Source organism: Schistocerca gregaria, chromosome 3, assembly GCF_023897955.1.
Source record: "Schistocerca gregaria isolate iqSchGreg1 chromosome 3, iqSchGreg1.2, whole genome shotgun sequence".
NCBI classification, from domain to species: domain Eukaryota; kingdom Metazoa; phylum Arthropoda; class Insecta; order Orthoptera; family Acrididae; genus Schistocerca; species Schistocerca gregaria.
In genome coordinates, this window is record NC_064922.1 from 828,616,911 (window position 1) to 829,193,626 (window position 576,716).

Here is a 576,716-nt window from a genome sequence, read left to right on the forward strand (position 1 = left end):
CACGTCATAGAAGGCAGTCTCGCCGGCCGTTGTTGCCGAGCGGTTCTAGGCACATCAGTCCGGTACCACGCTGCTGCTACGGTCGCAGGTTCGAATCCTGCCTCGGACATGGATGTGTGTGATGTCCTTAGGTTAGTTAGGTTTACGTAGTTCTAAGTCTAGGAGACTGATGACCTCAGAAGTTAAGTCCCATAGTGCTCAGAGCCAGCCAAACAAAATGAAGCAACCAGAAATGGATGCAAAACCGAAATAAAACTTGACTGGGTGAAAATGTGTGTGATTTACTGGAGTGACTACAAAATTAAGTCAAATTTACAACGCAATTGGTAGTATGAGCCCACTTATCATTGCGACATTCCACTCAATCTGGGCTAGACGCACGGACTGATTTTATTTTTTTTTTGGGACGAATGTCATTAAGCCACTGCATCATCTGATCCTTGATATCCAGGATACTGGCACTGGGCCGAGGTTGACGTCCATGCTGGTTCTAGACATATTCAATTGGGAATAGATTTGGATATCTTGCTAACCACGGGAGTAAGTCAACGTCACACAGACAGTTCATTGAGATACGTGCCATGAGTGAACGAAAATTGTAGTCTTGAAAAGTGGCACCAGAGCACTGTCGCATGAGAGGTAACACATGAGGACACAGGATGTCCGTGACATAACGTTGTCCCTTCAGTGTTCCATCGATTGAGGGAACACAGAAGGGACAACAGTATATCACAGACATCCTGCGTCCTCAAGTTTCACCTCTCATGCCAACCGTCGTGACCTGTATGGTGCCGATAATGCTGTTAACATGTGTACGCAGCATCTCCGTGTCCTTCGCAGCCACCACTGAACATCTGACGCTGTTCAAGACCCTTATATACCCTACCGGGCCTTGTAAATGACACTAAATACGAACAACACGATAACCCTTTGGTGGCTGTTCTACCTGCCAAAGAGAATTGCAAACTCTGATTATTTACATACCAGCCGACGGTGTCTCCACGTACGAAATTACATCGACATCCGATCATATCTTCAGGGTGTTTCGCTCTTTAGTCAGGCAGTGTATTTTTTGCTGTTATTATTATTACTAAGATTGTAGAAATTTGTGGTACGTTTACATTGATGGTGACAACAAGTTGTATTAGGGAGGGGAGGGGGAATTGGGAGTTTGTAACAAACTGGCAACTTCTTTCCTCTTCCTCCACCCCTACCCCCACCCCCCACCCCCACCCCCCTCAACACACACACGCAAAACCGATCTCTGTACCCGCTCCTGTTTACACGAATGAAATTCATGACACAACAAAATATCGGTGAAGAAGCGTCCAGGAATACTAGACTCCATTGTTGTTAGTAGATCGTGGTTAACGAAACTTGTGCCGGACTGCGATTGGAATCCAAAATTTCTGATTTTTCCCGAGCACTCACCTTAAACCTTAGACACTACCTAAGTGCGCATTATAGCACGACTCGAAGTTCCTTTGTCACTAAAGTTTCCTCAGGTAGCCTAATGATTAATGTTACTGCTCGCGGAAAGCACACAGTGCGTGATTCGAGTCCTGGTCTGATACAAAATCTTCATTACGAACGTTAATTTACGTGGCATGTTTCAGCTAATACGGTCCCCTAGTCATCCTGCGATCTAAGAGCCTGCGTACACCGTTATAGCGGAGACTACTGTCGATAGCCAAATTGGAGCCGCGACGAAATTTCATTTGTTTTTTTATTCTGGTTGAAAGCGCTGCCTTACTAGAAAATCACGTGGACTGCCAGAAAAAAAGAGTAGATCTGAACCTGGATCAAACGCTCGTCCTTCATATTTTATGGCCCACACATTGTTGTCCAGTGTCAACTCGAATTAACTTCACCTCGTCTTTCTGATACTATTGTATATCATTACACGAAAGGCTTCTGGATCTCGCTGCCATTACGATTTACTTTGACCTACACAGCTATTTTCATCGATGATTTTAGTACTACTTTCAATTTATTTATTTATTTTGTATTGTTTTTCTGTAATTCTTTGGGTCTGATCTCATACCCTATTACTGTGTTCTGTACTAGTCTTTTTGTGTAACAGAAAAAGCCCAAAATTTCAATTTTCGTCATCCCCTACTTTGAAAAGCCCACAGTCTGAATCATTAGGCGTGTGGCACTGATAACCTGCCAGTGTTCAGGTGGACTTTGTACTGCATGTCTGGCGCACCTTGCCCACGAGTGTACGACTATTGTTCCTGGGTCTAGCTCAATACATCGTGGGCACACAGAACTAGGAATCAATGAGCCGTGTGTGTTCTATGTTCATAATTTTTCCTGGTACGTACACTGGTGCGGAGAAATATGAGCAATGGCCGTCATGAGACTGAATGCTGCCTGGTAGCACTGTGGCCACGTGAGTAAAGAAGTGGAGCAGAGACGACTGGAGAATCTGTCCAGCAATGATACGGACCGCAAATGGGTCATTCCACAGCCATAAGCCACTCTGACAGAGGGCAGATTACTACGGTCCAGTGCTCGAAAACGGCGACGCTGGTCAACTCTTCGGGTGCTACTGTAGTCATCACCACCCGTTAGTTGGGATGTAATTATTTTAGTTGCAATGAATATGAAAGGCAATTTTATACTAAAATCAAAAGCAATGGCGGCAACGTTAAAAGAAACTGGGGCCTCTTTTCATTAAATGACTGACTTAACTCAGAACTTTTACGAAAGTTTATGCAATTTCTATTGAAAGTAGCAAGGGGACAACAGCTTTGGCTTGGACAGCAAATCTTTTGATAAAATTTGTTACTGACCGTGAATTTAAATGTTTCCTTGCGGAAATTAGTATTACGAGGGTCGGTCAAAAAGTAATGCCTCCCATTTTTTTTCTACTTAAAAAAATTAAGTTAAGTGAAAAATTTGAATTTGGCGCCATTCCTCAAACCTTCTTCTGCAATCCACTGCAGTAGTAACTTTCTGTGTCAACAGGTGGCAGCACAGCAGAAGTTTGTAAGATGGCCGACATCGATGTTCGTTTGAGACAGCGTTGTGTGATTGAATTCTTGAATGCAGAAGGTGAAACGCCCATACGCATTCATGAAAGACTGAAGAAGGTGTATGGTGTTGTGACAGTGGATGTCAGCACTGTTAGACGATGGGTTCGTCGTTGTAAGGAAGCTGAAGGGCAAACACCGTTGACTGACGAAAAGCGGAGCGGCAGGCCGGTGAGTGCAGTGACTCCACACAACATTCAGCAAGTTGATGACATCATTCGTGGTGACCGTCGGGAGACTGCAGATGAAGTGTGTCGCATTATTTCTCTTAGTAAAGGCAGTGTGATCACGATTATTAAACAATTGGGGTACTCAAAAGTTTGTGCACGGTGGGTTCCAAGAATGTTAACCGATCAGAATAAAGAGGCAAGGAAAACAATAGCCTCCCAACACTTGCAGCGCTTCCGCTTGGAGGGAGATGAGTTTCTCAAAAAAATTGCGACCGGGGACGAAACATGGGTGCATTTTTTTGAACCCGAATCAAAGAGGCAGTCAATGGAGTGGCATCACACAAGCTCGCCGAGGAAGAAAAAATTCAAAACTGTGCGATCGGCAGGGAAAGTTACGGCAACAGTTTTCTGGGATACAGAGGGTGTGATTCTGGTTGATTTTTTGGAGCAGGAATGCACAATAAATTCTGTTCAATACGTCACAACCCTCAAAAAACTTAAAGCACGTCTTCAGCGAGTTCGCCCAACAAAATCAATGGCAGATGTTCTTCTTTTGCATGACAATGCAAGACCACACACCAGTCGTCACACCTCTGACGAGATTGTCAAAATTGGATGGGAAGTTTTTCCTCATCCCCCATACAGCCCTGACCTGGCACCATCAGACTTCCATCTGTTCGGGCCACTAAAAGAAGCTCATCGTGGGATTCATTTGAAGATGAGGAGGCCGTCAAAACATCCGTGCGTCAATGGCTTAGGAAGCAGAGCTGTGATTTTTACCGTGCTGGGATACATGCCCTTGTTCAAAGATGGACCAAAACTGTAGAGATGGGCGGAGATTACATTGAAAAATGACAAAATGATCCTCAATGTTGTGGTTTTCAACCTATGTAATTGCATTTAAATTTCCTGACAATTAAACGTAGAAAAAAAATAGGAGGCATTACTTTTTGACTGACCCTCGTAAATTGATTATCGGAGTTCCTAATATTAAAATGGTTGCTGGTTCTATCGTATTTCACAAACAAAAGACTACGGCGCCTGAAATGGCTCACTCAAACTGTAATAACTAAAAGAAATGCTTCCCGAAACACATAAAATTATGAATCTGTAAAGGAAGGTTAGGTTTATAAATGAAATATAGTTAAAATTCAACAGTATATTTTAAAGAAAAAAATTCAACTTACGCTATTCCACACGGCCTAATATTTAAAACAAAAGAACCTCTACATGAAATGCGCAATATTCAAATGCACGCACTTCACATTCTGATTTATAATAACAGTTCCAGTTGTAAATCATTAAGTAACAGTCCAAGAGAGATCTCCTATGACCATATTATTGAATCCACAGAATTAATTTCGTAACTGCGCAACGAACTAACCGAGAGAGATAATCACAATGGCAAAAAGAAAAGAGCAAGAGAGCAGAGCAAAAAAGAAAAGACAGTGGTGCCCTTGCTTCACGACTATTTATACTAATTACACATTATGGTCTTTGTATAATGATCGCTATATTAGCCAGAGGTTCTGGCATAGTTACATTACTTTGGATAGATTTCGTGTAAAAGTTGGGGACGTTAAAGTATCCGCAGAAAGTGGCTGACGGACGGTAAAATAAAGGGAACTTCACAGCAAACATAAACATAGCCAAGGCCTTGCACACAAACAAAAATTACACGAAGCGAAATGTAGTGTGAGGAGGGCTATGCGAGAGGCGTTCAATGAATTCGAAAGTAAAGTTCTATCTACTGACTTGGCAGATAATCATAACAAATTTTGGTCTTATGTCAAAGCGGTAGGGGGGTCAAAACAAAATGTCCAGACACTCTGTGACCAAAATGGTACTGAAACAGAGGATGACAGGCTAAATGCCGAAATACTAAATGTCTTTTTCCAAAGCTGTTTCACAGAGGAAGACGGCATTGTAGTTCCTTCTCTAGATTGTCGCACAGATGACAAAATGGTAGATATCGAAATAGACGAAAGAGGTAGAGAGAAACAATTAAAATCGCTCAAAAGAGGAAAGGCCGGTGGACCTGATGGGATACCAGTTCGATTTTACACAGAGTACGCGAAGCAACTTGCCCCCCTTCTTGCAGCAGTGTACCGTAGGGCTCTAAAAGAGCGTAGCGTTCCAAAGGATTGGGAAAGGGCACAGGTCATACCTGTTTTCAAGAAGGGACGTCGAACAGATGTACAGAACTATAGACCTATAACTCTAACGTCTATCAGTTGTAGAATTTTGGAACACGTATTATGTTCGAGTATAATGACTTTTCTGGAGACTAGAAATCTACTCCGTATGAATAAGCATGGGTTTCGAAAAAGACGATCGTGTGAAACCCAGCACGCGCTATTTGTCCACGAGACTCATAGACACGTGTACCCAGGTAGATGCCGTCTTTCTTGACTTCCGCAAGGCGTTCGATACAGTTCCCCACAGTCGTTTAATGAACAAAGTAGGAACCTATGGACTATCAGTCAAATTGTGTGATTGGATTGAAGAGTTCCTAGATAACAGAACGCAACATGTCATTCCCAATGGAGAGAAGTCCTCCGAAGTAAGAGTGATTTCAGGTGTGCCGCAGGGGAGTGTCGTAGGACCGTTGCTATTAACAATATACATAAATGACCTTGTGGATGACACCGAAAGTTGACTGAGGCTTTTTGCGGATGATGCTGTGGTATATCGAGAGGTTGTAACAATGGAAAATTGTAATGAAATGCAGGAGGCTCTGCAGCGAATTGACGCATGGTGCAGGGAATGGCAATTGAATCTCAATGTAGACAAGTGTAATGAGCTGCGAATACATAGAAAGATAGATCCCTTATATTTTAGCTACAAAATAGCAGGTCAGCAACTGGAAGCAGTTAATTCCATAAATTATCTGGGAATAGGCATTAGGAGTGATTTAAAATGGAATGATCATTTAAAGTTGATCGTCGGTAACGCAGATCCCAGACTGAGATTCATTGGAAGAATCCTAAGGAAATGCAATCCGAAAACAAAGGAAATAGGTCACAGTACGCTTGTTCGCCCACTGCTTGAATACTGCTCATCAGTGTGGGATCCGTACCAGATAGGGTTGATAGAGGAGATAGAGAAGATCCAACGGAGAGCAGCGCGCTTCTTTTCAGGATCATTTAGTAATCACCAAAGCGTTACGGAGATGACAGATAAACTCCAGCGGAAGACTCTGCAGGAGAGATGCTCAGTAGCTCGGTACGGGCTTCTGTTGAAGTTTCGAGAACATACCTTCACCGAGGAGTCAAGCAGTATATTGCTTCCTCCGACGTATATCTCGCGAAGAGACCATGAGGATAAAATCAGAGATATTAGAGCCCACACAGAGGCATACCGACTATCCTTCTTTCCACGAACAATAAGAGACTGGAATAGAAGGAAGAACCGACAGAGGTACTCAAGGTACCCTCAGACACACAGCGTCAGGTAGCTTTGCGGAGTATGGATGTAGATGTAGTTGGCGACAAGGTGTTGACGTCCACGATATGTCACAGGACTTCGAGGTCGGAGGCTTGTGCCTCACTACAAAGCAGGATAGGTTGAAATTTGTGGAAGGTCTGATCTCATACCCTATTACTGTGTTCTGTACTAGTCTTTTTGTGTAACAGAGAAAGCCCAAAATTTCAATTTTCGTCATCCCCTACTTTGAAAAGCCCACAGTCTGAATCATTAGGCGTGTGGCACTGATGACCTGCCAGTGTTCAGGTGGACTTTGTACTGCATGTCTGGCGCACCTTGCCCACGAGTGTACGACTATTGTTCCTGGGTCTAGCTCAATACATCGTGGGCACACAGAACTAGGAATCAATGAGCCGTGTGTGTTCTATGTTCATAATTTTTCCTGGTACGTACACTGGTGCGGAGAAATATGAGCAATGGCCGTCATGAGACTGAATGCTGCCTGGTAGCACTGTGGCCACGTGAGTAAAGAAGTGGAGCAGAGACGACTGGAGAATCTGTCCAGCAATGATACGGACCGCAAATGGGTCATTCCACAGCCATAAGCCACTCTGACAGAGGGCAGATTACTACGGTCCAGTGCTCGAAAACGGCGACGCTGGTCAACTCTTCGGGTTCTACTGACGACAGAGTACGGTGTTTCAGAGCACAACGTTTAGCGTTCATTGTTGAACACGGAGCATCGCAGCAGACGACACTTAAGTGTTCTCACGTTGACCCAACGATCTCGTCAGTGACGATCGCAGTGGGAAGGGGACCACCGAGACTCGACCTTGGGGCAAGGTCGCCTGGTGGTTCGAATCAAATTTCTACTGACACCAGGTCAATGTTCGTGTCCGGATAGGCAGTCGTGCAGGAGAACGACAGCTGGAAACATGCACGGACGGACGCACGCCAGTGGGATTGGCAGTGTGCTACGAGGCACGATTACCTGATTCTCCATGGGACCTGGGTAGTAATCGAAGGCACGTTCGGCTGTGGACTTCGTGAACATTATTTGCGAGCCACCTGCATCCGTTCATACTTGATGGCTTCCCCGAAGACGACGCAATTACCGAATAGGATTCCTGTAACTGTCCCCAGGTCATAAATGTGCTATAATTATCTGAGGAATTACAGCAAACTCCTTTTATGTCTTGGCTACCGCATCCACCTCGTCTAAACCCGATGTAACACATTTGGAACGTTGCCAAGCGGCAACTTCTAACCCGCAAACTGTCGGCACATAATTTACGGGAACGCGTGACCTGAGCGTAGACATCAAATCTATACCACGCGGTATCACCACTGTATTGCGTTCCAAAGGTGGATCAACATGTTTCGGCGTAAAGTCAAGCACCGGAACGCCAGTCGGGAACGAGAGAGTAGATAGGGCTGTGAAGAAAACGTCAGCCAATCGCACGCTGACCGACCACTCTCGGGGACGACAATGCGACAGCAGCGGCCTCTATGCGAAGAAAACATAAGCGCCGAGCCCGACTGGCTGCGCCCAGTTCAAGAGAAGCTTCAAGACTCACTAGAGTCCTGAACAGAACGACTGGTCCCGGCGAAGGTTCGAGTCCTCCCTCGGGCATGGCTGTGTGTGTTTGTCCTTAGGATAATTTAGGTTAAGCAGTGTGTAAGCTTAGGGACTGATGACCTTGGCAGTTAAGTCCCATAAGATTTCACACACATTTGAACATTTTTGAGTCCTGAATAGAAGCATCAAGAAACATTATTTTGCATGTCTCCCTTTGCTTGGGACAAATCTGCGTATTTCTCAGAGTTAAGAACTCTCATTTACTTTTCGTTATAAAACTCATTAATACGATTTGCTTGAATTGTATAGCGATCCGAGGAAGCAAGTTACCTAGACACCCCATATTCGACGACTAGGGAGGATTCAACACAATATTCTATTAATCAGGTGGTCATAATGTCTTATGACATCAGTGCATATTATATTAGAACCTTATAAAACTAGGTCGTCATAATTTACAGGAAAATACATAAATTTATAAATGCTTCTGCAGTTTGCTATGGATATTCAAAAAGCATATTTTGAGAACAAGAGTAGTGTCACCAAATACCTTTGCGACAATATGTAGCAGTCTAGGAAAAAAATAATTGTGATTTACTTAATAAAGATGTCAGTGATAAATGATTTCCTTTCCTTTTCCTAGTCGAAATTAAACCGTATCCTTCAGTCTCCATAATCAGAGCATTTGTTTCAATGATTCAACGAATCGCAATTTTCGTAATTTCATTATAGAATTATTTTTAAGCGAAAAGACATGCATTAAGCTCCTCTTGTGGCGTATTTAAATTCTGTACTTTAGGAAAAATTACTAGAAGTTACTCCTGACAGTAGCTTGCACTCATTGATAGTAAATGTCAGCTTGTTGATTCCTGGTGAAGCAACTGTATTTTCCGATAGATCCGGGAACTGTACACGGAAAACGTTAACGGTGTCTTGAGACTGCCGTAGTAAAAAGTACTTAAAGTACTTTGAGGGTGGAATACAACAGCCAGTTTGTGACTTGGTGATTTCGCTTTGGATAGGCATAATTTTATGGAAGTGCTAATCTAAAAGCCTTATTACGCAATTATACAAGTACATCGCACAAACTGATGTTCCCACGACCATCAGTCCTGTAACTGTACCGCTTTATCCTGTTACCTCGAGACAGAGAGAGAGAGAGAGAGAGAGAGGAGTGGGAGAGAGAAACAGGCAGTTATTAACATCTGATTTGCAACACTCATCACGTAACTGAAAGTTCCCCCCACTTGCTATTCATTTACCAGCAATTGTAACTTCAGGACGGCTTTTTTCTGCGCATCTAGAGTTCCTTGTTTTGAGATTAGCATACCAGTATAGCACCTGTTGCACTGTCGTAATATGGTGTTGTGTGCCTGCTACTGTGCCCATATGTAGAAAAAAAATCGAGCTAAGAACATCCTGTTTGACATGCGCAATTTTTTAGGTCTCTACTCGTAACAGCAGCGCCGGCTGCTGCAGAACATCGTCCTTCAGAGCCAAGCATCCCAGCAGGCTGGGAACGAGGCGGATGGAATTCCAGTTGGGAGTCTTTGGAAGGATAGATCAAGCTTCGTAATTTGTCGAATAATCGAGACAAACACCCCGATTCCCATGGTAGGACCCAGAGATTGGAACACTTTGCTTTGGTCCAATGTCAGAGAGGATCGAAAACAGAATACCTATAAAATACACACTGGATTTTTGTCCGAATTTTCATAGCCAAACGAAGAGTCGGAAATGGACAAATGGTGTATCAAATATTCACCATCGCGAAGTCTAGTTTTCCAAAACAGGGTTTAATTGCTTGAAAGCCATCAGGGTAATTAATAAAAGCTTACTTAAACATCCGAGGCAAAATTTTTCTCCGAATTTTCATAGCCAAATCAAGAGTGGGTAATGGACAAATAGGGTATCAGTTGACCTGCATAAGGTCTAGTTTTTCAAAAATAGATTTGACACTCCCTGTCAGATTAAAACTGTGTACCAGACTGCGACTCGAAAATGGGACTTTCACGTGTCTTGGGCAGGTCCTCACCCGACTGAGCTTCCCAAGCATAACTCGCGGCTCACCCTCATAGCTTACTTCCCCCAGTACCTCATCTTCTTACCTCCTGAAGGTCACAGGTGTTGTCCTGCCAAAGTTTCTGCACTGGCTTTCCTGGACGAAAGTATATAAATTTGGAAAGTAAGAGATGAGGTACTGGTGGATGAAAAGCTGTGTGGGCGGATCGTGAGACATGCTTGCATTGCTCAGTCAGGAGAGCGTTTGCCCGCCAAAGGCGAAGGTCGTAGGCTCGAGTCCCTGTCCGGCATAAACTTTTAATTTACCAGGAAGTTTCAGATCAGTGCACACTCCACTACTGAGTGAAAATTCGTTTTGGACAAAGTTTAACTGCTTGAAAGTAATCAGGTAAAGAAGAAAATTTCATCGGACAAATATCTTCTAGTACTCTTTACAATTCTAAGTCAAACATTGGACTTTAAGTTCCCAATCGACAGCTCTTTGCTTTCTCTTGATCTATATAATCTTGATAATAGCAGAAAATCAAATGATATTCAAGTGTATTATATGCCATTCTTCCTGAGCAAAAACACCACAAGAAAATTAACAAAAATTGATAAAATGCTGTCAATGTTTCGGGAGATGATTTGTCTAAAAGTAAAATACAAAGTAGGTTAGAGAAATATCTGAAGCGCCTTTGAATCCTGCTTGAAATCATGTACAGTGAATGAGGTGCCGATTAAGAATTTAAAGTTCAATATTTGCCTCGTGGATTAAGCAGATCGTACAGTCGGCTGTTGTGTGGCCTTCACGTACTGCTGTCATAAATGATAATTAATTGAAACTCTCAGCTGGCGACAGGTGTTGCTGATATATCTCGATGAGGGCAGCGGAAAATGTGTGCCTCGACCAGGACTCGAACCCGGGATCTCCTGCTTACATGGCAGACGCCCTATCCATCTCAGCCACCGATGACACAGATGAATAGCGCGACTGCAGGGACTTATCCCTTGCACGCTTCCCGTGAGACGCACATTCCACAATCTACATACGTAATGTACCTAATAGATATTTGCCCAACCACTCATTACTCGCGCACATTAAAGTCCCCTAGACTTAAACCTAACTAACCTAAGGACATCACACACATCAATACCCGAGGCAGCGTTCAAACCTGCTACCGTAGTAGCAGCGGGGTTCCAGAGTGAAGCGCCAGGAACCGCTCGGCCACAGCGGCCGGCCGGCAGCCATTTGAACTGGGTCGCACTGTGGGTCTGCGGAAAACGGGATGGACGTATCGACCGACTGCTGCACATGTTGGGCACAATGTATCACTGCTTTCAGGAGTGGTTGTGAACATTCCCACATCAGACCGGGTTGTGGACGCCCGTGTACTACAGGCGCACGTCAAGACCATCGCATTGCAACGATGGGTGACCGAACATCATTTGGGAAAGAAATCCGGACACATGTTGGATCTGCTAAGTTACCGAGGACCACTGGGAACCGTCTACGTGCAGCAGGACTCAGACCACTTGTGCCTCTGTCCAGGCTACCGGTAACACCACGACACCACCATCACGGCTACTCTGCTGTAGTTAAAGTGTCGGCTGGAGAATGAAATGGGCTCTGTTGTCTTCAGCGATGAGTGTAGGCTCAGCTTGCATGTACGACGAGGACCTGTTAAATGTCATATTTCAGAGTGTATTCGCCCACTAAACATAGATCCCACCCCTGGCTTCATGGTGGGGGAGAGGGGATGATCACCATGTTATAACTCGCCGTGACATTTGGTGTTTCTGCGTGGTAAAGTAACCAGTTCAAATGGTTCAAATGGCTCTGAACACTTGGGACTTAACTTCTGAGGTCATCAGTCTCCTAGGACTTATAACTACTTAAACCTAACTAACCTAAGGACATCACACACATCCATGCCCGAGGCAGGATTCGAACCTGCGACCGTAGCGGTCGCGCGGGTCAGACTGTACCGCCTAGAACCGAGCGGCCACTCCGGCCGGCGAGTAACCAGTGCCCGTCATATTGCACAGGTTGTTGCTGCCATTTCTTCAACAGGAAGACAGTGTGGCTTTTCAGCAGGAAAATGCACCTCCATACGCGGCCGCTCCGACGCGACGTGTACAATAAATTACCAGACCCGCGAGATCGCCAGGTCTTTCGCCAATCCAACACTTATTGGTCATGATGAAGCGGGAACTTCCTCGTTCTCCAGACCCTGCAAGAATCATTACCGAATTGCAACAAAAGGAGACAGGTGCTATCGCAGGATGCCATTCGACCCCTTTATGATCGCTCTCATGTAAAAATACGCTCCTGCGTGGCCGCCATAGGGAGATACACTGTGTATTGATGCGAATATTTGTGCACTCTTTACAGTGACTTGGTTGTTTCATTGATCTGAGTTTGTTATAATATACCCCTACAGTGGTGGACTTCCTGTCACATCTCTTGTGTATAAAATGATCTCATCGTTATGGGTTTAGCTGCTTTGTGTATGCGGAAGTGTACTTGTTTCTCATCAGTTTGGTTCGTCATTGAGACATATTTTACCGGCGCCATTTTCTGTATCACCACTTCAATTGTATAGGTTTTTATTTATTACCCGCTTATAACCAAATATCATGTCCTGTATTTTCAACAAAAATCTGACCACACATATTTGAAAATTTAGTAACTGTGAAAATCGAACTAAGTGTAGGGAAATAGGGGTTTTCCATTAAATTCCTATTTATTAAACGTAACTACTTACTAACAAATTTTCTATCTAAAAAGTACTTGTTTGCCTGCAGTGATAGTGGCTTTTCAATTACTACTGTTAATGATCATCATCATTGTCGTCATCAACGTTATCAGAAACAGCAGCAGTCCCCATTCGATATTCATTCTTACATTACGGCCTTCAGCTAAAGGCATAATGTGGCTCCTACATGTTTTAATTATTTATTTTTCATTAGGTCACTGTATCGCTCCAGTCTTACCTCTGAGAATCCAGCAAAGAACTTCCCTGATGCATCTGTCAACCATTTGACTGACTCGGTGTCCAGCTCACACCCATTTCCTTTTCGTGTGGTTGTAATTATCTCTCTCGCTACAGTCTTTTTCTCTGATCCACTTGCTTATATTCCTGTCTCTCCTAAGAATTAGCAGCATTCATTAGTTCACCGCTCGTTGAGAAATCAGCAATTTTTGAATTACCAGTTCATTTTCCACTACCAAAACTGATATTGTATAGTGACCGTAAACTTCCTATTTCAGACACAAATACCCAGTTTTGAAAACTCTTGGCAGTTAACCAGGAACACTCAAGATCATTTTTACACTTTTTCTATCAATCTGGTCGTTGTTCTCAAGTGGCGTAAATACAAAAACCCATCAAGTTATTGTACGGCTTCGTTGTTAATTTGTATAATTTTCAATTCTATGGGTTCAATACGCCCTAGGCCGGCTGCTGTGGCCGAGTGGTTCTACGCGCTACAGTCTGGAAACGCGCGACCGCTACGGTTCTGTATCAGTCTGACTGATGACCTCGGATGTTAAGTCCCATAGTGCTCAGAGCCAACCAATATGCCCTATTTTAGTCCTCCATTACAGACGATAATCAGAAAGACTGCTGCTCAAATTCTAACGTGTACACTGCTTTAATAATTGCAAACTATAACTGTGATCAAAAGAAAAGGAGCAATTATAGTAATTTACGTACTACTACTGTTATGCTAGTTAGAGGTGCTGTCTGAATTTATTATAACACTTAATTTGAGTAAAAATTAATCGGAAATTAAAGAACTGTTGCACACCAGCTTCCAGGGTGCTGATTCTGAAGTCGCACTGCTCTTACCATTGTTTAGTCATGAGATGACTAGGATCTCCACTATTAGGACAGTGTTCCTTGAATATGGAACTCATTAGCTGGGTCAGGAAGCATAAATAAGATAATTCCTTAAATTTTATAGTCATTTTATAAATCACCAGCTGTTTTGCGTTTTTATATTTGCATTTTGTGCTGCCTATCTTTGTCACTCTACAAGGGACGTATGCTACACGTTACCGAGCGTCCCACCTCTTTAAAGTGTCTCCTGGTCGCTCACATAATAGACCATTGTGCTTTGATACGTCGCGGAGGAGAGCCTCTGGGACCACAAAGGTTGTACGCCCTGGCTGTCCAAAACGCTTACCCCATGCCACATGCAGTTCTACAAGAGTGTTAGATCGCCAATGTCTGACACTTCCCAAAGAGCCTTAAGTGGAATTTCTTGCTGACATTCTGTTTGCTGTAACGTCTTATTTATTTCATTAATTCTCTATTATGTGAGTCTTTCTCCTTTGTTTTCCGTCGAGGTAAATTTCCAGATGTGTCTTGAAAATCTTCCTCAGTCTTCTATCTGGCGCAATACTGTACTTTTTCTGTTGCCCTTCCTGATCTGGTTACGTGTCTGATAATAATATATTGCTGATCAGTGACGTCTGAGATTCCATGTTCTCTACAATTACATTTCCTGTGCAATGTTGTTAGCGTTCATGTATCGTATGTCTCCTACGCCTAATAGGAGAAAAAAAGTGCTTAAACTGTTGTGTTTTCTTCACGCTGCAAAGCTACTTACGGACACTTCTTCCTCCAGTACCAACATGCCTCTCTTCCTGATAGTATTTCCTGTTGCCAAGGATCTACAACAGTATCCTTGCGATGACGTAGCGTTCCAGGAAATTGGCTGTGCTCTTCCATAACCGAAAAACACAGGCTCAGTGTAACGATGCTCTCAACCTCTTGTGTCAGTATGTCAATATTAACGGAAGGTCAACTCTAAAATTTAGCGTCATCAACTTTAGTAGCCAATCCTAAAACGTGAACAGCTATCTCACGGACGTGGCTTCATAATACACAGACCAATAAACCTTTTCCATCACTCCGATTCCCAGAACTACCTGAAGATATACGTTGACTGTGGATATTGTATCACAGACACAGTCCCTCTGACTGTTCAGAGATGTCACTAAATCCTCCCAAAGATGCCGCTGGCCGTCATGGAAGGCGCCGTAATAAGCTGTACGATACGTGAATACCATCCTCCGACCGATAGTGCAACCATATGGGCAGCGTACTAGCGAGGCATTCGTCTTCATGGACGACAATTAGCGCCTTTTAGATGGAGGGTGTCGGACAGCTGAACAATTCCAGTCATTCCACTAGGAAGGAGGAAGACGGCTCGTGTTGTCTGTAGTTCAAACGTGCCTAGACAGTCATTACCGCGGTTCGATCACATCCGCATTGTTACTTTGTGCCAGGAACGACTCTCAACCACCAAAGGATCCAAGCGTCTCGGCGTGACCCAAAGCGTATGTGTTCGGAAATGGAGGAGATACAGAGAGACAGGAACTGTCAATGACATGCCTCGCGCAGGCCGCACAAGAGCTACTACTGCAGTGGATGACCGCTACCTACGGATTACGTCTCGGAGGAACCCTGACACCAACGCCTTCATGTAGCATAATGCTTTTCGTGCAGCCACAGAATGTCGGGTTACGACTCAAACTGTGCGCAGTTGGCTGCATAATGCGGAACTTCAGTCCCAACGACCACGGCGACGTCCATCTTTGCAACCACGACACCATGCAGCGTGGTACAAATGGGCTCAACAACATACCGAATGGATCGCTCAGGACTGGCATAACGTTCTCTTCACCGATGAGTGTCGCATAGGCCTTCAACTAGACAATCGACGAAATTGTGTTTGCAAGTAACCCGGTCATGCAGGACGCCTTAGACGCGCTGTCCAGAGGGTATAGCATGGTGGAGGTCCTCTGCTCTTTTGGGGTGGCATTATGTGGGCCAGAAGGACGCCGCTGGCCGTCATGGAAGGCGCCGTAATAGCTGTACGATACGCGAATACCATCCTCCGACCGATAGTGCAACCATATCGGCAGCATACTGTCGAGGCATTCGTCTTCATGGACGACAATTGAGCGCCCCCATCGTGCACATCTTGTGAATGACTTCCTTCAGGATAATGACATCGCTTCACTAGAGTGGCCAGCATGTTCTTCAGACATGAACCGTATCGGACATTCCAAGGATAGACTGAAAAGGGCTGTTTATGGACGACGTGACTTACCAACCACTCTAAGGGATCTACGCCGAATCGCCGTGGAGGAGTGGAACAGTCTGGACCAACAGTGCCTTGATGAACTTGTGGACAGTATGCCACGACGAATATACGTATTACAGGTACTGAAGTGTTCAGCAATATGGACCACCACCTCTGAAGGTCTCGCTGTATGGTGGTACAACATGCAATGAGTGGTTTTCATGAGCAATAAAAAGGGTGGAAATGATGTTTATGTTGATCTATATTCCAATTTTCTGTTCAGATTACGGAACTCTCAGAACCGAGAAGGTCCAAACCTTTTTTTATGTGTTTACATTCGCGATAGACTCCAACTACTCTGGACGAATATCACAGGGGCTAAAATTCTTTGCATGCAAAATTATAATCACGGTTAAATTAGAACACTTAGCATTCATTGTCATGGCTCCATATACTCACAGTGTACATACTGGTGCCATACGGCACGGTGTTCACAATAAAGACAGAATGTAAAATTTGGTCTGCATATTCAATCTGTATCAATTACACAAAGAAAAATAATTATATTTGTATATATTTAGAGTTTTAGTTTCGTGTCAGATTAATTTACTGCCGTTCCTGTTTCCTTCTAACCCTGCAGTTTAACTGTTACCGTACGTAATGTATCGCAATGTCAACAAATAACAACATTTTATCCACAGAGGACGAGTAAAACATAGTTAAGGAAGAATTAAAATGCAGAAAATAAAAGACAAGTTGTTGTTTTACCATTCATCTATGTGGCCAGTAGCACATTATTGGTAATGAGCTCTCTCTGCTTGCTCTCAGTACCGACATGTCCACATACGTACCTGATTCAGGTCAAAAATATTGTACAGGCTAGTCATTGTAAAGAACGTAGCATCGAGCAAAATTGCCGACTCACCACAGGAGGGATGCAATATGGTTGAGCTATGACCATAAACTTGTCCCAGCTAATACCTGCGAAGCTACAAAGCTCAGTCACCAGTTACTTCTGCTCAGACGTATCGATAGTAGGAACTAGGTACCGTAAATTTTTGTCCGTGGCTGGTTTCGTTTTCTTAGGCTAAGGCTTAACTATTAAATCGGCACAAATCAATTAATTTATTAACATAAGATGCACTATTCGATCAGCACTGTTGAAATGTAGTTAATATATGTTACAGCAAATTACAATACGTTAAAATAGCTTACGGGAATGCAGCTGTGTAACGTCATCTACAAAACACCAATACTTCGACAGGCGAATATATCGCCACATGTATGACCCAACTTGAAAATGACTCGGTGTTCACCACTCCAAATATCGGTGGTTTTTCGAGTGAGTCGCTCAATTGCATTCCTTTACGATATTTGAACATTCGATACGCCGGGAGTATATCAAGTTTCAAAAGCTGCCATGTTCATAAAAATGAAATCTAAAGACCTCGTGGTTTACTGTTTGTTATTGTATGGAAAATACAAATAAAAGGAAACTGGTTACAAAACTCTGGTCCGATCTTAGGTACAAAATTGTTCTAATGTGTGGGACCAGTGTCAAATAGGAATTAGATGAATACTGAATCCATAAAAAGATAACAGCAAGAAAGGTCACTGGTTTCTTTGATCGATGAAAAAACTGTACTGGCAATGACTTGAAGACAGACGAAAACTGCTTCGTGAAGCACTGTTTGCAAAGTTTAAAGAACCAGCTTTAAGTATGGAATTTAGGAATATGTTACAGACTATTTACAGCCTGCACAGAAGCGTTTATGCAATCATTCTACCTTCACTCCATACTGAATGGACCAGGAAGAAGCGCTAATAGCTTGTACAATGAGAAGTACCCTGCGCCATGCACCCCGCAGTCGTTTTCAGGGTAAATACGTAGAAGCAGATTCGCAGTGTTGTGAACTGAGAGTCATGCTCTGCGAATGAGGATTAGTGTACATCCGATGCAGTAGGGCGACCTTGAGTCCCAAAAATTCTTGGTGAAGTCTACATCCAACGCACACTTACCTGCAATCAAAACGACGCTAAGTTTCTACAGATGCCATTTGAAGCCGTAGACAACTGTTCACAGACGCACAACTTCTGAGATCAGTACAAAGTCGATAGAGAGTAATTATACAGGAAAAATACCTTGGCCCAAATGCTCAACGAAACACAACAGTGTCTGCAACATAATTCTCTATGGAGTTTGTACCTGCCTGAGGAGGACTTTACAGATGTGTCGCCACTTCAGGCTGTATACATAAAAATACGTTGTTGTTGTTGTGGTCTTCAGTCCTGAAACTGGTTTGATGCAGCTCTCCATGCTACTCTATCCTGTGCAAGCTTCTTCATCTCCCAGTACCTAGTGCAACTTACATCCTTCTGAATCTGCTTAGTGTAGTCACCTCTTGGTCTCCCTCTACGATTTTTACCCTCCACGCTGCCCTCCAATACTAAATTGGTGATCCCTTGATGCCTCAGAACATGTCCTACCAACCGATCCTTTCTTCTGGTCAAGTTGTGCCACAAACTTCTCTTCTCCCCAATCCTATTCAGTACTTACTCATTAGTTATGTGATATACCCATCTAATCTTCAGCATTCTTCTGTAGCACCACATTTCGAAAGCTTCTATTCTCTTCTTGTCCAGAGTATTTATCGTCCATGATTCACTTCCGTACATGGCTACACTCCATACAAATACTTTCAGAAATGACTTCCTGACACTTAAATCTGTACTCGATGTTAACAAATTTTTCCTCTTGAGAAACGCTTTCCTTGCCATTGCCAGTCTACATTTTATATCCTCTCTACTTCGACCATCATCAGTTATTTTGCTCCCCAAATAGCAAAACTCCTTTACTACTTTAAGTGTCTCACTTCCTAATCTAATTCCCTCAGCATCACCCGACTTAATTCGACTACATTCCATTATCCTCGTTTTGCTTTTGTTGATGGTCATCTTATATCCTCCTTTCAAGACACTAACGTATGAGACCAGTAAAGTCTCTGAAACTGTGTCATTTCACCTGCAACATGATTCTCTATAGAGCTAACAGTGCCTGAGGTGCTTCGGAGCACCAGAGCCTCAGGGAAATTGGTCTTAACACACCAATATCTGCAACATAATTCTCTATGTAGCCTACAGCTGCCTGAGGAATATCTGTGTACTAGAAACTCTGACAAGTTGGCACTAACACAAAATGCATGAAATGTATTTGCAGTTCAGAATATGGACCATTATCAGCTGTATAATGGATGACGACAGTGAAATTCTGTATCCGAAGGATACACAGGCACTGCAATACCGCAACACAATAATAATTTCAACATAATGCTCTTTGAGGCTTTGAGCTCCCTGATTGGTTTCTGAGTTCTGGCGGCTCGTAGTGGTATATATTAACACAACCATAACTGCAACTTAATTTTCAATTCACGTAGAACTGCCTGAGGGGTTTCTGTGCACCGAATGTCCAGCACAATTAGTCTTAATACAAAAACACCTGCAGCATAATTCTCTGTGTTGCTTACAGCTGGTGATCGTAACGACAGTCTGCCGGGACCCTCATGAAAATGCAAAGACAAGCCAGAATTAATGTGGAGTCAGCAGCATCGGAATCAGACCGTAAGAGACTAAAATAACGTAATCTTAGCAAGTTAACTCTGATTGTCGCACATTCACCTGGAAGAGATGTGGTAGCTGCTAAAATCTCAAGAATTACATGGTATGTGGTCTGGTGGTGGTATGGTCTTTGAGTGGAAAAGCTACATGACTACATGCTGGATGTGAGTACAGAGCTTTTTTTATACTTTTCTTGTAGGAGGAAACTGTTGACGCAAAAGCTATAAAGATAACGTTCTGAACAAGCACGTGCTGTATTTTCAGAGATGTTCTTGGTGTAGTTATCTTCTCCTTGGTCGCTAATGCCTGCCTGCACAGTGTGTCTGGAGCATAAATACCTTGTAGGTCTGAATGGAGAGACCAGCGATATCCCCAGATCTGAATATTACAAAACATGTCTCGGAAACACTGGGAAGATTTACTGAAGTCCATCAGTCGCTACCTAGCACACTCTACAGAACTCTTTTAGAGCAATCGAACATCGGCCAAAAGAGAGAATGCCACACCGTGGCCAAACTACAGTATCCATACTCTTCTTTACGGTTGTAGAAGAGGTTTTTAACGTTTTGTTACTTTTTCAATTCTGCTTGAGTACTTTCCTATATATGTCTGATGATATCTTGCGATTATTCTTCAGCTTCTTCTATAAAAATCTGACATTTTTCTCAGGAAATACGTTCTTATTTCTTCATTATACTTAACTTCTGGAGTGTAGTATCTCTACGGCATACTGTTGCAAACAAACGCACCAACTCTCTAACCCTCTCTTCCGCCGTACGACCTTCGTAGGCACATCCGTATGTACATCTATACTCTGTAAGTCGCATTATGGTGTGTGGTGGAGGGTACTTCCAATACCATCATCATTTTCTCCATTGGCGAATGGTAAGTGGGAGGAACAAGTGTAGATAATTCTTCGTGCAAGCCCACTCTTGTCTTACTTCACCATGGTGATTGTTTCGCAAGAAGTAAGTAGGAGCTTGTGACACGTCACCTCACTCTTCTTGGCACCCACTCTCAGAATTGTAACAGGAAACTCTCCCTCATTCACAGCACCACTTTTGTCGCGTCTGTCACTGAAAACTGATAAGCGTTAATTGAACAGCACTCTCACCTTCTATCTGGATCCTTCCCATCTCCTCTATCAACCTAACCTGATAAGAATCCCAGAATGATGAACAGAATTCAAGACAGGTGAAACGAGTTTTTTGTAAAGTCCTCATTTCGTATATACCGCTGCAGTTTCACGGCATTGCAACGAAATCACTAGCGAACAGCCTCACTGAACTATCGTCAGTAAGTACTATCACGAAAAGCAACCGCTTTCTACCACTAATTTGGGTTACAGCCGAATTTACTTTACATTTGACGACATCTCTAAGCAGGATCATTTACCTGAATCACCACTACACCTCTCCTTGACGTTACGAGTTAGTGGTAGTTATCTTCGGCAAACTGAGCAGTGAAACATGCAAAAGTAAGGACATCACTGTAACGATGAGTTATATTCACTTAAGCTGGAATAAAACGCCCTACTCTATCTACATAACACTTCAACGAAATATTAAGTCTTTGGCTGGCTCTCTATCGTTTTACTGTTATTTCTCGAGCATCTTGAGTAAATTAGGGACTCAATCTTTCATGCAGGGCTGAATATTTGCGAAGAGTTCCAATACATGACAGAATTAAAAATGAATTCTGCGTGTGCTTCGCTTACATGTTTTTAATAATGATGAATATACACTGGGGACAACATAATTACATCCTTTCACCAGTCGTTTGTGCAGTGAACCTACGCTTTCGACAGTGCCTTGCGTTTAGCGAGTGCTGACAAGAAAACTACAGTAAAGAGTACGTTTTGTACTGCCTTCAAGCCATATATTAATTCAAGCCAATCGTCATTATTACAGCAGTAACCAAAGCTACTTTCTCTCTGTCTCTCTCTCCTCCCCCTCTCCCCCCACGACCCCCCCCCCCCTCCCCCAAATGCTCATATATCAACATAGTAGGCGCCTGCTTTCAACACTGCGATGACCTATCAGTTACAAAATGGAAAAAATGGGGAGAGAGGGGAATCAAGGAGGTCTCTTAGAAAATTACTTCTCTACGCTCATCACCGAAAGCTGACTTGCCAGTTATTCCTGTTACCTGAATGCTGAATATTCTAAGTTAATATTTTAGCCTTACAGCTTTTGTGCATGGCCGTCTCGCATAACCAGGCAGTAACTACGTTTTTATGGTTTTATTTATTTTATTTAATCGTATGGCTAGGGCCCCCCGTCGTGCAGGCCGTTCGCCGGGTGCCGGTCTGTCAATTTGACGCCACTTCGGCGACCTGCGGTCGATGAGGATGATAAGATGATGATGGAGACAGCACAACACCCAGTCCCAGGGGGGAGAAAACGTTTTTATGGCGAATGATATTGATAGTTGATGTAAAGAACAACAGCAACCCCCTAGCCATGGTCATGATCGTGCCGTTGTCTAGTGACCCATGACTCGTATGGAGTCTGCTACAATCCTCGATTTGAGGAGAACAAAGCTGGCAATGGGAACAGAGGTGGTAGTGATCAGATTGTTCGTCGACTTTATCGCTTAAGTCACGAAACGTTCTGCAGTGTCTCATGAAGTGATATTAGGCGACACCCATGTTTGGGATCACAGATGGATGGGGTCATTAAATCGATGGCCTCCGTGACATTATTCATGAAGACTATGCCAAGTGTTAGAACCAGGTTTCATTCCCTGCTTTTCTTGCATCTATGCAAACATAATCTTCATGTTATGTTCTCTGCCATATTATACATCACAGTTTGTCCACCCACGCTACATAACAGTCGCATTTTGCTGCCTCATATCCACCTCGATGTTTTGATGTGGATCCCAACATTCTAACTGAAACTAAGCAGTGTTTTCACATATGCCTAACATATGACAGAATCTATAATGCCTCACGGGTTGTGGTAATATATTTTTTTTTTCGGACGGGAACGTCAACAACCAGTTCTGGTATACGACCAGTTCATTACAGTTGCTGTTATGTTAATCGCAAACACTTAACTAAATATCACCAGTTCAGACCGATGGAAGCAGATTAGATCTTAAAGTCTAGGCTGCATCTGTAAAGCGTAGCAGGTACAAGGAGAAATCGTGCAATTACATTATTTAATTTGTTGGCAATAGTATAGGCAAGAAATTCGGTTTACTGAAAACCATTATGAGGCTATTAGGCAAAGAAAATAGCAGAGCCATACGGGGGAACACCTCAAAACGGGCACGCGGACGTTTCCAAACGCCAGGGAAAATCAGAGACAAAATACCACCACTGGTGATGTTTTACCCTGTAAAACGAATTGCCTTTGGCGACGAAAATACGCACTTTTTTGGCGCTTCACCTTTAAAATATCACCGATAAAAGTAATCGTGCAATTTTAATATACACAGGGTTTGTTTTTTCATATACCATTGCTGTTTTTTTTTATTTTTGACGCTCTTTGTCTGTATTTTATACTAGATCTGACAATGGTTCCATTGAGCTGAAAAGGGCTGCCACCAATTAAATATTTGTGACTTGATTAGCAAAAAATTATCGAAAGAAAAAGTGATGACAAGTGTACTCTACAGAAATAACGTCAGGTTTTATATAACGTCATTTACTTGGGGTAACCTGTCAAAAGAGACCACTTGTGTCAAAGAGCGAAAAGAAAAGACACCGTACTATTTATGTATACAATTACAGCGCATAATGTCATTGCTCAATACTTTCATTGCAATTATGATGTAAAGTTTTTTTACGTAAAAAGCTATTGAATAGCAACAGAAACAGAAAAGGTTGTTTCAAAAGACGCATAACAAGCACAAAAAAATGATGGTTTTAAAATTCGTCTCTGGAAACTCTCTCTTCGAGACATCTACCGTGTGTGGATTCGCAAAAGACCCACGCAGTAACCTTAGTTGAACACTTTCTACGATGCTAACTAATGTTGATTGGAAATGGCTAATTCTAATGGAAAAGAGTAAAAAATTAAAAGTAAAAGATATCATTTGCCGGCTAACGAAAAACTGTAGTGTAATAGTATTACAGAAACTTTCAAGATTTATTTTTTCGACAAAACAATGATCGTATATTCAGCGCCTCGTCTCCGGATGGGTATAATTAAAGAGCAGATACTCACGGAGTTCCAGGATGAGCTATAATTATCGTGTTGCGGAGAAACTTGGTAAATATTGTAACGTGTTAATGCGGAACCGATTTGTGGTGGAAAAAATATTTGTTGCTATTTTGGCCGCAGATCTTTGATTGCTAGGAACTATGTAACGGATTAGGGCGACGTACGCAGAAAAGGTCCCACAAGTGAAAGGCAGAATGTTGCTTTTATTATTAAACGCCACTAACACAGTTTGTTCAATACCAGCACGGAAGATGTCGATGAGACGCTTTACAGCGCCAGATATATACCAGGTGGCCAAAATTAGAACCAATTTTTTCCACTGTAAATCGGTTCCGCATTAACATATTTACTAATTTTCGCTGCCATACGAAAATTACGGTCAATATTGGACCTCCGTGAGTAGATGTACTACGTAATCAGATCCACTTTCGTTATAACCACCCTTCTCCAAATGACGACGGCAAAAATAGAATATTTAATCCCGAGAAGAAACAGATAGCAACAGTTATCATATGCGAGGAACAATTAAATGCAACGCCATAGCAAGGAGCCTTCGATACGTGTCCTAACGGTCACAGAAATCGAATCGGCTATAACAAGCAGGAAGGGGTGCTCTGCAAGATCCAATGAAGAGGTTGATTCATTTACTGAGATTAAAGTCGATGCCATAAATCTAATTTATTGTCACCAGTCGTTCTGAGACGTGTTCTCGGTTACACACGCGGGCCACTTCGTTCTCGTCGAGCATCAGTTGCTCTGCGCCCAGCCCCCCGGCCAGACAGTATGCAGTACACGGAACACAGACACACTGGCGTCGTACGTCACAGGCATGGCCGCGCGCCGACTCCGCCCCCGGATTTCCATTGGCCCGGGTACGAGCACGCGCTGCCCATTGGGCGCTGAACCCGCCAATGGGCGCTCGGCGCCCGCCGGCCAGACTGTCGCTTTCATGCATAATTAGACGCGCAGAGGCGCCGAGCCGAAGCACTGCACGCTCCTCGGCTCCCGCCTCAGATTGGTATCGCGGTGATTTCTCGGCGTCGGGCGCCCTTTGGCAGCCGCCGAACCTCCGTTCCGCGTCAGCACCTTGTTATTTTTTGCAGCCGGCTTAACACAGTCGTCTCGCACTGCGATACCTGTCGTCGGGCGAGCCAGTATTTCACAGCAAGTGGCTGGTAATGAGACCGTTCTGTACTCGCCCCACGCAGTTGCACTTACAGGATGCTCGACCGGTCTCCCGTGCGCGATAATCCCGCCACACGATGAATTTTCCGTCTCGTTAGCAGTGTCACCCCAAGTCCTCGACAGCAACGTGGTTAGCGTCTCGATACTACTGCATGGTGGAAACAGTGCCACAAATCAGCAGAATCGTTGCACTGGATTTATATCGAATACGTCCTACTTCCAATCACAGCAAGCTTTTGCAGAAAGTAGCTGAATGCCATCTCATTGCCTTTTACCTTTTTTACCTATGTTTGGTAATACGTGAGTTGAAATTATTCATGTCCCTTTTGCAACTGTTGTGTGCTATTCTTGGAATTAAATACCTTTCAGAAAGGTACGGTTTTGTATAAATTTTAACTTTGTTTTAAATAAAATATTTTGTGTCCATAAAAACTTTATTATTTCTTGCGAAAATAGATATGCCCTTACAATTTTTGTAGCTCTGAAATGAAAACAATTTTCTTGCAGTCAGTGCGAGAGTGCAACAATGCAATGAACTCAAATCAGATTTTAGAAACAATGTGCCATGATTTTTCGTGCAAACTTAGAATTGTATTTCAACTATCATATTTTTAAGAAAAAAAACATGTGTTGAGGAAACAAAGCAATCCATCAATTTGATGATATTCCCATAGCCTCATAAACTGTAGGCCTAACGCTTTCAGATTACGATAATATATTCTTTCCCTTTTCAGTGACACGGCTATTTGCTGTGTAAAAGGATCTGAATTGCGTAAGTCCGAAAACAATGGATTAATGCATTACTAGTTCTCTTTCTTTTTAAAAAATCGTATTCTGTATTCGTCATACTAATTTTATTACATTACAATTAGGAAAAAGTACCCTATTACTTCCTACTATTTAAATGAAAATGACAATGTTTCCTTCTCTGTGCCACAGAAATGTTGACAGTGTGAAATTACCACTCCACTCAGAACCCAGTAAATCTGCGAGAAAAATGGTATATTGGGTTTCTGAGATTCCATTTTCATTAAAACTTCTTTTTTGACTTGCCTTACAGATGCTGACAACTAATTTTCTTTGACTAATAAGATATTGACAGTAATTTGAAGTAACTAATGTCAGCTATAATGACTGATGTTGCAACATCTCGTCAGTGAAAGCTTTGAAATTCGTATGTGAATAAGGGACAGTTATTCAATATAGGCATTAAGAAAGCAGAAGCAACTTATAAGATTATTAAGAGGTGTTAATCCTAAAGATAAGTACTGAAGAAAGCAATATACTGATCGACATCACGCCGCCTAAAATCCAACATCGTGGACAACATTACTTCTCAGCTGCGTCGGGTAGAGTTGTGGTACCGCTCTTTAAAATATCATGAGCTACGTTTAATTTCCACATATCAACGTACAACAGCATGCTGCCAGCACCGTAGTTCAGGCTGGTTCTAAACGCTCAGCATTTTAGTAATAAATTCATACTTACTGTTAACAGGCTCTTGACGAACTACTTAGCGTTACCGTCACAATTATTCCACTACACAAATCTCGAAGAATTTTTGTAGAATAAACGACATTGCGAACCATGCTTTCGATCACGCTTCCCACTCTTATCTTCCAATACGTGCGGCATCATACTTCCCATAAAAACGTTGCATGTTGATCACTGTTGCCAGCTGTGGTGCATGATGGGTGACGTTCCGGTTAGCGCCAGCCGTGCATGCGTGTCGCCATTTCAAACCCGAACACTAGCAATTACTCGTACACGTTATTCAATGTTTATCGTTTCTGGCTGATTCTCGAAAATTTTACGTTTGTTATCTTTGTATATCCTGAATATTCAACGTTTGTGTAGATAGGAGCGGTCTCCTTCCAGGAGATAACTTCTTATCTGTCTGTATGTTGGCGTTCGTAATAAACGAGCTTTCCAGTGCTAAATGCTGTAGTTAATTGAAGTCCCACCTTTAGGATTTGCATTTATGTGTGTTTACGACGTGACAGTGTTCTAGTGTCGTCAGATGAGTCACTCCAAATCTAAGTGTGTATACGAGGTCTGTTCAAAAAATTCCGGAGAATTCGTAATTTCGCGCCAATTGTGTGTTGGAGCGAAATGCGGTCGGTATCCTTGCCTACAACTGTGTTCAGTTTGTAAAAAAATTGGAAATTTTTGGTAAGCTCTTATGAGACCAAGCTGCTGAGGTCATGGGTCCCTAAGCTTACACACTACTTGACCTAACTTACGCTAAGGACAGCACGACACACACACCCATACCCAAGGGACAACTCGAACGTCCGGGGGGGGGGGGGGGGGGGGGGCGAGCCGCGCGGGCCGTGACAAGACTCTTCATTGATTTGATGTGTGAGTTATATATTGTTCAGTGCTGTATTAAGTAGAACGTTGTGTTGCACAGTTAGTTAATTTCGAGATGTCGGAGTTGGAGGAGCAACGGGATTGCACTAAATTATGGGTGAAACTCAAGAAAACCTTCACAGAGACACACCAAATGATGCAGGAAGCCTACAATGACGAGTGCTTAAGCCGTATTCGGCGTTACGAATGGTTCACACGGTTTAAAAAATGGTCGGATGGGAATTAAAGATGGCCCTCGTTCAGGACGCCCTTCGACGTCTACCGACGACGCTCATATCAGGAGCGTCAACGAAAGTTAACGTGCCAATCGAACACTGACTGACTAAGGGACTGCAGCAGAATGTAACATTTCTGCTGGATCATGTCATGAAGTTCTGTGAGACGGAAGCGGTCTGAAATGTGGCGAGATAATTCATGGCTCTTGCATCACGATAGCGCACCCGCACATTCATCTCTGTTGGTGATTGACTATTGCACAAAAAACGAAATCAGTGTGCTGCCTCAACCTCCGTACTCTTCATACATGGCCCCTTGGGACTTTTTTTTTATTCGAAAGGACGAAAATTTGCAACGATACCCAAGATAATACTAAATTCGCGGACGGCTCTTCGCGCTGTTTTGCAAGAGACGTATGAAGGCAGCTTCCGCATGTGGAAACGGCATCGAGAACGGTGTATCAGTTGTCGAGGAGAGTATTTCGAAGGAGACCATACACAGCAAGTAAAAGGTAAGCTTAGAAAAAATTTTGTGGGTGAAGTTCCGGAATTTTTTGAGCAGACCTTTTGTTTTCAAAACTCTGAGTATTATTTCGACAGCTGCCTCAAGAAACCAAGCGGATAACCACGGTTGTTGATTAAGGGGCGCTTCAGGATGAAGCGGAGAATCATTGAGGGAGGAAAAATTATAGATATGCGTCACTCTAGACCGTTTCCGACTTACAGGTACTTGGAACTGTCAGGAGAATAAACCATACAGATGGTCACTCGTTGAATTTCGTTCTCATTGACAGCTCTCGTTCATCCCACTGTCAGCATCAATTCATTCTAAGGCTCGTACACACTACTACTGTGTTCCTAATGGAAGTTGGATTCCACAAATATTCTCGAACCTTCGGACTACTCGGGACCACACATTTTTCTCCTTGTTTGCACATTTTTGTTTACAAGCAGGTTTTGAACCTTTTCCACATACAATAATCTGTTAGGAAAAGTAGGCTGAATACAGCAACAACTTCAGCTCGTGTGAGTAGCGTCTGTTCAGAGTTAACGACCCTTGGTCGGAATGCATGCGTTACATTATAACTCACTGACAGAAAGCAGCTCTTGATTCAAAATTATTTGGCCTCACTGTTCGCTCACGGTGTTTATTACGGAAGCGTAATTGATGCTTTGCCAGTACTCTACCGTAATCTTCGATTTGTGCGGTTTACGAGCAAGTTGACGGCTGCTTACTGACAAACATTCTCAGACACATCGAACGCCATCTCCTCCAGTTATACTGCGCGAACAATTCATTTCCGAGAACCTCGTCCAGGTCTTTGTGGCTTGAACGAACCACGTTTTATCTAGTTTCTATGCGCGGGAATAAATTTCTTCCAGTCAGAATGATACCTGGTGCGAAACTTTTCACTTTACATTCGTTCTGTTTCCCCAGAACTGCTGTAACTTTGGTGATATGTCTGTCTTCTAGTTCTCTTAATCGTCCAACGTCAACTGGTCATCAGCAGTGTGCACAGATCAGCTCCACTGAGGACTCATCATAGATGATTGTGTAATTTTTTAAGGTAGCGCTACCAATGTCGATTGGGCAGGTTGTTGTTGTTATGAAACATAAGCAGTTTACTAGTACGTAACTCACATCCTTGCTCATTCAGATATTGTACTGCCTGAAATATTCAAGAACTGAGTATTGGTTTCCGATCTCAATCTAATCCGTCTATGATCTTCTGCCATCTTAGGACATGGGTCCTCAAGTTTTGGGATACCTCTTAGGCTATATCCATCTCCTCAGAGAAGTACATCTGTAGTGTGAGAAGAGACGAGATTCTACTTACATTTTTCCTAAATTGAGTATCTCTGACAACCAGTGTTAGTCACGACGGTGGCCTTGCTCTTCCTTTTATTTTTCTTCCTTTTTTTCTTCTTCTTGTTCTTCTTCTCCTCCTCTTCCTCCTTCCCCTTTCCTCCATTCTCTGCTGGGTCAACATTGTTGTATGTTCTAAGGTAATGTTAGTGACAGCTGGTGACCGGATGCCCTTGCTGACGCCACGGAATCTGTATACCCCATCTATCTGCGTCTTGGGTAAATATCATGTTCAAGTATGAGAACATTTCCTAAATGTTTGCGTATAGAATATTTCAGTTGGGACGCGCGAACCAGCCCAGCTATTACCTAGTTGAATGTGGAAAACCGCCTAAAAACCACATCCATGCTGGCCATCTCACCAGTCCTCGTTAATCCGCGAGACGGACTCCATCCGAGGCAGGCTGCCCTCCTCCTACCTCATAAACGACGCTTTAACGCACTCGGCTGTCGGGGTAGATTTTTCTCTCGACGAAGGTGATCCTCAAAATTTAAGTAACAAAGGGTAATTAGGTTTAATCTTCTATCAACGTCAAGACCGTTACACTTGGGCTACTCGGCAGGGTTTGCCATGGAAATGTCGGGTGTTGTCTATTTAAGGTAAGTATTCTGACATTCCCGTAGAAATAAAGGAAAACCGAAACAAGTGGTCCTTCTGAATGCAACTGCAATAATTCGTCCACTACGACAGCCCACTGACGAAGTTTGAGACTCCACCCAGGTTCCCTACTGCCTTTACAGAAAGCTGTAGCGCCTAGAACCGCTCGGCCACCCCGGCCGGCAATACTGCTCAAAAAAATTGATACAAATCACATTAGAATCACTATCATTATGGGAATAGCTACCCGACATATGTTAACTAGATACTTCATAGTACAAAATGTATTCTTATGCCCCGTCAGGAACATGCCTTACAACTATTGATTAAAAGACGTTTAACTTGCACAAAACCAACACTAACTTCTCAAGGTTTCAATTGTCTACTAGCATTTTGTGGCCAGTGTTATTATCATTCTCTGTTTGTTTCTTTGAACAGCATGGATAAAAATATGAGCAAAGAAGTTAGGTTTAACAGTTTAACGTTCAATTCAGGTAAGGACGCAAAATTCGCATTGGACAAAGTCGTAGAACCATCTGAGGATGTAACCACGAATCTATGGACTCGTATTATTTTTAAACTGTCGTAGTCACCAAGCCATATAGGGAAAACGTGGGACAGCATGTCTTCCAGGAGAAGAACATGTTAACTTTCTGTGCCTATTCTAGAACTAAGGATCGGTAATTCAATGTATTAACACTGCAGCAAGAAGTTATTATTGCCATTGTGAAGTTGTAGTTAGAGCTCGCATCACTGCAAAATCACGGTAGAAATTGCGTGATATATGTTGATTACTGTGAAGAAAATCTAAAAAACAGTTTTCTTTATTGACTGATTGACCATAAATGTAAGTAAAAAATGTGTACCTGCTAGAAAGTTAATTTCATTTCTTATCATATGCGGTTCTGACTGGATCGTTATTACTGTTAAACTGTGCAATAGCAAAAGATGACTAACAAATAGGAGAAAACACTTTGCATGTAAAACTATATATGATGCTGTTCAGCCAATATTGACACATGCAATTAAAATTGTAATATTTAAACTATGGAAAATCCAGGATGGAATGTAAGAATATTATGATAAGGATAGCTGCCACTCATCATATAAGGGAGATGCTGAGTCGCAGATAGGAACAACAAAAAGACTGTCGGAAAGTGATATTTCGACCAACAAGGCCTTTGTCGAAAATAGAATATATATATATACACACACACATACTCACGGAAACGCAACTTATACGCACATGACCACAGTGTGTGTCTGCTGCCCATTTTCGACAAGGCCTTGTTGGCCGAAAGCTCGCCTTCCGACAGTCTTTCTGTTATATGCGACTCAGCATCTCCGCTATATGGTGAGTAGCAACTATCCTTTTCATAAATTGTAATATTTATATTTTAAGTATATGTATTAGCAAGATATAGCTTATTTATGGTTTCTGCAACACGATGCAGTAAGGATTCTCAAGCCAGTCCAGGAGACGATTGGTGAATTATCCATCTCATTCTGAACAGCTTTGGGTAACGCTCTGGAAGAAGAGACAAAACATAACTTTAGTGTGAGTGAAACCTTCAACTGTAGCACACTTCAGTGTATGCAATTTCTCGTTCGGTATATACAATGACACGGTAGTTTCTTCTAAACTGCATTTTCGAAGTGATTCTTTGCCCACCCAGACATTCACTTATTCATTTCAAACAACACAGAGAACTAACTCAAATTCGAGTAAGCTGTATTTTAGAGATGACGTTACTGTTGCAAAATAATGGCAAAGAGATAACTCCGCCCTTTCACGTTACGTGGCTCAGTTACCAGTAGATAAAAACACACACAAGAATAACAGTTGAGATGGAAGTCATCCACAGCATTTTCTTGTAGTCCATCTCTCCACTGCGTCGTGCTGTTACATCATTCATCACTGACGCGTTTAGCCGATCTCTCCGCAATTAACTTACAACAGAACCTACCTTGCAGTTTATATAGTATTCTAAACAACTTGTATCGCGGGTTGAACTTTTGATTAATTGCCAAATGCGGCGGGGCTTCTAATATTGAAGCAACAGCCAACGATCTCTCAGCCTATACATTGTCTTACAAGATGTCTCCAGTTATTATTGTCCACGGAAGCCAATCTCAACAACTACCTTTGAAATCAGAAATAAATACCAGCAACCGCTAAGGGGTTGGGAAATGGCTTTCAGTACTATTAGAAGGGAAACAATCACCCCGTAATGTAAGCAAGCGCCGTTCTTGTCTCTAACGAAGTTATTCGTGTCTCGTAATTACGCTCTCGGTCCGGTATCTTACAGCAGTTGGTACACTGAGGGAACGACTTTTATGAAACACTAGGGGGTCGGTCTCTATATGGGGATCAAAGGGAGCTAAAACTGCACGGTAGCTCTTTGGAATCTACTGAGTAATACACGAAAGAAGGAAGGCTGCTTTTTAGGTCCCGTTAACATCCAAGTCATTAGAGACAAATCAATAGCTCAACTTAGCAACGTTGAACGAGTAAATCTCGTCGCAGACAAGTTTCAAAGACGTATGCTGGCACTCATCACAGAAACATACTTCTGGCCTGATCAATTATCACTTACATCTAATTTAGTGCTAACTCTAGACATTACAATCAAACTGTAATTCTAGGAATGAGTATTTGAAAGGCTTGAAAATTAAGTGAAAAATGACAGTTTATTCGCGAGGGTAAATAAATGTATTACGAATGACCTCGAAGTGTTCGGTTTCTTATTTCTTGTCCTCTAATATAAGCAGCAGAAGGTCGATCATTACCGTCGGAAGCGACTATAAATATAAATATACGGCACCGGTATATTTCCTCTGAGCTGTAAACATTTAAAGAGGTGCTGTCTTTCATCTGAGTTGGAAACCCTCTTAACTGAAAGCCTTCGACGTAAGGCAAATAACAGACCATCCATCTACCACCTAATCTAAAGCATGACGAGAACCCACGTTAAATATGGAAATGTGCCGTTGATTCGTGTAATTTTTCAACTTTTCATTAGATTTACACAGTATTTATGTTCCATAAAACATGGTGGACGTGAGTGGCTTCCTCAATACCAGGATTTATATGATCCGTTGTAAAAACTACACATTCACATCTGCAGGGCGTTACGCTTTTATGATCTGCGTCACAGAGTATTTATTAGTTTATAATAAAAACTACAGTATATTACCCACACATACACATACACTCGCGCGTACATGCATGCAGGGGTTGGACAAAAGCATGGAACACCGCGAGATACGTATGGTTGAGCATAAATGCAGATGCGAACCAAGCTTACAGGTTGCTTTTTTATACAGGGTGACACAGAAAAACGGGAACATTTCCACAGTCCAACCAAACTAGAAGCGATGAAGGAAAGAAATTGCAATTACTGTAACTGAAAGATTACAACGTTGCCATTTACGAAACACTGATGGCGTTTATCATTTTATAAAGATTACGTCCTTTACATGGCGTCCACCTGTACGAATACATTAGCGAAATCTCCTATTGAGATTCGTAATTGACCGCAGCAACATCTCAGCTGGGATACTGTGAATTGCATCCCGAATTCTCTGTCTTAAGTCATCCAGTGTTCTTGGTCAAGTCGTGTAGACTTTGGTCTTGAGGTAGCCCCACAAGACAAAATCACAAACGGATAAACCTGGCGATCTAGGAGCCCAGGGAATGCTACCGCATCGTGAGATCACACGGTTGCCTAACGATTCTCACACATAGGCCATAGATTGCCGTACAGTGTGTGATATCTCTCGGTCCTGTTGAAATCAGGCTTCTTGAAGGGTTGGAAAGTTGTTCAAAGCAGGTGTTACGAAAGTTCCTAACGTCTCCAAGTAAAGATCAGCATTGACAGTTATTGTTTTTCCCTTCATTTGCGAAAAATTACGGTCCGATAATCTCATGTCATGAAACACCACAACACGCTCTGAAAGGTCGCTCATGAACGTCATTAGGCTTTGTGTTCGCCCGGCCGGCCGTTGTGGCCGTGCGGTGCTAGGCTCTTCAGAGTCTGGAACCGCGTGACCGTTACGGTCGCAGGTTCGAATCCTGCCTCGGGCATGGATGTGTGTGATGTCCTTAGGTTAGTTAGGTTTAAGTAGTTCTACGTTCTAGGGGACTGATGACCTCAGATGTTAAGTCCCATATTGCTCAGAGCCATTTGAACCATTTTTTTGTTCGCCCAGTAACTGTTGTTCTGTTTATTCACGTAAACTGTGAGATGAAAATGCGCCTCATCTGACATCCACAACTTGTATAGAAATTCATCGTCATTGCTTATTTTTGTTATCATTTGTTGACAGTATCCTAATTATAAGCGGTAATCGTTGTCCTTCAGTTGTTGCACCATATGTAGTTTGTAGGGATGAAATTTCAAATCAAGATGCAGAATTCTACGAACACTTTCTCTGGACATTCAAGCCGCTGCTGCTTGCATACGAATTGAGCGCCGTGGGCTCCGTTGGACAGACTCGCGTACAACATCAATGTTTGCTGGAGAATGCACACTTCTTGGTCGTCCTGTTTGTTTCTTCTTGAGGGCAGATTCAGTCACTTCAGAGTTACTATTATTGTTTTTATAAAACATTTTTAACGCCAGGGCACGCTGTTGTCCATTCCACTGGTCTATGAGTACAGAAATGGAGGACTGTTTACTCGCTCACGAGCCCACAGTGCTGCCACCTGCCCATGGCTGCCATTACTCATTTCAAACATTCCCGTTATTCTGTGTCATCCTGTATTTGGCCACGAACGGCACCTGTGCAATATCCTCAAAACGTTGCAAGAGTCTGTCGTCAGAAAATTGTTCTGTGCGGTTCTGAGTGCATTATGCCGGAGCTAAGTGAATTCGAACGTGGGCAAGTTGTTGCTGCTTCCAAGTGGGTTCTTCCGAGCGGTCATTGAAGAGGATTGTGACGAAAAATAAAAGGATGAGAACTGCAAAAGTCACTGCACAACTGAATGACGCACTCGTGAACCCTCTAAGCGCCAGAACAACACGAAGGGTGCTCTGTAAGCAGGAACTGCAGAGTGAGCTAGAAGTACAAAACCATTCCTCAGTGAAATGCCCGTAATAGGAAAACGTGGTGCCTAAGGTATAAAACCTGCCCTATCGAGAAGTGGAAGAAAGTGATTAGGTCGCATGAGTCTTGTTTCACACTGTTCTCAGCTTCTGGCTAAGTTTACGTCCCAAGAATAAAAGATGGCGGCGGTCTGGTAATAATCTGAGCACCAGCCATATCGTGCTATTCGATGGTCCTCATGGCTCCTCTGCAAGATCGCGTTACTGCCAATGATTTGACGGCCATTTTGGCCGATTAGTTCCATCCCAAGGTAGAATACAGGGTGTATCAATAGGAATCATCCAAGTTGGCAGGTATATATTTCTAAAACTAATAAACGTATACAACGAATTTTGATTTTTGATGTACGAGAAACTAAATTTTTTTTTTTGTTCCTTTTCATAGGTGTTCAATGTGCTCCCCTTGAGATGCACGGCGTATGTCAATACGTTATTCAAATTGTTACCACACTGCAGCGAGCATCTCCTCAGCTACAGCTCCCACAACTGCTGTTATGCGATGTCTCAGTTTATTAATTGTTGTAGGTAACGGAGGCACATAAACAGAATATTTTATATAACAAAGTCTTGCATACAGTCAGGTCCGGTGACCCTGGAGACCAGTAATGTAAGGCTGAATCACCTGGTCCAGTGCAACAGACCCATCGTTCAGTAATCCATTGATATAAAAATTCTCGCATTTTCAGACGCCGGTGTGGCGGTGCCCCACCCCGTTGGTAAATGAAGTCGTTCGAATCAGTCTACAACTGTGGGAAAAGAAAGTTCTCAATAATATCGTGATATGTGCTTCCTGTAACAGTGTTCTCGGCAAAGAAAAATGGACCGTACACGTTTTCTCGTGAAACTGCACAAAACACATTAAATTTTGGCAAGTCGCTCTCATGTTGTACAACTATACGTGGTTGTTTCGTACCCCATATTATCACATTATGACGGTTCACCTTTCCATTTAAATGGAATGTTGCCTCGACAGCGTGGAAGAAAACTGTCATCCTCCATCTTTCCAAGAACGAAGTTTGCAGAACTCCAAACGTTGCTGTTTGTCACCTTCACGGAGAGCTTGCAGTAGCTGAATTGTGTAGTTTCATGAGTAACCGCTGACACAACACGCGTCAGACGAACATCGGGGTCATGTTGAGCTGTCGAGCTACGCGGCGAACGGATTTCTGCAGACTCCTTGTGAAACCTTGGCGGACTCGTTCGATATCTGTGTCAGGCATTCGGGGACGGCCCGGCGATTTGCCTGTACGCAGACAACCCGTTTCTCGGAATTGTTCATGCCATAGTCTAATGCTCTGTACTGTAGGAGTATCCAAACCATACCTAGTACGCTGAACAGTCATTACTAACCCGCACTGCGCAAAACATAGAACACTAAATGCTTTCTGTTGTCCCGACACCATATTTACTAGAACTGAAGTGGTCGCTCACTGTTGCTGCCTAGCTGGAACCATGTAGAAGTAGAGAGTTTGCTCTTTCCAACAGTACGTTGTTCAAGCACAAATCTCAAATAATGTCATAGTTATGACTTTTTTTAAATCGGATGATTCTGTTTGATACACCCTATATATGTTCCTCAATGGTGATGCAGTGTTCCAAGAGGACGGGGCCCCTGTTCGCAAATATCCCATCGTCCAGGACTGGTTTTTTGAGCAGTAGGATGAATTGTCGCATCTCTCTCGGCCACTACAGTGACCACATTTCAATATTATTAAGCCTTTGTGATCTACTTTGGAAAGACGTGTGTGTAATATCCATCCACCTCCATCACCGTTACCTAAGTGCAACTATTTTGCAGGAGGAATGGTATAAGATTCGCTTGAAAACCATACAGGACATGTACTTATTCATTCCGAGAATACTGGAAGATGTTCTGAATGCCAACAGTTTTCGACATCGTATTAGGCATGTTTTTGGGGTTTCCATATTTTTATCCACCCCATGAACATCCTTTTTCTGAGTGGGTTGAAGCCAGTCAAACTCCGAAGAGCTGTTTTTCCATGTATTTTGGTCCTTGATTCTGCCAGTTCAAGTGAAATTCATATTTGCATTAATTCACAGGAATCGGACGAAACAAGGACCAACGAGGCATAAAACAAAAAAATTCTCTTCCCCCAATCCTTCTGAATCATTTCGACACAGCGCACATCGGCGCCGTTTGATTTAACATTATTGCCTGTAACCCGATAATCAGTAAGCTGTCGACAGTGAAGTCTAATTGATGAAAGCCTCGTACTTGCAGTAATCAACAAACATAAGTAATTGTCTTGTAGTAGAGATTTCCTTTTTTCTCAAGGTTACAAATGCAAATGACCGAACAATAAGTTTACGACGCATAAAATGGAGCGCACATGAGATGCAGCACACACCACTTGTTTTATATATGCCGGTCAAGCTGTAAACCTGACAAAGCGTGGACTTCGAGCAATAAAGATGTATAAGAAAACTAAAGGTAGAGAAGGAGGGAGTTCACACCAAAATCAAACTCTGGAGTAGACTTTCGAGTAACTATTTTATAATGATAGATTAATGTGGGATGGATCTTCAGACTTCACGTAATTAATAAACATGATTTACATTGCTTACCTCTGTAAATAATCTCATTTATTGTCGTTGGAAAACTTTTATGAAGTACGCTGCACAGATCTACCCAGTATCTGGAAGAAAAGTACACGAGTGATCTGAAATCCGACTAGCGCTTTTCGACAGCGATATCCTGAAACCCACGTGTCGAGGAAATCAGGTAACTGAAGAATTTCTTGAATTTAGAAAAGCATTTGATTTAGCTCCAACCACTAGTTCTCAATAAAAGACTGATTGTATGGGCTATCGAACGAAGTTTGTGACTGGACTGAGTATATCCAGGCAGGGAGGATCCAGCATGTTGTCTCGGATAGTCGGATGGACATTCATGTAATGTAGAAATAACATCAAGCGCGTTGCAGGAAAGTGTGTTGGGAATTTTGTTGTTCATGTTGGACTTTTTGCGTATGACGAAGATATTCATAATGGACTATCAGCTGAAAAAAGCTGCACAAATATTCACTCAAATCATGATAAGACATCAAACTGGAGCAAAGATTGGGAACCTACTTTAAAATGTTGAAAAATGTAAAATTTATCCCTCCACAAATCGCAATAACGTCGCATTGTAGAACTACGCGATCCATGAGTCACAGCTAGAATCAGTCAATTCACAGGAACAATTTGTAGGATCCATCATATAGGCACGATTGTAAAGCAGTTGACATATTTCGCATCAGTGGTAGGATATAGGGAAAATGCAAAAGGTATCGTTTACAAAAAAAGCTCGTGTTGTCGATACCATAATATTATTGGAGTGTCTGGAACCCGTGCGAAGTAGGGCTGTTCAAAATATATGGATATATCGATGCATTGGCCAAGAAATATCGATATATATCGGCGATATCTTTCTCATGGACATACCAATATATCCATATATAATACAATATCAAGTGCCGATATTTTCGTTTTATGTTATATTTTTTTCCCAATTTTCGGCAAATACTTGAAATTGTTCTTTGAAATTGCAGTATAACATAATTTTACTTTCGCTGTGTGAAAGTAAAACACCTAATTTTCTACATTTTGAGCTTTCATCACGACTAGTCTATCTCTCTGAATGTGTGAAGCAAGTTCAGCTGGCATAAAGACGAAGTCTGATTGTACTGGGGGTGGCGGTGTGAATGGAATAACAAGCTGTCCTACGTAAAGAAATAGCACACCATTTGGATTAAATAATAATTTGCTGAAACTGCTGAACAAAAATCTAAATGACAGTTTGGTCTTTGCGGTGGCCGGAGACGTGTGAGAGGAAATGGTGACGTAATCGGCATTACCGACAGGAACGGCAACGTTTAACTTCACCACACAATTTCGACACTACGACTATAGTTCGCTAGCATTTACAGATATGAAAAAAAGGGAAGTCGACACTCCAGAGAAATCCGATACGTGACGTAACCGAACGACAGACCCATCGAGTACCTTTTACTGTGCCACTTACATGCAATTACCATTGTGGTTATCGCCAGGCATGAATGTGCGTCGTTTTCCTTTTAGCTCTTGCTCTAAGGGGGTAAGCGGGCTGCTAGTTTGTTGATGTACAGAATATCTATTACTAAATCAATACGCACATATGAAGATCTGAAGCTGGCAGTATATTTACAATGTGCAGCCTTTTTTTCAGTACGTCTATTTTTTTCCGGCGATATATTGATATTTTTTTCGACATATCGAGGGCCCATAATGATACTTTTTTAAACACAATGTATCGAATTCCCAATATTTTTAAAAAATCAACAGTCCTAGTACCAAGTAGGACTAACAATAAAAAGTGAAAGCGTGTCAAGAATGGCAGCAGGAATTGTCACAAGATTGCCTGACCCATGGAAAAGTATCACTGTGGCGCTGAAAAAATGAACCGATGATGCCTGAAGATAGGCGTCAACTATCTTGTGAAAACCTACTTACTAAGTTTCAATAAACAGTAGACTACTAAGTGAGGAATCTAGCAATCAACTGCAATCTTCCCTCCTGTATGTCGCTTCCCTAGGGCCCGCGAAGACGAATTTAGACTAATTTCCGTCTGTACAGCGACATTTATGCACTTGTTTCTGTGTTCCATACACGACTGGAAGGAGAAGAAACCTTATTACCTGGTGTAATGGGGAGCATTCAGTGCCACGCATTTCTCAGTTTTTTTTTTTTTTTTAATTTAATCGCATGGCTAGGACACCCCCCCCCCCTCCCCATCGGGCAGACCGTTCGTGGGTGCCGTTCATTCAATTTGACGCCACTTCGGCGACCTGCAGTCGATGAGGATGATAGGATGATGATGAGGACAGCACAACATCCAGTCCCTGGGCGGAGAAAATTCCCTGACCCCGCCGGGAATCGAGCCCGGGCCCAGAGGATTGACAATCCATTACGCTGACCATTCAGCTATCGGGGGCGGACATTTCACAGTGGTTTGAAGAGTATATGTGCAGATGTAGATTGGCAGCTTAGATATGAACTCCTTACATTTGTCGTCGCTTAGGCGTGTTGGCTGGCTTCGGGCTGAGTGCACTTGTGTTTCTCTCACGCACAACACGTGTGGGAGGTGCGACTTGACAAGTGCAGCTTCCGCACCGGAAGAACGAACCTGGCGCCACCTGTACACGCAAATGCGGCTTCCGCGAACCGCCGTACGTGTATGTGTGTGTGCGTGTGTGTGTGTGTGTGTGTGTGTGTGTGTGTGTGTGTGTGTCGCCGACCAGCTGTTCTCACCGACACAAAACACTGCCAGCAGCGCTGCGGAAATAAGTCGTTACTACTGTGCATCAACTGCCTGAGTGCAACGATGTTTCCTAATGTGGCTCACGAGAGCATTTGATATGAGCAGTCTCCTCTATTTTTATATGCCTTTTCTTACGTGCTGTAACTTTCTCTTGGTGTAGTTTCAGTAATACCATTCGAAGACTTAGTGAATTACGTAATCCAAAATCGGCTTTGCTCGACTAGCTAACGGATCTCTCATCCTCCCAAGCAAGCATTAACAACAGCTTCCAAGCTCTTGGCAGCTGTGCTAATACCAGTTTGTTCTTTATGAACAGCAGACCCAGACCAGTAACTGTCAATTTTTTGCACGTACACTTCTCGTATGGCAGTATATACTTGAGAAATATTTGAAATCCGTTGTGCCAGCCTTACAATCCAGATCAACGCTCTTTACAATAATCCGGGATAGATGACTTCCTTTCGGATGTGGAAGTAAATACGATTCACATGTTAACAGTTAGTTGTCATTTCACCCTAATATGTTGAAGTAAATTAGAAATTTGTTGCTGTAGTAGTTTTAACAACGCCATTGTCATTAAGTGCTACCTTCCTTGTATTCAGTCACCAATAAGCAGATTAAAAGTAGCACCCTTATGCAAACGCAGACATACACAACCATCTTTCAACCGTCTTTCCGTTATTTTTACGTTGGTTGTTTATGAGAAAATTCAAGTACTAATAGAGGTACAGAATCTATTATTATTATTATTATTATACTCCAGTTAATTTGTGTTTCTCTGTCTTTCTCTCCTGTTTATATAATAACAAACGTTATTGTGTAGCTGTATTAACACTAGAGACAATACGAAAATATGTCTTCGTAGGAATAGAACCAAAATTGAAATCTCTGAGGTTTTTTAGATAAAGGGTAAATATAAAAGGCATTGATAAAGAAGAAAATTACATTAGATAAATGCTGACGTAAAGTGATATCATTTGTAATGTGACTATGGTTAGTGGACTCAAGCGGTCACGATAGCTGCACTATTTCACCTTGTTCAGAAATTTCACAATTTCGCTAATGTCAAACGAGAACACAAAATTCATTATTAAGCGTTAGACCACAGTTTTCAGAAATATCCTGTTCAGCCCTCATCTCACAGCAGGACTGTTTTTGAAATTTGAAAGTCGAGGGGGGATAAATTTTTCAGAACTCCTGTGCACCAAAGGCTACTTGTAAGCCAAAGAACTGACGCACTGAACATTCTTATTCTCAGAATAAACTGATTTAAAAAAAAAGGTTATGTCCTCCAAATGGAACAAGACGCCTTGGAGAGCCCACATTGACCTATGATACGCTAATGTAGACAGACAGGTACCATCACTTCATCTTCAGTTTTATGTGGACTATTCCCGATACTACGAATCTTACAGAAATTAATGGACCATTTCGCTAAATTAAAGGTGGTCAAATAAAACAAAGGAAAAAAACAGAAATAAAATAGACCGGATATGAGATTTTTCCTGTTTCCATTTTCAGACCTCATTACTGAATTTATTCATCTTCACATCACACTTTGTACTTTCATATTTTTCCTAGTATTATACCCAGCCACTGCGGAAAGAGACACTTCACATGATTACAATGTATAGATGGTTTCTGTTTTTCATCAAAGGTAAAATAATTAAGAAATGAAATTATATTGTTAGTAAATACATTATTTTGGAAAACATGTCCCTCAGCAGTATTTACGCTTACATTGGAAGTAGCAAAGTTGTAGCTTTGATCATTCCGTAGGTAAGTGATATTTCAGAGAAGATTGCAGTGCATTTATTTATCAAGTCCTGGAAAATCCTACAGTCCATAAAAATTATAATGTATATGTTCAAGAAATGAACTAGAACTCAGATTCGGCATCACATAAGTCACTTTTGAGCGGAAATTTGCGTTTCCCATTAATCCTGTTTTGCTTATCTGATGATAACGCAAAGGATGCCATTACACAACCCTTTAGGATCAGAAGTGACAAAAATCTTATTTCGTGAGAAACTCGTTCTACGCTCATTCTTCACCGCCTAACTTCAATTGAGAGGTACTGTATTTACTAGGCGATCTGCCCACATCACTTCATATCCTGTATTGTCTAAACATGAACCTACTGGTCGGACCACAAATATTTATGTACCGTGGAAACTGGTGCGCTGATCAGAGAACAGGGAGAACTAGCTGGAGCGTAATGCGTGACGCGATCCCCGAAGGAAGTTTCGTCATCAATGACCCCCGCTCAAATATTAACACTGGCCCATGAAATACCAAAAGCCTTCCGGCACGACAAGCTAATAATGACGGTACTTCGCTGCGCATTAGTATGCACTGTTGTTACACAAGCGACTTGAATGAACTCTTTTTCCTCTAATTGCTTACAAATTAAAAGAGGAGACAGGGAAATGAAATTTTAGGCAAGCCAACTGAATGGCAGCAAGGTACCAATTTTAATTCATTGCGTCTGAGGAAATACTAGCCTTGAGGCAATCTACACTTGGTGTCGTAGGCCGAGGGGGAATCGAGTCCCGTCCCGACAAATGGATTACCTGCTCGGTCAGCTCCGCCACTTGGCCATAAATTAGTACAAGAGCCAAAGAGACAGTCCTTTCACTTGATGACGAATTTGATTTTGTGTGGTTCTTGTACTAAGTTATGCTCAAGTTTACTTAGATTGGTGGAACGTTCGGAGTATACAGTTACATTTACTATTTTCCGTCGGTTGTTCCGTTTTTCACGGTATTTTTCGGACTTTGATGAAGATAAAATCAACAAAGGCATAACTGTTAATAATTTAAAAGCACTCATTTACAGATTTACAGTAGATATTATTCATTGTTCAAGTGTGGTAATAAAGAAACTACCGCATGAATAAAACACATGAAACGGCAAAAAAAACTTAAAACTAGTGTAAATTATAAATTTTTTCGGTTGTTTTTCTCTGGATGGGAAGAGAAAAAAATGGTTCAAATGGCTCTGAGCACTATGGGATTTAACATCTGTGGTCATCAGTCCCCTAGAACGTAGAACTACTTAAACCTAACTAACCTAAGGACATCACAGACATCCATGACCGCGGCAGGATTCGAACCTGCGACCGTAGCGGTCACGCGGTTCCAGACTGAAGCGACTAGAACCGCAAGGCCACACGCGCCAGAGGAAAGAAAAAAAGCTGTCAGAGTCAGCTACAAATTCCGTTAATAGGGGACTATATTACCAACATTCACAGAAAAGAAGCCATAAAGGAATAACCGAATAGACAGTGACATATGAAAATAGTAGAAAATCATTCAGTCGACTGTAAGGAGTCATAAAGAGAAAGGAAACAGAGAAACTAGGATAAGAAACTGTTTTCGATAGGATGTAGTGGCTTTCAGAGATTATGATAAACCGAACCCACTTTTAAAATCACGATACAGAAATTTAGCAAACACTTAGTGTCGATCGAATTAGCTTACCTGCAATGAGAAAGAACCGCTAACGGATAAAGCGAAAACGAATGAAACGAAAATCGAGCTGTGATGCATAATAATTTATTTAGGGAAAAGTCATTTGTAATTCAGAAAACATGCACCTAATTGTTAATGAGATGTTGTTCGACAGAGTATCCACAAAGTAAAAAAAATCTTATTTCTCATGATTAATAATATGCCAACAACGACTAGCAGAGAAGAAATTAATGTAATGAATGCTTAAAATGTTGCGAACATACATAGCAATAAGCAAATGGAACACCTGCTACTTCCAAATGCGTCTAGTAAGAATAACAGTCGTTCACAACATTTAACTTCACCACTGCCGATGGAGCTCTTACGAGCTGATTGTAAATTTTATTCACATACATCTCTAATGGAGTTCCGAAAACAGGCATATTTTATAGAGCGGTAGTAGTGCCCTACATGGCAGCGGAATATTTCTTTGACATGAACTCTGGTGGTGATTAACACCTGCTGGTATTTAACAGGCCACTACGTCGAAAATAATTTTCAATCCCTACGCCATAGTTAGCCAACATGAAAGAAACACGCACCGCAAAGCTAACAGTACGTGGGGGCCTGCCAGCCTCAACCGTTAATATTCAGAAAAATTAACGTTAGAATGCCTCACTCCAACGATTAAGATGCAACTGAAAATTTTCTCGAAAATCGTCAGATCAGAAAAGAAAATGAAAATATGAGGAGAGTGTAACTGCTATACTATGACTCAAAGATCATAACGGCAATTATTTACCTGAAAAATGTAGAATTCTTCACACCTTCGTTGGCCTGAAAACAAATACTCACTCATCAATAATTATTTCGCGGTTTTCTAACTTCCGTAGAGTGAAACAGGAAATTTTATATTTCCTAGGCATCGAACACAATATAATTATTCGAAAATAACTGTCTGAAATAACTCTCGCTGTACTCTCGTCATTACGTGAAAATGATCACATCCACAAGGCACAGGCGAGAAAAAAGGGAAATAATTTTTTCTCCATCTCTCTCTCTCTCTCTCTCTCTCTCTCTCTCCTCCCTCCATAGTATCAATGTCTCGGCACTAACATTACAGAGAGAGCGAACATACACAGTATCCAATTTTGGCAGTAAAGCGCTACGACACTTACGGAATGTGTGGAAACGAAATACAATAAGTAGCAAAACTAATAACACGAAAGTATAGGGAAACTGAAGAGTACCACTGAAACATTCGTGCAGATGTTAACAGCAGCCCCCAAAAATATTTTATAGACAGATAAGCACTTTCACATAAATAAGGCAAGTCCATTGGCTTATGTCTATCTTATAAATTATACCAGAAATGTAAATAATACGAAATGAATCATTCTACAAAGTTTGTTCATAGCTGAAGATATCGCTTACACGGAAGTAAACGGCTACTGCTTGGTCCAAACCGACTACTCGATTCAATCACGTGTCATGTCATAAAGATACATTTCGTCAATTTTACCAAAATAAATCTCCATAGCAATTCGCTGCGAAGATAAGACAGTCACTGGATGGAAAACAGTGTTTCAAGTCCCTATTTTCATGTAATTTTGCACCCTGTAAGCAACAATATACCATAATTCGATTGTGTTGCTCCTGCTCTCGATTTTTAACTCTCTCGTGACCAATAAACAAATCAGCAAACGATTTGCGGATCTCTTCAGTAATAGACTCTCCTCTCTATAAAATAAGATGAATGAGGATTACTGAAGAGTGAACAAAATTTAAAACATATTTCTTGTCAGTAATACACCTGTAAAAATATGTTTTGTCGTACATATAATATATTAATAGTTTTGAAAATCAAGAAATTTACAGAATAATATCATCTCTAAATCTAGTAGGTTAGGGATTATGTACCAATAACAAAAAAAAAGTGAATACTGGAGAACTTCACTGAATTGCAAGTAGAACGCTGGTCTTGCTCGTTAAACATTTGGTTAACTGAACAACGGCGATATTTAGTTACCAGCTAGGCTTTTTGTCACTTTCTTTGACTTTTTCAAACTACAGTTTCTCTTATAAAATTTTTCGTCAAGGTGACCAGTCCTCAGACGCTGTAAGTTTTATAGAGACTAAATGAGTAATTTCCGAAAAGTGTGAAAAATTCATTTTTGGCACATAACTTTTCTACGGGAGGATTTAGTCAAACAGCAAGGTTTTGGTACTTAGTTGATGCAGTATTTAATGCTATGCATTTCTGGTAACCCTGGCTTTTTTCGATTAAACGTTTAGTTTCGGAGGAATTTGAAGAAAACCAGAAAACCTTCGACATTTTGGGGATTCAAAGTTAACTCGTTTCTAACTTCCTTCACTAATGAAGGTAATCTATTAAATTTTACTCGACACGGAATACAGAGTAATATCGACAGAAAATTATGGTGAAGAACCAAAAACACTAACGTGAAGTTATTGGACGATCACGACCGAACCTGATTAACACTCCCGATTAAGAGCAAGCAATGGACGGTCATCTACAACATAGTTGCCTACTCGTTATCTACGATATTTTTCCGTTCCGATGTTGAAACAGCACAAGATCTGGGAATTGTGCATGGTAGCCTAAGGGGTCATAAAAAGTGCCCCGAAGTAGATACCAGTGATAACCTCATGTTCAACGTCTTTCCCCAGCTGAGGCAAATTTTATAAGTTTTATCCGGTACGAAACACAGAGAAATATCGATAGTAATTTTTTTATGTCAACAGTGGTAGAGAATGTAAGACTATGGCATATTTGGCCGGATGACTGCTTCTGAGAAGGATAGCAGCCTGGGGCAATTTTTTTCTTTTAATTTGACACCACTTCGACGATGATGATAAAATGATGATAACAAACACATCCCAGTCCCGAGCGGAGAAAATCCCGACCCGGCCGGGAATCGAACCCGGCGCCTGGTGATCGAGAGCCAGCAACTCTAGTCACAAGACCACGCACTGCCAATGTCAGTAGTAATGCATGAGAAACATTGCCCTGAAGTGGCCATCCGCCTATGACCACCTCTGCCTACCTCTCCCCACTGAGCTGGCGCTTTCAAGGAAATCCACAGTACGCTTACTGACTCATTATCTCGCTCGCACGTCCTAAGACCACACACGATGCGCGATTTTGCTAGCAAGGGCTCGTGCACGGTGCCTTGAGGTAAGATCTGGTCCTAAGCTCGCTTCTGCCGTCCTTTACCATCGAGAACAGGCTACCGAGATTCATGTTGAGAAAGAGCAATGCAAGTAAATCCACAATACACCTGCTGACTCTTCATCTATCCCCCACGTTCACAAGCGCTGGTGGATGTCATTATTATGGGGCCATAGAGTGCCGTGAGGTGAAATCCGGTCCGAAGCTCGTTTCTGCCGTCCTTTCCAGTCGAGGACACTCGGCCGAGGTTTGTCCCGTGCGAAAGACGGAACGCAGCCGTGCGGTAGCGCGGCAGCGGCGGCCCGGCAGTGGCCCGCCCCTCGCAGTCATCGGCGCGGAAATCATCGCGGCGGTAATTGATTTCCCGCAGCGGGCGGTGGCAGGGCGCGCTCCCCCCACCGCGGCGCGCTGCCCCGCCCCTCCGCTCCCCCTCCGCCCCTCCAGGGCGGCGCTAGCTGCGCGCCACTGGTCTTTGGCGCCCCTCGCCGCCCGCGCGCCAGCGGCAAGCGAAGCGCGCCGTGCTCACTCACGACCGCGCAGTCGCCGCTTCCTCGAGGCCCGTGACTCAGCGCCACCTCCCAGCCGCCGTGCTCGCGCCGCGCACCCACGGACACGACACAGACACTCTCTGCAGTACCGCGCGGTGGATGGAGGCGGCCCGGGGCGGAGTGAGCACACTGCGTACGCGGGCGCCTAGCCAGTGAACATGCTGATCACGACGAACGCGCTCGCGCCGCCGGCCAACTGCAGCGACCTGAGTAGCCTGTGCTGCCTGCCGAGCCGCGCCGCACCCTCCTGGGGCAAGATGGACCTGCCAGGGGTGCCACCGCCGCTCACCAGCTCCGCCGCTGTCGCCATGTTGCCCAGCCTGCCTTGCTCGCCCGCAGGTCAGTCGCCCGTCGCACTGTGTTTAGCTGTAGTAACACCGACCCTCAGCGGAAAGTACCCTTCGGCCCCAAACAAGTGCTTCTACGTGCCACCTTACTGCTGACAACACTGCTCGCTCGTCGACGATATAAAACTGTCACTGAAGGCTGATTCACTACAGCGCTCCTTTTTCGAAAAAAAATTACACTCTATCTCGTACATAAGTTATTGACATTTCTTCGTTCACTTTGTATATTTTTTGGCAAATCACGTCAGCTCTGCACAACGCCGTAACAGTTTGCGACCGGCCAGTAATCACGTCAGACTATAAAGTCACATTGCGTTCGAGTATTGTTGACAAGGCAACAGATCCCGCTTGCGCCATATGCTGTGAACTGACGACAATACTGGCAGCAAGAAACCTATTACGACACTGAAAAAAAATGCTCATATAATAGTGTCGTAAGAAATATAAAAACTTTAAATGATCCCGTCAACCGCGAAGTTCATCCTCAGACCTTGTCAGTATCACTACAACGAGAAAAAAAAGAAAAAAGCAGGAGTTATGTGCCAGTTGTGGGGCAGCGTACACGTAGCCATCAATTGGTGAGGTAGAGTTGGCCTTAGGGTGACAGATCGAGAGCTGCAAAGACTAGGCCTAACATGGTTCAGACAACCATGGTTCATAAATAGAGAAGAATCAAAAACGTGTCCACCACCGCTTTGCTTGAAGCCAAGTTCTGGATTAGCTCGCAATTGCGAAAACTAAGACATGTCACTCAATGCGGATAGCCATGGGTAAATCCAACTCCATTTCTCAAAGCTGAGAATCCATAATTTTTGAGCTACATAAAAGACCGCCAGTGGGAGCTAGAAATCGGTGCGAAACTTCTTGTCTGACTATACTTCCGTTATTAACACTAACGGAAATTTTTTTTTCATCTGGCAAGTTTATAGTCATCATCTTGTCTTTTACCTGTAATCAGAGAGTTCATATATTTCACATTGCATTCATTACGGAAAAGGTTGTAAGTTACATCATTATAGAATTCAAAATTGGAAATTTCAATGAAAGAAGCAGTGCCGAAACAAAAGACAAGTTAGGCCTATATTCGATCTTGAGAACTACAACAATGACAAACTAAAGACTAAGATTACATAGAAGCGCTAGCAGCAGTGGGCTTGAGGGCATGCAAGAATGGGTAGAACATGGGGAGAAAGAAGAATGTAGTAAAAAAACTGAAAAATTAAGAACATTGTATAGCTGGGGGAAGAGAATGTGGTGTGACTAATGGGGAAATTAAATGAGGATGAAGGAGAAGATAGCAGCATTTGCTTTACTTTTTTACTGAAGGGAAACTTAACATTCACGCTAAGTTTTTCGCAAATGTTGCGAGGACGATAAAGGATGTGGGTGTTCTTCAACTTCTTTTTAAAAGTGGCAGAGCACTGAACTGTCCTCAGAGTGCAGGACAGCGGACATCAGAAATAGAGCGAGACTTTGCGAATCTTTCTGTTTAGTGGATGGCACGGCTACGATATTAGGTAAGTGAGGTCTTATGATGCGAATGTGATGTGATCAAGGAAGCTCGGGGCATGCTCCATGAAGAGCCGAAGAAGTAGAATTGGCGTACACTAGTCACGTAACGTGTCTGGCCGGTATAGTGACTGTTATTTTCCACCTGGTGATAGTCAATACTACATCTCATTGTCATTAAATATTACGCTTGACTTGTACTATCACTCTGTCAAATTTATCTATATTCATAACACGGTAAGGGGTGTAGATGAAGAAAATAATGAACATTTCACCCGTAAAATTGACAATGATGAAATAAATAGTGTGGTCGACTACTGTTCTTGTTATTGTCACAGATCAGTTTCAGTACCAGTAAGTGTTCTATGCGCGTGATTACTTTGTAGTATCTAATACACTGACTACATCGCTTCTTCTTGTTGTAAGCTGTTGATAAAAAGTAATCAGAATCTTTCAATAACAATATGTGTCCTGTCGGTGTGTCTTTGTACACGTTTACGGTGTCTACAGCAAGTACTAGATCTATTATTTCTCGTTGGAAGTTGCTGATAACTTCGTAATCATATTTGTGGTTGATTATCTTGGCTATCACGATTATTATTATATTTCGTTTAGGCCTGCACTACGCATTTCTTAATTCTGACCCAGCACTGTCTCACCCTGGCGCTATGTGTGTTTTTTCGCCCCTGACTTAATTTCACTCCAATTCCCAGACGAATGTTTACTGCCTTCAGTGTCTGGAGAGGAGCTGTTGCTCCGATAAGAATCTTGTACTGATCTCTGTCGTGAATGTCGTTACGATAAATCTAACTAGTCTTGTCCATTTTGCGCTATACACTATCCCTCCAGAGACAACAATACAGATCCTGGAAGTGATTTTCCAGTTGTCAGTCCTGACAACATGACCCCAAGGACCAGTTGCCTCTTTGTCATTGATTATGTATAAGCCACCTCCTTTAGGAGGTTTGTATTCTATTCTTTCTATACATATATTCACTTTTATTATTCCCAATTTAAATCCACACCTTTCTCATTAATATGTACTGCGACACCAACGTCTAGGATTGCCACGTAATTTAGTCTGTATGAAAATTACAGCTGATGACATGTGGAGCATACCTTAAGAAGTGTCACATGTCTCGCGAAATCCTTTAAGAGTCCACCATGCCCGCAAAAATGTCATCGCACGCTCTCCGCTAGTTTTGATTAATCTCGTCGGTACATCCCCTTTCCTGCTCAGAAATACATATATTAGTGTGTGAAATAATTGTGGTAGTATACATGCTCGTTCGTAGACTGTTAATCGCTGGGCGGAAAGCTATCAACTGTGAAGTTCGTCCTACGCTAGGTCCTTACTATTACTGCTAGATAAGAGCCTGTTGTGTGCAGCATACACGTAGTCATAAGTTCAGCATTTTTTTTCACAAAACTCCGTTACCTATCACATTTCACACATGGTAAGCATCTTTTACGAAACAGCGAGAAATAACAATAACAGTTTCTGTACGCCTAGAAGTTTACCTTCGACTTATTCGTCTACGAGAAATATTATCTCATTTTATTTTTTTCTACACAGAGGTCGTCACCAGGTTAGACCCCTCTATAAGATTTACATCGCCCCAGCAAAGTAATGAACTGCCAATTTGGGAATTTCTGTTTTGTAATTTTGTAATTTGGGAATTTCTGTTTTGTAATTTTCTCATAAATTCTTCTTCATTCTCATAAATTACTTCTGTGAACCGAGAAGATACAGAAATAAAGGAGTTGCAAACATCACAAATGGGAACACAGTATTTTTTCACAGATTTATAATAACATACATTCAGACGTAAATGTCCTACGCTATTTCTAACACACTTTTCCGCAAATTTGTGAAAAATTGAATCAGTCTTCGATCTCCTATGCACTTTACTCAACAACAATATCAGAGACATGGGAATTACCTAGTTGTCTGAGGTGTAGCTCTATTTCACTGACGTAGACCTAACACTGATTGATACTTAGGTTTCTCACATCCAGATAACATTAAGTTGCCTGTCACATGTAGACGATGTTCTCAGATATACGGAGTTTTCAACGGCTTCACCTTTGCAAGTAATGGCACAAACAAACTACATTTCTTTTAAACTGTGATTGTACTGAATCATAAAATAACATTGATTACATTGCCTTTGTGATAGCCTGTATTCCAAAATCTCATACCTTTTTTCATCCTTGATAAATGGCTTAAGGTAAGTGCCGTCCGTAAAACTGCGAATAAAGGTTACAATCCCGTCATGAATTTCTGCAGTCATACAATGAATAAAAACTAAACTAATCTCTCCCTCTGTCGAACACACACACAGTATTTCATTAATGTGTTTTTGGGTTTCCATAATGACTGAGAAAAGTACAACAGCATTAGTAAATTATACGCACGCATAATTTTTACCAGGACTGTACGGTAATTTACAGAATTGATTTCTAATCACTTTTGATGTGAAACTGCAAGAACTCCGATTATTTGCAGATCTCAGGTAGCAAGGGATCAACTAGTTAGAAATCTTCTCTCTTCAACCAGCTGCCACTTATAAACTCTGTGTAATCGATAATACATGTATATGAATTATCTCGTAGTTCTTAATCAAGTGAGCGACATATTATGTGTGTTTCAAACCATCACATATTCTGGCTGTACTAATTTTAAAATTGCACAAAAATCTAATAAAAATGTACCGCAAGTTTTTTCTCAAGCCCGAAATTAGAATTTAGGAGTAATTACAACAAATACGCGTTCTTGACGTTGAACAACACGAAGAACTGTTGCTGTTTGTGATTAATATTATGTTCTTATAAACTCCACCGATAAATTGGACTAGGGAGTAACTGTGCACATGACTTTCAGTTTCGTCCATTCATTAATTCTGTAGTTCTAAAGAGTTCATACAATAACAGCCGTTAGATAAAGCAATAAACTCAAAAATGGAAAGGCAGACATTTATGAGAAAATAATGTGCATCATCAAAATTTAGGAAATGTTGTTCAAAGTACCATATCCTATGTATTTTCAATAAAGCACTCTTGGTTACAGTCTAGAAAAACATACAACCAAAGAAACAGAAAAGAATTGCACGTTGAATTCCCTTTGCGGAACTGGGAAAAAGCTCTACAAAAATTCTCTATTCAGTACTTCCCAGACCCATTTCAAGAACGTTATCTCCATTGATACTGATCGTATTGAACAACTGAAGAATTTTAGCAAGTTCTCGTGGCTCCAGATTTACTATCAGATCCTTTATATAAAATATAGTGTCTAAATGAACTAATGTAATCAATGATGAAACCGCAGTAACTTTCAGTTTTCGAGCAGTGTAAATGTTTTATGAGATTTTTAGAGATATTTTCATGGGATTATTGCTAAATGGAAATATCATGGACGGTTGACAATACCCGTGAGTGGAAGACAGTCATTTTAAACGCTACTGACACTTTTATGCTACAAACCTGCCTTATGGTTATTTATAGAAGGCTGTATATTAATCTGATACATACATGTTGCAACAGTTTGAATATTTAGTTCGCAATTTTCTTGGTACTCTAAAGCATTTACTCAATTGAAAAGATGTAGAAAAGAAATAAATAATAGAAATACTACAGAAATAAGAAGTATCAAATTAATAAGTTACCTAAAGCTTCAAATCGTATTTAAAAAATCCTCTAAAACTAAACGTTACTTTCCCGTGTCAATCTACATGTAACATGAGAACTAATGAAACATTTATGACTCTCCGACTACTTAGGGCATCTTCTGATTGTTCAGACTCCAAAACATGGTAACTCGCCATAGGATATTCATAAAGTCACATGTACAAACTGATGGTGTTTCATTAAGATGTAGACCTATCATGTTTGTTTCAAAACGTCATCTGACATCTAGAACTCTGCGTAAATAAATAATAAAAAACAAAGAATTTCTAGGAAACAGTTGCAACTGACACCAAAATATCACGCACAAGTAACACTACGTAAGTAAGTTACGAGTGCACCTTTTCCAAAAGAAAAAAAGCAAATAGAACAGAATTTATGCCATTTTAAGGCGCTACGGAAACAGTTTGGTACGATAATGTCAGTATCATTATAGTACAACCTCTCTGTCATGTGCTGGTTTCCAGAGATTATACTTTAACATTGCTGATCATTTGATCTCGAAAAGACAGCCTCTTTTTCTAACACTCCATTTTTTGCAGCTCAAGTATTCTCTTATTACCTAACAGTTCCATGTGCAGGGTACATGCTCAAAATCTACAACGCTTCTACCTGTTGTGCTGTTAAAAATTTTCTTGGTGCTGGAACATGTCACGACATTCGCCCTCTGGATATCAATTTTAAGAAGAAACTGAAATACTGCCAGCAAAACCTGAGGTCAAAAATTTTCACCACCAATTTAGAAGTTCATACCGAGAGACGCTATGTTGCTGAAAGGCTGTCAAAGCCATTATTCACAAACACTGTAAATCTTATTCTCACCATTCCGACGCGATATACGATAGTGGCAACGCAACTGTCGCCCTCTTTCTTCGTAAATTTGATTTTGCGAGAACACTGTACTTGTTCTTCCAAAGATAACAATTTAGGTTCGGCGAGAATCTCTGTCGCCCGTTTTGTAAGGGGTGTAATGACCCCTTGCAGTGTGAGCAGTGGTTTCTGAATTCCTTCGATGTATGCTGTTGTATCAACCTGAGAGGAACTCAAAACTCTGCAGAGGTACTCTAAAATTCGCCAAGCTAGCATCGTGTATGCGATTTCCATTACAGGCTCACCACACTCTCTCAAAGCTGTTCCAACAAACCTGAGTCTTCACTCATCTCTCCTACTACCGATTCACGTGTACTCCATAGTTCACCATTACTGTATGGAATTATCCTTAATTATTTAAATGATATGATGGGCCTCAGACGTTCACTATTAACCTTGTATTTATATTCAAAATCCAAAAATTCCTCTAGCTGTATTTAAGGTGTCGAAGCCGCACGCAGTTGACGCCAACAAGTGTATGGGGCTGAAGATGACGTTGTTACAACGTTGAAACTAGTTACCAAAATAAAATCGACACCTTAAATACACCTGGAGGAATTTCTGAATTTTTAATATAGTTTTATACCAGCTGACGTCCCACTGTCCTAAATTTCACCTACGGATTTACGAAGATTAACCTTGTAGTCTGAGAGTATCGCGTTCATTTTCTTGTGATGAGCATTATCTTATATTTATCCGTATTTAAAGAGCGCTGCCATTCGCTATACTAGAAGGTATTTTCTGCAAGTCTTCCTGCATTTCCATTAGGTATTTTGCTGTTGATAACTTAGTCTTAGCACAGTTTGATGGTTCTGTTTGTCCTATGTGATCATTTTATGTATTCATCGATCCACTCGGATTTTTGTGAATAGATGCTGTATGATCCTATTGCGCTTATTACGAAACTACGTGGTAGAGTGTCGAAGGGTTTTCCGGAACCAAAAAAGAACTCGTTCATCTGCACTTGCTATTTGCAAGATAAAGCCTTTGAATTAAGTAACATCATCTTTCAAACAGAAGAACAGCATGAAAAATGCGAAAATAACAAGAAAATCATAGAGAAAAAGGGAGCTCGAATACTTCAGCCTTGTGACGAGGCCTTTTGAAGGGAATAGGATGGCCAGCATACACGAAGTTGGAATAAGAAGAAACGCATTGTTCAGAAATTAATGAACTTGATTTGTAAATTTTGCAGCATATTCTACAATTATGTGATCTTCTTGTTTACTTTTTTCTAAGTTTCATTTGTATAGCATCTGCACTATAATCTTAAATAAAGCAAAACTGTAGACGATGAGAACGATGTAATAAGCACTTCAGTACGTCACTAGGTACTTTGTTATGCAAGGTTGCGTTCTCTTGACATTTCCCAGTTTGGAACAAGTGCAGCCAACCTCATCCCAGGACAAACACATAAATGTCTGTCAAGTGTCATAATATGACAAAAGAATAATTGGATCAGTCTGGAACATACATGCGAATCCAAATATAAATCTAAGTACAAATCAAATATTCCGAGCATTAGCCAGTTGAGTTGCAAAGCCAATACCGTCCTTGGGTCTTTCAACGAATTTCTCCGTAATTTTTCTCAGCCATTCCGCTTTCACGAACTCCCTCAAGAGGTGCTCAAAGCACGGAGCCTGCTTCGATCGTAAAACTTGCCCGCTGGGAGTGCCCCCACCTGTGAGATGGACTTGCGACGAACATCTGCCGTGTTGACCACACAAAGACGGCCACACCACTGTTCCTTAATGACCGGAAATGCACTGTTACGCTCTGATTTAAACCGCCTATCCCAATGTTTCGCCCATATACCTGCCTTCCGTGTGCGGCCATAACCTCTTTAACCTCTGGAGCAGCGAGAAGTGCGAGCACAAACACCAGTGCCACGGCCGCTGCGCAAAAGCGAGGCGCATCTCTAGCGCTGAGTAAGTATGGCGCGGAACGAATCTGGCTCCCAAGGTTCTCAGCATCGAGGCACGTAATGCACGCAGAGGTGCCCACGCACCCATGCACGCGCATTCGGCTGTCTGTTGCCTGCTGCGTGACGAATTACGCCTTGTTTTCCAGCGGCCGGAAAATAAATTACCGGTGACATCTGTCACAGTCAACAATTCTCGTTACACAGCCAATTCTTTTCATTGCTCCGAGCAGTAATAACATCGGAATGCACCACAATTTTTGTCGCAAAATGGCAGGAGTTAGTAACGTCACTGGTTTGACATTGTGGAATGTTACGCAAGTATGCGTATGTAAAATCTTTCTGGTTCCTGAGAATATATCCACGCTTCTCCCTTTTACTGATGGTGCGGCATCTGTCGTTGATATTCCTATACAACCATATCGTAACTTTCTCAGAAAAACATTAATAGTATAAAACTACCTATATGCAATTCTTGCTTCCATTTTGCTATTCTCAGAGGTTCCAGTAGACCATATTGGTTTTCAAACCATGAGTATCGCAACGTTTAGCTTAGGCGGTGATTGTTTCACCATGCTAATTTAAGCAAAAGTTTATTTTCTTTACCTGTGAAGTACAATATTTGTTCATAAAAACGAAAGAAGTGGTAGGAATCTACAGTGGAAAACATATTGTGGGGAAGAGTCGATATGGCGAGGAAATAATGTCCACGACAACGATTATTGCACATATATACGCTTCCAATTCCTTCTCTCAAAATTTAGAGATTTGTCAAGAAAATAAGTTATTTACGTCGTTATTGGCAGTTTCTGGCTTGGCACTTGTCTTCACTTCCGTAATACCAGCGTATTTCACAAACCCATACTTCTTCCAAGACACGAGCTGCCGCAATACTACAAATGCCATTCGAAATTCAAAGGGTGTGTCTACAGAAGGCACAGTTTGGAGCAAAATTGGATTTTTCTCCTTTATTTCACTTGATAAGTATTTTAGCAGTGATTTTACTTTAATTAACATGTCAAAAATATTTTTGTTTCTCCATTTTAGAAAGGTGACCCACAGCAGCAAAACTTAACCCATCATCGTGATGTGTGTCCTGAGTTTCTTCCTCCTCAATATGCATTATTTTTTTATCATGCCTGTACAATCCAACTTTCATTTTGAGTCATCCTTTTTGGAAACCATATGTCGCCGTATTTGTTCTACAAGAATTAACGCTTCCACGACATTTCATGTTGATTCAGTTGCACAGACGGTGATCGATGCAAATGAAAGGCAGTGCGACTACGTTGATGACGAATCATTGATACTATAACTGTAGAATGGGAACAAAGGTGATGGAGAAAACATATGTATTACATGACGTTAACATTAGAAGTGCTGTGATGAATGGGAAAAACAGTGAGTGTAAGAGCAGAGAAGACTTCCATACGAGTACACGGGGTGTGTTTAGCACCGGGTCGGGAGCTGCGTGATATTGTTGTCGGTTATTAAGTACAGCACCTGTCTTTTGTTGTCTCTGGTCTGATATAAAATGACATCTGCGCGCCCTTCGGAACAGAAATTCGATTTGTTTCCGTCCGGAATTTATTACAGTGAATAATTTATGTTGTTTTGTGGTCTTCAGTCCAGAGACTGGTTTGATGCAGCTCTCCATGCTACTCTACCCTGTGCAAGGTTCTTCATCTCCCTGTACCTACTGCAACCTACATCCTTTTGAATTTGTTTAGTGTAGTCATCTCTTGGTCTCCCTCTACGATTTTTACCCTCCACGCTGCTCTCCAATACTAAATTGGTGATCCCCTGATGCCTCAGAATATTCCCTACCAACCGATAACTTCTTCTAGTCAAGTTGTGCCACAAACTCCTCTTCTCTCCAGTTCTGTTCAATACCTCCTCATTAGTTATGTGATCTACCCATCTAATCGTCAGCATTCTTCTGTAGCACCACATTTCGAAAGCTTCTATTCTCTTCTTGTCTACACTACTTTTCGTCCACGTTTCACTTCCATACATGGCTACACTCGATACAAATACTTTCAGAAACGACTTCCTGACACTTAAATCTAAACTCGATGTTAACAAATTTCTCTTCTTCAGAAACGCTTTCCTTGCCATTGCCAGTCTACAAATTGTATCCTCTCTATTTCGACCACCATTAGTTAATAATTCATAGAGGCCACTATAATGACTCTCTCATGATCACGATGAAGTAAGAGACACTGACATCCAGAGAGTTACTTTATCTGACTGTAACAGAAATTGGTCACATCACAAAAAGGAGGGGGAACAGCTTGGTAGTGGAATTCGTCATATATTACTATCATCTGAATTCAAGCGGTAAGTTACACTCAGGGAAATGCAATTAGATGATTTTAACTTGCTTTGACAGAATTCTCTCTCAATTGTAGATACTGCGCTGGCTCATCCGTGCACTTCAAGGCGTTATTCTCATTGCGCAATAAATATACATGCTACACTCGATTGTATAAGCAGTTTACAAGAATGAGAAAGAACTATTTGCTATTGCAATTCTAGATCCAAATACACTCGAGGACGTTTCCGAAATTCTTCTCTCTTCAGAGTCTTAAGCATTACAGCTTTTCAACCTGTATTAATTTTGTTATGGACGCCGTTCTAGAGCAGTTTATATTCTGCGCGGTCCACCATCTCTAGCAGCCAGCTTGGAGTAACGGTCTCACTATGGTCAAACACTGATCGAAAACCGTCACATCTTTAAAAATAAAATTATTGTGTGCAGTATAAGCTACATTTTTATTATAAAAAAATTTCAATAGCGTTTACATGCGCTGTTATTTCCCAGAGCAATGTTTCAAAAAAGTCTTAACGTATTTGTAATCATAAACTTTCCTTTGCCTTTCCTTTTCATGCCTTTTATGAAAATATTAATAAATGTAATATAATGAGCTTTATTTCGGTTTATTTTCAGAGTAAGTAACGTGAAAATGTAAAATAAATAAGAGAAAATGTTTCCGCGTACGGATCCTACACCACGACCTTCGGTTTGCAGTCATGCACTCCTCCCAGTGCGCCGCCCGGTGCCTGGTATAACACAAATTGATCGTGCCTTGCCCGACCGTGCCAAAAATGCCATTTTTTCTGAAGGGTTGGCCATCTGAAGCTCTCACTTCTGTCACTTTCATTTTCGGCAAAGCCAACCGTATACGTCAAATTTGGACGTAATCCCCTTGCAAGATGACCGCGAAGCCTAACATTTCCACACTACTCAGCTATCATCAGCTACAGCATCACCCCGCTTTTCATCTTATATAGGAAAATGTGTCACACAGCAAGCATTATCTTATACTTGGCCTTCATATCATATCGAAGTACGTAAAACAGATTATGCCTCTCATGCCCCCCAATTCTGCAATATTTCCATGATGATATTACAAACTTTCAGGGTTATGGAGAAGAGTAAATGTATCAATTTGAGTTAAGGGCCAAGGTCCGGGAAAGACCTCGTCAAAAGTTACAAGTGAAAATCGTTCTGATACCTCTGACGGTGGAATACATGTACTAATAAAGTTGTTGCTAGGACTGTAAGGTACGCAGCTTCCATAACTGATAGTATGGACCAAAACAAGAAAAACTGTCTAGTAAATAGAGGCTCTAAAGTGCATAGCTGAAGAGCCATGAGCACTTGTTGATCTTCTCTATTGTGGAACACATCTACATCGGCATCTACATGGATACTCTGCAAATCACATTTAAGTGCCTGACAGAGGGTTCATCGAACAACCTTCACAATAATTCTCTGTTATTCCGATCTCGTACAGAGAGAGGAAAAAAGAGCACCTACATCTTTCGGCGCGAGCACTGATTTCCCTTCTTTTACTGTGGTGATCGTTTCTCCCTACGTAGATCGGCGTCAACAAAATATTTTCTCATTCGGACGATAAAGTTGGTGATTAGAATCTCGTAAGAAGATTCCACCGCAACGAAAAACACCTTTGTTTTAATGATATCCGCCCCAAATCCTGTACCATTTCAGTGACACTCTCTCCCCTATTTCGGGATAATACAAAACCTGCTGCCCTTCTTTGAACTGTCTGGACGTACTCCGTCAATTCTGTCTGTTAAGGATCCCACACCGTGCAGCAGTACTTCAAGAGCGGACCGACAAGCGTAGTGTAGGCAGTCTCTTTAGCAGATCTGTTAGATTTTCTAAGTGTCCTGCTATTAAAACGCAGTTTTTGGTTAGCCTTCCGCACAACACACGTTCCTTCCACTTTAATTTGGTCGTTATTGTAATTCCTTCATGTTTAGTTGAATTTACGGTCCTTAGATTTGACTGATTTATCGTGTAAACTAAGTTTAATGGATTTCTTTTAGCCCTAATGTGGATGACCTCACACTTTCCGTTATTCAGGATCAATTGTTAATTTTCGTACCATACAGATATCTTATCTAAATCGTTTTGCAATTTGTTTTGATCTTCTGATGGCTTTACTAGTCGATAAACGACAGTGACATCTGCAAATAACTTAAGACGGCTGCTCACATCGTCTCCTGAATCGTTCATATAGATGAGGAACAGCAAATCACCTAGGGCCTATAGCACTACCTCGGGGAACGCCTGAAATCACTTCTGCTTTACTCAATGATTTTCCGTCAGTTACTAAAAACTGTGACCTCTCTGACAGCAAACCACGAACCCAGTCACATAACTGAGACGATATTCCATAAGCACGCTATTTGCTACAAGTCGCTTGTGTGATAACAGTGTCAAAAGCCTTCTGGAAATACGGAATCAATTTGAAATCCCTTGTCAGTAGCACTCAACACTTCCACTGAACAAGTCCCCACAGCTCTTAAGGTATGCATTTTAGAGGACATGTTTACTAGACATCGTTATCTAGTTTTGGTCCACGGTACTAGCTCTGTAAGATGCCCACTATACTATCTTAGCGGGCGCTGATGACCATGCTGTTTAGCGCCCGTAAACCTCAAACACACACACACACTACCTTAGCAAGAGCAGTACCGGTACATGTATCCTACTGTCAGAAGTATCAGTACAATTTTCGCTTTTAATTTTCGACTAGGTTTTCTCCAGGCTAGGATGCCTTAGACTGATACATTTACCACTCTCCGCCATTCCGAAAGCTTCTCATTTCGTCACGGAGACACCTTGTAGAAAGAAGCCGTAACCTATAACGATAGATTACCACTTCGATTTGAGTTTCTGTTAGAGATCAGAATTAGTATGAGCGAATGTTACGCACACATAACACGCTGACAGTGTGTACGCTACCCACAAGCAGCTATTGTATTATCACCTTTCCCATTCTATAAATGTTTGTCGACTAAATTGATTTCGGAGGGAAAGGTCACTTGCTCGGGCTATCGTCACCTACACTTACGTAACCATATTGTTTTAACTGCTGTTACCATGCGAGCCAGTCCTCGGTATAGTCATTCTATTGTAAACAGAAACTTTATCAGAATTATTATTATGAAATTTCCTTTCTAAGAGTCTAGTGTTTGTTACTCATGCACATGTCATATAATTTCAGAACTACACCGTCTCATCTCTTCTGTATACCTTCCTGACTCGATATAATTTTTCTTTTAGCAGACATGTAACATGACCTTGCTAATGTATTTGAAAAATATTGACTGATATAGTACATAACACCGCAGATATTCCACGAAGCAACAAAAATCATTGCTATACAGCGTGAGATGCATGCAGTTGATTTCACAAAGGCGATATACGTCAGCATGGACAGTCAGCCAAGTAGCTGGTCGAAACTCGAAAACGTTTTCCCATGTGAAAATACAGCTCGACAATTACCAGTTTTCCACCTTCTTTTAGGAAAGTACCCACGTAAAGCCAGTTTCAATCCTCAAGCTAAACATTTTTAATTTTTCGATATCATGCGGCCGATGTGATATTTGTTTATTTATTCAGTTTTAAGATCTAACTTTACATTACCTCAGAACTGATTAAAAATGCAACTTGTGTGGTGAAGAGAAACAATACCCACACAAGGACGGCATTGTATTTGATTTGACAACAGAGTTTCAACGACCAGAAAAGCGTAGATTACACTGTCCACGAACGAAATACGCTAGCTAGCTGCCCTAATCATCCAGGAACATGACTTAATATTTGAAATATTACGACTTTTTACGTGACTACTTACGGAAGACGTACATCACATTCGACTTACGTCAAACAGAAAGCCGATGAGAGTATATTTATAAGATTCGTCTTTTAATTAAACAATTATCAAAGCTATTTTTCGTATCACTCACACTAAATTCCTATCCGTTCCGACGTATATCCTACAATCTTCCAAATAGTAAAATGAGACACTCTCAGTAAACCGAATACAGTTATGTGGGAAGTTCAGTAAATAACTGTCTAATAGGGACTGTATTAAAGAAATGATAAAAGAAGCAATACGCCTTCATAGACACAGATATCGCAGCTGATCGTGGTTTCTAGGAAATGACCCTTTTGATGTGGCGCAACGGTTACGACACTCGACTCGTATTTAGAAGACTTTGGTTTCCAATCCCACTTATGGTATCCTGATTCACATTTACCGTAGTGTTTCCTACATAATTTCAGACAGATCCTCAAGTAGTATGTTCATTAAGTCCAATGTCGATTTTCCTCTTACTTAAGAGAAAAAAGAAAGTCTTCTATAAATTCCTTAGCATGTGTTAACGCTGGTCCCTGTCCCCCAATTTTACTTCAAATTAGAGAAACTGCGTTTCTAGCTTGTTACTTTGCGAGTGATGGACTGCGAACTTCGGTAAATGACTGCAGAAAAAAGTTGAGAGTTTAACGATTCCACCATCGATGAATTTGTTGAAGATGGATTACTATCACAGTTGGACAAGGAAGGAACTCGACTGCCGACTTGGCGAATGACGGTTTCCTGTGTCTCTCTGCAACTATTTGAGAAAAACCAGGAAAATGTGTATCAGGACAGTCTAAGTGAGATTTCAAAATAAACCTTCCCGAAGGCGATTCCAGCGCCCTAACAATTGCTCCACTCAAAAGGTTGATTGGCTGAAAGCGGCATCTAGCTCAGTGTCGTATATTGTGAGACTACCTGTTCCTTTTGCTATTTCTTTAAATGCGTTCGTTATTCTATAGCTGCTCTTGTCTCATAGTTCATAATGCTTAGAGTCAAATTGCAAATAAGCAACATATTTCTCTAATTCTTGCTTGCTACTAGGTAGATGTATGAGATGTCGGATCGAGATCTTGTCAAGGAAGACAGAACATAGCAATGATACGAATTATTACATCCATGCAACTGATACCGAGATTTTTTTTCTACGTCTCGATTTCTAGACACGAAATTTACTTATTATTACACTAATCGACAGAAAGAATAAAACTTTTGATTGTTTACTGATGCAACGAAAGGATGAAGATCAGGCTGGAAGTTGAAAATGTTTCGCCATAAGAAGATATTTATTAACACTGCAAAAACAAAAATAACGAACTAGTTTATATAAAGTTCCTTAACATCCACACAGTCACCACAAACTGGCGTCTTTCGTATCTCAGTACCAGTTTAAACTGCCCCTCTTCATACCACGCTGTCTTTTAGTGATTCAACCATGTCGTAACTAAGTGCTGCAAATTTTCGTCATTAAAATAGCTTTTTCTGATAATATAGACCATTATCTGCTGTGCTCTTTATTCTCAGTCTTAAACAACATCTCTATTTCTGGACGCTGAAAGCGTTAACAACACTTTTTCGGTAGGCTACAACAAACTGTGATGATCGTCACAATATCTCTAACCTTCCACCTGTTGTCGTCGCTGTTGTTGTTGTTTTTGTGCTCTTCAGTTCAAAGACTGAATGATGTAGCTCTCTATACTACTCTGTCCTGTGCAAGCCTCTTCATTTCCGACTAACTACTGCAACCTGCATCCTTTTGAATCTGCTATCAACCGATTCGTTCTTGTAGTCAAGTTGTGCCACAAATTCCTCTTCTCCTCAATTCTATTCACTATCTTCTCGTTAGTTACGTGATCTATACATTTAATTATCAGCATTCTTCTGTAACACCACATTTCAAAAGTTTCTACTCTGTTCCTGTCTAAACTGTTTATCGTCTGTGTTACATGATTAAAGCAGAAGAAATTAATTAAAATTTGTGCTACGATCGGGACTCGAACCCGTGTCTTCTTCATTGCTAGGCAGAAATATTAACCATATGGTTACTTGTAAGGACGGGGCGTGAGTCGTGCTTGGGCGGCTCAGTTAGTAAAGCACTTGCCTGCGAAAGACATAGGTCCCGAGTTCGAATCTCGGTCCGGCATACAGTTTTAATCTGCAAGGAAGTTTCATATGGTTAGCATTTCTGCCTAGCAATCAAGAAGACCCGGGTTCGAGTCCCGGCCGCAGCACAAATTTTTATTCATTTCTTCCGCTTTAATCATCATCGTAGATAAAGAAGAGACTTAAATGTCTCAGGGAAAAATATAAGGTTCATGTTCCACTTTGAAACATGGCTACACTCCATACAAATACTTTCAGAGAAGTTTTCCAGTCACTTAAATCTATATTCAACGTTAACAAATTTCTCTTCTTCAGAAACGCTTTCCTTGCCATCGCCAGTCCACATTTTATACCCTATCTACTTTGACTATCATAAAATATTTTTCTGCCCAAATAGCAAAACTCGTCTACTATTTTAAATGTGTCATTTCCTAATCTAATTCCGTCAGCATCGCCTGATCTAATTTGACTACATTTCATTATCCTAGTTTTTCCTTTCTTTATGTTCATCTTATATCCTCCTTTCAGGATACTGTCCATTTCGTTCACTTTCTCTTCCAAGTTCTTTGTTGTCTCTGAGAGAATTACAATGTCATCGGCGAATCTCAAAGTTTTTATTTCTTCTCCCTGGATTTTAATTCCTTCTCTAAATTTTTCATTTGTTTCTTTTACTGCTTGCTCAATATGCAGACTGAGTAACATCAGGGATAGGCTACAACCCTGTCTCACTCCCTTCTCAACCACTGCTTCCCTTTTGTGCCCCTCGACTCGTAGAACTGCCAATTTGAGAGTATTCAGAGCCGACATTGTCAAAAGCTTTCTCTAAGTCTAGAAGTGCCCTAAACATAGGTTTACCTTTCCTCAACCGACCTTCTGAGCTAAGTCAGTAGTGCCTCGCATGTTCCTACATTTCTACAGAATCAAAAATCATCTTCCCAGAGGTCGGTTTCTATCATTTTTTCCACTTATAAATATCGAATCGCCGTTTTAACTGGTAACCGCCAGCTAATGATACGATTTAGAAACTGTACTGCCAAGACTCCACATTTCGCCAATACAACTGCACGGTCATAGGTGAAATGTTTGGTTAATTTTTCAGCTGTAACTAACAAACCCTGCATTTATTGGTAGTTTTAATTTTAGCTTCTTATTGACCATTAGTACTTAAGTACAGACATAACACCAAAACATGTTAGCCCGATAAACATCGTACTCATTTAGGCAATCAGTGAGGTTTCTGTCAGGTCCTTTTTTCCTAATGTTTTTTCAGAAAGTCAATTACAGGGCTGTGTAATAATGTTATATTAGGCATCGGAATAACATTCCGAACGTTTATATGTTTGTATGTTACTTATTGTTATTACCGCAACTGTGTTATTTCACAGCATGTGTGTATCTGTGCCCTGAAGACATAATCACGTATGAGGGATCCTCTACAGTTGTGTTTATATAACGTCTCTGTAAACAAGTACTTGTTTTGCCTAAACATCGGGTGTGATTTTCAATTTTCCTGGCATTGCTGTGAATAAAGGTTCGTTTCGAAAATTTAAATTTCCTGTAATATTTCATGCATTAACTATAATTAAAGACACCGATCACGACTGTATTGCTAGCAACAACGCTCAAGTTTGTTAATATAGCTGGTGATTTTTTTAGCGAATAGTTTTTAGTTTTCGAATCACAATGTGCGAATAACAGTTGACAACAAATCAATAAGCGTAATTTCCTTCATCCTACATACACGGCGCTGTCAATATTGAACCTGATATGTTCGAAAACACACAACATATAGAAAAACATATGTTCTCCGTTTAGCAAATGATTCTGTATTACATAAATCAATTTGTAGCACACTGTTCTCCTGACATATGTCAGTTATGGTATGCCAAGTGACTTTTAAATCAATAAACAGAACTGTGCCGTGATTGTCGCTGGAAGATTGAAAGGCAATTAAACGTGCCACTGGGAAATTGAGAATGCTGTCATGACAGAAAACATTGCGGGGCTGATCAATCAACTATTTCGTCTGTTCGTGATAAATATGGATATCGTGTTTCCATGTGTGGTGCATTCGAAAAGAGTAATGGGAAAACTAGTACTGAAACAACGGTGGCGCGCTCTTCGCCTCTATAGTGCATATTAAACTGCAGTTAGCAGAAAAGGTATGTGTGTCATTCAGGAAACATTATGGATGTATATCTATAAAAGTTGAGCATGCCTTACATGGAGAGCACTCTGATGAGTGAACGCAGTACTATGGCTGATATCGGACCATAGTGCCAGAAAATTATAGGCATCCTGTTGCATAATTTCAGATCAACTGAAGAGTAAAGTGCTAAAAGTGCTTTACGGTTGAGGATAATCCACAATTCTTAACGCAGAAGTGAGAGATAATAGAGAAATATGTCGGAGCATGCTGCTTGGATCTATCGAAACTATACCGCTGGACTTACACTAACGGTAGGACTCCTAGAAAAAATGCAATCTGTAGCGCGAACGATGAGAAACATTTCTTCAACAGCGTTTAGTCGGATTTTTGTATGGAAAGACCTTGTCTAATATGAAATTAGCGTCCACCATACACCACAGAAGTGTGATATGACCACAAGTGTTGGAGAGATATAGTCTCTGATCAAAAATATACAGACACTTATTAGTTGACAGTAATTGTGAGGTGTGTCCATCCTTCGCGTTTATGCCGGCTTGAACTCTGCTGGGGACACTTTCCATGTATCTGAATGTCTACGGAGGAATGGCAGCCCAATCTTCCTCAAGAGCAAAAACCAAAAAATGTTATGATGGACACAGGAGTCTGGAACGAAGTCGATGTGTAACTCATCCCAAATGTGTTGTGCTGGGTTTATGTCGGGACTCTGGGCAGGCCAGTACATTTCAGGAATGGTACTGATCACAAATCCAAGCTTCTTCAAGATCCGAAACCAGAAAACATTGAAATGATGAACGCTGGAGTCTGGAACGAAGTCGACGTTTAACTCATCCCAAAAGTGTACTACTGGGCTCATGTCGGGACACTGGGCAGGCCAGTCCATTTCAGGAATGGTACAGACCATAAACCGTTACTTCACAAGTGCTGCTTTATGACAGAGTGCACTGTCATGCTGATTCAAACAGCCATCGTCTCCGAACAGCTCTTCTACTGTATAGAGTACGCAGGCGTAAAATGTATTCATATCCTCCCTAACGATGAAAAACAGCCGCATCCCGTAAGAGCACTTCCTCCGTACTTCGCTGTTGACACCACACATTACAGCACTAAGTTACCCAGGTATTCGCCAAACCCAGATCCTGCCACTGGAATGCCACAGTGTATAGCATGACTCATCACTCCATATAATCCGGTTCCAGTCATACACTGTCCAGTGGCCTTGCTCTTCGAGCCATCTCGGAGCTCGCTTAGCATGTCTGACTTATGATGAACTGCTCGAACGTTGTACCCATTTCCCTTTAACTCCCTATGCACAGTAATTGTACTTGCTAGACTGCTAGTTGCACTTTGTAATCAACTGTACTGGTTTATAACCACTCTCCGCAACTCTTGCCGATCCCTGACGGTCAGCACACGAGGTCTACCTACTCTTGCTCTAGCTGTGGTTGTCCCTTCACCTTTCCACTTCCCAAAAACATCACCAGCGGCAGACTTGGGCAGCTTTAGAAGGGCTAAAATGTTTCTGATGGACTTGCTACTCAGTTGACATCCAGTAATTACCGCTCCCCCCCCCCCCCCCCCAATCGAAGTCACTGAGATCTCCTGAGCAATCCACTCTGCTGTTGTTGCTTGTTTACTAACAGTACAATAATCTCCTCCTTCATTTATACTGACGGGTCATATCTTGAAATTTCATGGTCAGTTCCACTTTACATAAAGGTGTCCTGCTACTTCTGATAAGAAAGCGTATGTATAACCTTGCAGGCAACGTTGATATTCTCTGAGGGTGTTCGCAAAATCAAAGTTGTGTACGGCGAGATCACTCCGTCATAAAAAAGTGTTGTGAAACGCAGGGCAACCTGCAAGTGAACAGTGATTTCTACAGTTATTGTAACTGACGTTTATAGGTAAAAACAGAAAATATAGCTAGATTGCACGATCGGCCATCAGTCACTGAAATCAGACATAATTGACAAATATCTTGGAATATCTGTCCCGAGCGGAACGACCGCATACATCTTACCTTGGGAAAGACAGATGTCTGACTATAATTTGTCGATGGATTCTTTGGCTTCCTACCTTTAACGCGGGAATTCGAGTCCTTATAAAACATTTTTTCGAATGATTCTCGCGTACTGTTCGTTAGTTTGAGACCCTTAACAACTGCATCATTGGAGAAGATTGACAAGCTCCAAAGAAGAGCTGCAAGATTTGTCATCGGTCTGCATAAGGAATGCTCAAGAAATAAAAGACGCATCACGTTGAGACTTACAAAGTTACGAGGGTTTACGTTTCAAAACGTGGCGAGAAACACACTGCTTCCTCCATTATGCACATCCCCTTCTGATCACAATACTGAAACTGATCCATGCAGAGAAGTACTGAAAGTAGTCATAGACGAGTACCGTCAGAGATTGGAATGGGAACGACAGAAAATAATACTGAGATACAGGGTGACCACACGAAACCTCCCTGACTAGCAGATGCAGTTAAAAAACCATGAGATAGTATGAGAAATATATTTAATGTTTGTTCAGTGACGGATGTTTTTAGATCTCGTTATTCTCAGCGAACTGACTTTGATGGACTCATTTGGAAGCTAACCAATGAGGGAGGTCTGTTCGAAAAGTAAGCTCCGATTGGATGCGAAATGAAAACCAAAGAGAAAATAAAAAAAATTTTATTCACAACAGTTAGCCACACCTTACAGCTACCTCTCTAAATAGTCGCCGCTACGACTTAGACATTTGTCATTGGGTTGTACAAACTTTCCAGTACCCTTGTCAGAGAAAGCAGCCGCCTGTGCTTTCTTCCAATTCTCTACACTGATCTGTCTTTCGTTGTTTGTGCTAAAATGTTGTTTTCATAGCCACTGCAGTTTCATCAGATACCCGTTTTCTGACAGGACCTGATTGTTCGTTTACACTCTCAGTGGTTAGGAACTTGTTATACCAAGCCTTAATCGGCTTAATGTTTGTATACTATATCTTAAATTCACGTTGGAAGTTTCTTTAGATATACTGGGTTGTTTCCGCATACCACATCATGCGTTGGTGGCTCTCTTGAAGTGTCGTCAGTTCTGGTAATTAGTTACTTCCTGAAACAGTACAAAAGGAATTCTTTTCAATAAAATCTGCATAAAGCTCTTTGAGTTGCTTTAAATGATACTGCAAACGCAAGTCTCTATCACTGATAGTTTTTCTTTAATTGCATTTGTAGATCAGAGAAATTTTGTATGGACACCTGGTACCATGAACCCTTCACCATACACCGCACCCAAGCTTGGTGAGAAAAAATACAAATATCAGAAGTAAATATAGATGCTTCTCGCCGTAAGCAGTCGTCATTTCGAGGAAACCGCAGTGAGTGCGAAAGTTAAAGATGATTAAAAACCATCCCGTTATCCACCATCCTCACTTTTTACTGAGATGTCTATTGTGTGTTGCCAACCTCCACATCAATTACCACTCGTTTCCTTTATTCAGACTTATTCCCAAAACCGCCCAGCTTCTTAGATTCAAAACGGTGATTCACCATGCGTACTTGACGCAAGGCTAGCTTATGTGCGGTGGAACATCTATTCTGAGCGCTGCTTATTCAAATTCTGCCCTACGGCAGGTCGTTTGTGCAGACTCTTATCCTTACAGAAGAGCGAGGCAGCACACGTAGCGGCATTCGAAGCACAGCTCCGTCGCGAAAGTCTTTTGCTGTCAGGTGCTGCAGGTTCTCATTACGGCGAAACGCGAGTTATAAAGACGAGAGAGAACGGAAGGCGCAACGGCCGCACATAAAGTTGACAGGTACTTGCAGAGGTTATGTCCATCTGCCGCCCTGCGAGACTGGCACCGAGCTAATCTCTCCGCCTGTGCTTAACACCGGTAGCTGCAGCCGCACGTTTACTGCAATTCACGAGACGCCACCGCCCGACAGCCGCCAGAAGTCGGCGCCAGCACATCTTTATGTGCCAGATCCGCAGCCGCTGTTGAGACCTGCGGCCGCTGATAAGACCTCGCACGCCTTCGTCGGCGCAGTGGGATGTGCAGCAAGGTGTATACGTAACTAGGCACGCGGCGCTACGTGTCAGCGCTGTATTTTCGCACCAGTCTTCTTGTTGATACCGTCGGCTGTAGTTAAACACCCGCATACCTCCACTCTGCCAATAATTCGAGATGTAGTCATCAAGTTTTAATTAACACACTGAGGAAATGAAGATGCGACCAGGAAAAATGGTGACAATGTCAGTTCTTCTCTACATAATAACCTTTCAATGGCACACATTTCCCAAATGAGGGAGGACTTGGCGGAAACTTCGGTTGTAGAAGGCCGCATTTCGAGTGTTTCGGAAACAGAAGACTGGACCAAGGTGAAAACGGAGAGATGGTGGCAAGACAGAAGACGATGGAGAGGCCTATGTTCCAAACAGACCGGGCCAGTCTGGAAACTGTCCAAGATGATGACGATGATGAGAAGGAGGAAACGCTCCTTCACGAAAATCTCCTTATCGTCTTTCTGATCATGCCTGCCACGCAATGGTTCTCCCTCCGAGAAAGCAGAAAAGAGGTTACCATGTCAGCAGAATACGGGGCATGCGGAAAAATTTGGTAGCACAAGGAAGCAGCATGTGTGACTCCATCGAGTTCAAAATGTCGTGCAATAAACTGAAAACAGATCTGTGACTCATTTTCATTGTTTCTCCTACGGCTTTGATTGTAATACACCGGTCCATTTCTCTTGTGAATCTCGTTTCTTCGCTGAGATACTGTCTGGCATTTCGCTCTTCCTACAGTTATAAAGATACTGTAGGCTACCGTAAATATGTGCAGACTGCAGTAGTTTTCCTAGTAGCTTTACTCAGCTAAGATCGTAACCGCATTACCTGTACGTTACTTGTGTTGCATACGTACTGGGGATTTCCTCATTTCGGTCGCTGTCTTACTAGATTTCCCTAGAAACTAAGTGTGGATATATAAAAGGAAGTGTAACTTACGGAACATGTATGTTCTACATAGATATCCTCCTATCTATTACTTAAAAATAAATCACATTTCTGTTATTGCTAAACAACTTTCGCGCGTATCAGTATTATTACAGGAAACTCTTGCTTTCATCATATCATGATGAAGAACACACTGTTGAGTACTAAATAACAACAAAGATTATATATATATATATATATATATATATATATATATATATATATATATATATATATATATATATATATATGCAGGGCAATGAAGATGCCTCTGCAGCGTTTTCGATGGTAAGTGTTTGGTCACTCACAATAAAATGGCCTTCTCCGATGTTCGTCTCTACTCACACGAACCGTTATCTACGAAACAACATTTTGGCACAAAAAACGAAAGACAGACCAACGTAGAGAATTTGCGCTAAGCCTAGGCGGCTGTTCTCTGTGATGAGGGTACTGGGAAAATTTATACAAATTCACGACAAATTTCTCAGTCGTAACAGCGACTATTTAGAGAGGTAGCTGTAAAGTGTGGCTAACTATTGCCAATAATTTTTTTTGTATTTTCCCTTTGGTTTTCATTGCACGTCCGATGGGTGCTTACTTTCCGAATAGACCTCCCTCATTGGTTGCATAAAAGCGCAGACGTTTTGGAAGCAGCTGTTTTTTTTTTGTTATAAAATGCAATTTGTATTTTGTAAGGATATAAAATAGACAGTGGATTAACACTGCACGATGTGTGGTTCGAATTATGTGCAAAGCAAACAAAACACAGTTCCTCTCCCACATGTTCATTAATGTCTCTCTCCCTGCCAATACTACTAGTAATCTTACCATTTACTGTGTCACTTACGTACAGCACCAAAGAAATCGAACAGTATTGATAGAATTCAACTTTAGTTATTCTTTATTCAGTCTTCTTTCACCATAGCAGAAGAGTTTGCGCCACCCAGCCATTGTTTTATGTCACGGTCTATTTTTAACGTAATCTTCCACCAACTCTTCATGTGTTATTGCAGCGGTTTCGCAAAAAACGCAGAAAATAAATTGCAGCACGGTCCTCCACTTTATAAATTTTGTTTTTACTTCTCTAGAGGATGGTACGGTACTGTGACGTGGAGATTTAAATATGTACCTAGACTGCAGACATTACCTTCTAACATAGCAAACATGCTATTACGTAGCTTTATTTTTTCAGGTGATTATTACAAATTTATGACCACCCCTCGAATGTTGTCTGACAAAAGAGATACCATAGTGGTGGTATTACTAATATCAGTCTGAGACTATTTTTGAATGTTGAACTCTGTCCACACTGTGGCACACTGCATGAGAATCGATCATTTGAGCGGCGTAGTACGGCCAAGTTGCCCTCCGCTGTAATTCTAGAGTTCCAATGCAACATAACGCAAAACGACATGAATGAACTGAGCAGTGGAAGAAACGAATGCCAACTTTTGTGAAACCAGGTGGTGGCTATTTTGAAAGCTACTACCAGTCAATGAACATATTTCGGTACTGTCATTGTTGTTGTCGTAATCTGTCCACGTCAGTCTACTCTGTGTAAGTTTCTTCATCTCATCATAACTATAGCCATGCACATCCATCAACCTTCTTTCTGTGGACCAGTATACGGTTTTTACCCCCAAGACTCCTCTCCCTCCCCGTTGACAAAATAACCATTCCTCGATGCACAAGAATGTGTCCTACTAGCCGATTCCTTCCTTTAGTGAAATTATGCCATAAATTTCGTATCTAACCGATTTTATACAGTTTCTCTTCATTATTTATCCGATCAGCACAAGCGCAGTATTCTTCTGTGGCATCACATTTCAGTAACTTCTATTCTCTTCTTGCCTGTGCTGATTATAGCACACGTTTCACTTCCGTATGAGGCTACACTACAGACAAATACTTCCAATAAAGACTTCCTTCAACTTTAATTTGAATTAGACATTAAATTACTTCTCCTTTTGAGAAACTTCAGTATATTGTTGTTACAGTCTGCCTTTAATACCTTCTCTACTCCTCCCATCGTCAGTTTTTTGCTCCCCAGATATCGAAATTAATCTACAAATTTCAGTGTCTCATTTTGTAACCAATTTCCCTCATCATCCCCTGATATAGTTTTATTATCCTTGTTTTACTTTTTACGGCGTTAATCTCATAACCTTTTTTTCGACGGTACTAGTCTTTCTTGTCAACTGAACTTCACAGCCCATTCTTTATCCGACAGAATTAAAATGTCAGTAGCAAACCTGAAAGTTTTTATTTCTTCTCTCAGAACTTCAATACCCGTTCCCAATTTCTCCTTGGTTTCCTTTACTGCTAGCTCACTGTATAGATAGTATAACATAGAGGGAAGGCTACAATCTTGTCTCACTTACTTTTCAATTACTGCCTCCTTCGATTCTCGCAACTACAGATGGTTTCTGTAGAAGTTGTAAGTAACTTATCGCTCCCTATACAGCGTGTCCGAGAAGGAATTCTCAATATTCAGGGAAATAACAGGAACAACCACAGTAAGCAAAAATTCTAGTAAACATGGGCTCTAAAATGCAGACCTGAAGAACTACGAGCACATATTAATCTTCGATTCTATGAAACAAATTTCTCTTACTACAAACTCTTTGCTTTCCATATCTTGGGAGGAGATGGTATGGACCAAAACAAGAAAAAATTGTCATATAAACACGGGCTATAAAGAGCAGATCTTAACAGCTATTATCACTTATTCAGCAGCGGAGATGCTTTCCACAATAGCAAAGATGGGAAAGTGTGCTTATAGCTCCGCACTTTAGAGCCGATATATACTTGGGCATTTTTTCCCTACTTTAGCCCATGCTGCCACCTCTCAAAACATGGAAAGGAAAGTGCTTGTGGTAGATGGGACTGTTTCACAGTATCGGGCGTGAAAAAATGCTCATTGTTCTATACCCTGTTTCTTAGACTTTTTGCTTAGAATCACTGAATATCGCCCTTCCCTCCTAGAACAACCAGTATTTTATACTTTCTTCCTTCAGAATTTCAAAGAGAGTAATCCAGCCTACAGTTTCAAAAGTTTTCTCTAAATCTACAACTGCTATTGATGTCTTTAGTCTGTCTTCTGTGATAAACCATAGGGTCAGTATTGCCTCGAGTAATCCTACATTATTCGGGAATCTAAGTAGATCTCCCCTTAGTTCGACTTCTGCTTTTCTTTCCACTCTTCTGCAAATAACTCTTGATAGCTTTCTGCAACCATAACTTATTAAAACGATGGTAGGTAATATCCACACCTGCCAACCCCTGCCTTCTTCGCAATTGTCACATATATGTCCTGCCCCACACACAACGTATTAAGTTTGAGCCCAGAAATTGTCTGTAGTAACCTTCTCGTCAACTGACATACAACAGAGTGATTTTTATTAGTATTGGCATAGGACAGGAGCACAGTTCAAAGTTTATGTGCTGTCGCACATTAATGCATAGCGATAAATGCGAGAAGTCGCCTTTTTATTTTGCTTCTTTTATCTCTTGAGCGTACTGTATTACTGCAATACGGAAGAGCGACCCTTCGATTTCCTGTTGGGGATACCCTAGTCCTTAAAGTAACTTCGTTGCCTGCTGGCGCAATGCGCAGTTTCAAAGAGGACTGATTCGCTGTTATTTTGTTTCTGCCTAGAAGAGCAACTCCTCCCATAACCGAGTAGATGAATGTCTCAGAGATCAAAGGAGGGTAAGGGATGTCGCCCCCATGAGAATTTCCCCTGTAGGGCACTAAAGCCGGTGTCGCAGCCCTAACGCATCTTTCATAGTGATCACTCCGAAGTGTTTGAAGCGGGATCACCCAAGATATCTGAAGCGAGGCAAACAGGAGAAGGAAATTGGTGTAAGTGAAGAGAAACAACAGTAACAGCGTCCAGAAGCAAATAATTTCTGCTCTCTCCAGCCCTGATAAACATAGGCCCCTCTTTCCTATGGCCGATAAGGCAACTTATTCCGTAATTTGATCTACAGTTCAATAGTGTCCTATCATTCGGTCTCGGTCGATTCTTGCCTATGTTCCTTTCATTTCTCCCTCTTTTTTGTTGTTTTCGTCTTTGGCTGGTATCTTCAATCGTCAACTGAACGCTGGAGTACTAACTGGTCAATCTTTGTTGTTGAATTTGTCATTTGGTTAACGTTCAGGATTCCAAATATAATGGTATCTTACATTGGCACGATTTTAGAAATACTTAAGCATTACATCCTGTCCGCATAGTCCAAACCTTCCAACGACATTTTGTAAATTTGCTTTACTACATTATTTTCGTTTGATTTGTTTTTTAACTCGTGCTCGGTTGGTGGGTAAGTCTCCTGTTGTTCAGCTTTGGGTGACTTTGCGTACTTGCAACTGCGAGGGAAACCAGACACAGCTCCCTGCGAGAATACAACATGAATTTGGATCTGTCTTATAGTCTTTCTAAAAATATGTGCAAATTGATTACATCCTGAACCTTACTATTCATCTCTTTAATTAAAAAATTGGTTTTCTGTGCGTGAATGATCTGCCTAATAATGCTGTTCATAAAATTGTCCCTGTTCTTTGATAATATTCGTAGCAAGCTAACCCTGAAATGAAAATATCTAACCTAGTAATGTAATTGCTTGGAAACGCTGTGATTGCTGCTCACTGTGAGCCAGCTGAAAATTGCCAGTTACAGTTGCTGAGAGCTTAGTGCAATACTCCAGACAACAAGTAAACTATTTTATACACCTCATTCAGTGATAACACCTTTAAATAAAAAATAGCTTGGATCGAGGATGTGGACAATGCTCTTAGATGAAGTATGCTTTTCACAAACTGTTTTTTAAACTATCTGATATATTATTACTTATAGGCAATTCATGTTACAACATTCGTTAACATTGACAAAGGGCAACATTGATACCAAATTCTTGCTGTCACAAATGTTTGCCAAATGATTAATAAATATGAAAAATACCTTACATTGAAAACCACTCAGTCTTTCATGAAAAATCTAAACGTCCCTAATATGAATGTGTCATGCGCCAAATATTCTAACTACTAGCGACTGTAGTGCCAATAAATAAAAATAATATCTTCATTTCTCTTCATACTCTTCTCATTCTAAATCACCAATCAAATCGTTCTCCTCTGTTTCACAATATTCAAATACAAATCATTTTACTTAAACACAGATGCACTTAACTTAATGTCTACATTGCCAAGAGTCCTCCGCTCGGCGTTTTCTCACTGCTATACAAACAATAGAACTCCCGCGGTCCTGGCTGCCACGCGGCGATGATAAAACAAACCCATCTTCCAGCGAAAGAGCTACTCTGATCAAAGACTGCGCGCGAATATTAAGCGATTCAAAATTGTCGCTTAGCGTTTGAGATATCCAAAGTATGTACAAATACAACAAATGTAAATAACAAACTCCTACATGACCTGTTTCAACTTGTATGGAGGTACGTACGTTATAGTAGATTTTATCGCCTATCGCGCTCATTGAAACTGTACACATTTTCGAAGCCCAGAAGCCAGGTAATCAGTGATATTGTTATTGACTGTCTAAGGTCATTCTAGAACTTAAGCACTACCGTTTGCTAGCAATCATCCAGTACTGAAACTATATTGAATTTAGTTCTGTGTTAAGATCGCAAATGACACATTACTCGTTGATTTTATTAAATGGCTGTATGTGTGGCAATATACCAGGCAACCTATTCTCTTCAATCACAGAATTTTGTAACACTGCTAATGTAATTTTCTTTATTCACTGCACTACACTAATTTTCTACTTGAACAAATTAACTCGAAACATAAGGAAGTAATAAATGAGATTTTAAAATTATACACTTTGTTCGAAGTTTAAATTAGCTGTGTTTTGTATCATGTACAGATATATATGGAATCTTCACGCAGTTTTCTGTAGGTTACAGAGAGTCCATAACTTTAATTTTAGCAAGCTGCTTTGTACCTTCGTCCCTCTTTCAGTCACTTTTATATCAGTTTCTCTTTATTTTTAAACCCATTTCTTTACTGAAGTATATTAGCGGGCTCGTTAAAGAATTCTTCTGCTAAGTAATGCTATCTTTTAGTAATAAGTATTTGATCATTAACTGTCTTTCCGAAATTTGCTTTCAGTTCTTTCAGTGATTAAGTGATAAACAACAGGAGAGGTACGCTGCAATCCTGTCTCAGTTTTCTCGTAATGTGAACCTATCTTTCCTGATCGACCACTTTTATTGCTCTCTCCTGATTACTGTTAATATTTTATTTTTGTCGTATCCCGCTGTGGGAGTAGTCGCAGGATTTCGAGCATGTTACACCACTTCATACTGACGAAGATTTACTCAATGATCCCGGAATCGCAACCAGGCAAGAACTGATTCTGTGTGTACCTCGCTCCATGCAAATGCACCGCGCCAGTGGATTTCTCCCACGTGATTGCGAGGCGTCTACCTGAAGATGGCGCTTCTGCATTAGTTGAAACAGTCGCTCACCTGACGTACACGGGAATGGAAACACGCCTCTTCCTGAAAGAAAGCTCCATTGTGGCTCATATTATTCATGAGGCGGAATCATTATCGTCCTTTTGTTTGCAAATGCTAACTGACTTCCCAGTCGGCCGGTGTGATGGAAGATCCCGCTGGGAGATGCCCGATAAGCGAGTATCAGCCGGATTTCATCACGATGCGCCCTGGCCCCGTATCTCGCGACTCGCTATTCATACGCCTACGCCACCTCGGCTCGTATTGGCGCTCTGAAGATGCCTTTTGTTGGACCGCTTAATGGCGCGCACCGCTCGCCGTTCTTCCTGCGTATTCTGCACAATGGCTGCCGGCCATCATCGTTGCAAAACCGAGTTATAGCCTTTATTCTGCTACAGGGTAATTCCGTGGCAAGAACTCCACAACAGGCCACGTTAATTCGACGTAAAAGTGGGCGCGTATTCTTCGCAGTACGTACCTCCGTCACGGAGCGTCATAAAGCTGTCGTCATTACTAATAAAGCTGAAGTATCGCGAACGCATAATAATTTCGATTTATTAAAAAAATCTTTCATTTACAACTGAGTATGCAGCACTTAAACGACGTACTTTGTACTCGAACACCGCAACAGCCACAGTTATCAATCTGCGCATTTTTCTTGACATTTACAACTCTCTGCTCCCTGTCAAAATCTATGCCTTATACGAAGAGAAATCCATATACTATGGACCTTAATTTATTGTTAGATCCTTCTCGTACAGCGCAGGTAAGTTACAACGCAGTAAGATAAGCTAGGAGAGGATCGAATTCGCACATCGGATAACGACCGTGGTTCATACCGACAGACATAGCCTAGCATTCATTTACTTCTACATCTACAAAGATACTCCGCAAGCCACAGTATGGAGCATGGCGGAGGGTAACTGTATCACTACCTGTCATTTCCTTTCGTGTTCCACTCGCAAACAGAGCGAGGGATAACGACTGCCTCCGTATGTGTCCTAATCTCTCGTACCTTATCTTCGTGGTCGTAGTAAGATAAGATAGGAGAGGATCGAATTCGCACATCGGATAACGACCGTGGTTCATACCGACAGACATAGCCTAGTATTCATTTACTTCTACATCTACAAAGATACTCCGCAAGCCACAGTATGGAGCATGGCGGAGGGTAACTGTATCACTACCTGTCATTTCCTTTCCTGTTCCACTCGCAAACAGAGCGAGGGATAACGACTGCCTCCGTATGTGTCCTAATCTCTCGTACCTTATCTTCGTGGTCGTAGTAAGATAAGCTAGGAGAGGATCGAATTCGCACATCGGATAACGACCGTGGTTCATACCGACAGACATAGCCTAGTATTCATTTACTTCTACATCTACAAAGATACTCCGCAAGCCACAGTATGGAGCATGGCGGAGGGTAACTGTATCACTACCTGTCATTTCCTTTCCTGTTCCACTCGCAAACAGAGCGAGGGATAACGACTGCCTCCGTATGTGTCCTAATCTCTCGTACCTTATCTCCGTGGTCGTAGTAAGATAAGCTAGGAGAGGATCGAATTCGCACATCGGATAACGACCGTGGTTCATACCGACAGACATAGCCTAGTATTCATTTACTTCTACATCTACAAAGATACTCCGCAAGCCACAGTATGGAGCATGGCGGAGGGTAACTGTATCACTACCTGTCATTTCCTTTCCTGTTCCACTCGCAAACAGAGCGAGGGATAACGACTGCCTCCGTATGTGTCCTAATCTCTCGTACCTTATCTTCGTGGTCGTAGTAAGATAAGCTAGGAGAGGATCGAATTCGCACATCGGATAACGACCGTGGTTCATACCGACAGACATAGCCTAGTATTCATTTACTTCTACATCTACAAAGATACTCCGCAAGCCACAGTATGGAGCATGGCGGAGGGTAACTGTATCACTACCTGTCATTTCCTTTCCTCTTCCATTCGCAAACAGAGCGAGGGATAACGACTGCCTCCGTATGTGTCCTAATCTCTCGTACCTTATCTTCGTGGTCGTTACAGAGCGGCAGTAGAATTGTTCGGCAGTCATCTTCAAATGGCTGTGCTCTAAATTTTGTGCATGGTGCTTCTCGGAAAGAACGTACCTACCTTCCAGGGATTCCGGAAGTATCTCAGAAACACAGAAACACAGAAACAACCGGTAACAAATGTAGCAGCCCGCTTCTGGATTGCTTCTATGTCTTCCTTCAATCCGACCTGGTGCGGATCCCAAACACTCGAGCAGTACTCAAGAACAGATCGCACCAGCGTCCTATATGCAGTCCCCCTTACAGATGAACAACTCTTTCCTAAAATTCTCCCTGTAAACATAAATCGACCATTCGCCTCCTCTACCACAGTTCTCACATGATCGTTTCACCTCACATCGCTTTGGACCGTTACGCCAAGATATTTTAACTACTCTACTGTGTCAGACAGGACTCTAGTAATACTGTACCCGAACATTACCGATTTGGTATTCCTATTTATCCGCATTAATTTACACTTTACCACATTTAGGGGTAGCTGCCATTCATCACACCAAATGGAATTTTTGTCTTAGCCGACAAATAGTTTCAGACACCAGTTCAAACAGATGCTAGGCTGGTTCGCATTTCCTTATTGCTTAACATACACGCAAGTGGTATGTGGCATTCATAGCGGAGATTACGTGACCCACTTAGAAATGATATTAATTACTCTTCCGGTCTTTGCTTCTGTTTCAGCTGGCATTGCCATTATGGCGACGTAAACAAACATGAAGGTGACAATGTTTGTATCTTTCGGACCCTATGACAACAGTAAATGACTATGTGCTCTTATATGCTAATCTGAAATATCTCATTCATTTTTCGTCCTCGTCGGGATAATACTTTAAGTAACATTGCCAACACAAGGTCATAGTCAGCAATCGGATGTCTGATATCAGTTACGAAATCAAATATTTCGAAGTCCTAACAAGATAAATGACACTCTTTAGAATTTACGAGCGTAAATGCTATTAACCGTATTTATGCAACAGATGGAACCGAATGTCTATAATGCATTTTTACGAGATCCTGTTCTATGATTTATGAATAACTGAAACAAATTTTAAGCTGTCATATTATATGAGGGAAATATTCTAAAATCCAAACTTTCCAGTTTTTTAGTTCTTCTATCTGAATTATTTTAAGTGCGTTCTTCTCAATCTGCTTGTTCATCATCTTAACACTCACGTCTTAACCTCCACAGCGTTAATTGGGCTTCTGTAAGTACCACGTTTCCGTATTCGAAGATACTGAGAGCAAAATATCTTTTTGAAATATATACCTTTACGCAACATGAGGTCTTCGTCCTTCTCTGGTCCCTATATTCGCCAATGAAATCCCATCTTTCCTTTTGTCCTGTAAATACCATCTGTTTGTTGATAACGTTTACCTATAGCTAGATGACATCTCTATCATTAATCCCGGTCACACATTTGATACTTGACCTACTATGTTGAAATAGGTCCTAAATCATGGATCTTTAAAATAATTCTGAAGCACTGCTAGAGAATTGCAGTGAGTCACTTAAAGCTGTTCCATGAAGGAAAAGTTCCCATCGATTTATGGTACTCTGTTTTCGTAAAATGTATAGGCGTAACTGGTTATGAAAATCTTATCTGATAAAAACACTACTGGGGTGTGAATAGAAACTCTCTCATCTCTTTTGAGTTATCAGCCTATTGATTGGTTCTAATGCTATGCTACATTTGTTCCTATCTTGCGTGAAGCATTTCATCTCCATATAACCAGTGCACCAAACATCTTCTATTAGGGGCGATGAAAAAGTTTCCGTTCGAAGGCCCTACAATCCAAAATCTGTGTGCCAATCAGTCAAAATCGCCGTGAACATTGAGGCAAACATTCCACCTACGCACCAGGTTAAAGATAGCCGTTTGCTATTAACACCGATTTTCGCTGCTTGAATAAGTCTTTACTGCCTGCTGGACATCCTAGTACCACAGGAATCATCCACCCTTCAAAAAGGTTTTAAAGGACTGAAGGCGTAAAAAATGAATGGGGAGTGTGCTCGAATGCCTCCTACTTGAACGGGAGTAGCTTCTGTCTTACGACTTGTGCCGTATGGGGACATACGTTATCATGGAGCAGCAGCACTCCTTATAGCAGTTATGTTCAACGCTGGTTTTGGACAGACATGCTGCCCTAAACGCATTTTTCACTCTCCGATGGATATCTATCGATATTTATCCTTCGGCAGCCAACAAAAGAAGAACAGCACATTGGTCTTGTTTGGACGTATTTGGTAATAATGTCACCATAGTTACATTTCCACATTTAACACACCGGCATCGGAAAGGCACGTATGCCACACCAAGTCCCTGACTATATGTCGATGCTTACGCACCCGCTTGGGTGTTGCGCTACGTTGCAGATACGCTGCAACAACGCCCTCAAACGGAAACTTTGTATGAACATTTTTGCATATTTTAGACTTTGTCTGGCCCGTTAGTTTTCCTATCTATCCTTCTTAAAGTGCCTGGATAACTATTATTTTAGTTCACAATGACAGAAATGACACGCGTATTATGTAATTCTGTGAATTGTTCTACCTGTAGCCATAGCTCTTAGCCTTGCGCTATGGGAACCTTGCAGAGTGGCTAGATCATTGATTTTTGTTTAGTAGTCAGCCAGGCACTGCATCTGCAGTAATATTTTTATAAATTCTTCCTCGTGCCCTGTCCGTACTTTTAAGCGATTTTTTAAAAACTGACATCTGTAAAGTTCTTTCTCTCTGTGTGTGTGTGTGTGTGTGTGTGTGTGTGTGTGTGTGTGTGTGTGTGTTCATTTAAGACCATATTGTTCTTATTTTTGTAGAAATTTTAACTCTTTTAGTCACTTTAAGCCACGCTCGTTTGATAGATTCTAGTGCGGCCAGATTTCCTCGTCGCTCCAAAACAGTTCTGTCATCGTCGTCATCATCAAGTTAACTGCTCTTGGGTGCCTTAGCAGATGTCCTACTAACCAGTACCTGAGTCTGATCACGGTTGTCGATAGACATCTTTTCTCACCCCGCCTGTTCAGCACATTTCATTTAGTTCATTACATGTCCGCAAGATTTTGAAATTTTTCAGCGTCATCACAATCCAGATACTTCCACTCTCTAATTCTCCAAATATCCTCGTGCTCACACTATTAGAAACTTTTCCCTTAGTTTTATCTCATTTTTTAGTACCAGTAAAGCTTTATTATCGAAAAGAGTACTCTTCAAATGTATCTGTCAACTTCAGCGATCTTCTTCAGACAACGTTGCCAATCGTTTCCTTTCCCTGTTACAGTGTCGTTCATATTTTTGAAATTACGGATCTCGCTATCTTTTTTCTACTATTATTCATCAATTTCGTCTTATCCTCCTTTATCCTTAACGAATACTTCGTTCATAGAATGCGGACCACTCTATTCTGCACCTTACTGTCAGAAGGGCTAAGTTGCTTGTGAACCTTAGTATTCGAATTTCTTTCTCTTGGACATTTATTCCCTGTCCAACACCTTATTTCTCTCTGTTTATTACTTCATCATTTATGGTAGGCTGCAACCCAGCCATGTATCCCTTTAACAGCACCTCGTGTTTTTTCCCCTTATATAATAGTTGGCCCATTTTGGTTTTCGCGTTTACCCACTCTCACCCAATGTTGTGGAAATCTAATGTTAAGCCCGCCACTTCATAGATTTCTCTCATAAGTTCACACATATTTCTAGTGCTTTTAATTCCCACAGATTCAAACTACATAAAACGAGACCTCATTCACTTTACTAGATCGTTTATTCCTTTCACATCCATTAACTCCTCCTTTTCTATCACTCCATGACCATATTACTGGCTGTCGATATGTACGAGCCATCTGTCTGAACTACCGTCTACACTTTGCAAAGCTTTGCCACTTCCATCACGTAAGATTAACAGAATCTCCTGTTAACACTCCCAAAGTAAGTAAGGTTCACTTTCCCTAAACGCGACCTCATTTTTTTCCTGCAACAACCTTTTTCTCAGTCTCTTTACACTTCTCTTTCATCCATTCTGATGCAGCCTGATTGCTTTTCCTCTAAATTTAATTTCTAAGCAACCTATACTGATGCCTTTCTATCTCATTATTTCACTTCCTTTGTGTTCTTTAATCTTCCGTGGGACTCACTGAAAAACGGTCTTGTTCTGTATATAAAACAGAAGGGTGGAAGGAAGGACAGTCTTGGACGATCCGTTGACAAAGAGAGGTAGATCATTTACTCACGTTTACAAGACAGAGAACGTGTTGTCCCCGACCATGTGGGAAGAATCAAAGCGATATGTAGCCAATGCGTTCAACCAGTAACAACGCTACCATCAAAAGTAACACAATCCACACCAACGTTATTTTTAACCTGTTTTTTACGACTTAACATCAAGTCTCATGCTTTAGAATGGCACAAATGGCGAAATTACATTACTAGAATCAAAACAGTAGCAGCTAAAAGCGAATATGACGTCAATGAGGAGCAATGACTCATGTTTCAAAACTTCTTCGTTAGTTACATATAATAAAGCAACAAATTATTTGTGTGAACATAAGCGCTCATAATCCAGGAATAGTTATGTTTGTATGATACTTGTTAACGTATGTGATCGTTACAACAATCAGCTTGACATTAAAGAAGTGAGCTGGGCGAGAGTTATCTGAAATGTACGTGTTAAAACGCAGTGGAAGCTATTGCAAATGAGACTCAACAATTAATACGTTGGTCAAGGAACATTTTAAATGACTAACGGTTGAAAAACTGTATTTCACAAAAGGAAAAAGATGTGCTGTATAGTGATTAATAATGATATTTTGGTGCATAATATACACGAGTAACAGAATGAAAATTATTCTCTCAACGAGAATTTTAGCATTGCCCTTCTTATTTTCCTTGGCTTTATCGCGAATCCGCACAGTGACGGCAAGTTAGTTTTAGAATTTCGCAGAGTTAGTCGTATGGGGTGCATGGATGCTGATCTTGTCGCCACCTCTTCCTAGCTGGTGCGGAATTTACGTATCCCATATGTCCTCATTTAGTGTTACTCCATGTGAAAGCGTGAGAAAGTCTGCTACATGCTTGCGTATATAGTAACTGATGAGGGTCGTGGGAAACACCCCAATATTCGCCTAGTCGAATGTGGGAAACCACCTAAAAGCCATGCCCAGACTGACGGACACGCCGGCCCTTTTCGTTAAACCACTGGGTAGATTCGATCCGGAAACCCGGAAGCGATGTGCTAATGCACGTGAGTATCTAGGAGGGTCAACGAGAATCTAGTACGAAAAGCCGAGCGGTAAATAAAATTGTTGACATCTGAACTTGTTATAAACCCACTGTGCATGTGAATATGAAGAGTCTACAGACGATTTCGTCTGCTGAATTTCTTTTTAAGTCATTCCGTCTTTCTTTTACTTTCAACTTTTGTAGACAGAGAGAGAGAACAAGAGAGGCATAGATAGATAGGTATACAGGCAGACAGACAGAGGGAGAGAGGGGAAGTTGATACGGTGGGAGGGGGGGGGGGGAGTGATAGCGTACTTCCTTTTTAATTGCACGAGACATCAACAATTATAGTAACAGAATCAGTAAGAGAAAGAAGTACCCGTCACGGATTAGATTTCTGAGACAGAGCACAAGCTCTGACTGAATGATGCAGTGAATAGACCGTTTCCCTATAACAGGAAACATGCCAGTCACGTCTTGGATGTGCGTATGGAAATTTTGTGGGCGCCCGACGATTTTTGACAATAAAGTTGATTTCAATCAGACTTTCGCATAAATTCTGTAGTTGGTAAATCGCTAACGATTAGTTACTCATTTTCAGCAGCCTCTAAATACTTCTCGGCCAAGGACTGCGTAAAAGAGATTGGGTGGAGGGGGGGGGGGGGGGGGGTCAACATTTCAAAGAGACTACTGCAAGAGGACATCACTGTCTGCATTATATCGTGCATGAATCAAGCAAGCTGTATTTCATACGAGTGGTTTTTCTGGAACTTGGGCCTAGTCTCTGAGACGTCTTTTCGTCCAGGAACCTCTTAATATTGGAATTTAAAATGGTCTCCAGGACCCTGCATCAGACAGATGTTTGTGATATCACTTGGTGATTATGTGAACGTCTGTTCTTTTACCGTTTATATAAAAGGGAGTGACATACGACGTTTTCCATCGAAGTGGAAATGCTTTCTGTGTAAGAGATGCTATATTGAAGAATAATATTTAAAAAAGCAGCTGTATGGTCATATGAGTGGGTGGTACGACGTAAAAACCGAAAACGGGATTTTATAAAAACAAAAAAGTACTTGTTGGACACACAGCCCTCGGACTGATGTGACGATTAGGAAAAATATAGTAAAATAAGTAGGTCATAATTGAGTAGCTATATCCAGAATCATGGAATGACGGTTGCATTGTCATGATGATAAAGTCATCGTCTCCGAACTGCTCTTCTGCTGTAGAGCAATAAGAGGACGACATCCTAACCACGAAAACCACACCCATACCGTAACTCCACTTCCTCCGTACTTCACTGTCGAACTACATGTGATGGCAGGTAACGCGTTCCGGACATTCAGCAAGCCCACACTTCCCTCGGATTGCCGCAGCATATAGCGCGATTCGCCTCTCCAGATCACTAATTTCCAGTCATCCCGTCTCTAGTGTCCTGCGCGTCGATTAGCACTGGCTACAGAAATGTGTGGCTTACGAGGATCTACTGGAACATTGTACCCCACACGTAGAGTCATCGCGCTAGGTGGTCCGCTGGTAGTAGTTTGGAGCTCACGAGTGATTCCATCTGCTGTTTTCTCGCGATTTTTTTACAACCATCAGCCACAATGCTCGACGGTCCTTCTACGACAGCTCATGACTCGGTTTCACTGACGTTGTTCCTTCGCGTTTCCATCTCACAATAATATCAACAGTCGGCTTGGACAGCACCAGAAGGGTTAAAATGTCGCTTATGGATTTGACAATGTAGGCTTCCCCGACGTATTAGTACGAGGGCTGTCCGGAAAGTAAGTTCCGATTGATTTGTAACAGTCAGCTTCACCTTCCAGCTAATTCTCTACGTAGTCGCCGTTCTGACTTAGACATTTCTTGTAGCGTTGTACCAACTTTCCAATACCTCATCATAGAAGGCAGCCGCCAGTGCTTTCCGCCAATTCTCTACGTTGGCCTACAGCTCGTTGTCTGTGCTAAAGTGTTGTATTCATAGCCAGCGATTCATGTGAGCAGAGATGAAACTCAGAGGGAAACAATTATGGGCTGTATTGTGGGTAATCAAACATTTTCAATTGAAAACGTTGCAGGAGCATCTCCATTGCCCCTGTAGAATGCGGCTGAGAATTGTCTCGAATAAGAAACCGCATGACAGTTATGCAATGTTGGCTGCATAGCTTCAGGCGAAATTTCTCACCAGTCCCTCGTATTTGGCGGGAGACACTATTTTCAAGACATCTTTACGATCTCACTGTGAGCTCAGAAATGAGATGAGCGATGTGATGCTGTCTAGGGTCATACAAGAGACACTGCTCAAACGTCTATGCAAAGTTTTATCGGATTTCCATAGTCGTTTCCATTTCATAACCGATCGGAACTTACTTTCTGGACACCCCTCGTATATCAAATTCTTGTCGGGTTTCCCGCCGGATCAAACTGTCATCTGAACACAATATTTCAGCGGTCCACATGGCCGCCAACATCAGGTGAGAAAAGCTACGCTGCTCTTGCCGATAACTGATTCCATTCGCAAATGACTGTACCTTTATAAGCATTGGAAGTACAACAGCGCATGCGCTAAATACAGTGCGCAAGCGCTCAATCATTCCTGCTGCCCCCTAGGGCAAAAAGAGTTGCAATGCCTCCGGCGGTGAATACTGTTGAAAATGATATATCGTTACAAATGATTTTTCACAGCCGGCCGATTCAGATGCTGTTGTTTCTTCATATCTGATAAAACAGGATTCCTCGTTTTACTTAACGGATATCCATTATCACGATTAATGATATTATCTGCTAGTCTGATTTCAGCAGATTCTTTTCAATTTCCATCGTGAATTTTATCTTCAGATGAATGTCCTTCAAACAAACCGCGAACAATTTTGACTGGGCGACATGTTTGGGACCACGAAGTCAATGAATAGGTGCAAATGGTCTTCACGTAGCAAAACATAACCCTTTCCAGTCAATGATAGGTTCAGTTGAACCAGAGGACCCAGTCCATTCCATGTAGCGCCCGCGTCATTATGGAGCCGTCACTAACTTGCACAGTGCATTGATGACAAGTTGGGTCCATGGCTTCGTGGGGTCTGCGCCACATTCGAACCCTACCATCAGCTCTTAGCAACTGAAATCGGGACTCATATCACCAGCCTACGATCTTCCAGCCATCTAGGTTCAAATTGGTTCAAATGGCTCGAAGCGCTATTGGACTTCACATCTGAGGTCATCAGTCCCCTAGACTTAGAACTACTTAAAGCTAACTAGCCTAAGGACATCACACACATCCATGCCCGAGGCAGGATTCGAATCTGCGACCGTAGCAGTCGCGTGGTTCCGGACTGAAGCGCCTAGAACCGCTAGGCCACAGCGGCCGGCAGTCGTCTAGGATTCAGCCGATATGGTCACGGGCCCAGGAGAGACGCTGCAGGCGATATCGTGCTGTTGGCAAAGGTACTCGTGTTGGTAGTCTGCTGTCACAGCCAATTAACGCCAGATTTCGCCGCACTGTCCTAATGGATACATTCATCTTACGTCGCACATTGGTTTCTGCGATTATTTCACGCAGTGCTGCTTGTCTGTTAGCACTGACAACCCTACGGAAACATCGCTGCTCTCGGTCGTTAAGTGAAGCCCGTCGGCCACTGCGTTGCACACGGTGAGAGGTAATGCTCGAAATTTGTTATTCTCGGCACACTGTTGACACAGTGGATCACAGACTACTGAATTCCCTAACAATTTCCGAGATGTTGTGTCCCATGCGTCTACTTCGAAAAGCCATTCCGCATTCAGAATCGGTCAATTCTCGCCGTGTGACCATAATCACGTGCGAAACCTTTTCACATGATCACCTGAGTACAAATGACAGCTCCGCCAATGAACATGAAACGTCCCCTTAGAAAAATTATAAATGACTGTGCTGATAAACCTCTTACGTTATTTGATTTTCAAACAGATGAGCGAAACTGAACGTACTCAGACATTTCTCTCTTTATTTATTCTGATCATCACTAAACTGACACACAATATTTTTAACGCAACACAATCTGGCTTTCAATAATCCCTACAAAAGAATGGCCCTAACTAATAATAACCTATAGTCCTGTACCTTTCATGAATCACTTACCTCAGAAAAATATTCATTACTAGAACTACTGCAATACAGCAAGCGCCAATACTGGCAGCTAAATAAAAGATTCTAACTACTGAAGGCGCTAACTACTGATAGGCATACTTAGCAAATGAAAGATTTTGATAGAGAACAAACACTGTATTTACCTTAATAATATATGTATTTATCAGTTCATGACATCCAGTATTACAAATTTACGGTTTCTGATGGACACACGTCCAGATCATCCGCTCTCAAAACCCCGCCACCTCTCTCCCCACGTCTACCACTGCTTGCGGCTCATCTCCAACTGCGCAACCCTACGCGCTGTTCACATCCAACTGCCCAACACACAGATATTCCAACAATGCAAACCAGCCAGAGACTGCACACAGCACAGTCTGTGATTTTCACACAGAGCGATACGTGGCGTTACCAACATAAAAACCTAAACAGCCTACTTACAAACAGTCCTTTCGTATCTTGTATGCGCGGTACTATCACCATCTGTAGACGAGTATGTGCATATCGCTATCCCATGAGTTCTGTCACCATGAATGAGATGTAGTATGCTCAGCAACTGACAGTCCGTGTACGGAACGTCTTTGCAACGCTTTAGCGACTGATAACTCACGTAAAATGAATAATTTGAAAAGCGACCATTTAATGAAGGCCTTTCACAGGCTCCAGCGTGTTGCTACATTAACGGGGCGACTAGTATATTGCCCGGCGGATTAATCTCTTACCTGTAGAACCTATCCCACCCTCGCGGCCGGTTCCCACGTGGCGCTGCATCCCCGGCAAAGGGGAGCGGTCGCCTCCCACCTCCCAGCTCCCGCCGCCGCGACGTTATCGCGCGCTCTCCAGGCGGCCTTATCGGCAGGCGCCCCTAATTGCCTCGGAGTGACTGTCAGAAGGCGGCCGGCAGCTGCGAATTATCCACAGCGGCCCGACTAATTTGCCTGACGCGGCAAAACACGGCCTGTCGAAAGCGCGAGCACGCGCGCCCCGGGCGGATACACGCCTTGGTAGTGTGCGCACCGCCGGCCAAGTGCCAGAATGTGCCCGTCTCTCTCTCTCTCTCTCTCTCTCTCTCTCTCTTTCACACACACACACACACACACACACACACACACACACACACGTAACACAGGGGCGGTCACGGCCCGTCAGGCAGCCGATGGAGCGGAGAGGGGACCTTCCGTGAGCCGCAAGCGCCAGTCTCTCTCTCTCTCTCTCTCTCTCTCTTGGCAGTTAATGAGCTCGCATCGCCCACGAAATGAGTGGACCTGTTACAGACTGCTCTTCATTTTCCGCTCCAATGTCCGCCACGGCCGAAGAATGGTGAGGCTGGATTACTCTCCTTTTGGCTCCAACCTTACGCATAGCTGGCGCCGAGGACACGTTGTCATCAGATAACTACCGGACACCGTCGTTTTTAATCGGTATAGGGATCCACGAAAAATGAACGAGTCACTCCAGTTCTCGGTAGAATTCCTCTCAACAGGCATTCTCAGCGATGTTGTCGGCGTCTGCAGTGCGTTTTACTCCGAGCAGATCAGCAAAGGTAGGATGGATACTGGTCTGATGCTACATACACAAACAAACAAGCAAAGAAGGGAGATTGGGGTTCAACGGACCGTCTACGGTCAGGTCATTCGAAATGGAGCACAGGGTCGAACTGGAGAAGGGTGAGGAAGAAAATTAGTCGTTTTCGTCTCAAACGAACACTCCTGGAATTTGCGATAAGCTATCTGGGTAAAGTACAGTAACCTGAAATCTCGATGATCGAAGGGGGATCTCAAACGCTGTCATCCCGAATGCGACACCCGAATTTTACCACTGCACCACCACGCTCTTTACGTCCATAGGGAGAGGTTCAGGACAGAGGGGTATAAGTAGGAAAAAACAGGGTGACAGTTACTGAACTATCTGAAATAACATCGTCGTAACTTCTGAATGGTTTGCGTTAGGCCGTTCGAACTACACGGTTGGCCGCGGGGCATGATGGGAATTGATATGCGCATGCGTGACGAAGCCCACATTCATTTGGATAGGTTCGTCAATAAGCAAAATTGGCGCATTAGGGTTCCGCATTTCGCGATCAAGAAGTCTCTTCACCCTCAACAAGTGACTGTGTGGCGTGCAATGTCCAGTCACGGAATAATCAGTGCTATATACCTTGATGGTACGGCGACTACCAAGCGGCACATGACGGCTTTGGAAGCTGATTTCAACCCCATTATCCAAAGAGCTCGGCCCCATTGAAGTATGAGAGTGTTTGACATCCTGGAAGAGCACTTTGAGGAACGCATTCTATCCCAGAGGCCACTGACATGGGCCTCGATAGGCCGCCATATTCTCCGAATCTGAACACAAGCGATTCCTTTTTGTGGAGCTGTATTAAAGACAAAAGACAAGGTGTGCAGCAAAAATCCCAAAACCACTGCTAAGCTGAAAATAGCCATTCAGGAGGTCATCGACCGCAGCGATGTTCCGACACTTCAGCGGGTCATGCAGAATTTCGCTATTAGTCTGGGCCACATCATTCTCAATGATGGCAGGCATATCGAACCTGTCATAACCTGAATCCGAATACCTATGGTGACGTGTACATGTTGAATAAACTGTGTGCACGCCATAGTTTGTTATTAATTCACGTTTTTTCCATATAGTTCAATAATTGTCACATTGTACATGGAGTTGGAAAGATGGAATGTAAGGAAGAGGGATGTTGGAATGGAGTGGGGGGCGCTGAGTGAAGGAGAAGCCGGGAAGAAGTAGTTCTGGAGTAGTGGCACTCCGTTTCAGGCCACAAGTGGCCCATCGGGACCATCCCACCACAGTGTCATCCTCAGATGAGGATGCGGATACGAGGGGCGTGGGGTCAGCACACTGCTCTCCCGCTCGTTATGATGGTTTTCTTTGACCGGAGCCGCTAATATTCGGTCGAGTAGCTCCTCAATTGGCATCACGAGGCTGAGGGCACCCCGAAATATGGCAACAGCGCATGGCGGCTGGATGGTCACCCATCCAAGTGCCGCCCATGCCTAACAGCGCTTAACTTCGGTGATCTCATGGGAACCGGTGTATCCACTGCGGCAAGGCCTTTGCCCAGAGTAGTGGACAGAGACATAAATAAATGGTTCCAGGAAAAATGAATAGAAACAATGAACAACAAACAGTTGGGAAGAGAAATGCAGACTTAGCTAGTGACAGACAAATGAAAAAATATCACCCTGTAGCAGTAAATCGTAGCCATTTGGCACCAATCACGTCTACCTTTAAGACTTTTTTTTATTAGACACATACATTTTTAATTGAGAGTTTTTCCATAAACCTTTTCTGAAATAAGATACCTGTAATTCCTCGGTTGTAAAATCACTGCTAGTTAAAAGTTTTTTTTTTTTAACTAAATCTGTTGCGGCCAAGTCTCAGCTGGTAACTCATGAGGTAATGAAAAAAGTTCGGTAGACGGCTTTAAAATAGGGAGGATAAGACAAATCTTAAATTAGGTGGACGAGTTTTATAAAATTACGAAAATAATTTTGGCGTATTGAGAAGTAAAATACATTAGACCCGAAACAGTTAGATGCAACATGGGGACGTCATATGTAGCTAGTTATAATTAATAGAAACGATGAGTTCAAATGAGCAATAAAGATTCCTTGAGATTATTTAGCTTTCGCATACTTTTACTGTGACAGTTCTCCTTTGAATCGATAATACATTTCTCCTCGTTCCTACGCGTGTCGCAGGTGACAGACTTACAACGCTCTTTTACAAAGTAGCTCAGAGGAGACGTATTATCAGTAAACTATTATTTCCAGTGATCCGACTGAGTTATTCCAGCTCCAGGTTGCGGTGTTACGCTGCTTGGGGGAAGCATAGAGGTGATGATACTGGCCTGGCCTTACGTGGACTGAGGTGGGGGCAACAGAAGTTGCCAGAATGAGCCACCTTATCGTAGTTACAGGGTCTACTGCAGACCACTCCATACAGGTACGAAGACTGTTCCCACACATATCTTATTAATGGCTCGCCAGGATGCTAGATTCTCCAAGCAGTTTCCAAAAAGTGTACATATTAATTTGTCTCTTAATAACTGCGTCGGTCTTCTTGGCAGAATTAACTTGGAAAACAGACTGATGGGAACATTTAGTATTTAGTGAGGTACTGTTTTTGCCTATAGAGAATTCAGATTACGAGGAAAATATTGACGGAAGAATTTTTACACTAAAATATATTTTAATCTCCAACAAATATTGATTAATTAGCTTCTCTTGGAGGTAATGAAAAATGTCAAAGATTTAGAGAAACAGGAAGAGCAACATGTGTTAACGATCCTATCACGCTAATTATTCATTTTTTGCGAAGGCTGATGGAAATTTTTAAAGGGCCTAACCAAACACCGCGTTCTTTCCATGGCTCGAAAGCCGGAAACGACTACGACCCCGTTACAACGAGCAAAAACTCCACCGACAGCGCCAAGTGGACGTAAACATCCGAACAGCAGAATAATTAACCATCCACCCGAAATTGCCGGTATCCGCTCTCTTGCAACCTGTAAGTAAAGCAGAATACTTGTTCGCATGTTGAGCCTCACGGCAACGTCATTAATGCTAACAATGGTTCAGATGTCATACATATTGTAATGAGCGGCTGATACACGAACAATCCATCAAGATCTACCATCTCATCTGACACTTTACTTGTTTATATTCTTTTTCCTTTATCGGTCAGTGTCCAGTGATTTTACTGTGACGGCTATGTTAATCGTAACCATACGATTTCCAGTGTCACATTCCTTTGGAACTTGGGCACGCTGTACTCCATGAACCAAGGCAAATAGAAATGAACGTCATTACCTCCATCCCCTTATTATTGGATTTAAAGTTTCAAGAAAGTACCAACGCCATAAATAGATCTAGTAATACCTGCATTTAAGATTGAAAAGTTGAGTGAGGGATTCGTGCAGCGTTATGTAAAAAAAAAATCCAAAGGCACTGGAGGATGCGCTGTGTTCAGTATATGATCATGCTACACCTTTCCAGTTGACGGGGTGTATACCCTTTAGTACCTGAAGTCATTGGATATCTAACCAAGAGAAGCCCCAAAAACACTGGTATAATCATGCGTATTCAAACACAGAGACAAGTAAACAAGCAGAATACGTCACTGCGCTCGACAACCCCTATATAAGAAAACAAGTGTCTGGCGCAGTTGTTAGATCTGTTACTGCTGCAACAATGGCAGGTTATCAAGATTTAAGTGAGTTTGAACGTGCTCTTATAGTCGGCGCACGAACGATGGGACACAGCTTCTCCGAGGCAGCGATGAAGTGGGGATTTTCCCGTACGACCATTTCACGAGTGTACCGTGAACATCAGGAATCCAGCAAAACATCAAATCTCAGACATCGATGCGGCCGGAAAAAGATCCTGCAACAATGGGACCAAAGACGACTGAAGAGATTCGTTCAACGTGACACAAGTGCAACCCTTCCGCAAATTGCTGCAGATTTCGATCTTGGGCCATCAACATGTGTCAGCGTGCGAACCATTCAACGAAACATATGGGCTTTCGGAGCCGAAGGCTTGACGACTGCACGACACAAAGCTTTACGCCTTGCCTGGGCCCGTCAACACAGACGTTGGACTGTTGACGAATGGAAACATGTTGCCTGACTAGGCGAGTGTCGTTTCAAATTATATCGAGCGGGTGGACGTTTACAGGTATAGAGGCAACCTCACAAATGCATGGACCTTGCATGTAAGCAGGGAACAGTTCAAGCTGGTGGAAGCTGTGTAATGGTGTGGGGCGTGTGCAGATGGAGTGATATGGGATTCTTGATATGTCTAGATATGACTCTGATACGTGACACGTATGTAAGCATCCTGTCTGATCACCTGCGTCCATTCATGTCCATTGCACTTTCCGACGGACTTGGACAATTCCGTCAGGACAATGCGACACCCCACATGTCTTGCAATATGCTGCTCAGAAGAGATCTCCACTCCGCTCGTATTCTTACGGATTGATGGACAGCCCTGCAGGATTCATTGTGACATTTCCGCCCATCAGTACTTCAGACATTAGGCGAGTTCATGTCGCGTCGTGTTGCGTCTCACGGGGGCCCTACACTACGTTATGTATGTGTTATGGATATGCAGTTCTTCGTACATGCGTTCAGAGATTCCATCTGAATTACCACTCATAAATACACGTTACACATGAACAAGCAACTCAGTTACGTCAGAAGCCGATTCTATGGGGTTTTTGTGTTTTGAATCGCATGTACGTGATTAAGATGTGCGTTGAAATTTTTCAAATTTCAGAATGCTCTTTAAAAGACGGTGAACGACTTTTCCTCAGACACACATCAGATTTTCACTCCGAAAATAACTAAGAAATCTTTAATCGAAAAGGAGAGGAGGTTTGGGTTTAACGTCCACGAGGTCATTAGGGACCGAGCAAATACTTGAATTAGAAGAGGATAGAACGTGAAACCGTCGTGGACCATTTCAGAAAAAAGCATTCCGGGTTTCACTTGGAGTCATTCGGAGAAACCAAAATAGAAATCATAACTATGGTACCGTTTTGAGACCGCAGTGCTATAAGAAAGTTGAGATACCACAGACAGTAGGAAAGTAACTTATAATTAGTGTAGATATTCATTATGTGTGAGAAATTAAAGAAGACGTTATTTATCCCAGTATTTGAATCTCAAGAGTTACGCAAGTGTTTCACTGTTCACAAATACATTTATTAACCAGTCGGGAACGGTACGCTAGAAAAATGAGTATTAACAAGCTTTAGTTTGTACCCGAAACTCTTTGAGATTATCCTCATGGACTTTTCGTGATTACACAGGTATCTAGAAGAAGCAAAAAAATGGTTGAACCTGCTAGGAAAATAAAGTCTAGGAATTTCAACTTCGATGCAAAGCGCCTTTTCTGAAGCGTCAGACCTGTTACGCCTTCGCAGTTTCTAAACGAACACGTGATGAACGACGTTGCTCTTCCTCGCATCTTCCCTGCTTCCTGTATCAGTCCTACCTGATGAGGAGTGCAGATTGGTTTGGATTGTTCCTCCTACGAGATAATACTACACCTGGTAGGATTTACACTTTCCAAACGGAAGCGCTTAGACCTATCGTCATGACTAGCTGCTGATTATAACTCACGTGCAGTATGACGACTCTGCAGTTTGAAACCTGACACACGGAACACGGTAATTATACAATGTGCAACATTTCCTCTGACGCTGTCTGAGTCTTTACAGATACTTGCTGACCACACCTTGTACTGCCTAATGGCAGTATTTCACGAAAAGCAATCAAAATCTAATAGTAGCAGCTTACAATCCATACCAGGCGTCGCTGACAATACCCTTCATCCAGACTTAACGTTATCAGGAGTTGTTCAGCCGCACGTGCTAGCAAGGTAGATTGGCACATCGATGCTTTGATCTCCACGCACAATATTATCGATGTTTGCTAAACACCGGATGCTCGTCACCCCGCAGACAGAAATGGTCTCGTGACGGAAATTGCATGCCGTGCCGAGACGCGCCCGGTTAATATTCCCACAATTCAGCTTTCCCAGCTGCCGGCGATGGCATGCACGGCCACATTTTTTTCTCGTCACCACTGAAGGCTAACCACAAAACATTTGCGGTTAAACGTTTGTCTGTCTCGTCCACGACGAACAAATATACTGACCTTAAAAACAAGTTCAACGGCCACCGCGTCACTTGGAAAATAAGAGAAAAAGCTTGATTCCTACTTGCGCATCAGTTCTTTGTAAGAGCCTGCGCACAAAAGCGTCCCCCTCATGGGAACGGATTTCGCTTGACACATGTCTGAGGGAAAACGTCATGCGATAGCACCTGAGATTATCGCTTCTTCTTTGACTAGACTCATTTGTGATTCACTTCGGAAAAACTGGCCTAATTATCGCTGCATCATACCACGTTAAAGTGACGTGAATCCAAACTACTTCTGGCAGATCTCGATACATAAGCAAATCTCGTGGAATTCACTGTCTACCGGTGTTATTTTATTCTTTAGACGTTAACCTCAATGCCAGCAACGAATTCGGGAACGTTCCTGATAGAAATCACACGCCTACGCTTATTGTGTTACACTTTTCATCATAAATGTTAACAGATAGATCTAGGCGGAACACCGTAGTGATTTAAGCTCGATCCAAACTGACCTGCGCTGTTCTTCTGCAAAATCAAATTTTAATAAATACAAAGCAGATATCATCATAACCTTCCCACAACACATATGAAGCAAGTTCAGACACGATCATCGCATACATTATTAGGTCACAAAAATCTGTATTTTAATGACAGAAATCCCCAAAAGTAATTTTCCACTGCGCGGTATGTGCCTATCTGTTACACATGAAATGTCGACTGGCTCTAATGCAATGGTTCCCAGACTGGGGGCAATTACCCCCTGAGGGGTAAAACGAGATTTTATAAGGGGTAAAAAAACCAATAGTTTGTGATTGGGTTTCACTCATGAAACTAAATTACATTTAAAACAGCATTACCATTAACACAATTTTGCAACACTTTAATACTGGTTACGTTAGTTATCAATAATTACTGTTTCCTCAGTTACCAGCATTAAGGCTTGAAGCGCAATGTATCTCACATAGACAATCTATTACACATATACTTTCGTCTTTGAACTATATATCTTTGAAATCAAGCGTAAGACATGCGTAAGAAACGCTTGATATCTCATGAAAATATCTTCTGCAAGTTGTAGATAGTTCCTGCAATAGACTAGGGATTGCTTCATTACTTACTGTGAAACAGTGTAATGAACTAATTGGCACATACTGGACTCGCATTCTGGAGAACGACGGTTCAATCCCGCGTCCGGCCATCCTGATTTAGGTTTTCCGTGATTTCCCTAAATCGCTCCAGGCAGAACCCGGGATGGTTCCTTTGAAAGGGCACGGCCGACTTCCTTCCCCGTCCTTCCCTAATCCGATGAGACCGATGACCTCACAGTTTGCTCTCTTCCCCCAAACAACATACACACACACTAATTGGCAGCATAACACTGTAGTGCTGTACACAGAATTATTATCATTATTATTTTTGTTATTAGAGTGGTCAGACACAAAGCGTTAACAGTCTGAAGTCTTGCAATGCCACCCACTTGAGAAGTGAGAAGTCCAGCAGTCAAGTGATTCACAAACAGTAATTACACTCTACATATTTTATCTCGGTGAATTTTAAATGGGGATGCATGCTGTGGATGAAGGAAATGCCGCTAGGGAAACGACGAACAGTGCAGAGATGGCACGTTTCCTAAAAGTTGTCTACCCTCATTGTGGACAGTTAGCTTTCGTGACTGAATTGTAGGTAGCACTCGCTATTCACCGGCAATTGATTCATCACTCATTATAACACACACACACACACACACACACACACACACACACACACACTCACAAACTAAATACCATTTATCTTTCATCATTTTCTAAACTAAGGTTTTCTCAGAATATTCTTTTTCATTCTAAAGTTTAGTTAGGTGTTAAAGTCGATAAAAGTAAGTGTCGTGTGACTAAGCCTCCCACCTGGTAGACCGTTCGCGGGTGCAAGTCTTTCGATTTGACGCCACTTCGGTGGGAATGAAATGTGATGATTAGAACAACACAACACCCAGTCCGTGAATGAAGAAAATCTCCGACCCAGCCGGGAATCGAACCCCGGCCCTTAGGATTGACATTATATCTCGCTGACCACTTTTTTTTTCTTTTTCTTCGTTGTTGATCGATGTGTTTGGTCGCTGCGGACGTCACATGACATCCTTTCATGTTCGTTTTGTCGATCCTTCCTCTCAGTTTTTTATTACAGAGGCCAAGCAGCGCTCTGACCGAACACGCTGAGCTACTGTGCTGGCATACCACTCAGCTACCGGGGGCGGACGTTAGAGTTGATGATGTCTGGGGGAAGCGCTTGAGGTGTGGAAGTGGTGTAGAGGAAGGGTACTAGATAATATCTAATTGCACTCAACGGTAGAGGTCTAAGAAAGGTTGGAAATCACTGCTCTAATGTTCACACAACCATATGTGAAAATCTGAAAACCAAAATCATTACGTCACGTGAATGAATGTTATTTTGTATGAATTGTCATATTCAACAAATTCCGCGTAAACTTCGGAAAACTGGCCTAATTGTCGATGCACCATATCACGTTAAAGTGACGTGAATCCTGACTGCTACAGTACAAAACTGAAACGGTTTCCTTACACACATCGGTCAGTCCTTTTCGGTTTCCATAGTTGCAAATTTCATAGAAATATTCCTGTGACATAATGTAGCACAGTCACTGAACTACATACTGTTATCGAATTCTGAACAGTAGCCTATTATGACGCAGTTATTTGAACTAGATCCATATGCGCTAAAAGGATGTGAAATAAATTAACAGCTAGCGGAAGCTGATGTGCCTCCAGATAGATGCATGAAAAATGCGAGGGATATTTTCTTTTTCAAAGTCCGATCGGTCGCGAAATTAAAACCGCAGTGAATACCTGATGAAGTTTTGCTACGAGGGGCTGCGCAGTGTCTCTGGTGTGTCCGTCGTTCGCTTCACGTCCAAGTTTTCGTTTCTGAGCGCGCAGCGAGCACGTAAAGATGTTTAGAACAACAGAGTGTCCCGCGAAGTATGAATTACTTGCTGTCATTCTGTTTCTTCATGTTGAGGAGTCGCGCCTGATTTCATGCAACCCACAGTAATATAGCTGTCATCCATGATAGCAAAGTCTGGAAATGTCGCAGGAACTCTGAAGTTGGAGGTACAGACGTTCAAGGTGCAGGAGGTCAGGGAAGGAAGCAGGTGTCAACTGATGATCCTGTTCAGTGAGTGGATCAAGTTATTCGAGAAAATAGTCTAAGAAGGGCAATGCGGAATAAGCGAAAAGGATTGTTGCCATCAGGAACTGTCCTTCTTCATGACAATTCTCAGCCAGACAATGCAGCCGCAATGAAAAACAATGCAGCTGCAGCATTTTAGATGGGAAGTGTGTGATCACCCTCCACACAGCTATTAAGCGCTGACTATGAGGACATCTACGTGAGCCGCAGCGATATGCACCAAGGGATGTTTTAACTACGGACAATGTGATAGTCACTAGACGATTCTGAAGCAAATGAACATAGGAATGAGGAGGTTCTCCGCAGAATAGGCTAAGGCAGGAACATACGGAAATCACTGACCTTAAGAAGGGACAAGATGATAGGAAGTGTGTTACGATGTCAAGAAATAACTTTCGTTGTACTAAAGGGAGCTTACAGAGTAAAAACTGTAGAGGCGGACACAAATTAGAACACATCAAACAAATAATTCAGAGTATCTGAGAGGAAGAGGCTGGACAAGAGAGGAATTTGTGAGGGACCGCATTAAACCAGTCAGAAGACTGGTGACTCCAAAACAATTCAACAGAAGAAAGGGCAGGCCAGTGTAGCCGAGCAGTCCTATGTGCTTCAGTCTGGAACCGCGCGACCGCTAGGGTCGCAGGTTCGAATCCTGCCTCGGGCTTGGATGTGTGTGATGTCCTTAGGTTAGTTAGGTTTAAGTAATTCTAAGGTCTTGGAGACTGATGACCTCAGATGTTAAGTCCCTTAGTGCTCAGAGACAATAGAAGAAATGTGATACACCATAGGTTGGAGAAAACTAACTTGGTAACTAGATGAGAGCACGATAGGCAGCGTCGGCTCTACCAATTTTTTCTAGATGACTACAGGACGGAAAAGTGTCGTTGTGAAGCTATAGTCGTAAGATGACAACTAATCTTCGATGAGCGTGCAGAAGCTACTCCGATAAGTAGAAGTGTTGGGATGTGTCTAGCACAGCGGTTTTGTCCGACTAAGCCGCAGCTGTATTTGTTAGAATAAAAGTCCATTTGTGTTCTCTGTACATGAGCAAAAATTAAAGCGTGTAGTTTTTAAAATTTCAATATTAATAACATTGGATCTTACGTAATCACACCCCGACAGTCTTATGCAGTGCTGTTTCTGCAACGCAGCTTGTTATATCTCAAATAATTAACTTCATTACGGTACTTTCAGCATATATTAAAACGGTAGTCAAGCCATACACAATAAAAATCACAGGAAATTCGCGTGTAACGTAATCAGCCTTGGATAGAATTTAAAGTTTGATCAACTCTGACTGTTTAGCTGAAACCATTATTGTCAGCTAATTTAAAAAGCGACTGCGCTCACTGACATAAGAAGTATTAGCTGGGGCAAGTGTGAATGCACACACTACTGCTCCTCGTCACTGACTGACTGCCGTTTTATGAACGTAGCTTCACAGTGTTCCATTACCGACCTGTGACTATTTGAAAAATTGTCCTCGATTCGACGTCACCTACCTTGCTCTCAGTCTATTTTCAATTTGCTGTCGTACGTTTTTCTATAAAAAATCGCTACTCCTGTAGCGAGCCGAAAAAAGAACTGCAGAACTTTCGGACAAGAGAGACTTCTCTTTTTTAAGTATATCCTTTTCATGCTATAAAAAAGGCAGCTGTATGAATACCATGAGCTAAGATGGAAAGTCAGTAGTAAGCAAACAAGGCAAAGCCGAAAGGTGGAAGAAATATGTAGAGGGGCTATACAAGGGAAAGTAAAAGTTGCAGGAAAATCATAGAAAGAGAAGAGGACAAAGATGATGATGAGATTGGAGATAAGATATTGTGAAAAGAGTCTGGCAGAGCGCTGAAAGCACCGGAGAAGACGACACTACCCAGAACGACTGATATTCTTGGGAGGATCAGCCATGGTGTGCAAGATATATGAGACAGGGTAAAGTGCAAGATATATGAGACAGGGTAAATGCCCTCAGACTCTAAGGACAATGTAGTAATTCCAATTCGAAAGAAAGCAGTTGCTGTCAGGTGTGAATATTATTGAAGTACCAGTTAAAGAAGACATGTTTGCAAAAATACTGACACGAGTTATAAACAGAGTGGAAAAAGTGGTAGAAACCGATCTCGGGGAAAATCAGTTTTGGTTCCGAGGAAATTTTGGAACATTCGAGGTCGTACTGAAGAAGAGAGGATATAAATTGTAACTATCAATCGCAAGAAAACCATTTCTTTTGTTCATACTAAATACACATTTAAGTGTTAGGAAGTCTTTCCTGTAGGTATTTTCTGCAGTGCAGCCTTGTAAAGAAGTGGAATGTGGACGCTAAGCAGTTCAGACAGATGGGAACACAGATGCGTTTGAAATGTGGCGCTACAGAATAATTCTGATGTGTAGATCGCGTAACTAACGGGGACGTACTGAACATAACTGGGGAAAAAAGAAATTTTTGGCATAACTTGACTAGAAAAAGGGGTTGCTTGGTACAATACATCTTGAGGCAGGGAGGAATCGTCAGTTTGGTATTAGAGGGAAGTGTGTATAAGGGGAGGGGGGGGGGGGGGATTGTAGGGGGAGGCAAAGAGACAAGTACAGCAAGCAAATATAAATGGATGTGGGATGTGGTGGTTATTCGGAGACAGAGATATTTGGACACAGGATAGACAGCATGGATATCCGCAGTCTTTGGACTGAATACCACAACAACAACAACAACAACAACAGGTGGAAGGTTAGAGATGTTGTGGCAATCATCATAGTTTGTTATAGTCTACGGAGAATGTGTTGCAAATACTATCAGCGTCGGGAAACAGAGATTTTGCTTAAGACTGAGAGTGCAGAGCACAGGAGATAATGGGCAATATTACCAGAAAAAGCTTTTTGGATGACGAAGGTCTACAGGACGTCGTCATGACAAGACTGAGTCATTAAAAGACAGCATGGTACGAAGGGGGACAGCTTAAACTGGTACCGAGCTACGACAGACGCCAGTTCACGGCGACTGTGTGGATGATAAGTAACTTCATATGAAATAGTTCGTTACATTTGACCTAGCCTGGCGATCTTTTTTGGTCTTAGAGAACCTTTCTCGGCACATTCTGCAGATTGAACCTTGGTCTCAATATCCTGACCGTTGACCCAAGTATTATCACCAGTTACCATCATTCTCTCAAGGAACATCTCATTCTCATTTGCGCGATCCAAAAGCTCTTCACAGATTGCGAGGCGAAGATCTTTCTGGTCTTGCCTCATGAATCGTGGGACGAACTTGGCGGCAACACGATGCAATCCAAGATGCTGTGCCAGGATTTTATGGCAATGTTCAAATGAAATGTTACTTTCTTCTGCAATCTCTCAGATAGTCAGACTTTGATTGTCATGCCTAATATCGTAGACGTTCCTGATGTGAGCGTCGCCGGTGGACGTCGAAGGGCGTCCTGAACGAGGGTCATCTTTAACTGCCGTCCGGCCATTTTTAAACACTGTGGTTCATTAGTAATAACGAGTACGGTTTAAGCACTCACCACCGCAGGCTTCGTGCATCGTTTCGTGTGTCTCTCTAAAGGTTTTCTTGAGTTTCATACAAAATTTAATGCAGACGCGTTGCTACTCTGACTGTGCCATCTCGAAATTCCCAAACTGTGCGACACAACGTTCTACTCAGTACTTCTTCTGTCTTCTTTTAGCGTTCAACACTGAGCTTGGTTTGCAGCACAGCGCCATTCCTCTCTTCTGTCTGCCTTCCTCTTCATTTCCACTTATGTGTTACATCCAACGTCATTCATGATCTGTTGCATGTGTGATATCCTTGGTCGCCCCCGCCGATTTCTTCCCTCAGTAGCTCCTCCTGCTATTGTTCCAATGATGTTGTCGTGTCGAAGGATGTGTCCTACAACTTTGTGTCTTCTTGTCTGGATGTGCCTCCACAGAGATCTGGTTTCCTGTACTCTTCTAAGCATCTCTTCATTTGTTACTTTGACCCTCCAGCTGATCTTCGTCATCCTTCTATAGCACCAAATCTCCAAGGCCCAAGCCGTCTTCTCTCTTCTCTTCCAATTGTCCAGGTTTCTCCTCCGTATAGGGCCACACTCCAAACGAAACCTTTCATGATACGTTTCCTTATTTTCAGACTGATGCTGTTGCTGGCGAGTAAGTTCCTTCTCCGATGAAATGCAATTTTGGCCTTTGGATGCTGGTCGCAATTTCTTTCCAGCTTCTACCATCTCTTGTGATTTTGCTTACCAGGTAACTAAATTCCCGTATCACTTCCAGCTCCTCTCTTCCAATTCTCATTCTCAGAGGCTCATATTCTGCTCCTGTACTGCATACCATCACTTTAGTGTTTTTATTGTTTATTCTCATTCCATACTGATTGCATAGAATTTTTTTCCATTGTTCTGAGGACTTCCTCTAGATCTTCATCTGTCTCCGTGACTATAGCAACATCATCTGCATAGCGTAGCATGTCTGTTTCTGCCCATTAATTTTGATCCCCACCTCAGTAGTTTCTCTAACTTGGTCTATAGCTTCCTGGATGTAAGTACTGAATATAAGAGAAGAGAGAGCACATCCTTGTGTTACCCCTTTTCTAATATTTGCTTCTTGTTCCTGGTGACAGTTCCTAATCACTGCCAACTCATTCTTCTAGAAATTGAGTATCACATGGATGTCCTTGTACTTTATTCCACTTATCCTCAGAACTCTGAACATCTCTTGCTAGATAATGTTATCAAAAGCCTTTTCCATGTCTACAAAGGCAAAATAAGTTGGTTTATTTTTCTGTAATTGCTTTTCGATAACGAGTCTCAGTGCCAGAAACACCTATCTTGTTCACAATCCCCTTCTGAAACCAAACTGATCTTCACTCAGTATATCAGCATATCTTCTCTTCAATTCTCTTCAGAACTACTTTTATGAGAATTTTTGATGCATGTGATAGTAGGCTTAGAGTTCGGTACTGTTCGCATTTTGAAGCTGCTGCCTTCTTTGGTATAGGAACAATGATACATTTCTGGAAGTCTGTCGGTACCTCTCCTGTGTTATAGATGAACCTAATACGTTTAAGCAGCATCATTTTCATGCTGTCACCAGCATTCTTTATTAGTTCTGCAGGGATGTCATCAATACCCGTTGCGTTGTTGTTCCGTAGTTCTTTTAGCGCTCTGTCAAATTCTTCTTTCAGAATGTCATCTCCCTTCTCATCTTCGTCTACTTGCTCTTTTCTTTCTATTACTTCCTCCGAAAGAGGTGTTCCGGCATACAACTCCTCCATGTATTCTTTTCATCTCTTCGCCACTATATTCACCAAACAGCACTTTCCCCTCTTTATTTTCTATTGTGCCTGAGAGTGTTGTTTTATGGTTGTTAAAAAATTGATTTGCTATTCTGTAGGCTAAATAATTGCTTCCATTTTGCATATTTTCTTCCACTTCTCTGGACATTTCTTCAAGAAAATTTTCTTTTGCTTTCCTAGCTTCTCTGTTAACTAAATTCCTTAGTCTTCTGTATTCATCTTTTCCTTGTTCATCAGTTGCACTTTTGTACAATTTCCTGTTTTCTATAAGCACAATATCTGCTGTAATCGATTTCCTCTTATTTTTGAGTTCAGATCTTCCAACTACTCAGTAGAGCACTGAACAATAGCTAACAGTCGTACAAAAATGAAACATCTGGCAGGTATACGTTAAACACAGGCGTGTGCAGGGGTGCATTTCGCTCCAACGGACCGCACCGTTAGCGCGAAATTACGATTGTTTCGGAAGTTTTTGAATATACCTGGTATATACGTTACTCGGCACACCACGTTGTTACAGTGTACTCGTATAAGGGCACTGAACGAACTTCGTGATATTCTGAGTCGTAAGAGAGGTCGCGGTTTCAGAGAACGACGCGATATCGACCAGAAGCGGTGGACGCCACGCACATCTCCCTCCAGTGTACCGTTTCCCGCAGGCTGTGAAGACCGTTTACTTCCTGCCCGAAGAAGAAAACAAAGAGAGCGCGATAATTGCCGCGCCCGTTACCCGATAATTTGCGGTGCCTGTCGAGCTTTCTTAATATCTCTAGTTGAACCGCCCCCGCATTGTGTGCAGGGGGCATTCCCAGCTAATGTTCTGATTCACGTCGCGGCCGGCGCGCCCGCCTTTCGTTTCTGGGCGATCCGCGTGGCCGCGGGAACAAGCCATTGTCAATATGCTAATGGCGGGAGAGAGGGCCCGCAGGCCTACGTAGCTCCCAGCGGCGCAGCGGCTATCGATTCGCACGGCGCCCATTGTCCGGGCCGTCCTAATCCAATTGGGGCACTCGTGTCCGACTGTTCTGCCACGGGAATGTCGTTGCTCTAGGTAGCTGCGGCCGACTGAGGCTGTGTCAAGTAAGATAGATACCTCTGCAGTTTCGTTGGCATCTTAGGTACACAGATTTCCACGATGTTTTCAGATTGTGCAGTTACGTAACAGCTATATTTGTCAGTGTATTCAAAGTAAAAAAATAATGTTTCTTTTTTTCTGAAAGCAAAGAGATGCCACTGAAGTGCAAATACAAATACTTTATGGAGGAACATAGACGTATCAAACAGTGAAATACAGAATATTGATGTTTCATGATAATATTTATTTTATATTTTGTTATAAACCGGCTTACGCCTTTATAGGCATCGTAAGGCAACTGAAGACTGAAAAAGTAATAATCAGTAGTTCTGCTTTCAGGCTGACTGGGTCGCGATGGTAAAGGTCAAACACCAGTCAAGGGATGGCTCTAATGCTCACATGACGAGTTTCGGAATTATCCATCATCAAATAGGTATAAAAATCTGATGCAAAATATTTTCTAAAACATATTAACGTATTCCACTTTAATTGAAAAAGCCTGGCACTAATTGTAATACAGGGTGTTTCAAAATGAACATACATCTTTTAAGGCGTTGTAGCAAAATGTACTGTAAGTTTATTGTACCTTGTGTCTGATGGCTGTGAACCATCTTTTTGTCTTTATACAAATAGTAATGACATTACAGTGACAAAAGGTTACAAAAATTACTTGTTACAATCGAGACTATTACGTCGTCAAAGACAACAACTGTGCGACACAAGTGAAATGAAATTAAATCATACAATAACAGTCCAGAATATGCCACAAACTAAAATACAGGCAGTGGGAAAGGGGAAGGAGAATACAATATTTTCGTTAAAACTAGTACAGCCTGCTTGTCAGACTCAAATCCGTACAAAAACGTACCAAATACCTTTTTACCTTCATCAAAAAATATTAAATTTTCAAGCATAAGAAGCAAGTACAGACGTCGTTAAATTTACTCTTTATTCACACTAGAATTACAATTTTATTAAATAGTATTAACAAGCGTCGTCTTTTTATTCAAAAAATATACTTGTCATTAGTAGTTTACATGTCAAAGAACTGAAAATTAATAATTCTGTATATTTTGAAACCTCTTAGTGAACTCCGAAGCCAAGAGTTCACTACCAGTAGTCTGCCAGAAACGGAAAAAGGAAAATTAAATACCCTGCGTAAGCTAGATGCAACAGTTAGTAAAATGGAAAGATCATGAGATTTGACCACAAAACATCAGTAACAAGAAATACAGCTCTATAAATACAAAACTGCAACACCAAAGCACAATGGCGAATACAGACTGCTTAACAATAATCTATAAGAGGGAAGGAATAGAGATATATGGAAAACTGATTATTATAAAAATAATGGGTGCAACACAAACTACAGATGGTTGTAAAATGTGAACTGATAAAAATCCAAACATGTTACCACAATTAATGGCCCACTGCAGGTAAAACTTCTTTGCAAACCTCTACTGGATGGATGATAAATAATGACACAAATAGTCCTGTATTCGTGGAATAAATCAACAATAGCATGGATTACAGAAGTATGTGAAGAACTAAAAAGGTACAATATCAAAGAATCGGAATTATTATAAAGAAACCTATTAAGGAATCAAGTATTAAATTCAGAAGACTTTGAAGGTAGAAACAGGTGAGGAACCAGCAATAATATGCAAAGGAAAAGGAAAAAAGGAATGGGGATAAAATGAAGGAGTACTCCTAAAATTGGAAAACAGCACAGAAAGAAGAGGAATTGATGTATTTACGTGATTCTTGTTGGTCAATGCAAAGAGAAAAATAAATTTTTAATGGGCTATATTTATAGGTATAATAGACGCCGACGCGTATCTTAAAATTAGCACTACTTCCAAAAATTAATGCTCAATTATCGTTCGAAATATGACAATCGTTATAGTATTCTATTTCCTGTTGCCATACATGTGTCAAAACATGCTGGTCGGTTAGAGTAGCTTCAGAAATGTTACGAACCAGTTAGCCTATTGTCGCATCGCAGTCGAGTGTGGATACTTCTGTGTGGATGAATGGTGTGTCTGTAGGCGAATGAGGCTGAAATAGTGCCACTGAACGCTGCTAGACCCAGGCGAAAGGTTTACGTTATTTTCTTGTTTAATGTTTACATTCCTCATTATCATTCAAAACCTTTAATGCCAATGAGTAACAGTACACATTGTACAGGCTGGAGCAGAGGAAACGCATGTTTTTCACTATTGAATGACTGGAACACGGTTTGATAAAAACAATAAAAACAAGTATTAAGTGATATCTTTTTTAATGCAGTTTTGAAATATACACACTTTAATTAGGATCGAAAAATAATGTCCTTCTTGCTGGATACAAATTTGGATCCTCTCCCGAAAGTTACGCATGGCTCTCTCCAACATTTCATTCGGCACGGCTTCAGTTTCCTGACTAATGAAATTCTTCAGATCATCGAGTGTGCGAGGCTTGTTCATGTAGACTTTTGATTTTAAATATCCCCACAACAAGAAGTCGCATATCGACAAATCGGGTGAGCGAGGGGACAAGCAAACATCACCATGTCTGGAAATAACATGTCCTGGGAACATCTGTCGAACCATGGATGCTCTCGCTGTGTGAGCTGTGGCACCGTCCTGCTGAAACCACACTTCTCTCATTTTCACTTGACGCCTTTCAAGTTCTGGACGAAGAAAGTGGTTTAACATTTTAACTTACCGCGCTGATATCACAGTAACTGCAGTTCCTTCCTCTTTAAAAAAAAAAATAGGGTGCAATCCCCATTTTTGAAACGCAGCACCACACTGTTACTTTTAAACCGTGGAGATGTCTTTGGTGTCATTCATGTGGGTTCTCCGGCGCCCAATACTGACAATTTTTAACATTGACGTAACCGTCTACATGAAAAAGTGCTTCATCACTCATGAAGACTGTAGCATCTGCATCTTCCGTATAAATTTCGTCCAGTACGTAACAAAACTCTTTGAGCTGCACAAAATCCCCTTCACTAAGCTGCTGGACGATCATTACCGTGTGTGGGTGAAACTTAAGATGATCATCTACGCGGTGAAGCGAACGACGTGACATTCGTAGCGCTACAGCCTGAGGGCTAGCCGATCGTTTGGTACTAGCAAAAACTGCCGTTCTCACTCGGTCTACGTTTTCCGGCGTACGAAGAGAACGGGGAAGACCAGGTGGTTTCCTTTTCATCACTGATCCAGTACTTCTAAACGCTGCAACCCATCGGAGTACAGTATTTCGATCAGACACTGCAGCTCGACGTCCAACTCTAAAATGTTGACGGTAAAGGCGCTGCACTGTGACTACGGAATCATTGTTTCTAAAGTACTGCTCGATACGAACACACGATACTCTACGCTCCAACGCTCCATAGCAGCTGAAACTGCAATGTATGGGCAGTCTGCCAACATTCATTCAAGGTTAATACCCCCTCTAGTCGCCGCGTACTAGAGGTTCCAAAAACATGCGTTTCCTCTGCTCCACCCTGTATGTGATAGTTCAGACTTGATGCACTTTTGAATGCCTCGCATCCGATATTTCAATGAATGCCTCATTTTAGACTATTCAAAACTATTTACAAATCATCGTGTGGTGAAAACTGAGATCATATTTCAGCTTTTCGGCGTTGTATAATGACATAGCTAACCTCAGTGAAAGTGGAGACGAATTGCAAGTTCTGTTGAATGGATGAACAGTCTAGGAGTACAGAATATGGATTTAGAGTATATCAAAGAAAGAAGAAAGAAATGAGAGGCAGCAGAAATGAGAAAATAGAGAAACTTAACAGCATAATTGGTGATCACGAAGCAGACGAAGTTCAGGAATTCTGCTACGTGGGCAGCAATATAATCCATGGCAGACGAAGCAAGGACACCAGAACCAGACTAGCACTGTCGAAAAGGCCATTGCTGGCCAAGAGAAGTCTACTAGTCTCAAACGTATGCCTCAATTTGAGGAAGAAATTTCTGCTAAGGTACGTCTGGAGCACAGCGTTGATAGGTAATGAAACACGGATGGTGGGAAAACCGGAACAGAAGAGAACCGAAGCATCTGAGATGTGTTGCTACAGAGGAATGTTGAAAATTAGGTGGATTGATAAGCTAAGGAATGAGGAAACTCTCCGCAGGATCAGCGAGGAAAAGAATATATGGAAAACACTGACAGGAACAAGGACAGGATGGTAGGACATCTGTTACGAGATAAGGAAATAGCTTCCATGGTACTAGAAGTGGCTGTGAAGTGTAAAAACTGAAGAGGAAGACATAGATTGGAATGCATACAGCAAATAATTGAGGTGACAAGGAAAAAAACAACCAACGACCGAACGTGGAATCTACCTGAACATTTCAAACAGACTTTACGGACTTTTTGGGTCGTATAGGAATGCAGGTCCAATGTCCGAAAACTTCAACCATGCTTCATTTGTGGATGAAGGGCGCCAATCGTACTCCAGTGCATGTTTGATTTAGGAAACGTTAAATGGATAAGCAGGCTATTAATTTCAGTCGTACCTGTGACGTCTCTGGTACGATGTGCTGCAAGACGATCACACAACTGATGTTTTGTAAAGCGGATTTGATCTGGATTCAGAAGAACGTTGTATTACCTGTTCGAGGCCATCTTATATATCTTTTTACAAAATTCGCAATACTTGCTTTTTGCATATGCAATCAAACAAAAAATCTAATGAAATAACACCCAAAAGTCTTTGTGAGTATTCATCATCACTCCAGCGACCCAGTCATGACCCAGCCGTCATCTAAGTTCCACAAGAGCTCCAGCGTTCTACACTCTTGCTGTCAACAAAATTCCTTCCAGTCTAAGTATAACCTTATTTTTCGGAAAGTCTGTGAATAGGAACCTTGTAATCAACTGGATAGAACAATGAATTCAGTTCATCATTTGGGTCTATGCTGTAACAGACATATTTTCGGAGAAACAATACTGAAAATTCTTTTCAAGAAAGGACTGTGACTTCCCGTTCGACCACCGAAATGAGCTCCTGAAAGCATCAGACAATATTTTCTTCGCAGTTACAAATCAGCCAAATATTTATTAGTTCTCGGCTCTGTAATTGCTACGACACATTATGTTCCTTCTGAAAGAAACAGCCACTACTTGAAAATGTGTGTCAGATAAATTTCAGGAAGCATATCGACACAAGCTGTCCAGATCTTATTTAAAACAGGCCAAAACATATGTTCTTCACGTTCATTTTCGCTTAAACAGGATCCGAATTCTGGTGACGGTGCGGCAGCTGTGGTGACAGGAAGGGCCCCGCTGGAAGTAGCAGAGCCTTCGATTTTCCGAGTCCTCCAAAACTTGTGGCGAAAGCGTTGCGTGTCCGCTCGACTGCTTCGAAGCAGAATGTCACTGGCGTGCACGCCACCAGGGCCGCCGCGACATCTGCTTCGACCGTAGGCTTGCTTTCCGCGTCTGCTTTCAAGCATGTCGTTGGCACTGTGCTTCACCCGCTCCTACACAAGATATGTTCACGCTTGTCCCTGCTGGTAGGAAAACTGAGAGATAGGTGACAGTTCTTTAAACAGTGGGGGAAGCCTGCGACTATTAACCTTCAGCTGAGAAATACTTATAACGAAATTAAACTTATTGGACTGAAGCGTCGTATTAAATGGTACTGCGTCGTGTGACTACTATTTATTTACCAGGGGAAAATTGCTCCTATCGGAGCACAAAAAAGGCATATATTCTGTCACTTGAACCTTGTCCCGCAGTTACGCAGGGTCCGCCATCGTCAATCATATTTGGCATGCTAATAGTGAAGGGGTTGCCGGATGCCCTTCCTGCCGCCACCCCGTACCCCCGGGACAGAATTAGTGTACCCCAACTGTCTGCATCGAGTGTAATCCATGGAATAGTGTTCAGATGTCTGCGAGCCGTGTAAATGTGGCGGAACATGGGGACCAGCCCGGTATTCACCTAGCAGGATGTGGAAAACCGCCTAAAAACCACATCCAGGTTGGCCTGATTATCGGCCCTCGTCGTTAATCCGCCGGGCGGATTCGATCCGGGGCTGGCGCTCCTACCCGAGTCCAGGAAGCAGCGTGCTGGCGCTCTCGGCTACCCTGGCGGGTACAAAAAAGGCAGATATGCTACTCTTCATTAAAAGACTGATCGAAAAGTTGGGTAGTAACTGACTCATTCGACCATCCTCAGCGCTTTTAAAATTTTTCGCAAAACTATCGGCATGCGACACATTGGCGCTGTTTTTAACATGCAACTCACTTCGCACTCCCACAAGCTGCCCTGTCTGTAACGCTCCCACACCCACTAGCCCACCTTTGTAAGTCGCTCATACCCATTCACTCCTAATTGCCCATTATCACCCACTCATTCAGCTCTCTTCATTGTCATTATGTCTTTGTCGCTCTTCGCCTGTCTCACAGTCACAGTCGCCTTCCTTCTCTCCTCCTATTCATATCTCATCTCACTGGCATTGCCTTCCTCTCGTTCTCTCTTGCTGTCACTATTTCATTCATTCCTTCCCACTGCTGCTCTCTCTTCTCACACTCTTCCTCGTTGGCACTGTCATATATTCTGTCTCTCTTCGTCACTGCCTTTCACCCACTTCCACTTTCTCTTTCTCTGTATTCCTCACCCACTGACACAGTGTCCTTCCGTCTTCTCCTAGCACTGTTCTCTCACTGCCTGCTACGTTCCACTGCCATGGTGTCCTTGTTGCTTCCCTCACACGGCCTTTTTCTCTTTCGCTCTTTCTCACTCACAACCACTGTCTACTATCTTCCAACATTTATTACAACTCCTCCTCTTTCCCGCTGGCACTGTCTCCTTTCTCTGCACAAAAAGCGCTAATACATTCGCATGCCAGTATTCTTGAAATTTTTTAAAGCTGCTGAGGAAGGCAGAACGAGGCCGCTGGTACCACACTTCTCAGTCAGAGTCTTTTAGGAAAGAGCAGCATGTTCATCTATTTTGTGCTCCAGTAGGAATCTTTTTACCCTGTTCCCTTCTTTTCTGTCACAGAAAATTATCAAGTTTGTTCGAGACCGGAGTCTTACGAGTATATCGCAAAAACTACAGCCATTTACTGTAATAGCACTCGTGGAATCCGCAGCTGGAGTTTGTTCCGCTGCTGACGGCGAAAAAATGGTTCGAAGGCTTTTTTGGATTCCCTCAGGAACTTCCCATGAATTTACGCAAATGCGTCATTCATTCATTCACTCATTCGGGGATATAACTGTCAGTTTAATCAAAATCTTGGGTTTGTCAGGGGTATACTCGTCGTCAATCAATTTATTTAATTTTGAGGTGCATATTTTACGTGTAAGAGTAAGGTAACTTTGAACCTCTGTATCGTGGAAAGGGACAAAGATATTAAAAAAATTCCAAGGTAGTTCGAGATCGGGCTGATAGTAATATATCGTAAAAACTGCAGCCCAGCCATCGGTTGGTTTCTGGACCGTTGATGACGGCAAAAATATAGTAAAAAAATCCTTTTTGGGGGTTTTCCGAGGAACCGCCCAGTGGACAACATCAAATGCAAAACCATCCAACCGATTTTCTCCACTTGCCTAAGCAGTCTGTTGGGTATACAAACAGTCCACAGCCCAAGTGTTATCAGAGTAAGCATGCTTTCGTATGTACAATGATTCATTATACATGTTTGAAAGTTAACTTATAATGTTATACGTATAATTTTAGATCAACAAATATAATATCGTCCACGTGGTTGCAGAAGGTACCTTACTGTACAAATACAAAATTAGAATGCGTTAAAACGTAATAATTAACCTAAATATTAAATTTATATCTGCATGTACAGGTCTGAATCTTTAATCTACTTACAGTTTAAATAAGGAATGACATACGAATTCGTGCACTTTGTTTTCTTAAGCAATCTAATAACTGTGTCAATGATCAAGTTATGAGCACAAATTTGTTAGCCTTCTAGCACACATGCAGGTTTTGCAGGGTGTGCATGCAGCTATAGTAGATTTCCGTTAACTGACATACTACTGTGAGTAGTACCGAACTAATGGGCCATAGGTCTTCCTTTTTAGTTATCTGCTTCCTGAGTGTGTCTATTTCTTCGTCGTATGCTCAAAAATTGCGAATGTTAGTGAAGCGCTCCCTGATAGAGACCTCGAGTACCCTGCTTTGTCGATAGCTTAATCGGATCCATTCATGCGACCAAACTGAAACCTATAGCCAAGGAAATGTTTCCAGCGTTCTGTTTTAGTACAAAGAAAGCAATGATAATTATAGATTTTAACGTTCCATCGGCGCTGGGATCAGATGTGCAACCGATTATCTTATTGACAAGGGTGGTTCAGAAAATGGGCAGAGAACCGTTTGCACACTGATCAGAACGGAATTAACGGTATTACTGGAATCATACATCAGTATGCTTGCATAGGTATCTGAAAGACGCTCAGCCAGAATGCGGAGACAGTGTCTTGAGCACTGCGCCATCTCTATCACCTTACTGGGGTAATTAGTTGTGATGACAGATACAGTCTGATTACTGTAGACCGCTTGAAACATTACACAGGCGGTATTTAAATCATGAACGGTAATCGACGCCAAGTATTAGAGTAATTTCCTGATACTGATTACTTTAGCTTCTTGTAACCTTGATTGCACTGAGGGTGAGAGCTAAAGCTTCAAAAACGTTTTTATCGTCTACGTACCAATAGGCACAAAAATTTTTAAACAATGTTTCTTCGAAATGAATAACCTAACTTTTTCTTTTCCACTAACACTTTTTGGTCATACATCATGAAGCAGATTACACACGTACAATCCCGTATCTACGGTGAAGCTTTTGTTTAAATGATGATTTAAGAAAAATTGACTGCCTTCTATAGTCCTACTGGACTCGACTATAAGGATCCCAAGACCAATATTAGATTCATCATCGCCGGTTTTCTGGTATGTCAGAAGGTTCTTTGTGCCTCCATTTCTGACGGTCGAGTGCTTCGTTCGCAATGTTATTGCATGTGCTGCCGCCCAGCACATCATACATGATCTGAAATCTCTGATTCCCTCGCCATCTGTTTCTTTCCACATACCCTTCTATGACTGTATCTACAAACCACTTATTTTTTCTTGATATATGTCCTATCTGGTTTATTTTCCTTGTCATTACGCTCTCATTTTTGCCCTAACCATCGAACTGTTTTTTTCCATTTTCCTTGTCTACCTTTCTTCCTCATTGTCTACATTTAAGACCATACAGGAGGAATCTCCACGAAAAACACTTTATCTAAATCTTTCTCCACACTGACAGAGAAAACTCTGCTTTTCTCCAGAAGCTTCTATCACCACTGTCACCTTCATTTTATTTTATGTAATGCACTTCGTACTAGAAGTTCTTCACGTGCTCCGTTTCTCCATTCAGTACTATCTTTATTATTTTATTTCCTATTAATGCCATAATTTTGGTTTTCCTCGTACTGATTTTTAGTCAACAACTCTTTCCTTTGGCTTCAATGATCTTCACTATTTCCAGCAAGTCTTTTTTATTCATTACTAAAGAAGAGTCATGTCACCCACTTCAACACTCTACTTTGCTTCTTCCAATTTTTACCACCTGTCATGGAAGGGGCAATGTTCGATCATATTCTCTAAACACAAATTGAAAGTAATAGGAGATTTATCTTGTTCCTTTTTTCCAATTCGATCTGGTTGGTACAGTCTGTATTAATTGATGGGAATACCAGGATGATTATTTCAGCGTTCTGTTACATTCACAGCTTGTGGTCTACTTCATGTGGCCTCATCATAGATGAAATCTTTCGTTTTACATCACTTACTTGTCTATGAAACTTCCAGCTAATTTCAGTACTCCTCCAATGTGGATACTTAACTAGCTGCCATTAACATCAGAATAGTCACTTACTACTTAGGTACTGACTTGTTAACTTACCTTTCTGTTTTACAGCCCACGAAGAGAATCGAGTTTCCAGTGCATGTTCCTCAATTTTTCTCTGTTCTGAGCTACTATCTCCATCTTCGGATCCTCATTGGTTTTCATTCTTCTGCATCTTTTGCCCATCGTTTCCTATATAATACAAACAATATTAACAAGTATTTAGCAAACCTGCGCATACAAGGTAGGTAAAGATATATGATATCTACTTGCACGATTAGGAAACAGTAAAGAAACGAAGAACACAACAGAAGTCCTCCGATGAAAAAGGTCGTAAGCCAGGCGTACAGTCTTGCTCATATACTGTTTAACAAGTATATCGAGGAAACAACAAAAGAAATAAAACTGATGGCTCAGAAGCAGTATTAAATTTCAGGGAGTGAGGATACCAGTGACAGAATTTGTTGATGACATGGCTCTGAAATGAGGATGTATTCCAAGGTCAGGTGAATGGACTGAAAATTGTGGTGAGCATAACTACAGAAGGACATTTTTTAAAGAAAAACGAAAGTGTTGAGGCAGTATTGAGGTCAGCTACAATCTAAATATCAAAACTAGAGATAGAAAGAACGAATTATTTTACCTACGCAGCATAGATGATGCAAGAATATAAAAAGCTGAATACCGTAGCAAAGAGAACGTTTCTCTTCCAAAATAAGTGTACCAGCAGTAAACGTAGGCCTTCAAGTGAGGAAGAAATTTCTTAGAACGTCCGTAAGCAGCACAGTATGTACGGAACTGAATCACGGGTTGTTGTGAAAACTGGTCGGTTGGTTGATTTGGGCGAGGCGACCAAACAGCGAGGTCATCGGTCCTATCGGATTACGGAAAGAGGGGGAAGGAAGTCAGCCGTGCCCTTTCGAAGGAACCATCCCGGCATTTGCCTGAAGCGATTCACGGAAATCACGGAAACCTAAATGAGGATGGCCGGACGCGGGTCGTCCTCCCGAATATGAGTTAAAACTGGAATGAAGCCAAACGAAGGGTCTGAACTGAGGAATTAAATATGGATGATGATAATTACATGGAGTAATAATGTAATAAATGAAGAGATTATCTACAGAATATGCGATGAAATGAAACTAAACTAAACTAAACTCCTCCCGAACAGGCCATGAAGGCCCAACGCGACTGACCGGCCGCCGTGTCATCCTCAGCCCACAGGCGTCACTGGATGCGGATATGGAGGGGCACGTGGTCAGCACACCGCTCTCCCGTCTTATGCCAGTTTCCGAGACCGGAACCGCTACTTCTCAGTCAAGTAGCTCCTCAGTTAGCCTCACAAGGGCTGAGTGCTCCCCGCTTGCCAACGGCGCTAGGCAGACCGGATGGTCACCCATCCAAGTGCTAGCCCACCCCGACAGCGCTTAACTTCGGTGATCTGACGGGAACCGGTGTTACCACTGCGGCAAGGCCGTTGGCTCAGCGATGAAATGAGTATGTGGAAAACAGAGACTAGAATATACATTATGTGATGAAAAGAATACGGACTCCTACGGACTGCCACAGTACACAGCTTGATTCATCACTCGAAATCACTTGCTTCCAGTCATTCAGTGGCTAGTGACGGCCTTTTTACATCACGCCAACATCCCTTAACAATAACTATAGTGATATGTGGCTTATGAAGAGCAGCGCAACGATTGTACCCCATTCATTGTGCTAACTGCATTGATGACAGCACTTTGGAACTCACAAGTGAACCCTTCCTCTGATTTTATGCGGTTTTCCAACCACTCTCTGCAATACTCTACAGTCCCTATCCGTCAGTACGAAAGGCCTGCCTGCTCTTGGTGTAGCTGTGATTGTTCTTTTGCGTCTCTACTTCACAATCAGATCACCATCAGTCGGTCTGGACAGCTTTAGAAGGGTTGAAGTGTTCCGGATAGATTTATTACTCAGGTGACATACAATGTCTAGCGGTCGTTCGAAGTCAATAAGCCCTCCTGAGCGACCCATTATGCTGTTACTGTCCTCTGCTGACACCACAATATTTCCCGCATCCTCTTATACTGGCGGGTCTAACTCTCATGACGTCTAGTAGTCAATTCTGCATTACATAGTGGTGTCTGGATACTTCTGAGCAGACAGTGTATACTACAAGTAACTGATGATATCGGCTGTAAGTGCTATTGTCAGACGCACGTGATTAGCGCAGGAGAGAAAAAGGAGAAAGCACCACAGTAACAGCGAGGAGAAAATAAAAGCTAAATGTTGACAGAGAGTAACGCCGCATACCCTATCGGGAAAAAAAAATCGCAACACCAAGAACGAGTTGTACGACATAAACGGATGTTGGCAGGGTGTTTCTATATCAAAAAGATGATGTCTATTCAGACTTCGCACCAGTCGCCTGAGAGCGGTGCTAGTGGAGCCACTGTGAGGCTGCAAATCAGGTTTGCTTTCAATGCACGGTGTTGGTTACCTTTCAGATTGGACGAGGTGGGTTGATCTCAGTCACGAATACCTTTAAGATGATAAAGACGCCATTACCAACAGCTCACAGAGTTTGAAAGAGGTCGTGAAACAGGGACACAAGAGGCTGGATGTTCCTTCTGTGATACTGCAGAAAGAGCTGGCTGGAATGTAGCCACGGCACACGACTGCTGGAAGCGGTCGTCGCGAGAATGTACGCTCGCAAGTTGACTGGGCTACTGACGGACACATTGCATTACTGAAAGGGAAGAACACTGTGTTCGGCGTATGGCTCTGCCGCATCGTGCAGCAGTAGTCTGACAAGGGAACCTCCCCATCGTATACCCCTCAGATTTAGTTATAAGTTGGCACAGTGGATAGGCCTTGAAAAACTGAACACAGATCAATCGAGAAAACAGGAAGAAGTTGTGTGGGACTATGAAAAAAATAAGCAAAATATACAAACTGAGTATTCCATGCGCAAGATAGGCAACATCAAAGAGAATGTGAGCTCATGAGTGCCGTAGTCCCGTGGTTAGTGTGAGCATCTGCCGAACGAGAGGTCCTTGGTTCAAGTCTTCCCTCGAGTGAAAAGTTTACTTTCTTTAATTTTCGCAAAGTTATGATCTGTCCGTTCGTTCATTGACGTCTCTGTTCACTGTAATAGCCATGCGATTAGTAGACGAAACGACGTGTCTCTCCAATGGGAACCGAAAACAGTTGGTCGCAAGGTCATAGTTCAACCGATTCCTCCACAGGAAAAAAACGTCTGATATATTCTATACGACACTGGTGACGGCATGTGCGTCACATGACAGGAATATGTTGTCGACCCACCTAACTTGTACACTTGGGGAATGGGTAAAAAGATTCTTCTACCTTGCCCGATTTAGGTTTTCTTGTGGATGTGATAATCACTTCCAAAAAAGTGATGAAAACATAAGAGTTTGTCACATAAACTGCAACAAATGAATGCAACCGGTTCACAGTCGCACTGTTTTGCCTGTGCTCTGTCAAAACATATGTTTTTAACGTTTTCAAATTTTTTCCTGTGTAGACCTTCAAATCCTTAATATGTCCAAGAAAATCTGAACATGTACTGGAATTTTGGAGAGCGAAGTTGATTATGTGTGAATGCCTGAACTTTGATAATTGTCTGAAAATAAAAAATTAAACTTTTCATTCGAGAGAATACTTGAAACAAGGACCTCTCGTTCCGGAGCAGCTCACGCTAACCACGGAACTACGGCGCTACTGACCTCACACTCTCATGGATGTTGCCTATGTTGCACATGGACTACTCATTTTGTATATTTTGCTAATTTTTTCATAGTTCCACACAACTTCTTCATGTTTTCTCGATTGATCTGTGTTCGGCTTTTCAAGGCCTATCCACTGTGCCAACTTATAACTAAATCTGAGGAGGGTGCGATGGGGAGGTTCCCTTGTGAGCAGCAGCCGGCACCACGGTGATACAACGGACTGTTACAAATCGGTTTCTTCAAGGGCAGCTCCGAGCCAAACGCCCAGAAGCGTGCATGCCACTGACCCAAAACCACGAGTTCAGTGGTGTGAAGCGAGAGCTCATTGGAGAACAGCGTGGAAGTCTGTTGTGTTTCCCGATGAAAGCTGGGTCTGCCTCGGTGCCAGTGATGGCCGTGTATTGGCTAGAAGGAAGTCAGTTGTGGACGTGCTACGAACCAGTCTGTGTGCTAGCCACATGGACCTACACATGGAATTATGGTCTGAGGTTCGAATTGGTATGAGAACAGGGGCACCCTAGTGCACATCCCACGCACTCTAACTACAGATAATGCTCTAAGGATTCTCGACATATTGCCTTGGCCTGCTCGATTACTACATGTCTCCAATCGGACACATACGGGACATCATTGGCCGACAACTCCAGTGTCATCCACAAACGACATTCACCACCTCCTCCACTGCCGCCCCCCCCCCTCCCCCACTATATTGGCGTATCAAGCGCAACAGGCTCTTACACCGGATATTGATGCACCAGAACTTCACATTTGCAATGACTTACCTTGCGCTTATATTAACCTGTGATCTTGCAATGTAAATCACTTAAATAAGTTACCTAGACAAATGTATCGCCGAAATTTCATAACTCGACAATTTTTTTTTTTTTTGATAGTGCGATTTTTGTGCCATCAGTGTATTTTTGCAGTATAGTGTTAAATACTGGTATTTCCGTATGAAATATAGAACTTGAAGGAAAGCTCAGCAGTCGATCCAATGACGGCGTAGATACATCCAGATTCTTTTGTTTCTTAAAGAGACCACAGCCGTCGGAAGACCGGGACTACTGGCGGCGAGCCTGTCTTGAAATTATCACCACTGCAGCAATAGTGCAACATGAGAAGCAGCATGAGCGAGTACCGGATGCAGCCAGATACATGGAGAAACGAATCTTCATTGTGGCAGGTAGCATCACCGATTTCACATGCCACATGGAAGGGAATAAATTAACAAATAGCAAAAATAATTACAGTCTCTGCTACACTGCTTTAGTTTCTTACGTCATCTTCCATCACGAATGGGTCGCTTAGGATCCTGCGAAAGCAACCGTCGTTGGTCTTCAGTGCAGGCTAGCATTCATTCATGAACGACGAGTAAGTTTGTTAACATCGCTTCGTCTGTCTCTGCCATTCCCCATTCTTTCTAAAAAAAAAAAACAACCTATTTATGTGACTTTTCCGATCTCATCTTGGTCCTGTACATTTGCCATCCTAATTCAAGATCTTTTGCTATCTATTTTTGTCAATTGCGTCTTATAATCTTATTTTTGATTGAAGTTTGAATCCGTTGAGTTAGTCAGGTTGGGTCCTTTATTTCTATACGCCCTAGGATTTGCATTCCTCATATATGCGATTTTTGGATTTAAGTATATATTTCTGCATAGGTTTTAGGTGCATATTGCATCTGCTACTCTTGACCCTAAGATTTTTCTCTTAATATTACTTTTTATTGGTTTTAATTGGTCTTTTAATGTTTTATACAGAGAGTTTGTGCCTATGATATGTACAGCAGTGTTTCGACCAGTGTTGTATAATGTACGGTTGTAGGAAAGCCATTTATGGTTATAAACATTTTGCGTTTGCTGACGTGCGGTTTATTCGGAAGCTTGTATTCTACGTTCATCTCTTCATTGCAAGTGATACATTCACGTAAGTATTTCAGTTCTTTATTACGGAAAACGTCTCAGGCTGTAGCTCACTCAGTGCTGTTTTGCTTTAGGCTGTGCTTCTGCTCTTGTTGCGAGCTACTCTTCGGCGGAGGGGACGTCGCGTGAGTGCGCCTGGGTTTCCTTTGAAGCGCTCCCAGGCAGCAACAAAAACCTCCGCGTCTGGGGCTTACGATAGTCTCCATAAAACCCTTTACGAGTGGCACCACTGAACATGGAGGTATGCGCGCAGCCGAGTCAAAACAAAAACAGCAGCATCTTATGCGAATCCTCTGGCACCCCAGGTGGCTGCATATTTATGCAGATCTCTCAGTGAAATCCCCGGTCTTCCTAGTGTTTCGTTTACTGACAGACTACACAAAATCAGGAAGAGGAGCAACATTCGTTAATGGATTTTTCAACAGGTTTCCCATAAATGTCATCCTTCTGTTGTTCTCTTGTTGTGTGTAGGTTACTTGTTTCTTTCTTTTATTTTGTCCTTCCTTAGAAAATTATTAAAACGTAAACCAGAGTCTGCCACTTCCTTCGCCAAAACCAGAATTTACACGTTCCTTCCATTTCATATTATCGTCCTTTGTAGCTTTTCACATATTCGGCTCATGCGGTTACTTAATCCTTCAATCAAGAGTTAGTATCTTATTGTTGTAGATAACTGCACAATACATACGTGACTGGAAAGCAAATGAACAGATTAAACATATACAGGAACCACAATACGAGGATAGAGATTAATGGAGAGCGACGCAAATTAAAATTAGAAAAGGAGTAAGACAAGATTCTTTGTAATCACCAAATTTATTTAACATTTTCATAGAAAAAATTGTGAATATCCACTAAGTAAAGACATCAAGCGGTAACGTGAACGAATGATCACTCAACATAAAAGGTTTTTGGGTCATATTGTTCTAAACGATGCACTCAAAACCATATGCGAAATATACATTCTAGATTTACGACAATGCAGAAAAAGTATTAACTTAAAATTAACAGTAAAAAAAGAAAATAATGACATTATTCCAATCAAAGATAAAGACACTTGCCATCCACATTGGAAGAAATGTAGATAAAAATAAAAATTTTGTTATTTAGACATATTAATTACAAAAGACAGAAATTTAGCATGGAAATCAGAAAAAGAACTGGAGTAGGAAAATGTGCTCTCACTGGAAGTCGTCTAGTATAGAAAAGGAAATAAATGTCAACCCTTTGATCTTGAGTATGCTTCTATATAGCTGTGAAACCTGGACACTGTTAATGACAGGCACAAAGCGCTTAAAAGCAAAAGAAATGTGGCTTTGCAGAAGACAAAGGAGCACGAACTGCACAGAGATCAAATCCAGCAAATATGCTTTCGAAGAAGTCATTTAACGAAAGAATGCCGTAGCACCTATTAAAAGAAAGTAAACGAAACCTTATGAAACCTTATTTAGGCACAGCAAGTTTTTTTCTCGGACGTAAATGAGGCGGACCATGACGTTCTTGGAATGACCACATCAACTCTGCAACACTGCAATGATGTAGCATCGCAGGATGGTCTGAACAGAGATACTTGGCAGAAGATAACAGAAATACAACAAAATGTGGTTATTAATTGATTCTTGTATTACTTACTACTGTAATAATAATAATAATATTTCTTACAATGCAGGATTTCCTGGCAGGAAATTACATTATAGCTATTATTACCAGTAATAAGTTCTTAACAAATACACTTACAAGTATTTTGGGAAAGAATACCAAGGGTCAAGACAAAAAAATAAATTAGTAAAATGTTTATTGGCAGTAATAAAAAGTCAAATTTACGAAGAAACGAATGCAAAATAGAGAAGTGTGTTTCCACCGACAAGGTACTGATGTCCTTTAAAATTTCAACTAAAGATGAAGTACATTTTGCATATTTTTAGAACTTATGCTACTTCCTATTGAAGAGCGGTTTCTTCTTAAAGCCAGAATGAAATATTTTTAGTTTATTCTATATTTGTGGTCATAGAGCCTATATTACAACAAACAGTAACCCGTTCGTTTTTACCTGAGGTAGAGAGAGAGAGAGACAGACAGACAGATACACGAGCAGCTCCATGTATTGAGATTCTCGTTTAGCCCAACGTGTTGGTTTCTGCAGGTTAAGTAACCTTAAAAGCTTTAATAAACGTCGGAATGCATGGAGATATATGTAGAAGGCCTTTATCCAAAAGTGAATGTCCAAAATATTGATGATGAGAACAGAGATACGTCGATTTAGGATATTGTATACTGGTATTTCGTTCGCTGTTGCCTTACCACTAGACTTTTGAAGTGAATACATAGAAATAAAATCGAAATGAAACATTTGTGTATTACAGTGTTAAGCATTTCACTTCAGTGACGGTCAAGAAACTGATTTCAGTGAGCAAGCCCTATGAGCTGAGAAAACTGATAGAATTCTTCATCGTACATTGCTTTCCCAAGAAACAATACGCAGTATTTCTCTATCGACGTATTACACTGGCAAGTCTTGTTAATCTTTGGTACAGATCAGGCAGCAGAAGTCCAGATGCCAAATCCAGAACTCGTGCATAGTATAACTATTCAGATGCGTCGAGCGTTTCCGTACAAAATAGCCTGCTCAGTGTAAGGTAATCTGCCACAAAGTCATGCTCCTACCACCGCATGGACACAGCGTTAGTGAAAAGACACGTAAAAACAGTTTTATATAATTGCAGTTGTCTTCAGAAACGTTAAGTGTTTGAGGAGGCGAAAAATATTGGTAGATTCCATTATATGTGTAAGTGATCTGAGTTATTTGTTCGTCCCTTGCAGACTTACGATAGGGTCTTCATTCGTCCCGTTTTTGCTGGGACATCTCGTTTTCTCCAAAATGTCCTGCTGCCACGAAAGTTATATGGGGCCGCTCAAATGTCGCGCTTTCTTGTGATACCACTTGGCTAAAGTGTTGTGCGCTATATTATAAACGTTAGGAAGCGCCATTTGTACAACTCGCTCTACGATTTTTGTTTAATTACCGTTAATGTTAAGCATTGTTGGTAGTATCGATTCATGTTAAGTTGTATTTTCGATTTGTTTACATAGTAAACTTATCCGTTTCCACTGTAGTAACCAAATCTCAAGGCGTTAAAGTGGATACACGACATCCTTAAATCTATAGAATTACTGTTTCATCAAACAGAAACGAAGGTACATTACATTTAACAGCAACATAAAAATTGAGTTTCCTGTTGTCACTGGTGGTGGAGAAACTGCAGAATGTATGTGTGTTTTCCTTAATGATCTCTTATCGGTCAGTGGAAAAAAGAGAATGAAGACTGAAACAGTGAAGACCTTGCTCATTGTCGAAACCCACTTTCATGAGGTATCATGTGTTCACTTTTGTGACAAAATGTCAAAGGAATGAGTATTTGGTGATAAAATACGTAAAAGTGAAAATTACTGTGACAGTACAGCATAATATTTGTAAAAAGTTATTTTGGATCATGTGAGTGCGTGATGCAAAAGTAAACTTCTACGTACCTTTAATTTTCTCAATACCGTTTGCATCCCTTTTTCGCTGATTGTCCCAGGTGTGTTCCTTAACTTTTCAGTAGTTCCATTTTTAATAAAAATAGAATGAACACCCTGACTTACAATCAATTACTAACTAATTATACAGAATACATTTGCTGTTTCACGATATTCAAGAAGTGCACGGCATTATCCCAACAGCTAAAGAAGGTCTCTCGTTTACCGTTCCATACCCCTATTTTGTTTATTGTTGCTCAGAACGTATCACAGTTTCCAAACTTTCTCACTGTCGTGAGTGATTTTCAGCATGGACAACTACTGTCATATGTGCCACATCGAACAATTTGGGGGTAATAATGATTTTCGGCTGAACTTAAATTAGAATAAATAAAATTAGTGAACAAAAGTAATACCAACATCTACTAACATTTGAGTACTGAACTTAATTCTCATTTAGGAAATAATCAGGCGTAGTGAAATGAATTGGGGAGAACTTACAAAAGCAATCGTTGCGAGAACAACCAAAATACGAACTAGTGGATGAATTGTGGGGACCTCCAAAAGAGAACAGAGAGAGTTACACGAGGTATTCTCCTGCAGTCATTTCAGTGGCACGGTTTCAAGGAGATAAGCATTACAATTGTATACTCGCTATACATAAAATATTGTTCCGAATGAAATTCGTCATAAATACTACATCTCAGTTTAAGCAAAAAATGTAATGCAAGCAGCTACAGTACTAAAATATCAAATGACAAATTTTAGATATTACAACAGACTTCAGTGGCTGTGAAAGGAGTTGCATAAGCTGCTAGAAAATTCTTTGATCACTTACCCAGTAACATAAAGTGAATTTTAAATACAATCTGAAATTATTTCTTCTCGATAACAGTTTCGATTCAATACGCGAATATTTAACTAAACTCAGATGTACCATGTTGTACAGTGGAAAAAATGTTTACTTGGTTCATAAATCTGTGTTGCATTTCCATCAAGAGCAGCGACAATAACCAAAATGTTCGTTTTTATGAAATTAAAGTCACTGAGCTATTTAAAAATTTGTAAGTAAAAGCTTGTAGCCAAACACACAATTAAATAAATATTTATAAATAGCCCGCAAACTGACTTGTCCCACTTACTGTCAATCCAAATCGTGCAACTGATCAAAACAACGTATAACTAAATAATTATAGGAGAATAGTTGGAAGAATCAGAACGTATGTTTTGTAAAACACTGCAAAATACTTCGAACAACTAATGTTTGAGACAAGTGAAGAACGGTATTATTGCCATCGTCGTATATTCTGCTTAAGAAATTTGGAAATTAGATGAGAGAGATGTGAGGCCGTAAAGATGTAAATACTGAGTCGTTTATCTCACGTTGAACTGAACAGAAAAGTGAAAGCTAAATAACCGTAAACACTCGCTGTCGTACACGTATACCTTACACATTTCGCTTTCTGGCTGAGGCACGTACTCGTTAGTACAAGGGCTATCCACAAAGTACATAACGCTTTGAAAATAAAGTATTGGAATTATTTTTATTTTATACAGATGAACGCCACACTTCAATACTACTTTGCTACATAGTTGTCATTTAAATTAAGGCACTTATCGTAGCGATGGACGAGCTTGGAAATTCCTTCGTCGTAAAATTCGGCCGCCTGCGCCTTCAACTACGTGGCGACTGTCTTTTGGGACAGAAAAGGTGTGATTTTTGTGGATTTACTGGAAAGAGGCACTACAATCAACTCTAAAAGGTATTGCCAAACTCTGCACAACCTCAGAAGAGCAATACAAAACAAGCGCAGAGGAATGTTGGGCTCAAAGATCTTGCTGATTCACGACAACGCCCGGGCCCACACGGCAAATGCCACTCGTGATGTTCTCGTATCTTTTAAGTGGGAGTTGTTTCCTCATACAGCGTACAGTCCCGACCTGGCACCGAGCGACTTCCACTTATTCCCAGCAATGAAGAAGTGGTTGGCTATGCAGCGTTTTGATGACGACGCACAGCTTCAAGAAGAGGTAACCACGTGGTTGAAGGCGCAGGTGGCCGAATTTTACGACGAAGGAATTTCCAAGCTTGTCCATCGCTACGATAAGTGCCTTAATTTAAATGGCAACTATGTAGAAAAAAAGTATTTAAGTGTGGCTTTCATCTGCATATAATAAAAGAAATTTCCAATACTTTATTTATTTTTAATTCCAAAACGTAATGTACTTTGTGGATAGCCCTCGTATATCTGATATTTACAGAAGACGCCTGCGTATGACCATGTAACGAAAACTAAAGCTAAATACTGTTCCCACTGTTCAGAAACAAAGAAGCATGCTGTTCAAGCAAATAAGGCCGTTTGTGAAGCAAACTAGAGCACCTTCCTTTCTCGGTACTCCACAAGAGATGTGGCCATGCGCAACCGCAGACCGTAGAACGAGTCCACGGCGCCTGCGCACAGAGGAGGGGTCGCGACGTTTGCACGCTCCTATTGTCTACTGGCTTCTAGCCGTCACACAGGCGCCAATACCAGACGTTGTCACGCAACCAATACAGCACGCCCATGCTCTTCCACACAGAATGTCGATGAACCAGCAGGCATACGCACTAATCCCTAATTGCCCACACTGTACGATATTGCTTAAGGTTCAGTATAGTGACAGCGAATCACTACACCGTAAACTAGGTGCTGTTTCTGAATCAGTTTTGCAAAACCAAATGTACAGTTGACGCTGTGTCATTATAGGCAGCAAATCCTGTTTACTCAAGCACTGAAGTGCTACCGATAACGCGCCGTAATTATCCTTGGGCAGATACACATATCCCTTTCATTTACAGCCAAATCAAGGAACAGATCTCGGGCGAAAACGTATTTGAATGGAACCTCGGTAGATAGATATACAGTGTCATTTTTTCCGCTGCCTACAAACACTATTGATTGATCGATGAGACGATACGGAAGAACACAAGTCTAATGAACTTATGTCTGCAAATGCTTGGTTTCCGTGCTAGAGACCATTTGTTCAATCATACACTACTGGCCATTAAAATTGGTACACCAAGAAGAAATGCAGATGATAAACGGGTATTCATTGGACAAATATATTATACTAGAACTGTCATGTGATTACATTTTCACGCTATTTGGCTGCATAGTTCCTGAGAAATCAGTACCCAGAACAACCACCTCTGGCCGTAATAACGGTCATGATACGCCTGGGCATTGAGTCAAACAGAGCTTGGATGGCGTGTACAGGTACAGCTGCCCATGCAGCTTCAATAAAATACCACAGTTCATCAACATTAGTTACTGGCGTATTGTGACGAGCCAGTTGCTCGAACACCACTGACCAGACGTTTTCATTTGGTGAGAGATCTGGAGAATGTGCTGGCCAGGGTAGCAGTCGAACATTTTCTGTATCCAGAAAGGCCCGTACAGGAGTTGCAACATGCGGTCGTGCATTCTCCTGCTGATATGTACGGTTTCGCAGGGATCGAATCAAGGGTAGAGCCACGGGTCGTAACACATCTGAAATGTAACGTCTACTGTTCAAAGTGCCGTCAATGCGAACAAGAGGTGACCGAGACGTGTAACCAATGGCACCCCATACCATCACCTCGGATGATACGCCAGTATGGCGATGACGAATACACGCTTCCAATATGCGTCCACCGCAAGTCGCCAAACAGATGCGAACATCATGATGCTGTAAACAGAACCTGGATTCATCCGAAAAAATGGCATTTTGCCACTCGTGCACCCAGGTTCGTCGTTGAGTACACCGTCGCAAGCGCTCCTGTCTGTGATGCAGCGCCAAGGGTAACCGCAGCCATGGTCACCGAGCTGATATTTCATGCTTCTGCAAACGGCGTCCAACTGTTCGTGCAGATGGTTGTTGTCTTTCAAACGTCCCCATCTGTTGACTCAGGGATCGAGACGTGGCTGCACGATCCGTAACAGCCATGCGGATAAGATGACTGTCATCTCGACAGCTAGTGATAGGAGGCCGTTGGGATCCAGCACAGCGTTCCGTATTATCCTCCTGAATCCACCGATTTGATATTCTACTAATAGTCACTGGATCTCTACGAACGCGAGCATTAATGTCGCGATACGATAAACAGCAATCGCGACAGGCTACAATCCCACCTTTATCAAAGTCGGAAACGTGATGGTACGCAGTTCTCCTCCTTATACGAGACATCACAAAAGCGTTTCACCAGGCTGGTCAACTGCTGTTTGTGTATCAGAAATCGGTTGGTAACTTTACTCATGTCAGCACATTGTAGGTGTCGCCACCGGCGCCAGCCTTGTGTGAATGCTCTGAAAAGTTAATCATTTGCATATCACAGTATCTTTTTCCTGTCGGTTAAATTTCGCGTCTGTAGCACGTCATTTTCGTAATGTAGCAATTTTAATGGCCAGTAGTGTACTTTGTTATAGAGACTGCGTTCTAATAGGCGCTGTACCATACAGGCACGGTTTCGGTATGCATGGTTCCCTTCTAGACGATGGTAGTGTTCCTCGTAAGTCATGCCGTACCGCCCTCCCCTGCCGTATTAATTGGTAATGTTGTGTCCAATTAACTTCTCTTGCTGGTGGATGTGATACAGCGTTGTACACAATGGTTCCTTATTCGAATCGAGAACTTGCCGCCATGGTGTTTACGTACGGAAAGACAAATGGCAACGGGCGGCTTCAGCAGTATTGCATCAGGAGACATATCCCCGTAGAGAACAAACACAGCATTCAGTGTATACAACTGTGTTTCGCTGTTTTTTCTCAGACAGAGTCATTTCAGGAAGCAGGAAATCGTGAAGGACGTACCCTAAATGTTCGGACACCAGACTTGGAGGAAAATGTGATTAACTCCTTGGAAGGCGAGACCCGTGTGAGTAGCAGGCAGTTGACCCGGCAGTACAGGGTAAGCCTACGACCGTGTGGAACATTCTCCGTAACAGTTGTTACTACCCTTATCACTTACAGAGTATTCAGGGCTTACTAGCGACAGACTTAGCACATTGGGAGCAGTTTTGTCACTGGTTTCCTCACCAGGCAACTACGATTCCGGGATTTGTGTCATCAATCCTATTCACAGACGAGGCCACCTTTACGAGGAGTGGTATCTTCAACTTTCACAACAGCCATCTGTAGAACAGTGTGCAGATCCCCCATGGTATGGTGACAGCGAAAAATCAGCATCGGTACAGCCGGGATTTGTGGGCCGGGACACTTGGCAATCGTATTTTGGGACGAGTCTTCCTTCCACATCGCCTAACAAGCCGGAACTATCGGACTTTCTTGTGCGTTGCTTTGCCCCGCTGCGGGAAGAAATCCCATTGATGATTTGAAGGGTTGTGTGGTTGCTAAGTGATGGTGCTCCAGCCCTCTTCGCCATTAACGTCCGGGCGCATCTCAATCTGTCTTCCCTGGTCGATGGATTGGACGTGGGCCCAGTTGAATGGCCTGATCGTTCACCGAATCTCAACTCTGGCACTGTTCGGATGTGGCATGGCCGATGCGAACGCATTGCACAGAATATGCCAAGACGCGTACACCCATGCGTTGAGACACATGGAAACCATTTTCAACACATACTGTAACCGTGGCTAGATGGCACAGCGCGTATTAGACAGCAGTCTCTGTAACAATGTATGAGTGAGTAAATGGTCACTAGCGTGGAAACCATCATCTATCAGTCGCTAGAGTGTGTACACGGTGGAAAAAGTCAACCTGAATACTGACTGTTCGGAGAACTCGGGTAGTGTAGTTGGTCCATACTTTAAAAGCGTGACGCGACGGGGAGGCAGAAAAGAACAATAACAGACTTCTAGGTATCAATTTTTCAAAACGACTGTAAGAGAGTAGGATTAGAATACGATCGGACACCCAATCGACAATGATGATTTTAAATCACTATAGTTACAATACAAGCGGTTTCCTTTTGTACGCAGCTTAGAAGAAACAAGGGATCTTTCAAGAAAGAATAAAATCATCATGTTCGCATCGGACTCACAGCGGAATTAAGGCACTGATGAAATGGACGCGTGGGTTAAGGCAACAGTGTTCTGCGGACCAACGGGATAAACCTACTTTAGCTGTATGTTTTCTTCTGCAACACCAGGACCCAAAATATGAATTAGTGGACTGACAAGCTGCAACTGTCACCCGGCAGTAAAGGAGGACATTATGGAGCACTGCTTCCTAATCTGACAAGTCAAACTTGTCACAAGTAAACGTAATCGCACAAGACACGCCCTACTGACAAAATCGCGCCTTAGTTTTTATCACGGGAGATTCTGCCAGAAACACATATTTATTCAATAAGGGTCGATATCTCTACTGTGACCGAGGTTCAGAAGAATATGTATACCGTAGTTTCTTCAGCTGCCACCAAAGACAGCATAACACCACGAAATGCATACAGGAGGTGGGAAACGAACGTCAAAACATTATTATCGATTATAGACCTAGCCGTACACAGAAATCTATACAATTTTTAGAATAGAGTCTGCCGAAGGTATAGACAATGTTTCAAGTACATAAATCAGCAGTTGGTTATGATTTATCAAAATAATCATACAAAATTATTATGCTTTATGTAATGATGTTTGTATGTGTAGATATGGCGTGTTGCGTTGTTCTGGCTATTACATTCCTCCAGAGGCATATTTCATTTATATCTGGATAAAACACGTGATGAGTGCTTGTATGGGTTATATTTGGCGCCCAATAAATTAATAAAACACAACTTCGCGGCATCTCAGAAAACTTTTGCACTATGCATTTGAATTTTGTTAGTCTCTGGTTATCAAACACAAATATGTAGTTCTTGGACCACAAGCTCCTAATGGGCACTGCCTCGAGGATCTACAGGGTGATTATAATTGAAGTTAAACTTTCAGACAGCTGTAGACACAACACCACTAGTCAGAATGACGTGGAATTGCAACAGAATATTATCGGAAAAGCGGGAAAACGTATGGCACATGAAAAATAAATAGTTACAAAATTTAAGCAATACATGGTACTGTAAGCACCATAATTTAATAGCGGTCGACTACAAATGACAATTGAATCATGCAACAATGCCTAAGGCTTACGTTTGACGTTAAACAAACTGTATTACTCAGTGTGCATGGTGTGAAGGTGTGATACTGTCAGTTACGTAAACCCGTCCGCCACGGCAAGGTCAGATCACGTCGGATGGGAAAAATCGGTTTTTAATTGTCCTGAGGCCAAAAACCGCATAAAAAGCATCAGTCAAAATCAAATCGGAGTATAAATTTCCGTCTGACTGGCGCTAAACATGTCAATATGCTGTCCACCGTTTTCTGTAGCAAGTTGAAATCGAGAAACAGCTTGTTCTACAAGTGATCGAAGTGTTTCCGTGGTCACGTTCAGAATGTGTTGCTCAATGAGTGCCTTCAATACAGCTAAGGTTGCAATCGGAACATTGAACACATCATCTTTCACATAGCCCCACAGACAGAAGTCACACCGAACAAGATCAGGTGAGCGGGCAGCCAGTCTGTAGAGAAATGGCGGCTGATAATTCTAGCACTTACGAAATGGCACTTCAGCAGCTGCTCACCTAGGTTTGCAATGTGTGGAGGTGCGCCATCTTGCATAAAAATGATCCCATCCACACAGCCACGCTGTTGGAGAGCTGGAATGACGAGGTTGCGCAAAGACACTCATAGCGCTTATCAGTGACGGTGCAGCTAACAGGACCGGAAGCACCTGTCTCTTCGAAATAATATGGCCCTGTGATAAATGATGCCGTAAATCCGCACCAACCAGTCACCTTTTCAGGATGAAGTGGTACTGGTTGATTTGTGTGAGGTTTTTCCGTTGCCACATTCGACAATTCTGTGTATTGAGTTATCCTGTCAGATGGAAGTGGGCTTCGCCTGTCCACAAAATCTTCCACTAGATGGTCAATCATTATCCACTTCCATGTGAGCAAGAAATTCTGAAGCATAGGTCTCTCTTGCTGGCAGGTCAACAGAAAGCAATTCGTTCACATGGGTAATTTTGAACTGACAGAAAAGAAGGAGAATTCGTAGGATTTTACGGACCGTGCTCAAGGGTATGTCCAATGTTCGGACAATTCTCCCAGCACTACACGTTCGCGCACCAGCACTCGTTTACTTCTGCATTGCTGTGGCCACTGCTTCCATTAACGCCGTATCAATTTGTTTCCTCCCTCTACCAGGTTACACACCAAAGGAATCCGTCTTTTCGAATTTCCGAATAATTTTCTTCAGGCCCACGGCACTCATAGGATCAACACCTTTTTCCAACCCCTCACTGTCCGAAACTTCTGCAGAGCGACGTGCGCAGTCATCATTCTTTTACCACAACTTTACAAGCAGAGCGCGATCCGGCATTGAGACAGTCGTGGCGAACGTTGCAGACGAGAAAGGAGGAAAAGCCGTGTACCAGACGTGTCATACTAACAGCAATGTGTCATGCGCATAACAGGTGTTTTCATTTACGTATTCTGACACATACAACGCCATCTATTGATCAATTTTCACACTATTTTTTTCCTTCTTCCGTACGTTTTTCCTCTTCCCGGATAATATTCCGTTGCAATTTGAAGTCATTATGACCAGTGGTGTCATTTCTACACCGATTTGAAAGTTTAACTATAACTATATTCACCCTGTATATTAGCTCTGTTACACTTCACGCTTAATGGTATTCTTAGCGAAATTGTTAACATAATACAGCTATGCTGTACGTACATAAAGCAAATGAATTAACTAATAACTGCATCCGAAAGATAAAAACACACAGGTTCCAGACAAAAGTAAACGAGTGCAACCACACCGAATTATTTGGTAATGATGTGAAGGGTGGCGACTACAAATGCTTCCGATTTAATGCTTAAGTTAGATCATTAAAACAGAGAATATAACGTGATATCCGTTTCATCAGTTTCAAGGGCGTGAAAGCGTTTATACCGACTACAACACAATCAAAAGACGACAGGAAAGGTGCATCGCGGCAGCTGGCAACATTAAAGGTAGAAATCGTTTGTTTTAAAAAAAAAGTATTATCAGTATGCGTGGTGGACATTTTGAAATGTGCACGCGTGCACTCAGACGTTCATAAAAGGATGGTACAGGGCTGCACAAGGAAGGAGAAAAAAAGAATCATTCCACCGTGATATAGATGTGAAATAGGCACCAAACAGAACGGTGAGTGGAACCATTAAGTCTTACAGCTTCGAGTAACATGTGCGCCAACAGTTGCTTTTAACTTAACAGTAAATGAAAAAACACCAACGATTGCGACAGATATGTGCTTAAGAGTGACAGTGTACTGCCATACTTGGACTTTTTTGATAAATACTATGTATGCCGACAATGCACAGAACATTTTCATTATCTCAAAGGAAGGAGAGAAATGATGAGTATGATACGTGGCTCACGCGAAAAAGAAAGGTACGTAGCTTAGCGTTTAACATCGCATCAACTACAAGGTTGTTACTGAGGTAGCACGAGCTCGCTTGCACAGGAAAGAAATAGACTGTAGTATTCTATGGGACGCAACCCAGCATTTGGCTCAATAGATATAGAGATTTCACAGACAGGTATCTGAAACGCGCACTTCCCAAATGCGAGCCTAGAGACTCAACTAATGCATCGCATGGTCCGGTGACTCACGAGAACTGCAAAAGTTCTACGTCAGTGGTTGTTACTGCTAACTGAGTGTTTTATTCATTGCCGCGCAACGGCGTTAATAAAGACACAGTTGTTACTGGCGGGAATGCAAATACAGGCTGGTCAGAGCGCCGCAATGATTAGCAGCATGTGCCGACTGCAAGTGGCATACAGCTGGTCAGGCGTGCTAACTAGACACGCACTTATCTCCGCAATCGCCTCTCTTTTTTCGGCCCTGTTGTCGGGTTGTAGCTACCACGCTAAACTCCGATTAACGGAGGCATAATTTCCTAATCGTTTCGCATCTCTTCGCGGGTTTAAAGCCTAAATGACCCGCTGACACAGAAAGCGGGGCAAATAACCCCCTCCCCTGCCCCTGCCGTTTGTAATGAATTCTGCCCTAATCAACTGTTACGGCGAAGCAGCATATCTGCGCCGAGGCGCGCCAATTAGCATAGTTAATTAAAACGCAAATGGCGCCACAAGTGGGGCGGCCTGCTCAAACAGCCGCCTGGCTCCGACCGCGGCGCGCTGGCCGGAATTATTCATCGCAACACGTCACAGCCGCCAACTCCGGCCGCGTTAGATATACGCCTTTCGGCCATTAAGGCACTCGTGTAACCGAGTTAAACACACATAGCGAACGCAAGGATAAGCAGACGGTGCCATGTCAGACCTGATCGAGTCTAGGAATACCAGCGGTTGAAGTAGTAAGTACGTCCGAGGGACACTCGTAAAGCTTTATCACCTCGAAGAAAATCAAGCTGCGATCGTGAGATTGGTGACGGTCCTAGGTATTCTCTGCATATTCGCTGTTCCATGTGACTTTTTTTTCCCCAATGGTGGAGAGCTTGGTTGTAAAAGCCTACTTTGTTGCTGTTCAGGAAACATTCCACCTCGAAAATCAGCTCGTGGCGTTATGGGAATGCCTGCCACGCAACGGTTTCTTCATCTGAGGAGAGAGAAAGAAATAACTGGGGAATATAGGAGTGAAACAAAATCTGATTCCCCAGAGCAGCAGCATTTGTGACTTATTTGTTTGCTATTTTCGTTTAGTCTGTTATCTATAAAATGGAAAAAACTGAATGTTGCACATGGACTATCGTGAATATAACACACAATCTGTAGTATTCTCTTTAGCCGCTTTTATGTCATCTCGTTATGTCTGCAGAGTTGTACCATGGGGAGGAAGGAGAGGATATTGGTTGGTGGCTAGAATCCTCGTTCTAGAACGCAAACTGCACGCAATTAATAACTGGGTTCTTTATTCATTAACAAAGACCTACTTAACCTAAGTTCCTATATGCTGTGGTGCAAGCTCTCTTCTGTATAGTCCACGTAGCCCCAATGCTGTTGAAGTAGAAGTCCACTATGTTCACTATAAGGTTGCTACAGGCTAAGTCTGCGGCTACGTCTCGGTGACGGAGCTGGATCTCACACGGTGTACAGGCTCGAACTAACTGGACAACCTAACTGACTAACTGGCTATCTGGCTAACTGACCCTCAGGTCCGCAGGGGCAATCCTAAATACTGGCGGCTAAGAGGGCGGTTGCGGTGCATTTCCAGCGAGTCTTGTTGGCCTCTATCGATACTCTCGTAACCCCTATGCCGCATGGTGTGCTGGCGCCAGCATTTACCATTTGGCCATCTGGCTTACCGATATCTGTTTATTCCGAATCAAGAAGGCACACGGTTTTTTGGTCTCTGACACTATGCAGCATTGGCAGCTCAAAATGTTTGTAAGTTATGATTTTGTACTGTACCACACAGCATTACACTACACAATACTACACTGCATTGTTGTACTTGGTGTCGGAACCAAGTTGGATTCCTCACTTGTCTGGATGTTTAGGCTGCGGCGAGCTGAGGTGCGACCCAGAATGCACAAGGGCTGCGCTACTGTGCCACCCAAGGTCTGCCTAGATACTGGGATATGGCTGTCAGGCTGTGAGGAAATCCTTCACTGGTACTCTCCGAGGTTCACCTCCTCACTGCTTCCAGACGGTTGCTGTAAGTCGATGTTCTGCCGTGGCGCGTTTCGTTACCATGACGTATGGGCTCTCCATCGAAGTCTTTCAGTCACGTAGGCTTGCAGTTCATAAGCTGATATTTTAGATGGCAACGAGTACAGCTTATACCGCAATTATTCACTACTTATCATATCACAGACTGCATTACAAAATGTGTTCCTGTCCTGGTATGTAAAATCTTGTCTAATGGCACATTCTCAGACAAGCATTTGTGACTGTGTCACGTCCAGAATGAGGCGGAGTCGATGTCGTGGAGGAAAAACTCCCCCTTGGAGTATTTTCCGCAACGCTCCGTGTTGACAGCCTATCGTAGCCTTGTCAGATTTCGGTAGTATGCTCCCGCGACGGTTTTCCCAATCAGGAGACGCAGTAGAATGCTCATGTAACAAGTTCCCACTTAGAGGAATAAGACGTTAGTACCACACCAGGTAATTCCCAGAAATACACACAGCAACATCTTGTCGGATGCTTGTCTCGCCTTTTTCGGCAGTGGTGAATATACACGCTTCACTCTCGAGATAACGGTGACTGGACACCTAAAGAAGTGATGTGGATTGGCCTGACACAGCTGCAACATTCCCGCTGTTTACTTGCTTTGCTGAGCTTTGAATGCTTGTAGAAGTGGCGGAAGCAAGCGGGCAGGATATTAAACTGATTTCACTTCTTCCACTATGGCGTCGATTGCTGCATGTCTATCTTCGAGCACCGGCGTCTCCACTTCTTTTAAGATAGCTGGTTCCTCATACAGAGAAGGTCAGCCACTCCGCTGTTCGTCGTTCAGACTTGTTGGGCCTTACTGGAAGCGACAGCGCCATTTAGATGGCGCATTGCACTATTGCCGTACTTCCATCAGCCAAGTTCCCCCTTAAATGATAAAAATGAATTCCCACACAATACTCGGCTACATAAATGGGCTGCGCCATTTCCCTCTGAGTCCTCTAGCAGTCTGTGCATGGATATCATTGTATACCAGCATTGCACACATATACTTACAAACAGACAAAAATGAATAACGTCACTACACTGCCGGAAAAAACTAATACACTTGGGAAGACGGTTTCGATTTTGATCCGGAGACAGCATATGCCACCCAGGGGATAGTAGTTGTACTGATTACGGTTTCAATGTCGTCCTACAACTCATAGCATAGTGGCATAGCTACCAGAGTGCCACTTGTGTCTGTCCATCTGTAAGAAACGCCGACAGTCACAAGGTTCGGTTTGGTTCATACGTTTGAAGCAAGCAGGCAACCATTCCACAGAGATGCAATCGTGTTCCCTGCAGCCAACTGAGCGAGTTTGAAAGGGGTCAGCCGGCCGCGGTGTCCAAGCGGTTCTAGTCGCTGCAGTCCGGAACCGCGCCACTGCTACGGTCGCAGGTTCGAATCCTGCCTCGGGCATGGATGTGTGTGATGTCCTTAGGTTAGTTAGGTTTAAGTAGTTCTAAGTTCTAGGGAACTGATGATCTCAGATGTTAAGTCCCATAGTGCTCAGAGCCATTTGAACCATTTTTGAAGGGGGTCAAATTGTGCCCTTTTGGGTGGTAGGATGATCTATTCGGAGAACTGCGACATAATTTGGAAGTGCTGCGTCAGTTCCGCGACGACGCTTTTATCAGTGTTCACGTGAACATTCTGACAGCCGTAGACGAGGTTCTGGACATCCGCGCAGCATAAACGCCCACCAGGATCGTCGTAATGTAGGTGCAGCAGTGGCAGATTGTACAAGTGCCAAAGAACAGATAACAAGGGTTTTGAGCCCAGACGTGACAACACGAACTGTTGTTGGCAGTGGGAGTAGGCATGGACATCTCTAGCCCGTCTCCATTCACTCCACAGCATTGACGCGTACGGCTGGTCTGGTGCTGTATCACTTAGAAGATGAAATGGCGCGTCGTGGTCTTCACCCATTAAATGCCAAATTGTGTTTTTTTTTTAAATTTCCTGAGAAAGTCTGTTTATTTGTGCAAAAGATTTGAACCTGACATGCCACTTTTATCTGCAGAATACGTTTTTCAAAGTATAGAAGGTTTTTTTTCAGAAGTTCCAAATGGGGATCGTGGCAGATGACACGAAAAAAAAGGAATAACTATAAACGTATTTTATTTGCGATAATATTTTACAGTTCTGTTTATTTTTAATTATTTGGACATAAATTACATTACATTTCGTATGAACTTATATTTTACATTTGTGTAAGTAAACATTTTATTGATGCCACTGTACCATACATTCCATATGTAAGCCTACATTACATTTTACACATTGTTTTCTCACGTTCCTCTTGTATATCACACATTTTCTTTGTTTTCCTTCACAAGTCCGTTCTAGATAATGTCCCAAAGGATTTTTTCTCACTGTTTCTGGAAGACATTTCTTGGTCTTTTTCTGTAGTGATGGTCTACTATGACTTTTAGGATTAGAAATAGACTCTGTTGTTTTGCCTCATAAACTCTGAAACGGGTATATTGCTGTTAGCATGGTAGTATAATACATAAGCATTCACTACTGCAGTATCAATTATGTTTGCGAATATGGGAAAATACCATTTCTTTCCACGTATTTTTATTCTATATTTATTTATATATCAGTCAAGTTTGTTCACTCCTGCCATGAATTTGCTGTAGAGATGTATACAAGGAGGCTGGGGTATTTTCATATCTTTCTTGTCCAATCTGTATCATATACTTACTTTCTTCTCTGGATATATGCCTTGATGGTTTGGCAAGACTCGTACACATTTATTATCTTTCAATGCAGCACAGAATATTTTGTTTTTGAAATCAAGTCTGTAATAGATAGCTCCACGAGGTTCCTCTCTGAATTCATTATCTAACTTGAGAGGGCATTTATTTATCCGGTTTGATCAAACTGTTTCTGTTGCTGCTACATTTCGGTGTGTTAAGGTTCTCATTAGATCAAAACTCGTGAAAAAAATATAAAAAAAGAAAATGTGGCTAGAGGGATTGTTCACTTCAGATATTTTACTCAGAATAACATTTTTCGAAAACACCAAACGTCATATAATTTTAATTCATTTTGTTAATGAGGGGGCATATCTTGAAATCTGCGGATGCCAAATTATTATCTGTCAGTTTAGATTTGTCGTTTAAGTGCAAATTTTTCTTTATTTCTAAGTACCTGTTTCTGGATAAACATTTCTGACACTTCTAATGTCGCAGTCTTTATCTTCGCGCTAATACATTTGCTCCTGAGGCAAAGAAGGGTAACCTGTAAGGCAGTACAAATTTTCCAAGGCAGTCTACCGAAAACGTACATTCATGCCTGTTATTCTGTGTAGCATATCTGACACTTTGACAGTGAAATTCATTATTTCTCGGTCAAACAGAATTTCGAAAATTTCGATCGTTGATTTTCCATTGAGAAAAGTTACTTGATCCCAAGCTCTGTTTATATCGCCATCATGCCCAAATGTCTTTACCTAATCAGTCTGCACTTTTTGCCAGTCAGAAACTATTTTAATCATTTTCAAGTCACACTTCTTTGACCGTTTAGGCCGTGAAGCACTAGAGTCTTTCTTTACCAGAGGTTCTGTATCGGTGTCCGCCACTGCAATTGCACTTGAATGAACATCCAGCTTACCAGGAACATCGATCGTTAGGATAAGTGTCTCCCAAATGTAGTCATCGAATTCTTCAACATCGGAAACACGATCTACAGTGTCAGGGGGAAGCTCTACAATATCTATCACACCATCATCATTATCTTCGGTGAGAAAGTTAGGATCATAAATCATATCTGCTACTTCGGCTAGTGTGAATAACTTTCTGGTTCCCATATCTAAAAAAAATTAAAAACTAGAAAATAAAAGATGCAATGACTGTGATTTTATTAAAGTACTTCGCATCAGATACGATCCCCAAATTGGTATCGCTTTAAAACATGCAATAAAACAATATTTATTAGTAATAAATGGACGAAGAAACATTTGTGAGCTACTGTAACCTACAAATTTACAATATGATCGCATCATTTGGCGGAATAATAAAAATAATGCAAAAATAACACAATTGAAAAACGATAATATTCGTATTACATGACTTACGGTTTATTCAACTTTACACAAGAAACCAAACGCAATATTTTGATTTTGCTCTGTCACTCACTTCAGTGGGACTTTTGTCAAATATTATAAGCTATTCAGCATTAAAACAAAGACACTGCTCTCAGCTGATGGGACAAAAACTATCCACTCCACAAATGGGAATCGTGAGAGTTAGTGGGTTAAGCGAAGAAAGCAGATTCTGCCTGCACGCAAGTGATGGTCGACTTAGAGTACATTCGTCCAAGACACAATGGCCCAACCCGAGGCAGTATAGTCTGGGATGCGACAAGCTACAACTCTCGTTCACCTTCTGTGTGTCTGGAGACACACTGATTACCGTTTGATGAATGCAGAATGTCGTTAGACCCGTTCTTTTGCCGTTCTTGAAACAAGAACATGATACGTGATGTGTTGTTCTAACAGGATAATGCTCGCATGCACACTGCCCTTGAAACTCGACGTGCTGTGCAAGACGTGCGGCAACATGTCTGCCCAGCACGAAATCCGGACTTTTCTCCAGTCGAGCATGTCTGGCATATGATGGGACTCGGGAGATTCGTCAACCAAAACTTCTTACAGCAACAAGCCGAGCAGTCGTGGAATAACGTATCCCAGGACAGTATTCGCCATCTGTACGATAGACTGGTTGTCAGAATCACCGCCTGCAGTGCCGCCTGTGAAGGCTACATTGTGGTGTCACCGCCAGACACCACATTTGCTAGGTGGTAGCCTTTAAACCAGCCGCGGTCCGGTAGTATACGTCGGACCCGCGTGTTGCCACTATCAGTGATTGCAGACCGAGCGCCGCCACACGGCAGGTCTAGAGAGACTTCCTAGCACTCGCCCCAGTTGTACAGCCGACTTTGCTAGCCATGGTTCACTGACTAAATACGCTTTCATTTGCCGAGACGATAGTTAGCATAGCCTTCAGCTACGTTATTTGCTACTACCTAGCAAGGCGCCATGTTCAGTTACTATTGATATTGTGAATCATGTACCGTCCAGAGCGACGTTCGTCATTAATGGATTAAAGTTAAGTATTCCACCAGCTACGTCCGTTTTTCTAAATTTTAATTTCCTTGTCCTGTTCCAGACCTCACGCCAGCCTGCGTGAGCTAAATCGCGTGCCTTTCGGCCTCCTCTAGTAACACGGTGTTGGCTCTCCTGCCAACCACAACATACTTAATCATCATCATCATCAGTTTAATGCTATATTAGCAGGTCCTTTGCCTCTCCATTTTCTGCTATCCATTGCTTCCTTGTTAAGGCTGCTGTATGTTGTACCGTACACCACGTCATCCAGTATCTGAAATCTCTTCCTTCCTCGCTTCCTTTTCCCTTCTACATAACCTTCTAAAATTGTTTTTATCAGTCGGCAATTATTTCTTAATATGTGCCAAATCCAACATCTTTTTCTTCTTTTTATTACATCTCTCCCACTCTTTTCAGTTCCTCTTCATTTTTTACTCTGTCCCTCCAACTTATTCTTTCTATCCTCCGTCATGTCCACGTCGCAAAAGCCTCCAGCCTTTCTCTGTCTTTCTTTCTAAAAGTCCATGTTTCAGCGCCATACAGAATAACACGCCATATAAGACATTTTATGAATCTTCCCCTGAGTTCTCTGTCCAGACTGATGCACAAAGTTCTCATTTTCTTATAGAATGCCTCTTTTGCCATTGCTATCCTTGTTCTAACTTCTGTGCTGCAATCCAGTCGGTATCTACCCTGCTTCTAAGATACTTAAGACTTTGCACCTATTCTAATATTTCTCCATTCAGCACAATTTTTATTTCTTTATTTCCTCGTAGTTCCAGTACTTTTGTTTTTTGTGTTAATTCTCATTCCATAATTTTTTCCGTTAGCTTCAATGGTGTCCACTAAATCCTGTAATTCTTTTTCCACTGTGGCGAGAAGGACCATGTCATCAGCAAACCTCAAACACCATACTCTTCTTCCTTCAATTTCTACTCCTTTGTCATCTAATGAGCATTGGTCAATCATATTTTGCAAATAGAGGTTGAAAAGAGTAGGTGATAGACAGCATCCCTGTCTTACTCCTTCTCCTAGTCCGATCCAAATTGTACTTTCTCCTCTCACTTTAACTGAGGCTTTTTGATTAATATACAATGCGTTTACAAGTCTTCTGGTTTTCCAGTCTACTCTCATTTCCCTCAGTATAGAAGGCTATACCACGTACTAATATTGGTGTTTCAGCATGGGTCAATACCTAGCACCTCAGGACCGCTTGTGCTAATGGTGTGCAAATGTAACCATTTCATGTACTCCATATGCACTGTAGCTACAATAAATTGTGAGTGAATTGGAAATCTCTAAAAGGGCTTAGTAACTTTTTTCGGCAGTGTATTTTCTCGAAAATCTTCATGGGAACCCTTCGTACTTATTACATACTTAAAGAAAAAGAGGGGGATGCTAATGTTCCTTCCATCGACCCTAAATGAAATTGCCCTTAGGGATGTGGAATAAATATAACACAAATCTCTAAAATGGTACCAAGAAATTCGTAACTTTTTTGTAAATATACATACACTAAGGCGTATAAGGTCACACTTACGCTATTGGCATCTCAAATCATCATACAGAAATCAGTTTACCAGTTAATATTGAACATCCCTGCCTAGGTCTCCCTCTAGAATTTTCACCTCCAGACTGCCCTCAGTTACCAAACTTACTAGTATTTTATGCCTCAAGATGCGTCCTATGAGTCGATTCCTTCTTTTAGTTAAATGATGCCACAAATTTCATTTAATCTTCATCATTCTTCAGCAGTACCACATACCAAAAGCTTCTAATCTCTTCTTGTCTGAACTGCTTACAGCCCGAGTTTCACTACGATACAAGGCTACAACCCAGACAAATGCCTTCAGAAACGACTTACTAACGCATTTATATTAGACGTTACAAAATTCTTATTCTTCGGAAATGCTACTCTTACTATTACTAGTCTGCATTCTGTACCCAGTCTACTACTACCACCATCAGTTCTTTGGTGGCCAAATTGCAAAACTCATCTACTGCTTTTAGGGTTTCGTTACCCAATATACTTTCTTCACCATCGCCCGACCAAATTCGAATACCTTCCTTTACCCCTGCGTTACCTTTGTTGTAAAAGGCTATTTCGCCTGTCTCACGTGTCGAATATCAAGTGGGATAATTTTGTCTTGGCTGGCTCAACCAAGAATCCCAATAATATATGGGAATTTAGCGTATTCCACAGGGCTTGTTTCCGCTTCGGCCCTTGATTCTTCATCAAATTTATCTACCATTTTTCATTCGTCTGTAAAGAACTCGTGTTAGTATTTTACAACCGTGACTCATTAAACTCATAGTTCGGTGATGTTTACGCCTGTCAACACCTACTTTCTTTGGTTTTGGAATTATTATATTGTTCTTGAAGTCTGAGGGTATTCGCATGTCTCATATATCTTGCTCACCAGATGGAAGAGTTTTGTCACGACTGGCTCTCCCAAGGCTACGAGTTGTTCTAACGTAATGGTGTCTACTCCCGGGGCCTTGTTTCGACTTAGGTCTTTCAGTGCTCTGTCAAATTCTTCACGCTGTATCATATCTTTCTTTTCATCTTTAGCTACGTCATCTTCCATTTCCGTAATACTGCCCTCAAGTACATCGTACCTATATAGACAATCTATATACTCCTCCCATCCTTCTGCTTTCCCTTCTTTGCTTATGACTGGTTTTTCATCTGAGCTCTTTATATTCATACAGGTGGTTCTCTTTTCTCTTTAACTTTCCTGTAGGCAGTGTCGACCTTACCTCTAGTGATATATGTCTCTACATCCTTACATTTGTCCTCTACCCATGCCTGCTAAGCCATTTTGCACTTCATACCGATCTCTTTTCTGAGGCGTTTGTATTTCTCTTCGTCTGCTTCATTTGCTGCATTTTTATGTTTTCTCCTTTCATCAATTAAATTCAGTATCTCTTCTGTTAGCCAAGGATTTCTACTAGCCCTCGTCTTCTCACCTACTTGATAATGTGCTGCTTTCTCTATTTCGTCTCTGAAAGCTACCAATTCTTCTTCTTCTTCTGTATTTCATTCCCCTGTTCTTGTCAACCGTTTCCTAAAGCTCTCTCTGAAACTGTATGCAACCTCTGTGTCTTTCAGTCTATCCAAGTGCCATCTCCTTAAATTCCTGCCTTTTTGTAGATTTTTCAGTTTTAATCTACAGTTCATAACCAATAAATTGTGATCAGAGTCCACATCTGGAAATGCTTACAATTTAAAACCTGGTTCGTAAATCTCTGTCTTACCATTACATAATGTGTCTGAAACCTTGCAGTGTCTCCAGGCCTCTTCCACGTATACAGTGGACATACATAAGATTTGATAAATTTTGGCACATAGCGAGAGGCACATATAAAGTCAAGTATCCGTCGCTCTATACCGAACAGAGTAGATCAGAAAACAGCTAATAAAATACCAAATACTGTCCGTCTTGCACTTCCCGGCGACCAGTAACACACGGAAGTACATAGAGAGATCTGTTACGAGACAGTGGAGGCCTTCAAGTAACAGCGCTGTCAGTTGAGAACTCTGGTTGTGTGACTGAAACTGCAACGCGACATAGCAGTAAGCGTGATCAGTGCCCTAGGCTGCCTAGTTAGGCAAGGTGCGACCGCGCGTCCTCTAACGCTCTCCAGCCCGCCGGTCAACGGACTCTGCTGCTCGCGCAGCGATCGCCGCTGCGGCAGGTAGCGAGCTGTCGCCACGCGCTTAGTTCACGAGGCCTTACCTGAGCTACGCTGCCTTCTGACCAGATTTGTGGGACGCGCCGACAGCCGCCTATTGCCACGCGTAATTGCCGCCGCTGTTACTTTCTCCTTACTCTTTTTCGCTCAGCTTCTATTTAGTTGTTCGTCGACTTTATGGCCCATCCAGCGGACGGAGAATTTCATCTTCGATTTTTCTGAGTATACGATGCAGACACCGTCAGATGATCTGAGGCTATGTTACTATTTAAGATGTCAATCTGTTTGGACAGAAATCGCCTGAAAGGGTTTATTTATGTTATTCCAGTGCTACTCAACGTTGTAACGTACGCTGAGGTGACAAAAGTCTAGGTTAGCCATGTAGATGGCGGTAACATCACTTACACGAGATAAAATAAAATGTAAATGTCGAGTGACTGGAGCTTCCCGTCGGGTAGACCGTTTGCCGAGTGCAAGTCTTTCGATTTGACGCCACTTCGGCGACTAGCGCGTCGATGGGGATGACATGATGATGTTTAGGACAACACAATACCAAGTCCAGTGGCGGTAAAAATGTCCGACCCTGCCTGAAATCGAACCCGTGCCCTTAGGATTAATATTCTGTAGCGCTGACCACTTTTTTCTTTTTCTTTTTTTTTTAAATCTCATTTTGCTCTATATTGGTCGATGAATTTGTTCGTAGCGGACGTCCGATGACAGCCGTTTAGGTCCTTTGTTAATCCGTTCACTCATGTTGTTATATTGCAGAGGGTAGCTAACCCTCTGACCGAGCACGCTGAGCTACCGTGCCGGCCACTCAGGTACTGGGGACAGACACATATACGAGGTAAGATTAGTGCATTGGCCGGGCTGTCGTTTGTACTCAGTTGATTCATGTGAAAAGGTTTCAGACATGATTATGGTCGCTCGACAGGAATTAACAGACGCGGAATGGTAGTTGGAGCTATAGGCACAGGACATTCCATTTCGAAAATCGTTAGGGAATTCAATATTCTGAGATTCACAGTGGCAAGAGTGTGGCAAGACTACCAAATTTCAGAGATTACCTCTCACCACAGTCAACGTAGTGGCCGACGGCCTTTACTTAAAGACGGAGAGCAGCGGCATTTGCGTAGAGTTGTCAGTGCTAACTCGGCGTAAGATAAACTCGTAAATCAATATGGGACGTGCGACGAACATATCCGTTAGGACAGTGCAGCGAAATCTGTTTTTGATAGGCTACGGCAGCAGACGACCGGTACCTCTAATACCGAGAACCACATCCTCTTGCACTGATGCATGCCTGTATTCGTCGTGGCATACTGTCCACAAGCTCATCAAGGCACTGTTGGTCCAGATTGTCCCACTCCTCAACGGCGATTCGGCGTAGATCCCTCAGAGTGGTTGGTGGGTCATGTCGCCCATAGGCAGCCCTTTTCAGTCTATCCCAGACATGTTTGATAGGGTTCATGTCTGGAGAACACGCTCGCCAAACTAGTCGAGCGGTGTTGTTATCCTGAAGGAAGCCATTCACAAGAGGTGCACGATGGGGGCGCGAATTGTCGTCCATGAAGGCGAATGCGTCGCCAGTACGCTGCCGATATGGTTTCACTATCGGTCGGAGGATGGCATTGACGTATCGTACAGCTGTTGCGGCGCCTTCCATGACCACCAGCGGCGTACGTCGGCCCCACATAATGCCACCCCAAAACAGCAGGGAACATTTGCCTGGACAGCGTGTCTAAGACGTCCTACATGACCGGGTTATCTGAAAACATGTCTCCGACGATTGTCTAGTTGAAGGCACATGCGGCACTCATCGGTAAAGATAACGTGATGCCAATCCTGAGGGGTCCATTCGGCATGTTGTTGGGCCCATCTGTACCGCGCTGCATGGTGTCGTGGTTGCAACGATGGACCTCGCCATGGACGTCGGGAGTGAATTTGCGTTTCATGCAGCCTATTGCGCACAGTTTGAGTCGTAACTAGACGCCCTGTGGCTGCACGAAAACCATTATTCATAATGGTGGCACTGCTATCAGTGTTCCCTCGAGCCATAATCCGTAGGTAGCGGTCATCCACTGCAGGAGGAGCCCATGGGCGGTCTGAGCAAGGAATGTCATCGACAGTTAATGTCACTCTGTATCTCCTCCATGTTCGAACATCGTTCTTTTCACTCAGAGGCGCCTGGATACTTCCTTTGTTGAGAACCCTTCCTGGCACAAAGTAACAATGCGATCGAACCGCGGTATTGATCGTCTAGGCATGGTTGAACTACAAACAATACCAGCCAGATACCTCCTTCCTGGTGGAATGACTGGGACTGATCGGCCGTCGGACCTCCTCCGTCTAATAGGCGCTGCCCATGCATGGTTTTTTACATCATTGGGCGAATTTAGTGAAATCTCTGAACAGGCAAACGGACTGTGTTTGTGATACAATATCCACAGTCAACGTCTATCTTCAGGAGTTCTGGGAACCGGGATGATACAAAACTTTTTTTGATGTAGGTAAAACATTTTTATTTTCGCTCTGGTTTCCATTTCGTGACCGATCAGCGGTTAGAAAAAATAGCCCTCGTAGCTTTTTTGCGGTTGGGTAGAATGTGTGCCTGTGAGGTTGCTGCTCCCATTATGAAACGCAGTCGTTCTCGTAACTCTGTTCTATGGAAAAAAGGTCAAGACACATAACCTCTCCAAATCGCCAGTTACTTCTGATTTCACGAAAACTGTCACGCTGACGCTCCACACAGACATTTACGTGGGTTAATACACAAATAGATACCCACTTAAACTAAGTGTACTTCTGTAACTTTAGGTATACCTTGACAACAGGCAGTGGAGACGACGTGTGGCCATTGTTTGTTGCAGCAGTGTCTTCGCCGACGCCGACCGTGGGCGTGGTGTCGTCGCCGCCCATGTCGTCACCCGGGGGCGGCGGAGGCGGCGCCGGGGGCGGCGCGGCTTCGGCGGGCCCGCAGCAGCTGCGCGAGCTGTACGCCGCGGCCGCTGCCGCCGCAGCCGCCGCCTCGGCCGCTGCCTCCGCCTCCGCCTCGTCGGCGCCGGGCGCGGGGGCGGCGCCGCCCCCCGGCTCCGCGGCGCACCACCCGCTGGCGTCGCTCGTGTCGCAGCAGCGCCTGCTCGAGCTGTCGCGCCTCGGTCTGCGCCACTACGACCTCGCCTCGCACGTCCTCACCCAACAGGGCGCCGTCTCCAAGCTGCTCGGTGCGTACCCTTCACACTTCACACACACACACGGGAGGCGCTGGCACTGCAGGAGTTCAGAAAAATGCCCGCGTGCGGTGAGGCGTGGAACGGGGAAAAAATCGCTTCTTTCTGCCCCAGTGCTACCTGTGGTCTGCTTTACGGCCGTCCGAAACATAACCTTACTAGTATAATTCATATTATATCACACTTATTTGCGCACAGCACCAGCGAGCTCACTAAATTTGACGTCAGAAATTATCGGTGAATGTTCACACATGCTGTTTATTGGCTAAATCGGTTTTGACAGTTAATTAGTTTTTAGTCGCCCATATTACTCGTACTTCTTAGTCGATGGCTGCGTCACAACGCAGTACGAGTGACTATCCTCAGTGTTCCTAATAGACGATTTCTTGAGGACATGCCCACTCCTACTCAGTCTGGCGCGTCCACTGTCTAAGAAGAAGGTGCGAGCATTAACTAATACCTTCTGTAGTCTTACTAGTAGACTTCATGATCAGCCTCCTTGGTTTCCTTGTCCGCCGTTTATAGTCACCCGTTTTCTTGTCAAAGAGGAAAAATGAACATGCACACATCCATCCTCATTGTAAGCAAGAAATGGTCGTTACCAACGGCTGTGTTTTAATTGAATAATCGTGGTGAAAAAAGCAATACATCAGTTGCATATAAAAGTATTAACTAACGGTTGATGCAGTAGCTCCTGCAGCAACATGCAGAGAAGTAGAGAATTTGACCTATATTATTCCAGAAGCACCAGTGCACTGAGTGTAAACCAAGTAAATGATTTCACTTCGTGCTGAAGCGCAGAAAGCATCGTACTTCATCCTATTTCCAGGCTTTAATCAAGCAGTGAAGCCTTACATTGATTAACACGGGTTAATCATGCGGATGTCGGTGGACAGGAAAAACCACACCACCACCATGACATTTTGAGAACCCCACATTTGAATCGATAACCGAAATATACTGAGCATCAAATATTTATAGTTACTCAAGCTAACAAATATTGTGTACTGAAATTACAAACAGTGAGCTAGAATTGCTCGTCATGTTTCACTAGTTAATAGACATATCGATCTACGAAAGATTACGAAGTGAATATGTTACGATATGTAGGAATCCACCACAAGGTTGAGATGAGAAGCAAGAGAGGGAAAGAGGGGGAGGGAGGAGGGGGGAGGGAGCGACAGAGAGAGAGAGAGAGAGAGAGAGAGAGAGAGACAAAGAGAGAGAGAGAGAGAGAGAGAGAGAAGAGAGAGAGAGAGAGAAATGTAAGTGGTGTGGAACGACAGTGAAAGATGACAACGTGACATCTGGCAAAAGTGTGATGGTATCTAAACGTTAAGGTTATAACTATTGATCTATATTAGAGGCAGATAATACACATCTAATTCTCTGAACTCTCAGAACAAGATTTTCGCCAACATGGCGCCCAGCACGGGGTCTCTTGTGGTGGACACTGAACAGCCGATGCAGTCAGTATTGGCTGCTGCAATAAAATGATGCTGCTGGGTCCTATTTAAAGGCAGATCCAGCAATGAGATAGAATAATATTGGTGTTGGCACGGTTTTCACATCATAGTTATGTTTTCACATGTTCATGATGTATGGAAAAGAGGGGTAAGACAGAACAGTGGGTTGATAGCGGGTACTGTATTTCTGACGGCACTATTTACGCACTTCGGTCGAGAGCTACAGAATAACACTCCACCATTAAAGAATAAAGAGCAACCACATTGGCGTCTTGCTGCTGTTCAGTTCGCAGCATCAGTGAAGGAGGATTTGTTGTACTATCAATTGACTAATGTTATTTTGGTTTTAAACTCTTTATACTTTCACAGTCATTACATTTGTAAAACTCTATTTCGTCAGGGATATTAGATAAATAGTAAGTATATATACACTAGCTTTCAACAGGGATTTTGTTCAGCAACAGCGTGCTCTTGTTCCGTTTTTATAACCTGTACATTCAGGGTTAGGCTGGGTACGTGGAGTGTGAGAAAGACCGGACGGTACCATACCCGAGTAATATTGCGCTGGAAACCTTGTCTTTCTTTCTTTTTGGCAGTGTTAACTACGGCGAGGATTCACTACAGGAAGACAAACAGACGATCATGGCGCCAATAGACCATGGAAGAAGCAATAGACGAAGTGTTATCGGGTGGGTGGGTTATTTCAAAGCTACAAGCATCTCCAAAGTTCCACAAAGCACCGTAGGAGATGTATTAAAACAAACTACGGCAAATCAACTAACATCTAACGAAGTGACTGTTGAAGGACCATTGGGGCCGTACCATCTTGTATTCTCAGGACAACAAGAAAAAGAATTATTCGATGATGTATTAACACTTGAGAGTAGCCTTTTTGATTTAGTTTAGAAATATCTCAGAAGATTAGCAAACCATCTCGCAATCGAAAATAATTGGAACGATGAAACGAACGTAGCCGGAACGAACTGGTTATGTGGTTTTCCAAACGAACATAAGGACAAAGTTGCTTTACGATTTCCAGAAAACAATTCGACATCAAGAGCCATGGATTTCAGTAAACAGACTGTTGACAACTTTTTGATTGTTAGAATGTGTGTATGACAAGCATACACTTTCTCCTTGTATCATGTACAATAACAGCGAAACAGAAATAACAACTGTTTCTAATAAGCCATCAAAAGTTCTTGCTTTACGATGGAAATAATAGATTGAATCATAGGCACTAGCAGAGGGTGGTGCTTTAGTTACCGCTGAAATTTTCATCAACGCAGCCGGCAACTTTATGTCAACAATATTTATTTTTCCTCGAAAGAAAGAAAACTTGCTCACTGATGGAGGGCCACCAGGTACCTTTGCTCAGTACCATCCTTCTGGATGGAGGCAAATTGAAATTTTAGTGTACTGGTTTGGGAAGTTTATTAAACTTTTTGAACCATCTGCAGATAAACCAGTTCTATTGATTTTCGGCGGACACACCAGATGCACAAAAAGCCTCGATCTGATCAACTTGGTCCTAGAAAACAATGTTACTTTCCTGTGCTTGCCTCCACATAGCTCGCACACCATGCAGCCCCTGGACGTGTCCTTCATGGTTCGTAAGCGGCTTGAAATACATCCTGGAAGGGCTATGACGGAGCATCAGCCAGTTCGCATGGTGCTGCGTTCCTTCAAGTAACAGGAACGCAAACCGCAGTAAAAGGGTTCAAAAAAAGAGGAATTTATCCACTCAAAAGAAATATTTCAATAGACCACTTGTTTGCCCTTAAATGATCACCGGTAGGTCCGGTTCTCCATGGTAACTACTATTCCAGAAAAGAGCCTTTTTCTAGAACAAAACCCTGCTGTAGAACAGGAACTACTTCCACTGCAAAATCTCATTCCAGAAGTGGACCCAGTTGCAACAGAAAATCCTGCACCACAAACATAGAATAATCCCTAAATCTCTATTTAATCTTCTATATCTTTTAGAAAACAAGAACGTTGAATCGTTTACGAATGAGCCCTGCTGCGCTAAAAGTCTGCCAACCTCGCCGGTGTTTGCTGTGTTATCTGAAGATATAATCCCTCCACATCCAGCTGCAAAGAAGAAAACAACAAATGGCAAAAGAAGAGGAAAACTGTCATTTTAACATGCACCATGTAAAACTGAATTGTAATATCGATTTAAAAAAAAAAAAAACATGAGAAAATGGTACCAAGAAAGATTAAGTTGTTTCTCGGTGTCTCAGAAATGCAAAAAAGGCCATCATCAACGAAAATAAACCAAAAGGAGACGCATGTGAAGAACGGACATAGAAAAGCGAGGTCAACAAAATATTGTCACTCCTTTGAGAATTCTGAGATTCTGTGGATTAAGACGATAAAAACTAATCACATGCCAACTGCTCGTATGGTAACGATGTATTTTCAGACTCAGAAGAAGGTGAAGGTCTGAGACAATGCGGCCAATATCTTTTCTGGGCTCATGAAAACTGCAATGACGCAGATGATGAGGACTCTTACTTTCCTTGTGAATTTTATGAATAATATTGTTAGTTAGATTACAGTTCAATAAGCATTTCTGCACTTTTCCACTGAAAATTTTGTTTTTCTATATTACCATGAAGTTAGTAGATATACCCGCTCATTCTCCAGTAGGGGGGTAAAACTGATGAGTTGACTTTCCCTATAAAAGAACCTCTCTTTAAAAGTTACCGAAGCTATGATTTCCAGGAATAATATATTGTACCCAATTAAACAATGATTATTGTTACTAAATGTGATAATATATAAGTTGAACAGTTTAGCTCCGCAGGACCATGGAGTGTTCGTTACCCGATCTTAACCCAGTTTCGGTTCTAGGCGCTACAGTCTGGAGCCGCGCGACCGCTACGGGCGCAGGTTCGAATCCTGCCTCGGAAATGGATGTGTGTGTTGTCCTTAGGTTAGTTAGGTTTAAGTAGTTCTAAGTTCTAGGGGACTGATGACCTCAGCAGTTAAGTTCCACAGTGCTCAGAGCCATTTGAACCATTTTTTTAACCGAGTATCCTTACAAGGAACTTGACAAATCGTGAGTCGATTAGTTTGAACCCGCGAACCCCGACAGATGCTGCTATACTACATCAGAAAATAGAGCATTTCACGATGAAACCCTCCACCACGAAAAGATTACAACAGTCATCTACAGTACTGTCGTTAAGCAGCATCATCTGACTTTGTCAGTTGATGCATTACCTTTACTGTACAAGGTGTTTGTGTACCGCCATGTCAGCAGATGTTTTAACACTATACAGCTACAAGACGGAACGTTTGGACATTCTTCTAAGGCAGATACCCCCCCCCCCCCCCCCCCCCAAACAGTTAGTTCTGCCTCGAGCCAGTTGTTCTCATGGATAGTAACAACATGGATAATAACAACACTGCGATACCGACGATCGAGCCTCGTCCTCTATAGTGGACGAAAGATGCAATAAAAAAACGAACAATGATTTTAATGTCCTAACACTTGTTTCTGTGTTCATGCTGCAGTTACGCCCATTTATCAGGGCACTTCCCAGTATCTAACTGACGGTGAAATCAAATGATATTATTGCGCACGGGACCCACCTGGAGTATGATAATACAGTACTGGCCATTGAAATTGCTACACCTAGAAGAAATGCAGATGATATACGGGTATTCATTACACAAATATATTATACTAGAACTGAGATGTGATTACATTTTCACGCAATTTGCGTGCATAGATCCTGAGAAATCAGTACCCAGAACAATCACCTCTGGCCGTAATAACGGCCTTGATACGCCTGGGCATTGAATCAGAGCTTGGATGGCGTGTACAGGTACAGCTGCCCATGCAGCTTCAATAAAATACCACAGTTCATCAACAGTAGTTACTGGCGTATTGTGACGAGCCAGTTGCTCGACCACCATTGACCAGACGTTTTCAATTGGTGACAGATCTGGAGAATGTGCTGGCCAGGGCAGCAGGTCAACATTTTCTGTATCTAGAAAGGCCCATACAGGACCTGCAACATGCGGTCTTGCATTATCCTGCTGAAATGTAGGTTTCGAAAGGATCGAATGAAGGGTAGATCCGCGGGTCGTAACACATCTGAAATGTAACGTCTACTGTTCAAATTGCCGTCAATGTGAACAAGAAGTGACCGAGACGTGTAAGCAACGGCAACCCATACGATCACGCCGGGTGATACGCCAGTATGGCGATGACTAATACACGCTTCCAATGTGCCTTCATCGCGATGTCGCCTAACACGAATGCGACCATCATGATGCTGTAAGCAGAACCTGGATTCATCCGAAAAAATGACGTTTTGCCATTCGTGCACCCAGGTTCGTCATTGAGTACACCATCGCAAGCGCTCCTGTCTGTGATGCAGCGTCAAGGGTAACCGCAGCCATGGTCTCCGAGCTGATAGTCCATGCTGCTGCAAACGGCATCCAACTGTTCGTGCAGATGGTTGATGTCTTGCAAACGTCCCCATCTGTTGACTCAGGGATCGAGATGTGGCTGCCCGATCTGTTACAGCCATGCGGATAAGATGCCCGTCATCTCGACTGCTAGTGATACGAGGCCGTTGCGATCCAGCAAGGCGGTCCGTATTACCCTCTTGAACCAACCCATTCCATATTCTGCTAGCAGTCATTGGATCTCGACCAACACGAACAGCAATGTAGCGATACGATAAACCGCAATCGCGATAGGCTATAATCCGAGCTTTATCAAAGTCGGAAACGTGATGGTACACATTTCTCCTCCTTACACGAGGCATCACAACAACTTTTCACCAGGCAACGCCGGTCAACTGCTGTTTGTGTATGAGAAATCGGTTGGAAACTTTCCTCATGTCAGCACGTTGTAGGTGTCGCCACTGGAGCCAACCTTGTGTGAATTATCTGAAAAGCTAGTCATTTGCACATCACAGCATCTTCTCGCTGTCGGTTAAATTTCGCGTCAGTAGCACGTCATCTTCGTGGTGTAGCAATTTTAATGGCCAGTGTTGTAAATATGTCCTAACACATGTTTCTGTGTTCATTCTGCAGTCACGCCCATTTATCAGCGCCCTTCCCAGTATCTAAGTGACGGTGAAATAAAATGATATTATTGGGCACGGACCCCACCTGGCGTATGATAATAGTCGAAAGCTAAGGAAGCTACGCATCGTTCGTGCGGGCTCGCAAGCAGAAACAGCGGTGCCACACAGACAAATCAGGGGGGCGCTTCTGCCCTCGGAATGACAGGTGTCTTCCGCGTAGCACGTCTAAACAGCGGCTCGGACAAAACGGCGATAAGCCGGCGGCCGCGCCGCACACTGTGCGAGAGATGCGAGATAAGCGGGCGCGTTAATTGAATGAGCCGCGCGGCCACACCAGGTGGGCGCAGCTCCGCCGGCTGGCTACGCAGGCCCGCTCCACTGCGGCTACGGTTTCCCGTTACGTAACTGCCCACCCCAGCTGCCACCTGCTCACCCGCTACGACGTTCACAATGGCCTAACGCAGCTGCACTGCTTTCAGTCAAACTCTTACTCCTGTCCCAGCCTTAAATGCCTTCATTATTCCTGCTCTGAACGATTTTTCGTAAATCTCACTCCTTCTCCTTACGCCCACTTTCTCGTCGTCCTCCAATTGCTTCCTCCCACATTCCGTCAGCCCTCAAACATCTTCCTTCTCTGTACGCTATGACTGAAAAACATTTTCTTGCGCTTTCAAACGCGTCAGCTTCGTATACATCCAACACGTTTCGGACGAGCGCTGTTTGTCCACTGCGAGCATTAACTGCTTACTGTGAGGTGTATTCATTTAGCACTTGACAACGGCCAAGGAGCACTCGGAGAAACGCTCACAAATTTATAACCACCTGCATCAGCGGGAAGGCAGAGAAAATCTTATTAACCTTCCTTCTTTGTTTCAAATACCCACAGCAAATAGATCGTATGGTTCTGCGTCGAGCTACCAAGCGAGATGGCCATGTCATTAGCACAATGGACTGGTATTTAGAAGCAGTGGGGCTCGAATCTCCGTCCAGTCACTGTATTTTAGGTTTTTTGTCGTTTCGTTACACCAGAGAAGGTGAATACCATGCCGTTATTTTAAAACGAACATTCCACTATAGGCTAAAGTCTTGATTGTTTGTTTGATGTTGATGAGCTCCCATACTCCGAGGCGCGTAGGGGACGATGCAGGAAACCCGCAAAACCGTACTAAGCAAGGTCCTAGCGGAGGTGGTTTGCCATTGCCTTCCCCCGACCGTAATGGGGATAAATGATGATGAAGACGACACAACAACACCCACTCGTTACAAGCTAGGGAAAACACCTGACCCGCCGGGAATCGAACCCGGGACTCCGTCCGCGAGAAGAGAGGACGCTACCGCAAGACCACAAGACTCTTGGTAGTAATAAGGAAAACAGACGCCTCACCTGTGCATAACCAACAAGGGACAGAACCACCGACGCAACGACTTTCCCACATCTGTACTTCATTATGAATTATACACTGCAGAATAATGCAACCGTGTTTGTGTTTTGTAGTGCAGTGCTGTAGCGATAAACTGGCTCCAGTGTTTTTAACGACACAATTAAATCGTGTTAGAGACAATAATTGAGAGATGATAAGGATAACACGTCTCGGCTTGATAGTGAAAGAATACGGCTCTCCACTTCTTAATGTGAGTGTTTTTCGTGTGGTCTACACAAGTTGTCCAGTGACTTTCTAGTTAGAGTCAATTCCTCAATAAAAGAAAGAAAGGAAGTAACCGAACATTTATTGGAATTACTGACGTATACTCTGATCTCAGTAATTGGGTTACAGTTTCTGTATTCGTTGCGCAAGAAAATTTCACATTCATTGCAATGCTTCCAACGCTCACTGGCGTGTCGGACAAGGGATCGCAGATTATAAAAGGATACTTGTAAGACTCAATTCCTTAACGTGTTTATAAAGAAGTGACTGCTGTGATTATACCGTGTGGATAATAGTAACGTACAGGAGAAATCATGATACTAACAGCTGCGGTGCAACTAGCAACCTGTGCATATGTCTCACATGGCTGGCCACACAAATGGGACGCCAGGAGAATCACGTCGATTTCAATCGCAACTGATCGTCAGCGCACTTGAAGTAGTATCGAAGTAAACTAGGAATGAATAGTACACAATATAACCGCTATCTATAAGCCATGCGACATTCTACCTCGTACCATGTGGGTCGTATAACAATAAAAGGGAAAGGATTCAGATATAAATCACGGGAAAAGCGGGAAACGATTTAGACTGATGTTCAAACCAATTTAACTAACACAATGGAGGATCTAAGTGGCTCCATGAGCGACCTGAACCACTCTTTAATGTCACGTGTAATCAATCACAAAGTAAGGTCTATATATTATAAAAAATTAAGTGCGTAAGTCATTGAAAAACGTGAGGAAGCGCTATTGAAATAATGAACCTGCGTTGCTTTAATATCGTCATTTGCAAGAAACAATGACTAGGAACACGTGGTATCGGCGAACAAAAGAAAAGAAGTACTATACGAGCCTGGAGGAGTCATCGCCGAATTCAAAGAATTAAAGAATCGCGAAATGACGAAAATTACCGCGAAAGACTGTCTGAACAAATTTAACGCGGAAAAGGCAAAAAACTCATTACCTATGCTTATCTAGCCTCACATCCTGACACCCTGAATACTAGCGGACACATAGTACTGCAGGAGATTACCCGAGCCTGCGTGAACTTGACCGAACCTCAAAAGAGGGTGTTTTTGTTTTCTCCTAACGGCAGTGTTCCCCGAGCGCATGCACTCAACCGTCACCGTAAATCAGGTGATCCCTGCTCTCGGTTATTCAGTTAAACAGCGTTTGACGACTCTAGCCAGCAGTCTCCCTGTCTACACACAGAACCAAAGATCTCCATGTTTATGCCCAATTCCAAATGGCGGGATTGTGAAGGCTCGTTACTGATTGTGATAATACCACCTCTTAGCTCTTAGGGATAGAAAAGCGGGGGAGGGGGGGGCGTAAGTAGAAGTCAGTCATTTATTTTATATATTCGGTCATATTTTTGCATTTCCTTATACAGCTGGACGTTTAACCTTTCGTTTTATGAAACGAGTCGGCCAAAATCTAGCAGACGCGTTTGACATTATTTCAGCAATACTAATACTTGGATCCCATGCTGGTAAGGCATCTTTCTTACTTACCATTAATTCTTTACAGGATAATCAACTCGTACGGGCTAGCTTAGACTTGATGAGTTTAGTAAAATCCTTGATGTGGGATATATGCTAATTACTACAAGCTAATTAAAACATGCAACAGTGTTTATACGGCCGTGAAAGAAAAGATGTTCAGAAGGTGAAACTTCCTTATTTACATGTGTGAGTCTATACTTAAAGTGCTGAATGACTGAGACCCACAGTATCCTACCGCAGCGCAATCTGACTGCTCAAAAAAAGATAACCTGACTTCAAATAATTAATTCAAAAGAATGGCCCTGACTAAAGTGAAATCCTAACAATAACTTATACATTTCATTAAGCACTTACCTCACAAAAGTCTTGATTACGCGAACTACTGCAATACAGCGAGCGTCAAAACTGCCAGCTAAGTAAAAGGTTTTAACTACTAAAGCCACTAACTGCTAATAGGTATGTGGTTAGCAAAGTAAAGATTTTGTTGCAAACCAAATAATGTAATTTTTTTTGCCAAGTTGGCAAAGCGCGCTGCGTGCAGGGAGCACGCAGCGGTGCCGGGCGGGGCGGGGCGGAGCCGGGTGCCGATTGCGCTCTTTAGGCCTTCTTCTCGGTCTTCTTTGGCAGCAGGACGGCCTGGATGTTGGGCAGGACACCACCCTGTGCGATGGTGACGCCCGACAAGAGCTTGTTGAGCTCGTCGATCTTGCGGATGGCGAGCTGCAGGTGGCGTGGGATGATGCGCGTTTCCGGCCAGCTCGAGCACCTCAGCCGCGAGGTACTCCACGACGGCGGCGAGGTAGACGGGCGGCCCGGTGGATTCTGCCGACCGGGAACTGGAGCCCAGCCCTGCTTGAGCGGGACTTTGACTTGCCCTTGACTTTGCCTCCCTTTCCGCGTCCGGACATGGCGATGGCCTAGTGGCGTTGGCGTACTCGAGCGACGGTGACGGTGTGAGCCGCAGCGAGTCGAGCAGCGGAGTCAGTAGTTCCAATGGAATGTTGTCTACTTCGGGGGCCTTGTTTCGACTCAGGTCTTTCAGTGCTCTGTCAAACTCTTCACGCTGTATCGTATCTCCCATTCATCTTCATCCTCTTCCATTTCCGTAATATTGTCCTCATGTACATCGCCCTTGTATAGACCCTCTATATACTCCTTCCACCTTTCTGCTTTCCCTTCTTATCTTAGAACTGGGTCAGCAATGGCAAAGTTAGTCGAGATCGTGGTTTTGTTGCACATCACAACATTGGAAACCGTATATTTCGACAGCAAAATGTGTATAAATCAAAGCTCCAAGGGAAGGTGTGTTATCGCCGACGCACTTTATGCCACTTCGTGAGACCTTTCCATGTTGGTTCCGAGCAGCATCGTGCATGTAAAGTTTTCCTCCGCCAGCCACAAGAAAACCGCTTGATTTCAACGCTGGGTTTCGCAGTTCTCATCTCCACGTCACAGGCGCCGAGAGAAGAAATGAGATGTGGCTTAAGGGGGGGTGACGACCTTTCCATCGTGTGAAACGTCCATGGTGGCCTTGGGAAAACTGTGGTGAAATTCAGTGGCGTCCTGACATCATGTAGCCATTTTACACCTCACAGGAACTTCTGGGCTCTGGTCCTTTTATCCATGTGTACGCGCCTTGTCCGAAGGAGACGTCACGCTTTTGCACAATTACAAAGGGCGGTTGTGACAACCTTGAGCCAAATTTCACACTTGTATCGCAATGGTGGCAAAATGAAGGGGTTTCTAAAACGTGACACTTTAATTCCTTTGCACAATGTATTATCACCCACGTAACAGAGCTCTTCCCTCCTTCGTTTGCCAGTTCATACAGACATTTCTGTCATCGAAGCATAGCATTGTTGTGAGTGTTTTTTGATGATGAGAGAAGGTAGAGGCTGAATGGTTATGCTCGTCAGTAGGTTACTCCTATGTAATGGTACCAAGAAGACAGCTGGGATTGATGTGCCAATCCAGAGGACGAATCTCCAACAACAGCGTGCATGTAGTTAGCGAGACTTACGGTGAGGTCTGGAATTAAATACAGGACGTAGGCGCAAAGTGGGTTGATCGGGGACTTCATGCCACCAGCTCTCCTCCCCTGAAAATTTTTTCCATCTCCAGTATTTCAACTAAATGTCAAATCAAACACCTTTTAGCCGTCTAACTTCCAAACTGTTAGTTTATTTCGTTGCCAGATTTGGGCGATTTACTGTACTGAGCAGCCAAGTCTCGCAACTATCTCTGCAAAGATGGACACACAGAGGATCCCAGCTGGCTGCAACCACCAGGATTCAGATCAACTCAGTGTCGAGAGCCATCGCACTGGCGTGCGGTATTGACCTCGGCTACGGAGAAGAGTAGAATGAATGTAGATGAGGTTGTGATTTGGGTGTAGCCTCTTACAGGCACTCCACTGTGCATTTCGGGCCAGCCGTTGAGGCAGGAGCGGGCTCTGTTTAATGGTGGAGAGCAGCTCCGGCGACTGAGGCGCCGACTCCTGCCCCGGCAGCTGAGGGTTCGTGCCGGAGCGCGGGCAGCGGGCAGCGGGCAGGTGCACATTACGGTGGCCCACAGTGGCCGCCCAGAGCTTGCCGCACGCTGATCGTTCCGCAGTCGGCACACCTGTAATCTCCACTGCTCCGAGGCCGCAGCCTGTAATTCTATACGGGCCAACAGGTGCGCGCAGCAATTAACCGCCACGGATCACCTTAGAAACGATTAGGCGGTGATAATGACTGTGTTTCCAAGGCGCCGCGTAAGCGCTGCGCCGCCGAGAAGCGTATCTGCCGAGCGCCGCGCGTAACTCACGCCGGGATTGCGCCTCTCCCAGTGTTGACAGACAATATTTTTAAACATAATTTCTCCTAAACAACATCCCGCTGACGTAAAGTAATTGCTCCAATATTAACGCGTGCTAAAAACCGTTCTTAATTAGCTCTCATATAGGAAATAGAGGGAGACAGCAGCTAATTTCAGAAGGTTATGATGAAGTGTAAGTAGATATTTCTGTCCTAGCTGCGCAACCTCCACAAGGAGATGGTTAAACGTTAGCCATGAAGATTAACTGCAGTGCTATACACCCAACATGTCTGCCACTTAACAGAGAAATTACATCCATTACAATCTTAACCTCTTACCATCATATTGTCCGTAAGATTTGAAATGTTGTATCACCAACCGTACTCAATGGACCATCTACTCGTTAACGCACGGAGAAGACGGATAACTAATATTTCTGTGAAATGAAGAAAAAAAACTAAAATTTAAAAAAAAAATCTGAATTAACCTTTCACTGTGAAGCGGAGAGTGCGCTGACTTGAAACTTCGTGGCAAATCAAAATTTCGTGCAGACCCGACGATCGACGAATGCCGATCCTTGTCTCCATATCAGCGCACATTCTGTTGCAGAGTTAAAGACTCATTCTGGAAAAGATCCCCTAGTCTGTAGCTAAGCCATTTCTTCATAGCCGCGCTGTCTGCGGCGCCTTGTCGCGGTCCGTGCGGCTATCCCAGTCGCAGATTCGAGTCCTCCCTCGGACATGGGTGTATGTGTTATCCATAGCGTAAGTTAGTTTAAGTTAGATTAAGTAGTGCGTAGGCTTAGGGACCGAAGACCTCAGCAGTTTGGTCCCATAAGACCGTACCACAATTTCCAATCTTTTCTCCCTATCTTCCGTCCAGGAGTGCTAGTTCCGGAAGGTGTGCAGAAGAACTTTTGTGAAGTTTTAGAAGTAGGAGAGAGGGAACTGGTGGAATTAAAGCTGTGACCGCAGGTAGTGCTTCGAGTCTGGATAGCTAAGCTGGTAACACCGTTGACGTGAAAGGGAAGTTTTCAGGTTCGTGTTTCAAAAAGCATGTACATTGCACAAAAAACAAGGTATCAGTGTCTTGGATTCTAAATTCAATGAAATGCCTAAAAGTTTTATACTTAGTAGATCTTGTTGGAAAAAAGCAGCGCCGACAGAGATGCCAACCATTACCTAAACATACATCTTCGCACGCTGGCGTACAGTCCGTAACCGAACTTGCTGCCGGTATGGTTAAATAAACCATGCCCAAATGTTAAAAGATAAATAAATAAATACATTATATAACTATCTTTGAATGATTTTCCAAGGTAACAGAGAGTCCACAGCCTCACAAACACTTACTGCTTCCTCAAAGCTAAACATTTTGTTCCTGTGGATTATTGTCTACCTGTCTTCAGCGTAGTAAACGAAAATGTGCACTTCTGAAATCATTTCTGTGTTTCAGTGATTTGTGTACGACAAAAATAAATAAATAAATAAAAGCTTTAGAATTCGGTGAGGAAGCAAGAGGTACGTGACAACAGAAATGCCACTGTCAAATATCCACAAATATGTCTACTGTGCCTAATGTCTTCTTAGCACATGTACAGTTCCTGTCGTAGACAACAGTAAAATCTTTCCTAGTCCATCCCAAATAAAGCATATGCAGCGTTTGAAAGAGAACTGTCTTCCGTATCGTAACAACTCAACCAAAAGTTGAACTATTTGCAATTGTTTAACAGACGTTTATCCAGCAAGCCCATGTAAAGACGCATGTGACCGTTATTTATTTCGCGAGAAAATTGAACTTTCGCAAGGGAAACGACAAAAAAACTCCTGGAAAACGATCTCTTAAATTTTACAAAGAAACACCTGAACGTGCTGATAAGGTTACATAGTTCTATGAAGAAAAGTGAACTAGGAAGAGCACAGAGTAATGTAATGGAGATCCTCTTACAGGAAATAGTTCGTGCCAGCACATATTTGTACAATCTGTAACAATCTACTAGGAAGAGTGGCTACACTAGGCTTGTCCGTCCTCTTTTAGAATATTACTGCTCTGTGTGGGATCCTTATAAGATAGGATTGACAGAGTACATCGAAAATGCAGCAAATTTTGTATTATCACCAAACACGGGAGAGAGTGTCTCTGAAATGGGGTGGACATCATTTAAACAAAGGCGTTTTCCGTTGCGGTGGAGTCGTCTCACGAAATTCCAATCACCAATTTTCTCCTCCAAATGCGAAAATATTTTGTTGACACAGACCTACATAGGGAGAAACGATCACCACCATAAAATAAGGGAAATCAGAGCTCGTACGGTAAGAAATAGGTGTTCGTTCTTTCCGCGCCCTATACGAGACTGGAATAATAGAGAATTGTGAAGAAGGTTCTATGAACCCTCTGCCAGTTACTTAAATGTGATTTGCAGATAATCCATGTAGATAAAGATGAACAAGTCTGAACATTACTTATGTGCAACTATTATGCCCCAATCTCTGCGTACAAAACCAACTGAGCATGTGGTGACAGCTGATCTGTAGCGCATGCTGGCTGCGCTGCTGTATGTGTCATCAGTCTCTTGTATGACAGCTTACCTAATAATGCCGAAAATCACGTAATATATACCAATGCTCTTAAAGCTTGGCAATGTGCTAAATATTTGTGATTAGCGGTACAGTTAAACAGCCCATAGGATCACAGCGCTGACGTGTTACTGGGTTGGGTTTAGTATCTAATATGAACATGTATGTCAATAGACGGCATGGATATCCCAGTTCACGTGGACACGTGACTCAAATCCAACCACAAAGAAACAAGTTCCATTTTCAATCAGAATACCTACGAAGAGTGGAATATTTAATGTTTCTAACAGCGACATCGGAAAAGAAGTTCGCCCTACATGAATGCAGCGAGTAATATTTGCAACGCGGTGCTTAACCAAAAGCACGTAGCGATGTCATCGTCAGATCTTCAGAAACATGAAATGAGATAGGCAACAGACGACCACGCTGCCGACCGGAATCAAGACAGACACTGGGGCTATACGACGCCCACATTCAGCCTCCAGTAAAAGCAAATTCTCGCAGCAAGAATCTGACTGGATTCCGCCACCAAAGAGACTCCCGTGGGACAAGTCACATTTCCGGTTACCTGCGAGTCCGCAGAGCTATGCAGTACACTGCAGCATCGATACCAGTGAATATGTGTGCTTGCCTCTTTGGATTAGATAGGAGAGCGTCACATTGAGGTATCAGTGAAATGAGTCGAAGCGAGAAGCAGAAGCGTCTCACGTCAAGTTACTGTAATTCAAAATTGGTCAGAGCACTATGGGACTTAACATCTGAGGTCATCAGTCCCCTAGAACTTAGAACTACTTAAACCTAATTAACCTAAGAACATCACACACATCCGTGCCCGAGGCAGGATTCGAACCTGCGACCGTAGCACTCGCTCGGTTCCGGACTGAAGCGCCTAGAACCGCTCGGCCACCGGTGCCGGCTTATTGTTATTACTGCTCTTAAATTGATACACAATGCAGAGACAGTACAATCGTCTTACAGCCAGTCAAGAGAACTCACTGGACTCGCATTCGGGAGGACGACGGTTCAGACCGCGTCCGGCCATCCTGATTTAGGTTTTCCGTGAATTGCCTAAATCGCTTCAGGCAAACGCCGGGATGGTTCCTTTGAAAGGGCACGGCACGGTCGACTTCCTTCCGCATCCTTCCCAAATCCGATGGTCCCGATGGCCTCGCTGTTTGGTTCCCTTCTCCCAAATTAACCAGCCAACAATCTTGAGCACTACTTCTTTAAATGTATTCATCACTTTCTATAGACGAATTTGTTTTATATTTTGCAGTGTTTCTTCTATTAAGTTTGAAGAACTGAACTGATTCTCAGCCCCACTGTTATCGTTGCTTAATTCCCTACATTTAAATTTTATGCACTCGGTTACAAATTAACGCTGTTACGTCTTTTACAGTGCTATTAAAATTGCAGTGCTATAATAAGAGGTCTACAGTATTTATGACTAATCTGGCGTGTGGTTCTTCTAAGGATTTCTCAGCTTTATGCGAACATAACCAATTTGTGACTTCGTGGTAACCAATAACAGTTGTGAAGAGATACAAACGATGTGATACAAGCTAAAGAATGGAACGTCGTCTAGGTTATTGGAGAACAAACTCGTATTGCGGGAAGATTAACAAGGGAATTGAATGTGAACTTATCAAAGAAATCGTCCCTTTATTTACCTTGTGCGGCTTAGAGCAACCTTGGAAAACCTCACCATGCATGGCCAGACCAGGGCTGGAACAGCAAATTACGTCTTAACCACTGCGCTGCATCGTTCGGTGTGGTTCATAACCTGAAATATGGTGCATGACCGGTGTTACAATTTGGTATCCGGTGTACTGCAGTCGTTGTAGATCGGACTTTACTCTCGTTTCGATAATATTCTTCGCTACCAAAATACCACAACTTAGGATAATAATACGAAAGAAAACAAACGTTAAATGCCTTAACTATGTTTATCGTGTCTTGGTATTATAACGTTAAAAGCTAAATGGTTCCTCTTGCGGATACTTATTCATTGGCAAAAATCATGACGCTGAACTACAAATCAGCACACCGTTTATGAGTTTGGAGAGGTAAAGTGAAAATAATATACGAAAATATTGTATGAAACTAACTACATAAATTTACATGTATGTAAGCGCGTCGCATGCTACAGACCAGGCCAGAGTAACTGGGAAAGTGGAAAAGCATCACATGAGGACAGCAGTCTACACCAAAATAAACTGTGTGGTTAAGTCATGGAAAAGCACTTTCGTGGAAGTCGATCGGGGGCTGTTTAAACTTGCGTCGTCCCTTTCTCTCCGTGTAGTCCTGGTATAACCAGAGTCCTGACGCCCCGCATCCGAATCGACGGTGGTCTGACTCACATCACAGCGTCGGCTGCACCACCCTACTCTGCGCAGGAGACGTGACCACGTCTGCCAAACACTTGCATTTGTCCTGGGCGTCTGTTAAGCGTGTAGAAGCACTGCCTCCGCGATGCTGAAGAGCCACGTTAGACACCGTTGTTCTCAGAAAACTCAAATTCTCACATAACCTCTGATACGATACGATCCTTTTGTCTTGCACCGATTATTAGCCCTCGTTCAAAGTCGGTAACTCAGCGAACGTGCTTCTTTCTTCACTACATACCTGTCTGTAACACTGTTCTCAGATATCGTTTCTAAACTAACGCCATACCAAAGACCTGGCCGCAAGAAACGGGCATCCTACACGGCACAATTACTAAATTAGTTACTTGGTCCATAGATAAAATTCACGTTAAACTGTATCATGTGAAGCATGTCAACAGAACAAACAAAAAACACCTACATACATCTACATAGAAAATAAAAAATAGTATTTATGTATCTACATGTTGACCATTTACAGTTTTTTTAATAATTAACTATCTATACTCAGTAATTACTGTAAGGTACAGAATGAGTTATTAAGAAGACAACTCGTAACGTTTGAAAACACTTCTGCACATGTTCAAATTGGATTACCTTCACCGTGAGTTGTAGGCCATTCATATTATTATCTTTTACAACACAAACACGAACTAACAATCTATCTCCGCCTCTCTATCATAATTCAAATTTATTGTGATTTCCCTAAATCTTTTCCATTTCGAGGAACGTGACTGAGGGCATTAATTTTGTATGATAACAAATAACTATTTGACTTTTAAATGTACGTATCTGTACTCCAACGCCTCCTTGCCATGTGTGGTGAAGGGTTCTTATCGTACCATCATCATTTCTCACTTTCCTGTGACATTCCGAACAGTGCGTGGGAAGATCAACTTCCAGTAGGCCTATTCGTCAGCACACATCAACAAAACTTTTGCATCACTACTTTATTTCGAAATTCGTGGCACAGAAAACAAAAATCGACTCTCAAGCATGCGTAAATGTTCATTTGCAATATGTCCAGATCACCAAATTAAAAAAAAAGATTGTAGAGACAGATTCATCTGTTTCCCGTTGAGGGCTTTTCACAGCAGTCCTGAGTAGCATCAATAGGCGGTGGAACGTCCCCTTGGTCGAACGCAGGCTTCAATCTGTCGTGTCATACCATCGATGAGACCACACTTGTCGAAATTGTCCCATTCTTCAATGGCGATGCAGCGTAAGCCGCCCGGAGTGCGTGATCATCGACAACATCTAGAAACAGCTCGTTCCAATCGGTTCCACACATTTTCGACTGGGTTCATGTCCGAGAAACAGGCAGGCCACTTCATTCTGGTGTTCCTAGCATGCTGAAGGAACGTCTACACGAAAGCAGCACTATGAGCGCCTCAGGTGTCACCTATAAAGATGAACTTGTCACCAAAATGTTTGGTATGCGGTTACAATATTGATTGCAGAATCACGTCCCTATACCGCGGAGCAGCGACACTGTCATCAACAACAGCGAGAGGCTTTCAGTGCCCCCATGTAACGCTCCCCCAAAAAATCACTCCACGACTACCCTGTCGTGGAGACGTTAGATACTATCTGGTTGTCTCCAGACACGTTGCCTGCGATTATCATCAAATAAGCAAATGCCAGTTTCGTCCGTACACGACACCCGACGCAAATCCTGGGGCGTCAATTCTGCACGATTTCTTTCCAGTACGTAATGGAGTGCATGGTGTTTTGGTGCTCGCCACGGTAGTTGCGAATGGAGATTCGCATCATGCAGACGTCAGTATGATGCACCACATGATGTCCAGCAATCTCTTCGAACTTCAAAATCAGTTCTGCAGCACTCAGTCCATTGTTCTTTTGACTCAACAGTCGTAGATACCGTTCATCCTGTACTCCTGTCGAACGTGTACGGCCTGTGCAGTGCAAATCCTCAGCACTACCTGTCAGTTGCAACCGACTCCGGATCCACAGTACATCACTTTGACTTCAATGGAGACATCGAGCACACAGCGCACAGGTTGCCCGAACTCTTACGGGAATCGTAACCAATGTGTGCGCGAGTAATGAGTGGATGGACAAATACCTATTAGGTACATTACGTATGTATATTGTGGGCAGTTGGGAATATGTGTCTCACGGGAAGCGTGCACGAGATAAGTCCCTGTAATCGCGCTATTCATCTGCGCCATCGGTGGCTCAGACCCATGATGTGCCACCTGACACACCTTGTCCCCTTGACGGCTATGAGGATTCAGGCGGCTTTTGGGTACTATGTGTGCCTGGGACAACTCTTTAAGGTGCAGTACAACACGCTTACCCTCCCAGCGCGAGAGGGGGGCGTTGGTTTAGTGAACGTGCACGAGAAGGCGCGCGCCATGTATATTAATACTGTGCTCAAACGGTGGCGCAACAGGAATCACTCGCTTACGAGGACGATCATCGAAGAACTCGTACCAACATCGCATCTTCCTCCAGTCAGTGTCGGCCATATAGCGACCCCTTTAACGTATGTGCGCACGTTCATCGTGGAACACAGTTACACTCGAGAGCGTTTACCGACGACCCGACAGTCGACATCGAAGGACGTGTACCATCTGCTTCTTCGACAGATCTCCCGGAATAGGGTGGAACGCAAACATCCAGCTGTTAATTGGCACGTGGTGTGGCTCACGTTCTACCACCCCCACCTACCTACATCAGTCAGGTCAACATGGTACATTGTCGTGAACCGGAAATACCCTACAAATGATAGAAAGTACGCAATACATTTGGCGGATTCGCCCTTGTGTCAGCAATGCTACGTGCTGGATGCAGACGACCATCGGCTGGCCTGCGGCGAGGCATTGGCTGTCTGGACTCTCGCAAGAAAGATAATAGCGTCCATGCGGCGCACTATCTATACAGCAGTCTCTCCTGACGTAGTATTTTTTCCAGAGGAAACGTATTTTCCGCGTCATAGGACGCACGCAGTGGCGTGGATCACAGGTATGACGGTCCATTACATCTGTAGAGACACACGTACGAACTTACTGAACGTCCTGGATTACTGGCAATACTTGCAAGATGGACACACAAAACTATTACGGCTACAAAAGTACAAGGATTGGTATGCCAATTTCCTAGTAACGGTTTTTGCGGACCCGCCATATACTTGCGGTGTGCCGGGTGCGCAAAGATGAGCGGCGGTGCTTTCGCTGTGAAACCGACCAAGTAATGTGATCGACTAAGAACACTATGCGAGTATGCGACCTACGAAAAATTCACGCTTGAACAGTTAGCAAACGGATGTACTTCAAATTTTGTTTTTATATCCATAAATACTTTTCTTTAGGGTGCCGGAGGTGGCCCCACTTTGATTTTGTTGTTACTTCATGCTGCATGGCAGGACGGCAGCGAGGTTTCTTCCAGGACAGTTATCATGTGTCAGGACGTAAAATGTTTATTTTGTGAATAATAAAGGTTTCTGTTTCTCCTACCTTCCTTCATATATAAAAAAATAAAAAATAAACAGAAAAGTGGTAGAGCACTTAAAAAAAGTAGTTCTAGGGGGATGACAAAAAAAAGAGAGATAGAGCGTCTGCCATGTAAGCAGGAGATCCCAGGTTCGAGTCTCGGTCGGGGCACACATTTTCAGCTGTCCCCATCGAGGTATATCGACAACACCTGTCGGCAGCTGAGGGTTTAAATTAATTATCATTTATAGCAATATATATGCTGGAAGTGATAGGTGGTTAGTGTGCGTTAGAAGATGAGAGGGATGCCACAGGGGTAGTGGACTGTTTTGAAGGGTTCATTTGGGACGGGCTGTGATGATTAGCGTACATCATTGTTCCAAGGAAGGGTACATTTCAAAGATGAGTTCATGATATGCTAGGGGAAGGTGACTGATATTACGTCGGGAAAGGACGTGGAGAATTTGCAGATGAAGGGAAGGAGGGACCTGTTGGTAGAAATAGGTCAGGTTTATTAAGGATGAGAGGATTCAGGGCATTGGGGACACGTGAAACTGGCGTAGGTGCTATAGGTGTTTGAGGAGAAGAGGGTGGTATATGAGCTGGTGCAGAGTACGAGTGGGTGAAGCTAATCAGATACGAAATGCGAGGCGGAATGCATCATTTTCCAGGGTTTGGAGGGAGCCCTGAAACTTGGGAGGCGCGGGACTAACTACAGAGCGAATACAGGCTTTTAAGCAGTCGGTCTTTCCCGCACTCCATACTCGAATGGGTCTGGGAGGAACTCAACGTGTGCTACATTGGTAAGCGACCTGTACCATGCAGTTCACGTTGTTGGCAGATAGTACACTACTGGCCATTAAAATTGCTACACAACGAAGATGACGTGCTACAGACGTGAAATTGAGCCGACAGGAAGAAGATGCTGTCATATGCCAATGATTAGCTTTTCGGAGCACTCCCCAAGATTGGCGGGGGTGGCGACACCTACAACGTGCTGACATGAGGAAAGTTTCCAACCGACGTCTCATGTAGAAACAACAGTTGACCGGTGTTCCCTGGTGAACGTTGTTGTGATGCCTCGTATACGGAAGAGGAATGCGTACCATCACGTTTCCGACTTTGAAAAAGGTCAGATTGTAGCCTAACGCGATTGCGGTTTATCGTATCACGACATTGCTGCTCGCGTTGGTCGACATCCAATGACTGTGAGCAGAATATGGAATCGGTGGGTTGAGGAGGGTAATACGGAACGCCGTGCTGGATCCCAACGGTCTCGAATCACTAGCAGTCGAGATGACAGGCATCTTATCCGCTTGGCTGTAACGCATCGTGCAGCCACATCTCGATCCTTGAGTCAACAGATGGGGACGTTTGCAAGACAACAACCATCTGCACAAACACTTCGACAACGTCTGCAGCAGCATGGACCATCAGCTCGGTGACTATGGCTGCGATTACCGTTGACGCTGCATCACAGACAGGAGCGCCTGCGATGGTGTACTCAACGACGAACCTGGCTGCACGAATGGCAAAACGTCATTTTTTTCGAATGAATCCAGTTTCTGTTTACAGCATTATCATGGTCGCATCCGTGTTTAGTGACATAGCGATGAACGCACATTGGAAGCGCGTATTCATCATCGTCGTACTGGCGTATCACCCGGCGTGATGGTGAGGGGTGCCATTGGTTAGACGTCTCTGACACCTCTTGTTCGCACTGATGGCACTTTGAACAGTGGACGTTACATTTCAGATGTGTTACGACCCGTGGCTCTACCCTTCATTCGAATCCTGCGAAACCCTACATTTCAGCAGGATAATGCACGACCGCATGTTGCAGGTCCTGTACGGGCCTTTCTGGATACAGAAAATTGTCGACTGCTGCCCTGGCCAGCACATTCTCCAGATCTCTCACCAATTGAAAACGCCAGTCGCTACTCTTGAGGAACTGTGGTATCGTGTTGAATCTGCATGGGCAGCTGTACCTGTACATGCCATCCAAGCTCTGTTTGACTCAATGCGCAGGGGTATCAAGGCCGTTATTCCGGCCAGAGGTGGTTGTTCAAGGTACTGATTTCTCAGGTTCTATGAATCCAAACTGCGTGAAAATGTAGTCATATGTCAATTCTAGTATAATATATTTGTCCAATGAATACCCGTTTATCATCTGCATTTCTTCTTGGTGTAGCGATTTTAATGGCCTGTAGTGTGTATGTAGATGGAGGTGTGCAGCTCCGTGCAGTAGCAGCTTGATGGTATCCTCACAACTCGCCACGTAGCGGCCTCTGGTGACCGCGCTGCAGGTGACACGGCGCGTTGACCCGGCCGGCGGCGGCCGCGGCCATCAGATAAGCGGCGCCGCGGTCCGGCCGGCCGCTCCCCATATCTCACGGCGTAATTACACGGCAGCCGGGCTGGCGGCGGCCGCGCTCCCGTTCTGACAGCTCGTGCGCCAGAAAAAACACCGCAGTCCGGGGAAAGGCGCCCACCGCCCAACCTGGCCCTCTGTCCCTCGTCTCCTCTGGTCTTGTCTTGCCGCGGCGATCCGAGCGCGCCGGGCTGGCTGGGTCGACCCATCTTCACGGTCCCTCCGGGAGTCTCGACCGAACACCGGCTTATCTGCTCACTTTACGAGAGTAATGAGAATAATGTTCCCAGGTAGTTAACGCCTCAATGATAACCGAGCCACAGAGACGAAAAAGTTGATCGTATTTATGATCAGTGTTTCTGAATAACAAAATTAGAGGTAATCTGGTTCAAATGGCTCTGAGCACTATGAGACTTAACTACGAGGCCATCAGTGCCCTTGAACTTAGAACTACTTAAACCTAACTAACCTAAGGGCAATACACACATCCATGCCAGAGGCAGGATTCGAACCTGCGACCGTAGCGGTAGTGTGGTTCCTGACTGTAGCGCCTAGAACCGCTCGGCCACCCAGGCCGGCCGGAGGTAATCTGGTATCGTACCTAAAACTGATTCCTATGCTAAACATAACACTGTAGTGTTTCACACTATTCTATGTAAAAATACGATAATTGCGTAAACATTAAGGCACCGAAGAAGTTTTACAAACATTTCGCGACGCCTTACAGATTATTTAATTTACTGAAAATATTAGAATTTCCCACGCCAAGACGACTAATTTCCTGATGAAGAAGCGCTCCATCAAAACTCCATGGTGAAAATCTTCAACACATCACATGGTGTAAGTATTAAATGGTTCTACTAAGAAGCTACACCAAATTAGACGAAAAATCAGCACTAGGAAAGATATACATTTTCGGAAGAGTTCCGGGAAACAGTAAGAAGTGCTTATGTGAAGGAAATCTCATCTGAGACGCTATGCGGCCAATTCTGGTGAATCGTGACTGCGTTTAGAGTCCTTATCAAGTACGCATGACAACATACATATACTGAGTTCATAGATACGCTGCTAGACTGGAAATGTGTCAGTGGAACAGAAATTTTCAGTGATGTTGAATGGAAATTCCTGGAATCAAGACAATGTAGGTTACGCGAAACACTGTGAGTAAATTCAGAGACTGTGTGTCAATTATGCTGCCTCTGTCATACACGGGATCCCGGGTTCGATTCCCGGCGGGATCAAAGATTTTCACCTGCCTTGAGATGAGTGGTTGTTTGTGTTGGCCTTGTCATTTCATCATCATTCATGAAAGTGGCGAGAATGAACTGAGTACAGGTTGGGAATTTGTACGGGCACTGATAACCGCGCAGTTCAGCGCCCCACAAACCAAACATCATCATCATCTGCCATACACCTCGTGTAGTGATGAAGATGTCAAGATGCGTGCAGCGTCATATAAATATTCACCTTTCCCTCCATCAATATGCACGCTGACTTGGACTAAAGGTAGTCAGTGTTGGTACGAAGGGGCCTCCACCTTATCCTGTACAGCCGCTAGTGGAGTATATACACTGAAGCGCCAAATAAACATGTACAGGCACGCGTATTCAAACACAGAGATATGTAAATAGGCAGAATACGGCGCTGTGGTCGGTAACGCCTGTGGTATAAGACAGTGCTGTCTGGCACGGTTGATAGATCGGTTACTGCTGCTACAATGACAGGTTATGAAGATTTAAGTGAGTTTGAACGTAGTCTTATAGCCGGCGCACGAGCGATGGGACACACAGCATCTTCGAGGTAGCGATGAAGTGGGAATTTTTCCGAACGACCATTTCACGAGTGTACCGTGAATATCAGAAATCCGGAAAAGCATCAAATCTCCGATATCGCTTCGCTAAGGCTCGAAAAAGATCCTGCATGAACGGGACCAACGACGACTGAAGTGTATCTTTCAGCGTGACAGAAGTGCAGCCGTTCCGCAAATTGCTGCATATTTCAATGCTGGGCCGTCAACAAGTGTCAGAGTGCGAACCATTCAACGAAATATCATCGATATAGGCTTTTGAAGGTGAAGGCCCACTCAGGTACCCTTGATGACTGCACGATACAAAACTTTATCCCTCTTTGGGCCCGTCAACACCGACTTTGGACTGTTGATGACTGTAAATACGTTGACAGGTCAGACGAGTCACGTTTCAAATTGTATCGAGCGGATGGATGGACGTGTACGGGTATGAAGACAACCTCACGAATCCATGGACCCCGCATATCAACAGGGGACTGTTACAGCTGGTGGAGGCCCCGTAATTGTGTGGCGCATGTGCAGCTAGAGTGATATGGGACACTTGATACGTCTAGATATGAATCTGCCAGGTGACACGTACGTACGCATCCTGTCTGATCATCTGCATCCATTCATGTGCATTGTGCATTGCGAAGAACTTTGTCAATTCCAGCAGGACAATGCAACACCCCACACGTCCAGAATTGCCACAGAGTGGCTCCATGAATGCTCCTCTGAGATTAAATACTTCCTCTGGCTACCAAACTCCCCAGACGCGATCTCATTGAGCATATCTGGAATGCCTTGCAACGTGCTGTTAAGAAGAGTTCCCCAACCCCTCGTACTTTCGCGGGTTTGTGAACAGACCTTCAGGATTCATTGTGTCAGTTCCCTCCAACACTAATTTCGACATTAGTCGAGTCCATGCCACGTCGTGTTGTGGCACTTCTGCTCGCTTGAGGGGGCCCTACACGCTATTAGGTAGGTGTACCAGTTTCTTTGGCTCTTCAGTGTATGATATATACGTGTAGAACTGAGTAGGCTAATGCTACTATGCCCCTCGATATTGGCACCATGTGAGATTATAACCCCTATCTTTATATGTGGCGACGCCAAAGGCTTTTCTTTATCTTTACTTTTCAATAGACTCATCGATCCTTGTGTTTTGCAAACTACTGTACGTTGTGTGACACAGATAGGCACACTAGCTGATGACAAGTATCCAGGATCATATTAGTAGACATTAATGTAGGCTGTGTCCACTTTTTGCCTTTACGACGGCTTGAACTATGTTAGGAACACTTTCAATGAAGCCTCTGAATGAAACTTCTTGGTTGATTAAAACTGTATGCCGGATCGGGACTCAAATATGGGACGTCTGCCTTTCGCCGGCAAGTGTTCTATCGACTAAGCTATTCAGGTATGAGACACGACCCCTCCTCACAACCCTAAGACGTCCTCACAATGGACACCTCTCTTGTCAAAAATGGCTGTGAGCACTATGCGACTTAACATCTGTGGTCATCAGTCGCCTAGAACTTAGAACTAATTAAACCTAACTAACCTAAGGACATCACACACATCCGTACCCGAGGCAGGATTCGAACCTGCCACCGTAGCAGTCGCGCGGTTCCGGACTGAGCGCCTAGAACCGCTAGGCCACCGTGGGCGGCCCCTCTCTTGTCGCGAAGCACGCTTAAGGTGGTGCCCGTCGTGGTTGCTGTACATTCTGAGGCGACCTGTTATGTCTCAAGGAACATCAGGTGCTCCTCATGGCGATTTACGAGTACATTGTTCTCCAGCGGCAGTTCTGGCACCCCTATGATACAGTTCCTTTACAAAAACTGACGCTCGCAAATTAGCTGCGTTACCACCGTTAACGATTGTCGAAGACGAGCGGAGAAATTCTCGAAGAACATTCTGGACTCGTCGATGGCTTGAACAACGAACTGATGGTAGAGGAACAATGCATAATGCAGTACACCTAGATGAGATACATACTAGAAGAATTTACTCGTTATTTCAGTTGAATAACCACTAATTTTCGTTTTTAAATGGAATATGGTTAAAGCAAAGTATCTAACGTGCGTGCGAATCCCTATTTTCGATGTTATATTGATTGCCATGACTCTGAGGTAACCGTACTTTCTATACTCATAGATTTCAAGATCAGGACTGGTTTCGTAATTTCATTCTAATCGAGAAGGAGATTTATTCGAGTCCGCTACTGTCACAAAAAAAGATATTTACCAGCTATAAAAGAACATGAGGCAGTCCATGAAACCAGGATATATACGCAAAGTTTCGTAATAGCAAAAATTTCCAGTGTGTAACAGACCGGCAGTCACGTTAATATTTCTGCCCGACGGGAAAACACTCTTGTCGCCGGATCGTACAAGAATTGCAGAAAATATATTACTTACAATAAACAACATCGACCATTGCAGATAATAATTCTATTCAGTTACAAAGAAACACGCAGACTCTTAGAAAGCAAAACCTGGAATGAAATCGGAAGTAGCTAGTCGCGAATCTGATACCTCTCATCTTTAACTTCGTGAAATTGTCATCCACACTATGACTCAAACATGAGTGTAACGCGTCAGTTACATGGTACACATTGTATAGCCGCAGTGTCTACAAATGTCACCAAGGAAGGTGGCGCAGTGGTTACCACACTGTACTCACACTCCTTCTCTAATGACCTCGTTGTCGACGGAATGTTGAACATTATCTTCTTCTCCTCCTCCTCTGCAAATATCATTATTTGATATTAAACTTAGACAAGTTACACTCAAAACAGCGCACTTTAGGCAGATCGTCACTACCATTGTACCTTAGCATTGAAGCGGTATACTCTCAGAGTACACAAGTTTTAACACTAAATGCGTCAAATACAGGTGGCCTTTAACTACAGTTATGTATTTCGCAGTCATGTTGTTATAACAAATGGTCCCACTTTTCTAGGGATCATCCATGTGCTGATGCTTTGAAACTGGTTGTATTCACACTACATCCTTTACAGAATAGAATACACCAAATACGGAGTACTCCATACGATATAGCGGCTGCTATGTTCTGCTTGTGACGTAAAACCGATGCCGCATTTCACTGGCCACATTCCTCTCCACGAGGCAAAAATCTGACATGGCAGATTCTTCATTTCACGCTTTGTACGTGGAATTCCACTCTGTGACGTCACCAGCTTCTCGTCCACCTGCGTTTGCACGTCCCATGAGAGGACGGCTCTCCTAACATTCAAATTTGACAGAAGTACTTCCGCATACCTAGAGGAACTAGCAATACTGACAGAAAGGGTAGGCCCACTGCAGAGAGGCTGATTAGACAACGCCTTGAGCAGAATCCAGCACGTTGTTGCCCACGGCAGTTTTTTCTGGTGAAGGCGTTAAGTGCGATTCGAGTTACCAAAGGTGCACCCTTGAGACGATGGCACGCAGCAACTACAGCGACTGCATGAAATAGTAGAAGGCATAACTTACGATCCAGGTGCTCGTGATCGTCCTACGCATCTGAGGCCGGCGACCAGTACAAGTTCTGCCGACCTTGCAGTCACGTAACATGCGAGCTATTACAAGCGCCGTGGCGACAGTAGCACTGCTATATCTGTAATTCATTAGTTCATCCCTGTAATTCTGCTTTGTTTACAGAACTTCGGCGCCAGTTAATTGGCCCTAAAGGGGATCGTACCCACCAATGTTTCCAATGATGGAGTTTTCTTTTGTAGGAGCCACTTCTTCGCGCCTGTTAACTCTGTACAGATTTCCGTTATTCTGTTCTCTCGCGTTATTAAATTGGCTACTTACTTAGCTGCTGCTTGCTACAGTGACAAGCCAAGTCAGTAAAGCCATTTCCGACCAGGGCCTAAATACCGCTTGACGCCGCTGCCAGGACATGGTGCTGTAAGGAAAGTATACAGGGTGAAGAAAAATTCGCTCACTCGGACATTGCAGAGCGATTCCTCACATACGGACAATACAAAAATGTCTCTCACATAATTTCGTCCTGCACATATTTCGAACAGTAAATGGACGTTAAAAACTGGAAACCCGGTAACACTGTAATGACATGTACGGTAACTACCTCTGTACGCAGAGAGAGCAGAGCTGTGCAATTGATGTAGTTCATAGCGTTTTGGGTTAGCCTTCAGAAGATGAAGGGTTCAATTCTAGATCAAGGCATATTTGTTTTTATTTGCTGAAAGTGGTCTGCATGGTACAGTGTCTGGCATGTTTGCACGTCTTGGGCGCGAATTGTTTCGGGTCACTGCAGCTACTAGATTCCAAACCTGTTTCCTGTGCACTCTCCTCCAATGGTCCCATAGAAACTATCTGCAAAGTACCACAATGGTGACGTAAGGCCCTAACAAAATATAATGGACCTGAAGCGGTATAAAGTATGGCACCATTGGGGGAGGGTACACGCAAAACAAATTTGGAATCTAGTAGATGAAGTGGTATGAAACAACTGCCGTCCGCGGATGCAAAAGGTTTCTTTAAAAGCGCCAGCGAATTTCTGGTTAAGGAACATTACAAATGCTGTTCGACCATCTGACATACATACTAGTAGAAGTTATTCGTCATTTGAATCTACATCTCATTTTCTGTTTTAAGTTGAATATAGTTGAATATGTTGTACTGACTACCATCACACTGGCGTAACGTGCTTCATATTATTGTAGATGTCAAGAACGGGATTCTTTTAGTAATTTCATTCTAATGAAAGAATAACTTTTTCCTAATCTGTTCATAGTAATTGAACAAATCGTCCCTAAAAATGACGCGTTTTCGAGAGATCCTCAATGTCCTAATGCTGTGAATCAGCTTGTATTCATATCACGTACTACATAGTAAAAGAACCCGCCAAATACGAAGTTTATCTCCAAACAATATGGTGGCCCTACGTTTTGGTTGTGACTTAAAATTGATGCCACATCTCACTGGTCACGTTATTCTCCTCGAGGCAAAAATCTGATATGCCAGATTCTTCGTTTCATGTTTCGATATGTGGTGGAACGTGGAATTCCACGCTGTGAAGTAAGTAGCTCCTCGTCCACGTTTTCGCTACTGTGAAACATTTCTCTTCTACTGAACAAGTACCTATAGCTCTGAAGGTATGAATTTTAGAGCCCACGTTTACTGGACATTTCTTTCCTGTTTCAGTAAAATACCATCAACTCTGAAGTTTGCCTATCCTATAATCCTGGAAATAACAATACTGGTACATGTATTGTACTGTCAGAGGTTATAACTCTCTAACAGGTCGTTTCAGGACCAGGATTCCTTATCTCAAATTAATACATTTACCCTTCTCCATCATCTCTGAAACTTTTTAACATCGTACTGTAGGACACAGCCACGAAATGCATTTCCATAAAAATAATTCATAATTTTCTACTTCATCACTCTGAGTGCTGATCTGTTTACTATTTACAATATTTGAGCATACGTCGGACACTGTGTGATGCCATTGTGGCCATTTGAGATAAAATCATCACTCACTGGACGAGAGTAAAGATGCTCATAAACACGAGGAAAATAGACTAGCAAGTGCACAGTTTCGTTCTATTCGAACATCTGTGAGAACACCTGAAGATGTATCAACCCACAAGTCCTACCACATACGTTTGCTATGTCATGTTAGGAACTATGTCAAGATATTCATAAAGAAAAAGGCACTTCCATTTCATCTATAGCAAGCAAATGTACTGCCCAGCACACTGCATCCGTTTCCTTGTGTGACTGTTCGTGCTGGTACAAATGAGTCAAATGGCTCTGAGCACTACTGGGCTCAACTTCTGAGGTCATCGGTCCTCTAGAACTTAAAACTACTTAAACCTAACTAACCTAAGGACATCACACACATCCATTCCCGCGGCAGGATTCGAACCTGCGACCGTAGCGGTCGCGGGGTTCCGGACTGTAGCGCCTAGAACCGCTCGGCCACTCCAGCTGGCATTACGTACTGGTATAATCGTGGCTACGTACATAGGAAGTTTGCTGTACACAAAACTCGGTGATATTTCCCGATGGCTGCAGTAAGCGTAGAGTGCAGCTCAAATGTAGCTGCGGTCCTAATGTTTCGAGAGTACATCATCCAGAAGAAGTCATTTCCTTTGCCACCCTTGTCCGAATCCTCTGGATATGGAACTTGTTGCCGTAAAATACTGCTCAGTATACTACGAACAACAGGATGAAGATTTAACAACCTGGTTCTCTTATTCTGAGTTGGACCTTTCGTTGAATCTGACGGTGACATTATAGTTTACCCAGTAAACAATGTATCGAACAAGGAGGCAACCTAATTTCTCGTCATCCAAATGACTGTCTTCGTAACATCAAGAACTGATTTGCCTTCTCTGTATCAACGCCACAGCCGTATAAACGCTCCTAACAACACATTAAAAACTCGTGTCAGTCGCTTTATGTTTGTTCAAGCTATTGTTTTTCCCTCGTGTAAGGAATACAAAGTTTTTCTTTCGACAATTTAAAGAAGTCGCTGATGATCCACATGTGTACTTTCCATACATGATGGGATGGAAAGGAAACATGATCTGCGGTACAACAAAGTGTTTTTAAGAGACCACGGCGTTGATATAGACCTGAGTCAGAACCACTCACAGTCAAAGAGAGTGGTAGCCTTCAGTTCAAACTTATGAATATTTTAAACGTAACTCAGGCGGCGAAGAAATTGTTTGCGAAATCGTTACCTTTCTACAGTGGGATACTGCACGGCGAGCTGAGTCATAACAACTTACAGTACAAGATGCCTAATGCGGCCATATAAAGACTTTTATCCAACTGCCAAAAATCTGGATAGGTAAACGCTACTAGTAGAATTTCACTGTGTAGCAAAAGCTGTCTTGCCGGAATTTTAAGAATCGGCAACTACTGAAGGTTCTAGAATATGTAACTGACCCCTATTGCAACTCTTCCGCAGTCATCATGAAGAACAGACTGCTTTAATGACCCCACTTAAATAAGGTTAATTACAAGTCCTACAAAGACGTTTAAATAGTCATTCCCTCATGCTCTGTCGTTAAATGACATAGGAAAAGCGTCCAGCAGCACCCTCTGAAGTGCACTTAACAGCAATTAACAGCGTGTAGATGCGGCTGTAGATGACAGTATCTCAGTGGAAGCAATATTTCGCTGCAGGCCGCTTTAGGTGGGTAATCTTTACTCCTGAGAACTAAAGAACCACCTGCTTCTCAAGCCATTAGTGGAAAATTGCTATAGTAAAATTACAATAGATTATGTCTCAAGCAACTGTTGTTGCAGCTTGCCAGTTCTGCGACGAACATCTATCACGTTTACGGCCAAGTGCCCGTGTTTAGTGAAACTTAAAGACCGTGATTCTAAAAGCTTGCGCCTATCAGCGTCGCGTATTAGCATAATATTCCTGTTGTAAAATATTTACATATATCTATAACAGAGCTTGCAACGGAGTTGTCTGCATTTTACACTTTCTCGTTGTTCCAGGCTGTCGTACTGAAGAAGCTAAAGAAGTCCGGCTAATTCAGTTTTCTTGTAGGACTCGCTCTTCAACACCTTTAATGTCCACTTTTGCTTCTTGGCCGCAAAAATTGGTTTCTACTCAGAGTGAAATTCTGTACGTACGTCGATTGGCAATAACGCTCTTGCATAGGACGCAGGATTCTGTGGCGATAAAAAGCCTGCATAATAATCACAATAGAGGTTAGAGTCATTTTCGATTACCAGATAGTCACATATACTCACATTCCTCAGGGCTGTCTCGTTGTCCTCAGACAACAGTCGAATGCTTTCAGCGGCTCGCAGCTCCCCTGCAGTCTCAGGATGGGGGCCGGCTCCAGGATGCTTGCAGTGCACGCACCCAGAAAAGGAGTGAATCCGAAGTGTAATTAACAACTATTAATGAGGCTGTCATAAATACGGCTGCGCAGCAGACGAGCGTGCGGAGGCGAAGCGTGTCGGGAGATAAGCCGAGGGGACCTGTTTCGCCTGTGGCGTCGTCCTCAGGATCACGGCAACGCGGCCGCGTCCGGTCGCGCGATAAATAATCCCCCAGCCCAACCGCGCGATATTGGGCGGCGATAAGCCGTGTAAGAAATGTTTTACAAGATGTCCATAAATAAACTCCTCGAATCCCGGGCTCGTGTGTGATGGCGCAGCTGGGAAATGGGCTGTAATTTCGCGTTCCGCTGCCATCTGTTCAGAGGCGAGACAGGCCGTCCAGCCATTACGTCCTCTCAACGCCGCCCGAGTCATTCATAATATTCGGGCGTAGTAATCGCCGTAATGAAAATGTACGGGGACGACATAGCATGTGACCAACACCTTTATTTTCAGTTTACGGGATATAAATGCAAAGATTATACGTTTTGCATCTTCCTTAAACAAAACGATTTTTTTCCCCTAAAATAAACTGTAGCAGCAAGGCCGTAGCCACTGCTCGTAACCTCAATAAATTGAATTTCAAATATTATTGTTACAACCAAACGAAATTACTGTCGTCCGGTCATAACTGTGGGTCCTTTAAGTATTCTGGAAAATGGCCCATCGGAACTACAACGCGTGACATATTAGTTCACTTTATTACACGAATGAAAAAAAAATTACTTAACTTTATAAATTTTTTTGCCACGGGCGTGCGTAGAATATTTACAGCTCTCAGCTGACTATTAAAGAATTCACTTGATGCACGGATTAAGAATCTCTTCTCTTGAAGTACAATGTTCCACGTTTACAAAAATACGTTTCTATGTGAGACTAGACTATCTTTTTAGTCCGATATTGACCGATTCAGCTGAGGTCACGTACTGGGGCAGAGCGCTTCCATTCTCGATTTTATATTGACTTCTTTTTGAGGTGCTGTTGTGCTGAGAGAGAGGGCGTGCCTTCTTCAGTATCATCCGTTCGTCGATGTGGATTGCAGCGAGACATCGATAATGCCTGTGGTATCGATGTGCATTGCCGATTTTGGTGTGGCGCTGAGATCGTTCGACGAAACCACAATTTTTGGTTCATACTGATACAAAACAAAATAACGAAAAGTAAAACTTCATAAATTATCAAGTTTCAAAACTGTTACGTCACGTCACCATCGATGTTCATAGCGATGGAGCACTTACTCAGCCGGACAAGGGTGAAGGAAAGTGTCAGTAAAGCACTGGCTGCAGATGAGAACGGTGCTACTCCTGAATAAGAATTTAGTCTTTGTTATTACATCATATCCTCCAGTGCCTCTAGAAATATAACGGAAGCACATCCCCTCTCCGTTACCTGTATGGTTTCATCACTTGGTTGAAGATGCCTGCGGTGACAAGACGACGCATCAACAAAAAAGTGCAGACATATTTCATATTAAATACCCCTTCGAATATTCCGATAATTGTGCTGTTGATGTCCGTTTGAGGACCAATCGTATTTAGTGAACTGACTGTGACTCCCAACACAAACTCACGCTAAACCTCGTGTAGATAAACGATATCCCACCTACTCACTGAAGCCTTCACCAAATAATGGTTGGCTGTTCCGAATAATGCAGCTGTTCCGACACGTCGTCCGTGATGGAAAATTTTCCATCGTATAAACCTGAAGGATTTCGCAGCATGCTCAACGTCGCCCAGGCCAAATGTGTATCACGACTATGATGAAACTGATATGCAACAAGCATGTATAAAGTCCAAAATCCACCTGTGACGTATATTCAGATTCAGGCCATACCAGTCAGGCAACATGAGATTGCTGAGCCTATAGCAAGTGATACAAATAGAAATTTATAGTAACTTCCATGTTAGTGTTTCACTTGTTGTGCTGTTCTCAATAAATACCAACGGCGCATTGTATCTGAGATGAGGCTTTTTATCATGCCTTATATTATTTTCATACTAAAGCTTAGCGAGACGATGAATAAAAATTGCCAAATACGCAAATACTTCGCGTGAATGCCTGAATAATTTGGGTTTCATCCCCTCAAAAGTACTAGTCCTTAGTACTTTTAAGTTTTGATTTATTAGCTGTGAAGAAGGAATCGTGATAAGCAAATTGAGCTCCCGCAATATAATTTATTTGGATGTGAACTGAAAAGTGAGGGAAACTGTAGAATACTACATGTGAAACAATGAAATCTGACAGTGCTGAAGGGTTGGGGTTGGGTTGATTTGGTCAAAGAGTCCAAACAGCGAGGTCATCGGTCTCATATGGTTAGGGAAGGATGGGGAAGGAAGTCGGCCGTGCCCTTTCAAAGGAACCATCCTGGCATTTGCCTGAAGCGATTTAGGAAAATCACATAAAACCTGAAACTGGATGGCCGGACGCGGGGTTGAACCGTCGTCCTTCCGAACACGAGTCCAGTGTGCTAACCACTGCGCCACCTCGCTCGATAGTGCTGCAGAGGAAAGATAAATACAAAGGAAGAAGATTTATTAGAAAGAACAGTGGAGGAAGGAAATCCTTTAGTGAATCCGCAGCAGAAAGGGTGACAGGTCAATTTGAAATCATAAGGCATATAGGAAAATTCAATCCAGTGCTACAAGAAACTCTAGGAGAGCTAATTGTGGGCCTAGACGCTGATTAGAATCTCCGAGAAAACTATCGTGAAATGTGGTTGCAGCCAGCACGCGGAAAAGGGAAGATCAGCGCTAGGCAGGAAATTAAATGTCTGGACTTAGCGTCTTACCTAATCTCTCCATTCAAGAGCTGATCGCCACCCATGTACTAGCAGCGTACTGGACATGTTTGACCTGTAAAGACAGTTGTCATTCGTTGTTGTGTGTACTCTGGCGGTGTCTATGAATCACAGACATGTTTCAGAATCTCACAAGACATAATTCTACCTTTGCATGCATGAAACGTATTCCATGTCTCCCGCGGTGTGAAAAGAAGACAAGAATTTACGTTTTATTTAACATAAATGTAATGAAAAGGCTTGTCATTACGGGTGGCTATAGCATAAAAATGCTAATATTGATTATGTTACAAATACTGATTTTAAACATTTCTGTGAAACTGTTCTTCAATGAAGAAGACAGGTGTACCCAACAGAAAATTCTTTCACTCAGACTTAAGCTCCACTACATTATGAGCTATAAGCTAAATTTAATATTCTGGACCGGGATATTGAATGGATTCTTACGGCTTTATCTTTTGTCCATCTGTGTTATTGCTAAACCGTAGAAGGCTTCGTAGAGGTTTTTTCTAGTTCCAGCGTTGTATTCCTTTTTTTCTTTAAAAAAACTAGATAGCATGGAAGGATATAAATGAATATGTATTGCGAATCAGTTAACAAAATATTAAGTTCTTGGACAGTTTCGAAAATAATATTTTGTTAGGATGAGTTTCTCCAAAAAAATGATTCTCAAATCAGTAATGAGTGAAAATACCAAAAACTCAACATTCATCATCTATAAATCATCTTCATCTATAGTCATACAATATTGAGGTTTATCTGAATAAGAATTCCTATTTTACCACGCACGCTTGATTTCATTCCCACCCAGTGTTAGCCAAGCAACATTAAAACTGCCTTAAGGGAGTTACAATTTTTCTTCTAGAGTTCGAAAAAAAAAATGAAACAATAAGTCTGAAGCAACGTGAATTAATTTACTTAGAGATAAAAATGTATAATGAGGGTCGACTCAAAATACTGAGAACAATTAGAAAAAGTTTTTCTGCCAACAAGCATTCCTCCTAGAATTGCAATAGCTCTTGGAGTATCTGACTGGATTTGGAATGTGCAACAGCAAGTTGTAATCTAAATTCTAAACATTTCCCAATGACGCATTTTCATATTCAGCAAGCGAAATGATATAAGGATTTAAAATTAGTTTCTTAAATTCTTCTAGCTTCGTTTCGGCAAGTGTCTATAGGCTGGGAACAAACTCAGAGAACGATGTAAATATTATTAGTGAAATGTTCTAGAAATCTTCTAAGCGTATGTAAGCGTATCCGTTAAGAATAATCTGTGTGTTGCTAGAACTGCATTCATTTGCACGAATACATTTTCTCAAAGATTTTCTCACAGCAGTTCTCACGCCTCGTCATTAAAATGCTCTGCGAAACAGTAAATATTTGCTCCGCGTAAAAAGTATACAACGAGAAGAACGGGCGCAGTCACGCCTCTGGAACATGAATTTATACATGCTGCAATCACAGCTATCGTCTTTTTTGTGACGTCGCCTTTTACAAGTCGAAAGCTGAGCAGCTGTAGGCAAGTCTTGTTTATTCTAATGAGTTGGAATGATACAATTTTTTTTTCACCTAGGTCCTGCTGACCGGTGGCTGCGTTTTATTTCTCCGCGATATTTTATTGAGGCAAAGTGGCGGGCAAGAAAATTAAGGACTGGGAAGGATATCAATTATAGTAATTATTGCGAGCCGAGTCGGGGATCACGCACGCTTTACCCGCCGCGGGCGAGGATTCCTGGAAAGATACGCGCCCGCCGACGCCGCGATAAATATCTCCGATTGCTACTCGTGAAAGGGGGCTGGGGGAGAAGCTAGATTTCAGCTCTATGATTATAATTCCCAACGCGATTAATTCCGAATGGTAGGCTCTTTTTATGCTTCCAGTGCTCCGACGACGACCTAGGTGGATACTGCAGTGGCCCCATCTCTTTCCCTCCTCCTCTCCGGGGCTAGAAGCAGATAGTACAACAGCTGAAATCTGAGCAGTGCGCTTAATGGATATGTGTTTACGGCCTCTTTTCTCGTTTTCTTCCAGAATACGAGAAACCTTTTAGCGAATTCATTTTTTTTTCCCCTTTCTTTTCGCAGCAGCTACGATGGAGTCGCCACCTTCCCACTGCGCGAGGAATGTGTGTAGTAGCTACCATAAACGCCAGATGGCGAAGCCTGATCTCACTTCTTCGAAAGCGAGTGCAACTGTCTGGTATAATTGATCCATAAATGCTTTTATTAAGACTAACACCTAAAGGGAGAATTTTGTACCACTCTTGTTAATTGTTATACGATTAATTGCGACCTCTGTCCACTTGTACGGCTATGTGAGTACGAAAATATTCTTAATTTATTTATCAAATCAAGTTTTTAAATAGACACGTGGTTTCGATATATTTATCCCATGTGAGTGCCAAGTAACTCCTGGTCGTCTTGAGAAAGTGACGACTGTAATTCACCGTGATTGTTTACAAGTGCGTGGAAATCAAAAGAAGATATGAAAAGTAGTTCGTGAGAAGTCATCCTGAGGAAATAAGACTTCAAACATTCAAGATCGACACTAAAGATTTCATCAACTTTTTTACTGGTTTGACTGATATCCATATTTTCAGTTATGTACAAGTATGGAGAATTACGATTACATGGCATATGTATTTATTAGTAAACGAAGTTGAGTTTTGTGACACTATCAGCTGGAATCAGCGGAAGAATAGTATAAGCCATCTTCTTGTAAAAGTCACGGGTAATACGGAACTGACTCTTTATTGTGTGAATGCATACATCAGCAATAATCAATAAGGGAGATCTAAGATATATCTCGTACTTAGTAATGTGTAATACGTTTCGCTCTGATTACGGCGGTGATACGTTGTTTAGCGAGTTCTCGCCAATAACCGTTCAAACACAGTCCACAGCTGGAGCACACACTCGCCAGACCACACAATCTCCCTTCATTCGTCGTGCTTTCAATAGCGGTTTTCTGTGGTCACTTTGACACCTGTGCCCTGTGACACGCGTTGACCAGTAATACACTTGCGGGTTCGTGTCTTATCTGCCCCACAACAGGAAGGTGATTCACAACGTTACGACGGCTCATCAGTGGTGGTTGTTACGCAGCACTCAACGCAAATCATCTGTTGCCCTTTGCCCCATACACGTACTACTATAATCTTTGACCTATGTCATCAACAAGACGTTGCTCACTGACTCCGGCTTCGACAATTTTGCGCAGAATCGAATTATTCGCTGTATAACATTAAATACTACGGCAAGGGAGAGCTTTCGCGTTCTCAGAGACACTGGTGAGCCAAAAAACTATGACTGCTATCCACCGAGAGATGAATGCAGCCTGGTGGCGCAGCGGTTATATAAGCTGAGCAGACACGAATGGAGAATCTTTCTAGAGACTATATGCGCTGCAAAAGAGGAAATCACTACTGTAACCGACTTTGACCAAGGGCTGATTGTTGTGGCCCGGTGCCTGTGGACGAGCATCTCGGAAACGGCGAGACTGGTCGGCTGCTCGCGTGCTACTGTCGTCAGCGTCTATGGAAAGTGGTAGAACGAAGGAGAAACCATGAATAGGTGACAACCTGTAGGACGCCCACGCCTCTTCACAGGACGTGGAGGTAGCAGGCTTGCCCACTTGTAAAACAGGACAGGCGGCAATCTGTGGCAGATCTGAGGACAGAGTGCAACGCCGGTATAGGAACAAGTATTTCAGAACACACCACAGACCGCACATTGTCGAACAGTAGACAGACCCTGTGTGTTCCGATGTTGACCCAACAAAATCTTCCATTACTGCTGCAATGGGCCCGACATCGTCGCGATTGAACCTTGGATCAAAGGAAAAATGTCGCCTGGCCAGATGAATCACGTTTCCTCTTATCCTCTTACAAGGAGAGGACCCCAGAAGTAGGATCGATATTTTGCAACCATCTATACGGTCATGTAGGTTGTCCCAAGTACTACACCCTCCATCAGTCCACCCTGGTACACCCTCACTTGCGAGTAAACGACGAAAAAATAATTTGGAATTTCGCGTGATACTAGCAGTATAAAAAAAATATAGAGCTTGGATGCATAGCATAATGGGTATAGTACAGGCTTCATATACAAGAGGTTGCAGGTTCTAATCCCTTCGAGTGTTTTGTAATTTTTTATTTTTATTCTTTATCGAAATGACTTTGGTCATTATTTTAAATGGTTTCAATGTATTTTTTATTTCTAGTCCTTTGATACATAATTTTAATCGTCATACTATTTTTTTTTTCATTTTCTCTCATTCATTCTTCCTATAACTCCTCCACTTGGAATCTCCGTACATGTGATTTTAATTACTTCTATGTATTAACATCGATTTAATTTTTTCTGTTTCATAATTCTTTACTTTCATCTATGTTACTGCGTTCATTGTTTCTGTTCTTCATTTTCCTTGAATTTTGGTTTACTTACTATCCCTTATTGCTTTTAAAACTTCATCAGCTTCATTTTGTTGTTCGTGCAATAAGAATTTATGTTTTAAAATTCATCTTTCAATGAAATTTACATTTTTAACGCCACTGCATAGTCAATATTAGGAGATTGTTTTGTCTTTTATTTATTAACAGACAGATCGTCAGTTTCAAAACGTTTAGATATTTGGATAGATGAACAAAAATGATTACACTTGCACAATGGTAGTAAAAAACAAGAGCAGTTGCAAAAGTCAGTGATTAAAATGATGTGACAAAGGATTATACATACAAATACTTTTAAATAAATTAATTGAATAAAAATAAAGATAAAAATAGTCTCGATGAAGATTTAAAAATGTAAGATTTCGAAGTACTTGATGAAATTCGAACCCACAACCTCTTGCATATGAAGCTTGCACCACCGCCATTACATTACTCAGCCACTTAGTATAACATTTGTTTTTAAAGCTATAGCGTATCAAGAGAAATCCTGAATTTTTCTAATCGATTACTTGCAAATGAGGTCCCATTAGGGCGAATGGCTGCAGGGTGTAACACGTCAGAACTGAACTTATAATACCAAAGATGCAATCAAAATGTCGATCCCACCTCTAGGAACTTGTCCTAGTTAGACCACATCGACATTCGTGCCAAGATACGCCTTCATCCTTATGAACGGCTTCTCGAAATATAAACTACACGATGGGTGGACATCTGACGCCAAATACCCACGTAAACTTACCAAGGACTTGTTCAAGCCACGCAGAATTGTATTGCGTTTCAAAGGTGCAAAACACACTACTGAAGGGTGGGAGTAATGTTTGGCTTCTTTTATGTGGCGTACCAAATCGTCATGAAATGCGCGTGTTGCTTTCGACTGTCACACCGACGTTCTGTATACTCATCTCATTGGCACGATACGCGGTACTGTTCCTTTCACGTTATAATAGCAAAGCTTTCTCTCCAACACAGCAGTTACCTCGAATGTAGTTTCTCATCCGAGTAAATATGTATTCCTCTCTCGCGTCTCGAAAAACTGTTTACTTTCTTGGGAGAAGCTAAATCTACCTTCTATTATGTCTGTTATTTGCGCAGCATATTTGTTAATTCCCACGATTCTCATTCAGTCGTGCACAAGGGGAGGAGAAGATTAGTGTTCAACGTCCCGTCGACAACAAGGTCATTAGAGACAAAGTAAAAGCTCGGGTTAGGGAAGGATATCGACCGTGCTCTGTCAAAGGAATCATCCCGGCATTTGCCTGAAACGATTTAGGCCAAATCACGGAAAACCTAAATTACACTGGCCGGAGACGGTTTTGAACCGTCGTCCCCCCGAATGCGTATCCAGTGTGCTAACTAACCACTGGGCCATCTCGCTCGGTCGTGCACAAGCGTGTCGGATGAAGCGTAGCATTCATTTTTTACGTGCTGTCTGTAAGGGTTAACGATATTAGTGTCTATAAATGAATCACTGGGAATTACGATTTTTTTCTCAGTATTTCTCTGTAGTGTCCATGCTCGTCACTCATCTCCCGACGTACTGACGCGCCTATAGCATTTAGATGCTCTACGAACCGGCTGTGAAGAAGGAAGCTGTTATGATTTTTTGTGAAGCTTTTCTTTAAAAAAATGAACCTCAAGGCAAACAGCACAGCACAGATTCACGTGCTTCGATATGTAACCACCTATTTTCGAGCGACATCTAGAAAAATGGCTCTGAGCACTATGCGACTTAACTTCTGAGGTCATCAGTCGCCTAGAACTTAGAACTAATTAAACCTAACTAACCTAAGGACATCACACACATACATGCCCGAGGCAGGATTCGAACCTGCTACCGTAGCGGTCGCTCGGTTCCAGACTGTAGCGCCTAGAATCGCACGGCCACTCCGGCCGGCCGCGACATCTGGATCAGAATTCGGTAGGACTGTGGCTAAAATCACGGTCCGGCCCTTCAAATTTAGTTTTTCTCCAACTGAATCGTTCCATTAGAAAGCACACGGCCGACTTTCTTCCTCATCCCAGTCTAATCTGCGCTTTTGGTGCGTCACCACTGACACAGTCATTGCCATTGAACACTAATCTTCCTTTCTTTCTTCTTTAGATCAGCGCTAATGGCGACTGTCTTTTCGTATTTAGAACTTTCTTTCACAGTTTTTCTGTTTCTTTGAGGGTGATAATTTCAAATCATGCGTTAGGCACTAACTGACATTATGTCAATATTCTCCTCTTTTCGGCAGGCCGCTGTGGCCGAGTGGTTCTAGGCGATTCAGTCTGGAACCCCGCTGCTGCTACGGTCGCAGGTTCGAATCCTGCCTCGGGCATGGATGTGTGTGATGTCCTTAGGTTAGTTAGGTTTAGGTAGTTCTAAGTTCTAGGGGATTGATGACCTCAGGAGTTGAGTCCCATAGTGCTCAGAGCCATTTGAACCACTTGAACCGTTACCTCCCCCTCATCCACGTACAGCTTCCGCGCAGTGCGCAAGCGGTGCCGTACAGATGGTCCTTCACTGCCCTTTATCGTCGTCTGTTGGGTGACGAGGTACCCAGCGGGCACACACATTTCTAGTATCCCAATTGGTGGACGAGTGTGTCAGCAATACCAACAGAGACGTCCAGTTGAACAGCGAGGTGTTTGACAGTGACCCGACGATCACCTAAAATAAGAGTGTCCGCACGTTCCAACACTGCGAGGAATCACAGCTGTGTGGAGGTGGCCGACGCGCGGGAGATCGTACAGGTTTGTGCGACTGCGTTGTGACGATAACAGATGCCTCGCCCATCGACTCACCGTGCTTTTGTTCACTGCCAGGTTTCCGTAGACATTCTGCACAGGCCTACTAATACCTGCGATGCTATGTATTTCGCCCAAAAGATACTCAATGACAGCTCTCTGCTTAGAATGCAGCTCCGTTTCAGACGCCATTTTCAAGGCTACGTATAGCGCCGCCACCTTTCGAAACTTCACGGATTTCGTGAATATTCTACAGCGTCTCACTACAAATTCCGTATATTTTCAACCAAAATTTCCAGATAAAAAAATGTGTCACATTACGTATTCATCGCCCCTCGTACTTGTGCGTCTTATTTCAGAATACTGCTCATGTGTGGCGGCACACATGCCCAACAGGGCTAACTGGGAATATCGGACAGATGCAAAGAAAGGCGGTATGAGTAATGGTAGCAGGTTTGTTTGACACGCGAGCCACCGTCACAGAAAGGGTGACTGTCTTAATTGGCAGCCTGTTGAAGGCAGACGCAAATTATCCCGCGAATGTCTACTTACAGAGTATGTACGAGGAACCAATGTTAAGTGAAGAATCTAAAGATATAATCAGCGCTCGACGTACCACTTCCGAGGGGGCCACGAAGATGAGATTAAACTAATTGCAGCAAGCACAGATTTTGCGTAGTCATTATTCCAGTTTTCGCCACAGTTAGGTTGTAAATATATTTATCGTTGCAACGTTTACTATAACGGTAACACTGTAATTGTTTAGATTCTAATGTCAGAAGTCAGGTTTTTGCACCGATAATAGATTGCATGTTGTCCTCCCAGTAGCGGTGTACAGCTTCCTCGGAGGATACTTACGTGCCGATACCGTTAACTTCCTTTAATGACCTAAAACAGTGACCGTCAATTTTTTTCGCTCAAGGGCCAATACTGACATTGTGGGTCCCATCTCGGGCCGCATATGTAGCGACCCTATTATTAATTTGTAACCTACATAAATTAGTATGATATGAAGCCCGGGTAGACTAGCTATAGTAAAGGCGCGATAAACTGGCCACCGGCCCGAAATACAGATCGTTAAAAATCAGCACCATTCGGAACACTCCATGTCGACTGTTCTCTGTTAGCTGAAAACCTCAGCGACCCCACTGCTGTGACACTGCAACTGCCTGACAAAGTGCTGTTATGTTGTCTGTGTTTATTGGTTCAAATGGCTTTGAGCACTATCGGACTTCATCAGTCCCCTAGAACTCAGAACTGCTTCAACCCACCTAACTTAAGGACATCACACACATCCATGCCCGAGGCAGGATTCGAACCTGCGACCGTACCAGTCGCGCGGTTCCGGACTTTCCGGACTGAAGCGCCTAGAACCGCTCGGCGACCGAAGCCGACTTTATGTTTATTAACACTTTGATTATCGGCCAAGTAAACCTTGCAGTTTCTTAGAAAGTCAGCCATTTTTACGGTGTTCCAGTATTTTCATGAAGAACATTAGCCAACATTTAACTGAGACACTAACGTTTTAAGAAACCCTGGAACTACTTCCTCTGGATTACACGTATAAATTGATGTATGATATTCTGTGTGATGCATTTCAAAAAGGCTTCTTGCCCCTGGTTACTCGTATTTTGCATACTCTGCCCTGGTACGTAGTGTCTTTTCTCACAGCCTTTCCTGATCGTCTATAATAAATTTAAAAAAAATAGTGGTTCACGGTTAAGAAAATGATGGAACATCAGAAGAGAACGCAGCTCTTCAACGACGTTTTATGAGGTCAAAAAGAGAAATATTCAATTAAAGTTCTACTCAGTTCTTGCACAAAGTGAGGATAATCGTCTGAATCCTCGATATCACCATCCTCGCTATAGCTGTCAACAAAATCATGCTCCAATTCACGCATAATATCGTCGTCTGTGAGACAACATGAGGCAATGTCTTTCTTTTCTGTACGTACTGACCGAACTCCTGTCGCCCTCCAGCAGCTTGACTTTATACAACAAATGGCTGTATTAGAAGGTACATCTCCCTCGCAAACGATGAAGACCGATCGCTCCCTTCAGTGAACGTGGTTTTGTATAGAATAGCGGGAGAAATTTTATCTTATTATACATCAGAAATTTATGGTAAGGACTATGGGACCAAACTGTTGAGGTCATCGGTTCCTAGGCTACTACCTAATCTAACTTAAACTCACTCACGCTAAGGACAACATACACACCCATGCCCGAAGGAAGACTGGAACCCCCGACGGCAGAAGCCGCGCGAACCGTGACAAGACACCTAACATCGCAAGGCTACCCCGCGCAGCCTATTATACATGTCTGGAACCGCAGTGTACACAAAATTTGCGTCCTGTCAATTGCCGGAATCGGCAGTAACACTTATTGTACTTACACCGAAGTGCATTATACAATATGAGGCACGATCACCAATGTTTACTAGCCTTCTGAATGCGTTTTTCGTTTTACTGATGGCATTATATTAAAACAGGCTTAGTTTGATTTCATATTTCTTGCTGCAAATATGTACCGCATTTGTTGATGTTGCGGTCTTCAGTCCAGAGAAGGTTTGATGCAGCTCCATCCTGTGCAAGCTCCATCACATCCAAGTAACCACTGCAACCTACACCCTTCTGAATCTGTTTAGTGTATTCATGCCTTGGTCTCCCTCTACGATTTTTACCCTCTGCGCTTCCCTCAGATACTAAACTGATGATTCCTTGATATCTCAGAACGTGTCCTACCAACCGATCCCTTCTTCTAGTCAAGTTGTGCCACAAATTTCTCTTCTCCCCATTTCTATTCAGTACCTCCTCATTAGTTACGTGATCTACCCATCTAATCTTCAGCATTCTTCTGAAGCACCCCATTTCAAAAGCTGCTACTCTCTTCTTGTCCAGACTTGCCATTTCTCTAATGCGCATTCAGGAATTCGTGTCACTTCTGTTTGAAATTTTGAAACTTATACCGTAACAACTGGTCGGTAGGCCGCACACACACCCTTGGGTTGTCAATGCTGGAAGACAAACGATAAACTGGTATAACTTTAATTTAAAAAGCCTATATACTGCTAAATGGCCTCAACTTCTTAGCATACATTTCCACGCGCTTGTCTATCATTAGGTCTTTGTCCTCTTCCAAAGTACTTTTGGAGTGAGGAAACTGCTGGTCAAATTTACAGACATCTCGTAACACAACATACTAGAGAGTCTCGAATGAGTGTTTAGAAACGTTTTACAAAATTTGCGTTGGGAGACACTATCGATTTATTTGAAGTTTCCCCGTAAACACATTACAACCTTTTCCCTGCTGACTTGGATCCAGTTTCGTGACTAGTATGTAATTCAGAATTCTTAATTCCTCCTCAATATCTTTTAAGTTGGTTCGTTCATTTTCCCGCTCCCACCTTTATGATAAACCAGCGAAGCCGGCAAAGCTTCGCAATTGCTAAATATGTATGGGAACTGGAAATACGCTCTAATCTTCATCTTCCCCTTCTCTCTCTCTCTCTCTTTCTCTTTCTCTTTCTCTCTCTCCTCTTACCACCTCCCTTCGTGCATCTCCTCCTACCCCCATCTCTGTCCATCATCCATCTCCCCCCCCCCCCCCCCGCGCCCACCCCTCTCCCCGTACATCTGCTAATCCACATTCAAACCATCTCCTCCTGCCTCATGTCTCTCTCCATATACTCCTTCCCCTCCTTTATATCCATTCCCCCCTCTTATCGATCCACCTCTTCCTCCCCTTCTGGATAGTCTAGTCCAGGGGTCTCGAAACTACGGCCCGCGGGCCGAAACCGGCAAACCGGCCCGCGTTAGCTGGCCGGGCATTCGCAGTATCCGGCCCGCTAAATATTTGAGGTGGTACCTATACTGCCAACAATTGAGATTCAAGGCCTATCGCGACCAATACACCTTGACATTGGCTCTGCTACTCGCTACAAGACTACATAACTAAACTTATCGTTGCGCCGCTTGAAATAACAATGCTTTGACATACTCTACCTCTGTTACGTTTTTGCAGTAATAGTGTTGCTAACAATGATTCTGAGATTTCGTTAACTTTGCAGGACGCTTTCGTGAAGTGACATACTTTTTTGTCGGTGAAATTCTCCAGAATAAAATACGCCCGAATTTCGGTCAGTTACGTCCACCAATCAAAATTTTGTAATTAAATAAAAATCGTAGTTCGGTTTCAGTGCTAGCTATTGCCACAACCTTAGATTTCTGCTATTTCATCTTTCCTTTAGCCTTACATTACGGTGATCGTGGAGTGCTAGGGTGCTTTAATCCCACTAGGTAGGTCTTGGCCCTTATGACTTCGTGGAGGAGTCAATGTGGCCGCGGACTGAAAAGTTTCGAGACCCCTGGTCTAGTCACGTCAGATTGGTAGCGCAACCTGTTGTCAGGTGCAGCAGGCTGAACGGGACCTGTGAAGCTTGCGAGGTGTGCAGAAACGCAAGTTGGCTGGTTTCGACCACTGTGCTTCGGTGCAGATGCACTCCTGTGTCTCCGTTGCGGCGGAGACAGGGGCAGCCAGGCTAGGAGGAGAATTTGCACGAATGCCGGACATTTGCCACGCCGGACATTTGCCACACTTGCCCCTTCGCCAGGTACCGATCCCTCAGGTAAGGGACGCCCTTCCTCGTACTTCATCTGTCCGCTTTCAAACCGCCGTCTCCACATCTTACTGGATACAACCAGTACGTAAGGGACCTTCTTCTTCGACATCTTAGCGAAATACTGAGCTTCTTTTCCGAAATCGAAATATTTATATTGGGAAACGAAAGCAATTCCGACATACTCCATATTAATTTACTCTCTAAAATCCGATATCCCTTCCGGCGAAACATTAGTTAATAAAGTGTAGCGGGACAATGTTCAAAACATGATTGAAAGTATAAACAGAGGTAAGAACATCTATGACTGACATGTCATCTAAAGTCGCCGTACAATTTTAAAATGTTATAAATAAGGAAATGAAGTAATACAGAATGCTATGCTTGTAACGTACGTTGTTGTTGTACATTGTCTAGCTCTGGTATTTACAGGGCCACAGAGAAAGCATCCTAGATTTTAGAGGGAAAAGCCGTAATTGTAATGATCTCCACTACAACACAGACAAGAAGCACAACTGAAGGAAAAATAATGTAATGTGTGTTCCAGCTCACAAGCAACATTGAAGCAGGTAGTTCCTGTGACTTAGTGTGGACAGAGGTTATATTCGACAACCGGAATAAATTAATAACTGGCTCCTTTTTCAGACCCCCGGTCTCAGATGAAACATTTGCTGAATATTTAAAAAAAAAAAAAAACCTCGAGTCTCATCGCAAATAGGTACCCTACCCATACACTTACAGTTGGCAGACTTCAATCTACCTTCCGTATTTTGACAAAATATATTTTCAGACCCTACTGTAAATAGAAAACAACTGCCATAATTGTTCTAAATGATTTTTATAAAATTATTTTAAACAATTAGTTCATGAGGCCATTCATATTGTAAATGGATACGAAAACACACTTGACCTCTCAGGCACAAATAATCTGGAGCATCACGACGGGTACAGAAATTAGTCAACACATAGTCGTAGCGAGGCTCAATTCCGTAACAAAGAAATTCACCAAAGCTAAACGCGAAATATATACATTTATAAAAGCAACAAAAAATTCGGTTGACGTCTTTCTAAGAGACAGTCTCCAATCCTTCCAAACTATTTAAGTGAAGACCATATGTGGCTTAAGTTCAGAGAAATAGTATCAACAGCACTCGAGAGATTCGTACTAAATAAACTAATATCAGACGGAACTCATCCCCCATGGCACACAAAACACGACAGAAAGCTTCTGCAGGAGCACGGAAAAAGGCACGTATAATTTAGACGAGAGCAAAATCTCCAAGAGTGGCAAAGTTTTACTGTGGCTCGTAATTTGGTGCGCATTTCAATGCGAGATGCATTTAATAGCTTCCACAACGAAACTCTCTCTAGAACTGTGGCGAAAAATCCATAGAGATTCTGTTCCTGTGTTAAGAAAACCAGCGGAAAGGCTCAGTAAGTACCTTTACTGCGGGTCGGGCGGCGAGTGAGCAGGAGGAGGAGGAGGGTGAGGGGAGACAAGGGCCCCAACCCTTCTGAGCAGGTAAAATCGTGGCAAATGTCCGGCGTGGCAAATGTCCACACACCATTTGTACACCTCCGGACCAGCGTGGCGGGGGCTGCGGTCGAGGCTGCTGCCGCGAAGGCAGCGCGCGGTGGGCGGAGCGCGCAACGCAGCCAGCGGCGGCGGCGACTTTTTGTTCGGCGACCGCGCGCCGCTACTGTGCTGCCTGCCGACCCTCCGCTAGTATAATTACTTTCGCATGTCGGGCTGAGCCTGGTCAACCTTTTCCGAGTAGCGAACAGCCCGGGGAGCTCACGCACGCCCGCGACGGCAAAAACATTCTCACGTTCGGCCGCTGCCGTGACCGCTCGCCGACAGCCCACGGCCGCTCTCGCCCGCGAGTGGGCGGGCCCGCCCGGCCGCGGTGGCGCGGGTTCCACTGCGAGGCTTCCCGCGGTTTCTCTGAATCGCCTCTAGCGCATTCCGTCCAATACGCTTAACTCTAGCTGCAAACGTCAAGTGCTTTTCCATATTTCGATTAACCATGCTCCAAGGGCCATTCAGTAATTAAAGAGACAGATTAAAACTGTGTGCAGGGCCGAGACTCGAACTCCTGACCTTTGCCTTTCACCTTTACTCTATCTTGCACTTGCCCGCGGAAGGCAAAGATCCCGATTTCGAGTCTCGGTCCGGCGCACAGTTTTAATCTGCCAGGAAGTTTCATATCAGAGCACACTCCGCTGCAGAGTGAAAATCTAAAAAGTGTTTCACAAGCTGCGGCATCGTCTCGAAAAAACACAGTGACCTGTACATGTAAAAAGTTTCCTTTAATTTGTGTCTATGGTACAATCTTTTCTGTTTAACAGATTACCGGTTTCGATCTTTAATGACAATCATCAGATTTGCAGCAAAAATGGGAAAAATATAAATACACTCGCAAACTGTATAGAGCTTAAGAACAATACATAGAGTATATTGAAAAATAGTACTGACAAAATTTGCATATGTGCGCTTTAAAGACGAAGAGGCATACCTGTCTCATGAAAACAAAGTCCTAATGCCACTATGGCTGCAGTACATTAGGACTTTGTTTTTATGAGACAGTTATGCCTCTTCATATTTAAAGCGCACATATGCAAATTTTGTCAGTACTATTTTTAAATATACTCTATGTATTGTTCTTAAGCTGTATACAGTTTGCGAGTGTATTTATATTTTTCCCATTTTTGCTGCAAATCTGATTATGGTTATGAAAGACCGAAACTGGTAATCTGTTAAACAGAAAAGATTGTGACCATAGACGTAAATTAAAGGAAACTTATTAAAAAGTGTTTGTTTTTACGAAACAATATTTTTGATACTAACCAACATAGTCCCCTTGAACTTTTATGCACTTGTACCAACGGGCTACAAGCTTTTTTAGTCCAGCTGCAAACAACTCTATATCTTGATGTTTGAACCAATTTACCACAAACTTTTTCACGTCCTCGTTGTGCTGGAACCTCTTCCCACCAAATGCCTCGTTCAGTGCACCAAGAAAATTGAAACTATTAGGTGCTAAATCAAGGCTGTAAGTGGTATGAGGCAGTACTTCGCAGTCCATTTTGTCGATGATTTCACGGGTTGGTTGAGCAATATGAGGACGTGCGCCGTCTTGCTGGAGAATCCCACCTCACCTCTGAGATCCATGACGTCTCTCTCTCACGGCTGCCTTCACCTCGTTTAAAAGCAAATACGAGTACTACTGGCTGTTCATTGTACGCTGCTCTTCGAGATAATCACAAAAAAACTGGACTTTCATAATCCCAAAACAACGTCAGCATGACTTTTCCTGCTCATGCTTGGGTTTTCAATTTTTTCTTGACAAGTGAGTTGGTGTACTTTCACTCCGTGCTTTGACTTTTTGATTCTGGCTCGTAATAGTGAATCCAAGTTTCATCACAAGTTAGAATTTTGTTCAGGAAGTGCTCATCTTCCCTTTCATAATGTTCCTTTACCTCTTTGCACATTCTCAACCTGATTTCGTTGTGTAGTCGCGTCAATTCCTTTGGGACCCATCTTGCACATATTTTACGGTACTTCAGCTTTTTACATGTAATGTTATGATCTGTACCAGTACTAACTTAAACATTATCAACTATCATTTCCACAGTCACAAGGCGGTCGGCAAGAATAATGCCATCAGTTCAACTTTCAAGTGAGGGAGTTGAAACTGCAACTGGTCGGCCAGAACGGTGTTCGTCAGTTACTGAGTCGCGACCATATTTGAACTGCTCTACCCACTTGTAAAAATTTGCACTATTTATATAACCTTCACCATAAACTTTAGACATTCTTCTGTATATATTCACTGGTTTCTCGCTTTCATCAGGTAAAAAACGAACGTTGCTCAACTAATGTGGACGTTTCAAGCGGACTCGCCATCGTGAAATGTATTTTTGAGGTTAGAAACAGAACATTGTTGATACATTTGCTGATAAGGGCTCATCCCAGTGATGCCAACCTAAACCCATAAAAGTACCGAACTTGCCCTACTGAGTTTTTTCCCCAGACCAATTTGTCTCTTTAATTATCGAATGACCCTCGTAGTTTATTTCAATCTGACATTGGTACCGAGCGTGGTAACACACACACATTGGCATAGGATCGAACGATGATGAAGGCTGGGACAGAGAGAGAAGGCAATTGGCGGGCAACAAAAAGAGTGTTTATCTCCTTTGTTACTTGAAGATAAAATGAGCGACAGACTAATTTTAAATATCTTCGAGAAGTCATAAAGCAGAATCGACTAGAAAAATTACGAACAGATTTGATAGGTAATGTTGTTGTTGTTGTCTTCAGTCCTGAGACTGGTTTGATGCAGCTCTCCATGCTACTCTATCCTGTGCAAGCTGCTTCATCTCCCAGTACCTACTGCAACCTACATCCTTCTGAATCTGCTTAGTGTACTCATCTCTCGGTCTCCCTCTACGATTTTTACCCTCCACGCTGCCCTCCAATGCTAAATTTGTGATCCCTTGATGCCTCAAAACATGTCCTACCAACCGATCCCTTCTTCTAGTCAAGTTGTGCCACAAACTTCTCTTCTCCCCAATCCTATTCAATACCTCCTCATTAGTTACGTGATCTATCCACCTTATCTTCAGTATTCTTCTGTAGCACCACATTTCAAAAGCTTCTATTCTCTTCTTGTCCAAACTAGTTATCGTCCATGTTTCACTTCCATACATGGCTACACTCCAAACAAATACTTTCAGAAACGACTTCCTGATACATAGATCTATATTCGATGTTAACAAATTTCTCTTCTTCAGAAACGCTTTCCTTGCCATTGCCAGTCTACATTTTATATCCTCTCTACTTCGACCATCATCAGTTATTTTACTTCCTAAATAGCAAAACTCCTTTACTACTTTAAGTGTCTCATTTCCTAATCTAATTCCCTCAGCATCACCCGATTTAATTTGACTACATTCCATTATCCTCGTTTTGCTTTTGTTAATGTTCATCTTATATCCTCCTTTCAAGACACTGTCCATTCCGTTCAACTGCTCTTCCAAGTCCTTTGCCGTCTCTGACAGAATTACAATGTCATCGGCGAACCTCAAAGTTTTTACTTCGTCTCCATGAATTTTAATACCTACTCCAAATTTTTCTTTTGTTTCCTTTACTGCTTGCTCAATATACAGATTGAATAACATCGAGGAGAGGCTACAACCCTGTCTCACTCCTTTCCCAACCACTGCTTCCCTTTCATGCCCCTCGACTCTTATTACTGCCATCTGGTTTCTGTACAAATTATTAATAGCCTTTCGCTCCCTGTATTTTACCCCTGCCACCTTTAGAGTTTGAAAAAGAGTATTCCAGTCAACATTGTCAAAAGCTTTCTCTAAGTCTACAAATGCTAGAAACGTAGGTTTGCCTTTTCTTAATCTTTCTTCTAAAATAAGTCGTAAGGTCAGTATTGCCTCACGTGTTCCAACATTTCGACGGAATCCAAACTGATCCTCCCCGAGGTCTGCATCTACCAGTTTTTCCATTCGTCTGTAAAGAATTCGCGTTAGTATTTTGCAGCAGTGGCTTATTAAACTGATAGTTCGGTAATTTCCACATCTGTCAGCACCTGCTTTCTTTGGGATTGGAATTATTATATTCTTCTTGAAGTCTGAGGGTATTTCGCCTGTCTCATACATCTTGCTCACCAGATGGTAGAGTTTTGTCATGACTGGCTCTCCCAAGGCCGTCAGTAGTTCTAATGGAATGTTGTCTACTCCGGGGGCCTTGTTTCGACTCAGGTCTTTCAGTGCTCTGTCAAACTCTTCACGCAGTATCGTATCTCCCATTTCGTCTTCATCTACATCCTCTTCTATTTCCATAATATTGTCCTCAAGTACATCGCCCTTGTATAAACCTTCTATATACTCCTTCCACCTTTCTACCTTCCCTTCTTTGCTTAGAACTGGGCTGCCATCTGAGCTCTTGATATTCATACACGTGGTTCTCTTCTCTCCAAAGGTCTCTTTAATTTTCCTGTAGGCAGTATCTATCTTACCCCTAGTGAGATAAGCTTCTACATCCTTACATTTGTCCTCTAGCCATCCCTGTTTAGCCATTTTGCACTTCCTGTCGATCTCATTTTTGAGACGTTTGTATTCCTTTTTGCCTGCTTCATTTACTGCATTTTTATATTTTCTCCTTTCATCAATTAAATTCAATATTTCTTCTGTTACCCAAGGATTTCTAGCAGCCCTCGTCTTTGTACCTACTTTATCCTCTGCTGCCTTCACTACTACATCCCTCAGAGCTACCCATTCTTCTTCTACTGTATTTCTTTCCCCTATTCCTGTCAATTGTTCCCTTATGCTCTCTCTGAAACTCTGTACAACCTCTGGTTCTTTCAGTTTATCCAGGTCCCATCTCCTTAATTTCCCACATTTTTGCAGTTTCTTCAGTTTTAATCTACAGGTCATAACCAATAGATTGTGGTCAGAGTCCACATCTGCCCCTGGAAATGTCTTACAGCTTAAAACCTGGTTCCTAAATCTCTGTCTTACCATTATATAATCTATCTGATACCTTTTAGTATCTCCAGGGTTCTTCCACGTATACAACCTTCTTTCATGATTCTTAAACCAAGTGTTAGCTATAATTAAGTTGTGCTCTGTGCAAAATTCTACTAGGCGGCTTCCTCTTTCATTTCTTAGCCCCAATCCATATTCACCTACTATGTTTCCTTCTCTCCCTTTTCCTACACTCGAATTCCAGTCACCCATTACTATTAAATTTTCGTCTCCATTCACTATCTGAATAATTTCTTTTATTTCATCGTACATTTCTTCAATTTCTTCATCATCTGCAGAGCTAGTTGGCATATAAACTTGTACTACTGTAGTAGGTGTGGGCTTCGTATCTATCTTGGCCACAATAATGCGTTCACTATGCTGTTTGTAGTAGCTTACCCGCATTCCTATTTTCCTATTCATTATTAAACCTACTCCTGCATTACCCCTATTTGATTTTGTGTTTATAACCCTGTATCACCTGACCAGAAGTCTTGTTCCTCCTGCCACCGAACTTCACTAATTCCCACCATATCTAACTTTAACCTATCCATTTCCCTTTTTAAATTTTCTAACCTACCTGCCCGATTAAGGGATCTGACATTCCACGCTCCGATCCGTAGAACGCCAGTTTTCTTTCTCCTGATAACGACATCCTCCTGAGTAGTCCCCGCCCGGAGATCCGAATGGGGGACTATTTTACCTCCGGAATATTTTACCCAAGAGGATGCCATCATCATTTAATCATACAGTAAAGCTGCATGTCCTCGGGAAAAATTACGGCTGTAGTTTCCCCTTGCTTTCAGCCGTTCGCAGTACCAGCACAGCAAGGCCGTTTTGGTTAATGTTGCAAGGCCAGATCAGTCAATCATCCAGACTGTTGCCCCTGCAACTACTGAAAAGGCTGCTGCCCTTCTTCAGGAACCACACGTTTGTCTGGCCTCTCAACAGATACCCCTCCGTTATGGTTGCACCTATGGTACGGCCATATGTATCGCTGAGGCACGCAAGCCTCCCCACCAACGGCAAGGTCCATGGTTCATGGGGGGAGGTGATAGGTAATAAAATGATAAAAACACATAATTTAATTGAAAATACATACAACAAAACAGGAATGAGGAGACCTACCAAAACACATAGAAGATATCCAAAATACTGACATAGCAAAGATTAATCTCCCATGTACAGAACTACTGAATGAATGACAGCAGATTAATGAAACAAATATTTCTGTAGTTCTGGAAACGGTATCGATAACAGCACGGATTACAAAAGTAAGTGAAAGAATAGAAAAACAACTTCAAAGATAGAAAATAAAAGAAAATATTTATGAATAAAATGCTATATTTAGAAGGATTTCAAAGCAGAAGAAACAAGAAACCGTATACAATATGGTTGAAAAAAGAAAAGGATGACATGATGAGAATATGAATAAGTAATGGAAAAATGCGGAACAAAAGGAAAGAAAGAACAGGTATTGAAAATGTTAGGTGATTCTAGTTGCTCAATACGAAGATGAAAAACTTATCTCTGACGCGAAAGATATAGAATCAACATAGCTGCAAAGAACAGGCGGCGTTGGCCAGCGACGTTTCGGATAACTTAGAGTTTGCCAAACCTATTTCCACTCAGAACTGCCTGAGATGTCTGTCGTGCTCGCTCAATAGACGGTTGTCAAAATTAAACTGACCCACAAATTGCGTAACGGACATTTATCTTCAGATAATGACTCGCCTGATCAACATACTGATGAGTAATACATTGAAATGCATCTTTTGTACATTTGTTGCCCCGTGTTACTGATAACCACTTCGATTATAATAAGGCTCATGGCAGGAATAAGAAATTCTCAGTATTGTCGGGGTGATTCCAGACTATTACCGCTGCCTCTAAAAGCGAGAAATACAGGTGCAGTTCTCGCCTCAGGGATTGTTGTTTAAAAGTCCTTTTATTCTATCTTAGTTTGTGTTCCTACAGAAACAGAGTCGTACAAAATGTGCGTTACTGCCCGTCCAATTTATTTTTATGGATTGTTTCGAAATAAGTGTAAAAATATTCTGAAAGTTATTTGTTTAATTAGATCGGTGATCAGGTGCAGGGACGAAAAATGCAGTTTCCGTTTATGTGGATGCACTTTGATCGACTTTTCCAGAGGCTGGACTCTTATCTTAAGTTGTGATGACGAAAGTCACACAAAATACGAAATACCCATCTAAATGAACCATAACTTATTCACTGAACTCAAACTTTTCCAGTTACGCGTTTCTTTACGTGTGGGAATAGGTTGAAATATGGTGCTGAGAGTATGGTTATTTCAAATCCCTCGATTTCTCTACCGCTAAATCTCAACTATGTGCAAAAGTATTGTTAAAGTGAAATATTCGTCGTCTGCAATCAGGGATCATGGGCTCTTCTCACGTTTTTTTTTTTCGTGCAGCACATAAAAATGAAAACATAATTTGCCAGTTATTGCTCTACCATTCATAAGTTAATCGATCAGAAGCATCGCCCAAGCAGCCCAAAGAACAATGTCCATTCTATCTCCGGCAAAAGAAAGTGGCCGGCTCTTGTGCGTTTCAGCGATTGCTCTTTTGTTTCTACCGTCAAGTACTGGATCTGTGTCACATTCACACTGAAACTCCGACAAAAATTTGTTGCATCCTATTTAAAATATCAACAAGAAACTCATATTAGAGTTGCCTACGGTCAGAATTCAACATATGCGTTTGTCTAGTAGATCGCTTGTAGGAGCAACAAAATTTAAGAAAATGTAAGTTCGTTAGCTACCGTTCTGGGCATTGTAGCTATGTAAAGACGACAAGATTGTCACTATTAAGAAAAAACGATGAACAGCATCAGACCACGCGAGACTTAAAACAGAAAGAAGTTTTTTCGTTCCAGCTGTAGCTTTCGGCATTGTATTACTTGTCAGCTTAACCAACGACCAAATATTAAGCATTTCAGAAAGAGAGAGCAAGAACTGATATAACTATTCGTTGCGTAACACATCGAGTAACAATACATAAGAAATAGTATTGCTTTCACAAAAAAATATAGGTAGTTAACAGACTTTCTTATCATGATTTAATGTTCACAAGACGAGATGATCACGCTTTCTTGTGCCTTTAGAAATACAAACACTGCACTGGCTAGACGTTAAGGATGCGTGACATTAATGGTAATGTAATGAAATTTTTGAATTTGTCGCCCTTTTTAAATGAGACACAGGAACTCTATGCATCCGATCAATATTTAGTGAGGGAAGTTGCGTTTTATACCGGTGTGTTGAATTATTGCCCGTAGTATAAGAAGTCGGCAGAGTAAAACGTTACGCTCGGTGAGAGGAATTGCCTTTAATATCACTGTGCTGTATTATTTCGTGTACTGCAGTATTCAAGAAATTATCGGAGTAAAACGCCAATAATTACTTCCCTCTGAATGTGTTTCTGAATAATACGTGGGGCTGCCTTAGGTTGGAATATGGTGGGGAAAGACAACATACATAAATTAAGAGGCTATATTCATAAATTTACAAGCAAGAAATGCATTCAGGTTTGAAATGCGCAGTATAACTACATAATGAACGTTGTCTTAAACGGATGGTGGTTGTGAAATCTTAAATATGCTCTGCTCACCGCGGACGCGGTGCAATAATTAATTGCCGTAAAAAGGAATTTCTTGCCTAATCACATTTTTTAAAATAAAAATTTCTCTGAATGTTGAAACTGTAATAGTCTATTTGAGTATTGTTGATGAAGTATATTCGTTTGTGGATAAATCAATAATCTAAATGTTATTTCACAAAGCTTTCATTTATAGAAGCTTGAAATTGCCAGAGCTACTTTGTTAAATGTGTCATAATTGTTTCTGTCCAGTAAACATCGCCATTCAATATTCCACGAGCAATTTTGTTAACAAGTCCGTCTGGACACAGCAGGCATGAGATGCTAAATATTAACAGTAGATAATTTCTGCCGCTTCCTATTCGACTCCTGTTGCGAATTGGCAACATTGAATGAATCAAAAGGGTTTTTTTTGCGCTTGAAACTATTTATTTCACTGGACCAAACATTTTAATTGCAGTCTGATGTGGGGCTTTTGATTTACGCGTGGTTAGTCTGGTAATAATGAGCAATTCAGGGCATACTTATTGAGTCATAATGCGGAAAGTACGTTTCATAATAACTGAAAGTATACGCTGCACACACTGATGAGCTGCAAAAAAGAGCTTCAAATATTTTCTGCCTTTAAAAAAAAAAAAAAAAAAAAAAAAAAAAAAAAAAAAAAAAAAAAAAAGAGGATAAAGAATGAGCGAGAGAGAGAAAATGTTTATGTTGTGAACTTTATGAATTATGTACAAATAGACCTGGTTAGAGTATGCGGTATATGAAGAGCTGTAAAATAACCGACCGTCATCGAAATGATGAGGATAATAAATGAAGGCTGGAAATGGCAAGAAAGGTGTTTCTGAAGGAGAAAAATTTGTTAATATTGAGAATTAATTAAAGAGTTAGTAAGTATTTTCTGGAGGCATTTTGTCTGGAGTGTAGTCTTGTATGCAAGCGAAACGTGGATGAGAACGAGTTCAGATGAGAAGAGAAAAGAAACTTTCGAAATGTGGTGTTAGTGAAGAGTGCTGGGGATTAGATGAACACATCGCATATCTACTGAGACAGTGCTGAACAGAATTGAGGAAAACTGAAATTTTTGGCATAACTGACTCAAAGAAGGGACTGGTTAACAGGATACATTCTGAGACCTCAAGGAAACGTGAATTTAGTACTGGAGGGAAATGTGGGACCAAAAACTATAGAGGGAGACGAAGAGACGCATATAGTAAGCAGGTACCACTGGATGTATGTTGCGGTAGTTATTCAGAGACGAAGAGGCTTGCACAGGATATAATAGCGCGGGGAGCTGCTTCAAACCGGTCTCTCGATTGAAGGCTACAGCAGCAGAGAAGAGTGTTCTCGAAAATTGTAAAAAGGGCCTTCCGATATGGGATATTCTACCTACTACTTGCTTGGATTTATTGATATTTCACTGTTCACTCTGGAAACACGCTGCATTAACAGTCTACGACATGGATGCTCAGTAGGGCATTTATTTACCTACGTTACGTGAGGAATAAGTGCATGCACTGTACAGCTGTGCAGAGCTTGATTTCCTTTCAGTCACCATTCACAGCGAAAAATGTAATGTTTTACTTTTAATATTTATTTTATAGACAACATTTTAACAGACAACATTCTGAAGCCGTTAAGTTGTTGGACACACTGCTTCTGTAGAGATAATAAGCTATGCTGACCCTGGTCTCTCTTTCTCTCGCGCACATATATTATAAACATTTAGTTATATCCAAAGGAAGATTAAGAGGTTCGAATTTTCCTTGTGGTCAGATATAATACGTTTCGACAGAGACTCATTTCTAAGCTCCGAAAACATTCTCAAAGAAATTACTTTCTAGTTGCCTTTAGGAGACAAAAACAATAGCTTTGTTTTCAGGACATGCACCACACAGAGCAGGAGTGCTGTAGTATTTTGTATAGAGTGCTACAAAGACCGAGAAGGTGTGACGCTCAAAGCTAATCTTTAACTCCCTTCGTTTGCAGGAACTCTTAGGCCGCCAGGCCTTATTGGAGGCAGCAAACCTAAGGTGGCCACCCCGGCAGTCGTCTCCAAGATAGAGCAGTACAAGAGGGAGAACCCCACCATCTTCGCCTGGGAGATTCGTGAAAGGCTCATCTCTGAAGGTAGGTAACACATCAACTGTTTCACGAAATTTATGCACTTACATGATAGTATATTTAATTATTCTTAAAAAGTAGCCTTACGCTGTTTTGTAAATGAGCAATGGCAGCAAATAAACGAATTGGATCCACCGCAAAGCGTAATAGCCGTAATGCTGATACATGAAATACGTAAATGATTCCACCCCATTCTACTCTGTTGGCTGTGGGTTCCGATATGACTAGTATTTCTGTGTCTGTTAGCTTTTCATATAGTGTAGCAAAATTATTCGCACCTGTCAGGCACACTACTTCCTTCTTCCCACTTTATCAGTGGTATTTGGCAGTCCTTTAATTTCCAGTTCCTCTTTTTCTGTCTCCTACACAATTGTAGGTGACAGGTGCTAAGCCGCCACATTGTTTACATCTACATTTAAAGATTCCACCCATTAATTATGCTTTTGAGACTGCGTCGGTAAACATTTCATAGATTACTTTTGGTAATTAAGATTTGACCAATTCGTTTCCTCGGTCCACACAAGTAAACCTTCATTCATTTTTTTTTAAGTGTGTATATTTTCCCACCATAGATCGATGGTCCGCGAGTGCGGACCTTCCAGTTCTTAGTTTTAAAACCAGGGTGCATCACCTTGCAAGGAACAATGTGTGTGTTAGTTTACAGCTTGTCGTGCGCAAAAAATGGATGTTTCTACAAATTGAAAAAGGATGTGAATAATTCTTATGCCTGAACATTAGATTGAGCATCTGTATTTCTTTCCTAACGTTGGCAAACTTTTCTAGATGTTAAGAATTAGTTCAGATTTGAATAAATTCTGTTCGTTATTGTAACTCATTTCCGGAAAGTCCTCATATGTGGATCTCAGGTCACAATGTATATTTACTAACTTCAATTTGGTTTTCGATAATGGGATACTGAAACAAATGTTACTTCTAAACTCTACAGCACTGCTTGAAATAATTAACTGATGAGCAATTAGATGCTATTCTTGATGGCCGCAATACGAAACTATCTCACTGGAAAGATGACGAATTCTCGTTTTTGACTGAAGACTGTCCTGTTGCGCTTGGTAAAACTGACTTGTAAACAATAATCATATGAAGATGTCGTGCTAGTAGCTAGGACAAGAGGACGTCCTTGTACAGTAAATTCCTCTGACAGAGAAGATGTATAAAATGTGAATAAAAAGCCAAAAAGAGCTAAGTTGCAACGAATTTCAAAAATTAAGTGTTACAAGGCTGCCCAACTATCAAAATTCGTTGAGGCAAGGGAACGCCACAAAGTACAGGGAACTTGGCTGCTGTTCCAAGGTAAGAGACTTTGGGTCAAATGTGGAATGTATTTGTGTATTGTGGTAGATAATTGTTTTGAAACTTATAATAAAAGGTCAAGATTTATTTACTGTCAGTAGCAAATTATTATTTGCCAGAGATAATTTTATCGTAATTATTTTCTTACATTTGCGGAGTTGTTTTAGAACATCGACAAAAACCTGTATTGAAATCCATATATTTCAAAGCTATTAAGAACCATATTTTCTGTGTACGTTAGCATATATAGTCTACTGCTTCAAACGAAATATATGCACTACGTGATCAAAAGTATCCGGACACACCCAAAAACATACGTTTATCATATTAGGTGCATTGTACTGTCACCTACTGCCAGGTACTCCACATCAGCGACCTCAGTAGTCACTAGACATCGTGAGAGAGCAGAATGGGGCGCTCCGCGGAACTCACGGACTTCGAACGTGGTCAGGTGATTGGTGTCATTTGCGTCACACGTCTGTAGGCCAGATTTCCACACTCCTAAACATCCCTACGTCCACTGTTCCCGATGTGATAGTGATGTGGAAACGCGAAGGGACACGTACAGCACAAAATCGTACAGGCCGATCTCGTCTGTTGAATGACAGAGGCCGCCGACAGTTGAAGAGGGTCGTAATGTGTAATAGTCAGACATCTATCCAGAACATCATATAGGAATTCCACACTGCGTCAGGTTCCACTGCAAGTACTATGACGGTCAGGCGGGAGGTGAGAAAACTTGCATTTCATGGTTGAGCAGCTGCTCGTAAGCCACACATCACGCCGGTAAATGCCAAACGACGCCTCACTTGGTGTAAGGAGTCTAAACATTGGACGATTGAACAATGGAAAAATGTTGTGTGGGGTCACGAATCACGGTACACAACGGCAGGGTTTGGGTATGGCGAATACCCGGTGAACTTTATCTGTCAGCGTGTGAAGTATCAACAGTAAAATTTGGGGGCGGTGGTGTTGTGGTGTGGTCGTGTTTTTCATGGAGGGGGCTTGTACCCCTTGATGTTTTGCGTGGCACTATCAAAGCACAGGCTAAATCGGTGTTTTAAGCACTTTCTTGCTTCCCACTGTTGAAGAGCATTTCGGGGGATAGCGATTGCGATTGCATCTTTCAACACGATCGAGCACCTGTTCATAACGCACGGCCTGTGGCGGAGTGGTTAGACGACAGTAACACCCCAGTAACGGACTGGCCTGCACAGAGTCCTGACCTGAATCCTATAGAACACCTCTGGGATGTTTTGGAACGCCGACTTCGTGCCAGGCGTCACCGACCGACATCAATACCTCTCCTCAGTGCAGTACTCAGTGAAAAATGAGCTGCCATTCCCCAGGAAACATTCCAGTATCTGATTGAACGTGTACCTGCGAGAGTGGAAGTTGTCGTCAAGGCTAAGGATGGGCCAACAAAATGGTTCAAATGGCTCTGAGCACTATGGGACTTAACACCTGAGGTCATCAGTCCCCTAGAACTTAGAACTACTTAAATCTAAGTAACCTAAGGACTTCACACACATCCATGCCGAGGCAGGATTCGAACCTGGGACCGTAGCAGTCGCGCGCTTGATGGGCCAACACCATATTGAATTCCAGCATTACCGATGGAGGGCGCCAAGAGCTTGTAAGTCATTTTCAGTCAGGTGGCCGGATTCTTTTGATCACATAGTGTATACTGCTGAATAGAATGATTTCATTGAAAAGAGGGGTAGGAAAATACAAAGTCAAAAACTAGTAAGTTTTCACGGTAAGTCAGACTTGAGATCCATATATGTGGACCTCCATTTATGCGTTACCGAATGATCAAAACGGTATTTCATTTGGATTTGTGTCTTGCTTGTTCTTTAATTTGCTGGAAAATATGAAAACAAAAATTAACTGTGATTTTTTTCTCGAGCGTGAAGAGGTTAAGAAGAAACACCTCTTGATTATTGTTATTATTAAACAGGCAGTGTTTACTAAGATATCGGCTACGTAATAAAATGAAATGTCCTTCATTTAATATTCACAAATGCCGACGGTGTAAATTTATAAGAGTACGCATCTGAAAATGACAAATAGCCGAAATCAATTGATCGTGATATAAATGACAGTGATTGTATAAAGTCAGGTAGAAAATAGAATTATGTTCCTATATTACACGAGCTACGTATATATAACAGAAATATACATCGAAGCTAGGTGATCGAGTCACTGAACTCTAGAGTTCACAGTCACGGTGGCACATGTGGTAGGAACTGTTAGATGCCTTGTCTGATCTACAGTACTTGGTCAGACACAGACTGCCAGTACTTGTAAGTACGGCACAACGCCTTGCGACTGGACGACAACCACACGTGGCGAAGAGACGGCCAGCGCAGTCATGGGGGCGCACCGAGTACGCCGTATAGGCCATCTTTTGTTCATCACGCCTGATGAGCATCAATTATTCCGAGCAGCTCATATTTAAGTTTCTTTGTGTCCCTCTAAGTACACGTTGCGCACATAAGCAATTGCGTCGCACACACAATGGCCCGCCACATTGTGCGTGTAAAATTGCTGCACACGCAGGTAACAACTGGCGTAGGCAGCGAGACAAAGAATTAGCTTCTTTAAGTAGCCGCTCATTTATTTTGGATTAGCACCAAATAACACGTCTCAGGCTGTCGTTTCGACGTTATCCTCGTCTCTCCCTCCCTCCCTCCCCCCCCCCCCCCCCACTTACCAACTGCATCGCCCCTTCCCTCCGGTAACGTTCTTAAAGGTAGAGCGTTGGCTTCACTTTTACTTAATTAGATGAGTTGTGCATATCAAGCTACGGCAGCATTCAGAGTGACAGACGTGAAGAATAATACTATCCTTCCGACGGCACAGTAGTGGTTAAAAACTTCGTTGGAGAGACCCACTCCACTTTACAACACGATGGAAAAATTTTATAAGGGTCGTTTGTCTTCGAATTATCTCTATTGCGCGGGACGGTTCAGAGGGTTTCCGTTTAGTGCCACTTAATAGCTATAGGCTTACGCATTGACGCGGTAGTGGGTTGCTTACGTAACTCATCCCATGTTACGATCTTGCTGTTCTGTGTGTTCATTGCTTTGATTCATTTTTTGAACTAAGATGCCCTTAATGAACTTGGTCGAGGAATGGCGGCAAAGACGAACCGGTCAGGTTTGATTATATCGCAACATTAAAAAAGTAGGCTGCAGCTTCTAGTAATCCTTTATGAATTGCCAGATTAAATGAAGTTACTGACAGTTGTAGAAGAAATGTGGGGAAAACTATGTGTCAAGCACTTGGCTCTTTACGGAGACATTTCAGAAATAGCAAAATTTGAAGGCTGTATACATATGCAATCGATAACGGTACTGCTGCGGGGAATGTTCACAAGATTACATAGTACATGCAGTTCACCTATGTGCTTGAACATCATTTTTCATATAACTTTATGTGACTTAAGAGCGAAAAAAGAGATGCCATTACAAAACTCAGGACTAAATCTCGGTAGCGATTTATTTGCGCATAAATATGCAACAAGTTCCTTTTTTGGATTTCAGATATGATTTATTGTACCATTAACTAGTTTTCGAGCCACTGCAGGCTCGCCATCAGATGGAAATGTTACAGGAACATTATATCGCGGACCAAGGACAGCTAGACACTGTAGTGAAGAGGCTTGCGAAAATAATGGAAATTTAAGAATCAGTAATGGAGCTTTAATGAAACAGAAATTTTGTTACGTTTTGGGCACTTACAGTGCGTTTCCATAGCAGTTCCTTTCTCATACGGAACATTTTCAGGTGTACACAAAAATACACACAGTGTTTCGCCTCACTTCCACAGTTATTCACAGAACGTAAGCACTGTATGTAAATACAACGAATATGTATGAAACAGATATAACACTTTGCTACATCATGTTCTTCGGACTGAAATGCATTGTATTTCAAAATAAATAATAATAAATACAGATAACATATTTAAGTGAATCTTGTTAGCTCTAAGTGTGCTCTTATAATGACGATATACAAAGAACATGGCTTAAAAGGTACACAAAAGATAAACCTTTTTAAGCCATATTCCTAGTATATTATCAACATAAGAACACACCTGCGGCTAGTAAGATTCACTTAAACATATTATCTTTTATTGTAAATATTTATTATGTGATACAATGCACCTCAGGCCGAAGTTTATGATGTAGCAGATCGTTATACATATTGTATTACCTTCATCTGATGATGAGCCTGCAGTGGCTAGAAAACTAGTTAACTGTACAATAAATCGTACCTAAATTCCAAAAAGCGACTGGTTGCATACTTATACCCAGATAAATTGCCAGTTTAAATCAAAGTAGCAGTTGGTTGTCCATAATGGATACACTGAAAGTACATCAAGGAATTGTGCCAACGAAGTTATTAATTAAATACATAACAGTAAGCAGTACTTATCAAAGTAACTGGAGTTTCTTGTGTTCATAAGATTGTGGTGTACCTCACACGTAAGTCCTGCGGATATTGTCCTGGACTCCGAAAGCAGTGTTCATCAGCAGTGGAGCGAAACATTTGAAGCACAGCTAACGCTCCAATTACTTTCTTTTCCGTAGGTTCATTCCGTCTAGTATATGGTCTATTTTTCAGCATTTGGGATATTTTATTTTTATTCTTTAATTTTGTACCCTTCCTGATCTCCTAGTCGTCAAAGTAAACTAAAGTAGAGGCGTCGTGTGCCCCATTTGTCTGCCAAACTTCGTTCTGTGTGTTGATCGCAATTTTCCTATTTGTGTATTTTCTCTGATGCGGGTTTTGGGGGACAGCACAGCATTTGCCTAAACGAGCGAGGGAAACCACGTAGAAACCACTCACAAGCAGGCCGGTATACCAACCGACAGTTGTTAACCCGCTCCGCAGATTCGATCCACATTTTGTTCATCTCCCCAACTCGTACGGTAACAAGCTATGTTGCAGTTACACTGAGCATATTTCTAACGGAAGGCGGAACCAAATCAAGAGTGTCTGTCAGTACAACCATCAGATTTCCTGGCTTATTTGTCATGTGGAGTACGTTTGTCTGTTTTAGTGCAAGTCATAATATTAGAAATATAGTTGAACCCGAGTGAGGTCGAGCATTTTTCAAGTCATTGACGTAGAATTTGGTAGAAACTGGATTCCAGTCCTTCATTAAGAGTCTTTATTGTTTCTCTAAATCACCTGAGGGGAGGTCTGTCATAGGTCCTTCAACAAACCATCTCCAACGGAGCTAGTTCACACTTTCAGACGAGGCCGCTGAAGAGACTTTGCTCGTGTTCAGGGAGGTAGGTCTCTTCCTCCGCGATACTTGGATCACTATTACCAGTTCCTTCAAACACATAACTCTGAAATATATATATATATATAGTGATCCATGTATAGCGGAGGATGAGATGCACCTCCCTGAACATGAGCAAAGTGGCTTCAGCGGCCTCGTCTGAGAGTGTGAACTAGCTCCGTTGAAATGGAACACATTGACACCGGTGTGTCAGACCCACCATACTTGCTCCGGACACTGCGAGAGGGCTGTACAAGCAATGATCACACGCACGGCACAGCGGACACACCAGGAACCGCGGTGTTGGCCGTCGAATGGCGCTACCTGCGCAGCATTTGTGCACCACCGCCGTCAGTGTCAGCCAGTTTGCCGTGGCATACGGAGCTCCATCGCAGTCTTTAACACTGGTAGCATGCCGCGACAGCGTGGACGTGAACCGTACGTGCAGTTGACGGACTTTGAGCGAGGGCGTATAGTGGGCATGCGGGAGGCCGGGTGGACGTACCGCCGAATTGCTCAACACGTGGGGTGTGAGGTCTCCACAGTACATCGATGTTGTCGCCAGTGGTCGGCGGAAGGTGCACGTGCCCGTCGACCTGGGACCGGACCGCAGCGACGAACGGATGGACGCCAAGACCGTAGGATCCTACGCAGTGCCGTAGGGGACCGCACCGCCACTTCCCAGCAAATTAGGGACACTGTTGCTCCTGGGGTATCGGCGAGGACCATTCGCAACCGTCTCCATGAAGCTGGGCTACGGTCCCGCACACCGTTAGGCCGTCTTCCGCTCACGCCCCAACATCGTGCAGCCCGCCTCCAGTGGCGTCGCGACAGGCGTGAATGGAGGGACGAATGGAGACGTGTCGTCTTCAGCGATGAGAGTTGCTTCTGCCTTGGTGCCAATGATGGTCGTATGCGTGTTTGGCGCCGTGCAGGTGAGCGCCACAATCAGGACTGCATACGACCGAGGCACACAGGGCCAACACCCGGCATCATGGTGTGGGGAGCGATCTCCTACACTGGCCGTACACCTCTGGTGATCGTCGAGGGGACACTGAATAGTGCACGGTACATCCAAACCGTCATCGAACCCATCGTTCTACCATTCCTAGACCGGCAAGGGAACTTGCTGTTGCAACAGGACAATGCATGTCCGCATGTATCCCGTGCCACCCAACGTGCTCTAGAAGGTGTAAGTCAACTACCCTGGCCAGCAAGATCTCCGGATCTGTCCCCCATTGAGCATGTTTGGGACTGGATGAAGCGTCGTCTCACGCGGTCTGCACGTCCAGCACGAACGCTGGTCCAACTGAGGCGCCAGGTGGAAATGGCATGGCAAGCCGTTCCACAGGACTACATCCAGCATCTCTACGATCGTCTCCATGGGAGAATAGCAGCCTGCATTGCTGCGAAAGGTGGATATACACTGTACTAGTGCCGACATTGTGCATGCTCTGTTGCCTGTGTCTTTGTGCCTGTGGTTCTGTCAGTGTGATCATGTGATGTATCTGACCCCAGGAATGTGTCAATAAAGTTTCCCCTTCCTGGGACAATGAATTCACGGTGTTCTTATTTCAATTTCCAGGAGTGTATATATATATATATATATATATATATATATATATATATATATATATATATATATATTGCCTGAAAAACGCGTTGATAGAATATTCCAGCTAATGGACTTTCTTTTCCAGTCAACTGCAATCTCGAATTGTAGATAACAGCAGCGATGCTAAAAAGGGAGTTTCATTACATCGTCTCCTGAGAGTATACGTGAATGTCAAAGGTCTTCACGTCACTCATATAAGACGTTTTCTGCGCCTAGCCAGGTGTCCAGTGGAAGATTTCCTTATGGTAAAATAAGATGCTGAATGAAAATTAAGTTAAATCTATAGTTTACTGACACTGTTAATTTTTGTGGAATTCACTAAGCAATAATAAATAGTTTCTGTTTGTTCAAATATCGTATAATTCTAATACTTTCTTTCGAGTCGTAGCTTCAGAAAAAGTGGACAAGTCACTACTGCAAACCACGTTGCGCGTGGAAAGCAAGGTCGACGTTAAGTCGATCGCTGAAAATATCGCAGATGGCGAAAGTTGCTACTGCAAAAATCAGTGCCAATGACCAAAGCCAGAATCTCCTCAAACAGCTAAAAACATATCTGAGGCTTAAAAGCAATGTCTAGGTCCAGAAATCGCGATAAGATTTACATTCAAGACGTGAAGTACGGAGAAGTCAGTAGCGTGACGTGAACTGCCGGTCCGGATATTTGTACTGCGTAACAACAAAAGTGGTGCACCTAGAAGACACGGTCGGATGACGATGTAGCTCCGTAGATGTATACATCATCCACGGTAATGCAGATGCTTAGAGCTGCATTTCTCTGTGACATATAGAACGCCCACCGGAGTCCATTACGGTTATTCGTGTTTTGGTTCGTTATCAGGCCCGGTAGAGTACATACTGGGCGTGAACAACGTCAGATATTGAGCGATCATAGTGAAGGACACGGTACGCCTCGTACTCGCATGAGAGAGCGTTATCATCACCTGACAGAGTCCTCGTTATGGGTCTCCATTTCGCCGGCTGGTCGAATGGCATAATATCCACATTTGTAGAGCATGCGGGTGTGATAGTGGCCCGATGTTGAACTGCATGGTCCGTGAGGGCAAGCATGCTCATTGTCGAGGGAGGATCGCTGTATTTTGCGCCAGGCACATCGTAACACCTTCACATCTATCCCGCCATCCGAGGCAAATAACGAACTTCCTACAACGTTCTATGTTACCCCACTCCATTGGCCAGTAACTAGCAGCAGTCGGAGATTGGAATTAGCATCCCGTAAGTAGGCTGCTGTAGACACAGGGCTGCGTTAGGAATGGTGCCATGATCGGGAAGCATGGACTGATAATGAATGGCGTCGCGTCACTTTATTTCATATTATGTGTCATGTTCCGCACGATGAAACTGAGGAGCAAGTCCACATGGTCATGGAACGAGACAATACGTGATATTATAACAAGAGTAATCATAGATAAAGTGAAACATACATGAGTCTTATGCAGGCGTCAAGCCATAAATTTAAACAAACATAATCAACAACCTAACGCAGGAATTGGCTTAATTATTTAATTTTTTTCAAGAGTTCCTCGACAGAGTAGAAGGAACGACCCACAAGGATATTCTTCAGTTTGGACTTTAAAGTGCATGGATTACAGCTGAAATTTTTGAATCATTGTCGTAGCTTATGCAGCAGAATACTGCACGCCTTTGTGCTCAAGAGTTAAGGGAGTGCGTTCCAAATGCATATTTCGGCCTAATATCAACTGTGTAAAAGCTGCTAACTCTTGGGAATAAGCTGATACTGATAAAATCAAACTACATTAAAGAAAATATGTATTGTGAGGCCAATGTCAGAATTCTCAGACTGCTGATCAGGATCGACAAGAGATTCCCGAACTCACACCACTTACTGCCCGAACCGCCCATTTCTGAGACAAAACTACCCTTTTTGAATCAAAAGAGATACCCCAAACAATAAGACCATACGTTATAAGCGAATGAAAATAAGTACACTAGATAACTCTTCGTATTGAACTGTCACTTATTTCAGATACTGTTATAATTTTAAATAAAGCCGCATTTAGTTTTTGAAAAAGATCCTGAATATGGGTTTTCCACGACAGCTTACTATCTATCCGAACGCCTAGGAATTTGAACTGTTAGTCTCACTAATTATAAGCCCATTCTGCGTAATCAAAATATCAGTGTTGTTGATCTGTGTGTTAGAAACTGTAAAAACTGAGTATTACTATGATTTGGCATGAATTTATTTCTACAAACCTTTCCTGAAATGCATTATTTGATACTGTGGCAAAATTTCACATAACATCCTTTACTACCAACCTCCTGTCGTCAGCCAAACCGAAGTATTTTAAATTACCTGTAATACTAGAAGGCGTGTCATTTCTATAAATAGAAAACAGTAGCAGCCCCAGCATCGACCCCTGCGGCACCCCCACTTAACTTTGCCCCACTGGGACTGCACGTAGCAGCCATTCTGAGTATAGCTGTCTGTTCTTGAAGTAAGAGATGAACCAATTGTAAGCTCTTATTCCATAATGGCCTAATTTCGGCAGTAATATTTTGTGATCAAAACAATTAAATGCCTTAGTTAAATCAAAGAAGACACCTAGCGTTCGCAACCTGTTTTTTAATCCGTAAAGAGCCTCGCAGAGAAAAGAGAATATAGCATTTTCATTTTCAGTTCTTAAACCACTTCTAAAACCAAACTATATATTTGACAGCTAATTATGTGGACTGAAATGATCAATTATTGAGACGAATTGCAGCCCTGCACTACCCAGAATGACCATCGTCCTCGGACGTGGCGGCGACCTGGCCACAGGTCCCATTCTTCCAATGTTTTAGAGAGACACAGCGGCGCTGTTTCTGGCGGCATGGTATGGGGAATCCCCTAGAGTAGGACTTCGGGTCACGAGTGGCAGTGCTCCTGACATCACAATGGTACGTCACGGACATCATACGTCCTCGGTGTTACCCCTCGTACGACACTAGCATGGTGCAACTTTCCAACAGGACAACGCTCGTCCACACATGGCACGTTTCTCTATGAGCTCTCTGCGCGACGATGAGGTACTCCCATGGTCAGCAAGAGCCACACATCTGTCCCCGAGAGAACGTGTCTGGTGTCAACTCGGACGTCACTCTCACAAGAGGCAGTATCCAAGGCATCAAGGACCAGTTAAAGCTGTCGGACCCTTCAGATCTCGGGATGATTGATCCAGAATATGTGCAAGCCCATAATAACAGAAGTCATAGCTGGAGTTAATCACACCATATTTGGAAGTAACACTGTGTCAGGACATGAAGTGGAACGATCACTTAGATTTTTATTGGTAAGTAGGGTAGGACGTCAAACGGGCCGACTTGGAGCAGGAGAGGCACCACAGGACATTTTAATTTCCGCTGTCTATACTTTTACAAATAAATTCATAAAACCTTGTCAGCACGACCAGGAAGGATTCAGAATTCACACTCATAGGAGTGGAAGTTTGGAAACATAACGAAATGATTTTTTTTACATGTGAAATTTCATCATTTTTTCACCTACTAATGGCAGTATTTGTTGCTATAGGTACATTTTTCTTCATAAGTAAGAGAAATTCTTAGATGAATTTTGCACAGCATACAAACCATACTTAAAGGTGTACGAAACTCTAGAATTTTCCAATTCTATTAAAAACTGTGGTGAAAATTGAGGTAATTAACTATAAAATTTGTGTTTATTCTAAACATGAATTTTAAAATATAACAGTTGATTCGTTTTTTCATAAATTAAATAAATTATGGAGTTTCATACACCTGTGAGTATGGTACGTATGCTGTGCAAACTTCATCGAAGAATCTCCCCAACTTTTGAAGAAAAGTGTACCTATAGCAATAAATGCAGCCATTAGTAAGTGAAAAAATAATGAAATTTCGCACGTAAAAAAATTATTTTGTTACGTTTTCGAACTTCCACTGCAATGAGTGTGAATCCTGAATTCTTCCTGGTGCTGCTGACAAAGTTTTATGAATTTATTTGTAAAATTATATACACTGGAAATTAAAATGTCCTGTGATGTTTCTCCTGCTCCAAATCGGCCCGTTTCACGTCCTTCTCCCCCCCCCCCTCCTCAAGTAAAAAATGTGGCAACTAGTAACGCGAAAGCTGTAATGTATTACTTGAGTGTGGGGGGTGGCGATGGAGGGTACGTGTGGGTAACAGGTTTGTCTGATTCATGCTGATGTGTACCAGGAAACGTAAAAATCTTATCTGGAACCACAAAAAAGTAATACATCTCGAAGCAGGAGTTAGAAAATTTGTAATCATCCTTCTCACACACTATTCATACTACAGTCACTCAAAAGCAACGATAATATGCAGTACAGAAAAAATGACCCTATGCTGAATGCTCACCACTAATTCGTAGATTGCAAATGTACGTGCCACTAATTTCTTATAAAATAAGTATAAAAATGTATTACTAACAGAATAATGGCTTATCTTGGAAAAACGTTCAGTCACTGATTTTCCCGTGCGATTTACAGCATCCGAAATTATCGAGGGTGTCACGCAAAGAGACACCCGTTCTGTTTCTGATCGATCTAGCGTTACGGGACTATTTTGCGACAACGGCTATTTTGCGATAACGATTTGATTACTCAGATGTCTGGCCAAAAGTAATGTACCGATGCCTGGTCCAGCTGATATTGATATATCCCATGTTAGCACAGAAAAGCTACTGTTTCTCGCGCAAGACAAATGGCTTCTGCCTACAGTACAGTCTCAAGTAATTTATACTGAGCGTCAGTGTGCATAAATTAGATCAATACAATGCTGAGGTAATGCGTAACATTTATCACATGATGAAAGATTTGTAGATCATTGTTACGAAGGGAGAGCAACCGTAATAGCCGCTTCCTCTGCGAGATTACTCGCAGCAGAAAGCATCACTCGTGACACTAATTGCACACGGGTCATAAGTAAATATTACTTAAAATATGCTAATGAACTGTGTAATAAGAGTGATGTAAATACTATCTGAATCATCTAAAGCTATCGCTCCATCTGTTTCCTACCCGAAGCCCAGCGGCCGCCGGCCTTTTCGTATCAATTTATAGAATCACGTATTGTTAATGTATCACAGGATCACGCTTTAAGGCATTTCAGTTCTCAAATCGCAACGCCCGATCAGATAAATATTTTAGTGCGTTGACAGAAGCAGCTTGGATTTGGACGCCAGATACGTATCTGTGTTTAAGATGTATGTTTTTGTGGAAGCCTCGACGACGCTATAATTAACACTACCAGCAGGACTAATGATAAGACATGGGAGCGGTCAGAATAATTTACTCTGGATGCGGAGTGTAACTGTGGGAGGATGGCGGGCAGAGGAGAGATTCGAGGGGAACGCGAGGGTGGGGAAGGGGAAGGGGGAAGGGATGCCGGATCTGCCCCTCTCGCCCTCTACCTGCAGTGGCAGACTAATTCAACGAAACCAACATCTCGAAACACTAACTTTATATCCATAATAGGAGAGCCAGGGATATTCTCATATGAGCACAAATACACACACAGCGCGACAGTCGATCAGAGGGTGTTATAATTTTATGCTTCTTGTGACAGCATACATGAAATACGGCCGGACTCATTTACAAGCATTCATACCGTTAATTACTTGCACTATCTCCCTTTTAGTTATTCTTCATTCTATACCGCCAGACGTTTCCTTCCATTAACGCAGCTTTCATGCGTAGGTGACTCTCGCTTTTTAATTTTAGGAAATTACTGCTGTGCACACTATCTCTGCCATTAATTTCGCGAAGAGGCACACAACTTTTCTTTTGCGCCTACTTCCTTTATCCTGTCTTCATCCGTCCCTATTTTAAGACTTTTTTATTTTCTTTCTTTTCCTCGGTAATGTTCTCTGCATTTTTACTCCATAGTTCATACTTACACGACAGTATTTTTTTCCGCTTTTATTTTCGTTGCAAGCATTACGTGCGAGATAAAAGTTTGATCGCAAAAATAATTTCGCATTCAACTCTGTAACCAAATCAACAGGTTCCTTTTACGTTATATCCACCTTTATACTTCCTGCCCCTCCCCCCCCCCCCCCCCTCCCGCCCAAATTCCGCTACCCACCGAACATCAAACAGAACTACAAGTTACAACGCTAGCCACACACTTTGCCTATTTGACGCATGCAGTATATTTTAGTATGTTGACGACTCGGAATTATTGAGTGTCTTTTAATTCTTTGTTTCTCCCATGGATTTTGACGATACTGCGTGAGGGGGTTCGTTTAACAGTGCTTATTAGATGTATCAATCATTATAGGTGCATTTACTGCAGTTCTGGAAGACAAAATGGAATCGCAAATGTGATGAAGAGATTGCAGTGACTACTGCAAGATCTAATGATTTTCCCATATTGGGTTATGTAAACAAAATTTCCTCTCAGACAGGTAGAATGGAAACACTGTTCACCACATAAATAGTTCATATCATAGATCAGCCACTATTTGATGGAAAGATACTACGGTTCTGGTACACTGTAGCTGCAATGCAACTTGAAGTGACAGATGGGCGAATGACCTCCCAGGTTGCCATGACTAAGTGCCTTGTCACTCGCAGAACGAATGTACGTGGAAGTCGTCGCTGACTGATTATGAATGATGAGCTCTGTTTGAGACTTCTGGTCCGTGATTCAACGATATCCCCCCTTCCGACACTAGAGAGTCGGCGACAACATATTGGATTTCTGAGTGACGCTGTCTTCTTTGTCTAGTACATTTCTCCACTATGTAGCGGAACTAGCTGGTTTCAGTCTAGATTAGTCACGCGCTCTACCTCCGTTCATCTGAATGCAGCCGTTGGTTTCCTGACTAAGGAACAATTTTAATGCGACAGTATTAGGCCAGAAAAGAAGGCAGAACTACTGGCATGAACATCTCCCGATCAAAAACCTCTCTTTCAATATACTAAATGAAATTCCAAGAACCTTGGGAAGACCGCATGTAACTTTGTGACGGCTATCCGTCCGCCGGAAACAGACGTTGTGTTCGACGGCCACTCTGCACTATAACGGAGGACCTAGGGTGCAAGGGCTACTCTGAAATGATGAGTCTGGCACATGACTGGAATTCGTGGTTAGCCGCATTAAAACCAGTCAGAATACTGATGACTCATAAAGGGAGAGAGAGAAGAAACTAGGCATCAGGTTGCTTCTCGTTTCTCCCTTTATTTCACACCCATCCACAGTTACATGAACACAGTACTTCATTGAATAAAGCACTCATCATCCACAAGTTACTGTGACACCTTTGAAATTTTATCACAATACGAAATCACCCTTACCAGGACCCGTTACGTAACAGCAATTCGGGACTTCCTTAGCATTCTCAGTGTTACAGAAGAGTATGCAACTGATTCGCGTAGTTAATTTTTGAGAAATATTCGCTGCAGTTCTCTTCTTAAACACACCGAAAAATATCTGTGAATTAACTTATGGCGAACTTTCTCTCTGAGTATACATCAACAAGAAATTCAACCCCTCACGCAAACAGAGGACATGTGCCTTACCGTAATGAAAAAATTATACATTTGTTTCACGCCTATTGAGAAATTCTGAAATTATTTGATGGCCGAAGAGAATCTTAATTTCTCAGAATTTTCTTGATAGGGATTATCAGTTTTTATAAATATCTGCGTGTTAATGTTGCTTCATGACCGTTTTACTCGTAGAGTTACAATGAGGAGGGAAATACACATTTTCTCTGCCCATATCTTAGTTGAACGAGTGCTGAAATTCTTTGAGGTTGTCTCTGTTGTCTGTGTTGTTATGGCATAGTCTTCCATTCATAGTCATTGACTGATTCTGCACCCATCTAAATGTAAAGAAGTCCTCAACCCAGTGGTTGGCCAGCAAACTGGAGCGGCCACCAGGTATGTTGGTATGTATATTGCTCACACAACCACTGCAGACCACTGAACGACACACTTGGTCCGTTAACTTTACTTGCTGTGCGTGTACTCACGTTTGCAGCGCCCAAGATCGCTCATTTACACTTTTATTACACAAACTGTAATTATTCTCTAGTCTGGAAGCTAATTTATGTAGTTAAGCTACAGTACCAGACTGCACTTGATTACCGGCTTCGAGAAGTACTAAAATATAAGTACGTCGATCTACTAATACGGATTGAACCAGTCCATCATCCTTTCGTTTCTTACAGTGTCCCTTTTATGCAGATGATTATATAACTTCAACAGTAGAATAAATGTTATAATCTTATTCTGAGTAATATACCAAGAATCTGTACTGTTTTCTACCCTCAATAGAAGGCCGGCAGGGGTGGCCGAGCGGTTCTAGGCGATACAGTCTGGAACAGCGTGACCGCTACGGTTGCAGGTTCGAATCCTGCCTCGGGCATGGATGTGTGTGATGCCCTTAGGTTAGTTAGGTTTAAGTAGTTCTAAGTTCTAGGGGACAGATGACCTCAGAAGTTAAGTCCCATAGTGCTCAGAGCCATTTGAACCATTTGAACCCCCATACAAGGTTAACAAAACGACTGCCAAGTGCTGCTGTGTGATAAGGTTAACAAAACGACTGCCAAGTGCTGCTGTGTGATAGTTCTGCAAACATTGTACAGTTAAATTCATGGTTGATGTCAGTTGTCAAATCTAGGTATCTACGAATAATTTGCCAATCTATTCGTTATTTTGATGGGCAAATTCTTATAGAAAGTATTGCCATTACAATATGACACTAAAATATCAAAATAATGTGTCGAACTACAGGTCCACAATCACTTAATTCAATAAGTGATTAAGATCACAATTCAAGACATCATTTACCACGATTACGCAGAAATTTAATTTCCTGGCTACTTTTTACTGACTCTCTTTACCAAGGGAAGCTGCACAGTAGACACGCATTCGGTAGGAGCGTGGTACAGAATACGTTCCGACCACCCACGTTTAGCTCTGATCAGGTAGAAAATGTTGCTTACTAGCTGTAAGGTAATGTCATCTTGGACACATAGTTACGTAGTTTAGGCGCCCGAGGCTGACATTTACATTAACACATTTTCACTAGCGGTTAGTGCTACATGCTTGTTTTTACATACTTGAATCTTCTTCGAGAATGAAAAAGACACTAAAAGATGAGACAGAAAACATAATGTAAGAAAAAGAAAAACCATTTTCTGAGACGTCCAATTACTTAAATACGACTTTCGAACTTTCGTAAATTCTTTTCTACGGATCAGAGCTTGTTTCTCATTTTCGCCTCGAAGAACTTAAAATAAAAATATAAAAAGAAAATATGAAGCTGGTGTCTTAACAAAAAGAAAAGACTTCGACTTTTATGTTACCAATGATATTTTGCTACAGCAGTATGCAATGCGAAGGTGGTTATACCTCAAAATCTTTTCTAGCGCTCGCATGAATGCGCGCCTTAACATAGCACTATTCCGTTTTTAATAGTAACTGCTAGATAGGAGATAGCTCACACAGCACTGTGTGTAATCAAACGTCACTCCAGCACCCTTCTGCCCCCCCGGTAATAAAACAATGAAATAACCTGTTCACCGCCAAATCAATGAAGCCTTCCCGAATTCGAACATTATTTTTTACGTGGTGTCCGTCGTTGTTCCTGTTCAGTTTGGACCGAGTTTGACAAACAAATTCCTGTGGTCGCTAGTCCCTTCACTGTAACAGCAAGCAGTTGTGGCGCTGAAACATACATTGCCGAAGGCGACATGCTGCCAAGTTTTCCGCGCCTGGTGATGGCTATTCTCCCTTGGCAGATGGAATGGGAAGAGAGAGCCAATTACATTACGATGAGAAATGACTTATCGAATAACTACTGAAGGAGAGAGCTCGCGTTAATGAAAGCATTGTGTTGCCTTCACCGTCTTGTTCGACCACAACGTATTTCGGGTGCAATTAGCACAGCGTCTTGCATACTCATATATCATGGAGATAATGACTGATCCACAGTTCAGTGGACCGGAATATCTGTAGCTCACAACCACCACAGAGCGCTTCCTTGGATTATGTTTCATTAGCGACAAGGAAGTCGGCAATTAATTACTCTTGCGTAAGAGTTAATTAGTTAATTCAGTTGCAATGATCCTACCGTCCTACCCGGGTAGGCAGTCGACTAGTCGATTACGAAGGTAAAACAAGGAAGCAAATAAAATACGTTTACAAACACAACGAGAAGTAATGTAACAGAGAGTGCCCTAAGGGGATCCAAAAACGTCTCTCCGTGTAAAGAACTTGCAACGCAGGGCCGTCGTTAACAAGGAGGAAACCTGTTGCATACGCTCTGCTCAAAACACAAGCAACTTAAGTTTCATATTACAACTAATATCCTTAAACACTCACTTCTTATGTAGAGAGGGACGCAATACTGGAAATATTTCAATTCAAATCCGGTTTAATTTACTATCGACGATCTCTCAGCTGGTTCTAAGCTTCTTTCAACCGCTGTGATTTTCTTTTCTTTCTATGCTTTCTGCATATGCTAAGTACCTAGTAGGACCGTGGTACGGATCACACATTAAATTGCGATTGAGCCAATTATCAGATCAAAGAAGGGGAAATTTGTAACTGAACAGTGCAAAGTCAAGAAAAGCTCTGGGATGAGAAAAACCAGCCTTTGAACTGGTGACAGCTTCGCATGTGAAACTCTCCAAACAAAGGTAAAAATAATATTTGCTGTACTGGATAATCTTTTGTCTCCCGAAAACTTATCGGTAGTTCCTTTAGAAAAATCACAATACTTTCCAGGTCTGTAACCTTGTTTGTTCCCCTCAAAGTTCCCCCTAGGATCCTCTTACACTGTGTTGAAGTTCTTTATTCTCATTTATTGCAATAAGACCTAATCTAGCAAACGATGCCGTTTATAGCGGGTTACATGAATCGTTTCACGGGAGTGGATAGACTAAACTTTACATCATTTACAAAACTAAAGTTGGCTAGCTACTGTATGTGACTACGTAAAAGATGATGGAAGACGATTTTTTTTTTCAGTGGCAACTACAGTTTGTATACGAAAATGCACAACTGTGCACTGCAGTGAATAATTATAATTCTTATTTGTCAAATCCATATATTGCGTGAACCGTAAAGTAACGTCACTTTTTTACGTTAAAACCGAACAGATAAATTGTGAGAAAGATTTTATTTTTAATCAGAGATGTAATAACCGTCGTTATCCACAACCTTTTGCCACCTAGTATGCAAATTTTCAATGTCGGATCGATAAAAATCAACTGGTTCTTGGGCAACAAATCAGGAGATGGCATGTTGGACATCAACCACATATTCAAATTTTTTGCTACTTATAAAATGTTGCAGCGGTGGAATCAATGGCAATATGATGGCGCAACATCGGGCGAGTATGGTAGGGGAGAAAATACATCCCAGCCCAATTTATTAATTTTTTCCAGGGTTCGATTTGCGAAGTGCGGTCTTGTATTACTGTGTTGCAGAAAAATGCCTTTGGCGCTGACAATCGTTGGGCACTTTTCGGTTAAAAATTGATTTATTTGATCCAGTAATTCACAAGAAGGCTCTGCATTTACAGTTTGTCGAGGTTTCAACACTTCAGAATGAACATCCCCTCGAATACTCCACTAAACGCAAAAAACTCCTTTTCGAGGCGTAAACCTGGCGTGGCTGTACTTTGTGGCGATCCATTCGGAGAGCGCCTTACTGTCTATTGCGTTTCAGATTATCACAGAGGACCCATTTTTCATCTCCGATAATCAAGCGACCCAAAAACGCTTCTGTATTGTGTCACTGAAGCAATAAATTGCACGTGGTTGACCAGTTAGCTTTGTTTGTCTTTATCAGAATGCTGTAAATGTACTTGGATTGTCGATCAAGGTTGCTTATGAGCGTTTGAAAGTCCCTCGATTGTCTGACACAGATTTGCTTCTGCCCTTAACGTGTCACTGTCTAAAGCTGTTGGTCTGCCTGATCGACACGATTCGAGAAGATGAAACTTACCGGTTTTGAACTTTAAAAACCATCTTTGGTATTTACGAATGTCTATTGGCTTGCATAAACATCGCAAATGTTTTTGGTAGCAACATTTGCGTTACTAACCTTGTGACACAAAAAGTATATGATGCTGGATATGTTCCTATTCTGGTATTTTGTTGTCCGTTTCACCATAAATTGGAAAAGATTTATGATTTAATGATTATGAGTAAACAAATCACTCCAACCAGAAAATGTCTCTGACATGACTTTGAACTAGGAAATGAGCTGATAAATGAAAACAAATGATAATACTTTCCGGTCTTCCTAATACAGGATGTTTATTAATAAATGGTACAGTTTTAAAAGTTAACAATAAGTCGATTTATTACTTACAAACAACATAAGCAGCGGCAAACGTCCAAGATACTGATGCGTTAATCACAATCATTCAATATGTACGTCATCGGTTACACGACACACATTTACACGCTAGCCAAATTCATCCCACACTCGGTATAGCATGATTTGCAGTGAACGCTTTACCAATCACACTCTTCCTCAAGGAACTTAGGCATTGGCGGTACACAAACTCAGTGTTTCACAAAACCCCATAGAAGGAAACCACAGGGTGTTAAATACGGCGAACGGGTTGGACAGGGGGGAAGGTTGTTGTCTGTTGTTGCACCACGTCCAGTCCAGTTAAGTGAAATCACGACTAAAGATCTCACGTACATTCCTATCAAAATACGGTGTAGTACCGTTCAATTGGAAAAGGCAACCGTCATAATAACTGGTGTTCAGCTAGGGTACCAATCAAGTTTCCAACATTTCTAGAAATGAGTAAACCGTCACCGACTGTCGCTCGAAAAAAATTGGGACGTGCACTTTCTCTCGTGACACCGCACTGGAAACGTTTGCTTTTGGAGAGTCACGCTGATGCTCTCTATCAGCGTGTTTGGGTTCTCGCTTCCCTAGATACAGACATTGTGTGCGCTCACCTCGCCACTTACATGGAAAGAGGCTTCATTGCTGAAGATGTGTCCTTCTACAAAAACCGCGTCCTCCATTTTTTAACTGCAGCTCTTCACCAAAGTCACGCCTTTTCATTCTGTCTGCTAGTGTAAGGGCCTGCATTAATCCCAATTTTTACGGTTTAAAACATAGTCACTTGCGCAACACTTTCCCCACCGTAATCTTTGGCATGAACAATTCCCTGCTTGTTCTACGAAGTGATTTGTGAGAACTTCGGTGAAACTCCTAGGGCACTCTTTCGGCGAGGAGTCTTCTTCATAAAAAGGCAACTGGAAACCTCAAAGTGAGTACACGGTAAACCTTTTCCTTTTGCAACGTTATTATGGAAACAGACACTACGTATACGCAGTAAGCATGATAAGCGAACAGCGAGTTGCGCATTAAAAGCTTGGACAATTGCTGCTGCTTATGCTGTAAGGTTTGCCATATAAAGTAATACATTAATTTATTATTAAATTTTAAAAACCGCACCATTCATTTATACAAATAAACACCCCATACTATGATAAGTGCTTTACGTATTTTTCTTCTGCTAGAGTGGCGAAAAACTTGGATTATGTGACACGATTTTGTGGTCACACACCTAGAAAAAGTTTGTGGAACTTGATTAAGGACAGGGGAAGCTACAAACTTGCATTTTAGCTACTGTGGCTTCCGAGTGTCGATTTTAGGTTAATAACTGTACCAAAATTTCCACTATTTATCTTTATTGTGACATTCCTTAGGTGGATATGGCCCAAACCCTGAAATTAATCAAAGACAAAAATAATAATAAATTATGACATAGCTCATCCAAGGTGCAGTTACTTTGATTGCTTTGACGAAAATTTTCACTTTGCCCTCCTCATTCATATCTGGTAGTCAATATGCGGGTATAATGTTGATGGTCTAGAGATTTTAATCATCTGAATGAAAATGAACACTTTGATGTTGTTATGGTCTTCAGACCGACGGCTGGTTGCATGCTATTCTCACGCTATCCTGTTCATCTCGGCACAATTACAGTTCTGTCTAGTAAGGATTCCATACAGCAATGGATTTGAGGCTGCTTGCTATAGTCGTTGGTGTCCCGCTACAGTTTTTGCTCCTACACCTCTCACCACTACCAAATTGACAATTCTTTCATGCGTCAGCATGTGTCCTACCGATCGATCCCTTCTTTTAATCATGTTGTGTCACTAGCTTATCTAGTTCACTTTTCAACTGAGTATCTCCTCAGAAGTTATCGGATCTATTTATCCAATCTTCAGCATTCTTCTATATCACCACAATTCAAAAGCTTCTGTTCTCTACTTGCGTGAAATGTTCATCTTCCACGTTTCACTTCCTTAAAAGACATCACTACAGTCAAATATTTATAAAAAAATTTGCCTAGCATTTAACTTTGAATATGATATTAACGTAACTTTCTTTTTCAGGTGCGCTCTTCTTGCTACTGTCATTCTGCGTTTTATATCATCTCAACTACTTATCACTACTCCGCAATTCCCACTTAACTGTCTGGCAGAGTGTCCTTCGAACCGCCTTCAGACCATTTCTCTACTGTGTGGGAAAAATGAACACTTCAATCTTTCTGTAGGAGCTCTAATTTCTCTTGTTTTCCTATGATAATCGTATCTCCCTATGTAGGGCAGCGACAGTAAAATATTTCACGTTCATAGGAGAAAGTTGGCGATTAAAATTTCGTTAAAAGATTTTGGCACAACGAAAAACTTCTGTGTTTTTATGACTGCCATTCCAACTTGCTTATCATATATGTGGCACTCTCTCGCCTGTTTCGCGATGATATAAAACGAGTTGCCCTTCTTAGAACTTTTTCGACGCTCTCCGTTAGTTCTGTCTATTAAGGATCCCACACGGCATAGCAGAGGACGAACAAAGGTAGTGTAGGCAGTCTCTTTAGTACACCTGCTGCATCTTCTAAGTGTTCTGACAAAAAATTTCTGTCATTGGTTTGCTCTCCCAACAACATTATCTATGTGATGTTTCCAATTTAAGTTGCTCATAGTTGTAATTCGTAGGTATTTAGTTTAATTTACAGTCTTTAAATTGATCTGGTTTATCGAGTAACAGAAATTTGACAGATTTCTTTTTGTATGCATGTGGATGAGCTCACACTTTTCCTTACTGGGAGGCAGTTGCCACTTTTCGCACTATGCGGATATTGTGTCTAAGTCATTTTGCAGTTGGGATCTTCGGATGACTTCACTACACGGTAAATGATAGCATCGTGTGCAGAACGGTCTACGAAGGCTGTCACGATCATCTACTAAATCGTGTATGCAGATTAGGGACAGCAGAGGGCTATAATACTTCCTTGCGGAACGCCGGACATCTCTTCTGTTTTACTCGATGATTTTCGTTAATTGCTACGAACTGTGCTCTTTCTGGCACGAAATTACGAACCCAATCGCACAACAGAAACGGTACTCCATAGGCACGCAATTTGATTAGAAAGACTGGGCCACCGTTTGTTAGTTTACCGCCCAGAAAACAAATCTCGTCTACTACTTTTACTCTCTCATTTTCTAATCTGATCTTGTCAGCATCACCTGATTTGATTCGGCTGCATTCCGTTACCTTTGTTTTAATTTCGTGGATAACGACCTTATAAATTCTTTCATAAACACTATCCATTGAGTCAAACTGCTCTGATGCCAATATTACATTGTCATCGGCAAACCTCAAGTTTTTGAAACTTCCTGGCAGATTAAAACTGTATGCCCGACCGAGACTCGAACTCGGGACCTTTGCCTTTCGCGGGCAAGTGCTCTACCAACCTTTTTTTTTTTTTTTTTTTTTTTCCATAACAAACATAAACTGCTTCTAGCAATTTTTTTTTTAATATAGAAGACGATGACTTCATAACATAATTTTTTTTCTGGGAAACGTAAATAAGTGGACTGTCCACCTTTTTTTTTACACAAGTGTGAAAAAAATAAAAAAAATTAAAAAAAAATTAAAAAAAATAAAAAAAATAAAAAAAATCCTGCTTCCGTCAGGACAAAACAACAACGGTCTACGTTCCTCTTTCAGGCGCGTACCTCGCTAATCCCGTCATACCTCGCGTTGGTGTCGGGTACGTCTTCACGTGTGTTTGTGGACTCTCCACTGTCCTGGTCCTTTCTTGTTCTAATACTTATAGGTAATAATTACATTCTCCTACCCGGGACACCCCAACTGGGTGGGGGATCAAGCAAGGCACTCCCTAAAAAATTTGCGTAATATGTTCTATATCTCGGATGTCTCATAAGCTGTGAGTGATGTTCCTGTAATAAGGCCCAGAAGTCAAGCACATTCTTACTGCCGTCTCGGAAAAGATAACGTACAGTCAAACCTCGAATCCAAGTCACGGCGTTTGTCTTTGTTCGGGGATAATATGTCCTATCTGGGAGAAGTAATGTGCGTGGTTCTACTGTTTGCGGCCCCACCCGAAGGAGGAAGGCGATCATTTTTTTGACCAAACACCATACGTCCGCCGAAGGACCGCATATCAGGCGATGCTCCTCTGTGTCTATAACATTGCACTGCGGACACAGTGGCTCGTCCGCCATATGAATTGTATGCAACCTGGAACGAGTCACGTATTTCCCATTTACCACCTGATACCACAGTGCGCGCGTTCCTGTATCAAGGTGTGGATGGTGCACTGTACGCCATACCACTGACCACGTAACTGTTGGTTGGCGGCGCTCTACGGCATTGTTCGGCCGTCGTCGAGTTAAGATGTGATATATATCACGTGCCGTTGCCGTCCTGGTAGTCGGTAGTTCCATATGTACGTAACTGTGTTCCACAAAAAAGGTTCGCATATGGGTAAGCGATGGTGAGATGTGAGCCACCGCTACCGGAGCCGAACGAGAAGGTGGAGCGAGTACGTCTATCAAGGTGCCCGTCAGACTTGTCTGGTGTCGTGTCCACATCTTTATCATTGTGGTTACATAAATAGCCACTGCTCGGTCGCGTACGTGGTCTAGTCCAAGACCTCCACGACTACGAGGAAGGGTGAGGGTTTCGTATCCTACCTTAAAAAGCAGACCCGTGCTCACAAAATATCCTAGTGCCGCCAGGATCCGGCGGGCCAGCACCACCGGCATAGGAAGAACTTGTGCCAGGTGGGGGATGCGAGAGGCTAGGTAAGTGTTGGCAAAGGTGATTCGTTGTATCATATCCAGTGCCCTTAACCTGTGACTTCGGACACTCGCACGAATTGTTTGCAGAAGATGTCTGTAACTTAGTGCCGCCGTGCGTCGAACGTCTGTAGTGAAGATAATTCCTAGGCATTTCATCTTGTTGATCGGCTGTAATGGTGCTACACTTCCTGTCGGGAGTCCTCTCCCGATGTTCATCGCTCCCGACTTTGCCATGTTCAGGCGACTTCCCGTAGCCATACAATACAAATTAATCCAATGCAAGGAGGCTCTTGCCTCGTCTCCTGACCGTGCTAAAAACACTAGATCATCTGCGTATGTTCGGCATATAAACTTGTTGTGCCTTATCGTCATTCCTTGGAGTCGATTCCGGAGCCCGCAGAGCAGGGGCTCGACAGCGATGGCATACAATATCGTTGACAGCGGGCACCCTTGTCTGATCGATCGTGAGATGGTGATGGGCCCCACCAAGCGTCCGTTGATGAGCACTTTGGATGCGGCTCCGTGGAGTAGTCTCATAACGACGGTGACAAAACTTTCCGGAAACTTCATTTTTGTCATAACGTCCGTGAGATAAGCATGACTCAGCCTGTCAAATGCGCGATCGAAGTCTATCGATACCAATACACCCCGGAGACGACATGTTGATGCCAGTGCGATAACATCGCGGTAGTCACTGAGTGCCGTTTGTATATTACTGTCTCCTCCTAGCTGGGTTTGGTCGAGTGAAATCACTTGACGTATTACGCGTTTAAAACGTGCTGCAAGTATCCTGGCGTAGATCTTGTAGTCGCAATTAAGAAGGGTCAGTGGCCGGTAGGCCTGTATCCCTGTGCCGCCAGATGGTTTGTGGATGGGGATGATCATTCCTTCCACGAAGGCGGGTGGAAGAGGCACGTTGGGAGACATCAATTCGCAGTACATGGCAGTCCATCGTGGAATCATGAGATCTTTAAATGTACGATAGAACTCTAACGGAAACCCGTCGGGCCCCGGCGACTTGTGCGACGCTCCCTTATCAATCGCTCCCATTACGTCGTCAACTGTGATTTCACCTGTTAACTCCAGGTTGGCCGGCTCGTCGAGACACGCGGAGAGCGTTCGACGGACCTCCTGAAAGGCTGGCTGATCGTGTTCCGCTTCTTCATAGAGATGACCGTAGTGTTCCACGAAAGCGTTGGCAATATCTTTTTGCGTTGTCATGCGGCGACCATCTGGCAGTACGACCGTCTGTATTAAGGTTCTGCGGCTACGTTGTTTTTCTCTGATAACGTGATACATCGACGGTGATTCTCCATGGACTCGTTCAAAGGCCCTTGCACGGATTGCGACTCCCTCCAGACGGCGGCGCGTTATGGAAATTATTTGGGCCTGTGCTCGTTTTATACCGGCTCGACGCTCTTGTGAAGGTGCTTGTACAGAAAGCTCGCGGAGCATCGTGAAATAAAATTCCGTCGTGTGTCGCCTCCACATCATCTGCTCTCTTCCGTATGCAATTAACGCTCGGCGCAATGCAGGCTTAACGCATTCCAGCCACCACTGCAACGTCGTCGGATATGTCGGGAGGCGTCGTTCACACACGTGCCAAGCATCTTCGACTATGCGTCTGCACTCAGGTTCCCTGAGGTGTGCTGTATTCAGTTTCCAAACACTGCGACTCCTCCAAACTTGTTGGCGACTCAGGGAGACCGTGCAAATATATGCTATGTGATCTGAAAAGGCGACAGGCCACAATTCCGCATCGAGGATCGCAGGTTCGAGACGACGTGTTACGTAAATGCGATCGAGCCGACTTGCAGAGTGACTCGTGACGTAGGTGTATCCACGTCTGTCGCCATGTATCTTCTCCCATGTATCAACGAGATTCATGTCCTGTATGAGTTGTCGCAGCTCCGGGCATGAAGTATAACGTGGGTGTTGATCCTTTGGTGCGAGCACGCAGTTGAAGTCGCCTCCAAATAAGACATTTTCATACCGACCTAAGAATAGTGTTGCAATCTCCTCTGCGTAAAATCGGGATCGGTCGCGCCGTCTGTCGGACCCCGACGGTGCGTAAATGTTACCGACCCGTACTCCCAGCACTGTGAGAGCCAGTCCCCGCGCTGACGGCAGGTACACCACGTCCTCGGCTACTATGCCACTACGTAGAAGTATCGCTGTTCCGCTGCCGCCGTCGGTAGTAGGTGTAATGTACGTATCGTACTCATAGAGGTCGGGGAAGCTCTCAACACATACTTCCTGCAGCAGAACGATGTCGACGTCTGACGCATGCAACATGTCTCGTAATAACTGCAATTTTACAGGCGTTCTGATCGTATTAATATTAATAGAGGCTGTTCGATATGCCTGCCGCTGTTCCTCAGTGCGTAAAGCGCACATGAACGCTTATGTTAATTTGTGTGCTGCTGCCCGGTGACCTGCTGTCTGTGCGTCAATCTGCATCTTCTGCGCGGTTAACATCCGGTGGACGCAGCACTCGCCATTGCGGGTGCGTCGTCAGTGTGTGGGTCAGCATCGGATTCGTCGGCCCAGTTACTGTGCTGGAGGTCCAGCTCCCGTCGCGTCTCTCCGGTCGGGCTGACCGAAGGCGGTGGCGTTGCTGCGGTGGGTGGAGGGTCTCCTTCCGTCGGCTTTCCGTCCGGTGTGTCTGTATTCAACTCCTGTCTAGCGTGATTGGCGTCGTACTGCTGTGTGGGGGGTAGAACCTCCCGTTGCGCCTCCGGATGCACTGTATCGACGTTACACCCAAGATCGTCTGACATGGACTGCAGTAAGCAGGTATCCGACGGCGCTAGCCGTCGTTTCTTGTGGCGCTTCGGCGACCGTTGTTTGCGCGTGTGCGCCTCCGTATCCGAGTGCGGAAGTGACTCCCGGTGCTCAGGGACGAAAGCAGCTGTCGGCACAACCGCAGGATCAATTTCCATATCTCCTACCGATCCTTTCCGCTCGGTTAAGGGCGTCGTCGGCGGCGGAGCGGCAGAAGTGTGCGTCGTTTCGTCACTGGAGGCGGTCTCTGCTGCAGTCGGTTGCCGTAAACTGTCAGGATTCTGTACCTGGTCATTCTTCGGGATGGGATCTGTTCGGAATGCGTCCGCATACGTTAGTGGCAGCGGCGTCAACGTGGACGTAGGTACAGGTTCGCCATTTGGAACTTGCACTATCCTCCGCTGCATACATTCGGAACGCACGTGGCCCTCTTTCCCGCATCCTGAGCATGTTTTGGGTTGTCCATCGTAGATGACTATAGCTCTGCATCCGCCGATGAACAAGTACGAGGGTACATGTTGTGTCAGTTCTATTCTGATTTGACGCACCCCATTGAGAACGGGGTAAGTCGTGAAGTTGGACCATTTTTCCTGAACGTGGCTGAGCACTCTTCCATACGGGCGTAAGGCGTCAATGACCAAGTCAGACGGAACCTCGAAGGGAAGTTCGAAAATGCGTATGTTTCGTAAGCCCAGTCCTGCATGATCAATAGTTACTTCTCCAACATGTCCATCAGAGTGACGAAATTTGAGTCCATGTTTAGTATCTCGGATGATTCTGTCACACACTGCATCGTTAATCAGCTTGACGTAAACGACACTGCTCACTATGGAGAGGTGGATTCCGATAAGTTCGTTGTAGTCAAGTTTAACTTCGTCTCGTAGGAACCTTTCTATTTCGTAGGCTTTCGGTCTCGCATATACGTTCGAAAAACTAATCTTGAGAGTCGACTTTCGGTATGCATGTGCCATTCTGTATCGAGTCGTCTAAACGCGCGAGTACTCCGAAGAGGTAAACAACTGCGCGAGCGCGAATTACTCCGGCAGGGACGTAAACAGACGTCCGTGCCGTAGCACTGCCGAAGGCAGACTGAACTGAGCTACCGAAGCACGACTCACGCCCGGTACTCACTGCTTTACTTGTGCCAGTACCTCGTCTCCTACCTTCCAAACTTTACAGAAGCTCTCCTGCGAAAGTTGCAGAACTAGCACTACTGAAAGAAAGGATATTGCGGAGACATGGCTTAGCCACACCCTTGGGGATGTTTCCAGAATGAGATTTTCCCTCTGCAGCGGAGTTTTTATTCTTTCCTCTTGAACTCAAATTCCCTCTCTAAATTTCTCCTTGCTTTCCTTCACTCCTGCTCAGTGTACAGGTTGAATGACATCGCTGACAGCCTACAACAGTGCCTGCCTCTCTCCTATACTAGTATTCGTCTTGTAGTACCCACGGTAACGGGCCAAACCTAGTTGGCTCCAAACATAACAAAGGGAAAGTTATGGCAGAAGAGATTCTGGTAACCTACGCGTGACAACAGCCAGACACCGGAGAGAGGTTATATAAAATGTCAGAAGCTCCTGAACACGTTGGAGAAATATTCTGATCAGAGGCGACAGGGTAGCGACAGTCGCGTGTAGCGATAACACTATAAGTGAAAAAAAACAAAAACAAGAATAATGTAACTGCAGACAAGGACTAAGGGTAATAGTGAGATGAAAGGAGCAAGTCTTTGGAAAGGGCACCTGTACGTAAGGAAGAGCGTGTAGCAGGCATTAGACATTATTTAACAACAGACGCCTCCCTCTCCCCGCCTCCGAAGAACAGTGCACAATTAGAGCCAATGAGATGGTTAGAGCCCTTCGACAACACGCCATGTCAGGAGGGCGAAGGGGAAAACTGAATAAAAATCGGAAGCAGGACGCTCCAAGTGTTCTACTGCATTGAGATTAGGAAGTTGCAATTTGTATCGGCATAGGCAGCCAATGAGAGGAGCCAGGCAGAGCTAAGCAGAGTTATTGGCAATAGCTACAGCGCAGCTGGTGGAATCCTGTTCGATTAGCTAGGGAATTCTACGTATCGTGTCTTGGGTGTGAGCTCTGTCAGTACTGACAGTTCCATTTTAAGTAGACGGAACGGTGCTAGTTCGTCACCGTCTCTGTGTAAGGAACTGGTTTCCTTCTGGCTGCATTTCCTTTTTGACAAGTACATAAGGAGTTGATACTGTCTTCTGAATTAAGTCAGAAGTTGTAAAACACTCATAGCGTGTAGCATTACAGTACTTATTCAAGTAATAAGGAAATTTTAACAACATAGTCAGATCAAGACTCTCTCTCACTTAGACCAACCGACTACTTCCCTTGTTGCCGAACTTTGTCGTCCAATCCCAAGCAACACTTACGATCGGTATCCGACATCCTTTTCTGTCTTTCGACTCTTCTAACCGTACTAGATTTTAGTACAAGTTGTGGATGACCTTTGGATACATGTATATTTTCATTGTTGCCATTAGAATTTCAAAGGGCATATTCCAGTTAGAGTTTTCTACAAAATACACAATACAATGAGGTGACAAGAGTCATGGGCTACTTCCTAATATCGTGTTGGACCTCCTATTGCCAGGCATAGTGAAACAATTCGACGTGGCAAGGTTTCAACAAGCCGTTGAGAGTCTCATGAATAATTATTGGGCCACGCTGCATCTATAGCCGTCGTAACCGCAAAAAAGTGTTGTCGGTGCAGGATTTTGTGCACGAATTGTGTCTCACAAATGTTCGATCGGATTCAGGCTGGGCGATCTGCGACGACAAATCATTAGCTCTAATTGTCCAGAATGTTCTTCGAACCACTCGCGAAACATGGCGCACTGTCATCCATAAAAATTCCATCGTCGTTTGGGATCATGAAGTCCGTGAATGGCTGTCAACGGCCTATGATCGGTTAATTTGGATTAGAGGACCTAGTCTATAATATTTAAACAAAGCACACATTAATATGGAGCCAGAAGCAGCTTCCACCGTGCCGTGTTGACAAACCAAGGTCCATAGCTTCGTGGGGTTTGCACCACACTCGAACCCTACCGTTAGCTCTTACCAACTGAACTCGAGATTTATCTGACCAGGCCACGGCTTTCGGATCGTCTAGACGCCAACTGATATGATCTCGAGTTCAGGAGTGGCTCTGCAGACATTGCCGCACTCTTGGCAAAGGCATTCGCGTTGGTGGTCTGCTGCCATAGCGCATTAACACCAAATTTCGCTCTACTGTCATTACAGATACGTTCGTCATACATCTCACATTGATTTCTACGGTAATTTCACGCAGTGTTGGTTGTCTGTAAGCACTGACAACTAAGTGAATGTCATTGTACTCGGTCATTAAGGGAAGGCTGTCGGCACTGCGTTGTCTGTGATGAGAGAGAATGCCTGAAATCTGGTATTCTCGGCACACTCTTGTCATTGTGGATGTCGCAACGTTGAATTCGCCAACGATTTCCGAAATGGCCTGCCAATGCACTGCCCTTTTCTACCTTGTGTACCCGATACCACCGCCATCTGTACACGTGGATATCGCTTTCACATGACATTTGTCACCTCAGTGAATAACTGAGGCGGTAAGTTTGTACGGAGATAGCGTGTTGGAACTCCCGTGATTAAATGCAGTCGGAAAGACCTAAATCGTCTACAGAGCTCCTGGATCGATTAGTCGGGCGTTGACGGCTGCGCAGAAAAGGGCAGACAGTCGTGCGCGACCGCTGCAGCCCAGTGCGATGGCCCCAGCGGCTGCATTGAGCGCGGGGGCGGCGGCTTCTGACGCCCGCCACAAAGCGAGTGCGGCGAGCATTTACCGGGAAGCGGCCGGCGCCTTAGCCCGCGCCGCTTAATCGGCGGAAGCGCCGCCGCTAAACAAACACCGATCCGGCAAGAAGTGGCGCCAAGGCCTTGTATCCGGTGCCTACACAAAATACCGGCTGGGAATTCTGGCAGCGTTCCGCACGCGTGGCCTCTTTCTCTTGGCGCTATTCGCGAGTGGCTTCGCTTTCCGAGAAAGCTGTAAGCAATGAGCGACGATCTTTGTTCCGGCTCACAACCATAAAACCCTTTTACCGCATTACTACTGACAATATCTGGAAGCAAGAGATGCTCTGCAGAGTAACATTGTTATGGCCACATCCTAGAAGGTTCAGATAGTCACCCAGCCATTCCAAATTAGATTTCTCCAAGCAACTTGAGGCAAAAGAGGAAATGGCTTGATATTGTTTTTCTTCTCCGAGTGTTCCGTCTTTGAAAATCTTAATATTAATGGGGTATTTAGTTATTATTCCTCTCCTTTTCTTTCACTTCATCTGAAGTCACCGCCTGGCTAACATTGTGTGTCTCGTCATGTGTCGAGATATACAGAATGATTCCGAGATGTATCACAAATTGAGGTTAGGACCCAGATCCGGAAACGAGAGACTCCTAAATTGTAAATGTATGTCATCCTGATACCTCCGACAGTGGAAATACGTGTACCGGCACTATTGTTGCTAAGGTAGCAGGGCAGGCAACTTTCAAAGGCGTTTGTATTGACCAATACATGAAAAAATTTCTAATAAGTATGAGCTCTAAAATGCACACGTTAACAGCTGTGAGCATTTTCCATCTTCGGTACTATGAAACGTTATCTCTTCTAATCCAAGCTCTTTGATTTCCTGCTTTCTGGAGCAGGTAGTATGGACCAAAACACGAAAAAATGTCTAGTAAATATCTGCTCTAAAATGTCTATCTTACGAGCTACGAGCAGTTGTTCACTTTTACTACTGTGAAACACACCTCTTCTATTGAACAAGAGCCAACAGCTCCTAAGGTATACATTTTAGAGCCCCTATTTAATGGACATTTTTTCTTTTTTTGGTCCATAAAACCTCCTCCAAAAATATTGAAACCAAAGAGATTGTATTACAAGAGACGTGTTTCACACTATCGAAGATGAACAAGTGCTCACAGCTCTTTATGGTACGCATTTTAGAGCCTGTATTTACTGGACTTTTTTTCTTGTTTTGGTCCACACTGCCACATCAGAAGTTGCCGCGGCTTCAGTCTTAGCAACAACAGTATTGGTATATCTAGTCCACTGTCAGAAGTATAGAACCATTTTCGCTTACAACGTACAATTCTGTCGTTACTGGAACAGGTTCCCTTGCTTCAAATCGATACATTTACCCTTTTTCATTATCTCTGAAAGTTTGTAATATTATCACGGAATCATACTGTATATGTGGACTAAGAGCGTGTCTGTACGCGTCTACAATTAGTGTCTGTCGTTGATCGACTTCACACTTGCTACCCTTAGGTATTAATCTAAACAACAACGTTATCCTCCGCCAAAACTACCGCCTCATTTGCCTCAATATGTTCCTGGAGAAAAGATAGCGCTTTAGTCATTCCTGAGTCGTTCGGCTTCTCTACAGAACAATGTACAGCCGAGCTTCTTGCAGAAGACTTTCCGGGGGTGGGACACGAAACACAGCACTGTAGTAGACTTCCGCATGGGAAAAAGTTTTACCGGAATTCGCAGTAATGCCTTGATTAATAACTAACTCTCGCGCAGCGCAGGACACTTCGCTCACATGACGAACAGGTTTCTGACGGGGAGGTAATTTTTTGACAGTTTTCGATTCAGTTTTAAATTTAGATATTTCGAAAAAATGATATGATCCATAAAGTGAGACAATTGAAGGCGCAAGGGGGAGATAAAATATTCATCAATATTTGATTACTATCTGGGTAGAATAAATAGAAAATTATTACATTTACGTAGCGAGCGAATTATGTAAGATAAAACATTTTAACAGCCAAAACAAAATATGACATGGTGTACCTAAGCACTAATTTCATTTTGATACTGATTTGCTATTGTAGCGTTCCACATAAAAGGCTGCAAATAACAACACGCATTTAAAGACTTTTATGTAAACAATGCTAACTAACTAGCACTTAATCAACGAAGTAATAACTTACCCAAGTAATTGAATGAATTTTCAAGATACTGAACCACCTTCAGCAACCATACATGCACCGAAGAAGATAATTATTATGTTTTGCTACAGTTACTTTGTTTACAATGTCTTTTGTTTACGCTTACCATATTTTTTTGGATCAAATTCAGTGCATAATTTTTAAATTACTTAAAAGTGTTACCCGTTTACTCAGATATTAAAATTTATTTACTCAGTTCTATTTTTTCACATATTGGGAAACATACTGCGTCAAAATGGGAGTAGTTTCGCCTGACACTTTATCGAAATTTAAAAGTTTAACTCGAAATTCTTCATCCAAACTGAAATATCTTACTACAAATGACTTTAGCGCTTGATCCAAGGTCGGCTGAGAGGCGCAAAACTGGAAGAGTATGTTTAAAACCGCGATGTTGAAGAAGTAGATGAAAATTAAAAGAAAAATCTTCGCCAATCATAAAATTCTCAAACCTCAGGCAGTTTCTCAACCCCGGACATGACCATGGACAGCACTAAACCCCCTGGACTGTCCGGGCGTACCCCGGACGTATGGTAAGTTGAATTTCTGCCTAAGATTTCCGTATAGCTCCGTGGAACATTAAAATTTTGTGTAGCATACTCACCCACTAAAATGCCTCGTCGTGCGGACCTGAATGATGACAATGATTATAGATATGTCATCGTATAATTCAACGCGTAGAACTTTATCAACGGGAATCGTATAGCACAGAACTTGAACAGAGCATTAGGTAACAATACACTGCTACAAAAAGTCCCATCTATAACATACATATTCCGACATATTAATTTAATTTGGACAAGTATTTTGTTTCTAAGAGAGTGTTAGCATAAATTTCTCTTCCTGAACACGTATTACTTCCTTTTCACCCCTATTTAGAAATCTGAATACCTTTCCTGTGGATGCTGAGGATAGTTTTAGTTATTTGGAATTTCTTTTTCAACTTTTGAGAAGGTGTAACTACTATCCACTATTTTATTTCCAAACCGCTCTTAGCACGTTATACTATTAACTTCTAATGCAGGTAATCCTGAACAGTGAATGGAAGACCATCCACACATTAGAAGGAGTTTGACACTAAAATAAAATTAATCGAATAATAGACTAACGTATCATTAACACAACGGATTTTTTTACAGATAAATGATTTACTCACAGAAACAGAGTTACTGTAATTTGGACAGTTAAAAACCATGACGACACAGACAAAAAATAAATTAACCAAAAGAGTAAAAGTAGTCTGGATTTCTTTTGATATACTAAAAGTTGTTTGCAAAACTAAGTACCTGATGATTCCAGAATGAGATTTTCACTCTGCAGCGGAGTGTGCGCTAATATGAAATTTCCTGACAGATTAAACAGTGTACAGGGCCGAGACTCCAACCCGGGACCTTTCCCTTTTGCGGGCAAGTGCTCTACCATCTGAGTATCTCTACCATCTAAGTATTGATGCAACTGAAACGGGACGTTTATAATCAACTAACGTATATTACCTTTTTAAATTACGGCATTGAAATATGAACTTGCAAACAAGAAAACATTACAAAACCGGGAACTAATTCTCAGAGAACAATGGGGAGATACATCCTCAAATTTCTAGGACCTATAGGAAAACTAACAAAAGAATCGGGAAAATGAAGAGTAATTTTAGGAATAGACTATATGTAGCCAGATAAATGAAAGGCAATTCATTCTTTGCTGGATTCCAACATACACTACTGGGAGGTCGATGTATGTGAACCTGAATAAAAAAAGTAGCTAACAGTCGAGTATGCAATGTGGCGATGCTGGTGTTCCACGCGTGCAGTCTTGCTGCGTTTGTAGTTTCGCAATGTTTGAAAAGAAACGTTATCACCTTTCCTGCTAGCGTGGAGCAATGAACTCGTTTCTCAGGATTTTACTAGTCTTACCACTTTTCTGGGTACTGTCACTGCTAGCTTCAGATATTTTCTTGCTGAACATAAATACGTCGAACAGAGAAACAACGCACATAACGAAATGAAATCTCAACAATCAATTTCACGATCTGAACTGTTGTCCGCAACTGACTATAGTAAATGGCACAAGTGATAGGGTGGGGGTGAACAGAACGGAAGGCATCACCTAGCTCATTCTCTGTCTGGTTGTTACCGTAGCTGTCATGTAAGTTACCGTACTAGCTGTCACTTACTTTTTTTCTGACCCAGCTGCAAATGACACTGCAGGAACAACATGGATGCGCTTTGGTAAAAATTGGAATGCCTGGAGAACTCTGGAAGGGGCCTCTGTCAACAGATGTCATGTGCTTGAGGTACTCGTACAGGAATTCTAAGTGTTGATCAAGACAATAAGACCATGGAATCAGCAAAGTAAACATCTAAATGTGTTTGTGAGAACGCCGCAAAATTCGGGGTGTTAAATCAGTTTGTTACGTCAAAATCACAACAATATGTCATTTGGTGTACATTGGTAAGTATAAGCGAGTTTTCGCCTCAAAATGCATCAGACGTTCTTATGTTCAAGTACACTCACTCTTTTTGTCCAGACGAGAGGAAACGCAGCTTTTGGCAGGAATGACTACCAGGACAAAAAATGCCTGAAGACGGATTTTAGTGTAAAAGACTTCTGCATCTGGAAAGTAAAATACTGCAGCACGCCAAATGAGCATGAATCTATACAGCTAATATTTATATACTTGCTCCGGAATATTGCCACATCAATAAACTTGTGTAAGACAGGGGGTAGCATAACTCTAACCGAAAATAATGTTTCAATATGTTTTCGAATTGTTTTCTTCCGTATTCCTTTGGATTTAAACTGTAATAGCCGTAAAATCTGATGCTTGACAAGTTAATTTGAATTATCACTCGAAATAATCTGAAAACGTAATTACATGCTTATCACAGCATACGACAAATAAATTTTATATTGTAACTATCAAAATACATCCTATTTCATTGTATAAAGGCTGTAAAGAAAAATTTAAGAGCTTACCCAGCGAAATTACTAGCCCGACACACATTATTTGTATAATGTTTACGAAATTAAAAAGTTAACAACAATGATGCGCTAGAAATTTAATAACTTAGAGATCGGTCCACCAATGTGAAGACATATACGCTGATATTCCTCATTACGAAATGAACTTCATCACTTTTAGTGATGAAAATTTGAAAACCGACTTCGGCCTAAATGTAGAATGCACGGCAGTAAATTATATCCAGCAGTCAATAAAATATCCTAACGTCTAGCGAGGGATTTAGTTGTTACGTAAACATTCTAATACACAGTTGTTATATATGCTGGACAAAGCAAATTAAAATGCCGAAATATTTGTAGGTTTTGATTATTTTCAAACGCATATAGATGCCAAGCATTTAAAGAATGGCTCCTCAAGGCTCAGAAAATGAAAACTAAAACTTGAATTGCAGAAGGAGCAGATATTTTTTCTGTTTCGTTACTTAAGCTTGACAGTGTACAATGCTACCGAAAAAAACGCTCTTCTCTCAGCGTGGCGCAATTCAATTCCTATGTACACTTTTTCCATGGCAGTACGAACATGGTAAAACGTTGCTGTGCCCACTTCATTTTACTGCCATTACAGGTATTAAAGGCGTAAAGTAAATAGCAGCATATTTCTATATTGACGTCATTAAACTATAAGCACGCCAAGTGTTGTAGATATCACTGCTCCTGTGATTTTAACACAACAAAGCTAAATAAATAAAAGGCTCGTCCACCGGAACACAGATATTTAATAGAAGACCAGCACGTAATGACCTAAGACTTTACTGCTCCTGATGTTTTCGCGAGGATAATTACTAAACGAAATGTTTACCGGAAACCAAAGTTTTTTTAATAGTGCCGTTACCTGAGAGATAACTTGGGAAAGTTGAACATGCAAACGTGCCTACCATTAAATTCTTCCAGTACAACCATGGCAGCAAAATGCGAACAGCAATTCACGTTATTGCTAACCTTTTAAATTGAAAATAAAAAAAATCGCTGGTAATTAAAAGGTAAGCGCACAACAATAAGTACGATTAAAATTTCAGTAAACCAGCTGATGTTACAAACAGAGTTATGACTTACGTGAACATTATGTTTTAGTGATGCATTCTCTCTTGCTGGAGTAACTACAATCTGATGTTCGTTTCTTAGTGCGTTTACTGCCTTAAATTCAAATTTCGAAATTCATTGTTAGTACGTCGAAGACCTAAGCACATCCTAAAAAGTAGAAATTATACCCAATTCTTTTAAGGAACTGCTGGATTCATTGCAGTGCATATTGCATTGTTACTATAAATATCAGAGTTAACATCTCTGCTTTTAGATTCATGTTTACAGTATTATCTCTGAAACTATTCTTCGCAGTTTCTAGTTCGAGTCGTATACTTTGTTCTTTCGCATATTTTACGAATCGGAATATCGCGTTCATAACGGCTAAATTATAAACAGATTTTTCCGTTTTTCGAAACATAATTTCACTTCGTAAAAAGTCGACAAACATAGCAATATTTTCCCGTTCATTATTGCAGTTTACAATATGGATGAATCTTAAGCTAACGCCAGTCACAGACGATGAGAAAAAACGATGTTTAGAGAGCAAAAAAAATTCTGTGTAGTTTAATTAGCAGTGTAGAAAATCTTCCTGAAAAATTCCTCCCCATTCAGAATGATGCTAAGTATGTTACTGCAATGCCGAGCTCTGTATGTGCGTTACCGCACACAATGTCTACATCTACACGATTACTCTGCAATTCACATTTAAGTGCTTGGCAGAGGGTTCATCGAACCAAAATCACATCATCTCTCTACTATTCCACTCCCGACCAGCGCGCGGGAAAAACGAACACATAAACCTTTCTGTTCAAGCTCTGATTTCTCTTATTTTATTTTGATGATCATTCCCATTTTCGCATTCGGAAGAAAAAGTTGGTGACTGAAATTTCGTAAATAGATCACGCCGCGACGGAAAACGTCTTTGCTTTAATGACTTCCATCCCAACTCGCGTATCATATCTGCCACACTCTCTCCCCTATTACGTGATAATACAAAACGAGCTGACCTTTTTTGTACCCTTTCAATGTCCTCCGTCAATCCCATTTGGTAAAGATCCCACATCGCACAGCAATATTGTAACAGTGTAGTATAAGCTGTCTCTGTAGTGGACTTGTTGCATCTTCTAAGTGTCCTGCCAATGAAACGCCACTGGTAGTTCTGACCCTAATCTTTCAGCACATAGGCCTCTCAAAATGGAAACCTTTGATATATGAGGGAACGATATTACAGTGCCTATGTTGTTAAGAAGAACAATTCATGTTGCTTCGGAAATTCATACATGCCCGAAGGAACTCCGTATCGTTCATCCTTAATAACTCAGGCACACTGCAATATAGTATTTATACGTCGATAGGAGACAGCGATTTTCAATTTAAATGTCCTCCCCTGTACGGGAATTACATAATGTGTGGACGAGTGTAGGCAGGAATGACAACATATTGAAGTCTGGGTCTGTTCCTGCGTACTGCACGGATAGCCAAAGAGCTGGCGGCACGGCAGCTCAGCGTGTTCGGTGAGTGGGTTAGCTGTCCTCTGTAATAATGGGAAAAAAAACTGAGTGTACAAACGAGCAATAACGAAGAAAATGATATCAGCTAAAACAAAAAACAGGTTAAGGTGACCGCTCTTGCAAAGCGAGAAACCCGTGTTCGAGTCTCGGCCCGGACTAAATTTTCATTGTGGTCATTCCTCAATACAGCTGATGGTTGTTCGTATTCACAACTACTAATAAATTTCTTGTGTTTGATATATGATGTCCTTGCTTCTAGCAATGAATGATAGTATACGGATGTTGCATGATATTTTTATCAGTTGGCAATCTCTAGTTTGTGAAAGGGTCTTTACGAAAGAAAGACTATCTACAGAATGCGTTTCAGTATTTTCAATACATTTTATATAAACTAGGGTAGAGACGAAATCAGTGGAATGGTGGTAACTTATATGGTATTTTAAGAAGATGTTAGAATGAAACTGCGTCACTGGAAAGTGTTAGAAAACTAAAAGAAGAAATGAATTTAAAAATAAAATGGAAATGCGTGAAAAATTAATTATTCCTACATAATTTAAATTTCTTCACCCCGTTATTATACTGTTTCTCCGCTACGTATTCGTAAGGGTAATGTGAGCAACAAGTTATAATTAAACTTTATGTTTCACATTCCCCTCGCAAAATCTGCTCGTGTGGGTTCAGACTATTATTTGATGCATGATGAAAATGAAGACCTCATGCTGCTACTATAGCGCATCGCATAAAAGAAAGATGCGAAACTAAGACCTTTGTTCATTCATTTACAGTCAATTGTGCTAGGTTCATTATAATTTGAAGAGAATATCGCTGTGCTACGAACATAAATTAGAAATTGTGGTACTAATTTACTGTTCCGCTGACGACTGCAACCATATGACAAATCCTGTAACATCAGTGAAGAAAAAGTGAGAATCGAAGCTTCTGTTGACGTTTTTCTACGCGTATGCTTACAGTAAACGATCAAAATCCGTTTTAAGGAAAAGGAAAAAAAACCGTAACCCGGACTCATACAGCGGCATAGACCTCTAAAACACATCTTTCAAAATGTTCATGCAAATGTTAATAAGCAGGCTTACTGCTGAAGTAGATGCCCAAGTACCAGAAAACAGTTTAGTTTCAGAAATGGAAAAAGCACCCTACTTGCAATGAACTGCTTAACAGAGCAAGTGTAAGACGTATTAAGACATCCAGGGGAAAATATTTTGCAGTCTTTATAGAGTACAGCAAAGCCTTCGACACGGTTAATAGAAAGAAACTTATCCAAAACACACTCTACTAATTCGCGCTTTCAGACACCCTAAGATACAACCACATCCAAAAATCTGATGATATCAGGCACCCAAGAGTTTAACTCAAACGAGGAAACCCGATCAGTCGGATACTGTTCAGCATCATGGATAGCTCAGCAACACTCATACTTTATGAATATTATATGGTAATAGGTTCAGAAGGCAAAGAAGAGCTCCAAAATGTATTAAACAGACTCACATCACGGGCTGTGGAAAATCACATAGAAATAAACCACAACAAAAGCACATGATTTTCAGAAGAGGTGGTTAACTCCCACCAAACGACACGCTAGCACTTCAAGACAAAGTACTGGAAGTAGTACCTAAGTACAAAGATTTCACACACATTTGAACATTTTAATTAGTCTCGTTTTATGTTACCTCAGAGTAATAAATATTCCTGATTCTCTCGGGCCGGCCGCTGTGGCCGAACGGTTCTAGGCGCTTCAGTCTGGAACCGCGGAACCGCTACGGTCGCAGGTTTGAATCCTGCCTCGGGCATGGATGTGTGTGATGTCCTTAGGTTAGTTAGGTTTAAGTAGTTCTAGGTTGTTGAGTCCCATAGTGCTCAGAGCCATTTGAATCATTTTTTTAGGCTCTCGGAAGATGGTTGATTGAGCACCTGATCATCTTCAAATAATGCTGTTAACTTCTGGAAGATAGTCACAGCAGTCGTGTTGCACGCTTCTCTTTCTAGCCATTATTTTGAACTTTGATCATCGACGTCTCGAAACGGTGAACAAGAGCCCATACAACCAATAAAGACGAGTTCGCATGAGTCTGTAGCAAAGCGGCTATCAGGCAAGGTGACTTTCCATTCTTTTCCAGCGTCGTGGATTTCATACACATTAGCAGCGCTCATTTCTTTGGATCTGTTGCGGCTTACATTCGGAGACCACCGATTTTCATATCTCTGTTAATGACGTAATGCCATCTCTGGCATCTATGGGGTAGCCGGCTAGAGGCTCGCAGATTCTGTACAGTTTTGCGAAGAGTACGAGATGCTGATCTCAATGTTTACATATCAGTGAAGATTCTGTTCCAATGCCAGTAATCCTCTGTTGGTCAAAGTGGCTGGACTGTACACAGTACGGTTGCGATACGAGACGTCCGCTGTCAGAGGGTTATTGGGCGGGAGAAGTAACTTCTACCCAAGTCTTACTGTGGAAGTGAAACCAAAATGACGTAGCACAATATGTTGTTAACAGCTGTCGACTGTTCGTTCCATTCACAGCTATTGAAGCTGTGCTCTTTTGTTCCTGTCGAACCACACTTTCTGAAATTGTGACATATTCAGAAAAAAGCAATCTAGTATTTGTGACAAGTAAGGATACAAACGTCATTGCTCTAATTTCAACGTTACAATGAACACACACATTTACCGAAAACAGTGTCTTTTATTTTAGGATCTCTTGAGGGTGACGAGTTTGCGATAAATTTTCACTGTGCCTCTGTCTTGAAACAGTATATTGTCATACCACGAAAGATATAATAGTGAAACAACGAAAAAATCGAAATACGATAGGGCGTCTCCAAAATTCCTCAGCTGCCGGGTACCATCGAGTTGCGTGCCCCCATAAAATGTCAAGACGGACACGCCATTTAGACGTTACTTCCGAGTGTTAATCGCGTGAAAGCAGCCTCTGCCACTGAGGCGCATATCGAAGGTGCTCTGTGCGCATGCGTAACGCGAGTAGCCAGGTCTGGCGGCAAACACCACCCATCTCATTGTAGTGTAGTTTTAAGTGGGCCATTGTCGGCAGTTTAGATTGTAGCGTCAGCGCAAGCTGGCATGCCTAAGCTCCGCTGTGTCTAATGCTAGCGAGCGTTCAGTAGACACATGGAAGAATGGTACCACACGAAATAGAGGGTGCAATTCCCGCACACTGTAAATACGGTGCATGCATTGCACGGACTTCATAACGCCAACATGCTGCTCACTTAGTCGTCTTCCTTTGACTGTGTTATTAATATATCGTGTGACGAGGGCCTCCCGTCGGGTAGACCGTTCGCCTGGTGCAAGTCTTTCGATTTGACGCCACTTCGGCGACTTGCACGTCGATGGGGATGAAATGATTATGATTAGCACAACACATCAGCTAGTCCCTGAGCGGAGAAAAATCTCCGACCCAGCCGGGAATCGAACCCGGGCCGTTTGGATTGACAGTCTGTCGCGCTGACCACTTTTTAAAAATCTCATTTTGTTCACTTTTGTTCGTTGAATCTGCTCGGGGCGGACTTCGTAAGACATCCGTGTACGTTCGTTGTTGATCGATTAGCTCAGTTTTTTTTTATTACAGAGGGCTGCTAACCCTCGGACCGAACACGCTGACACAAGTGATAATTTAGTCAATAGAGACACAGGATACGACACCAGCAAGGCGTGAAATCCGCAACTGATCATACTAAAATCACATCGATTTCAGGAGCTGTTTAGCAGTGGCAGCAGCAGCCTTCACAAACCCAAGAAGTACTCCTCCTCGAACGGGTAACGAGACCGAAATGATTTAAAAATACTGAGATATGTTGGTTCTTCCAGCGACTAAGGTCATTTACCTTTCAAACTTTGAGTCTGTCTTCAACCGATATGTGAAGGTTAATGAACCTACAGACTCCAGAAACACAATTCGATGAAGAGACAATCTCGTGTAATAGGTAACTGTAACCAACAGATTCATATCCGTCGTAAATGAGGTATTATTTAAAAACTGAAAATGGTTCAAATGGCTCTGAGCACTATGGGACTTAACATCTATGGTCATCAGTCCCCTAGAACTTAGAACTACTTAAACCTAACTAACCTAAGGACATCACACAACACCCAGTCATAACGAGGCAGAGAAAATCCCTGACCCCGCCGGGAATCGAACCCGGGCGCGGGAAGCGAGAACGCTACCGCACGACCACGAGCTGCGGACTTAAAAACTGAAATGTACGGTACCGGTGTTCCACAATAATATTTATTTTATAGTTTGTTGTTAACCGTCTTTCGGTTTTATAGGCCACCCACTGACAGCGAATAACTGAACAGCTAGTCCACACAACATTACTGAGAGCTTATAGCTGTACAGACAGTGTTTTTCCAAAGGTATGTGGCGTTTTACGACTATACGAAAAATCCAAGCATACTAAAATACACAGAGAAGTTAAGAACGAATAAACTTTGTATCACACTATACTCGAAGATTAAAGGTATAAAAATACAAAGGACAAAACAGTTAAAAATAGAGTACTGGCATAGACTACTGTGTTATCTGGATAAAATAACTGGTGAATGTTAAGGACAGGCAAAAAAAAAAAAAAAGAGAGAGAGAGAGAGGGGCAGAGCGGAGGAAATTCAGTGGAATGTGTGTGGATAACTGCTATACTATTGACAACATTAACGGGGTGCTGTTCCTTTAGAAATCGTGAAAAATGGAACTGTATTTGATCATGAAAGATTAACTCAGGATGCTGCGATTGGTGTTTTATGTAGCCATAATTTCAAGTGATGTCAGTTTATTTATTCTACGGATAACACATTTCATATCTTAATAATGAGATTCATTAAAAGCATGCCGGCCGGGGTGGCCGAGCGGTTCTAGGCGGTACAGTCTGGAACCGCGTGACCGCTACGGTCGCAGGTTCGAATGCTGCCTAAGGCATGGATGTATGTGATGTCCTTAGGTTAGTTAGGTTTAAGTAGTTGTAAGTTCTAGGGGAGTGATGACCTCAGACGTAAACCAACTTCAAGAACTTTTAAATAATGGTGCCTGCACTATACGACAGGCCAGAATCCATCCTTTTCGAACTAAGTAGAGTCACATTGTCCTACAGACACTGACACTGGTAACCTCTCAGATCAACATTTGTGGTTTCACGCACAGTCATACAAAGAATATGGTCCTATCGATACTACAAAGGTTGAGTACCTTCATTAAACTCCGAGATTCATTCACATTTATGGTGGAAACTTCCTGAAAATCCTCATGGCAAATGTGACAGCCTCCTTGCAGTGTCCATGGCTTCGTGGGGTCTGTGCCCCACTTGAACCCTTTCATCAGCTCTTACCAACTGAAATCTGGACACATCTGACTAGGCTACAGTTTTCCAGTCCTCTAGCGTCCAACCGTCATGGTAACGAGTGCAGGAGAGCCGTTGCAGGCGATGTCGTGTTGTTAGCAAAGACAATCACATCGGTCGTTTAGTGCCATAGCTCATTAAAGCCAAATTTCGTCACAGTGTCCCGGCGGAAACTCCCAATCTGATTTCTGCGGCTACTTCACGCACTGCTTCTTGTCTGTCATCATCGACCACTCTACAAAACACCGGCGCTTTCGGCCATCAAGTGAAGGCCGTCGGCCGCTGCATTGTCCGTGGTGAGAGGCAATGTCTGAAATTTCGTATTCTCGGCACACTCTTGAAACTGTGGATCCCGGATTGCTGAATTCCATAACGATTGCCGAAATGGACTGCTAATGCACTCCCATTTTATATCTTGCGTACGCGATACTACCGTCACGAGTATATATGCATGTAGCTGTCCCACGATTTTAGTCACCTCACTGTATATTGTAGGCCATGCATGTGCATTTGCCGTTGTTTTAAAAGAAAATTCCGCAGTGCAGGATTCGTCTCTAACACAGAAGTCCCGTTACAGCCATCCCGGCAAAAACTGATGACGGAAATCGGACCCAGTGTGACCAAGTTGACGGTGGGCGTAAGTTATTGGGCGACCTCTGGTGACTGTATCCAGCGACGTTTGCCCGGACATTGTGGCCGTTTTATCATAGTGCGTCAGTGACTGTCATCCAGAATACGTGAAAGACAAACGTAACTATTAGGAGAAGAGACTGTGAACACAAAAGTGGAAAAACATACAGCACACTGACAAACTACTTCATTTAGCAGAAACACGACTCAACTGGTTAAAAACACGAGTAAGCAGCAGCAATAATAATGCGTAGACAGCTAATACTGATCTACTACACTCCAAAGATTCACTACAGTAACAATAAGCATAAGATTCACCACTCTTTTCCGGTTAAGATTTTGGCTGATGCCGGTTTCCAATAAAGCTGCGATTACGGTCAGGAGATTCTGAGCTCTATCCCGATTAGCAAATTTCTATCCACAGCATGCCGCAAACTGATTTCTGGAAATAAGATTTTCAATGGCTCACAGTCCATTTTTCGTGTGTCAGAGAGCCGGTCGATTCCACTGAAGGAAACAAACCGATTTTAATTCCGGCTGTCGCCCGAAGTCTCTAAGTTCGGACGATGAGGTCGGCTGCATTGTGACCGCTCGCGTGCTAGTGTACTGAGTTGCAAATTTCGGCCAATTTCAGTCGTCGGAAGAATCTGCTGATGTCGGTGACACACTGTGATCGCATACTAGGCGTAAACATCCGATGCAGCGCCCGATAGCCGCAACCAGCGACGACGATTTATTTGCGACATTGGTGAGCTCAGAGGCTATCCATCGGGGGCGAAATAAAATTGCAGCCTTTTTGCAAACGTTCCGTCATCTTTACCGTCGTTATCGGGAGGCAGCAAATCTATAATCAACGGGAGCACAGGAAGCCCACTCGCGCCCGCCCTGGCCCCGTTGCTTTGATTGTCGTCGACGGAGGGCCCGGCCGACTGCCGGCTGCGCTCACGTCTGCGCGCGGCCACAAAAACGACGCGGCCTAACTAAGCTTCACGGAGCGAGCGGCCGTAAACACAGGGCGAGCCGCGGCACGTAGCGGCCGGCGATTGTTACGAGCGGGCACACAGTAGTTGTGTTGATTCAATCGCGCCGCGCTCAGCCGACAATCTCAATTAGGGCGTCGCGGCCGTGGTTATTAGCGCGCCGCTGAACCCGTGGTTAGGCCCGCCGGGGCGCGCACTTGTCGCCCTCGTTAAGCCCGCCCCCGAGTAAGACGTCCGCCACGTCCGCTGAACCTCGGCGCTGCGCCGTTGCGCCGCGCGGAAAGCTCGCTAGGCGACGGCCATCGCCCGGGTCGGCCGAGACGCGTATTCCAACAGGCGAGCTCTGCGTCTTTCTTTGCGTCGGCGAGCCTCGAAAGCTGCAATACCACATAGGAAGACTTCTCCTGCCCGGAAGAAAGAACCCGTCGGTGGATGACAGAAAGTAAAAACATGTATCACGTAAGCATTCGGATGTGCAGAATGGGAATTCTGTTCGCAGCATTTCCTGCAGCCCAAACCACGTGATTTTGAGCCTCCGCATTTTAACCCCTACAGCGCTGAGAGTAGTTGTTCCCAACGTTTCTTGGACTATGGTCTCTGAGTGCAAGAGTGAAATTAGACGTTAGCTAGTAACCCTCGTGGTTCAAATGGCTGAGCACTATGGGACTTAACATCTGAGGTCATCAGTCCCCTAGAACTTAGAACTACTTAAGCCTAACTAAGGTAAGGATATCTCACACATCTATGGCCGAGGCAGGATTCGAACATGCGACCGTAGCAGCAGCGCGGTTTCGGATTGAAACGCCTAGAACCTCTCAGCAACTCCATTACGTTATATCTTATTGATTTATTATTTGTAGCTTCAAGGTAGGTTGGTTTTTTACAGTTCGTTTCTTGAAACTGATCAGCGGAAATCTTATTTTTGGCCAAATGAAACTATATTTGCGATGGTCTTACGTAAAGAAGTAATTCACCGGTAGTCTAAATTGTAGCTACCAAAATCGGAAAAAAGTGGCTACTGTATGCTCAGACGGCTATTAGCGCCGTTATTTGTACCAGTAAGCGCTAGGAAATTTTATTTCTGTGATTCTGATTGTTGACTTTTCTCTCTGTAGAGACAAAAATAGCTTGATCTAACAACATCAACAACAAACTGGGAAACAAAGACGACCAAATATCTGACCCTAAATCTACTATAGCTTGTGACACAAAAAAAACAGTAGTTGTTCTGGGTCCTGTTCTCAAACGTGAAACACTGAGATCCAAAATATTTTGGAATATATTACAGAATCTGTAGCAAAACTCTGTCCTTGCAGCCTGTGGAAAGGAAATAAAAAAAAAATGGTTCAAATGGCTCTGAGCACTATGGGACTCAACTGCTGTGGTCATTAGTCCCCTAGAACTTAGAACTACTTAAACCTAACTAACCTAAGGACATCACACACATCCATGCCCGAGGCAGGATTCGAACCTGCGACCGTAGCAGTCGCACGGAAAGGAAATAACTTATAAACTTTGTTCACACAGTATCGCTCTACAACCGTACGAGATATGTATTGTATTGCATTATATGCAACTGGGAACCTAGAAACGACGGAAAGGCTTCGACCCCGCCTAGCCCTCAGTGGTTCACAACCCCTCAACAGGCTACAGAAGTCCACTCACCCCAACGCCGCCCCACACCTAACCCACGTTGGTTCAAATGGCTCTGAGCACTATGGAACTTGACATCCGAGGTCATCAGTCCACTAGAACTTAGAACTACTTAAGCCTAACTAACCTAAGGACATCACACACATCCATGCCCGAGGCAGGATTCGAACCTGCGACCGTAGCGGTAGCGCGCCTCCAGACTGTAGCTCGTAGAACCGCTCGGTCACCCTGGCTGACCCGAACCCAGGGACAACATATTTAACTAAATATTAAATTAGTTTATCATCGTAAATACATCTGCCATACATTTTAACTCAAATTTCAGGGGAAGAGAAATTACAGTAGCACAGTTCAAATAGTAGTACAGCTATCCAGCTTTATACTACTCGTACTTTCACCAAGCCGTTGAATGCAAATCGCGGAATGGTTCAACTCAAATCGACACTACCCATTTGCTTATTTTCTTGCCTCACCTCCACCTCTAGTGACGTTGTCGTCGACATGATAAGCGTCAATTATCCTCTATTTTTTCAGAGTAAAATTCCGGTTATACAGCGTGTTCAAAAGAAAGTGTCGAATACTTTGAGAGGCGGTAGTACTCGTCGAAAAAAGAACAGTAAGTCCAATAAACATGGGTTCGGAAACACAAACTTTCCGTGATAAACACATGTTTAGAGGAAGGGCTCGCGACGCGTGGTTGCGGATATTAGCACAGTCGTTGCATTAATAAGAGACTGGTGACCATAGATGTTTAATCATATTGTGGTGTTTCAGCACAGTATCACCACCCAACAAATATTTGAAACTGACTTAAAGATTCTTAAAACTAGTAACAGCCTATACCAAAAATTAACACTAGAAGAAAAATATCACGTCCAAAAATCAGTAGACCGAGGAAATAAAGTATTAACCGAATAAACATCACTGTGTATTAAAACTCAATTTGGGCAATTGAAGAAGTATATAAGTAATTTGGTTAATAAATTTGGTTTCTTATAATTGAAACTATATGAAGTCATCACTTGGTTCGTCTTCCTGTAAACAAAAAACCAAAAATTGACAAAATATAGGAAGAGATAATTTGCTAGTTATGGTTTTTTTTGTGCTTAGATGACAATGAAATTCATACTGCACCACTAGATTAGTTGTATCCGCATCAAATTTGTTTCCTCCATTTTATTTGTTTCCTCTACGCTGCGGCCAGTGTGACCATACCAGGACAGTATATTTGGTCATGCCTCCGTGACTAACATGCTTAAAGAAAAAAACAGTGGGTCATACTAAGTGCAGCCTGTGATCACACGACAGCATAATTGTAGGCGGGTGAAAACAGGAACACAGGTCTACAACTGGAGAAATCAGGCACGTACTCTTGGCGAAGCGCGTGGCCAATCAACCTGGTGATCTGGAGATCGTAATAGGCGTGACCCACTGTTCGTCCTGCCTGTGAGACTAATGTGATTAATAACTTGCTTACATCTGTGGACGCTTCCATGTGCACTTTAGCCTGGTTAGGACTGGACGTTTCCGTGAGTGCTGTTCATAGTCTTCATGTAATTTATGTGAGAGGAATTCTTTTGTCACTGGGACAGTCGCCCTAGAATCTTCAAAACATCGAACTCGTGTGTTGATGCTGTGAAATGCCCTGCTGTCTGAGTTAATTACAGGGAACAGAAAGAACGAAGTAAGGCTGAACGGGATGTATTACACAGACAACGTATAGCACGCAGTATAACGCGTTTTACTTTCAGGCTTACACCAAAATCAAGCAAATATTTTAACAGAAAACAGAGCGCAGAATCGGACAAGTCACATGTCCTGCCATCGCCAGTGCTATTGTTTATGCCTTATGTTGCTGAGAATAACGCAATAATTTTCTGAGAATGGTAATAAGATCAACGGAAAAGAGATACTGTTACCAGAGAATGGGGCTGATGGCAGAAAGCTTAAATGGACGCCAGTATAATAATCCTAACAAAATTGAAGCTATCGCAGGTTGCAAAGAAAGACACTAGCTTAAATATAATGACGTAAAATTTCCATTAACGATTATGGGTTTAAAGAGACTAAATATCTAAGGATAGCATAAGGGATTCAGCCTCATGCAAGGCGTCTGGAGTTTTGTTTTACTCAGACATGTTTCAGCACTTTTTGTGCTACCTTAAGCGGATTACTTACTTTCCTTTCTGTAAAATTGTAGATACATATTAACGCATAGAGAAAACATCTGGTACAAAATATTTATATTTCTGAATGAACTATTTTTATCAAATTTTGTGCATGGTTTGTTTACAGTTCACAGTTGAGATATGTATTACTGGGTTGATGCATTGAATGTTGCTTATTACAAATGTCTAAACTTCTTGTTTTATAGCTTACTTGTAAGAAAGGTGGAGGTATGCAATAGTTTACATACCTTACATGAAGCTATTCAATGTTTATGATGGTAGCTGTGCGTCTGCTGCATAGTCTACAACGTGTCACCTGAAAACAACAAAACGTAAATTTTTTAAATTTTTTTTTAGTATGCACTTCCGAAAGACAATGAGTATGTACCGCTTTATTTTGATTGTTACGGCTTTGATGTTGTGGTGTCTCTCTCCTTTGTCTGTTGTGTGGTGACACGCTGATTACTGCAATTTATGTCGTTTCACAGAGGTTTCCTTCGGCTTTACGAACATGCACAGTATTGTGGCTGTGTAGTATTCATTTGTTTCGTGGCATATTTGCGTGAGGACCGCAAATTTGATTTGTTGTTGGCGTCAGTGGTGTATGGTTTGTGTGTATGTGTATGTGTGTGTGTGTGTGTGTGTGTGCGTGTGTGTGTGTGTGTGTGTGTGTGTGTGTTTTCATGGCTGGCAGGGAGAGGGAGGAAGGGAGGGGTATTTTGTATTGGTATTGAACCAGGGACCTTCATACGACGGAGAGGCTCCGACCGCCGTAGCCCTCAGTGGTTCACAACCCCACTACAGGCCACAACAGTCCACCCACCTCACCGCTGCCCCACACCGAACCCTGGGTTATTGTGCGGTTCGGCCCCCAGTGGAGCCCCCCCCCCCCCCCTTTCCCTTGGAACGTCTCATACCAGAGAAGTGTAGCCCCAATGTTTGTGTGTTAGAGTAATTATGCAGTACGCGTACGTGGAGACAGTGTTTGCGGAGCAGTTGCCGACATAGTGTAACTGAGGCGACATGAGGGGAACCAGCCTGCATTCGCCGAGGCAGATGGAAAACCGCCTTAAAAACCATCCACAGGCTGGCGGGCACACCTGACCACGACAGTAATCCACAAGGCGGATTCGTGCTGGGGAACCGCCACACCTTCCCGCTCGGGAAGCAGTGCGTTGGAGCGCGTGACTAGCTGGGCAGATATTGGTTTGGATGTTATTTATATAGTTCTTCAATTGCGCGAAGTGGGTTTTATTGCACAGTGTTGTGTATTCGGTTAGTACTTTCTTTCCTCGAGCTACTGATTTTTGGACTTGATAATTTTCTTCTAGTGTTAATTTTTGGTATAGGCTGTTACTAGTTTTAAGAATCTTTAAGTCAGTTTCAAATATTTGTTGGGTGGTGATTCTGTGCTGCAACACCACAATATGATTAAACATCTATGGTCACCAGTCTCTTATTAATGCAACGACTGTGCTAATATCCGCAACCACGCGTCACGAGCCCTTCCTCTAAACATGTGTTTATCACGGAAAGTTTGTGTTTCCGAACCCATGTTTAATGGACTTACTTTTCTTTTTTCGGCAAGTACTACCGCCTCTCAAAGTATTCGACACTTTCTTTTGAACACGCTGTATAACCGGAATTTTACTCTGAAAAAATAGAGTATAATTGACGCTTATCATGTCGACGACAACGTCACTAGAGGTGGAGGTGAGGCAAGAAAATAAGCAAATGGGTAGTGTCGATTTGAGTTGAACCATTGCGCGATTTGCATTCAACGGCTTGGCGAAAGTACAAATAGTATAAAGCTGGATGGCTGTACTACTATCTGAACTGTACTCCTGTAATTTCTCTTCCCCTGAAATTTGAGTTAAAATATTATGACTGAATAATTTGTAGTTACTGGAATGGAAACTTCTGGGTGAGAGAAGTCACTTCCACAATATTTTTACACAATTATCTCACACTCTTCCAGGTATAAAAGTAATTGCTCCACCTGGAAAAAAATCTCTATGGCTCTGCCGACTTCCAGTTATCGTCGAGTCTGAAAATTCTTAAAATAATCTGAAGCACAATCGTACGCCTTAAGAAAGCCGTCTTGGTTACTATGGCGTACTCGCTCTGCAGCATGGGAATCAGTGTCCAAATTCGTTATCAATTTCGATAAATTCCAGATTATAATCTCTTAAAATAGAGCATAAACGACCGTGGTGCAGGCTCTACTGTTTTTCCAAGATTTAAAATTCCTATGTGTTACGACAAACCAAATAATGTGCCGAGCCCCAAACAGGGGAGAAGTTAAAATAACCATAGAACAGAATGTACCTATTTCACTCATGAAATTATAATTTCCCATAAACGACTTTCCAGGCTACATTTTTGTATACATCATTGTCCTGTATGAGATGATATGGTGTTATAATTTACCAAATTACATTCGGTATTCAAACTGGCAGCTTACAACAATGCCGATAGCTACAATTCCACTGCGACCCTGCTCTACACAATTCTCAATCAGAAGTAGTCAGTCCACTGTACACCTAATGTTCCACAGCATATCTCTGTGTCTCTATATGACGAGTCAGAGAGACTCCGTCTCTCGCAATCGCAAGGACTCTTTGAGCCATGTGAATCGCCTGCTCGATTATACAGAGAAGCAAATGTGCTACGTGACGCGGCGTCGGAACTACTGTGACACCTAGCACGATGACATCATACAAGAATCCTGCCTCGGCCAGTAAAAAAGCACCCGACTAATACCCTCATCTCGAAATTAATGACCTTGCATAGGAAAGTCGTCAGTTTCTGTGCCGTTGTGAAATTTAACCGAACTACTTGATTAGAACATCAGTTCTCGAAATGTCCAAAGGCGAAACCCGAGGAGCGATTACTCGCAGTCACAGATACGAGCCACCCAGAACACAGAGTTTACAGATAGAATCAAACTATTACAAAGGCCGTCCAGTATTAATTGGGCCGTCCGCTCGCATGTGGCGACCCCATGCGTTTCAGTCCCCGATTATAGCTGGACCCGGCTTCGGCCAGTCGGACTCGGTAACGACATGACGTAGTTTTCGGCCGGGAACGGGATTCGTACATAAGCATCGATGTCAATTATACAAGGGGGCCGGCCTCTGGGACACGGCGCAATAATTGCTCGAAATGCTAGCCCGGCCAGTCGATCGTTAGCGGCGCAATTAACCTGGACCCGCACAGGCGGACTCGGTAATTGCCCAATAATTCGTGCAGCTCTTTTGGCGAGTTCCATTTCCTGTCAGCGCGAGACTAATGCAGCGGGCAGCTCCGAATGCCGCCGCACGCCACCTCCAGGCCACCGCCAGCCGCGCTGACTCGACGGTACGCAGAAAAACGCAGGAGCTGCGGCACGGCCGAGTCGCGACCGATCTTCCTCCCGCTTCACGGAAAAACAGATTTCCCGAAGTTTCTCACCACTTACTCGCGTCGTAGCAAAACGGACAGCAAATACATACAATTACAGAAACAGTTCGCATCGCGTGTCGTGAGCAACTGTGATACATTTTGTTGGACTCCTTCCCGAGGGAAGCGGGTTCAGTTGAAGCTGTACGTGAACAAGAAGAAGAGCTTCGGGCTAGGCAAAGAAATGACCATGGCATTTAAGAAGTTACTTCGAAGATTTGCAGTTCCTCTCTGGGAGCAAGCTGCAGAGTGACGCGGATCCTTGAGTTGTGCTGCTATGCGGCTAAATATTTATTTTATTTTATGTATTTAGGCTGACCTGATTAGGGCCTTGACTATCCATTAAACTTATAAAAGAAATGATAAGCTAAAAATCGTTCCACTTGTACATTCAGCTACATCAAAACAATAACATATCCTCACTCTCTATCTCTCTCTCTCTCAATCACACACACATAAATACGATTTTTACCATAGCATTTCTTCTCACATGTTTGCTCTCAGCCATACATATATGAGAAATGCTTTTCTGCAGTGTGTGTGTGTGTGTATGTGTGTGTGTGTGAGAGAGAGAGAGAGGGGGGGGGGGGGAGAGGATATATTCTGATGTGGCTGCATTTACAATTTATATATAGCATCGTCTAATTATACCAAAACGCAACACTTCATACACACACACCCACACACACACACACACACGCACACACACACACACACACACACACACACACACACACACACGCACACACACGCACACACACACACACACACATACACACACACATACACCCATGCAAACACAAACGAATCACAGATATCACAAATACACATTAAATCACTTGGCAATAAAACTCGATTGCTGGAAATAACGTTCGACACCTGGCAGTACCAACCGAAACGTAACATCAAAACGTGTATTCAGTTCCTTGTGCACTGAAGTTTGTAAACAAATTTTCAAACGACTCTTATAAAAAGAAGAACAGTGCTAACAAAGGAATGAAAACAAAAAGTGCAGATCAAAATCTCCGAAACTTATAAGAAGAAATTTACAGCATAACAGATAAGCAAACTGGCAGAAATGTTTACAACCTTTATATACCACTTCCTAAATTTAAACTAAACAATATAAACAAAAGTATGTACATATTTCAGGGCGCTGAAGAATTATCAGCATACCATAATGACACACCCTAGATATTACAAAACATTCCCAATAATAAAATTGATTGCAATAATAATAACAATAATGACAATAATAAAAATAACTCTAATAATAATAATATTTAAAGAGATTTTAGAATGATACAGATTAGCTTAACACATTAAAAACCATGTTTAATATTATCTGATACGAAAGGGATAAAGAAATAGGAGAAGATTGAAATGATAGTGACAATGGCTGTTAGGAAAGAACAGAAGGCAATTAATAGAGAACTCTGGCGACAGTGGGTACAGAAAAGTTGTTGGGGAGGGGGAGTGACGAGAGTGAGCGCAGAATGTGGTAAAGATGGCTATTGTGGCAGAAAGTGGACCAAAGCCGTCGTTTGAAGTTTGGAAGCAATTTAAATTTCACTGATATTCTGAGGGAAATTATTCCAAAGGTCGGGTTTTGACACAGAAAATGATTTGGGGAATTTGCGAGTGTTATACAGGGTGTTACAAAAAGGTACGGCCAAACTATCAGGAAACATTCCACACACACAAATAAAGAAAAGATGTTCTGTGGATATGTGTCCGGAAACGCTTAATTTCCATAGAGCTCATTTTAGTTTCGTCAGTATGTACTGTACTTCCTCGATTCACCGCCAGTTGGCCCAATTGAAGGAAGGTAAGGTTGACTTTGGTGCTTGTGTTGACATGCGACTCATTGCTTTACAGTACTAGCATCAAGCACATCAGTACGTAGCATCAACAGGTCAGTGTTCATCACGAACGTGTTTCTGCAGTCAGTGTAATGTTTACAAATGCGGAGTTGACAGATGCCCATTTGATGTATGGATTAGCACGGGGCAATAACCGTGGCGCGGTACTTTTGTATCGACACAGATTTCCAGAACGAAGGTGTCCCGACAGGAAGACGTTCGAAGCAATTGATCGGCGTCTTGGGGAGCACGGAACATTCCAGCCTATGACTCGCGACTGGGGAAGACCTAGAACGACGAGGACACCTGCAATGCACGAGGCAATTCTTCATGCAGTTGACGATAACCGTAATGTCAGCGTCAGAGAAGTCGCTGCTGTACAATGTAACGTTGACCACGCCACTGTATAGAGAGTGCTACGGGAGAACCAGTTGTTTGCGTACCATGTACAGCGTGTGCAGGCACTATCAGCAGCTGATTGGCCTCCACGGGTACACTTCTGCGAATGGTTCATCCAACAATGTGTCAATCCTCATTTCAGTGCAAATGTTCCCTTTACGGATGAGGCTTCATTCCAACGTGATCAAATTGTAAATTTTCACAATCAACATGTGTGTGCTGACGAGAATCCGCACGCAATTGTGCAATCACGTCATCAACACAGATTTTCTGTGAACGTTTGGGCAGGCATTGTTGGTGATATAATGATTGGGCCCCATGTTCTTCCACCTACGCTCAATGGAGCACGTTATCATGATTTCATATGGGATATTATACCTGTGCTGCTAGAACATGTGCCATTACAAGTACGACACAACATGTGGTTCATGCACGATGGAGCTCCTGCACAATTCAGTCGAAGTGTTCGTACGCTTCTCAACAACAAATTCGGTGACCGATGGATTGGCGGACCAATGCCATGGCCTCCACGCTCTCCTGAACTCAACCCTCTTGACCTTCATCTATGCGGGCATTTGAAAGCTCTTGTCTACACAACCCCGGTACCAACTGTAGAGAGTCTTCGTGCTCGTATTGTGGACGGCTGTGATACAATACGCCATTCTCCAGGGGTGCATCAGCGCATCAGGGATTCCATGCGACGGAGGGTGGATGCATCTATCCTCGCTAACGGAGGTCGTTTTGAACACTTCCTGCAACAAAGTGTTTGAAGTCACGTTGGTACGTTCTGTTGCTGTGTGTTTCCATTCCATGATTAATGTGATTTGAAGAGAAGTAATAAAATGAGCTCTAACATGGAAAGTAAGCATTCCCGGAGACATGTCCGCATAACATTTTTTTTTTCTTTGTGTGTGAGGAATGTTTCCTGAAAGTTTGGCCGTACCTTTTTGTAACACCCTGTATAATGGTACAAAGAGAATTTTACTTTGTTGAGAACGAATATTTATACTGTGCTGTTCAGCTAGTGTAGTAAGAATTGAAGACCAGTAGAGAGGGTGCGCAGACAGAGCAGACATACAATATGATAGCCTCCTGGCTCATCGCAAAGATAGTTGTGCGTAGGCTGGAGCGAAGTAGACGGAATAGCGTACGTCACAAACATATCCTATACAAGCATTCATCGTCAGTTCCAGCCTGTGTGAGCATTCGTATAAAATTCCTTGGAGAATATCATCGCAATCGTTAAGTATGGGGAATATTAGTTTCACTACGAGCTTCTTTTTAAATTAGGAAGGAAATACACCTTCCTCCAGATTGCAGCAAAAAACCATCCGTGATTGGCGGGCTAGTAAAGAAGAACTGAGAAAAACCGTGGAAGACGAGCATAGAAATAGAGAACTCAATGCAAAATGGCCAAAAGTAGAAGATTTTCAGGGATTTTAAACATCAGTTCGGTTTTATAAACTTAGAAATTTTTTAGTCTGGTTTTGCTGTCCTAGCGATGGTCCAGAACTATCCCCAAGTTCTTTGCAGAAGAAGAAATTGCTACTTCTGTGCTGTTTAGAATTAATTGTGGAAGATATTCTCTGAACTGAAGTGTAATAAGTCTCCAGTAAGCGACTAGGATGGCTTGCGTTTCAGATAGGTTATGTTTCAAACCTCTGTGTTGTGGGCTCACTCTGACAGAGGCAGTAAATCGGCATTTACGTGCTGAATGGCTGAGCATAGGTTAGTAGGACTTACATTTACATATAACTGAAGGTCGTCGGCTTATAGGTGATATTTTCAGTGGGGAAGAATCGTTGACAATTCGTTAACAAATAATGAGAAGGGTAATGGGCCCAGTACAGATCCCTGTAGGTCCCTGACAACATATAATTGCATTATAATATTTTTGTTCAAGTCATTACACCCTGTTGGCGGGATATAAAATATGAATGGAACCAATGTACAATACTTGAAGAGAGATATTCTTGCCTCGTGCGAACTCGAACAGTTCATGTGGAGGAGTCTGACTAAGGTTGCACCAAAAACATGCTTGATTCAGTCTAGCTGCTGCAAGGCAAACAATTTGTAAAAATTTGCTTCGCAACGGGAACTGCTCTACTAAACACCACAAGATATGTAGTACTTGCTAATTGCCTGAGAGACGGTAAGCATCCCTTGCTTTGATACATTCATGCATGTCACTACTTCAGTCAAGGGGAAGCTTTGTGAAGAATACCTAAGACATCGCACAAAGTTCGTATGAACTAATGGCAAATAACTACGAGTTAAAAGTTTTTTATTGATTTTGTACCATATTTTACGGACTATAAGCAACACTTTTTTTCTTCGAAAAATTACCTCCAAAATTCAGATGTGTCTTATATTCGAAAGTAATATAAAAATGTCTAGTGTTAGATTTAAAATTCCCGCCAGCCTTAAAAATCCCATATATTCGATGCAGCGAGAAACCCATATCGGTCTGGCAACACTGGTTTCTTTTGGCAGCAGCAATGCATCGATGCTGCAAGCATGAGTTGCGGGGATTCACAAGCTTGTTAACACTGCCTTCCTCCGCACCGCCATCACAAACCCAGAACACTATCTAGTCTATGATGTGACATTGGAGTCTACGGTGCCGGTGAACTTGAACCGAAAGTGATTTGTGTTACCGATAACAGTGCAATATTTTTGTATGTAATGGAAAAAATGTGCATCCAATGTGCTCACAACATTCAAAAGAAGCATAGTCACGCTTGAATCCTATAGTTCATTTATTTACTGTATGAAATGAAGAAGCAGACGCGTTATATTTCTTAACCAAATATGGATTAATTTCCGTTGGAGATAAAAAGTCGAAAAAAATGTGAACGCACAGTATTCCATTCGCACAAATAACACAAAACTGATCTGAAAAGCCATATAGGTGAAAACTTATCTGTATATCCAACTGACTCTAGACGTATCTTTTTGTACAAACTGCTCCGACATCATAACTAGAGACTGCTTCAATTTTATTTATTTTGTTTCAGAAACAATGCACGTGACACAAGCCAAGAAACAGCACTACTTAATTTCACAAAACATCACCTTTGCTGAGTTAAAGCCTTGTACGTCGATAACAGTAGGCTCATTACGTTCTACTCCATTGAATTTTGGAAAGAAGTTGAAATGAGACGTCTTCTGGGGCATTCGATTTAATTAAATTGTTTCCGGGTCAGCCCACTTCAGTCCTAAATCTTTTAAGACTTATCCACACACATCAAAGGAGTAGCAGATACTTATACAAGGAAGAATAATATTCTAAAATTGCAAAATGTTTGATGTAAATGATTCGTTGAGTGTGGAAACATGTCGTGCGGTAAAGAACTAAATTTGACTGGAGGGATATAAAATCTATTGTATTTCAAACAGTTATCCACTCAGTACATTTAAGTGGGATTACCTTGACACATGAACGGAAGGCATATTTCAGTTCTATATGTGAAGTAAATATGTTTATATAATTAATATGATTTTGGATAATACCTTTGAAATTCAACGATCTGAAATTATTACCGCTTGATAACAAATCCAAGTTATGTAAAATAATTAGAAAATATTCGCAAAAATTGTTCATATCCTGTAATATTAGGTCTGAACAATTAAAAATCAGATAAGTAAAAATGAAGAACGATTTAGAAAGTTCTTTTGAATTTAAACAAAAACAACCAGCCAAAAAATTACATTACAGTTACTCAGAAGTGGAGACACAGGTAATAACTTTTAAAAGCTCTTACTCAATTTTGATGTACGTAGTTTAATTTCAAACTTTCTCATCTGATCACGATACCATTGTATTATTTCCACGCTATCCATTTTATAATGTTGACTGGCATAACTAAAGTTGGAGAAGATATATTTGGGGATTATATTTTTGTAGCTGGGTAGATGAGATGTGACCCAGGGCCGACATATAACTAGAGTAACGGGGTAAATCTTCCAAAACCACCATCAAATTCGCTCATGGAATCGATTTTTAGAAGCCTTGGACTCAACCAAGGCAGTGGTCGTCTCTTCAGTTTGTAACGGTATTGTGCAATCGTATCAACTGAGCTGCAGAAAGCTTAGTTACATTAGAGCATGTAGCGTAGCGTTCAGACGGTCCCAGTTCCTGTAAAAGACATACTTTCGGCTTAAAAAGAACCACTTTTTTTCTCTGTTCTAGAGCAGAATATACTATGGCAGATACAGTGAGTGCTTACTCGATTTTAGAATGAGCACACCGTAGTTATTCACATCAGTGTCTACATCTTCATCGTCAAGAAATGCAGCGCTGTTAAGGGGCAACATGCAAGAAGGAATAGTGGAGGGAGGGAGGTGTGGGGAAGAACGTTCCGAACTGTGCAGACACAGATAAACACTTTGGGAAATTGCGCAAAATGGTATCGATCGGCTGTTCATTAAATGTGTGCAAATTAGTTGATGCTACAGGCAAAGATCCACACGAAGAACGTTCCGAACTGCAGAGACAGATAGAAACTTCGTGAAAGTGTGCCAAATGGTATCGATCGGCTGTTCATTAAATGTTTGGAGATTAGTTGATGCTACAGGCAAAGATGACGATATCTAATACAACAGATATTTCAATAAATACATTGATTTAACAGTCGAAAATTCACAAAGAGTAAACATTATATTATATGCATTTAATGTTCAATGAATGTTAAATATATATAACGTAACGTTCACTCCTTCTAAATTTTCTACTGTTAAACCAATCTATATATTTTGTAATATCTCTGACAGAGAATTTCTTTGGCACTGCTGTATTACTTGTCGCCATCTTTGTGCACATTCCCATGTGGCAAAAACTTCTCGGTGTTGGTACTTCACTCATTGAGTTTATAAAGAAATCAAATAAGAGCTACATATGCTGTACCGTATTTCGTGAAAACAAGCCGACAACATTGCAAGAGGTCTTAAAAATAGGCCGTTTATGACATGGTTTTTTACCGTAAGACGTCACCATCCCAAGAATATTTCGTCACAAGGGGAAATAAAGAGCCAAAAATCTTATGAAAACCTTAACAAATGTGCATCGTGATGTGAATAGTCGTTCTGATGATGAACCTGTCGATTCGAACTCGGGTACGGCACTATTTACATAAACGAATAGCAATATCAATGCAGGTTGGTTGTCTTCTTCTTTGAAAGATTAAACATATATTTACTACAAAATTTGTAAGTAAATAGCTGTCAGGGCCCATAAAAATCTGAAAAGAGAGAATAGAAGAATGAGGTGCAAAATTACTGGACAAATTCGCTACGTCTAGATGAAAAAATCTAGATGAATAGTGAAGGAATTCAATGTGTTTCAGCAGTTGTCTTAGTGTAAATTAAATACCTTAAGAGAAAAAATATTTTTTATAGTTTTTGTTCTATTATAATGAATATATGTACTTCACAGAATTACGATTTAAAAGAATTCTACTGTTTCTTTTGGGATTCCACAAGGGTAAGAGCTGTACAAGTTATTACCAGTTAACGTGTGCGAAATACAAACACTGAAGTGGTCAAAATGAAGTTAGTCAGAAGACATAAAATGTGAAACACAGGAAGCCGTGATACTTTGTTAAGTCGGTACTGTACTGCATCCTAAAACTATACTGCGTCTTCAGTCAACAACTGTAAAAATAAATAAATAATTCGAATACGTAACCTCATACGAAGAATTCTTGCTCTATTAATAGAATCTGGACAACTATAACGTTTCCAAAGGAATGGAAGAGAGTGTTATCCATCCATTGCAACAAAAAAAAAAAAAAAATGCGACAGAGGAGACCCCAACAACTACAAAGACCTAGCTCTTCTGCTAATCATACATACTATTCTGCCAGCTGTTGTGGCCGAGCGGTTCTAGGCGCTTCAGTCCGGAACCGCGCTGCTGCTACGGTCGCAGGTTCGAGTCCTGCCTCGGGCATGGATGTGTGTGTTGTCTTTAGGTTAGTTAGGTTTAAGTAGTTCTAAGTCTAGGGGACTGATGACCTCAGATGTTAAGTCACATAGTGCTCAGAGCCATTTTGAACATACTGTTCTATACAAAGCTCTCTAAAACAGAGTTGACAACAAATAGATTTTCTGATTGGTGAATATCAATCAAGCTTTAGGAAAGGCGGAGTGTGCTAAGCAGATATGGTGTTGGAGACGATAACGTCGAAGTACCATCACACATGTCTCCTTTGTGGACTTTAAGAAAGGATGTGGATCTGTTGACAGACAAACCGTTTTGCGCAATTTAGAAGAGCTCATGACAGGAAGATTAGAGAACTAATCTGCCAGAGTCTCACCGTCACAACATCATAAGTGATGTTTCTTGGTAAAACATCTGGTCCTTCTAAATTACATAGAGGATTTTGACAAGGAGATGCTCTTTCCCCATTTTCGTTTAACATTGTATTAGACATAAGGTAGTATCAGACAAAGCCGTCATGAAATGGGTAAAAGAAAGCGAAGTTATAAGCATCGGGACCTTAGAACAGAGAATGAGTCTGTAATGTCTAGCTTTTGCCGACGATCAATCAGTCTTCACTAAGACCAGACAGGGAATCAAATACCGAATAGAGAAGTTACACCAAATAGCATCAAAGACTGGCCTCCAAACACCATTTTATGGAAAAGTTACGTAAAAATACTCGTACCAAAAGACGCCCTTTTTAAATATCTTGCTGGCCGCGGTGGTCTCGCGGTTAAGGCGCTCAGTCCGGAACTGCGTGACTGCTACGGTCGCAGGTTCGAATCCTGCCTCGGGCATGGATGTGTGTGATGTCCTTAGGTTAGTTAGGTTTAAGTAGTTCTACGTTCTAGGGGACTGATGACCATAGATGTTAAGTCGCATAGCGCTCAGGGCCATTTTTTAAATATCTTGGATGAATCATAGAACCATCTAGACTAGACAGTAAAGCCAATATATAAAGAGCCACAAAACTCCAGAAAGCGTACGCAGTAACATGGAATCACTAGAAGAAACGAGTATTATACCGTAATGCGGAACTTCGGCATTACAAGACAGTTGTCTTGCCTGAAGCGTCATATGGCTGAGAAACTACACCTCTAGGAGGCCATTCAAAAACTGATGAAATTCCAAAGGTAGACCGAAAAATTCCAATAACAACTTATAGTTCCCCTAACATAAGTGGCACATGGGATTAAGGAAAAACTACAGAGCTTTACACAGTAATAGATAAGTTCACTGATGCAATACGTAGAAGACGCTAGAAGCTCTATGGTCACATCAACGAAATGGACAACACTAAGTTAGCAAAAAAATGTTTAATATAATAAAGCGAAAAAAGTAAAAACCACTGGGTTAGAAGAAGTTAAGCAGGGCTTACGAGAAATGAATGCTACAGAAGACACCATCGGGGAGCGCAAAGCCTTTGGGGTTCTGGTTGCAAATAATACATTCGCAGAAAAAGCTGAAGGAACCACTGGAAAACAGTTGAAAACAGTTGACAGAGGAACGCAAGAAACAACACAGCGAATGGATGAAGATATTATGGGAAGCGAAGAAGAACGAGAAGCTGACGGACCAAGATAATAAAGTTCAAAAGTGCTCTTTACTCGGGCATAACGAAGAAAGAAGAAGTTGCGATCTAGACTGCCTATTTTTGCTGTGGTTAATGTAAACGAAGTGCTACTTGTTTATTCTCAGTTTGACTTAAAGGTGTCTAATCAGACGTCTCGTCAACAGAAACAAGAAAAATTAAGCTTCCTGACTGCCCGAAAGTTAACCCATGACAATCTAAGGAGTGAGAATTTTCATCAACAATCGGATTAAGATTGATAATCGATAGATATGCGGCAGCAGGCTAAGTCTTCACTGTGAGAACACAGCACTGCAGATGATGATTATGTCATCGCCTGAAGACAGTAAGCTCAAAATGCTGCTTCAGCGGTAATATAAATAGTTAAGATACGTGCAGGTAAAGCACTACACTCTCCAATTTCAGTGTCATTTACATCCTTGTAAGTAAAAGCAAAAAAAGAACAGCTTACAATAAACGTCACTCTGCACCATTCAGTAATGTTTACACACACTTCAGGAATTTGTGAGTACATTACTACCCAAATCAGCTGACTTTAGAATTTTCTGAACAGTGCACGAACGATCTTGCGTTACAGGCTTTAATCTGTGAGTTCTGTTTAGGCATGCAATTCGTCGTGACTGAAGTGTCCTTCTAACTTGACGGTACGCTTCAGTCAAGCTCCAATCACTTCCTAAGGTGCGTTAAAAACATTCACATTTAATTATACGTTCGTCAGACTGGTTTATGTGGGGCAATAGTACGGCTGTTATGTGGTCAGAATTGCTTTCTTGAAACACAACATTTTAAGAAACTCTCTGTTACTGACACTTTTATTCTCACCATTGGTTAGTTACTTGCAAGAGTCGGACATAAAAAATTATAAACTGATTACAGTATATGAGAAACACAAACTGCAAGACAGATAATTCACATGAAAAGTAACATTAAAATGAGTTCCTGTCCTTCAGTAGGTTCAGAATTCCAAATATAGTGGAAGTGAATGTCGAGAGTTATAGATCAACTGGTTTTCTAAAATTTTCTTGCACTTTTTCACCGAAAGGGGTCGACCGTTGGTAAGACAATCGACTCGTATTCAGGAGGACCGCGATTCATATAGCTGTCCGGCCAACCAGGTTTGTGTTTTCGGAGTCGCTTAAGGCAAATACCCGACTCGTTCCTCGTGCTGTATGTCTTGTTGCTGAAGGCCAGCTAAGCCCTAATCTACCTTCTAAAGGTAATTATTTTCCATTTTGTTGAAGCAAGTATCAAGCTTGGTTTTATGGTGTATTTACATGTGAAAAAGGACAACAAATCACTTTTTTTGGATGATAATTGAAAACTACAGGGTTTTTTTTAATAAAATATAGAGCAGAATTTTTTCAGGCACCAGCGGATATCGATCTATTGTGATGTCGAAGTACATGTATTTCAACTCGTATCGCGTTAGCATCAAGGAGGCCAGGCTGAATCCTTTTGGTTCCTTCTCGCTCTTTCTCTCTAGGATTCGAAATTATTTTGTTGGTACGTTGAGCGCCCATAATTTAAAAATTATCCGGAGATAGAGATCCAACTGCACCAGATAATACGTGTCAATATTGGGTAAATGCTTAGTTGCCACACATGTGCTCTTCTTGGATTTAATGCCTTCTTTCAGCATCTAATTTGAAAAAGAGTGCAGTGGCTCGACGATCTTTCCCATGTTGCATAACCACTGTAGCAGACGCAGTCGGCATACAGGGTGTTTCTTTTAACTTGATGCAAATAAATATCTCGAAAACGGTCCATCGTATGAAAAAAGTGTTCTGGGTAAAAAATTAATGTTAGCAAAGGGAACATATGTCTCTTCCGCAGCTGGTCACCTCCCAACCAACCTTCCTGCGTGGTCGGCGTCAAAATTGTGTTTTAATATGAGAACCTCAGCTGTTATTGTATGTCCTGATTCCAAGACAAAAAGTACCTCCGGTTTGCCTAAATCATTGTTTCCATTCTTGGTAGATGGCTATGTAATCGACAAATATCAACTGTACCTGGTTTTGCAATTAAGAACCGACGCATTTTATTTTTCATTTCATTTACAATGGAAATGTGAACCTTTGTGTTATAGCGGTTAATATTTATATTCGAAATTTACTTTAGTGCTGCAAATTTGAATGTGCAGAATAATGTTGTTAGCCGTTTCAATGTCTCGTAAGAAACTCCTCTTCCAAAACCACACTGCGCAACACAACTGAAGGATCATTTTTTCGAAATACCACAATTGTCGCCAGATGCGACGTATAAGTTTGAAATAAGGCTCAAAGTTGGCTACAAATTACATCTGTAAAGGTGCAAAAGCTTGGCGCCCTGCGACATCGTCCTTGGGCTCGAGAACGAATCAGACAGCAAGGTGTCGACAACTGCGGGCAAAGGACCGGAGCTCATAAGTTCATGTGAGGTGTAAAGTAAGTTACTGCAGTCACATTGGCACCAAATTTCACTAGAATTGTTCCGAAAGCCACCTTGAACGTGTCACACGATGGGAAGGTCGTCACAGCCCCTCTCATCCATACATCACCTCTTCTTTTGACGCCTCTGCAATGGAAGTCAGAACAGCCCAGCAATAAAATTACTCAGCTTGGTTATGAGTGGCCAAGGAAAATATTTGAGACACAATGGCGCTCAGAGTAGAAACGAAGAGATCTCATGGAGTGAATAAAGGGCGTGAGGGAAACCACCCCTTTCCTCGAGACGTTGATTCCCACACATTTTGCAGTCGAAAACGAAAGTTCACAGTGCAAATAGCAACGCGAAGACCTTCTTGACGATCTTTGGAACTGATGACACCTACTGGGCCGTTAAATCGTTCTCGATCGACATTGCGGGGCTGAAACCAAACTGAATGTGTTCTCAGCCCTTTGGAGTGCAGTGCGCCTGGAGTTTTTGCCCTGGCGTACAGGGCAGAGCCACTAGGCACAGTTCGAAACCATTAGACGAAATTTGAAAGTGATCCGTAGCAGCAAAGGATCGTTTTGCTTTTTCAGTGCTCCTGTTCCACGTCCTCCTGTGCCACAAAGGGGTGCGACATTGACAGATGCGTGAATACAATGGCAAGGAGTCCCTCTAAGATCCCCCAGTTCGACAAAACCCTCGGTGGTATCCGCCCACATTTATGGAGCATTTTATAAATGTGTCTTTACAGAGAAAACCTGTGATACAGACCAAAGCGCCTCCAAGTAGGCAACCACTTGACAAACCTCTGGGTCGAGAGACCATAATCAATTCCTAAGGAACAGAAAACGATGTTACCATAAATGTAGCTTATTTGCCAGAATTGTCAACGTCTAGCCATGTTATTTGTTCTGTACAATCACATTTGCAACCTTCAAGTAAAGTTTGAACATAATATCCACTGCTAGAACACAAAGGTTTACATTTAGTTTGTAAATGAATTGTACTACGAAATGCATCTGTTCTTAATTACAAAAACAGGCATGCTTGATATTTGTCGATTACAGCACGATCTGCCAGTAATGGGAAACAATGATTTAAGTAAACTTTTAGGGTTTTTTTGCTTGTAATCCGATTAAAAAATATACAAAGTTGACACTACCCACGTTGGAGGTGTGGTTATAAGGTGACCAGTTGTTGCAATGAGAGATTTCCCCTTTACTGATTTTAACATTTCACCTACAACATTTTTCTTCACAAGATACGTCGTTTTAGAGATATTTAGTTGTCTCAAGTTAAAACACACGTGTAAAACTGAAAAACTAAAATAACTTTCACATGATGCATCCTGCCAAGTAGCATAGCTCGATGAAACTTGGACCATACATAAAAAGAACTGCTACAGTGTACCACTGAATGAATCTGAAAGTAAGACGGAAAGAGACGAACAGAAGCGGAACTTTTATTCAAAGACAATTGATTACACTGAAGTCACCGTTATTCATGACAAAAGGCGGGACGTGGTTCTTAATAGAGCGCGTGATCACCACGGACGGCAGTTCATGCTCTGCGATGTGTTCCTAAGCTGTCCACTAAATTTGTAAGGAGTTCCTGTAGTAGGGTCTTCCATTCCCAAAGCAGTGCGTCTGGTCGTTGGTGCATGTGGAGCTGCTGCATTACACCTTTCCAAACATTGTACACGTACTCGATGGGATTTAAGTCGGAGAAACAGATAGGCCAGTCCAAACGCCGAATATCGTTCCGTTGCAACAGTTCGTCCACCTGCACTGTTCAATACGGTGGTGCACCGTCATCCACAAAAACGAAAGCAGGTCTCAGTGCACTCCTGACCACACGCACATGGAGAGGAGAGCACCGTCACTACAGAAACTTTATGTTCTTACACACGTTAACACCTGGACCCATCTAACAATACCACCACTTGCAAAGTAGGTTAGAAATCAGATTAATAATGTTGCTCACGTGCTGTTACTAAACATTTTAATCTGTGGGGCTAGACTGACGCACAAATCAACATAGAATTGGATGAAGTTAACGTGGTCTCTATGCCGACATTGAAGACCATTGACTTTCGGATTAATGAATTTAAACGTGGTCGGACGAGCACCGAGGACGAAGCGTGCTCGAGCCATCCAATTGAGGTCACCACAAAGGAAACCACTGACAAAATCCGTGATATGGTGATGGAAGGTATGTTACTCTGAGTGTCCTCGCGCAATTTCACCCTTCCGCTCAGTTAAAACAGTGACGCCCTCCCGAGGCCTCCAGGGCGCCGGACTGACAGCGCCATCCTACCCACCGCCGCTGAGGCGTCCAGAGCCTCCATTGTGGCGCGCGGCGCCGGCCTTCCAGGAAGGTTCCAGCTCCAGTCGGTCGCTGGCGCCGCGACACGCTCCAGCGAGGCCGCCTGCTCTCCAGCGTCACGCGTCGCGCTCCATTTCTCTGCAGCGTCAGTCACCGCTAATCTGCATGGTCGGACGCCAGTCTTATTACGTTACACCGCCAGAGAGCGACTGGGAAAACTGCGTGACTTTCATTGAGCAGCCAGAGGCGACGGCTCACAGAGACTACTCCTGAAATCACCCACGTCGGTGAATGAGGTCACTAAACCACTGTGACGGGGTATTTCCATATGGCACTGTGGATTGCTGACACTGATAGCATTATATCTCCGGAATTTGACCAACATCGAGAAAGAAGTTACCCTGTGTAACTTTCGTTCACAATGTTTTGTAGGATTCCATCCCAATCAGTATATGATAAAGTTAAACACCAGACAAAGTACATTTTAAGTGTACGTATTCACCACTCTAACATTATTTATCATTAGGAAGAAATAATTACAAACAAAATAAGATTTAGACCTACTTATGTTCATGACGACAAATCAGAACTACAGCCGGCTACAGGCATTGAAATAAATCAGTGGTGACGGTCGCAAATTTGTACCTGACTGGGACTCGAACCCAGATGTTCTGCTTCTCTAGAACTATTGCCCTAAACGCCTCGGCCATCCGGACAAGCTTACCTTCCAACTCAAATTCTCAACCTGTGACACGCAACTATCACATCCTTAAAAAAAAAAAAGTATTTTTCTTTGTCAAGGGTTGAAGATAACAACTAAATAAAAAAGAAAACCACAAAAAAATGACAAACGAAAACTGTAAGATGTACGACCTGATTCAAAACATAACAAGTCTTCACATTTACAATAAATAAATAGCGCCCCCTCCCGTTAGCCCCATTGCTAGTAGAATTCGCGAAGTCCCACAAGGGTTCGGAACATCACTTGAAGTATCTACAGCCGTGTATATATATCAAAAATAAACACATATTCTTAGAACTGGCGTGAAGCGCTCATGTTTATAATCTCTCGTTTACAGAATTTTTTCAAGACAGAAACATTTTAATTACACAGATTTTATAATTAGCACATTTAATATTCATAAATGTATACATTTTTAAAAATCTTTGAGTCAGTGTTGCATGAATATAATCTCGATTAGTCCAATCTTATTCAGTTTTTACAAAAGAATCTCTTAGAATGCGAAAAATTTTCAACATATAATGTCTGTTCTGTTGCGCATTCTTTCCTACTCGTTGTCTGAGGTTGGGTTTGTTAAGTGATGAGGGAACATTCCTTCGCCTTTTTCGTCTTTTATTAACATCAGAACGGCTGTTCGCAACATAACTTTTAAAGACAAGTGCAACAAATTACAAATTTCTTCATACGAGTCCCGTAGTATCCTTCAAGTAGTAAGTTTAGCACACACCGAATGGCACAGTATCTTTACAGGTCAAAATTAAACACATATTTCTAGAATTGGCTCGCAACGCCCATTTGTATACTCTCTCGTTTAGAGCGAGGATTTTTGTGAGACGGAAACATTTTATTTACAGTAATGAGATGAAAATGTTGGCGGGCCGCATCAAACTAGTCAGAAGACAGAGGACTCAAGGAAAAAAAAAGTGATCAAACAACATTACTGCATATTTTCGCCTATTTATGCGCAGTGCGTTGTATGTATTAAGATTCAGGGACTACAAGCAGACCTATGTCAACTGTAGATTCTCTGTAAGTTCTCCATTTCGCTACAGCCTATGTGCTTCTCGAAGTGTCCAGCGTTATCACCTAGATAATTAATAAAAACTGTAAATATTAGCGGCCCCGTGATGCTCCATCGGGGTACCCTCCAAAATTGCCTTTGAACTTGCCGATTTCGATCCATCCACAAATGTTCATCTACATCTAGGTATACATATAATGTCCGAGAAATGTTGCGACGAACTTCGAGGGGCTGTAGAGGGTGCCTTCAAGGACAGATCGAGTATAGGAACTCGTGTCATCCAACAACGCTGCACCTGCCACTCAACCAACCCTTCGTCAGCAAAAGCGTCTTTGTACCCTCACGGACTGTAAATGGAACGTCTCGCAATGTTGTTCGTTAGTCAGCGATCACGACTGATTGCCATGGTTGCCAGTGGAGTTCTAATTACGAAATTTTAATCACCAACTTTCTCTTCCGAATGCGAAAATATTTTGTATACACCCACCTACGTAGGGAGAAATTATCATCATAATAAAATAAGAGAAATTAAAATTTCGAACGGGAAGATTTGGGTGTTCCTTTTTCCCCGCGCCATTCTAGAGTGGAATGGTAGAGAATTAGTATGAAAATGGTTCGATGAACCGTGTGCCAGGGACTTAAGTATGAACTGCAGAGTAACCATGTAGATGTAGATGCTGCGTAGACTGGCCTTGTCCCCCATGAACACGATGCTTCGATGCCTTGGTGGATGACGGTACGGGACACGCATTTCCATCTGCAGTTCATTTTTGTCCTGTATCCTGAAAAACAATGGAGATTATAGAGGGTTTCAGAAGAAAAATGAACTGCGAATGGAAACGCTTGTCACAAACTGTCGTGCTCTGAGGGAACAGAGCATCGCATTCATGGGAGACAAGGCCTTTCTAGGCAGTAGGCGATAGCGGCAATCAGTCGCGATCACTGAAAAACAAAAAACATTGCGAGACGTTCCGCCTACGATCCAACAGTGTACAAAGCAGTGTTTGCTGCCGTAGGGATGGCTTTGCCCCAGACGCCGGCGCCTACAGCTTCGATGCTCTGTAGCAGTGGTTTCCAACATAGGGGTCATTACCGACGCGCAAGTCGCCGAAGTGGCGTCAAATCGGAAGACTTGCACCAGGCGAACGGTCTACCCGACGGGAGGCCCTCGTCACATGACATTTCATTTCATTTACCGACTGAAGGGGTAAAATGACACCGACTTCACGTGTTTCTTTCATTTTACATGTCTTTACAACGTTACGCCTAGTTACTGAATTGACGTAATTACTAATACTGTTTTTGAACACTGTAGAATTGTTTCACCATTTCATCTGCATTTATTTACATTCACATACATTTAGAGCAAGCCGCCATTCATTACACAAAACTGAAATTCAGTCTAAGTTTTTCTGTATCGTCCTACACTAACTCAACAATGACGTACACTACAGAGTTATTAGAAAAAAGTCGCAGATCGCTGCTCACACTATCAGTCACATCGTCTTTGTGTTATTAGAAATTTCCTTATTTTTTCGAATATCGTGTTTCCTCATGCGCACCTACTTTTGTCCCCTTTTTCCTTAAGACATATATTTTTTTTTTTAATTGAAGACGAGGAGCCCGTGGCGCAATGGCCGAGGAGTTGCATCATATCACTACGTTTTGTTTACTACTGTTACGCTTAGTCTCTTCAACACGTCGAAATTCTTGACTAATATGAACTTATTAATGCGTTACAATGTGAAAATTTCATTCTGGAAACATCTCTCAATCTGTAGCTATACCATGTCTCCGGAATATCCTTTCTTCCAGGAGAGCTAGTCCTGCAAGTTTCACAGGAGAACTTCGGTGAAGTTTGGAATGTAAGAGACGAGGTACTGGAGGAAGTGAAGTTGAGACGAGGGCTCCTGAGTCACGCTCTGGTATCGGAGTCGGTAGAACACTTGCCAGCGAAAGGTATGGATCACGAGTTCGAGTCTTGGACCGGCACACAGTTTTAACCTGCCAGGAAGTTTCACATCAGCGCACCCTCTGCTGCACAGCGTATGATTCTCTTTGGAATATGATAGCAGGCAAGCACACCCACAAGCAACCATAAGCGACACGTAGTGACATGACGCTACTTGTTGGACACTGCGGCATGGGTTTCTCGTCTTCAAATTCCACAAAATAAGTCTTCAAATTCTTCTTAAAACAGAAGAAAAAACGAGGGAATGTGCGTGAAGAGGCAGGAAATTCGAAAGAATAAGAACCAGTGTAGTTTGTACAAAGAACAGTAGCGGCTCTATCACACCTCCTTGGGGCACTTCTGATGATAACCTTGTCTCTGATGAGCCCTCGCCGTCCAAGAGAGTGTACTGGGTTCTGTTACTTAAAAAGTCTTCGAGCCACTGTCATGTCTGGAATATAATCCGCATGCTCGGACCTTTGTTAACAGTCTGCATTGGGGCACTGCGGCAAACGCCTTTTGGAAAGGTAGCAACATGGAATGTGCCTGTTGCCCTTCATCGATATGTTGTTGTTGTGGTCTTCAGTCCTGAGACTGGTTTGATGCAGCTCTGCATGCTACAATATCATGTGCAAGCCTCTTCACCTCCCAGTACCTACTGCAGCCTATATCCTTCTGAATCTGCTTAGTGTATTCATCTCTTGGTCTCCCTCTACGATTTTTACCATCCACGCTGCCCTCCAGTACCAAATTGGTGATCCCTTGATGCCTCAGAACATGTCCTACCAACCGATCCCTTCTTCTAGTCAAGTTGTGCCACAAACTCCTCTTCTCCCCAATTCTATTCAATACCTCCTCATTAGTTATGTGATCTACCCATCTAATCTTCAGCATTCTTCTGTAGCACCCCATTTCGAAAGCTTCTATTCTCTTCTTGTCCAAACTATTTACTGTCCATGTTTCACTTCCGTACATGGCTACACTCCATACAAATAATTTCAGAAACGACTTCCTGACACTTAAATCATTAACAAATTTCTCTTCTTCAGAAACGCTTTCCTTGCCATTGCCAGTCTACATTTTATATCCTCTCTGCTTCAACCATCATCAGTTATTTTGCTCCCCAAATAGCAAAACTCCTTTACTACTTTAAGTCTCTCATTACCTAATCTAATTCCCGCAGCATCACCCGACTTAATTCGACTACATTCATCAATAGTTCGCAGAATATCGTGCGAGAGAAGGGCAAGCCGAATTACCCGCGAGCGAGGCTTTCAAAATTCGCACTCATTCATGAACTGACAGCCTGTTCGGTACGATATTTTACGCGTGCATCCTTCCACGCTACAACGAATTCAGAAGTGTATACGCGCCTGAGGGAGTCACACTTTGTACTGGTGTTGACGATGAACATCAGTTCCGGAAGGAATGAGAGGTTAATCATCTGGTACCCGTTATGCGATGAACATCTCCACACAGCTCGATATATACCGGACCGGTGCTTCACGGTGTAACACTTTCCATTTCAGCCAGTAGAAATGGCCCAGGTGCGGGCGCTCGGTGTCGAAGCCAGCGTGCGGCTGAGGCTCTCGCCCGGCCGGCGTGTGAGATGAGTCCCGCTGTTCGGGCGCGCCTCGCTCTCCGCGGGGGCCGACCCCCTGCCGCGAATCACCGGACCTTATTACGCCGGCGCACAGTGGCGAGCCGAATGTCTAATGCCGCCTGTGTTTCACACGTTGTTCTGCGGCGCCACCGCACTGCGCCGCTTTTTACCGCCGCCGCCGCCGTTCCCAGCATCCTCAGCGCGCCCGCACGGCCGGACGAAACAAATTCCACGAAGTGATCCCCCCGGGGATTTAAATATGTGGCTTATAACGTTTTTGAGCGGGGCGCCCGGACGCGACGGCGGGACAAACCGGCGGTGGCGGTGTCTGCGCAGCGGGAGTCCCGACAAATGAGAAGCGTGACTCGTATTGTTGCCGTCCCGGTTTCCATTAGCAACTCGACAAAGGGGCGCCAATCAGACCGGGCCAGAGTTTTCAACAACCAATTACCGAACAAAACACTGGAGCATCAACACTATTTAGAGATGGCCACGAGGGCGAGAGGGGACATTCCTCTTCGGTGCGTCGTTTTGTGGTCTGCCGGGATGGATTCTTTAGGCCGACCGCGAACGGTTGTGCTCCCTTCCTTCCCCCCGGCGACAATCGTCAACCCGGTCGGCTCTCTCTCTCTCTCTCTCTCTCTCTCTCTCACACACACACACACACACACACACACACACACACACACACACACGTGCCGCTCCGACTCGCGCGCCATTCGTAAGGGAGATGGGTTCGGCTGATTCTCGGAAAATCGTTCCCGTTTTTTGGGCTTGTGTACATTTGACGGACTGCGGGCCCAGAAAGGTTTTTGTCGGGCGATATTGTTTGGATTGAGAGGGGCCGGATGGGGTTCCCATTGAGGTCCAGAAGGACCCCTGCGGTTTGGCTGATGGCTCCGATCGTGTTGATCACCGGCGACTGCGGATGTCCGGATGATGCGAGGTCCCAAACTACGGTCACTAGGTGTGACTGACGGTAAGTGCTGCACCCTCCTCCTCTGCATAATTACGCTACGACTGAGTGCTATTCGAAGGGGGAACGCTACAAGTATATCGGGGGCGATGTGATACAGCTGCCTTTCTTTCGTGCTGTTCTCTCTACTTGTGGACCATCTACGTAGTTTACGTACATATTGTTTTTCAAAAACTTTATCTTCATTTAACGTGTCCTTAACATGTATATCCAACTGCTGAGCAGTAGGGCTACTGACTTCTGGTTGGCTATCTATTGCGTTTGTGAACTCTGTCGTGAAACAAAACTTTAATCTTAGTGACAAGCTGAATTTGAAATAACGAAAATGAATCTATTTAAATCCTGAAAGAAGCTAATTGCGCATTCAGTGAAAACTATACAGCAGACACTCAATACTGAAGTACGTTGGCCGGCCCTCGTGGCCGAGCGGTTCTAGGCGCTTCAGTCTGGAACCGCGCGACAACTACGCTCGCAGGTTCGAATCCTGCCTCGGGCATGGATGCATGTGATGTCCTTAGTTTAGTTAGCTTTAAGTAGTTCTAAGTTCTAGGGGACTGATGACCTCAAGTGTTAAGTGCCATAGTTCTCAGAGCCAGTGAACCATTGAAGTACGTTGTGAAAGTTAAGTAACATGAAGTGCAATGGCTGACTCGATATAGCCACAGAATAAAATACTGTTCAACTCGAAAGAAAATAACTGTTTAAGATTCACTGAAAATCAGTCTGCTTTCTTGGCACAACACCTGAAAATTCTGACTACGTACTGTTTGCTCACAAAAATGCAAAGTGAGATCCGCTCTGAAAGAAAAGTAACTTACCTTTTGCTCAGCATTCTGTTTCGTGTCTGTTGTACTGGCGTCCTCGAACGCAAATTGAAATCAGCGAATGCAGCAGCGAAAGAAAAATAATCTACTCACTACTACATTTTCCTTTGGTTGTCAGAGTCTGTGGCTGCGTGTGGTGTAAGACACAATGCAAACGGGACAAAATGTTTAAAAATTTACTGAGAACTATGGAGGAGATTTTTACTTTAAAGAAAAGTGTTCCTGAAAAATTAAATTCTGATTAGTGTGAAAGAAAGACAGTACTGGGTAAGAAGACTCTAACAGTTACAAAATTTACTCATTACAAAAATTGCTGACATTTAAACCAGTTGCGTTATTTGCAACATAATGAAAACGAGATCAAATTAACACTAATTATGAACATTAACTTGCTAGTTATCTAAGGCAGAAAGATTTCCTTCAGTTAATAGTTCTGACAAACAAACAATTCATTCTTACACGTGCATTGGTTACCTTCAAGTACGCCTCCAAAAATCTTCTCCGTCCGTACAATCAAGAAATTATGTTTACTAAGAAGATTTCATCACTATAATTAAGTATTCCTGATAACTACTCCCACATTCATAAACATCAGAGCTCCTTCTCTAAGACTCTCCTGCTCACGATTGCCTCTAATAAGAATCCCCTAACTCTGCACAACTGACAGGCGACCAGACGCACCACAGACCACATTAAACACAGAGTCAAGGATCTTATCCACTATTCGTGCAGTGCGCTCATACAACTTTGTTCCAGTACAGCAAAGGTGAATATAATGGCAAAAATATATGAATACCTTGCACACTGAACCTTCGGAGACCTTGAGCGCTCGATCATCCTTGACACTACAAGGATCGCCCCAAAAGAAATGCACAAAGCTTTTTAAACATGCAATTTATTTTGCAAACGTCTGATATTTTTTACGTATGTTGATCCATTCTTGTGAGATTAAATATCATGTGTCCACATAATATCCGTCCCTTTAAACTGACTTTCACGCCACCGTGGAACTAAGGCCTGTGTACCTATAGGTTAGAAGTCAAGACCAGCACGTTTGAACCACTGTTTACATCACAAGGGAATCGTAATCTAGATAACTCGTTCCACAAAGGGCTTGCTTAGATGTATCAGATAGGTGATAATTACACAGTACTTCATCTGGGCTGTAGAGTGATTGTTTCAATGTTGTCCACTAAAATTTTGTGGTCTCGATTGTGTTTTGCTCACCCGTGCGTTATCATGCAACGTCAAAGAATCTTGTTTTCCTCCCCGTCTTGTAGTGGGCGATAAAGTTTTTTAACTGTTTCGAAATTTGTGAAAAAAGTCCTGTTGTTATTCTGCTGTATTGTAAAAAATTCTTTTGTTTTCTGGACGATGACAGAATTATTAGGACAAAATGGTTCAAATGGCTCTGAGCACTATTGGACTTTTGAGGTCATCAGTCCCCTAGAACTTAGATCTACTTAAACCTAACTAACCTAAGGACATCACACACATCCAAGCCAGCGGCAGGATTCGAACTTGCGACCGTAGCGGTTTCGCGGTTCCAGACTGAAGCGCCTAGATCCGCTCGGCCACTCGGGCCGGCCTACGTGCCGGAACTTATAGTATTTTTGTGTAGCATTATGTCCACAAGCGACAGACCTTCGCAATCAGCAATCGCAATAGCCTTTACCTTTCCTGCTGAAGGCACAGTTTTCAATTTCCTCTTCTCCGGCAAGATTGCATGATGGCGATCCACAATCTGCCGTTTTACTACCTCAAAGTGATGCAGCCACGTTACATCTCCCGTCACGATTCTTGCAAAGGAAGTCATCTCCAGAATTCTTGTACTGTTCCAGAAGTTAGCTGCACACTTTCTTCCGTATTTCAGTGTTGTTCGTAAACTGTAACACTGTTACATGTCCTTCCAAAGGAAGTTAAACGTGATTTCACGTCCTATAAGAAGCTCTTTAATTTCGCGTATAGTTTCAGACTCATTCCATTTTACCAGAAAGTATGTCAAGTGACGCAATTTGACATTCACTCGCACGCTCTATGCCACCTGTCAACTTTCCACATTCGTTTCTGAAGCACACAGATGTGACAGTCACAATACCCGGTAGTTCAATAGCGATTTATGGTAAAGTGGTTTCTCCTGTGTTAATCGTTTACAGTGCATGATCACAAAGAAATAAGGACACGAAAAATCAGTAAATAATTGTAGTCCGATTTCTATGGGAGAAGCACTACAGTACTTAAAACCTCGTGTATCAAAGACACTGATACAGTCAGTGCGATTTCTCACAGATCTATCTGACACCCTTGAGAAGTCCTTTTTGCGCTATCACTCGATTACACACCATGTGATCCAAAGTATCCGGACACCTATTAGCGGGTATTAATATGGGGTGTGTCCACCATTCGCTTTTAGGACGGTTTCAACTGTGCTGGGGACACATTAAGTGAGGGCTATGGAAGTCTGTGCAGGAACGGCAGACCAGTCTTCCTCAAGAGACGAAACTTGAGGTGTTAGTGAAGTTGTACTCTACCATCTGGCCGGAAGTCGACGTTCCATATCGCTCCAAAGGTGCTCCATTGGTTTCAAGTTGGGTCTCTGGCCAGACAATTCGATTCCAGGAAAGTTGTTGTCTACAGACGATTACTTCAGATTATTTCATGACAGCGTTCATAAGAATCCTCGATAATGCTCGCCGGGTTCGCGTCCGCCAGTACATGAGGTCCACCTGGCCTTGATTTACCCGTGGCTACCTCTTCGCGCTTCCACTTTACCATCACACCACAAACAGTGGACCAGGACAGCTTTGGAAGGATTGAAATGTTAGTCACGTGACATCCAATGATTAGTTCACGTTCACAGGCACTGATGTGTCCCTACTGACCAATTCTGCTATTACTTCTCCTGTACAGCGTTTACTAAACAGGAATGTACAACTTTGATCATTCGTACAAACTTATTCATACAACTTATAGACTTTGTCTTCATGCCGTTTTGAAGTAAAATAGATAAAGTTGTGACTGTTTGGTAAGAGACTGGGGATTTCCTAAATGCCCGGTTTCCACTTGAGTGAATAGGCCGAGGTGAGCCGGTTGCATGGCCTGCACGGCACTGGCCCTGGCACCTATTGAATTTTTCTTTTGGGAAATCATCAAACGCACCGTGTTCTTCCACAGTTACCAGCTTCTTTATCAGAGCTCAGAGCTAGAATCTATATTGCAACTGAACGAGCCACGCATGATACACTGCGAGTTTGGCAACAAACCGACTTCAGATCGGATGAGCCACAAATAACCACTGGAGGTCTCTTTTAACCTGTTTAGAAATATGGTACAAAAATTGATGTATTTTGCTGTAAAACAGTACCAAAGTCGTGTCTGTAGGTTAAGTGGATAAGTCGATATGAGTTTTCAATGTCCATTTTGATACACCATATATACAGTCAATACGCCAACGGCCTTGCGGCGCTGGTAACACCGGTCCCAGTCAGAAAACCGAAATTTAGTGCTGACGGCCTTCGCCAGCACTTGGATGGGCACTGTCCGGTGCTGCAGAGCGCTGTTGGCGAGCTACGTGTACTCAGTCCTTGTGAGGCCACTTGAGAATCTATTTGATCGAGAAGTAGCGGCTCCGGTCAGGAAAACTGACTACGGCCGGGAGAGCGCTGTGCTGACCACACTCCCCTCCACATCCGCATCCAGTGACGCCTGTCGTCTGAGGATGACATGGCGGTTGGACGGTACCGGTGATCCGTCCGAGGCCTGTTCGGAAGGAGTTCAGTTAAGTTTAATATAGAGACGATATAGCACTTCCTGCTTTCTTTTATACTGGCGAGCCCACCTCTCGTGGCGTGTGATTAGTTAGTTCAGCATTACATTGGAGTGTTCGGATACTTTTCATCACACGATGTATGCTAGCACCCATACTACGAACACAATGATAAACATGTTTTTTTTTCTTTCAACATACTTGTAGCTCATATCACTCCTGTGAGACCTGTAAAGTTTCAACGACATTATTAACAACGTCTCATATAACTTCCTGTTGGATAATATTCATTCTGGTTCCTCACAGAATGTCTCACTGTGGTACAATTTTGCTCTGCATTTGCAGTGTTCGGGACATATTTGTCAGTTATGTTGTAAGTAGGCTGTTTAGGTTTTTTTATTGGTAACGCCGCCGCCATGTAGCGCTCTGTATGAAAATCACTGGCTGTGCCGTGTGCAGTCTGTGGCTGGTTGGCATTGTTGTAATACTCGCCATTGTAGTGTTGGGCAGCGGCAGCTGGATGCTAACAGCGCGTAGCGTTGCGCAGTTGGAGGTGAGCCGCCAGCAGTGGTGGACGTGGGGAGAGAGATGGCGGAGTTTTGAAACTTGTAAGAATTGGTGTCACGAACTGATATATATATATTATGACTATTAAGGTAAATACATTGTTTGTTCTCTATTAAAATCTTTCATTTGCTAACTGTGCCTCAGTAGTTAGTGCCTTCCGTAGTTTGAATCTTTTATTTAGCTGGCAGTAGTGGCGCTCGCTGTATTGCAGTAGCTTGAGTAACGAAGATTTTTGTGAGGTAAGTGATTTGTGAAACGTATAGGTTAATGTTAGTCAGGGCCATTCTTTCGTAGGGATTATTGAAAGTCAGATTGCGTTGCGCTAAAAAAAATATTGTGTGTCAGTTTAAGCACAGTCGTGTATAAATTGTTCTAAGGGGACGTTTCAATGTGATAAAAAATATCTGTGTACTTGTTTGGTTAAGTAAGTGTTTCCCATGTACATTAATTTGCTTCCAAATCTCCCTTACTTCGTTCGTGTAAATTAGTTACCTAAAGAGCAGCTTACCGCAATTTCGTCCACATTTTCTCCAACAAACAGGTTGTTCATTGGTACATTTGTCTAATTGTACTTTGTAATCTGCCCCCTGCTTCCTTCTTCCATCTATTATCCACATTAAACAATTCCTACTGCAAGTAATTGATAAGAAAAGTCTTTTATGGAGATTTGAGAGGAGCGAAGATTACAACAAACTTTGAAGTTTACTGAGCTTGTCATGTTGCAGTGGCTCCAGTTCTTCTTGTCTAGGGATCTGATTCTTGAAGCTGAAAATCTAATATCAGGTCATCACCGTTGGTTTGATATAAATAAATAGGAAGACTGTTGTTGCAGAATTTTTCACCTAAATATATTTTTCGCTGATTGTCTCACATTTTAGTAATCATACAGTATTTTGATTTTTTAGATTAGCAAAGCGGAAATTACATTGTTCGCGCCTATTATCCAGAATATATCCGATCGCATCAGAGGCAAGCTTACGACTCTCACACTCTATGGAAATAACAATATTTCAAAGGGTTTACAATTTTCCTTAACAAATGAATTCCTACTAGTTTTCATTACATTATTAATTTCGATTGTTATTTCATAAATGAAACCAGAAATAAACATAGTAAACAGTACAGGGTTGTTTAATTATTAGTACAAATTTTAAGTGGATAAATAATTCGTATTTTCAAATGTTTCTAAGAAAAGTAATTTTAACTGTACATCAAACCATTACTTATCGATTATAACATCGAAACTTAAATATTTTATAAAGTAATTCCTTTTCATTTATTTTAGCTTGAAATATAACATTCTGTGTATAAAACTATATGAACGTTTTAAGAAAATCAACTGAGATAATACTGACATGCCCAAAATTCAAAAAATAATACTGGTACCGACAATTACTATTAAGGAATATTCATTTTAAATTTCATAACTAAATTGTGTTTTTAGGAGCCTGTGTACTCTGCTGAAACCATTACCTCCACTTTCAACACACGAATCAGACGCACTGCTATACCTTTGTCACTGTCACAAATTCTTATGATACATTCTTCAATACAGGCAAGCACACATTAAATATCCACACAAGTCCGTTTAGGGACAGCATTCACTGTTATTTATACGGGGTTCCCCCCCCCCCAAAAAAAAAACAACGATATGGTTTAGGTACAGCTTCCTTACACCAAAACATGGAAAAAATGTCATTACACATCGGTGGAATGTGTGTTCTTATAGGACAACTATCCAATTATTTCCACCCAATAATATCCAAACTGCAGACTCTGTACACAATTCATTAAATTTCGAATACTAAACTCTTTTAAATAACAACAAATTCATATAACTTACAGAACTTAACAAATGGTTAAAAGAATGAGCTTTAAAAACAATAACGGCGGCTTTCCACCATAAAATCAAAGAACCTTTTTACAATAGTGCTTTTAGAGTTTACCCAAGAGACAAAATCCAGTAATAAGTTAACTTGGCAATACAACTTAAGATCTTTTACAAAAACCTTTAAGAATGATAACGACACTTGGCACCACAAAATCGGAACTCATTAAGAGCAGTAATAAACCAAAATAAAAAAAAAATAATGGCAACTTGGCACCATAAAATAAGAGAAATTTCTTCTGCAAGAACAAATTACAATGGTGCTCTAAAAGATTTTAATCCACAAACCAAGATCCAATAATAAATTAACTTGGCATTACAATTTAAAATCATTAATATGAAAAAACTTTGAGAAAAATAATGGCACTTGGCACTATAAAATCAAAGAAGAACACAGAACCAATAAATATAATAACAAAATAATAATTTGATACAACTAAAGGGCAAGGACAACTCCCAACGCAATCACAGACGAGCGAACTCTCAGCTCTTCGGAGCCTTCCCCGTAGATACGGTCCCCTAAATAAAACGCTGAGAGCTCCCTGACATGCCTCCCACAACTGTCCATCACTTACGCACCTTTGTTATGTTCTGCAACACACGACAGATAATATCAACACAAGATAAAATTCAAAAATCAAATGACAATATAACATCCAGACAGCACATGATAAGCACGGCGCCGTTAATTTGGGCACTCTTAACAAGTGCCGGGAGCGAACACTCACAAATCTTAATAAACAATTCTCGCTCCTTTTTTTTTTTTTTTTTTTTTTTTTTTTTTTTTTTTTTTTTTTTTTAAAGCCAAGCTCACATGAATAGTCAAACCACAGTCTTAGAAGTTCCTTAACGACACCAAACGCGACTACTTCTCCAAGCTACTAATAACACAGTGAGATAAAAATGCAGAACATACTACTAAACGCTGTTACACAAACCAAATTGACGAGATCGTGTTGTTCAGGTCCCAGAAGACCACACATACCAAGCAGCAGTTAATTAACTATCCATATACTGTCGAAAACCACCTTTCTTAGGCAGACTTTACCTAACACATCCAATGCCAAATATACCATACATGAACGCAACTCCGGGCAGGTAACAGAAACCACCTACGTGAATTCCTTCAAAAAGGAACAAACAGGCACCACCAAAAGTAACACTGAGCAGACTGGATGGGCAACGACCCACTCAGCAGGATAACGAAAAGATACTCCAGTTGAGCGAATAAATTAGTACCAACAACCATCGTAACGTGACACTCTCACACACACACACACACACACACACACACACACAGCAAAAACTTCCAACAAGGCCGTCCCACATCAGAATGAAGTTCAGAAGCCGCTGCTGGAGCTTCCAGCGGAAAATCTGACGAGCCAACCGAGCCCACACCCTAACCTGGCAGGCGGCTCCAAAATTCAGCAACTAGTTGCCTCCGAGGCAGAGTATCACAGGACCCCACCGGACCTCCACATCAGACAGGCAGGCTGAACGAGTACGTCGACTCCAACTAATCACCACCGTATGGCCAGCACAGCGGCGAGTCGCCTCCGCCCCAGACCGTATTGCGAAGCACAACAACCTTAGCGCTTAGTCACCAGGTCAGGTAGATCGAACTTCTCGTTCTGTGCAACACCCTGAAACCGACTACCCTCTCGCTTTCCGTCGGCCACCGCAAACACACGTCAGCGACGTAATAGCAAATCACCACAGGAGCGCCACCCGCAACAGGACAACGGATCAAAGGATAGCGGCGCGCGCCATATCAATCGGGCCTAAAATGCATACCTTAGGGGCAATGAGCACTTGAAACTTCCTGGCAGATTAAAACTGTGTGCCTGACCGAGACTCGAACTCGGGACCTTTGCCTTTGGCGGGCAAGTGCTCTACCAACTGAGCTACCGAAGCACGACTCACGATCGGTACTCACAGCTTTACTTCTGCCAGTATCCGTCTCCTACCTTCCAAACTTTACAGAAGCTGCTCTCCCCCAGGCTGTGGCTAAGCCATGTCTCCACAGTATCCTTTCTTTCAGGAAATGAGCACTTGTTGATCTCAGCTAGTGTGAATCAAATTTCTACTGAGCAGGTGCTCTTAGGTCTTAAGGTATGCACTTTAGAGCCCTTGTTTAGTGGACTTCTTTTGTTGTTTTGGTGTAAGGAACCTGTCCTTAAAGTTTGTCTGTGTTTCTTTCGGTCGCCATGCATGTCTTCAATACGCAACGAGCACACCAGAAGCGCTCCATCTGACGTCAGTCGCAACACGGTCCTCTGTATGTGTTAGTAGCGCTACAGCCTCCTAGCGAGTAGCGGCGCTGACGCGTTCGCTGTGTTGCAGGCGTGTGCACGAACGCGACGGCGCCCAGCGTGAGCAGCATCAACCGCATCCTGCGGAACCGCGCGGCCGAGCGCGCGGCCGCCGAGTTCGCGCGCGCCGCGGGCTACGGGCTGTACCCGGGGGCGGCGGCGGCGGCTGCGGCCAGCGGCCACCCGCCCGCCGGCTACGCCTTCCCCTGGGGGCCGCAGCTGTGGGCGGCCGCGCCGCTAGGTCTGGGCCTGTCGGCCGCCGCCGCCGCCGCCGCCGCCGCCGCGCAGGCGCACCACGGCCAGCCGCCCGGCGCTCAGCCGCAGGCGCCGGGGCAGGCCGCCGCCCCCCACGACGCCGCCGACCTCATCGTGCCGCGCCTCATAGGTGCGTCACCGCTCGCTCTGCACACCACAGCCCTCTCTCCCCACCCCTCCTCTCACACACCCCTTCTACCATCCCATATCATACGTGGCTCCCGTGTCACTTGTTTACCTCAGTGGATATACCCTACAGCTGTCACGATCAAATAGAGAGCTGCAAGGTACCTGTTAGAGATGGGGACAGTGGGTAAGGTACACGCAATAACCCATGTACCGATACAATAGACATGTCCCCTCAAAAGTTGGCCTTTGAATACATGACAAGAGTAGTGGGATGAAAGTGATTAGGGACGTAATCTGGACCAATGTCACCCCTATCTATCTGCTTCCAGTGGTAACAATTTAAAATGCTAAAATAATCTAATTTAAATTGTAAGACATTTCCAGGGGCAGATGTGGACTCTGACCACAATCTATTGGTTAAAATTGAAGAAACTGCAAAAAGGTGCGAATTTAAGGAGATGGGACCTGGATAAGGTGACTAAACCAGAGGTTGTACAGAGTTTCACGGAGAGCATAAGGGAACAATTGACAGCAGTGGGGGAAAGAAGTACAGTAGAAAAAGAATGGGTAGCTCTGAGGTATGAAGTAGTGAAGGCAGATGAGGATCAAGTAGGTAAAAAGACAAGGGCTAGTAGAAATCCTTGGGTAACAGAAGAAATATTGAATTTAATTGATGAAAGCAGGAAATATAAAAATGCAGTAAATGAAGCAAGCAAAAAGGAATACAATCGTCTCAAAAATGACATCGACAGGAAGTGCAAAATGGCTAAGCAGGGATGGCTAGAGGACAAATGTAATGATGTAGAGGCTTATCTCACTAGGGGTAAAATAGATACTGCCTACAGGAAAATTAAAGAGACCTTTGGAGAAAAGAGACCACTTGTACGAATATCAAGAGCTCAGATGGAAACCCAGTTCTAAGCAAACAAGGGAAAGCAGAAAGGTAGAAGGCGTATATAGAGGGCCTATACAAGCGCGATGCACTTGAGGACAATATTATAGAAATGGAAGAGGATGTAGATGAAGATGAAATGGGAGATGCGATACTGCGTGAAGAGTTTGACAGAGCACCGAAAGACCTGAGCCGAAACAAGGCCCCGGGAGTAGACAACATTACATTAGAACTACTGACGGCCTTGGGAGAGCCAGTCTTGACAAAACTCTACCATCTGGTGAGGAAGATGTATGAGACAGGCGAACTACCCTCAGACTTCAAGAAGAATATAATAATTCCAATCCCAAAGAAAGCAGGTGTTGACAGATGTGAAAATTACCGAACTATCAGCTTAATAAGCCACAGCTGCAAAATACTAGCGCGAATTCTGTACAGACGAATGGAAAAACTGGTAGAAGCGGACCTCGAGGAAGATCAGTTTGGATTCCGTAGAAATATTGGAACACATGAGGCAATACTGACCTTACGACGTATCTTAGAAGAAAGATTAAGGAAAGGCAAACCTACGTTTCTAGCATTTGTAGACTTAGAGAACGCTTTTGACAATGTTGACTGGAATACTCTCTTCCAAATTCTGAAGGTGGCAGGGGTAAGATACAGGGAAGGAAAGGCTATTTACAATTTGTACAGAAACCGATGGTTGTTAGAAGAGTCGAGGGACAGGAAAGGGAAGCAGTGGTTGGGAAGGGAGTGAGACAGAGTTGTAGCCTCTCCCCGATGTTATTCAATCTGTATATTGAGCAAGCAGTAAAGGAAACAAAAGAAAAATTCGGAGTAGGTATTAAAATCCATGGAGAAGAAATAAAAACTTTGAGGTTCGCCGAAGACATTGTAATCCTGTCAGAGACAGCAAAGGACTTGGAAGAGCAGTTGAATGGAATGGACATTGTCTTGAAAGGAGGATACAAGATGAACATCAACAAGAGCAAAACGAGGATAATGGAATGTAGTCGAATTAAGTCGGGTGATGCTGAGGGAATTAGATTAGGAAATGAGACACTTAAAGTAGTAAAGGAGTTTTGCTATTTGGGGAGCAAAATAACTGATGATGGTCGAAGTAGAGAAGATATAAAATGTAGACTGGCAATGGCAAGGAAAGCGTTTCTGAAGAAGAGAAATTTGTTGACATCGAGAATAGATTTAAGTGTCAGGAAGAAATTTCTGAAAGTATTTGTATGGAGTGTAGCCATGTATGGAAGTGAAACATGGACGATAAATAGTTTGGACAAGAAGAGAATAGAAGCTTTCGAAATGTGGTGCTACAGAAGAATGCTGAAGATTAGATGGGTAGATCACATAACCAATAAGGAGGTATTGAATAGAATTGGGGAGAAGAGTTTGTGGCACAGCTTGACGAGAAGAAGGGACCGGTTGGTAGGACATGTTCTGAGGCATCAAGGGATCACAAATTTAGCATTGGAGGGCAGCGTGGAGGGTAAAAATCGTGGAGGGAGACCAAGAGATGAATACACTAAGCAGATTCAGAAGGATGTAGGTTGCAGTAGGTACTGGGAGATGAAGAAGCTTGCACAGGTTAGAGTAGCACGGAGAGCTGCACCAAACCAGCAAACCGTAGCGGTCGCGAGGTTACAGACAGTAGCGCCTAGAACCGCTTGGCCACCCCGGCCTGCCTCAAGTCACAGGTTTAACAGAATAAGGCAAGTATTACGGTTAGAAACTGTATATACATGGTGTTTCCGTAAAAGCGTGCAAAAATGTAACAGAAAATAGAGAATGCTCCACTGAACACTTTGGGGTAGGGAACCTGGCGTCCGAGAAGCCAGCTTAAGGAGATATGGAAGTACACTTGTCTGCCGCTCTGACTAGGATTGCTGTTTTCCAGCTTATTAACAACTAACATATACACAAGTTTACACGTACTGTGCTATTTATTTACATGTAAATTCTTTACTTCCTGCTACGAAACAAGAGGGACGAACCTGATCATTAGAAAGTTTGGAAATTTGTGGTAAGTTCTTATGGAACCAAACTGCTGAGGTCATCGCTCCCTAAGCTTACACACTACCTAATCGAACTTACACTAAGGACAGCACACACACACCCGTGTCCGAGGGAGGGTTCGAACCTCCGACGGATGAAGCCGCGCGAACCGTGACAAAACGCCTTAGACCGCGAGGCTACTCTTTGCGGCGCTATTAGGAAGTCATGATGCGGGTTCTGTTCGCTTTACATGTCCATAAGGTGACTGTTGTATCGTATTTATAGGTGCACTGTCCCATGATAGAACATGCTGTGAATCAACGACAGACCCATTCATTAGTCAGTGATGTGCAAGGACGTACTATACAATATGATGGAGTAGTACCGGTACAGTTTCGCAGAAATCGCTGACATGCACCTGGTGTATGGGGAAGTAGGTTGCAATGCTCTCGCTACTGAAAGGCTGTACAGGGAGCGATTTCATAATAGGCTTCATTCGTCTATGCGAATGTTTATTTCTCTCGGTCGACGAATGCTGGAGACTGGTTCATTGGAAAGAAGAAACGAGGGACTTGCCAACACGAGGACCACTCACACACCCGACTTTGAAGAGGAGGTTCTGGAATGTGTTGCAGCGGACCCCACAAGTCATCGTCGTATTGCACGCGAAATGTGCGCTGCACATACTAATGTGTGACGAGTACTCCACGAACAACAATTACACCCGTGTCACCCATAGAGAGTTATGCAATGTTTGTGACTGACTTTGCACCAAGGGTCACACTGTATCAGTGATTGCTCCAATAATGGATTGATCGACCAGATTTCCTGCAAATCGTGCTGTTTACTGCCGAGGCCTCATTTGACCGTGATGTATTTCGAACAAGAGGAACAGCCACGTGTGGGATGAAAATAAAACCCTCGCAGTGTAGTAGAGTCACACCATCAAGTACGTTTTGCTGCGAATATGTAGGCTGGCATTGTAGGCGACCATCTCACTGGGCCATATCTTCTTCCTGGCTGTCTGAATGGCCACCTGTACATGAGGTCAGTGCGAAGAGCTCTACCTCAGTGGTTGGAGAAGTACCCTTGGCTGTTTGTGAGAGGATGTGGATACAACGTGACGGTGCACCGCCTCACTTCAATATGGATGTCCCCAACCGTCTCAAATCTGTATTTCCTGGTCGCTGGATTGGAAGGCAAGGTCCTACTGCATGGCCTGTAAGTTCACCAGACGTGAATCCCCTTTAATATTTCCCATGGGGATACCTGAAGTCAGTTGCGTATAAGACCCCAATGGATACAAAGGTAGAATCAGCTGCAAGAATTGTAGCTGCCTGTGATGTGATTCGAAACACATAGGGGGATATCAATCACGAGGCGTCAGAATCTTGTTCGCTGATGTCATGCTTGCATTGAGGCTGATGGCCGTCAGTTTCAGCACATTTTGTAAGATACGGTACAAATGGTACGTTCGTTGTGTCAATGATAGTATTTTCAGTACTATAAAATAGTAAACAGTAATGTGGTTTTATTCCCATTATCCACTTGAGCTGACTTCTCCGACTATACCTGAAATTGTTCAGTGAAGCAGCCTTTATGTCGTTTTAAGTTCTTGCAATATCTTACAGAAACACCCCGTATGTAGATGTAGATGTCTTGAGACAGCATAGGTCATGGCGCACAAATTACCAGGCTATATTCATGCAATATTTGAGAATGAGAGCATTTAGCGACTTCCAGTTCGAACCTTAAAGAAACTTTTTCTCTTTTACTTGCACAACATGAAAAATGTAACACATTGACTAATGTCTAAAGCTATCAGAAACTTCAAGCTGTTTTGTATGTGGGAATTAAATGCAATGGGAATCTGGGATCTCCCGCTTAGTACTAAGATACTACCATAGTTGGGTTTTTCATAACATTTTCCAGACACACGTTGCTTTTTCTGCTCACTTGTCCTATTTCTGAAATACAAATTACATCCTTCCACTACAAAGACGTTTTATTTAGACAAAAAACTTAGGCCGACATGCACTTTACACACCGCACTGACTCTGCATGAACTATATGGAGGAGACGATGATGTATGGCACTTTGAACTCCAGAGGGAAGTAGTGCTTCGCATAAAGACCATGCACAAACCGGTAATTGTTGTGTGACACTTCGAATAGAACGGTAAGGAGAGGTGAATTACAGACTGATGCTACTTTTGTCGTAGAAAGGTTGGACAGGAGCAGAAATGATTGGCGAACATGTTAACGCAGTAAACAGAAAAATTACTTAAATTGTATTTCTCCAAGCGTACGAGGATTCATTAAAAATAATGCAGCAAGAAGCAGAGTCCAGTTCTCAATGTCTACGAGGATGAGGCTCTCTGAACTAAGGAGAAACGATGGTGATGGAGCTGCGACTACGCGATGTATTTGTAGCGCCACATAAGCGAAGAGGCTCCATGTGCGAGGGGGCCAGATGGCTGCCGCTGGCCGTCCTATACCACGCCGGCAGAGGGCGCTCGTGCTACGGAAACGCTGATGGCGTGGCTCAGCGAATATGTACCACTGGATCCGCCAGTTCACACACGACTGCCTATGGCGTCTGACAGAAACTTGCAATTCTGTTGCCAACTTTGATGCCCATGAGATGACACCGATACGTGATACCACAGAAATGAATGTTTGAAACATATTCCCTATGATTTAGCACTTGAAACAAGTCTATCGACATGCAGAAAGTTACCGGAAACACAATAGCAGAGAACGCACATTTCGTGAAAAAATGGTTAGAATTTTAGTTGCCCTTCGAAGTTGTTAAGTAGCCAACTTGCAAATGGCGCCAGTTGACAATTTTAACTATACTAACATACTGTACTAATATATGTACCAACATACACTACTGGCAGATGATAAACAGGTATTCATTGGACAAATATATTATACTTGAACTGACATGTGATTAGATTTTCACGCAATTTGGGTGCATAGATCCTGAGATATCAATACCAAGAACAACCACCTCTGGCCGTAATAACGGCCTTGATACGCCTGGGCATTGAGTCAAACAGAGCTTGGATGGCGTGCACAGGTACAAAAAAATGGTTCAAATGGCTCTGAGCACTATGGGACTTAACATCCATGGTCATCAGTCCCCTAGAACTTAGAACTACTAAAACCTAACTAACCTAAGGACATAACACAACACCCAGTCATCACGAGGCAGAGAAAATCCCTGACCCCACCGGGAATCGATCCATCGAACCCAGGCGCGGGAAGCGAGAACGCTATCGCACGACCACGAGCTGCGGACTGTACATGTACAGCTGCCCATGCAGCTTCAACACGATACCACAGTCCATCAGGAGTAGTGACTGGCGTATAGTGACGAGCCACTTGCTCGGCCACCATTGACCAGACGTTTTCAGTTGGTGAGACATCTGGAGAATGTGCTGGCCAGGGCAGCAGTCGAACACTTTCTGTGTCCAGAAAGGCCCGTACAGGACATGCAACATGCGGTAGTGCATTATCCTGCTGAAATGTAGGGTTTCGCAGTGATCGAATGAAGGGTAGAGCCACGGGTGGTAACACATCTGAAATGTATCGTCCACTGTTCAAAGTGTCGTCAATGCGAACAAGAGGTGACCGAGACGTGTAACCAATGGCACCCCGTACCATCACGCCGGATGATACGCTAGTATGGCGATGACGAATACACGCTTCCAATGTGGGTTCACCGCGATGTCGCCAAACACGGATGCGACCATTACGGTGCTGTAAACAGAACCTGGATTCATCCGAAAAAATGACGTTTTGCCATTAGTGGGCCCAGGTTCGTCGTTGAGCACACCATCGCAAGCGCTCCTGTCTGTGATGCAGCATCAAGGGTAACCGCAGCCATGGTCTAAGAGCTAATAGTCAATGCTGCTGCAAACGTCGTCGAACTGTTCGTGCAGATGGTTGTTGTCTTCCAAACGTCCCCATCTGTTGACTCAGGGATCGAGACGTGGCTGCACGATCCGTTACAGCCATGCGGATAAGATGCCTGTCATCTCGACTGCTAGTGATGCGAGGTCGATGTGATCCAGCACGGCGTTCCGTATTACCCTCCTGAAACCACCCATTCCATATTCTGCTAACAGTCATTGGATCTCGACCAACGCGAGCAGCAATGTCGCAGCGATAGGTTACAAGCCGACCTATATCAGAGTCGGAAACGTGATGGTACACATTTCTCCTCCTTGCACGAGGCATCACAACAACGTTTCACCAGTCAACGCCGGTCAACTGCTGTTTGTGTATGAGAAATCGGTTGGAAACTTTCCTCATGTCAGCACGTTGTATGTGTCGCTACCAGCGCCAACCTTGTGTGAATGCTCTGAAAAGCTAATCATTTGCATTTCTTGTCGGTTAAATTTCGCGTCTATAGCAAGTCACGATCGTAGTGTAGCAATTTTAGTGGCCAGTAGTGTACTTGTCCTGTGAAACCAAATATCGAGATTGGAGACTCAGTTCGGCTGTGGTTCTACATCTACATCTACATGACTACTCTGCAATTCACATTTAAGTGCTTGGCAGAGGGTTCATCGAACCACAATCATACTATCTCTCTACTATTCCACTCCCGAACAGCGAGCGGGAAAAACGAACACCTAAACCTTTCTGTTCGAGCTCTGATTTCTCTTATTTTATTTTGATGATCATTCCTACCTATGTAGGTTGGGCTCAACAAAATATTTTCGCATTCGGAAGAGAAAGTTGGTGACTGAAATTTCGTAAAAAGGTCTCGCCGCGACGAAAAACGTCTATGCTGTAATGACTTCCATCCCAACTCGTGTATCATATCTGCCACACTCTCTCCCCTATAACGCGAAAATACAAAACGAGCTGCCCTTCTTTGCACCCTCTCGATGTCCTTCGTCAATCCCACCTGGTAAGGATCCCACACCGCGCAGCAATATTCTAACAGAGGACGAACGAGTGTAGTGTAAGCTGTCTCTTTAGTGGACTTGTTGCATCTTCTAAGTGTCCTGCCAATGAAACGCAACCTTTGGCTCGCCTTCCCGACAATATTATCTATGTGGTCCTTCCAACTGAAGTTGTTTGTAATTTTAACACCCAGGTACTTAGTTGAATTGACAGCCTTGAGAATTGTACTATTTATCGAGTAATCGAATTCCAACGGATTTCTTTTGGAACTCATGTGGATCATCTCACACTTTTCGTTATTTAGCGTCAACTGCCACCTGACACACCATACAGCAATCTTTTCTAAATCGCTTTGCAGCTGATACTGGTCTTCGGATGACCTTACTAGACGGTAAATTACAGCATCATCTGCGAACAACCTAAGAGAACTGCTCAGATTGTCACCCAGGTTATTTATATAGATCAGGAACAGTAGAGGTCCCAGGACGCTTCCCTGGGGAACACCTGATATCACTTCAGTTTTACTCGATGATTTGCCGTCTATTACTACGAACTGCGACCTTCCTGACAGGAAATCACGAATCCAGTCGCACAACTGAGACGATACCCCATAGCTCCGCAGCTTGATTAGAAGTCGCTTGTGAGGAACGGTGTCAAAAGCTTTCCGGAAATCTAGAAATACGGAACCAACTTGAGATCCCCTGTCGATAGCGGCCATTACTTCGTGCGAATAAAGAGCTAGCTGCGTTGCACAAGAGCGATGTTTTCTGAAGCCATGCTGATTACGTGTCAATAGACCGTTCCCTTCGAGGTGATTCATAATGTTTGAATACAGTATATGCTCCAAAACCCTACTGCAAACCGACGTCAATGATATAGGTCTGTAGTTAAATGGATTACTCCTACTACCCTTAGGATTGTTCATCTAATAACACAATTATGAAGAGATTCGTTCTGGAACTGACAATGACAGTCCCCAAAACCCTGTGGAGTAATGTTAGAAACGCGATTGTCCTTCCATGAACCAGACACCTCACAGAGGTGGATCGGGACTCGCAATTAGGGCCCGGCCGGTAGCCGCGCGGCGGGCAATGCACGCAGGCGCTACCCAGTGTTGTGCCGAGGCCGCGATATGACGCTCGTGGCCCACAGTCGGCGCATGCGCGTGCTGCCTTCCGTCCGCCACAATGGCGTCGCTAATTGCGCACTTAGTCTGAACGCCGCTCACTTCGGTCCGCGAGGCTTCTTTGTCCCGCGCCCTCGAGGCGAGAGCTGGCCACAGGAAATTCGAAATGGAAACGGCGTGTTTACACAATCGCTGGGCCGCCACGTCGCATGCGTAGTCAGCCGATGAATGCGGCGCAGATTACCCGCGTCACGAACTGCTCGGCTCTTTACGTAACGGACGCTGAATAGCTACTAGAACGGCTGAAAAAGTTTGTACTGCCGGTACGTGGCTGTTAGCCATTTACAAGACTCGCGCAAAAATTGGAGCAGCACCAGTCGGCAATTACTGACTTCAAAACTATCAATTCTTATTACAGTCTTCTAAAGGTTGAAGAGGAGACGTAGTACCAGTGTTGTTTTCATTTAACCTGAAAAAATTTCATTTAAAAGAAAACATTAAAATCCGCCATTAAACGCAAGTGTATTTAATTATGGGAGTTTAATTAACATTTAAAGTGTTACATAGTTAGCCTTATACAAATTAAAAGAGAACTGAAGGCAACTATTTACTGCCACACGATTTTGTTTAAAACACAATCAAAAACATTTACACTTGCAGGAAAAATGCAGAAAGGTTAGCTCTTCACTAATTTGTTGGATCTTTTCTCTCCTAAATTATTACTTTATTTTGAGCAAATAAACCCATATATGCAGCAATGGATACAGTGCTGGAAGGGCAAAAAATAGGGGCTAATAAAGTAGTAGTAAGGATGGGTTAGTGCTTTTAACGAATAAATTAAAACTGAACTATTTAATCGCAAGTACAAAAAAAAATCTCAATAACCGAATGAATCCATAATATCCCAATTTTACCCACCTTTCTTTAATACTTGGGTTTCTCTCAACCCTGCTTAGCAGATAATGTTTTAATTATGTACTGATGTCCGGAATTGTACCGTTTTGATATTAAAGCCGATTACCATAATAGGGCTACAACCAGATACTTAAGTATTATACAGGGTGATTCAAAAAGAATACCACAACTTAAGGAATTTAAAACTCTGCAACGACAAAAGGCAGAGCTAAGCACTATCTGTCGGCGAATTAAGGGAACTATAAAGTTTCATTTAGTTGTACATTTGTTCGCTTGAGGCGCTGTTGACTAGGCGTCGGCGTTAGTTGATGCTAAGATGGCGACCGCTCAACAGAAACCTTTTTGTGTTATTGAGTACGGTAGAAGTGAATCGACGACAGTTGTTCAGCGTGCATTTCGAACGAAGTATGGTGTTAAACCTCCTGATAGGTGGTGTATTAAACGTTGGTATAATCAGTTTACAGAGAATGGGTGTTTGTTAAGCCTGATATGCTACAGAGAGTGTGGTACGAGTTGGAGTATTGCGTTGATATTGCTCGAGTGTTTGGAGGGGGCCATATTGAACATCTCTGAACTTGTTTTTGAGTGAAAAAAAAACCTTTTTAAATACTCTTTGCAATAATGTATAACAGAAGGTTATATTATGTTTCTTTCATTAAATACACATTTTTAAAGTTGTGGTATTCTTTTTGAATCACCCTGTATTATGATAAATGCCTACAGACGTAATTTTAAGTGGCTTTAAGTAAATAGTGAGCGCTCTGACTTCAGTAGTTTGAGTATGGCTTAGAGAGCGGCCCGTACTGTCTGATAAGTGTAGCCAATTTTAGTACCATCTACATAGACTAACGTGTTCTCGTGAAACGCACGTGGAAGTGTCTGTCATGTATCTAACTATTTTCTTAAGAGTTAGACACTCATAACAATATGAATTTATGAAATTTCAGCGTGTCATGATCAGTATCGTATACTGCGATTACGTTCGCAGTTGCACACGCCGGTAATTCAAAATTGCTGCCGCAATGGCTCCGACATTCTTAGGGGTCGCAGCTGTTACCAGTCGCTTGGAGCGTGGCGAATCACTGAGATAAACACGGCCCAATTGGAAGAATGCACACCACCTGGGGACACTGGTACGATCCTTACGCCCGTCTTCATATACGCCACGCATGCCCCTATGAATTTCACTCGGCTTACTAGTATGCCCTTCGACAAACAAATATCAAACTACTTCGGTGCTGCTCTACACAAGTTGACAACATTTCATTCGGGCCATGTTTGTTCCGTAGCTCTGGATTTACTCGCTGCAAATGTACATGAAAACAGAATACCTTCTGTAGTGCAGACTTCAAACTATATTGTTGTGAAATTTCAACATTCCGGCTGCAACATTAGCGATGAAAAAAAAAAACTGTGCTTTATTTTCCGATTTTCTCTTGTGCAATGGGATTTCAGAAAATCGGTTATAAATTATTAAGGAAGGCCAAATAACTTTCGACGCTGTTTGTAACATAGTCATCGAATTTCTGTATCTCGACAACATTCCTCACCTCGATCGCAGGACCATTCGAGAACCGCAATGAAACCTTCCTCGCCGTGTAAAATCTCTTTCACCCGTAAGCAATTTCAGCTAGACGAAAAGATGGAGTTCACTTAATGCAAGTTTTGGACTTCCAGAGCGATATTACCCAGTTCTGTACTGCTTTTGTGAAATTTTTGACACAATTTCTCGAGGGCTAGACCTGACACTGCATTTCGTCCATATACCGCCTTAGTTTCATGATCAACCTGTGTGCAATTTATACGTTTTGCCCACAACAATGGTACTGTCCCGCATTCTTCAACTTTCGAGTAGGCTACGTTTCCAGACACTGCGCCTCTTGAATCGCACCCTGTGATGCACCTGTTGTCCGAACTGCAACGGAAACTGTGACTCCACAAAGCCCGGAACACGTATTCCCTTCTGACAATGTACAGCTCTCGCTTAATGGTCTTCGTATGGGACGGCATGTGTAACATTAACATACTTTGTGACGTCCCTGCACGTATGTGCATACGAGGCGTTACTAACTTCAATATTAAATTTCACCTAAGTTAACAGGAATGTATCTGAACTGTAAAAAACTAAACTCCTCCCGAAAAAGCCATGAAAGCCCAACGGTACTGACCGGCCGCCGTGTCATCCTCATTTCAGTGGCGTCACTGGATGCGAATATGTGGGGGTATGTGGTAAGGACACCGCTCTCCCGGCCGCATGTCAGGGAGGACGACGGTTCAATCCTGCGTCCGGCCATCCTGATTTAAGTTTTTCGTGATTTCCCTAAATCGCTCTAGGCAAATACCGGGATGGTTCCTTTGAAAGGGTACGGCCACTTCCTTCCCCGTCCCTCCCTAATCCAGTTAGATCGATTACCTCGCTGTCTGGTCTCCTCCCCCAAACACTCCAGAAATCCGTATGTCATTTTCCGAGACCGGAGCCGTTACTTCTCAGTCAAGTAGTTCCTCAGTTTGCCTCACAATGGCTGAGTGCATCCCGCTTGCCAAGAGCGCTCGGTAGGCCGGATGGTTTGCCACCCAAGTGCTAGCCCAGCCCGACAGCCCTTAACTTCGGTGATTTGACGGGAAGTGGTGTTACCACTGCGGCAAAACCGTTGGCATGTGAACTGTAAACTTTTCGGTTAATCTTCCATTAAACTGGGTTGTAACTTCACACTTGGGGGTGATCTAAATCGAAGTGTTGATAATCTTGGCAACAGTTCATATAAACATTTAAACTGCTCGTGTAACCCTTCTTAAAATGTGGCATTACGATATAATGTATTAATTTTTGTCCGCGCGGGCGCGTGAGTGAGTGTGAGTGTGTGTGTGTGTGTGTGTGTGTGTGTGTGTGCATCTGTTTGTCTTGTGAGGTTTGCTTGATTACAAACTAATTTATTAACCTAAAACGTAGAGTGTCTTTGACCACTGTACTTATTTAAGTGTGTTTCAAGTTACTTAACAATTTGTTAAAAGCAACTCTGTCAGTTTGAAATGGCGATTATTGTACCCAGTGATCATCAACATAAATTAAGACAAATAATAATAATTATTGTGTCATGTGAGACTGAATTAGATATTCCAGTCTCTCTCCTATGCGTCGTCATGCACATTTTCTCAATTTTTTTGGCAGATATCCGCAATTTCGTTTTTGCAACGTGCAGCTGGAGACAGCCCAAAAATTAAAAAAAAGGTTCAAATGGCTCTGACCACTATGGGACTTAACTTCTTAGGTCATCAGTCCCCTAGAACTTAGAACTATTTAAACCTAACTAACCTAAGGACATCACACACATCCATGCCCCAGGCAGGATTCGAACCTGCGACCGTAGCGGTCGCACGGTTCCAGACTGTAGTGCCTAGAACCGCTCGGCCACCCCGGACGGCGACAGCCCAAACAAATCTCTCTAATCATGTCTTTCGTACGGTGCCTAGCGTTGAAGGAAAGCGTCGATTTGTTTCCCATTACAAACAAAATGATCTCCAAATCGAAATTTATGTCTCCATTACATAGAGTGGTCCCAAATTAGCCTAGTACGCCATCCTTTCTATCGACGTGTGTTGAAAGAGACAACAGAACACTGTGAATAACGAATAATTGAGCAATTAATTCGTGGCGGTAGCAAGCGGTGCGGGCCAGGGCTGATCTGTCACTGCAGGAATATTGGTCATTCTTCCTTTTATACTGTTGCTCTTAATACACACTGATAAAACGAATATCGCACTAGACTGTTTTGATTTGTTCTATCGAATGGGCACGTAAAGTTCTACTGCAAAAATAATTTTGTTTGTATTGGGAAACAAACTGACGCGCTTCACAAACGCTGATCGTCGCATGGAAGATGTGACGAGCAGTATTATTTTGGATTGACTCCAGTTACACGTTGCAAAAACGAAATTGCAAATATCTGCAGAAAGAGCAGGGAAAATATGCTTGACATCTCTTCGACTCTTAGGAGAGATACCATGTATAACTAAAAAAAATCCCTAAAGCCCTACTAACAATGCAAAAAAAGACCAAAAGCACTACTAACAATGCCAAAAAGGACCAAAACCCCTACTAACAATGCAAAAAAGACCAAAAGCTCTACTAACAATGCAAAAAAGCTTTGACTGCTGAGAATTATTTGAGGGCTTCGTGCATGATGCTAGGTAATGTGTGTCGGCGTGAGGATGAAGTGATATACAGCCAATCAATGGCCTAAATGGAAGGTATATACAGACTGCTTGATCTAGGTTTTGACGCCTTTAAAAACCTCTTCTTCAGAAGGATCGATGGTTACACTGAATGCGTAATGTTGTATGTTAAAACTGTAGCCATATCCAGTGGCGCTCAGCACGATTTGTACGGTTACACTGTTATGAAGGGGAATTTTATCTTTTATTGGTCGCTTATGGCAACAATTTTAACTTACCTTCACAATATAATGTTTACCCACTGATCCTTCTGAAGAAGACGTTTTTCAAGACAGCAAACCTTGGTCAAATGGTTTGAATAAGCCTTTCAGTTTTACAACTGACTGTATTTCCCTTTCTCATCACGGAGATCCGATTCTATAGTTGCTGCATCCAGCCCGTTCAAGATTTCAATGCGTATCAGCTGCTCTAGACAGAAGGCTGACGACGTTGTTGGTTTGGCAGATGTCGACGGCAGTGCCAGCGGAGGAGTCTGCAAGGACGACTCGAGCAGCCTGGATGGTTCCGACCAGCCCAAGTTCCGGCGCAACAGGACCACGTTCAGCCCCGACCAGCTGGAGGAGCTGGAGAAAGAGTTCGAGAAGAGCCACTACCCCTGCGTCAGCACGCGGGAGCGCCTCGCCTCCAAGACCAGCCTGTCGGAAGCCAGAGTGCAGGTGAGGCCTCCGTCTGACACTTCCTCTCCAACTAACCAAAATCCCAGAAATCAATTCACATATGCACACTCACGCAGAAATAAACACACACACTCATCCCCCCCCCCTCCTCCCTTCCACACACACACTTCAAGGATAGTCATATTTCCCACTTGTGAGCGAGAGTTGTACACGAGGCCTACGAAATACCTAGCGGTTCAGACCCGCATCAGCCCTTTCTCGTTTGGTTTTTCCGTGATTTTCCTAAATCGCTTCAGGCAAATGCCGGAATAGTTCTTTAGAAGAGTCATGGCAAACGTCCTTCCGCGCCCGTCTCCAATCCGACATAACCGATGACCTCGCTGTTTGGTCCACTCCCTCCATCAACCAACCAACCTACGAAATCCATTAATGTATGAAACAAAGTCATTATATAAGGTGAAACCATAATTATCGGAAAACAAACAAACTACATGAAAATACCTACAGACTGTTTCAGCAATGCACCGACAAAAGTGGATGAACCGAATGTCGCATACTTACAAGATTTCTTGTTATGGAATGTACGCTTGCTATTCAACAATTTTTGGATTTCGAATGAGTTTTCCATAGGTTTCTGAGAATAAATAAAAAGTATTACATTCGGTCTGCATCTTATTAACGGCATGTTCAAATAAATATGGAACAGGTTTTCAACTGTTTGCGCTAAAGCACTTCACACGCTGTATATTTTCGTAGCAGTATCGAGAACGGCAGGATTCCGTTTCAAGTCGTAAAATATATAATTGACTTGGCAACTAGCTCTGGTGGCAATTCGAGTAATGTACATCACACTCTTGGCACCCCTCCATGGAAAAACCGTGAGGCGTTGTATTTGGCTACGGAACTGGTCCTGTACGACTTATAAGGTGTTCCTTAAAGCCGACACTTACCACTGGTCGCCCCGCCAGGTTAGCCGTGCGGTCTAACACACGGATTTCCGGATTCGGAAAGAGCGCCTAGTCCCGGGGGACTTGTGTCGATGTCCGGTGAGCCGGCCAGTCTGTGGATGGTTTGTAGGCGGTTTTCCATCTGCCTAGGCGAATGCTGGCTGTTTCCCCTTATTCCGCCTCAGATACACTATATTCCGCCTCGGCTAGACTATGTCGGCGTACGCTGCGCAAACAAGTTCTCCATGTACGCGTACACCACCATTACTCTTACCACGCAAACATAGGGGTTACACTCGCCTGATGTGCGACGTTCCCTGGGGGAGGGGGGGTGGAGGGGGGGGATCCACCGGGTGCCGAACCGCACAGTAACCCTGAAAGAGTGATTCGGTGTGGGACGGAGGAGGGGTGAAGTGGACTGCGGTAGTCGTCGTGGGGTTGTGGACCACTGCGGCTGCGGCGTGGACGAAGCCCCTCCGTCGTTTCTAGGCCCTCGGTTAACACATAATACAATACATACCATACCATACCACTGGTCGTGAACGAGGCCGAGATATCCGGGTGCTGCGTTTATTCTGCAACCAGAGGGAGCTAGGCAAACAGGAGGTGCTGTATTTAGCGGTTTCTTACGTATGCAGAAACTGATGCCAAGTAACTCCAGTGAAACGTGCTGGTACAAATACACGTCCTAGAATGTGGCCGCCAATCATTCCAGTCCAAAAGTTCACGGACACTGCGAAGAAAACGGTTCCAATATAACTTGTCTGCGTAATTTTGAAAGTGAATTGCCATTATTTAAACTAAAAAAATGCTTTACTTCCGAAGTTAACGAAAGCAATCATGTCAGAATTTGATAACGAACTAAAAAAAAAGGTCCCATAAATGTTCACGGGACAGCTACAAATGAAAAGATGAACAAATTAGCACTTTGTGTCGAGTATTCGGTAATGTCACGTTTAACCGAAAGTAAGAAAGAGTTCACGGAAGTGGATAGCAGTCAAACTCAAAAGTTTCCACCTGTGGCGTGCCTTGCACCAGTAGCAAGCGAGTACCCTTGTTGTGATTGGCCAGCGCTCGGAATCTAATTGCGGACGCCATAATGTACGAGAATTACCACATACAACGAAACATCTCAAGTGCTGTCGTATGTCCACTATTATGAACAAAATGATTCCTGGAACCTAGAACGTGATTTATAGTTGACTGAGGAAAAACAGCACAGAACAAAATAAATAAAACTAAAGACGTTCACGCAAATGTTAGTAATTTATTTATGTATGTCGCATAAAGATGAACTGCAATTTTAAGAATCTCATTTCAAATTCCAAGAAGAACGACTGCACATGGCGGTGGCGCACATCTTCCAACAAATAAAGCAACAGACATACAAGAAATGAAGCAACTGTTAGAACTGTAAAAACAATGGAGTACAATACTTTGCTCATCACAGCGGAGCGCTTGGATGTAGTCTGGGTGTTTTAACGCTTGTAACAATGAAGCAAGAATATTTTAGGAATTAATGTAAATTCATAGCCGATATTTTGGTTTTTAGATTTCATTTGCAATAAATCTCGGAAATAAATCGTGAAAACAGAAATACACCAAGGTCGACGGGCATTTATTGTATGTGCCGCACGAAACCATTACGGATTCGTTAAAACAACGAAAAAATCTTCAATTCCTGCATCTACATACCTATACTCGCCTGCCGCGCTGGTCTCGCGGTTCTAGGCGCGCAGTCCGGAACCGTGCGACTGCTACGGTCGCAGGTTCGAATCCTGCCTCGGGCTTGGATGTGTGTGATGTCCTTAGGTTAGTTAGGGTTTAAGTAGTTCTAAGTTCTAGGGGACTAATGACCACAGCAGTTGAGTCCCATAGTGCTCAGAGCCATTTGAACCATTTCCTATACTCGTGTTCCACGAACATCTGCAGTCCTTAAATTTCACCAGAAACTCTGCACTTTTTTATAAAGTTCCGTTCGCCTCGCACAGCCTCTCATGTATATTAGAACAGCATTAAATCGCCCTCGCAGTGACAAAAGACAAAAGCACGACAGCGCTACACACGGCAAAATTTGTTGCGTGGCGTTAGGGGAGGGGGGTGAGAGGGGGGGGGGGGGGGCAGTCGGATGTCTGGTGGTCTTACCCGCCCGACATCCCCACAAGAAAAGTTTGTCGGTCGATCGGTCTGTCAAACCGCCTACACACGTCTAATTTGTCGCTCGGTCGGTCGGTTGGTGCGTGTGTAGGGCACTTTAATTTTATATGACGCATTCAACATAAGTATGGTGAAACTCTTGCATACTCTATTAATAGGAGAGTCGTGTTGCAATATAAATGAAGCAAAATGTATTTATATTTCATACTACAGAGCAAAACAAAAAAAAATATTCTTTCTCAACAAATATATCTGTACAGAGTAAATAAAGCAAAAGGAGAGACAGCAGAAGAAATTTGTCTTTCGCAATTAGCAATAACTTCGCAATACGTACGTTGGTTAAATTTCACAAGAACTGCTTTTTGATTCTCGTAGTTGCAGTGCGACCAATTAGACTGTTAAATTAACCGACGGGGCCTAATCTGTGAATAATATGCGTTTGTGGAAGTCGACATAATTAATATTTTGAAGAAAATAGTTGCTGTATAAAGCACACAGTCTGTCTGAGTTCTACTCCTGCGAAAGATTAGGTAACTTGTGACCATATTACGTGCCACCTCACACATACTGGCTGAGGATGCCTTACGAAATTCACCACTTTGCTATCCTCCGAATCTGATACATCTGACATTTCATCACTAATGAGTTCGTGATGAAGGTTGGCTGTTTTTCGAAAGTGTCGTTGGTGGGCAGTAAAGACACTGTAGCGTTGTTGTTGTTTAGGGAGACAATGTCCCTAGCGTCTTTTCCATCGCCCAACGGCCCATAGTGCCCGAGATCAGCCAGTTCGCAGCCCAGTTGGATTCATAGCCTAAAAATGTATGCAGCTGGTAAGGTGCACTGCAGGCTTGGACACAGAGCAACCTGTCACTAGCGTTCGGCTGCGGTGTATTGGCTTTTAGGGCGATTTCACCTCGTTCACGCACTCGTTAAAGAACTAACAACAAAAATACTCTCTGTAGTCCCTCAGCATTTGTTGGTAATGTGCTGCGGCACCACGTGTAAAGCTCGATTCTAGTCGTATAGTCAGCAACATCTACAGCTACAAATAAGTGCAGAATATCCATAATACCCAGAATAATTAATGCATACTTCAACTCGTCAGTGGTGCTGGCTTTGCACCACAGATAAACCGAAGTAGTGTCCCGTAACAGGCGGCAGGTCTGGCCGAGCGGTTCTAGGCGCTGAAGTCTGGAACCGCCCGACCGCTACGATCGCAGGTTCGAATCGTGCCTCGGGTATGGATGTGTGGGATGTCCTTAGGTTAGTTAGGTTCAAGTAGTTCTAAGTTCTAGGGGACTGATGACCTTAGAAGTTAAGTCCCATAGTGCTCAGAACCATTTGAACCATTTTGTCCCGTAACAACGATAAGAAATAGGAGCTACAGTTCCCCATGTGTCGTCAAACATTAGTCTTCTCAAATGCCAATGGAGTGTCTTAGCCACGGCGCCACGTAGGCTGGTGTGTCAACATGAATTAATCCATTACAGATGCGGTCCTTTATGTGTAGTTTTCATATTCAAATCACCTCCCCTTTCAGGTGCTCTTTGCAATAAAACTCTTTTGGATAAATTGACAAAATACAACAAATTTCGCGTCTCTGTTTCACACGAGACATATAATGAAACTTATGCCGAGTTACAGTGAGCTTCTCTGCAATAGAACAGAAATAACTGTTTTGAACGACAACTGATTAAGTTCTTGGTCAAACCCGAAACCGTCTCTTGTAACATATGCGACAAAAAAGCGAATGATTCTGAGGTACTACATTCGGAATCGAGAGTATAAATTCGTAAATGGTGATCTAATCTTTCCGCGTGAGTCTGCTTTCCGGGCTACACTGTTTCTCATCACGTCACACGTACATGGCAATCCCAGATATATGAGTTACTCAGTCTCACGCTACATAACATCAAAGGAAATTGGAAATTTGTGGTAAGGTCTTATTGGACCAAACTGCTCAGGTCATCGGTCCCTAAGCTTACACACTCTATAATAAAACTTAAACTAACTTATGCTAAGGACAACACACACCCATGCCAGAGTGAGAACTCGAACCTCCGACGGGAGGAAGCTACGCGATCCGTGACAAGGCACTTCATACAGCGCGGCTTACATCAAAGAAACACACAGTTGCCAAGTTATCGTGACCGTGGAGCCAGTTCGTCGTTCGATAATATAAAATATGCGTTTCTCTGTTATTCTTATCGGATAACACACCACTTACCAAAAATGACCTTTTCAGAAATATCGACATTTTCTAAATAATATTCACTGTGGCCACATGATAATGGGTACATTGTAAGTTAATTTAGAGGCAAATAAGTGTTTAAGGACCCCTTGTGAGTAAAAGGGAGCAATAATGAGAATTGGTTCTCATTTTCCGTCTACTTAAGACATAGTGTTCGCGATCGGTTCTCGCCTGCTTCTGGACGTCATTGAATGAGCGACACACCATATACATAGTGATTCCATTGCCTGTTCTTGCTTCAGAAAAACGCAAATACAACACAGAGACATTCAGTTACACTTCAGTAACGAACATCAAGAAAACTAAGAAAACAGCTCCTTAGTGCTATTAGTACTATTACTATTGCCCAGAATTGCTATAAAGTAACGTTGCAGCCGCTTGAACTGAATACATTTTCGACTGTCAAACACACAAATTACTTTTTTTATTTTAAAAGTTAATATTTAATCAGAGTTAACTTCATTCTTGGTCTATTAACTTTATTATACAAACTATTTAACTTTAGTTGTTCTGTTAGTATTTATTATAGGTTATGTACATGATTCTGTGGATGGTTTTGATCACTTTTGCTATACAAATATGCTTATCTCGCTTGTTTCAGACCTAACGTGAAGTAATTTATTTAATATGGCTGTCAGTTTCAGTTTGAGTACAAAATATAATTTTTTGTGTAGTTATCAGTCTAATGCAAATCAAGTCCTAAAAATGAGTTCTTGTAATTATTTTAAGTTGTGCAATTGCTGAAATTTGTAAGCTACTGCTTGGGACAGATATCACATATGAAATGCTTTCTACATGTATTTTTTTTGTTACAAAGCTTCATCGCAATGAAATATTATTCTAGTAAATAAGGAAGGAATTATCACGATGTTAATTTCTGTTGTCGAACATATACTTCCTTTTGACGATTTACCAATAACGACAACTTTTTGAAATATCTTGGCTCATGTAAATTAAAAACGATCTGTAGAAATGATTGTTTTATAAATTTATTGTCTTTGTAGCTAGACATGTAAACTGGTCTTTCCACACTGAACGTTCGACGAAGACTAAATGTCGAGACCCGGTGAACTCAGTACGATATAATCCAAGCAATGAATTTTCTGACAAAAGACACGAAGCCTCGCTTCAAGTACCTGGATTGCGATCTCAACAGTTGATCACGTCTGAAGGAAGGCGCGTTTTCTTTGTTAAGTCCGCAACGCATAAGTCTAATGAGGCCTAGGCTGTACTGATTCTGCGGGAGCAAACTAATATTTTTAAACTTCTGTTCGCTCGTATGACCTCCAACGCTCTAGCAGCTACGTGTTAAGTATGTTTCTGGGATTAAATCGACTGTAATTTAACTAGTTTTCCTTTGATTTCTTAACGGACATTTCTATCAAGATCGTTCTACCATACGACGACCTCCGTAACTTGCTTCGGTTTTCTTTTTCTGTTTTTTTTTTTTCATTTTACACCGTCCTTCCAAAAAGTTCCAAGACTGATTTTATTCGTGGCTTATAAGCGGCATTATCGCATTAATTAGGGTGGCACCTTGAACTAGCAACTGTAAAAAAACAGATCTGCGTTACTTAGAGGCTACAATTACGAATAACTTACACTGGACTGATCACAATGATAATGTTGTTGGGAGAGCAAACCAAAGACTGGTATTTATTAACAGAAATGTTGGAAAATGTAACAGGTCTACTGAAGAGACAGCTTGCTATAAATTTGTCCGCCCTGTTCTGGAGTATTGCTGTCGGTGTGGTATCCGCATCAGATAGGACTGATGGAGGACATCGAATAAGTGCTGAGAAGGGCAACTCGTTTTGTATGATCTCGAAATAGGGGAGAGAGTGTCACGGATATGATAAGCGAATTGGGATGGCAATCACTAAAACCAAGGTGTTTTTCGTTGCGGCGGGATCTTATGAAAATTCAGTCAGCAACTTTGGCCTTAGAATGTGCAAATATTTTGTTGGCGACCATCCACATAGGGAGACGTAAGAGAAATCAGAGCTCGTGCGGGAAGATGTAAGTGTTTTTCCCGCGCTATGAGTGGAACGGTGGAGAAACAGCTTGAAGGTGGTTCGATGAACCCGCTGACAGGCACTTAATTGTGAATTGTGGAGTAATCATGTAGATGTTGTAGATGTAGAAGCATTCGACCAGTAAGCTGCGAGTAGTGAGTGTTAAATGCTGTACTTGCGGCCGCAGCATGTCAAAATTGTGTCACAAATCGCAACAGAGTAGTAACATTCCTAAACCACATGTTCAGGACATTCTCCAGAATGTTTTGAAGAAGGGAAAATTGTGTCCAAAGTTTGTCCTACATACTATGACTTCTGCACAAAAACTACGACGTATGGACAGCTGGCACGACTTTATAGAAATACGAAATTTGAAGAATTCACATCTGGGAAAAATCTAAACCGCTGTCGAGACTTTGTGAAACCAGTACAGATCCACCAACAAAAAAAAAAGAAGAAAAGAAAAAGAAAAAAAAGAAAAAGAAAGCCGCAGAATACAGAAATTCGCATGAAGGGCCAATTCTCTGACGACATAACCGACGTTGAAGCCAATGTGCTGCACGAGTTGAACTACATCCTAAGGAAGGAGTTTTCTGACAATGTCACAATGTTATGTTGTATGACGTTGTGCGCGATGTACTCAGGTGAGGGAAGATTATGGAGAACACCCGAAGCATTAAAACCAGTGTTAACGGTCCTCTGTTTTACTAGGGCCATTCAGTAAGTAACGTAACACCTTTTTCTGCTGGCCCAGTTTCGGTTGAAGTATGCGGAATTTGTTTCGGGACGCCGTGGAATATTCTCGCCACAGCTACTGTAGTTTGACAGAGTTCCGATAGGTGGCGGCGCTATACGCAGACTTCAAAATGGGATCGGTAAAGGAGATGCGATTCAAGCAGAGAGGTATCATGAAGTTTATTCTGGCGGAAAAACAGAGCATCACTGATATTCATAAGCGCTTGCAGAATGGCTTCGCAGACTTGGCGGTTAACAAAAGCACGATGAGTCGTTGGGCGAGGTCTGACATCATCGCGACAGGGTCGCTCAAAGCTGTCCGACCTCTCGCATGCCTGCCAACCACACACAGTAGTGACTCGAGCAGTGCTGGAGCGTGCGGAAACCCTCATTCGAAGTCATAGTCAACCATCTCGCTGCTCAGCTGGATGTCTCTGTTGGTAATACTGACACACCCGTCCACCAGCTGGGGTCCTCACAGATGTGTGCCAGTCGGGCTCTTCATCCACCCTACAGCCCGTTTCCCGCACATTCCGATTTCCATGTGTGTGACCCATTGAAGTATGCACTCCACGGGAAGCAATTCGTGGATGATGGGGAGCTTAATGATCCAGCAAGACGTTGTCTCCGAGGTTGACCAGTAGAGTCGTACCATGAGGGCATACAGGCTCTCCTTCCCTGTAAGGTGGCGTAAGGCCGTCGCACTGAACGAAGACTGTGTTGAAAAACAGGCTTTTGTAGTCAAAAGAGTACACAATAATATGGTGTATTGGAATACTATTTTGCTTTCAGAAAAAATGTGTTGAATTACTTATTGAAAGCCCCTCGCATATTTTTTATCCAGTCTCGAAATTTTCTGGATTGGCAGGATAAGTTAGTAATACCTGCAATAGGACCATGCTTCAGAAGCACTATGGGTTTGATGATAGCTTTACCTAAATGTAGTAACTTTTGAATGGAGTATCATTCACAATGCCTAGACCCAATGAGATACTCCGTCCAAACTGGCCTAAAAGGCGCAACAGTACTAACCAACCGCGGTGTCATCTGGAGCCCTTAGATGTCGCTGGATGTGGATATGGGAGAGCATGTGCTCATCACACAGCCCTTCTGGCCGCTGTCAGTTAAAGAGACCAGAGCCGCTACCTCTCAGTCAAATAGCTCTTTAATTTGCTTCACAAGCGCTGAGTGTTACCCGCTGGTCAATAGCGCCTGGATGGTTATCAATCCAAGCCGCCTTGTCACGGTTCGCGCGGCTCCCACCGCCGGAGGTTCAAATCCTTCGTTGGGCATAGGTGTGTGTACTGTCCTTAGCTTAAGTTAGATTAAGTAGTGTGTAAACCTAGGGACCGATGACCTCAGCAGTTTGGTTCCACAGGAATTTACCACAAATTACCGAAATTTCCATCCACGTCCAACAGTGCTTACCTTCAGTGATTTGACATGTATTTGTAATTTATAGAATCAATTCATTCAGACTACGGCAACGGTCTTTCCGGAATTTGAATGAAGTGAGTCAATAAATTAAAAATCGGAATTAAAAATTAAATATCTGTTACATGGGGTTTAGTCACGCAGAGACATGCAAGAGCTTACAGATTTCAAGCAGTTACTGTAATTATAAGCTAATATATGTACATACATATTGCTTAGTTATTTGGTAAACCTGAGATGTTCACGTAGTTTTTCATTGACTCCCAGGTTTGGTTTTCCAACAGACGAGCCAAGTGGAGGCGCCACCAGCGCATGAGCCTCCTAAAGCGGGCGTCGCCGGGGGGGCCGACGCCGGCGCCGGCGCCGCCCCCGCCGCCCCCGCAGGCCCCGGCGACGCGGCCCCCCGGGCACACGCCCGCCCCCCAGCCCCCGCACCCGCCCCCGCACCCGCGAGCCCCCTCCCGACAGTCCCCCTCTGCCTTCGGCGACCCTGGCTCGCCGGCCACAGCGCCCGCTTCCAGCCCTGCTGGCCGCTCCACGCCTTCGGCTCAACGCAGCTCCTACTGCAGCACGCACCAGCTGCAGATGGGCGGCGAAAACAGCGCTTTTAGGGCGCTGCCGGCCAGGGTCGGCGGTCTGGCCGCGCCGCCACCGCAGCCGCCCCCGCAGCGGACGCCGTCGCCTCGCGACTGCCACTATGCCTCGTCCGACTCCGAGGAGATCAACGTCAACGACGACTCGGACGACGATGACTTCCGAAGGGAGCGGCTGCGCCCGGAGGGGGCGGCGTTGGTCAACGGCCGCGGGGAGGCGGCGACGGACGCGGGGGCGGAGGTGGAGGCGGCGAGGGACGCGTGGGAGGCGGCGGGGCAGCAGCCCCTGCAGCTCACCAAGCACGACCGCGATCGCATCTAGGGGGAACTCCAACGAGTCACCCTCCACCTGCTCTACCGTCACGGTCAGGCAAGCTGCAGAAAGTTCCTTGCAAGACCTACATTCTGCGCTGTGTCGAACCCGCTTAGCCCGCCAGATACGTGAGATGTACGGACATTAACTACCAGTTCAACGGAGAGGAGAGTGCGGTACTTTACGGTGGACCTCACCTGCTACATGTGTAAAGGAGGACCTCTAGCGCAATTGCGGACCACCAAGTGAAAGCAGAAACTATTATCCCGCCGAAAGAGAGTGAAGTGTGTTTTCAAATAACAACTACTGGACCATCGTTGCCGTTGGAAGGAATGTGGATATACCGGAAATATTTTTTTCTCCTGTAAGCAGTCATAATGCAGATACAGGAAGCTATTAATGATCCATTATTCCCTATGATGGATCATTTAGCCATGTATGCGTTTCTGCTCAAAGAAACACGAGAGCTAATTCAGCAATACAAGCGATTTCCTGCATTCAATAATTCATCGGGAACCATGGTAGAACTGTAACTGCTACTGAGTTTAGAACTGTTTAACAGGTTTTTGCGACTAGATACTTGCACGAACCAGTACATTCATCACAAAGAAAAGGTTTTTCAGAAGCTACAATTCAGTTCAGTTGAAGATGTAAGAGAGATGTCCCAAAGTTTTTAAAATCGATGTTTATTTTTCTTCGGATGGTTAAGTACGTTGCATCTGTTCAACATCAGTGTTAAGCGTTACATGAGACATTCACAGGCATTAAAATGTTGATATTCTAGCTTAAACCTTAAGTAATCACAATACATTTTAAATGACTCGTATTCTGGTGTACAAAGAAAATTTTCTTTCCGTAACGGAATACTGAGTGACGCAGTGTAGCAATAACCCTACAGAAATTACATGCGAAATCATAAACAGAGGACAGAATGGAAGTCGCGTAGTGGAGTCCGAATAGCTTACAACAGATATGTGTCAGTATGGAAGTGCACTAAATTTGTGACGCTGAATTATGGATACATCGCTCATTCGATACACACAAACATGATGGAAATAACTACAACCGTGATTTTGTGTGACAGTTGGATAAAATCAGAATTTGCCTACAGTCACAAACACTTCTGTATTATCTATTAGTAGAAAACAATATTTTGGGCCTGAAGGCGCTTTCCATTTGCAACTAAAGAGACAGCCATCGAATCCTAAGGCATTATGGGAGAAGTTATTCTGGAATATGGCAGTGAAGTACCTCGGCATGAAGCAACAAAAACTGCAGTCCTGGAATGACAGAAATAAAAATGACAGAAATGTAATTCTGTGACTTGCCGTTCCTGAAAATTACTTGTTATTTAACGAAATAACAGAACTCATATACTCTGAATCAGTTTTGTACGGGGTACGCAAATCATAATTTTTTGCAACTAAACTAAATTATGAATGGGGAACCGTTTCTAAATTATTTTATTTGCTCTCAAACACATAGTTTATTAGACAATAGTTTGTTATATAAGTGTCTGTCACAATTTTGTGCTGTAGAAGTATCACGTTAGCGGCATATGATTATGTTCTGTGGCGTCTTAGGAGAAGCTGATATTTCAACACGTGATCAGGATAAGCCTATTTTGTTATTTCAGGTGTTAACAAATACTACTTAATTATAAAAAATTTCTTTTAGGTCAGCTGCATACTTGAGAAACTTACCCGAAACTTGCCCTCATATTACGACGAAAACAGTGATACGTCCCCACAGTGAACACATGCGTTTGATAGTAGATCTCTCTGAGGAAAGACCGACAGATTCGCATGTTTACATACAAGGGTGGTTCTGACAACATGTCCCATTCCAGTCAGGGTATCTGTTTGTTATGGGCCCTATATCAAAGGCTAATTGAAGAACATACTAATTGGTCAGCGCTCTAGCGATAGGCATACTAGTAATGGAATGTTTATTCTTATGAACTTCTGTCTTAGATATGGAATATAGCAGATTGTGAGTTGTGTTTGCACGGCGAGTGTTTTAAAATTCCAAGCAACTTGCTGGTCCTCACAAAGACTATTTAAAATGATCTTCTCTTCTTCACATTGTAAATAATAAGTATTGTAAATGGTTTGTTTAATTATATGGCTTAAATTTGTTGTTTGTATTTCTCTTGTGTACGTTAAATGGAACAGAACTGTTACTATTAAATACATGACTTGAAGATACTCTTGGTGTTATCCTTTTCCTCAAAGGTATTATCCTACTGTGTGTTCTCTGCAGTTATCTACTGTATACTGAGTTCACAAAATCTTCTCTGTTATGAGATAATCTGTGCATGGCGATGCACATCCACAAATTTGGAAAGGTGTGTCTGTAGTGTGTAGCTGAAAATAAATAATTACATGCGTTCGTTTTAACGATGTATCATGGTTCATAGCTCGCTACTTCAAAATTTCCATTACATTGTAGATTTCATTACCAAAGTACACTGTTCTTTAATACTGACACTGTAACAGGCATAGATCAATTACAGCGCTGAATCCAACTGTAACATCAAATCTGAAATTGTATTTGCTTAATTAAATTCTCGAAAAATCTAGAAGTATTTACTCATATTGTTACTTCCAGCCTTATTTGATGAAGGTAAGTGAATTCCTTCAACGGAGCTTTGGACTAACCAGTTTGTGTTAGCATCAAAGAATTTTCTTGTAGGCACCGTTCACCTGGATACTAAATGCTCTTAATAATCTTTGTCACGGAGATTCCATATTTATACGACTTCTAATATATTTCCTTTTGTCACTGAAAAAATATAGATTTGACATTATTCTGCCTAAATTGATATTGTTTAGGTTGTTTAGCAGAAGGTGTCTGTATATAATTCACTGATGTCGCAGAAAAACAAGCTGCGCTCAGATTCAACTCTCTTGGGTAGAAACAAAATATTTGAAAACACCATATCACACATTACAAATAAATTCAAGTGACGCCCGTTACATATAATATCAGTTATGTTATACACACAACTGCATGTTACTTTCTTTTTGTTTTTAAACAAATGGAAATTGTTATTGGGTGTCGATGACTTAATTTTTACGATGATTGGTTTTTAACAACGTAAGAAGAACGTGAATCCTTCGCACTAAACAATCTCCATCATACGGTTTTACTATTTTGGACATTTTTTAAGAAATTAACCAAACTTTACTATTTTTGTGTATTCTGCCTGAAGGTGAGAGCCTACTATCGAAACGCCTCGCATAAACTGAGATAGAATTTTGCGTGATTGAGCCAAATTTTAATATTTAGGTAATTTTCATAATCACGAGCTCACAACCACTTTAAATTTAAAATGGTAAACAAAATCTTCGTTTGAAGGACCTTTATGGCGTCGCTGTTATTGGACAGTCGAATGGAGGAGACGTTCAGTTAGCAACGGGTACACCGACTGCAAGAACTCAATGGCCGCAGCGTAACAAACAAATCCAATTACAAATTTTGCCATTACCATTGCGCAAACATATTCAGTATAATTAATGTCACGTGAACTTCATGTCGCACCCTTTGGCATCTATTAAACATCAAACTTCAGTGAACCAGTATCAGCGCCCAACAAATATGAAAATACATCTACACGTCTTGAACCACAGTAACAGCAGACAAAAATTAGCGTTAGAGGTATGTATTATATACAAAAGGCGTTTCTTGAATCCAGAGACGTAACAAATGAGCATAGAACACTCTGTAACAGCGCACTATTTACCAGTGTCAAAGAACAGACAAATGACACAGAAAACTCTTAAAACGCACACATAAGCACTGAAAGAGAGAAAAAGTAAGATATATCTCCCTCGTTTTGTGTCACTGGCTTCCACAAAAAAACTCCGACCAATCTAATAAACTGATTTGTCAGAAGACGGGGAAACCGATCAAATATTCACTGAATTCGTAACGGAAACAATGTGATGTTACAGTAGATAATTTGTCAAAAACTTGGATGGGTGTCAACGAAACAGTGCTTAACAACGGAGTTATATGGAATAAAAATGCAACCTAGAAAGGTGAGTACACCAATTAAATACTCTCCAGCCCCGTTTTCTTGTATAGTGTTACCAACCTACAAACAGGAGATCACCATCTAAGAAGATAGGGTAAAAGAGGACTGTTTAAACATCGCTAAATTTACAAATATTTCAAAGGTAGTGACGTAGTGAATTGAGGGTAATACATGAGTATGCTCTTAAGAGTCACGGATTGTTCACATTACAGCCGTAATTTCATAATTTAGGTACGTAGAAGTAACTTAACCAAATTCAAATTTTATTAACAACAGGACCACATGATACAGTTAGCACATTATGTGAGAAAAGCACATCAGGTTACTAGGGTACTGGCTTGTGAGAAATATAAAGAGTTAAAAGTATTGTATAAAACACATTAAAAAGATTAATTCAAAACAACATTCACAAAATAACATGTTTCACTAAGTAGCAGTTCCATTTTCCACGTGCTGTAGAATAAGAGAAAACCGCCTGGTGATGGCTTATTATCACTAAAACTAGTTTGGGAAGGAAAGCGAGTTGTTTACATCAGGACTGACCCAGAAATCTCACACTATTTATGAAAAAACGTGTCACCATAATTGTAAGCACGGTCTTCCGTGCGTTGAAGAGTTCAACTGTGTATTCGGAAACCTAGAAAATATCCAACGGAGATAGATATTTCTTGGTTATATATACATGCCCCGAGTGACAAATACAGAGAAAAATCAGATATTTGCTTTTTGTTTCATTGTTTAATGTTTGTTCACTTATTAAAAATTAAGAGAATTTAAATTGTTTTACTGTTCAACTAGGGGTACAAATTAATTTCCATGACAGTAATGTACTGAATCGTAGCAGTCTAAAACCTACTGTCTTTGGAAATCTAGACCAGACCGTGCACATGAAATACATTTCATCAGAAAGTAATCAGTGGAGAAGGATAGTTTACAACAGAAGAGCCGTTTTGTTGGCGGGAGCAATCGACAGGGGCACAAATAAAAAATTTTGTGGAGGTCGAGACAGAAGGGGTAGAAAACATTTAATCTAAAGACCTAAACGCACGTACGAAAATAGGTAATCTTTCCTTGGCGGAAACGAATCTACTAAGCAAAGAACAAATTATTTCTCCGACGATGAGCTGTTAGCCTGAGGTACCATATTTTACATCACGATAAGTTCATCAGAATTTTTACAATCAACCAGGAAAGACGTAATTATTTCATGGCATCTCCATTTGCTTAGACGTAATCGCATATTGCTGATAATTAAATGACCCACTGAACATTTGTTTGGAATTTAAACTTAAGTACGAATGCAACGATCTTAGAACCTAGACTTACGAAAATGCAAGCTGTTTGTTACAGAGAAGAAAACTGTATCTAGCCACTGTTAATAATGCTATTTATTTACAAAAATAGTGCCGTCAAGATATCGAACCCACAGATTCGTCATCAGACGGTCTTTCACGTTTAGATTCCATTTGTTGTGTACGTTAGAGGCGAAAGCTACGTGGGGTGGCAATACCTTCAGCAAAAAACAATTTGCGAAATGGCCTATGTGTGTAACTGAACATAATAATGAATGAAAACAACGTAAACGAATCTCCGGGACAAAAGTGGATCAGTTTTAGGCTGCTTACGTCGAAGTTCTAGCGTCATAATTTTGGGCTGTTGGCTACGTCTGTCCACGATATAGTATAAACGCAATATTCACATATTATACAGTTTTATAACAATCTGCTATCTTTTAATTGTAACCATTGCTCATTCAATGTGAACTGCATTAACTGCAGCCATGAAACGTTCATGATTTGTAAATTTTCTGCTGTCACATCAATGTAAATATCATAATATCTCTGAGCGAGAAAGAAATTCTTTGGCACCGTTTTACCTGTGGTATCACCATCTTTGTATTCAGTGTCTCTTGTGGCATAAACAATTATGTGTGTGTGCGGTTTTCTGTGCAAAAAAGTGTTTTACGTATTTTGTACCATTTTGTGATCACAAGCAGTCAAGAGTGCAACATAATGATGCAGGAATTTTAACGTAAGAAACCCAAAACCATCCCAGTTCTATCTCAGAGAATATTTTTACATTATTTTCATTCGTTATTGGATACGCCAAAACAGCCCGTTTCTCACTCTGTTTTTTCGTTTAGGGGACCATCACCACAAGAAACTCTCGCGACAAGGTAGAAAATACAGCCGACCACTAATGTAAACAACAACAAATATGATCCTAACTTGAACAGCCATCTAATGATCAACTTGTCGGTTCGAAACCATAACGGCGCTATTTGCGTAAATAAATACCATTATTGACAGCGGCTGTACGCTGCTTTTTGTTCTTTCTTTCTTTGTTTTTTACAAGAATAAACTTGTATTTTGTACACAGCCATGATATGATCTCAAAAAGAATTTTTTCTACTAAATGACGTTAAAAATTTTATTGTTAGGTTTCAAATGAAGCCGACTGCCTAGCGAACAATAATTTAGCAATTACAACGAACTTCTAAGTACATGCTGCTCTCTTTGAAAACTAAACAAGCATCAAGGGAAGTAGAAACATCCAGTTACATCCGTCGGAGTATACTACCTTGATACGAAATAAATGAAAATGCCGTTTGTGACTTACAGTAAGAATCTGTTCGTAGTAAACAACTCGTTCACATCCTCGAAACTGCCCGTGTTAGAGCGTAAGAATACAGTTCAAGGCTGGAAAACAATCGTACACTATTACACCAAGACGCATAGTTCTTACTAACGCAAGAATCCTCCTTTCTTCTGTTTCAGTGACGTATACAGGACACTAAATAACAGGCTGTGAAAGGAAAGTTTAACAATGCTTTAAATGACAACGGAAATACTGTTGCTCATATATTAACGAGCTCTGATCGCTACGACAAGGAGTAATCACTCGACACCAACCACGAAGTACCTGTCTTTCATAAAAACAGTTGAACTTTTGAATGAAGAACACCAAACAAAGTCGCACGAATGAGACAGTTAGCCATTATAGGTGTGAACGAACGTACTAAGAGACCAAATAATTGAAGCGTACACCGAAGGTATGAAATACGACAAAATCCCAGAATAAATTACAAATAATCTCATTATTTACTTATTTAACATGGCAAGATTAGGGCCATCAGGAAACGCATTCTGTATATTTTGGGTTACACTCATTAGAATAAGCATGTTATGGTTATATGTTATATAAACATTGTACAGTATTTAGAAATTAGTATAGCGCAGAAAGGAAAGAAAAATACGGTTTACTTTTGTTTATGAGAAGTACAACAATTAATATAAAATACAAGGTGGTAGATTTAAACTATTAGTGCAAGAAGTAATGAACGTGAGTGGAAGAGGTAAGCGATAAGACACAGTTAATGAAGGTAGGGAGATAATAGCGTAACTGATGGAGAAATGAAGCCTAACTGCGAAAGATGGAAGCTGTTGCTTTACTGTTTGACACAGGAAACACTGCCATATACGTTAAGTTTCGGGAAAAGTTATGAGGTCAGTCTAATTGTGCGCAGGTTGGAGAATGGCTCGTTCCAGAAGCGCCAGCAGCAGCAGAGGAGTTTGCGAAAATGTTTTATATGTGGTCACAGCTAGGGTACTAGGTGTAAGTGATACCTTATGTTCGATTATGATGAGATGACAAGTACGTAATCTCTGATGCGACGTACTTGGATACATGTGCATTACTGCATTTGCATGTGCATTACTCCACCGGCAAAGGACTATTGGATAAACTTAAGAACAAGTGAAGACACTTAAGAAGCAAATTTACGTACAAGGAAAAGAGGCCTATAAAAGAGGACATAACAGAAAAAAACCTAACACTTGACGACAGCAGAAGTGTTTACTTTTTCGACGCTACGGCAAACCATAATTCTTAAAAACTGATTCTCATGACACCTGAACAATAGGCTACAATTAAAATCATGGACAAATACACATTTCTCATTTATCCATCTCGTTTACAGTACGACTGTGTCTGTCTGTATATTGCCTTATTTACATTAACCTAGTCATCTCCTTGAGTGTCTGAAAGTGCTTATACACAGACTTCACATACACTCCCGGATCAAAAAAGTAAACGAACACCTATTAGTCGGCACTAATGTAGGGGCTGTCCACCCTTCGCCTTTAAGAGTGCCCGAACCCTGCCGGGAATAATTTCAATAATATGTCTGAATGTCTGTGGTGGAATGGTTCTATACTCCTCCACAAGAAACAAAACCAGAGAACCTAGTGATGTTGGGCGCTGTGGTTTGGAGTGATGTCGACAGTCTAACTCATCTAAAAAGCGTTTTTTCCTGCTTATGCCGGAACTGTGGACAGACCAGACTATTCCAGGAATAATACCGCTTGCAAACCATTGCCTCGTAGCTGCCTCTTTACTATTGGGTGAATTGTCATTCGGACACAAAGAATCATCGTCTCTGAACTATTTCTCTACTGTACGCAGTTCACAGTGGTGTAAAACGTATTCGTAACCATCCGCGTTTAGCGTTTTCCTCTTGTACAACACACATCAAGAAAAAATCCTCCAACCCTTAACACCACTTCTTCCATGCTTCGGTGTTGGCACTACACGTGGTGGCCTATAACATTCTGCAGACATTCACGAAGCCGAAAGCCTTCAATCGGGTTGCCACAGGATATAGAGTGACTCATTACTCTAAGTCATTCGTTTCCAGTCATCCACTGTCTAATGTTTGTTGGCGCCGTTTAATATTCATTGCAGAAATGAGTGGTTTGCGAGGAACTGCTTGATCATTGTACTCCGTTCTTTTTAGCACTGTACACACAGCGATTTTGCTTGCTAGATTGCTAGTAGCTCTTTGGATCTTATGCCTGCACGTCCACCGTCGTCGCGACTGCACAGATATCGCTTCGCACTCCCCTCCTCCCGGCAGCGGAGCTGATCTCAAAAGTTTGTGTATATACTGTCCCGGTTAGTTAAGAACCATTCCCTGCCGTGTGGGTCGATCATAAAACATCTCTGAATCACGTTGAGAATCTAGTCGTGTGAACTAGCAGTTGAAAATTGATCGCGTTTTTCCCGAGATATTTCATACACTTTGAACCACAACGTATCCAAAGACAGTTTTGTTTTTATTTTTATTACTCTGGAGTAAGATATCATTTGAGTTCCAGTCCATTTTTAATAATTTGTTTCCCTGAGCAATTTGATTTAGTTACCTTAGCAGTCTGTATGCATTCGTTGAATCCTATTAAACCTGTTTGTAAAAAGGTTTATCAGCTTCCTTCAATAACCCTTGAATGTTCACAGATATTATTGTCTATGTACTAGCTGATTATGGAATATAGTAAACATTGGAAAGTCTCGTATCTTCCTGTTTTATAGACACAATTAAGTTCCTAAATTAATAAGAGATGGCACTAGGGGGATCAATGAAAGGAGAGTTGATCCTAGTGTCTTTTGTTTCGGTATGATAACAGTCAGTCTGTACTACATTCCTTCGTGTACCTATCACCTAAGATATGCTTACCCATGAAACTGTCCTTTGCCATTAATGTCCGATAAATTATAAATATTTCTCTGGGCCTTACAATGTCTAAGCTTCTCGTTTCTCACGACATGATATTAATTATGGGTTCGAATCCTTTCAATGTCTGTTCAGCACAAGTTTAGTCTTTTAAGGGGCACTATTTTTCACTTCTCGTTTATTAGAGGAAACAACTTGACAACGAGCGGCAAAGATACTAGTGTGATAAGGTCCAAACTGTTTTCGGTCCCAATACTCTTCAATAATCCGCATACAGCAAATATGGTCCTAATTCAACGTAAAGTTTCCGTATTGTCAATAAATCTCTTCACAATCGTAAGTACACGATCGTAGTGTTTCGTTTAAACAGGTACAATCACCATTCACTTGAATGTTAATGTTCGTACACCCAATCATCTGTAATTGACTCCGTCTCTCAATTTATCCTAAAGTAATTTATTCTCCATCACTCTAATATCTAATCCAGTTCTAAGAATGCAATTTAATTAGGCTTCTAATCCCAAAACTCCGACTACCACGGAAGAACTGCGAGCCCACTCGCCACCGCTGAAAACAAAAACTCAAGAGACCTAACAAAGCTGCGCGTTATATTACATTCAAAATAAGACGCAGCTCTGTTACGTATTCATTGGATTCCCTTTGTACTACTTTGGGTTACTCTGTTTCGAATATCTACTCTTTGTAAAATTTTAACTAACTATGACTTCGAAATACTACTAGTGGTTTTTGGCTCTTAGGTCATTTCGTGTTACAGAATTTAATCTAATACACGTTTCACTATAACCACTCTGTAAAGAGCAGTTACAAGCTCACAAGTCATTCCTTCCGCTAATTTCATTCGACTTTTTACAATCACTTGAGGGTCCCTGTCCATTAGTAAATGAGGCCCGCATAGTCTTGGTTTCGCTGCGACTGTCCCTTCGTATTTTCACTTGACACTCTCATAACCAACAATCGACTGGACAGCTTTACAAGGGCTGAAATATCCCTGATGGATTTGTTGTTATCCATTCTGCTGATACTGCTTCCCTACCGACTATTATTCCCTCTTCTCTTTATCTACATCCACGTCATACTCTGCAAGCTACCTCATGTGTGCGGCGGAGGATACTTTTCGTACCACTAATTGAGCCGTCCAACTCTGTTCTACTCGCGAATAGCACGTGGGAAGAATGATTGTCGGTAAGCCTCTGTATTTACTGTAATTTCACGAGCTTTCTCCTCATGGTCATTACGCGAGAAGTATGTAGGAGGGAATTAATACGCTGTACGACTTTTCCCAGAAAGTGCTATCTCGAAATTTCAATAGAAAATCTCTCAGTGATGCACAACGCCTCTCTCGTAACGTCTGCTAATGGATTTATAAATGATAGAGGGCAGCAATCAGTCGTCCATTTTTTTGCAGGTTTTATTACGCAGATACAGATTTCGGCTAATGTTTATCCATTATCAGTGTACTATTTTTTAAACTCGATGTATGCTATTTCCCTGTTGTTAGGGCGTCAGTGACAGTTCTTTGAATACTATAGTTTAAAAACTAGTGCACTGATAATGGCTAGGCACTAGCTGAAAGCTGGGTTTGCGTAGTAAAACCAGCAGAAAATGGACGACTGATTGCTGGGCTATATCATTTGTAAATTACCTAACAGTTGCTGAGGGCACCCACTTTGCTAATGGAAGGTAACCTGGTTTGTCCAAGGAGTTTGCTGAGGATCTTAGTAACGCTCTCGTGCCGACCAAACGATCAGGTGACGAACTGATCCGCTCTTCGATGAATCTTCTTTATCTCTTCTATTAGTCCTATCTGGTGGGGATTCCAGATAGATGGACAATACTCAAGAATCGGTCAAACAGGCGCCTTATAAGCCACTGCCTTCGGGGGTAAGTTACATTTCCTTAAGACTCTTCCTATGAATCTGAGTCTGGCATCTGTTTTCCCCACTATTTGTTTTGAATGGTCATTCCACTTAAGTTCGATCCGGATAGTTGCTGCTAGAGTATTGCGGAAATGTAACTTAACGAAGAAGGCAGTGGCTTATAAGGCGTGTGTATGGGTAATATGTTACATTTATTTACGTTCACGATAAAGAGCCAGAAACGGCACCGTTCATCAATTCTCTGGAGGTCATTCTGCAAATCGTTATTATCTTCTGGCGTTGCTGCTTTGTTATAGACAACCGCATCATCTGCAAACAGCTTTAGAGAGCATCCGACGCTTTCTACTAGATCATTTCTGTGGACTGTAAACAGCAACGGTCCTATCACACTTCCTTGGGGTACACCGGACATTATCTTTACATCTATAGATTTTGTTCCGTTAAGAGCGACGCCAGCTATTTTGGCGGGTCCGTAACTCCTCATGTCCAGCGGTTGCTTCTGCACTACATAAGAGTGTCAGAAGATTTTCGGACAGATAGTGTATATGTATTGACCATTTTCTTAAATCAAAGCCATAGTTAATGAGAATTAGTAGAAATCATATACCAACATCGCTATCCTCATTGTGAAAGGCTTCCACTTGTTTATATAGCCATGCCATCATTGTGTCGTGCAATTATCCACTTGAAAAGCCACAGGAGTTGATGAGGCCAGGGACAACAATAATCGTGGCTGCTTATTAATTGCTCACTCAAGAAAGCCCAGTAGCTGTTTCGACAGATGTCGGAATACAGTATATGACAGCGGACCAGCAGTCAGTGTTTCGGGTCCCACCCAACGTTAGCTTTCAATACTGTGTGCTGGTGCACTCACGTTGTAGCCAGACTGCTTCCGCGTTAACGTCGCCCTATGATTATGATACTGCACAGAGGACGTCCCTGTCCTAATATTTGAAACTAATAATATTCTGTGGTTTCGTGTAAGAATAAGCAGAAGCACTAAGTACATTGTCGTCTGCTGGCCAAGGTTGACTTGAATGGCTGCGCAGAGAAGACAGTGGGTACTCAGCGATGCTATCCGACTTCTATCGGAACAACCACCACCGTCAGCCAACACCTCGAGACAATCCTAAATGTGAACAATTAACACTGAGAAGCACGCTACGCAGGACCAGGCCGCTATTGTGCCGCTTCTTCAATTCAAAAATCCCCACAACAATTCAAAAGACAGACTATGGCTACATTTCCTGGAGACGAGGATATCGTTAGTAGGAACTGAAGGGCAGAGTGAACACTGGCTCAAGAAAACAAGTAGCAGTCGTTTTTACAGAATCTATAGGGAAGCGATAGGAAAGATGGAACAACGTGTGCCGTGCTAGTCAAGGCGCCGTTCTGTTGCAGCACTTATAGCAATTGAATTTGCTGGCAGCTGCTTCGAACGGCACCGCCAAGCGTTACTGAGTGCATGGTTGTGCCAGTACGACCGAAAGCAGGACGATACGGGAGAAGCTATGTTCTCATTGGGGCTGTCGATAAAATATCGATATTTTTCCCGACGAAAGATCTATACATATGGGTGGTATATTTTCCACCTGTAATCGATGTACAGGGTGTATCAAAAAGACTCATCCGGTTTAAAAGAAATTCGTAACTATTATGTCATTTAATTTATGCGTGTGAAAAACGCATGTTGAAAAGAACGAACTCTCGAGTTCTGCATGGCTCCCGCTAGGTAGCAGCAGTGTCCGCCCCCTCGAGTTTCAGTAAAATGGTGTTCGGACAACAGAAAGCGTTTTGTGTTCTACGGTTTGCGCAGCGCGGGTCACTAATAACTGTTCAGTTTCGTACTAGGTATGGTGTGGATCCTCCTGCAACACCGAGCATTAGACAATGACATGAAGAATTCCGGGAAACTGGTTGTTTGTGTAAAGGCAAATCGCCGGGCCGTTCCCGAGTGTCTGACACAGACATCGAACGCATCCGCCATAGGTCCCTAAGGAGTCCGCAGCAGAAATCCGTTCCCCGTGCAGCTCGACATCTCAACATGGCCCCTATGTCCCCCTGGCGTGTTGCGTCGACGTTTACACATGAACCCACACAAAATATAACTACTGCAAGCTCTTCGTGAAAGTGACAAACAACAATGTGTGGAGTTCTATAATTTCGTTCTTGCCAAGATGGATGATGACAGATTTCTTCCAAGCTTAGTGTTTCGTGACGAGGCAACATTCCATTCAAACGGAAAGGTGAACCGTCATAACGTGAGAATACATTCCAGCACGAGTATATTACTTGATCAAAAACGAATCGCCAAAGTATATGTCACATCAAACGGCCTGGCGGGGTATTTCAATAAAATGTGGTACAACGATTCCAATACATGTCTGAATTGTAGTGTACAGCGAATTAAGGTTGTACTTAAACAAGTGACTCAATGTTCCATACTTGCAGGTACCAGCCAATCAATTTATTTAGTTCGGTTTCTTAAGAAGCTATACATGTCATTAAAGATGAGGAATCATGGATGAGGAGATAAGGTGATGAGAGTTAGGAAGAACATAGCAGACTGTCAGCAGAGAGTTTTGAGAGTAAAGAGCAAAGCAGTATCTTCAGATATGTGTACGAAAGAATGGCTCCATGACGGGAAGTGAAGGAATTGTGTAATTTTTCCGATGCATTAGAGTACATCTTTCCAGAAAATGATTCTTGAATCTCAGAAAAATGAAAAAAATACAGGAATTAACTAAGTTACAAGCAAGGCTGTTTTAGTTTCTTCATCGTCAGGCATCCATTAAGGGTTAGCAATCTGCTATATTTGAAAATTTGTTTCACAAAAAATGTTCAAATGTGTGTGAAATCTTATGGGGCTTAACTGCTGAGCTCATCAGTTCCTAAGCTCACACACTACTTAACTTAAATTATCCTAAGGACAAAAACACACAGCCATGCCCGAGGGAGGATTCGAACCTCCGCCGGGATCAGCCACAAAGTACCTGACTGCAGCGCCCCAGACCGATCGGCTAATCGCGCGCGGCTTTTGTTTCACACATCCTGTTTAGAAACAAGGGATTCGAATGAAGTCTGATTTGTTGAATTATTGACTGGACCAATATTTCCGAAAATCGGTGCATTTCATATGTATACGAGCACCACACAGCACACGTGTATTTTATGGAACTCGATAATTATAATAAAAGAGAAAATAACGTAGTACATACCCCGCATTTGCACACACACACACACACACACACACACACACACACACACACACACACACACACACACACACACACACACATACATACATATAGACACGCACGCACACAAACACAGACGCAACCCCCTTCTCTATTTCTCTCTTTCGCTCTCTCTCAATCTCTCTTTATCTATTTATGTGTGTGTGTGTGTATTTTGTATTACTGTGATCAACTCATTGCGTGGCTATATAAAATTGTGACACACTCTGTTAAATTGTTGGTCGAAACATGTTATTGGAAATCCTCCCGAAATTTCACTTTAAAATATTTCGAATTGTAAACATATATTCAATTACTATTAAAAAGTATTTGAAAAACAGCCTTTTCCCCGAAGGTCGAAACCACAAAAATGTTATGTAATTAAACACACGAATTTGAGGACTCAACTGGCATAAAATACAATCTATTATTTAGTGGGATATACACAATACAGACTGAAATACTTCCCACTTTGAATTAGAGTAAGTCCTACCGCGTTACTGTCGTGAAATTCGTTAGCAAAATAAATTTCATTGTACTGACCACGCGGAAAATGAGAGACGAAAGCACTCCATGGTCGTTGTTAATAGAGCACTGTGTTACGGAGGTGGAGACGGTGCCAACTCTTCTCACATTAATATGTATTACACGTCCGTAACCATGACACCAGGTAGCTTTCCCGCTAACATACGAGTAGAGAAACTTAATACCCATTCGTTTCTTACGACCAGTGCGATAATTGCCTCTGACGCAAGTTCACGTCCATTAACATGTGAGCTACGGCATGATTTATTCCCACTTTACACAAAGGAGGCATCGATTGGTAAGCTCTGCCATTACTACCAGGAGAATCTTACACGCACGTTATAACTATGCCACCTCGAGAACTTCCGGTATATTCAACGAACCTTACCGATGCCTCTGAAATACAAATATTATCGATGAGGAGGATACTGTATCCCATAAATACTTCTCATGTAACGTTTATTTTGACTTGCGAATATTATGTTGCAAAATATTTTGGCACGATTAAGACATTTTGTTCGCGAAAGTACAGTTTCGAGGACCAGAACCAGACATTCGGTATTCTGGATGGAACAACCAAGGATTACTCAGCCGCTGGCATACATGATAATAATTACTTTACGGAAAATATTGTTTTGGCGATTCTGCATAGCTCTGGCAGCTCCCAAATGAAGAGGCTATTAAGATTTGTCTAAGAATGATCCAAGAATGAATACCTGCACTATATCCCACCTCAATCAATATTGCTGGATGCAAGCTCTGGTGGGCTTGGTCGATATTATTTTCGAACTATATATAACTTTTTCATTATTTCTTTATCTTGTAACTAACCACTGGTAAACTTGCGCAATTTTCTACAACTTTAAAAAATTACACCACACTGAAAATATTAATTAATTTACAGGGTGTAATACTTGCAATTCTCCCAGCGTGAAGAGAATTTCGTGAAGTTTTGGGATTACAACCGGATTACGTCGACTTCTTGCTACCATATTTCGGATGACAACCATTCTGTCATCTTCTGGTGAGAGCTGTTTTTGTTTTTGTTTTTTTTGTCGTTGTTGTACGGCCTAAAACACTAATAATCAATCATCGTGCTTTGTCCTGGAGATTACCAGTCCACATCGCAAACTTTGTATCGAGAATTTGCACGGTGGCTTATGTGCAAAGGAAACCACAACAAGAGCGACCTCGGTCGAGTTTCGTGCCCTCTTCGGTCACTGCTCCATCTATGTGACGCACGAGCTTGCACAGTGATGATAGTACATGCCAGCTCTCTGTCGGAATGTGCAATTGGGGAGATAAAATTAAGATGTTAAAATTGATGCTATTAACCTGTCATCAGTCAAAAACATTTTTCTCTCTGATGAGCTTAAAGAAATCACCGCGTCTCACGCTTTACCAAGCTGAACACTCCATTGTGATTAATAAGATCTTCTTTCAAACGCATTTCCACCGATTCCGCGATAACTGAATCTCAGAAGGGTCTCGTCGAAGACAACTAGAAAACTCGACAGCAAAACATACACCTGAAGATTACTAAATGGTTGTCAGCCGAAATATCGTGGCAAAAAGACGACTTAAACCGTCTGCAGTTCTAAAAATTCGTGGAATATATAGTGACCATAAAGTCTCACTAGCATTTCAGAAAATCATAATTTGGATAGTATTAGAAAAAGAGCATCTTGGTGTGTTGCAAATGTTTAGCAGCTTTAAAAGTTTTTTCTTTAATCCTACAATTTCAATGTCTGCCCTTCTGTCTTTCGTAGAACATAAAGGCAATATTCGATTTCTGCCCATGTATGGGTGAGCATTGCAACATCAGCAGTTCTGATTGCCTCATTGCAATTGCAATGTAACTGACTGCTGTTGTGACACGCGATTCTTGAAGTAACGTCACAAAAGGAAGCGGGATAGTGCGGGACCATGCGATGGAACCGTCACGATCCATTCACCCTCAGGAAACGTGCCACTGGGCATGTCGCACACGTTCAAATTTCGATGTTGGGGTACACCATCATACTGGAAGACGATGGACGGCTACAGTTCTTTAATTTGTGCAAGCGGGAATTGTTCCGGAATGTCCAGGAAAACGTCTCGTGTTGTAGTTTTTATGCGAAGAAAAACAGATTTATTACCATATCGTCCATTGACCCACACCAAACATTAAGCTTTGTGCTATCACAAATGTAGTCTCCATCTGATTTTGAATTAATTACATGTGGTGTTCCTTGGGTCCATTGCTTTTTCTTGTGTTCATTAATGACCTGTCGTCTGTTAGATTTCCAGATGTTAAGTTTGTTTTGTTTGCAGGTGATACAGACATTGCAATAAGTAGCAAGTCAAGTACAGATTTAGAAATAGCCACTAATAAAATCTTCACTGACATTAATAAATGATTTAAAGCTAATTCACTGTCATCAAACTTTGAGAAGACCCACTATATGCAGTTCAGAACCTGTAAGAGATTTCCTTCCAGCGCGTCTATAACATATGAAGACGTGCAGATCAAAGAGGTTGACAGTGTTAAATTTCTGGGAGTACAACTCGATAATAAATTCAGTTGGGAAGGGCATAACACAGAATTGCTTAAGCTCCTAAACAAGTCTCTATTTGCAGTGAGAATGATGTCAGATGTAGGAGATATAAATATAAAAATAGGCCTACTTGCATATTCAAAACGAGCAAAAGATTTTAGGGTGTAAAAGCGTGTGATAAGAATCATTTGTGGTGTAAATTCAAGAACATCATATACAAACCTGTTCAAGAAACTTTGTATCCTAACAACTGCTTCTCAGTATATTTATTCCTTAACGGCATTTGATCCAAATAGTATGTCTCTATTTCCAACCAATAGCTCAATACTTAGTATCAATACTAGGAAAAACAACAGTCTTCATAAAGACATAAAATCACTTACCTTGGTCCAAAAAGGGGTCCAATATTCAGGAACAGACATTTTCAATAAATTGCCAATAACCATTAAAAACTTGGTTTCAGATAAAGACGGTGCAACATAGTTTGAAAGACTTTTTGATAGGCAGTTCCTTCTACTCTATAGCTGACTATCTCAACAGAGACTGTTAAGCCAGCTTAAGTAAAAATGTCTGTTATATTTCAGTTTTGACAGCACTTGGTCACAACAGTCAAGATTAGCTAATTTGTGTACGATAAATTTATTAATGTGTATAACAATATTTCATTCTGACAGCGCGTTAATTCTGTATCTACATCTACATCATACTTCGCAAGCCACCTAATGGTGGATGGTGGAGGGTACCTTCGGTACCACTATCTGATCCCTCCAACCCTGTTCCACTCGTGAATAGTGAGTGGGAAGCCTCTACTGGCTCTAATTTATCAATTGTCCCCTCTTGTTAATACGCGAGTTCTATGTCGGGGGGAAGTAATGTGCTGTTTGACTCCTCCTGAAAAGTGCTGCCGGCCTCTGTGGCCGAGCGACTATAGGCGCCTCAGTCCGGAACCCCGCTGCTGCGGTCACAGGTTCGAATCCTGCCTCGGGTATGTATGTGTAATATCCTTAGGTTAGTTAGGTTTAAGTAGTACTGAGTCTAGGGGACTGATGACCTCCATTGTTAAGTCCCATAGTGCTTAGACCCATTTGAACCATTTGAAAAGTGCAGTCACGAAATTTCAATAGTAAATATTAGCTGCTCCAGTTTACCGCCCTGTATTCACCTATTCCGACAGTCTCGTGACAAATGGTCAGTATGGTAAGTATTATATTCAATAGTAGTAGTTGTCTTCAGTCCTGAGACTGGTTTGATGCAGCTCTCCAAGCTACTCTATCCTGGGCACGTTTCTTCATCTCCCAGTACCTACTGCAACCTACATCCTTCTGAAACTGCTTAGTGTATTCATCTCTTGGTCTCCTCTACGATTTTTACCCTCCACGCTGCCCTCCAGTACTAAATAGGTGATCCCTTCATGCCCCATAACATGTCCTACCAAGCGATCCCTTCTTCTTGTCAAGTTGTGCCACAAACTCCTCTTTTCCACAATTCTATTCAATACCTCCTCATTAGTTATGTGATCTACCCATCTAATCTTCAGCATTCTTCTGTAGCACCACATTTCGAAAGCTTCTATTCTCTTCTTGTCTAAACTACTTATCGTCCATGTGTCACTTCCATACATGGCTACACTCCATACAAATATTTGCAGAAACGACTTCCTGACACCCCCTAACACTTAAATCTATGTTCGATGTTAATAAATTTCTCTTCTTCAGAAACGCTTTCCTTGCGATTGCTATTCTATATTTTATATCCTCTCTACTTCGATCATCATCAGTTATTTTGCTCCCCAAATAGCAAAACTCCTTTACTACTTGAAGTGTCTCATTTCCTAATCGAATTCCCTCAGTATCACCCGATTTAATTTGACTACATTCTATTATCCTCGTTTTGCTTTCGTTGATGTTCATCTTATACCCTCCTTTCAAGACAGTGTCAAATCCGTTCAACTGCTCTTCCAAGTCCTTTGCTGTCTCTGACAGAATTACAATGTCATCGGCGAACCTCAAAGTTTTTACTTCTTCTCCATGAATTTTAATACCTACTCCAAATTTTTCTTTTGTTTCCTTTACTGCTTGCTCAATATACAGATTGAATAACATCGGGGAGAGGCTACAATCCTGTCTCACTCTCTTCCCAATCACTGCTTCCCTTTCACGTCCCTCGACTCTTATAACTACCATCTGCTTTCTATACAAATTGTAAACAGCCTTTCGCCCCCTGTATTTTACCCCTGCCACCTTCAGAATTTGAAAGAGAGTATTCCAGTCAACATTGTAAAAAGCTTTCTCTAAGTCTACAAATGCTAGAAACGTAGGTTTGCCTTTCCTTAATCTTTCTTCTAAGATAAGTCGTAGGGTCAGTGTTGCCTCACGTGTTCCAACATTTCTACGGAATCGAAACTAATCTTTCCCGAGGTCGGCTTCTACCGGTTTTTCCATTCGTCTGTACAGAATTTGCTTTAGTATTTTGCAGCTGAGTTTATTAAAATGTTTTGTATTTTTATGTTATAGTTTCTGACATGTTGCACACCCGCGAGAGTCGTCTCTTTTTTCGGGTCTATGGAACGAAAAATGAATGTAATCCAATCTATTCCAGCCTATTGTGTGAGTCTTCAGGGGCCCAAATCATAATTTTGTGGCGACTCACATGTCCATACGAGTGAAACGTTGCTGTACCTGGAAACAAGCACTTTTTCGGGTAGACGTTGTTACCACCTATGGAGGCCAGCAAAGAATAGGCGAATGTATAGAAAATAGCACGATCGTTTGGCTGGAATGTTTGGAACATTTGCACTGTTAAAGTAAAATAGCGTAACCACTTATGTAACACTTCATGTATAGTTGATCTTTTTTCGTCCAATTGGTGTGGTGTACGACGAATTGACTTCTGGGGGTTGCGTTGAAACGGAGCTTGCAGTTTGTAAACACGTACTTGAGACGCTACTTGAGACGCTGGGGAGGGGGGAGGGGGGACAGCCACTTCCAGCAAGGTCTTTGACGCAGAATTTTTTCTCTTGTCTAAAAAAAAATGGCGCCATGCCATATTAGCGTCGATAATTTAGCAGTACTGGTATCACAGATTTGGATTTTGCACACCAGATGACATATCGCGCCTTCTCCTGGTCCGTCGTCATTTTGATGCTCTCAAGGTCATATCTGTGACATAGGACAAAAGAAAAAAATAGTTGAGAGCTGCTATATGTTTTAGAATAAACCGCTTTTCTCTCTATCTAACAGTTTCTAAGTTATGATTTTTTGGAATGATAACGGGACGTTGTGGACGTCCTAGAGAGCAATACTGTACTTAAAAATTTGTTCACTCGTAGTCTTAATTATTTTCATTTAGCTCAGACATTGTTTGTGCTACTGCTTCAAAAAATGGCTCTGAGCAGTATGGGACTTCAGTCCCCTAGAACTTAGAACTACTTAAACCTAGCTAACCTAAGGACATCACACACATCCATGCCCGAGGTAGGATACGAACCTGCGACCGTAGCGGTCGCGCGCTTCCAGACCGTAGCGCCTAGAACCGCTCGGCCACCCCGGCCGGCGTTGCTGCTTCCTCAGATCATATAATAACTGTGATAATAGTCTCATCGGACACAACGGCCTAACTTCGAATTTTTCTTCCTCTGGATACTGATCTATGCTTAACCAGTCGTAACTCTGACTAATCCACAAAAGATCGTATTTTTTATAATTACTGAATATAAAATTATAACTAGGCTTCGGAACTCAAACCCCATACACACACAAGACCTTGACTGTTTGTTTGGTCCCAAGCTTCTTCACGGTCAACATCTGTAGCAGACGACCCTCTTCGGTTGCAAATGCCACGGGAAATTTTCTTGATCAGAGAGGTAGTTGTTTTCGCAAATTATTTAACGTATTTGAATGTTAGGGGTACACATTTTTCTTTCTCCATCCGCAATCAGTGAAGCCACAGATGTTACGAGATCGAGAAACGATCATGTATACACTTCGGAGAGATCGAACAAGGCGGCTCTGCGGCAAAACACTGAACATGTGTTCGGAAAGGCAAACTTGCAAAGCTCCATCTGGGAACCCAGGTACAGTTTTCCAGTGGTTTCCCTAAACCATATAAGAGAAATGCCGGGACGGATCCTTTGAAAACTCTACCTAATTCGAGCTGGTGTTCCGCCGCTAATAACAGTATTCTTGAAACTTTGTTCGTTTTAGAACAATGTGGGAATGCAGCATCGTGGAGGCGTACTTTTTACATTCCCACAAACACACCAAAATGATGAATAATTAATTTGTTAGCTACGAAATTACACACAATTAGTTCAGATTATTGCATTAAAGTGTGCATTAAACCATCCTTGACAATATCAAACTATTACCTTGGTAAATCTGCGTAGGACGTGTGGGATCTGAGTCTGATAATTGCGTCTCCGTATAAAAGAATAATATTCGGAAGTCGAAACGCGACTGCCTAAATGTTGGTATTAGAAGGCAGACAGTGGTATAGAAGGGTATGCGTTTGAATCTGTGGAAGATGTTGTAAGCGTATTGATCGTAAATTCTGCAAGCAAGTCATCAGAGTAAAACGTGGGAATTACTGAAACTCAGTCGAAATCATTTGACTGACCACGCGGTTGATCTCGCTGGCGCCGCCGTGGTGGCCGTGCGGTTCTAGGTGCTTCAGTCCGGAACCGCCGGACTGGTACGGTCGCAGGTTCGAATCCTGCCTCGGGCATGGATGTGTGTGATGTCCTTAGGTTAGTTAGGTTTAAGTAGTTCTAAGTTCTAGGGGACTGATGACCTAAGATGTTAAGTCCCATAGTGCTCAGACCCATTTGAACCATTTTGATGTCGCTGTCTCGGCTGTGTCTCAGCATGTTTATTTCCAGGTGGAGGCTGAAGTGGCCGCAAAATCAGTCATTGGTTTCGCACCAGCAACTTGCGCCAGCGGATAAAAAAAAGTACTACTCAGCTCGAAATACGTTACCGGGAAAAAAACGTAGCACACGTGAGAAGACGACGTCTATTTTTATCCAATGACGGCATACGGAATTTAGGTGACAGTAGATGCTGTGATAATGGTTTCAACGTCCCCCCCCCCCCCCCCAATAGTTTGCGTAGTGGCATATTTATCAGAGCGCCATCTGTGTCTACCCTATAATAGAGAATGCTCACAGCCAGAAGATAGTGTGGCGCAATGGTATGAAACAAGCAGGCAACCAAGCCATGGAGACGCACACGTGCTCCCTACAGCCAAATGAACCAGTTTGAAAGAAAATTGTGGCTTTCCGACTGGCTGGTCCTTTTGGAGAACTGCCATGCAAGGTGGACGTGTTGCGCCAATTGTGCAACGATGCTGGTATCAGTGGTCACGTGAGCATTCTAACACCTGTAAACGTGGTTTTGGACATCCACGTAGAACAGACGCCCGCCACGTTCTTGTAAGGGCAGCAGTGGAAGGTCGTACAGCTACCACAGCACAGGTGAGAGGGCTTGTGAGCCCAGACATGTCAACACCTATTGTTGCGAACTGGTTATTAGCAGTGGGACTATGGGCATGCTCAAATCTGGCCCGTTTTCCACTCACGCCACAGCATGGCATGGTTCGACTGGTGCAGGCAGAGGGTGACTTGGAAGACGGAATGGCGCGCCGTGGTCTTCAGCGATGAAAGCAGATTCTCATTGCACGTAAGTGGTGGTCGTTTGTGTGTGTGACGTAGACATGGTGAATACTGTCTTGCAGAGTGTACTCATCCACCACACACTTGGCCACACCCCAGGCCTTATGACCTTGAGTGTCATAAGCTGCAACTCACATTCGCCGTAGGTGTTTCTGGAGGGGATGCCAACCAGCGCTAGGTGCATGCACGACGTTGTTAGATCCATTCTTTGGTGTTCGTGCAACGGGAAGCTGATGTGTTTTTCCAACAGGTTAATGGTGGCCCACCAACTGCCTGTGAAACTCAACGTGGTGGAACTTCCGTGGCCAGCACGATCTCCGGACGTGTCTCCAATCGAGCACATGTAGGATGTGATGGGACAAAAAATGACTCCTACGATTCGTCAACCAAGAACTCTTACAGAGCTACGTCAAGAGGTCGTGCAGGCGTGGCGTAAAGCATCCCAGGACAGTATTCGCCATCTGTGCGATCGACTGGATTTCAGTCATCTCTTGCGCTGCCACCCGTGGAGATTGCACCACTTACTCCTACAGGTGTTTCAGCATATGGCGATACTTGGTACTCAGAACCGCTTCTTCTACTGATCTGTAAATGTAATCATTTCATGTATTCCACATCTACTGTTGCTACAATAAATTTCGGGTGGACTGGCACCTTCTAAAGTGGTGTGTTAATTTTTTCCTATCAGTGTTTTTCTAAATCCCTCAGTTCATCTGCTCGAAGGGTTGCATGGCTGGAGAGATAGGATCCTGTCGGTGAAGTCAGGCGCTGAAGAAGTTTGGCTGAGAAGAGCCCTGTCAGAGAAATTATTTTTTCCAGTTTGCTTCCGAACAGGTGTTTGCACTCTTTATGTGATTTTCATTGGCTGAGCTTTGAATATTCCGAGCGCTGGCCAGTAAATGGTGCCTCGAAAGAAGTTGGTCCCCTCCCTGAGTCTGATTTCAGGTGGTTAACCACTGAAACTTTCCTTTATACTTGGTACTGAAAAACTGCGTCCCACTCTCACTCTGTATTTTTCTATGGGCAAAGAGGTGGTTCCTCGGCAGTACAGCCGTGTTCCTCTTTCTCACTCCTAATTCTTTACGTTAGTCAGTCTAGGTGGCTGTTACAGCATGTTAATTCGTGTTTTACAGTAGCTGGGCTCCGTGGCGTCCTACGCCCTCAAAGGTGGTTCGACTTTGAGTTATCACTCCATATTTCGAACTAATCTCCTGCTGGCAGTGTATTTCGTAGACGTGCGTGTTTCCTACGTTTTGTTGACAAAAGTGTTCTTCCAGACGTCGCTGAAAACGGCATTTCTACTCCTTCTGTCTTAGAGCTGTAAAACAGACTCTTCTGGTGGCCCTACGCTTTGTGATATCGTATCTTTATCGTGACTTAATCACCGGCGTCGTGCGGTGTCTCCTCAATGAAAGGCCAGATGGTGAAGTGGCGTTGACCTGGGAGGCTCCTACTTAGTGCTTTCCGATAACTTCCGCGGGGTGGTGAACCACTGCCTGTCGACCTGCGTGACTTGATGCTCGTTCACATGCTTGTAACCAAGCTTAGTATGCTCCCAGATCCCCTTACTGTACATATAGCCTCTTATTTGGGTGAACCATGCAAATCTGTTCAAAAATGTAAACTAACTCATTGGGTTTAGCCAATCAATGGTACTGCTTTTATGTTAGTTATAGGACACATTTGGGAAACTTTGTCGCATAACAACACACACACACACACACACACACACACACACACACACACACACACACACACACACACACATGGAACATTTTTCTGTAATTAATTTATATCGATAAGAGAATGACCATGAGAGTGCTCATATACGCATGTAATTATATATCCAATAGACGGCGGAGTAAGCACTTGCAAATGACATAAAAAGATTATGTTCACATAATATGACAGGGGGTACAACCTGTTAGAATGCGCCTGGAGCTCCTGTGTTTATTTCAAATGGTTCAAATGGCTCTGAGCACTATGGGACTCAACTGCTGTGGTCATTAGTCCCCTAGAACTTAGAACTACTTAAACCTAACTAACCTAAGGACATCACACACATCCATGCCCGAGGCAGGATTCGAACCTGCGACCATAGCAGTCGCACGGTTCCGGACTGCGCGCCTAGAACCGCGAGACCATCGCGGCCGGCTGTGTTTATTTAGAAGCCACCATGGAAACAGAGAAACAATTATCTAACGTCTAATGTAAATGTTAGCGGGGATGAGATTTTGTGTGTGTGTTTGTGTGAATGTTAAAATTATGTCGCCACTTTCACTTCACCTTGATGTTCATGATGCTGCAATTTTAATGGCCGCTAGTATTTTTAGAATTCTCATCGCTTGGGAACACTTGAAATAAAAATGTGGTATGTGGCTTGGTGCAAGCTTCCTTTATGATCCCTTTTACCGAACAAGGCGGACTCATTTTGAGTGTCAAATGGTCTCGAGATCGTGCAAAGAAGGTAGTTCCGGCTGGCCCGTCTTCACTGCGCTGACGCTTTAACGTTCTTTTAGGTGTGTTGGTAAATACTTTCAGAGACAGCACCTCTAACAGTGTGATGGAGTTTAACGAAGGCTGATCGTGTGGAGCATCTGTGATGAGTATCTGAACGAGAGGCCATATGAGCCTGAAATCGATTACATTGTAAACTGACCAACGTAAAAAAGGCTACAGCTGGAAGGAAAATCTTTCTCCTGTAGTAAAACCGCCAGCAACTCACATCTACATCTACATCCACATCTCACACCGCGAGCCACCTAATGGTGTGTGGCGCAGGGTACTTTTTGTGACACTAACTGCGCCCTCCACCCCTGTTCCACTTGCGAACAGAGCTTGGAAGTAAATGATTGTCAGTAAGCCTCTGTAGTGGCTCTTAATTTCTAGAATTTTCTCCTGATGGTCATTATGCGAGACGTTTGTGGGAGGAAGTAATATGTTGTCCGATTCTTCTCGGAAAGTGCTCTCTCGAAATTTCAATAGTAAATCTCTCCGTGATGCAAAACGTCTCTCTTGTAACGTCTGCCAAATGAATTTGTTCAGCATCTCCGTAACGCTCTTGTGCCGACTAAAATATCTCGTGACGAAATGCGCCGCTCTTCTTTGGATCTTCTCTATCTCTTCTATCAGTCCTATCTTGTAGGGATATCAGATAGATGAACAATATTCAAGAATCGGCCGAAAAAGTGCCTTATAAGCCACGTCCTTCGTGGATGAGTTGCGTTTCCTTAAGATTATTCCTATGAATCTAAGTCTGGCGTCTGCTTTTGCCACTATTTGTTTTACGTGGCCATTGCACATAAGGTCGCTCTGGACAGTTACTCCTGACATTTTACGGCAGGTACTGTTCCCAGCGGTTTGTCATCAATAGAGTAGCTGTACCGAGAAACAGACATGGACGTTCATTCAGAAAATATACTTGCTTCATTGTTGCAAATGTTAAAACAAGTCCAGCCTATGCTGTGAAGAGCAAAGTGTGAGAATTTTCTTACAGTTCCAACAGTTTCTAAAGGCTTTAATGCTTACGTATCTGTTTTTGTGTTTATTATATGATGTGCGCCATCGCCATTTTTAGTCTATCTTCACCTAATTTGAAATTACTTTCTTGTACTTACGAAGCCATATTTCATGCTGGATGGGGAAATAAATTAAGAAAGTTTACGTGAACGTGTTTTATTCTGCTTATTTTGTCTTACCCTGATATATTTCCTAGGGCATCTATACATCTTTTAGTAGATTCCAGGAATCATTTTAGATAACTTAATAGTTGTGGGGATACTGCAACATCGATTCTGAGGTCCTCTCAACTTCTGCCAGTGGCTAGAAACAGGTAGACAATAGCCTCTAATCTGAATTTACGGCCTCTGCCTTTCTAACGATCGTATTCATTTTTATTAAAAATGGTTTTTATGATGTGCAGCAGCCCCAAGAAGCATGTTTCGAGCATTCTTAGATAATTATGAAAATCATCTGCTTCCCGATCCTTAAGTTAACGCAGCGTAGGTGAATTTCATTCCTTTCTTTGCATTCTCCATTTCTTGACCTGCAGCCCTTTTTTTGGCCTTGTTGCCTCTAAAACAGCCAAGGCAATGCCTAATTGTAGTTTCTGTGTAAAACCATGTGGGATCCCGTAGAACGGAGCCTCAATGAACTTAACGATAAACAAATCACAAAACAGGACGTGGCTGTAATAGCTGAGTGCAGTCGGTGTGTAGGCTGCCTCGAAATTGGTCAGTCGGTCGCCCGACAACTTGATATGTGTGTGTGTGTGTGTGTGTGTGTAGGGGCCTTTATTCTTAGTTTGGTACACTGTTTACGCATCGCAGAATTTTCACGGATGTATTGCCTGTGGCTCTAAAGCAGTTTGAAACTCAGCTCATGCAGACCTCACGCCATTTGGTTGCGTGTGGTTAGTGGCGGATCATTCTGTGTTTGATTTTGAGTGTTTACTGTGATATTCCGGTATACATATATTTCCCCACTTCATGTTTTTGCTTGACAACCTATAAGGATTTTCAATCTCATAATGATTCACCAAATGAACACGGTCTTCAGTAACTCGAACTCAACAATTTAGGGGCCAAACGAACGAAAAATGACTCCATGGCATGTATCAGTTATCAACAGAATACTTGCACTTACTCTCCATAAGCTCAAGAGAAAGCAATGAAAACAAGAAACATCTCTCGACTCCTTGCTGAACAAAAGAAGAAAGAGAGGAGTTTCAGTTTCAAATCAAGGTGAAATCTGAAATTTTGGGGCTCTTAGCCGGATTGTATTGTCTAGTTGTGGGAGGTGTGAAAATTGTGTTACTCATAATATGCGATAGACATCTCATTCAGTGTTCCCATTGTAAGATGGTTTCAAGTGATAATGAGAAAAAAAACTGTTTTGATCAATGCCACTTGAATGTTGCCTATTATATTTGCCAACTTCCACTTATTTTGTTACGTGTCCACTGCTCTTTGCAGGCAGATCTGAGGCATCTGATCGACTTCAGTGCATTCACTATTGCATTTGCGACGCTACTTTCTTTGTATAAGATCTTTGAGTCGAAAGGGGCCTCGGCTACGGAGAAGCGAGAGCACTGAAACGCTCCACTTGGCTTGCGACATTTGAACAGGAACATAACGTTGTTCACGACTGTTCTTGAGTGAATGTGTATTTTTGTCTGCGTATGAAACCAGAAACATATTTCTTAAGCACTGGTGTTGAGTGAATAGTTTTGTATCCCGCCTGGAAGGCGGCGCGTGGGTCTGCTCCTGAAATCTGTAACATAGGCCGAATGTAGGAAGCGGGTAGGATCAGGTGAGGTAAAGCTTTCGGTACGGCAAGTAAAGTAAAAGTGGTTTTACTATAGTCCAACCGGATTATACACTTGAATACATAACTTGGTAAAGGTGAGAACGTAGGTGCGAAGCCGTGGTCCAGATAGAAATTCTCAATAGAAAGTTAAGCTAAAGTGATGGTTCTCGGCCGTCTGCTCTTCATGAACTGTGCGGTGCCCGTTGAGCTCCACAGCGCCGGCCAGAGGGCGCTGTGTTCGGCGTGAACCGTCCGCTCTCGTAGTGCCAACCCACTATCTTGCACCCAGGCTATGGCATCGTAGCTATTGATACCACAAATAGCGAAAGGTGTTGGTGGTTACGATTAATGGGGTGGGTGGAGGAGGGTAGATTTCGTTCTGTTTACATACTATATTTTATTCGTGACTTGCCTCAGGGAAGGCCGGTGTATCATTCACTAAGAGGTTTTTGCTCCTCATGTTTTTCAAATCTACGTTATGGAGCAGTTCTTTGTGTGATTGTGTCGAAGACACCACGAAGGTCATGTAACACTAATCTTATTGTTTTGTGCAAAACCTTCGTATTCTCGGGATGCAATAATAACTGCAAGGCTAAACATAAACTCATATATTTAATTAAGTTTCATTCCCTCGTCAGTTTAATTAAATGAGATATATTTATTTACTTGAGGGCAGCACCGAGCAACAACCAGGCCTTGCTCCCCATGTAGAAGTAATGAAAGAAATGTTTTTTGTAACTTTGATTCAATCAGTAGTTATATCAGAACCACTTCAATTCTCATTTGACTTATTCAGACCGCTGAATAGTCTTACGTTTTAGTAAACTAAAGTGCTTCGTCCCGGGCAATCGCAGAGGGTGGGCTTACTGGTAGTTGGGAGCTCCAATGTTAGGCGCGTAATGGGGCCCCTTAGGGATACGGCGGCTAAGGAGGGGAAGAAATCCAGTGTGCACTCCGTGTGCATTCCGGGAGGAGTCATTCCTGATGTGGAAAGGGTCCTTCCGGATGCCATGAAGAGCACAGGGTGCAGCCAGCTGCAGGTGGTGGCACATGTCGGCACTAATGACGTGTGTCGCTTTGGATCTGAGGAAATTCTCTCTGGATTCCAGCGGCTATCTGATTTGGTGAAGGCTGCCGGTCTTGCTTACGAGATGAAGGCAGAGCTCACCATCTGCAGCATCGTTGACAGAACCGACTGCGGACCTTTGGTGCAGAGCCGGGTGGAGGGTCTGAATCAGAGGCTCAGACGGTTTTGCGACCGTATTGGCTGCAGATTCCTTGACTTGCGCCATAGGGTGGTGGGGTTTCGGGTTCCGCTGAATAGGTCAGGAGTTCACTACACTCAGCTGGCGGCTACACGGGTAGCGGAGGCTGTGTGGCGTGGACTGGGCGGTTTTTTTAGGTTAGAAGGCCTCGGGAAAGTGCGGGATGGGCTGCAATGTCAAAGGGTGCTTGGCAATTACAGGACGTGCTTGGATCAAGGAACAGTCGGAATTATAGTTGTAAATTGTTGTAGTTGCGCTTGAAAAGTCCCTGAGCTTCAAGCGCTAATAGAAAACACAGAAGCTGATATCGTTATAGGTACAGAAAGCTGGCTAAAGCCTGAAACAAGTCCTGCAGAAATTTTTACGAAGTCTCAGACGGTGTTCAGGAAAGATAGATTAGTCAGAATTGGTGGTGGAGTGTTTGTGTCTGTCAGTAGTTGTTATCTTGTAGTGAAGTCGAAGTAGATACTCCGTGCGAATTGGTGTGGGTGGAGGTTATACTTAACAGCCGAATTAAGTTAATAATTGGCTCCTTCTACCGACCCCCAGACTCCGATGATACTGTTGCGGAACAGTTCAGAGAAAGTTTGAGTCTCGTAACAAATAAATACCCCACTCATACGGTTATAGTTGGTGGGGACTTCAACCTACCCTCGGTATGTTGGCAAAAATACTTGTTCAAAACCGGTGGTAGGCAGAAAACGTCTTCCGAGATTGTCCTAAATGCATTCTCCGAAAATTATATCGAGCAGTTAGTCCACGAACCCACGCGAATTGTAAATGGTTGCGAAAACATACTTGACCTCTTGGCCACAAACAATCCAGAGCTGATAGAGAGCATCATGACTGATACAGGGATTAGTGATCACAAGGTCATTGTAGCTAGGCTCAATACCATTTCTTCCAAATCCATCAGAAACAAACGCAAAATAATTTTATTTAAAAAAGCGGATAAAGTGCCACTAGAAGCCTTCCTAAAAGACAATTTCCATTCCTTCCGAACTGACTATGCGAATGTAGACGAGATGTGGCTCAAATTCAAAGATATAGTAGCAACAGCAATTAAGAGATTCATACCTCATAAATTGGTAAGAGATGGAACGGATCCCCCGTGGTACACAAAAAAGGTCCGAACGCTGTTGCAGAGGCAACGGAAAAAGCATGCGAAGTTCAGAAGAACGCGAAATCCCGAAGATGGGCTAAAATTTACAGACGCGCGAAATTTGGCACGTACTTCGATGCGAGATGCCTTTAATAGGTTCCACAACGAAACATTGTCTCGAAATTTGGTAGAAAATCCGAAGAAATTCTGGTCGTATGTAAAGTACACAAGCGGCAAGACGCAGTCAATACCTTCGCTGCGCAGTGCCGATGGTACTGTTATCGACGACTGTGCTGCTAAAGCGGAGTTATTGAACGCAGTTTTCCGAAATTCCTTCACCAGGGAAGACGAATGGAATATTCCAGAATTTGAAACACGAACATCTGCTAGAATGAGTTTCTTAGAAGTAGATACCTTAGGGGTTGCGAAGCAACTCAAATCGCTTGATACGGGCAAGTCTTCAGGTCCAGATTGTATACCGATTAGGTTCCTTTCAGATTACGCTGATACTATAGCTCCCTACTTAGCACTCATATACAACCGCTCGCTCACCGATAGATCTGTACCTACAGATTGGAAAATTTCGCAGATCGCACCAGTGTTCAAGAAGGGTAGTAAGAGTAATCCATTTAACTACAGACCTATATCATTGACGTCGGTTTGCAGTAGGGTTTTGGAGCATATACTGTATTCAAACATTATGAATCACCTCGAAGGGAACGATCTATTGACACGTAATCAGCATGGCTTCAGAAAACATCGCTCTTGTGCAACGCAGCTAGCTCTTTATTCACACGAAGTAATGGCCGCTATCGACAGGGGATCTCAAGTTGATTCCGTATTTCTAGATTTCCGGAAAGCTTTTGACACCGTTCCTCACAAGCGACTTCTAATCAAGCTGCGGAGCTATGGGGTATCGTCTCAGTTGTGCGACTGGATTCGTGACTTCCTGTCAGGAAGGTCGCAGTTCGTAGTAATAGACGGCAAATCATCGAGTAAAACTGAAGTGATATCAGGTGTTCCCCAGGGAAGCGTCCTGGGACCTCTACTGTTCCTGATCTATATAAATGACCTGGGTGACAATCTGAGCAGTTCTCTTAGACTGTTCGGAGATGATGCTGTAATTTACCGTCTAGTAAGGTCATCCGAAGACCAGTATCAGCTGCAAAGCGATTTAGAAAAGATTGCTGTATGGTGTGTCAGGTGGCAGTTGACGGTAAATAACGAAAAGTGTGAGATGATCCACATGAGTTCCAAAAGAAATCCGTTGGAATTCGATTACTCGATAAATAGTACAATTCTCAAGGCTGTCAATTCAGCTAAGTACCTGGGTGTTAAAATTACGAACAACTTCAGTTGGAAGGACCACATAGATAATATTGTCGGGAAGGCGAGCCATAGGTTGCGTTTCATTGGCAGGACACTTAGAAGACGCAACAAGTCCACTAAAGAGACAGCTTACACTACACTCGTTCGTCCTCTGTTAGAATATTGCTGCGCGGTGTGGGATCCTTACCAGGTGGGATTGACGGAGGACATCGAAAGGGTGCAAAAAAGGCCAGCTCGTTTTGTATTATCGCGTTATAGGGGAGAGAGTGTGGCAGATATGATACACGAGTTGGGATGGAAGTCATTACAGCATAGACGTTTTTCGTCGCGGCGAGACCTTTTTACGAAATTTCAGTCACCAACTTTCTCTTCCGAATGCGAAAATATTTTGTTGAGCCCAACCTACATAGGTAGGAATGATCATCAAAATAAAATAAGAGAAATCAGAGCTCGAACAGAAAGGTTTAGGTGTTCGTTTTTCCCGCTCGCTGTTCGGGAGTGGAATAGTAGAGAGATAGTATGATTGTGGTTCGATGAACCCTCTGCCAAGCACTTAAATGTGAATTGCAGAGTAGTCATGTAGATGTAGATGTACATCTTTCTACGTGATTACTCTGAGGTTCACAGTTAGGTGCCTCGCAAAGGGTTCATACAACCCCCTTTAAGCTACTTCCATACGGTTCCATTCGCGAACAGCGTGTGGGACAAAAGAACACTTAAATATTTCCGTGAGAGCTCTGATTTCTATTTTATTACGATAATCGTTTCTCTCATGTACATGGACACTAACAAAATATTTTCACACTCTGAGAAGAAATCTGGGGATTGAAATTCCGTGAGAAGATCCTGTCGCAGCGAAAAACTGTTTTGTTTTAACATTTGCACCCCAGTTCGGGTATGATATGAGCGACTCTCTCTTTCCCCTATTATTGGAGAATACAAAACGATCTGCTCTTCTGTGAACTTAATCGATGTCCTCCGTCAATCCTATATGATGCGGATCCTACACCGCACAGAAGCACTCCAGAAGAGGGTAGACAACCATACTGTAAGCAGTCTCTTTAGCAGACTTGTTACACTTTCTAAGTGCTCTACCAGTTGATCTCAGTCTTTAGATTGCTTTCCCCACAACATTATCTGTGTGGTCGTTTCAGTTTAAGTTATTCGAAATTGTAATGCCTAAGTATTTAGTTGAGTTCACAGCCTTTAGATTTGTGTGATATATCATGCAACCAAAATTTAGGGAATTACTTTCAGTAAAAGTGTGGAAGACTTCACACTTTTCATTATCTAGAGTCAACTGGCACTTTTGACACTATACAGATGTCTTGTTCAAATCGTTTTGTAATTCTCTTTGATCATCTGATGACTTTACACGACGGTAAATGGCAGCATCATCTATAAACAGCCTAAGAGAGCTGTTCAGATTGTCTCCTAATCCATTTATGTATATCAGGAAGAACAGAGAGATTGTAGCACTTCCTAGGGGAACATCTGACTTTACTACTGTTTTAATCGATTACTTTTCGACAGTTACTACGAACTGTGAGCTTTCTGACAGGAAACAACGAATCCAGTCTCACAACTGAGGCGATATCCCACAGCCACGCAATTTCATTAGAAGTCTCCTCTGTGGAGCGGTGTCAAAAGCCTTCTGGAAACCTAAAAATATGGATTTAATTTGACGTCGCCTGTCGACAGGTCTTATTACTTCGTGAGAATAAAGAACAAGTTGTGTTTCTCAAGAACGATTTTAATCTATCCATGTAAGCTATCTGCCGATAAATCGCTTTGTTCCAGGTGATTCATAATGTTCGAGCACAGTGTATGTTGGAAAATCCTACTGCAATTAGGCATCAGTGATACTGGTCTGTACTACAGTGGATTACTCCTGTTTCCTTTCTTGGTCATTGGTGTGACTTGTGCAACTTTCCAGTGTTTCGGTAACAATCTTTCTATGAGCGAGCGGTTATATATGGTTGCTAAGTATGGGGCTATTGTATCAGCATATTCTGAAAGGAACCTGACTGGTATAAATCTGGATCGGAGGTCTTGCCTTTCTTAAGTATTTTAAGCTGCTTCGCCACCCATATGATGCCTACTTCTAAGCTTGTCAGTTGTTCGTGATTCGCAATCCGAAAAATTTACTTCTTCTTCTGTGAAGGAATTTGGAAAAACCGTTTTTAATAACTCTAATTTAGTGGATCTGTCATCAATAACATCTCCATCCTCATAAAGTGCTTTGTGATAACGTAACATTATCTGCTCAAAAAGACCAAGTGTTACAGAATTATAGCAGAACTCTCGATTTTGGTGGATATCAAGCTGACTAAGTGATATATTCATGTAGCATATGGGATTCATATTTAACTTCCAAAACGAGAAACTTAATCAATGGTCAAGAGTAAATCATTTCAGCCTTACAAATATCTGTTGTGCTAAATATGTGTGCCTGCATAATTATGTTTTTGTGGCTTTGTTCATTTTATAAAGAGGGGATCTTTAATAACGGGAATTTCAGCTGGAACATTAACGTCCGGTACCATACGTAAAGGCTGTTGCATATTCATTTTCGTTTTATATTTTTTCATAGCCACCATATACACTCCTTATGAAGTAACGTTTGTCGGTGACTTTACCATTATCACCTGAACCCCTCTCAAGTTGCTTTTTGAAAAAAAGTAATATAAAAAGTAAAACATATTTTTTTCTGTTTTGAATCTGCTTAGCGTATTCATCTCTTGGTCTCCTTCTACGATTTTTACCCTCCACGGTGCCCTCCAATACTAAATTGGTGATCCCTTGATGCCTCAGAACATTTCTTATGAACCCATCCCTTCTTCTAGTCAAGTTGTGCCACAAATTCCTCTCCTCCCCAATTCTGCTCAGTACCTCTTCATTAGTTACTTGATACACCCATATTACCTTCAGCATTGTTCTGTAGCACCACATTTCGATAGCTTCTATTCTCTTCTTGTGTAAACTATTTATCGTCCATTATTCACATGCATACATGGCTACACTCCGTACAAATACTTTTAGAAAAGACTTTCCGACAGTTAATCTATACTCGGTGTTAACAAATTTCTCCAGAAACGCTTTCCTTGTCATTGCAAGCCTACATTTCATATCCTCTCTACTACGACTATCATCCGTTATTCTGCTCCCTAAATAGCAAAAGTGATCTACTACTTCAAGTGCCTCATTTCCTAATCTAACTCCCTCAGCATCACCTGATTTAATTAGACTACATTCCATTATCCTCGTTTTGCTTTTGTTGATGTTCCTCTTATATCCTCCTTTAAAGACACTGTCCATTCCGTTCAATTGTTCTTCCAGGTCCTTTGCTGTCTCTGACAGAATTACAATGTCATGGCAGACCTCAAAGTTTTTATTTCTTCTCCATGGATTTTGATTCTTGCTTCTTGCTCAATATGTAGATTGAATAACATCGGGGATAGGCTACAACCCTGTCTCACTCCCCTCTCAACCACTGCTTCCCTTTCATGCCCTTAGACTCTTATAACTGCCATCTTGTTTCTGCAAAAATTGTACATACCCTTCTCTCACTGTATTTGACCCCTACCACCTTCAGAATTTGAAAGAGAGTATTCCAGTCAACACTGTCAAAAGCTTTCTCTAAGTCGACAAATGCTAGAAACGTAGGTTTGCCTTTCCTTAATCTGTCTTTTAAGATAAGTCGTAGCGTCAGTATTGCCTCACGTGTTCCAACATTCCTACGGAGTCCTAAATGATCTTCCCAATGGTCGGCTACTACCAGTTTTTCCGTTTGTCTGTACATAACTATTGTCAGTATTTTGCAGCCGTGACTTATAAACTGAGAGTTCGGCGATTTTCCGACCTGTCAACACGTGCTTACATTGGGATTGGAATTATTATATTCTTCTTAAAGTCTGAGGATATTTCGCCTGTCTCGTACATCTTGCTCACCAGATGGTAGAGTTTTTTCAGGGACATAAATAAATTGTGAACTGTCGTAGCCAACGAAAATAATTTTAGGCCGTAAAGAGTGGACCCTCGTGGAGAAGTTCTAAGATAAGTATTTACTGTTATGATAATTACGACGACCAACTGCCTTGCCGTAGTGGTAACATCTGTTACCGTCAGATGACCGAAGTTAAGGTGTTGTCGGGATGAAGTACAATTTGGATGGGTGACCATCCGATCTGCCGAGCGTTGTAGGCAAATGGGATGCACTCAGTCTATGTCTGTGCGGTTCTAGGCGCTTTAGTACGGAACCGGGGCTGCTACTACGGTTGCAGGCTAGAATCCTGCCTCGGGCATGGATGTGTGTGGTGTCCTTAGGTTAGTTAGGTTTAAGTAGTTCTAAGTTCTAGGGGACTGATGACCTCAGATGTTAAGTCCCATAGTGCTCAGAGCCATTTGAACCATTTTCAGTCTTTGTGAGGCAAACCGAAGAGCTACTTGATTGAGAAGTAGCGGCTCCGGTTTCCTAAACTGGCAAACGGCCGGGAGAGTGGTGTGCTGACCACATGCCCCTCCATATCCGAATTTAGTGACGCCTGTGGGGTGAGGATGGTGCGGCTGCCAGTCGGTTCCGTTGCGTCTTCGTGGCCTGTTCTGGCGGAGTTTAGTTTAGTTTTTGATTATTATGACGTGCTAAGTGTGTAGAAAATGGAAGGATTTGGATCCTATAGTGTATGCTATGCGAGAAGTGCACTGCAGCCGAAGTGAGTAAAACGCAAGGTGATTGTAGGTTGGTTTTTAAGACCATCAAAATACGGTCTAAGGTAAAGAAAAGAGAACGACGCGCCACGAAGGAGTTAAGCAAATTGACCACAAATAGATATTCATACAGGTATCAATGGAAAGTACAATATCGTAGACTTGGCCGTTAGATGGATGAATGTGTGACGCTGCAGCTCAGTTTCACAGCGCAGCTGGTAGGGATTGCAAACAGAGGACACGTCGATACCAGAGCATAAGTCTTTGTGAATTTCACTGAGTGTCATCGTTTGAGATAGGACGTGTAGTTGGGCTCGAAGTATCCGGTTGGAGTAATCGGTGAATCGGTCGACATTTGAATAGGGCGACACCATTATTCAACAAAAAATTGGAAATTGCGGTAAGGAGTATGGGACCAAACTGCTAAGGTCATCGGTCCCTTGGCTTACGCACTACTTAATGTACCTTAAACTAACTTACGCTAAGGACAACACACACACCCATGTCCAAGAGAGTACTCGAACCTCCGACGGGGGGATCTGCGCGAACCGTGGCAAGACGCTTCAGACCGTATTCGACTATGATGGCAGGTATGGGTGGAACATGGCCGAATACAGCGTCAAGAACCAATCAGTCGACCTACAGGCAACAGAACGTGAGGACCAGGCAATCGAAAGAGATGCACTCAGAGCCGACTATCATCGACCTCTGTACACCAACAAATCGATTTGCAGTGGTGTTGGGCATAATCGGCCTGGAATCCCATTGAGTAGAATAGAATTATCTTCAGTCATGAGTCCCGCTTCGAACTGAGCCCCGATAACCAGCAACCATGTGTGTGAAGTCATCCTGACTATTTCGCATCATACGGGCCGAAAGCCAGAAGTAATGGTCTGGAGTGCCATTTCATTTCATAGCAGGATTCCTTGGGGTATCATCCGCGGCATCCTTACATTACATCGGTTCGTCGATGATATTCTACGTTTCATGTGGTTTCCCTTAAAAAAAAGTTCAAAAGTGTGTGAAATCTTATGGGACTTAACTGCTAAGGTCATCAGTCCCTACGCTTCCACGCTGCTTAACCTAAATTGTCCTAAGGACGAACACACACACCCATGCCCGAGGGAGGACTCGAACCTTCGCCGGGACCAGCCGCACAGCCCATGACTGTAGCGCCCTAGACCGCTCGGCTAGTGCGCGCGGCCGTTGCCCTTCATAGCAAGCAATCCTGAGCTTGCATTTCAGCAAGATAATTCCCAATCTCATACGACGAGAGTTTCTAGCTATTGTCTTCGTGCTTCACAAACCCTAGCTTGGCAAGCAAGGTCGCTGGATCTCTCCCCAGCTGAGGACATTTGGAGCATTATGGGAAGCGTCCTCCAACCATCTCGGGATTTTGACGATATAACGCGCGAATTAAGACAGAATTTGGCACGACATTCATGAGGAAGACATCCAACAACCGAATAACTGCTTGAATAAGGAGGAGGACCAACGCGTTATTGACTTGCTCAGTTCATGAAGCTCTTTCTTTGAATTGATCATCCAATTTTTCTGAAATTGTAATGATTTGTTTGTCTGATGATGGACACCATAACTACGGATCTACGTCCGATACGGATAATTTCTTCGTGATGTCCCGTTTTTTCCTTATAGTATAATTACGATGGGGAGTGGTGGTGGGGGGTTGGGGGGGAGGAAGGTAAGTTACAAGATAGAGCGCGCAAATTTGAGTTAGTTGGGGTTGGAGATGGGAATTGATTGCTTCCTTTTGAAGGGATATTGATTGCTTCCTTTTGAAGGGATCAGTCTACATCTACATCTGTATAGATACTCCGTATGCCACCATAAGATGCGTGGCGGCTCGTATCCTGTACCACTGTTTGTCATTTCCCCTCCTGCCCCACTCGCAAATAGAGCGAGAAAAAACTATTGTCTGTACGCCTCAGTATTAATCCTAATTTCTCGTGTCTTATCTTTGTGGTCCTTACGAGCGATGTATGTTGGCGGGAGCAGAATCGTTCGGCAGTCAGATTCAAATGCCGGTTTTCTAAATTTTCTCAATAGCGTTTCCCGAAAAGAACGCCGTTTTCCGTCCAAGGATTCCATTAGAGTTCCAGAAGTACCTCCGTAAGACTTTAGTTTTGTTCAAATCTGCCGGTGACAAATCTAACAGCCCTGCTCTGAGCTGCTGTGACGTCTTCCTTCAGTCCGACCTGGTACGGGTCCCAAACACTCGAGCAGTACTCAAGAACAGGTCGTATCAGTGTCCTATCTGCGGCCTTCTTTACAGGTGAAACTCTCTTTCCTAAAATTTTCGCAATGAACCGAAGTCGACCATTTGCCTTTCGTACGACAGCTTTCACATGCTCGTTCCAGCTCATATCGCTTTGTAGCGTTGCGCCCAGATATTTAAACAAGTTGACTGTCTCAAGCTGGACTCTTGTAATAATGTATCCGAACATTACAGGTTTGTTCTTCCTAATCATCCGCATTAACTTAGACTTCTCCACATTTACGGCTAGCTGCCATTCATCACACCAACTGGAAATTTTGTCTAAGTCGTCTTGCATCTTTCTACAGACACTCAAATTCGACACCTTACCGTACACCGCGGCTTCATCAGCAAACAACCGCATATTGCTGCACATGCTTTCAGAAAATTCATTTGTGTTTATAAAGAGCAACAGCGGTCCTATCGCTCTTCCCTCGGGCACTCCTGAAGATGTCCTTGTCTCTGGTGAACACTCGCCGCCGAGGACGACATACTGGGTTCTCTTATTCAAGAAGTCTTCGAGCCACTCGCATGTCTGTGGACTTATTCCATACGCTCGTACCTTCGTTAACAGCCTGCAGTGGGGAACCGTGTCAAATGCTTTCCGGAAATCTAGAAATATGGAATCAGCCTGTTGCCCTTCATCCATAGTTCTCAGTATATCATATGAGAAAAGGACAAGCTGAATTTCGCAAAAGCGATTCTTACTGAAACCATGCCCATTCGTGGACATAAGCTGCTTAGACTCAAGAAAAAATGGTTCAAATGGCTCTGAGCACTATGGGACTTAACATCTGTGGTCATCAGTCCCGTAGAACTTAGAACTACTTAAACCTAACTAACCGAAGGACATCACACACATCAATGCCCGAGGCAGGATTCCAACCTGCGACCGTAGCGGTCACGCGGTTCCAGACTGAAGCGTCTAGAACCGCACGGCCACACGGGCCGGCTTAGCATCAAGAAAGTTTATTATACTCTAGCTGAGAATGTGTTCAAGGGTTCTGCGGCCTACAGAAAATAGTGATATTGGTCTGTAATTTTGCGGGGTCGTTCTTTTACCTTTCTTATATAACTGAGTCACCTACGCTTTCTTCCAGTGGCTTGGGACTTTGTGCTGGTTGGAAGATACACGATAAATGCAACCTAGGTAAGGCTCCAATGCCGTAGAGTACTCTTGGTAAAATCGAACTGGGATTCCATTCAGACCTGGTGATTTATTTGTTTTAGAAACAGCATTAGCCTAAAGCGGTTTACGATAAACCGCACTAAATCTGAGTATGGGCGTCTGCTGAGGCTTCAACGGGTGTGCAGCCGAACGCGAGACCAGTGTCTTAACCTCTGCCTCAGCTCCCCCGGTCTCACCTCTTTACAAGGAGGTGTAATGGAACGGCCGGAAACGAGCCTACTGCAGTTAGGAAATCACTGAGAGTACAAGAGCAGAAAAGGCGGCGAGACGTAAAGATGCTTGTTTAGGAGGAGAGTGGATGGACGGCGTGGCCAGGGGCAGCGGGTAACGGCCGCGGCAGGAAGCGAGCGCCATACGTTATGCGGCGGCAATCTCTGGGCGAGTGATTCCAATCATTAGGGACTCATCTCCATTTTAAGAGGCCCCCGGGGGCAGCCTCCAGATCGTTGAAAACCCACACGCCGCTCGCCCGGCTGCGCCGGCGCGGCCACACCCCACGGGCTGTTTTACGCCACCTGTCGCGGGCAACCAGATACATCGTTCCCATTCAGCACGGTAATCAAGAAGCGGTCTTTCGGCCAGCCGTTCATTCGTTTTCCCAGCGACGGTATCGAGGCGCAGGTGATAATTACTGCCCTCGGCCTTTTGCAGGCCGGAGTGGGAACCTACGCCTGTCCGAAGAAGTCGCTGCGGCCGCAAATAATAGAGGTGGGCTAATGAACATCAGCGGCGATCTGCGTTTCTTTGCCCTCTGCTGAGCGTCTTCCTCCGAGGCTGCACCATGAGCGTTTATCTAATGGCGCTTCCTGCTATTAAACCTAGGAAAACAGTGCCCTGCGTTAACTTCCACGAACGCTCACTGCCGTTCACAGATTCAGTTTGTAACAACACAGTTAATTCAAGACAGTAACACACATTTAAAGACACTCAGTTTCGAATCATAAAGGCGCAGCATAATTTTCATTCATGCATTTGTTAATTTCAACTGATAATCCAAATAGAGATATTTTGAAGTACGAGCGAATTTCCTGTAAATGTGACACGTAGCGCCATCTGTAGTAGCGTAAAGAGCTATTTGCGTAGACGTTGAAAGTAGATTCTGCTGTGTGCATACACAAACTCTGAGTCTGAGATATTATAGCGTGCATTAGCCAGCGAACAGTTGTAGATGGGAGTCGGAAATGATCGGACGCAGCTCGCGGTGGAAAGAAGCCACGCGACGTGAGAGGTCGCAGACTGCTGTGATAGCGTTAGTAGCACCGGAGGAGACTTTGATATCTGTTGAGCTTTTCGGTGATTTGCCTTTTCACTGCACGTAGTTGTTGACTGCTTGCGCACTGGAGGGATTTTCTCAGAATTGTGTTTGCATAAATTGAGAGTAATATTCGTATCTTTGTTGTGGACAGAAACTTGTTTATCGAATATAGATATTGTGGAATAATTAAACGCCTGTGTAAAGTTTGTCATTGTTTAAATAATATATTGCAAACTTCATTGGTTTCTTTCATTTTTTTACACCGTTTAAGGCTAGCTGACAAAACCCGCCATGATCATTCAATTTCTGTGTATAAAAATATGGCATTAACAGTTGCAATTAGTTCATTAGACTCTACAAGCATCGTAACATTGCTTTTGAAATATATTAGCATTTTGCAGATCACGCAGTTGCAGGGGCAAGACGAGGTACTTTGTTGTCTGTTGCGCACAGAATAGTTGTTGGAAGACGTTAGAGATTTTTTTTTAATCTCGCAGTCAGATAGTCGAAAATGTATTTCTTTATAATTCGTGGGAAACGTAATTAATTTTCTGTTCCTATTACTTATTTTCCTTTGGTTCTCAATGAGAAATCTGTTATTGTCACTGAAGGAACGTCACACATATTTCCGTACGTCTTAAAAAAATCACATAAGAGTTTCAACGTTGTTGTATTCATGCCTGAAAAAACTAGTATTGTTGATAATTCAAGAGCCCTTCGGAAGGTGAAAATTGTTTTGTTTTTACACGCGATGCCGTCCTTCTACAACCACTGCCGACCGACCATTTGGTACTCAAACCACTTCAATTTGGAGACAGCTATGATCCAATGAGGTTGCTTACTGAATAGCTGTGCGACATTAAAATGTGTGACAGAACTGCTTTTCCCACAAAGTGCTAGCTGCACAGTGTTATCCGCTTTTTAAACGCGCAAAAAGTTCTACCCATAGAAATTTATAGCCAGATAACTCCGGTTTACGGTAATGTGGTGAACAAAGTGTTAGTACGGAAGTGGTGTATCGTTTTTACTGGCGGACGGAAGAATGTTCATGGCGAAGATCGCTCACGCCGGCCTTCAGTGGTGACTGACTGATACAAAGCAAGAATTGAAACAAAAATACAAGAATATGTGAGATTTACAATTAGTGGTCTTCAGCGCATTCTTCCCAGACATTCCAAGGACTACGCTATAAAAAAGTGCGTGCCAGTTGCGTTCCTCGAAATTTGCCAGGCGAACACAAAACCAAAAGAATGGCAGCTCCACTGACATTTCTGAGTCACTGCTAAATGGATGGCGATGAATTTTTGAATCACATTGTCACTGACAACGAGACTTGGATGTCACATTTCACACCAGCAACAAAGCGCCAATCAATGGAATACCACCATTCGCAATCCCCAACGAAACCGAAAAGAGCATAACAAATTTTGAGCTTCTGAAACATAAGGCTACGATGTTTTGGGATCGACTACACGCCTAGAGGTGATGCCGTAAATGCATACGCTTCAACGAGTTCGCCGTGCCAAAAGAAGTGCCGCGGAACGCTAACCAGTGGAGTCATCCTCCTTCACGATAATGGACGTCCGCATGCAGCGACAATGATACAGGACTGGCTTCAACGGTTTCAGTGGGAAATGTTCCAACATCCGCCATACAGTCCGGACTTGGCCCCAACTGATTTCACTTATTCGCCAAATCGAAAGTTTTTTGAGTGGACAACGCAACTGCACTGATGTCGAACTTAAAGAAGCCGTTAATAAATGGTTCAACAACTGGCGGCAACTGGGTATGCAAAAAGCATTAACAATCTGGTAAAACGGTACGACAAGTGCATAAATATGAACTGCTGCTTGGGTATAAAATGTATTAAAATACAGTTTTTGATGTTGCTGAGATAGAGTCATAAAATAATTTTTAAATGAAAGCACCACCATTTCACTGTATTGTTGTTTCTTTAATTACCACCAGGTTTCGGGCTTTTATGCCATTTTCAAGTGAAAGAGTTTATGTCATTATGTCAATATACACTAAAGCGCCAAAGAAACTGGCACAGACATGCGTATTCAAGTATAGAGATATGTAAACAGGCAGAATACCTACTACGGTCGGTAACGCTTACGTAAGAATCCTAAGGAAATGCAATCCGACAACAAAGGAAGTAGGTTACAGTACGCTTGTTCGCCTACTGCTTGAAAACTGCTCAGCAGTGTGGGATCCGCACCAGATAGGGTTGATAGAAGAGATAGAGAAGATCCAACGGAGAGCAGTGCGCTTCGTTACAGGATCATTTAGTAATCGCGAAAGCGTTACGGAGATGGTAGATAAACTCCAGTGGAAGACTCTGCAGGAGAGACGCTCAGTAGCTCGGTACGGGCTTTTGTTAAAGCTCCGAGAACGTACCTTCACCAAAGAGTCAAGCAGTATATTGCTCCCTCCTACGTATATCTCGCGAAGAGACCATGTGGATAAAATCAGAGAGATTAGAGCCCACACAGAAGCATACCGACAATCCTTCTTTCCACGTACAATACGAGACTGGAATAGAAGGGAGAACCGATAGAGGTACTCAGGGTACCCTCCGCCACACACTGTCAGGTGGCTTGCGAAGTATGGATGTAGATGAAAATTGACTGGCGCAGCTGTTAGATCGATTACTGCTGCTATAATGGCAGTTTAACAAGATTTCAGTGGGTCTGAACGTGGTGTTACAGTCTGCGCACGAGTGTTGAGACACAGCATCTCCGAGGTAGCGATGAACTGAGGCTTTTCCAGTACGACCATTTCACGAGTGTACCTTGAATATCAGGGATACGGTAAAGCATCAAATCTCCGACATCACTGCAGTCGGAAAAAGATCCTACAAGAAAAACCAACAACGACTGAAGAGAATCGTTCAAAGTGACAAAAGTGCAACTCTACCGCAAATTGCTACAGATTTCAGTGCTGCGTCATCAGCAAGTATCAGCGTGCGAATCGTCCAACGAAACATCGTCGATATGTGCTTTCGGAGCCGAAGACCCACTCGTGTACTCTTGATCACTATACGACACAAAGGTTTTCACCTCGCCTGGGCCCGTCAGCAACGACACTGAACTGAAGATGACTGGCAACATGTTGCCTGGTCGGACGAGTCTTGTTTCAGATTGTGTCGATAGGACGGACGTGTACGGCTATGGAGACAACCTCATGAATCCATGGACACTGCATGTCAGCAGGGAACTGTTCAAGCTGGTGGAGGCTCTGTAATGGTATGGGGCGTGTGCAGTTGGAGTGATATGGGACCCCTGATATGTCTAGATACGACTCTGACAGGTGAAACGTACGAAAGCATCCTGTCTGATTACCTGCATCCATTCATGTCCATTGTGCATTACGACGGACTTGGGCTATTTCAGCAGGACAACGCGACGCCGCAGAATTGCTACGGAGAGTTTCCAGGAACACTCTTCTGAGTTTAACCCTTCGGCTAGCCACCAAACGCCCCAGACATGAACATTATTGAGCATGTCTTGGATGCCTTGCAAGTGCCGTTCACAGCAGATCTCCACCCACTCGTATTCTTTTGGATCTATGGACAGCCCTGTAGGATTCATGGTGTCGGTTCCCTCCAGCACTATTTGAGACAATAATCGAGTGCTTGCCACTTCTAGTTGCGGCACTTCTACTTGCTCGCGAGGCCGTACACGATATTCGGCAGATTTGTTTCTTTGGCTCTTCAGTGTATGTTAATGACTTAACGCCAGTCACCTGAAAATGGCATAGTAGGCGGAAACTTGGGTTGTAAATAAATAAACAACAATACAGTCCAATGGCGGTGTGTTCATTTAAAAAATATTAAAATGCGGCTTCGTTTAATTGTATCAAATAAAAGTTAATTGTATCAAATTAACGTTCTTTGCTTTTCGAATGGCCTTCGAATATTTGTGATACTACATCATTCGCTAACTTGCTTCAACCTTCCAACGTCGTAAATGCTTTGCTTCTGTCTGATTACAAACTATGGGTATGTGCACGTAAAAGTCAAATATTGTTACGGCGCGTTTTAAAATTTTGTTATACCACTACGCTGGATTGTCCAACACTGACTGTCGTAATTTTAATAACTCAGAATAATTAGTAAGTACACCCCGACGGCCACGTTTTAAGTTGTTATGTTTCATAGCAGCGTAGCACAGGACGTTTTATTCCACTTCCACATTTTTACGTGACGTTGTTGCTTTTCACAGTAAAAGCTGCTATGTTTAATATGAGCTTGAAAGTGGTCTGGCAAAAACGTCTTTCAAGCGAGTCACTTCCTCAGTGAAAGACTACATTATCCTTGCATTCGTCCAAATGGTTCAAATGGCTCTGAGCGCTATGGGACTTAGCTTCTGAGGTCATCAGTCGCCTAGAACTTAGAACTGCTTAAACCTAACTAACCTAAGGACATCATACACATCCATGCCAAGGCAGGATTCGAAGCTGCGACCGTAGCGGTCGCGCGGTTACAGACTGAAGCGCCTAGAACCGCTCGGCCATTTTGGCCGGCGTTTAGTAGAAGCGTGAGTCTTATGTTATACTTGCACACTTTGAATATGTTATGTTTGAATATGTTATTCAGCATGTCGGCAAGCATTCCTTTGAAGTCAGAGCGTTTATAACATGGCTGCACTCTCTGGAATGTTATTGACTTAACCCAGATAGTCAAATGGTTCAAATGGCTCTGAGCACTATGGGACTTAAAATCTGTGGTCATCAGTCCCCTAGGACTTAGAACTACTTAAACCTAACTAACCTAAGGACATCACACACATCCATGCCCGAGGCAGGATTCGAACCTGCGACCGTAGCAGTCGCGCAGTTCCGGACTGTGCCTAGAACCGCTAGACCACCGCGGCCGGCACCCAGATAGTCCTGAAATAAAATTTTAATAACTTTTGGTTTATATTCTAATACTTTATTAGTGTTTGTTGTTACAGGCACAGAAAAGATATATTACAACTGCATTTATAGTCTACTCACAATAGGTCTTCATTCTAGAAGAATGGCAGGATAATATGACTACATATTCAACAACATTACTTCAACTACAATTTTGTACGGAAAGACAGAAAACATGAAACATGGAGAGCCAAATCGCACTTGAGGCACTTAGTTGTGGTCTTCTTCTTGCACATTCTGCATTGCAGTTGTAGTTTCTTGTTTGTTTTGCCATCTACCATCTACTGGTACGAACGCAGGAGCTGCTGCAAGAGGTTTACTGTGTGACATTGTGCATTGTCATGAAGGATAATGCGGTACAGTGCCAGAAGGAAACACTGTTGTGCGCTCCGATCACGTGCTACTTCTATTTGGATCCACGCATGTTGTTCGTATGTGCTAAACATATTTTTAGGGCGATAGAACTGGTCTTTCGCACTTTCAGAGGCAGAATTACTGCAATTGACCTTCTGCTATCAGACACAGGCCGCGAAAATGCCATGCGACACACATCCTTCATATTACGGAGGTGTTGCTACTACTTTTTATCCAACCCATGTACGTTTAGTAAATGGTGCGCTTGCGGAGTACGCCGAAAAAATTATAGTTCAATTTTCTGCCACCAGGTGAAAATGTGGCACTTTAAGCAGTCAGAATGTGAGCTGTTTCCGGTTTTGATGTTAGTATCCTGTTTGTGGTTTGGCGACACGTGTTGATCTCTTTTGTGAAGTGACTGTTGGTGTAAAGGGTTAAGAAAGTTGAAGTTTTCCGTAGGAAACGCAATGGCTGTTGAGAAGGAAGACTGTGCACTGCTCGTAAAAGTGTTTTGTTAGAACGGCAGCAGTAACTGCGTAGAGGCCCCATGTCAATAAATGGACTAAAAAATATGATCAAGAAATTGAAGAAACAGGTGAATGAGGTGGTGCAGCAGGGAGGTGGAAGCGTCCTATTCCCATCGAAATTGTTGATGAATTTGATGAAGTTTTTTAGGTTATAGGGCCTCATGGAACCACAGAAAAGGCATCCGTGTAAAAGGGGCCAGGTAAAACACAGCAAGTTAATTGTAGAAACGATCGATACTGTAGTTGTAAATTGTCGTAGCTCTGCTGGAAAAGAACGAGAGCTCCAAGCTCTAATAGAAAGCCCTGAAGCTCAAATAGTTATAGGTACAGAAAGCTGGCTAAAGCCGGAAATAAGTTCACCAGAATTTTTTTCTAACGGTCTAGCAGTGTTCAGAAAGGATATATTCAATGCAATTGGTGTTGGAGTATTTACTGCTGTCAGAAATACACTCCTGGAAATGGAAAAAAGAACACATTGACACCGGTGTGTCAGACCCACCATACTTGCTCCGGACACTGCGAGAGGGCTGTACAAGCAATGATCACACGCACGGCACAGCGGACACACCAGGAACCGCTGTGTTGGCCGTCGAATGGCGCTAGCTGCGCAGCATTTGTGCACCGCCGCCGTCAGTGTCAGCCAGTTTGCCGTGGCATACGGAGCTCCATCACAGTCTTTAACACTGGTAGCATGCCGCGACAGCGTGGACGTGAACCGTATGTGCAGCTGACGGACTTTGAGCGAGGGCGTATAGTGGGCATGCGGGAGGCCGGGTGGACGTACCGCCGAATTGCTCAACACGTGGGGCATGAGGTCTCCACAGTACATCGATGTTGTCGCCAGTGGTCGGCGGAAGGTGCACGTGCCCGTCGACCTGGGACCGGACCGCAGCGACGCACGGATGCACGCCAACACCGTAGGATCCTACGCAGTGCCGTAGGGGACCGCACCGCCACTTCACAGCAAATTAGGGACACTGTTGCTCCTGGGGTAACGGCGAGGACCATTCGCAACCGTGTCCATGAAGCTGGGCTACGGTCCCGCACACCGTTAGGCCGTCTTCCGCTCACGCCCCAACATCGTGCAGCCCACCTCCAGTGGTGTTGCGACAGGCGTGAATGGAGGGACAAATGGAGACGTGTCGTCTTCAGCGATGAGAGTCGCTTCTGCCTTGGTGCCAATGATGGTCGTATGCGTGTTTGGCGCCGTGCAGGTGAGCGCCACAATCAGGACTGCATACGACCGAGGCACACAGGGCCAACACCCGGCATCATGGTGTGGGGAGCGATCTCCTACTCTGGCCGTACACCTCTGGTGATCGTCGAGGGGACACTGAATAGTGCACGGTACATCCAAACCGTCATCGAACCCATCGTTCTACCATTCCTAGACCGGCAAGGGAACTTTCTGTTCCAACAGGACAATGCACGTCCGCATGTATCCCGTGCCACCCAACGTGCTCTAGGAGGTGTAAGTCAACTACCCTGGCCGGCAAGATCTCCGGATCTGTCCCCCATTGAGCATGTTTGGGACTGGATGAAGCGTCGTCTCACGCGGTCTGCACGTCCAGCACGAACGCTGGTCAAACTGAGGCGCCAGGTGGAAATGGCACGGCAAGCCGTTCCACAGGACTACATCAAGCATCTCTACGATCGTCTCCATGGGAGAATAGCAGCCTGCATTGCTGCGAAAGGTGGATATACACTGTACTAGTGCCGACATTGTGCATGCTCTGTTGCCTGTGTCTATGTGCCTGTGGTTCTGTCAGTGTGATCATGTGATGTATCTGACCCCAGGAATGTGTCAATAAAGTTTCCCCTTCCTGGGACAATGAATTCAAGGTGTTCTTATTTCAATTTCCAGGAGTGTAGTTTGCCGAGTAGTGAAATTGAAGTAGATAGCTCCTGCGAAATAGTACGGGTAAAGGTTATACTTGACAATCGGCCTAAACTATTAATTGGGTCGGTTTACCGAGCCCCAGACTCAGAAGATACAGTTGGTGAACAGTTCAAAGAAAACTTGAGTCTTATCTCAAATAGATATCCCACTCATACAATTATAATCTTGGTGACTATAATCTACACTCGATATACTGGAAAAATTATACGTTTAAAGCCGGCGGCAGGCATAAAACGTCATCCGAAATTGTCTCGAACTCTGGCAGAAACCCCAAAGAAATCCTGGTCATACATAAAGCACACCAGTAGCAGGACGCAGTCAATATCTTCATTGCACGATAACAATGGTGAAGTCATTGATGACGGTGCCACTATAGCAGAATTATTAAACACGATTTTCCGAAACTCCTTCACCAAAGACGACGAAGTAAATATTCTTGGATTCCAATCAAGAACAACTGCCAAGATCAGAAACATAGAAACAGATATCCTCGGTGTCGCAAAACAGCGTAAGTCACATAATAAAAGCAAGACTTCCGGTCCAGATTGTATACCAGTCAGGTTCCTCTCAGAGTATGCTGATATATTAGCTCCAAATATTGCAATTATATAAACAGTTCGCTCACAGAAAGACATAAAGACTGGAAAATTGCTCAAGTCACACCAATACCCAAAAAGGGAAATAGGAATAATCGGTTTAATTACAGGCCCATATCACTAATGTCGATTTGCAGTAGGGTTTTGGAACACGTACTGTATTCGAACATTATGAAGTACCTCGAAGAAAACGATTTATTGACACACAGTCAACACGGTTTCAGAAAACATCGTTCTTGTGAAGCACATCTAGCTCTTTATACTCAAGAAGTAATAAGCTCTGTAGACAGGGAATGTCAAATTGATTCCATATTTTTAGATTTCCAGAAGGCTTTCGACACCGTTCCTCAAAACCGTCTTCTAACCAAACTGCGTGCTTATGGAGTATCGCCTTAGTTGTGCGACTGGATTCGTGATTTCCTGTCAGAAAGGTCACAGTTCGTAGTAATAGACGGAAAGTCATCGAGTAAAACAGAATATCCGGCATTCCCCGAAGAAGTGTTATAGGCCCTCTATTGTCCCTGATGTAAATTAACGACATAGGAGACAATCTGAGTAGCCGTCTTGGATTGTTTGCAGATGATGCTGTCATTTACCGTCTTGTAAAGTCATCAGATGATCAAAACGACTTGCAAAATGATTTAGATAAGATATCTGTATGGTGCGAAAAGTGGCAATTGACCCTGAATAAGGAAAAGTGTGAAGTTATTCACACGAGTACTAAAAGGAAACAGCTAAATTTCGATTACGCGATAAGTCACACAAATATGAAGGCTATAAATTCAACTAAATGCTTAGGGATTACAATTACAAATAACCTAAGTTGGAACCATCACACAGATAATGTTGTGGGTAGAGCAAACCAAAGATTGCGATTCATTGGCAATACACTTAGAAGGTGCAACAGATCTACTAAAGAGTCTGCTTACACCATGCTTGTCCCCCCTATTCTGGAGCATTGCTGTGCAGTGTGGGATCCGTATGAGGTGGGACTGACGGATGACATCGAAAAAGTACAAAGAATGGCAGTTAGTTTTGTATTATCGCGAAATAGGGGAGATAGTGCCACAGACTTGATACGTGAATTGGAGTGGCAATCATTAAAACAAAGACGTTTTTCGTTGCGACGGGATCTTCTCATGAAATTTCAATCACCATTTTTCTCCCCCGAATGCGAAAACATTCTGCTGACACCGAGCTACATAGGGAGAAATGATCATCACGATAAAATAAGAGAAATCAGGGCTCCCACATAAAAATTTAAGTGCTCGTTTTTCCCGCGCGCCGTTCGAGAGTGGATCGGTAGAGAGACAGCTTGAAGGTGGTTCAATGAACCCTCTGCCAGGCACTTTATTGTGAATAGCATTGTGAATAGCATTAGATGTAGATGTGAACTATAGCTGACCGTGCAACACATGTCTCAAACTCTACAGTCAGATTCGAGGGGTGTCACTTGAATTATGTCTGCCCCAATAAACAGTTCGAAAGCTTTTGCGGCACATTTTACACTGATGCGAGATTCTGAATATGCACCAGTTGAATACCCAAGGTAGTCTACAACATCGTGACTTGGACCTTTGTTTCTTGGTGCGCCTGAAAACGGATGGCATGCGGCCGGTGATTATTTTTTGGATGGACGAGGCACATGTTACTGTGTACGGTGCCGTGAGTGCACATAATTGTCTCATATGGTGTTCTGCTCCGTCACATGTTGTGCACGAACATCCACTGCAGTCAAGGTTATGTGACTGGTGAAGTTTCACAAGCTCCTTAATTCTTGGTTCGTACTCTTTCGAGCAGAAGACAGCTCGTGGCCCTGTTAGGTGTACAGGACATCTGTATGTTTCAAGGCCCTCCTGGTGCAACACATTATTCCAGCTTTGCGCACCACTATTTTCATTGCAGCTCACTGTTTTCATGCAAGATGGGGCGACATCACATGTCGCTTGACAGATCAAAGACTGAATCATCTTTACACAATTTCGAGATGTGTGGCATTCCAGACCCCTGACTTCCAAGTGACTTCTGGGTGTGGGGATATCTAAGAAACTGTGTATATCCGAGAAGTATCCCTTCATGATCTGAAGGATAGGATACAATGACATATCGCCTTGATTGCAATGGATATACTGCGAGCAACTGTCAACCATACCATACAACGGATGCAGCAAGCGGTTGAATCAGGAGACCGTAATGAACACATGTTGTAAGTTGTGACCATATCCTCATACAGTGAAAGAACCAGCGTTATCGTGAGGCTGATCGTTCTTCCCATTTTATTTAGCCCACACGACATCCTGACTGTTTAATGCTCCATATTTTCACCCGGTGGCAGAAAGTGGAACTCTGTGAGCGCACCGATTAAAGAAAATAGCTACAGCGTTCGGCCTTCTGCGATGTATACAGCCCACACCGTGGCACTTGGAATGCCGTTATTTTACTCATAACCATGCGGTGTATTCACCTTTGAGTAGCTAAAATCAGGTATTAGAGAAGGCCTTCAAGCTGCATCCGCTACACCTGTAAAGTGAGTGTAAAAAGTTGAGACCGGCCGCAGTGGCCGAGCGGTTCTAGGCGCTTCAGTCCCAAACCGCGTGACCGCTACGGTCGCAGGTTCGAATCCTGCTTCGAGCATGGATGTGTGTGATGTCCTTAGGTTAGTTAGGTTTAATTAGTTCTAAGTTCTAGGGGACTGATGACCTCAGAACTTAAGTCCCATAGTGCTCAGAGCCATTTTGATTTAAAAAGTTGAGGTACTGTATTAAGTCCTTTAAATACATAGCACAGAGGGTAACAACCGGTTAACTGAACAAGGAAGTAATATATGCCTCTTGGAAAACAAAAAAGATACAGAAGTAAATAGTACTTAAGAAGTAAACAGTTAGCTAGCATTATGCAAAGTATTATTTGTTTTATCACGAAATTGTCTGTCGTCTTGTTAGACCACCGTCAGTATACAACTGAAAGTCACAATCATGGGTAAAATGACGTAATCTTCAATAGGTATTACTAATACAGGCACAGAAGGTATATGAAGTCAAAGGAAAGATAACTGTCACCATATGAAAGTGTACACTTATAATTTGGGGCTATGTTGGTTGTGTGTAACTGGTACCAGATCATTGTATGACCCTCCATCACAGGATTGATTTGTGATAATGAAGTGGTGTATGTGTGTGTGTGTGTGTGTGTGTGTGTGTGTGTGTGTGTGTGTGTGTGTGTGTGTGTGTGTGTGCGTGTGTGTGTGTATACTTTTGCCAATCGGTTTCAGGAATCAGCACAGTAAGAAAACGTGATGTGGAGACTTGACAGAACGGCAAAAATGTGCTACTGTGGATACATCTATAAACACACTGAACTTAGCATATTTATTGGTATATCAAAGTGGACCGTCCAACCTGTCCACAAGGAACGGTGTACCACTTTCAGCCGTTCAATATGGCGTATGGCCAACAGTCGTAAGAAGGTTCTAACCGATGAGGACAAAAAATGACTCACGCCTTGTCAACGACCATCGGTTAGAAACCAAACAGGAATTACTGCTGTCGGTGAATGTAGGTGCGTCTCAATGACTTCGCGAGTGAACACAGAAAAGGGAACTGCCATTAATTGAATTTTGGTAGCGTATACCTCGCAAAAAGCCATTTCTCGTAGTGGCATAGAAAGCTGAACCACACAACTCAGAACTGGACAGTAGCTTCTGGGGGCGTGTTGTGATGTGACGAGTCGCTATTTTGCCTCTTTTCGAATGTCACATGCATAGAGTGTACCGATGGTCCAATAAGGAGTTTAAACCCTCAGTGTGCGTAGGGAATAGTTCAGATTGGATGTGGCCCTGTAATGTCCTGGAAGTGTTTTGCGTACAGTGACTTGAGACCATTCAGCCCAGATACCGTGACATGAAACCTTGTATTTATTCATAGTGACCAAGTGTTGCTCTTTCCTCCACATTCTTTTGATGAGTTTGCTGTGGAGATTCCCTTGCAGTTCAAGGTACAAGGCGAAAACTGTCAACCTGATGTGCTAAAAATGTTGTGTACAAGTGTGTAAGCAGCAGTAAAGAGAAGTGGGTTACAGAGTGATGTCGCAAATGTCACTGTAGGATAAATGGATAGGAGCAGAAATGATTACTGAATCAGATTGCACAACAAACAGAAAATTTACTTAACTTGTGTTTCTCCAAACGCATGGAGATTCATTACAAATAATACAGCAAGAATTAGAGCCCAGCTATCACAATGTCAATAACGATGAGGCTCGCTGTAGTGATCATGAACGATCGTGTCATAGCGATGAGGTTGAGGTTCCAAGTGCAAATGAGCGTCTTGCTGCCGCCGGCAGTCCTACACCGAGGCGGCAGAGGGCCCTCGTAGCACGGACCCCCCTCCCCCCCACAATACTTATGGCCGCTATCAGCACCGGGCAGAAACTTGGAATACCGTTATCAACTTCACGACGCCCATTGGTGGTACTAATATGTGATATCACGAGGAACGACCATAGAACAGTACATCAATAGATGTTTGTGTTATTATTGATCGTCTGGCTCCATCGATGGGACACATCAATTCCACTGTGAATACTGACAGTAGGAGCATGCAAGCCGTTATTAAGTGTAGCTAGTATTGCCGAAGGTCTTTCATCTTAGTGGTTAGTTGTTCCACCAAAACACAACGCAAAAGAGAAAATATGTTCTTGTAAGTCACTAGTATTAATGACTGAAACATTGTGCTGATGTGGTAATAATCATTCAGTTTGTGGTGTCATAATTGGAAACTACAAGCTATTCACACCATTTTCTGATATTCATGATGTAAAATTATGTGCTGTAGATACAGACTAGGTGTTGTTAACCGATGCAGTGTGATTTACCTTGAATGAGCCATCTCCACTTTTGTCTAATCTTGGGCCTAACTAGGCCAGTACGAACAAATGAAAGTATTGAATAAAAGTAAATGATTTCTACTAGTTGGTAAATGATTTGATAACTAGCCATACGGTTTTTTTAACATTCGAAGGCACCATTTATACTCTTAACCTCTTGGTTTCCAATATAACTTATTCAGTTTCGGATGTCAACAAAAGCTCTTAAAAACAAAAAGAAAGAAATTTAGTGACACTTATTTAGATGTTTCTAATGTGAACAGCTATTACATTCACGGAAAGTTCCTGGCCCAATGAAGGAAACCAGTTCCAATGAACGGGTCACTGATACATGACCTTATTTTTCAAATATTGCATTAACGGTGAATATTTATGAGTTCTGTGTATAGTATAGCGAAATGCAAAAGATAATGTTCAAGCTACACTGAAAAAATATTTATTACAATATCCAAGGTTTCACTACACATTTTCATTAGGTGGCCCATGGATAGCAACGTTCTCCTAAGGTGGTTTTAATTAATTATTAAAATTCTTTACATCGTAAATGTAATCCATTACTCACGCAATTAGGCGAAGAAAGTACGATTTTCATCTCGACATTTCTTAATCTCTCAAGTACTACTGTAAAATGAGTAAATACATTAAGCATCAACCACTGGAGCACAACACTCAGTCTGTGGGACTAGATGATAGTTTAGTCAGTAATAACCTTGTCCATGATGGTATGTTAAGCTGTAATGTCCCTTGCCTTTTATCTTTTTGATATTGGTGTTGCTGGCCGCAGTGGTCGAGTGGTTCTAGGCGCTTCAGTCTGGAACTGTGTGCCCGTTACGTCGTAGGTTCGAATCCTGCCTCGGGCATGGATGTGTGTGATGTCCTTAGGATAGTTAGGTTTAACTAGTTCTAAGTTGTAGGGGACGGATGACCTCAGATGTTAACTCCCATAGTTCTCAGAGCCATTTGAACCATTTTTGATACTGGTGTCCAAAAATATCACAATAACACAAAGTGAATAATGAGCTTTCATCAAAGCACAGATTTCTGACGAATATTATTGTAAATTTTTTGTGGCATTGTTTGTTCGGATATCCGATATCTCCTAAATCAAATCTCTTCTCATTCCATGTCGAACGAATAAGTATTGTTAAAGAACAATAATTACATTTTTTCTCTAAACACGCTGACGGAAAGAATTGTGACACCAAAAATTAATTAATGCAGAGTAATGAAATTTCGAGAATATACGAGGGTAACCCCAAAAGTAAGGTCCCCTATTTTTTTAATAAGTACATAGATCTGATTATTTCTACAATGATTTACATCAGTTTACAGCTTGAACATTTAGCTATTTTTCGACATAATCACCATTTCTGTCGATGCATTTTTGTAAACGCTGTGGCAGTTTTTGTATGCGCATGTCATACCAGCTCGCCGCCATGTTGTTCAGAAAGTTATCAACCTCTCCTTTCACCTCTTCGTCGGAGCTGAATCGCTTTCCGGCTAAATGTTCTTTTAACCTAGGGAACACGTGATAGTCACTGGGAGCCAAGTGGGGTGGGTGATTATGTTCCACTGAAACTGTCGCAGGAGAGCAATGGTTTGACGAGCGATGTGTGGGCGAGCGTTGTCGTGGAGAATGTGTACGCCCTTGCACAACATTCATCTTCTCCGGTTCTGAATTGCCCGTATGAATTTTTCAGAGTCTCGCAGTACCTGTCAGCGTTAATCGTGGTCCCAGCGACTCAGCTCCAACGATGAGGTGAAAGAGGAGGTTCATAACTTTCTGAACAGCATGGTGGCGAGCTGGTATGACATGGGCATACAAAAACTGCCACAGCGTCTACAAAAATGCATCAACAGAAATGATGATTATGTCGAAAAATAGCTAAATATTAAAGCTGTAGAAATAAACAGGTCTATGTACTTATAAAAATAGGAGACCTTACTTTTGGGATTACCCTGGTATTTGTCTAGGTAACACATTTAAGTAGTATTATAAGACCACCGGTTAACGCATGTGCCCGATATGCCATTGGAAATTTGAAATGCTGGTACAATAATTACCGGTGTGATCACCACGATGATGAATGCAAGCACGCAAACGTGCATGGATTATGCTGTACACATGGCGGATGTCAGTTTGTGGGATGGTGTTCTATGACTGTTGCATATATTCTGATAATGCAGGGACGGTTAATGCTGTTTGTGAATGACGCTGTAGTTGTCATCCGATGATGTCGCATATGTGCTCGATTGGTAACAGATACGGTGATCGAACAGACCAAGGCAATTTGTTGACCCTCTGTGGCGCATGCGGTGTTACAACATTGGTATGTGGGTGAGCGTTATTCTGTTGGAAAACACCCCCTGGAATGCTGTTCATGAATGGCAGCACAACAGTTCTATCACCAGGCTGACGTACAAATTTGCAGTCATGGTGTGTAGGAAAGCACTAGAGTGCTCCTATTGTCATACGAAATTGCACCCCAGACGATAACTCCAGGTGTGGGTCCATCGTGTCTAGTACACAGACAGGTTGGTTGCTGGCCTATCCAACTCACGGCCATCATTGGCAGCGAGGCAAAACTAGCTTTCAGCGGAAAACGCAACAGACTTCCACTCTGCCCTCCAATGAGCTCTCGCTTGACGCCCCCGAAGTCGCAAATGACAATGGTTTGCGGTCAGTGGAACGCACAGGGCGTAAGACTCGGAGCTGTCCTTGAAATAATTGATTTGTAACAGTTCGTTGTGTGATAGTGGTGGCAACTGGTGCTCATACTGCTGCTGGAGATACAGTACGATGCATCAGAGGTACACACCGAACGCGAAGGTCTTCTTCCTGGGTTGTGAGATGTGGCCATCCGGAACCCAGTGTTCTTGCGAGCGTGCACTCTCGTGACCACCGCTGCCAACAATCATGTACAGTGACTAAAATCCTGCCAAGTCTTTCTGCAATATCGCGGAAGAAACGATGAGCTTCTCGCTGCCCTATTAGACGACCACATTCAAACTCAATGAGGTGTTGATAATGGCATATTTATCACCCTAAAGGCTTTCTTGACTATCATCAACTCACCACGTCCAGTCTCAAAGGTAACTAACACTCACTATTTGCATTCTCATGTAGCGCTACTACCAACGCTCTTATGCGACTGGCGAGAAATTTGAATGTACATCATCTTTTGTATGTAGAAATACGACTACCTACTTTCGTTTATGTTGCACAACTCCTACTTCGCGACGCAACTTTTTTTCATCAGTGTATATCAACATTTGTAGCGTCTTCCCATGGAATTTCGCAAGTAGCAAACGGTGAACTACTCTATTTAGGTTAGCATACAGATAGCTCTTGAAACTTGTCAAACTTCTATAAACATTAAGAAAGTGTTGTTGTATGAACTTTCTGGGTCTCATTGAAATGAACTACCAAAAACTTTCTGCATCATTTCTGATTTTAACGACAAACCGTCAAGTCCCCTTTTTGAGCTTTGCTTTACTTTGTAGAATAGTATTACCTTAATGAGTAGGTTAGTGGTTCGAAAAGAATCGCCAGAGCAGTTCCGTTGTTGTATTGCAGCAATTGTCCTCTCACAGGTTAATCTCTATACTGCACCATATTTCAAATGTGAACTTTCCGTTTTACCGAAAGCCTAACTGTGCCAACCCACGAAATCGTCCATACTCTACTGAAGCTGTTATTAGAATGATTCAGCGAAATAAAATAGATTTCCCTAGACCGAATCGCGATGCTACAAATTCCTTTCTTATTAATTTTGACAAAGCATGCCCTCAACTGTATATAAAAAGTTTCTTTCATTACCCTACAAACTTAAATAATATTAAGAAATGCTAGGTCACATTTTTATAGCTCTGAAGTTACGATTGTTTCCCGTTAAATAATATAATGGAATTATAATTTACAAAAGACTAAGCTAGAATACTGATATATATTTGTGACATACGAACAGCAAAAGAAACCCCGCTCCTATCGAATCGTATGAAAATATGTATGAGTTGCCTTCGTGTGAACACCGTCGGATAAGTACGACAGCTAATCTAAAAGCGAACTCATATCGGCTTGAAAAGACACGTAGCAGCTCTAGGTGATAATCGCACTGCTCATAACAACCACTAATGTATGAACTCGGGAAATGTCAGCCACGACACTAATTAGTAGTGTCATACAGGAGCATTCAGCGCGTAAACATGAGTACGTTAAAGGCCTCGCAGTCAGCTTAAGCTGTGACGTGAGACCGGTTCCCTGCAGATGGAAGGTCGCAGTGGCAACGATATGCATTTGTAATTGTGGCAGGTGTCAACTGCTAGCATCGCTTCCATATGGTGAATGAATTGCACACTGAAGCGTGCAATAGAGGTAGGTGACAGATGAGATAACTATGGGTAAAGTTGACGAAGCAGACAGCGAACAAAAATAAGAGAGAAAACTGATTAATAAGAGATTCATTACTGACAAATAATATAGAATACTGACCGATATGCAACATCCTAGGACTCCGGAGCTGTCTGATATGTAAACCTCGAAAATCTGAAAATCGATTCTTTGGAACCATTGCTCGGGAACGACTGGTGGACGATTAAATTCTCGGCTAAGTAGGATGAAAGGCGTTACTTGCAAGGTTTTCGGGCGGTTTCCCTCGGTTGCATGGCAAATGACGATACTGGCAATGCCCTCCCATTTATTCCCAGTTGCGAACGCCACTTAGCCCCACAAACTGCTGCACTATAAACAACTCAAACGAGGCGGCAAGACTTAACGGAAGCAAGAGCGCCTCTGAAGATGTCCAACGCGGTTGCGGAACGAAACGTTACGGACGGTAAAGTTTCATGGACCATGACCAAACAACTCGGAAGACTACTCACCAGTAGCCTTCACTGTATCATCGGGTTAAATTTTGCACACATTTTTTTTTCCGTCCATTATACTGGAACTAAAGAAGTTTCATTCACTGAATAAGTACGATGCTAACAACATCTTATCCACGCTTACCAGCATAAAACCTCTCCTAGCCTTCTTGATGGATTTATTGACTGTAGTAACCATCGCCGCTATGATGATATCGTTACCGATAATTTCTGACTCAGTACCGACAGTGTCGATAGGGTCAGGCGTATTTGTAGCGACGAGTTCTAAAATATTTCCATTACGCGAGGGTTGTCGCGTTGGTTGCTCAAGACAGTTTTCGAAGAAAGCGTTCAGGACTTCTACGCTTGAGTGTCTGTCCGTCCTGCCTGCAACGAATCGATAGACATCCCAGTCTATACACGGATGGTTAGTCTTCATCAACTAATATTGCATGATTAGGGTAGTTCATCCCTACTAAAGGAAGACTTTCTTTGGCTGATTCCACAACTGTTACAACGGAAACAGCATCAGACGATTAATTTTTCATCTAGAGTGCTTTCCCTCATCTCGATAACTTCGAAGTCAGACGCAATTTCGACCTAGCGAGACGTTATACTTTCGTCGCTTGCAATGAAACCTCCCACTCCATTGATGTCTAACTTGTCTTTCTGATATTCGTTATGCGTCTTGTTCATTGCAACGATGTGCTGAACTTATGGACGTTACTAATTTTCACATGGTGCGTCGCTATTACGTAACATAGTGATGGCTCCGAACTTCCACCATAACCGAGTCAATCATCATGAGGTAGCAAATATAAGGTAGCCAAGGAGGTGGAAACGCGGGTTCTACTATGCCAAGGCTGCTTGGTAGCTACAACAGGAAAACACAATTAATTAGCAGGAGTACAAAATAAGAAAGTATTTATTACTTAACTTTGCTGTAGTCCATGATCTGTTGGTTGACAATTACAGAAGACGAGACTAGACTATCACAAATCTTGCAGTGACGAATTAATCTCCCGAAATCTTGAATCTCTAATCCGGTGAATTTGAAGACTAACTTGGTACTGGGCTACAAAGATTTGATGGCAGCAAGGACTGAGCTGCAGGCGATGACACAAAACATCGGCGCTGGTTGACCACTGAGCGCGGCTACGAACTGTAGACTGGCGCACCTGCACTACACTCCTGTTACACATGAAGTGGCCTAGCGGCGCCTCGCTCGTTGGAGGGCAAAGGGCAGAAATATTACCTTCATTAAATCGTGGAGAAACAGAGTCTAACAAGGAACTACGAAGGCATGCTGAAAAGAAATGCCTCTAAACTTTTTATGTTTTTAAATTAAACTGACTTTATTAACATTCTACATATTTATTCTTCGAGTATAGAAATTTATTTCTCAGCATAGTCACCCTGATGACAGGGCATTTCTTCCATCGAGAGACCAGTTTGTTGATACAGTCACTGTTGATGCCGTCACAACCTCACCTATGCTTGCACCAAATCACTATGAAAGTAAAGTCCTCGGAGGTACTCTTTACATTCTGGAAACGTATGAAAGTCGGATTGGGCCAACTCATGACTGTATGGAGGATGATCGATGACGGTGAACCCAAAATGTCGGACTGTTGCAGATGTCGCAGCGCTCATACGTAGTCTGGCATTGTCATGTTGAAGGAGACGAACTGTTCGAATTCGTGCTTCTAGTTTTCTGAGGAATTGCAGCATGCTGTTTCTCACGCAACGAAATAGTTATTTTACACACCGCCATGTTACAAGCTGTAATTCGGAGTCCTATAACGGCAGAAGGTTGCAACTTGGGTCAGAGAAGCAGAAAACTCGGCCGAGTAATATTGGTGACATGTAATACCTCAAACGATGTTGAGAACAGAACAAAAAATTAGAAGGTACGTTTCATCACGCCCTCTCGTAGTAAAGAGTCTTCTGCTACTCGTTAAGGCGAACGCTTGGCTTTACTAGAATAACAGATTGCGAAACCACACAGTAAACTCCGTATCGGTGATGTTAGATTAGATTAGATTAGTTTTTCGTTCCATAGATCCGTGTTGAGGAGATCCTCGTGGATGTGGAACATGTCAGTATTATGTGCGGGCAACAGTCGGCTAAGACCACTGTTGGTTTTTATGTGCCTACGCAAATCAAATCTTATCAAATCACTGAGCATAAGAGCACCTGTAAACAGATCAAAAATCGGGGTTACTTCATAAATGGCTGGGGGATGACAATAAAACGAAAATACTTTAGTGAAATTCCTGATTATTAATAGGGATCTCAATAAGCAGTGAGAAATAATAAATTTATACTTGTCCTGTGATGGACCACGTGGTGTACGGTTTCATGGTACATGAAAATCAGAACTATAAAAATTTCATACGCTCGAAAACACTCTGAAAAACATGAAAACAATGGGAATATAAGGAATACTTCACGCTAACCTCAAAGACGCACAACTGGAATGCCGACGATGTGGCACGATTATGAAATAAGAATCTCTCTCTCTGTCTCTCTCTCTCTCTCTATTAACAACAGGAATTGAGTCTAGACACAACTTGAAGTCCAGATGTTCAAGCATTAACACCACAACGCCACAGTCGTTGTAGTCTGCAGCTTAGGGTTGGCTATCAGAACGTAAACCTACACTCAATACAGAGCGTCTACAAGCCAACACCGACCAGCGACGAAAAGCAGGAACAGGAAGAAATGGTCATTAGTGTCTCTTCTGTTGGAGATGCCCGACACCACACACACACACACACACACACATATATATATATATATATATATATATATATATATATATATATATATATATATAACAGTGGTTCACCTGGACCGGGTGACAGTACCTCGTGAGAGCCTCTTGCCAGGGATACGGTGAAGACCTCAACAGCAGTCCAGGCGGAGATGGAGACCATCGGTACAGCGGAACTGGCGGAAGAGGCAGCCCAAATCCACTAGCGTCTGTTCCGGAATCCAGCGGGTAGTGACCAGCGTCTGTTCACCTAATTGGTGAGGCTGCTCGATGCTCTTCTTGATCTCAACAATCAAGTCGTAAACACGTGACCTTCATAGTAGGTCATCACAAAACAAGTTTCAACTTGAATAAGCATGATGGAACAAAAGGAAACAAATCCACTACCCCACGCATCAGTCTCTAGACTGAATCTTTCTGGTCATCGGATTCTGTGGGACCAGGAGCGTCATGGGCAGAAGAGTCGGAGCTTCTCAAAATCTCTAAGACCAAAACAGAAAAACTTCATTCGAACTCTCAACACAAACACACTCTCCAAAGTAGGTAAACTCAAACAACTCACAAATACTACGGAAAAATTCCACATAAAAATCCCTGTGATTCAAGAAACACTATTTACTGACGAAAATCATGTTGATTCAGGAAACTACAGAATCTACAAAGGAAAACCTACAGTCCCGCTGAACAAGGGACCCAAACAATTTGGCAAAGCTTTTATTGTGCACAAAACAATTATAGACTCAATAATAAACTTCCATTCAACATCAGAAAGAATGTTAACAATCTCAGTAAAATCTGAAAACAAGGCATACACACTGATGAAGGCACACGCCCCCATAAATAATTACAATAGAAAAGATCCACAGGCAGTAGATGACTTCTGGGAACTACTGGAGGAAACCTCAAACAAAATCCCTACTCATCAAGTGAAAATTATGTTAGGAGCTCTCAATGGGCAACCTGGCAAAGAAAAAAAATTAAGAAAACAACAGGAATTCATACAGCTCACAAAAGAACAAATAAAACGGCGAGAGACTGATACATTTCTGCCAAAATTTTGATCTGAATTACATGTCGACACAAGCCCTTAAACCTGAAAACAAATTTACATCATGGGAATCACCAAATTCAACTTTGGGCGAATTTCAGACAGACCATGTTGCCATATATAATTAGAATACCAAATAAATACTCAACTTACGAACAAGAAAGGGATTTTTTGAGTCAGACCATCATCTGCTGCATATAAAAATTAGATTTCAACCTAACATAAAGAAACTGCCAATGAACAAAACAGTTAGAATTGATCCAGAATACCTCAAACTTAACAAGAGGGAAATACTCCAGGAAATTGGACAATCAAACGCAATGAACTGGAAGGAACTTGTAGGAGTACTGAAAAACACTATGAAATTTGGCAAACCCTCAAGAAAGAGAAAACACAGATGGTGCAACAGTGCATGTGATCAAGGAATAGAAGAAAGAATACAAACTTGGAAAACATTCAGTAGCAACAAAACTACAGAAAAATGGCAAAAACTTTTGAGAATACAGAAGAGTTCATCCAAGGCAATACGAAGAGAAAAACGTAGATATGATATAAGCCGGCTTAAGGAAACTGAACAAGAATTTATCAAGAACAACACCAGGATTTTTTACAAAATTTTCAAAGGAAACCTAGCAGGGTATCAACCATCTAATCTGTGCTTTCGCCGGTCCGATGGATCACTGGAAACCAACCCTTAAAAGAAATGTCAAATTTTGAGCTAAATATTATCACTCGTATATCAACTACGAGCCTTCAGCAGAACAGCTAGATTTCGAAATACCCACATCCGATCCTGATTCAAATCCACCATCACTTAAAGAGGTAAAGGAGATAATCAATTCTTCGAAGAACAACAAGTCTCCAGGGAAAGACGGAATCATAGCAGAAGCATGGAAATTAAATGATAATAATCTCACACAAGCAACCAACAGAATAACATCAAACATTTGGGAAACTGAACAAATACCTGCAGAGTGGAAATGTGCATTAATTCACCCTCTCCACAAAAAGGTCCAAAAACCGATCCAAATAATTACAGGGGAATTTCACTCCTCCCTGTCATACAAAATTCTTTCAAAGGCACTGTTAAACAGACTAGAAGAATATGCGGACCACTTAACAGGGGAGTATCAGGCAGGGTTTCTCAAAGGTCGATCTTGCATCGAACAGATATGGAACTTAAAAACAATTTTGCAAATGAGAAGATGTAGAGATACTGTGGTAACTTCTGTCGATTTTAAAAAGGCTTGCGGTTAATTAGATAGACATAAATTATTTCACACTTTAGAGGTGTTCAGGATTGACAGGCAAACAAGGACAATTATTCAACAGTCATTAACAGATACATCCTCTAAAGTTAAATTCATTGGAGAAACATCAGAAGCATTTCATATCCATACTGGTGTTCGCCAAGGAGATGGAATGTGCCCCCTTCTGTTTAACACGGTTCTGGAAAAAATTGTGAGGACCTGGGAAAAGGAAACGAAAGGAATTCAGCTCGGGATTAAAAAAAGAGCAGAGAATTATGGTGAAGTGTCTGGCTTTCGCGGATGGTCTTGACATTCTAACGAACAATAGAGAGGAAGCCAAACTTGCACAGGTAATGCTACACGAAATCTCACAGAAAACTGGCCTACAAATCTCCTACGAGAAAACATAGTATATGGAAAACAAACCTTTAAATAATCTCCCCATTACTACTCAATACGGGAAAGTGGCACAAGATGCCCACTTCAGATATCTGGGAGAGATAATCCAGCCATCAGGATTGAACTCAATAGCCAATAAAGACAGAATCTCCAGATTACAAAAAAGCGTATAAGCTCACTTGGAATCACTATAATAAGAAATCTATTTCTGTTAATGCGAAACTAAGGCATTTCAACACAGTAGTCCTACCAGAAGTACTTTACGCTGCAGAAACTGCAGTGATTCATGGTCATACGAAGATCAGAGAGATTGAATAGCAGGAAAGGAAACCATTGTTTCGGGAAGGAATCTGGATGAAGAGGCCAACTAAAGAGATTTACAAAGACATAGAAACCATAACAGACACCATTAGAATGAGAAAGATGAAATTTTATGGAAATATCAGTAGGATGAATAAAAGCAGGCTCACAAGACAAGTCTTTGAGGTAGTAAACAAGAGCAAAAACAAGACAAAGTGGATCACTGAAGCAAAAGAAGACATTAAAGAACTGGGGTTCACATAAGACAACATAAACAATAGAGAACAGTTTAGAAACATCATAAAGAAACACATACTTAAACAAGAACATATGGAGAACAGAACGGGAGAAAGGTGGTCGCAAGACCGCAAGAGAGGAAACAGTGAACGTATGAAGAGAATTTGGCAAGAACGAAGGAAGAAGAAGAAATCATGACTACTCAAGTTCAATCGCTCTCTCAAAAGGGAATAATCGATAGTAATAATAAGAGCGAGGACTGCTCTGGGTACTTTCAGTGTGATTACACCACATCTTCCGAACCCCTGCGGTATGCTGCGAGCACTAGGGCTAATGGATGAGGGCGCTACTTGCACGTGACGGGTTTAGAATTTGGGTTGGACGAGAAGCGTGTCCGGATAGCTGAGGCGGTTAAGGCAACATTTCTAGAGACGTGGAGCATTCGGGTTCAAGTTCCGGTCCGACACAAATTTTCAACTTTCGCCACTGATATACACTAATGGAAATTGAAATAAGAACACCGTGAATTCATTGTCCCAGGAAGAGAAAACTTTATTGACACATTCCTGGGGTCAGATACATCACATGATCACACTGACAGAACCACAGGCACGTAGACACAGGCAACAGAGCATGCACAATGTCGGCACTAGTACAGTGTATATCCACCTTTCGCAGCAACGCAGGGTGCTATTCTCCCATGGACACAATCGTAGAGATGCTGTATGTAGTCCTGTGGAACGGCTTGCCATGCCATTTCCACCTGGCGCCTGAGTTGGACAGCGTTCGTGCTGGACGTGCAGACCGCGTGAGACGACGCTTCATCCAGTCCCAAACATGCTCAATGGGGGACAGATCCGGAGATCTTGCCGGCCAGGGTAGTTGACTTACACCTTCTAGAGCACGTTGGGTGGCACGGGATACATGCGGACGTGCATTGTCCTGTTGGTACAGCAAGTTCCCTTGCCGGTCGAGGAATGGTAGAACGATGGGTTCGATGACGGTTTGGATGTACTGTGCACTATTCAGTGTCCCCTCGACGATCACCAGAGGTGTACGGCCAGTGTAGGAGATCACTCCCCACACCATGATGCCGGGTGTTGGCCCTGTGTGCCTCGGTCGTATGCAGTCCTGATTGTGGCGCTCACCTGCACGGCGCCAAACACGCATACGACCATCATTGGCACCAAGGCAGAAGCGACTCTCATCGCTGAAGACGACATGGCTCCATTCGTCCCTCCATTCACGCCTGTCGCAACACCACTGGAGGCGGGTTGCACGATGTTGGGGCTTGAGCGGAAGACGGCCTAACGGTGTGCGGGACCGTAACCCAGCTTCATGGAGACGGTTGCGAATGGTCCTCGCCGATACCCCAGGAGCAACAGTGTCCCTAATTTGCTGGGAAGTGGCGGTGCGGTCCCCTACGGCACTGCGTAGGATCCTACAGTCTTGGCGTGCATCGGTGCGTCGCTGCGGTCCGGTCCCAGGTCGACGGGCACGTGCACCTTCCGCCGACCACTGGCGACAACATCGATGTACTGTGGAGACCTCAGGCCCCACGTGTTGAGCAATTCGGCGGTACGTCCACCCGGCCTCCTGCATGCCCACTATACGCCCTCGCTCAAAGTCCGTCAACTGCACATACGGTTCACGTCCACGCTGTCGCGGCATGCTACCAGTGTTAAAGACTGCGATGGAGCTCCGTATGCCACGGCAAACTGGCTGACACTGACGGCGGCGGTGAACAAATGCTGCGCAGCTAGCGCCATTCGACGGCCAACACCGCGGTTCCGGGTGTGTCCGCTGTGCCGTGCGTGTGATCATTGCTTGTAAAGCCCTCTCGCAGTGTCCGGAGCAAGTATGGTGGGTCTGACACACCGGTGTCAATGTGTTCTTTTTTCCATTTCCAGGAGTGTATTTCAGTGTCTGTGGGGGCTGAATTATTGATTTCTAGTAATTCACCGTCAGTGGAATGCCGGAAACAGAAGTCCTCTGTCAACGAGGACACTCTTCCACTCATTTATGCCACACGGGCATCTCACTGATGAGCCAGCTGTTAAGTCCTAAGTCCCTACCACAGACACACCTTCACGATAGCAACCATAGTGTGCTTAGCATCTGAGAACCCAAGTGCAGAGCCTGTTTGCAGCAGTTTAGCCACTCACAACTCGCCTAAAATGAATAATTTGTAAGATGACTAAATGAACGGCTTTCAAGATGCAGGAATTGAGCCCTATTGATGCGAATAAAGGTACAATTTATAACAGGCAATCAAAAAGTTCGGCCGCGCGGTCTAGGGCGTCTTGTCACGGTCCGCGCGGCTCCCCCGTCGGAGGTTCGAGTGCTCCCTCGGGCATGGGTGAGTGTGTCGTCCATAGCGTAAGTTAGATTAAGTAGTGTGTAAGCTTGGGGACCAATGACATAAGCAGTTTGGTCCCATAAGATCTCACCACAAATTTACAGAATTTCAGGAGAAAAAGCTTCATAAATTGAGCAATCCAATAATGTGTTAGTCTACCTCTGGCCCTTATGGAAGCATTTATTCGGCTTGGCATTGATTGAAAGGGTTGACCTCCTGAGGATATCGTAACAAATTCTGTTCGTTACATCTGCTTGGTTAGAGGGCTCTTCCATAATGCTCCAAAAGTTAGCAGTTTGGATGAGATCCGATGACATTGCTGGCCAAGATGTGTTTTGGCAAGGACGAAGACAAGTAGTGGAAACTCTAGCCGTGTGTGGATGGGCACTATCTTGCTGAAATGTAAGGCTTGTGTGGCTTTCCATAAATGGCAACAAAACAGGACGTAGAATATCGTCGACGTAATCTGTATGTGCCGTGGATACCGCGAATGGCAACCAAAGGGTTCCTGGTATGAAAAGAAATTGCACACCAGACCATCAGTCCTGTTTGTTGCGCTGTATGGCGAGTGATAGTTGGGTTGTTATCACACCGTTGTCTGAGGCATCTCCAGGCCAGGGAGATGACTGAGTGGAGTAGAATTGTCTTTAGTGATGAGTCCCGGTTCAAAGTGAGCGTCGATGGCTAACTTTTAAGGTTTAGGGATTCCACTATTCAAGTCGTATCAACCGTACTCAAGCAAAATAGACGCTTCACTACATTTTTGAAAAGCTTGTATCTTTTGGAAAAAAATACTTTTTTGAACGAGATGGAGAAGCACATTGCTGGTTGCTTTGGGAATCCTTTATTCTGTCCGCGTTACGCAGAGAAGAGAGAAAGAGGGAACATAAGTCAAGTGGACGCTCTGAAAGGCGAACTGGAAACTGTATCGCCAGCTGGCCGTGATGAAGCATCGGGACAGCGTCCAAGATTGGCTGGATCACATTACCAGTGAGAGCCATTCTGCCGCTGATGAGTCTATGTTAAAACCATCATACCACCACAGGAGCCAACCTATTCCTTAGTGGAACAACCAGTGTCTTTCTGCAATGTGGTATAGGCGGACAGCTTTGAGAAGATTCAAACGCTGTCCATCTGCAGAGTATCTTCAAGCATTTTTTCAGTTAGCGAGATCGACAATCAGACGGACAGTGAAGAAGAGCCAGAAGTGATAGTGGCGATAGTTTCTGAAGTCCATTAACAGGTCCATTAAACGGTCGACTTCCGCCTCTGCAGTATGCCAATTAGTACGGAAGAGCTGTGTGAAAAGGATGTCATGTCCGCTAGCTGCCATACTGGATAATGGAGTCCTGAAAGTCACACCCGTCATGCCAAAGACTAGGGCGTGCTACTATGAGGATAAAACGTCAGCATGAGTCCAGTGCTAGACTTTCTAGCCTATCCAAAAGTTAATATGAATGTACGAACTCACTGCAGCTCAATTGCGAAAAGGCTTATAACCTCCCCTGCAATTGATGAGAATACCCCAGGGCCGAACATAATACGTTATGGCGTGCTACATTAGCCTAACCCTGAATATTAAAGAAATCCTCCTTGGGTTTTTCCATATAATATAGAGTGATTACCAACATACTGACACTTGGAAGTAACCAATGACGATTCCAGCTTTCGAACCAGGAAAAGATGGCGCACATCCTATATCTGTAGGAAAGACTCCCGCCTTGTATGGACTTCAGGATCTAGAAATCTTGTAAGTCGTTTCTAGTGTGGGTTCAGAAGATGTCGTTCCACAGTGATAACCTAACCATACTGGAGGCGGCTATAAAGGAGGAATTCCTACGAAACACTTAATGTCAATTTTATTCGACACTGGAAAGGCCTTCGACACTATGTGGAGGTACAATATCATATGTCAGTTACATGAATGGTGATTGCATGGTCGTTTCTTCATTTTCCTGCGGTCCTTCAGTGCCCAACGTCATTTCAGATACAGAGCCAGAAGTGCTCGTTCTAACAGGTTTCGCTCAGGGGAGAGTTTATAGCACGACATTGTTCGGAAGTGCGATCAGTAGCGTATCGTCTGCAATGAGGTGTCCTTTGAACTGCTCATTGTTTGTGCATGAGCTCTCCATTTTCTACTCCACTTCTAGTCACACTTTTCCGTCAATCAAAACTGATGCTTGAGAGACAGGAACAACGGTGTGCTAGAACAATTTTTAATTTTTTCCTCAGAATGCCTGTGTATTGATTTTAACTGTGGTTGTTCTCTGTTTTCTTCCCCTGAACTAAGACTGTCGAATATTGTTTTACATTTTAAGGACGAGGTAAAGTTTCTGGGGCCCTCATTTTGTAGAAAACTTAAAAGTAAACATGTAGAATATTCATAAGGCTTGTTTTATTTAAAAAGCTTTAATAGCTTTCACGTAGGACATCCGGAGCATTACTTTCCAGCACGCTCTCGTAGATTTGAGAGCAAGGGCGAAAGACTCTGTTCTTTTCTTATACACTTTTTCATCAGAACTCTTCGTTCTTGGTCTTCCAGTATTACTGTTTCCTCTTGTTTCTTATCAATATTGTGCATTACCAGTCTTTTCTTTGTCTCACTCCTATTTGTCAGAATTTCGTAGATCTTGGACCGGTTTACGTTTTCGAACGCTTTTTCTAGGCAGACATATCGTACGAGCGTGTTTTGATTTTTCCTCAATCTTGCTTCCATGATCAATTGCAACGTCACAATTGCCTCTTTGGTCCACTTACCTTTACTAAAGCTAGACTGATCGTCATCTAACAGATCTTCAGTTTTGTTTTTCCATTTTTCTGTATATTATTTTTGTGTGCATCTCTTAAGCTGATTGTGCAGTAGGTATCGCACATATCAGCTCTTCTATCTTCGGAACTGTGTGTATGATATGTTTTCAAAAGTTTCATGGTACGTCTCCATAGATTCTACATACCGACTTGAATAGTCGTTTGCTTCCAACTTCCCTCAGTTATTTGAGAAATCCCTATGGTACATCACCTATCACTTTGTCTCTAATACTGGATCCCATACGTCTTCTATATCGACTCCAATTTCCTTCTATATCTTTATCGGACAAGTCCTCCTCCTCATAGACGCCTTCAGAGGACTCTTTCCACCTATCAGCTCTCTCCTCTGCGTTTAACAGTGGAACTCCGATTGCAATCTTAATTTTACCACTCTTGCCTTTAAGTTCGCCGAATTTCTATACCCTGAGTCAGTCCTCCGGTCGATCAATTCTTTTTCGACTTTTTCACATCTTCCCTGTAGCTATTTCGCCTTCTGCGCACTTCCGATTTATTTCGTTCCGAAGGGATTTGTATTCCCATCTTTCCATGAACTTCTATCTTTCGTCGATCAGCTGCGGTATTTCTTCTCTTATCATTGCTTACTTTGCCTTTACCTTCATTGTACCTATGTTCGTCTTACATGTTAATAGAATCGGCCGACTTGGAAAAAGCTGTCGACATGTAAAATGGTGCAAGATATTCGAAACTCTAAAAAAATAGGCTTAGGCTATACAACCAAGAGGGAACACTTTCACTCAACACTATATAAAACGGAATATTGAGTAGTATCGCTGACCAGCTGTTATTTCATGTGTGAATTACGTTGTTGTCTAAAGCAATCCTACATGTCAAAATATTTGTAGTGTACCTATGACAAACTACTACAAAGTTGGTTGTACGTACTTTTAATCCCACTTTACATTGTTCTCATTATGTTGTTTTATGTTTTGTAAAGGCTTGAAAATGGGATGATGCCGAAATTACAATCCTAAAATAAATCTGTAACGGCTGAAAGTGAGATGACATCATTTAAAAAAATATAGTTCGTGTTACTAACAAACTGGAAGTTACATTAGCAGGCATATCTTTTGTGGAAAAATAATATCAGCAAGAGATTCCGTTATTTATTCCCTGTAACACTTGTAGACATACGTTACTACATAAAAAAGACTAAGTCCTCTCTTAATAACTTCTTCGTTTGTGGGGCACAGTGTCTGTAGTTGCTTTATAATTCATTATGGTATTTTTGATAAATCGTTGCAAATACAAAAACGCGTGACTTTTTCACCAGACGCGTTTCGCTTTATTGACGTAAAGCATCATCAGTGGTCTGTAATTAAGTTTATTTACACTTTGATTTGCCTTATAGATTGAACAACAGTTCGTTAAGAAGAAGTTAGTTTGTGCGTACGGTGATTCGGCTGCTTTCTCGCTTACATCAGGAAATGACATTTTGCTAGCACATCGTTGTTTTTCTGTGTTTGATAATTTTCGTCTACTTTTTAGACGTTCTGCAGCACTATGCATTTGTCACTACACACCTTTATGCACACCACTGTATTCTGTTTGTTCTCGTACTTCAAGTATGTGTTGATGTTTGTGTTTTGTAGTGTTGCCAACATAACCTTTCCACTACTTTGTCTTCGACCTACAAATGTTCTTTTTTAAATTGCCTATTGTATGTGTGTAATACTATTTAAGTCTGTTTCTGTATATTTATATACTGTCTAAGAGAATAGGAGGAATAGTCGGTCGGAGCGGCCGTGCGGTTCTAGGTGCTAGTCTGGAACCGAGCGACTGCTAGGGTCGCAGGTTCGAATCCTGCCTCGGGCATGGATGTGTGTGATGTCCTTAGGTTAGTTAGGTTTACTTAGGTCTAAGTTCTAGAGCGACTAATGACCTCAGAAGTTAAGTCGCATAGTGCTCAGAGCCATTCTTTTCAGAGGAGGAATAGCGATGATGATTTGCTTTCGGCGGGGGGGGGGGGGGGGGGGGAGGCGAAACCTTGATGAGTGGACATAAGTATATAGCAGTGTGATGGAGTGTGGGTTAGAGGAGAAGGTGGGGAGCGAGAGGCGAAATGAAACTGTGGTTGGGGGGAGGGGGTTGTGGGAGAGTGGGAGGGGGTGAAGGATGGGAAAGGCTCTTTTCCTTTTCATGTGATTTCATAAGTTATTCTATATCGAGTCTGATTTCTAATATTTATCAAGTCATTGAGCAACTGTTTATTTTGTGTTACTGCTTTTTGTATGTGGGAATTTTCTTGGAAAGGAAGGAGATATTTGTCTTTATTGATTTTTATGATATTCATATCGTTTTCAATATTGCTTGGTCTATGGTGTTCTTCCATCCGCTCCATTAGCTGAATGGTCAGTGCGAAGGAATGCCACACACGGGATTCCAATTTCGATTCCCTGGTGGGGTGGGAGATTTTCTCCCCTCAGGGACTGGGTGTTGTGCTGTCCTCATCATCCTTTCATCCCCACTGTCGGCGCGCAAGTTGCCCAATGTGGCGTCGCACTCAATAAGACTTGCACTTGGCGGCAGAACTTCGTGCCTGGGAGCTTCCGGCCGCTGACACCACACGATCATTTTCATTTTAGATGATCCGCAAATGTTGAATGGCTTGTACCATATGTAAGTGCTTTGATGTGTTCTTTATTTCTTGTGTCAAATGTCCTGCCACTCATTCCATTGTATATCTTCTCACAATCTCGGCAACATTGTTGGAATCTATGTAGTTTTTATTTTACTTTTGGGATGTGCTTTTGTATGGTATTGTTTGCTTTGTAAGCAACGTTTACGTTTTATTTTTTGAATATGTTTCCTGTTTTATGAGTGAATTTGTTGTGGTAGATCACTGTATGTCACTTTTATTGTTGTAGTGCACGTTGTACGAGTTAGTGTGGTTTGTCCCTTTAGTGTGTCTACGATTGTTTCTTTGTGTCCATTTTTTAACGCTACTTGTTTTATAATGGCTAACTATTTTTGGTAATAGGAAGTGTTTAGCATGTATCTGACTGCTGCTTGTTTGTTGTTTTGTGGGTGATTTGAAGTTTCATTTAAGATAATGTCACTTGTTGTGGGTTTTCTGTATATGTAGAATGTGTGTTTATTATTGTGTTTTCTGATGGTTATATATAAAGAGTTGAGTTTGTTTTCTTATTACTTTTCTATTGTGAACTTCATGTTTCAGTGTACAGTATTTATGCCTTTGTGTAGTTGCTGTATTCTGTTTTTAGGTTCATCTACCATGCGAGTTATATCCATGTATCTGTATCAGTAGATAAAGTGAAATGGTACAGTAGTTTCCGCTCTATAAGCAGCAGGTTTCGCTGCTCTCTCGCACCGTGAAATTGAAACAGAGGCGGCTCCGCAGCCAATTTTATTACACGACGCGGCCGGCCGCAGGTGGAAGACCTCCGGGTGCCCGCCATACTCGGGGAGTGTTACAGAAGACGACTAAGTGAGCACACGTGCCCTCAGTGCGTCTGTCTCAATGTTCACGCATGGAGGAGAGGTATTTGAGTATTTGTACTAATTCCTTTATTTCCAGCTTCGGATTGTGTAAGGTAATGAATGTGCTCGTTTAATTCCGGAAATTTGACCCCCTGTGTTAAAGTATCTGGTGCCCAGTTTGTCCGTTATCCTCCTCACATAGTGAATGTCCTATGTTAAATATTGGGAGACTTTGGTGGTATACAATTGGCCAGACTGATGATCATAGATGTTAAGTCCCATAGTGCTCAGAGACTCAGATCCATTTGGCCAACGCAATTCCGTCTTACCCGTGGAAATGTGCCTGCAGATTGGTATACAATATACCCGAGCTACAAGTTGTAAAATTGTAATATCTGTAAAGTGAAATAATTGCTGCAAGCGCTGTAAAGTCGAGTGATAATGTTTAAAATAAATAGATAATCAACTGTCATCAATCTTTAACATACCTTAAAAATCACAAAGAAGTCAAGTTAAAGGAATTTATTTAAAATAAAAGCTATAGATTGCAGGGACCCACACATCAGCGTGTGAGCCCTCCAGCCCCTTGCCCAGTATCATACAGAAAGGGCACGCTCTCTAGGTAGCGCTCTCAAGCTCCCCTCCCCAGTTATCCGTTGCGCAATTTTCATTCAGGGCTTGACGATATCAACTTTCATTTGGCGTCCCTAGGCAAGGAGGTATGACAGGTAAACTTTAAAAAGTTGTAGCTTTTCTTTGTTATTATGTCTTCACATGTCAGATTTTCTGTGTCATTTATGAAAATGTTGGCTAATTATCCTGAGATAGGTGAACCCATGGGTAAACCTTCTTCTCGTATGTAGAATTCTTGATTGAGTTCAAAATAGTTTCGTTGTGTTATTAACTGTAATAATTTTATAATTTCATCTGTGTGTTCGTGAGGTAGCTGGTTCTGTGTTTTCAGGTTTTCTTAAATGATTTTTTGGTTTCATTAAAAGGGATGCAACTGTACATACATTCTACATCAAAGGAGAGCAATCTTGCTGTGTCAGTGATTTTTGTGTCTATTATGTGTTCTACCCGTTGAGAGGTATTTCTGATTGTTCTATAATTTTCTAGTTTATAATAGTGGGTGAGCTGTGATTACATTTGTTTTTCTAGTACGTACACTACTGGCCATTAAAACTGCCACACCAAGAAGAAATGCAGATGATAAACGGGTATTCATTGGACAAATATACTATACTAGAACTGACATGTGATTACATTTTCACGCAATTTGGGTTCATAGATCCTGAGAAATCAGTACACAGAACAACTATCTCTGGCCGAAATAACGACCTTGATACGCCTGGGCATTGAGTCAAACAGAGCTTGGATGGCGTGTACAGGTATAGTTACCCATGCAGCTTCAACGCGATACCACACTTCATCAAGAGTAGTGACTGGCGTATTGTGACGAGCCAGTTGTTCGGCAACCATTAACCAAACGTTTTCAATTGGTGAAAGATCTGAAGAATGTGCTGGCCTGGGCAGTAGTCGAACATTTTCTGTATCTAGAAAGGCCCGTATAGGACCTGCAACGTGAAGTCGTGCACTATCCTGCTGAAATGTAGGGTTTCGCAGGGATCGAATGAAGGGTAGAACCACGGGTCGTAACACATCTGAAATGTAACTTCCATTGTTCAAAGTGCCGTCGATGCGAACAAGAGGTGACCGAGACGTGTAACCAATGGCAACCCATACCATCAGGCCAGGTGTTACGCAAACATGGCGATGATGAATACATGCTTCCAATGTGCGTTCACCGCGATGTCGCCAAACACTGATGCGACCATCTTGATGCTGTACACAGAACCTGGATTCATCCGAAAAAATGACGTTTTGCCATTTGTGCACACAGGTTCGTCGTTGAGTACACCATCGCAGGCGCTCCTGTCTGTAATGCAGCGTCAAGGGTAACCGTTCCACATGGTCTCCGAGCTGACAGTCCATGCTGCTGCAAACGTCGTCGAACTGTTCGTTCAGATGATTGTTGTCTTGCAAACATCCTCATCTGTTAACTCAGGGATCGAGACGTGGCTGCAGGATCCGTTACAGCCATGCGGATAAGACGCCTGTCATCTCGACTGCTAGTGATACGAGGCCGTTGAGATCCAGCACGGCGACCGTATTACCCTCCCGAACCCACCGATTCCATATTCTGCTAACAGTCATTGGATCTCGACCAACGCGAGCAGAAATGTCGCGATACGATAAACCGCAATAGCGATAGGCTACAATCCGACCTTTATCAAGTCGGAAATGTGATGGTACGCATTTCTCCTCCTTACACGAAGTATCAGAATAACGTTTCACCAGGCAACGCCCGTCAACTAATGGTTTGCTGTTTGTGTATGAGAAATCGGTTGGAAACTTTGCTCATGTCAGCACGTTGTAGGAGGCGCTACCAGCGCCAACCTTGTGTGAATGCTCTGAAAAGCTAATCATTTGCATATCACAGCATCTTCTTCCTGTCGGCTAAATTTCGCGTCTGGAGCACGTCATCTTCGTGGTGTAGAAATTTTAATGGCCAATAGTGTATATAGGAGCTGTTCTGAAATTTACTATTGGACGGACTGGATAATTTTTTTTTTTGAACTTTGGTTGAGATCTCTTGTTGGGGCTTGAGGACTTTTTGTGCAAGTCTGTATTTCTCTCTGTCTGTAAATGTGTAATCTATGTTTTTGAGCGTGTTTTTAACATGTGTTTGAAATCTGTTAGTTGGGTTTGATTTTAAATTCCTTATGTTATTTTTGCTGATGAGTTCTTCTGTTTTTTTTTCCCTATACGTTCTTTTGTTTTCATGAGGACAACACTATTCCCTATGTCAGATTTTGTTGTAATGACATTATCTGTTTGCAGTTTTTTCTTTAGATTTTTAAAATGTGTTTCATCACAATTATTTTTTAACTTATTGTTTTCTATTTTAATATGTGTTGCTATGTTTCTAATTTCTTCTTTTATTAACTCCCTAGTTAGCCCTGTGTGTACACTACTGTTTTCATTTTTTCCTTCTATAGTTAGATTACATTCAGATTCTATAATGAGATCTTATATATGTTGTTCATTTGCTGGTGAGTCAACATTGTGTTTTTCTGAGAGCTTTTTTCCGTTTTCATTTAGTGTTACATGTGTAAGATTGACCACCCTAGAATAGAAATTGTGTGTGTGGATGTGTTTGCTGTTATGCAGTTTTGTGTGGGGCAATTTGAGATTTTCAATTTTCTTAATATGCTTTAGTCGCATTTTGTTTATAGCTCTGCATGTGCAACTTCCAACTTTTTTCTACAATGGAAGCAAAAATAGCCGGGTTATTTAATTGTTGTGCTAGTTGAAGGTGAATTTCATACAATTCTTCGTTTTATGTCAGTTTCTTTGTATATAGCGATTGAATTTCGTGCTTCAGCCAGGCATTTTAGCAGCCTGTCGGGCAAGTCTTGCTGCGTTTCGATTTTTATATTTATGTATTTTGGTATAAGATCATTATGTTCACAATAGTTATTGAATGTGACGGTTTCAACTGTATTATACAAATTAAAATGAATCTTTTTAAAATGGTAATAGAAGCCAACTGGAATGCTTGACAAGGCGACATTAAATTCTTCATTTGTGTAGCCATAGAGTCTGTAGTTGCTTTATAATACATGAGGGTATTTTTGATCCTTCGTTACAACTGCAAAAATGTGTGATTTTTTCATCAGACGCGTTTCGCTTTATTGAGGTAAAGCATTATCGGTAATCTGTAAATAAGTTTATTGATATTGTGATTTCCTTTTTAGATCGAACAACAGTTCGTTAAGAATGGGTTGGTTTGTACTTGCGGTGATTTCTCGGCTGCTTTCTCACTTACATCGGGAAATGCCGTCTACTAGGGCATCGTTGTTTTCCAATGTTCGACACTCATATTTTTCGTCTATTTCTTGGATGTTCGGCAACACGATGCATTTCTGACAACACACTTTTATGCAACACACTGTATTCTGTTTGTTCTTGTACTTCAAGCATGTGTTGATGTTTGTGTTTTGTAGTGTTGCCAACATAACATTTCCACTATTTTGTCTTTGACCTACAAATATTCTTTTCTATATTACCTATTGTATCTGTGTAATACTATTTAAGTATGTTTCTGTATATTTATATACCGTCTAAGAGAAGTTGACGAAATGACGAATAGTGATGGAGATGATGATCTTTTTTTGCGGGGGGGGGGGGGGGGGGGGGGAGGAGAAACCATGATGAGTGGACATACGTATATAGCAGTGTGATGGAGTGTGGGTTAGGGGAGAAGGTGAGGAGCGAGAGGCGAAATAAAACTGTGGGTGGGGGTTAGTGGGAGGGAGTGAAGGATGGGAAAGGCTCTTCTCTTTTTCATGTGATTTCAACAATTATTCTATATAGAGTGTGGTTTCCAGTATTCACCTGGTCACTGAGCAACTACTTATTTTGTGTTACTGCTTTTTGTGTGTGGAAATTTTCTTGGAAAGAAAGGAGGTGTCTGTCTTTAATGATTTTTATATAGTTTCCAATATTATAGTCAATACATATATATATCGTTTTGAATATTATAATATATTAATGTATTGTCAATATAGAATAAAAAATGAAAACAGTAGTGTAAACACAGAGCTAATTAGGGAGTTAATAAAAGAAGAAATTAAAAACATAACAACACAGATTAAGAAAGAAACCAAGAAATTAAAAACAACAACACAGATTAAGAAAGAAAATAATAAGTTCAAAAATAATTGTGCTGAAAAACAGCTTAAAAATCTAAACAAAAAACTGCAAACAAAATGGCATTACAACAAAATCTGACAAAGGTAAAAGTGTTGTACTCATGGAAACAAAGGAATACGTAGAAAAACAGCAGAATTCATCAGCAAAAACAACATAAAAAAGGTAAACTTAAACCCAACTAACAGATTTCAAACACAAGTTAAAACCACACTCAAAAACGTAAGTACAGATTTACAGACAGAGAGAAATAGAGACTTGTAGAAAAGGAACCCTGACGCTTCCAACATCAGATGTCAACCAAAGGTCCATAAAGAAAATTATCCAGTCCATCCACTAGTAAATTTCAGAAGAGCTCCTATATACCTACTAGCAAAACAAATGTAATCACAGGTCACCCAGTATTATAAACTAGAAAATGATAGAAAAATCACAAATATCTCTTAACTGGTAAAATTCGTAATTGACACTAAAGTCAATGACACAGCAAGATTTCTCTCCTTTGATGTAGAAAGTATGTACAGTTGCATCCCTGTTAATGAAAAAATAACAATGATTGAAGAAAACCTGAAAACACACAACCAGCTACCTTAGGGACACACAGATGAAATTATAAAATTATTACAGTTAATAACACAACAAAACTATTTTGAATTCAATGAAGAATACTACATACAAGAAGAAGGTTTACCCATGGGTTCACCTATCTCAGGAATATTAACCAACATTTTCATGAATCACTTAGAAAATATGACATTTGAAAACTAGAACAATGGAAAGCTACAACTTCATCTACTGGTACAGATACATGGATATAATACGTATGGTAGATGAGCCTAAAACAGAATACAGCAACAACACAAAGACATAAATACTGTACACAACACCATTAAGTTCACGACTGAAGAACAAGAAAACACACTCAACTTTTTTGACATAACCATAAGAAAAGACAATAATAAACACACGTTTGACTTATACGGAAAACCCACAACAAGTGACATTATCTTAAATGACACTTCAAAATACCCACAGAACAACAAACAAGCAGCAATAAGATACATGTTAAACAGGCTGAACGGGATACCCCTCAACACTTCTAATTACCAAAAGGAGTTAACCATTATAAGACAAATAGCATTAAAAATGAACACAAAGAAACAATCGTAGACAAACTAAGCAAAAAATAAAGGGGCAAATAAGGAAGAAAACTAACCAAAGCACACAACTTGTACTACTTGCACTACAACAAAAAATGGCTTACAATGACCTACCACAACAAATTCACTCACAAAACAGGAAACATATTCAAAAAACAAAGCATGAACATGGTTTACAGTACAAACAATTCCATACAAAAGCACATCACAAAACTAAAATCAAAATTAGACAGGTACCAACAATGTGGTATCTATAAGCTCAGTTTGCAGAGAGTGTGAGAAGATATACACTGGAATGACTGACAAGACATTTGACACAAGATATAAAGAACACATCATAGCATGCAAATACGATGCAAGTCATTGAAAATTTGCTGATCATCTTAAAGAAGAACACCATGGACGAAGCAATATTGAAAACGATATTAATATCGAAAAAATGAGTAAAGACAAATAGCACTTTCCTTTCCAAGACCATTTCCACATGCAAAAAGTAGTAACAAAAAATAAACAGTATCTCAATGACCAGATAAATATTGGAAGCCCGACTCGATATAGAATAACTTATGAAATCACATGAAAAAGGAAAGTGCTTTTTCCATCCTTCATCCCCTCCCACTCTCCCACAACCACCCCCCCCCCCCCCACTCAAGTTTCATTTCACCTCTCGCTCCTTACCTTCTCCTCTAACCCATGCTCCATCACACTGCTCTATACGTATGCCCACTCATCATGGTTTCTCCCCCCCCCCCCCCCCCCCAAAACAAAAGATCATCATCTCCATCGCTATTCCATCTCTTCTCTTAGACAGTATATAAATATACAGAAACATACTTAAGTAGCATTACATACGTACCATAATTGAATTTAAAAAAGTCTATGTGTAGGTCAAAGACAAAGTAGTGGAAAGGTTATGTTGGCAACACTACAAAACGCAAGCATCAACACATACTTGAAGGACGAGAGCAAACAGAATACAGTGGTGTGCATAAACGTATGTTGTGAGAACTGCATAGTGCTGCAGAACATCTAAAAGTAGACGAAAATTCTCAGTGTCTAACACAGGAAAACAACGAGATGCTAGCAGATGGCCTTTCCCGATGTAAGTGAGAAAGCAGCCGAAAAATCACCGTACGTACAAAGTAATTTGAAATGAATAAATTGTGGAGCAATGTCAGCAGTTTTTATCCACGCACAAGCAAGACCTTAATAGAAATATCAATTTAAAAGGGCCACTGGGGCAATACGTCAGTTCCTGATTAGTTCTGTGGTATTTAACTAATTGTAAATAACGTCTCTGAGTGATTTTGATGAATATATTCCCACAACTGAACAGAAGAGGTCGTCACAATCATGCAAGTTTCGTCAGTTTTATTGACATTACTGAAGGTGCATTATTTAATAGAAAATGAAATTTAAAGATACATTCTTCGTTGCTCATGCAATAAAGCAGAGACATCGAATATTGTTAGAGTTTAAGTGTCTGTTGTGCTGCCTAAGGACGACAGAGGAATGATATTATTTACTAAAATAGTTACCAGTGTTTCCTTTTATTGGCAAAACGATGGCAAGGAAGAAGGTTGTATCGTATACGCAATAAACGTGGCAGTGTTCGTCTGAAAAAAATTGACTCGATAAGTAACCCGAGCTATCAGTAATCGGAATCTAACCTGCATAACACTGTGTGGGTGTTGTATGAGTGTGAGTTTCACTGTCACAAGCCCTCAACAGAACATCACATCAAAAACTTAAAATTAAAATTTGGATAAGCTATCTGGCTGCGTATTTTTAAAAGAATTTATAAGTGATGCAAAAGCTGATTTGTGCATCGGAATTTGCTGGATTAGTGTACATGACATGTTGTGGTGTGTCAGTGTCTCTGTTTTGGCCCTAAGTTTTGCACTCACCTCTTTAAATGACTGCCTTTTTACACGAGGTTTACAGCAATTCGCAGCAGCATACAGTAGCAGTGGCTAAAGCTTATTGTTGCTAAGAATGAATTTAATAAGGAGTTTGCTTGCATGTAGTTAAATCATAAATCACTTGTGAGAAGGGATTTCATAAAATAAGTCAGTTTCAAACTTCAGAAATCGTCATGACCAATCATACACAATGACAATTACACAAGTATCAATTATGGCTGAGTGCCAGATTAACAAATTATTTCAATTTCAAAGCTACATTAACATTTAATAACCACAGCATATTTATTAATTAGATGTGGAGAACAATTATTATTATTTTAAGGATAAGGAGGCTTCTTTAACTGACAAACAAAACATGGGATTATTGTAAAATCAGGCTAAAAGTCATGATCGTAACTCTGCAATTGTGCTTTACGCTATACTTGCGAATTTTACCTTGAATTCCATCTTCAGGCGTCGTTAAGCCTTCTAAATCTCTCCTGGCTATATAAATGAAATCAGGCCTTGAGTGTGGTAAGACCTCTCATCACCGACGCGACAACAATACTTAGAATCGTGCTCCCATGTTTTGCCCTCAGATTGTTACTATCGATATCTGAGTGCTTATTTATTTCCAATCTTATCCAATGCAAATAATAGCGTTAATCTGGCCACATTATTTTCAGTGTAATGGAGAGTTCAGACACACTCCTTACAAGATCACTTCAATAAATTTGAAACCGCTTTAGGATGTAGGAAAAGAACACTGAATGTTTACAGATATTTCAGCTTTACGAAGCAAAATTAGAAATTAAATATTGGAAATGTAATATTGTTTATATTTTCAAGACTAGGAATATCGATTTAAAAATGAGTCTCTCTATGATGATTGCAGCGAGCCTGATATTCAGACAGTACTGAAGAGTTGTCCGGATCCGCGTAGTTTCCCTTTCTTGGAGACAAAGCGGGTACTGACAGATAGCGTTAAAACTAACGACAGTAAACCCGCCCTAAGGGATGTTAAACTATTGTTATGAGGAAGAGCAAGGAAATATTTAAAAGTGAGGTGCGTAAACCTTGAGTAATGGGCGACAAGAGACGACCCATAATTTGAGAGCGAACTCATGTAACTACCGCTAAGAAAATAAAAGTTCATTTTTACTGTGGGAATGGCTTTTTAAATAATTAGAAGGCCGTTACTAATAATGTTGTTGACACCGAGGAGATAATGTCACTGCAGGCTCTGTGTGGATAACTGCCAGAGCAGATAAGATAAACCCTTCGCTGCTGTTCCCATATAAACAAAAGGAAAACATGAGCAAACGGCCACAAAATATGTTTTACAATGGAGTGTTCTTCATACCTTTAACCTGATTTTTTAAAAAGATAAAAGGTAAATAGAATAAGGAGGGGGGGGGGGGGGGCGGAAAGTTGGAGGCAAGAGAATCCAGAACGTAACTTTCACAGGAAGAAAGAGCCCGATTCAGTGACAAGACTGAAACAAGAACGTACGGCAGTATGCACCTATTGGACAGCACAGTGTAATTCGACGAGCGTTAAAGGAAGGCAGTATGTATAAAATTTTTCAATGAATCAGTATTAGCTAGGATACACAGGCTTTTACGTCTTGAGTTCTGGGCTGTTCCGAAGAGCATACGAGAGTTCACGTAGTTTTCTTTTATGGTGCAGTGTACTTTTCAGGTGATTAGGTAATTTATTTCTGCTCACCATTTGTAGTCGCGTGCCTAGTCGGGATCGGTAACACTCATATGCTCAGTGATGCTCGACTGTGGAACGTGGTAGGTTCAAATTCTGCTGGTGGAAAGTATTTTCATTGTTAGAATTTTGCCGCCAATAGAGGGACAGGGTGCAGTGCAATTCCTGTCACCAGACTCTGTGCCAGCCTTGTAGGTTCAATTCTAAACCTCTCCGCACAGTCTCTTGAAGTGAGATCGTTAGACGTGGTTGATGGTGATCCGGGTGGTTGATTTGGAGGAGGGGATCAACACTGAGGTCGTCGGTCCGGTCCCATCGGATGAGGGAATGATTAGGAAGGAAGTCGGCCGTTTCCTTTCAAAGGAACCATCCCGGCATTCGCCTGAAGCCAATTTCGGGAAATCACAGAAAACCTGAATCTGGATGACCGGACGCGGGTTTGAACCGTCGTCCTCCCGAATGTGCATCCAGTGTGCTGACCGCTGCGCCACCTCCCTCGGTGATGGTGATCCGTTCGTCAGGTGGGAACATTAAGTTTGGCGGTCTCCATGGCACTTTTCGAGAGGCTACAATTTCCTGTTCAACTGTCGAGTTCAACCTTTCATCGTTTTCGTAAAATGCTTAAATGAATGGTCGGCGAACGCATCAGTCAAAAGAGCCAAATATCAATAGTACAAAAAGTGAAATTTCTTTTGAGAGCCAGTTTTTATGTCTAAAACTATGAAGGTACTTACATCTATTTTTTACATAATTAGGGTATTCCTAAGATGACCATTGCTAAAACGTCCACAGTCTGAATGAGGTACTTTTGATAAGGTCGACCGCTTCCAACTCTCCCATTAAAACTGGTATACTTGTTACGTCTATCTCATTTCGTTCATCCTCTCTGTGCTTCAAAATCGTTTCAGCTTGCCTTTCCGAATACTCGGTTTTATCTTAAGTTGTAAGTCTTAGTTAAACTTTAGATAGCTGACTAAAAGTTGATATGATACGCAACAATGATATAAAATTAAACTGTAAGGTATCCTTAACGTTAAAAGATGACAATGACTGACATAAAGTTATGTGAACAGTAGCGTTGCATCTCCTAGGATTTAGCATGTTGTTTTTAATTTTAGACAAGATTCCAGGTAGTCACCAATCGGACGACTTTTCAGTTTATTATGATAACGTTCCTACTTGAAAATGATCGTTCTCATGAGTATGTAGGCCCGAGTAAGGATATGACCGGAAAAGCTAATTGTTCAACTGATTGTATGGCATGAATATTATTTCTGGTGTTAAAAACTAGGAAACCTTTGCTTCAGAACACTGGCCTAAAGATAAAAGACACTCCAACTAAGTAGGTAAATATATAAATAAGAAAACCAGTCATATCTATAAGTAACTGTATTTGTTGTTACATGATCTTATATTTCCTTGTGGCTGTTATCGTCTGTTTCACCTATTTCTGACTCGGAATTATTATTTAATCGCTTAATAGACGATCCCTTATTACTGCATTGTAAACATAATTCTTCTTCTTTCATCCTTTCACACTTTTTTTTCACACTTCACGAGAAACAATTCCATACTCTTCAGCGGAACAGATATACCTTCCACTGATTCAATGTGCATGAACTTTAGGACATTGAAAATTGTCTCACGCGCCGTACTTCCAAATATTATCCACCCCTCACTTTCGAAGCCACTGTCACAAAACGCAAAAGCAATACGTGTGGCTGCGAGTGCACATGGCCTGAGCCTCGTACGTCCCAGCCTAACGCCACTTCTTCAAAATAGACTGGCGCAGGCCGAAAACCGACATCTGTCATGCGCCACGAAGTTTCATTGGCACTTTAAGTGGGTGCCCACGCGTGTATTAACTGAAAGGACATCACTCAAAGAGCCAACGAGCCGCATGTAGCTCGCGAATCACTCTCCACTGACCATTGGCTTAAAGAAATGATAGAATGATCTGTTTCAAAAAGACACGGCCGATTCACAACCCCATTCTTCCACAATCTGAAATTGTATTCCTTCTCTATGACCTGGTGTTAAACAAAATATTGCTTCCTTCTTTCTGTCTACGCACGTGTCTCGTTGGCTGGCATTCCAAACGCACGACTCGACACGGGGATAGTCATTTCATATCAAGATGGTGAAAGTAATTTTAATTACAGTTATTTGTGCAGCAGGTAGACAACTGACCTCTCCGTACAGCTCCCGATCAACAGTCATTGTACCAATGTCCATTCATAAATGTGAAACTCTTTGAAGAATATGCTGGTAGTAAAAATGTGAATGCCGTGTGGTTTGGGCCTCCCGTCGGGTAGACCGTTCGCCGGGTGAAAGTCTTTCGAGTTGGCGGCACTTCGGCGACTTACGTGTCGATTGGGATGAAATGATGATGATAATGACAACACAACACCCAGTCCCTGAACGGAGAAAATCTCCAACCCAGCCTGAAATCGAACCCTACTTTCATTCAACAATGTCATATGGTATAATATTTTGGGGTAACTCTTCAAGTCACACAAAAGTTTCCAGAGTCCAAAAGCGTGTAATACGTATTATTTGTCGAGTAAACTCACGGACGTCTTGTAGAAACCTCTTCAAAGAACTGGGTATACTAACTACTGCCTCTCAGTATATTTACCCCTTAATGAAATTTGTCCTAAATAATAGATCTCTTTTTCCAACAAACAGCTCAGTTCATACATACAATACTAGGAACAAAAATGACCTGCACAAGGACTTAAAAGCACTTACTTTAGTTCAAAACGGGGTCCACTACTCAGGAATACTCATCTTCAATAATTTGCCAGCAAACATAAAGAATTTAGTTACAAATAGAGATCAGTTTAAAAGGAGCCTGAAAGACTTACTAGTGGCCAACTCCTTCTACTCCATTGACGAATTTTTTAATAGAAACAAATGATGTGTTGTATATATTTATACTATTAGTATTGTTATTTCAGCTTAAAAAAATAAAAATAAAAAATAAAAAAGGTGACATGTTCCACACCCACGAGGATCTCCTGAACACGGATCTATGGAACGAAAAACTAATCTAATCTAATCTAATATAATCTAGGTATGACATTCCGTGGCGCTGACCACTCAGCTACGAGAGGCATACTATGCAGGTAGTTAAGAGATGCACCACTGTCGGAGAAGTTCCGTCTGGCGGATAAGACTACAAATTCATCTACAAATGATTGTTCGAGAAGTGTAAGTGGCAGCACAGAATTTCTTATAGAATCACGGTACCAGTTTTCTCTTTTGTAATACTCTTCAATCGTGCTTAGTTTTTTATTAACCAGTAAATCCAGATTTTCTATGGAAAAAAATTCCCACTCATAAAACAACTTCAAGCATCCCATAAATAAATCAATGTATTAAATATTTAACTATGTAAGCGAGAAGGGTTAGATACTGCTTAAAATTACTCTTGAAATTCGTTGGTAAGTGCTCTCATTATCAAACACAGTAAGAGTAAAGTGTGGCTAATTTGCGTTCCATTCCAAGCAGAAGCTAGTTTCTTACCCATTTCAATGTTTATGACGGCATATCACCTGAAATACGCTTGGTACACCAATACTACTTAGCAGGCACATTCAGGGATGTATACTAATCAGCCAGGATATTATGATCACCGACCTGCTATCGATATAAGCCCTACCGACCAGGCGGCAGTAGCATCACCTGACGAGGAGTGACTGCTACTCAGACACACGCACGGTACTTGCAGTACCAACGAGCGTGCTGTGATGGTGCGCGATCTGTCTGAGTTTGACCGACGGCAGACTGCGATGGCCGGAGGTTCGCTACAAGCATTTCGGAAACTCCACAACTTGTAGGGTTTTCGAGGGGTGCCTTGGTGAGTGTGTTCAACACGTGGCGAAACCAAGGTGAAACCACGGCTAGACATTATGGAGTCGAGTTTCCACCCCTCCTTACAGATGTCGGAGGTCGTAGGTTCGGCAGATTGGCGGAATTTTAATGTGGTTTCTCTTGAGGGACACTTGGTTTCTAAATAAATGAGATTGCCTGGTATGCTTACTGTACACGTCTACTACCAACTCTAGACACATCAAACGGGCCCAGGCTTTAACAGTGTGGTTGGGGTTGGGTTCATTTCGGGGGAAGATACCAAACTGCGAGGTCATCGGTCTCATCAGATTTGGGAGCGATGGGGAAGAAAGTCGGCCGTGCCCTTTCAAAGGAACCATCCCAGCATTTGCCTGAAGCGATTTAGGGAAACCACGGAAAACCTAAATCAGGATGGCCGGACGCGGGGTTGAAGTCTGGCAGCTTATGCTGGAAACTACCGGAAATCGCAGCAAGTACCTTTAATGCAGGAATCGAGAGAAAGTCTCCCGAAATGCCACAGAAGCAACGAATGTGTGATTGGCTCACACACGCAGGTGCTGCATCAGAAATGACGTGATTCGAAATCTCTTCCCACTCCCTTCTTAAGTGTTGTCCAGAAGTTATAAATAAGATACACAGAATGGGGATAAACACTTCGTTTTTTAATGACGGAGTATGGTTGTCTTGCTAAGGTATAACCAGCCTCGTCAGTCGTGAGTAGCATATCCAATACTCTGCTAGTATACCGTCAACTGCGTCGGCTCTTGTAATCTACTACAGACTAAGCCGGTACAAAGTTCCACAAAGTTCAATAGGGAGGCTTTTTAATCTTACCCTCCCGCATATCATCAGTAAATTTTCAGGCTCTTCATTAGTTTCGAAAGCTTCGAGAGACATAATATGAACAAAAAGACTTTTTTATTTATGTTCATTTTCTCGTTGTTGGCTGCAGTCACATCTAGGGGTAGATTCTTTAGGCTAAAATTTCTTTAACTTCGTAGGTTCTAGTTGACATAATGTTTGAAGATTTGCCTGTCTTACTCATGAATTTTATTTTTGCCACATACTTTCAATATCACTCCGTCTTTACAAAGACAAACTACATTGTTATTGCCATATTTAAAACACGTCAGTTTCCATCAGAGACGTGCCCACTACTCTTAACTCATTCTGCGAGTTTCAAAGAGTTTACAAAACAAAAGAGTTTACTAACTCTCTTGACAAGAGAAGAATCTTCACTAAGTCACCAGAAATAAATTTAATAATTAGCATTAGATTATGAATATGTTGTTGTGGTTGTTGTCTCCAGTCCTGAGACTGGTTTGATGCAGCTCTCCATGCTACTCTATCCTGTGCAAGCTGCTCCCAGTATCTACTGCAACCTACATCCTTCTGAATCTGCTTAGTGTATTCATCTCTTGGTCTCCCTCTACGATTTTTACCCTCCACGCTGCCCTCCAATGCTAAATCTGTGATCCCTTGATGCCTCAAAACATGTCCTACCAACCAATCCCTTCTTCTAGTCAAGTTGTGCCACAAATTTCTCTTCTCCCCAATCCTATTCAATACCTCCTCATTAGTTACGTGATCTATCCACCTTATCTTCAGCATTCTTCTATAGCACAACATTTCGAAAGCTTCTATTCTCTTCTTGTTTAAACTATTTATCGTCCATGTTTCACTTCCATACATGGCTACACTCCAAACAAATACCTTCAGAAACGACTTCCTGATACATAAATCTATATTCGATGTTAACAAATTTCTCTTCTTCAGAAACGCTTTCCTTCCCATTGCCAGTCTACATTTTATATCCTCTCTACTTCGACCATCATCAGTCATTTTACTTCCTAAATAGCAAAACTCCTTTACTGCTTTAAGTGTCTCATTTCCTAATCTAATTCCCTCAGCATCAACCGATTTAATTTGACTACATTCCATTATCCTCGTTTTGCTTTTGTTGATGTTCATCTTATATCCTCTTTTCAAGACACTGTCCATTCCGTTCAACTGCTCTTCCAAGTCCTTTGCCGTCTCTGACAGAATTACAATGTCATCGGCGAACCTCAAAGTTTTTACTTCTTCTCAATGAATTTTTAATACCTACTCCAAATTTTTCTTTTGTTTCCTTTACTGCTTGCTCAATATACAGAGTGAATAACATCGGGGAGAGGCTACAACCCTGTCTCACTCCTTTCCCAACCACTGCTTCCTTTTCATGCCCCTCGACTCTAATAACTGCTATCTGGTTTCTGTACAAATTGTAAATAGCCTTTCGCTCCCTGTATTTTACCGCTGCCACCTTCAGAATTTGAAGAGAGTATTCCAGTCAACATTGTCAAATCTTTCTCTAAGTCTACAAATGCTAGAAACGTAGGTTTGCCTTTTCTTAATCTTTCTTCTAAGTTAAGTCGTAAGGTTAGTATTGCCTCACGTGTTCCAACATTTCTACGGAATCCAAACTGATCCTCCCCGAGGTCTGCATCTACCAGTTTTGCCATTCGTCTGTAAGGAATTCGCGTTAGTATTTTGCAGCTGTGACTTATTAAACTGATAGTTCGGTAATTTTCACATCTGTCAGCACCTGCTTTCTTTGGGATTGGAATTATTATATTCTTCTTGAAGTCTGAGGGTATTTCACCTGTCTCATACATCTTGCTCACCAGCTGGTAGAGTTTTGTCATGACTGGCTCTCCCAAGGCCATCAGTAGTTCTAAAGGAATGTTGTCTACTCAGGGGGCCTTGTTTCGAATCAGGTCTTTCAGTGCTCTGTCAAACTCTTCACGCAGCATCGTATCTCCCATTTTATCTTCATCTACATCCTCTTCCATTTCCATAATATTGTCTTCAAGTACATCGCCCTTGTATAAACCTTCTATATACTCCTTCCACCTTTCTGCCTTCCCTTCTCTGCTTAGAACTGGGTTGCCATCTGAGCTCTTGATATTCATACACTTGGTTCTCTTCTCTCCAAAGGTCACTTTAATTTTCCTGTAGGCAGTATCTATCTTACCCCTAGTGAGATAAGCTTCCACATCCTTACATTTGTCCTCTAGCCATCCCTGCTTAGCCATTTTGCACTTCCTGTCGATCTCATTTTTGAGACGTTTGTATTCCTTTTTGCCTGCTTCATTTACTGCATTTTTATATTTTCTCCTTTCATCAATTAAATTCAATATTTCTTCTGTTACCCAAGGATTTCTACTAGCCCTCGTCTTTTTACCTACTTGATCCTCTGCTGCCTTCACTACTTCATACCTCAGAGCTACCCATTCTTCTTCTACTGTACTTCTTTCCCCCATTGCTGTCAGTTGTTCCCTTATGCTCTCCTTGAAACTCTGTACAACCTCTGGTTCTTTCAGCTTATCCAGATTCCATGTCCATAAATTCCCACCTTTTTGCAGTTTCTTCAGTTTTAACCTACAGGTCATAACCAATACATTGTGGTCAGACTCCACATCTGCCCCTGGAAATGTTCTACAATTTAAAACCTGATTCCTAAATCTCTGTCTTGCCATTATATAATCTATCTGATACCTTTTAGTATCTCCAGGATGCTTCCATGTGTAATCTTCTTTTATGATTCTTGAACCAAGTGTTAGCTATGATTAAGTTATGCTCTGTGCAAAATTCTACCAGACGGCTTCCTCTTTCATTTCTCAGCCCCGATCCATAATGACCTACTATGTTTCCTTCTCTCCCTTTTCCTACTGAAGAATTCCAGTCACCCATGACTATTAAATTTTCGTCTCCCTTCACTACCTGAATAATTTCTTTAATCTCATCATACATTTCATCAATTTCTTCATCATCTGCAGAGCTAGTTGGCATATAAACTTGTACTACTGTAGTAGGCATGGGCTTTGTGTCTATCTTGGCCACAATAATGCGTTCACTATGCTCTTTGTAGTAGCTTACCCACACTCCTATTTTTTTTATTCATTATTAAACCTGCTCCTGCATTACCCCTATTTGATTTTGTATTTATAACCCTGTATTCACCTGACCAAAAGTCTTGTTCCTCCTGCCACCGAACTTCACTATTTCCCACTATATCTAACTTTAACCTATCCATTTCCGTTTTTAAATTTTCTAACCTACCTTCTCGATTAAGGGATCTGACATTCCACGCTCCGATCCGTAGAACGCCAGTTTTCTTTCTCCTGATAACGACGTCCTCCTGAGTAGTCCCCGCCCGGAGATCCGAATGGGGGACTATTTTACCTCCGGAATATTTTACCCAAGAGGACGCCAATTATGAATATATTAATAGGAATTTTAAGCTTGCCAGATATTTCGTAATATCAAATATTTCTAAGGAAGACTAATTTTAACTGTACATACATATCGATTGTAACAAATTAATTTCTTTTTATACACTTTAGCCTGAAATATAATACATCGTATACAACATCATATGCTTATATGGATATGGTGTCTGTTCTTTCGGACATGTTAAATTAGTTGACACATACCACACATGTGTAGTGAATATGATCAATGGAATACGCAACTAACTGACAAATCAGTTGATGTGATGCATCATCTCCACTGAGGTAATGAAAGCTCATTATATGAGGTCGGACCTCCTTTTGCCCGGCGTATTCCAGCAACTCTACATGCCATGGACTCTACAAGGCGTTGGAAGTTCCCTGCAGAAATACTGAACCAAGGTGCCTCTATAGCCGACCACAGTTGCGAAAGTGTTGCCGGTACAGGATTTTGCGTTCAGCAAGGAATAGCAGTTTTGCACGACCCTGGATGACTATCGTTGGCTAGTATGGTGACAACAAGGGAGTAAGTCTAGTTTTTCCAAAGTTTTGCAGGTACTCCTCGGTGTTACTCGTTGCATCATTGTATGGGGAAACATCAGGTATGGCACCTGATCGACGCTAGTGGCGACTGAGGAAACTCCGACAGCACAGCGGTATGTCACGGACATCCTATGACAGTACGATGGTGCCATTTTCAAAGGGAAGCCGGCCTGAGTGGCCGAGCGGTTCTAGGCGCTACAGTCTGGAACCGCGCGACCGCTACGGTCACAGATTCGAACCCTGCCTCGGGCATGGATGTGTGTGGTGTCCTTAGGTTAGTTAGGTTTAAATAGTTCTAAGTTCTAGGGGACTGATGACCACAGCAGTTAAAGTCCCATAGCGCTGAGCCATTTCAACAGGACACACGGAACGTGGGCCTATTTCTATGAATTGTCTGAGTGATACTGACGTATTCCTGTGGCCAGTGAGATACTAAGATCTGCCGCCGCCACAACATCTGTGTCACCTCCTCCCGAGCGCCAGTATTCAGGTTATAAAGGACCATTTGCAACAGTTTTGGACCAGACTGCTCCAGGACTGCAGTCTTCCAAATCGATTCAGTGCATGAATCTATACCAGTGAAGGTGCAACACCGTACTAATAAGCAGGTTCACATTGTCAAGTTCTATGCCAATTTAGCTGGCTATTGTAATCACTGAAATAACAATACATATCCTATCAAACTGTGAAATTGCCTTTTGTTTCCTCCTGCCTTCTGGTTTTGTCAGGCAGCGTCTATTTTACGAACTAAGACGAGCAAACACGACGGGCGCCCTGTGAGTAATACAATTTTTTTTTTTTGCTGAAAGCAGATTAGTTTTATTCTGGATTCCAATACATCATATTATTCCCGACGCTTCGGGCTACAAAACCATATTTATTAGTATAACCTCCATTTAATGAAACGGCCTTACGCCACCTTATCGGGAGCGCCCGTATGCCCGCATGGTACCACTCCACTGGACGACGTCGGAGCCAGTTTCTTGTTGCATCAATGACCTCCGCATCATCCACATACTGCTTTGCGCGGAGTGCATTCCTCATGGGGCCAACAGATAGAAGTCGGAAGGTGCGAGATTGGTTCTGTAGGGTGGATGAGGAAGAACAGTCGAATGCAGTTTTGTGAGCTCCTCTCGGGGGCGCAGGCTTGTCTGAGGCCTTGCGTTGTCATGAAGAAGGATAAGTTCTTTAACATTATTACAGTGATGAAAATTCTGAAGTCGGTTTTTTCAATTTCCTGAGAGTGGTGCAATACGCTTCAGAGTTGATCGTTGTACCATAAGAAGGACATCAGAGATAATAAACCCTTAAGAGTCCCAGAAATGCGTTACCATGGCTTTACCTGTAGAGGCTGCGGCTTTGAACTTTTTCTTCGGATGCGAGATGGTGCGGCGCCATTCCATGGATTTCCGTTTCGTTTTCGGTTGGAAGTTATGAACCCATGTGTCATCGCCTGTGGCGAATTTAGGGACAAAAATGTCATTGAACCTTCTAGCGCGCAAGCAGTTCCACACCTATAGCCCTTCGTTGCTGTTTATGGTCTTCTGGTAGGTGGCGAGTAACCCAGCGGAGCTTTGAGTACCCTAACTGCTGGCTGAGAGTGACAGCACAACCAACAGAGACGTCGAGCTGTGCAACACGGTATTTGATTGTGATCCGTCGATCACCTCCGATTAGTGTCCGCACGTTCCAACATTGCATATGTCACAGTTGTGAGCCGCCGACGGGCAAGCAGGAGGTGAGTTTTGGGCAACCTTGCTGCTATGATGACAGACGCGTCGTCCAACGACTCAGCGTGCTTTTGTTCACTTACAGTTCTCCATAGACATTCTGCCTGTGAATATCTACGATGCTCTGGTTTTCCGCCAAATGAAACTCAACTCTCTGTTTGGACGGACTTCCATTACAGATTTTGAAAGCTACGTATAGCGCTACCACGTCTCGGAAGTTTATGAAACTGTAGGAGCCGAAGCGGGAGTATTCCACGAAGTCCCACAACAAACTCGGCAGTTATTCAACTGAAATTGGCCGAGACAAAAAATTTGTTGCATTACTTCTTGAATGCCCCTCATTGCTCTCTTACAATATTACTTCCTTTTTACTTGCGCTCACCTCACCCTCATGTAACAGCAGTGGGCAAGAACGAGCGACGTGTCGGGTACTGCGGTGTGAGACTGCGCCGCCTCGGCGTACGCAGTTTACCTGGCGTCGCCCCCTGTACGGGGGCAGGGGCGGAAGGCGGCCCCGTGACCTTGTGCCTGGCTGCCGCTGCGCCGTATATCTGCCGGTTATTGGGGAGCTGCCTGCCGCCGCCTTTAATTGGTGACACTTTTATTGGCTCCACGTTTAATGTGCCCATGAGGTGTGGATGGCTGCGTACGTCTTCGCTTCCCGCACCGCTTCGGACCGCTCTACTGCGCGATCACAAAACATCGTCCCTGCGCTTAACCTCTCTACCAGCGCTGCGCCATACAGACGCCACACGCCACACGCACGGTCGCCTGTCAGAAGTGTTTCATCTCCTGCAGTCCCCGATATAAGCGCTGGCAGTAAACAAACCTCCTATTGTAAGTGAGGCCTGAGCTTCCATCCAAAAGGTCACACTGCGTTCTCGGCCGAATCAACCCTAAAAAGAATCTCAGCACCGAAGAATATACTAAAGATAGTTGCTGTTTTACTGTCTGCACATTACTGTGTGGACCTGGGAAAAGTAATATTCTACAAGTGCTGGTATTGTTCTTCTCCTCGATTTCTCGCATGTCTTAATATGTCTTTATCCAAAATTCTTAAAAAAAAGTAATGTATCCAAGAGCAGCATCAGATATTTGTAAAAATGAAGCAATAACAAAATGCCAGTTTCGTTTTCAGAAAGGCTTTTCAAAAGAAAATGCTCTTCATGCTTTCTCTGATCAAATAATAAATTCTTTGAATAACTGAACATCACCCACTGGGATATTTTGTGATCTGCCAAAGGCTTTTGTCTGTGTGAATCATGAAATTCTTCGAGATATGCTTAAGTATTGTGGTATGAGTGTGCAGTGCACAAATGATTTAATTCGTATTTAACTGGAACAATGCAGAAGGTTGAAATTAACAGTAGAGATAGTCTGCCAAAATCAGCAGAGTCCTCTATCTGGCGAGGTAACAAAAATGGTGTCATACAGGGTTCAGTCTTGTGTCACTTATTTTTCTTAATATATATTAATGATTTGCCACTCTGTATTAATGAAGATGCAAAGCTTGTTCTTTTTGCTGATGATACAAGTATAGTAATCATACTCAACAAACAACAATTAGTTGAGGAAATTGTAAATAATGTCTTTCAGATTATTAGTTCTGTGCAAATGGACTTTCACTAAATTATCAGGAAACACAATACATACAATTCTGTACAGTAAATGGCATAACACCATTGATAAATATAGACTTTGAACACAAGTCTGTTGCTAAGGCAGAATATTCAAAATTGGCATTCCTCAAAGCAAGCTATTCCGTTTGTGCAACACTACTTTAACTGGTATATAGCTACTGATCAGCCCACAGAAAATGCTAGTGTGTAGGTTATATACTTAAATGAAAGTTGTTAACGCAGCATGTGTATGAATGGATGACAATGTTTATTCGGTTATTTGAAATTTTATTATTTAATATTTCTGAATTTAAAAACAGTAATACGCCGGCCGCGCTGGTCTAGCGGTTCTAGGTGCTCAGTCCGGAACCGCGCGACTGCTACGGTCGCAGGGTCAAATCCTGCCTCGGGCATGGATGTGTGTGATGTCCTTAGGTTAGTTAGGTTTAAGTAATTCTAAGTTCTAGGGGACTGATGAGCACAGATATTAAGTCCCATAGTGCTCAGAGCCATCTGAACCATTTGAACAGTAATACGAAAAATTTCAATACTGATTTAGCTACAGAGCTTAAACTTACGGCGAATATGAATGCATCGATAGAATAGGCTCATTGGGATATAGTCGCGTTACATGCACTAGACACTGATATTACCATTACACGTTAACGACTTAGAAGGCCTCTTGTGCGTCGAATCTTGGCATCAAATTCTGGCATTTGGAGGAGTTGTAACGTCATCAAGTTCCACACTCCGTTCTCAACGGTGACATTGCTATCCTCTATTGCGTTACGTTTATCTCTCTCATGGTATATTTCAAGGAGGCAGAATTGACTGTCGATGTTGTAGCGAAGTACCTTCCTCGTACTCGACAAACGTCACTCCACCACATTTTATTTCTAACTTTGATAAACAACGCATTCGACTTTATAATCACTAGAAACACTTTTACCCTCTCTCAGTAACACGTGATATCTATTATTGTATCAAGCAATCTACGAGGTTGTGTTTTTTACGCTTAGCGTTTCCCTTACAGATGTTTGGCTGACATATCGAGTCCACCATCTATGACTTTCAATATAATGGTATAGTATTAGAGCAACCTCATCAAGAGTTCTCACTCTGCCATTCTATCTCGTTTCATTGATTCCATATGCCTTAATATCCTCCTTACAAGAAATAGGTCTTGGTGGTGGAAGCAAAAATTCTACTTCGATTTAATACTTAAAATTTGATGTTTTAATTGGAAAAGCAAGTTTGCACTTTAAAAATCTGAGAAAATATCTGCCTGCAAGGACCTTCAATGTACATGATAAAAATTATTCTGCATTATATGTTTAAGTGACAGTGAGGGAAAAAACATGAATGAAGAAGGACAGAATCGATTTCATTTATGTGTCTCATCGAAGTTAAACTGATACTCTGGCAAATGCCACATTTTCTGATTTTTAAATACGTCTGCTAAATATTGTGTCAATCGGCGACAACACACATGGAATGTGTGCGTTTTCTGTAAATGCAATAAATATCTACTGTCATCCATTATTTTTCTTGTATCGCATGGCTTCGTTCCTCTGTTAGGCAGATAAGAAATAAAGAGTCTGAAGCTATCGCCCTACGTGCCAGCATAAAACTGCTTTGAACTGATAAAGCAAAAGTATATAATAACGTTTATCGTCAAAATGTTATTTCCTTCAATGTTGTCGCCAACAGATTGGGCGATATTTTTCTTTTGTGTGTGTTCCTCTGTTAGGCAAATAAGAAATAAAGAGTCTGAAGCTATCGCCTTACGTGCCAGCATAAAACTGCTTTGAACTGATAAAGCAAAAGTATATAATAACGTTTATCGTCAAAATGTTATTTCCTTCAATGTTGTCGCCAACAGAAGGGGCGATATTTTTCTTTTGTGTGTGTCAGTAACTTTTAATGACACTATGAACGTCACATCTTTAAGCGGCACGTATATCATCTGCTAAACTGCAACTGTTCAGCTAACCATGGAGTAATACCGTGCATCCGCAGTATAAGTCGAGGTGTTAAAAAGAGAGACGACGATTACATACGACACAAACATTGCAAGACTTCATCATATTGCAGAATATAGGGACATTGCCTTTGGAAATGATGCTGCATGCTTTTTGATGACTGGCCCAGTAGCTCAATACGGCCTTCCGGAATAATTCTTGTGAAGAGTCACTAGCATATTTTCGAGATAAGTGCCTAAACTGTTATGAACATCATTTTCGTCCGAGGCTTTATTAAACGTACCTTCGTTGAGCAACTGCTTCATATACGCCTCGTATTATGATATCATCTGTTTCGCCACACTAAGATGTCTTGTGACACATTACTGGAATGTTTACTTTAAGGTTAGTTTGGATATACGACTACTGTTTCCTGTCACGATTAACATCTTATATCACGTAAATCGAAGCTTACATGTCCTTGCATTTTATCGTCGATGTTTCCAGGAAGTCCGGAGTGATACAGCCGAAGTGCACTTGTAACTATATTTTGATCGTCTGAATGCTGGGATGTCTAGAACTTTCTGTTTTGAGCATTTCATTAATAAATGAGTCGTCAGAAAGTACGGCTATGCATGGTGGACTGAGGTATTCCATTTCGATTCGGTTTATGGCTACCTTTTGTGACAAAAGATCCACCAGGCTACACCTCTAAGACTTCTGACTTGGTTGTAAATTACAGGAGAAATTATGCGATTGTAAGTCAGAATAATATGACTAACAGCATGTGTATAGCGTTTCGCTGGGAGTTTTATTCTAAACTGTGTGATGGGTGTGAATTTCGATCTTTTGTATGCAACTTGTGAGGGTTGTAACGAGTCCATGAGAATATTTAAAAAAGATTGTGATGAACTCGACTTGGCATTTCTTTAATACCAATGCAACGGAAGAAGCGGTCCATTCAAGGTGCTCGAATATGATGCAGTCCCCGAGACAGAAGAGTAATCTACAATTTTACAAAGTTCGTGTGGGACTAGCGACATCTAAATAACAAAAAAAAAATGTTCGTAATAAGAAGGATGTAGTCCGACGCCACTGATGTTTAATTTACGTCTCAAGAAAGTCTCAGAATAAAACAAAAGTGCAAGAAGATGGTTCAAACGGCTCTGAGCACTATGAGACTTAACATCTGAGGTCATCAGTCCCCTAGAACTTAGAACTACTTAAACTTAACTAACCTAAGGACATCACAGACATCCATGCACGAGTCAGGATTCGAACCTCCGACCGTAGCGGTCGCGCGGTTCCACACTGAAGCGTCTGGAACCGCTCGGCCACTCTGGCCGGTTGCAAGAAGAATTAACACATCGATTAAGGTTTGGAGAAAAGTTTTCTTCCCGTTGAAAGTAAAGAATATAAAAAACGACTCTAGCGGACCATATAATTGGTGTAGTGTTTAGATTAACGACGACAAAAGTAAAGATAAAAGTTGCGGAAGCAGCTTGTATTTGAACATTGATATTTTCAGAGACATAGTAAAAGAAAGAAGCAGTATGGTAAAGGAGATTGTAGTATCCCAAGGAAAAGGAAAGAGAGAGAGAGAGAAAATCTGTAACTAGCGGTAGTGAGGCCGTGCTGAATCAGTGGCTTCTTCGGCATTAATTGTAAAATAACCGAACAACCCTCTCCTAAATTCGTTGTTACCTGTAAAATCTTGATTACAAGCTTCAAGCTGCCTCTGCAGCACCTAGGTGGTGTGGACGTATTCGTTCTCCACTGATCACAGACGCTCCTACAATGCACATGCTTGTATTCTGCTTTACTCTTTCGCTCCCACGGTCACTCCGCCAACCTAAGCCGTACCAAAGTCCACCATTATTTGTGTCAGCTTGATGCACAACTGCACTACGTTTTCCCCCAGTTACTAGTTCGTCTTATCCCATTAGCCAGCCGTTGCGAGGTCTGAACCCCCACTAGTGTTCACTACTCAGACTGTTAAGCTCAATGCTGAGTAATATGGTCACAGTTCAAACTGAGCTAAACTAGCCATCAGTAAACCTTGGGGCATAAAGAGTATTGCTAAGCGAGTTCGGAAGCGGACCACAGTCACTTCTTTAGAGCTGTACACAACAGACTGTCGAAGATGTTGGACAGTTAAGTGTGTTCAGACGAAAAGATTATCACAGCAGGCGAACATACACGTCATGTCCTAAATAAAATTTTTCTCAGCCCGAATCTTTGCTTAAATACCGCATGGTCTTATTGGAGATAGCATCGCTTAGATTTTCTCTGACCTTTGAACTGACTTAACCCATCCAGTTATAAAGAGACTAAGTGTCCAATGTAGACTAGTAATCAGATTTGAAAGAAGTTGTTCTGTAGTCCGACTCTTACCGACGTAGTCAAAGTTCAAACCATCATATCCTACTGACAACCCACAATGGTAATATGATATTATTCTTTAACAAAAAAATAGAACATTACTTCTTAACCGAGTTTTCTCTTTTTTACCAATGTGAGTTGGCCACTTTCTGTTAATTTTTATTCTGTGTAATTTTTTTCTTCGATTGATCCAATTTTTTATCAACCCACAAAACGTTTTATTTCTTGTGTTGATAGTATACGGCCTTCTATGAGACATATTGAAGCTTTTTGTATTGTGCCATTACATAGTGATGGTTTTATACCTGCCGTCAGCAAGGTCCGTTAGCAAGTTATTTCACAATCCCTCCTCCATTTTAGTATGAATTTATTATAAAACTGGCTGACAAACCTGGCATTGCTCGGGTATTCAATTTTCCATTTTTCCGTTAGAAACGAAACCAAAAAATTAACTGTGTTAGTAGCGTAAGGTCCCAGACGGCTTATGTACACTGGGCGGTGCTCCTTCGCGAGTCTACAACGCGATTCTGTAAACGTCTCTATGGAAACGCCTCTTCATAGCTCTGCAGAAGGCGAATCTTTTCACCTAGAGTCGTTTGCGCATCGCAGTTGAGGGTCGTCGAAGGCGCTGCCAGATGTTAAGGATTTCCTTAATCTGACTCGACTGTAGTAGTGTGTTAGCAGTCAAGAATAAACGTATTAAACCTTCATTCATGATGTCGTGTTTTTTTTTCGGGCATCTCAGTGTTTATAACGTCATATATGTTGAACGATGTGTCCTACAATGATATATTTGTGAAGATACAGTCAACGGCATACCGTCTGCAAAATGTGTTGCGAAAGTAGCTAGTAGTAAGGAAGTACTAAATTTAAGTCATTTATAATGCTGCAATTTTCACGCAGCTCAGTGTTTATGACGTCATATCTTATGAACCATATATGGTTGGTTGCTTGTTTTGGGGGAAGAGACCAAACTGCGAGGTCATCGGTCTCATCAGTTTAGGGAAGGACGGGGAAGGAAGTCGGCCGTGCCCTTTCAAAGGAACCATCCCGGCAGTTGCCCGGAGCGATTTTGGGAAATCACGGAAAACCTAAATCTACATCTGCATCTACATCCATACTCCGCAAGCCACCTGACGGTGTGTGGCGGAGGGTACCTTGAGTACCTCTATCGGGTCTCCCTTCTATTCCAGTCTCGTATTGTTCGTGGAAAGAAGGATTGTCGGTATGCCTCTGTGTGGGCTCTAATCTCTCTGATTTTATCCTCGTGGTCTCTTAGCGAGATATACGTAGGAGGGAGCAATATACTGCTTGACTCCTCGGTGAAGGTATGTTCTCGAAACTTCAACAAAAGCCCGTACTGAGCTACTGAGCGTCTCTCCTGCAGAGTCTTCCACCGGAGTTTATCTATCATCTCCGTAACTCTTTCGCGATTACTGAATGATCCTGTAACGAAGTGCGCTGCTCTCCGTTGGATCGTCTCTATCTCTTCTATCAACCCTATCTGGTGCGGATCCCACACTGCTCAGCAGTATTCAAGCAGTGGGCGAACAAGCGTACTATAACCTACTTCCTTTGTTTTCGGATTGCATTTCCTTTGGATTCTTCCAATGAATCTCAGTCTGGCATCTGCTTTACCGGCGATCAACTTTATATGATCATTCCATTTTAAATCACTCCTAATGCTTACTCCCAGATAATTTATGGAATTAACTGCTTCCAGTTGCTGACTTGCTATATTGTAGGTAAATGATATGGGATTTTTCTTTCTCTGTACTCGCAGCACATCAGGCCGGCCAGACTCGGGATTGAACCGTCGTCCTCCCGAATGCGAGTCCAGTGTGAAAGCATATATGGTACCATGTTATTATTTTGTAGGTGTATTTAGCGGTCTGTTTGTATTTATTGCGAATAGTGTTAATAGCAAAGGAGTAATTAATTTAAACGTCGTACACGATTCGGCAATTTTAAAGCATCTCGTCGTTTATGATGTCATATCTCCTGAACTACGGTGGGTAAATGGTTCTTACCCTCACAATGACTGTTGCCTGACAGTGAAGGATAAGTGTATCAAGTCTGGGTTGAAACTCGCCCAGTGGTTTAGGAGGAGATGTGAAACACACACTAACACACACACACACACACACACACACACACACACACACACACACACACACATACAGGGTGTTACAAAAAGATACAGCCAAAATTTCAGGAAACATTCCTCACACACAAATAAAGAAAAGTGGACATGTGTCCGGAAACGCTTAATTTCCATGTTATAGCTCATTTTAGTTTCGTCAGTATGTACTGTACGTCCTCGATTCACCGCCAGTTGGCTCAATTGAAGGAAGGTAATGTTGACTCCGGTGCTTGTGTTGACGTGCGACAGATTTTCTGTGAACGTTTGGACAGGCATTGTTGGTGATATCTTGATTGGGCCCCATGTTCTACCACCTACGCTCAATGGAGCACGTTATCATGATTTCATACGGGATACTCTACCTGTACTGCTAGAACATGTGCCTTTACAAGTACGACAAAACATGTGGTTCATACACGATGGAGCTTCTGCACATTTCACTTGAATTGTTCGTACACTTCTCAACGACAGATTCAGTGACCGATGGATTGGTAGAGGCGGACCAATTCCATGGCCTCCACGCTCTCCTGACCTCAACCCTCTTGACTTTCATTTATGGGGGCATTTGAAAGCTCTTGTCTACGCAACCCCGGTATCAAATTTAGAGACTCTTCGTGCTCGTATTGTGGACGGCTGTGATACAATACGGAACTCTCCAGGGCTGCATCAGCGCATCAGGGATTCCATGCGTCGGAGGGTGGATGCATGTATCCTCGCTAACGGAGGACGTTTTCAACATTTCTTGTAACAAAGTGTTTGAAGTCACGCTGGTACGTTCTGTTGCTGTGTGTTTCCATTCCATGATTCGTGTGATTTGAAGAGAAGTAATAAAACGAGCTCTAACATTGAAAGTGAGCGTTTCCGGACACATGTCCACATGACATATTTTCTTTCTTTGTGTGTGAGGAATAAGTTTCATTTCCAATCAGTCAGTTGTTTAACCAGCAACTTCATTTGACTTTGCTTTAAAATTAAGTATTTCAGATTAAGTAACTGCAAACTTAGTGCTTTCTGATTCACTTATTTTCCCATGAACTGTTATGTTGTGAAAAGCGTGACAAACTTCTGTTGTCATGCAGGTGATCATTTGCTTAATTATATTTGCCATTACTTTTCTTAGGATTCCGGATATTCATTGCCCTAGTGGTATTTCGAACGTTTAATTATCCCTGTTTTGCTAATCAACATTTTTTGTACTAAATATTACACGGTACCCTCTTTGCCCGTATGTGATTAGTGAGCGATTGCACAAAGCTACTCCCATTTCAATATAATTATTACAGGTTATATTTAGAAGAGATTCCTTCAAAAGGGTCTGTTGCACACTTTCCTCATTTTAACCGGTAATATTTTCCTTCGGTAACGATAGCCACTTCACTGCAAATTTTCATTAGGCTTGCGCGATCACGATCAGTTATATATTAATCCAGTAGGCGGATTAGGAAGTGGGAGGTTATAACCTCCAACTTCAACGCACTTTCGAATTCTTTTAACATCACATGCAGCGCTTCAGAGTTGTCTTTACCTTCTTCTTTGAGGGCGCCACTATTCTTAAACCGAACGTGTATTGTGATTACTTTTCCTTTGTAGGCATCGCCTTTCAACCACCTGAACAGCCAAATATCAACAGAGGTTAAGTCCGAGGCCACTGGCGGCTAAGGAACGTGATCACCTCTGCCGATCAACCTGCCGGAGAATGTTAGGTCTACATTATGTTTCACCTGACGTATGAAATGAGCAAGGGCTCATCATGCTGGAAGAACATACCCATTCGGCCAAAGGAATCTCTTCCAATGCTGCTGCACAGTCATTTTCAAAAAGCGTAGACAAAGGGGACGTGTAGGGCGATGTGGTAATAGAACAGGCCCAACCAACTGATTGTCTATCATACCAACCCGCATATTTTGAGGGTACAGCCCGATAATGCTGAACGCCAAATCCTTAAAATTTCAATTTCATTTGACATGTAAAACATGTGCAGAATAAGATTAATAATTTTTAAGCATGTATGAAAAACACAAGCATGCCAGAATTCCTAACGACAGTGCAAGGGCATACAAGGATGGCGGCCAGTTTGGCCCTAGGGCATTCGTTTCTGAGAGCTGGAGCACAAAAGACGTGTTTATCAGCGGTGATGGCGACGGCTTTTTGTAGTGTTCTGAACTTTTATAATTAGGAATCATTGGCTCATGATACGTGGGTCACCGGTGAATACTTAGAAAATCCACAGTCACATAGTCGTAGGGATTTAGGAAGATTTCGGCGGTTTGGTGTCAGCGTGGACTTAGAATAAGTCAAACGAGGTGAACAGAACTGAACTCTGAAACATTTTCACGAGTTTGTGAGCGCTTTGCGTCCATTATTTTCATTGGTTATCCGGTGTCGGACTCGAAATTTGTAGTGTCAGGTCGTATCAGACACTGCCTAGGTTTCTGTGTTAGGTCCTATACACTTTTTGTTGTACGTAAATGATATATCATCAATTTTGTCGTACTGCGAATACCACATGTACGCTGATGGCCACTGCTTATATCTACGTGCTAAACAAATAAATCTGAAGACTGCTGTCGAGAATCTAAGTAGCAATCTGTGCGCATTCTCAAAATGGGCGCAGGATATAGGATTGAAGCCCTGCTTACCCAAAACCCAAGGGGACTGGTTAGTGATTGTAGGCTCATCAGCCTGAAATATCGGGATGCCCCACCATCTTTAAGTCTAAATTGGGCAAATATCAACTTTCGTCCTTCAGAAAAAATTCTAGTACAAATAATAGATGATTTTTTTTTGAAATAAGCATACAACCGCTATGTGCAAGAAGGCATAAGCGTCTCTCCATGCCCTAAAAAATGCAAAAAGCTCTTCCCTCTTGATCTGAAAAAGAAACTTGTACGAGCACATCTTCAGTTATTGATGAAAGTGATGTTATCCTGAAAGGCCTTTCTCCGGAAAGCTCACTGCGCCTGGAATTGCCTGTGTTCGTTATATCTGTGTTGTTCGACTCTCTGATTATAGTTCACCATCACATGTACACTCTGGCTGTGTGCAAGAAAGCGCAGAGATCTCTATAACCTATGTCTTCTCTACTCTCTCATCAATGAACACTGTTCCTCATATCTCTCCTCCAACTTATCGCTCTTATCTGAGCAACATGGCAGAAACGTCTGTCCCTATCAGTGCAAATTTCTTTGGGTTCCATCCCCGTAGTTAGCAACTTTCTCGAAGTCTTTCTCAGTAGCAGAAAACCGACTCTGGAGCCCCCTGCCGCATTGTATTTCAGAACTAACTTCTCCAGATTACGGAGATTGCTAATGACATGTCTACTAAAGCGACGATAAGGATTTCCATTGTCCATGTACGCACTCTTGTACATCCTTCTTTCCAACCAGATCTTCCTCCTTTCCCAGTATTCTTTGCTTGTGCAGTCTCCTTAAATTTGTACAACTATAAATTCTTTTTATATCTGCCACTATCTTATTATTATTATTACTGGCAGCAGCTTCAGTAGCATAAGTACTGCCAGTGTTAACTTAATTAGTTCACAGTGTTATTTACTCACAGCGCAACTTCAGACGCTCAAGTCATTTTAATACTATCTGTCATATTAAAACCGTTATTTCTCAGGAAAATGTAAATGTGAAACACTGCTCCGATGTAAGAGAGGTCCTAATGACCCTAATTAGATCAGGCCAAGAAAATAAATAAGTTTAAACGTATGCGACTGAGCTTTGCACAATTATCGGTAGTTTAGAGGAAATATTCAGTACTGAACGTGGCATGCTGCTCTGGTCCTTTACCTTAAAGGCCTTAGTGCAGTCGTTACGTTGGCTCTAACTGAATAGATATCAATAAACCCTGATTTATTTAACTCAAAACTTTAGTGGGTTGTGAAAATAATTTAGTTTCCATCGAGTGAAAATGTTCTGCGTGCATATTTTCCACTCACTGAAGCACTGTGTGAGTCATTAGCAGGGTATTGTGACTAACGCTTTGCGTGGCCCCTAGGTGTTAAACGCAGCCAATAATTAAAACAAAACACGCATAGAAGCTTTGTTATTATTTCAACGAATTGTATAAAAATATACCATTAAGCAGCATACGGTTAGTCTGGTATGAATAATTTTTAATGGTCTAAATTACAGTAAAATCGTTGCCTTGGAAAAAAAAGCGTTCTTAAACATACGCCTCGACAAAGGCATGTGGGTTTTCGTCCGACCACCGATGTCAGTTACGACTGTCATAGCTACCATCACGTCAGGAGACACTATGAGTGAGATTACTGACCTACTTTCAATTAGCCGACGAGGAAATTCCCATCGTCTCCCCTCATTTCTTTCTCGAAGGTGTTGAATCCGCTCTAAATGACAAGACACATGCCGTGCATACGTAATATTCGGCGTATTCTTTACTGTAGAGAACAGATACGACCAGAAACTTTGCTTGTGCTAGTTGAAGGACTAGGTTTCATCAGCTGAATGTCATATTTACTTCATCCACACTCCACTCAAGCACGACCTTACAGCTTCAGAACAAACGACAGTCGATAAATAAAGCCATAGTAACTCGACTACCAACAAGCGAAATGCAGGCTAATTTTGGCAACCAGATGAGGGAGCAGGTCTATTGGAAATTTTTATTTGCATTTCTGGAATTTGTACGTACTTTGGATGTCTCAACCGCTAAGCGAAAATTTCGAATCACTCTTAATTCACGCGCAGTCTTTGCTCAGAGAAACTCTGTCGCAGGAAGATGTGCTTGTTTTTGTCATCGCTGCTCGGCAGCAAGGAGTGCGAGAGTTCTGTTGATAGAGGTAGTAGTGAGACAGACGCCATGTACAGAGACGCCCCTCCTATCCGCATCCTCCATCGAGGAAATGGCGATGTAGACCTAAAGTTAAGTGCAACTGTATTTAAGTAAAATGATTTGTGTTTGAATATTGTGAAGCAGAGGAGAAAGATTCGATTAGTGATTTAGAACGAAATGAGATGTAATGAGATAAGAAATGCATCTGAATATGAATGAAGGTAATATTTGTTACTTAGCTGCAATGCAGTGCCGCATAGTTCGGAATCATTGTTGATTGAGACATCCATATAAGGAACTTTAGATTTTTCGTTAAAGATTGAGTAATTTTCACTGTAAGGTATTTTTTGTGCTTATCAGTTCTTTGTCTGACTCTTGTGAGAGTAAGAATTTGATAGTAACTTTGCCCTTTCTCAATGCTGATGAGTGTTGTAACATGAATTTCCTACATTTAATAACATATCAGATAGCTCACAAATAGTTTGTTATTGGAATACTTCACCTAAGAGCATTGCCCACATCTTCCTTCCAAGTCATTTTTATTAAAAAGGAGTGTCTCACCTAGTGAATCACCGAAGTTAAGCGCTGTCGGGCGTGGTCGGCACTTGCATGGGTGACCATCCAGGCCGCAATGCGCTGTTGCATTTTTTCGGGGTGCACTCAGGCTCGTGATGTCAATTGAGGAGCTACTCGACCGAATAGTAGCGGCTTCGGTCAAGAATACTATCATAACGACCGGGAGAGCGGTGTACTGACCACACGCCCCTCCTATCCGCATCCTCCTTTGAGGATGACTCGGCGGTCTGATGGTCCCTATGGGCCACTTGTGGCCTGTAGACGGAGTGGTCTCACCCAGTGATGTGTATAAAATAGTTTACTCGTTGTTTGGAGCATTGCACTAAGCTCTCAGCAACTGTAGTTAGAAATTTGCGGCTGGCCCACAGAGAACAGCAAGCACCGCGTTTCCAAACAATCACACTACGAGAAAAGATATTTTCAGCATCAACGCGAAGAGACTTTTTCGTATACAGCATTATTAGACAAGGACTCACAGGGACCACTTTGTTTAATTAAAGAGATTAATACTAATGCTCAGGATTTAACCAATTTGCACATTCTTTTTGAAAGATTATAAAAAAAGGTCAAATTCATGATTTATTCTCGCAGGCCGATATATTTGGTTTCTCTCGCAGTCGGAAATGGACAAAGAAACCCAAAGCGAAACAACAACAAAGTTACAACGAACCCAGTACGAAATCTCACATCAAAACAGTAAAGGAAACTTTCACTGTAGCCAATGAAAAGGGGACACACACTGTATTATAAACGTAAGGAATATACGAGGGCTATCCACAAAGTACATTACGTTTCGGAATTAAAAATAAATAAAGTATTGGAAATTTTTTTCTTATATACAGATGAAAGCTACACTTAGATACTACTTTTCTACATACTTGCCATTTAAATTAAGGCATTTATCGTAGCGATGAACGAGCTTGGAAATTTCTTCGTCGTAAAATTCGGCCGTTTGCGCCTTCAACCACGTGGTTACCTCTTCTTGAAGCTGTGCGTCGTCATCAAAACGCTGCATAGCCAACCAGTTCTTCATTGCTGGGAATAAGTGGAAGTCGCTCGGTGCCAGGTCGGGACTGTACGACGGATGAGGAAACAACTCCCACTTAAAAGATTCGAGAATTTCACGAGTGGATTTTGCCGTGTGGGCCCGGGCGTTGTCGTGAATCAGCAAGATCTTTGAGCCCAACTTTCCCCTGCCCTTGTTTTGTATTGCTCTTCTGAGGTTGTGCAGAATTTGGTAATACCTTTGAGAGTTTATTGTAGTGCCTCTTTCCAGGAAATCCACAAAAGTCACACCTTTTCTATCCCAAAAGAAGAGGTAACCACGTGGTTGAAGGCACGGGCGGACGAGTTTTACGACGAAGGAATTTCCAAGTTCATCCATCGCTACCATAAGTGCCTTAATTTAAATGGCAACCATGTAGAAAAGTAGTATTTAAGTGTGGCTTTCATCTGTATATAATAAAAAAATTTCCAATACTTTATTGATTTTTAATTCCAAAACTTAACGTACTTTGTGGATAGCCCTCTTATTATTGGAATTAGTCTGTACAGTCATATCATATAATATTTATTTTTACTCCGGAAACAGCCTGTATATCCGACAGACTATTGTTGCACCATCCTCTACATACCTGTACCACTCATCTCTAAGGTTCGTTGTAAGTCAAACGTGTTTTCTAGTATCAACGTATAGACGTTCTACTGTGTGTAAAGGCCTTGGTGACTGATTACTCGAATTAGTCTGTACAGTCAGGTCGTATATTATTTATTTTTCCTCCGGAAACAGGAATCAGTGTGAACTCTTATGGGACTAAACTGCTAAGATCATCAGTCCCGAAGCTTACACACTACTTAAGCTAAATTATCCTAAGGACAAACGCACACACCCATGCCCGAGGGAGGACTCGAACCTCCGCCGGGATCAGCCGCACAGTCCATGACTGCAGCGCCTCAGACCGCTCGGCTAATCCCGCACGGCTCCGGAAACAGGCTGGAAATCCAGCACACTATTGTTGCACCATCCTCTACACACCTGCACCACTCATCTCCTACATACCTGTACCACTCATCTCTAGTATCACCTTACAGACGTTCTACTGTGTGTAAAAGCCTTAGTGAGTGTTCGTACGCGTGAAAGAATGCGGTTCCGAGTGACGCGTTAACGCGTCTCACCAAGCTGCGGTGGCAGTATAGGTGCACGTCACATGCCATCTTTACAGCGCTGCGTCCGTCTGTAGACAAGGCGAGGATACCGGCCCAGCGAGCGATCAGGAGGGACGGATGTTTTCTCAGCGGCCCGTACCACGCCTAAAACGAGACTGTTAAGCCACTAAGTTTCAGTTTAAGGGGATTGGTTTCTTATTGGGCGGCTATCGCGATGGGCGCACGACGAGGACGGAGAAAAAGAGAGAGAGACAGGGGGGGGGGGAGGAGGAGGTGGCGGAGGGGGGAGGGAGTAGCCACTCTCAAGCAGCACCCGCCCCAGCTCCTACTTTACGAGTCTAGCGCCGCTCGGCCCGACGCCTACAACACCTTATAAATTACCGCGTTTTAAAAAACTTCCTTGCCGCGACAAAATATAACTTGGCCGCACGTATTACAAACACCCAGCCCCAATACAAATACCTGCGCTACACACACACACACACACACACACACACACACACACACACACACTGAGGCGCGCACGGCTACGCACCGGTCTGGGTGAACACGCCTGGCTTGGAAACACCGGCGAGATTGCGGCGGTCATTAAGACGTTTCTTCCGAACGAAAATATTTAACCCGAGTTGCGGCGGGAAGCGATAAATCACCGCCCGGCGTTTCTTCCTCTCATTCCGCCTCCGCCCGCTGCTCTGCGCGCTTGGGCAGCTTTTAGTGTTGTCTGGAAAGCTTGCAAATCGGCGGCAAGCTCTCAGATGCTCGATGGAAATATTAATGAAGTGCGAAGATATTGCTCTCCCTGTGCGAGCGCTTTTAGGACAAAAAACACTAAAGCTTTCTGCTGCCTTCCGCGAAATGTTTATGTGCGCCGCTAACTTTCACACCTCCACGTGCCATTAAACAGCGTTCAGGCGATGGAGAACGCTAGAAATAGCCAAAAAAGTCACGCCCGTTCTCCACTTAACTTTACGCCAATTTCGCAAAGAAGTCTATCTCAACATTAACGCTTATTCAACATGTTGATGTGTCAGAGAAATTTCCAGATAATAACAGAATTCTTGTTTTTTGTACCCAGAAACCAATTTGCTTAAAGCATTTTTTTTCGAATTTCAACAGGCTGTGTACTATCAGTACTATCAGCTGAAATATTTATGGATAATTTTCAACTCAAAGTTTCTTGATGAAGAGCTCGTAATTTCTAAGATAAAATTCTGCATCAGCTATGTGGATGACATACTGTGCTTGTGGAAAGATACCACCAGGCACTTAAACAAACTTATCCAACATTTAAATTTACACCAAACCAAAGTTAAGTTTAGAATGGAGTTGGGAAGAGACTGAATCACCGTCTTACGACTTTACCTTTTATTTATCATTTATTTAAGACGTGGAAATAACTTTTATATGCACAGTAACACCTACAAAATCTCCGGCATTTTGTAAAACCTACACATGCCACCTTCCACTCCGTGGTGGGCTGGCAGATATCTAAACCACAAACCAAACCAAATTTAGAAAATGAATTAAAATAAGGCAGTTGCATACAGTAGTGTTTCTAGCCCTGCTCTAGTTGATGACATACGTAGTAGAAAGAACGGACAGAAGTGAACTGCACTTCTGTATCCTCCTCAGAAAGCATTTAATCACACTGACAAAAAGTAGGTCCTATACCTACACTGGATCACATATCTTTGGAAAATAACCTGACTATTGAGCTATAGACTCTCGCTGATATTATGGGGACTATCTGTTTAGTCTCACGTTGTTTGATGATGGGGTAGAAAACCGAAAGCAGGTTTACAACTAACTATCAAAAAACTATTATTGTGGTGTATTTCAGTTTTCAGTATGTCTATTTCCTCCAAGTACCCATGGAATATTTTATATACATTCAATAATTTTTAAATTATACAGTATAAGTTGTATATCAAAATTTATTTGCAGATGGAGTCAGGAGGCTTTAAGTTTTATAATGACAGATTATACATGTTCAATGTGTCTTTATCCTGCACAGGAAACATGTAAGTGGTAGCAGAATTTGTACCATACGTGGAGAATCATTTATAGTGTTGTCGAACTCACCGCAGCTGCAGTACGGCTCATCGAGTCGACCTGAACTGTTGACAGAAGAAGAGATTATACTGCCCCTTTTACAAAGCTCCCTAAGAGAGTCATTCATCGAGAGATTTCGTCGATCAGAAATACACTTGCTTTTCCATGAGACTGATCCCTCGTTCAGGATTCGTTCAAAAACATTGGACATCAAGTTGTCGATGGGGAGGGGCCCAGTGTGTTGAAAAATAGTCTTGTGAGTCGTCACTAAGTTGAGGAAGAATCCTTTGTTGTAACACAGTGAGGTACTATACTCCACTGGCAGGTATGCAGGAATGCTATGGTGACGCCAGCACATACTTCTTACCTAGGTTGGGGTCTAGAGGTCCTGTCTTCAGAACCCGGTCAGAGCATCTTTGCTAGTATTTGCAGTTGGGCTAGATGCAGGGGCAATGACGTCACAAACTAAAATGTATCGATGGAAGATGCCGCTTGCAGGAAATTTACAAAATATGAGATGGTGATGATGGGTAATATAAAACCTTTAGTTGCAATTAAATGACACAGCTAATCACAGTGCAGCATATTACCAATCATGCAACCGAAACAGCCAATCACTATGTGTCCACTACGTTCAAAAGTACCCAAACGACATTTATTACTCACGAAAATAAGTAAAGATATTTGCAGTACTACAGTATTTCCATGTCAAAAATAACAGAGGCCTCACTTCAGTTGCTTATGTTGGTGGCATGTTCAAAAGTACCTGAACAATCTGAATTATTTATCAAAAATATGTAAGTACGACCCTCCCCCTTTCCCAGATACAAATACACACACACACACAGAGAGAGAGAGAGAGAGAGAGAGAGAGAGAGAGAGAGAGAGAGACATACACATCTGCATGTGATTAACAATAGCTAACTGTGACAGGTGGATGCAAGGAGAGCAGCATGGTACATTGTCAGCAGCTTTGTGTAGTTGGGGCCAGTGCACCCTCTTTCACCAGCAACAGCTCTGCCTCATCAGTAAATTTCATCTCTCTTTGTCACACACACATGTACATTTAGATCTCCCAATCCCAGCCAAGTATTTTAACAACCATTAAAATTACACCCCCAGTTACAGTGTATCCCTGTAGTAGCCATCTTGGGTACTAGCATAAAAACCCAAAGTATCTGTATTTGGCGTCATGTTCAAATGTATTAGACTGATCTGTAGTATTTGTCAAATAAGATACTGACATATGGTATTCACACATCAAAAATTATTAAGCTTCCCTAACTTACATATAATGCAGCACTTGTCAATGACGTATTACGTTGGAGCAAATGTTTGTAGATTTTATATTTTGCGTGTTGGTATTCCAGTTGCTATGGGTTTATTTATCGACTATCTTTCTTTATTTGTAATTCATTATTGCTGCTTGAGTTTCTATATTGTCATTTTGTCAATTGGAGACAGTGTGTGGAGCTGTTGATTCTAGAAAATGGTGAGCCAAGTAGGGAAATCGGAGCGTTCCGACATATTCTTCTATTTGGGTTCAGTAATGTGATGATGGTAGCGGAGGCAGCCAGGAATATTTGCGCCGTGGAAGTGGATAACGACATTGGACAGAGCATAGCAAGAAAATGGTTTTCTCGTTTTACGCAGGATTAAGGACTATCCACGTTTAGAAACTCTCCACGATCAGAAAGACTATCGAGGTTTGATATCTGATGCACTGTGATCATTCTACTATCGTGCGACAATGGATGTGATGGACAGGTTAGAAAATCAGACGTATAGGTACCACATGCTCTAAGCCAAAATCACACAATACAGTAGATGGCCATATGTACATCTCTGGTTGTTCGTCATCCATTGGCTCATGAACAATACCGACGAGTCATACCCTGTATCTTAACTGGTGATGAAAAATGGTGTCTTCTTGCTAACACAAAGAAAAGAAAGGAAGGGTTGAGCCCAAACAAAGCAGCAACTCCCCATAGAAAGACCTGTGCAACGGAACAGCAACAGTATCGTGTACCACAGATTGCTCAAATTTCTTCCCTGAGGTGCAACCATCACTGCTGGCACTGATTGTTAACAACTGAGACGTCTTGCAGACGCAATGCAGGAACAGTGACAAGAAAGACTGCGTGGAGTGATGCTACTGCACGATAACGACCGCCCACATTCTGCTACACTGACAGAAAATACTGTACGGTAGCTGGGTTTGGAAGTCACTTCGCACGCGCCTTATTTACCTAATCTTGCACCTTCAGCTTTTCATCTTTTTCGCTCTCTATGGAACGACCTTCAAGGAACAGGAAACTACCTTTCGAATGAAAATGCACTCCGAACATGGCTCGACGAATCTACACATCAAAACCATGTTAGTTCTACAGCTGCGGAATTGAGAACTTACCCTAGCGTTGGCGGATTGTTGTAAATAGTGAAGGAGAATACCATTAATGACTAAAATCTCTGTTTTATGTGTCTATATTGTTTACTAAACATATGGAATATTGCTACGAACGTATGTACAACCTAACTCTCATTATTGCACCACACTAGGTGCAAAGTACAATGGAACATTCCAACTAAATACTTCATACACTTGTTTTATACAAAACTGCCTTTCCTGCTGCTAGTTACTTTATTTATCCCATAAGCGTTTCGCCTTCTCCTGTTCTAAGGCATCACCGGCCGCGGTGGTCTCGCGGTTCTAGGCGCGCAGTCCGGAACCGCACGACTGCTACGGTCGCAGGTTCGAATCCTGCCTCGGGCATGGATGTGTGTGATGCCCTTAGGTTAGTTAGGTTTAAGTAGTTCTAAGTTCTAGAGGACTGATGACCACAGATGTTATGTCCCATACTGCTCAGAACCATTTGAAACATTACAAGGCATCATCAGTGGCATCTATAACGATACAGTTTTGTTAGTTTAGTATCGTTATAGATCCCACTGATGATGCCTTACAACAGGAGAAGGGAAAACGCGTGTGGGATAAATAAAGTAACTAGCAACAGGAAAAGGCAGTTTTATTTACAAAACATATTTATATGCTTGCTGCGGAGGATGGCCACCCAAACAAACTTTTTAAATACCTCTCGTCTACAATGTTTATCAAAATACACGTGGCATTACCGCTGATTGAATTTACAGGTTTAGTTCCACTGCCGGCCACAGTGGCCGAGCGGTTCTAGGCGCTACTGTCTGGACACATACAATTACACAATGTTTATGTCAAGTGTCACAATATTATTTCCACACTACAATATCTGTAAAAAGTGATGCCTAAACATGTCTGTGGGCTGTCAAAATTATTGCTCCAATTCTATCGGTTGAAAACATGTTCAGCCAGTGTGGACATTTCACTTTTAGACTAAATGAGGTTATCTACAAAAATGAGCCTGCCCAAGACTGTAATTGTACGAAATGCATTTGGCTAATATGTTGTTATTCTACGTAGAGCACAATGATAGCTGGCACGAACAAATAGGCAGTCTGAGATACTTTCAATAACTGTGAGCCACTGGAAGACTGAAGTGTGACAATTTTATTACTATGTCTTAAAATGGTTCAAATGGCTCTGAGCACTATGCGATTTAACTTGTGAGGTCATCAGTCGCCTAGAACTTAGAATTCATTAAACCTAACTAACCCAAGGACACCACACACATCCATGCCTGAGGCAGGATTCGAACCTGTGACCTTAGCGGTCGCTCGGCTCCAGACTGTAGCGCCTAGAACCGCACGGGCACTCCGGCCGGCTACTATGTCTTACCCAAAGCCTAAAACATTACTGTGAACACTCACATATAGTGCCTCAACGCTAATTCCTTGTCTAAATACATGAGGATATTTGCATTTCGAAGTTAAGCCTACTTGAGCTGGTTATTAGAGGTACATACATAAAATTTCCATTAGCCGACCTTTTCAGAGGTTTTTCAGCAATGCTTCACCTCCCTGAGCACCATTTGGAGAGAGGGGGCTGGAGAAGATAATACATCATGTTCTCCACCAGGAAAAGGTAACTGATGTTATTGCCTGGATAAATTTGCTGGTTACTTTTTGATCTAGCACATACCTGCAGTTATGTTCCACTGGTGTCCTACACACTGATGTCACATCTTCTGTCACTTTAGAACTACAAATTACTTTAGAAATGTAACACAAGTCTAACATGCCAGATGAGAAGGGGACATACTCCAAGATTGTGTGGTCACTGGAAGTGTTAGATTCAAATCATTGAATATTCACTAAAATAGCCAAAAATGCTTACAGTTGAGTTTCGAAAATATTGGCACATCTCTGAAATTGGCAAAGCCCTAGAACTCAATAAAATTATTTCCATATTTGCAGAAGTCTTGTTTAGAAGTTATTAAAGTTTAAATATTTATTTATTTACAACAAAATAATAACAGTTCGTGAATATGTTATCAATAAATACAATGCTCTGCAGGACATGGCTTCAGGTATATGATGAGCAAGATATGTACAAAACTAAATTTATTGCTAATTGTTTATAATATTTCATTCAGATATGATAAAACAAAGAACTCTGCTCATGGAGACTAACAGCTAGCTTTAACATGTTGACTTTCATGCAGGGATTAAAATGTAATGATCTACAAAAACAGAGTTTGTAATGCTTATGAGAATAAGGTATGTGCTTTGGGTCACACAGTGCTGCAAGGGCAAGTAGGATACCAACATGCACGTGGCTCAGTTTTGTGATGTCCTCTCAGAACCACCGCAAAATAATACATTATAAGTATAAATCATGAATATTTAGATATGTAACAAGATGTATATCCATGTAGAGGTATGAAAATTTTATTTTACAGACAAATCACAGTAAAGTGTATTATTTCAATAACATGTCCCAGAAAAAATCTGCAATATTGACTTGAGTCATGGGTCACGTGACCATGCTCTGGAGTAAGCAGGCAGAGGGGTCTCATGTCTGTTTGATTTAGGTTGGTAAGCTTTGTGAGACTGGGGAGTCATCAAGCCACATGTGTAAAAATTGCTACGAAGTTGCTCTATTGGCTTAGTGCTATTCTATGAGGCCGCACTGTCACTTTATAGTGTTTCACAAATGAGTAATAGAACTTATAGGAATGTCTATCTTACATATTCAAATTAATTCTCATTTATTGTTCCATCTAAGTTACACACTTTACGGTTCTAGGCGCTTCAGTCCAGAACTGCACTGCTGCTACGGTCGCAGCTTCGAATCCTACCTTGGGCATGGATGTGTGTGATGCCCTTAGGTTCATTAGGTTTAAGTACTTCTACGTCTAGCGTACTGATGACCTCAGATGTTAAGCCCCATAGTACTTATAACCATTTGAACCATTTTGCGCATTTTATTAATTCAGGTACATGATCCTATCATTCTGGATCGTCTTTGGATCCAGAGCAAAGAAAACTAAATATGTAACATCTAATATCTTACAATAGTATAAAGCAAAATAATTATACATAAATGCAGAATCTACCTAAGCAACTGCATCTGCAGCCCGTATTGTTTTCTCAGAACAAAAACGGGAATTATCTTAAATATCTACTCGCATACAGCTGCTGAATCTTCTTGAGACGATTATGTCTACTACAGTGAAAATGTCTGAGTTAACTTAATCTTTAAGGAGTTGTAGTGGACATTTTGCAAACATCGCATATTATTGAAACTGTGCTATGAACTGTAAGCTTAGTAAATAACTGAAGCTCTCATTTCTCATTCTGCTTGATTTGCTCTAATATTTCAATTGGTTTATTTAAATAATTGTTCCAAATATGTTTCGAATTGGATGGCCACCTTTACACAAATGTTTCTTATTCTTTTGCTTCTAATAAGTTAACAATTCGAGTTCAAACCAATGCATTGGGTTATTTCCTTTTCCTTCAGGTTTCAGTAACTATTTTCATTTTGTTTATCAGTCTGATTTTATGGGGTCTAGTACATGAATCTGTGTAAAAATGGTTTTAAAATTCCATTCTTAATTTTGTGTTGTTTTCTGAACAATAGAAAGATCAGCTCAAGGAAATTTGACCAAGGGAAGCCCCCAAAATACGAAGAATTTAAAAGTTGCTTCACACATGACAACACCCCCATGTCATGCAAATACTCTGTTAAAACCAGAATTAGGTGCTCACTTGACCCTTTCTTATGACTTGTAAGTCTCTAATGTTGGAAAAACTATAAAAGCATCATGGTGGCTTCACTTTTGTTTATTTATTGAGTTATGTCATTAGATTGTCACTAACATTTCTGTTTACAATGGAGTAATGGAATTAGGAGCAGTAGCTCTGTATGGCCCTTAAATAAAACTTAAGCAAATCTTGTATGTATTTTAGGGATAGTAGAAATGTTTTAAAATTTACGAAATTATGTCCTTTGTGAAAGGCAGTATGGGCTACCTTTTTTCATAAAACATCTGCAGATGACAACCCATGTCATGTACTCTGCCCACCAGGCTATGAGTCATGATGTAGTTACCAGATGTAAGACCTACATCCTTAAGCGTTTTTTCACATAATGGAAGTCATAAACCTATACATATGGATCTTAGTAATGCAGGATTATTAGAGAAGGATTTACATAATAGGACTCATAGCCCAAATGACAGTGTTGCACAACTTTGTAAGACAACAGATGTGGAAAACAAGTCAGTTGGATACCCTGCTGTGTTTCATCGCTGCTGCAGTGTCAAGATGTAATGTTCTGGAATTGGTAAGGTTGCCTGATTATGTAAATATGCAAAGAGCTTTAATAGTAACAGGTTCTTTGAAGTAGAGAAGTCAATGTTGGAAGCCACCAAAGATGTAAGAATAAAAAGATCTCTGAAAAAGAATGAAGAACAACAACAGAAAGACGATGAATATGAACCTGATATATGTTAGTGCTATGCAGATTAGAAAGAAAACAAGTTTTAACTTTAAACTGAAGTTCCCAAAGGTCCACTTTTTATGTTTTGGTACACATTAGTTATAAACTATTGTGCATAGAGAGTTGAATTTTTTTACACCATATTAAAAAAATACTTAACTAAAGATTAAACTATTCTCATGACTTAAATATAAAAACTAAAGATTTTTAAAAAGATCTATGATATATTTACTAAATTTTGATAAAGATAATTAAAATTTTTTAAATATAATTTATATCACCAACTTTTAAAATGTCTACTTTGGAGGTAATAGTGTTACAACTTTCAAGGAAAAAATCTATCTTCTGTTTAATATTTATTTCGAGATATGTGTACCTATGTTGTACAAAAATAAATGACATGCTGTATTTCATTTTCAACACCAAAAAAATTTAGGAAACAGTGTGTGACCAAAGGCCATGGTCCTCAAAATGTCAAGTAGTAGACAGTAACACTACAATGACACACAAAAGTAATTTTTTGAGGTACAGTACTTAGAAAAAAGAAATTTTTTTAAAGACGTCCCATTTTATTCATGTACCAGTCAGCTTATAAGTGTTTAAAATGTGTGCTTCATTACATAAATATTTCATGAAGTTTTACACTCTGCCACATCAGTGCTTCAATGTTTTTCGAGCCAAAAAGCAGCAGTACATGGCCTATCCTTATATATAGTCGAACCTGAATTGTTGTACGTAGTGAGGATGCCCAATCACTTCATTTTGCTGTTGATAGGATCTCACTCATACAAATTCAAGTAATAGTCCAAAAAATTCACAGCTGAAGTCACATTTGGGAGTCCAATTATCCATATGACTACCCAGATTTAGGTTTTCGTAGACTTACCTGAATGACTGTATGCTTCCTCCGAAAGGGCATGGTTGATTTCCTTCCCCATACTTCTCTACACCAAGCTTGTGCTCTACTTCTGATGACCTCTTTGTCGATGAAAAGTTAAACACACCTCTCTTTTCCACAATGTACTAAATATGTAATGTAAACGTCGCCAAAGACAATGATGGGGAAAGCTTACCACACACACGAAAGTTCAGTATCGAAGAAAATTATTTATCGAAACATGTACAGTTTGCCTATGATAATACATACAGATCTGTGGTCATGAACAAAAGTAAGCCTTTGCACCAAAATAAAATTATTAATGAAAATATGTAATGTTTTGAGAAAAAAAGACATGTGGCTCTACTATCATAACCCAACTGTTCTCCAACATTTAAAAAAATACGTAAGGTTTAAGGTTTTCATAATAGCACTATTGATAAGACAGTTAAAGCTGTACTTATCAGGAAGCTTAGTTTGATCCTTGAACCATACATTAAAGAAACTAGAATGTGTTTGCATTATTTATCAAAATATGTAAAGAGTAGTATACCTATGCAAATAATTTACGCTCTATCCTGATCAGTTAGGGACAGGTAATGTAGTATTGGATAAATAAGTAAATGAAAGTATTTGTTAATAAAAGCTATTATGTTTTGAATAATAGTCTCACTGCCGAAAATGGACATCATTATGTACAATAGGATTAATTGTAAAATGTGTAAAACCAGGTATGGTCTTCGTAAGATTAATCTGATTTTTTGATCTTCTTAACTTTGCAAAGCTTCTTTGCCTAGAATATTAGCAACTATAATGTGATCATCGTTTATTTTCTGGTGTGTGTATCTTTAGCGCAAACATAAATGTTATTGAATGTGTGAAGTCATGAAAAAGCCATGTATATCTTACATTTGAGAAAACAGGTTCTGGTAAATACAATCCTGTGCTCTGAAGTTTCTGACCTTATGCTTTGTTAATGGGCATAGCGAAGGCTGATGTTATTGGGGACTGTTGTCTTATCATTTGGAAAGGCATGGTTGGATCAGAAGGTGCGAGATTAATGTGGACCGTTAGCACAGTATTCTTATCTGAGACAATGATGTTCTTGCCTACGTCGCGCCCGATTTAACTTCGCGATGGCCGGGTCCCAGGTTGTGTTGAGCTGCAAGCCGCCGTCCTTGTTGATGGTGTTACCGAACTATCTGTTTAATAAATCGTGGTTGCATAATACTTGTTCACATACAGAGGAATAGAAAAACTGGTAGAAGGCGAATTTAGGGAAGACGAGTCTTGGTTCCAGAGAAATGCTGCAACACAAGGATCAATAATGACTTTATGAGATACATTAGAAGAATAAGTGAAGAAAGGTAAACTAACATTTGTAGCATTTCTAGATGTAGGGAAAGCTTTTGACGATGTTCAATGGATTGCAACGTTCCAAATTCTGAAGCATTCAGGGATAAAAATACAGGAAGTGAAAAGTTATTTATAGCTTCTGCAGAAAGTAGACTGCTTTTAAAACTGTCGATGGACGTGAAAGGGAACCAGTGGTTGAAACAGGGGTACGACAGGATTTTAACCTCATAACATTAGAAGCGCTATGTCCACTGTACAAGGTGCTCAAAAAACAGCGGGTATGATTAACCAACAGGTAGCTGGCACATTTTTGTAAGGCGCCTGGAATAGGTAGCACTCAAACGAGCTCGGGAATGTTTTCCGAGTCGCTGGTGTGAGTCACACGAGAAGGTGGGGGCGTGTGTCCAAAGATCTCCGAGCGGATATAACTTCGAATTCCAATGGCGAATAGATGAAGACGTAACACCACTTACCTAAGAACGCCGAGAAATATGGTCAAGATCTAACTATGCAGAAGCTACAAGCTACGAGTAGTCACCGAAACTTCCATCATACTGTAGAAAATCACATGAATTGTCGGAATCACAATAAAGAAACGAGTTCATTATCACTATTACCATATGTATGCAACAAATATTAACAAAGTTATTAATAGTATTGTGTAAAATTGTTTGTAATAACAGTTACAGATGTGTGCGACACATCTCTAGATTTGTCTTAAAGTCACCACATTATTCTTAAAGGACAGATATATCGATATTTATAAATGATTTATTCAATATTCAACAATATTTAAAAGAGCATCAAAACGAACAGTTCTCCATAGGTACATGACAGATTAGCCCCATCATTAATAATTTTTTGTATTATTCTAATTTGTTTCCTGTTATTTAATAAGAAATACAATAAGTCAGTGTTTGTAAGTGGGTGTCTGAGAAGGATAGTATGGCAATGGCAAGCTGAATGAAGTTATGAGTCTGACAAGCTCATGTCGTTTATTTTTCATCGTATAAAATATAAATTATTGTTGATTATTGTTCAACATCCAACATAATAAAATAAACCTGTCCGAATATTGTCCAGAAGTATATCTCACTTATATATACACTACTGGCCATTAAAATTGCTACAACATGAGGATGACGTGCTACAGACGAGAAATTTAATCGACAGGAAGACGATGCTGGGATACGCAAATGATTAGCTTTTCAGAGCATTCATACAAGGTTGGCGCCGGTGGCGACACCTACAACGTACTGACACGAGGAAAGTTTCCAGCCGATTCCTCATACACAAACAGCAGTTGACCGGCGTTACCTGACGAAACGTTGTTGAGATGCCTCGTGTAAGGAGGAGAAATGCGTACTATCACGTTTCCAACTTTGACAAAGGTCGGATTGTAGCCTATCGCGATTGTGGTTTATCGTATCGCGACATTGTTGCTCACGTTGTTCGCCATCCAATGACTGTTAGCAGAATATGGAATCGGTGGGTTCAGGAGGGTAATACGCAACGCCTTGCTGGATCCCAACGGTCTCGTAACACTAGCAGTCGAGATGACAGGCATCTTATCCGCATGGCTATAACGGATCCTGCAGCCACGTCTCCATCCCTGAGTCAACAGATGGGGACGTTTGCAAGACAACAACAATCAGCAAGAACAGTTCGACGACGTTTGCAGCTGCATGGACTATCAGCTCGGAGACCATGGCTTCGGTTACCCTTGACGCTGCGTCACAGACAGGAGCGCCTGCGATGGTGAACTCAACGACGAACCTGGATGCACGAATGGAAAAGCTTCATGTTTTCGGATGAATCCAGGTTCTGTTTACAGCATCATGATGGTCGCATCCGTATTTGGCGACATCGCGGTGAACGCACATTGGAAGCGGTTGTTCGTCATCGCCATACTGGCGTATCACCCGGCGTGATGGTATGGGTGCCATTGGTTACACGTCTCGGTCACCTCTTGTTCGCATTGACGGCACTTTGAACATTGGACGTTACGTTTCAGATGTGTTACGACCCGTGGCTCTACCCTTCATTCGATCTCTGCGAAACCGTACATTTCAGAAGGATAATGCTCGACCGCATGTTGCAAGTCCTATACGGGCCTTCCTGGATACAGAAAATGTTCGACTGCTGCCCTGGTCAGCACATTCTCCAGATCTCTCACCAATTGGAAACGTCTGGTCAATGGTGGTCGAGCAACTGGCTCGTCACAATACGACAGTCATTACTCTTGATGAACTGCGGTATCGTGTTGAAGCTGCATGAGCAGCTGTACCCGTACACGCCATCCAAGATCTGTTTGACTCAATGCCCAGGCGTATCAAGGCCGTTATTACGGCCAGAGGTGGTTGTTCTGGGTACTGATTTCTCAGGATCTATGCCCCCAAATTGCGTGAAAATGTAATCAAATGTCAGTTCTAGTACATCTGTCCAATGAATACCCGTTAATAATCTGCATTTCTTTTTGGTGTATCAAATGTAATGGCCAGCAGTGTATGTTCGAAACATGTAAAAATTATAACATTCGTACTCATTGGACTGCTTACTTGACTGTAGAAGCAGGTCAAGTGACAGAACCCATATACATGCGTGTAGAGCATGGATCGTGTTGTTTTGATGCTCGTGTTTGAGTGTGTAAGGTCGCTGGTGAGGTTTGAGCGGTCAGTGAGCCCGGGTGTTTAAGTGATAGTTCAGTATAATAGTTTGAGAATTAGAAAATTTACTCTAAGACAAAAAAATGCACGACGAAGGAATTATCCGAATGGAATGAAAATCGGTAGATATTATGTGCTTGTGCTGACAAACAAATGATTGCAATTACAGAAAATTGGTTGATTTATTCAAGACGGAGAGTTTCACAAGTTCAGCAAGTTTATAGTGTGCTAGTCCACCTGTGGGCCTCATGCAAGCAGTTTTTCGGTTTGGCATTGATTGACAGAGTTTCTGGATGTCCTCTTGGCAGATATCATCCAATTGGCGCGTTAGATCGTCAGAATCCCGATCCGCTGGGAGGACCCTGTCCATAATACCACAAACGTTGTCAGTCGGAGACAGATCTGGCGGCCTTGCCTGCCAAGGTAGGGATTCAAAAAAACGAAGACAAGCAGTAAAAACGCTCGCCTTGAGCGAACAGGCATTGTCTTACTGAAGTGTAAGCCTAGGATGGCTTGCCATAGAAGGTAACAAAATGGGGCGTAGAATATCGTTGACACTTAGAAGTGGCTGCCATGTCTCACTTGCAATATGCTAATATTATTTATGCTTGGAGTCCTTTGATTTAATATTGGAGTATAAATGCATCTTACGATTCGACGGCTTCCAAAAAACATATTGGGTCCCTGACTTTCAACTGGATCAATGGCTTCCTGAGAAGGAGGATCTAGCACACTATTAAATATAATTTAAGGACTGCGAGGGAATAACTGTTGTGCTCTGCTGTGCTCCAACGGAGTAAGATTATCGTACACTTTTTTTTAACACTCTAGACTGTTTTCAGCGGTTAGGGGCCATCTATAGATTTAAACGCACTCTATTCGTTGTCATTAATCGTTGCGTCCACAAATGCTTAATTTCTCGGCCTTAAACGTGAGTAATGCACATATGCAGAATCTCATTTATAGATACCACCTGACTCCCTACTGCTCAACTATCACTCACTGTGCTGCATGATACTTTCAGAACAAAAAGTGATGCGAAATATGACGCCGTTTGGCAAAGAGCTTTTCGCTTTCTGTGTTGTAAGATAAGTAATTTAGTTAGTAATTAATCGTTTGCGCTGTGTATTCTACAGTATTTATGTGCATTGGTGTCAGATACACGTGATAAATTAAAGCTTTCAGTTTTTATTTGCGTCTGAATAAGATAAGCGAAGTTTCTATTTAGGACAGTTCCGGGTGTCCACAAACGTTTGTTTACATTCTTAACTGACGTTAAATACGCGGGATTATCAATTAATTCAGTGCACAATACTTAGTATTTGCGATTATTAGTGTCATTTAGGCTCGATACACTGAAGGTAGCGGTTTTTACACGTTTTATTAAGCTATTTTGCGAGTGAACGTAAACGTTTGTTTACATTATCAATACGAGGGTTAATCAGTTTCAGTTAGTGTACAATACTCAGTATTCACGATCATTAGTGTCATTTACACTCGATACATTGAAGGTAGCAGTTTTTATACGTTTTATTGGGAACAGTGATACTGACAGTGATTTCTAACCTCACTTGTATACGTTTGACTAGAGCAACCTGCGACTGTTAACAGTTAAGCAAAAGTAAAATACGTGGTAAATTAGTATTACATTACAATATATGAGTAAATTGGTTACAATACAGTTTCTGAGCCCTTCTTACATACGGTTTAGTTAGCAGAAAGCTGAAACTCACCTCGCCGGCTGCTTAAATTCCTTAGCCTGTTGTGGGCTTCAGTGGTCGTGTACTGTAAGCCCAGCGGTTCCTATTCAGTAGAATTTGTACTTGTACATTACATTCTGAACTCTTATTGTTAGCTACAGGTTTTGTTTTATACCCGCATCTGTCAGTGTATAATACTCAGTATTTACGTTTATTAATGTCATTTAGAGTCGGTACATTTTAAGGTAACAGTTTTTTTAGTTTTATTAGGTCATTTCGCGTGTACGAAAACGCTTGTTTACATTTTAAATACTAGGGATAATAAGTAGGTGCAGCTTACCGTAGGTCACTGTTTAATTCGTGTATAATATTCTTTAGACAGCCCCTAGCAGTTTACTGTATGTCACTGTCTTATTCTTTAATATTCGTTAAATAGCCCCTAGCAGGAAAATAAGCACCAGATATCGCGTCTACCATAAATATTTATTTTCATTATTGAGTGTCCTTTCCGCCAACTAGAGTGTAGCTGTTAATCTTGTGCGACAGTAGGTTTCCTTAAGTTTTTATAGCAAATCAGTTATTAGCTAGATGGATAGGGACTGTGTCTGTTGTGTGCGGATGCAGGAGGAGTTGGCCACAGTCCAAACGCAGCTGGAAGCTTTCTTGGCCACAGTCAACAAGCTCCAGAGAGCCACCTTGAGGTGAGGTGGGGATGGGGTGCATGGGGCAGCCTCTGCTGTACTAGATGTGCAGAGGGGTGGGGTGGGGGGAGCACTCTCACCGCAGTGTGAGTAGCAGACTGTGTCGACGTCTCGAGCCTCAAGGCGAAGGCTGCATGGGGGACGCATTCTCCTACCAGATCCCATGCTCTTTTCTAATAGATTCAGTGTGCTATGTGATGCTAGGGGAGGGGGGGAGGGAGGCTGAGCAGGATCAGAATGCACCTTCTGTCAGGATAGTGGCCACTCCTTCAGCAAGGTCCAGACAGGCACGTGGGGGTGGGGGTTTGTTAGTTATTGGGGGCTCCAATGTTAGGTGGGTCATGGAGACCCTCAGGAACATAGCGGCTAGGGCGGCGAAGAAGTCCAGCGTTCACTCGGTGTACTTGCCAGGGAGCCTTGTCCGGGATGTGGAAGAGACTCTTCCGGCGTCTATCGAGCGTGCGGGGTGCAGCCAGCTGCAGGTTGTTGCACATGTCGGCACCAACGATGCCTGTCGTCGGCGTTCTGAGGAAAACCTTGGGTCCTTTCGACGGCTGGCTAAATTGGTGAAGGCGGCCTCCATCTCTAGAGGAGTGGAAGCCAAACTGATGATCTGCAGCATAGTACCCAGGGTGGACCGGGGTCCTTTAGTTTGGAGTCTAGTGGAGAATCTAAACCAGAGGCTACGTCGACTCTGTCATGAAAATGGTTGAAAATTCCTCGACTACCCTTGATAGATTAGGGATGCACTACACGCAGGAAGCAGCTACATGGGTAGCACAGTACTTGTGGCGTACTCCTGGAATTTTTTTTAGATTAGGTTCCTCCCCATGGGAAACCAACCGCAGGCCTGCAAAATTACCAGTTCATGTCACTCATGTGGGTATACCGACTGTAAAAATTGTTAATTCGCCTAAACAGGTCATTCCAAAGGATTTAAATATGCTTAATCTCATGTCGAGGTGTCTGTAGCAAGAACCCCGAGTTAATCTGCGAAATAAACAGTAGCAATGGCAATGTTGTTTTAGGTACTGGTAGCTGGTTGAAACCAGACATAAGAAGCAGTGAAATTTTGAACTCGGATTGGACAACGTTTAGGAAGTATAGGACTGATGCTATGGGAGGTAGTGCGTTCATTGTACGAGATGCATTCAAGTTCTAAGGCCTCAAATTTTTTTTATAATTAACTACTCACCCGAAATCGATGAAACTGGCGTTACTTCTCGACGTAATCGCCCTGCAGACGTACACATTTTTCACAACGCTGACGCCATGATTCCATGGCAGCGGCGAAGGCTTCTTTAGAAGTCTGTTTTGACCACTGGAAAATCGCTGAGGCAATAGCAGCAAGGCTGGGAGAGTGTCTTTCATTGTTGGAAAAAGCCAAAAGTCACTAGGAGCCAGGTTAGGTGAGTAGGGAGCATGAGGAATCACTTCAAAGTTGTTATCACGAAGAAACTGTTGCATAATGTTTGCTCGATGTGCGGATGCGTTGTCTTGGTGAAAGAGCATATGCGCAGCGCTTCCCGGACGTTTTTGTTGCAGTGCAGGAAGGAATTTGTTCTTCAAAACATTTTCGTAGGATGCACCTGTTACCGTAGTGCCCTTTGGAACGCAATGGGTAAGGATTACGCCCTCGCTGTTCCAGAACATGGACACCATCATTTTTTCAGCACTGGCGGTTACCCGAAATTTTTTTGGTGGCGGTGAATCTGTGTGCTTCCATTGACCTGACTGGTGCTTTGTTTCTGGATTGAAAAATGGCATCAACGTCTCAACCATTGTCACAACCGACGAAAAGAAAGTCCCATTCGTGCTGTCGTTGCTTGGCAACATGCCACACGGGCAGCCATGTGGTCGTCCGTCAGCATTCGTGGCACCCACCTGGATGACACCTTTTGCATTTTCAGGTCGTCATGCAGAATTGTGTGCAAAAAACCCACAGAAATGCCAACTCTGGAGGCGATCTGTTCAACAGTCATTCGGCGATCCCCCAAAACAATTCTCTCCACTTTCTCGATCATGTCGTCAGGCCGGCTTGTGCGTGCCCGAGGTTGTTTCGGTTTGTTGTCACACGATGTTCTGCCTTCATTAAACTGTCGCACCCACGAACGCACTTTAGACACACCCATAACTCCATCACCACATGTCTCCTTCAACTGTCGGTGAATTTCAATTGGTTTCACACCACGCAAATTCAGAAAACGAATGGTTGCACGCTGTTCAAGTAAGGAAAACGTCGCCACTTTAAGCATTTAAAACAGTACTCATTCTCGCCGCTGGCGGTAAAACTCCATCTGCCGTACGGTGCTGCCATCTCTGGGACGTATTGACAATGAACGCCTCATTTTAAAATAATGCGCATGTTTCTATTTCTTTCCAGTCCGGATAAAAAAAATCGGAGGCCTTAGAACTTGAATGCACCTCGTAGTTAAAAGCTGTATAAACACAGTTGAGATCGATACTTGGTCAGACTGTGAAACAGTCTGGATAAAGCTGTCAATCAGACAAGGATAGACCATTGTATTAGGATGGTTTTATAGACCACCAGCATCCGCAACAAACGTCGCAGAACGTTTCAGGGAAAGTCTTGAGTACATAGGAGGTAAATATCCGAATTACCCATTAGTTATAAGTGGAGACTTTAATCTAGCATTCATTGACTGGGAAAATTACACGTTTATCACAGGGGGCAGAAGCAAAGATTCGTGTGAAGTTATTCCAGGAGCGCTCTCAACATACAGACTTGAGCAATTGGTTAGAAAAACAACTCCAGATGGGAACATATTAGATATCTTGGCGACAAACCGACCTGATCTTTTTGAGGAAGTTAATGTAGAAGAAGATATTAACGACTATAATGTCGCTGTGGGTTCTATGTCAGTGGAAGCTGCAAGAAAACAAAAGAAACAGCGTAGAGTTTTCTTGTTTGGGAAAGTAAATAAAAGTGTCATTAATGAATATCTTGATAGCTCCAAGCATTCGTTGCAGACACAAAGATATTGAGCATATTTGGTCGACATTTAGAGGTATTGTCCACCATGTGCTAGAGAAGTATGTGTCTAGCAAAAGTATAGGGGAGGGAAAGGATCCACCGTGGTACAACAAACATATTAGGATATTAGGAAGTTGCTGAGAAAGCATAGAATTTTGCACAGTCATTTAAAACTGCCCCGCTGACAAACAGAAATTACGCGAAATAGAAGCAGCTGTCAGGACAATGAGAGATTATTTTAAGAAATTTGAAAGCAATATTCTATCTGCAGATTCTAAAAATAATCTCAAAATATTTTGGTCGTATTAAAAACTATGAACGCTACAAATAATTCAATACCTTCTCTTGCTGACAGTACGGTTAATGTAACTGATGTTTGTAAACGGAAGGCCGAAATTCTAAACCTAGCTTTCAAAAACTCGTTTACGGTGGAGAACTGCAGCACCATTCCCCCTCTCAATCATCGAAAAAACGAAAGGATGCCTGACATAGTGTTTAGTGTATCTGGGATTGTAAAACAGATAGGATCCTTAGATGCTAGGAAGGCATCTGCCCCAGACGGTATCCCCGTAAGATTTTATGTTGACTATGCTACAAATATAGCACTATTCGAATCCATCATCTAGCAGAGACCATTGGAACGGAGGAAAGTTCCACGGGTCTGGGAGAAGTCCCAGGTCATAGCAATCCAAAAAAAGTGTAGAAAATCGTATACACTTAATTAACGGCCAATTTCAGTGACATCGATTTGTTGTATAATCATGGAACGTATTTTGTGTTCAGACATAATATCCTCTCTAGACTCTGAGAAGCTCATCTGCAGGAACCAGCACGGTTTTAAGAAACAGCGGTCATGCGAGACATAGCTGGCCCTCTTTGCGCATGATATACAACAAGCTCTAGATACCGGCTCCCAGGTTGATGCCATATTTCTCGACTTTCGAAAGGCGTTCGACTCAGTTCCGCACTGTCGCTTACCACAAAAAGTGCGCGCTTACGGCCTATCCGACGACATATGCGGTTGGATAGAAGTTTTCTAACAGACAGACAGGGAGCAATATGCCGTCCTGAACCGGGTGACTTCTAAAGAAACAAGCGTAACTTCAGATGTGCCCCAGGGCAGCGTAATAGGTCCTCCGGTTTTTACCATTTACATAAACAATCTGGTTGATGGTATTGACAGCGGCCTTAGACTGTTTGCTGATGATGCTGTAGTCTACAGGAAAGTAGTATCACACAAAAGTTGTGAACAAATCAATGAGGATTTGCAGAAAATAAATGCGTGGTGTAATGACTGACAGTTATCTCTCAATATTAGTAAGTGTAACCAACTGCGTATAACAAGGCGAAAATCCCCATTAATGTCGAGTACAAAATAAATCCCCAGTCTCTGGAAGCCGTGACGTCCGTCAAGTGTCTGGGTGTGACTGTTCGAAATGATCTCAAATGGAATGATCAGATTACACAAGTAAGGTGTAAGGCGAACTCTAGATTGCGGTTTATTGGTAGAATCCTTAAGTGATGCAGTCCTTCAAGAAAGGACATAGCTTACAATACGTTATTTCGTCCAGTCTTGGAGTGTTGGTCGTCTGTTGGGGGGGGAATATGACTTTGGCGCGTATTGTGTCCTCCGCCACACACCGCTAGGTGGCTAGCGGAGTATATATGTAGATGTAGAGTATAGGAATGTAAGATATGCTAGTCTTAGAATGCAATAAATGGAGCCCTGATCACATGATTCTAACCTCATTTAACACTATTTTTAGTTAGTTTATGTGTGATTGTCCACTGAGTTTTAAACCTTCCCTGATAATTTATTCCATCAATTTAAGTATACCAGTTTTTACCAAGAGAAAGAACGCACAAAAACTCAGTTCTGAAACGTAACATCGAACTAATTCCCTGAGGCAGGGGGGCAGTAAGCGTTGATCTGTAAGGGGTGCGTAAATTAGCTGCAAACAGTCTTGTCTTCCGATTCTGCGTACCTGGAGCCAAATAGCATATTCTCGACCTGTTAAACCTGTCCTTACATTTGATGCAGTTGTGCTTATGCTGCGCTTCCATATGTGGGAGCAAACAATATGCAAACTAAGTTGACACTCGACGCGGTGGCTGATGGGAACGACTTTAAATGGGAAACGCCTTTACCGTCAGTCCCATCAGCCACCGCGCCGAGTGTCAACTTAGTTTGCACGTAAAGTACTTGAACTTTGCATGACTGTGACAACACTCGGGAAGATGGCGGTACTTCGTTAAAGACAGGACAAACTAACCTGGTAAAATCGAATATATTTTTAAGACTCATTATCCACCAATTAAGGTGGTGTATGTGCATTACAGTATTAATGCAAAGTTGACAACAACCTCATCAGAGCTCAGGGAGCCAGAGGGAGACAAACTAATTGACAATGAAAGCTCTGCACTCCAGAATGAGCTACTCGCATTTAACATTACAGTTACCTTGTTGCTCTGCCACGCGGCACATACACGCTAACCGCCAGAATAGTTTTGTAAAGTGCCAAGAGTAAGAGGCCATTTCTACGAGGCAAAGACTACGGTAACTCCACAGTGACGACCAGATGCCCATAGATCGACACTCTACAACAATACTGAATGATTAGCCTCGTCCAGCTTCCTGACGTTTCGTTGAGTGATGATATATTTAGTGCCATAAGATTTGTTCGGTTAACCGTAGCTTTATATTATCACCAGTATAAAATGTACTTTTAATCACCAAATTACGAGGGTTGAATGAAACGTAATGCCCCCACCTTCGTTAATTGTGTTTGGATGGGAATATTTTAATAAATCAAACGCAGAATTAACACTTAGAATGTTATCTTTAATTACCAATATTCACTTTTCCACATAGTCACCAGCCAATTTGATACATTTCTGCCAACGATGAACAAATTTTCTGGGGCCGTCACGGAAGAAGTCGACACTCTGTTTCCGCAACCACAGACAGCCTCACAGTTCTAACAATGTCTTCATCAGAAGCATAATGATGTCCCCAAAGGCCGTCTTTCACTACAGGGAACAAATGGAAGTCAGACGGGGCTAGACGTAGACTATGTGGAGGATGCCGTACGGTGGTGAGATTCAGCCTCTGAAGTTCTGCTGTGGTGTCACGCGAAATGTGTGGTTTGGCAATGTCATACTTCAGGAAAACATTTACCTCTTTATTTCGGACCCTTGTTAGCCATCGTTTCAGATTTCACAGAATTCTGGTGCAACGCTCTGAATTTATTGTTGTTCTACGATCAAGGAAGTAAACATGGATAAAACCATTTGCGTCCCAGAACACTGTGGCCATGATTTTTTCAGCTAAGGGCTGCTTCTTGAATTTTTTTCTGTGAGTCTAGTCTTTGTGTCGATATGCCGCGCGGGATTAGCGGAGCGGTCTCAGGCGCTGCAGTCATGGACTGTGCGGCTGGTCCCGGCGGAGGTTCGAGTCCTCCCTCGGGCATGGGGGTGTGTGTGGGTTTCTCCTTAGGATACTTTAGGTTAAGTAGTGTGTAAGCTTAGGGACTGATGACCTTAGCAGTTAAGTCCCATAAGATTTCACACACATTTTTTTCGTGTCGATATTCCATAGACTGACATTTCGTCTCCGGGTCGTAATGGTGTACCCACGTTTTGTCTCCTGTCACAATTGAATGGAGAAAGGCATCATCTTCAAGCTCGTAACGCGAGAAGAGTTCCTGACTAATTTCAAGCCTGTGCACTTTCATTTCATGAGTTAGCATTCGTGGTAGGCAAAAATGTGAGCCACACGTTCTTGTGAAATGCCGATTTACTTGCAATTTCTCACTGAGTGATACGACGATCGTCCTGAATCAATCTGTCAACATTTAGCTTGTGAAACTCGGTGGTTGCTATCACAGGACGTCCAACTCTTCGCTTGTCACACATGTCAGATGTTCCCGCCTGAACATGTATAAACTTAGTCGTCCAACGACACACAGTACTCACATCAACACAATCATCATAAACTGCTTTCATTCTCTGATGAATCTCCTTTGGGGTGACACCTTCTGCTGTCAAGAAGTCAATGACTGCACGTTGCTTGGATAACATTGACTGACCGTTTGCGCAAGTTTCCATACCTTACACTATCACAACACAACTTTTCAGTGCTAAGGCTTCCTGCCAACTGGAGCTGTAGGGAACAGGCTATGGGAGAAGCTATTGCCTGCCACATACCGATTGTGACAACTGTTGAAGAGTTACGAAGATGCAGGCGTTACTTTTCAGTCAACCATCGTAAAACCACAGTCTACGTGACTGTACGTATTCAAACTTACTTAATATGAAATGAACAAATAGAATGCTAATGTTTTAACAAGGATAAAATTGCCATCTGACACAGGTTTCACCTCAGTCAAGTCGCAAAATGTTCTCCTTCACACAATGATCTGTGACTCCTACTTATAACTTTTGAGTCTGCTGTGACGTCAGTCAATCCACTTAACCAATTATTTTCCTATAAAAATTGTAATGTCCTATATCTGCTCCCGCAATTAAAACTCTGTTGAATACTCTCTGAAATAATTATCGCTTCATTCTTATTCTTATAAAATGTATTTTTCTGATGAACTATTTTTCTTTCCTCGATCGTAGGACAGTTTCACAATCTTGTGGCCAAGGGGTGTCTGCCCTCAGAAATTACGCCTTACTTTTAGTCTGTGCCTCTCACATGCTTTCGCTGGCCCTCTAAAGACATTCTGTACACGTGCTCTGAAGCCCATCCTGATGGTTTGGTGTCGTTGTGCGCTCTGTCGACCCACCAAGGCGACAATGGCCGCTTCCTGCCTTTGTACGGTAGCCTCGATTCAAATTTTAGAGCGTAACTAAAATCGAAATATCACGTATCAGTCTTACTGCAGCCCTTACTGTCACAAATTCTTTTACATGTACCCTTTCAGTTATCAAAGCCTTGATTTTGCTGTTCATTCAGTTAAAAAGTAGTTGTTTCAGGTAACCAACACAACGATATCAAAATGGTGGGATGCAACAGCCAAGACATTGACGTTTATCAGTGTCATCAAGCTCAAAAGGAGATTAATGAAATTTCGTAGGTTTATTCTTTTGAATGGTAAATGAAAATTCTAACTTCAAAACCCCAGTTATTATTATTATTAATCTTTTGGTAAATTGTTGCGAAACAGTCTAAAGTTTAACACTGAAAAAACTTACTTTAAAGCATAAATGAACGCCAGTCATCATTTAAACAATCATTCACACTTGTGTTTCAGAACAATTTGATTAGGTAATTATTCCAGATAATATTGACTTGGAAAGACGATCACCGATGTCTACAGTTACATTTCATGCTCCCTGATTTTGTTCGTCCATATAAGGCAAACATTGTTAAGCCTTTTACAGTCTTATTGCTGCAGACACTATGTAGTAGCTCATCGGCAACAGTAATACATACTTCCACAATGTGGTGGCTCACTTCCTGACCCTAACGTTTCTGGCACTTGCTATGACCATGAGGTTGTTAGTATTTGGCAGTAATCTTCCGCCTAGACACCATGGAATCTCATAATTATCAGCCAGTATACTGTGTCTCTTTCTTCTTAGAGTGCGCTCTGTTGTTCTCTCCATTTACGACCCCCTCCCCCTCCTCCCTCCTCCCTCCCCCCTCCCCCCTCCCCCCTCCCCCCACCCCTCTCACACTCTCGCGCAGTTCCATCAACTACTCACATCAACGAATACCACTTCGTTCCTTCAAACGCTTTTATTGCTCTGCTTTGATCAGTAATCCCTGTCAGACTCCAGCTGCCTAAGCATGCCCTCATACTTCGTATCTTACCCAACTAAAACATTATCCAATCAAAAGAATCTTGGCACTTATTAATGGAGCTTAAAATGGGAATGTCGACCCTTCGCCTTCATGACAGCTTGAACTCTGCTCGGGACATATTCAGTAAGGTGTACGAATGCCTGTGGAGGAATGGCAGCCCATTCTTCATCGATATCTGAAAGCCAAGAATGTAGTGATTTTAGTCACTGGAGTCTGGACCTTTGTTCATTTCATAGGTGTTACTTTGGTTTCAGGTCGGGACTCTGGGCAGGCCAGTCCATTCCAGGAATGATATTGTCAACAGACCATTGCATCACAGATTCTGGTTATGACAGGCCACATTGTCACGTCCAGCAACCTCTCCGTGTCCTGTGCGACCATCGGGAACGCTGCCCTGTTCCAAACTACCCATTCATGAGGGCTGTGATTGGCTAGAATGCTCGCGCTATGTCTTCATGCCAACGCACCCACACAAACATAATGAAACACATTCGAAGTACTGGATTTACGTTTAAATTCTTGAAATTAAATAAATATTCCTACGGCTGGACCATAAACACACTGTAACACACATTATTAATTACATAAACAATTAAATAAACATATATCGAAATAAATAGAACATCAGGTAGGCCAGTAGCCTCTTGTCTCTGTGCTTTCTAAAATACAGTAAATATTTAACCAATTTCTTCATGAATAGTATATTTCGGATATAAACAAAGACATATATGAATAAATAGATTTATAAACATGCTGCTCCCGTTTACTCGTGTAACTGTGGTGTACTTATGGCCTGACGCGATCGATAGTAATCGGCTAATTTGACCTCCAATAACTCATGTACTATTCAAGTTACATGCCTGTAATTCATACTAATTTAGGTTTACACTAATAACTTTCTAAAGACACGGCGATCGACAAAATCGGATGAAACGATTACATTTTGGAAATTCGTTGCTGGGTGTTACTTGTATAATTTACCGTCAGATACTAAACTTAAAACTAAATAATATATTGAAAATGTGATTAGATTATCAGAATCGTCGTGCAAATAATGGTAATGTACATGTTTCTTTTTGAGGTATCATGATTCATCTGGCTACTATTAATTTCTATACGGACTGAAAAATGTCTGCCATTGTGGTTTCAGAAAGTCCGCCATCTTTGGCACTCCCGGCATAGACATATCCTTCATCGACACAAAGCACTATTGAGGTAGAATAAGGAAAGATGGCGCTACAGAGTTAACGCTGTAAGTTGTTTTGAAGCCAGTGGGCGGTGCGTGCCGCCATCTTGGATCCCCCAAAATAATTAGCAGACGAATGTTTACAATTGCTTCTTGTTCGTTATTTCTGTCGTGTGCACGCGATATTTATTTTATATAGTAAATATTGCACTGTTTTAGTGAACAACACAGCATAAGGAACGCAACTTCAAACGTTTTTCTGGTCTTAAATGCATATTCGATATAGTAATACGATACGAAAATACGACGCTTCTAATCTCAGTACTATAATTCCTTTTTGTATATACACTTCTAATAACCGAGAAGAGAAGTATGTGCTATGAAAACTGTGCTTTCGTAATCCATTTATATTCACTTTCATTGTGTTTGTGTCGATAATTGATAAAGCCAGAACTCCAAAAGCAATTATTGATAGTTTAGAGGCACTGATTTGTATGCGTTGCATTTTCAAGTTCAATGCAAATTTTAAATGTTCAAGTTTGCAAGCAACTTGCCTTATTTCCTTTGATGTCCCTTGGATGTATACAGGTATGATATAAACAAGCCAGCTGTCATGTCAACAAAGTGAAAGATTCGTTAAATTACGAAGGAAAAGAACGAAATTTAAGATTGTCAGGCCTGGTAACACGACAACACAGTGATTAATATAATGATCTAAGTAGCCTGGACATAGATAGGGAACTTTGCTTTAACAAATAGGTGACCCTCTGAGTACTTATAATTTAACCACTGTAACAAGTGTTCCACACATTTTACTGAAGATTTCATTAACTACATGCAGTTACATTACTTTTATATTAAATTATCGCATTTTAAAACATTATTCCCCATTTCCAGGATATTCCTAGCCAGGACTTTTCAGTTACTTGGGAGTAGCCAAACAATGAAAAGTGTATTGCTCATCTCCAGAGAGCTCTTTGCGTTGGATTGATAGGAAACCTTAAGTCAAATCGCAGAAATAAATCATACTGTAAAACTATACAGTGCATCAGAATTTCAAGTATATGTAAGAAAATGAAACGCACTCCGTCTTAAAGCCACAAGTGGCCCGTCGGGACCATACGACTGCCGTGTCATCATTAGTTGAGGATGCGGATAGGAGGGGCGTGGGGTCAGCACACGGCTCTCCCGGTCATTATGATGGTATTCTTGCCCGAAGCCGCTACTATCCGGTCGAATAGCTCCTCAATGGGCATCGCGAGTCTGAGTGTATCCCGAAAAATGGCAATAGTGCATGGTGGCCTGGATGGTCACCCATCCAAGTGCCGACCACGCCCGACAGCGCTTAACTTCGGTGATCTCACGGGAACCGGTGTATCCACTGCGAAAACGCCGTTGCCCATGTAATAAAATAGCGCTTAAATAATTTAACTTACGAATTAAATGTGATTTGTTTAAATTTTAGACTACAATCAGAACGATTAGTACACTAGTAAGCGACGCAAGCCGGCATTTTTTATCAAAACACTTCACGACTACACGGAATCAAACGACCAGAAGCGAATGTTTTGGGGTAGCTAAGATAGCGGATCTTCACTTGGGTCAGCTTCAAGTTTGTGACGTCATGACAACTCCTCTTATTTTTACCTCGGTGCAAAGCACCGTCCTCGTCACAGCCGATTTCCCTTCCATGCGGCTGGACTCCTCCTGCTTCGGCCAGCGTCTGCTACCACGTGGTCGGCCTACCGAGCGGCCCGCACCCGCCGAGCGACCACTGCTTCCTCCGAAAATACAATGTTTTCAGGACGCGACGACCTGCCCGTTACCTCACAACCATCTGAAAACAGTTTATCTACTTTGTGCAGTGCGCACTGCTATAAAATGTGTTCATATCCTTCTACATTTATTGTTTCCTTAAGCGCAGTAAGGGGATCACATCGTAACCACGAGAAATACCCGCGTACCGTAACACAACCTCCTCTTTACTTCACTGTTACCATTACACATGATTGGTGATAACATTTTCCAGACATTCGCCATACACAGACTCTTCCATTGGATTTTGTCAAGTATTTGGCGATTCATCACTCCAAATCAGTCATTTTCAGTCATCCACTGTACAGTGGCGCTGCTTTTTAAACCCGCTCAAGCATCACTTAGCATTCACTACAGAGATGCGTGGCTTCTGAGGAGGTGCGCCACCATGCTTAACTCACTGTGCACACTCACTGTGCTGACTGGACTTTGTAAATCACAAATGACTCTTTTCTTTGATTTCATGTGATTTTTTACAATCATCCTCTGCAATGTTCCACGGTTCCTGTGCATGAGTAAATGAGGTCTGCCTGGTTTTAGTTTAGCTGAGTTTGTTCCTTCGCGTTTCGACTTCACAGTCACATCATCAATAGTCGGCTTCGGCAGCTTTACACGTGTTGAAACGTCCTTGATGAATCTGTTTCGCAGGAGCGATCCTATGATTAGCTCATGTTTGAACTCACTGCGCTCTTGTGACCGACCCATTGTGCTGTTACTGTTACCCTTATCCATTTTATCCTGGCGGGTTCACCTCTTAAGAAATGTAGTAGTGAATTCCGCGTTGTGTAAGTAGTGTTTGTATACTTTTGATCAAACAGCGAATGTGGCGACCACGAAGGGACACTAGATTGCAAAAGAAAATATCTTTCGATAGAGCTCTCACACGAGCGTATCACATCGTATCCAGCGGATTTCTGAAGAAGAACAAGAGGAACTGTTTCGCAATTTGTGAACCTAACTAAAGACATCACACACATCCATACCTGAGGCAGGATTCGAATCTGCAACCTAGCTGTCGGGCAGTTCCAGACTGAAGCGGCTACAACCGCTCGACCACAACGGCCGACTATTAGAAAACTGATTCTGCGTTATTCCACTTATGTGTAAGTTACACGTTCCGTTGGCACGCAAAAGATCGCCTTGAGATGCAGCACAAATCAATAAATTAGGTGCCTTACATGCGTCGAATTCGTATAATCATGTCTCGTTAACAGTGCAGACGCCTCTTGAACAATGTTGACATTGTTTCCCATAAACGTCGCTGCTAAGAAATATTTGATATACGCAAAACATGCACTTTTTAAATATAAACTATGTTAACATGTGGTTCGGCACCTACATCTCAATCTGAAGTGAAATCTTTCTTTTTCTGCATGCACTGACTTCTATCATTTAAGCACTGAAGTAACGTCACACATACATTACCAGGAAAAATGAAAGGTAATCACAGTAACACGTAGCCTGATGTTTTAAATGCCAGATGGTCAAAGCCAGGCTTCCCTGAATATGGATCGAAAACCGTTGCAGTTTTATTTTCTAGATCGATATACGTAATTGTGGATGCAAAACGAATGTTGCACTACAATGTAAACGACTGTCTTGTCCTTAGAGTCAGTTAAACAGAGACACATTTTGAGGGATGTGTGTGACTAAACATGATGCTATAGTGCTCAACGTAACAGGTCACCTTCAGTAAGATAAAAGAATCTAAACCAGCTCCGCGTTCAGGCCATGAGACCGCAGGACACCGACAGGCCGCCGTATCGTCCTCCGCCAAATTACGTCATTTCGATGCAGCATGGAGGAGCATGCGCTCAGTGCATCGCTCTACCATTTGTCGCCACATTTTCAGACCTTGGAGGCGCTACTTTCATTCTAGTAGTTCTCCAGTTGGCTAGAATTAAACTTGTGTCCTCCGTAGGGCACGCAGACACGGTGATAAGTCACCTCGAACAACGTCAGTGGATTTTCTCAGTAATAAATGTAAGATAACACACTTGAGAAGTTGCCAGAAAAGAAGAAGAGATGGCCATCTTTCGTGTTAGCAATGTATTTACTGGCACTGCTGAAACATATGGTAGAACTAATTCGGTGCTCTTCACCCAAGCGAAGCGCCTGTAGTAATATGCTTAGTTCATTCTTCTTCTTCTTGAAAAAAGTCCTGTATACTCGCCACGTCCCGAATAGTGGTATGTATCTTCAAGCTCGGCAGTAACTGCAGTGACGTTAAATGTGTTTGGTACGAAGTGGCGAACTGTGTGTAATACACAAAAATCATCACTAGACAGATTACACACAGATCATAAAAACCAGCGATTTATTAGAGCTGTTGTAGAACCAATAACAGCGAATTGTGAAAGTAATGTACTTGGTAACTGTTGCTAGATTACAGCGGTCGAGATCAGTCGAAATGGAATGCCAAGTCTAAGAATTACAAATGTGACAGCAGAGAGTCGCAAAAAGTAGCAACGAGTGGTATTAAGGTCAGTTAATTATGCTCCTACAGACAAAGCGCAGTTTGCGTCAGACGCGATGGGAAAGGTTAGCAGCTGGACGGCTTCAGGGCCGCCCCATTTCGTAATGCCGTATAAAGGACGCACACGCGACACGCCTATTACTGTTGTGTCTACGTGCTGTGCCCAGTGTTAGTATACAGTTACTGTCCAGCGCAGTCAGCCGCCCCAAAACACTGCACGACGAGGTGGATGAAAATACTCGTGAGTGCAAAGCTGACACACACTTGTTCACTACAGCTTGATGACAGCTGTTTCAGACCGAAGGTCGCAGGAAAAATGTCTAGGTTCATAGTAACGAGCTACATTAATATTTTATCGGAGTACACCCCCTGTCTTTGTCAGAAGCGATGCTGTAAGAACTATTTCATCTATATCTCTTATGCTGATCTTCTGTCCGAAGACGGGTTTTTGTGCAGATCTCCACGGTAGTCTATCCTGTGCCGACCTCTTCATCTCCACTTGAATATTGCAACCCGCATGCACTTCAGCCAGCTACTTACAGTCCTGCTTCCATCTCGCTCTACACTATTTCCTCCATTACAAAAATCATTAATCTCTTGTGTGATAGGATATGTCCTACATTCATTTCTCTCTTTTATTGGAAGTAAAGAGAGGTAAAGATTAGCGTTCTGATCCTAGAGGCACGAATCGGGCCCGATCGACCGCCGCGTCATCCTCCGTCAATGGCGTCGCACCCCTCTCCTGGATGTTGCGGGTTTCTTGACCTTGAAACCGCTACTGATCGGTCGAGTAGCTCCTCTGTTGGCCTCACTAGGCTGGACGCAGCCAGTATCAGTATTCCCACCAAGAAAAAAAAATCCGTATTAATACAGGGAATAGAACCAGTGTCCTTCTTAAGGCAGTCAGTTGCGCAGACCAGCTATTTATTTTATTTTTTATTTTTTCAGGGGAGTTCAGGAAGAAAATGTCAAACTAAACGCCATCCAGGAGCACGATCGTTTCGTGGAATGTCGGGAGGTGGGGGGGGGGGGGGGGGGGGGGGAGAGGGGAGGCATAATGGGCAGTGGTCGTCTCTTAAGTCGTGGCCACGGTGTTCCCTTAGCACCAAATTGAAGTGGAGAAGAAGGAGAATTTGGGAAGAACAGAACAAACGAAACGCTACACAGAAGCAGGAATTTCATTTTACTTTTATTTATTTATTGTTTTTATTCATTTATTTTGGAATTACTTTTTATTTTTTTATGGAGGAGAAAATGGAGGTTCAGCCTCCGACTGAAAGAAAACAAACATTCGCTGCACTATTATCTGCAACTAGAGTCCTCACGTTGCTTGATCATCGTAGCATGTCTTCTGTTATCTGATGTTGGGTCATCGTTGTTCATTCTAAAATCATGTGCATTACAAAATGTTCATCGTCTTTCGCCATGGGTGATCCACCTGCACGACTGATTGTGTTGTGCACTCCAGAGGCAGAGTCAAAAATATTTGTATGTTTGGGGTTGGTAACTATCGCACAATACCTTTCCTGGATATATTTCCAGAAATCAAGTACATGTGGGCCGTAATGGACGACATGGCCTTGGATCCACGAGATGGCGTGAGTGCTGGTCCTCGTGTAGTACGTTTCGTCTGGACCATGAACTGTTTGAGCGGTGACGTGTGTCAGTGTTATCCACAGTAGAACAGCCAGTATTTGACGAAGTACCAGGCCACCGGGGTCTCTCCGGAGCTAAGACGGTGTTAGTCCTTGTCAGTCACATTACATTGCACATGGTTCGAGGATTCCACCATGTGGATTTTATGTATGCGTTACTGTGTGCAAACCAAGTGGACTGGATTTCAGAGTCAAGCATGGCTGTGGGACTGTACGCCACACGACACGTCATTGCGGTCTGAGTTGTTTCGTTTCCGGTTGTCGTCTCCGTTCCATGGTGCAGTAGACCTCCTTCGCTGTCGCCAAGGGTGGAGCCAGAAAAGCGCTGCGTGTTTAACTGAGTTCCAAATAAACACGTTCAAGGTAGAAGGACGGTGCTGGGATGTTTTGCAACGACACCGGGGACTCAGGAGAGGCTGGCGCTAAATATAGTAGCAAACTCGTGAGGCCACGAGCTTGCTACAGCGGTGTCTTAACCGTAAATGTGAAGTAACGAACAGGGCGACACCTCTGTCGTAAACGTTTACTAGCGCTAGTCCTCCCCAGTCCTTGGGCAGGGTAAGGGATTCATGTCGACCTCTGAGCAACATTTCTGTGCTAACAAGTGGCCGAGAGTCGCCATAATGCAGCGGGGCTCTGGGTCCGTAATCGGAAGTACCTGTGCGACGTGCGGAATTCGCGACGATAGGTGGACATTGGAATACTGTGCCCTCTGGAGGATATTCAAAGTGATCTTCTATCCGTACTCTAATTCGGTGCCGGAGGTGCCTATAATTAAGGGTCGTCGTAGGGCGTACATCTTTCGTGAAGACGAAGCGTCTCATCTGGTTGCTGACGCCATAACGCGGTGACACTATGAGGTGCTAATCCTATCCCGATTCGCATAACTAATGAATTCTCGACGTTAATGCGGCTACCCGAGGCTGCACCGTGTATCGTGATCCTGTCCACGGCGATTATCGTATCAGTACCGCGACGGAGTACCAGCGTCAAGTTGTTCACACATGCGTTGCGTCGGAAGGTGGCTGTATTGAGTATTATCCCAGTCAGACTACGGTGTAGGCCGCATAACGATGGTTCTGAGGCCGACGCGTTTAATATCGTTAGTAATGGGCAGCGAATCTGAACGGGCGCTGTTTAACGGCCATTAACGAGCATTCTCGTGTGGTAGATGCATCACCACTTCGATAAAGCGGTCTGGGTGTAGTATGCACTGAAGAGCTATAGTCAAGAGTGAGTGGTGGTCTCTGTCAAATGCTTGACTTAGGTCGATGGATGCCAGCACTGCTGGTATGTGCCGCACCTTCCCCAATGTTATCAAGTCCCTTCTGCGCATACGTTGTGGGGGTCCGCCAGTGATGCTTGATCCAGCAAAATTACATACTGTGTGGTACTCCTAAAATGCTTAGCCATGAAAATTGTCATATCACTAATCAGTAGAATCAAGGTAATCATGGATATGGGCCCTAGCATTCCGTTTATGAATAACCACTATCAGTCCTTCTAATAAGTTTACAGAAAGTGGTACATCTGGAGACATCAGTCTTGCCATACATTTCTGTCTAACACGACACCAGCATCTGCTTGAAGGTCCGCCTCTGCCCCTGGCATCAGACGCTTCGTCTTCGGGCATGTCCCCTACCAAGTCCGCTTCCAGTGCTGTGGTATGGGTGCATGGATCAACCATGAAACTTCTGTAACGAGCGCCGGACCAGTTTGCCGCGCCGAATACAGCCGACCATAACGATCATGAAGAGCCTTGGGTGTATCACATTTTTCGCTGAGACCCCTAGCATCCTCGATGTTGATAACGTTGACCAGCGCCTGTGGCCATCTTTTGCACTCCGTATGTGCTACATTGAAGGTCATTCTAAAGGCAAGTGGTCTTGTACAGAAGAGCGTAATACGGCTTCTTCCATATGGAGGCGTGTGAAAAAAACGACTTTCACTTTTGCGCCATTGAACGATGCCTGTCTGTCTGGCGAGGGTGGGTGTTCTGAATATTCTCTCAGGATGATAAAATAAAAGACCATTGTGTGTCTGTGCTACATAGGTGCGTCTCTAATGTATGGCATTAAGGTTCGCCTGAGGGCCAGTTTTACACAGTCAGTCGACTGGCTTAGGGTCGAGGGGTAAAGACCCTGATAGCGGGCACACTTATTCCACAGGTAAACGACATACTCCGGAGATCAAGTGGGTGGTGTTGAGCTTCCATGGGTTCCTGCTTCATCATACCTTGAGAGGACTGCGGGCCAAGGCACAGCTGTAGGGTGAGTGATCCGCATCACATATCGGTGTATGTAGTGAGCTAGTGACATAAATTCGGTGGAATGGGCTGGACGAGTGACTGGTGAAGTGAGTTTAGCCGCCTCTAACAGCGTGGACATGGCGCCATGTGTCCAAAAGCAGAAGATTGTGGATAAGTCAACCCCAGCGTTCATGGAATGCCGCGGGAGCTGGTCTGAGGGTGATTCTCTGCAGTTGACGTCCCCGCCAAGCACCAGACCGTCTAGCCCACCGTGGCAGAAACTCTGGATCGTTCCGGCCGTCGACCTGTGACAGCAGAAGCAGAGACGTTGAAGAGTGGGACGCTGTTCCCTGTGACGACCATCATCGGCTACCAAGCCCTCTCTACGTAGAACGACGACGCCACTGGCGGTGGGCGAAACGTGGGAGACATTATTGTGTAACTGAAGAGGTCAGGAAAGACGGCTATGCGGACCTCTTGCAGGAAAGCGATGTCGATGTCCGAAGCTTTAAGTATGACCTGGAACATGGAGAACTTATGGCGAGTTCTGATAGTGTTGCCAGTGGTTATTGCCTGGTGGTGTCGTCACGGAAGACGATAGAATGGGATACCGTCGCTGACCCACTACCAATGACTTGATGGCCAGAACGGTAAGGGCAAACTGGGTATCGCCTTGTCTTCCTCCCTCTGCTCTGTCGCCACGTGACATTCAGCGTCCTCTGTCTATGGGCCGTAAGTTGGCAGCTGCTGCAGTGTAGAAGGTCCAAAGATCGGATCCCTTATCTCCTTCCCACAGTGTGTCAGCTTCCCCTGACGTCATCGCCAGCAGGTTGACAAGAGATGAGGAGAGTGCTTCTTGAGCGTGGTAGGTATCAGGTCAGCCCACTCCAATGGCGGACGTGTCCTCTATTCCCACCGGAACGCCGCCACTTTCCTCTTCCGTCGTGCGGAAGATGCAATCGCCGGAAGGTGCGCGCTGTAGCTTTTTATGTTCGACAGGGTTTTCGTTGCTTACGGACCAGAATTTCCATGTCGGAGTACGGGTGCTGATCGTCCGCCATTGCTTCCAAGGAAAAAAGCCGAGGTGGGCACAATCCTCTTGTCCACTTCCATCTATTCTTGAAATTCGCCCGTGGACGGCCGTAGCGGGTGTTGTAGTTTGGGGTGGAGTCGTGACCTGGATCGTGTCCTCGTTGGAGTGGCAGGACGTCAGCACCCGCAGATGATCGCTGGTTTCTTCGTTCTTGCAGAAAGCTCTTGCCGCTTTGACGTAGTTGAGGGGCAGGATTGTCACCTCCGATTGTCCAATCGGTGTATGGGTCAGCTGGCGTCTAATACACAGCGACCTGATATGGCCTTCCTGGCCGCAGTCAGAACAAGTGCGTGGCTGACCATCATTCATTACTATCGCATGGAACCGCTAATACTGAAGTAGGACTGGACGTGGACACCACTATACAACTTATAAGTGTCAATCGTGTGCAATTTCTCACCCACATGGTAGCTGTTAACGTTTCCGTACGATCGGAGAGTCGTCGTCACAACGTCGGCCGGCACCTCAAAGACTCTAAGTGTGCGCAAGCCCAGGCCCGCATGGTCCACTGTAACCTTCTCCATGCGACCACCGGAGTGTTCAAACTTAAGCCAGTTCACGAATTTGTTGACCACAGTTGTGCATACCTCAGTATTTATCATCTTGACATAAACGACGCTGGCCGTAATTGAGAAGTGGATGCCCGCGATGTCCAGGGGATCCAGACGTAGATCATCTCGTAGGACTCAGTCAGGCTCGTATACTCGTGATATAGCGCGATCCTGTTGGAAAGTGATTTTAATCATCTCCTGTTTATAGGAGTGCACCCTAGTTAGAACATGTGCTTAATACATTCTAAAAATGTTCAAATGTGTGGGAATTCCTAAAGGACCAAAGTGCTTAGGTAATTGGTCCGTAGACGTTCACAAACTAACGTATGCTAACGCACGCACCCATGCCCGAGGGAGGACTCGAACCTCCGGCGGGAGGGGCCTCGCAGTCCGCCACATGACGCCTCAAACCGCGCCGCCACTCCGCGCTGCAATACGTTCTAACGTACCTTCACTTCTTCTAGTGGCTATTGATGGCGGAGACTTGCCATAAGTACGTACAAGTGATAATTTGCGCAATGGATATTTCAACGCTACTAAAGTCGCACTGACACTTATAAGATCCCCAGTAGGAGTACGTCATTCTCATTAATTAAATAAATTGTCATGTGATAACTTACCCATTTCCTAATCTTATCCTGAGGATACGATAGAATGTCAGGATAAGCCGACAAAATCCAGTCCCCCTTAACGAGTAAGTTATGAAATATACACAAGTGACAAGATTAAGTAGTACAGGAAAATACTGTGTACTAAAGGATACATGCTGTGATTCTAATACATTTATTTATAAAAAAAAACTATTTAAAGAAACTAAGTAAGGATTACGAATCTCAGGCTCTCCCTTTATTAATACTGGCCCTTAAACTGTCTGTCTCTGGCCTGTAATGTACTCGCGATCTGTGATTAGGCACGGAGTAACTGACATCCCCATTGTACTAAATAGCAAGAAGGAACTACTGTCTCAATGATCAGTGTGAAACCTCAGTGCAGAACGGATTAGAACACGTGATTCACCAATGTAAATTCACTTCCCCACACACCGGTGCATAAGCAAGATCTCTGTAATGAACAGAACCTATAACCGCAGGACTTCTCGCCTCAGCGAGATAAAACCAAAATCACAGACGGACGTCTACCGCCGTGAACCTCCAAGACGACTCTCCTGCTCCACGACCCCGCAATGACTCTCATTTTTTCTCTCCTCTTTTCGCTGCTTAAAGTCTTTTCTCCCCCTTACATTTGGATAGCGAATCATCTTTCCGGAAGGCTCTCGTTTCTTAACGCCGACCAATCGCAGTTTAGAATCCAGATCGAAGTTTCTGGAAGTTCTTTCTATGTCCGTGGGAAAGTACGCTTCCATGTGTTTTTGGACGACCAGCCCGCCTTCTCACGCCTGCTCGCCGGACACACGTTCCCGTTTTGTAGGTGGTTCAGCTCACGGGCGGGTCCTGGGATTACCGCCAGAAGCTGTGCCGTCCTATTGTCCGAAGGAATGTGTGAGCTTCCTGTGTCCTTCCGTTATACCACAAGTTTCACAGCTCTGCTTGTTCCCCAGATACCCAACATGCAGACATTATGCAATAAATTAAGTGTACTAGAAACTGTCAGTCACATACATGTTTTTAATGAACAAGCACAAACCTGTCTTTTCTATCATTGAAGAGGCTTACTTATGCCGTATTGGATGTAAACGCGGTTTGTAAGTTGTGAAATATTAAAGCTGTGTCATAAATTTCTTTCTTCCCTTGTTCGAGGCAAAACCTCCTCTTCATTTATAAATGTGACTCTTTAGAGCTCATTAGCAACAAGTTTGAGGACATAGTGCCATATTTAAACATGTGCTTATTTCAACATACTTCTTATTTCATGACCAATATGTTGAACAAGTGAACTGTGTCGCTGTGGAAAGCACTCGGTCTGGTGACCAATTATTTTATTGAGGACTCTGAAGAAAAAGCACTACAGTCAGCCACTCTCAAACCCTCTTGTTTTCTGCAGTACGTGGATGATACTGTTGTAGTATGGCCACATGCACTTGATACTCTACTTATGCTTCTTCGGCATTTAAATTCGCTCCTTCCGAATATAAACTTCACAATGGATGTGGAAAAAGATGGTAGTTTACCTTTTCTTGGTGTTTTGGTACGTAGAAAAGCATATCCCATTGGAACATAACGTCTACCGCAAGCCAACGCATACATCTCCAGGTCACAAGCTGCTATCATTCTGCACAATGCAGTAGTGCATTACGTACCTTAGTTCATAGAGAGCATGTGCTATCTGATGTTGAAAGCCTGTCGAGTGAAATAAAACATATGAAGACAGTGTTCCGACAAAATGATTATTTTGAGAGACAGATACATAATGCATTCAGGCCCAAGGGAGTTCAATCTATGGAGCAGAATGAAGATAAAAATACACCAACGACTTTGGTCTTTCTACCGTATTTTAGTGCCATGTCGTCAACAATCGGACGAGTCCTCGAAAGATATGATATTAAGTGTGTTTTCGAGCATCTGCAAAACTGAGGAACCTGTTGGGTTCGGTTAAGGATGATCTTGGTCTGAGAAAATGTGGTGTGTACAAGATCCTTGTCTGTGAGGCAGCATATATAGGCCAGACATGTCGCACAGTACAAGAATGCTGCGATGAACATCAGCGTCACACACGTCTACGTCAACCGGAAAAGTTGGCAATTGCGGAATACTGTCTGAGTCCAGGATATCACATGATTTATGAAATGACAGAAGTTTTATCCCCGGCATTACCTTTCTGGGATTGCGTCATTAAGGAAGCAATACATATCCGTACAGCCGATAATTTCATCAGCAGTGATGAGGGATTTCAGCTGAGCACAGCCTGGAACGCTGCATTGGCTGATATTAAATCACGACGAGAAAAAAGATTTTTCGATAACAGACCCGACATAACATTGGTCTAGTATAGCTTTTTAGTGAGTGACGCCTGGCAGCACTGTTAGTAAACACAGCATACACCGCACAGGCAGGAAGGCGCTCTGCGATTTTCGGCAGAGGGTGTTTTAGTATGGCGCTATCTATCTGCAAATCGTTGTGCATGCGTGTTCTGTATACAGGGCATCGACGTGTGGTACCTAGCCACCAGCAAAGTTGAACCATCTGAAGATGTCGGACAGTTGCTCCGAGGAAATATTGTGGAATTTGCACAACGTCATTCGGCGGCAAACCCGTGAAGACTATTCATATTAGTAAACCATTTTAATTCATTTGTGTGACATTACTACTAATTTGTTGGAGTGTTGGAGAACCTTCGTCCTCCAATCCTGTTACCTCACCCTGGGGCACAGCTGTGTAATAGCGGCAGGGAGATATTGCGTTACCTGTATATTGCACCAGAAGCCGTTTAACGAACCCCCAAGCTCGGCCTACCGTAACAACAGTGGCAACTCGGCCTCCACAGCAGTAGCGACGAGGTCTTTACACAACTGGCGGCGAGGGTTTACAAAAGTCTATGAAAACTTTTCTTTTATGTTGCTTATTATCCATTTTCCTTTGCAAGTAAAACTGTTTGTTTTAGATATTGTGTTGTTAGGCATTTTAAGATTTGGAGGGGCATCATTGGTATTTGTGATGAAATGAGTTTGTCCAAATAAAGACACAACATCGAAACTTACTAAGAGTTTTCAGATGACGTTTGAAATCTTCAGTGTCGAATATGATGGTCGTACTTTCCTACGAGAGGTCCCAACAATGATGTGAGATATCTGACAACAAAATAAGCAGATTCTCCTATATTACTTACATACCATACTTATGGATCTTCGCTAGGTCGAGGAGGAACTGCAGCCTGTTGACGCAAATCCTTAGTGACTTGGGCTAGAATCGAGCTGTTCCTGATGAGTTCCAAAGTCTTTCTCTGGATCCAACCCTTCGGACGATCCTGCGTACAGTTAATTGAAAAGTGATCCGTATGCAGCAGAACCACTTAAAATAACAAGATTTAGGGATCTTGAAAAGCTGGAAAAAGAAGAAGGATCTAAAAGGAGTAGCAAAGTTAAATACAAATTAAGATCAAACCAACAGCTCTACTTAAAAATGAAAAAGCTGATTGATGTACTGAGGGAAAGAAGACTACAGTTTTATGGTCATATATACTGAATAGACAATAACAGCCTGGCCAAGGAGATATTCATCTTACTAAACAGCTACAAATTCAAACCCACACGGTTCACCGAAAATGAAAAATATATAACACGCAGGAATTAGAATGTACGTAATAGAGAACAGAATCGCTTTTTACAGAAGTTACACAAAAGACAGGATTTCAGGATGGAAAGTGGCCCAGGAATAAAATGAACGACACTCTCGAAGGATGAAGGCAGTCTTGGAGCAACGAAAATTAAACACAACGAAGCAAAACCAATGTTTATTTATCGTGCACTTCAAATGGGTTATTAGAATAAATAAATACATAAATTCCTGTTTTCAGAAACGCTTTTTATCCTACTTCGGCCGTCGTCAGTTATTTTGCTACTCCTCGGCGTCGCCTGATTTGATTCAACAAATTCCATTACCTTTATTTTACTTTAGAGTTACAAGACCTTTCAAGACATTAACCATTCTGTTCAAATTACCTTTCAAACACTTTACCATCTCATCCGCAAACCTGGTGCTGTAGAATTATCACTTCATTCGTAATTTATTGCTATGGAAACCCTGTACTGATTAATTGTTTGCAAATAAAACAATATTCTGCTTCGAGTACACTTCTGTTCCATGCACTAGGCATTTCAGTGTCGTGCGAGAGAGTTAAAGGTCATCAGTTTCCAATAGCGTCTCGGAAGGATGACAACTAAGTTACACAAAAGTGCGCAAGTGATAAAATACTAATTTTAAGATGACGACTGGAATGAGTTTCGATTATACTGGCTATCCGCGAGTGAGCTACAAAATGTAATAATGTAGCCTCGTTCCGAATTTCGATGAGGAATGATTGATAGTATTTATGAAGACGTTGTGGTGGCAGTAGAGCCAACACCGTGTTACTGGAGGAGGCCGAAAGGCACGCGATTTAGCTCACGCAGGCTGGCGTGAGGTCTGGAACAGGACAAGGAAATTAGAATTTAGAAAAACGGACGTAGCTGGTGGAATACTTAACTTCAATCCATTAATGACGAACGTCGGTTTGGACGGTACACAGTTCACTATATCAATAGTAACTAATAATGGCGCCTTGCTAGGTCATAGCAGATAACGTAGCTGAAGGCTATGCTAACTATCGTCTCGGCAAATGAGAGCGTATTTAGCCATTGAACCATCGCTAGCAAAGTCGGCTGTACAACTGGGGCGAGTGCTAGGAAGTCTCTCTAGACCTGCCGTGTGGCGGCGCTCGGTCTGCAATCGCTGATAGTGGCGACACGCGGGTCCGACGTACACTACCGGACCACGGCCGATTTAAAGGCTACCACCTAGCAAGTGTGGTTTCTGGCAGTGACACCACAGAAGACATGTGTTTTTTCTGATTAATAAATGATCGATTGCGCCTCTACAACTCTATATCAAATATCGAAATCGACGATTGTGAGTAAATTAAAAATATTAGTCTCATCTGAACATTTCTTCACATACTGCGCCCACTTTATTTGAATTCTACAGAAAAGTTGTCTGAGTGATGCCAGTTTCTCGCCGAAGGAAATAAATAATGATTTTAGTATGTATTCGCGTAAAATCCAGAAAGGCGCGTAGTCATTCTGACAGAATCTGCGAAGCCAAAGTTGTAGTAAACTCGCCGCTTCATACGTCGCCATGTAGGAGCGAGTGCTTTGCCTATATTTTCCGGCGCTGAAGAACACTGACAGCAAAAGTGAACAAAACAAGAAGTGTTACGACTTTTCATGATTTCCCTACGGATCTGTTGAAGATACTCCACTTGGGTTTGCTGCTGGATCGTATTGTGTAACTCGCACAATATTTCATCGATGTAGCTGCAAGGCGCGACTGATGATAATCGCGCTGCGGTGTCGGAATTTATCATGACGGGAGCAGGCAATACGAGTGCGCGGGAAGACGCTCACACTTGGAGGAGAGCGCCGCTCCTGGTGGCCCCTACTGGGAGCTGCAGAAAGGCCATCCGCGCGTGCGCTATGGGCAATGACTGAGCTGCCGGACGCTCCTGTGGTTAAAGTCTGAACCAAATCTCAGTTGAGTGTTGCGTCACTTAGTGAATCGGAAGTTCTTGTTTTCGCTGTTTTGATTTAATGGCAGCCAGTACTGGATTCCAGGCGGCTCTTAGTTGAAGACCTTCATCCGTGTTGATAAGACTGTTCGCCGTACGGATATGTATGGCGTCCTTAACAATACAGTCCCAGAAAGCTGACGCTGGAGCTAAAACTTCCGTCTGCTCGTAAAGCGTACGATGTCCCGTGTCCAGGCAATGCTCCGCTACAGCTGATATATCAGGTTGCCCCAGGCCTGTATGACGACGGTGTTCGACGCAACGTTCTTGCTGGGTTCGGCATGTTTTTCCAGTATAAGATTTTCCACATTGGCATGGGATTCTTATACACGCCACGTTTCATAAGACCAAGGTCGTCTTTGACCGGGCAAATAAATTCCTCAAATTTGCTGGTGGCCGAAAAACACACTTGATGTGCTTTATGCGGATTACTTCTACTCTCGAAGACATGCCGCCAAAACATGGCAAGAACGCTGTTGCAGTGGGTGCCTCCGATTCTTCATTTACATCCTTGCTCCGAGTTTGCTTAGAACGGAATGAATGGCGTCTCTGCCTATAGAATAGCCATTGGAGTATCGTCCTAAGGTGTTGTAGCTCACCAGGTAGACTGCCGACATCTGAGACTACATGTGCTCTATGCACGAAAGAGCATAGGACACTGCCGCTTTGCGCAGAACGATGGCAACTTGTGGCCTGCAAATATAGCTCCGTATGAGGTGATTTACGATAGACGCTGTGCCCCAGTGTACCATCGGATTTTCGTCTGACTAAAACGTCCGGGAATGGTAATATGCCATCCTTTTCCATTTCCATTGTGAACTGTATATTGGAATGGAGCGAGTACTGATGCCGGAATAACACATGTAATGTCTCTATTCCGTGGGGCCACACCACAAATATATCGTCTACATACCGCCAGAAACAAGAAGGTTTGAGACTTGCCGACTGCAGTGCTTTTTCCTCAAAGTCTTCCATAAAATAGTTGGCCACCATCGGAGACAGAGGGCTTCCCATGTCGACACCATCCAATTGTTCAAAATAATTATCATTGAATCAGAAATAATTTGAGGTAAGCACATGTTTAAATAATGCTACAATGTCTCTCTGAAACAGGCTGCTGGTAAGGTCTAACGAGTTCTGCAGAGGTACTTTCGTAAACAAAGATATAACGTTGAAACTAACCAAAATATCCGACGCTTATAGCTTAAGTATCTTCAAGCGGTCTATGAAATCCTCTGAATTCCGGATACGGAGATCAAACTTGCCTACGAGAGGTCCCAACAGTGTAGGAAGATGTTTGGCCAGAAAATAAGTAGGAGCTTCAGTGTTGCTCACTACTGGGCGAAGAGGTTGTAGGGGGTTCATTACCCTACTGGAGCAAATGTAATTTCGTTGTATTGCTCATGCGCTGCCTGCTATATAAAACATCTCTGCAACAACAGAATCGGAGGTCAGAGCAGTGTCGGCAGCAGTAGTAATCGCTCGCTCCTACAGAGCAGAAATCGCAGTAGCTCACTGCTACAGTACAGTTGCTAGCCGTGTAAGAGCAATAGCAGTCGCCGCTGGTGCAGCGCAGTTCATTGCCACGTAGTGTAAGGTAAACTTTATTATTCTCCATCGCCATGCGCGTAATTGAATATGTTGTCTGAGATGTTAATATGAATTTGTTTCAATCTTTGTGTGATTTGTCAGCACTAATTAAGTCAGACTTGTAATGTTCAATTTTTTATGTAATGGTTTGTAGAAATGTTTTCAATAATAAGGTTTTTGCACAACATAATTTTTTACCAGTCATTTACTTGAATTTAAATATTTTACAAATTTTCCCAGTTCATAATGAACCGTGATTTATTTTCAAAGAATATTCTTAAGAATTTATTCTATTTACTAGCGATTCATCAAGAACATTAACACATTTAATCACACTATGTAGGCATGGAAGTAGTTCCAGGGAGCAACTGATGAAATCATAACCAAACTCCTTTTAAGAAATGGGAATTTTTCTCACTTTAATAGTGCCTAAAACCATTTTTTAAAGAAACAGATTTAAAATTATAATCAGAAAGCGCCCTCGAAATATCAAAGTTACAGTTTATTCAGAGGCAGAAAGTAACTAGTTTTGACTGTATGAGCTTTCGGGCAGAAAACCTTCCCACTCCCTTTTGACACGGCCGTAGTTACGACTGCTCACAACAGCCTCTGAAAGACTACACTGGTGGAAATCTGCAACACACCAGATAATTTTAAACTAAGAGTTCTAAAAATTTACACACGCACACAAACTATGTACCCCCCGTAGGATGGATGGAAATGGTACAAAACTCTAACAATTAAAATATTAACCTTGCCACCGAAGGTACAACTTGAATTTAACTTCTAAGAAAAGTCTTACGGTGAAAGGGTGGCAACTTCATATACTAAAATGGTCATTTAGATAAAAGCCCATGAAATTCAATCTTATATAAAATTGTACAAAGTTGGCCAAACAATAGTTAAGATGCTTACAGTACACAGATACCGCCTCTCAAGATCATAGGCAATGATATCAGTTCTCATAGATCAAAACATATTTCAGGTTTTAGGCCGTTACACTCCAAGCAATAAATTCGTTAACACCCCAAATCAGACGAACATGACAGAAGCAGATACTAACGTAGGTAGATTGATAGGGAGATTACCGAACAACCCGGACCGCAGGTTGCTCTAACCCGCCCCTGCTCCACAAGGGAAAAACGGACCACCCAATTTATAAACCACCTCCTTCCCGCGGGTGAGAAACCGGAGAATAATGGTGGGACGAACCCAAAGCAAAACGGCTGGTGATCTCACCAAGAAAACAAGTAAAATTTAACAAGAGTAAATCAGCACCCGCAAATCTCTCTCCCTAACCGTCCGCTGCCAGCCGCTTCAACGGACGCAGGAAGGCGCGCCGATCTCTCCTCTCACGGCGTCGCAGCTCGCATCGGCCAGACTGACGTCGTGGGTTGACTCCTGTTGCTCTCGTGTCGACCGCCAAGTCACTACCCCTCGATATACGCCGCGGCCCACTGGACTCACGTAGCAACCTCACATGCGCCGACGCTCAAGACGGACAAGTCATCTTGTGTCTCAGTGCGCGACTGACAAACCGTTCGATCCAACCGCCAATGACCATTGCCTGAGCAATCTCGAGCAGGCTGGTGGCCTAATGCGCAGACGCAGATGCAGAAACTAAGCCCCGGCCGGGCGACCACTCGCTGAGTTCTCTTACTGACGGAGTGGAAAGACTCATTTTGCCGGCTTTAAAGGTTGATCCGAACGACAGACATACTAGCACTCCGAACGACAGTCAGACACTAACTGTCTAACAAATGTAGACGAGAGACAGACTAGCAAGCTTGGGACGAGAGACTGACCCAGACTGACCGAGTGGCGAGCTCATAGCGCCCCTTAAATGCACGTGAACAGGCAACCTTTCCCCTATCCCACCAGAGGGAGACACCAAAGCTGCGATTGCCACATCGGCACCACCGCCAGAAACGGAGGGCGACTGCTTCACACTACGCGATGCTGGGTGCTCTTCAAAACAGCAATTTTTACGACGGCTCACATAGTCATGTGTTGTTTAATAATCAGAGAACTAGCTATATAGCTATGCCAACAAGCATTTTTTTCTAATAATGCAAATCTCAGACAAATGTTGTTCAGTATTAGTAGATAGGCCAGCATTGAACTAAGCTGTGCCATTTAGGAGCAGATATACACTCCTGGAAATTGAAATAAGAACACCGTGAATTCATTGTCCCAGGAAGGGGAAACTTTATTGACACATTCCTGGGGTCAGATACATCACATGATCACACTGACAGAACCACAGGCACATAGACACAGGCAACAGCGCATGCACAATGTCGGCATTAGTACAGTGTATATCCACCTTTCGCAGCAATGCAGGCTGCTATTCTCCCATGGAGACGATCGTAGAGATGCTGGATGTAGTCCTGTGGAACGGCTTGCCATGCCATTTCCACCTGGCGCCTCAGTTGGACCAGCGTTCGTGCTGGACGTGCAGAGAGCGTGACACGACGCTTCATCCAGTCCCCAGCATGCTCAATGGAGGACAGATCCGGAGATCTTGCTGGCCAGGGTAGTTGACTTACACCTTCTAGAGCACGTTGGGTGGCACGGGATACATGCGGACGTGCATTGTCCTGTTGGAACAGCAAGTTCCCTTGCCGGTCTAGGAATGGTAGAACGATGGGTTCGATGACGGTTTGGATGTACCGTGCACTATTCAGTGTCCCCTCGACGATCACCAGAGGTGTACGGCCAGTGTAGGAGATCGGTCCCCACACCATGATGCCGGGTGTTGGCCCTGTGTGCCTCTGTCGTATGCAGTCCTGATTGTGGCGCTCACCTGCACGGCGCCAAACACGCATACGACCATCATTGGCACCAAGGCAGAAGCGACTCTCATCGCTGAAGACGACACGTCTCCATTCGTCCCTCCATTCACGCCTGTCGCGACACCACTGGAGGCGGGCTGCACTATGTTGGGGCGTGAGCGGAAGACGGCCTAACGGTGTGCGGGACCGTAGCCCAGCTTCATGGAGACGGTTGCGAATGGTCCTCGCCGATACCCCAGGAGCAAAAGTGTCCCTAATTTGCTGGGAAGTGGCGGTGCGGTCCCCTACGGCACTGCGTAGGATCCTACGGTCTTGTCGTGCATCCGTGCGTCGCTGCGGTCCGGTCCCAGGTCGACGAGCACGTGCACCTTCCGCCGACCACTGGCGACAACATCGATGTACTGTGGAGACCTCACGCCCCACGTGTTGAGCAATTCGGCGGTACGTCCACCTGGCCTCCCGCATGCCCACTATACGCCCTCGCTCAAAGTCCGTCAGCTGCACATACGGTTCACGTCCACGCTGTCGTGGCATGCTACCAGTGTTAAAGACTGCGATGGAGCTCCGTATGCCACGGCAAACTGGCTGACACTGACGGCGGCGGTGCACAAATGCTGCGCAGCTAGCGCTATTCGACGGCCAACACCGCGTTTCCTGGTGTGTCCGCTGTGCCGTGCTTGTGATCATTGCTTGTACAGCCCTCTCGCAGTGTCCGGAGCAAGTATGGTGGGTCTGACACACCGGTGTCAATGTGTTCTTTTTTCCATTTCCAGGAGTGTATATACAGCGTTATCCGGCGACTCCATTATGAGGTAAGAATTTTTCACTGTATTCAGGTTGATTTCACGGGGCCATGACGTAGCGCTGCTTGTTGCTGTTGTTGTTGTGGTCTTCAGTCCAGAGACTGGTTTGATGCAGCTCTCCATGCTACTCTATCCTGTGCAAGCTTCTTCTTCTCCCAGTACCTACTGCAACCTTCATCCTCCTCACTGTGTTTAGTATATTCATCTCTTGGTCTCCCTCTACGATTTTTACCCTCCACGCTGCCCTCCAATACTAAATTTGTGATCCCTTGATGCCTCAGAACATGTCCCACCAACCGGTCCCTTCTTTTTATCCAAGTTGTGCCACAAACTCCTCTTCTCCCCAAGCCTATTCAGTACCTCCTCATTAGTTATGTGGTCTACCCATCTAATCTTCAGCATTATTCTGTAGCACCACATTTCGAAAGCTTTTATTCCCTTCTTGTCTAAACCATTTATCGTTCAATGTTTCACTTCCATACATAGCTACACTCCATACAAATACTTTCAGAAACGACTTCCTGACACTTAAATCTATACTCGATGTTAACAATTTTTTCTTCTTCAGAAACGCTTTCCTTGCCATTGCCAGTCTACATTTTATATCCTCTTTGCTTCGACCATCACGGCTAGGGTTCATGAGAGACATGGATATCCTCAGGAGTGCCCCAGACAAATGAGATAGGACTGGTCTTGTTCTCTATATCCGTCAGTGATCTAGCGGATAGAATGAGCAGAAATCTGCAGTGTTGCTGATCACGCTGTGGTGTATGGGAAGGTGACAGTAAGAAGATACAAGAAGACTACACAAAACGTCTAGTTGAGTTGGTGAATCGGAGCTTGATGTAAATTTAAAAGAATTGAGTTAATGCAGATGAATAGAAAAAAATACTATTGCAATAGTACTGTGCACCTTCACAGAGTCAAGTGGATTAAATATCGAGGTATAATGTTGCAAAGAGGTGTGAATTGGAACGAGCACGTGAGGACGATAGTACGGAAGGCGAATGGCTGACTTCCGTTTATTGGAACAATTTTAGGCAAGTATAACTCATATATACCAATGGCTTTGCCGCAATGGTAACACCGGTTCCCGTCAGGTCACCGAAGTTAAGCGCTGTCTGGCTGGGCTAGCATTTGGATGGGTGACCATCCGGTCTGCCGAGCGCTGTTGGCAAGCGGGTTGCACTCAGCCCCTGTGAGGCAAACTGAGTAGCTACTTGATTGAGAAGTAGCGGCACATTCACCTCCATATCCGGTCTGTACATTTGAGCCTTCATGGCCTGTTCGGGAGGAGTTTAGTTTTATTTATAAGCGGAGAATGTACACAGGGTGGACAAAAATATGAAAAAACTGCGAGAAAAGAATGTTGTGGTTGGCAGGAGAGCCAACACCGTATTACTAGAGGAGGCCGAAAGGCACGCGATGTAGCTCACGCAGGCTGGCGTGAGGTCTTGGACAGGGCAAGAAAATTAGAATTTAGAAACGTAGCTGGTGGAATACTTAACTTTAATCCATTAATGACGAACGTCGCTCTTGACGTTACACGATTCACAGTATCAATAGTAACTGATAATGGCGCCTTGCTAGGTCGTAGCAAATGACGCAGCTGAAGGCTATGCTAACTATCGTCTCGGCAAATAAGAGAGTATTTAGTCAGTGAACCATCGCTGGCAAAGTCGGCTGTACAACTGGGGCGAGTGCTAGGATGTCTCTCTAGACCTGCCGTGTGGCGGCGCTCGGTCTGCAATCACTGATAGTGGCGACAGGCGGGTCCGACGTATACTAACGCACCGCGGCCGATTTAAAGGCTACCACCTAGCAAGTGTGATGTCTGGCGGTGACACCACAAAGAATGCTTGAACATAAACGCAAATGCTATCCAACTTTGCAGATTATTCTGTTGTATTTGACCACGAGCGGCAGCGGAGCAATGTCCTTAGCATGTTCGAAGTGTTAGTCGTTGTCAGAAACATGTTTTATGTAGTTGTGTAGCTGTGGATGCATTGTGACGGATCTAGGTGAATTTGTACCTGAGAACAAAGAGAGCTGAAGTGTATGGTGTTTCAAGAGGCACTGCACGCAAGATTGATACCGCACACGGGGAAAGCGGAAAAACATCATTCACTAAGTCACAACATGGACGAAAGTCTGTGCTGAGTGATAATGACAGACAGTTATTCAAAGGAACTGTGACGAAAAATAAGGGGACGACAGCTGCAGAAGCCACTGCAAACTGAATGTCGTACTCTGACAGCACCCAAACAACACGAAGGGAGCTCCAGCAGAGAACTGCAGGAGAGCTGCAATTCCAAAACCACTTATCAATCATGGAAATGCCGTTAACAAGAAAACGTTGTGCTGAAGCCATAAAACCTGGACTATAAAGCAATAGAAGAATGCCATTTGGTCGGAAGAACGTTGTTTCACACTGAAACGCATACTGCACTGTAGAGTGGAAATTTCATTCTAGATTTGTTTCACACTGTTTGCAACTTGTGGCCGAATTTACGTTCCAAGAGTGAAACATGGCGGGGGTTTGTTAATGAATTCGGCATCCATATAGTGGTATTCGATGGGCACCATGATTACCCTGTGAGATCGCATTACTGACAAGGATTACGTGACCATTTTGGCTGATTAGGTCCATCCCATGGAACAGTATATGTTCCAAATGAGATTTCGTACTCAAAGACGACAAGGCCACTGTTCAGACACCTCCCATCGTACAGGAATGGTTTTGTGGGAACGAGGATGAATTGTCGACCAGACACCAGATTCCAATATTATTAAGCCTTCGTGATGTACTTTGGAGAGAAGGGCGCGTGATCTCCCTCCACCTCCATCGTCGTTACTTAAACCTGCACTATTTTTCAAGAATAATGGTATAATATTCCCTTGATAACCATACAGGACCTATGTTCGTCCATTCCTCATTGACTCCAGTAGTAACCGAAAATAACTTCAATGTTGAGGTTCTCAAACAAACTTTGGAAGATCCACGAATCAGATTCTTGTCGAATGCAGTAGATGAGTGTTGGAAGGCCGCAAAGGTTGGTGCCATGTGGAGCTGCTCCCGCCTACGTGCCAAGATGAGGAACATATAAATGTAAACTTGGCGATGAGCTGTGGATCCCAGAGTAGCTTCATCAGTATTTAATCTTTCCTCTTTTTCAGAACATTTGAGTTGTGAGACGACTTAGTACCACTGTTTCTTTTTGTATGAGCTTCCAGTTTTTTTTTTTCAAAAATACTCGGCTCCGAAATAGTGCATCCTGTCATTAACTACCAAAGCGGAGTTCCAACTTTCCCCCCTCCATTTGTCTTGTACTTGCTCCTGCTGAAGTATCAGTGATAGTTTTGGTTTCACATACACTATTAGTCATTAAAACTGCTAAACCAAGAAGAACTGCAAATGATAAACTGGTATTCATTGGACAAATATATTATACTAGAACCGACATGTGATTACATTTTCATGCAGTTTGGATGTACAGATCCTGACAAATCAGTACTCAGAACAACCACCTCTGGCCGTAATAACGGCCTTGATACGCCTGGGCATTGAGTCAAACAGACCGTGGATGGCGTGTACAGGTACAGCAGCCCATGCAGCTTCAACACGATACCACAGTTCATCAAGAATAGTGACTGGCGTATTGTGACGAGCCAGTTGCTGGGCCACCATTGACCAGACGTTTTCAACTGGTGAGAGATCTGGAGAATATGCTGGCCAGGTCAGCAGTCGAACATTTTCTGTATCCAGAAAGGCCCATACAGGACCTGCAACATGCTGTTGTGCATTATCCTGCTGAAATGTAGCGTTTCGCTGGGATAGAATGAAGAGTAGAAAATGGTTCAAATGGCTCTGAGCACTATGGGACTCAACTGCTGTTGTCATTAGTCCCCTAGAACTTAGAAATACTTAAACCTAACTAACCTAAGGACATCACACACGTCCATGCCCGAAGCAGGATTCGAACCTGCGACGGTAGCAGTGGCACGGTTCCGGACTGCGCGCCGAGAACCGCGAGAACACCGCGGTCGTCAATGAAGAGTAGAGCCACGGGTCGTACACACATCTGAAATGTAACGTCCACTGTTCAAACTGCCGTCAATGCGATTAAGAAGTGACCGAGACGTGCAACCAATGACAACCCATACCATCACGCCGGGTGATACGCCAGTATGGCGATGACGAATACACGCTTCCAAAGTGCGTTCACCGCGATGTCGCCGAACACGTATGCGACCATCAGGATGTAAACAGAACTTGGATTCATCGGAAAAAATGACGTTTTGCCAATTCGTGCACCCAGGTTCGCCGTTGAGTAGGCCTTGTACCATCGCAGGCGCTCCTGTCTGTGATGCAGCGTCAATGGTAACCGCAGCCATGGTCTCCGAGCCGATAGTCCATGCTGCTGCAAACGTCGTCGAACTGTACGTGCAGATGTTTGTTGTCTTGCAAACGTCCCGATCTGTTGACTCAGAGATCGAGACGTGGCTGCACGACCCGTTACAGCCATGCGGATAAGATGCCTGTCATCTCGACTGCTAGTGATACGACGCCGTTGGTATCCAGCACGGCGTTCCGTATTACCCTCCTGTACCCACCGATTACATATTCTGCTAACAGTCATTAGATCTCGACCAACGCGAGCAGCAGTGTCGCGATACGATAAACCGCAAACGCGATAGGCTACAGTCCGACCTTCAACTAAGTCGGAAACGGTATGGTACGCATTTCCTCCTTACACGAGCCATCAAAACAACGCTTCACCAAGCAACGCGGGTAAACTTCCGTTTGTGCATGAGAAATCAGTTGGAAACTTTCCTCATGTCAGCACGTTGTAAGTGTCGCCAACCTTGTGTGAATGCTCTGAAAAGCTAATCATTTTCATATGACAGTATCTTCTTCCTGTCGGTTAAATTTCGTGTCTGTAGCACGTCATCTTCGTGGTGCAGCAATTTTAATGGCCAGGAGTGTAGACTGGTTTTAAGGAGCATGATTAACTTTCCCTCCAATGTTGGATCTCTTTCCTCATTGCATAGAGTACTCTCCAAGTTGATCTTCCTCCCACTTACTTTACACTCAGTTGCGTATGGGTAGCGAAGTTTATATTCTGTTTCTGGCAAAGTCCACGCCAGTTGTTCAAGAGAATGAAGACAGGTAATATACAATACGTATAAGAGCCAGTAGGGAACAATAAGAGAGCGAGACCAAGAACGAAGTGCGCGGATTAAGAAGGATATAACACAGAGATGCAGTCTACACATCGAAGAAGGAGTGGCAGGCAAGAAAGAAAGGTTCAAGAGCGGGATTAAAATTCAAGGTGAAAGGATATCAATGATAATATTCGCTGATGACATTGTCATTCTCAGTGAAAGTGAAGAAGAATTACAGGATGTGCCGAATGGAATGAACAGTCTAATGAATTCAGAATATAGGATGAGAGTATATCGAAGAAAGACGAAAGTAATTAGAAGTAACAGAAATGAGAACACCGAGAAGCTTTCCATCAGGACTGGCAGACACGAAGTGGATGAAGTTAAGGAAATCTGCTACCTAGGCATCAAAGCTACCGATGACAGGAGGAGCAAATAGAACATAAAGAGCATTCTTGGCCAAGAGAAGTCTTATAGTATGAAACACAGACATTAATTTGAGGAAGAAGTTTCTGAGAATGGATGTTTGGAGCACAGAATTATACGGCAGTCAAACGTGAACTGTCAGAAAGCTGACAAAGAAGAGAGACGCTGTATTTGAGATAAAGTGTTGTAGAAGAATGTTGAAAATTAGGTGGACTGATAAGATATGGAATGAGAAGACTCTCTGGAGAATCGGCGAGGAAAAGAATATGTGGAAAACACTGAATAGAAGAAGTGTCAGGATGTTAGGACATCTGTTGAGACTAGAGGGAGCTGTGAAGTATAAAAACTATAAAGGAAGAGAAAGATTGGAATACATCAAGCAGATAATTGTGGACGTAACTTGAAAGTGCTACTCTGAGATGAAGAGGTTGGCACAGGAGACAATTCCGTGGCTGGCCACATCAAAGCAATCAGAATACTGATGATAAAAAAAGTTTGGAATGTTTGTTTAAAATTACGAGTCTCCTCGTTCCAGGTAGCTGTAGCCGGTGGAACAAATCAGAAAGATATCGAAACTTCCGTGTGCCAGACCGGGACTCGAATTCGGGACCTTTGCCATTCGCTGGCAAGTTCTCTACCAAGTTTCAAAAACAGCCCACACTCCGCAGTAGAGTGAAAATTTCATTCCAGGAAGATATCAGTTGCATGCAGATATTTGGTAGTCGTCATCCTAAGGATGTACCACGTTAGCGTTACCTTGCGTAGGTTTACATTAAGATCTCTCTCTTAAATTCAGGACTTAAATGATTTTTCTGTGTGTAGAATCCGGTACGGCCATTACAGCTATGACTGACGGACGACAGAAAATTAAAACGAAAAATGTTGGGGTGTCTGATGAGGGAAGGCACTAATATAGTCATATAGGCCAGGAACGATCAGCTATTAACTATCCACAAGTTTCGTCTGTTAAAAACCTCTCCACAGTTGCAACGATTAGCAGTACTGTTAATCATAATAAAACAATAAGTACCCTTTTAATACCAACGGCCTTGCCGCAGGAGTAACACCGGTTCTCGTCAGTTCACCAAAGTTAAGCGCTGTCGGGCTGGGCTAGCATATGGATGGGTGACCATCCGGTCTGCCTAGCGCTGAAGGTAAGCGGGATGCACTCAGCCCTTGTGAGGCAAACTAAAGAGCTACTTGATAGTGAAGTAGCTAAAGAGCTACTTGATAGAGAAGTAGCGGCTCCAGTCTCGGAAACTGACATAGGGCCGGAGAGCATTCACCTCCATATCCACATCTGATGACGTCTGTGGGCTGAGGATGACACGGCGAGCGGTCGGTACCGCTGGGTCCGCCAAGGCCTGTGGACGGAGTTTACGTTTACGTTTTTCCTATTAATTTGTTAATCTTACGTGTATGTCGTGAAGGCATTTTGCCACCGAGGTAAGTATACTTAATGGGAGAACATTAGTAAGACTGTAAAATAGAGTAAAACAAATAAATAATAGGGACGGAATTACAGATTGAAATTTTAATATGCACAAAAAATACACTACTCGCTATTAAAAACTGGTACACCATGAAGATGACGTCCTACAGACACGAAATTTAACCGACGGGAAGGAGATGCTGTAATATGCAAATGATTAGCTTTTCAGAGCATTCAGACAAGGTTGCCGCCGGTGGCGACACCTACAACGCGCTGACATGAGGAAAGTTTCCAACCGATTTCTCATACACAAACAGCAATTGATCGGCGTTGCCTGGTGAAACGTTGTTGTGATGCCTCGTGTAAGGAGGAGAAATGCGTACTATAAAGTTTTCGACTTTGATAAAGGTCGGATTGTTGCCTATCACAATTGCGGTTTATCGTATCGCAACATTGCTGCTCGCGTTGATCGAGATCCAATGACTGTTAGTAGAATATGGAATCGGCAGGGTAATACGGAACGCCGTGCTGGATAGCAACGGCCTCGTATCACTAACAGTCGAGATGACAGGCATCTTATCCGGTTCGTGCGGCCACGTCTCGATCCCTGAGTCAACAGATGGGAACGTTTGCAAGACAACAACCATCTGCACGAACAGTTCGACGACGTTTGCAGCAGCATGGACTATCAGCTCGAAGACCATGGCTTCGGTTACCCTTGACGCTGCGTCACAGACAGGAGCGCCTGCGATGGTGTTCTCGACGACGAACCTGGGTGCACGAATGGCAAAACGTAATTTTTTCGGATGAATGTAGGTTCTGTTTACAACATCCTGATGGTCGCATCCGTGTTTGGGGACATCGCGGTGAACGCACTTTGGAAGCGTGTATTCGTCATCGCCATACTGGCGTATCACCCGGCGTGATGGTATGGGTTGCCATTGGTTACACGTCTCGGTCACCTCTTGTTCGCATTGACGGCACTTTGAACAGTGGAAGCTACATTTCAGATGTGTGTACGACCCGTGGCTCTACTCTTCATTAGATCCCTGCGAAACCCTACATTTTAGCCAGATAGTGCATGACCGCATGTTGCAGGTCCTGTACGGGCATTTCTGGATGCAGAAAATGTTCGACTTCTGCCCTGGCCAGTATATTCTCCAGATCTCTCACTAACTGAAAACGTCTGGTCAATGGTGGCCGAGCAACTGGCTCGTCACAATACGCCAGTCACTACTCTTGATGAACTGTGGTATCGTGTTGAAGCTGCATGGGTAGCTGTACATGTACAGCGCCATCCAAGCTCTGTCTGAATGCCCAGGCGTATCAAGGCCGTTATTGCCGTTATTACGGCCAGAGGTGGTTGTTCTGGGTACTGATTTCTCAGGATCCATGCACCCAAATTTCGTGAAAATGAAATCATATGTGAGTTCTAGTATAATATATTTGTCCAGAAAATACCCGTTTATCATCTGCATTTCTTTTTGGTGTAGCAATTTTAATGGCCAGCAGTGTAATAGGGACGGAGTTATAGATTGAAATTTTAATATGCACAATAAATAATTGATGATGTTTGTAAGATGTGGAAGAGATTCGCAAGCTGGATGATATAGTGGGTCTCCCAGTGCTACAGCACAGACGAGTATATTGTAACTGTCAAACACATAGTACACATCTTTACTGGAAATTAGTTCGCATACAACAGTGATAAGAAAATGACTAACAAGTACAGCGCCACATGCGAAGTTCATTTATTGAGAAAGGAATCGGAGCGAAATTAAGTTGGGCTGCGCAGAAGATGCGGATTTGAGACACGCAAGAGGAGCGCAGTAAAATAAACGCTCGCTAATAGAGGCGAACAGGCCGGCGGGGAGCGCCTAATCGGCCGGCATTTGCGATGCAGATGAGCCGCGCGGAGCTGGGCAGGTCTGGGCGTCGCCGCCTGCCCGCGGCGGCTGCCCGCCTTCCGCTGCTGCTGGCAGGTCCATCCGTGTCCGACACGGCCCACGCTCCTTCCTGCGCTGCGCTGTCCAACGACTACAACCTCCAGGGAAACAGCTGCAGCTGGCTTAAAAAGAGCGGTCTATTGCTTGGCGAAGGGAAAACCTTGTAACACAGCACATACACTCGTCACTTTGTCTCCGATCACACTCTGCTCTTCCAGGCAAGAACGAACTAATGATGAAGGCGATTATAGGCCAATCAGCATATAACCTGCTGTATCTAAAGCCTGATGCATTACCTTATAACATCAACGATAGATATCAGTCAAGCTCCCGAAAGCATCATAGAGCGCTGACCAAAGTATAGGTTGACTCTTCCACGGAAGATTACAGCAACCACCCTCTTTTTACAATGTTATTTATTTAAACTGCGCCGTTACCGGTTTCGAATCGATAGCTTCATATTCAGTCGGCTAGTTCACTTTCTACATTACATTTCGTGTTTTTATTTCCCACCTGACCAAACTTCGTTGGTGTGGTGATGCCCTACAACCGAAACAAGATGTGAGACAATGTCATCTTAATTGTAATTGTGCCTTAAGACGATTTTAAGTGATGTAAACAAATTATTATTATTAAATGAAAGATGATTCGTTTACTTATAATGAAGAATCCGTGCCATTAGGTTCCAGTGCAAGTTGCTTATCATCTTACAGCATCTAAAACTGTATAATGCACTTTTTTGTGTATATATATATGCACATAATGTAAAACACCACTCACACTCTTAGATGTTTCATCACATGGATGTATGTGCACAAAGATGGCGATATTACAACCATATGGATGTAATATTGCATTGTAATAATGCATGTATACAAATATGTGTAGTGCATTAACCATATGGTTGTAATATTGCCATCGTTGTATACATACCCCCATGTGATGAAAATTCTAACAGAGTGAGTGGTGATTTACATTATGTGCATATATATACACAAAAAAGTGCATTATGCAGTTTTCGATGCTACAAGATGAAAAGCAACTTGCACTGGAACGTAATGATGCGGATTCTTCATTGTAAGTAACCGAAACCACTTCCATTTAATAATAATTATAATTTGTCTACATCTTTTAAAATCATCGTGAGGCACAATTGCAATTAAAAAGACGTTGTCTCACATCTTGTTTTGGTTGTAGGACATCACCACCCCAAGGAAGTTTCGTCAGGTGGGGAAACAAAACACGAAATGTAATGTAAAACGTGAACTAGCCGCCTGAAGGTCAACCTGTCGATTCGAAACCGCCAACCGCGCTGTTTAAATAAGTAAATAGTATTGTAAAAAGTGGCTGGTTACTGCAATATTCTGTATAAGAGCCAACCTATATTCTGTATAAGAGCCAACCTATATTCTGTATAAGAGCCAACCTATATTCTGTGCACAGCCACGGCTACAAAACGTCGGTTTTTGACAAAATATAACTGGCCAAAGTGGCTAACGACTCACAGGTACACTATCCGATCGGATACATCTGGGCAGATATTAGTTCTTACTGTTGTTGTTGCTGTTGTATCTGGGGGCGCTCAACATCGCCCGTACGCTGACTACGTGAGGCGAATGCGGCTATAGCACACAAAATGATAGCCTAAAGTACAATATAAGACCACATACGGTCTCTTATAACACACGCGACTCCTCTAAACGATACAATGGACCAAGCGACTCTAGGCACAATGATATCTGATCTGGAAAGCCACTGAGAGCCATGTCCAGAAGAGAAGATTGGCGGATCACAAAAATTGTAATCCTGGACGACATCATGAAAGTTTCCGGACCGTTCGCTGGATAGTTGCGTGATTTAAGGAAACAGGAAGTGTTCAGCCATATGTGAAACGTCAACCACGACCTCCAACAAATTATGATGCCCAAGTAGGTGTTTTAGCTGCTGTCGCGGCTAATGCGCACATCAGTAGCAGAGAAATTGCGCGAGAATCGGGAATCTCAAAAACGTCGGTGTTGAGAATGATACATCAACATCGATTTTACCCGTACCATATTTCTGTGCACCAGGAATTGCATGGAGACGTATTTGAATGTCGTGTACAGTTCTGCCACTGGGCACAAGAGAAATTACGGGACGATGACAGATTTTTTGCACGCGTTCTATTCAGCGACGAAGCGTCATTCACCAAGAGCGGTAACGTAAACCAGCATAATATGGACTATTGGGCAACGGAAAATCCACGGTGGCTGCGACAAGTGGAACATCAGCTACTTTGGCGGATTAATGTGTGGTGCGGCATTATGGGAGGAAGGTTAATTGTCCCCCATTTCTCGATGGCAATATAAATGGTGCAATGTACGCTGATTTATTACATAATGTTCTACCGATGTTACTACAAGATGTTTCACTGCATGACAGAATGGCGATGTACTTCCAACATGATGAATGTCCGGCACATAGCTCACGTGCGGTTGAAGCGGTATTGAATAGCATATTTCATGACAGTTGGGTTGGTCGTCGAAGCACCATACCATGGCCCGCACGTTCACCGGATCTGACTTCCCCGTATTTCCTTCTGTGGGAAAAGTTGAAGGATATTTACCATCGTGATCCACCGACAACGCCTGACAACATGCGTCAGCGCATTGTCAATGCATGTGGGAAAATTACGGAGGGCGAACTACTCGCGGTTGAGAGGAATGTCGTTACACGTATTGCCAAATACATTGAGGTTGACGGACATCATTTTGATCATTAAGTGCATTAATGTGGTATTTACAGGTAATAACGCTGTAACAGCATGCGTTCTCAGAAATGATAAGTTCCCAAAGGTACATGTATCTCATTGGAACAACCGAAATAAAATGTTCAAACGTACCTACGTACTGTATTTTAATTAAAAAAACTTGCCTGTTACCATCTGTGCGTCTAAAATTGTGATCCATAAGTTTGTGACTATTACAGCGCTATCTATCAAAAAGCGAAAACAGTGGTCCAACTAAAACATTGATATTTCTTTACGTACTACACGAATATGTAATAAAAAATGGGGGTTACTATTTTAAAAAAACGCAGTTGATATCCGTTTGACCTATGGCAGCACCATCTAGGGGGCCAACCATTGCACCATCTGGTTTCCCCCTTCAAGCTAGACAAGTTTCGTTCTTTGTAGTTTTTTCGTTTGACGCATATTTCGTGAGATATTTGGCCCGGTCACGATCATTTGTACTCAGGTCATTCATGTGAAAAGGTCCTCGACGTGGTTATGAACGCACGACGGGATTAACAGACTTTAAAAACGGAGTGCTAGCTGTAGCTAGAAGCGTGGCACATTCCATTTCGGAAATCATTGAGGAGATCAATATTCCGAGATCCACAGCGTCAATAGTGTGCCGAAAATAATAAGCTTCAGGCAGTACCTGTCACCACCGACAAACCAGTGTCCAACGGCCTTCACTTAACGACCAAGACCAACGATATTTGCGAATATATGTCAGCGTTAGGTAGGCAACAATGAGTGAAATAACCGCAGAAGTGAATGTGGGATGTACGACGAACTTATCCGGTAGGACAGTGAAGCAAAATTTGGCGTTAATGGGCTAAGGCAGCAGACGACAGAAGCGAGTGCTTTTGTTAACAGCAAGAAATAGCCTGCAGCGCCTCTCTTAACCTCGAGACCACATCGGTTTTATCCTAGACGACTGTAAAACTGTGGCCTGTCCAGATGATTCTCAATTTCAGTTGGTAAGATCTTATGGCACGGTTTGAATGTGGCGCAGACCCCACGAAGCCATGGACCCAAGTTGTCAACAAGGCACTGTGGAAGCTGGTTGTAATGGCATGTGAAAAACGTAGTACTAGGTTCCAAAGTAAACTGAGAAATGACAGTGAAGACGAAACCAGTGTGTTAGCGCCACCGTGTAATGAATTAACTAATGTTCAACATAGTAATTTGGTAATTGTGCATAGGGAAATGGAGCGGACGGTAAACAATGGTGTAGACAGTGAAACAATTAGTAAACAGGGAAGCATTATCGATCGATCGGTCGGCAACAGCTGCCTCAGGAATCGGGAATGACAGGACACAATGTTGCAAATACTGCAGATTAAGGTTTTGGGTCCTCTCCGTTTTCTCAAATAAGTCAAGACACATTTTCTGCTTGTCAAAATGTGAATGTTGCCGGCGCAACTTCACTGCCGAAAAGCACTGAGGAACATGTTTCAGACACCAGTGCAGTGTTATTAGAGTTAATGCAACAAATGGGACACAGACTACAAAAGTTAGACACAATGGAACAAAAACTTCAAAAGTTAGACAAAATGGAACAACACCAGAGACAAACACAGCAAACGTTAGACGCACTGGAACAAAATCTTCACACCACGCTTGAACAAACACGTGAAGATTTAACTACTGAGTTACATAAAATCGAATCGAAAGGTCAAAAAGTCTGTAATGACGTAAAAACACAAATTTGTGAGCATTTCCAACCTATTTTTTCGCGCCATGAAAATGCATTACAGAATCACGAAGCAGCCATAAAAGAACTGCAAACTATTGTTCATGAAAATCATGAGTCCTTGCAAGCTAAAATTGACTCAGTTGCATATACCAATTCGGTTACGCAACTTGCAAAAACTCAGGAAAACTTAAAGGACACATAATATACGATTTCAACACATATGGACGCTCTGAAACTTGGTTTAGAAAAACACACTGAGGAAATAAGTGCACTATCGGAGAAAGTAGCCGAACTTTCGGATCAGTTCACTAACATATCTACAAAGGTAGATGATGATCTGAATGACACAAGACCTGTAGCCATCACTGACACAGAAGAGTATGAACAAATTAAGAAATTCCAACAAAATCAGGATCAAATTAATACGCAACACAAAAGAGAAATCCGGTAGTACAAGATCAGTTGGCACAAGAAATACAAAAATTACAAATTTCAGAGGACACTTGCGTTCCAACACGGCAAGAGGGACTTAGAAATACGGAAAAGCCGCAAAATAATAACACAGGGCATTTCGGAAGTTATGAAAGAAATTGGCAATGTGCACAGAATTTTGACATGGAACCGCCGACACGACGTAACAATGACCGATATGCGACTCGCCGACACGATGATTTTGACTATAAGCTGTTCATTACTACACGTAAATTCAAAACATTTCAGAATTCTGGCAACGACTTTCATCCACAAGCGTGGCTTCATCAATTCTCTCATTGTTTTTCTCCTAACTGGTCATTAGAGCATAAATTATAATTTATGTGTGACTGCTTAGAGAATGAACCAGCTGAAAGAATGCGATCGATCATTCACGATTGTCACAGTGAAGGAGAATTTTATCATGCCTTCCTCTCAGCATATTGGTCTCAAGCTACACAAGACCGAGTAAAATATGGCATCATAATGATGAAACATTTCGAACAATCTGAATTCTCCAGTTTTGTGAAATATTTTGAAGACATGTTGCACAAGAATCAGAACCTGTCAAACTCATACAGCCCCTCAGAACTCATCCGCATTTGCTTAATCAAATTACCCGAACATTTACGACATATTATTTTGGCAGGACGTTGCAAAGACGACATTGAAGCTTTTCAGGGACTCTTACAAGAATAAGAAATTGACACTGACAATCGCGGGACGCGAAAACAGGAACACAACAATTACAGGTCACATCTGTCACAATTCCGCGATGAAAGAAATAAAAACTGGACACGGCAAGGCTATTCTCACAACACAAATCGTGACCAAAACAGACACCACCCATATGACAACCGCTGGCAGAATAATAGTTACAGAGAAGGATCGCACTTTCGTAGTAATGAATATGACAAAGATAACCATAGAAACAGACAATATGGGAACCAAAACAATTATTACCAAGGGAGACAGAATAACGTCAGACGCAACAGTTCAGCGCGCAGTTACGATTCATGGAGAAATTCTCCACTACGTGACTGACAAGAAATTAATTACCGTAATTAGCGATATGACGACAGACGATATGATCGTAACGACAGACCTGAATTGCATCAGAACTGGCGGGATTCAAACAGGGCAGGGCCCTCTGGACAAGGTGAATTTGTAGAAGTTAGGTCTCCAAATCCCAATAACGACGCGCGCCAACAAAGAGACAGACAATGGCTAGCACCGCAGGCAGCCACGTTCGCCGGCTAGCTCAGAGAAAAATAACATTGACGCTAACCTTAAGATAAATTCCAGTATTCTTTACCGTCGTATACCGCATGATAATTGCGTTCAAGTTGAAACTCTGCGTAGTAGGAAGAGTAAAGGATTGCACCACATTTCACGTGTAAAACCGTTTATTAAGAGATAACCTGTTTTTTTAACTTAGTCTTTCCTATAAAATTTTTCACTTTACATTACTAGTATGCTTTGTCAGACTTTGAATCTGTTAACATGCAACAATGTTAGAAGTTAAATATCCAGTCAAGAACCAAGAGAACTTATTTAAACAGAAATTACGAATGCATTGTTATAGTGAACAGGACACGGTGTTATTGTGTGTGTAAATTCATGCTTGTTAGTTGCACGATTATGTAACGATTATAAGGCTTACATACTTAGAACATATACTGCTAATGAGATTTTAATGCAACAGTTTGGTTTAGTTGAAAAGACATTCTTTATTCGAAGTACATTCGGAGAGATTAAAGATGACTTAGCATTTGGTTTCTTTGATAGCTACACAATTATATCACGACGCTACTAATATGTGACACAATTTACATTGTTGCTTTAGCGGTGTATCTGTTTTGTATCTGCACAATTTTTCTCTATTATTCTGGAAAGTAAAACATGTTTTAGTAGTAACTTTTGTGGTATAGCTACAATGAGACAGCCTTTTCCATAGCACAACAATACCTTACATTATAGTAATTTCTTGATCACGGTAAGGTACGTAATAACTACGATATCTATACGCAAAGCATTTCACTTTCGTTTATGACGAGGTAAGTACATTGACTTCAGCAGAGCTTTGCTTACAGAGGACGATAACTACGACACTTCCACAGAGTTATCTTACAGCAAGACTCACATTTAGCGCTACAGGACACGCATTTGAGTGCTTAATTTTGTACTTAGAACATTTATTTTTAAAGATTTTTGAATTACAAAGAAAATTTTCTGTGATAAATTTCATTCGTTTCCGTAATCTCTAACACCTGGGGGTACAATTACATTAATCCTGAGGGGGGTACACGCTTACTTTGTGTACCATGTGTTTGGCAAGCGCAAGGAGCCCTAGCTAAAATGGTATTTGCTTATACAACTTTACACATCGGTACCATGTTTCTCTAACACAGAATTGCACAGATATCTGATTATTTAACTGAGAGAGACAAACATTTATTTTACTACATCAGTGACAGATGTTTACGTAATTACACTGTTGGATAACTTCTCACTTATGAAATTGTATTTGTCTGTACTTTGTGAACTGTTCATATTTTTTCAGAACCATTGTGATACTATGAGAGCTTTGAATGTCGTATTTGGTATGGGATCATGATTTTTAAAGTACGTTTGAGGGAGATGACACTTTTGAAATGAGCAGAGAATTTTTTTTGTAGGTTTTAAAATATTCAGAAAGCTACGACGATTTTGAGGTGTGATTGATCTGTTATGATGTTATTATTACGACGACGATGTGTATTATACTGTTGAGGTATGTTTATGATCAATGAGATGATGCTATATGAGGAATCTGATTATGCTATGTATTTAATATGATGCAATATTGAAGACGTGTTGATGAATATGTATATGTGTAATAAGGTAAGGAATAAGGAGTAGTGGTTAGGGACTCTGACTTGTGAAAAAGGATGATGGAAGCCAAGAATCGTACTTTAAAGTTATAAAAATGTGCGTGAATGTATTACAACGCCGACGAAAGTTTTTTGGACACTATTATGTTTAAAGGAGATTGTTTCTACACATTTGTAACGCAAATTCTCGACCTGTGAAATTTTATATGAGACTGTCACTGTAGTGCAAACTGGTGTCGTAAATATTTCGGTAAGAAAGTTAAGTGACCACCTGCACGTAATGCGTCATGGGCACTCAGCTGCGCGACAGTCACCTGGAAAAAAGACATTAGTGTGTGTCTTTCTGAGGCACAAGTGGAGAAAAAAGGAGTCCATTATCCTCGCTATTGACATTTCTTTGTAGAAAGCATCGCAAATACGACACACTCAAACTTGAAAACATATGATTACACTGGTGAGCTCGTAATTTATGATATTTACTAAAATTCCTAATGAAATGATGAGAAACATTTTATATCTATTGTCTTTGTAGTTGAGAGATTGCACATTGTGTTTAATATCTAGTTTCTAGCTGCACTGCAGCATTGGTTAAATAAAATTTTATAGATGTACTAATATAGATATTTTATGCATACAGATCCAGTAAATAATAAAATTTACGATCTACTTCAAAAAACAAAAACGAAGGAACACAAAAAGACATTTCCCTTCACAAGACTTGCATACATAATTTTCTTTTCCACTACTTGGTAATTTTTTTGGTAGAATAACTTCTTGTGGTGCACCACTTTAATGACATAGATATTAAGAAGTGAATAGACATTTCCCTTATCTGCATTGTTGTCTTTAGTGTACTATTTTTTTTTGATTGAGCTTTGTCATCTTTAGATATAAGTTATTGCATTTGCTGCTGCTGTTTTCCAGGCATAGTGCTACTGAATTTCAGTTTGTATTACTCTGTTAAGCCAGTTTTACTACTGATTTATTTTTCTTGTTGCTGCACATTGCCTTATATTAGTTGTAATATTGCAATTGCTTTGCTAATTTCTATAATGCTGCTTGCTTCGCCAATTTCCATTTTTTGGTCCTTGCTGTTTGTATTAATTGTTTTGTGCTGCTGAATTGCTTCGTCCCGTAGTTTGTGCATCTGAGCTCAGTAGATTTAAGTTAGCTTTAAGAGGGGATAGACTGTATAAGGAACTAACTATGATGAATTGGAAGAAATGCATTGAGAAGCTATAAGAAAATGGTTTGGCCAAAAAAGTATTTTGAAAGAGGATATGAAAAAGAAAGTAGGGTTTATGGACAACAGGTTTAGGTAGGATTTTCTTGGAAATAAATGATTAGGTAAGATAATGGAAAATAAATAATGAGGTAAGAAATATTTGAACATATAAATACAGAAAGCATGCTTGGATAGGATTTTTTTGGTGGAAACAAATGTTGAAATAAGAGAAAAGATCTGTGGAATAAAGTTTTGGGTTGGACTGCAGTACCAAATGTTACACTGAAAACGAACCCTGTCTTTCCTTTTCTATTATTCCGCTATGTGTTTATGTATCCTTGTGTATTTGTCGTTTTCCTGTCTTTATGCGTTTAGCTAATAAGATTTATGTTATAGAATTTTTCAAATACTATGTTATTTTCTTCGTAAAGATGTTTAGACATTATTTATTATGTTTTGTTTTAATGCTCATGTGTGAAGTTGATTGTTCGAAAGTTGTTCTGATCTTTTATGTATGTTCTTATGCCATAATTCCTGTAACACTGATGTACCTGTTTATTTCTATTCTTTTGTAAAGATTGTACTACTACAAATGTTATCTGTATTGTTATGTTCTTTAATGATGTATTTTGTACCTTTGTAATTGTATTCTTATGCAGTAAATTTATAATTGTATAGACACCATTTCTTCAAATTAAGTTTCATTTCAGTGCACACGTTTCTGTTGGCCATAATATATGCACAATATGTGAAAAAAAGAGGACTGTTAGTGCTTGCACGTGTGTTGATAATTCAGCACGCGACTGGTTAACAGCGTTGCTGGTTCTAAGGTCATACCAAAAATGTGTGTGTGCACAAGTGGTGGCTTATGGACTTGCTATATTCTCCGCAAGACTCTTCGATGGTGAACGTGCACCTGCACTCTACAAGGACTACAGTGGGTCTACACCTTTGATGACTCACCAGTACCATTATTTCTACAAAGAATGCTGTGGGGTCTGCACCTCTGGTGGCCCACCAATAACATAATCTCTACCAGGACTACAGTGGGTCTGCTCTGTGATGACCTACCTATCAATATTCTTCAAAACTTCGACTGACTCTGCTGTGGGTTTGCTCTGTTGTGGCCCATTACCTGTCTGCATGTCAAGAGTCAGCACTTTCTTCCCGTTGGAAGGACAACACTACTTCTTCAAGATTGCATGGAAACGCACTACTTCCGTGTGCATTCTCTTTTACTGCTCAGACATTGAGGAAAAAAAACACTGCAATTTTACTGTGATGAATGATCAGGACTGTCTTTATGGGAGTGTGAGAAAATTTTAGCTTCTGGCCAACATTGTATCAATAAGTGTGTGCATTTGATATCTTTGTTATTGTAATTATAAAAAAATTTATTAAATCATTATTGGCCACTGCCCAAAACAATTTGTAAAATTTTTTGTTGGGAGCATGGTGGCTATGTAAGTAGGCTGTTTAGGTCCTTATATTGGTAACGCCGCTGCCACGTAGCGCTCTGTATGAAAATCACTGGCTGTGCTGTGTGCAGTCTGTGGTTGGTTGGCATTGTTGTAATACTCGCCATTGTAGCGTTGGGCAGTTGGCTGTTAACAGCGCATAGCGTTGCGCAGTTGGAGGTGAGCCGCCAGCAGTGGTGGATGTGGGGAGTGAGATGGCGGAGTTTTTGACAGAGACAGTACATTTGTAAGACTGGATGCCATGAACTGCTATATATATTATGATTTTTGAACACTATTAAGGTAAATACATTGTTTGTTTTCTATGAAAATCTTTCATTTGATAACTATGCCTATCAGTAGTCAGTACCTTCAGTAGATTGAATCTTTTATTTAGCTGGCAGTAGTGGCGCTCGTTGTATTGCAGTAATTCGAGTAACGAAGATTTTTGTGAGGTAAGTGATTTGTGAAAGGTATAGTTTAATGTCATCCAGGGCCATTCTTTTATAGGGATTACTGAAAGTCAGATTCCGTTGCGCTAAAAATATTGTGTGTCAGTTTAAGCACAGTCATGTATAATTTTTCTAAGGGGACGTTTCAGTTGTTGTGTAACAGAGTATTCTGACTTAAGCATTGGTAGTTGGGTAGAGCTGTGGGTCATTGGTGTCATAGTTGTTTGGTAATGGCAGTAACAGTTCATCAAGCTGTAACTAAAGGTTGTGTTAGTGACTGAAGAGAAGTTAAGGTGTTCCTTGGCGTCGTAGATTTACCAGTTATGTCTGATTTGGTCAATTGCCACAATATTGTAAATTTATATCTTGTTGCTCAGTTTCCCGGTGTCGGGCAGGGCTGAGTGTGTGTATTTTGGACCTTGTTCTGTTATTCTTAAAAAAATAATTTTGCTACTGGTTATTTCATCTTCACTGAATGTGTTTTTTTTTAATTCAAAGTCGTTTCATATTCTGTTAATTGAAATAAATTGTGTTAGAACATAAAATAATTGTTAATCTGAGCCCTATGTCTGCACAGCTCTTAGCCCCAACCCCACCATACCTATACCCCACACTACATTTATATTGATGTACTACGATACGAAACTAAGTTTTAAAGCCGCATACCAGCCAACATCCATGCACGGAATGCATATGGGAAAGATTTTTGCTACACTACCAGCTGAGTAAACTTTGGCGAGTGTGGACCCTCTAGTTATGAATTTTAAGACAAGGGCACAGCACTTTGGAATGTACATTTCGGGTTTAAGTTTACAACTTGTTGTACATAGAGAATGGTTACTTTGACAGATCGAAAAAGGTATGTGAATTGTTATGTGCCTAAATGGTAGTCTGAAAGTGTGGTTTCTTCCTAATGTAAGCTCTTTTTAATGACAGAAATGTAGAATATCTGATTGGGAAGATGAATTCTGGTTTCTGACTGAAGATGTCTAGCTGATGTTGATGAAACTGACTGATAAACAATAAGTGCCTTAAGATGTCGGGACAGTAGCTACGAGAAGAGGACGTCCTGGTACAGTGAATTCCTTGTATGATTATCGTTTTCTTGCATTTGTGAAGTTGCTTTATAGTATAAACAAAAGCCAGTATTGGATATCGTACATTTTAAAAATATTAGCATAAAATATCCTATTTTCTTTGTACATTAGTGTATGTTTCAAATAAGAAATATATACTGCCAAAGCCAACATTTTTTGAAGAAAGGGGAAAGGATATACAAAGTAAAGGCTTGTATGTTTTTTGTGATAAGTGGACCTTTATATATATAGCTTAGTGAATCATCAAAAAATATTTCATTTGCCTTAATAAATTGTGTTATGCTTGTTTATTAGTTTGCTGGAAAATGTGAAAAGAAAAATTTCCTGCAATTCCTTTTTTCTCAGGAATGGAGAGGATACATCGCCTTTGAGATCTGTTGTGGACATTCCTCTATGACAGACGACACACATGATGTTTTGACCTTTCCTGAGTCTTTTCTGAAAATAAAAAAGCACACTGTTCGCTTCTTTTTCACTATAGTATAACTCTACTGCACGATGAAAAAATAAACTAAATTATCGTTACTGTGTAATCGTACGAATTGTATAATCAATCGTTTTAAAATAAATCTAATCTCTCCGTTCAGCACAGACCACAATTTAATTTTACATTCGACATGAAAAGTTAGTAAGGAACATAGGCAGGCAGAACTAATTGATGTCGGAGACGTACAGTTCCCGTACAGCTCAGTAGTGCCATCTGTTACTCGTGTATGGAGTTTAAATTCACAGGAACAACGAGACGTAAGTGGGAGCAAATCACTGTAGGTTTACGTACACTGCCGAGCCAGCTGTGGTCGGACACAAACTAAATGTGGGAAAGAAAACATGGCGAGCCACTAAATGTTTTTTGTGTTTCGCCTCACCATCTACTTGTCTCGCTGAGAATAAGAAACTGCAGAATTCAGTAGGTACTTAGTTGGCACGAACTGTGTGCAGGGAAGAAAACATACGAGTAACGAAAAGTTTCAGGCACTACGTAACGATATTCTGAGTCCCGCGAATCATTCCTTACTCAGTACAAAAAACATATTGAACAAACTTGGTTATTTTTGTTCTTGGAACTGAACGACGAACACTAGCCACCACACACGATTAGACGCAATTTTATCTGTAGTTTCATTTCTGGTGATAATTCTTAGCGCATTAGAGTAACTTTACTCCTTATTTCATTCTGGACTCCATTAATAAGAAAATGGGAACTGTCTAATCTTTCTACTTTTAATTTGCGGGAACTGAAGCCAGAGAAAATTGAGCTGCTGTTTTTTACACTAGTGTATTTGTTTTTTAATGCTGAACAATATAAATGATGGAATTATAGAAACGATATCTGATAGAAAAATAAGCTACCAAAACTGTCTGAAACCGTATAACTGTATATTTAATTAATTCTACCAAAGTGATTAGAAAACGTAACTGTATGTTGACAATGAACACCCTTCATACTCCGCTATTGCTCCTAGATGACCGGTTTCAACAGTCTTAACGCTTCCATCATCTGATCTCCTGAAATTACATTACATGAAGTCCCGCACGTATACGTGTCGTGATAAAATCCAGTCTATAAAGTACAGGAATTGGTAAAATGGACACAAATGATAAATATCACACGCTCAATATCTTCGCATTGTCCATGCAAGCTGACGACGAACATGATTCATTTTGCCCACTGTGTGTAAGTTATCGACTGGATCTTTATCAAGACATGTACGCGAGGGGAATGATATTTATGCTTTGATTTCATGTAATGTACCATGGTAATTTTATAGCATGTTCCAGAAGATCAGATGATGATAGCATAACAATGTTGGAAGCGGTCGTCTTGGGGAAATAAATGTGTTTACACTGCGATCGCGGCATATGAAGTGTGTTGGCTGTCAATCATACCAATCGTCCCACAGCTCAGCATGTGTACCTTACACAGTTGTATGTTAAATAAGCTGTTCTTTGAAAGTCGACTGTACTGTACAGTGAAGTGCTGCAGTGCACGACGGAACATTAAGTGACTAGCAATTTCAACACACAAAGCTAAAAAAAAAAAAAAAAAAAAACCAAACCATTTTTGAAACAACAAATAAACAGAATGTTTCTCTAAAAATCCTTTGTAATTCCTTCTCAAAATGACTAAATAAATAATAAATATCCAAATGATTAATAATACACACGCAAATGTAAAAACGCACTGTGAGAATGAGACTGCATCTCAAATTAAATCTAAACTGAATTTTCCCTAAATTGATCTAGTAATGAATTTTGAAAAGCAATACCTCACTCTGAATGGCCCCAATGTGTTCTGAATATACTGGAACTGGCCGTAACAAACTTTTGTGGCTCATCTGTGGCAAGAGAAACTTGGTACCGTTCGAAGTGATGAATGAAAAATACGCAGCGCAGCAACAAGCAAGCTAAATGGGAAAGAAGAAGCCTTGCAGAGCAATGAAACGTCGTGAAACTATTCTAAACAGATCGTGCTTCACTTTTTAAGAAACTACATTCCACTCTATGCAATATGGCGACAAATATAACCAGAAAATGTGAAAATTATTTCGTTAGGAGACGGTGGTGGAATTTGATTTTGTTAAATGATTGAAAGTAACTGACCTTTAAAAACTGTACTGCAGAATCTGAAACTCATTGTCTGACTGTTACAATCATCATTAAAAAGATTTATCCTTTATATCAAGTTTTACGACACAAAGTGATAACTTTCTAAAAATAGTAAAACAATTGTAAAATCTATAACCTCTGATTGCAAGATATGTGAACTGATAACTTTACTTACTCACGTCTGAACAATAAAACTGACTAATCCAAAGGAATAAAGAAAAATTCCCCTGAAAGCTTCTGTTCCTCAAACCCATCATGGTTACGTGCAGGCAAGCAGTGTAGCTACAACATTACCGCATAATCTTCACAGTTCCAATTAATCTTTAATAATTATAATTCACAATTCACCCTTTTGTGTTTCTTTATCCCCGTGTCTTCCAACTATTTTCAGTAGCATAGCCAACAACCGACCCTCGTACTGACTGCTCTTAGAATGCTTGCTGCAACAGCAATACTATTAGCAACCAAAGGTGATAGTGGTCGTGGTCAAAGCTCTGTGGCGTAACGTATCTACTATAGAAAACAACTGTCTGAAAAAATTTTAGCGTACAAATGTGAAATACGACACATCCAGTAAGAATATAAAGCTCACGCCACTTTCCTTGAATACCAAAAATAAACTAGAAATCTCACAATTGTTCTGATGATTTTCTAGGATGGCTGAAATAACTTCTCGCGCTTTTCACTACAGTTTTTTTTTTTTTAAGGAAGGTTGCTGAATAATCAAGTTGACGTCTTTTCCTATTTTGTTCAATTACGAATCTGAAATTGTCTCTTAAGAAGTTTTTTCAGCAGTAATTTCATATAGACAAAGCACTAACTTCACCAGTACTCGTCTATCCGTTAAAGCTTCAATTTTAGAAACGACTCCACACACAGAATGACTGTCGCTGTGTTCGCTATGATACATGAAACGAATATACAGTGTATGAATATGTACGAAGATCAAGAGCTCAGATGGAAAACCTGTCCTAAGCAAAAAAGTGAAAGCAGAAAGGTGGAAGGAGTATGTAGAGGGTCTATTCAAGGGAGATATACTTGAGGGCAATATTATGTACATGGAAGAGGACGTAGATGAGGATGGGAAGGAATATATGATACTGTGCAAAGAATTTTACAAAGCGCTGAAATGATTACGTCGAAACAAGGCCCCGGGAATAGACAATATTCCGTTAGAGCTATTGATAGGCTTCGGAGAGCCATCCCTGACGAAACTCTTGCATCTGGTGAGAAAGATGTATGAGACAGGCAAAAAACCTTCGAATTTCAAGAAGAATATAATAATTCCAATTGCAAAGAAAGGAGGTGTTGACAGGTGTGAAAATTACCAAACTATTGGTTTCATAAGTCACGGTAGGAAAATACTAACACGAATCACTTACAGAAGAATTGAAAAACTGGTAGAAGCCGACCTCGGGGAAGATAAGTTTGGATTTCAAGAGAAATGTATTAGCATTTGTAGACTTAGAGAAAGCTTTTGAGAATGTTTACGGAAATACTCTCTTTCAAACTCTAAAGGTAGCAGGAGTAAAATGGAGGGAGCAAAATCCTATTTACAATTGATGGCAGCTGTAAGAATCGAGGGGGATGAAAGGGAACCAGTAGTTGAAAAGGGATGCGAGCTAACATCCCAAAGATGTTCGGGCTCACATGCGGTTCCTCTTCGTCGAAACGCCTTGGCTCAAACTTGCCTAGGAGTTGAACTGCACGTGTCACGTTACACACCCTAAATGAGACATTTGTGGCCCTTTGGTTAAATTGTCTGGCTGATGGAAAGATTGTGAAATTGTATGAAACAAACAACGTTGATATAACACATAGCAACAGTAATAATAATGTGGGGAGCTAAATGAACGACCCATACATGATGTAGGCCACACAGTTGCGATTTGGTTAGAATAATGTTTATTCAGAAAGCAAAATAATCGCGAGGGTGGTCGTATTTAGAATTACTGTTATACTCGAGCGCATATCCATTTGACACAGTTCGATCATTCACAATCTCATCACGAATTACAATTGTTGCAGTACTCCACCTTGTTAACTACGCGAAAAGTTATAGGGGCGCGGCTGCTCACCACTCAGAGACTAAGTCCCGCGATACCACACAACGCGGAATTTTCTAAGTCGTGTCACTTCGTAGCTACCTAAAGACCGACCGTCCGCTTTCACGTGTCCACCAGGTCTGTCCCTCTGACAGTCCGCCGGCGCGTTTCCCGCGCGCCGAACATCCTCGCGCAACTGACTAGTGCAGTTCCTTTTCTGAAGCCCTCCATCTTATTGGCTACAGCTTATCCTTCATTATTTTACATTTCACCATATTTAAATAATCAAAGCTTGACCACTTTCACGTTCTACTTAAAGTAACAATAACATCCATTACACAATGAACGTTAAATTCTTTTACATAAAACCAATGCAATTTCCATCTTAACTTTAAACTTCACGGCCAGTAGCCTTGCGCCAATGTGCTTTCTCATAAATAAATAAACAACAAAAGTAACTATTATGCACTAAGCTGTACAACACTTTCTATTACCTAATGATTCAATACGGTGTCAAGCTGTGTTCGTTCAATGTGTTTTGTGTGGAGAAAATGATGATCTGATGCTTAACTGAGCGTACTGATAATTTAATTACTCTGATATACCAATTTGAAGAAATTCAGAATAGTGAGATGCTCTTATCAATGATAATATGGCTCTTATTTTGTTACTTAAAAACCGTCTTGATTGCAAATTTTTTATTCATATGACCGGTTTCGGTTCATTCAGAACCATCTTCAGATCTGATATTTCAGTTACAGGAGTAACCCGTCCAAATCCAGCAATTTTCACATGCTACGTCACATTATGTGAAATATCAGATCTGAAGATGGCTCTGAATGAACCGAAACCGGTCATATGAATAAAAAATTTGCAGTCAAGACGGTTTTTAAGTAACATTGTAAAATCACTGATTGCTCTTATCCCATAAGATATTATGTCTGTTTTTGCAAAAAATGGCTCTTATTTCATTTGTTGTAGGAAGATCTGGACTATTTCCACTCTCATGTTGAACTGTAATTACCAAACAATACTGAAGTTACAGTGTTGATATGTACAACATTTGTCATTTTAATGATACACTTCTATACGAAATGTCGATCATTAAGATCGACTAAAGCGCTCAGATTTTAGCATTCAGGTCTTTGTTACAAAACTTGTTAATTTCACTTGAACAGTAAATCCTGAACTATTATAGATATGTTCAAAGTACTTACGGGCATTCAGCCAGGTTGAATTTTCGACAACTGCCGATATTTCGGCGGATGCACACTCCGCCATTTTCAAGGCTTAACTGCAACGACCAGACGAAGTGCAGAAAACACGAGAGCTCGGTTCTGCGAGTCTAACAGAAAAGATAACACACACCTAAACAAAAGCCACCAAAGATGAACGAAGTCAGAGCTATCGATAGTAAGAAACTATGGACTGGTAGTTGAGGAAACGTTAACTCTGTCCCTATGTTTTTTAACAAGTGAAAGAGCAGGATTCCAGGCCGAGTTTAAACAAAAGCCTCCATCCCTATTCACAAGGTTGCTAGCCAATTTAATTTCAACAGACTCCTTAATCACACTATCCCAATAGCCGGACGTGCATGCTAATATCTCGGTATTATTATACCACATGGGGTGACCAGTGTCCAAACAATGTTCGGCAATAGCAGATTTGCTAGGCTGCTGTAGTCGCGTGTGCCGTTTATGTTCAATACACCGGTCCTCCACGGTCCTGATGGTCTGACCAATGTATGCCATGCCCCAGCTACACGGAATGCGATAAACACCTGCCTTACGTAAACCAAGATCATCCTTAACAGACCCCAAAAGCGCTTTAATCTTAGATGGAGGTCGGAAAACACATTTCACATTGTATTTCCGTAAAATACGACCTATCTTGTTTGAAGTGCTTCCTATGTAGGGCAAAATGGCAATAGATTTAGGAGTCAACTGAGAATTATCATCAGTCACCTGGCGCACAGTTGGTTGATATCGCAACGCCCGTTCAATCTGTCTTTCACTATACCCATTGTGGCGGAAGGTAGCCTCAAGATGGGCCAGCTCCGCAGGCAAAGTCTCAACGTCGGAGATGACATGTGCCCTGTGTACCAGGGTACGAAGTACCCCTTCACGTTGGGCCGGATGATGACAACTGTCCGCCTGCAGATACAAGTCAGTGTGAGTACGCTTCCTATAAACCGCATGTCCCAACGATCCATCCACCTTCCTCCTAACCAAAACGTCAAGAAAGGGAAGGCAACCATCCTCTTCCACCTCCATGGTAAAACGAATGTTGGGGTGGATCGAGTTTAGATGTTCTAAAAAGGCATTCAAATGCTCCCTGCCATGCGGCCAAACAACAAAAGTATCGTCAACGTATCTGAAAAAACAGGCAGGTTTCAATGGCGCCGACTCCAATGCACGCTCCTCGAAGTCTTCCATGAACAGATTTGCAATCACAGGAGATAACGGGCTACCCATCGCAACTCCATCTGTCTGCTCGTAATACTGGTCATTGAATAAGAAATACGTGGACGTCAACACATGTCGAAACAAATTAGTTAGTTCCAGTCCAAACTTCACTTCAATTAACCGCAACGAATCAGACAAAGGAACACGAGTAAAGAGCGAGACCACATAAAAACTTACTAACATATCAGAGTCATTCAACTGCATTCCCTCCAAACGCCGTAAGAAGTCAGCTGAGTTCTTAATATGATGTTCACAACGTCCAACTTGTGGGCTTAACATTGAAGCAAGGTGCTTAGCCACACGATATGTTGGAGCACCGATATTGCTGACTATGGGGCGGAGAGGGACCCCCTCCTTATGCAGTTTCGGAAGGCCATATAACCTGGGGGGAACAGCACTATAGGTGTTAAGACTCTTGATAGTGTCCTGTGGCAAACCACTTTTCTTCAGGAGGTTGTTGGTCTTCCTCTCAACGCTTTTCGTGGGGTCAGCATCGATCCTGCGATACGCTGAGTCGGATAATAAACAATTCATCTTTTGTACATAGTCATGTTTGTTCAAAACAACGGTGGCATTGCCCTTGTCCGCAGGTAAAATGACAATGTCCGGATCATCTCTGAGAGAGCGTAAAGCAGCCCTCTCCGCTGATGTCACATTGCTCTTGGGTGGACGAGCCTAGTCAAAACACGACATGTCTCCCTCCTGACATCCTCTGCATCAACAGGAGGTAGTTTGCAAACTGCCTGTTCAATCGAACTGATAAAATCCACTACCGGCAAACTCTTCGGTGTTGGTGCAAAATTTAAACCCTTCCCTAGCACGGATAACGCTGCGTCGTCAAGGGATTTCTCTGTGAGATTTATCACAGAACGTCGGGAGATAGGATCAGCCTCCGAGCCACGGAAACGTTCAAACTTAGCCAGATGCCGAGCAGTTGATGGCTAGTAAACTGTCTGAATTTACATGGGATTGGTTGGACGGTGCCTCGTGGACTCAGGCTGATTGTGAATATCGTTCTGTCACTGCTCGGCATCTGGCTAAGTTTGAACGTTTCCGTGGCTCGGAGGCTGATCCTATCTCCCGACATTGATCGTGACCGGGCTAAATATCTCACGAAATAAGCGTCAAACGAAAAAACTACAAAGAACGAAACTCGTCTAGCTTGAAAGGGGAAACCAGATGGCGCTATGTTTGGCCCGCTAGATGGCGCTGCCATAGGTCAAACGGATATCAATTGCGTTTTTTTTAATGGGAACCCCCATTTTTTATAATATATTCGTGTAGTACGTAAAGAAATATGAATGTTTTAGTTGTACCTCTTTTTTCGCTTTGTGACAGATGGCGCTGTAACAGCCACAAACATATGGCTCACAATTTTAGACGAACAGTTAGTAACAGATAGGATTTTTAAATTAAAATACAGAACGTTGGTACGTTTGAACATTTTATTTCGGTTGTTCCAGTGTGATACATTTATCTTTGTGAACTCATCATTTCTGAGAACGCATGCTGTTTCAGCGTGATTACCTGCAAATATCACATTAATGGAATAAAGTCTCAAAATGATGTCCGTCAACCTCAATGCATTTGGCATTACTTGTAACGACATTCCTCTCAACAGCGAGTCGTTCGCCTGCCGTAATGTTCGCAGATGCATTGACAATACGCTGGTCGCATGTTGTCAGACGTTGTCGGTGGATCACGATTGCAAATATCCTTTAACCTTCCCCACAGAAAGAAATCAGCGGACGTCAGATACGGTGAACGTGCGGGCCATGGTATGGTGCTTCGACGACCAGTTCACCTGTCATGAAATATGCTATTCAATACCGCTTCAACCGCACGCAAGCTATGTGCCGGACATCCATATGTTGGAAGTACATCACCATACTATGATGTAGTGAAACATCTTATAGTTACATCGGTAGAACATTACGTAGGAAATTAGAATACATTGCACCATTTACATTGCTATCGACAAAATGGGGGCCAATTATCCTTTCTCCCATAATGCCGCACCATACATTAACCCGCCAAGGTAGCTTATGTTCCACTTGTCGCAGCCATCGTGGATTTTCCGTTGCCCAACAGTCCATATTATGCCGGTTTACGTTACCGCTGTTGGTGAATGACGCTTCGTCGCTAAATAGAACGCGTGCAAGAAAATCTGTCATCGTCTCGTAATTACTCTTATGCCCAGTGGCAGAACTGTACACGACGTTCACAGTCGGCACCATACAATTCCTGGTGCCTAGAAATATGGTGCGGGTGTAGCCGATGTTGATGTAGCATTCTCAACACCGCCGTTTTTGAGATCCCCGAGTCTCGCGCAATTTCTCTGCTACTGATGCGCGGATTAGCCGCGACAGCAGCTAAAACACCTACTTGGGCATCATCATTTGCTGCAGGACGCGGTTGACGTTTCACATGTGGCTGAACACTTCCTGTTTCCTTAAATAACGTAACTATCCGGCCAACGGTCCGGACACTTGGATGATGTCTTCCAGGATACCGAATAGCATACATAGCACACGCCCCTTAGGCGTTTGATCACAATAGCCATACGTCAACACGATATCGACATTTTACGCAATTGGTAAACGGTCAATTTTAACACGGGTAATGTATAACGAAGCTAATACCGTCCGCACTGGCGGAATGTTACGTGATACTACGTACTTATACGTTTGTGACTATTACAGAGCCATCTATCACAAAGCGAAAAAAGTGGTCCAACTAAAACATTCAAATTTCTTTACGTTGTTGTTGTTGTTGTTGTTGTGGTCTTCAGTCCTGATACTGGTTTGATGCACCTCTCCATGCTACTCTATCCTGTGCAAGCTTCTTCATCTCCCAGTACCTACTGCAGCCTACATCCTTCTGAATCTACTTAGTGTATTCATCTCTTGGTCTCCCTCCTCGATTTTTACCTTCCACGCTGCCCTCCAATACTAAATTGGTGATCCCTCGATGTCTCAGAACATTTCCTACCAACCGATCCCTTCGTCTAGTCAAGTTGTGCCACAAACTTCCCTTCTCCCCAATCCTATTCAATACCTCCTCATTAGTTCTCATTAGTTATGTGATCTACCCATCTAATCTTCAGCATTCTTCTATAGCACCACATATCGAATGCTTCTAATCTCTTCTTGTCTAAACTATTTATCGTCCATGTTTCACTTCCATACATAGCTACACTCCATACAAATACTTTCAGAAACGACTTCCTGACCTTTAAATCTATACTCGATGTTAACAAATTTTTCTTCTTCAGAAACGCTTTCCTTGCCTTTGCCAGTCTACGTTTTATATCCTCTCTACTTCGAAAATCAGCAGTTATTTTGCTACCAAAATAGCAAAACTCCTTTACTACTTTAAGTGTCTTATTTCCTAATCTAATTTGCAATTGTGACTTATTAAACTTATGGTTGGGTAATTTTCACATCTGTCAACACCTGCTTTCTTTGGGATTGAAATTATTATATTCTTCTTGAAGTCTGAGGGTATTTCGCCTGTCTCGTACATCTTGCTCACCAGATGGTAGAGTTTTGTCAGGACTGGTTCTCCAAAGGCTGTCATTAGTTCTGATGGAATGTTGTCTACACCGGGGGCCTTGTTTCGACTCAGGTCTTCCAGTGCTCTGTCAATCTCATCATGCAGTATCATATCTCCCATTTCATCTTCATCTACATACTCTTCCATTTCCATAATATTGTCTTCAAGTACATCGCCCTTGTATAGACCCTCTATATACTCCTTCCACTTTTCTGCTTTGCCTTCTTTGCTTAGAACTGGGTTTCCATCAAAGCTCTTGATATTCATGCAAGTGGTTCTCCTTTCTCCAAAGGTCTCTTTAATTAATTTTCCTGTAGACAGTATCTATCTTACCACTAGTGAGATAAGAATCTACATCCTTACATACTATACGAATATGTAATAAAAATTGGGGCTTGAATTAAAAAAAAAAAAAAACGCAGTTGATATCCATTTGACCTACGCCAGCGCCATCTAGCGGGCCAAACATAGCGCCATCTGGTTTCCCCCTTCAAGCTGGACGAGTTTCGTACTTTGTAGTTTTTTCGTTTGATACTTATTTTGTGAGATATTTGGCCTGGTCACTATCAATGGACCACCCTGTATATATAGATATACATTTCATTTCAGTGAGCACGAAGAGTAACTTGGACTTGCAGACTGGAAATGGTGGTAAGTATGTTCTTCATCGCTTTCTGGTTCAACCCAAAAATAGTTTTGTACTTGTTCTGGAGTCACCGCCAGACACCACACTTGCTAGGCGGTAGCCTTTAAATCGGCCGCGGTCCGGTAGTATACGTCGGACCCGCGTGTCGCCATTATCAGTGACTGCAGACCGAGCGCCGCAACACGGCAGGTCTAGAGAGACTTCCTAGCACTCGCCCAGTTTTACAGCCGACTTTGCTAGCAATGGTTCGCTGCCTACTTACGTTCTCAGTTGCCGAGACGACAGTTTAGCATAGTCTTCAGCTACGTCGTTTGCTACGACCTAGCAAGGCGCCATTATCAGTTACTACTGATATTGTGAACTATGTGTCGTCAAGAGCGACGTTCATCATTAATGGATTAAAGTTAAGTATTCCACCAGCCACGTCCGTTGTTTCTAAATTCTAATTTCCTTGTCCTGTTCCACACCTCACGCCAGCCTGCGTGAGCTAAATCGCGTGCCTTTCGGCCTCCGCTAGTAACACGGTGTTGGCTCTCCTGCCTACCAAAAAATTGGCGACGAGGCAAAACCGCGTTCTTATCGATATTGCCCTGATTTCCTTGTGTAATGGCTTCGCCACAATCTCCAGATGTACTGTCCGATTTTTATCGCTTATACAACCAGCAGACGCAGGCAGTACTGGATGCCCTTGGACAGCTCGTCCAGAGTCAACGTGCAATGCAAAACGATGCGGCAGCCGCTGCTCCACCGATAACGCAGCCACAACACGCTGTTGCACCCACTTTTCGTCCTTTTGATGCTGCACTGGAAAGCTGGACGGAGTGGTCACGCCAATTTGGATTCCATCTCGCCGCCTACAGAATTCAAGGTAACGAGCGGTAGCCATTTTTGTTGCCTTCGATCGGCGTACAAAGGTTCCGTATGATAATCAAATTATTTCCCCGACGCGACGTAACAACTCTGTCCTACGAAGAAATTTTGTCCGCATTAGATGCATATTTCAAAGAATCAGTCGATGTAGTTGCGAAAAGGTATACCTTCATTCGTACAAAACGTACGGCTGGTCATACTAATCGGGAGTGGGTTGCAACCTTGCAAGGCCTTATCAGGGATTGTGCTTTTGAGTGTCAATGTGGACTCCCTTATTGAGATGTTATGGTACGTGATGCAATTGCACAGAACGTTTCTGATGTTCGTATAAGGGAACAAATTTTGAAACTAGTCAATCCCTCCCTCCACCAAGTGATGGACATATTGGATCGGCAGGACACACTTGACTTTGCTCAGGAATCATTTGAAACTTCGCCAGCAGTGCACGGAGCAGTAAACAGCCCTCGCGCCCGGCCGCGCCGCTGCCGCCAGGCTCTCAGCCACGTGTGCCGCGCCGGCAAGCAAATGCAGTGATCAAATCATGCCCGCGGTGTGCTACTAAACATTCGCGTGAGAATTGCCCGTCACGCCAAGCTATTTGTATTATTGTAATAAAAAAGGACATGTTCAGAGTGTTTGCCAGAAAAAGCTCAAATCGGAAGCTCAAAACCGTTCCAGGCCCTTTGCTTCGCGCCGGAATCGGAATCGAACCAAGGATACTCATGCTCGAGAAACTTCGCCCATGGAAATTCATGTAGTTCATTCGACTCCGCGCAGTGCCACTCTCTCTAACAGTGACTGTGTTCGTCCCAAAAATAGTGTGCGTCGACATCGCTGGAACTCCCGTCAAGGCGCAAGTGATTATGTACCAGTGTCAGTTCACTTTGCACGAGACAGTCGCTCTTGTCGTCAGCAGGACAATAAACTTTTTGTAGACTTGGACATTAATGGCAAAGTGATACCATTGCAGCTCGATACTGGAGCTGCAGCTTCACTGATCAATCAAGACAGTTACAAACTGCTGGGCACACCTCCGTTGCGTGCCGCAAATGTTAAGTTAACTAGTTATTCAGGTCAAGAGATCCCTGTATTAGGACAGTGCAGCCTTCTTGCAACATACAAACGACAAACAAAGCTTGTGTCATTTTACGTACTTCGTTCTTCTTCTGCAGTGAACTTGTTTGGTTTCGATTTATTTCAGTTGTTTAACTTGTCTATAGTAAATCAGGTCCTATCAGTGAACCAGATTGTGCCTACAGACAGTGTTTCTCGTCTATGTGAAGAATTTGCAGACATTTTTGTGCCGGGCCTCGGTTGCGCTAAGAACTATGAAGCACATTCGGAACTGAAAGTAAATGCGCACCCGAAATTTTTCAGAGAGCGCAATGTTCCCCATCCATTGCGTGATGAGGTCGCAAAAACATTACTCGATTTGAAATCACAAGGTGTAACTGAACGTGTGCAGGTTTCTCTCTGGGCATCACCCTTAGTAATTTTGCCAAAACCTTCCGGCAAATTGAGAATTTGTGTGGACTTCAAGGCAACGAGTGATTGCAACTTTTCCTTTACCCCGCCCGGAAGAACTTTTTGACAAACTGTGCCCGGGTAAATATTTTTCGAAGTTGGACCTCGCAGATGCGTACTTGCAAATACCCGTGGACAAAGAATCCCAGCGCGTTTTGGTGGTTAACACGTATCTAGGGTTGTATCAATTCAAACGACTGCCATTCGGGTGTGCATCCGCCCCTGCATTGTTTCAGTAATATCTACAAACTGTTTGTGCGTCGGGCCCTACTGCAGCAAATTATCTGGACGATACTGTGATCTCCGGAAAGACGGAAGAAGAACATTTGGCCAATCTCAGAATATTATTTCAGGTCCTGCGACAAAATGGTCTTCGCTTGCAGATGAACAAATGTGTGCTTTTTGCTCGTGACTTGCCATAAAAAATGGCTCTGAGCACTATGGGACTCAACTGCTGAGGTCATAAGTCCCCTAGAACTTAGAACTACTTAAACCTAACTAACCTAAGGACATCACACACATCTATGCCCGAGACAGGATTCGAACCTGCGACCGTCACAGTCTCGCGGCTCCGGACTGAGCGCCTAGAACCGCTAGACCACCGCGGCCGGCCTGATTTGCCATACTTGGGGCACGTACTCAATTCCCAAGGCATACATCCCAGTCCAACGCACCTCCGTACCATACAAGACTTGCCGTCGCCGCAGAATTTGAAGCAGCTACAGAGTGTGCTGGGAAAAATTAATTATTACCATCGCTATGTGCCGCATGCCTCTTCCATTTCAGCTCCGCTTCATCGCTTACGCCGTAAGGGTGTTCCGTTCGTCTGGACGACGGAATGCGGCCGCGCCTTTGGCCGGTTGAAATTGGCGCTGCTTGCCTTACGCCATTCGATCCCCAGAAGCCCCTCTTGTTGATGGTGGATGCATCGCATTTCGGGATCGGTGCTGTGCTTGCGCACAAAGATGGATAGCACGATCGCCCTATTGCCTTTGCGTTCAAATTGCTCTCGTCTGCTCAAAGAAATTATTCAGAGATCGAGAAAGAAGCATTGGGTCTCGTATTTGGTGTTACAGAGATTCATGATTTCTTGTTTTACATCCGACCAAGCCTGTACCTCCACGTACAGCTCAGAACTTCATTCGCTACTCTATTTTCCTCTCGCAGTACCGCTATGATATCTTGTATCGGTCCACTGCTAAGCACGGAAACGCCGATGCGTTGTCCCGCTTGCCTGTTGCTGAGGATAGGGCATTCGATTCCTCCGAACTTGCTTGCATGTTCCTTCATGCGGAAACCGATGACGTGGTCGAATCGTTTCCGGTAGATTTTCGTCGTGTAGCTACAGCCACAGCTGCCGACCCTGTCCTTGTTCCCGTTCTGCGTTTTGTTGCTACGCAATGGCCCTTGTCAAAGTCACGGATCAGGGACCCGTTGGTTCGCCGACTTTTTGTACGACGTGGTGTTTTGCTGTTGCGTTCTGATAATGATCAGTCCAGGGCCGTGGTACCACGTTCGTTACAGTCCTCTGTCTTACAGCTTCTCCACAAAGGACATTGGGGTATAGTGAGAACGAAACAAATTGCTCGTCAGCACTGTACTTGGTTCGGGATCGATGCCGCGATTACGAATATGTGCTCTTCTTGCATGGTGTGTGCCGAACAACAATCAGCACCACCGCAGAAATTATTTGCAAGGCCAAAAGCTACTTCCCCTTGGCAACGCTGACACATCGATTTTGCTGGTCCAGTCTGGAATGCTCGATGGTTGGTTGTGGTAGATTCATTCAGTAATTTTCCTTTTGTTGTCCGGATGTCTTCCACGACGTCATCTGCCACCATCCAAGCGTTATCCGCCATCTTTCGCATTGAAGGTCTTCCACAGACTGTTGTTTCCAACAATGGCCCACAATTCATGTCCGCAGAATTTCAGTCATTCTGCAAGGCCAATGGTATTCAACATCTGACGTCCGCGCCGTTTTCGCCACAGTCAAACGGTGCCGCTGAATGACTGGACAGGACTTTCAAGTCACAGATGTTGAAGTTGAAAGATTCGCATTCTCGGCAGCACGCGTTATTGCTCTTTTTGTCCTCGTATTGCTCTCAGCCCCGAGATGGTCGCTCGCCGGCTGAGTTGCTCCACGCTCGTCATCATCGAACCTTGATGTCTTTGCTACATCCGCCGCATCAGGTTCCTGTGCAGCAGCAGACACCTGCTTATGCTCCAGGCGACGTTGTCTACTATCGAGGTTCACGGCGTTGGCTCGAAGGGCGCATTCTTCTGGTTTTGGGGGCCTCTGGTGAGGTGCGTCGGTTTCTCAATCAGCTGCGCCTCTGTCGGCGCATGGGATCTGCAGCTCGTCGTCTAATTTCAGCGACGGTGCCGTCCGGTCAGCGCCCCGGGTACCCATCTACTGGCTCGCCTCAGCCCCAGGTGTTACCGACGCTGCCATCCATTTTGCCGCCACCGCCGCCGCCGCCTATTCTCCCGCCGGCGACGCCCACAGTGGACGCGTCGCTGCAACCGTCGAGTGCCTCCCTGGGTCACTCGCCGCTGATCGCTTCCCGTGACCAGTTGTCCTCCGACATGGAACTCTTTCGCCCGTCGGGTGTCCCGGCCCGATGGAGGTCGACCCTTCGGCCCCTCCTGTTTCTCTACGGGCGCATACACCGCATGTTGGCGTGCACCCTGGAGCAGGTTTTCAGGCGTTTCTTAGCTCCCCGCAGTCCGAATGGCAGGGTGTGTGTGGCACAGCCTCGCCTGTTGTTAGGCGCCCCACCTCGTCGCATACGCCAACATGGGGTCCTCCCCACGGCGGGCGGAAGCCTTATGCCACAACCGTACGCCGATTTGCGGGGAAGGAATGTGATGTCACCGCCAGACACCACACTTGCTAGGTGGTAGCATTTAAATCGGCCGCGGTCCGGTAGTATGCGTCGGACCCACATGTCGCCACTATCAGTGACTGCAGACCGGGCGCAGCCACACGGCAGGTCTAGAGAGACGTCCTAGCACTCGCCCAGTTTTACAGCCGACTTTGCTAGCGATGGTTCACTGCCTACTTACGTTCTCAATTGCCGAGAAGATAGTTTAGCATAGCCTTCAGCTACGTCATTTGCTACGACCTAGCAAGGCGCCATTATCAGTTACTATTGATATTGTGAACTATTTACCGTCAAGAGCGACGTTCATCATTAATGGAGTAAAGTTAAGTATTCCACCAGCTACGTCCGTTTTTCTACATTCTAATTTTCTTGTCCTGTTCCAGACCTCACGCCAGCCTGCGTGAGCTAAATCGCGTGCCTTTCGGCCTCCTCTAGTAACACGGTGTTGGCTCTCCTGCCAACCACAAAACTTGTTGTAAACGCCGAAAGTAGCTGTAAACTATGCACGGACATTTTAAGTGTTCTTTCACAGCGACATAACGTAGTAACGACCCATTTTATCATTGCGCCCCACATACGGTGCAATGGCCGGTAACTGAACTGTGAAAGTGATCCGTACAAAACAGGGAAATCGTTAGGCACTGACAGGATACCGAAGTGAAGTATGCTGAAACCAGTCGAGGACAGTGTTAAGATTTGTTCGCAAGTGTGGACACTTGAATATAATGTTAGTCACAGTGTCCTTGAACGTTACCAAAGGAGGTAAGAAGACTACGCTGCATCGCGGCTACCAACGTCGCTGAGGTTAGAAGAAGACGGTGTACCACCAGGAGCTGCGTGGACCTGCAAGCTACTGTGTTCACTGACAGATGCCGAGGCTCCCCTTAGAGCTACTGTAGTAGGCGATTCACACCAACATTCTCATTGCCACATCTGCTGCTGTTGCTGCTGCGTGCACTACGTCACATCGCATTAAGTCAAGAATGTTTAAAGTATTTCTTAATTGCTTCTAACATGCTATTAAAACGGAATATAATGATAAGGATGGTGTGAAAGTTTAGATGGTACCAGTCTCTGACGATGAATTTCGAGAATTATAAATTAAAATTAATTCAAAGTAGTAAATCCAAAATCTGAAGATGATTTGTCAAAAGTTGAATCGGAGGTAAATTTCTAAGTTACTGCGAAGTTAGAATCAATTTCGGTTGATGATGTAACTGACTTCAAGTCAAAAATGAAAAGGTTGAATTAACTGATGTATCATATAATGAAACTGAGTTTCTGAATTTCAGTTAAGGCAGGGGACTCTGAAACTCCTTTAAAAGCAGTGAAAATGCCAAGTGGCCAAGTAGAGGCACCAAATCGGATGCACTTACTGTTTTCTAAACTTGATTCGCATCATAAAGAACTGAGCAATAAGACTGAGTATAATAGTAAAGAACTAAAGGCGTAGTAGTAAAGTACTAAAGAATGAAATGACTTTAAAAATTAAATTATAAAACTGATTATAGCCACCGTGACCCGGAAGGCAAAGTAGGGCAACAGCTAACTGAAGTGCACATTATTTTTAGAAGCAATATTGGTGAACTTCCTAAAAATTTCAAAGACGCCGATGATCTTATGGAACGGAGGTTGTCAGAAGGAATACATAATGAATCCAAACGGTGGTTTAATCGGTTACAGGGAGCAACTAATAAAGTAAATGCTTGTCAGAACGATATTAAGAATGTAATATCTGCCTGTGCGACGTTGTGTAGGGGTGTTGATGAAAAATTTCCTGTTAGAGTGGAGGCAGTAGAGTTACAAGTAGAACTAAATTCTAGTATTACCGAGACAAAAATAGAGCAGCCTCTGGTAGCTCTTGTAATGCAACTGCATAACTTGTTGCTTCAGATGACGCAGCTTTTATCGGACGTCATCACTTTTTACCTTTTGTTCCAGACAAACAAATTCACACGTTAGAGTTCTGGAATGATTTTGAGGAAGTTTTACTAAATGCGTGGTCAGAATGAAAGGAAATTTCACTCATTGGTTGGTTGATTGATTTGGGGCAAGGGACCCAAAAACAATTTCTTTCGTAAGAAGTCATTTGACAGCAGATGCTTTGGGATGGTCAGTTGATTTAATGATTAGATGCACAACTCTTTCTGAATTTAAAACTGCTTTTCTTAATGAGTACTGGTCACACAACAAAAAAACAAAGTTTTAAGAGAATTTTGGAGTATTTACTCCAGGTCGAAAATCTGTTGTAGCTTTCTCTAGAAAGCGCGTTTAACGACTGTCACATCTGACAGAAAAGATGAACCGGAAACGATGACCATGGGACTAGAAGGTAAAACACCTTGTTATTGGCAGAAACAATCATGATACGGGTAGGTTCATTCAGTACGAGGAGCGAATAGGAAGAGAAGCTGCTGCTAAGGAGCTGGTGCAAAATATTAATAGGTATTCTAACAACCATGTGAACAACCGAAGTATTGGCAGTGGCAACGTGAATGTTAGAAGTATGGAAGTTTAAAATACACCATCTAATTATCAAGATCAAGGAAGAGGAGGTAGACAGCCACCACACTTTCGCAACCATTGTTATGATGGAAATTTGGAAATGTGTGGTAAGGTCTTGTGAGACCAAACTGCTGAAGTCATCGGTTCCTAAGCTTGCGTACTACTTAATCTAACTTTAACTTACGCTAAGGACAACACACACACACCCATCCCCTCCGACGGGGGCAGCCGCGCGGGCCATGACAAGGCACCTCTGACCTCGCGGCTACCCTGTGAGGCATTGTTATGATGAAGAGAGAAATATAAATAATGTTTTGTTGAAAGAAGACGAAGGGTAGAATTCTACCCGACGTGATTCAGAACCGAATGAACAAACAGGCCGCGTGTGGGAAACCAAGCCCAATCCAGGAGAAAACCGGCGCTCACCACGTGGAAACAGTATCACAGACAGTAACAAAAGCACAGACGAAAATCAGCATACGCAAACCGATAACAGGGATGATGAAATAGGAGCAGACAGTAACAGTAATGTGCTAAACCACTCTCATTAGCTAGTTGACAGTATTTTGGACACATTAGAAAAATGGGGTAAGAAAGGAAAAGAGGACGCTACAGATAAAGGGTAAGAACAATTCAACTGGTCTAAATCAGGTGAGAACGAAGATGAAGTAAAGCCTTACATCTTCGACAATAGTGGAAGTCTGAATGCTTAAGTTTCGGTAGAGGAAGTAGAGTCAGTTTTGCAAAGTTTTGAGGAGGAGGAGTTGTTAGATAAAGGGGGTAGCAATAATAATGAGTACAGGGAACCTGTTAGCTGTTATCACTTGCCACAAATTGTAAAAGCACACTGCAGTGCTACAGACACTAGTGTTTCGCAGAGACGCAGTTGCTCAGAGGTAGAGAGATAGTTTAGCTGAGGTGCAGCAAACAGTAGTAGTGGAGATCGTCAAGTGCTTTAATTTATAATAGGTGGACTGATTGGAAAAGGCAGCTGCAGATGTAGAGGTTGATGACCTCATGAATCTAAGCATAAATGTACTTGCAACTGAACAAAATTATTTTAGCAAGTGACAGATGGAAAAAAGATTTAATAGACTTTCAGGAGGAACCTGTTCAGACTAAAATAACTCAACTTTATAAAAACTAATATCTCAGGAATAACAATGCGTTGTTTTATTGCTGGTGGCCGCGAAGCAAGTGCTTTGTCTCAACCATTATTTGATTCTATTCTTAATAAGAATGAGTTAACTGTCATGAAAATAAGAGGTTTAAGAAAAATAGGTGCTACTGGGAAAGTTCTAGATCAGTACAGCACGAAGCTTTGATACCGATACGTATAGGTAGCATAATAATAGGTCATTCTTGTTTAATCGTGATTTTGTTAAGTGCCGAAGTGTTGATTGGTAAAAAAACCTTTTAACTTAAGATCAAGGAAGGATTGACTTTGATCAGAGCCACTCAGTGTTAACTTTACCAATTCTCGGGCTATTACGGAGCCATTCATTCGGAATTATGAGAGCTGTAATAATGAAGCATGTGAACTGCCTGTTAGAGTAACGAGGAATAAGGGATACTTGCAGGAAAACGCTGAATTCGAGAATAACATGCAAAATGCCAAGGTGGAAGAAAATTATGTGCTGGAAGAAATAGAGGATAAGCAACAGTCAACACATCAAATGTCTGATAAACAAATACGCCCGGTGAAGTTAAAGGATGTGAATACCGTTTGAATGTAAAGCCTGGGCAGGTATTTTTCAAGAAACCTCGTCCGATACATGTTGCGAGAAAGCTAACTGCTAAGAAAGAAACTCTAAATATATTGGCACGGGGTGTCATTTAGCAAGCAATTAGTGAATATAATAATCTCTTGTTGTTGTTCGTAAGTGTGACCGAAGCGTCAGATTAGTATTGGATGCACCCCGGCTAAATGAAACTGTGATAAGAGAGAGTGACAGTGCACAGAATATGGACAAACCGATAAAGAAGTTCCGAGAAGTTATGTATCTTACATCAATGGATATAACATGTGTATACTGCAGTTTGCCCCTGGCGAAAGTATCAGCTAAATACGCAGCCTTTTTGTATGAAGGAGTGTGCTGCCGCCGGCAGCGGTGGTCTCGCGGTTCTAGGCGCGCAGTCCGGAACCGTGCGACTGTTACGGTCGCAGGTTCGAATCCTGCCTCGGGCATGGATGTGTGTGATGTCCTTAGCTTAGTTAGGTTTAAGTAGTTCTAAGTTCTAGGGGACTGATGACCACAGCAGTTGAGTCCCATACTGCTCAGAGCCATTTGAACCATTTTTTTTTTGAGTGTGCTGCCAATACAAAGTATTCCAATTTGGATTAAAGATTTCTGTGTGTGTCTTTGTGAGAATGATGGCTCATGTATTGGCGCAGAAATTCTTAGGTAAGGTGACTACTTACGTAGTCATCATATTGATGGAAGCTCCCACATGTGGAGAACATATCGGTCTACTAGACAGAGTGCTAGCAGTTATAGAAAAAGGAGGTATGAAATTAAAGTTAGAGAAAACTAAGTGTGCCAGAGACAAAATAAAATTCTTGGGCCATGCCCTTAGCAGGGGAAGTATATTACCTGACCCTTCTAAATTTTATCGTTGAAAATTTTGAAGCGCCCAGGAGCAAAAAGCAGCCATGTCGATGTTCGGTTTATTCGTATCCTCCCCCGTTTTGTAAAAGACCACTTGTTTATTGTACCTATCTACTCCAATTGTTGAAGAAGAATACCCCATGCGTTTGCAATGAAGAGTGCCAGTCCACTTTGAAGAATTTAAAATATGTTTGATGAGTAGTCCGCTATTACACCACCCAGATTTTTCGAAACCTTTCTGCATGTCAATGATGCAAGAGATTATGGGATTGCAGTAGAGGTGTTCCAGGTAGGAAAAGACGGGGATAAAGAGGTACAAAAAATCCTGTTGGGGTCGTCAACTGCAACGTCTTCAGCGAAATTGTGAAATTTCGGAATTACAGACAGTGACTATTGTGTTTGGTGTGCAAAACTTTGAAAACTATTTTTTAGGGCACAAGGTGATAATATATACCGATCACAATGCATTTGAATTTTTAGAAACTTGGAGACTGAGTCATCCAAGACCAACAAGATGGACTATGTACCTTCAGCAGTTCGACCTTGATATTAAATACGTACAAGGGAAGAACAATCTGGTAGCAGATGGGCTATCAATAAGTGTTGAGTTATCTAGGAAATCGGAAATTTATTTAGGAGACAAGAATGAGGTGTTTATGTTGGCCATACATGTGGTCAATGAGGAAAGTGCCTTGGAGAAAGTATGTAAAAACTTGAGAAGGAAGCAAAATGATTACGATCAGTTGAGGGTAGTCAAAAGCCATTTAGGAGTCCCTAGTTATCCAGAAGTAGCGTAGTGCTATTGCCTCCACAAAGAAATTTTATTCCAAAGAAGTAAGTCAGATTCAGCTGAATGGAAGATATGTTTCCCATGCCAACATGTTGATCTGCTGATAGATTACTTGCATGTACGATCTGGCCATTATAGAGCCAAGACATACATTGCTAAATCAAGTGGGAAGGTCATCTTCGGCAACATGCATCGTAAAGTAGCAAGGTATGTTATGTGTCTTAAGGTACGTCCAGTAAATAGTATTGTTCCAGGGAGATACGTGCAACGTAATGTGAATCGCTGCAGTTACGTGCAGCCGAACTTTTTGGCCCACTCCCGACATCTAAAGGACGGTGTACCCGTGTTTCTGTGGTGACTGACGGTATTAGCAAGTATGTCAAACTATTATCAATAAAGAGAACTAATGCCAAAACGCTGGTTGACAAGCTGGAAAAGGACTATTTTGTAAAGATTGGCAAGCCTAATAGTCTGGATAACTGTCCGCAATTTGTATCTGAAAAATTTAAATCATTTCTAGAAAAGGTCGAAATTCGCTATGTAAGGATCTCGGCGTTTTTTGCACAGGGAAATATTACTGAGAGCGTTATACGCGAGTCAAACAGATTGTGTAGGACATATTGTGCCAGGAAGCATTCAGCTTGGATCCATCATATCAAGAAGATTGAAGAAATCGGCAGCAGCCCTAAACATGATGATTTTTTAGTCCTATTTCTGAACTGTATAGGTGAAAAGAAAGCACAGGATAAAATGTGCAAATCTGTGTGAAATCTTATGGAACTTAACTGCTAAGGTCATCAGTCCCTAAGCTTACACACTACTTAACCTAAATTATCCTACGGACAAACACACACACCCATGCCCGAGGGAGGACTCGAACCTCCGCCGCGACCAGTCGCACAGTCCATAACTGCAGCGTCTGAGACCGCTCGGCTAATACCGCGCAACCCCGAGGGAGGACTCGAACCTCCGCCGGGATCAGCCGCACAGTCCATGAAAAGCACGGGCCAGGGCAAACATATGTAAATGAGTCTTGAACCGAGAAAGTTTTATCATTATAGAACTAATGTTAGTAAAAACAACAAAAAGAAGCAAAAACGAACATTTCTGTGTAAACAAATGAGTTTATGTATATACATGAAGGATATGTAAGCGTCAAGCAAATTCATACCCGAAAAGTAAGAGAGAACTAGGTCTACGAAACATTGTAGAGCTGAAGCCTTGCAAAAGTGATAGTGGTTAGAACCGTAGGGAGTTGTCACCCTTTGGTGGATACCCAGCTGTCCCAGCTGGATGAAACTTTATTTCTCTTTCAGGTTTCTTTCTCTTCTTCTGTTCTGTATTTAGTAAGTAAGGAATTTATGCCTCCATGTGTAAGGTGTCAGGCAAATCAAACAACTTCCATGAAAACCCTGACATGATAAGCAAATCCAGTAGTATGTCACATAACTCTGAATAAATCGTGACATTAAATTAACCAAAGTAATACGAGTAAGGAGTGAGCAAATGGAATACCATAAACTACCACAAGAATGCCTAAATGTATGTCATACCTTCCCAGACGCAGCTCCGAGGGGAGAAACAAGAACAGAAGCCGAGAGCAGAACCGTGTTAAGCTGAAGGCCCTACGACAAGGGACGGACACCCACGTCGCCAGCTAACCCCTAGGTCCACCCCCCCAGCCCATGTTAAGAGCTAGAACCCTCCAGAAAACAGTATAAATCTTACGATAACACAACAAACGCCACACCACCCGCAAGTTTTAGCGTGAGACTTTTTCACGTCTCTGTTACGTTGCAAACTTTAAAAACATTGCCCAACCACGAAAAGTATAACGTTTCTCATTGGATAGACAGAATTTGTCTAGGCGGAGCTTAAGGTTAACATTGAGACCCTGATTGGTCAGATGAAAACACAGCCAGATAGTTTTTTTAAACCAACTTCGGTAAATTGTAGTAAGGAGAAGTTAGGAAGGGAGTTGCTTCCGAGACTGCGAGGTGAGCGGAGCTGTGCTGTCCGCCGCCCCCTGACGAACACCAACGAGGTAATGAACGCACGCGATGCCGCATAACAGAGCATAAAGCTTCACTCAGAACTGCTGAAGTCTCATCTGTTACATCCCCTTTTTGCTTAATACTAGTGTCGATCGTTAATTAAAGCTCATGGTGTTCACATTTTCCACTTGAAGTAAAAATTTGAAACGCGATGATTTTTCTTTTGTATAGTTATTGAGAAGCCATATCAGCCACTGTAATTTACGACAAGTTAGATAAGTAATTAAAGATAATTGAGGGTCACTGTAGACTATTTTGATAGTTTTCTCTCTTGTGAAACTTAATTTAAACCTAGATTATAGATGTGATATGGCATAGGTCATCCTTCGATCCATTGTAGCACTTGGAAACCCATTCAGGGAATATTCGTTCACATTTTTGTTGAACGCAGTTGGTTTTTACCATCCTGTATTAAAACATCTCCTTTTATCAATAGTGCAATTCATAAAAAATATTTTGTGAGTAGAATAAAATTTCCAATGGTAAACTTAACTGCTTTTTCGGCGTTATTTTACCAGCTAACTAAAAATAGGAAAGCCTTGAACCCCTTCCACTAAATTTAGTTAGTATTAAGATTCTTTTACAGGGAGTGCATGGAGCTGACGCTGAAATCATTAAGTATTTGGTTATATCTTCGCTAGTCTCCCTGAACCCTTCTGAATTCTACATGTCATGTGTGGTCTGGCGTCTCCTTACCAGCAACAGGTCCCAGGTTCAAACTAGTCAGTTCCCTGAAAAACACGCTCAGAGCGTCGTTGCGCGAAAGTGATTGGGAGACACGATATAGAACAAAGAGACACCACGCAGAATGTTAGGCATGTTCTACATATGCTATTAGTAGTATTTGTAGTATCTTCCTAGTAAGTAGGAATGTTTCCCAAAAATGACTATACCAGAATGATGACTAATTAGAGAACATGAAAGCTAGTTTGCAATAGTAAATTCTAGATGTTAAAAGAGCAATGGGTGACTTAATAACACCAATGACAGAAAAATAATTGCTGAAGTAAACAGAGTAAATAAGATCCACAAAAAGGTTTAGTAACGACAAAATACAGATACTTTTTGTTAAGATAAGTAATTGAAGTTGCAAATTCCTAAAATCTGGAAGAATAGATTTCATGTTGTAAGTAAAGTTGCATGTGAGAGACAGTAATAACATGGTTCCAATAAAGGCAAGCCAAGTCGTTTCGATATTAATGGAAAAAAAATGGAAACGGTGTATCACATCAAAAATATATGTGAAAAATGAGGTCAATGGGCTGACGAAGCTAAAAAGAAGAAAAAAGCGTCTATATATATATAGGAAAGTGAGATATATGGATAAATGAAAATAGGAAAATGGGAATAATGAAGTCAGTAAGCTGACATATAAGATAAAATGGTGGAAAACTGATGTGTAATTCCCTCAAGTCTTTTAAAGAGCGTTGAAAAATACAGACAACAATACAGATTAATGAATGTGTTAAGAAATGCAGATAGTAGAGTACGGGTATGTTATGATAATAATAGCAGCTTTTTAATTTCGTGTGTAATAAACCAAAGTAGCTGCATTGTAATTAAAAGATAGTGCAGTACCGCATATATCCGCCTACACCGGACGCGAGACTTTCAAAGAAAATGTCTCGCCTGTACGGGAATATACGTAAAGGATGTATGAGAACTGGTTGTAGACGCATGGCTGACGCCATGGGTCTGGTCGCAACCCGTCTATGGATAGCCAAATGATAAAACGACTGCTAGCGATAAGCCGGAAATCCGGGTTCGAGTCCCGGTACTGCACATATTTTTATTATCATTCCGTTCTACAGCAGATATTGTCCATATTCGCAATAGCGAATACATTTAAAGCAGCTGCTGTCGAACAAATAACTTATTTAGCATACTAATCCGTACAATAACTGAGACATATCAAGATAGAGATTACAAAGATTTCTCAATATTTCTAAGTAAAGCAACGTATAAGGGAATGAGGTAAATGGCAAACTACCCAAAAATGTGTCAATTTTAAAAACACACTTTGACTTTCAGAGAATAATTATTATGATTTATAAATACAAAGAAAATTGCAAATTTCATGATTGAAACTTAATAGTGAAGTCACTAGTAAAAGTGAGCTAGGGTAACGTCACCATTTACTGAAGCGGCTCATTGCCAATACTCATTCTGAAAAAGTTGGTAATAATTATCAAAATAATTTATTTTATAAAAGGGGAAATTCATTCTTGTAACTTCTCAATTAATCACTTAAATTATACAAGGAAATTAGAGTATAAATTATATTTTGTCCTCCCTTAGATATAAGTTGAGATCAGAGCTTAGTCTATGTTAGCTGTTCCTCAGGGATATGGAGGCTTCATGAAAGGCAGCCTGCAAGCCTTATTGGAGAAGGAAGCGAGAAGGACATCAAGCACAGTGATTCCTTCCCCTTTCCGTTTCTGCAATAGTATGTCGAGGAGAACACCAACAATAGAGACTTCCCACCCACTACCTTAAATGTTTTAGTGGAAGTGGTTCGTAAGAACGCACTCCACAGTGACTACGGTTGCGATTAAATAAATGAGTGCTGAAAAAGAAAAAGAGCGAAACGTTCTTGTGGTTTTCTGTTTCAGGCAAAGAGTGAAATTCTAAATCACAAAATTCATTTTGTAGTAATTGAAAATATTATTTCATGTTTCTATGTTATTTTCTGTACTTGATTTGTAAAAAAACACTATTAATTTTTGAACAAAATTCAAGTTTGTAAGAAACTGATGTTACTACGGCTGGCCCCTTTTAAATGAAATTTATTTTAACTAAATTTACCTTCATACATAGTATAAGAGTGAAATTAAAAATTAAAAACAACTTTTCCAAACTTCGTCAGTGTATGCTTCAGTATACCAATGTTACTATTGTAAGGTCATTATCAAATGAATATGTTAGGCAAAATAAACGATCGTAAGGAAAAAATACGTGTCGCCGAGTAATAAGACTACAAGTCTAACAACTGTTTAGAATATGAAAATGTGCGTCAGAATGAAAAGTTACTAACCCCAAATTGATCAGAGCAATATTTTGTTCAAAACAGGTGTTTTTACGAAAAATTTAAGGAGCTAAATATACGAGTCAGAAAGATGAAAATTCGTATGTAGCCTCAGTTTGATATAAAAACATTACATATGTGACACCAATAAGCTACATCTATTAGTTTTCAAGTTATTTACCAAAAACCGAATTTGGAACGAAATCGTCCTTATTCATAGTGGATTAAGTATCATTTGTATTTGTAACAGAAATTTCTGAATACAGCATTCTATTACATGCATGTAAAAATACAGCTTGTAACACCCACGAGATAAATTTTTGGCTACAGTGCGACGAGAGGAAATTATGCCTCTAACAGTTATAAACATTATGTATTCGACATATGAAAAAATAGTGAATTAATTATTTATATAATATTCTATGATATAATTGGACATATCGATGTGTATCATACAAAGACAATGATAATTGTAAAGTGCTTTTATGATCTGCGTTTGTCTTCCTCTGTTTTTACCTTTTGTTGGGTGGCTTCTGTAGGTTCAGCACGCATGACGCATATTAAACTAAGGTCTGTTAAGAAATTGTAGTTATTTGTTAATTATTACTTGAAAATAGAGTTCATTATTATTATAAGCATGAGTGAATAATTAGTTGTAACTGTAATTCCTCTCAGTAAGCATTATTTGTGTTAATTATTTCTTTCCGCTGCAAGGAGCGCAGCCATTGATGATAGCGATTTGTATCGCGTTTTTGTCTGTGTTTTCCTTAGAAACAAATCAAATGTTTGCTTGATGAAGTCTAAATAGTGCACAATACTAAAGTAGAGTTTCTGTAAAGTTTAATAAGCATTTAAAATACTTATTTGCTCTAACAATAGAGAGTCTCTATCAATTGTCTGCCGCCATCTTAACAATTATCTCAGCGGCAAATTCAAATTACGAAACTCTGCAGACATAATGCCGAACGTAGTACAAATGTGTAAAAATAAATGTGCACCGGTGGTCCCGAACTCATTTTAATGAAAATAATTCAAATCAGATTGGTTCTTAAAAAACAATACTCATAGCACGAACGTTATAACATACTTTTCTAGCTGGTGTATGGAGGCGAAATTAATTACGCACGAGTTGCGAAGAATATTGTTTCAGGTAACATACGTCAGTGTTGTGCGCGGCTGATATTCAGTGGTTTTAATGATCATAAGACAACTGTTTCCATCATAATCCATAGTTGTATAGAATCTGTTGTATGAACTGTGATTTAGTGACACTTACACAACTTACAGACAACACTTTAACACGACGTTAACTTGGAGATCTTTAGCAACTTGACCAATTCTTTAGCCGGGAGAAAATTTATTTATTAATTACTCAATGTAATAAAATAAGATTATCATTTTCATTTACAAATTAGTTAAATACCAAACCACTGAATAACACAGTGAACGCCACAAGCTGTACCAAGTTTCAGGACTATATAGCACATAACAATGATTACAAGGTATCTTAAAAAAGCAGTTCAGAGATCATGTTCTACTGTCGGTACCCTTGTAAAAATTCTAGCCAACAATGTTTTAATTCAATTGAGCTAAAACTTTTTCTTTGACTAAAGAAAACTTAACCCTGTTTCTATAAAAATTAAGAATATTTTAAATTATGAAGGACAGAGCTATTAATTAATACGTGTCAGAGAAAGGGGCCGTTTAGATACTACTGCCTGTGCCTAGGCGATTGACCACAAATGTCCCGTTTGGCGGTCCACTGCGTCCCTATATAAATACAGCCATAGAGGAAGTGGCAAGAGACAGTGAGAACCGAGATATCAGGCTGTTCGCGTCAGCCAAACACCTTTGTGCGCAGTGGCTCGGATGACGTCAGAGCTGGGCACACCTCAAGCCGTTTTCGATAAAGGTAGGAAGTGAACTCTAGAGGAGTGTACACGGTCGTGCATCGCTTAGATTGCACGAAAGTAACTGTTTCTGTGCCGCCCGTTATATAGATGAAAACATATGGCAAATGGCGAGATTATTTTTCATTTTTAAGGCAAGCAATTAACTTTTGTTAATCAAAAGTCTGGGAAATGGACAATTTCAAATGGAACTTCGCGAAGAGGTCTCCGCTGCACTGCTAATATAGCTGTTTCGGATAGTATTACTATTATTATTATTATTATTAGGAATATTATTACGCCTTGTGGGTGCGAACATTTATAAATTGCATCGAACAGTTATTGCTCAAAACTTTTGTTTATAGTAATAATTCCTGATCCCGCTGAGCAAACAGAAAGTAGGCACTTTTTTTTTTTTTTTTACAGTGAGCACGAAGAGTAACGTGAAATTACAGACTGGAAATTATGGTCAGTATGTTCTCCATCGCTTTCTGGCTGACCACAAAAATAGTTTTTAGCCTGTTATAAACGCCGAAGGTACCTGTAAACCACGCACAGACGATTTAAGTGTCTTTTCATAACGACATAACGAAGTAACGACCATATTGATTATTACCCGCCGCCCAACAGCTTCTACACAGAGCATTTGGCTGCCATATAATACACGAGAGTGCTAGGTTCTTGCCGCTTATCTTTACCCGCCCAGCGAAACGGGGTCTTACAGTCCATGACAGTACGACAGACCAGCTCTCTGTCGTGGGCACAAGAGGGCAGCAGCTTCTCGTTCACCACGGCTTTCTACTGGTGATAAGCGACCTCAGCGGCTGCTCTGACCAGTAGATGGTGCGAAGTAAAGATCGACTCTGCGGGACGTTTTATCCCCAGGATGATAGTGGAGTAGCAGAACAAAACAAACGGCCTCAACGCGTAATATGATATCTTTAAGCAGCACTAGTGTCCGCTGTAGGAGTATATCAATTTGTGTGTGTGTGTGTGTGAATGTCAGCAGATGGCATGCTATCACTTGTGGTTGTTTCTATTTAACCCTGTCATATGCTGTCTTTAAGCAGCAGTGGTGCCGACTCTAGGTATGTATGAATTTGTGTGCGGATGTCAGCAGATGGTATGCTATCACTTGCGAATGGTTCTGTCTGAAGACATTTAACGCTATTTCTGTTAATTTTGTGTTCAGCGTAGCACAATGAGTTTCCAGCAATTGTGCTAATAATATGATAAAATGTCAGTATTGTGATTGTGCATGAGCAGGAAGTAAAACAAACCAAGCAGAAATTTGGAAATGAAATTAAAGTTCACGTAGAAGGAATAAAAAACGCGGTGACAATTATTGAACGATGTGAAAAAACCTTAAAATTAGTTACAACCTACAGCGTGCATACACTTTATACAATATCTAAACGTCGCTACAAATATTCTGTTTAGGTTATGACATGTTCAGTAAGAGTGCCATCGTTGGCGAAGACGTGGCGCAAACGAATAACGAAATTCTGAGTGACCCGCTGAATTGTTGATGCTGTCGATGACCTCCTGAATGGCCTTTTCAACTCAGCAATGATTTTGCGCTTATTGCTATACACCTTGTTTTTAATATAGCGCCACAAAAAGGAGTCGGATGTGTTCAGATACGGAGAATATGGCGGCCAATCGAAGCTCATGTCAGTGGCCTATGGGTACCCCAGAGACAGAATGCGGTTCCCAAAGTTCTCCTCCAGGACGTCAATCACTCTCCTGTTTCGATGAGGTCGAGCTCTGTCTTGCATCAACCACATCTTGTCTATAACAGGGTCACTTTCGAATGGGAATGAATTCATCTTGCAAAACCTTCACGTAGCGTTCGGTAGTCACCCTGTCGCCAAGGAATATCGCACCGATTATTCTGTGACTGGACATTGCACACCACACAGTCACCCGTCGAGGATGAAGAGACTTCTCCATCGCGAAATGCGGATTCTCAGCCCACCAAATGCGTTTTTGACGTACCCATCCAAACGAAAGTGGGCTTCGTAACTAAACTAATGTATGTGGATCCATCCATTGTTGCCCCCCCCCCCCCCCCCCAAGCAGTTCAATAATTGTCATCCTGTACTCATAGATCAGCCGATGAAATTGTAATTATATCGGAGATAGCAATAGACTTGGAAGAGCAGTTCAGCAGAATGGTTCTACCCTTAAAAAGTGTTAATAAAATGAACATAAAAATGTAAAATAGGGATTATGGAATGCAGACTGACAGAGGCAAGAATAGCGTTTCTGAGACAAGGAAATTTTTAAGATCGAATTTTAATGTTAGAAATTATTTTTTGAAGGTATTTGTCTAGAACGTAGCCTTATGCAGAATCGAAACGTGGATGATAAACAGTGCAAAGCCTTTCGAATGTGGGCATCGAGAAGAATTCTGAGGATTAAATGTGTAGAGATCAAGTTCAGAAGAAAGAATTTTATGGTACTACTTTGCTAAAACAAGTAATCGACAAAGTCTGAACATCAAGGAACTGTCAGCTTGTAAATGAGACAAGTATGTGGAGCAAAAACTATGGCTTGGATATAACTTGCAGTAATTATAAAGAGACGAAGATACTTGCACAGGATATACCAGTGTAGAGAGCTGCATCAAACCAGTCTTTGGACTGAAGGCCGCAACAGCTACAAGTTCATGTACTATTGAGTACTTAACCAAATAAAAAGTACAAATTTTAATTTTTCCCGTTGCGTACAACAATGCTAACGACGGCTCTGAGTGAAATGTGAACTTAATATGAAGACAAATTCGCTCCGTTTCCGTGAAGATTTGTCAATTCTATGCTATACGTTACGGAACCATTGTACGTTCAGCAGACGAAATGCCAAATTCGATAGGAAGGTTTGGACAACATTATGAATTTCACAGTTCACTTGCGATCCCGAAGCAACTAGATGAAACTGAAAAGAAAAGAGGAGAAACAATCAAGAAAAATTCCGGATTACAAGGGATCCCGCAGAAATTTAAATAAGTTGATCGCACAGACAGTCAGAACACAACAAGTGTTACTAGACGTCAGACAGCAAAATGAGATGTTCTGGTTCCTGCCGATTCAGAACAAGGTTGGTCCAATACGCGACCGAAAAATTACGGACTTAACAGCATGCTGGAATAGTCGTAGGTCAGCAACTTCTGCTAATCAGTACAACGAAAAACCAGTCGGAAATTTTACTTTTTTTGTTCACTCGATGACCACTTTCGAGCCGAGACCTATTTTAAAATTTTCAAAAATGGTATTTCCAAAGATGTGAAACCCATGTCAAAAATGTGCAACGAACATTTACAGCACGTAAAGATAACTAGTTACCTCTACGCGCTGTTAACTGTTCGCTGCACATTTTTTTTGCATGGTTTTCACATCTTCGGAATTACCATTTTTGACAATGTTACTATGATTTGAAAATGAGTCTCAGCCAGAAACTAGTCATCGAGTGAATAAGAAAGATAAAATTTGCAACTTTGGACTGGTGTTTAGTTGTACTGAGAAAAATTACGAACAATATTTACCTCATCATACGTGACGGTATAGGGAAAAATTTATGGCAGTTGGAGATTGACTTTCATCGACAGGGAATTGGACACTGTACACTAAATTAATTTTGGGAATGTTATAAGTCTCTCCTCTAAACAGGATATCATTGAGTATAGCGCAAACAAACCCTTTTGCATCATTTCTGTCTACTCGGCTGGGTTGGTTTGAGCAGAGCACCCTGAAGTTGGGTGTTATGTGTACCGCCGCTCAGTGATTCGCTATCGCAGTCCAGCCTTCTCCTAAATCATAAAAACGGCCCACTGCCAGGAGTCGCCCTTACCAAAGAAAGGCGCACAGTCCACTCAGTTATTCATGCCTAACGCGGAGAGGCTCTGTCGAATACTCGTTATCGAACTCGTTCATAGATCATGTCGATACCGTATTATACTGCCCTCGGAGATGACAAATAGCGACCCGTCGTAAGCAACTCCATTAGGCCTCCTCTGCATTTACTGACTTCACTAACTCCTCCTTTAGCTGGAACGAGATTTCTCACCACGCCTCTGTCTCCCTCCACCTACTGCCTTCTACCTTGCGTCTTCCAGAATCTGTTGATTTATGGTGAACATCGGTACCACGCCTGTGGTCTAATTTTTCTCACAATTTACTGTTGAAGTACTCTTACAGTCACGTTCTCCTACAAAACGCAGCCTTCGCTGCTTCTGATATACACTCTGAGGCAGAGTAAAAAATCGACGCACCACGAAGGAGTTATCCAAATGGGACAGAAATGAGTAGATGTGCAACACATGTTCCAAATGCTTTCTTGTGCACTTCGTTCCTTTGTGCATCAGTTACTTGGTATATTTGAAAATGCACTAGATGTTTGTGTTTAGGTACATTTGTACCCAAATGTAAATGGTTAATCTGTCAGAAATTGTTGGCATCCGTGCCTGCCAAAATTATCATGTCTCGTCATAATCCAAATCCTGCTCAGACTAAAAGTGGAGACAATTCTTTTCTTGGCATATCATATCATGGTTTCGTAGGTAACTGCAAATAGTTTTCGTGAAGGCAATGACCGTCTTGTCTCAATGTGGGATAAACGTATTAACAGTTATAATTATTTCTTTCAAATAATAAACAGTTTACTTAATTTTTTTCCGTCTGTCTCTTTTTCAATTTGTTGTCTCATGTATTAGCTGTAATGCTTGATATTCCATGGTTACTTCTTATCAAGAAAAGGACAATGTGTCTTCAGCTTTAACTCATTAAAGAGCTGCTTTCGAAACTTCAGATATCTAGAACGCAAAAGATAAAAAAAACTCAGCAAATCGTAGATTTATATGGACACAAATTTTACATCACTGCTGCTCTGACTCTTTCGCACTGAGGCAATACTCCCCGTGAGAGAGATATACATAGAGATGGAAGGATGAAAGCTTAACGATTTGCAGCTACAAATATAACAGAACTTATTTATGAATGAGTACAGGTAAGGCACGGTCATGACAGTATCAATTTGACGGATACTTCCGTTAATATTAGTGTAGTGTAAAGTAAAGAAAGGAGAAATATCGGGTAACGTAATATCTTTGTAGAGATCAAAACGCACTAAACTTCATTCAAATTAGAGTGGTATGACAGTCTAGCGTCATTTATAAAAGTTCTCCAGTGAAACCGAAAAACTCACATAACAATTGTTTGCGTAGCATCCTAGTACGTTAATGCGAGCGTTTTCGTGTCCGCACTTTGTTGTCAGGTTGTATGTGCGTAGTGGATATTTGCAGATACGTAGAAACAAGACGAACGAAAGTTTATTTACAATAACATCCAATGACACAGAAATTTACAGATGAAATTAGATGTCAGAGGAGGTGTAGTACAGCCTGAAATACCATCTTCAAAATTCTACGGAAAAATCCTGTGCCCTCTACATAACATTCCCTAAATATATGTATTTTTATGAAATTGGATAGAATATTACTGTAAGTAAGTGTTAGGGATGTCATAATGCTCATTTAATAAACTGAAAGACGTTAATACTTCTTTGCAACGTTAACCACCGATTCTGCTGCTGTGCAAAAAAAAATAATAATAATAAAAAATAAAAAAAAGAGGTTGAAATGGCTCTGAGCACTATGGGAGTTCTAAGGTCTTCAGTCCCCTAGAACTTAGAACTACTTAAACCTAACTATCCTAAGGACATCACACACATCCATGCGCGAGGCAGGATTCGAACCTGCGACCGTAGCGGTCGCGCGGTTCCAGACTACAGTGCCTAGAACCGCTCGGCCACGCTGATGTACATAAGCGAACTTTGAGTCTGAGACACATACAAACTCTGAGCCTGAGATATTATTATTGCGAGCACTAGCGAGCGAATATTTGTTGAGAGGAGTCTGTAGTGGCCGGACGCACCCTGCGGTGGAGAGAAGCAGCGCGACATGAGAGGTCGCAGCCTGCCGTGATCGTGCTAGTAGCGCTGGTGGAGACGTTGGTATTAACTGAGGATTTTTGGTAATTTGCCATTCTGTTGACAGTTAACATTTCAGAAACACGATGGTTTTGATCACAAACATTTTATAGCAGCTAAATTACACGTACATGTTACTTCAACAACATGGAAAATCAAATTCGTACTGTCTTGGCAAACTGCAAACTGTGTCAAAATGCAAAATCGCCTACCGTTACGTACAGAAGACGACAACTTCCGATCATGCCTGTGTAACATAGAGAATTGGTTACTGTAGACATTTTCGATCATGTTACGAGGTCTAAACATGGTAATTCATTTGCTTTTGTAGCTGTTAAGCTTACCTCTAAATTCGTGTCATTCACACCTTTACGGAGAGCTACTGCAAAACCTGTTTCTATAGCGATCGTAAATAATTTTCTGAAAGAAATAAGGCATGTTGACAAAGTAATTTTTAATAATGGCCCACCATTTCGTTGTAATACATGGCTAAATACTATAACACGAAGAAGAATTAAACCAATATTAATATCACGTTTTATGTCATCTTTTAACCCTCCAGACTGTTTTTCAAACCAATTGTAAACAATTGTGGCCCCATAAAAATTCATCGCTGTTAGGGAAGTTAAAGTTCATGAATGGCTGGAAACGGTCTCCAGGTAGCCGAATATAACTGTTTCCAGTCAATGATCGGTTCAGTTGGTCCAGATGGCCCAGTCTATTTCATGTAAATTCAGCTCACACCATTATGGAGGCACCAGCTTGCACAGTGTGTTGTTGACAACATGGGTGCACGGCATCGTGGGTTCTGCGCCACATTTGAACCCTACCTTCAGCTCTTACCAACTGAAATCGAGACTCCACGCATTCTCAGTCTAAGGTGCAAGCCATAGGTTCACGAGCACAGGAGAGGCGCTGCAGCCAATCTCGACAATGCCGCTCTGTTATCAAAGGCACACGCGTCGATCCTCTCCTGCCGTAGCCTATGAGTGCCAAATGTCTAACGTGTACGTTCGTCGTACGTCCCACATTGATTTCTGTGATTATTTCAGGGTGTGTTGCTTGTCAGTTAGCACTGACGCACGCAAACGCGACTGCACTCGGTCGTTAAGTGAAAGCCGTCGGCCACTGCGTTGTTCTTAGTGGGAGGTAATTCCTGAAATGTGCTATTCTTGGCACTGTGGATGTCGTAATATTGAATTCCCTAAGGATTTACGAAACAGAATATCCCATATGTCTAGCTCCAAGGTCAATTCCGCGATTCCGTGTTCAAAATTTGTTAATTCCCGTCGTACAGGCATAATCACATAGGAAACCTTTTCACATGAAACACTTGAGTGCAAATGACAGCTGGGCCAATGCATTGGCCTTTTATCTCTTGTAAACCTGGTACTACTGCCGTCTGTATACGTTCATATCCCTATCTCATGACTTTCGTCACTTCTGTGTATGGTAACAACTCCTTTGTCAGCTATATAGTACGTTAACGTAGCTCAATTTGAAAATTATTTAAATATTATTTACTATACGTTTACTTTCACCAATGTAATTTCCCTTACTTTTAAATCTCGCATTCGGGAGTACGACGGTTCAATCCCGCGTCCGGCCATCCTGATTTAGGTTTTCCGTGGTTTCCCTAAATCGCTCCAGGCAAATGCTGGGATGGGTCTTTCGAAAGGGCACGGCCTACTTCCTTCCCCATCCTTCCCTAATCCGATAAGACCGATGACCTTGCTGTTTGGACTCTTCCCCCAAACAACCCAATCCTTACTTTTAATTATTCCGCCTCTACTTTTAGTAGACCTGAAGATAGCATTTCAACAGCTGGAGCTAGTTACCTATCTGACTTTTTTCAGTGCCACGAAGACAAATTTCTAGTAAAGTACTATTGATCGCGCGTCTCATTAATTTGACCAAACCACTATACTGTGATATTATTTCAATGGGCGCGTACTGCCCACTAGACCATACCAGCGCTCAGTAAAGACGTGAGGCAACATTTCTGCTCGCGCAAGAGACACTAACGCCCGCCCTTCCGGCCGTGGACCTCATTTACATAACCAGTGAACCAGTCGTCGGCAATAAAGTAATGCGCCCGCTGGAACTAATGCCCACGGAGAGAGAGACTTCTCGGAGCGGGATCACGCCTCGTGCCTCTCCTTCCCCCCCTGGACACTGGTCTCATTTGCCTCGAACCGAACTCGTAAAATTCTCCTCCCCCTGCCGGACAACCCGACTGATCAATTAGAAGCGGGCGTTCTTCGCACAAAGGGCACAGCTTGTCGGCTGCCGGGCGTGGGACGGCCGCGTGAAATAAAAGCTTCCGATTCGGGCCCGCCATTAAGATAAGCGCGCATTCCGAACCCCGACCTCAGGTCCACCACACATTAGCCGGCTGCGCCCGGCAGCCCGCGTCGCCGACCCGACAACACACGCGGGGACAGCGCCGGTCGGTTACGCGCTGAGCCGCGCTTCCAAGCAGTGCACCGGCGGCAGTGGGACCGGGTAATTCACTAGAATCGCGTTCGGGAAGGACTGGATTCGAACCTCGTCTGTTATTCTCATTTACATTCTATGTGCTTCTCCCGAGTCATTTTAAGTGAAAACGGGACAGTTGCTCCTCTCTCAGATGTAGTAATACCTCCGTATTTAGAAAATCATTAGGAAGTTATGGTAGAGAGTCCATGCTTACATTGACCCATCATAACTAGATCCAACGCAATTCTTTTCTTTCTTTCCTCCAGCACATTTTATGGCGTAAAGGGAATCAGTTTCATCTCACACTCAACTGTGATGAACTTAGATTGTCAGAAGGTTCTTGGATCAGACGAGGGTGCGGTGCCCTATTAACAGTCTGATGACAGAGCGCATACGAGGAGCGCCAGCAGAAAGCAGCAACAGAATTAGAGAAAATTAATCGTGAAAGCCTGATACAACGGAGAACAATAACGGAGTAAGGGAATTTGTAAAAGAATGCCATTGGTTAGTTTTCTAAAAATGCACTTTAAAAATATAAATGGAATGTCTAATAGAAGAAAAGATAACTGGAATCGGGATTTTTTTATTTGGCTAAATATGAAAATTTAAAAAATTGATATGTTTTTGTTAATAATAAAAGTTAAATAACATGCATGAAATTTTCCTTTAATACAGGTCCTTCCAGTAAATAATGTAACAAATAAGCTGATGTTTTACACATTTTTTCCTTACGTCTGGAAACTTTGAAACAATTCTTATACCAATGCTCTCTGTGTCTGATGAATCACCGTTAGAATGCTCCATGAACAGTCCCATGGAATGCGATGTTTATTTGGTGTAGTGCTGGTAGCATATGAGTGAAGCATGTTCAGAGAAACTCGGCATGTTTTTTTTTTTTTTTTGCTAGCTGTGATGGACGGGTGCAGTACGAAACAGCCAGAACTCTTACGAATTTATCATGGGAATACTTATACTTTAGAGGGTATTTGCAAAATAATCAGGTCACAAGATTACATATTCTAAATGTCTTATGTGTAAGGTAAATTTTCCCCGGGTTTCCATTTTCCCTGCAGTCTGTCTTAACACTGGGATGTTGTTGTTGTTGTTGTCTTCAGTCCTGAGACTGGTTTGATGCAGCTCTCCATGCTACTCTATCCTGTGCAAGCTGCTTCATCTCCCAGTACCTACTGCAACCTACATCCTTCTGAATCTGCTTAGTGTACTCATCTCTCGGTCTCCCTCTACGATTTTTACCCTCCACGCTGCCCTCCAATGCTAAATTTGTGATCCCTTGATGCCTCAAAACATGTCCTACCAACCGATCCCTTCTTCTAGTCAAGTTGTGCCACAAACTTCTCTTCTCCCCAATCCTATTCAATACCTCCTCATTAGTTACGTGATCTATCCACCTTATCTTCAGTATTCTTCTGTAGCACCACATTTCGAAAGCTTCTATTCTCTTCTTGTCCAAACTAGTTATCGTCCATGTTTCACTTCCATACATGGCTACACTCCAAACAAACACTTTCAGAAACGACTTCCTGATGCATAAATCTATATTCGATGTTAACAAATTTCTCTTCTTCAGAAATGCTTTCCTTGCCATTGCCAGTCTACATTTTATATCCTCTCTACTTCGACCATCATAAGTTATTTTACTTCCTAAATAGCAAAACTCCTTTACTACTTTAAGTGTCTCATTTCCTAATCTAATTCCCTCAGCATCACCCGATTTAATTTGACTACATTCCATTATCCTCGTTTTGCTTTTGTTAATGTTCATCTTATATCCTCCTTTCAAGACACTGTCCATTCCGTTCAACTGCTCATCCAAGTCCTTTGCCGTCTCTGACAGAATTACAATGTCATCGGCGAACCTCAAAGTTTTTACTTCGTCTCCATGAATTTTAATACCTACTCCAAATTTTTCTTTTGTTTCCTTTACTGCTTGCTCAATATACAGACTGAATAACATCGGGGAGAGGCTACAACCCTGTCTCACTCCTTTCCCAACTACTGCTTCCCTTTCATGCCCCTCGACTCTTATGACTGCCATCTGTTTTCTGTACAAATTATAAATAGCCTTTCGCTCCCTGTATTTTACCCCTGCCACCTTTAGAATTTGAAAAAGAGTATTCCAGTCAACATTGTCAAAAGCTTTCTCTAAGTCCACAAATGCTAGAAACGTAGGTTTGCCTTTTCTTAATCTTTCTTCTAAGATAAGTCGTAAGGTCAGTATTGCCTCACGTGTTCCAACATTTCGACGGAATCCAAACTGATCCTCCCCGAGGTCTGCATCTACCAGTTTTTCCATTCGTCTGTAAAGAATTCGCGTTAGTATTTTGCAGCCGTGGCTTATTAAACTGATAGTTCGGTAATTTTCACATCTGTCAGCACCTGCTTTCTTTGGGATTGGAATTATTATATTCTTCTTGAAGTCTGAGGGTATTTCGCCTGTCTCATCCATCTTGCTCACCAGCTGGTAGAGTTTTGTCAGGACTGGTTGTCCCAAGGCCGTCAGTAGTTCTAACGGAATGTTGTCTACTCCGGGGGCCTTGTTTCGACTCAGGTCTTTCAGTGCTCTGTCAAACTCTTCGCGCAGTATCGTATCTCCCATTTCGTCTTCATCTACATCCTCTTCCATTTCCATAATATTGTCCTCAAGTACATCGCCCTTGTATAAACCTTCTATATACTCCTTCCACCTTTCTGCCTTCCCTTCTTTGCTTAGAACTGGGCTGCCATCTGAGCTCTTGATATTCATACACGTGGTTCTCTTCTCTCCAAAGGTCTCTTTAATTTTCCTGTAGGCAGTATCTATCTTACCCCTAGTGAGATAAGCTTCTACATCCTTACATTTGTCCTCTAGCCATCCCTGTTTAGCCATTTTGCACTTCCTGTCGATCTCATTTTTGAGACGTTTGTATTCCTTTTTGCCTGCTTCATTTACTGCATTTTTATATTTTCTCCTTTCATCAATTAAATTCAATATTTCTTCTGTTACCCAAGGATTTCTAGCAGCCCTTTTCTTTGTACCTACTTTATCCTCTGCTGCCTGCACTACTACATCCCTCAGAGCTACCCATTCTTCTTCTACTGTATTTCTTTCCCCTATTCCTGTCAATTGTTCCCTTATGCTCTCCCTGAAACTCTGTACAACCTCTGGTTCTTTCAGTTTATCCAGGTCCCATCTCCTTAATTTCCCACATTTTTGCAGTTTCTTCAGTTTTAATCTACAGGTCATAACCAATAGATTGTGGTCAGAGTCCACATCTGCCCCTGGAAATGTCTTACAACTTAAAACCTGGTTCCTAAATCTCTGTCTTACCATTATATAATCTATCTGATACCTTTTAGTATCTCCAGGGTTCTTCCATGTATACAACCTTCTTTCATGATTCTTAAACCAAGTGTTAGCTATGATACTAGATGTAAAATCTCACTAGATGTAACAACGGTCTCTGTCAAACAATGATTACTCGGAAATCAAAGTCTGAGGCTGAAATGATCATTGTAAACTAAATCGTATATTGTTTTGCATGAAGTAACCCGCAATTACTCTCGTCTATGAGTAATTATCCTTCCAGGATAACATGCTGTGTTCTATTTATTAAGATGTGATCAGCAGGCAAAACGCACTTGGATGTAATGAACATAGAGCAAAATTGTGGTAACATGAGGTCCACATATATTGAAAAAAAAGAAAACATCATTATGTGTAAGAGGAACAGAGACCTTTTCCTGTCTCGTCGCAGTTTATTCACACTGTGTTTTCCTTTTGTTAATCTTCATTTCTAAGACAGAAAGCGTACTAAACATACGAAGGCGTGCTGCAAAATAACGTTTCTGAATTTTTATGTAAAAACTCTTAAGGCTTTTTCAACAAACAAAAAACTCAACTAACAGTTTACATATCCATTCTTCATGTCCACGTACTATGCCGGAAAAAAATTAGTACACCTTTTTAGAGGTTTATAATTCAATCAGGATTTATTGTTGCAACAAGGCATATTGAGTACATGAAATTATTACGTTTGAAGACCAAACGGGGAAAATGGCTCTGAGCACTATGCCACTTAACTTCTGAGGTCATCAGTCGCCTACAACTTAGAACTAATTAAGCCTAACTAACCTAAGGACATCACACACAGCAATGCCCGAAGCAGGATTCGAACCTACGACCGTAGCGGTCACTCGGTTCCAGACTGTAGCGCCTAGAACCGCACGGCCACTCCGGCCGGCATTTACAGATCAATAGCACAACCGATTCAGACATACCCTGAATCGGCCCATGCTGAAACACCCACATTAGTACGTGATGGAGTCTTCACAGGCGGCAGTGCAGGCGCTAATATTGGCAACCAGTCGATCATACAGAGGGCGAATATTGTCCTGTGATACGTTATGCGACACCTTCTCGATCTGTTTACGTAGCTCTGTAAGAGCTCTTGGCTGACGAGTCACTCGAGTCACTTCTCGTCCCATCACGTTCCGCGCGTGCTCGATTGAAGACAAGTCCGGAGATCGTTCTGACCAGGAAGTGGCTACAAGTCTTGCAGAAAGTGTAGAGTTACGCGGGCATTGTGTGGGGGAGTACTTTATTCGTTTTGAGTCATCAGTCTTAGTGAAGGAGCGGAAAGGAAGTAGACCGTGCTCATTCATAGGAACCATCCCGGCATATGCCAGAAGCGATTTAGGTTAAAATGGGTGAAATGGCTTTGAGCACCATGGGACATAACATCTGTGGTCATCAGTCCCCTTACAACTATATAACTTAAGCTAAGGACATAACACACATCCACCCAGGCAGGATTCCAACCTGCGACCGTAGCGGTCACTCGGTTCCAGACTGAAGCGCCTAGAACCGCAAGGCCACACCGGCCGGCAGCGATTTAGGGACATCACGGAAAATCTAAATCAGGATGATCGAACGCGGGTTTGAACCGTCGTCCTCCCGAATGCGAGAGCAGTGTAATTACCTGAGGACTGCACATTCAGAGTTACAGACGACCGTCGCCAGTACCTTGCTGGCTGAGGGTGCCGCTTTGAACTACTTCTTCGGCGGAAAGATAGTGTTGTGCTACTCCATGGATTGCCGTTGTGTTTCTTGTTCCGAATGATGAATCCATGTTTCGTCTCCTGTGACGATGTTCCACAAAGAATTGTCACCATCATCCTTGTAACACGCAAGGATTTTCCCCACAAACGGTCATTCATTGCTCTTCATAGTCTTGTCTTAGGCGGCGAGGAACCCAGCGCACACTGACCGAAAAGAAATGTCTTGCATATCTTATTGAACGCTCCTCGTAATTAAATAACAGTAGAAACCCAAATACATTTGTTTTGAGTTGTAAATTATTATTTTTTACTTTTTCTATTGGCACTGCTGTTGATAAATGCAACTAGAGCTGCCTGCATCACTCTGTTTAATCATATGTGATATGAGACACCTTGGCAGATTAAAACTGTGTACCGGGTTCTGACCCAAACTAGGACTTGTCCATTTCGTGGCCAAGTGCTTTATCTACTGAGCTACCCAAGAACAGCCCAGCCAGGAATAGCTCAGTCGGTAGATCATTTGCCCGTACAAGAGCAGTCTGTCACACAATTTCAATATCTCAATAAGTTTGAATTCAGCGCACACTCCTCTGCAGAGTGAAAAGTCATTCTGGTGTGTTATATGCTTCATCATATCTAACTGTTTCATTATTTAACTTTGAATGCTTACGACCTTCTCAGACCCTCGATATTCTATCCCAAACGCCATTTTTATCAATAGTTTTCGGTACACTGGCGCTTTATTACATCCACATCTACATCTACATTTATGCCCCGCAAGCCACTCGTAGGTGTGTGGTGGAGGGCACTTTACGTGCCACTTTCATTACCTCCCTTTTCTGTTCCAGTCGCGTATGCGGAAAGCCTCCGTGCTCGCTCGAATCTCTCTAATTTTACATTCGTGATCTCCTCGGGAGGTATAAGTAGGAGGAAGCAAAATATTCGATACCTCATCCAGAAACGCACCCTCTCGAAACCTGGACAGTAAGCTACAGCACGATGCAGAGCGCCTCTCTTGCAGAGTCTGCCACTTGAGTTTGCTAAACATCTCAGTAACGCTATCACGTTTACCAAATAACCCTGTGACGAAACGCGCCGCTCTTCTTTGGATCTTCTCTATCTCCCCTGCCAACCCGACCTGGTACGGATCCCACACTGATGAGCAATACTCAAGTATAGATAGAACGAGTGATTTGTAAGCCACCTCCTTTCTTGATGGACTACACTTTCTAAGGACTCTCCCAATGAATCTCAACCTGGCACCCGCCTTACCAACAATTAATTTTATATGATCATTCCAATTCAAATCGTTCCGTACGCATACTTCCAGATATTTTACAGAAGTAACTGCTGCCAGTGTTTGTTCCGCTATCGTATGATCAAACAATAAAGGATCCTTCTTTTTATGTTTTCGCAATACGTTACATTTGTCCATGTTCAGGGTCAGTTGCCACTCCCTGCACCAAGTGCTTATCCACTGCAGATCTTCCTGCATTTCACTGCAATTTTCTAATGCTGCAACTTCTCTGTATACTACAGCATCATCCGCGAAAAGCCGCATGGAACTTCCGACACTATCTACTAGGTCATTTACATATATTGTGAAAAGCAATGGTCTCATAGCACTCCCCTGTGGCACGCCAGAGCTTACCTTAACGTTTGTAGACGTCTCTCCATTGAGAACAATATGCTGTGTTCTGTTTGCTAAAAACTCTTCTATCCAGCCACACAGCTGCTCTGATATTCCGTAGGCTCTTACTTTATTTATCAGGCGACAGTGCGGAACTGTATCGAACGCCTTCCGGAAGTCAAGGAAAATGGCATCTACCTGCGATCCTGTATCTAACATTTTCTGGGTATCATGAACAAATAAAGCGAGTTGGGTCTCACACGATCGCTGTTTCCGGTTCCATGTTGATGCCTACAGAGTAGATTCTGGGTTTCCAGAAATGACACGATACGTGAGCAAAAAACATGTTCTAAAATTCTACAAGAGATCGATGTCAGAGATATAGGCCTATAGTTTTGCGCATCTGCTCGACGACCCTTCTTGAAAACTGGGACTACCTGTGCTCTTTTCCAATCATTTGGAACCTTCCGTTCTTCTAGAGACTTGCGGTACACGGCTGTTTGAAGGGGGGCAAGTTCTTTAGCGTACTCTGTGTAGAATCGAATTGATACCCCGTAAGGTCCAGTGCACTTTCCTCTGTTGAGTGATTTCAATTGCTTTTCTATTCCTTGGACACTTATTTCGATGTCAGCTATGTTTTCATTCGTGCGAGGATTTAGAAAAGGAACTGCAGTGCGGTCTTCCTCTGTGAAACAGCTTTGGTAAAAGGTGTTTAGTATTTCAGCTTTACGCGTGTCATTCTCTGTTTCAATGCCATCATCATCCCAGAGTGTCTGGACATGCTGTTTCGATCCACTTATTGATTTAACGTAAGACCAGAACATCCTAGGATTTTGCGTCAAGTCGGTACATAGAATTTTACTTTAATTAGTGTTCGGTCCTTTCATTACTACTGTCCGAACCCACAATGAGTCGGCGTCCTTCCTTCGGGTACCTCAACCTGCGTCGACCGCCGTATTCACGTGAACAATACTTTTTTTTATTTTTGCAGAAAATTGTTCATCTTCCAAAAAATAACAGTAGTTACAAAACATATTCCTCGTAAAATTCTATACAGAAAAGATCTTGTCCACATTTTAAGTTGGACGTATAGTTTCAGAAATAGAAGAGATGGATTACAATTATGTTAATGCATAAATGTTGCAGCTTTTTTGTATAGTCAGTTATGTAACTGAAAAGAGTAATGAAGTACACGGAGATATTTCATATGAAATTTCTTGTATGTTCAGAATTGTTGAAATCAGGATCAGGAGCCCAACAATGAAAACGACAAGTCCCACTTCGATTCGCTCACGGCTGACCTGCCGCCGTCCGCTGCACGTTCCCAGTTGACTTCAGTTTATTTCGTGAACTTGTTAGAGCTGTACAAACTAACGAGTCTATGGGGTTTATTCTTTTCTTTTCAGTGGACTGAGGCAAGGACAATGCTGGACCATAACGTATGTTTTGTTTGCGGTAAGTCTACTTCGAAGAGAAGGACATCGAAAGTGGCCAAGGGAATGGAAGTTTTGAAACACCGTCAGGTGGCTTGCGGAGTATGGATGTAGATGAAGATGTAGATGAGGCTCTTACTCTTCTACAACACTTTAGAATTACTTAAGTGCATAAGGTGTGCCAACGTGAATAAACTTAATTTGGACAAGTTGGTAATCGCGATATGATGCCCATCTGTTCGTGTTATTTCACTTTGTCAGCAGAGCACAGCGAAGTATTCCACTTCTTCCAGCCGGCCGCTGTGGCCGAGCGGTTCTAGGTGCTTCAGTACCGAACCGCGCAAACAATAAATGTCAGTTTTAAAAGAAATTTCTCTCTCTCTCTCTCTCTCTCTCTCTCTCTCTCTCTCTTTCTCTCTACCTTCAGATTTTAGTACTAACGTTTATGTACCATATTTACACACATCAAAAAAAGTTTTGCATCACCGCGGTTCCCAGAACTCCTAAAGACAGACGTTGACTGTGGATATTGTATCACAGACACAGTCCCTTTCACTGTTCAGAGATGTGACTAAACCCTCCCATCGCTTCAAACAACCATGCATGAGCGGCGCCTATTTGACAGAGGGGGTCCGACAGCCGATCAGTTTCAGTCATTCCACCAGGAAGAATGTGCACAGCATGTGTTGTCTGCACTTCAACCACGCCTAGACGGTGAATGCCGCGGTTTGATCTCGTCCGAATTGTTACTTTATGCCTAAAGGGCTCTCAACAAGGGAAGTGTCAAGGCATCTCGGAGTGCACCAAAGCAGTGTTGTTCGGACATGGAGGAGATACAGGCAGACAGAAACTGTTGATGACATGCCTCGCTCAGGCTGCCCAACGGCTACTACTGCAGTGGATGAGCGCTATCTACGGATTATGGCTCTGAGGAACCCTGACAGCAACGCCACCACGTTGAATAATGCTTTTCATACAGTCACCGGACGTATGTGCGCAATAGGGTGCATGATGCGCAACTTCACTGCCGACGTCCATGGTGAAGTCCATCTTTGCAACCACGACGCCATGCAGCGCGGTACAGATGGGCCCAACAACTTGCCGAATAGACCGCTCAGGATTGGCATCACGTTCTCTTCACCCATGAGGGTGGATGCCTTCAACCAGATAAACCTCGAGCACGTCGCATGTTAAGTGCAAAATCGATACTTCAGTTTCATAAATAAATTAGCGATAGGTGTTTGTGAGACGCTGCAATCCCCGTGTATGCTCTGCTTGACAGATGTGCTGATTACAGAGTTCAGTGTGGCAACACTTGTAATTTCACATGTCGAACACCGCTGTTATGCGTTTATGTTTCCCTGTAACAGGTATTCTCAGTTATTAACGATCATTTTATGTAGAAGTGATTTGGGCATAGTATAATTTGTGAACGGTGATCGGATGTGGACAGTAGACGGTATACATCTCTGGAAAACTATATTGTCTATGTATCACACAGAGACAGTGTTTACAGTTTGCTACCATACTTTATCGTAGAGAAATCTGCAAGAAGGATGTATGTCATCCGATGGAAATACACTTCTTACTTTGGAATATTAACAGCGGTGCATTCCACACAACTGATAGGTCGGAAATTCAATGATCTAACATTATAGCCTGTTTTAAGTGTGGAACGTTGTAGCTTTAGGAGTGCTGGTGTTTATGTTCTCTCTTACCAGTACCTTCCAGGTACTGATCCTAGACTCTCAAACAATACTTTAGAGTTGATAGCGTAGTTGATTTGTGTAAAATGCTTCGAGCTCCTTCCGTCTGGAGCTCAATCATGCATAAAAATCACCCATTTCTTGTTCTTCTTAACCCTGTGCTATTTCATCACAACACTTTCAAAGCAGATAACATACACCGATAAGGGGTGCTAACCTCCTCGACGTGTTCATCTTGGGAAATCTTGTGCATGTGGCTGGGTGAGGACTCGGCAAGCTCCATTCATTCACGAGACGCGGAATGCTGCGATCTGATTCTGGTCAGTTGAAGATTAAATCGGTAAGGGTGCTGCAGGGCAGGCTGGTCAAAGACAGTGAAGGGAGGCATTTCAGTCTCTAATTTCATCCTAAGACTGCGAGACTGCTCTATGACTCCCATCCGCATAGAGGTAGATCATAAATTACACACTGTGCTCGAGGTGACAGAAATATGTAGAGTGCTGTCTGGTATACTTTGATTATTTATGTGTTCGGTAGTTAACAATGCTTGGACGTACTGCACAGTCTTCTATCTACATTTGTAATGATACCCGAAAAGTAGAGAAGGGGCGGTTTAGCTATGATACTGAAACTGGGAAATATGCTGTCACATCATTAGCAGGTGTTGAAATTACTGTAAAATTGCTAAAATTGTTCGCAATATCAACTGTGTTGCTTATTATTGCAGTACATCGGCGGTATCTTTTCCATCACATCCATCCGCCGACAGAGTTTTGTGGATGGGTGACACATTCTTGGGGTTGCTAGCAACGAAACAGTGATCGTGTACATGAGTGAAATATGAGAAATCAGTCGAAATGAAACACAGAGCCATCAGCTATTCCGTCACTGTGACATACGAGTTTCAATGTAGAGGTAGCCCAGCTTACCTGTCTTCCCTCCAAAATTCAAACTTCCCACGAGGGGGGGTTTGAGAATGGGGTGTGGCGCTCTCCTGCCTTCTTGGGTAACGATACTCGCATCATCGGCTGATGTCACAGCAGCCATTTGAATGACGTCAATCGCATCACAGTGCAACATCTTGGATAATTGTACTTTGGGGTGATGTGCTTGTTGTCTGCGAGAGGCCGTGGATCACAATGTCTTAATGTCAGTTTAGAACCTGACACAGACCTCGAAGTCATGGCATAAAAATAAAATGTTTGGCAGTGTACAAAGCACCTTAGAAAATAATGCTTCAAACAATGAGTTAGGGCCACGGGGGGGGGGGGTCTCTTGCCACTTACAGTATAGTCCGCGGGATACTCTCATCCTCCTAGAGTACAGGTGATGGAACATTAAACTGCTCTGTGCAGTGGGTCAATACCTATATATTTAATAGGATCGTCACTTGTGCTCGCTGTCTGCACACATGCGCCATTTGTTTTAAAAATATGTTAGGAGAGAGATGCATTAAAAATGTTATCTAGTTCTCTGTTGAATGAAGTTGTTCGAGCTTTTATAGTTCATAATTTTTCTCTGGTGGATGGTGCAGCATAACGAAGATGGAATGTTGGGGAGATAGAGGTGAATGGACGTGGATCTGTGTATCTGTATCTAGTTTGGCGTCGCACCACAATGCGCCCATTTCCACCGAATGGTCAAAACACAATCCTGTCGCACCAACTCAGGTTCCTCTGTTTCTACACGGGTTGCATGAGGTGGTGGCTTTCTCCAACTTCTACTCAGTTCTAACTTAAATTGGAACGATCACATGCGCAAAGCTGCGGAAATGGCAGCAGACACAACATGCGTAGGGACTGTCTAAAACCACGTTGGAATTTTACTGTAGCAGACAGGTTAGGGAAAGGTAAATCGTTTGAGATATGAGAGTGGCAGAAATATGATTCAGTTGTGACTGTAATCATTAAATGACTTCTCCATAGGATGGAATGCAGGTATGTGGTTGAATCGAAAGACTTGATTACAAATCCCAGACAGCATTTCTTGCGGATAGCATAGCATTAGAGATCTGAAAAGTTAGTCTACATTTCTTACGACCTAAATCAGCACACTATGTACAGTTTGTGGTTCTTATCGATCAACCATCGCTTATGTATCACTGACCCTCTGAGATTGCATCGAGACAGAATAAGTTAGAAATTCTCGAGTAATATCTAGTGAGGGTCGGGTGACGGGGTTGCAAATACCGGTTTCGTAACACGCTCCTTAGCCGACCCACTTCCAAAATCCGGTAATTTTATTACGAGGGTGTACCGTCGGCGACTTGTAATCACACTGCTGGTGTGATAATATACACTCAGGCGATCACCGTTTCGATATTTAACTGGAAAAACCACGTGATTCGTAGGTTATGCCATACACGGATTTATAAAGCCATTATAGCTTTTAACATGGATACTTGTGTGCACAACCAAGTCTGCTTCTGATAGTAACATAGAGTAGTTGTTGGGATCGAGTTTTTTATCATCTGGCGGTTTGTAGGAAGATTACGCCTCTCTTTCTAAGACACGGTGGTATGACTCACAAGAAAGTATTTGTGTGCAAGGGAAATGACTATGTCCAGTCATAAAGAAGGTCTGGATTTGACGTGGAATACTGTGACAACAAAGAGAATAGTATGTCAGTTCATACGAATGGTGCAGAGATTTCTATTTCTAGAGCCACAGCCGTCAGCAGGGTGTATTTTCGATACTTCGCTCATTGTCGAATGTCGTTCAACTGAGACCGCCATCGTAACATTTAGTTGTAAGTACAGATAGATATAAAATATATATGTGGCAAGTCTGTCTATGCTTGCTTGGCGTGCAGTGCCGGTGAATTGTGTCAGGAATGATTCATGTTTCCTGTTAACTGTTGGAGCCGTCCAAATGCAGAGGCCAGTTGGACTGTAGGAGTGTTGCTGACTTAACTGTTGTCCTCTAGACGGTCGGATAGCGAACTAATATTTAGTATGTGTTGGACAGCTTTTGTGATCGAATGGAAATTTGAGAAGATTCAATATGGAAATGTGTTTACGCTGGACCATAATTCCCTAACATATAAATTGTTCGGTTGAGTGTTTCTGCAAGTTTCGCGCCTTTATTTATTTGAGGGAACATCGCTTGTGGTTTGTGCATTCGGCAGGTAGATGACACGTTTGCTGGTTCTCTAGACATGTGAAACACCATAGTTGACTTTGTAAATTATAGAGACGATCTGGTATCTGATACATCACCGACATCGTTATTCGCGTGTGGAAATATCAGTTTCGTCTATTTGTTTCGAGTTGTCACGTAAAGGTCTTCACAGACGGGATATGTTTCTAGTTACTCAGTGGTCTACAGCACCCTCCATCTCGCTAAAGTTTCAGGTTTGTAGAGAAATAATTTCCAGTTTATATCTTCGGAATTATGTTACGCGAGAGATCGGTAGGCTATTGCTGTGCGCTTGACATCGAGAAGTATAGCGAAAATGGTATATCATTGCAAACCATGCGAAAATACCTGTCTTCTTGTAATCCCAGAGCCTACATCTACATATATACTACGCTAGCTACGAAACGGTGTGGGGCGGAGGGCACAATTCACGCCAAAGTCATATTTCCCCCACTCCCTCCCCCTCAGAGAAAAACGACTGTCTTCCTTACGCCTCAGTACGAGCTCTTATTTCCCTTGTCTTTGATTGGTGATCATTGCGCGATTTGAAAGTTGGTGGTAATAATGTTTGTTCTACATCCTCGGTGGAGATCGTATTTCTGAATTTAGTGTGCAGTCCCTTCTGTTTAGTGCGCCCACTATCTTCAAGTGTGTCCCACTTCAAACTTTCTATGAAATTTGTAACGCTCTCGCGATGGCTAAATGTACCAGGCACGAATCCTGCCGCTCTTCTTTGGACCTTCTCGATCTGTTGAATCAGACCGAACCGGTAAAGGTCCCATTCTGATGAAAAATACTCTAAGACTTGACGAACTAACGTATTGTAAGCTATTTCCTTTGTTCAAGGACTGCATCGCTTCAGGATTCTACCAATAAACCGCAATCTAGAGTTCGCCTTACACCTTACTTGTGTAATCTGATCATTCCATTTGAGATCATTTAGAATAGTCACACCCAGATACTTGACGGACGTTACCGCTTCCAAAGACTGGGATTTTATTTTATACTTGTACATTAATGGGGATTTTCGCCTTGTTATACACAGTAGGTTACACTTACTTATGTTGAGAGATAACTGCCAGTCATTACACCGCGCATTTATTTTCTGCAAATCATCATTGATTTGTTCACAACTTTCATGTGATACTACTTTCCTGTAGACTACAGCATCTTCGGTAAACAGTCTCAGACCGCTGTCAATACCATCAACCAGATTGTTTATGTAAATCGTAAAAAGCAGAGGACGTATTACGCTGCCCTGAAGTTACGCTTGTTTCTGTCGAAGTCAACCCGTTTAGGACGGCATATTGCTCCCTGTCTGTTAGAAAACTTTTTATCCAAGCGCATATGTCATCGGATAGACTGTAAGCCGCACTTTTTGGAGCAAGCGACAGAGAGGAACTGAGTCGAGCGCCTTTCGAAAGTCGAGAACAATGGCATCCACCTGGGTGCCGGTACCTAGAGCCTGTTGTATATCATGCAGAGAGAGGGTCAGCTGTGTCCCCAGGACCGCTGTTTCCTGTAACGGTGCTGGTTTCAGCAGATGAGCTTCACAGAGTCATGAAAGGACATTATATCTGAACACGAAATATGTTCCATGATTCTACAACAAATCGATGTCAGTGAAATTGGCCGGTAATTTTGTGCATTCGGTTTTCTACCGTTTTTATAGATTGATATAACCTGGGCCTTCTTCCAGTCCCGTGGATCTTTCCGCCGTTCCAATGATCTCTGATAGATGATGGATAAGAATGGTGCTATATTTGTAGTATAATCAACATAAAATCTTACGGGGATACCGTATGGGCCAGATGCCTTCCTGGCGTCTAAGGATCTTGACAGGTTTACAATCCCAGATACACTAAACACTATGTCAGCCATCATTGCGTTTGTTCGCTAATTGAAAGGGGGAAGGGTGCTGCAGTCATCTACCGTAAACGAGTTTTTGAAAGCTAGGTTTAGAATTTCGGCCTTCTGTTTATCATCATCAGTTACATTACCCGAACTGTCAGCAAGAGAAGGTATTGAATTATTTGTAGCGTTCATAGATTTTACATACGACCAGCATTTTTGGTTTTATTTTTAGAATCTGAAGATAAAATATTGCTTTCAAATTCGTTAAAAGAATCTCTCATTGTCCTTCTGACAGCTGCTTTCATTTCGCATAAGTTCTGTTTGTCAGCGGGGCAGCGACTACATTTAAAACGACTGTGAGAAATTCTCTGCTTTCTCAGCAACTTCGTAATGTTTTGTTGTACCAAGGTGGATCCTTTCCCTCCCCTATACTTTGGCAAAGCACATCCTTCTCTACCACATGGTGAACAATACTTTTAAATTTTGACCAAAGATGCTCAATATCTTTGTGTCCCGCGTTGAATGCTTGGAACTGACTGTGAAGATATTCATTATTTACACTTTTATTTGCTTTCCCAAACAAGAAAGCTCTACGCTGTTTCTCTGGTTCTTTGCAGCTTTCACTGATATAGAAGCCACAATGACATTATGGTCGCTAATATCTTTTTCTAGATTAACTTACTCAAAAAGGACCATGTATTTTTGTCGGCAAGATATCTAATATGTTCTCGAGTTGGTTTTCTAACCAATTGCTCAAGGGTATACGTTAAGAGCGCTCCTGTAATTACTTCTCACTAATCTTTGCTTCTGCCCCTGTGATAAACGTGTAATTTTCCCAGTCAGTGGATGCTAGATTAAAGGCCCCACCTATAACTAATGGATAATTTGGATATTTACGTCCTGTGTACTGAAGACTTTCCCTGAAACTGCGACGTTTTTTGCGGATGCGGGTGGTCTATAAAAAATCCTAATACAATGGTCAATCCTTGTCTGATTGACAACTTTGTCCAGACTATTTCACAGTCTGACCCAGTATCGATCTCAACTGCAATTAAACAGCTTTTAACTGCAATGAACACACCACCTCCCATAGCATCAGTCATATCCTTCCTAAACATTGTCCAACCCGAGTTCAAAATTTCACAGCTTTTTATACCGGGTTTCAACCAGCTTTCGGTACCTGATACAATATTGGCATTGCTACTGTTTATTTCGGAGATTAACTCGCGGATCTTGCTACAGACACTTCGACAATTTGCTAAATGAGATTAAGCATATTTAAATCCTTTGGAATGACCTGTTTAGGCGAACTAACTATTTTTACAGTTGGCACACTCACATAAGTGTCATGAACTGGTAATTTTTCAGGCCAGTGGCTTGTTTCCCGTTGGGAGGAACCTAATCTAAACAAAAACCATGTGCATGGCACACATACTGTGCTACCCATGTAGCTGCTTCCTGTGTGTAGTGCACCCCTGATCTATAGAGAGGCGTCCTACAACCTTCCACTCCATAGCGTATGTCGAGGAATCTACAACCATTTTCGTCACAGAGTCGATGTAGCCTCTGGTTTAGATTCTCGACTTAACTCCTAACCAGAGGACCCCGATCCACCCTGGGTACGGTGCTGCAGCTCATCAGTTTGGCTTCCACTGCTCAAGAGGTGAAAGCCCCCTTCACCAATTTAGCCAGCTATCGAAAGGACCCAAGGAGTTCCTCGGAACCCCACCGACAGGCATCGTCGGTGCCGACATGTGCAACAATCTGCAGCTGGCTGCACCCTCCACACTTGATAGCTGCCAGAAGAGCCTCTTCCACATCCCCGACAAGGCACCCCGGTAAGCACACCGAGTGAATGTTGGACTTCTTCCCTGCCCTAGCCAGTATGTTCCTGAGGGTCTCCATGATCCGCCTAACATTGGAGCTCCCAATAACAAACAAAACCCTACCCCCACGTGCCTGCCCGGACCTTGCTGAAGGAGCAGCCACTATCCAGGCAGAAGGTGCATTCTGATCCGGCTCAGTCTCCCTCCGGCATCAGATGGATGTAGAGAAGCAAGCAGGCAAGCACATCCAGACCAGAACAGTAATGCATTTGTGCCGAGGGGGAACGTGTCCGAATTAGTGGAACAGTTCTGAGAGTGACTTCGGTACGTTGAGGGTGCTCTAGTCACCTGTCTGTTGTGGATGACCACCGAACCTCGCAGGGTAATATCTAGTGCTCCGAAGAGTATATACAGTGCTGTCTGTCTTCGTGGTACATGTATGAATGATGTCAAGAGAATGATTTTGTACGACGCAGAATACGAATTGTATGTTTACTACATCCACACGGTTGGAGATCAGTTTCACACTCTAATATTCAAGCTATTGTCCTCAGTGGGAGAGCATTGTAACTGAGTAAGAGCGTTTCCGTATTCGACGAAATGTAGGGCGTTTTTCAGGGCTTAATTATCAGTGCAATATGGTGCTCTGTAAAAAAATACAATCATAATGCTCCGTTAGCTCGTAAGACAAAAAAAATGTTCAAATGGCTCTGAGCACTAAGGGACGTAACTTCTGAGGTCATCAGTCCCCTAGAACTTAGAACTACTTAAACCTAACTAACCTAAGGACATCACACACATCCATGCCCGAGGCAGGATTCGAACCTGCGACCGTAGCAGTCGCGCGGTTCCAGACTCTAGTGCCTAGAGCCGCTCGGCTAACCCGGCCTGCTAATTCATAAGACATCCTTTGCATCAGAACATAGGAGTGTCTAGAAACTGATTCCAACAAGATGGATGCAATGTATGTACAGAAAGTTCTGAAAAAACATTTGTTCAAAGACACAATGAAGCAGACCATTCATCTCTGTTGGGGATGCTGTCACTCACCTGCCACTGTACCATTTGGACATCTCTGCACCTGTATCTGTAGGATACCGAAATTTCAGCTCATTTTTTTCTCTTCTGTGTGACAGAGCTTCGAATTCTGTTTGTGTAATTGTTCGCCCCCCAATTATGCTTAGATAGTGGTCTATTTCCAAACAAGGAGAATGCTTTTATGCTTAAGGCTGTTTTCGCAAGCGTGTACAGGCTCTTAGCTGTGTGAACGTCTCTGAGAGGTATATTAACAGCAGGCCGAAAATTCCACTGTGAAGCATAAGCCACGCTTGGTACACAGCTCGCATGTCCATTAGGAACGTGTGGAACAATGGACCTTGTGATATTGTGGAAACGATTTCTGCAGTGTCTGCAAGGGTGAGTCGCTAGGCAAAGAGTTCTTCGCTGGACCGCAGGTAGAGAGAGGGTTCACACACAAACAGCATTGAACACTCACGCGTGCAGCCCAGAGGATGACTTGGTGCTTATTTAGGCAGACATGTGACGTCAGTATAACAGTCAGAGAACTTTCATATACTGTCGTCACCGCCTCAGTGCAGGCTAGCATCCAGCGGTGGCTCACAGCATCAATGTGCTCTGTAAATAGGTCTTCACTCCCATTCAGTTGGGTCAGATATGATGCCTTGGTGAACACGTATTTCGAGAGTAAGTTCTCAGGTGTCAAGTATGAAAAGGGTGCTGCCGCCTCATGCTTCTGGGCGCCTGTGCATCACTTTGCAGGGAGTGCCGGTGCATCTCGCCTTCTGGGAGCATGTGCGGTAGGCTCTTGTGCCACCCAGCAGATGGGGGTAGCGGGGGGGGGGGGGGGGGGGGGAGGGGGGTGGTACCTGCATGTATTGTTTGTGAGCAGGTCTGTAGGCTGTGCTATGCATTATTTGGATGGTTTACTAGTTGATTTCGTGTCTGCACATTACTGTACTGCATTATTAGTAATAGTTTGCATGTCTGTCCTGAAATAATTTCGGTAATTTACGAGTTGTTAGCGTGTCTAGAGACTGTTATTTAGGAGTACTTACGGGTCTGTGGGCTGTGTGGCGTGACCACAAGCATGTCAGAGCGTGTGTTATGTGTCAGTGTGATAAATATACTATCTTTCAAAATCCTTCCCTAAATACATTGTTCCAAAATGAATAAAGTACACTCCTTCCTCTATCCAGTAGCCCAGTCATCAGCTAGTGCCATGGCCTCCATCTTGGATTACGTCACAGAATGACGACAGTGCCCTCTGATATTGGTATTGTGTACTAGGTCAGTTGGACTCTGAACCTCGTGGTAAACACTTTGGATGGTAGTAGTGCCTCAAATAGTTTAAATAAAGACTGCTGCATGATTTCGACTGTTGACGATTAGCAAGCATGTGTGCAGAGTCTTTTAGATGGATTATTATTTTGACAATTTACGGGTTGTTTGGCTCTCTGGACATAAATGTATTGCATTATTTGCAACTGGTTTGCAGGTCTGTACGCTGTGTAACATGAGCACAAGCATGTCGGAGCCTGTGTCCTGTATCACTGTGATAAATGTACTGTCTTACAAAATCAATACCTAAATAAACTGTCCCAAAGTAAATGAAGTACACTCCTTTCTCTCTCCAGCAGCCCAGCCCGGGCTGGGTCCTTTTCCCACCAGTCCCTAGGAATAGGTGGTGGATGGATGACTTACATTAGTGGAGGTAGTCCAAATTCGCTTTCTTTCCTGCCATTTTCTAAAGTTAGTAGAAATAGCCCAAGTGCCCTTTCTTTACCGCAAAAATTCAAATATTGCGCCGATCCCTTGGACGAGGTGGCAGTACGGTGACTCAGGTTAGTGGAGGTAGCCCAAGTGCCCTTTCTTTCCCACCATTTTCTTAGGTTAATAGAGACAGCCCAATTGACCTATCTTCCTGTCAAAATTCAAACTTCTGACCAAATGCCGCCATCTTGAATGACGCCACAGCCGCCATCTTGGATTATGTCATCAGGTGACGTCATCGCCGATATCTTTGATAACAGTACTTTGGGGTGGCACCGCCATTGTCCCAATACTCATATATAGGTATGTTCCACAGCATCTCCTAAAACACTGGACCGATTTCAACCAAACTTGGTACATTATATAATGTCTGGAAAGATTGACTGTGAGGGTAAGACCTACTCACATGTGACTCGGGTGATGGTGGGTGTGAAAAAGCAGTGAAGGCCACAAGCTGAGAAAATCCGTACCTTAGTTATTCAGAATTTGAGAATGAGAGCCTTTGAGAGTTGCAGCAAACCATACACATACTTTCAAACCTTTACGAGACTTTTTCTACCTGACGACCCCGACAAAATGGTGACAGGAAAAAAAAACTGACGCTTACTAAATTTTCGTTGTTCATGCAGCAAAACTGCCAAATTAACCATGACCTTCTACTTTATTATTTCTTTTGTACAAACTCTATTCTCAACAAATTTCACAGATGGCATCTACGTATGCTGCTCAAATACCTTGAAAATATATCATTGTATGATACATAGTTCATGAGATATAACGACATAAACACTGAGATGAGTGAGAAACTGCCACATCATGCATGACGTTTTAATCTTTTACGCTACTGTCCATTAAAATTGCTACACCAAGAAGAAATGCAGATGATAAACGGGTATTCATTGGACAAATATATTATACTAGAACTGACATGTGATTACATTTGCATGCAATTTGGGTGCAAAGATCCTGAGAAATCAGTACCCAGAACAACCACCTCTGGCTGTAATAACAGCCTTGCTACACCTTGGCATTGAGTCAGACAGAGCTTGGATGGCGTGCACAGGTACAGCTGCCCATGTAGCTTCAACACGATATCACAGTTCATCAAGAGTAGTGACTGACGTATTGTGACGAGCCAGTTGCTCGTCCACCATTGAACAAACGTTTTCAGTTAGTGAGACATCTGGAAAATGTGCTGCAAACGTCGTCGAACTGTTCGTGCAGATGGCTGTTGTCTTGCAAACGTTCCCATCTGGTGACTCAGGGATCGAACGTGGCTGTACGATCCGTTACAGCCATGCGATTGAGATGCCTGTCATCTCGACTGCTAGTGATACGAGGCCTTTGGGATCCAGCACGGCGTGAACCCACCGATTCCATATTCTGCTAACAGTCATTGGATCTCGATCAACGGGAGCAGCAATGTCGCGATACGGTAAACCGCAATCGCGATAGGCTACAATCCGACCTTTATCAAAGTCGGGAACGTGATGGTACGCATTTCTCCTCCTTACACGAGGCATCACAACAACGTTTCACCAGGCAACGCCGGTCAACTACTGTTTGTGTATGAGAAATCGGTTGGAAACTTTCCTCATGTCAGCACATTGTAAGTATCACCACCCGCTCCAACCTTGTGTGAATGCTCTGAGAAGCTAATCATTTGCATATCACAGCATCTTCTTCCTGTCGGTTAAATTTCGCGTCTGTAGCACGTCATCTTCGTGGTGTAGCAATTTTAATGGCCAGTAGTGTACTTCTTTGCTACTAACTCTGTTCTCAAGACACTTCGCAAACATTAGGCACACACAGCACTGGATGTATCTACAAAGGTATATCATTGCACAGCGTATATTTCAGGAGATACAATGTCATGACCATTATGACTATGAAATTGTAGGGTGAAATTTGTTAAACATGCAGGTGAAATATGAGTATAAATTCACGTGAAATATGCTAAGTATGTATGAAATTTATTTGGCATGTGCGTATATGAGAAAAGCCATGGGTAAAAAGGTCATCCTAAGCCCATGGAACAATTCCAATCAAATTTGATACACACATTAGTTACAATCTGAAAATAAAGACTGTAGGGGTTAGAACCACCAACCTCCTATTGCGGTGAGTATAGTAATGTGAAGAGAGAAGTGAGGGTGAGGAGATGGATAGACAGTGAGGGGGACCGATGAGATAGGCACAAATAAGAGGAGGAGGAGATGGACAGATATGAGGAGGGGTAAACGGACAGAGAGAGGGGAGAGGAGGAGGGGAGATGGGCACAAAAAGGTAAGGGGAGGAAGAGATAGAGGAGGAGATGGACAGACAGAGAGTATGGGGGAGGTAGAGAAGGAGAGCGGAAAGGAGGATGCATTTAGAGAGGAAGGAGGAGATGGGCAGAGGGGAAAAGAGGAGATGGAGAGAGGGGGGAGGAGTAGACTGATGGAGAGAGGAAGAAGGGGCAGCTTGATATAGAGAGAGACAGAGAGAGAGAGAGAGAGAGAGAGAGAGAGAGAGAGAAAGGTATATGGAGATGGTCAGAGATTGGAGGAATAGGGGTTGTAGGAGATGGATAGAAAGAGAGGATGGTGGAGATGGACAGAGATAGTAAGGGCTGGAGGGGATGGACAGGGATAGGAGGGACAGATAGAGGGAGGATAAAGAAGAGATGGATAAAAAACGATGGAATGGATATGGAGAGGTGGGAACAGGAGGTAGGTATAGAAATAGATGAGATGGACAGAGAGAAGGAGAAGGAGGAGATGAAACATGACAGAGAGATGACGGAGGAGGACATGTACTAATGGAAGGTTAGAATAAATAAGTACTGTTCTAAAATCGCATACATTTTTCGAACAACTTTGTAGTCCTATGTATAAGTTGTAAATTACCTCAATTTTTTGTCTGTGTTAATGTAGAAAGCATAGCTTTGTAGAATTGTATTAATCTGTTTGAAAGACCCTCTGTTTCAAAGCCTTTGTGAGACAAATCTCATTAGCGACATAGTTTTCGTATGATTATGTAAGGATGTAGAAGCGTATATCAGTAGGGGTAAGATAGATACTTCCTACAGGAATGTTAAAGAGCCCTTTGGGGAAAAGAAAACCACCTGTATGAATATCAAGAGCGCAGATGGAAAACCAGTCATAAACAAAGAAGGGAAAGCAGGAAGGTGGAAGGAGTATATAGAGGGTCTATACAAGGGAGGTGTACTTGAGGGCAACATTATGAAAATGAAAGATGACGTAGAGGATGGTGAGGAGGGAGATATGATACTGCGTAAAGAGTTTGACAGGGCAGTGAAAGACCTAAGTCAAAACAAGGCCCCGGGAGTAGACAACATTCCATTAGAACTACTGATAGCCTTGGGAGAGCCAGCCGTACAAAACTCTTCCATCTGGTGAGCAAGATGCATGAGGCAGGCGAAATAGCCTCAGACTTCAAGAAGAATATAATAATTCCAATTCCAAAGAGAGCAGGTGCTGAGAGGTATGGAAATTACCTAACTATGAGTTTAATAAGTCACGGATGCAATATTCTAGCACGAATTCTTTACAGAAGAAAAGAAAAAACTGATAGAAGACGACTTCGGGGAAAATCAGTTTCGTTTCCGGAGAAATGGAAGCATAGCCTACGCAAGGAAATACTGCCTTTACAACTTCTCACAGAAGATAGGTTATGGAAAGGTAAATCTACGTTCATTCAATTGCAGAGTTAGAGAAAATTTTCGACAATGTTGACTGGAGTTCTCTCTTTCAAATTCTAAAGATGGCAGGGGTAAAAGGTAAGGAGCGAAAGGCTATTTACGATTTGTACAGAAATCAGACTGCGTCTTCTTTCCGTCTAAAGAAGAGAAATTTGTTAACATCGAATATAAATTTAAGTGTAACGAAGTCCTTTATGAAAGTATTTGTGTGGACTGTAGCCATATAGGGAAGTGAAACATGGACGAAAAATAATTTAGACAAGGAGAGAATAGAAGCTTTTGAAGTGTGCTGCTACAGAAGAATGCTGAAGAAGAGATGGGTCGCTCATGTAGATAATGAGAAGGTACTGATAGAATTGGGGAGAAGAGAAATTTGTGGAAAAACCTGACTAAAAGAAGGGATCGATTGTTAGGACACTTTCTGAGGCACCCTGGAGTCACCAATTTAGTACTGCTGGCGAAACAAGATTCTGCTGACAGTTTGATGCTTCCCTTGCGCTGAGTGGATACGGGAAATCCTCGTTTTAATTACCGAACAAAAAGCGCCCGCCCACCGGCTAAACAGTGAAAATAAGAACAGACTGGATCGAAGTCTGTCAACCAGGCAAGAAATGATTGTCCAATAAACTTAAATCGATTAATGTGGAATGCTGTTTATATGCAGGCAATAAAAATTTTATTTCATTTCTCCAGTTTACCAGACTGTCGTAGTGAGCGGCAATCGAGAACTGGAATTACTGGCTTTCGGAGCCCTTGAATTGCTGTTTTATCGACAAGTGGTAGGATGATTAGAAAATTATGGGCGCGACATCTGTGTGTACCTCAGTGGCGCGCCTGATCCCCTAAGCTGTAGCCGTCCAGATCGTAATCGTACAGCGGCGTCGCGGCTCGTAAGTCGACGAATTTTATGGCTCGCTTGCGCGGGCAGACACTTTCGCTTTAATTACGAATCACAGCTCAGTTGAACGCCTCGCACTCGTAAGAGTCCGTTTGCGGGTGGAATCCATGCCTCAATCGGTGTTTCGTAATTTGTCTTCGAAATATTCGCAAGGATTTTCTTTTTCAAAATAAATTATAATTCAGAGATGTTGTGCACAGTATTCCTATAATTTCTTACCATACAGTACTGAGAAATAAAAGAAAGTTACAGAGTGTCGTTTGTCATGTTAACTATATACTGCCTACAAATATTATTTTTCTGTTTTTTTAGCATGAAACGTCTATACGCTCATCGATCGAATTTCCTTGCGTGACAAAATATCACCAAATATAAATCGCTGATTACTGCGGGCCGAATAAAAAAAACGAGCTTACCGAGTATCTCAGCAGACTTGCGATTGCACTCAAGACATTCTTGCAAGATATAGCTCATCACGTCGCTCTTAACGGAACAAAACGGACAGACGTAAAGGTAATATCCGGAGTACCGCTGGGAAGTGTGATAGTACAGTGCTGTGAAAAATATATATAAATGATCTAGTAGAAAGCGTCGGATGCTCTTTAAGGCTATTCGCAGATGATGCTATTGTCTATACCAAAGTTGCAACACCAGAAGATAGTAAGAATTTGCAGAACGGCCTGCAGAGAATTGTTGATTGGTGCAGGCTCTGCCAATTGAGCCTGAACGTAACTAAATATAACGTGTTGCGCATACATAGGAAAGGAAACACACTGCACTATTGATGACAAACAGCTGGAGGCAACATCTGCCGCGAAACGTCTAGGTCTAACTATGCAGTGCGACCTTAAGTGGAATGACCATATAAAACAGATAGCGGGAAAAGCAGACTTCAGACACAGACTCATCGGAAGAGTTTTAAGAAAATGTACACTACTGGTCGTTATAATTGGTACACCACGAAGATGACGTGCTACAGACGCGAAATTCAACCGACGGAAAGAAGACGCAGTGGTATGCAAACGATTACCTTTTCAGAGCATTCACACACGGTTGGCGCCGGTGGCGACACCTACAACGTGCTGACATGAGGAAAGTTTCCAAACGATTTCTCATACTCAAACAGCAGTTGACCGGCGTTGCCTGGTGAAACGTTGTTGTGATACCTCATGCAAGGTGAAGAAATGCGTACCATCACGTTTCCGACTTTGATAAAGGTCAGATTGTAGCCTATTGCGATTGCGGTTATCGTATCGCGACATTGCTCCTCGCGTTGGTCGAGATCCAATGACTGTTAGCAGAATATGGAATCGGTGGGTTCAGGAGGGTAATACGGAACGCCGCGCTGGATACCAACGGCCTCGTATCACTAGCAGTAGATAGGAGAGGCATCTTATCCGCATGGCTGTAACGGATCGTGCAGCTACGTCTCGATCCCTGAGTCACCAGATGGGAACGTTTGCAAGACAACAACTATCTGCACGAACAGTTCGACGGCGTTTGCAGCAGCATGGACTATCAGCTCGGAGACTATTGCTGCGGTTAGCCTTGACGCTGCATCACAGACAGGAGCGCCTGGATGGCGTACTCAACGACGAACCTGAGTGCACGAATGGCAAAACGTCATTTTTTTCGGATAATCCAAGTTCTGTTTGCAGCATCACGATGGTCTCATCCGTGTTTGGCGACATCGCGGTGAACGCACATTGGAAACGTGTATTCGTCATCGCCATACTGGCGTATCACCCGGCTTGATGGTATGGGGTGCCATTGGTTACACGTCTTGGTCACCTCTTGTTCGCATTGACGGCATTCTGAACCGTGGACGTTACATTTCAAGTGTGTTACGACCCGTGACTCTACCCTTCATTCGATCCGTGTGAAATCCTACATTTCAGCAGGATAATGCACGACCGCATATTGCAGGTCCTGCACGGGCCTTTCTGGATACAGAAAATGTTCGACTGCTGCCCTGGCCAGCACATTCTCCCGATCTCTCACCAATTGGAAACATCTGGTCAATGGTGGCGAGGAACTGGCTCGTCACATTACGCCAGTCACTACTCTTGATGAACTGTGGTATCGTGTTGAAACTGCATAAGCACCTGTACCTGTACACGCCATCCAATCTCTGTTTGACTCAATACCCAGGGATATCAAGGCCGTTATTACGGCCAGAGGTAGTTGTTCTGGGTACTGAATTCTCAGGATCTATGCACGCAAATTGCGTGAAAATGTAATCACATGTCAGTTCTAGTACAATATATTTGTCCAATGAATACCCGTTTATCGTGTGCATTTCTTCTCGGTGTAGCAATGTTAATGGCCAGTAGTGTAGCACATACACGAAAGAAGTGGCTTATAAGATGCTTGTTCGTTCGATTCTTGAGCATTGTTCATCTATCTGGGATGCCTATCAGGTAGGACTGATATAGGAGATAGAGAAAATCCAACGAAGAGCGGCGCGTTTCGTCACCGTATCGTTTAGTTGGCGAGAGAGCGTTACGTAGATACTAAACAAACTCCACTGGCAGACGTTACAAGAGAGGCTCGGTGCATCACGGGGAGATTTACTACTGAAATTTCGGGATTGCACTTCTCAGGAGGAGTCGGACACCGTATTACTTCCACCCATATATATTTTGCGTATTGATGACGAGGAGAAAGTTCGAGAAATTAGAGCCAATATAGAGGCTTACTGACAATCATTCTTCCCACGCACTATTTGTGAGTGTAACAGGGTTGGAGAGATCAGATAGCGGTACCGAAAGTACCCTCAGCCACACACTATTAGGTAACTTGAGGAGTATGATGCAGATGTAGAATAATGTGTAAACAATGACTGAATCCACAATGGAGAGTTCAGGTCTGTACGTTTCTGTCACGCAGTGTTTGCTTCGCCTGTGGCTTCATCGTACAACTGTGGGCGCATGCACGTGATTTTTACGAGTTAGCTCTGTGTAAAGTTATAAAGTGCTGAAATGTGGAAGTGTGTTTAGTTAGCACGTTGATTCGGGTGTCATTGTGAAGAGCTTGTGAAGTAATGCTAGGACCCGATTGCGACAATAAAAATATTCGCCTAAGAAAGTGTACTACGTCTGCTTAAAAAATTCGGGAACTTTGTCCACAAAATTTTACTGCTACATCTGCAGCTACATGGTTACTCTGCAGAGGATTCATCGAACCAGTTTCATACTACTTCGCTACCATTTCACTCTCGAATGGCGTGTGGGAAAAAGGAACACCTAAATCTCTCCGTTCGTGCTCTGATTTCTCTTATTTTATTATGATGACCATTTTTCCCTACGTAGGTGGTTGTCAGCAAGATAGTATTTTTGCATTCGGGAGAGAAATTTGGTGATTGAAATTTCGTAAATAGGTCTCGTCGCAAAGAAAACCGCCTTTCTTTCAGTGACTGCCACCCCAACTCGTCTATCGTATCAGTGACACTCACACCACTACTGCGCGATAACACGAAACGAGCTGCCCTTCTTTGCACTTTTTCGATGTCCTCCGTCAATCCTGCCTGGTAAGGATCCCTCATCGCGCAGCAGTATTCCAGCAGAGGACGGACAAGTGTAATGTAGGCTGTCTCTTTAGTGGGTTTGTCGCATCTTCCAAGTATTCTGCCAACAAAGCGCAGACTTTGTTTTGCCTTCCCCACAATGTTATCTACGTGGTCTTTCCAATTTAAGTTGCTCGTAATTATAATTTGTAGGTATTTTGTCGAATTGACAGCCCTTAGATTTGTGCGACTTATCGTATACCCAAAATTTATCGGATTTCTTTTAGTACCCATGTGGATAACCTCGCACTTTTCTTTGTTTAGTACCATTTTCCACTTTTAGCACCATACAGAAATATTCTCTAGATCATTTTGTAGTTGGAATTGATCGTTTGATGATTTTACTAGATGGTAAATTACGGCGTCATCTGCAAACAATGTAATGGGGCTGCTCAGATTATCAACTAGATCATTTGTGTAAATCAAGAACGGCAGAGGGCCCGTGACACTACCTTGCGGAACGCCAGATATCACTTCTGTTCTACTCAATGATTTGCCGTCTGTGACTACGAAATGTGACCTCTCTGAGAGGAAATCAGGAATCCAGTCACGCAACTGAGATGATACTTTACATACACGCAATTTGATTAATAGTCGCTTGTGATGAACGGTATCCAAAGCCTTCTGGAAATCCAGGAATATGGGATTAATCTGAGATCCCTTGACGACAGCATTCATTACCTCCTGGGAATAAAGAGCTAGCTGTGTTGCAGAAGAACGATATTTTCTGAATCGCTGTTGGTTTTGTACCAATAACTCATTTTCTCCAATGTGATTCATAATGTTCCAGTAGAGTAAATGCTCCAAAATCCTACTACAAATAGAAATCAGTGACATGGGTCTGTAATTCAGTGGGTTACTTGTATATCCTTTCTTGAATATTGGCGTGACCTGTGCTACTTTCCAGTCTTTAGGGACAAACCATTCATGGTTGAAATGGTTCTGAGCACTATGGGACTTAACATCTATGTTCATCAGTCCCCTAGAACTTAGAACTACTTAAACCTAACTAACCTAAGGACAGCACACAACACCCATTCATCACGAGGCAGAGAAAATCCCTGACCCCGACGAGAATCGAACCCGGGAACAGACCTTTCATCAAGTGAGCGGTTGTATATGATTGCTAAGAAAGGCGCTATTGTGTCTGCATACTCTGAAAGGAACCTGATTGGTATACCATCTGGACCGGAAGACTGGCCTTTCTTAAGTGATTTGAGTTGTTTCGCAACACCTAAGATATCTACTTTCATGGCACTCCTGCTAACAGCTGTTCTGGTATCGAATTCTGGAATATTTACTTCGTCTTCTTTCGTGAAGGAATTACGGAAAACTGTATTTAGTAACTCCACTTTAGTGGCACCATCATCGATAACATTTCCATCGCTATCGCTCAGTGACGGTATTGACTGTTTTTTGCCACTGATGTACTTTATATACGACCAGATACTCTTTGGGTTCTCTGCCATGTTTTGAGACAATATTTCATTTGGAAAACTATTAAAAGCATCTCGCATTGACGTCCAAACTAAATTTTGAGCTTCCGTGAAACTTAGCCATCTTGGGGATTTTGCGTTCTTCTGAATTTGGCATGCTTTTTTCGTTGCTTCTGCAACAGTGTTCTGACGTGTTTTGTGTACCATGGTGGATCAGTCCCGTCTCTTATTAACTTATGCAGTATGAATCTATCTATTGCTTTCGCTACTGTATCTTTGAATTTGGGCGTATCATGTCTACACTTATATAATTAGCTTAGAAGGAATGGAGGCTCTCTCTTAGGAAGGCATCAAGTGAAATTTGACCTGTATTTTAAATAGATATATTTTGCGTTTACTTTTAGTGGTTTTGGTTGATATGATATTGAGCCTCGCCACATTGACCTTGCGTTCACTAATCCCTGTATCATGACGCTCTTAATTAGATCAGGATTATTTGTGGCTAAGAGGTCAAGTGCTGTTTCGCAACCATTTACATAAGTTAATGCAGACGCGTTGCTCCTCTAACTCTGCCAGCTCAAAATTTGAAAACTGTGAGCCACAACATTCTACTCAATATATCACTGAACAAGAACTAGCAAACTAACAACAATGAAACTTCCGGCAGTTACACATTAAATACAGGCGTGTGCAGGGATACCAACCACATTTCTCTCCAACACACCATTTGCACGAAATTAGGTATGCTCCAGATTTTTTGAGCAGACCACGTATGGCGTCCTAGCAGCGATCGAGTGTTCCAACGAGACAATTTTTTCGACAGCACTTTAGGTCCACAGTAGCAACAACCTCTGATAGCGTCGGCTGCAGACTTGGATTGGGTACGTGTGCGTATTGTGATGTGTCTCCATGAGCTAATAAAGCGTAGATATTTGGTATACACGCTATCCTTCATTCCATGTGGAGTATCGCTGCCTAGAAGTGAAAATCGGTACTAAACGAAAAATTACAAAATAATGAAAGACATCTTCTTATACGCCCCAGTAAACATGCTCGGAATTCAAGAAAAAGCAAAACGCAAACCAGAGGTAAGTTCGCGTCAAAAGGAATCCAAGAAGCCTAAAAATCCAGTGTCGAGCCAATGTAGGAGGTACGGGAGCGTGAAAAGGGAAAAAAAAACAAAAATAACAAAAAAAAAAACAAAACGGCACAAAGCGATTTCTTAGGGCAAACGGCCGCCAGCGACTGTTCAAGCTTGTGGTTTAACCATTATACTACTCTGGGCAACCAATATATTAAAGAGATTTATGTTCAAAATACAAAACACTTGTTATGATTTCTCATTTTGTTAGAGAGATTGATGAATAAAATACGATACTTGTTATGATTTTATCATGACTATTTCACGAAAAATCTACGCCGCGGACGCGAAAGACGCACACATATTTTATTTAATGTATTAGTCTTGCAACGTGGACTACACTCTTTAAAATTCTGAAGACGACAGGGATATATAGTCAATTAAGATATTCACAGCCTGTACGTAAACCCGATATCAGTTTTATGAGGACCTGAAGGAAGTGAAAGTGAAACAATAATTCAGAATGAAGGGAGACACTCTTGTAGCCTACTCCCCATACTACTCAGTCTGGAGATTGAGCAAGCAGTGAAGAAAACCAAGGAGAAATATTGAAGGGAATTAAAAATCACGGAGAAGAAATTTTAAATTCGAAGTTTTCTGTTGACATTGTTGTTCTGTCTGAAACAACAAGGAACTTGGAAAATCAGTTGAACGGAATGGATAGTGTCTTAAACCAGGGTATAAGACGAATATCAACAAAATTAAAACAAGGTTAAGGGAATGCATTCCAATTAATCAGGTGATGCTGAGGGAATTAGATTATGAAGTGAGAAAAGAAGTCAGAAGCGTTTTGCTGTTTGGCCAGCAAAATGACTAAAGATGGGCGAAGTAGAGGATATAAGACACATATTGGCAGTAGCAAGAAATCATTTCCAAAATAAAAGAAATTCAAATGTTAGGAAGTCTTTTCTGAAGGCATTTGTCTGAAGCGTAGTAAACGTGAACAATAAACGCTTCATGGAAGAGACATCAATGGTTTAATTACAAGAAGAGACAATGAAGAAGAAACGAAGGGTTACACGTGATCGATTAGAGTGCGAGAACCCAACAAATCAAGCTCCAGAGGCAGAAACTAAAAGAGAAGCGTATACCAGTGGAAACGTTTACTATTTAAATACCTAGAGTCTACCTTCCGAGGATAGTACTCCGTCTTCAGGCCACGAGTGGCCTACCGGGACCATCCGACCGCCGTGTCATCCTTAGTGGAGGATGCAGATAGGAGGAGCACACCTCTCTCCCGGTCGTTATGATGGTATTCTTGACTGAAGCCGCTACTATTCGGTCGAGTAGCTCCTCAATTGGCATTGCAAGGCTGAGTGCACCCCGAAAAATGGCAACAGGGTATAGCGGTCTGGATGGTCACCCATCCAAGTGCCGACCACACCCGACAACGCTTAGTTTGGATCGTCTGACGGGAACCGGTGTATCCACTGCGGCAAGGTTCCAAGGAGAATGGGGAACACATTACTTACTTCCTCATTCCTCTTGCAAACCGGTACTGTGAGAAAATCAGGGAAATTCAAACTATTATTGAGACTGACCGACAATTGTCCCTTCCAGTGATACGAGATGTACTTTCTGCCACACGTCGTAAGGTGTCTTCCGGGGTATAGACGTAAATGTAGAACACTGAATGCAATAGCAGATTTCCCACTAACTTTTCTCTCCTTCTACTAGGGTTTAAACTTCTTTCCTCGATAATTCTGTTTGGTATTTGTTCATTTAGCACCACACCAATATTTTTTATTTTTAACATTATCTCATAGCACCAAATAAATTTTCCTGCATGAGTCTTCTACGGACATCTTTCTGGTTTCCTAGACAGAACAATTTTTTTACCTTTTCTACTGTGAGCGTGAGCATTCTTAAGGCCAAGCAAAATGTTTTGCTCCACTGTACTCTTTGACACCTTCGTCTTCGCTGTGTTTGTGCTTGTCATATTGTTTCGTAAGTATGCTGTTCACTTCTTTCGACAAGTCGGTTTTCTTCACCTTCGGTTAATGATAGACACTGTGCACTTGTTCGCAACGCCAGACACAAGCAGTTCTTTTTTCAAATTTTCTATGGAGGGCCTCTCATGACCCGCCTTCCAGGTGAAACGCCTAAGCCATGCTTATTTTATCGACACGATGCACTGAACGACTACAAACGGAATGTCCATAAAAGTTTCAAGAAGACTGTTTGGATGTTTCACCATCCGAAGGCGTGGCAACTCATGGAATTATGGTACATAAAAAATGTCGGTACAAAACTCATTTCATTTTCATCACTCCCCTCTGTGTTCTCTTCTACTTCTTTCTTCGTTCCCCACCTCTCTTTAGTAATAGGTTACTTCTTTTGGGATAGGCATAGACAGGCGCTAACGCCTGAAGAGTTGTAGTCGTTTTTTTCTTAGGTCGCAAGTGGCGGTGGCAAGTACATCGATTATCTAGTTCTCTTTCCTGTCAAGAGGAGATACAAAAAGTGGACAGAGCATCTGCCTAGTTAAAAAAAAAAGAGGAGTTGAGTCTTTGATTAGAAATCAAAACGTTCTCGGTCACGGATTTGACGTCCGCCACTGCCTAAATTTTGAATAATAACCATCATCAATGGCGGCCTAAAACTTGCAGCATAAGAAGTCGCCCTCATTCAGCCAAAATCCATATCAGAGAGGGAGGAGGAGCGGACTGAAGTTCAGAGCATTCTCTTTTCCTTAGGGGGGAAACTGCCCCTAAAGGCGGAAGAAACAGCAATGATCAACAGCGTGAGGATGGAGAAGGCAACGGAAACCAGTGAATTAAAGACACGTAATGTGTATCCACAGGACATATGGCTTGCAGATGAGAAAGTGTCATGATGATCTCTCCATTGGCAAAAGATTTCGGACTAGTCTCTCATTCGGATCTTCGGGTGAGAGCTGCCGAGGGGGAGGTAACCGTGAGAAAATGATTGAATAGTCAACGAAAGGATAACGTTCTACGAATCGGAACGTGGAATGTCAGAAGCTTGGATGTGGTAGGAAAGTTAGAAAATCTGAAAAGGGAAATGGAAAGGCTCAGTCTAGATATAGTAACGGTCAGTGAAGTGAAATGGAAATAAGACAAGAATTTCTGATCATATGAGTTTAGGGTCATATCAACAGCGACAGAAAATGGTATAACTGGATTAGGATTCGTTATGAATAGGTAGGTCGGACAGAGAGTGAGCTATTGTGAACACTTCTGTGATGGGGCTGTTCTAATCAGAATCGACGGCAAACCAACCTTGAAAACGATAGTACAGGCATACATGCCGACGTCACAAGCTGAAGATGAAGAGATAGAGAAAGTATATGAGGATACCGAAAAGGCAATACGGGGGGCCTAGAATGCAGTTGTAGGGGAAGGAGTAGAAGAAAAGTTTAGAGCATAATATAGTCTTGGGACAAGGAATGAGCGATGAGAAAGACTAATTGACTTCTGTAACAAATTTCAGCTAGCAACAGCGATTTCTCAGTTCAAGAATGATAAGAGGATAAGGTATATTTTATAAGGACCGGACATTTCAGGTACGTCAGGCAGAAATTCTGAAATCAGATACTGGATTGTAAGGCTTACAGAGGATCAGATACAGACACAGATCACAGTTTAGTTGTGATGAAGAGTAGGCTAAAGTTTAAGAGCCCATTCAGAAGAATCAGTAAACAAGGAAGTGGGATACAGAAGTACTAACGAATTAAAAGACACGTTGAAGGTATCTGACGTTATGGATGTTGCGATAGTGAATATCTCAATAGGCAGTTCAGTTGAAGGGGAACGTCATCTCTAAAACGGGCAATCATTGAAGTTGAAGAGAAAGAAGTAGATACAAGGAAGGTAACTGCGAAGAAACCATAATTAACAGAAGAAGCTCTCCAAGTGATCGACAATAGACGGAATTACAAAAGCGTTCTAGGTAATTCAGCAATACAGAAATACAAATCTCTTAGGAATAAACTAAACAGGAACTGCAGGAAAGTTAAGGCGAAAAGCTACAGGAAGACTGTGAAGACATCGAAAAGGAAATGATTGTCGAAAGAACTGACTTAGCACACAGAAAAGCCAGGACAATCATTGGTGAAATTGAAAGGAAGAGTGGTAAAATTAAGAGCGCAATGGTAATTCCCCTGTTACACGAAAGGAGAGACTGGATATATGGAAAGACTACAGTGAGGGCCTCTACGAAGCAAAGGCCTTATCTAATGACATGATAGAAGAAGAAACAGGAGTCGATAGTTAAGAGATAGGGCATCTAGTATTAGAATCAAAATTTTGACGAGCTTTTGAAAACTTAAAATCAAATAATACCGAAAGGACAGATAACGTCACATCGAAATTTCTAAAATCATTGGGAAAAGTGGCAACAAAACTATTATTCACGCTGGTGTGTAGAATAAATGAGACTGGCGACATACTATCAGACTTTCGGAAAAGTATCGTCCCACAGTCATCTTAACAGCTCATGCATACAAGTTGCTGACAAGAATAATATGCGGAAGAATAGGAAAGAAAATTGAAGGCGTGTTAGATAACGATCATTTTGGCTTTAGGAAAGGAAAAGGTACGAAGAGGCAGATCTGACGTTGCGGTTGATGGTGAAAAAAGCCAAAAGAAAAATCAAGACACGTTCATAGGATTTGTCGACCTGGAAAAAGCGTTCGACAATGTAAAGTGCTGCAAGATGTTCGAAATTCTGAGAAAAATAGGGATAAGCTATAGGGAGAGACGGGTAATATACAACTTCTATAACAGCCAAGAGTGAACAATAACAGTGGAAGGCCAGGATCGAAGCGCTCGGATCAAAAAGGGCGTAACACAGAGATGTAGTCTTTCCCATTTACTGTTCCGTCTGTTCATCGAAGAAGCAATGATGGAAATAAAAGAATGGTTCAGCAGGGGAATTAAAATTTAAGGTGATAGGTTATCAATAATACAATTCACTGACGACATTGCTGTCCTGAGTGAAAGTGAGGAAGGGTTACATGATATGCTGAATAGAATAAAGAACCAAATGAATACAGAATATGGATTGAGAGTAAATCGAAGAAAGACGAAAGTTATGAGAAGTAGTAGAAATGAGAACAGCGATAAATTTAACATCATATTTGTGCTCACGAAGTAGTAGAAGTTAGGCAATTCTGCTACCTAGGCAGCGCCATAACCAATTACGGACGGACCAAGGATAAGACAAAATGCAGACTAGCACTAGGAATGAGGGCAATCCTGGTCAAGATAAGTCTACTAGTGTCAAACATAGGTCTTAATTTGATGAAGGAATTTCTGAGAATGTACCTCTTGAGCATAGCGTTGTATGGCAATGAGACATGAACTGTGGGAAAACCGAAACACAAGAGAATCGAAGCAATCGAGATGTGGTGCTACAGGAGAATGTTGATAGATATATGGACCGATAAGATAAGGAACGAGGCTTTCGCCAAAATCGGTGAAGAAAGGAATATGTGGAAGAGGTTGACAAGGCGAAGGGACAGTATAATAGGACAGCTATTAAGATATTAAGTGATAACTTCCATGGTACTACAGAGGGAGGTGTAGAGGTTCAAAGGAAGGCAGAGATTAGGATAGATCAAGTAAATAACTGAGGACGCAGTTTGCAAGTGCTACTCTGAGGCCCGCATCTCGTGGTTGTGCGGTAGCCTTCTCCCTTCCCACGCTCGGGTTCCCGGGTTCGATTCCCGGCTGGGTCAGGGATTTTCTCTGCCTCGTGATGGCTGGGTGTTGTGTGCTGTCCTTATGTTAGGTTTAAGTAGTTCTAAGTTCTAGGGGACTGATGACTATAGATGTTCAGTCCCATAGTACTCAGAGCCATTTGAACCATTTTTGCTACTCTGAGATGAAGAAGTAGGCATAGGAGAGGAATTCATGACGGGTCGCATTAAACCAGTCAGTCAGTCAGAAGACTGATGACTCAAGAAAAAAAAAGTTTATTGCGATTTTCCTATCACTAGAGTCCGTATTTCTTACATGCCGGCACCAAAACTACGTCTCTTCCGAGTGCTGTCTGCTAAGAAGGTGAGGTTTCGAGGGACCGTCTTCTTACAAAATGCTCGAAAATGTTAACAGCCTTAAGGTACTGGTAGTGATAGTAGAGGTTATTAATGACCAAAGTTAAATTCCTAATCATATTCTTGACAAAAGTCGCTTCGTAAATTATCCACGCTACCGATAACTTAAAGAATAGGAGAAGTGCCATCCAAAAATTGCAGACCTCTAACATTACTTTGCTATATAAACTATATACACATTTAATCATATGTAGAGGACAGTATAGAAACCTTTTCTTTATCCTTTGTGTCATGTTTTCTTTCTTAGTGCCATTAGTATCCAAAAGTAGTTTTCTTCATCAACGTAGCCGATTTTTTCACTGTTTTGTATTATATTGTATATCTTGAAATACTTTTCATTAAAAAACTTATTCCATGAATTTACGTTCTTAGTTATTCATAAAGTATGCTTTTTCTTGTCCAAGTACTGTAAAACTAAGTACCTTTTCTTTCAGCTGTGTGGTCTATCTTTCGGGATAGCACTCGCAGCAAAAATAAAGTCCTTGTGCAAACTTTTCTTCGCATCACGACAGTAAAGGTAACAAAATAAACATTAAGGTAGACACAGAAGCACAAAAAATAGCTGTAACATTAGCGAGGTCGCCTGGATTTCGTTATAACTTCTGATTTTAACAGAGAACGCCACCGTCCGCATACTTTGGGCATACGTTGTCGCCGCAATATTCAGAATTTTAGGTCTCTGCTCTCGCCACAATCAGAGGGTTATTTAGGCCACCGAACTCTCTCGTGAAGTAGCTGGCGGTTGATTTACGCTCTGGCGTGTGACGCGCTCCCACCTTTAGTATCCGATTATGACCGGAAAGTCGCCTCTTTATACGAACCTTAAGTGCGCGCTGTCGTATAAGTATGTTCGTGCCGTGGTCCGTGCATTCTGGACCTTTTCGAAGCTTGCGATCACGCTATGCAGTGTAATTACAATTGTGCACATCGCAAAAGCAGGTAAAATGCACTGTGGACCGAATGTATCCAGGAACCCCTATGTAACGACGATCTGACCACTATATGTCACGAGAGGAAGCGGATAACACCGCGCAGTCGTCGGAAAGCAGCAACAGCAGAGAGGGTCGGTCAAGAGAGGTCGAACTTGGACTATTCATTGGACATTACCTGAGTAATAAATCCATCAGGAACACTTCAGCCTTTCTAAAGCTACCCAAGTCGACTCTTGGTAATGTGATTGTGTAGTGGAAACGTAAAGGAATGACTACAGGATCAGGCAGATCTTATATACTGACGGACAGTGGAGCGTCAAACACTGCAGAGGGTGGTTATAAGAAATCGTATGAAATTAGTAGAAGGAAAGAGTCGTATGTTCTAAAGTAGTTTCGGTATCGTAACTAGCACGATGACTATGCTTAAGGAGTTGCAATGGTCAGTAGCAACAAAATTCTGAGGTCAACTCTAAGCAACGCTTGGGATAGTGTAATGAAGAAAGCCACTGGACACTGGAAGACTGGAAGAAAGTGATTTTTGGATGATGAAGAGTGTGCTTCGTTATTGGGGTGAAGAAATCGCTAAATGCGAAAGGATGTGAACATATTTTACAATATTGTGCCCTGTGTACAGAAGTGGAACAGTTCGGAGATATTGACTCTATCAGAATGAGAATGCACCACGTCATAAAGCAGCATCTGCGAGACTACGGTTTGTGGGGAAATAACATTCCTGAAATGAATTGACCTACCCAGAGTTTCGACCTGAACGCAATGGAACACCTATGCGATGAGTTAAAAAAGTCGACTGCACTGCAGACCCCAGCGTCCGACATCACAGCCTTCTCTCCTTTTGGCTCGTGAGGAAGAACTGGCATTCCTTCACAGTCAGTATCGATTGCGTTGTTCTTGTTGTGGTTTTCAGTCCACAGATTGGTTTGATGCAGCTCTCCATGCTACTCTATCCTGCAGCCTTTTGAATCTGCTTAGTGTATTCGTCTCTTGGTCTCCCTCTACAATTTTTACCCTCCACGCTGCCCTCCACTACTAAATTGATGATCCCTTGATGCGTTAGAACATGTCCTACCAACCGATCCCTTCTTCTAGTCAAGTTGTGCCATAAATTTCTCTTCTCCCCAATTCTATTCAATAACTCCTCAATAGTTATGTGATACCACCCATCTACTTTTCAGCATTCTTCTGTAGCACCATATTTCGAAATCTTCTATTCTCTTCTTGTCTAAGCAATTTATCGTCAATGTTTCACTTCCACACGTGGTTACACTCCATACACATCCTTTCAGAAACGACTTCCTCACACTTAAATCTATATTCGATGTTGACAAATTTCTCTCGTTCAGAAACGCTTTCCTTGCCATTGTCAGTCTACATTTGATATCCTCTCTACTTCGACCATCATCAGTTATTTTGCTCCCCAAATATCAAAACTCATTTCCTATTCTAATTCCCTCAGCATCAGCCGAGTTCATTCGACTCCATTCCGTTATCCACGTTTTACTTTTGTTCCTGTTCACCTTACATCCTCCTTTCCAGACACCGTGCATTTCGTTCAACTGCTCTTTCAGGTCCTTTGCTATCTCTGTCGGAATTACAATGTCATCGGCGAACCTCAAAGCTTTTATTTCTTCTCCATGGTTTTTTATTCCTACTCCCAATTCTTCTTTTGTTTCCTTTACTGCTTGCTCAATATACAGATTGAATAACATCGGGGATAGGCTACAACCCTGTCTCACTCCCTTTCATGCCCCTCTACTCATAACTGCCATTTGGTTTCTGTACAAATTCTAAATAGCCTTTCGCTCCCTGTATATTACCCCTGCCACCTTCAGAATTTGAAAGAGAGTATTCCAGTCAACATTGTCAAAAGCTTTCTCTAAGTCTACAAATGCTAGAAACGTAGGTTTGAATTTCCTTAATGTATCTTCTAAGATCCATTGTAGTTCCACTGAATCACCTTCTGGAGAAAACCGAAGAACTCGCCGTTGTACCAGCGAGTATATTTTCCCTCAACACAGTAGTGTAGTCTTGGTGTAACGCAAACATAACTTCGGTGAAATGCGTGGCGACGTCGAAGTGACGCCATGGTGACACTATCAGATCGTTCGGATATTTTTGGGCGCATGTTTTCTCACTGCATATGGTTCAACTCTTCTGATATTTTTCGGAGCGTACTATGATGCCACTCACGTACTGCAATGTCAGAGCGCCACGAAATTTTGAAATTTTGCTTCTCACTACAGCCGATGACGAAACCCAATTAGTAATAAAAAGTTAATTTGTTACAGCAAGCCGTCTGGGGACGCCGGGCGATTCTAGTCGCTACAATCTGGAACCGCGCTACCGCTGCGGTCGCAGGTTCGAATCCTGCCTCGGGCATGGATGTGTGTGCTGTCCTTACGTTAGTTAGGTTTAAGTAGTTTTAAGTTCTAGGGGACTGATACCCTGAGAAGTTAAGTCCCATAGTGCTCAGAGCCATTTGAACCATTTTTTGTTATTGCATATACATGAGCAGTGAGTCGGAATGGAGAGTATATTACCCAAAGGCGGTTTCCAAATTTTTCTTACCTCTCATGCGGATGCATGCTGGTGCCATTTTTCAGCAGTACAATGCTCTTTCACAGTAAACACGTGTCTCTATAAACTGTCTGCGTGATGCTGAGATACCCCGGAAACCAGCAAGATCCCCGAAACAACATTTGTGGGACCAGCCTGGACGTCAAATTCGTTTACAGCGACAGTATTCAGGATATAAAGGACCAACTGCCTGATTTGTGGGCCTGTTTGTGTCAGCTACCTGACACCCTTCCCAATCGAATCAGTGCCAACATCCAGTCCACAGGGATTGCAACGTCAGACTGGGAAGTGGGTTCCTATTGCCAAGCGCCTTTTAAATTTGACTCTCTATCGTTATGAGTAAAATTACGTCACATACCCTCTCAAATCTTGATGTTTTATTACGTTTCCTCTTCCCTTTCTAGGTACTTTTTTTGGAAGTGTATTAGTATTCACCAGTGTCAAAAAAATTTATCTCTTCCTTCAATTTTATTAAGCTATCATAGCAACCTCAGGACTTCAGTTTTCTTCTCAAAGATCTTCAACACATCAGCCGAGTGAGTAGTTTCTAAACAATGAAAGTGATCGAGTAAAAGATATACTATAACAGAAATACAGACATTATATTTTATTTTTCGGATTAACGATACTTGTTGTCTGTTTCCTTTGCAATGAAGTTGACATTTAGACTATTTAAACAGTGTACTTTGTAGGTAAATTCTTCATTTGTGTAGCCATAGTGTCCACAGTTGCTTTATAATTCATGATGGCATTTTCGATCCGTCGTTGTAACTACAAACATGTGTGATTTTTTCATCAGACGCGTTTAGCTTTGAGGTAAAGCATCATCGTTGGTGGTGATTTTTCGGCTGCTTTCTCGCTTTCATCGGAAATTGCTATCTGCTAGCACATCGTTGTTTTTCTGTGTTGTGAGAAATGCATTGTGCTGCAGAACATCTAAAAAGTAAACGAAAATTATGTGTCTAATACAGAAAAACAACTATGTGCCTGCAGACGGCATTTCCCCATGTAAGCGAGAAAGCAGCCGAAGAAACCTCACCAAAGATGCTTTACCGCAATGAAGCAAAAAGCGTCAGATGAAAAAAAACACGCAATTTTGTAGTTGCAACGACGGATCAAAAATACCCTCATGCAGGCAAATTTTCTGTATACACTGACACCAAGGACACTATCATAAAAACAGCCTAAAAACATTGAAGTGCGACAATTTACATTTAATGTGGAAGTACTGTAGTGGGATTCATACCCTAAAGAAACGCCGACAGCACTGGCCCATTCCACTCA

At 42.5% G+C, this 576,716-nt stretch overlaps 1 protein-coding gene and 1 pseudogene across 1 annotated transcript; one reads left to right on the forward strand and one right to left on the reverse strand.

The window, feature by feature from the left end:
- The first annotated feature begins 47,942 nt into the window (after positions 1 to 47,942).
- On the forward strand, positions 47,943 to 319,125 carry LOC126355613 (paired box protein Pax-6-like). The gene is made up of 8 exons (XM_050005975.1): positions 47,943 to 48,280; positions 149,240 to 149,382; positions 149,464 to 149,593; positions 209,290 to 209,430; positions 293,610 to 293,963; positions 308,499 to 308,710; positions 318,478 to 318,595; positions 318,719 to 319,125. Exons 1-8 carry the CDS (start codon positions 48,100 to 48,102, stop codon positions 319,123 to 319,125), a joined length of 1,686 nt encoding a protein of 561 aa, XP_049861932.1. The 5' UTR covers positions 47,943 to 48,099.
- Positions 118,060 to 118,177, reverse strand: LOC126356552 (5S ribosomal RNA; annotated as a pseudogene).
- Positions 319,126 to 576,716: the final 257,591 nt, after the last annotated feature.

Excerpts from the sequence above, each read along its gene's own strand:
- LOC126355613 (XM_050005975.1), top strand. The coding sequence starts at position 48,100 with ATGCTGATCACGACGAACGCGCTCGCGCCGCCGGCCAACTGCAGCGAC. Across the intron at positions 149,383-149,463 it reads TGTACGCCGCGGCCGCTGCC|GCGGCGCACCACCCGCTGGC; the intron begins GCCGCAGCCGCC and ends CCCCCCGGCTCC. Across the intron at positions 293,964-308,498 it reads CATCGTGCCGCGCCTCATAG|ATGTCGACGGCAGTGCCAGC; the intron begins GTGCGTCACCGC and ends TTGGTTTGGCAG.